General features: G+C 47.4%; 2 protein-coding genes, 1 long non-coding RNA gene, 1 other non-coding gene and 2 pseudogenes across 8 annotated transcripts; 3 read left to right on the top strand and 3 right to left on the bottom strand.

Annotated features, from left to right (window-relative positions):
* Positions 1 to 143,487: 143,487 nt before the first annotated feature.
* On the top strand, positions 143,488 to 143,560 carry TRNAT-CGU (transfer RNA threonine (anticodon CGU)). Its single transcript has one exon. It is a non-coding gene; the product is annotated as a tRNA-Thr (tRNA).
* Positions 143,561 to 165,548: 21,988 nt separating this feature from the next.
* LOC142578467 (uncharacterized) lies at positions 165,549 to 167,538 on the bottom strand (annotated as a pseudogene).
* Positions 167,539 to 191,260: 23,722 nt separating this feature from the next.
* LOC142580010 (lysozyme C-1-like) lies at positions 191,261 to 329,197 on the bottom strand. Of its 5 annotated transcripts, none has more exons than XM_075690730.1 (6): positions 329,029 to 329,197; positions 293,433 to 293,531; positions 257,521 to 257,609; positions 224,697 to 224,772; positions 213,118 to 213,193; positions 191,261 to 192,842 (listed from the first exon to the last, which is right to left on the bottom strand). In XM_075690730.1, exons 1-6 carry the CDS (start codon positions 329,195 to 329,197, stop codon positions 192,770 to 192,772), a joined length of 582 nt encoding a protein of 193 aa, XP_075546845.1. In that variant the 3' UTR covers positions 191,261 to 192,769. The 5 variants fall into 5 exon arrangements, with proteins under 5 accessions (XP_075546845.1, XP_075546846.1, XP_075546844.1 ...); XM_075690727.1 differs by lacking the exon at positions 191,261 to 192,842 and adding an exon at positions 209,833 to 210,258; XM_075690731.1 differs by lacking the exon at positions 293,433 to 293,531.
* Positions 305,571 to 306,444, bottom strand: LOC142578100 (uncharacterized; annotated as a pseudogene).
* Positions 328,676 to 371,136, top strand: LOC142580012 (uncharacterized). Its single transcript, XR_012827524.1, has 4 exons — positions 328,676 to 328,909; positions 328,980 to 329,219; positions 351,766 to 351,871; positions 370,594 to 371,136. It is a non-coding gene; the product is annotated as an uncharacterized LOC142580012 (long non-coding RNA).
* Positions 371,137 to 393,927: 22,791 nt separating this feature from the next.
* Positions 393,928 to 447,584, top strand: LOC142580013 (mediator of RNA polymerase II transcription subunit 30-like). The gene is made up of 6 exons (XM_075690732.1): positions 393,928 to 394,182; positions 400,891 to 401,319; positions 418,186 to 418,353; positions 426,233 to 426,349; positions 435,211 to 435,305; positions 446,543 to 447,584. The coding sequence occupies exons 2-6, from the start codon at positions 400,969 to 400,971 to the stop codon at positions 446,583 to 446,585; spliced, it is 774 nt and encodes a 257-aa protein (XP_075546847.1). The 5' UTR covers positions 393,928 to 394,182; positions 400,891 to 400,968; the 3' UTR covers positions 446,586 to 447,584.
* Positions 447,585 to 487,741: the final 40,157 nt, after the last annotated feature.

A 487,741-nucleotide genomic window follows, 5' to 3' on the forward strand; every position in this document is an offset into this window, starting at 1 on the left:
ACTAGGTAATAAACAGAGTAATTTTATTATGTATCAAATGATATTAATCGAACTGTATCACCGGAAGTACACTTGGACTAATTGCACTAATTGCACTATGCACTTGCGTGCGATAGGACACGTTATATTCCCACGCCAGCCACGCAAGACTAGCGCGTCCACTTTTCGCTGATTTAGCGTAACTGCGCCGCGCGTGGATCGCGTCCGCGTTAAGCTCGCAACTTTCAGGTACGGTGGAGCCGCCACACGGCAACCGTCGAAAGCAGTCGTCCGGTGATAGAATACATGCCTGGCGAAAACGCATGAGCAGCGCTTCGTCGTCGTTGCCTTTCGTTACTTTGCGCGTGTGGAAAGCGAATTACGAAGGATTATTTTGAAACATTGCCGTGGGACTTTGGCGTTTCAAAACGGGAACCATGTACAGGAGCAATCACATGTGCTCTGTGCCGCAACGCTCAAACCGCACCGTAAAAGACGTCGTAAGCCGTCATAATTTTCCTTCGTACAAGCGACGGAAAAAAAGCAATGGGCGGTGAAACAGCGCATCGGAAACCCTGTTCTGGGATGTAAAACCCTCGAATTAACCTCACTAGATCGCCCGTTGGATAGTCTCACATTCACGTACGTGTAACCAAGGTATCCGAGAAAGAAGAATGCTCGTATTATTGGTTTGTTAATTCAGACTCTTCACGGTCACTACTGAGGAGTAGCACTCGCGGTCGAGGAATTCTATACCGATCGGTCTCAATCGTAAGTGCCCCGTCTGATCGGTGTCGTACGGCACTTACGATCGCGATCGAGCCCGATTGATATCAAATTGTTCGATAGCGACTGGCTTGTTTGCGAAAGCTGCAGAAAGGAGCCATTTGGGATATCAATTATATCCCAGTCGGGCTCGATGGCGATAAGTGAACAAGTGCGTGGCTCAATGTGTCATTCATATTTACTGATATATCGACTATCAGGCATCGCATTCGTCACCCTCTCGCGGCTTATAAGTGTGACATTATGCACTCAAGCGCGAGCTGCTTCTTGAACGGCCATGCCATGCAAAATGATTCTATAGCTGGCAAGCGGCGGCAACCAGCGACCAAAACTACACAGGCGGCGATGTCTCCGTGCAGGTGATCATGGGATCGACAGCCATTTTGAATAAATTGTGGCACCCCCTATAGGCGGTGAAAGTTGCGAGCCACTCCAATAGGCTCTTCTTCAAGCGGACGCAGAACGCGTCGAGGCCCTTCTGTTGAACGTAGACAGCCAGATAGAAAAAAAAAACTTGCTTGACTCGGACAACACTTCGCATTAAAAGAACATCGCGGGCGCGCAACAGCCTTGTAACAGCGCACGAAGCAGCTAAGAAAGCAGACTAATTATGCGACTAGCAGCCGTGCAGGGCCTATTCATTACTGACACACATGAACAGAATAAAAACAAGGAAAGCAGATAGCACTGCCGCTGTTTCTCCACATTCTTCACTCTATGTTACTTCCGCTGCGCGATGATTTTTGCGAGCTCTTTGTTACCGATTGAGCTGCATTTCAAGCGTAAGATTTTTTAGAGGCCATTGCATGTATAAGATATCTGAAGCTAGGCATTTTACGCAGTCGAAAATTTTGTTGCAGTTGGCCTATAAATAAACACGTTAAGCCATTCATTGCCAAAATGCAGTGGAAATTATTCTTTCTTTATTTCAGTGTTCTCGTTCAAATGCACGTAATATAAAGTTTTCACTCTAATGAAAGAAATTCAGACCAGAAAAGATTGCCCTCCATGCTTCTGCTTGCACCTGTAGAATGCAACGATTTCAAGGCTATAGCCGAAAGCTCCCGGTCATTACTTGATTATGCCCACATATGCGCAGCAACACATTTTTATTTATCTGTAAAATTCATTTTCATGATCAGGCTAACCTGTAGCTAACAGTTCTAGATAAATGTGCTCTGCCACAGATTCTAGGGCTGACTGACAATTATGCAATGTCGTTATCCTGCCAAACAGTTGTACATTACCTTATTTTCTGCAAAATAATTCTCAAGCTTATGCCCACAGTTTGTCTGTTAGGGTCCTAAATCACTTGCGACATGTAATCCGCACCATTGCTGAAGGATAGGTCATCATTCACAAGGACAAGGGATCACGGTTTTCTTGACATACTGGCACCTGGCATTCACGAAATTCGATTTTTTGGGCAAGAGTTCACTGTTACCGACCCCTTATTCAAGATCATCCTTGCTGAAGGACACCAATAAACTGTTAGATTCAATGGATATTATGTGAAATCATCATCGGATATAGTTTCGCGAACATGTGCGTCTTCTGGCGTGCTTACCCTTACTCAGACTCACACAATCGCCATTTTACAGGTATTCGCTCAAAGTCACTAACATTCAGTCGGACTGACCTCTACTTACTCAGACTCGCACTTTTCTGACTCCTTTCTATTCACCCAGACTCACACTCCTAGGACGCACTCGACCTCACTATGACTCACAATCCCAGGACTCACTCGGTGTCACGAATTTCAGCAGTACAAAAATGGACAGGCGCAATGCAAATATGTTAAAGAGTATTTATCCCAAGAAAAAAATTTTATCCGAAAGCAGATGAACCGCAAATTAAACTCACAATGCATAAACCCTTTGCACATACGATATATTCACAAAACTAGATATATGCTAAAAAATTATGCAGATCCCACGTACTGTGGGAATCGATGTAAGCGAAGCTTCTCGCGCTGGATGCTTTGATTGACGATAATTAGCGGTGATGTTGACGGCTAAAGCCTTATTTCTTTAACGTTTAGTCTAACACGAGAGTGGTAAGTTGATGTTAAACGTTACCTTGCGCGTACCACTGCTGTTTGTCTGCGTAGTACACAGAACACAGAGGGAGAGGTGTTTGCTTGAGGCGTTGTTGTGTGCCATATTTTATAACCTCTGAAAGGGTTGAGCGTTGTCATTACCTCGCATGGCACATCGCATTGTGGCAGAAGTATTAAACTTGAATTGATTATGGGGCTGCACGTGCCGTAACCACACTCGGATTATGAGGCACGCCGTACACTCTAAATACTTTAAGACCCTTAAGGGTGTAAATGACTTGTCCCATGGGTGACACACTTTTGGGTGTATTGCTACACCCCAAGCAGAGGGGTGTAAATTAACACCCCACAAAGGAAAAGCTGTTAATATGACGTCACAACACCCTTCCCAAATGGGTGTAACTCAAGCACCACCCTTTCAATATGGGTGTAGCATGGACAACACCCTTCCAAAAGGGTGTTATCGCTGCAAGTATGTTAGCGTTCACTACAGCCATGTGGTATGTTGGTATGTGGTACGAACGTTCCAGAGTAATCGTTCGGACCCGCGTGGCTTCCACAATGTTCTACACCATTCGCGTCAGGTGATGAAATCAGATAACATAAGGTTCGGCGACAACAGACAGCGGATAGAAGCATCGATAACTTTCCAGAAACTTCGGATACATGCAGGCGCGTCCCACGCTGTACGATTACATTTGTTAGGCGGCGAAACGTGGTTGTCCGATAAAGATAAGTACACGTGTAAATACCTCCCTCTTAAAAAGCATCGTCCCGATGCTACAAATATAAGAGAGCGAAACACAAAAGGACACTTATTAAACATAAGTAACAAAACAACGAAAAGAAACAAAGTCCTAAGGTCAGTTACGCGAAGCCCCAAAGTTCGTTAACGCTGGTAGTACGGCTTCAGCCGCTCAACGTGGACTATTTCACGTCGTGAGCGGCGCCGCTGAGCCAGCGAAATGCCGTCTGGCACGACCTCGTAGTCCAGTGCGCCAATACGTCGGATGATCTTGTACGGTCCGAAATAGCGACGCAAAAGCTTGTCGCTCAGTCCTCGTCGGCGTATAGGGGTCCCAACCCAAACACGGTCACCGGGCTGGTACTCGACGAAGCGTCGTCGGAGGTTGTAGTGTCGGCTGTCGGTCCTCTGCTGGTTCTTGATTCGCAGGCGGGCGAGCTGTCGGGTTTCTTCGGCACGTCGGAGATAGGTAGCGACGTCAAGATTTTCCTCGTCAGTGACGTGCGGCAGCATGGCGTCGAGCGTCGTCGTCGGGTTTCTGCCGTAAACCAGCTTAAATGGCGTGATCTGTGTTGTTTCTTGCACCGCCGTGTTGTAAGCGAATGTTACGTACAGCAGGACCGCATCCCACGTCTTGTGCTCGACGTCGACGTACATTGCTAGCATGTCGGCGAGGGTCTTGTTCAGGCGCTCTGTGAGACCATTCGTCTGCGGATGGTAGACAGTTGTCCTCCTGTGACTTGTCTGGCTGTATTGCAGAATGGCTTGCGTGAGCTCTGCCGTAAAAGCCGTTCCTCTGTCGGTGATGGCGACTTCTGGAGCACCATGTCGCAGCAGGATATTCTCGACGAAAAATTTCGCCACTTCGGCTGCGCTGCCTTTCGGTAGCGCTTTAGTTTCAGCGAAGCGGGTGAGATAGTCCGTCGCCACGACGATCCACTTATTTCCGGATGTTGATGTCGGAAACGGTCCTAACAAGTCCATCCCTATCTGCTGAAAAGGTCGGTAAGGAGGCTTGATCGGCTGTAGTAATACCCCTGGCCTTGTCGGTGGTGTCTTGCGTCGCTGACAGTCTCGGCATGTCTTGACGTAACAGGCGACATCGGCGGTTATAGGTGCGGCCAGTAATACCTTTCTTGTATCCTCGATAGCGTCCGGGAGAAACCGAGGTGCCCAGCGGTCGGATCGTCATGTAGGGCGTGCAGTACTTCTGGACGCAGCGCTGACGGTACAACAAGAATGTAGCTGGCGCGGACTGGTGAGAAGTTCTTGACAAGCAGGTTGTTTTGTAGCGTGAACGAAGATAATCCACGCTTAAATGCCCTAGGGACAACGTCGGTGTGCCCTTCCAAATACTCGACTTGGGCTTTTAGCTCCGGGTCCCCTCGTTGTTGTTCGGCGAAGTCTTCCGCGCTTATTATGCCAAGCAAGGCGTCGTCATCCTCGTCATCTTGCGGCGGCGGGTCAATGGGGGCGCGTGATAGGCAATCGGCATCTGAGTGTTTTCGTCCGGTTTTGTATGTTACAGTGATGTCGTATTCTTGTAGTCTGAGGCTTCACCGTGCCAGCCGTCCTGAAGGGTCCTTTGAGTTAGCTAGCCAACACAACGCGTGATGGTCGCTGACCACTTTGAATGGCCTGCCATAGAGGTAAGGGCGAAATTTCGCTGTAGCCCAAACGATGGCGAGGCATTCCTTTTCGGTCGTAGAATAATTGCCTTCAGCTTTTGACAACGACCGGCTAGCTTAAGCTATCACATGTTCATGTCCATCTTTTCTCTGGACTAGGACGGCACCGAGGCCTAGGCTACTGGCGTCAGTGTGCATTTCGGTATCGGCGTGCTCGTCGAATTGCGCAAGTACGGGCGGCGACTGCATGCGTCGTTTGAGTTCTTGAAATGCGTCGGCCTGCGGCGTTTCCCACTTGAACTCGACGTCACATTTAGTTAGCTTTGTCAGCGGCTCAGCGATGCGTGAAAAGTCCTGTAGTAGGCACACGTGCCAAGAAATCTACGCACTGCCTTCTTGTCGATGGGCTGCAGGAACTCTGCAATGGCAGCTGTCTTCTGCGGGTCGGTGCGGATTACAGACTTGCTGATGACGTGGCCTAGGAACAGAAGTTCATCGTAAGCGAAGCGGCACTTTTCTGGCTTCAGAGTAAGCCCTGATGACTTGATGGCCTCTAATACTGTCGCAATCCGCTTAAGGTGATCGTCTAAATTTCCGGCGTAGACGACGACGTCATCCAAGTAAACAAGACAGGTCTGCCACTTCTATCCTGCTAAAACCGTGTCCATCACGCCCTGGAACGTTGCAGGCGCTGAGTACACTCCAAATGGCATAACCTTGAACTCGTAGAGGCCGCCTGGGGCGATGAAGGCGGTCTTCTCGTGATCTCTTTCGTCGACTTCTATTTGCCAATAGCCAGACTTCAGGTCCATCGCCGAGAAGTATTTAGCGTTGCAGAGCCGATCCAATGCGTCTTCTATCCGTGAGAGGGGTATACGTCCTTCTTCGTGATCTTGTTCAGACGACAATAATCGACGCAGAAACGTAGGGTTCCATCCTTTTTCTTCACCAGGACAGCAGGAGATGCCCAGCGACTTTTCGACGGCTGGATGATGTCGTCGCGCAGCATTTCGTCGACTTGTTCTCTTATAGCTTTACGTTCTCGCGGCGAAACTCGGTAAGGGCTCTGGCGGAGTGGTCGAGCGCACTCCTCAGTGATTATGCGATGCTTGGCGACTGGTGTTTGTCGAATCCTCGATGACGTCGAAAAGCAGCCTTTGTATCGTCGGAGCAGACTTCTCAGCTGCTGCTGCTTAATCACGGGGAGACTTGGATTAATGTCGTAGTCTGGTTCGGGAACCATGGTCGTCGGGGTAGATGCGGCGGAATCTGAGAGGACAAACGCGTTACTGGTTCCCAGAATTTCCTCGATGTACGCGATCGTCGTGCTCTTGTTGATGTGCTTGAACTCCCGGCTGAAGTTTGTCAGCAACACTTCGGTTTTCCCTCCATGCATTCGAGCGATCCCTCTTGCGACGCAAATTTCACGGTCTAGCAGTAGACGTTGGTCGCCTTCGATGACGCCTTCAACGTCAGCGGGTGTTTTGGTGCCGACCGAAATAACAATGCTGGAGCGAGGCGGGATGCTCACTTGATCTTCGAGCACACTCAAGGCGTGGTGACTACTAGGGCTCTCCGGCTGCATCGCTTTATCTTCCGACAGCGTTATTGACTTCGACTTCAGATCGATGATTGCGCCGTGTTGGTCCAGGAAGTTCATACCGAGAATGACGTCTCGTGAACACTGTTGGAGGATAACGAAGGTGGCAGGCTAAGTCCGGTCATGAATGGTTATTCTTACCGTGCAGATTCCAGTCGGCGTGATGAGGTGTCCTCCAGTGGTCCGAATTTGAGGGCCTTCCCATGCAGTTTTAACTTTCTTCAACTGCGCGGCGATGGGTCCACTCATGACGGAGTAATCGGCTTCTGTGTCCACTAAAGCGGTGACTGCGTGGCTGTCGAGAAGCACGTCGAGGTCGGGGGTTCTTTGTCTGGCATGGCAATTAGGTCTTGGCGTCGGAACACAAGCGTCGTGTTGAACTGAAGCAGGAACGTCGCGTCGTCAAGTCGTCTTTCGTCGGTGTAGTCTTGGCTTCCTGACTTGGTCGGGACGGCGGCGTGTCGGTATTATGTCGTCGAGATGGTCTCTTCGTCGTCTTCGTCGGCGGTGGAGGATCTTCGTCAGTTCGACGAACAGCAACCGCACCTCCATCGGTTGCTGCTTTTAGTTTTCCGGATATGGGCTCGCTGACCGGCCCCGGGCTGGGCCAGTGTATGGTCGGCGCTGCGGCGACAGGTAGCGGCCTGGTGACGGCGAACGGGACGGTCGTCGAGGGCTCCACTGAATAGCGGCGAGGTAGTCGGTGATGTCACGAGGGCGTTCACCTTCCCGAGGGCGCGGTGCATCGACGGCCAAACCTCGCAATCCCAGGTCGCGGTATGGGCATCGGCGGTACACATGGCCGGCTTTGCCGCAGTGGTAGCAGAGCGGGCGGTGGTCGGGGGCTCGCCAAATGTCCGTCTTCCTCGCGTAGCTGCGCTGGGCGACGGGTGGGCGTGCTGGCGGCGGTGGCGGCGGACGACGGAATTGCGGCGTTACAGGGCCCTGGCGTTGTCGCGGAGGGGGACCTTGACGTCGGGCGACGGCGGCGTAAGTCATCGCTTCCGGCTGAGGTTGCGGTGATCGTGGTTGCACCTCAGGGACTCCAAGCGATCGCTGACCCTCTTCTTTGACGATTTCAGCGATTGGATCCACGTGGGACTGCGTCCTTGGGTAGAACTTCTGCAGCTCCTCCCGTACGACCACTCTGATAGTCTCGCGTAGATCGTCAGTAGCCAGTGATTGAACCCCGGCGTAGTTTGTAGAGTTCGTGCGGCGATCGAATGGCCGGTTTCGGATCTCGAGTGTCTTCTCAATGTTCGTCGCCTCTCGAAGAAACTCTTCGACGGTCTTCGGTGGGCTTCTTACCATACCGGCGAAAAGTTCCTTCTTTACACTACGCATCAGTAGGCGGACTTTCTTCTCCTCCGCCATATCCGCGTCGGCGTGGCGGAACAAACGGCTCATTTCTTCCGTAAAGATGGCAACGTTCTCGTTTGGTAGCTGCACTCGGGCGTCCAGCATAGCTTCGGCCCTTTCCTTGCGCACGACGCTTGTAAAGGTGCGGAGGAAGCCGCTACGGAACAGGTCCCACGTTGTCAAGGTCGACCCCTGTTCTCAAACCACGTTCTGGCGGCGTCTTCTAAGGCGAAGTAGACATACCGCAGCTTGTCGTCGGAGTCCCAGTTGTTGAATGTCGCGATTCGTTCGTACGTCTCCAGCCATGATTCCGGGTCTTCAGTCGCTGCTCCATGGAAGGTTGATGGGTCCCGAGGTTGTTGTAGGATAACGGGGGACGCTGGGGCAGCCATTGGGGTTGTCTTGACCACGATCTTCTTTGTCGTCTCAGGTAGAAGTCCGTGCTCTGGGGGCAGTCCTTACAGACCGCGGCTAGCACGCTGGTCCTGGGCGATGTTGGTTCTGTCCTCGGGCTTCGGGCTTGGATCGCGGCTTTGCGGGGGCGTTCCGTACATGAACGCACAAGCACCTCCACCAGATGTCACGTGGTAGTGACGGTGAGCAATACGGTGGAATACGAAGCTAGCTTTTATTGGGCGAACCTGTGCCCACAAAAACAGGCTACACTTATAGCACAACGATAGCGGCGAACACGGTCGGCGATCGTCGGAGATCTGATCAGTGGGTCAAGCGCGTCGGCTTTTAAAGAACAGTCGTCGAACGTTCTAGACTAATAGTTCGGACCCGCGTGCCTTCCACAATGTTCTACACCATTCGCGTCAGGTGATGAAATCAGATAACATAAGGTTCGGCGACAACAGACAGCGGATAGAAGCATCGATAACTTTCCAGAAACTTCGGATACATGCAGGCGCGTCCCACGCTGTGCGATTACATTTGTTAGGCGGCGAAACGTGGTTGCCTGATAAAGATAAGTACACGTGTCAATATTACATGCATTTGTAAAAAAATTAAAAACCTCCACTTTTCTTGGTCAAAAATTTTCGCAACACCAGCTTGACCAGGAGGGAAAGCCACCACAGCTCGTTGTAGCTCATATTGAATGCAATAGAGCGCAAGCAATGCATGGATTGGCGACAGTAACCAGTGCAGTACTACAGAAGCATACGTTTGCCTGTCAAGCAGTTTTTTGCCGTTTTAAGCACATATCTGATACCTCTATTCAGCAATGTTGTCATTTATCTTCACGGGATGCTTCTACTGGTACCTTCACATATATATGACCTAAAGGTAGCACTGAAAGCCAAAGAACACAGTGCAATAAAGCGCTTCCACTTAGAATAATGTTTCAGCATACAAACAAAACTGCATGTGTAGCTGTGCGTGCTGTTTAATATATAAGCATGAACTATTCCCTGAAATTTATGTATGCTTCATTTACTGTCAGTGACCTGCTTATACCCAATATTTTAGTTTATTTTTCACCTGAATATCCAACATGCATTGTAAGTTAAGCTACTAGAATAACAATCAGCTAGTCTAGGTTACCTAATTGAAGAAAATCATCCTAAATTTGTGACTAAATGTCAGAAGTATTTATTATTTCCTTAATGAGGAATGGTTAGACAGTAATGTTTGCACATTCTAACAGTAAAAGGGAAGGGGCAAAACCATACCAATACAAAGACATAAACACTGTATAATGGCACAGGCTTGTTCAATTAAATCCAAGCAGAAAAGTTTTTTTAAACAACCTTACTACGAACTATCACACGTTTTCATTCGGAAAGCACTGCATCTTATCATACAGTACGGAAATAACCGGCCACATAAGAAAGAACAAGTCTGAGTGTGTCTATGTGAACAAAAGGATAGGAAGTTGGGCGAGTTGGTACAGTAACGTGATCTTGGATTGTAGCGCAAAGTGACACGGACACAGACTAGAAGCAGACAGGACGAGCGCTAACTCTCAACTAAGTTTTTATTGAAACGAAGAACATATATATTTAGGTGATTGCACGAAACCGCAGCATAAGAACATAATAAGGTATGAAGACATCAGTTAAACATATCAGGAAGTAGGGAACTCAAAAAAGGAAACAACGAAAGATTGACACACGTGTTCGAAGATACCGAAATTCGCATTTTAGCAGAGACAAAGATGCATGGTTAACGCAAGTCTCTCCTAATATTTAACGTGGAATGCCTCGATTATTTCGTGTGTGGTTTGGAATTTGTGTCTTGAAAGAATTTTTGTGTCTTCAAACAAAGCATTACAACCGCAATCGAAACAATGTGACACTAGATGTGAAGCGTTGGTGTTGTTAAGTGGATGTTTGCGTTCTTTTAGTCTTATATTAATACACCTGCCGCTCTGTCCAATGTAAGTCTTCCCGCACTTCAGAGGAATCTGATAAACTATACCAGTGTTACAAGGCACAAAAGGGGACACATGTCTAATGCCGCAATCATCTTTTCTTTTTTGCCACCCTGTTCAGGTTTCCTATTTATCATAGGGCACATGATAGACAACTTGTGGAGGGGCGAGAAAACTGTATAGATGTAAGATTTATTGGCCACATTCGCTAAACCATGGGATAATCTATGTAGATAGGGCACCACAGCTAACCTTCTTTCTTTTTCTTAGCGGGGCTTTTTACCCATTTTAACAGCATTTCGCAGGTTAGTGATAATAAATGCACAGGATAACTAACCTTCTCGAGCCTATCTATTTGTTGTGAAAAACTTTCATATTGTGCGGACATGACTAGCTTATTCAGCTCTTAAGTCTGCCATTACTCAGTCATGTCCACACAATATGAAACAAACTTTTTCACAACAAATACATAAGCTCGAGAAGGCTAGTTAATCTGTGCATTTATTATCACTAACCTGCGAGAAGCTTTTAAAATGGGTAAAGAGCCCCGCTAAGAAACAAGAAAAACAGAAAAGAAAGGTTTGCTTGGGTGCCCTATGTACATAGATTATTCCATGGTTTACGGAACTTGGCCAATAGATATGACGTCGATGCAGTTTTCTTGGCCCCGCGCAAGTTGTCTATCATGTGCCCTATGATAAATACGAAACTTTAACAGGGTGGCAAAAACGAAAAATAAAATGACTGCGGCGTTAGACATGTGTCCCCTCTTGTGCCTTGTAACAATGGTATAGGTTATCAGATTCCTCTCAAGTGCGGGAAGACTTACATTGGACAGAGCAGCAGGTGCATTAATATTAGACTAAAAGAACACAAACATTCACTTAACAACCCTAATGCTTCACATCTAGCGTCACATGGTTTCAATTCCGGTTGTAAACCTTTGTTTGAAGACACAAAAATTATTTCAAGACACGAATGCCAAACCACACGGGAAATAATCGAGGCATTTCACATTAAAAGATTAGCCCGTTAGCCATGCACCTTTGACTCTGTTAGAATGGGAATTTCAGTATCTTCGCAACCCGTATGTTAATTTGAAGTAGTGTCTTTTTGTTGTTTCCTTTCTTGACTTCCCTACTTCCTGATAAGTTTAACTGATGTCTTCATACCTTCTCATGTTCGTACGCTGCGGTTCTTGCAATCACCTATATATATATATATATATATATATATATATATATATATATATATATATATATATATATATTCTTCGTTTCAATAAAAATTTCGTTGAGTTAGCGCGCGTCCCGTGTGCTTCTAGTCTGTGTCCGTGTCACTTCGCGCTACAATCCAAGAACATATGTGAGCAGAACATGGCTAGTAATAACTAGTGAGCAGTGCACAAAAGTTGAACATGAAAACTACTAATAGTAAAGCCATATACTTCGCTCAGCTGAACTACAAGATATTGCAAATATCACAAAGACAGCATAAAAACTGGGCAGGACAGCGCACTGACTTATAGTTGCAATATGCACACCAAATCTAGACATAAAAATCAAACCTAAACTGCCCGAAATGGTCATGTCTCTCCAAGAGACCACTGAGGAACAAAAGGTATACTTTTTATAATTCCATCCCATAGATTACTGATCTAATCAAACTTTAGACACAAGACCCCTTGTGTGTCACAAATGCCCTGTTCTCATTACCTAGGCATGATTACCAGCCTTGGTGAAAGAATGACTTGCACTAATGTTTTCGAGAAACACAGGTAAAAATGCTGCTTGTACTCAACTTTCTGCTGTGACTGTACACTTGTGTGCAGTTGGGAACACAGTTGCCTATAGGGCTCAAACAATATGTTTTGGCTGCACAGGTACAGTCTACCAAACACCCGGTTCAACATAGCTTGCACCTTGGAGTGTGCAGCCAGACTGGTGGCACAGATTGTTTTTTCACCTTGCCAGTTGATAAAGCCTCAGCAGCTGCAATCACCTGCGACTGCTCGTAAAGGTGCCATAAGGTCAGGCAGCAAACAGATACCACGTAGCAAAACTTTCAGAGTACATTGTGTGAGTCGAGGTGGGTAATTTGTGCTTTAGTTCGGCAGCATTGCCACAGTCACAACTATTCATTGCAGCTCCTAAATTTCAACCACATCAACAAAATAAATTAGGACAATTCCTCCAGTACGGTGGCAGATGCTCAGCTGCAGGCTTTCTAGAACCATGCATTATCTTCAGACAGTGCCCGTACAGCCCCCAGCACATCTTTCAAGCACTCTAGACAAGTACATCGATTACGTTGTACACAGAGCGTCTGGTGTCCATTTACCTATAGAGGCAAGGTAGCCCCCAGAACACGTTTTGTGACAGGCATGCTTGACACTTTGTCCCTGAAATGCAAGTGGCATTTGGCACTTCAGTGCCTGTAGTGTCCTTTACATCTAAATAAATATTGAATACATAGTAATAACATGAAGACGACAAAAAAAGTCATCAGCCATGAACTGTGTGGCTAATCTGGGCGCAAGCTATTCTCTTATCAAATGTACCTGCAGGCATTGCGACCAATGTGCTCCCAAGATGTGAGGAATTAGTCATTGCAGAGCTGTAAGGACATGACAATCCTAGGATGATTATGTTCTCGAGGCTTTTTCCCCACTTTCTATCTTTTGAAACGTGTATACTGTAGTCATGAAAACAAAAATGCTACAACTGGCGTGTGGTAAGTTTTGCATCTCATTTCCTAGCAGCTCATTGAAACGAGCCACGATGACAAATTCAAATGCTGTTACCTCATGAGACATTCAAATTTCTTAAACACTAACAAAACAAGATAGACATTAGATTCAGCATCACTTAAATACATTACACTGGTTTAAAGTTATTGCACCGCTTTGTGCCAGGTAAAAGTGTTAGAAACACCGAAAATGTTCAGATTCTACGGCCGACCGTGAAAAGTAAATAAAAACATCATTAAGCTTTCTTAAAGGGGTTCAGAAGTTTTACAACTGGCCGTCTTGGTGATGGACACGCTGATCGATGAGCAGCCATTCCACTGAGGCGAGAATGTTGAGGGCTTCACATGGAAGTCTACGAGACACTGAAGAGTAGTTCTTGGTCCACATGAAGGAGTTTGCTTGCATACACGTCTGGTCCACCATACTGAATGCGTGGTGTTACCGGAACTTTTCTCCCTGCGTTGTGGTAAAGAAAGCGTGGTTAAACTTAGACGATATTTAATATCCAAAAAAAAGAGGTGAGGCGTGCAGACAGGTCACACGAGTAGAGAAGTGGACAACACGAACGCGAAAAACAAGAAAAATTCCATGAAATCGTTTTAATACATGACATTTTTGTACTATGTGTCATTCATTATGAGGGTTCATAACTGCAACATATTTCATATATAAGCAGCTAGAATTATCAGCTTGGTTAGATTGTACAAGCTCGTTTGAGGCAAGAAATCGAGTTTCACTAAGGCAAACTCAACATTCTTGATGGAAAGAAGAACACCTCAGATGACATGCATTCCTGTGAGTGGGAATTGCACAGTTCATAAAAAAAAAGAAGAAATTAAAAGTGGCGCACCGATACCGCAAAAAGAATAAGCACCTGCTACTGCAAAAAGCTAAAAAAATGGAGAACATTAAAGAGCAAATACAGTTGTCACATTATATTGATCCAGTACAGCAGAAACTGAAATAAATCAGTGATACTGTATCTGTTGGTTTTGAATGCAAGAAATGTAAAAACAGGAACTTGCAGCCACGCCACCTTGAATTTCCTCACAAGTTTGGAATCGTCCGGTACTCGGGGATAGTAATCGCTTAAAATTAAGATGAACGAGCGTCGGCATAAATTAACAGGATACTTAAACGGGCAATATTTGCGCATAAAACAACTCACGTAACGAAGCTGCTGTCAAATACCCGATGACGCATCTGCGGGCGTTTGGGCGAACTACTCAAAAAGAAATGCGAGTTTCACTTGTTTCACGCCTACTAAGCTAAGATAGAATTTGAGTTTCCTACTAAACTATACTGGATATTTACGCTCCGAATAAAACGCTGGCAATTTTGTTACGTCACATCGCATACTTATGAAAGTGAGAAAATTGCTTTTATTGTATTCTGCCCAGGCGGCATGTAGCCGCTACCACTCTCATGCAGCAAAAGCATGAAAGTGGTACTCGCGGCAAGGAAAACAAACACATACAGCGCCAACGTTACGCCTCTTGGAGTTAGAACTAAGCACGATCAAGACAGTTTTCTAGCATTCGTAACGCCATGAACACGACCAAACATCGAGCGAAACAACTGTCTGCTCTCGAAAATTATTACCGCTTCGATTTACATACCTATCGCTGCCACAAGCTAAAGTCCATTGGCTAGCTGTCCACAAGCTGCAGGTTAGACTGACAGCCACATATTACGGTAACGTAAAACAATTTCCACGCTGACTTAGCAGCCGCGGTGTGCGCTAAGTGCCGCAGTTCTCGTTTGCCGCTCGAAATTCACACCACGATGACGGGCACTGCATCTTTCACATGAAATATTGCACGCTTTGCTCCGGAGCTCAATAGGAGGGCGAAACGCATTTGCACGTACCTGAAATCCGCACGCCGGAAACCCGTCGACGCTTGCGAACCCCATACAGGCGCTTCACTTGGACGGGAGGCACTTCTATCAAACATTTTCACATGCGACATGTGTCACACCGATTATGCGAACATGAGAAAATGCCGCAGGCCGCATTGCGACGCCGTCCAGCCGTGCATCCACCAATGAGCTGCGTGCGCGGACTTGCAGAGAAGAAAACCATACAAAACGTTACGCGCGAGAAGATGACGGCTCTCTTTGCGGAGACGAAGCAGCGGTGTAGCGGTGAACCAATGTTGCCAACTGTTGGTTCCGACGTTATGCTGGCGGTGGTGGCTTTAGTGGCGTGTGTTGCGGCTGTCTAATCTTTTATTTATTTTCGCCAAACAGTACGGTTAAGACCAGTTCTTTGTTTACATTTTTTACGGTGTCCCTTGGCATTATTTTTTTTGTCTTTTTATGCGATTAAGCGGTACATTATGGCCTCTTAGATTCGCGTGCGCCAGCTTCGCCTACAAATCTCAAAGGCCATGGGACAACACGTAAGCATTCGCCGTTCTTGTCGTTGTTAGCGTTTCATCATCGTTTCTTCAACTGAGATAGATGCGTAGTGTCCCATTTCCCGGGGCTGGGGAGGTGGCGGCCAAGACGGCATCGCTCAGCAGGGACGGGGGGTGGGGAGTAAGTTGGTGTTGGTTGTTATCGCGAAATTCGCGAACCCTGCAATTTTTTTTATAACTTAAGCATTTCTGTACTTACCCAACAAGAAAAACCATCCGTCCGTCAGTCCGTACCGCACGATATCTATCAAAATAGAACCCGCAGCAGCAAGTGAATTCACATTCGTGCTAGCTCTCGCTTCAACGCGACCGAAGCGGCGAGCACATAGCGCTCACGAAGCTCTCAGCTCATGCCGCACTATGCGCTTTTCGCAGATCACTTTCCAGATAGATGTACGCGCGTCTGCTTTCAAAGCGAAGTAAACGGTGAGAACACAACGCGTGAAGTTTTCCGCAGTGGGCACACTCTGTGCGCATTGCAGTTCGCTTTCAATATACGGTTCGCGCGGCCGTGCCACAAGCAGCCGCCGCCGGAGAACGGTTGATAATGGTTCGACGCGGATGAAAAGGGCTAAAGAGCGATAACGGCTCTTTACGATAACGGCCACCTGCAGTACTTTGCTTGCGTCATTCACATGGCGCCGCTGACCACAGCAGCTCGTGTCGCCGCAGCGCTGTCGCTTATACCGGTCGGATCAAGTTTCATAACATTGATAACGACATGGACAGCGTGTAGATGAGGAAGAGTCACAATGCTTACGCATACTCAGACAAATGTCAGAGGAGTTCCTGTGTGATTTTTTTACCGGAAATGTGCAGTCGGCGGTGACCCAACGTTCACAATGCATGTATGAGGGGTGCGAAGCTTTTCTTTTTATGTGAGTCTTGCCCAGCTCCCAAAGATCTGCTCAAGCTGAGACTTGCTGATGGCTGTATGTGGTTCTTTTTTATTGTCGCATGCCCTCGAACCGCCATGAATCCTATTGTGTAATGACATTAGAGCAGTATTCACGTCCAAAAGGAAATGCAGTCGGTAATTGGGCTGCCTAAGGTTTGCGGCCTGGCGGGAGCTCCCCTCCCCCGTTTCCGTTTACAAGTTAGGGGGAGGGGTCTAGAGCAATCTTACACTGCCCTCCCCAGAGTGTGAGGGGGGGGGTCCCAACTGACCGTGGATTGGGAAGGAGCGGGGACATTGCTATAGTATCGAAACATTTACTGTTAGTGAGCGTTACAAGTGCCCGGCGTGCCCCCTTGGCTACGCCGCTACAACCCTCCCCCCCACCGCGCTATCGACGCAAATCGACCTATCAGAACGTGCATGACGCGCATGCATGACATAACATGAATGACATGCCGCGAAGCTGGCATGGATGTCGTGACATCATCATCATCATCATCATCATCCTATTTTGATGTCCATCGCAGAAAGACAGCTTCTCCAGCGATCTCCAATAGCCCTGTCTTGGGCTAACTGGTTCCACGTGTCTTCAAGTTTCCTAATTCCATCACGTCCACCTTATTCTCTGCCATCCTCTACTGTGCTTCCCTTCCCTTAGCACCTATTCTGCAACTCCAATAGACCAGCAGTTATCTCCCTTACGCATTGCAATGTCTGCCCAGCACGACTTCTTCCTCTTGATGTCAACCAGAATATCAGCTATCCCCGTTCGCTCTCTAATCCACATCGCTGTCTTACAGTCTACTATCGTCATGCCTAATATTTTTCATTCCATCGCTCGTTGCGCGGTCCTCAACGCCTTCCCACGCTTCTTTGGTAACTTCCAAGTTTTGGCCCCATACGTTAGTAACGGTAGAAAGCAATGATTAGCAGTAAGCTCCATGGTGATGATTTAGTAATGCCTGCCGTAAACTCTCCAACAAATCTTTTATTTTTGTTAATTTCTTTGATCAGAGGCCCCTGCGAGGAAATAACCTCGATAAACGTATTTCTGCGCAGGTTCTAGAGAATGACTGCCGACAATGACATTTCGTTCTCTCGCCAGGCTGTGGAACATTACTTTTCTCTTCTGCATACTAACTTTCAATCAGACTTTTACACTTACTGCTCGAAGGTCCTCAAACATTTGTTGCAAATAGTCTGCAGCGTTGCTAAGTATGCCAATGTCATCTACAAACCGTAAGCGGGTGAGCTATTTACCGTTAGCCATCACTCCTAACCATTCCCAGTCTTACTGGTTGCACACCTTTAAGTATTCAGTGATAACATTGTAAATATTTTGCCATTGATCATTCGAAGCCTTTTGCAGATATCTGGCTATGCAAAGTCGGCGCGTTTGTGTCATCCATTCGATATCAACATTCGTGGGAAACTTGATTTTTGACCGCTGTTCGGAGTCAGTGCGCTGCTGCCTAGATGTCCCGATCTAATCATTCCAGCTACCTGATTCAAGCGCAGGTAGCGCGCGTTTCATGTATAGCCAATATCAACGCGTTAACTGCCAATGTTCATTTATCACATACTGTAAGCTTGTTCACTTACTCCCTTATAATTAGGGCGTGGATTAGAGAGACTAGGGTGTTCCAAGGGTGTTTTCTTATTGAACACCCTTTCTAGTTAAAAGGGGTGTTTCAAGGCTGTTTACAAGGGTGAAAAGATAAGTACACCCGCATTACACCCATAAGGGTGTGCAATTTTTAATAGTGTAGTGGCGGGCTCCGCATTAATTTTGACACCGTGATGTTCTTTAACGTGTCCCAAAGTCAAAGTGCACGTGCGTTTTCTATTTCGCCCCCGTCGAAATGCGGCTGCCGGATTGGGATTCAATCGACGACCTCTAAACGCCATAGCCGCAAAGCTAACCCGGCGGGCGCAGAAGTGTTGATTTGACGGTCAACCGCTTCCGTAGTGTCTCCTGGAACCTGCGGTGCGCTTTAATTAATGCGGCTCTGCTTCTGCACGCAGTGCGTAAGTTGCCCGCTTGACATATTTGCATGGCGCTTATTTTTCAGAAACAGCAGCAACGTACCCTACCGTACCGTGAACTTAAGTTTATCCATAGCCTCCTGTATGGTTTATCCTGTTTCCCCGCAACCGCTATATTATAGTAGTGGGGTTTCCTTGCCTCCCCCCCCCCCGTCCCTTGTAAGGGAACTGCCTCTTCTCCTCCCTCTCCTTCTTCTCCTATACAGTTCTATCTGCGTCCCCTCTGGCCTCGTACGTTAGTAGAAAGGGAAGCGTTGCAGTTTCTGCAATGCTTCTGATGGGAGCCACGGATTATTACAGCTGTCAGGAGGCTAATGTGGCGAAGGCCAGGGAGCTCCAGAGGGCACTGTGCACATTCGACGCGTAAAGTCACTGGAAATCTGAAAGTACCGCAGTTGTTTTCTCTTTGCCGCGGCGCCGCCTATTGGCCAGTTGCGATGACTGAGTTAGGCGCTGCTATGGATGGTCCACCCGCAGCTGACGGGGCGCAGTGGCGCAGTGCTTCCGAGGTGGGTCGCCGGCGTGTTTTACGAAGTAGTTCTCTTAGTATCGCGCTCTGTGCATAAAACAGGCGGAAAGGTCTCCAAGGACGCCGGGATGTTGCGCCATCAGATGCAGCAATCAAAGAGAAGCGGCAAAGCTCTATTTGTGATCCTAAGCGGGAAGTCTGACAGCAAACGAACAGCTGTGTGGCTGCACCGCATTCGGCGCGACAATTCTGTCCCAACAAAGGACACCCGGCTCTGCGAGGTCAGCATTGTGCAAACTCATCAGCTGTGACCACGGCCAGTTTTTATTTATCCTGCATTTCACCAGTTGACATCCCTATGTGGTCTGCATGGCAAGGTTCTCTCGATGTTTCTGTGCGCGTGCGCGTGAGTGTGCGTGTGCACACTTCCAGTGACTTTATCGACGCGGTGGGGTGAAAACGAGTTTCTCCCGTCGCCTTTCCTCCCTTACTGGCGCCTGTCGTCTATATAGACGCTCTGAACCACCCCCGACGTCGTGTGCGCGAGAGCAGCAACCCACAGCAGCAGCAGCAACAGCAGCAGCAACAGCAGCAGTGGGAAATTCGAAGGAAGAGGCAAAGAAAGCTTGGCTTTAAAACTAACTAGACATTGTCCGTGTGTTGTTCTTAGTTTGACTGGCCAAGTGACACGTAGTCTCTCAGAATCAAATGTTCTGAACATCATAGCAGAGGCGTAGCCGGGACGGGGAGGGGCTTATGGGGCTTCAACCCCGCCGAAATTTATTGGTACTGTCCAGGCACCACCAACCAAAACAAACCCCGGCGCTTGAAATAATTCTAGATGTTGTCTGGAATGGGGGGTCCTTTTGACGTTCGAAAAGACATCTGAGCACGTACATTGCGAACTCGGGCTGGATTTCGCGGCAACGCGCGTGCACTGGAAGTCACATAACGCAAGGAACCCCATTCAAGCAGAAAGTTTCAAGGCCGTTTTGATGACGAGGGGGCTCGTCGCGGCATCTCGTGGAGGCCGCGGAATCTTCGGATCGCATGGATTTCAATTCCGAAACATTATGAGTATAAAGTTCTCATAAAGTTTGGATGCGAAAGACGCATTGACATTTCTAAAGTCATGCTTTAGATTTTCAATTCCGGAACTTTGTTGGTTTAATGTTGTTTTAAACATTTGACGCCAAAAGTGCATTGACTTTTCTAAAGCCGTACATCGAAACATGCAACGAGACAAGCCAAATCAACACACGATCAGACAAGTTGACAAAGCTCGCAGCGAGGTCCGTTGTGGTGGTTCAATTGAGCCGTCATGTCACAGAAGAAGATTTAAACATTTTTTTCACCTGTGCCAAAGCATCCATGTCAAGACACTAAAGCCAGCAAAGCTAACTACGTTCTTATTTATTTTTCTACTTTCACTTTTATTCGCAAGGATACATTGAGCCTCTTCAATTTTCTTGTTCTCGCTACCCGCGGGCTGCCAGAGCCAGCCAAAGCGCATGAGTTGTTCTTGTGTTGTCCCGGCCACCGCGCGGCCCACTTCAGTGCGCGTTCGTTTTTCTCTGGCCGAGTGGATTTTCGCCTTGCAGAGTTTTGGACGCCATTTGGCTAGCAGACGAGAAAAAGAAACAATGGTCGCTCGCCGTCATCACTCTGGGGACTCGACGTATTGCAACGTGTTCGCTTGAGTGGATCGTCTCCGTGAAGTCTTGTCACGCCAGTGCAGGATACCGAGTAGTATGCGTATGATTCTCTGTGTACCAAGCGCCTCACGTTTTCTTCGATATTCTTTCGGTAGCCACATTAGGTGCCTAAAATAGGCATTCGATTGTGGCCAACATGCTTTCCTTTGTGTGTTTTTTTTTCATTTCGGTGCCTGCGCCCCACCAAAGAAAAAAAAACACATTGTTTCGGGGCAGCGAATTGTCGCGTGGTGGAAGTTCGATTTTGTTACTTCTTCTTTAGCGGAAAGTAATGGGCCACAGGACGCTTCAGTTGCCGGATACTCTTATTATATTATTGCGATAGCATTTATATGGATACTCCAGGCGCATTCCTGCCGTCACCGTCGCCCTCATGTTCCGTAAAAAGTCCAAGGGCGATAACTTCGTGACCGCGCGCCGCATGCTGTATGTGCGAGTGAGGGGGTGGGTGGGTGTGGCATGGGTGAGCTGACGATGGTGGCTCAGTCTCGTGTGCGCAAGGGAGAAAAGCGGGCGGAAGCGCGCCGCCTTTCGTCGCGCGCGATACATCAGGGGAAGCGGAGGGAGGAGGGGCGGGCCGTAGGATTCTGTGATATGTGAATCTGTGATTGCGCAACATGTTTATTTGCCTTGTTTGATACAATGTACATACCGTGACTTTTTCTTGCACATGTAGTATTATTGGAGACTGATACGTATATTTGAATATCTTATTGCAAGCTTTTTGTGTATACGTGCAGTGAACTTTGTTTCTAGTGACACTTCGTTTCACTTTAGCAAGCTGTATATTAGCATTTGTATATTCCATTGTATCTTCGCATCTCTAATGTACGAGGGCGAGTCAAATGAAAGTGAGCCAACCCACCCCGCGCAATAATAGTTCTGTTCATTATCTGCGAGGCATGCGCGTAGCACACAGGCATCTCTCATTTACAAAAGTGACACGCACGTGTGAGGATAAAGGTTCTGTAATGCTCTCATCCACTAGGTTGAACATGGTTGCGTGATATAATAGATACTTCAAAAGTTGAACAGCGTGGTGTCGTGAGGTTTTTGACAGCTGCAGGTGTTTCCCAAAAAGAAATTAGTCGCCGTATCGCTGCCGTGTATGTTGAACATTGCATTTCATTGGCCACTGTGAATCGTTAGAGCAAACGGCTTATAGAAGGGCGTGAAAGTTGCAAAGACAATCCAAGACCGGGCCAAAGCCACCGTGCAATCACCCCCAACACAACTGCAAAGGTTGATGAGCTGATGAGAAAAGAACGGCGGATGCGCATCGATGAACTGGCTGAGCGTGGGAACATCAGTCACGGTTCGGTTCGCACCATAATTTATTAACGTCACGGTTATCGGCTCTTGTGTGCGCAATGGATGCCCAAGATATTGAACAACTGCCAGAAGACTGAGAGGCTCGGCGCCGCCTTGACTCACCTGATCAGGCATCACAATGAGGGGAACGACTTCTTGTCTGCAATTGTGACCGTGGACGAATCATGGTTGCTACTACTACGAGCCTGAAACGAGAAGGCAAAGCTTACACTGTAGACATTCGAATTCAGCACTCCCAAAAAAAGCAAAGGTCGTCATTTCCGCGGCAAAGGTGTTGCTGACTTTCTTTCGATCTTGAAGGGCCATTACCGATCGAATTTGCGAAACCTGGAGAGATTATCAATCTTTCCGATATTGCGAAACGCCGGATCGGCTGCGTGTCGCAAACAAGAACAAACGACGTGGAAAATTGACAAATCTTGCTCCAAGATAATGGCCGTCCCCACGTCGCTGATGTGGCTAATACAAAACTGGCAAAGTTCATGTGGGAAATGCTGCAACATCCGCCATACAGCTCAGACCTGCCGCCTTGAGACTTCCTCGTTTTGGGGCAATTGAAAAAAAAAACAGCTTAAGGGAACCAGATTCGTGTCGGATGATTACGTGAAAGAGTCAGTTACAAAATTTTTGAAGCAGCAGCCCAAGGAGCTTTATGAGACGGAAATCAGGCGATTCGTTGGTCGATGGGACAAATGTCTAAATGCTCATGGAGACTACTTTTGAATAATTACCCCGTTTGTCATATATTCGCATTGACTCACTTTCATTTGACTCGCCCTCGTATATATTGCAGAACTCCTTTCTATATGCGCTTTCTGTTGCGACTATAACTTCGGTGCAATTGCTGACAATACACGACCGGTGACAGCTGCTCCTGAGCAATACATTGGAACAAGTGACGGAGTCATTTAGATTTTTCCCTGGCCGTTGCATGCGTGCAAGAATGTAAACAAGGTTCTTGAATGACGAAGTTTCATTGACATATTTGTCCTCAACTTGTTCATTTCATGACCTTTACCACTTACAAATCAGCGGCATGCACTCCTTTGCTGGTTTCGAACTGATATAATAATGCCTGTATTTGTGCCACATGTAGGGTACGCGACACTGGAGGCACGCAGTAAACGCTGTCATAAATGACAGCTTGAGAAAGCCGCAGGCCCCCATGCACATGACAGCGGCATAGCGGCATTGCTTACATAAAAAAAAACAGTAAAAGAACACACAATAAAGAGTACAGTACACAATACATCTTGATAAATTAATTCCATTTTCCGGGAATAGGGACAAAAATGATCGTGATATAAGGCAGAAATTAATGGCAGAACAAATACGTTGATGCAATTGAAAAATATAAAAAAAATCATACGAAGGTTTAGCTTACTAGGGTAAGAAAAACACAATTCACTACAATTCAAAAATACAATGCAAAAATACGCGTCATAAACACGCGTCATAAATACAAGTCATAAATATAATTCACTCATCAAGTGGAAATAACATCGACGCATATATAATAAAAGTGGGTAATGAAAAGATGGTCACTTAGAATAAGGAGAAAGGATATAATTAAAACATAAGTATGTTGAGAACAAGGATAACGGAATAAGGATAAAAAGAGATTAGCGTAATTGTAGGTTTTCAATGATAGTCAAAGACCTGATCATTCGGACATATAATATTTCCGTAGTTTTTTAAATGTACATATTCCCAGCTGTATATTTTCTCAATTCAGTCTATTTAATAATCTCGGTAACTGATTTTCCAGTATTTGAAGACCATAGGTCGTGCGGTATGTTTTTACATTCCAGTATTCGTTGTAACGGGTTAGTTATTTCGGACACATCTTTTGGGACATACGAGTGTATTCTTTTATAAAAAAATACACAGTTTATTACCTGTCTTGTGCGTAGCGTTCAAGAATTCGTTTGCAGCATCTTTCGCTGTGGCAATACAGTTATTATTCATGTATTTTATCCCTCGACGAATTCTACGAGGAGGAGGCCGAGCTGCAAGAAGTCACGAGAAGAATGACTCTGCCTGCAGGCATAACAACGAAGGCCAGATTTACAGCCACCTATGCTATGGCCAAAACACCGACCATTGCAGCATTGTAATGGACGCGAGGCAAGCGGGTCCGCAGCGAAGATTAGAGGCCATCTGCTTTCATCTCATTCTTCGAAATTATTTTTTCTCGCGCTCTACGTGGTTCTTGCCTCACGTGTCCGTCTACGTTCCGCCGACTTGCGTCGTCGTCTTCACGTCTTCGCACGAGCTTTGACGGTGGCTCATGACGCTCGGGCATTCGCCGTCTTAGTGAATGGACCCATGAGAAAGTTTGCTGACCTAAGCCGTAAGATGCCACTGCATTTTGTACTTTCGAAAGAGAAGAGCTTTGTGAAACCGCGGAACAAAAAAAGAACGTTCCTTTTTACTACTTCCTCAGCCATATACGCGTGGTACACGACTGGAACAAAGACTTGATAAAGTGCCGTCCGCTTGGCGCCTGTGTCCGGAGCAGCAGAGAACTTTTTCGGATCCCGTCAACGTGCTCTTGAAGCAGCGACAATGGCAGCGTCTGTTATTGGGCCCGCAACACGTTTGGCTGCAGTTGTGAGGAGTCTGTGGGGTTCCCTTATGTGTTCATTGATAAAAAATAATAATTGCTATCTGCGACAGGGAATTTTCTAAAATTCCGTAAAACATTAAAAATGTGTCGTCTCGTACGTATGTGGGCAAAGGAAACATAAGTTCATTCTCGAAGGTTTATCCAAATAAACCGGCTAACAAGCTGGTGCGTTCTAACAGGCAGAGCATTAACATCGACGTGGTTCCAGTGATCTCGCGTGGAACTGTGAAAGACCAGCTCCTGACTAAAACGTATTAATAGAAAAATTCGGCAGAATCCATGCCACCTTAACTTTGGACGGTCGAAACGCGTTACGCATGACGAGTTTACTACAGCGGAATTGCTCTTCTGCGCTTCCCTAGAAGTACTCCACGGACGATCTGAGACAGCGGGCTGCACCTGGCAGCGATCTAACACTGCTCGTACCTGCAGCCCACATCGTTGGAAATCGACTGGTTTCTGGCTCCGCGCATGGATGACACGTAACGGATGTTATGCGAGCATGACACATGCGTGAAGTATGTCGTCGTGAACGCCTGCGCCCTGACGACCAGCGGCAGCGACACCTGACGACGGACCAGGCCATATAAACCACCGACGCAAAAATCTACGCACCATTATTGCACGGGCGATCTGAGACAGCGGGCTGCGCCTGCCAGCGACCCAGTAGTGCTCCCGCCTGCATGTACTGTTTGGCTCTTTGTATACTTTCCACTCGTCACTGTCTCACTGTCTACCGATCACCTGTGCAGTATGGGTCCAACGGTTGCTTCACTTGCAAAAGAACTAGAAACCTTTAGTAGTGCTTGCGAATCGCGAACGAAAGAGCTGCTGATGGCGATTACTAATTCGAAAAAAGAACTGTCCAATGAAAATAAAGCATACTTTAAAGCGCTACAGCAAGAGCTTGACAACATCAAAAGACCACATCAGTCATCAGCGATTATTTCGATGACCTCAAATCAGCTCATGCCACCCTTGTCAGCGAAAACAAGGAAAAAAGAAAAAAATGAGCTACTTTCTCGTCAAGTACATGAATGGAACCATTATTCCCATCTGAACAACCTTGAGATAAGACGCATGCCTCAAACTCAAGGCAAAGAGTGCTTCCAAATAATCAAAGAAGTCTGTGACAGGATTGGTAGTTCTGCGAAACTGGAGGACGTAGATATTGTTCATCGTGTTCCTCCGCGAGATGCTCGAAAGGGAAACCTTGTCGTCTGCTTTTGCTCTCGTGCTAAGCGAGAAAACTTTCTCCGAGAAGCGCGACAGGCGCGTTTGATAACAGGGAACCTTGGCTTCTCTGGCAGCACTGACACTGCAATAGATGTCACCGAACACTTGACGCCATCAAACAATAAACTGGTTGCTATGGGACTCGAACAAAAAAAAAAGCAGGAAGGATGGCTTTATCTGTGGACAGAAAACTGCGTAATGAAAGCTAGGAAAAATGCGAACGTCAGGGTCTTTCCAATTGTTTGTGAGGTTGACTTGCATATTTTTCATGACAATTGAACAATTAAAACCTGCATTATTTCGCTCCACAAGACTTACCTCATCAAATAGGTTCACGTGAACTCTCTTCTGCTATTCATGTTGATGTCCGCATTTTAAGAAAGCACTTTGATGATTTTAATTTATTACTACGTAGCACTGACCGTCACTTTAATCTCGTTTGCGTAACCAAAACTTGGCTTTCGGCTGGGGACGACACGTAGTATTCTTTGCCACAATACGTGCCAGAACACTGAATGCTAGAAGTTGGGGCATTGATTAATGCCCCAACTCGATGTTCAACGCAAAGTTCCAAATCTCGAATAGATACTATACTTTCAATTTTGAGATACGCCCATATACAGGAATTCTACAGGTAGGTGTTACCTATCATTACCCAATATTTTTCATTTTGATTTACGTAACACTTTTCCCCAAAGAACTTAACACAGGACGAAATTCTATCTGTTTGATTACGTTGAGAAAATAAAGCGCAACGACTTTTCAAACACTCCATCTTTTTCTGATCCGGAACTAGCGTTACGCGAATTCTCCTTTACAAACACAAACGCGGTCAAAGCTAGTACGAAAGATGAATTTTCTATCAAGAAATATGATGCACCACGTTGCGCGTGGGTATCTACAAGTCTCTTAGATTCACTGCGCAAGCAAGATAATCTGTATCGAAAAACGAAAAGACAACCGTTTAACACACGACTCAAAGCACATTACAAGACCATGCAGCCACATATACAGCTGTATATCTAAGGTAATTTGCGTGCCGGTTCGTGTGCGTCTCCTCCCGCCAGCGGCGGCTTCTCCGTAATGCATCGTGTAGCGCGCACAACCCTACAGAGACAAGAAGCACTGACCAACAATAGAAGACGTATTTCCTAAAAGGCGGGGTAATTATAATTATAAGGCGGGGTAATTATAATTATATCCAGCAAACGTACAAACAAAAAGTACTAAGAAAATAAATTTGAAAAAAAGCTTTTAAAAATTGCTGACTTCCGCGTTGCAGTTTTGCACATACGGCTGTCGGCATCTGTGAAGAAAAGGAGACTCTCGAAGATAACATGTAGAAGGACAATTGAAACTACAAAGTGCGAAATGTTTGCATTGTTTTGCAAATGTTTTGCATAGCATGTCTGTGGAGCTGTTGTGTGTTACTCTGTCGTGACTTTGCCGAACGGAAATTGGAACGAAGGTTTTTTTTTTTTTTCGTCAGCTTTTGGCGACCTTTATCGGGCCGCGCAGTAATAAGGTTTAGTAATTTGAAGCCTCTCCGGGTGGCGCCTAGCGCGTTGTTTAAATAAGCGCGCGCTTGTGTGTGTGCGCGTGCGATGGATTGATGTATGGATATCCTTATGTTTAGGTAAGTTCAACGCCGTGATGCTCTAGCGATACCATTCCTTTGCGCGCTTCGACAGTGGTTAGAGCTACGCTCTGCCCGCGTTATCAACATGATCAGCCGGCCGTCATCGGTGGGTGATAAGCGTGGCAGTCGAGCGGAAGACATAGCTACAAAATTGCGTCGCACTTGCACCTGGTTCCTCGTACGCGCCAAAGAAAGCTTAACGACATTATTTTTGTTTCTTTTTTTTGCAAATATCGGTAGCGTACACTACGCTTATGACGCGCACGTTATTTTCCAGCAGATAACTAGCACAGCTCGTAGGCCCAGTCGCATCGATCGCTTCGCTTGCCTGGAGTCGGCCATGTTGGTTTTGGAGAGGGAGAAGCCGTTGCTCCCGTGCACGAGAGAAGAAATCTGCTCCATTTGAAAACGAATATAGTCTTTCGACAGAACACGCAGTTATTAGCTTCACTGACTGGATTAGAACACAGACGGACAGGGGTTTCATAGCAGGTTCAGTCTTCATTGATTTTAAAGAAGCCTTTGACAATATTAATCAATAAATTTTGTTTTCTAAACTCATACGTCAGAAACTTTCTGATGGACCGCACGGCAACAGTCGGAATCTGCAACATCCGCAGTGAAAGCTTCCTACTTCCAAACAGAGGCACCCCGCAGGGGTCGGTCATTTCACCGCTACTCTTTAACGTAGCTATGATCAAGCTACCCCCACTCCTCGAAACCATACCAGATCTGCGTCACGCGATGTATGCTGATGACGTCACGCTCTGGACCAGAGCTACGAACGTTGGAAGGCAAGAAAGTAGCTTACAAGAAGCCGTCGACACCATCGAAAGCTATCTCCGAAACTACGGTCTCCGCTGCGCCCCAGAGAAGTCTGAGCACCTCGTCCTGAAAGCAAGAACGAGAGGCCGACCACCCAACTACGAAGAGCCCGACCCTACCATCACACTCAACGGGACAACAATCCCGAAAGTCGACACCATGCGAATACTTGGACTCCACATCCACAAAGACGGATCGGGAGCTGCAAGCCTACCGAGACTAGAACGCACCCTTTCGCAACTCACGCACCTTGTCAAGAGGATCTCAAGCCAAAGAAGCGGGCTCAAGGAGCAAGACACTCTAAGCATAATACAAGCACTGCTCACCAGCCGCATCACATACGGCACGCCGTACCTGGCTTTAAAGAACGGTGAAATAGAAAAGCTCAACATCATGATAAGGAAGGCAATCAAAGTCGCCCTGGGACTACCCGCCATGGCCTCTACATCACGTCTCCTTAAGATGGGCGTCCACAACACGTGGCAAGAGCTCGCCGAAGCGCACAAGAACAGCCAGCTAGAACGACTCAAGCTCACGCCCACAGGGAGATCAGTACTGCGACACCTGAACTACAGCGAGACGTATGTCGCAGACACGGACAAGAAAGAGCGAATACCACCGGACGTTCGAGAGTGCATTTGCATCGCACGTGTCCCGCGCAACATGCATCCCATATATCGCAAGAGTAGAAGACAGGCTAGAGCCAACGCCATCCAACGAAGTTTCAAGCATGACCCGAATGCCCGCTACACCGACGCGGCCAAGTATCCGCATCGAAACGCGTACGCTCTCAGCGTCGTAGACTACCAAGGCTCCGAGCTAGCATCGGCAACCATCAAGGCACGCAACCCGGAAACGGCTGAAGAAGCGGCAATCGCTCTCGCCACCACTACATGCACAGACTCAGCGGTTATATTCACCGACTCTCAGGCCGCCTGCAGAAACTTCTTGAGGGGCCGCATCTCGGCCGATGCACTCAAGATACTAAAAAGACGAGGCACTCCGCTCCCGTACACCTCCGTAACGTGGGTACCCGGACACGAGGGACTAGAGGGGAACGAAGCGGCCCACGCCGCTGCCCGCGAGTACGTCAGCCGGGCTCCCCTCTCCCCACGCGCTCTCGGACCCGCGACAGAAGAGACGGAGGCCGTGCCCACCAACTATTCGGCCATATTGCAACATTACAGGCTCGAGCGTCGAGTGTACCCTCTACCGCACCCAAAACTCGACAGAGAAGAAAGCCTGATCCTCAGACGCCTGCAAAGTAATACGTACACGCACGGAATGATAATGCATCGCCTCTACCCGACGCTCTACGGATACCTCTGCCCACTCTGCAACGTACCCGACACTCTGGCACACTTGCTCCTGGAATGCCCGTGGCAGGAAGGCAGCGAAATGCAACTAGAGACGCACGCAAAACGAGCAATAGAAGCAAACGACCTATTCGAAACGTGGGAGGCCAAGCTAACCCTCGGGGACCTGGAAGACCAACGAGAACTCGTCGCCAGGGCCAAGAGGGCAGTCGAAGCCAGAGGGTTCCTGGACTAAGGAGCCTTCCCACCTTAGGGTGATCCCCGTCCTCGCTCGGGACACTGTTTCGTACAATAAACGTTTCTTTCTCTCTCTCTCTAAACTAGAAATTTATGGCATTGCTAGGCCGCTTTTGGTACTTAATAACTATCTTTCTAACAGATATCAAAGTGTTTTCATTAATGGCGTCTTTTCCCAGCAAAGGTTCATCACCAAAGATGTACCACAGGAATCAATTCTCGGTCCGCTCTTATTCTTGACATGTAATAATGATCTACCCAGCTACCCAGCTATTTATATGATACCCAGATACCCAGCATTTATATAATCCCAAATGTTTTCTTAATGCCGATAATACGACGATTGAAGCATCTGACATAAACCTCATTCAACTTTTATATAAAGTAAACTACACTGTACGCCGGCTGAAAAAATGGTGCCATAAACGTTACATAAGCATAAACCCTGCCAAGTCTCAGTTTATAATTTTCAATTCTCCTCAAAGATCAATGACAGCTAATTTACACAAACGGATAAGCAACGTTGAAATTAAGCAAATAGATTGTGTAGTTCGTAGGAGTCACTGTAGATTCTAATCTAAAATTTGGTGCTCGCATTGATTCAGTTATTAAGAAAGTTCGCTTCTGCATAATACCTTTAATTAAAACTCGTTCAGCTTTTAGCATTAATAAACTTCTATCACATTATCACGCTTTCATCCAATGCAATATTTTGTTTGCATTACTGTTTGGGGAAATACTTATTGTACGCACATTTCTCTCTTTGTTAGTATCCAAAAACGGGCATTGAAAATTATAACGTTTAGAACCCCTCTTTCGTCATCTAAGCCTTTATTCCTAAAATTGGGTGTACTTCTTGCTGTTTCCATATATGAAGCTAGTTAGATGGTCCTGTTGTATAAAATCATCGACCGTCAAGTTTCAGTCGCTGCTTTTCCAATTCACCGATTCACTAATAAAGACCCGACAAGGTTTGCTTTGCCAAATAACTTTCTCCTACCAAAAGTCGCGACAAATTACTGTAAAAAACTGCCTGCTTGAGTGCTATTTTCATGTGGAAGTCTCAAACCTGATTGAAAAATGTTGCCGTTGAGCCGTTTTAGATCGTCTTTGGAAGCGGGTTTGCTTTCGTCACTTTAATTAGTCTATTAATCATTTTTGCGTTGTCTCTATTGATATACCTCTATGTTTATTTTTAATGATTTATTATATTTTTGTCAATTCCTCCTCCTGAAAATGTATCACCTAGTATGTATGTAGTATGTATCACCTAGCATAGTATGCATTGTATTTCGCATTCATGCTAATAAACTTGAAACTCGCCGCCATCAGGGCCCCGCCGCCTGAAACCTGCGTGCGGCCCCCGAAATGCATGACGCGCCGCGGCGCGCGAACGCTGAAAAACGCGTCATGCGTTCAACAGGGCGCCTCTCTTGCACTTTTTATTCTTTGTGGACACGCTACGCCACCTATTGGCGCTTGTGAGACGTCCACGTGCGGCCTGTTATACTAAAGCATATGGGGCGCCGGTGCCTGCGAAGGCTGAGAATATATTTCCCAACATGCGTCTGCGGCCCTACAGATGAATGGATGGATGGATGCTATGAGCGTTCCCTTTAAAAGAGGGCAGCGGGTTCCGCCTCCCGTCTCTTGTTCTTACTTTGCCTAACGTCCTACCTGTCCTTAGTTTTAAAGAATACCCACAAAACATTTCCAGCATTAAACTTGCTGAACCACTATTGAGCAAAACGAGAACAAGATAAACGCAGGACTCAACGTATTGACAAGTGGACCTGTCTTTTTCAAGGAGGGATATGACAAGTCCATTTGTCGAAACATTGGCTCCTGCGCTCATCTTGTTGTCGTTTTGCTCATCGTCTTGAATCTCCATCTCCCGCCTTCTCCGTGTTTTCCATGTACCACTATTGAGAACTTTGTTTTTGTACGCCTCCGTTCTTTGTGGGCTCGCTACTTTTCTGCAACCAAACCTCCAGCCGCTTTTTACTAATCTCTATTGTGGACATGTCTACTCTCCCCCTGCAATGCCTGAATCCAAGGGCTTCAGGATGCCAGAGGAGCCTAAAGCGACAGCTGGGTAAATATGTTCACGTTCTAATAAAATATTTTACATCGTTTCCGTATCTCTACCGAAGCAAGCACTTCTTTATACCTACCCCTCTAACACATCCTGATCTCATATACTCTTTCTTTCATTCTTTCGTTTTTACCTCGTAAGTAGTTGCTCATACCACGTTTCAATTACCACCACAGAGAAGATTGCCTTAGCTTTTCTGACTTTGCGTTTGACCTTCTTTATTATCATGTTGCTTACTACACCGGTCGCATACTTGCTGGCAAGCTTACTAGTTCTTTTCCTCCACTCTGAGACAATGTTTTTCCTGTAGAAATATCTGAACAGTCTTGAAACACATATTTACTGTTATATTCCATTTCATACTCTAAGCTGGCCTAAATTCACAACCTTTCCAGCCCATATCACTATGTGCAGCGCCCTATGCGAAGCGTCGCACTGATCTTTGGTTGCCATCGAGTCCTCATTGTACCCCTGACTTCAAGAAAGAACCGTTTTACCAAATGTAAGGGATGGAACCATTACACCTTTCCGCACACCCCGGAGCACCTCGTCCCTATGGCCATAGTGCTGCGTTTCGTTACGGCCGCGTTTATCTTCCCCTTCGCTATTATTTTTTTCCTGTGTTTCCATACTTGACTTAAAATTCAAAATACGAGGACCGAAGAAGGAAAACTACACAGGGTGAGCGCTACTTCAAGAAAAAGGTTAATCTCGGAAAAATATGCCTATTTAATCTGAAGCATATCAGAAGGAACGTACATCACTGCGGAAGCGCGCTCCAAAGCCCCTCAAGAAGATATAAACTTTTTGGGGGGGGTGTTAGAAATTTTGGGGCATTTTGGGGTTTTGTCTTGAAAGCACATCGGCCCTTCAAGACATTCAAGACAAACTAATCAAATACCTCGAGATATCATCGAAGCGTTCCCCCCAGTGGAGAGTCGGGTATCGTCTTTTACTTGTCTCTGTCTATATCTACGGGTCTTGTTGCAAGTAACTATCTCAGGAAGTTGCCCAGTGATTCGTCCTGACTGAAAATTTTTGATACGGAAATCGTAGTACTCAATTAGCAAAAGCAGAATCGAATAAACACAAGGGAAATTTTGAAGAAACATACAAAGCTTTTCTAATGCACTATAACAAGTTCTTTCCTCCTATTATGGTCAGAAAGCAAGAAAGGTAAGAGAGCAGTATTATTACATCATTAGTGGATCATTATGTGGAATACACCCCGCACAATGGGATAGTTATCATTTGTTCCGACGGGTGGTGGACAGACACCTGGGAAGTCGTCGTACTCCGGGTTCATCACGCCGAACACCTCTTCCTCGAACTCGTTGTCCAGGGCCACTATGTTATCGTAAGCGTCTTCGGCAGTGGTGTACGCAATAGCGTCCTCCCCTTTGCAAGCAAAGTGGTAATTTGGATGAATATTGGCACTGTCGGCAAGAACGGTGGTTTGGTTCCACGACGAGTCCAGGATGTCGCACACTTCCGGCAGCGACAGGATGCCCGCCTTCTCGGTCAGAGGTCCTGGAGGCCCGTATCCTAGCGCCTGGATGTTATACGGCTTGCTGCTGCTATCGTTCTCGCACTTGGCCGGATCAATCTTGTATGTGAGTGCCACAAGTGGATATAGGTGGCAGAAGACTGGGCGGTCTGTTTGGTTGAGTTTTTCAGCGTAGACTTTCAATTCACGAATCGTGTAGGTTGTCGCCTTGCGGCTGGTGATGTTGCGTGGGTACTCGTGGTACAGCACGATGGTGTGGTAGGCCCGTCTGTGTGCCAGCTTGCTCGTATTGTATGATGCCCGCACATGGTAGCCATATGGGAAGAGAAAACCGAACGTGCGGTTATTGTGCTGCATGAATGCGTCGTTGGTGTCATTGTAGAGCTCCGCCAAACTGTGGTTGAGCGAGTTCGGGGCGTTCTTCCACCACATGCGGATGGCATCGTAGTTATTGGCTTTCATCCATGCGATGGTGTTGTTTTGGAACGTGGCCTTCTCGTTGTTGGCGTTGGCCAGCAGCTTGAAAAACGCCGAGTCTGGGCCTCGAACAACGAGCCACACATCCAGGTAAGGGTTCTCAGCCTTGAAGTTGGCCATGCGGCGCACGGCGTCCCTCGGCGGAAGGTCCACGTCTGGTAGCTCTGGCTGCAGCTGCATGTTGTCGTCGAGAGAGTAGCAGCAGTACATGGCGTAGTGGCAGAACATGTACGGGAAGTAGGCGATCCCGTACGTTCGACGGTGGCTGCGAAAGCCCTGCTTGTCCGCCCAGAAGGGACACAGGTACTTGTGCAGAGAGGTCCAGATGGGTTGAGTGTAGTTCTGCGTGTACTGCCAGCTGTCCTCTGTAGTGGTGCTGGGTGTGCTAGTTGTCCGCGATGTCTGCGTCATACCCTTACGAATGGGCGGCTGGGCTCTGGAAATGGGGTCATAACTTGCCTCTTTGGTGTTGTGAAATTCATCATCAGTATAAAGGTCGGTGCTCAGTGTGCCGAAGAGCAATGTTATTATGAGGGTGAGGAGAAGCAGGAAAAGGCAACAGAACACCATGACGAACAAATGATTGTTCGAGTCTTTGTTGGCGGCGGCGTTTTCGACGCCGAGGGCATTGGAGATGCCGGGGACGTTGACTAGGGCGGGGTCGTAGACGATGCCGGGGTCGTAGACGATGTCGGGCTCGTTGACCATGCCGCCATACTCGCCCACATTCTCCGCATTCGCGAACGGGATATCATCTCTGTACGGCTCGAGTGGCTCCATCGTTTCAGCCGTCCTAGACTTAGTTGTGGCGGGTGTACGACGCAGAGAAAACGATCCTCCGCGTTAATGACAAAGCTATTAGTAGCTTGGCCGACCTGGAAGCCTTCGCTACTTGCCTGTTCTCCCATAAAAAAGACTTGCCCACTACAGGAGACCGGGGAAAGACAGGACCGTAACGAAAGAGAACGAGAAAGTACGAAAATAAAACTGCAGAAAGATCATTAACTAATACAAGAATGCTCTGTCTTTCAAAAGAAAAAAAGAGTAATTATTGATGATAAAATGAGAATTGCAATAAGATATATCGAGAATTGAAAGCGCTTTGAAACATGCGTTCCATGCGCTGCTTTGTGTTTACCGTAGCTGGATGCACATCATAGAGCTGACGATAGTTCCGTTTATTTTCATATTTTGTGGATTATACGACGCCTCCCGCGACATTCTTGAAGACATGTTTTGGCTCGGGGCGGCGTTAGAAATAACGAAATAAGTGTGCAGAAACGATCGAAAATTATTATCGAACTCGGCGATAGTTCTTTCAGTGTAACCTGCTACATATCCCCGTGCCATCGTCGAATCATGAAACCATATATGCACATCAACACGCCCACAAAGTGGCTATTTCGCTGCCAAGTACAATTAAAAAAAAGTAAAGCTAGCTCCATGCAGGAAAAGCTGTCAAAACAAGGAAGCTGGTGGTCGTTTTCTCGAGTTTAAACTCGTGTTTAGCGCAGTTTTCATGAAGGTCTTTTGTCTCGTTGTCTTCGTTGTGCTAGATTCGAGCTTCGTTTCCAGACTGCGGAAACTCTTCAGTTGCATGAGGTTGTGATAAAACCACAGTCGAAAGCACACCTTGCAGCTGTGGCCGCACTCACGGTCGAGGAAATTTCTCTTGAACCGTCCATCGGCACCCTCCGTAGGAGGAATGTCTCTGCGTCGGCGTTACTGCTCGGCCTCATACTCTGTCAGTTTGGAGTTAGCTTGCTTCTGTTGGCGCTTGGCCTGGGTTGCTTTCTCTTGAAAGTGGGGGTTCGCTTGCCTCCAGCGGCGCTTGGGTATCGCTTCCCGCTCTCGAAGCTCGGGATTTACGCGATGTCTGCGCTGCCGTTCTCATGTGAGCTCCCGCTGCCGCTCGCGCCGAATGGAATCCATGGCGCAAAAGGGCGCGCGGCGGCGAAACAGCTGCTCTTATACCCCTCTCCTCTACCTCCTATGGCCTATCCACCATAGTGTGTTTGTGCTATTAACTTGCCCCCCCCCCCGCGTGACACCGGATGACGGACAGAACGCTCGACTTAGAACAGCTCCGGTGATAAAATAATGCCACGGCCCAGTACATCTTGTAATCGCATCGTCACAGCTGGAACTCTCTAGGTATCCCCACTATTCTTGGTGTCCTGGCTGTAACATCCTTGTGATGGCCGTCCATCAAGCTGCCACGCTCTGCGCGGATGTTTGTGGCGGAAGGGGTGCTGTTGGAATCCAGCTGTGGGGCTTGTATTTCAGACCCAGGCGTCACACTGAGGTTAGGCTGCGTACGCCGCCGGAGCGTGAAATCATGGCGAGTTGGCTGTGCATTAGCGGAGTGTTGCACTAAGCTGGCTAAGCGGATTCAAGCCGTCGTCCATCTCTGTTGCCCAGAGTTGCGTGTTGGCCAGGAGATGAGGTCGAGAGGTTGAAGCAAACAGATTGGTTTATTACATATTTAATGACCGTCGTTTATCTTCACTCCTCATTGCTTGTCCTGCCCATGTTCCCCCATTTCACTTTCTTGATTTCAACTAAGATGTCAGTAACTCGCGTTTGTTCTCTCATCCAATCTGCTCTTTTCATATCCCTGAACGTTACACCCATTATTTTAAGAGCGACAGACGGCTTTCTAACGTATCTTTCCCCTTCCCTACCATCATGAAAGGCTTCCCTCGCGGTTTTATCCATATGCCAGAACAAGCAATCATTTTATTTTTGCGCTATCTGTCAGCACCCGCATTCTGCGCAATGTAAAGGCAAGTGCAGGCCCCCGTACCTTGAATTATGAAAAGTTTTACGTTAATGTAATGTCCAGACAGCCGACCGGTCTGGCCCACATAATCCTATCTGCACTGCATGACAGTGGCAAGCTGTACACAATGGGACATACGCATAGAACGTATCTATTAACTTCTCGGAACAGAAACTACATTCCTTGCCATTGCAGAATTTTTTATGCAAAGGGTAGTAGCAAGTTTGTTCGGAACGGCATGACGACACGCACGCCATACCTACTAGCCAAGTTCTTCAAGCAATGCGATACATTTTGCAAGTATGGTACAACTGCCCGTCGTTTTTCATTGCGTGCAGGATCTTTTGATTTGTTCTTTACCTCATCATCATCATCGTCATCATCATCATCAGCCTGGTTACGCCCACTGCAGGGCGAAGGCCTCTCCCATCCTTCGCCAACTACCCCGGTCATGTGCTAATTGTGGCCATGTTGTCCCTGCAAACTTCTTACTCTCATCCGCCCACCTAACTTTATGCCGCCCCCTGCTACGCTTCCCTTCTCTTGGAATCCAGTCCGTAACCCTTAATGACCGTTGGTTATCTTCACTCCTCATTACATGTCCTGCCCTGGTAAGACATAGCTATTATACACTTTTTTCTTGAGGGATAATGGCAACCTGCTGTTCATGATCGGAGAATGCCTGCCAAACGCACCCCAGCCGATTCTTATTCTTCTGATTATTTCCGTCTCATGATCCGGATCCGCCGTCACTACCTGCCCTAAGTAGATGTATTCTCTTACCACTTCCAAAGCCTCGCCACCTATCGTAAACTGCTGTTCTCTTCCCTGACGGTTAAACATTGCTTTAGTTTCCTGCAGATTAATTTTTAGACCCACCATTCTTCTTTGCCTCTCCAGGTCAGTGAGCATGCATTGAAATTGGTCCCCTGAGTTACAAAGCAAGACAATATCATCAGCGAATCGCAAGTTACTAAGGTATTCTCCATGAACTCTTATCCCCAATTCTTCCCAATCCAGGTCTCTGAATACCTCCTGTAAACACGCTGTGAATAGCATTGGAGAGATCGTATCTCCCTGCCTGACGCTTTTCTTTATTGGGATATTGCTACTTCCTTTATGGCCAACTATAGAGTGGCTGTGGAGCCGCTATAGAGATATTTCAGTATCTTTACATACGGCTCGTCTACACACTGATTCCGTAATGCCTCTAAGACTGCTGAGGTTTCGACTGAATCAAACGCTTTCTCATAATCAGTGAAAGCTATATATAACGGTTGGTTATATTCCGCAGATTTCTTTATCACCTGATTGATAGTGTGAACATGGTCTATTGTTGAGTAGCCTTTACGAAATCCTGCCTGGTCCTTTGGTTGGCAGAAGTCTAAGGTGTTCCTGATTCTATTTGCGATTACCTTAGTAAATACTTTGTAGGCAACGGACAGCAAGCTGATTGGTCTATAATTTTTCAAGTCATTGGAGTCCCCTTTCTTATGTATTAGGATTATGTTGGCGTTCTTCCAAGATTCCAGTTTTTCTAGAACAATCTGCCCACCATCCTTCAACTAATCCGCTGTTACCTGATCATCCCCAGCTGCCTTCCCCCTCTGCATAGCTCCCAACGCTTTCTTTACTTCTAAAGGCGTTACTTGTGGGATGTCAAATTCCTCAACTCTATTCTCTCTTCCATTATCATCTAGGGTGCCACTGGTACTGTATAAATCTCTGTAGAACTCTTCAGCCACTTGAACTATCTCATCCATATTAGTAATGGTATTGCCGGCTTTGTCTCTCAACGCATACATCTGATTCTTGCCTATTCCTAGTTTCCTCTTCACTGTTTTAGGCTTCCTCCATTTCTGAGAGCATGTTCAATTCTATCCATATTATACTTCCTTATCTCAGCTGTCTGACGCTTGTTGATCAACTTGGAAAGTTCTGCCAGTTCTATTCTAGCGGTAGGGTTAGAGGCTTTCATACATTGGCGTTTCTTAATCAGATTTTTCGTCTCCTGCGATAGCTTACTGGTATCCTTTCTAACGAAGTTACCACCGACTTCTATTGCACACTATGAATGATGCGCATATGATTGTCGTTCATCGCTTCAACACTAAGGTCCTCTTCCTGAATTAAAGCCGAATATCCATTCGGCAGCTTGATCCGGAATTCCTCTATTTTCCCTCTTACCGCTATCTCATTGATCGGCTTCTTATGTACCAGTTTCTTTCGTTCCCTCCTCAAGTCTAGGCTAATTCGAGTTGTTACCATCCTATGGTCACTGCATCGCACCTTGTCGAGCACATCCACACCTTGTATGATACCAGGCTTAGCGCAGAGTATGAAGTCTATTTCTTTTCTAGTCTCGCCATTCGGGCTGCTCCACGTCCACTTTCGGCTATCCCGTTTGCGGAAGAAGGTATTCATTATCCGCCTATTATTCCGTTCGGCAAATTCCATTTATACCTCTCCCCTGCTATTCCTAGAACCTGTACCATATTCCCCCACTGATTTGTCTCTAGCCTGCTTCTTGCCTACGCTGGCATTGAAGTCGCCCATCAGTATAGTATATTTTGTTTTGAGATTACCCATCGCAGATTCCACGTCTTCATAGAAGCTTTCAACTTCCTGGTCATCATGACTCTATGAAGGGGCCTAGGCCTGTACGACCTTCAATTTGTACCTCTGATAAAGTTTCACTACAAGACCTGCCACCCTCTGGTTAGTGCCGTAGAGTTCCTGTATTTTACCAGCTATATCCTTATTAATCAGCAATCCGACTTCTAGTTCTCGCCCCTCCGCTAAGCCCCGGTAGCACAGGACGTTGCCGCTTTTCAGCTCTGTATATGCTTCTTTCGTCCTAACTTCACTGAGCCCTATTATATCCCATTTAATGCCCGCTAATTCCTCCAATAGCACTGCTAGACTCGCCTCACTAGATAACGTTCGAGCGTTAAACGTTGCCATGTTCAGATTTCAATAGCGGACTCTCCAGACCCAGATATTCTTAGCACCCTCTGCTGCGTCACGGGTCTTACTGCCGCCGTGGTCAATTGCTTTACCTTATGAGTATACCCTTTACCCACTTAATCAGATTGTGAATGGTGCTCAAGATTTCACCATCCGGGTAACTCGCGTTCTCTAATCTCGGAATCTCTCCAAGGAAATTCTCCCTAGCCGAATGAGTGCATGTCTTCCGTAGCACCGCGCGCAGGCCAGCGTAAACAGTACCGGTTTTTTACTGTTTTAGTGCGTCCTGAGAAAAAAAATTTAAATGCGCCTTCACGGAACGAGGTTTATATAACCAACACACGTGGTCCTCCCAAAACCTCAGTCAACTATCCCGGAATTGAAGTTCACCTTCGGCAGGCAACTCCAAGGTAAATTGTAAACCTCTGTACTGTTTGAAAATCTTTTAAAATACCAACTACTTTATGAGAGCAGCATTCCGGGCAAGTTGGTAATCCATTGCTTAAATGATATTGCGCGACATAAAAAACGACACGGACGTGAAAGACGCTTGGTGTTTCGTCTTCTTTCACGTCCGTGTCGTTTTTTATGTCGCGCAATATCATTTAACCAACTACTTTACTGTCTAGGTTTTTTCTTTCCCTTTTCATGAAGCAATAATCAACGGACCTACCAGAGACACTAAAGGCCAAACTTTCGGAATTACTAGGAATTACCAACTCGGCTAAGAAAAATATAGCTTAAGGCTGAGGCCACACTCTACCCTATAGAAGTTTCCCACTTATATAACGTACTCCATTTTCATTGAACAAACATAAAGCGAAGCGTCCCAATGTCTTAGGGCACATTCACACCGGCGACTGACAGTGGTCGCGCGACCAAGATGGTCGCAAAGCGACCAGTCGCAAATGGTCGCAAACGGTCGCCTTTCTTGAAAAGCGACCATTTTGGGCCAGTCGCTCTCTGCGCGATTTTTCAGTCGCGCGACCGTGGTCGCAAAACTGATAAACCAATCAGCGGTGCACCGGAAGTGATCTTTCGTGTGTCTACATCCGGCCTCCTTTGGCGTCGCGTTCAAATTCCGCGTAGATTCCAAGAGTTCTCGTTGAGAACGATAATCTCCGGGATTGCGACTTGCGGGTCGCGCTCAGCCGGGCTTGCCGGTGTGAACATCAGTCGCCTTCGGTCGCTTTTTGATTGCGAGTCGCAAATGGTCGCGCGACCTCCTCAAGTCGCCGGGGTGAATGTGCCCTTACCTTTGCTATGGAGTCCTGATTGTGAGTGTACGTTGTGCAATCATTACACCTTTCCACACACCCCGGCGCACTTCGTGCCTATTTTATTTATTTTATTTATTTATTTATTAAGTACTGCTAGCCTGAATTCCAGGCCTTAAGCAGGAGTGGGTTACACTTCGGTACAAATGTACCTGAAGAACAAAAAGAGCACATACAAACAATAGAACTGGAGAAAAGTGACTGGTTTGTCAAGTACGGCACTGAGTTATATAATGTCAAATGGTAAAATGTTATATAAATATAAACACACATCATATCGCAATACTAGATATATGAACACACATCAAGACATACTGTACAAGTGCGTTGCTCAACAATTGACAATGTGAAGGAAATAAGCGAAAAAAAAGTAATTGGTTCGATGCGTTATACATGTCAATGCGATGCACAATGTAAAGAAAATATAACTGTAAAAACATCAAAATAAAGAAAAGCAGGATATAAGTGCGACGCTTTCATAAAGCGTTCCTAGATCATTGGTGATAAGACACTATCATTTCACATTTTGAAGTGCGGCAGTGAAAGCGGCAACAGAAGAGTTCTCGATTGCTTCTATGGGCAAACGATTCCAATCACGGATGGTACGGGGAAAGAAAGAATTCATGTAAGTCTTGGTTCTACAATGAATTTCGCTAACCTTTTTTGAATGGAAAGAACGAGTGGAACGCTGCGTAAGAGGTTTCAAGTACGTGTTTTTGTCGATTCCAAGGTTATCATTGTATATCATGTAGAATGTTTTTAGCCTTTCGCGGTACCGTCTTGTTTGTAGGGATTCTAGATTTGCAGAAATTAATAGAGCAGTTGGCGATGTTTTGCTGCTGTACGAATTAAAAATGAATCTAGCTGCCTTTCACTGAATGCTTTCTAGTTTCCTTATATTTGGATTTGTGTGCGGATCCCACACTGCAGCAGCGTATTCGAGTGTTGGCCTTATATACGTTTTATAGGCCAAAAGTTTTACATCCCTTGACGCTTTGGGAAGTGTTCGCCGTAAGTAGCCTAGTTGTCTCATGGCTTTCTTGTGTATGTATGTGATGTGATCATTCCATCGAAGATCAGATGTAATAGTTACCCCTAAATATTTGTAACTTGAAACTACAGACAGATTGTTACCGCTGATGCTATAAGTGAAAGTGAGTGGATTTATCTTACGCGTAAGTCTCATCGCTACCGTTTTGCTGTGGTTTATTTGCATCTGCCACGAAGTACACCAATTTGTAATCAGGGCTAAAGATTTGTTAAGAGAAACCTGGTCGTCAGAACTGTGGATTTCGTTATATAGGATGCAATCGTCCGCAAATAAGCGGATTTTTACCGGTATATCTTGAGCAATGTCGTTTATGAAGATTAAAAAGAATAACGGCCCAAGAAGAGAACCTTGGGGGATACCTGAATGAACGTAGGCAGAATCTGAACTGACATCGTCGATGGACACTGATTGCTGCCTGAAAGACAAGTATGCTGCGATCCATGCAAGGAGGGAATCGTTTTTGAGTAGAGGTCTTAGTTTCAAAAGGAGTTTAGGATGCGATACACGATCAAAAGCTTTCTCGAAGTCAAGGAATATGATGTCAACCTGACCAGATTTGTCCAACGCTGCGGCAAAGTTGTGAATGCTCTCTAGTAGTTGCGTTTTTGTAGAAACTCCTCGTCGGAAACCATGCTGGCGACTATAGATTATTTTGTTATCTTCAATGAAGCTGGAAATATGTTTGAAAATAATGTGTTCGAATACTTTAGCACAAGTGCAGAGAAGAGAAATCGGCCTATAAGAGGTAACAATGGATGGATCACCTTTTTTGGGTATTGGAGTTATTCTGGCGCATTTCCAATCACTGGGAATTTCGGCGTGTGACAGCGATTTCCTAAATATGAAACATAAGAATTTTGCGCACCACTCAGCATATCGGTGTAGGAAAGCGTTAGGGATTCCGTCTATTCCGGATGATATTTTGACGTCTAGTTTAAGTAAAATTGATAGTACTCCCTCCTCACTGATAGTGATGTCATCAATTGGTGGTACTGCTTCAAACGTCAAAAAATGTGGAACGATACCATCGTCGTCAGTGAACACCGAGCAGAAGTAGTTGTTAAGTGCATCAGCCATTTCCTTCTTATCAGTTCTAGCCGTACCGTTAATGAGGAGACTCGCGATAGGTTCCTTTTCTTTCGGAGATAGGTGTCGCCAGAATTTTTCCGGAGTTGTAGAAAGAAAACTTTTTAAGGACACATTTTGATAATAGTCCCTTGCCCTCTTGATGTCGTGCTTTAGTCGAGTCCACAGACCCCGGCGCACTTTGAGCGCTATGGATCTCCATAGCGCTCGGCGTTTCCTTATGGGCGCGTTTCTCTTCCCCTTTACCATTATTGTTTTTTCTCTTGTTTTCAAAGATCATCTGACTGCCTTTATTCATACACTAAGGTACTTGTATTCTTTCACCCGAGGTATTTCCTCGCACTGTATTGACACTGCCTCTTCACTGTTTCCAATAAATACCTTGGGACCTGATTTTAACGCCACATTTCATTCCTAAATCCTCACCATCCTGTCCAAAGATAATAGCCAGATGAGGCATATAATTCTGCCCATTAGTAAATACAATATTGTCTTACCGACACATACGGCAGCGCGAAGACAATTACAAGGAGAGAGAGAGAGCACATCACTGGCACTACCAACACTGTTATTTGAAAGAGCGAGAAGAGCACACATACTGTTCCCAACACGCAGGCGCACCTACCTCTACCTAGGGCGGTTATCAGGGCTAACAAGATCACTTGGTAGATCTGAAGCAAGTAAGCTCCGGGTTCTACAAAACAACAGAAGTCTGGCTTATGCAAGTACTACTTTCTTCTTTTATGTATAGCGTTTCTAGTAGCTCAGGTGCCCTTTTATCTTTACTTCTGCCCAGGATCTTCGCATCATGATATACCAGCTTACAAGAGCAGGCTTTAGAGTGCGCTGAAAGTTGCGCTTTGAAGTCCTTCAGGTTAATAGCATGCTCCCTCGTTGTTCAATGACGCAGCGGCCTGTACGCAACGGGGTATGGCAAACCACGTGGCTCTTCTTTACACCGCGTGGCGTTTCAGGAAGTGCTGTTGCCGATCTGGCTGTGCTGTCCTTTCAGGGGTCCTCACATCTTGCAGAGAGGAGCGCCGGCGAATTCCTCCGAGTCTGCCCCCACAGCTTGGACCAGACACAGTAACTGGTGATTGCTCGGGCTCCTTGAAAAACGCTAATGCTCTAATGGCGCCGGTAACATTTATGAAATGCAGACGCCATGCCGTGTTGCATGGATTGGTAACCGAGCAGAATAAGAACAGGATTGCTGATCCCGTCCGCTTCGTGGTACAAATTTCATACCGAGTTCAAGTTGACCACAATGAGATTGCAGTACTTGAAGTGACCGCATCCTCCTAAGAGCACACGCCGGTCTCACAGTCATCAGGAATAACGTGCGCACTTCAGGTACACCGACCACGCTACAATACACGTCTAAATGCCACGGCACAGGAACTCGCAGTCGCCAGTGTAGTAGTGTCAGTGACTCGTGTCAACGCCATGCCGATCAAGATGCTCGCAGCGCGTGGGACCTGACAATGACGAAAGCATGACCTCGTTGATTTTCTCTCGCAAGTTTATACATGCAGCTAATTCTTAACAATGAATAAAACAAACGCGTAATGACACCTTGCGGTGAAATATTGGTCGCTATTGTTGTGTAGGACTTTTCTTTGACTTTGTGTTCTGCCTGACGTCCTCGGGCTTATTCTGGGTGTTGTGAGCTCGATCGTTCAACTGTTGCGGAGCCTCACTCGCGTTCGAGAGTGCGGTCACCGATTCGAAACGTGGCAGTGAATTGCTGTCCGAGCCCTCCCGCCGAGTCAGTGTGTCACGCAAACTGACCTTCTCCTTGGCCATTTTGAGGGGCGCGGCGCTGGCGTAGCCCGAGTACATGGACAGAAAGTCGGAGTAGCCTGGCGCGTAAGTGGTTGCTCGTTCCTGGCAGGGGATGGACACAAGCGGAACGTAAGCCGCCGAGTGGGGCGTTTCCTTCGCGCTGTGCTCCGAATAAGTACTTTCGACTGACTGTCGCGCCGCGTGCCACGATTCCGATGACGAGACACTCTGCGGCGAGCAGCTAGGGCTCCCACGATCCCACTGGGAGTCGCTGCGGGTGGGCATGAACGGCGCCGCAGTGAAGACGCTTAAATTGGTGTCAGTCACGAAAGAATCCGCGGAGTTCTTCGTCGCAGTTTGCGAGGGTAAACATTCGTCGCTCACTTCCGGGGAGAAAGGCAGCGATGGCACCTGACGCTTTGAAGGACGCTCGTCGGTGAATCCGTAAGACGGTATTGCGTCATCGCGAGCATCCGACTGAATTGGTTGAGCTTTGGTGCCCTTGCAGGTGCTGGCTTGGCCATCCCGGTTCTCGCAGTGTGACAAGGGTAAGTGGTCACGGAAAGAAAGCTCTGTCGTCAGCGGCCTTGTCTGTATAACCGTAGCTTCCGCGTATTCCGGAATGGCCTTGACGGGCGAGCCGGGCTTGGGCTGCTGGGTACTCGTCGGTGCGCGCGGGATGGCACTCTTGGTTTTCGGTACGTACCCCGTGACGACAGAGCGAACAGCGGGAGTCGCTTCCATCAGGGAAGGCACCTGCAGCAGCCGCAGAGATAGTTGAGACGTTATGCTTTCGTGCTGTCTAGGCGGGATCGCGGGAACGTTAGAAATGCAAATTAGAGAAAGGGTTCCCCGGAAAACGAATACGTATAGAGTAATGGACGATCAAGGAAAGCCTCAGGCTGAAGTGAACGTTTTGGCAAGGACATTTGTCTTTGTCAGGGCAACAATTGATTTTATTGGCAGGGTTCATTTACCCACCTCACTCTGCTTAAAGCGACAAAGAAAGTAACCGGGTACGAAAGTGGCATAGTGATAGCGAGAGAACTCTAATATTGAAAAGGAGAATAGTGATGTCAGTCAGAGGGCTTAAGGCATGCGTGCTCGACGCGTCAAAATACTGCAATTTCACATTGTAGTAAAGTTCGAAAACAAGGAAATTAGAACGACGTAAAGGCACAATTCACACGCAACCCGAACGCGTACACTGATCTGCACAGCAGCCGGTATACTCATCACGTATATATATATATATATATATATATATATATATATATATATATATATATATATATATATATATATATATATATATATATATATATATATATATATTGTCAAATGTCTTCAAAGAGGACTCGCGACGTTTGATGCAGAACGCTGGCTCCCGAAAAACACGGCTGTGGGACCTGGCTATCGAGCGGGCGGGGGCACCACACGCGCTTCTTACTTCCTGTTCTTCTTGCCTCTGGCACTACGACCACTACTGAAAGTGGCATTTTCCCCCTCCCTCGAAAGAAGAATCGGCTCGACGGTGAACAAGTGGTGCAAGAGGGGGAAAGAAACATGGCCAAGGCTCGCGCAAAGAACGCAGCTACAGCAAAGCCACAAGTACAGCAGTGGCGAAGCGTGACGTGCAGAGTCTCAAGAACCTGAGAGGTAACCGCATTAGCAGCAAATATGAGCACAAATATGAAAAAAATGAATAAATGAAGAAATAAATAATAATCACGAACGCGCAACATATGACTTCATGCGTACGACGTGAACGATGTCCGGGCTAGGTTGTTGTCTACGCCGTGTTTGAGCCTCACTGTCCGGAACGACGTCGTAGTTCACGTCGCTAATGCGGCGCAGCACTTTGTATAGGCGAAAATAACGGCTAAGCAGCTTTTCACTAAGGCCACGGCGGCCAACGGTAGTTCACACCCTCAGTTGGTCGCCGGGGTTGTAGCGTACATGTCTGTGGCGGATGTTATAACGCCGTGCATCTGCGTGCTGCTGCTGACCGATGTACCTCCGGGCAAGCTGGCGAGGTTCCTCAGCGCGCTCAGCAAAGTCTTCGGCGTCAGCAGTTAGGCGTTCGTCGTCTTGACACGGCAGCATAGCGTCTAGCATCGTCTACACTTCGCGGCCGTAAAGGAGACGAAACGGTGTAAAGCACGTGGTTTTTTTACGGCGGTATTTTACGCGAAGGTCACGTAAGGCAAAATATGATCCCATGTTTTGTGCCGGACGTCAATATACATAGAGATCATGTCCGTGATGGTCTTGTTTAGTCGCTCTATAAGTCGGTTGGACCGCGGATAGTAAGCAGTCGTCTTTCTGGACTGTGGATCGTAAGCAGTCGTCTTTCGATGCCTGGTGTTGCTCAATTGAAAAATATCGTGCATGAGCTGTGCTGTGAACGCCGTCCGCCTGTCTGTAGTTACAGTGGATGGGGCATCATGACACAATACAACGTGGCACATGAAGAACTGCGCTACCTCAGAAGCCGTGGCTCGTCGGAGCGCCTCCGTCTGGGCAAAGCGGGTTAAATAATGAGTCGCGACAATCACCTACTTGTTGCTATCGGTCTAGAGAGGAAAATGCCTAAGAATGTTCAAGCCGACTTGCTCGAATGGCTTATGAGGTGGTTCGTTAGGTTGCATTAACCCGGCGGACTTCATGGGCGGTGACTTTCGCCACTGACATTCACGGCAGCCTTTAACATACTGTTTGACGCTCGCCGAAAGCCCGAGCCAGTAATACATCTCGCACAGTCTGACAAGCGTTCGTGAGGAGCCTAAGTGGCCAGATGTCGGCTCGTCTCGGCAAACTAAAAGAATGTCATCCCGCAAATCTTTTGGGACCACCAGGAGGTAGGCTTGGTCATTCGAATGGGCGTTTTTCTTGTAAAGCACGTTGTTGCGTAGACAGAAAGACGTCAATACTCGACATAGATGGCGTGGAATGGTTGTTGGTCTGCCCTCTAAGTTGTCGATGGTAGATCGAATTTCAGCGTCGCCACGCTGCTGCCTTATCAAGTCCGATGCAGTAGTGGTGTCCAGAAAGCCGCCATCGCCCTCTGACTCTCGACTGAGAGTTTCGGCGGGTGCATGCGATAGTGCCTCAGCGTTTTCGTGCTTGCGGCCATAGACTTGTATACGACAGTGACATCGAGTTCCTGTAGCCGCAAGCTCCACCTTGCCAGTCGTCCTGAACGACCGCGTATGTTTGCTAACCAACACAGGGCATGGTGGTCTGTCACCACTTTGAAAGGACGGCCTTAAACATAAGATCGAAACTTCGTGATCGCCCACACAACCGCGATACACTATTTTTCTGTGGTGGAATAGTTCGCCTCAGCACGGGACAGCGAGCGGATTGCATAAGCTATCACTCTTTCAATGCCGTCTTGACGTTGGACTAGCACTGCGCCAAGACCGATATTACTGGCGTCAGTATGCACCTAGGTGTCAGCGTCGTCGTCAAAATGTTCCAGGACGGGTTCTGACTGCATGCGTTGACGTAGTTCAGCAAGCCGTTTGTGGCTCACTCGTCCAGCCAAATGGCGTGCCATCCCTTGTAAGGCTAGTCAGGGGTTCCGCTAACTGGGAGATGTTTTCAATGAAACGGTGATAATACGCACACAAGCATAAGAAACGCCGCACGGCCTTTTTGTCGGTCGGAGGGAGAATTACTGCTACCGCGGAAAGCTTGTCGGGATCGGGTCGAACTCCTCTGGCGTTTACGATGTGTCCGAGAAACTTGAGTTCTTCATAACCGAAGTGGCACTTTTCTGGTTTAACCGTAAAATCAGCCGAACGGATCGCTTCTAGCACATTCCGCAAGCGATGAAGATGTCACTCAGATGTTTCAGAAAAGTCTACTACGTCATCAAGGTACACGAGACAAGTCTGCCACTTCAGTCCAGCGAGTACGGTGTCCATCATTCGCTGGAAAGTAGCTGGGGCTGAACACAAGCCGAAAGGGAGCACTCGAAATTCATAGAGGCCGTCGGGAGCCACAAAGGCAGTCTTCTCGCGGTCTCGTTCGTGTACCTCAATCTGCCAGTACCCGCTTTTCAAGTCGAGTGAAGAAAAATACTGGGCGCGCCGCAGTCTGTCTAACGAGTCGGCGATACGTGGCAGTGGGTACACGTCCTTTTTAGTTACGTTGTTGAGCTTCCGATAGTCGACGCAGAAGCGCAGTGTTCTGGCTTTCTTTTTGACAAGAATGATCAGAGACGACCATGAGCTCTTGTAAGGTTCGATAACGCCGTCTTGAAGCATCTCTTTTACTTGCGTATGAATTGCTTCTCGTTCTGTCGCCGACACGCGGGCGCATCGGACGTGCGTCGTCGCATGTGATGATCCTGTGCCTTGTGATTGAAGTCTGGCGTACCTTAGATGAACTTGCGAAGCATGCCCGCAATTCAAGCAAGAACTCGTGCAGTGCTGCCTGGTTGTGTTTCGATAGCTCTGAATTTAATGTCGATGTTGTCCAGTGACTCGTCAGGCATCCCCATGGTATTAGAGGCGAAACATTCAGCCATGTTCTCTATTTCATGGGCAAACGCAATCGAAGTGCCGCGGAAAAGGTGGCGATGCCTGTTGCTAAAGTTGGTGACAAGTAACTGAGAACGAAAGGTGCAGCGGTGGCGTAGAGGTAAAGCACCCGCCTCGCATGCAACAGGTCCGTGGTTCGAATCCCGGTGCCGCGCAATTTTCCACCGGATTAAAAAAATCCGCGCGTTGATAAAATTGCATAAACCGACCTGGAGTGTGGCCTGATCCCGATGACCAGAACCGGTAAGCACTCCCTCACAACCTCCTATATGAACACAACAATCAAACCCCGGCACTCAGTCCCCAGCAGCTGCGAAGCAACTGACCATGGCGGCGGTCAGACCTGCGACGCAGCAGAGGGTGCTAAGAATCCCTGGCTCCGGACAGACCGCCATTGGAATTTGAACCTGGCAACGTTTAACGCTAGAATATTAACTAGTGAGTCTAGCAGTAGGAATTAGAGGGCAGTAAATGGGTTATAATAGGTCTCAGTGAAGATCGGAGGCCAAAAGAAGCATATACAGTGCTAAAAATCGGGCACGTCCTGTGCTGCTGGGGCTTAGCGGGGAGACGAGAACAAGGAGTCAGATTCCTGATTAATAAGAATATAGCTGATAACATACAGGAATTCTATAGCATTAACGAGAGGGTGACAGGTCTTGTGAAACTCAAAAAGAGGTACAAAATGAAGGTTGTACAGGTCTCCGCCTCTAAATCCAGTCATGATGACCAGGAAGTCGAAAGCTTCTATGAAGACGTGGAATCGGCGATGGGTAGAGTGAAAACAAAACACACCATAATGATGGGCGACTTCAATGCCAAGGTAGGCAAGAAGCAGGCTGGAGACAAGGCGGTGGTGGAATATGGCATAGGCACTAGGAATAGCAGGGGAGTGTTATTAGTAGAGTTTGCGGAACAGAATAATATGCTGATAATGAATAATTTCTTCCACAAGCGGGATAGCCGAAAGTGGACGTGGAGGAGTCCGAATGGCGAGACTAGAAATGAAATAGACCTCATACTCTGCGCTAACCCTGGCATCAAACAATATGTGGACGTGCTCAGCAAGGTACGCTGCAGTGACCATAGGATGGTAAAAACTGGAATTAGCCTAGACCTGAGGAGGGAACGGAAGAAACTGGTACATAAGAACCCGTTCAATGAGTTAGCGGTAAGAGGGAAAATACAGGAATTCCAGATGAAGCTACAGAACAGGTATTCGGTTTTAACGCCATTAGAAGTAAAGAAAGCCTCGGGAGCTATGCAGAGGGGGAAGGCAGCTGGGGAGGATCAGGTAACAGCAGATTTGTTGATGGATGGTGGTCACAGTGGCTGAGGAGATCCATAGAGATTTATACAGTACCAGTAACACCCACGACGATAATGTGAGAGAGAATAGTCTAGAGGAACTTGAAATCCCACAAGTAACGCCGTAAGAAGTAAAGAACGCCTTAGGAGCTATGCAAAAGGGGAAGGCAGCCGGGGAGGATCAGGTAGCAGCGGATTTGTTGAAGGTTGGTGGGCTGATTGTTCTGGAGACACTGGCCACCCTGTATACGCAATGCCTCATGACCTCGAGCGTACCGGAACCTTGGAAGAACGCTAACATAATCCTAATCCATAAGAAAGGGGACGCCAAAGGCTTGAAAAATTACAGAACGATCAGCTTACTGTCCGTTACCTATAAAGTATTTACTAAGGTAATCGCAAATAGAATCAGGAACACCTTAGACTTCTGTCAACCAAAGGACCGGGCCGGATTCCATAAAGGCTACTCAACAATATACGATATTCACTCTATCAATCAGGGGATAGAGAAATGTGCGGAATATAACCAATTCTTATATATAGGTTTCATTGATTACGAGAAAGCGTTTGATTCTGTCGAAACCTCAGCAGTCATGGAGGCATTACGGAATCAGGGTGTAGACGAGCCCTATGTAAATATACTGAAAGATATCTATAGCGGCTCCACAGCCACCATAGTCCTCCATAAAGAAAGCAACAAAATCCCAATAAAGAAAAGCGCCACGCAGGGAGATACGATCTCTCCAACGATATTCACAGCGTGTTTACAGGAGGTATTCAGAGACCTGGATTGGGAAGATTTGGGGATAAGAGTTAATGGAGAATACCTTAGTAACTTGCGATTCGCTGATGATATTGTCTTGCTTAGTAACTCAGGGGACCAAATGCAATGCATCCTCACTGACCTGGAGAGGCAAAGCAGAAGGGTGCGTGTAAAAATTCATATGAAGGAAACTAATGTTTAAACGTCTGGGAAGAGAACAGCAGTTTACGATAGGTGGTGAGGCTTTGGAAGTGGTAAGGGAATACATGTACTTAGGACAGATAGTGACGGCGGATCCGGATCATGAGACGGAAATAATCAGAAGAATACGAATGGGCTGGGGTGCGTTTGGCAGGCATTCTCCGATCATGAACAGCAGGTTGCCATGATCCCTCAAGAAAAAAGTGTATAATAGCTATGTCTTACCAGTACTCACCTGCTGGGCAGAAACCTGGAGGCTTACGAAAAGGGTTCTGCTTAAATTTAGGACGACGCAACTAGCTATGGAAAGAAGAATGATTGGTGTAACGTTAAGGGATAAGAAAAGAGCAGATTGGGCTTGGGAACAAACGCGAGTTAATGACATCTTAGTTGAAATCAAGAAAAAGACATGGGCATGAGCGGGACACGTAATGCGGAGGGAAGATAACCGATGGTCATTAAGGGTTACGGTCTGGATTCTAAGGGAAGGGAAGCGTAGCAGGGGGCGGCAGAAAGTTAGGTGGGCGGATGAGATTAAGAAGTTTGCAGGGACGGCATGGCCACAATTAGTGCATGACCGGGGTTGTTGGAGAAGTATGGGAGAGGCCTTTGCCCTGCAGTGGGCGTAACCAGGCTGATGATGATGATGACGTTAGTAACGGTAGAAAGCAATGAATAGCAGTAAGCTCCCTTGTCATAATTTAGTAGTTCCTGCCGTAAGCTCTCCAGCTAATTTTTATTTTTGTTAATTTCCTTGATCAGAGGCCCCTGCGAGTAATTTACCTCAATAACCGTATTTCTGTACAGGTTCTAGAGGCTGACTGCCGACCATTACATTCGTTCTCTCGCCAGGCTGCGGAAAATTACTTTTCTCTTCTGCTTACTAACTTTCAATCAGACTCTTACACTTTCTTCGCGAAGGTCCTCAAGCGTTTGTTGCAAATAGTCTGCAGCGTTGCTGAGTATGCCAATGTCATGTAAAAACCGTAAGTTGGTGAGCTATTTACCGTTAGCCCTCGCTCCTAACCATTCCCAGTCTAACTGGTTGCACACCTTTAAGTATTCAGTGATAGCATTGTAAATATTTTTCCATTGATCATATGAAGCCTTTTGCAGATATCTGGCTATGCAAAGTCTGCGCGTTAGTGTAATCCATTCGATATCAGCATTCGTGGTAAACTTCATTTTTTGACCGCTGTTCGGAGTCTGTACGTCGCTGTCTAGATGCCCCGATCTAATAATTCCAGCTACCTGATTCAAGCGCAGGTAGCGCGCGTTTCATGTATAGCCAATAGCAACGCATTAACTGGCAATGTTCATTTATCATATACTGCAAGCTTGTTCGCTTACTCCCTTATAATTAGGGTGTAACTTAGAAAGACTGGGGTGTTTCAAGGGTGTTTTCTTGTTGAACACCCTTTTCCGTTAATAAAGGGTGTTTTAAGGGTGTTTACAAGGGTGAAGAGATAAATACACCTGCATTACACCCATAAGGGTGTGAAAATTTTAAGACTGTGAGAGTGGTGGGAGCAACGGCAGGGTGAATACCATTCGCGTTATAGTGAAGCCAGTCGGCAGGCCCCAAGTCTGGTTCAGCCCACCAAAGTACACCAAGGTACCAAGGTACGGTTTACCAAGGTTCACCGAGGTACAGGCACAAGCAATAGGCAGAATTTCTAAGAACAGATAATACGCTGCAGTGAGGGAGGCAATGTGTGGCGACAATGCCATGCCGGCAGAGGCACGAATCCTGGTAGGTTGTCGCAGCATGGCCAATATCAGGCAACAAGGCTGTCAAGAGGGTGAGTCAGTCATCAGTCCTACTGTGCGTCGAATTAGACCTCTTACAACAATAGAACCAAGGAGTGCATTAGGACTGTTTGAAAAATTTTCCTGTTCTTTTTTATACTGACTTAGGCATATCACTTATTGGCGACTTGCTCATCAACGAGCCAGTATAAAAAAGCGCGGGAAAACTGGGAAACAAACAAACACCAATCAAAGCGTCACGGGCAAACCTTGGCGATAGCGCGCACATATACCTGGTGGAAGCACCACAATATGATCTTGGCACTAAATTTAGCTGAACACGCACTCAAATCTACCGAAACCGCCCGTAGCCAGAACGACCATGGAGATAGTCTTAGTGGTGATGTGCTTGGGCAAGTTTTGTTTCGGAGGAAAGAAAAAAAACGTAGCCACCTACCTTCGTGCTTCGCTGCACATTGTGCGTGATCATGTAAGTCGGGTTGGGCTACGTCAGTGCTCCGCATTAAAAGATTAATTGAGATCTTTTACGCTGGTGTCGTGAGGTGGCCTACGTTTTTGGCCCTGTTACATTCTGTAAGGGAGCTCCGGCACTCCAACTTCCTTACGTTCCAAATAATGTCCGTGTAATCTTGCCACATTGGTCCAGGTGCAAAGCACCTTGGGATAACAAAGTATATACTTGCTGACGTCTTCTTCTGCGAATATGGCTTCAAGCAGGATATTGTGCTAGCGTAGCAACTTCCACTGCGACATCATTTTCCCTTGAGACCTGAAGTGACTTCTTTATGTGAATATCTAAAAACAAGCTTAGGAATAAATTTAAGCTCTAAAATTTAAACCTAAACTAATGTTTTTCATTACAGAAATGATGTTGACAAACTCAATAACCACACTTTGCAAAAGTTTCGGGAAATCCAGAAATATTTAAAATAGCACTTAGGGGGACGTTGGCTTCGTAGGTTGGCAACACTATGTGGCCCAATAGTTTGGGAAACACTGTCAGTGTAGCCATATTTTTGCTGACGTAAGGACACGTCGTTGCCCAACAGGTGCAATATACAGCCCTTCGCATCATCTATAGCTTACCTAGCATGCAATATTACTTGGTCCATGACTGCCGTGTTCAACGGCTGCATATCGAGTGTGGACAGAGACGAGTGTTATCGAGGACAACTCGCGCGCATAGCTTGAAGCTCACCCTGCCAAACGAATGCTTCGACGGTGGAGTTTTTTCGTACGACTTCGGCTCTTCCGACGGCGTCCTTCGATGCACCACGTAGTCCAGCTGGCTGCTGGGAGTCCTCCCCTGGTGCGCGAACTCCTCGTCTGTCTCCCGGTCGACGACCAGAAGGTCCACCTTACCCGGCTGCTCCTTGATGCGGTTCACCACCTCCCGGTAGGTTTCGTGTTCAACGGGTGCACCGTTAACCTGCTCGAGCAGTTCGTTAATATTTTGCGCCAATATGCCTCAGCGAGCGCTCGCTGATTCGAGAGTCATTCTTTAATGGGTACTGAATATGCTTGCGTGCAGCTATACGCCTAGCATAACATTCTCGATGATGCATAAAATGACGCACTCATACATATTGCGCACGCTCACAACAGGCACAAGCAAAAAAAAGCAGAACATTTTCTGGCTGTGCCTGGTACTCGGGGCATTATGCACAAGGTGCTTAGAGAGGCCAAACTAAAGTCGAATGTTTCAGATTACTTTTCCTCTTGGATAACGGACAACGAACGCATAATTCATTGCTGCAGTACGCACAACAAACAGGGCAGCATGTATTTATTTCGTGCCCTTTGCTGCTTTTTGGTATGTATGCCTTGCGACAGATTTCCTCAAATAAAATGGCTGACCCTCCCGTAATTGAGCGTAGATGTAAGCATGAAATGGCAACAGGCAAAGCACATTGGTTGGAGATGACACTAGCCACAATCTTAAAATGGGTGCAGTGCATGTTCGCAACGGCACACCCCACCACGCCATACTGTGCACTGGTTCGTATGGACGCTGCCCAGGTAGAAAAAAAACGGCTCAAGGTGGCACGACAGGCAGCGAAAGATGCCAGGGAGACAGAGCGCACTGCTCAGCTATACGAAGAAAAGCTAGCGCCACGCTCCGTGGCGCCATCTCTCGAGGCGACGCAAAACCTGCGTGCGGAACTCACGGACTGCTGGCGTTCAGAAAAGTAGAGGCAACCCTATCTCAGTGCCAAAAGACGACAATGAAGCGTATGGTGCCCTGTATCCACCTTCTAAAGGTCGCCATTGGAAATGAGAAAGAAAACTTAAGCATAGTAGAAGTTACAGATTGAGTGATATTGTGAGCAAACGTTATTATTAACTAGGAAGCAATGTTTGTTTGTAACTTGTTTGGGCACTAACTAACGTGTGTAATGCGGTTCTGTACAAAGGATTGGGGGCCAGAGACCGCATTTTCTGAAGTTTTGGCTGGTTGCCCGGATGACCTCGTTTTGTTCTCACAACGTGGATGTTCTCGTTTGAGTGCCCGCATAAAGGCTCTCGCTTTTGGCTCAAGGTGTCTTGGAGATCGCTGACAACAGGAGCTAAAAGCATTTCATGCTTAAAAAGAAAGCAAGAGTCAAACAAACACGCAAACAAACAAATGAACACAAGCATGCACGGTAACAAACATTTAGAGGTTCAGGCCGATGTACCGGAGGAATAATAATGGTGCCTTCGCAGCTTCCAAACCACTACCAGAGCTGCTCGAAGGCCCAACTGTGTGTTGCAGCTCGAAGGAGCAGTCACGTAATTTTAAAGCAGGTTTGAGGACTGCTCCTGCAGCAGCAAATCGCGTGCACACGCATAAACATGATGCAGATCATCACGCACACTGCAGCGACTACCCGGTGGCTATCGCATGAATTGCAGTTTGCGTTAAAGGTAGTTTGTCTAGGCGTCGTTTAAACAAATACGGTCTAGACATATACATGAGCAGCGATTCTTATCGGAAGAATATTCTTGTGGTGCAACTTGAACTTTGAACTTTATTTTGTATCTATACAACGTACAGATAGCAGGGGCACAGACAAAAAGCCATAAAATCGGCTTGACTAGGTCTGTGTCCCTTATTGGTTTCTTTGGCATCGCGTAGCAATGCGTGCACAAGTACAAGATGAACAATAAAAAATATAAACAATATGTGGATAAATGGGACTATTTATACAAAGTTACTTCGCACAACTTCGCAGTAAGGTGCCTGGCGGTGGTCTCGTGCTGACGATGCCCTCTCGGTGAGCGCATATTTCCCCCCCTCATCTTTTAAGAGATTCAATACATACAAGCATTTGTCTCGCAAACCAGATTTATTTCAAGGGAATTTTCCACGTCTCAATAATTTCTCTCGTCGTATACGAGTGCTGATTGCCGTGTTATAGTTTGTTAACGAAGCTTCCCCTCAAGTCTAAATATTTTAAGGCAGTTTTCCTAGTCTATAAAGCCGCTCGAGTTCACGCTGCTCCTCTGGCGGCCATTTTTCCAAGAAATTATGCCTTCCAACCACTCAAATCGACTGCCGCGGACAACACCAGTCCCTTTCCACATAAGTATGAGGCTCGGAGCAGGAGCTTTGGCGCTTGAAAGTAACCGTTGGCTTGACGAACCAACCGACTGAGCTACCTTTCCGGGCAACATTGAAGGATCACGAGTTCAAATCACATGTTATGTTCCTTTTTTTCCCTTTTTTTTCTTTGTTTTAATGTATTTTCCTTCCTTTTATCACTGTACGGAAACCCTGCTAAAAAAATTATATATCCTCAATTATGTGTGGCCACACATGTGCAGGTCATAAATACCAGGTTCACTAGCCGAGTGCCATCCATGCGGTATAACCGAGCTCAGATTGGTCCACCTTGACTGATCAAATAGGGCACCACTGTAGGTCAAATGAGGCGTACAACTCCTGCGGGACCCGCCGTGGTTGCTCAGTGGTCATGGTGTTAGACTGCTGAGCACGAGGTCGCGGGATCGGACCCCGGCCAAGGCGGCCGCATTTCGATGGAGGCGAAATGCGAAAACACCCGTGTACTTAGAATTAGGTGCACGTTAAAGAACCCCAGGTGGTCGAAATTTTCGGAGTCCTCCACTACGGCGTGCATAATCAGAAAGTGGTTTTTGTCACGCAAAACACCATAATTCAATTTTTAATTTAACTCCTACGGGGACGGTAGAGTATCCGTCTCCAGTGCAAGAGGACCGTGATTCACATCCCGGTGCCGCGCAATTCTCCACCGAAAAAAAGAAACCGTGTGTTGAGAAAATTGCAGAAACAGGCCTGGAGTGCGGCCTGATCCCGGTGACCAGAACCGGTAACGCACTCTCTCACCAGAGCAGGACTGGCCACCCTGGTGCAGTACTTGGCCACAACCTCCTATATGAATACAACAATCAAACCCCGGCCCTCAGTCCCCAGCAGCCGCGAAGCAACTGACCACGGCGGCGGTCAGATCTGTAATGCTGCAGAGGGTGCTAAGAATACCTGGCTCCGGACAGGCCGCCATTGGAATCTGAACCTGGCAACGTTTAACGTTAGAACGCTATCTAGTGAGGCGAGTCTAGCAGTGTTATTGGAGGAATTAGAGGGTAGTAAATGGGATATAATAGGGCTCGGTGAGGTTAGGAGGACAAAAGAAGCATATACAGTGCTAAAAAGCGGGCATGTACTGTGTTACCGGGGCTTAGCGGAGAGACGAGAACTAGGAGTCGGATTCCTGATTAATAAGGAAATAGCTGGTAACATACAGGAATTCTATAGCATTAACGAGAGGGTGGCAGGTCTTGTTGTGAAACTTAATAAGAGGTACAAATTGAAGGTGATACAAGTCTATGCCCCTACATGCAGTCATGATGACCAGGAAGTCGAAAGCTTTTATGAAGACGTGGAATCGGCGATGGGTAAAGTCAAAACAAAATACACTATACTGATGGGCGACTTCAATGCCAGCGTAGGCAAGAAGCAGGCTGGAGACAAGTCAGTGGGGGAATATGGCATATGCTCTAGGAATAGCAGAGGAGAATTATTAGTAGAGTTTGCAGAACAGAATAATATGCGGATAATGAACACCTTTTTCCGCAAGCGGGTTAGTCGAAAGTGGACATGGAGGAGCCCGAATGGTGAGACTAGAAATGAAATCGACTTCATACTCAGCGCGAACCCTGGCATCATGCAAGATGTAGATGTGCTCGGCAAGGTACGCTGCAGTGACCATAGGATGGTAAGAACTCGAATTAGCCTAGACTTGAGGAGGGAACGGAAGAAACTTGTACACAAGAAGCCAATCAATGAGTTAGCGGTAAGAGGGAAACTAGAGGAATTCCGGATCAAGCTACAGAACAGGTATTCGGCTTTAACTCAGGGAGAGGACCTTAGTGTTGAAGCAATGAACGACTATCTCATGGGAACCATTAAGGAGTGCGCAATAGAAGTCGGTGGTAACTCCGTTAGACAGGAAACCGGTAAGCTATCGCAGGAGACGAAAGATCTGATCAAGAAACGCCAATGTATGAAAGCCTCTAACCCTACAGCTAGAATAGAACTGGCAGAACTTTCTAAATTAATCAACAAGCGTAAGACAGCGGACATCAGGAACTATAATATGGATAGAATTGAGCAGGCTCTCAGGAACGGAGGAAGCCTAAAAACAGTGAAGAAGAAACTAGGAATAGGCAAGAATCAGATGTGTCCGTTAAGAGACAAAGCCGGCAATATCGTTACTAATATGGATGAGATAGTTCAAGTGGCTGAGGAGTTCTATAGAGATTTATACAGTACCAGTGGCACCCACGACGATAGTGGAAGAGAGAATAGCCTAGAGGAATTCGAAATCCCAGAGGTAACGCCAGAAGAAGTAAAGAAAGCCTTAGGAGCTATGCAAAGGGGGAAGGCAGCTGGGGAGGATCAGGTAACAGCAGATTTGTTGAAGGATGGTGGTCAGATTGTTCTAGAGAAACTGGCCACCCTGTATACGCAATGCCTCATAACCTCGAGCGTACCGGAATCTTGGAAGAACGCTAACATAATCCTAATCCATAAGAAAGGGGACGCCAAAGACTTGAAAAATTACAGACCGATCAGCTTACTGTCCGTTACCTACAAAGTATTTACTAAGGTAATCGCAGATAGAATCAGGAACACCTTAGACTTCTGTCAACCAAAGGACCAGGCAGGATTCCGTAAAGGCTACTCAACAATAGACCATATTCACACTATCAATCAAGTGATAGAGAAATGTGCAGAATATAACCAACCCTTATATATAGCTTTCATTGATTACGAGAAAGCGTTTGATTCAGTCGAAACCTCAGCAGTCATGGAGGCATTACGGAATCAGGGTGTAGATGAGCCATATGTAAAGATACTGGAAGATATCTATAGCGGCTCCACAGCCACCGTAGTCCTCCACAAAGAAAGCAACAAAATCCCTATTAAGAAAGGCGTCAGACAGGGAGATACGATATCTCCAATGCTATTCACAGCATGTTTACAGGAGGTATTCAGAGGTCTGGAGTGGGAAGAATTGGGGATAAAAGTTGATGGAGAATACCTTAGCAACTTGCGATTCGCTGATGATATTGCCTTGCTTAGTAACTCAGGAGACCAATTGCAATGCATGCTCACTGACCTGGAGAGGCAAAGGGGAAGGGTGGGTCTGAAAATTAATCTGCAGAAAACTAAAGTAATGTTTAACAGGCTCGGAAGAGAACAGCACTTTACGATAGGTAGCGAAGCACTGGAAGGGGTAAGGGAATATATCTACTTAGGGCAGGTAGTGACCACGGATCCGGATCATGAGACTGAAATAACCAGAAGAATAAGAATGGGCTGGGGTGCGTTTGGCAGGCATTCTCAAATCATGAACAGCAGGTTGCCACTATCCCTCAAAAGGAAAGTGTATAACAGCTGTGTGTTATCAGTACTCACATATGGGGCAGAAACCTGGAGGCTTACGAAAAGGGTTCTGCTGAAATTGAGGACGACGCAACGAGCTATGGAAAGAAGAATGATTGGTGTGACGTTAAGGGATAAGAAAAGAGCAGATTGGGTGAGGCAACAAACGCGGGTAAACGACATCTTAGTTGAAATCAAGAAAAAGAAATGGGCATGGGCCGGACATGTAATGAGGAGGGAAGATAACCGATGGTCACTAAGGATTACGGACTGGATTCCAAGGGAAGGGATGCGTAGCAGAAAGTTAGGTGGGCGGATGAAATTAAGACGTTTGCAGGGACAACATGGCCACAATTAGTACATGACCGGGGTAGTTGGAGAAGTCTGGGAGAGGCCTTTGCCCTGCAGTGGGCGTAACTAGGCTGATGATGATGATGATGATGATGACTTCGCACTGCGGTGAAAAAATTGACATGAATGCAGAAATAGTATTGTCATACAAGTTACGAAAAACGCGAACAGGAAAACAACAAAATGCAGACATTATGAATCCATTTTCATTTACGGGTAACATTCACAGAAATACAAAACTAAATAGGTCACTGTGCAATTACAGCTTAGAACACGTATACATCAGAACAAAACACAAAGAAAAACACTAAGCATTCACGTGAATGCCAATATGAGTGGCAAGTTTGGCCACCCAATTGAAATGATAATAAGTAGGGTGATTAATTAAAAGAGTTAAGTAGAGATGGTAGTCCATGATGATGATGATGATATGTGGGGTTTTATGGCGCAAGGGCCACTCATGGCCAAAGAGCGCCAGGCAATGTTTTAATGGAGTCAGTGATGCAAGTAATGATCAATGGCGTCGTGTTTGGCTATAACGATGGAACCTGGCTGCATAGGGGCCTTAAAACAATAGTAAATTAATATATATCTATTAAAATTGTCACAGTGACTTTTTAGATGTACTACGAATTTAAAAGATATGTTCTCATGGAGGGATGGAATAAAATATGTAAATGCCAATAGCACTATTGCCTCAAGAGGCCCTTAAGTGCAAGGGCCTGTAGGCACGTGCTCTACAAAATGTTACTATCGTAGCAGCAGCGTCTGGTAAGATGCTGTGCTACGAATCTGTTGGGCCTATAATTTGCAATGAATTAACTTCTTCCAGATAGTTAAAAACTGACTTTCTGTGAAAAAACGGGTCAGAACCAAGCAACATTGCAGGATGAAAAGGAATGTTTTGTCGGTAGGCTAGAGGGAAGTGTTTTTTCCTCTCAGTTTCCATTTCTCTACACTCCAGCAAGACATGGAGGACGGTTAGTGTCTCGCCACATCTACAGCATATGGGAGGTTCGCTACCGGTCAAGAGATAAGAGTGCGTGCCATACGTATGACCTATCCGAAGGCGGCAGAAAGTGACCTCGATTCGCCGTATTTTTGTTATCGGTGGGAAATTTCGTAATTGTGGCTCGATCAAATGGAGTTTATTAGAGGTTTCGGTGTCCCACTTCTGTTGCCAATACCGCCTAAGTTTTTTGCGCAAAAATGGCTTTAAGTCTGAGGCAGGGGTACCTACGGAACAGTTGCCAGCTTTCGTTGCAATGGATGTGGCAATTTCATCTGCAAGCATGTTGCCCTTAATGCCTCTGTGCCCAGGTACCCAACATATTATGACGTGCTGATTAGATGTATATGCTGTGCACAGGAGCGAATATAGCTCATTGAGTACAGGACTGTTGCGTTTCTGGAGTGACACTAGAGATTTTACGACACTAAGGGAGTCTGTGAATATAATGGCCTTTTGCAATTTCATTTTCTTGATATGTTTAACAGCTGTCAGTACAGCATATGCCTCAGCAGTGAATATGCTTGTTTCTGGGTGCAGGACGTTGGAGTCTGAGAATGATGGACCGACGGCTGCATACGAAACGCCGGCATGCGACTTTGAGGCATCTGTGTAAAATTCCTGGCAAGAGTACTTCGACTGAAGTTCAAGAAAGTGCATTTCAATGTGTACCTGGGGAGCGTTCTTCGTTATTTCAACGAACGAAGTATCACACTCAATGAGCTGCCATTGCCACGGCGGACATAGCATGACAGGAGCCATAAGAGGATTTTCAAAAAGTGGAACATCCATTTCTTGACTGAGTTTCCGTACACGCAGTGAGAAGGGTTCTCTAACTGCTGGTCGATTATTAAATAAAGTTGCAGATGTCATGTTGTTTACACTTGGGTAAGAGGGATGCTCACGGTTTGCATTTACCTTCAGAAAATACATAAAACTTGAGTACGACCTCTGAAGATGAAGCGACCACTCATTAGCTTCAACGTAAAGACTCTCCACAGGACTTGTCCTGAAGGCACCGGTCGCCAGGCGGATACCTTGGTGATGAACAGGATCCAGCATCTTCAATGCACTAGGGCTAGCCGAATGATAAACTATTGCCCCATAATCTAAGCGTGTTCGAATGAGGCTCTTGTAAAGGTTCAGGATGCATTTCTTATCACTACCCCACGTTGTGTGTGACAAAATTTTAAGAATGTTCATGGTTTTTAGGCATTTGTTTCTGAGGTACTTCAGGTGTGAAATAAAGGTTAATTTCGTGTCTAAAATAACACCTAAAAATTTGTGTTCTGTGCTCACAGGTATGTGCTGTCCCTGAAGTTCAACTTCAGGATTTGCTATGAGACCTCTTTTTTGAGTGAAAAGAAGACAGGTACTCTTGTTGACATTGAGCGTAAAGCCATTTTCATCAGCCCACTTAGACACCTTGTTTAAACAAAGCTGTACTTGTCGCTCGCAGATAGCGAGATTACATGACTTAAATCCAATCTGAACGTCATCAACATATACTGAGTAAAATATACTACGCGGTATTGATGAGCGCAAGGAATTCATTTTTATGATAAAAAGCGTGCAGCTAAGCACGCCACCTTGCGGTACCCCAGTTTCCTGTAGAAATGGTCTCGAGAGAACATTACCAATTCTGACGCGGAATGTGCGATTTGATAAATAGCTTTCGATTACATGAAGCATCTTTCCGCGGATGCCCAACTCTGATAAGTCACGTAGAATTCCATAACGCCACGTGGTGTCGTAAGCCTTTTCTATGTCTAAGAATACAGAAAGAAAGAACTGTTTATGTATGAAAGCGTCGAGAATATATGCTTCAATGCGAACGAGGTGGTCTGTCGTCGATCGGCCTTCCCTAAAACCACACTGATATGGGTCAAGGAGCTTGTTTGATTCAAGGAAGTGCAAGAGCCTGCGATTTATCATTTTCTCAAAGAGCTTACATAGACAACTTGTGAGTGCTATGGGCCGGTAGCTTGCCACAGAGGACGGATCTTTACCTTGTTTCAAGACAGGGACTACAATCGCCTCTTTCCATGCCAATGGAATGTCTCCTGTTTCCCAGATAGTGTTGAAAATAGACAACAGAGCCATCTGCGTGTCAGGGTGAAGATGTTTTATCATTATGTACATGATTCTGTCGGCTCCTGGCGCCGATTTCGTGCAGCCGTTCAAGGAAGCTTTGAACTCAGCAATGCTTAAAGGATGATTGTACGGTTCACTTCCACTAGCTTTACGGTTCAGTGCCTTACTTTCAGCTATCTGTTTACGTTGCTGGAATGACTGCGAGTAGTTCGCAGAGCTAGAAACTCGCTCGAAGTGTCCTCCCAGAGCGTTCGCCTGGTCTTGAAGGCTGTGACCTTCATCATCAACCAAAGGAATGTTGTAGGTTTGTCGAGTAATTAATTTTCTTAGCCTGTTCCAGACTTTTCCTTCTTGTGTATAGGAATTTATGCTTGTGAAGTATTTTTCCCAGCTTTCTCTTTTAGCGATACGACGCGTTCGTCTGCCTTTGGATTTCACGTGCTTAAAGTTGATGAGGTTTTCTGCCGTTGGAGATTGACGTAGTAAACGCCAGGCTTTGTTTTGCTCCTTACGCGCATTCTTGCATTGCTCATTCCACCACGGCACGCGCCTCTTTTTTGTAGTCCCCTTCGTTTGTGGAATGCACTCTATTGCAGCGTCAATTATAAAAGCGGTAAAATAAGCAATAGCATCGTTCACACTAAAATCTTTAAAAGTGTTTCGCTGCATCTGGGTGATTTCCTCAAATTTTTTCCAATCTGCGGATGCAACTTTCCATTGAGGGGGGTGTGGTAGGAATTCATTTTGTTCTAAAGCTTTGAGGCAGATGGGAAAATGATCACTCCCATGTGGGTTTTTGACTACCTCCCATTCTAGGCAAGGTACAAGTGTAGCCGAGCAGATAGCTAAATCTATCGCAGAGTACGTGCCATGTGCTGTGCTATAGAATGTCGGCTCCTTTTTATTTAATATGCATGTACCTGAAGAAACAAGGAAATTTTCTATTAAGCACCCTTTGACATCGCATCGAGAGTCTCCCCAGAGAGTATGGTGCGCGTTGAAATCCCCAACGAGTACGTAGGGCTCAGGCAGTTCATCGATTAGGCTAAGAAATTCTGTTCTTTGGAGTCGATAATGGGGTGGTATATACACAGAAGAGATTGTAATGAGTTTACCTAACAGTAAAGCTCGAACCGCAACTGCCTCAAGAGGCGTTCGGAGTTCCAAGGCCTGGCATGCTACACGCTTATCAACTATAATCGCGACACCACCGGACGAAGCAAAAGCATCGTCACGGTCCTTGCGAAAAATGTTAAATTGCGGTAGAAATCCTGTCTGTGTAAGTTTTAAATGGGTCTCTTGTACACACAGCACCTTTGGATTATATTTACGCAAGAGTTCCTTGACATCATCGAGGTTATGCAGGAGACCCCTGACGTTCCATTGTAATATTTGTGTCTCCATAGTTAATAGTGTGTGTGTGTGTGTGTGTGCTGTGTGTTAGGAGAGGAAACTTGATTTAGATTACAGGGCCTTCCCAGGCCCTGTAATGCGGAGTTTGTCTTTCTTGCCGCCGTCCTGAGACTGGCGGCGGTCCTTGGACGCTTGCTGCGCCGTCTGGCTTAAAGTAGTGTCCATTGCCTCTTGAGAGGCACTGGACGTCCGCTCTTGTGAGCGGCGCGTTTGTCGTGAAGGCTTCACCTGAGCCGATGAGACCTTCGTGCCTACCAACCCTGAGGTCGATGGGCCCTCTTTCTGTGACGGCGAGGCAGCGTTGGCTGCTATCGCCGAGGGGACTGGTGGCACAACCTCGGCCACACTCTTTGTGGGCCGGGCTGATGCCGGAGTCTGCTGCGGCGTTGCCCCCTTACGCGCCGCACCAACATAGCCTGCGGTATGAATGAATGAAACAAGTTTCCGCGCTTCTTGAAACGATATATTCTCTTTAACTTTCAGTGTAATAATATCCTTTTCTTTTTTCCACGTCGGACATGATCGGGAATATGTGGCATGATCACCGTCGAAGTTCACACAGTGGAGTGCGCCAGTGCAGTTGTCGGAAGCATGCTCTTGACCACATTTTGAGCAAGTGAGACGGCCTTGGCAACTTTGTGAGCCATGGCCAAATCTTTGACATGTGAAACATCTACGTGGATTTGGAATGTATGGTCTTACTCGTGTTTTTGTGTATCCTGTGTCGACAGATTCTGGCAGAACACTTGTAGCAAACGTGAGAACGAGATGCTTTGTAGGAATTTCTTTGTTGTCGCGCTTGATCGTTATTCTTTGTACTTTGACAACTTCTTGTTCCTTCCATCCTTCGAGTAGTTCTTCACTCAGGTTCAAAAGATCAGCGTCTGATACCACACCTCTGGATGTGTTCATAGATCGATGTGGCGTCACTGTGACTTCGACATCACCAAAAGCCAGAATATTTGAAATCTTTTCACGTTGGAGCTGGTCACGTACTTCAAGCAGTAAGTCGCCGCTAGCCATTTTAGTGATCTTGTATCCAGGACCAAGAACATCGGTGAGAACTTTCGCAACGGTGAATGGTGAAAGGGTTCTTACTGTCTTATCAGGGCACTGACTATGTATGACGTGGTAACGCGGGAAGGATTCCCTGAGTTGGGCCAAGAATTGAAAAGTTTCTTCGGTGCGCCCTCTTTTCGAAAGAGGGCGATCAGGAAGTCGGGGAAAGGTGCTTAAAGCCATCAATAACTTATTACGTTTCGGCAGCTATGCCAGCCACCCACCATGGAGCCCAACAAGGGGACGCTGCGAGACCCGAAGGAAACACAGACGCCAGCTGTACATAGCTACTATAACCCAATATGATAGATCCAAGGTTGGATGAACTACACCAGGTTAACCCTTGCTGCCTGGAGAATTGGAAGTAAACGAAGTGAGAAGAAGACAGGAAAGGTGGAAAGTGAGAGAGAAAGACGAAGGTTTAAGAGAGAGAAAGATAGGAAAAGGCAACTACCGATTTCCCCCGGGTGGGTCAGTCCGGGGGTGCCGTCTATGTGAAGCAGAGGCCAAAGGGGTGTGTTGCCTCCGCCGAGGGGCCTTAAAGGTCCAAACACCCAGCATCAGCTCAACCCCCAGGATCCCCCTTTCCCCAGACACGGCTAAGCCGCGCACGGCTACACGCGGGAGGGTCCAACCCTCGTGTGCTCGGGTCCGTGGTGTCGCAACACACCAAACGCCTGCTTGCGCAGACGCCCCTGCGGGGAGATGGTAGTCCATGGCGCAGCATTTGATTCCCGTAGTTAGTTCTTGAGTGCGAAATATGCCAAGTTTCTCTGTGACGTGTACTGAAACTGCTTGTATTTAGTGTTAGCCTTGACAAGTGCGCAAGAAAATGAGTGCTACCTTTTCTTTCTGTAAAAAAGCGTTTAAGCAAAATTGTATTGTAGACCAATTTTATCGGCGCTATATCTAATTGACAAAAAAGAGGATCAGTATGCACATCGAATGAAGAGTTTGAAATTGCACGGATGGCTTTCTTTTGCAATAAATATAGAACGTTGATGTTACTGCTAGTCGTGTTGCCCCATACGAGGTGACAATAGTTAACATGAGATAAGAAAAGAGAATTATAAAGTAGGAGCTTCACTCTTAATGGTAAAAGGAAGTGTAATCTTATTAGTATTCCAACAACTCTCATTCCGGATCTTAATTGGGACCGTGTTCCATTAGGGACAAAGCAAAGAACAGGTTTCTTGCCGAGCCTCAAGGAAGCGCCATTACTTACAAAAACATTTTTTTAGGCAAAACTTCATACCATATTCTCTGGTCGACAGAATACGTCCTGAAAGAAGGCTAGTTGACGCTTGAGCGTCGGTATAGGGCAGATGCAAAAACCAACTACTGCACGTGCACTGACCCGAAGAGGCGCAATGTGGGGGAAGCATCCGAAAATGCAATAGCAAAATCCGGCACGAGCTGCGAGTTACTCAGAGATGGAGGGTCAGCCACGGCCTCAAGCGCCACTCCTTAAGAGAGAATTAAAAGAAAGACAATCAGTTGACAGTGAAGTAACTGTAAATCGGCATTGCCTTGGTCAGTCTAGGCATATCGAAAGCAATATTTAATACGATATCTCATATATTTTACATGTTCAACATTACTGGGACATTCCCTTAGAGAGAAACGAAAACAGAAAAAACAACAAGCGAAAGTAGTGAATCGCCGTTTAGTATAATGATAAGTTAGTGATCTGTTTCAGGGGTCTAAGCTGCGCTATGGCAAAGTACTCTTTGCTAGTTGTTGCGGACGCTAGATTTTTGTCACAGAATTTTACATCGAAGCTGTATACCTCTGCCGTCCAAGGACATTTTCGTGTCGTTTTGGTAAGCAAAAAACGCCCCATACTTAGGCCAGTCCCGGAGATACCGCGATGCCGGACCAACCCGCGGCGGAGGTGAAGCAGGCGTTAAGCACTCCCCACCGTGGGCTGGTCCTGAAGATAGTGCAATACCGGCCAGACCCGCGGCGGGCCGGTAACGCTTTCCGTTTCTGAGTTCTCTTATGGCTCAAGATTCTCTACTTGTACTCCCAATTACCCTGCACTTTGTTGCCAGCTTTCTTGAACTTTCCTCCTTCCTGTCTCCACTTTTAAGGTGTATAGATTTCAGCAGTCTAAGTACCCCTTTTGTATTCTCTGTATCTCTGAGTATTTTTGCGCCTAAATTATTGTACTCTGCACTTCTTTCGATTTGAAATGCTCCTAAGTCGTATCACCCTGGGCTAGTTTACCGTAAAATTATTACAATTTGTTTTTATTCTGAATCCACCATTAGCCTTTCATGCGAGGTCAGAATCACTCGGGCGCAGTCTATATGGGCCCAACCTGCACCATTTTCAGCTGTCACGGAGAACTAATGGCAAATTTCGAATAAAAGCTAATTGCAATATAATGCAAAAGGATAGGAAGTTGGGCGAGTTGGTACGGCAGACAGTCTTTGTCTGTGTCACTTCGCGCTACACTTCAAGATCATGTTATGAATTGGAGTAGTTTAACGTTACACCGGCCCTACACTGCCTCCAAGAAAGCACGGGATGCCACCTAATGCGTCTTGTGAAAATAACAAAACACGCCAGACAATCTATACCCCCAAAGTAGGGGCATACAGTGTCTGGGAAAATTCGGCAACGAATGCTGTCACATTGTCATTCTGTTTGCGTGCGAGAAGCACTGATGGCGATCAAGACCGACCAAATCAATGTGGAACGTAACGCACCGAAGTTGCAAATGCCTTGCACAGTCATCTTCTTTGCATACCTCAATAATTCTGTCCCTATTGCGCAAGCCGCCAAGGTGCGCGGGGCTGCCGAAGTCGACGTGGGCGACAAAGTGTCCCTGTCGCTTCCTGTTCTCGTTCAGCGCGAATCCGAAGCCGTCGAAGTGTGGCCACTTCGAAAGGTGGCACAGCCGCAGCCCATCCTTAGGCTCCTGCAGGGTCGCCTACGCCACAGGAAGCATGCATTTAGTGTACCATCTTTTCTGTCACGAATGATAACTGAAGTTAACAGGTCCGGGTTTGGTGAGGCCTGTATAGGGTGGTACTTTTAAGAATTTCCTTGGGAATCCTTCTCAGTTTTTCATCATTACACTCGAGCTCCATTCTCGCAATTCGTTTGCGTCGCTGTAGCTGCTATCCTCTCATTTAATTGAATTTCAGGATCCCTCGTGGAATCTAGTAGAGCATGCTTACTCTTTCATCCAGTCAGAATTACTTTTACTTACTGGAAGGTAAGCGAACGTTCAACAATTCACTTGAATACGACGCAAACATCTAGTCATGGCAGCACTCTCTTGCTCATTTCAGCGTAGCCACCACCGAATCTACACACTCCTGAACGATAGCTTGTGACTGCACTAGTTCGCATTAACTACAGATCATTACCAAAACACACCGCTTCGGAATGCCGACATCAAAACCCACGAAAGCAAAGAGCCACGAAGGCGCTGCCTATGGCGATGCTGTGCACAGACGCCTTCAGCCTTAATTGATATTGTCGCGTAATAGTATCGGCGGAAAACGACAGAAACACTGTCAATAACTTTTTATTGGGCGAGCTTGTGCGTACAAAAGCAAGCTACACTCAAACCACAACGATAACGGCGAAGACAGTCGGCGATAATCTAAAATCGTATCTTCCGGGCAAGCGCCTCAGCTTTCATACAAGCGTCATCGAAGGTTCCAGAGTAATCGATGGCGCCCCCGTGTGTTTCAGAAAGTACTACACAATTTGCCTAGTGGATACAATCAGATTCCGCAAGCTTCGGTGAAAACACACAACGGCTAGAACCGTCGCTAACATTCAACTAACTTCGAATCATGCGGGCAGGTCTTGCACTGAGCGATAACCTTAAGTTGTTAGTGGGTGCAGTGGAGTCCCCGAGAAAATGATAAGTACACGTGTCCATATTCACTGTGCTGCACGTGATCATGCGCTGCGATTGTATACGATGATTGTGACCGGCTCCCATAGGGTGTCTGCGCTCTCTCAATCCTATTTCTTTCTACTTTTCCACCTAACCCTTCTCTCACTTATAGTACAGGGAAGCAGACCAGATTTACAGTTCTGGTTAACATGCTTTCCCACTTTATCTCTGCGCAATCACGTAGGCGATGGCTGCCGCAACCCACGGCGAACGCGAAGCATTTGGCTGTTGTGCACGCCTTGCATTGCTCCAAAAGATACGTCAGATGACACACTTCGTAGGTGCTCTAATTTTGCGAGGTCACTGCTCCTCAGAGCACTTTCTTTTGTGGAACTAGGCCTTTATATTAGAGCCTGCGACTTGCAAAACCTTCCTTCAAGCGATCGCTAGTAAATTCATTGTCCCCCTTGTCTTGATTTGGAGTGGCCCTGCATCCAGAGTGAAAGCTCCGGGTACTTTCATGGCGCAGTACTGTTCAGTGTTACTGAACGCCGAAGTCCAGCGCCAAGGTGTCCCACGGCAGCGTAGGTTGATAGAGAGCATCACCACCCTGAGCAGGGACAGATTGGACACATAATTGCAGAAAGACAACTGCTAGGCGGCTTCCCCGCGCGTCGCACTCTTGCGATGAATTTTAAGAGTGGTTTAGCGCCGCGAGGTCATTTCACGTCTCCCGCCAAAGACCCCTATGTCACAACGAAAATACTTGCTAACGTGCAAAAGAAGAAAGGGGGCGAACGGAGGGGCCCGATTTTTATTAATCATATCGTAAGAAGCCAACAAACAATAACGCCAAGAACAAGGTAGGGGAAATGACTTGTACTTAATAAATGAATTAAAGAAATGACGAATTAATGGAAATGAAAGAGGATGCAAAACAACTTGCGGCAGGTGGGGAACGATTCCACGTCTTCGCATTACGTGTGCGATGATCTACCAATTGAGCTACCGGGGCGACGTTTCCCAATCCACTTTCTTCGGTATTTATATTTCCTACTACAGCCCTGGGAGTGTGAGCCAGCGCCACTACTCACAAGCCTTGATAAATGATAAATGATCAATTATTGGAAATGAAAAAGGATAACAAAACAACTTATCAATTTATCATTTCTTTCTTTCAGTTCCATTGTTTCATCATTCCTTTAATTCATTTAGTGCGTACAAGTCATTTCCCCTACGTTGTCCTTGGCGTCTATTCTTGTTGGATTGTTATGATATAATTAATAAACATCGGGCCCCTTGGTTAACCTTTCTTTTTGTTTATTACATAGGAGGGTCTCGAATCCGGCAACACTGATGCTTCAGGTAGCATGTGAGGATTTATTGACCAGTTGCCTACATCGCGAAAAAATCACGTACTCGTCACGCCTGCGGCAGAAAGGACGTCTCACATCCGCCGCCAAGGTTTGTGAGTGGTGGCGTTGGCTAACACTCCCAGGGCTTTGGTAGGAAACATAAATACCGAAGAGAGAGGATTGGGAAACGCCGCCGCGGTATCTCTAATTGGTAGAGCATCGCACGCGTAATGTGAAGACGTGGTATCGTCCCTCACCTGCGGGAATTTATTTTTTTCATCCTCTTTCATTTACATTTATTTATCATTTCTTTAATTCATTCATCAAGGAGAAGGCATTTCCCCCATGTTGCGGTTGGCGTCAATCTTTCTTGGCCTGTTATGATATGCCAACGTACAGCTACTTTAGCCGGAAACAACGAAATGCTACTTGAACAAGGTAGAGGTATGGACGAGTTATTAATTCGTTATAATGGATACAGCTGAAGGCCCAGTGATGACTATGCCCTCGATACCGCTGCACAGAAAATGACTAACATTGCTTTCACGGACGCCAGGATAATCCCTCTCTCGGCGAGTTGGTCAGGATATCATTTGATTTTCCGGATGAATATGTGCGTCGCGTTCAATAAAGCTCGATTTTTATTTCATAAGTGGAACTTGTCTACGACTCTTCAAAACAGAGTACCTTAATCAATCCATGGTGCAAACAGAACGATGTAAAAAAAATTGGAGGACGCTTAAGCTTCGCCTTCAAGAGTGGAACGCGACAGCGTTGCCGTCGACCCGCCAAGGGGTGTAAGACAATGCGCTCAGACAGTGATCACTTACGAGGCGCCCCGCATCGGACTCTGCGCCCACCTGTCACGCGGTGAGCGTCGAGCAACGCAGCGTTCGGCGCGGCAACGAAACGCGCGCCTGAACAAACGGAACGAAGCAAAGAACTCGGTGTCTCGGAGGGGGAAACGATCTACGCCAGCCAAACGTCGTGATCGGCACGGGCAGAGAGATAGATAGATAGTAATCTAAAGAAAGGAACGGCGCTTGATTCTGCAACCCGTGTGGGAGCACGGCGAAGCGTCGTCAGGGGAGAGAGAGTTGGGGACGCGAGGCGCCTGGCACCGGTCCGCGCACAGCCCCAATGCGCGCGCGGCGCGCCACCTGTCGGGGCAGCGCCGTACATTGAGAGGAGGGGGTCTATTGTTTGCCGCAAGATGGCTCTGCGTGTGTGGTAAGCGCAGAAGAAATGTAGCGGAAACGTACTTCGCTATTAGTGTAAATGCGACTTCTGTAAGTTACATGCTCATAATTACCGATATACACCGCAGTATAACTTTCTACGGCTCGTTTCTAAGGCAACACCGCATTCACTAGACGCGCTTTTGTACCGCTTTCAAGCATCGAACTCGTGGCTGAGTGGTAGCGTCTCCGTCTCACACTCCGGAGACCCTGGTTCGATTCCCACCCAGCCCATCTTGGAAGTTGCTTTTTATTTATGAAGTGCCTGCCATGATTTATCGCTCACGGCCAACGCCGCGGACGCCGACGCCGACACCCGACACCGACGCCGACGACACCGGCTTTTCTGCGACACGAGCTCCTTAACGCTATCGCGTTAAAAAGCAAGGGAATTGCACGCCAAAGGCAAGGGAGTTTGAGAGTCGAGGGCTTGCCCTGTTCATTCAACAGCAAGGAGAATGCATTCTATGAAAAAAACAGTAAAGACAATTAAAACTTACATAAAACACAGTCACATGTTGTAAGGGGTGGACAGGGAATTCCATCCAGAAATAGTCCGGGGAAAGGAGAACTTATATATGTCTGTCCTAGCATAGATAGATATCTACCTAATCTAACGACAGTGGCGGTATGAAACTTAAAGTCATCAATTATTACGACTCGAGCCTAGGATAGTTGGCGGATATCTGCAGTATTTATTTATTTAGTACATATTGCAGACCACGTTGTGGTCCTTGCAGGATGGGCAGATACGTTCGTATACCTCCATAATATATATATATATATATATATATATATATATATATATATATATATATATATATATATATATATAGCTTAATCAGTCCATGGTGTAAACAGAACGATGTAAAAAAAGAAGCAGGGGAATTGCACACCAAAGGCAAGGGAGTTTGAGAGTCGAGGACTTGCCTTGCTCATTCAACAGCAACGAGAACGCATTCTATGAAAAAACAATAAAGACAATTAAAACTTACATAAAACACAGTCACATGTTGTAAGGGGCGGGCAGCGAATTCCATTCAGAAATAGTCCGGGGAAAGGAGAACATATATATGTCTGTCCTAGCATAGATAGGTGTTAGTGTATCCGGACAGTGGTGTCGCGTATATCTTGTGGACAGATGACTTACATATAGTGAAGGGTCCAGAGCCAATTTGTGATTAATTAGATTATGTAAAAAATCTAGCCTGTGTGATTACAAAGACGGCGCCGAATAAAACAACACACGAAGAAGGGACACGAGACTGCACGTAGGCGCTGCTTAACCAACATGCTTAACCAACTAGCCCACCAACACATGCTAGCCTGTGTTTCTGACTTCTTTGTTCAAGCGAAGGAATGTCGTTAGCCAACATCAACTCTAACGGCGAATGTGAACTTCTGAACTTAGAATAAATAAACAAACAAATTTTCTCTGTATTCTCTCAATTTTGTTAACATTGACTTTAGTATAGGGATCCCACGCAACGCAAACATATTCAAGTTTTGGCCGGATATTGGTTAGGTAAGTGAGTAGCTTAACGTTTTAGGGGGCAATTCTTAGTTTGTGTCGCAGATAGGCTAGCTTCCGAAAGGCAGAAGAACATGTGTTGTCAGTGTGATGGTTCCAAGAAACATTATTAGTGAACGTTACGCCGAAGTACTTGTAACTCTCAACTTGCTTGATCTGTACTATTAAGTACAGATCCCATTTGATACGCGTACTCCAGGGGATTCTTTTTATGCTTTATGCGAAGAGAGACAGTTTTATCTATGTTTGCAGCCATGCCCCATTCTTCGCACCACAAAACTATATTATTCAAGCTAGAGTCAGGTTCCTTCTGATCATCCACGGACTTAATAGTACGAAATACAACGGAGTCATCTGCAAACATCCTCATTTGTGTTCCAGGTTTGACGACGGTAACAATGTCATGAATATATAAAAGAAAGAGCAATGGACCCAGGACACTGCCCTGGGGAACACCTGAAGTGACTGGTAGATATCCCGAGTTGTGATCATCAACTGAAACATACTGTTGGCGATTATCCAGATAGTCTGTAATCCCGGTAATTATGTCCGGAAGGTTAATGCTCCTTAATTTTAGAATTAGCATTTTGTGAATTACCCTATCGAAGGCTTTACTGAAGTCCAAAAACACTGCATCAATTTAACTGTTGGCATCCAATGCTTTGACAATTGAATCAATTATTGTTACTAATTGTGTGGTAGTGGAACAGCCTTTTCTGAAGCCATGTTGAGCTCTTGTTAGTACGCAATGTTCATCTAAGAATTCATTAATGCGAGTTGCGATCCCGTGCTCGAAAAGTTTGCAGCAAGATGGCGTTAATGATATGGGGCGGTAATTCTCGAGCAATAATCGATCGCCTTTCTTAAACCAGATATTACCAAGATAATAAACCAGTATTACAAAGACACGAGAATTTTATGACGGAAAATTCAGCATCACTTATTTAGAAATTTTTGCGCGAGAAGACACCGCGCTGAGTTATCACGAAAATAAATTACCATTTTACTGCGTGGACAAAGGTGCCGATGAAAGGGTGCCTTCTGACTGCCCACTGTAAGCAAAATTTTGCTTGCTTTGTTCGGGGTCGTCTTACGTACTTAGCTTATGTTTTGGTGGCAATACCAGTAAGGCTTTCAAAGAGAGGTAATAGCAGAGGTACTGACTATTGGTGGCGTGGCCTCCGAGGACGCTCCACTCGCTGACACGTGACCGCTGCTGCTACAGCTGCTACTGCTGCTTTCGTAGACCGCATTCTTCCAGTAGGGCGCTCTCAGGCGTCCAGATTGTACAAAGATGGGCACTTGGTCGCGAAGTTCGGCGGCAGGTGGTTGTCTGTACTCGATCCATGTACCGTCCGCCGCGACGGCGTGTTGCCTTTCGTCGACCGTCGATCGTTCGCGTTCCGTAAGGATTGCCGCTCCATTCTGCTGTGCTGCGGCTCTGTTGACCTGCACGGGGTCACGGCAATCAACAGCAGGAGTCATGCATGCCTTCTGCTCGCAGCTGCTTCGAAGTGCGTGAGATGCGAAGTGTATTGGGAGGGGGGGGGGGGAGTGGACAGCTTAGTACTCTTGCTTGGCAAAATACGTGCACAGCTTCGGTAAGTGTACGCCACCTAACTATGACATGCATACAGACACTTTTCGCGGAGACTCCGCGGGCGCCGCCATGTTTGAACAAGTGGTTACGCGTCCATAGCTTGCCTCCGTTGCCTCCACGTTTAAAATGTATGTGGATGATGCCCAATGCGGCTCAGCAAACCTCTGTTCCGGCGGATACTGTAGGCCGTGACTGGGTAGACTACACGAACGTTTGACCACCAGCTTCAGAGCACATGCAAGCGCTTTCAGACCTCATTGCGCTTCGTTCAAACGGCGCGAGCAGCGTATACAGGTTTGCACTAAAAGCGGCGCTATAGAAATGTGTTCTGAACTGTCCGAACTTTCCGCTTATGATTTAACTCAGGATCAGTGTGTATTGCTGTTCATTCTGTATCTGTAAGACTTCGAAAAATGGCTTGTCATATTTCTCTGATAAAGTGAAGTTCATCGGTGCGGTCACTATATTATTGTTTATTCTCTGCCGAATCACTCGCAGGTGTGCATATTGCAATAGGTTTGTTCTTGCTGCGAACAAAACTTGGAACCTACATGTTCTGTATTTTGTAAAAGGTTGTAGCAGAGATGCATTATCGCTAGTCACTCGCTTACTTTGTGGATCGTCAAGAAACGTTCAGCAGAGAACATTCGTGTGCTTTTGACGTAGTCGCCGCTACCCGTGTTTCGGCGCATTAATTGAATCAAGTGTGCGTCAATTCACTTATTCTTGATACGTTGACGATAGAGTGGGCATAAGTTTGCGTGGGAGTTGAGCTAGATGCGTGTAAGTAAGGTGCGAGAAACTTACTAAGCCAGGAAGCGGCACTACTCCCTTTGTCACTGTGTAATGAATAGTACTCACTTTTGCCGACGTTCCGAGGTTAACGTCCTTTCTTTGGAGGTTAGCGGTACAACGCTGGCGGATGGGCGAATTTTTTCTAACCTCGGGGAAAGCCGTGGATCGCGAAGGCCCGGCAACTGAGGTAGTCCTTGTGAAGCGGGGGTCCGTGAAATTGGTCAGCTGTCGCACAGATTCATTTCATTCCTTTTTTATGTGAATCACTATATTTGCAGCCAACTACACAGCAAACGTCTTCTGTCTACCGCTCCACATTTTGCAGCGTGAATGGGGCAAATTGCGTTAGCTACCGCCCAGTTGTTTTTCCGACAGCACATCGCATAGTAGTGGGGCAGACGTTGTAATGGTTTCGTATTGGTGGGTTTTCGCTGAAACGACGTGCGGCCGTGCTGATGAAAGCGCCGTCTCCTTCTTTATGCAAAAAGGTGTGGCACGCAGACAGGACACAAGAGAAGTGGAGAACACGAACGCCTACTATCAACTGAAGGGAGCACTGAGGCGAAAAGAAGAAAGAAGACACAAAGCCCATCTGCGCAAGCTCTGGAATGGTGTCACCACGTGTCAGTCGGGTACATGCGCCGGTCTACGTGAGAGATAGCTGTTAAGGAACTTAACCTCTTCCTTATGTAAAGTAATTGAAGGCTGATTCACGCAAGCACTTCCACCATAATAGATATGTCATGCCTCTACCATGAGACGCTTATCTTCATTCTTGTGCCTGTACAATATCGCGCATTCATCTAACTCTGGCGTGCAGTTACAATCTTGGCAATGTAGGGAAAGATTAGAAGGCGCGGCAAACTGCTGCTTGAAAGGGATCCATGCGCTGCGGTACGATGCCTCGTAAAAAGAAGAGGGCAACATGAGCTACATGCGCATGACCACATGCGCTAGCTTTCACCTTGCCTTTACAGATTCCACTTTTTCTGTGGGCCTTCAAGTACGGCGGGCAGTGTGCCCGAGGACAGGAGCTGATTCAAGGGGATTAAGAAATGCGCAGATAAAGAATCAAGTAAGCTGACAGAAGAAATGGCAATCAGACATCTCAGCAGGGTAAAAAATATAAGAGTAATGGTAGCGTAGATGCAGCATCTACTCTAGCAAAAATGTAATTACACCTTCCTACAAATCCTTTCTACGTTCACTCTTAAAAAAAGTTTGCAACCATTGGGTCGCACCTTGTCCCAGAACAACACACTCTTAAGCAGAATTACACCCTTAGGGTCGCATTTTGCCACACAATAATAATCGTCATCTGTCCTGCCCGCGTTTCCACTCTTTAACGTTGCGAGCCCGGTACTTGCAGGTTATGAACGGCATGCGCGTCATCAACATAGCATTCTCTGCAGGAAACTAGCGAGGGGTAGAGTTTTCAAGAAAGGAAAGGCAAGCAAGGCAGATGATGGTAATTGCAGCAGGAGAAGGTAAGTGTAAAATTTTTTGAGAGTGTGGGGTAGAGGACCACGGAGCATTTGCAGCAGATGCTCTGTCGAACGTGCAGGTCTCTGCGATTGCCTCTATGAATATATTTGCTTAACGACAACGATGCCGCAGCACAGAACGAGTACTGAATTGCCACCGTATGCGCACCACTTCGCTCTATCTGGTTCACCAACTGCGTGCGCACCGCAGAAAAGCACTGGTACATGCACTCCTAAAAAAGCTTGCACCCTTTGAGGCTTATCTTGTGTCGCAAAAATCATCGTAATGTGCGTTGATTGCATTCTCTTTCTTGAAAACTCAGCGCTCGCTGCTTTCCTGTCGAGAACGCTGTGTCACGTAGATAACGTGCAAGGCGTTCGCGACTCGGAAGTACCTGGCTCGCAGCGGTAAAGTAAGGAAATATACGGACAATACAGATGACGATTATTTTTTGCCGGAAAAGATAAGCCCCAGAGGCTGCAAACTTTTTCAAGATTGTGCGGTCACCGTAAAAAATAATTGGGGTTACCAGAGGAGGGACACATCATTCTACCGACGCACAGTCGTCGCCAGTCTGGTGAATTTGCTGCTTCCGTCTCCCTGCACATTTAGCTCAAACACACATACACACAGAGAAACATTGCCGTTCCTTGCGCATGTGGTTCATTTCATAACGAAAGTGAAGCAACTGTTCCCTTGAGACGTTTTGATGTCTGGAACAGGCGTCCAGCGAATAGCAAAGAAAAAGAAAATGCGCGGAGCGCCATCGGAGTCAAGGCACCCCTGCATACGCGAGAGATCGGCGAAGCACCGTGTAATCACATGACCACCCCTGTCCACTGCTACCGTACGCTGCCTTCCTAGGATGCGTGATCACTTTCAGCGCTGCTCGCTCTCAATCTAAACAGACGTATCCTGTCTTTCCATGAGCTCGGTCTTGTCGGCCCGGTAGAGCACGCAGATGAGATGGGCAAAAGTGGTGAGCGGCTATAGGAAAGGCTCAGCTCACTGAAATGAGCCGGCTCATTTGAACGGCCCGCCGGTTCACTTAAAACTAGAACCTGTCTTATGTACATTCTAGTTATTTGACTTTGAGAAAATCATATGTGCGCTTGTAGACTAAGCGTGTTGAAGGTGTTTTGGGTATGCTTGGCGAATATTTAATAATTTCTCATTTTAAAAGCGCGAAGTTTTCATACAACTGAACCTGTATTTAAATTGGCGATGAGATGCTTCTGATACTGTAACTGATAATTTACTGAGTAAGCGGCGTTCCCTCCCGCCTCCCAGTGCTGGCGACCGCTGAGGAAAGTGCGGGGCTGATTAAAGAGAAGCGGGCAAGCGAACGTACGGAAAACGAGATTCTTGCGCGATCTCGTCCCTGTGAGACTCAGCCAATGTGCTGAGCGGAGCTACCCGATTGCGGAGTTCATGAAGCGTGGTGAGGGCGAGCACCAAGTCCAGAAACTGAACGGCAGCCGAGTCCGAGACGAGCTAAACGGAACTCCAACAACGCGCTCGAACAGTTGGAACGCGGAGAAAGACCGAGAACTGCCGGAGTTGAACCCAGAAGAGCCGGCTCAGACGAAACGGCTCGGCGCGGCTCACTGAACCACAGAGAACCACGGCTTCCCCTCTGAAAGAACAACGGCTCATTTTACTGAAGCGTGCCTGACTCGTTCTTTGAAAAGCCCCGAATTTATTTATTTTAGAGCACTGCAGTTCAAAGAAGAAGAGTAGACATATAGACTTAAGGAGTGCATGAACGAATTAACAAGCTTTACCGAACCAGTCAATGCACATGTGACGAAGCAAGGAGCTCGTCTGGTCAGTGTCATGCATTGCCAAAACAGAGTGTTTCTCAGAAGGATCAAAAACGCAAATTGAACTGGCACACGATTTGTGGATTTGGAATCAAATTCCAAAATGTTTGAAAATTCGCTTCCAAACCATCCCCATATCCCTATCAAAGATTTGCCTCCAGTGATTTAGCCACAAACTGCGCGGCTTGGGGCACGTCACCAAGGAAGCCCATTCTACTGAAGCGTGCCTGGCTCGTTCTTTTAAAACAGCGGCTCGAAAGATCCAGGTAGTTCCTCAGCCGCCCATCTACAGCCCGCAGTAACCCATTCTCTGCTCTGCGTATAGTTGCAAGGTGAGTGAAGTTGTGCGCGCTGAGTGAGTGCGTTGTTTGCTGCTTTCGTGAATTGTGTTGTCGCTTCACGCGTTTTCGAGTGACGACGGCCACCTTGCAAAACTGTATGCCACGAAACTGGTGTTCCTGGACCTTTATGAGTGTTCGAAGAAAAGTGCAAAATTTTTCGTGAGCCGCGTCGTGGAGGGTTAAAGACAGCGTTACCGCACCGCGATTTTTTAAATAAAGCGAGCAGTGAATGCAATTTCATTCAGTTAGAAGTTTTCAGTGTTTTAGTTCACTTGCGACTTATCATAGAGAAGCACAAGCGAAATGTTTGTGCTTACTAGATACCTGTCTTTAATTGTGCCAGTTGCCATGCTCGTCGGACATGGGTATACGCTCTGGCGTCGCGTTAGCTGGCCACCGCTGGTCGCTCGCTAGGCCTCTCCCGTTTTGTTTCGAAATGCTTCGATAGCTGTAGTTGAATGCGCTTCAAAACGAACCGTTGACGCTCACAAGCAGGCAGATTTTGGTTTGGTTGTTGCCCTTTTACCTCCTCCTCCCAGTACCTTCACACATAGACGTAAGTAGTACGCTGATATTCCCGAGCACGACCTATCCGGTTCCCCGTCAGTAGCCCTGCACTCTAGCTGAACTTCTGTCACAGCTTCCGTTCACGGCGAACGTTTGACAACGGACAACGGGGCCACGGTGGAAGAACGGATAAGGTGTCTGAATGGAGCCGTCTGCCTGCAGAGCGAGCTGACTGCCACTCTATCCGGGCTTCACCCCTTTGCCGGTAGGAGCGCTGCAGTGTTGGGTGGTCATCACATCCTGTCGTCTGCTACCCAGCCCATCACACGAAAAGTGTAATGCCTTGTATCTGTACAACAATGTGCCATTTGCAAAGTTAGGACATTTAGTCATTTTAATAGCGTATATGTAGATTATTCGTAGCTTTATAGCGATAAGAAACGATTGAAACCTAAAAAGATTCAGCAACGATTACAATACTCCCTGATGCGAAATTTGAGCACGACTCTATACGTGTTTTCATTTGGTAATATATTGAAGCATCGCACCGACCATCACACCGACTGGCAGAGCGGCGACGCGCGGCGCTATGTGTAGACCGGCCACACCCAGTTGCCGCTTCCCAGTAACTGCAGCTTATGCAACCGTTATCTTTATCGCGAAACCCTTGCGGCGGACACTTGCACGATTGTCTTCTGGTTGTTTTTGTTCCCCCGCATGACATGTGCCGCCACTGCCGCGGATGCGTGGACGTGAGCGCCATCTGGTGGTGCTTCAAGATGGCTTCCTCTACTTTCCTCCTCATGCTTCCGCTGCGCCCTCCTCCTGCACTTTCCTCCTCGCGCTGTCTTTGCACTCGCCGTCTTTGATCTGCCGCTGCGCACTGCCTTCCCTCTTTCATCGTTCGCCGTGCTCGGCCACTCGGTTACGCCGAGGGAAGACGAGGCCAATCGACACTCAACGCAGAAACGGGCTCCTCAGAGCTGCGCTCTAAAAACAAAATAAGAGATAATACCCATAGGGATACTAGGCTCCATAGAAAATGCACGGGAAAGCTTATAATAAGGGTGGGGGACTTGAATTGCAGGAGTGGGCCAATTTGAAATGTGGGGCGGTCAACATGAAATTTGGAGGTGGGCCAAACTAAATTTGGGGGTGGGCCAACTTAAATTCGGGGGCGGGCCAACTGCAGTTTGGGAGTATGCTTAAGCGTACTTAGACAACCCCAGTATTGTTCCTGCATACTTTTAAGCATTGTTTCGGTCACGAACAATCATTGTAGCATCGTTCTAGCTATCGCGTGCACCATTCTGACATCAATATATATCCCGCTGAGAAACGTCTGTATTTCATGTATTTCATCTGTATTTCATGATTTTTTTAGCATTCAATAGAATAGATGGACACCACTCGGTGTAAATAAAAGGTTGGAATATAGTAACTTCCAAAAGAATCTAGTATAAAATAACAAATAATAAAACTAACTTGCGCGGTTAGTAGCAATGTGCATGCTTGTTGTCATGCATGCTAATCACGAACATCGCTGCAATCGGCAAACCGTGACTTCTCGGGTTATGTGCACAACTTGGGAAACTTTTCACTTGGATAACCCGATGGTTTTGAACTTGTACCAGTGTTGAGCACTAGTAAACGCGCTGTCTCTACAGTAGACCTTCACAAGTTGCGAAGCACAATAAGGTCTTGATAGCACTACTGAGCTTAGATATCTAAGAGGATATAGCTGAGCTTGCTTCAGAAAAGGCTTGCCAAACGCTTATACTGGTTTAGAGGCATGAATGGGGACAACTTGCGAATCGCTAATGATACTGCCTTGCTTGGCAACTCAGGGGACCAGTTGCAATGCATGCTCACTAACCTGGACAGGCAAAGCAGAAGGCTGGGTCTAAAAATTATTCTGCAGAAAACTAAAGTAATGTTTAACAGTCTCGGAAGAGAACAGCAGTTTACGATACTTAGCGAGGCACTGGAAGTGGTAAGGGAACACATCTACTTAGGACAGGTAATGACCACGAATCCGGATCATGAGACTGAACTAATCAGAAGAATAAGAATGGGCTGGGGTGCGTTTGGCAGACATTCTCAGAACATGAACAGCAGGTTGCCATTAACCCTCAAGAGAAAAGTGTATAACAGCTGTGTATTACGAGTACTAACCTATGAGGCAGAAATCTGGAGCCTTCAGAAAAAGGTTCTACTTAAATTGAGGATGACGCAACGAGCTACGGAAAGAAGGATGGTGGGTGTAAGGTTAAGGGTCATGAAAAGAACAGATTGGGTGAGGGAACAAACGCGAGTTAATGACATCTTAGTTGAAATCAAGAAAGAGGAATGGGGGGGGGGGGCATGGGCAGGGCATGTAATGAGGAGTGAAGATAATCGATAGTCATTAAGGGTTACGGACTGAATTCCAAGAGAGGGGAAGCGTAGCAGGGGGCGGCAGAAAATTAGGTGGACGGATGAGATTAGGAAGTTTGCAGGGACAACATGGCCACAATTAGTACATGACCGGGGTAGTTGGAGAAGTAGGGGAGAGGCCTTTGCCCTGCAGTGGGAGTAGCCAGGCTGCTGCTGCTGCTGCTGAGGATGATGGGACAATTTACTAGCGATTCTATTCAGGAGCAGCCCCATGTTTGAGGAGGGCGCCGCGCCAGCTGCTGTGGTTGACCCCCCAATGATTCGCGCCGTCTACAAAGAGAGATATAAATCATGACCGAAAATATCGTCGGCGTGGCAGCCTTGTTCAAACAGCTTATTTGTTCTTTCACCGTGATCGGGGCTTACACACGTACCATTGACGCATCTCTTTTCTAGGGAAGACGCTGCAACTAATATTTGTATCGCCGCTGGCCCCGACGCACTGCAACTGGCCAAGCCTGCGAGGAGCTCGCACTGACGCGTTGCATTGCGGCTGGCCATTCACACGTTGGTGGTGCGGCACGCCGGCAGAACTGCCGTTTGCTTCGGCGTATAGCCTATGATTTTGGACACCCCTTGCACGGCCGATCTTCTATACGACTCTTTAGGCCACTGTAAGCCCCCTCCTCCCCCACGACATGCTTGCCGCTCGGTTGGATCTGCCCTATGGTCAATTTCAGTGCTTGCCTTGTGCGGATGAAAGGGCACGAAACGCGTTTGATCGACGGCTTTGTCACTTTGATATTGAGAGGCCTGCCGATATGACGCGCGTTCTACTGCGAGCCAAACATCTAGCCCCTTGGTTGCACAAAATGTAATCAGGAACGCTGATTTAGGTGGAGTGCAATTAGGTGCGCGCGCTTCACATTCTTACATGTGACCCGCTTGCATCTTAGAACACATTCGTTCTGCGTGTGCAAGGACATTACGCACGTAGATATCTGCGCGTGCGCCCGCCATTACCTGTCGCTCGCATGTCCCAGCGACTGACCGGGGTGGTCGGGCGGGCGTCCAGCAGCGTAGTACGCCGTCCGACTGGCCGCTGGGCTTCTGGTTGCGGTTCGCGAACGAATCGTCCGTCTCGCGGTCAATGACCAGCAGGTCCACCTGGCCCGGCTTCTGTCCTATGCGTTTAATAATCTCCCGGTAACTCATGTTCTCCGCCGGCATCGCGTTCACCTGCATGCGAAAAAAAATGCCTTCGTGAATTTCGCAATTGCTACACTGCCGTTAACCACGCTTGTTGTAGACGCAGATTTGCGCTTCGGGCGAGAATAATGCACCGATTTTGATCGCTTCATGACGAACTGGCTCGAATGCTGACAACCAAACGCCAATTTCTTCGCTTTATGGGGCGGTCTTTGTTCAGTCAGTACAGCACCAAGAGAGAGGCACAATTCAGGAAGCGAGAGCACATATAGTCGAAGGCCATCGCATCGTGATGCTCATGTGGTTAATTGGAAGTCTGTGTACCTTTCTCGTGCCCACAAAGTCTCACTTAAATAAGGCAGCTGGTAGCGCAACGCAGTTTCCCGTGCAATGCAGTGCTGCAGAGAATCCTGCATGGCAGCCCACTGTCTATAGGGATGCATTACTGAGCTCGAAGTGGCGTGCTCTATGCTGGCCGCGGCGGCCGCATTTCGATAGTTCGAAATGCAAAAACGCTCGTGCACCGTGCGTATGGTGCACGTGAAAGAACTCCAGGTGGTCAAAATTATTCTGGCGTCTGATCATTAGGACGTGCGTCGTAATCAGATCGTGTTGTTGACACGGAATGCCCCCGAATTTATTTATTTTACAGCGCTGCAGTTAAAAAAAATAGATTAGACATATAGATTTAAGGGGTGCACGAACGAATTAACAAGCTTTCACGAACCAGTCAATGCACATGTGACGAAGGAAGGAGCTCGTCTGGTCTTTGGCATGCATTGCCGAAACAAATCGTTTCTCAGAAGGATCAGAAAGACAAATTGAACTGGCCCTCGATTTCTGGATTTGGAATCAAATTCTAGAAGCTTCGAAAGTTCGCTTCGAAACCATGCACATATCCGTATCCACAAACTATCCACATTTATCCACAAACTGCATGGCTTGGGGCACGTCGCCAAAGAAGCTTTATAGCTAGAAACCATAGGTAACGTAGGACCACCCGCAGTTTGTAGTGGTCAAAAAAAAAAAAAGAAAACCAATGCGGCTTGTGGGCTTATAACGCAGACTGCACGATAAGTAATGAGCTCTTCGTATGCGGATCCAGATCGGCAACGTGTTCGCCGCTTATCGAGATAGGATGTTCCTTTTGCAAGGTTTGACAGGGGTAGAGAGCGGGCAAGTTAGATCAACCGGAATTGCGACTTCACCTAAATGCTCGAGGACACCATTTCGCCGCGTCTGTGGCGAGAACGAAGCCACATACACGTGGTTCCTAGCAAGTTTTAACACTACAAACACCCTCGTGGCTGCGCTAATTGACATTAAAAAAAAAAGGTTCACTGCATGACCAAATGAATGACCTAATCTCTCAGCGTTTGTAGATGCCTCGGATGCGTGAAAATGAAAGGTACTGAATAGTGAAATTTGCGAGTAGTATGCAATATAAATATTTGAGAAATGTAGCCTTCGGTGATATAGAATCCAGTACGGAATATGTTCATATTTCTAAATAAAAAACAATGCTTTGGCGATTTAACGGTAAGTGCGAGGAGAATGTATTAGCATTACATCACATCTTCTTGAGGTCCCGGATGCATGATTTAAACCAAGTTCAACATATTGCGAAGTGTTGTTCGAACACAGACGTCCTGCTTCTTCGAGGAAAGAAATGCAACCGTCAGACTGCCGTAGTTGTACTATCTATAAAACCATTGTTTGTGTTGTTGTATCGCTTACAAGCCAGAATGAATGCCCTGACCCTCGAAATACGGTGGCTGCTAAGGACATTGCCTGCATCAAATTAGCCAGGATAGCGGTACTTTTTATTTTGCCACACTCGTGACCTCGAAAGTTCAGCCTATAAGGCAAACAGTGAATGTGACTACGAATGCACCGGTTCAGTGAAGCATTGCCGCGTTGGTTGAGCACGTGTAACAGCTGTAAACGCGAGCAGTAATAGCTGTGTTAGCGGTGACATGCGTGTTGACCGGTTGTGTAAGCCAGATCAGTTCAATCGCTGGGCTCTTGTAATAAGGACGCAATGCCACATCTGCAGATTTATGGAAAACCCACAGTAAAGCAGGACGAAAGAAGGCAGACATAGGTCTATAACTTTGCACATGACTGTTTTCTGTCCAGTCTAAAATTCCCGCTTGCTAAAGGACAGCCAATAGCAGAGTAATTCATACTAGGTTAATGAACTACCTTTATACAATACCAGAACTTTCTCTTTTGCCGTGAGAATAGACTTAGCGAGGCAGCAAGAAGCGTCAATACGAAAGACGGGTGGCGTTGAAGTTTCTGCACCAGCTCGTCGTGACGTCATGAAGTTTGACGCCGTCTGCTCGAAACTGTTTTATTTTCACCGCTAAAAATAAACTACGTTGTATTCTACAAGTGTCAAAGAATGATCTGATCAAGTGTCGAGAACTTTTACTGAGATACAACTGCAAAAATACCCAAAAAGTAACTTTGATATGCATTACGCCACACTGATGTAAGAGCGCTGAGCTTCTGGTGCATAAAATAAACTACCAGAAATGAAAAAGAAGCAATAGATCTTTCACTTTTGTTTGCTCTTCTCATACTATACCTACGTCTGTGAAAGCACTGCCCATAAAGTTGTGAAAAGAATAATTATATACTTCAAATTGAGTACATATTTATCTGTAGTGTCAGTTTAAGCCTGCAAGAGCCAGCTATTCTAGCAACACGTTCTTTTAATGCCATCCTCCATGCATTATTTGACAGGCATCTCACGCGGTTTGTGCACCTACTTCGACGAGCCTATCATCATCGCGGAGGCCGCCGAGCTGGGCGGGGCCACCGGTGACCACGCCTTCGATAATGTAACCGGGGTGTTGCTCGCCGCCCCGCAGGCAGAAACCGTAACCGTCGAAGCTGGGCCACTTGCGCAGGTGGCATAGGCGAAGGCCACCGGGAAACTCCTGCATCTGAAGAATGACAAGACACTTTCAGCAGGGATAATTGGCGCACGAAGGCCGCATATTGGTTCAGCATTGTGCGAGGATTCTTTTCGAGTATTCCATCGATTTATTATCATCTATAGCAACGAGAAGCTGATAGCGGCGATAACGTGGGCGTGTCGATCCTACAAACAATGAGGAAAGACAGAAAGAAAGAAAAATAAAAACGATTATTACATAATACGGCCTCTACTTTCCTTCAAGTGGATCGTGATTAGGTAAACATTCGAATTATTTAGGTCAACTAAAAGGCGCGCAAATTGGTAGAGATTCACTGTACTAAAAGGCAGATGTGATAGCTTGCTGCTTATGTTGTCCTTGTCGTGGTGATTGCATCCATGTTTGCACACTTTTCTTTCTGTACAACAAAGTCTTATTATTGATCTCCCTTTAATCTGTAGAAGGACTTGTTCTTGGGCTAGTTGGTGTTTGCTTACCGACATAATGTAGCGCAAGGACACGATTACACAGTAGAGTCACAAAATACGTCAAAGGCGCTACTTACAACTTTATTTGAACGACAGCGAGTACATATACCGCTCCCAACACGCAGGCGCCCCTACCACTACCGAGGTCGATTATGAGGGTTGGCAAGATCCCTTGGTAAATCTAAAGAAAGTAAGCTTCGCGTTGTGCGAAACAACAGAAGTCTGGTTTACGCAAGCACTACTTTTTTCTTTTCTGTGAAACGCTTCTAATAGCTCACGCGTCGTTTTATCTTTACTTCTGCCCAGGATCTCCACATCATGAAATACCGGCTTAAAAGGGCGGGCTTTAAAGAGCGCTGAAACATTCGCAGTGAAGTCCTTGTTCAGGTTATTAGCACGCTCCCTCATTTGGTCATTGACGCAGCGGCCTGTTTGTCGTACATAGAACTTTCCACAACACAGGGTGATTTCATAAACCACCCCCGCGGCGCAACGCACGTAGCGTTTGAAGTGTTTTACTTGGCAGCCTATCGTATCGAGCTGCCCGTTTTGCGAGGACACAGTTGGGCAAGCCTGTTTGGAGCGGAGAACACGACAGGCACTCCGTACCTATTGGCCACTTTCTTGAAATTGTGGCTCGTTTTATGCACTTACGGCACTACTTCTGGCCTTAGGCCACTCCGCTCACAGGCTGCTGCCTCATTCGCTGGAGTGCCCGCTTTTAGCTTCTGTAGCAGGGATTCGGCCACGGATGTTAGTACCGAATGAGGTAGCCGGCTTTTGAAACCCTAATGAACTGCTTGTCAAAACTGTCCTGCATCTTGTGGTCACAGGACCTCTTGAGTGCTGACCACAGGCAGAGTGCAGCTATATCTCTTTTTACAAGCTCAGAATGCGCGAAGTCGTTAGGAATGAGTTTCTTTTTTTGCTCGCGGTGAACAGCCCCAGCATACATGATCCTTTGAAAACGTGAGGCTTAAATCCAAGAACTGCAGGGTATCTTCTACGGGGAGTTCTCATATATAGATACATCCTACAAAGCGACTATCAAGTAGATGGAGGCCATTCAAGTGGAATGATGAGCCGTGTATTACGGGCCCAAAAAATGTTTTTTTTTTATTTATGCGGGAGGGGACGCTGGGGGGGGGGGCGACGGAGGGCGAACGCACTCCCCATCGGCTCCGCACACAGACCTGTTCAACAGTCAGCCAGCCCGCTGTGGAACTCCACTGCCTATCTCAATCAACGCAGCAAGGTGAGAGCTTCCCGAGGACCCCACACTTTCGGAGATACGACGCTGTCCGGCTGAGCCGTCAGCCTTCCTTTCTGGCAGCGACGCAGCCGCCGCACTAGGCCTCGCGCGGCCACTTCCCAGACTCAAGCATGCAAGTCACAGTGTCCGTAGAGGACTTGAACCCGTCCGAATACAACCCCCGGGACTGGAAGCATGTCCTGTCTATGCACGCGTCCCGTCGGAACACGACCGGAGCCTCCGAATCATCTCCCGCATGCCCAGGATCCAGCATGGGGACGCCACAGAACGCAAACGCCACGACGCCATCGGCGCCCGCGTTCCAGCCTCGCCAAGAACAGCTGCGTGCTGCGAGAGCAGCAGCGTTCAAAGGTCGCCAACTCGCGCCGGTGCCTGCTGACGCTTACAAAATTGTCTACTGAGCGCAGGGAGGGCTTGCGCTTTTCGACATCCCACCGCGCTCGCTAATCGCCACAATCATGCAAGCAGCGCAGCTACAAGGCCAACAAGACATCCAAATCCGAGTACATCCCACAAACAACACGTGTACCATCGCCACCACGTGCCAAGAGACCGCCCTGAAACACGTTAATCTCAAGGAAATTACACTTCGCGACCAAAAATATGCTATCACAGCCTACATCGCCCGACCAGCCGGGGCTGTGCGGAGTGATCAAGAACGCATTTTGGGATGAAACCCTCAGCGAGGTCACCGCAGACATTGATGCCCGAAATTCCGAAGTCCCCATCATTGATGCCCGACGTATGGGGAAAACACGCTCAATCCTTGCCACCTTCGCCTACGGACCAGTTCCGAGGAAAATCATCTACGGCGGTGGTGTCCACGTAAACACGGTCTACCGGGTACACATCGATGCCTGTGCGAACTGCAGAAAACCAAGACATCGAGCAGATGTATGTACCCTGCTTCGCTCCCACCGATGTCCAAGATGTGGCGAAGCTCATGAAAGAGTGGACCTGCGCTCCACAATGCATTCTCTGCGGTGGAGGACACCTGACCGGAACAAGTGGATGCAAAGCAAATCGAAGAAGTCCTACTACACGCCAGCCGCGGTTCACTCAAAAGAAGACAGAACATCGTCAACACCATCGATCCAGTCCCAGCCCGCGTCGACGCTCCGGCAGCACAGCTTCTCGCCCTTCGGACGCTCGAGATCTCACATGAGCCGACCTGGCCGCCGGTAGACATACCCCCCCGCTCACCCAACCTCCCGACGCGCTACAACAGGAACGGGAGCTCCGGGCTCTCAGGGAAGAGGTAAGTCGCCTTTCTTCCCTCGTCCATACCCAACCCCCGACACAACCAGGCCTCCCTCGAGACGGAATCCACTCCACCCCCGAGACTGAATCTCCCAGCACACCTCCCACGAAAAAACAGCGAACCACACAGGAAATACCACCCCCTCAGTTGGCAGACATAGATGACAAACTCGAAGCGCTTGAGGCTAAATTCGATCGTAAACTATAAGAAATCGAAACACGCCTCGAGACTAAACACACTCACCTCGTAGAAACCCTCACGGAGACATTAGAGCAACGCATGGATGTTGTACTTAACAAGATGCTCGAAAACATAGAACACCGCTTCACACAAATGCGCCCTTCCATACCCTCGCAACCCACCCTTCAGCCTATACAATTCACCCCTCCTGACCAACACATTCCAATGGACACGCAACTAACCTCCCTCTCCGCCCCCTCCACGCTCCAGTATGGCGGCGCGGGGAAATAATAACCTACAAATTCTAACATGGAATTGCCGTGGCTTCCGGGGCGAGCGTGCACCTCTGCAGCTTTTACTTCCCACACACACTCCTCAGCCCCAAATACTCTTACTCCAAGACGCTGCACATTGCGCAACACTTCCCAGCTACACCTCGGTACATTTGGACACCACAGACAAACCCAGGGCGTCCACACTCATACACCGTAGCCTCACTCACAGGGTACACCATATCGCTTCAGAGACGCCCTGCATGATCACTGAAATCATACACCATAAACACACGTTACCATCCATATTTATTGTCAACATTTACCTCCCATCACACCCAATCGCGTCTCTAGAGTCCCTACTTCGATTGGTCCACCGACTGGCAGGAAAGCACCCCCTGTTAGTCGGCGGAGACTTCAACAGTCAACGTACAGACTGGGGATACAAAACAACAACACACCGAGGTCGCAGGCTCTGGCTGCTCCTCCAGAACCTCCACCTCACCGTACACAACAACTTCCTGACACCCACTCGGATCGGCAATAGCGTCAGTATGGACACCAGCCCGGATCTGGTGCTGAACCACTCTCTCCGAGGCGTCACCTGGACCAGAACACAATGCACACTAGGCAGTGATCATTACATTATAAAGGTCACTGTCCCATACAAACAACCTTGTCACACTTATATGACAAACAAACTCATAAATTGGGACTCTCTCCGCACCACTCAGGCAGCCCGCTCTGATACCCCTATTTCCGATATCGCCACATGGGTGAAATCACTCCAGGATGACGCCCAACGCAACACAAAAATCATTGAAACCCCTACAGAAACCTCTACATTAGACACCTGTCTCGCCCACCTCCGGGAGGCCTATCACAGCCTCGTAGAACGGTGGAAGAGGAATAAGCTAAACAGGACACTTAAAAAGCGGCTGGCCGCGCTGCAAACCCAAATCCAACTAAATTCTGAGGAGCTCTGCCGGTCCAACTGTGGTCAGATAAGCGATGGCATTGCTGGGAACCAGTCCACCAAGCAGGCTTGGCAACTCCTCCGCCACCTTATAGATCCGACGCAGACAAAAACAGCAACACAACATCATGTAACGAGACTCATCCACACCCACATAGACAACCCCGACAGCCTTATAGACACACTTCAAAAAACCTACACCTACCCAGGCAAACCGACTCGCTTGCCTCCCTATACAGGGCAGCCCAACCCCACACTCGACACAGACGTAACGCAGACGGAATTCAGAGCGGCCCTCCTGACTCTCCGTACCAGCTCCGCACCTGGCGCCGACCAGGTAACCAAATGCATGCTTCGTAATCTGGATGATCAATCCATCACACAGATTACGGACTACTTCAACCAGTGTTGGAGGGAGGGCACCCTCCCCCAGTCCTGGCGTCATGCGAAGGTAATTTTCATACCGAAACCCAACAAACCACTTACAATCCAAAACCTTCGCCCGATCTCGCTAACCTCATGCCTCGGAAAGCTTTTCGAGCATGTAGTATTATCAAGACTCACACAACACATGGCGGAAAACGACCTTTACCCTTATAGCATGGTGGGCTTCCGCCCCCATTTATCCGCGCAGGATGTCATGCTACAACTTACGCACGACATTTTCGACCCCCTTATCCGGGGTCACACAAAGGCAGTCTTGGCTTTGGACCTCTCCAAAGCCTTTGATCGCGTAGAACACCAAGCAATCATGACTGCCCTCTCGCCACTGAATGTAGGTGCAAGTACGTACACCTACATTCAAGCATTCCTGACCGACCGCACGGCTGAGGTACACTTTGGTCCACTAACCTCCCTCTCTTTTACTGTAGGGAGTGTCGGCACCCCGCAAGGGTCCGTTCTGTCCCCCTTTCTATTTAATATCACCCTAATCCCCCGGGCTCGAGAATTGATCATCATACCCCATCCCTAACACGCCCTCTATGCCGACGACATCACGCTGTGGACTACCCACGGCAGTGACGGCGGAACAGAGGACACTCTCCAGTCTGCAGCCACCCTGACCCAGAATTATGCTGCCAGTATCGGTCTTTCTGGCTTTCCAGAAAAATCCGAACTACTATACTCATCAGACCTCGTAATCGCTGCTCCACATGCTCCCCCACCACGACCGAGCTGGACGGACGCCCAGTGCCGGAGGTTGAAACCCTCCGCATACTGGGACTCCATATCCAGAGTGATGGTAAAAACACCACCACACTGAAGAAAGTCAAGCAGATTGCAGGTGCAATTTCACACCTCATTCGTCGGGTTTCAACCCACCACAGAGGCATGAAGGAGCGCGACCTACGTCGCCTCATCCATGCCTTTGTCCTCAGCCGTGTGCTTTACACAATCCCATATTTACACTTATCCCGACACGATACTAATGCCATATATGCCTTAATACGCAAGGCGTACAAAGTAGCACTAAAGCTAGCCATTAACACACCCACAGACCAACTACTCGTCCTGGGCCTCCACAACACTATCGGGGAACTTGTAGAAGCCCACCGACAGGCGCAATACATTCGCCTGACACAGACATCCACTGGGCGGCACATCCTGGACTCCCTCGGGATCCGGATACCGGCCAACGACCCTACACTACTCGCCACCCCACGCCGTATCCACCGGGATCTGCTTATTAAGCCGCTCTCGAGCAACATGCACCCACAACACCACGAGGAGCGCCGCCGAGCTCGAGCTAAGGCGCTCCATCGATATAACGGCCCCGAACCGGACGCCGTTGGGTGGACGCCGCATGCATGGGAGAGTAAGCGGTTGCCGCCGTGGGGGACTCCTCTCTCCCCACTCATCACACTACCCCTTCCCCTACACACTTCCCCAGAAGCGGCAGAGGAAGCTGCTATTGCCATTGCCATCACCCATACGGAAGCCCTGTACATAATAGATTCAAAAACAGCTATACTAAATTTTGCACGAGGCGGAGTCCATGTTCCTGCTTTTTGCATACTGGACTCGCCCGTTGCACCTCCACCCCGCCATGCGGAGCTGATTTTGGTGCCTGCGCATTCTGGGAATCCCGGAAACGTGGCTGCCAACCTTTTAGCCCGCGGTTCTATTAACCGGGCTCAGGTGGCCTCCCATCCGGGATTCACAAAACAGCGCATGTACTCTTTCAGCGATCTGACGCAGGCTTATAGAGCCGCACGTCAGATCTACCCCCACGTCACCCATCCCTAGACAACAGACATGCGACACTTTGGAGGCGGCTCCACATCCACACACTCCCCTCCCCTGTCACCCTATCTCATTACCATCCCTCTTTCCCCACCCCACCTGCTCCCTCTGTCCCGAACCGTTCGCATCCGCCATCCACATTCTCTCGCTTTGCCCGGCGGACCCTCCCCCGCGGGGCCTGGAGCACTTGACATCGTGGGAGGACTGGGAGACCGTGCTCCGCTCTGAGGACCCGGCAACGCAGACCATCGCTACCAGCCGGGTTGCCAGTGTTATGGACCTACGGAACATAAACACTTGAGTGGAGTACGGTCGTGCGGGGGCCCAGGGGCCTGCGTGCCCCGAACACCTTTGTTTGAATAAAGTTTTTAACAACAACAGAATGTTTTTAAGGCCTTTCACGCGCAAGAACCACTGTCAAGTTGCGATCATGGAAGTTTTCTTTTTTAGATTTAGATGAGTGACACAGGTCAGAATAATGTGCAACTTGGAAATAATTCGTTATCGCACTTTGCAACCACTGAGCCCCGGTGTTACATATACGGGACGTGACGCCGTATCTTATACTAATGGGCTACTCCGTACGTAATAAATATTTTGGTGTTTCTTAGGCGGTAGTAAGTACATATAAAACAATTAAAGAAGTTCTGGAAGTCAAAATATTTCAGGGCTAAGAAGGTTTGTGAATAACATGGGGAGCTTTGGTTTTTCTTGGCAAACAATATCCGCCTGGGTAGATTATTAATCTCTAGCAACGAATTCGAAGAACTTTAGTAGAACTTTTTTAAAAAGAAAAACAAAAAATGGCCCCATATTCGTCACAGAAAAGTGATACGTTTGCATTCTGGAGTTTTGTAAACATCTTTATAGGCGGCTAAAATATTTTCGACACGTTAGTTAAAGACTCTATATGACTGTCCATGACACTGCATAGAGACAGAAAGCAAGGGGAAGAAAGGCAGGGAGGTCCACACTGCATAGAGATTTGTCGTTTGTATACTCGCAGGACAACTGAGAACTTGGAGCAAGCAGCACTCACGCTGGACGTCGCGCTACCAGGTGATGCGCCGCTCGAGGGTCCCGCTTTGCTTCTCGCCTCGCTGTTCTTGTTCGCGGCAGCGTTGACTTTGATCACTTGTATGACGTTGGGCAGGTCGCCGCGGACGGCGATGCCGTGGTCCTTGTACCAGTCCGCGGTGGCATCGTCCACGACAAGGAGGCGAATCTCGTTGGGTGTGGACCTGATGAGCTGCACCACGTCTTGGTGGCCGACTCCTTCTATGCTCGCTCCGTTTACCTGGTCGACAACGCGCGGTGAACACGTGGATGCTGTTAGAGTCAGCGTCGAAACAGACACAGGATAGTGACCAGTCCCGGACAGAAAATGTAGATATATAGGGACCGGACACTCGGAATGCAAAGCTGGCTCTCTTGTTAAAGATGTGAAGGCTGAAAGTGTGTAGCTGGGGATGTATATTTATTCAAAAGAAAAAGAGAAGGCCGATTTAATATAATACAAATACTTATATAAAAACTGACTGCAATCCAGAAATGATTCATTGCCATAAAACGTATGCCTGCAATGTTTAAAAAATGCCCAAAGGAGCAACATTCGCACTCTGCTTATTTTATTCGTTATGCATGCACTTCTCTTTATGGTTTCCTTATTTTCAGACTAAATCATTGAACAAATAAATGACACATCAGTCACACGATTACACTATTAGTACATATGTCTGGCGTTTCCTTACTCGTGCGAATCAGAGAGAGGAATGCGCAGAGCAAAAAAAAAATGCATCGGTGCCTGTACGCGTATCATTGACAAAGTGCTAATTACCGGCCGTGGTGGCGTTGTGGCTTTGGCATTTTGCTGGTAAGCCTGAGGATGCTAGATTAAAGCCCGGCTGAGCGGCGCCGTTTATCGAGGGGGGGGAAATAAAAAAAAGATGCCTGTGTACCGTGCATCCGGTGCTTCTTAAAGAACCCCTGGTAGTCAAAATTAATTTGGAATCTCCCACTACGGCGTGCGCCATAATCATATCGGGGTTTCGTCTCATAAAACTCCAAAATTTACGTTTAACGTGCTAATCTGAAGTACCCGATACCTACCTACGATAAAGAGAACCTCTTAAAACAGCCTTGAAAAGGCTACAAATGGCTATAGATGTCTTGGTCTACGATATAACTGGAAATAGAATTCTATCATAACCTAAGTGCCTGAAATATAGCTATATATGCCTTATCTGTGGTGCCAACCCACTACTGGTGTCGCCATGGTATTTTTGGTGAACGTATTTAGAACGCCCAGCTCAATCATATTATTATATATTTTGTCTAAAGGTGCACAACATGCCAAAAACGCACGTGAAAAGTAAGTCGACCATCGGCGTTAAACAACAACAAAGACGTCATCAACAAAACGACATCTCAACAAGCAACCTAATCAGTTGGCTTCAGTGCTATTTCAGACCGGAACTTCAGCTTTCAAGAGTGTGTTATCGATTTCAACAAGGGCGCGCACACGGCTCTTCTCCAACATTCTTCATGCTCGTGCTGTCATGGCTGACAGCCGTAGCGAAGGTCGGACGGTAGTCACGTAGGCAGGCTCTAAATTGTTCCAGGCACCTCGTTCCCTGCTGGAAACACTGGGAGGCAGGAAGACTGAGAAAGAGAAACTGCCGCTGGCGCACGCAATGCGCGGGCCGTGGGTTCGGTTAAATGCGTTATGCTAGTTGTGTGCCGTTCTGAGCTGTTCTGCAGATGTATTGGATATTAACGGGCCTCAAATAACTGTGCTGACGCTGTTAGCAGTGTACTTCGCATCGGTGCTTCGTAACACTGGCTGTGTTGTGTGTCGTCGCCGACTGCTTACTACCATGATGGCGGGATCTGCGTTCGCCGCCTTAGTTGCTCTTGATGCGTCTTTCAACCTATTGATAGCACTATTTCCGGGAAGTGAAATACTTCGCACTCAGGTTTTCGTCAACGATGCCTGAATTGTTTTAGGTGTGAACTGCGACAATTATTGATGGTTGGGTCCTTCTTGCCCGTCCTCTCTATGTCATTTCTTGGTATTCGCGTTCCTTAGCGCTTGTTATTATGTCCAAGTTCCTCGGTTGAGGCATCCTTGAGCCATAATGAGAAGGCGCACGTGAGCCCCGCCTGGGTAAGCTTCGCTCTATGTAGACTCCAGCAGGGTAGGCTGGATTCGCTGCATTTTTGTTTACAAAGTGATTGCGGCAGGCAAGCAGCATTCAATTTATTGCTCTGAGCAAAATGAACTAGTCCACCGGTCAGGCTCTGCTGCACTATTGCCATGGTTCCCATATAGAAAATCTACCTGTGCGTCACTCTATCCCACAACAAACGTTTTTTTTTCTGGTGTCTATGCCTCAAATGAATTAAGTTGTAACTGTGGACACACCTCGTGGTACTGTAACTGCTGCCACAACAAGAATGATGGAATGTATGATAAAAGCCTTCAGTGGTACTTTTCAACATGTCCGTTGACAACTCTAGCGCAACGTTGGCAGAAGTTACAGAAGTACTTCTAGACGCCCACGACTATAATATGTCTCATTGAATATCGCTATTATACTATATAATTGTCTGTTCAAGAGATCATCTAAACATAAGATAGCTGCTTCTGTGTTTCTTCGGTATTGCCTGCTTTTCGGAACTTGTAGAATGGATAAATCTGTAGGTTCATTTTCTTTGTAGGCTATCTGTGTTGGGCTATAACTTCTGCAATGAGAGTGTGACAAACTTTTCCTGTACAAGATACAAGCGATAACTTTTATTTAATGTTGCGTTGAGGGGGGTGATTGCCACCGAACAGCCAACTCATCAACTCGCCAAGCTACGCCTTGCCCTTCTGAAAACGTTGGGCCTCGACTCAACGTACTAGGCGGCCGCTGAGCGGATGGCGAATTCAGGGTGGGCGCAATTGAAACATTGGTTCTGAAAAAAAAAAGCCCGTCTACGAGGGATGATATGCCGTGCTTGCACTGGGCGGCTCAGGCAAGGCCTGGCATTGCTTCCGATCGGTATTCAGTCTCTCCGTGACACTTCGATTCTCTAATTAGTCATTTAAGCTGAAATATTCTTTCCCTGAAGGCAGATGCAGAGGTAAGGTGATAGAACGATGTAAAAAAAAATATAGACGAAGCAAATTTAGCAGCTACAGTTTTGGTGGTAACGTGCGATTGTGCAATCAGCAGTGATAAATGCAACTTGGTGTTCAGTATAGACCGCGTACTCCATTCATGCTGATAAATGTACAATGGTATAAGGAAGACGGGCCCAGTACTTGGCTGCGAAAATAGTGGCAGGCATAATAATGAATGGAATTATTCTGTGACCGAGTCCGCGAACCACTGCTACATGACTGCCTGCGTTGCTGGTCTTTCGCGATGCACTGCTTTCCTCGATGATAAAATAAAAGCCAAACTGCACGCGCTGTATCGCTCACTTCTAAAAAAAGCTTCAACACCGGAGTGTGAGCAAGAGTTAGTACCTAGTATCTATACAAATCCACGACAGCTCATGCGCAAAATGACGCACACTCAATCGCCAACTTATCAAGAATAAGGGAATGGGCGCACACTTGAATCAATCAATGCGCCGAAGCATAGGTGACGGCAACTACACCGACAGCACACTAAAGATTGAAGGTGGACGTTTCGTGACAGTCTACAGAATAAGTGAGGGACTACCGGTAATATGTTTCTGCTACAAGCTTTTACAAAGTGCAGGATATCTGCGTTTCAAGTCTTGTGCGCAGCAAGAACAAATATATTGCAACTAAGCACACCCAAGAGTGATTCGGCAGAGAATAAACAATAGGATAGTGACCGCACCAAGGAACTTTGTTGAATAAGAAACATTACAAGCCCCTGCTTCAAAGTGTTTTTCAAATAAAGAACAAAGAGCAAAACACACTGATCCTGACTTAATTCATAAACGGAAAATTTGGACAACTTAAAATGCATTTCTAGCCCCGCTTTTAGTAGGAACACAGTATAAGCTTCTCGCGCCGTTTGCACAACGCGCAGTGAGCACCGAAAGTGCCTACATATTCTCTGAAGCTGTGGCCAAAGCTTCGTGTTGTCCACCCAGTCACCGTCTGTGAAATCTGCCGAAACAGGCGCTTGCTGAACAGCGCTAGCGTCATGCACATATATTGTAAACACGGAGGCAGCTGAGGCAAGCAACGAACGCGTCACCACGTGATCAATCAAGGCGGCGCCCATGGTACCGCTGCGAAAAGGGCCCTACAAGCGCCCTCTTAACTGATCCCAGTGTCTCACCTCGACGATGGTGTCATTGGTCCTCAGGCCGGCGACATCGGCGGGGCTTCCGGGTTCCACGGCGGTCACACACGGAAGACTGCGCAATTTACCGGCCAGAATGCGGAACCCGTAGCCATCAAAGTCGGGCCTGGCAACCAGATGGCACAACCGGGCCGCGGGAGCGTCCGCCGGAAGTGCGGCCGCGCCGGAAGTTGCCGGTGCACTGGAATGGAGCGAAGCAGCCAGCCGCTTGTCCATGCTAGCAAAAGCGTGGCTATCCTGGAAGCGAGAAAGAGCAATATTAAGTTTACTTAAGTTTCCTTCCTAAAGGGGCCCCTCACCAGGCCCCGTAGGAAATTTCGGTTATATGCTGGAAATTGTTACGTGTCCTCTAGGAAGCATTCTGCCGCAAAAAAAAAAAATTCAGATCGGCTCATTACTAGGCGAGATAGAAATAGTTGAGCGCCGCGAACTGATGATTCCAGCGGGCGGGCTCCACTGCCAAGCAACACGCTCTCTCCACTCGCCCCGTCTAGCTTTCGCAAGCGAAATTCCTTCCCTGCGTTCTCCCATACTAGACTTCGAGGATCGCGTGACGCATACGTCACGGGCCCCGCCTTTATTTTTTTTCTCCTCGCGTTTTTTTTTTTCGGCGCTACGCATTTCCGTTGACGGCGTCGCACGCGAGCTGTTGTCTCATTCGTGCAGCGCACGATTTTGCGCGCTTTGGACAAGAAAACATGACTAGCGGTATAATTTAGTGCTACACGAATACTGAGGCAGAACGAGCGGATTGCGGAGCATGATCACGCGCTGGAACACGGTAGAAAATGGCATAGTTTTGGTACCTACGCGCGTAACCGCACGACCGTGGGAACAAGCAGACGAAGTGGAAGTACATCTCTATTGCTTCGGTGCCAAGTAAAATAAAAAAAAACACGCAGACATTCCGTTTGTGTGTTTTAATATTTCTCTAAACTTCAATTCCTCAATTCAAGCAACAGATCGCACAGATGACAGATGTTGCCTTGAATAAATCTCGAAGTCACGTGTCACCACGAGCGACGTCACACTGCGGACTCGAGTACGTAGGCGCAGGGACACGAGTACGTCATCCTCCTGATTGGAGCGCGGCGGTCGCGAGGAGAAGGAAAAGCGGCGTTTGGTTTGAAATTTCAGATCTTTGCGCGCTGCGTAGCGATGTAACACTTTGCAGACACGATCTTTATCGCTCTGTATGCTCTGCGCTTGTAAGCTCAAGATCGCCAGGCCTGGTGAGCGGCCCTTTAACGGTAAATGGAACCCTACAGAGCAGCGTGTTCACTTACTTGGCAAAAACGGAGGATCCACTCTCTCTTCCTCTCCGCTAGCTTGAGCTCACAAGTAGAACTCCATAACCACTTTTGTGGCTAACTCCATAACCATACTATTTGTCTACATATCGCGGAGGCAATAGTAGGCCATGAACTTGCACAGCATGCCTAGCATGTCTAAAAATTGTAAAATCAGAGTTGCTGATGACCGGTATTGCAGCAGATGACAGAGAAAAAACTTCATGACCAAAACAGGAAAAGGGTCACTGAGGATCTTCAACATAGGGTAAATAGGAATAGAGGTAATTGCCAATACGACAGCCTGTTCAATAAGGATTGCGGAATTGTTGAAAGATGTACGAAAGGAAAAACCTAATTCTTCCAGCTTTCTACCGCGTAGCTCCTAATTTCGCAGAAACCCCACACGCTTGGCTCGTACGGTTATCTAATTCTACTGCCAATTTAGGTTGCCCGTTCTGTTAAAAAAATAAAAATAAATAATAATAAATAATTAAGGCGACCGTAATATTCGTCGTAACAAGAGAAAGCAGTTACTGTAGAAACTTGGATTAATTTCGAGGTGTGTCAGAAATGGAATGTACGGACTAAGCAGCGCAAAACAACAATTCCATGGGTTCAATTTACCACCGCAGACCGAGAAAGGCCAACATTGTTGCGCAATATGAGTGAGCACAGAGAAGCGCTAAGTGGTAAGTCGTCTTATAAAGTTTGTAGAAACCACGGTCGCTATACAAAGACTCTAGAGCACGAGTGTGAAAACTGGGGAGCTGTCCCAGTGTGCCTACATTCCTTTCTGCTTCCGCGGCCACGAATTCCATGGAACGTGCATTTATGCGCCAGGCACCACGTATATCACCAATATGTTGAGAAAAAGAGGGAATAGAACGCTGAGAAGCTTGGCACCATAAATAACTGCCCATACTAAAGTATCACATTATTAAAATTTCAAAACCACAGGTGGATATTTTCTTGTAATTAAGGATCAACATAAACTATTTTGCATTCCATGGAAGCATCTTAACGAAACATTGACACTTTTGCTATTCATACGAAGAATCCGGCTTCATATAGTGAGACTGGACATGGGAATTTCGGAAAACTTAGGTAGACAGTGAGCCACCTTCAATGTAGGTGGCGGAGGCAGCGTGGGGATAAAAAAACATCGCCACGTCGATTGATCGCACCAATACCTCATGAAAGGGAGCTTTTATTTCGTGCTCAGTGAGTCCACAATCATGTGATCGACAGTAATGGTTTCCTAAGGGAAGCGCTATAAAATATCAGAACAAAACTATGCGAATCTAATCACGCTTCTTGAGAGTCGGTGCAAGCGAAGTTTGCGTCTTAACTTCACTGTTGCAGCCGACAGCGCTGACAGATTATTCTGCAGAATCTTTCCGGCCTTATGTTTTGTTCATGTTTTTCTTAGATATTTACACGCTTTGTATGACATGTTGAGGGTGCATGTAGCAACGCGAACTCGAAATAAGTTTGTTGTTAAAAGTAAGCGTTGTTTGTTTGTCAAGTGTGCCTTTCTGTTTTCCCCATCGTTCAGTTTCATCTACAAAATAGAAGATTCCACCTCCACAACGCCCGCTGTCTTCAAAGTTGGCTTTAGTTGTCTATTACGACGCTGCAGGTTGATGACATCATTTATTGCATCACTAAATCGGTGCTGCGCCCTCTCCTGATTGCTTGACGTCATTGTTTACGCCGACGAATCCGCACTTACTGCCTCTCTTCTCGCCTTTCTCTTCCTGGAGCTACTCCTCTCCTTGCCTTCACCCTCGTCTCCACAGTCAATGAACCGCAACCATCGTCATCAGCTACTGCATCTAAAGACATCTGAAGCCGCAAAGGAAGATTTGTTTTCAACGTAACCTCCGCAATAACTGCACAAATGCAGAAAAATAACCGCCATAATTCAGTCCAAGCACCTGCAACAACAAACCCCTTACACAAATAAAGCCTTGCTTTAAAGAAAATCTGCACCCCCTTAGCTAGCGCATGTGCTTTCCAACCGCTCGACCGCGAGCGTCGTCTTTCATTGGGTACGTTCTCCTCTTAAACAACGCTGCGGCACTTTCTTTAAGCCACGATTGTAACGCGATTAGCATTCTTTGTGGCCTTTCAGGGGCTGCATGACTGTCTATGCCTGCAACCGTTTCCGAACCCCCATGGGTAACGGGTCATCCAAAGTCTAACGGGTAACGGATAGGGCTGATGTGCTTAGGGAACAGGGTTAGAAAGCAACCGTCGGACAATGTGCGCTCGCTGAGTACGTGCCAGTGTGCGTCTGTGCCACTCTTCACCAATCTTCTCTGACGCCGACGTGGGTCACTGGGGATGTGGCAGTGGACATGTGGCACGGGGTCATGTACCGCTCGTCAGTGAACCTCTTTGTCGCCGATGTGGGTAACTCGGAATGTGCCACTGGGTATGTCCCGATCTGCATTGTAAAAACTGGTCGTTTGAACTTCTCCGATGCTTGGCGGAATGGAAACCGCGCCATGCGCGATCCTTACGGCGGCGCCAGTAGATGGCGCAGCGCGTGGAAGTAGGACGTGCGAGAATGGAGCCCGTCTTCGTACGCGTCTTAGCGTCGGCAAGAGGGTGTGTCGTTGCGTTGTTTCAATGTTAATCGCATTAACGTCGGCATTCATTGTGAGATGTGCTCTGCTAATAGTAACATCCGCTGTAATTTATTCCAAGCGCCTGCTACACTAGAAAATCTCTTAAAATTTTACGCACATACACAGTTATGTGTATGTGCTTTCCACCAGCTCTAGAGCGAATATCGTGTTTGAACCCGAGTATCCTCCGGTTCATTCTCCTCCTAAAGAAGCCCTGCGACCATGCTACGATTTTTTAAGACCACAATTCGTAGCATGTCAAAGCAAGAACAATTCGTGGCATTTCAAAGAGCTAAGAGCAAGAGCCGGCCTTATAGTTAACACGCAGAAGCAAAAGTTACTGGTCGCAGTACCTTCGAAATACGAGAAATACGAGAGTTACCCGTGACTTGATTTTTCGCGGCTCTAGGTGCTACATTCCACTTTCCCGTGACGTAGAACTGCGACGCGCCACAGAAGCAGGGCATTGTGGAAATCACCGTGCCATGGTTGCCAATTCTGCTCAGCTTCACGCTACAGAATAAAACTTCACTTCTACCAAATATGGCAAGAGCGTTATTGTGCCAGGACGCGCGTGTCTGCTATTTTACTCGAAACGAGCAGATCTGCTGGCCCAGCGTCCTGTCTGTGGTGACACAATTTTCAGCGCTATTGCCTCACCTGATCTGATGACAGAAGCGAAACGCCCATAGCTTCGGGACAGCGTGAACAGTGTACTTACGCTTCTTTTTCCTCTTCACGGGTTGGTTGCACATGCCACTGGGTGTGAGCTGATGATGATGACGGTAATACTGACCTACTGGTTCATTCCCTCTTCTTGCTTCTTGGGAGCCGACTCATGCATGATGGTGGATGTGGGCGGTGCTCACATAAGTGTCCAGGGTAGTTGACGTCGCGGGAGTTAGCTGAAAGCATTCGTCCCGGCACTAATTTACGGCTTCTGCGGTCCTGCCGACGCCAGAAGGACGATCATAATGTCTATTTTTTTTTCTACCTCGTTCACCAATATTGCATTAAAACCGCACCGGTGTGGGTGAGCCAGAATACGGCCTCCAAGAAGAATACCCAGTGCTACTGCAGTCCGAACTGTTGGCGTTTACGTGAACCAGACAATCATATTTTGACCCAACATGTGGACTCGCCTCGACTTTGTTTGAGTTCGCGTAAACGTAGCTTAGGCGCTTTCAATCAGGAACAGCCATGGTTCGGCTCGGCGAAAGTGTCCGAACGACGGCGTCGGATGTTCCTGGTTGCGTCGCCGGCACAACGCCGCGTCCTTCCAAATCCCTCTACATATTTTTCGTTTGTTAGTGACTACTGTGACGGGGTCCGATACTTTAACTTCTGCACTACAGTGACGGGGCCCGGCACTTTAACATCAGCAATACAGTGACGGGGTCCTTCACTTTAACAAAAGCACTTTAACGACGGGGTCGTCACAATAACGATGTCAGTATTGGGGGTGAGGACTTACGGACTTGCCATCTGTCGGAAGCGCCTCACTTGGGTAGTCTGAGGGATAACGCGGCGCGCTCCGCATAGGTTTGTCTATCGCCGCTGAATAAAGATACTACGTGGAAGCCATCCTGTACATTTGTGCAAGTACTCTTGAAATGACAGAATTATTTTACCTTTAAAATAATAATCTTGGACGAACAGAAAGCACAGAATGGTTTACAGGCGCTATCTCTTTACCCACTACGTATAGTAAGCTTGGACACTGCGCGCGGTCGCCGCGATCGATTCCTCCGAACCGGTTTCTTGTGTGAAAGGTAGGCAATCGCTGAAAGGAAAACTATGCGAAATATGTTCTTACAGTGGGCTCTCTGTGCAACCAAATGGAGCATAACAGAATGAAGCTTCAATGCAGCGGTCGCACGGGTTCGCGGTGACCGGCTGCGCGTCTGCATGCATGTCCGCGCACAATGTTTCGCTTTCGCTGCGTGCGCGTTTTTGCACCGTGCCGTCACCTTTATGCCGCAGCATATGAGCATCTGACAGTACTCAGGCAACCATTGTTGCATGGACACCATCCGAGCTGTTCAAAAATAATTTCGTTATATCTAGGTACTCCGACGCCTACGGCGACTTGTGATGTGCCATCGCGAAGATTCACTCTTTTTTTTCTTTTCTTCAATATCTCGGAAGGTTCAACATCATGTTTCTTAAGTTGCATCGCACTGTACATTTATCGGTCTTCTCAGCGAGTGCTGTCACGCTGCTTCTTTTTCTTAATCCAGTACAATATTCATTGTCGGGTGCTACACAAGCAAGAACATATGCCATGCTTTTTTTTAATTAGCTTTTTACCGTTCACTTTCCATTCCAGTGAACATTCTTTAGTATCATCATCATAGGTCTTACAGTGCATACGAAAAAGACTGTTGGACCCAATAGCCACAAGCTAGTGTATGGGTCCGGATGCAAAATATAACAGACATTCGGTACAAGCATAGGGGGATCAATACAGAGGATGAATGCAACGCATTAGCGCATAAAAAACAGAAAAAAGGATTTTTTACACAATGCATAAAAATTATCACCAGTTACATAAATTTTCAAACCGCAAAGAACAGAACGCCAAGCAAGAATACAGGCACCAAATCAGTGGTTTATAGCTAATAAGTATGATTTCAGTGCTTTGCCGAAATTTTGTGTTTTTTTAGTTTGTAGGGTATGTTGTTCCATGTCTCCAAAGGCTATGAGCGGGACACAAGATTGGTGAACAAGAAATTGAAGTTGCCCTGAGAAAGTTGCTCCAGCAGTTCTGGACGACAGAGTTGAGGTAGGTGAAATCCGGAACTATTTCACCGATGATGGGTGGGCCCCGCTCACTGCAACAATTACGCAGAAGCGTAACCTTAATTTGTGGACATGTAGTGCATACCGGCAAAGGGTACACGATAACGCCATTGGGTGCGACGCGTGCCTGAAGTCGCTGCACTTTAAATGTGCGTCTGTCACATCTACGCCAAAAAGCGAGGTGGGGTTTTGTTGGCATTGTTATGTGTGAATTTTTTGAAAATATGCAAGGTTTTTCTAACTAATATGGGCGTGTTCAGATTACGGTAAACAAAGTCCCATAACCATTCTTTCTTTTCAATAAAATTTTTATACGTGATGGGTAAATATGTTCACACAAAGGAATAAATAGCCCTTCGCTCTGCATGAAACGCTCTAGTTTTCTTGGGAAAAAGATTTATATGCCAAGAAGTGGAGATGCTATTTTTGCGAATTCGCAAAGCTCCAAGTATGGGGCCCTCCTGGATGCACATTTTTTAGTCGTGCTTGAGACTTTTTTTCTCATGTAATTGCCTAACAACTTGTACTGTTTCAAACACCAAGTAACATTTCTTTTGTTGCCTTCTTATTCGGGTAAAAAATCCTAAACATTGCTCTACAAGCTACACGCTACGAAGAAACCACTTTTCAATCCAACCTTCACGCACCATGTATCGAGATTTGATCACTTAACGCTGAGAAAATATTCATGCACAACAAAAATGTATCGTGCATGCAGGAGGGCCCGAAACATGGAACTTAGCAAAACGGCAGAAACGGTATTCTCCACCTTTTGTCACATAGGATCATAGTCATGGTACCTCGATTACCGTTCTTATCTCAACATGTCCATATATATGTTCATATTTTGGTCACATGTCTACCGTCATATGTCACTGTGGTTGAGGAGCCATTAGGCCTCTTTTTAAACATGTCAGTGCATGAACGGCGTAATAATTGAACATTTTCGATGTAAGCTTATCGAACTCTACTGGTCTCACATTCTCAAAACTATGAAGCCAAGCGTATGAGTCTTTTCTTGCAGAAGTTAGTGTATGAGCAATCCTTTCCGTGCAAGATTCTTCGAAGGCCTCGGAGAGCACGTCAGCCATGGATCGACGTAGAATATACACAAATGATGCACAAGAAGAGTAATATTTATAATCATTCTGGGCGCACTAAGTGTCTGAACACACTCTTAGATTTCAAGAGCTATAGAAATAAAGTAACTACATTTTTGCGGTAGAAAATGAAAGACGATATGTACAAATTATTTAACGATACCAGTGTGAAGAACAGTGACCTAGTTTGGAAAAACATTAATCGTGTTCTAAACCGTAAATTTCTGGTCAATGAGCAAATGGAAATCATTGTAAATAAGAAAATTGTAGGGTAAGAACTCGCAAATTATTTTAACGACTACATTGCTTCATTAGTTCAAAACGTTCATGAACCTCCCTGAGTCAACAAAAAATCTACAGTCGCGAACACACAACAGCGCATTTTTGCTTCCAACTTGATACTGACGAAATTCACACTTGTGTCCTGGTGATAAAAAGTTTAAATGAAAAGACTTGGACGGACTTCAAACTCGGTCACTCAAGTATACTAAAGTCAAATTAGTCCGATACTGCAGCAGATTTTTAGCCTGTGTTTTACAAAGGGAGTTTGCCTCCAAATTATACTAATTCCCATTGTTACAGTTATTCATAAAGGCGTAGACAAAAACAACCCATCTAATTATTGGCCAATCTCCATTCTTCCGGTTTCTTCCAATTGTTTCTAAGAACTAATTTATAAAGAAATCTTAAGTTTTTGCGACAAGTACAGTCTAATTATCGAAAGTAAACTTGGCTTTAGGAAACACTTTTCAAGTGAGACAGCTCTTATACCTCAAAAAGAAATCATATTGGATGCCTTTGAGCGGAAGGACCTTGCCCTCGGTATTTTTGTCGATCTTTTAAAAAGCATTTTATCGTGTAGATGATCAGACATTGCTCGCGAGACAATATTTATGGCTTCCGTGGGATGGTTCTACAATTAATTAGATCATACCTTCAGTATCTTTTTCAGAAAGTCGTAATAAATAACTACGCGTCACATTTTAGGCCAATACTCGCAGGTCTGCAACAGGGTAGCATTTTGGGGGCATTATTTTTTATTCACTACAGAAGTGGCATTGTTTGTATGTATAACAATCCCACCTTTATAATGTATGCAGATGACATCACTTAATTACTTAGTGCTCCAACGGTTTCCCAGCTTGCAACACAGGCTACGGACTCATCGAGACTACTCTATGAATGGCCTCTAACCAATTCGTTACTGATGAATTATGGCAAAAGCTGTTCTTTCCAGATCACGCAACAAACTTCCCCGTGATCCCAGTCTTGTAGTCGGAGCTGGCAGTTTTGTTCTTCACTCAGTGTCATATCGGAACAATCTCGGGGCTATACTTGAAGAAAGATTATCCCGGAATCTTCAAGTTGACCTGGTTACAGAATAACTGTCAAAAATAGCTGGTGTACTCTCGAGGTTGCGATATATGTGCCATAACTTATACATCCAAAACATTCTGTATGATGGTCTCTTCACACCGGTATTAAGTTACTGCTTTTTAATGTGGGGAACTACAACGCGTTCGGACATAAAACAACTTCATGTAATTCAGAAGCGTGTGTGCGTCACATTATGAATGTGTTATTCGGAACCCACACTACGCGGGCACGAGCACTCAGCATGAGTCAACTGCCGAATTTCTATGAACAAACACTGACTAGGAGGCACAGGTCGCATCTGAAAGCAACCAGTGCATTTCTTTTTGGCATCTATACGGCAACATCAAACTCATGACCCACGGACTACCACGAACTGGTATTTACCAAGAATTCGCCAGGAATTTACCAAGAATACCAATATTGTGTGCCGACAGGAACTATCGCACCCCTTCCAAATAAATGAAACCTATATTTAATAAAGAAAATACTAGTTCTACTTGGTGTTATATGCGTTGTGATGCTTTTTGCTATACCTTTTTGTATATTCATAGCTTAAGTAAATAACCTTTGTACTTCTAATCTCTTTCTTGTCTTTAACGAGTTTCTTACTATCTGTCTTGACTTGGTTTATTTTTTTCCATCCGTGCCCATTTGTATACATTTGGTTGGTGTGCATATCATGTGCACTATATTTTTGTTTTTACCGCATTTTATTGTCGCTAACTATTGCGCAAACTCCTATTTGCGAGCTGTATGTATGACGCTCTTGCTTTCTTTTTTTTTCTATTTTATAAATATGCTCACGACAAGGTTTAAGTTTTCTGCAGGGGGCGCAGGCCCTTAGTCAAGCCCTTGCATAGGCTTTTTGTCTGCGCCCTATACATCCGTGGGGTGCTGAATAAATTTGACTTGATTTGAATATTTACCTTAAATGGTACCGGCCGCGACGACGGCAGCGATTGGGAGATTTCGTGCGCCCTTGTTCTGCGCCAGCATTTTATGCGAATTGTCAATCGCTTTCATGATGACTCATTTAGCCCATGGTTTGAACGGATACACAGGAAGCAAGAATAAGCAACAACTACCGCCGCCTTGAAACCAATCAAGCAATCAATCTTGATTTTCTTGGACTTCATAAAGGCATTTAGCACCAATTATCGTGTCGTCTTGCCTGACAAACACGTGTATGGTAGTTGAGGTCCAGCTCTCGTATTTTTAAAAAGTTACTTGCTGAATAGAAACCACATGGTATACATATCAGCCTCTTTATCCGCTACTGCAATAACTAATCAAGGATACCTCAAGGCTAGGTCAATACTTTGTCCAGTACTTTTCTTTCTCTACAGCAATGATCTTCTTGAAAATATAAACGTGTCTCATTGCATTTTATATGCCGACGATACGATTATTTTGTTGGCTGATACATGCATTAACGTTGCCACTGCTCAATAAAATACTGTTCTCTGTAGCATGTACTAGACGTTCCGTGAAAATTATTTACTTTTTGATCAAAATAAATCTAAATCTTTAGCTTTCAAGTCCCGTCAACGTAACTTAACCTTGACCAGCCGTGGTTGCCCAGTGGCTACGGTGCTGCGCTGCAGAGCACCAAGACGCGGGATCAAATCCCGGACCCGGCGGCCGCATTTCGACGGGGCGAAATGCGAAAACGCCCGTGTGCTTAGATTTAGGCGCATGTTAAAGAACCGCGTCGAAATTTCCGGCGTCCTACACTACGGCGTGCCTCATAATCAGAAAGTGGTTTTGGCACGTAAAACCCCATAATTTAATTCTTTGTAGCTTGACCTTATTACAGGGCAACACACATGACTAACATTTCATTAGTGTCAATGAATGTGTATCATTCCTTTGCATTCACCTCGATTCTAACGTTAAGTTTGTTGATCATATTGCTTACAAATGAAAGATGGCAGCATTGGGCATCCGTGCACTGCTAAGGTACGCTTAATATTTTTTGTTTTTCTGATCATACTCTTCATTGTCTTTACTTAACTTTCGGACATATTCATATCAGTTATGGCATCGTATCACGGGGGAATACATATCTCATTTTCATTCATTCACCATTTACAAAATCAGACTATTCAGATTATGTTGCACTATTCTCGCGTCGGCAACGTCGCTGTCGTTCTTTGCTGCAACAACGTCTGAATTTGTTTTGTTTTAGTGAAATTTTCCTTATTTCATAAAAATGAGAAATGAACTTTTTAGTAATTTACCTGATTCACAGGTTTTAGTAAATAGCAACTGTACCAGATTTGCTGCTAACAATAACCGTTTGTTAGCCTATGTTTCTACTAGTCACGGTAAATCATTTTAATCCTTCCGTGCGATCACATTCTGGAATCATTTACCCATGTCTCGAAAATCCAACGTCTATTTACTTTTATTGAAGAATTCCATAAAATAGTATTTGCTCAATTCTCGATGTTCGTGCGCACATTTGCTACTTTGAATGCATTCTTTTCTATACAATCTATTTATTTCTAAAGTTCTTTTTTTGCATTCAAGCCTTCTATTTCTCTTATTGAGTTATACTTAGACTTATTTCGTGCTTGATGTATTGGTGCAATTCTTCTCACTGCTGCTAATATTTGTATTGCTTACATATAACCTTCATCAAGGGTGCCGTTGCAGCCTTGCCCTTTGGGATTGTGCACCATGGTTCTGTATATTTTCTGGGCTGTAGTTAACGTGAAATTTATTAGTGTTAAAACTTGACAGAATTAGTCAACCAGTCGGTCGAGCGGCCTTTCTATCCCTCAGTCAGTTTATTTTGTACTTCAAAGCGTGAAGGGCCAGTAAGGAAAAAGCTCTACAGAGCTTGTCAAGGCTTCCTAGACCCTCTCCACTTCATCAGCACGGCACATTTCACACTTTAGTGCAGTAATTTATCCGACGCCTCTGTCCTGTGCACAAAGCCTGTGTGGATTTTTCCTATATGCCTTAAAAAAATCACGCATGCAACAACACTTAATACATAATATTTGGTTGAACACAAATAAATGCAAGCGAAATAGTTCATGCATAAAACGACATTAGATAGAACAAAAAGGGAAAAAAATAGGATGCATATAAAATTCATGAAGATGAGATCTACAACTTGAAGTAATTCCAAGATCAATATGCGCTGTACTGTCTCTATTTATTGACGGTGAAGACCACAGTTGAAAAACTGAATCACGAAACTAACGTTTTATTGGGCGAACCTGTGTCCCCAAAAGCAAGCGAAGCTCGAAGCAAAACGGTAGAGGCAAGCACATTCGGCGCTCCAGAAAATATGATCTGCGGATCCAAAGCGTCGGCTACTTATACATGACTCAGTGAACCTTCCAGCGTAATCGCTGCTGCTCATGTAATTTCTGGCATGTACACCAGTATTCCCGTCGCGCACATATTGACTGCTTCCGATACCGACGGCTCCAACGCTTTGGCTCTCAACAAGATCTGTGCCCAATCGCAAAACACCCTACGACTTCTTAAACGTATATCTAACCGACGAGGGGGACTCAAAGAAGAAAGCCTGCTCCGACTCGTCCAATCCTTTGTCATATGCCACATTACCTACGTTGCTGCGTACCTCAACTTGTACCGGGCTGACCAAAACAAGCTCGACACCCTCATACGAGGGGTCTACAAGCAAGCACGTGGTCTCCCGCATTGCACCAGCACTGAACTCTTCAACCAACTGGGAGTTCACAACAACCTTTCCGAACTCATTGAAGCCCAACAACGCTCTCAGCTTGAACTGCTCACCCTTACTGAAACGGGACGCTTTATTCTGTCCACGCTTGGCTTCACCTACCATCAGCAACAGATCCCCAAACAACCGATCCCGACCGACATCCATAGCTGGATCTACATAGACCCTATCCCTAGAAACATGCACCCTGAATATAACAGGGCCCGGTGCCAAGCTCGGGGTCGGAGCTATCATAAACGCCCTTGCCCACGTACCTGGCGTCACATTTATTGATGCAGCCCAATACTCCCATGGCACACGATTTGTGGCCGTCGCAACACGCGATGGAGTCCTACACCACGCCTGCAGCGTCACTACCCACACTGCCGAGACGGCTGAAGAAATGGCCATAGCCCTGGCCACTTTAGATCCCACCTGTCACACCATAGTGTGTGACTCTCGCTCAGCCGTCACTAACTTCAGCAAAGGCCGTATTTCTCCCCAATCTCTTCACATCCTCTGCCAGGCACCACACTCTAAAGACAGCGTAATCTCCCTAACATGGATCCTGGCCCATGCGGGCCCTGTCCACCTACACCTCCCCAATCTCAACGAGGTCACCGACTCCATTGCGCGAGGCCTAGTCAACCGCACCGGAGTCACTGGAGATGAGTTGGACACCAGGGACACTCTGACAACTTATAACGATCTCGCTAAGGCCCTTTACCTCAGTCGCCGAACCTTCCCTCCGCCTCAACCAAAGTTCAGCCGGGTGCAGGCTACCACCCTGCGTCTACTACAAACAAACACGTACCCTTCACCCGCCCGCCTCCACCTTATATTTCCAGACGTCTACACTACCCCCAACTGCCGGTGCTGTGGAATTCACCCGGCTACGCTTCCGCATATGCTATGGGAGTGCCCAGCACAGTACACACAGACTAACACCACGACTCTCTCGTTGAGGTTGCATGAGGCTCTGCGGAGCTCCGCCCTCGACGACCAAACCTGGGCGACACAGCACGCCCGCGAGGCGGCGGCGAGGCAAGCCTTCGACGTCCCTTCGTGGGAGGCTTAGGCCCGGCCATCATAAAGTGCTGGTTCCACAATAAATGTTTATTCGTCCTCCTCTTGCACTGAGCAATAACCTTTGATATTTGTTAGCCGGTGAAATGCCGTTACCGGATAAAAATATGGAAATGTGCGTGTCAGTACCCCCTCTTAAAAATCACGGTCTCGATGCTACAAAAATAACACGCGAGTAAATACGAAAGCAAACTATGTAAAGAATAAATAGCTGAACAATAAAGTCCCAAAGTTTGTTAGCGCTGGTAGAATGGCTTAAGGCGCACCACATGGACAATTTCAGGTTGCGAGCGGCGCCGATGTGATTGCGAAATGCCGTCTGGCACAACCTCACAATACAGTGCTCCAATACGACGGATGATCTTGTCAGGTCCGCAATAGCGTCGCAAGAGCTTCTCACTAAGCCCTCGTTGGCGTATCGAGGTCCAAACCTAAACGCGGTCGTAGGGCTGGTATTCCACGTAGCATCGTCGACGATTGCAGCGTCGGCTGTCGGTACTCTGCTGGTTCTTGATGCCCAGGCGATCGGATTGTCGTGCTTCTTCGGTGCTCTGCAGATAGGCGGCGACGCGAAGGTTCTCTTCGTCGGTGACGTACGGCAGCATAGTGCCGAGAGTCGTCCTCGGGTTCTTTCCGTAAGCCAGCTTCAACAGCGTGATCTGTGTTGTTTCTTGCATGGCCGCGTTGTAAGCGATGGTTAGGTACGTAAGGATGGCATCTTAAGCCCTGTGTTCGACGTCTACGCACATCGCTAACATGTCGGCGAGCGTCTTGTTCAGGCGTTCCGTTAGACCATTCGTGTTCGCGCGGTAGGCAGTTGTCTGGCTGTATTGCAGACTGGCTTATGTAAACTCCGCTGTACTAGCCGTTCCTCGGTCAGTGATGAGCACTTCCGAGCCACCATGTGTGCTAGATTTTCTCGACAAAGAATTTAGCCACTTCGGCTGCGCTACCTTTCGGCAGGGCTGTAGTTTCGGCGTAGCAGGTAAAGTTAGTCGGAAGCAAAGACGATTTCCTTATTCTTGGATATAGAAATCGAAAAAGGCCCTAATCAGTCCATCCCGATTTGTTGGCACCATTGGTAAGGAGGCGTGATTGACTGTAACAGTCTCGCGGGCATTGTAGGTGGTGTCTTGCGTCGCTGAGCGCCTCCGCATGTCTTGACGTAATTGGTGAAATCGGCGGTCAGGCACGGCCAATAGTACTTTTCGTGTATCCTTGCGAGTGTACAGGAGAACTCGAAGTGCCCGGGTGTGTAAATCGTCATGGAGGAATTGCAAGACTTATGGTCGCATTGCTGCGGGCACAATAAGGAGATAATTTGCGTAGATTGGGGAGACGTTATTCTTTTCGAGGATGTGGTTCTATAGAGAAAATGACGACAATCCACGCTTAAACACCGTCGGGACAAAGTCTGTCCTGCCTTACAAGTACTCGGCAAGGCTCCTTGGTCTTCGGATAGCGTTGTTGACTTGGACTTCAGGTCGATGACTGCGCCGTATTGGCTCAAGAATTCTATGCCGAGAATTGCGTCTCACCAGCACTGTTGGATGATAACGAAGATAGCAGGAAATGTCGGCTCTCGAACGGTAATTCTTGCCGTACAGATTCCAGTCGGTGTTATCAGGTGCCCTCCAGCTGTCTGGATATGAAGGCCTTCCCGTGCAACCTTAATTTTATTTAACTGGGTAGCGTAGGGTCCATTCGTGACGGGGTAGTCGGCTCCTGTGTTCAATAAAGCTGTGACTGCGTGGCCGTCGAGAAGCTCGTCGAGTTCGATAGTTCTTGGTATTGTATTGCGGTTAAGGTGCGGCGTGGGGTCACGGTTACGTCGCGTTGTCCCAGTGATGTTAGGTCGGGTCGTCAGGTCTTATTTAGGTGGCGGTTTCTTGGCTTCGAGACTTCATTCAGTGTGCGTCGTGTCGTCGCTATGTCTTCGAGGTGCTTTCCGCGTTTTTGTCGGCGGCAGTAGATCTTCGGCATTACTACAAAGAGCAGCCACAGCGCCATCGGCTTCTGATTTTAGTTTTCCGGATATAGGCTTACGGGCCGACCACGGGCCAGTCCTATGTATAGTCGGCGCTGTGGCGAGAGGAAACGCCCTGTCAATGGCGAATGAGAAGGTCATCGAGGACTCCATTGAGTGACTGGGAGATAGTCGTTGATGTCTCGCGGTCGTTCACCCGGGTGTGGACCCGGCGCGTTGATGGCAAAACCTCGTAGTCCGATTTCGCGTAATGGGCACTGGCGGTACATGTGACCCGCTTCTCCGTAGTGGTGGCGAAGCGGGTGGTGGTAAAGAGCGCCCAACACGTCTGTCTTCCTCGGTCCGTTACAGGGGCTCAATGACGGGCGGGCTGGAGGCGGTGGTGGCAGAGGATGGTGATGGAATAGCGGCATGACGGGGTTCTGGCGCGGGTGCGAAGGCAGACTTTGACGGCGAACAGCGGCTGGCTAAGTCATCGCTTCAGTCTGGGGCTGTGGTTAATCTGTCTGCACTACGGAAGCTCCTAATTACGGCTGGATCTCTTCTCTCTCGGCGTCAGCGTAGGGAAGTTACCCGAGGCTGCGACCGTGTGAACATCCTCTCTAGCTCCTCGCGCACGGTTGCTCCTATGGTCTCGTGCACGTCGACGGTGCCTGCTGCTTCGACCTCGTTCTTCGGCATAACCAGGTGCGGTCATATTGTCTGGTGCGTATTTCTAGCGTCTTCTCGATGACCGTGGTTTCCGATGAAAATTCCGTGACTGGCTTCGTTGGATTGCAAATTAGCTCGGCGGACAGGTCTTGCTTCACAGTTCACATGAGAAAACGAACATTGTTTTCTTCGCGTATGTCGGGGTCACAATGACGAAGCAGGCGGGTCACTTCTTCAGCAAAGATGGCAATTCTTTTGTTAGGTAGCTGCGTTTGACTTTGTAGAATAACTTCAGCTGTTTCTTTCCGTACGACGTTCGCAAAGGCCTGAAGAAAGCTTCTGTGGAAGAAGTGCCATGATGTTAGGGTTGACTCTCGATTATGAAACCACGTCCGAGCAGAGTCATTGAAAGAGAAATAGACAAGGCATAGCTTGTCCTCGCAGTCCTAGTTGGTGAATGTCACTACTTTTTCGTAAGGATCCAGGCGGGTTCTTGGGTCTTCAGTAAATCATGCGCGGAAGGTCGGTGGCTTCCGAGGTTGTAGAGGTGGCAGGACCGAGGTGGCAGGAGAGGCGAAGCTGGAGCTATCATCATGTCCAGCGACTCGCTGTTGGTCATTCTGGCCTGCTCGACCGTACGCCGGGGGCAGGTATTGTAACCTCTGGCTATTTCGATGGTCCATGGTGACGTTAGTGTTGCGTTCCGGGTTGGGGCTTACTTCACGGATTCGCGCTGGTGTCCGGAACGTAAAGGGTGCAGCACCTCTATCAGATGACTCGTTGCAGTGACAGTGAAGGAAACAGAATTAAAACTGCGAATTGGGAAACTAACTGCTTATTGGATGGTCCTGTCCCCGCAAAAGCAAACGACACCCGAAGCACAACGATTGGAGCAAGCACAGTCTGCGATTGTCGAAATTTCTTCTTCGTATTAGACGTGTCGACTATTTATAAATGGCTCAATGAGCATTTCAACGTAAGCGCTGGTGTTCGCGTGAGCTTTAAAATGTACGCCAGTGCTCCCGCCGCTGACATAATTTGATTACAGGAGGCTTAGTGACAACATATACATACTAGATATTTCCGATAGAGAGAGGCGTGTCTTGGTCTGAGCGATAACCTTTGAGATAGAGACAGAGAGTAAACTTTATAGAAAAGAGCATATGAACCTAAGTAGCTCTGCAGTGGGCGGTTCCCTCAGTTCAGGAGTCCAGCGGCCTCGGCCGCCCTTCTCGCTCGGGTGACCAGGTTGAGCTGGTCCGTCGAGTCTGAGCTGGACAGCGCTGTCTCCCATTGCCGTGTTATGGGTGTGAGCGGTGGTGTGCTTGCGCAAGCCCATACCATGTGGTAAAGCGTTGCGCATTGATCGCTGTGTGGGCATTTATAGGAATACAGCGCAGGGCTCATGGCGGGGTAGATGTGTTTGTTTGGAGTTTTTGTCATATTACGGCTTCATCTCGCTTCATAAGCTTTATGAGGCGGCGGTAATGTTCTTCGTGAAAAGTGATAGTATTGTATAGGTACGTGTAGGTTAATAGTATGGGCTCGGGGGGGGGGGGGGCAACTGGTCGGTGTGACCCTCTCCCGGCTCCCGGTGTGCATGCGCTTGGTCATAGCCGTGTACCTGCTGATTGCCGCGTAAGCACTCAGGCCCCGGAGTCCACACGATTTGTGTGTATGGTGGGAGCTGGTGCGCCCCAATCAGAATGCGATGTGTGGCCCTCCATGGAAATCTCGGCCCTGGAAAAATTTCTGCATGCCGTCTGAGAGTTTGTCAGAAATATGACGCACTGTCGTCGTGATGGCTAACGCTATAGCTAGTTCCTCTGCCTCCGCAGCGCTCGCTCTGGAAACCGACGACGCATTCATTTCAGTCCCGTGATTGTCGACTACGCTGGTGACAAATGCAGTGCTTCTTGGTGTGCTGGCCGCGTCTACGTCATTATATGACATTGAGGTGGTTGTCATAATTCCTCGCGAGCGCCCGTGCTCGGGCATGTCGCCGTCTGATGTGTAAGGTCGGGTTCATGTTTCTGGGTATTGGTGAGACGTGCATAGTTTCTTGTATTCGTGTCGGGATTTTTGTCAGTGCGCTGGTCTTCCGAACGGAATAGCCAAGACGTTTCAAGACGCATTGTCGTGCGTTGTTGCCTGTCCGCCTGGTTTACCAGGTGGGCCTCTATAACTTCCCGTGCATTGTTGTGCACCGATGTCTCCTCGAGGCGAAATGTAGCCGCTCTGGGTGGCAGTCCGAGCGCTTGCTTATACGCCTTGCGTGTCAGCCGGTCGAGTACCTCCACCTCCACATTACTGAAATTTAAATATAGTGCCGAGTACGCAATACGGCTCATAACCAGAGCCTGCACTAGTTGGATCAGGTCGTGTTCCTTGAATACCCTGTTCCTGCTGGTAATTCGTTGCATCATGCGCAAGACCTGCGTGGTCGTGTATTGTCAAGTCTGTATGGCGCATCCTCCGCCCCCGTCCTTTTGTAATTGTAAGCCGAGAATACGAAGTCTGTCCACCTTGGGGATTTCTCTAGGACCTATTCGCAGGTGGATGGTTGGTGCCTGGGTTGTTTATCGTCCTCTTGAGCACTTCTCGATTATGAGTAGCCTTTGTCATTTGTTAGCCAGTGAAATGCAGTCACCGGATGAAGAAGTACGCGCGTGAATATCATTTAGAACCGAGTTAAGTGCAGTTATTAACATTTGGGAACCGTGATTTGTCCAATTTCATATATTATTTCAGAAGCGTGTGCCTTATGTTAAGGTAACAAGTCTGTGTGCGGGCTGATAAGTAGGTAACCGGTTGACACAAGCAATGACACGTCTTTCTTTATGTACATTAGTTATATGTCAACTATATGGCGATCTTGACAGCCTGGGGCTGCCTGAATCTAACATTCCGCGCAGCTCCCGCTTGTCATATTTTATGTTCGTTGCTTAGGCTGTGCAGCCTTGTTGAGGCGATGGTCTTCTATCGCAGTTCCAGAAACGGTGCAATTTCTGCGGTCACCGGGAGGTAGAGGCCGAGGCAAGATAATTCGGCACATTTTGTCAACACTTTGTCGTGGTCTGTAACAATTATATATATTTCTTGAATTACGTTGGTGTCTTCGGTAAAATTGTCAGTGGCGATAAGGCGAGTCCCAAGATTATTCATCTTGAAATGTTTCCATGCCAGGCCGAGATATAATAAGATCAAAATCAATTCTAGACATAACGAGGCTTCTTACGGTGGTTCGTTTGCTTTCTAAATTGAACCTTCGCCTTGGAACACTCTGTCCGCTCCTGACATGTTCCCTCATAAATAGCCTCTCGCATGCTGTGTTTTCGTGGAGTAAAGATGAAGAGAAAGAAGAAAGTCGGAGCCGCTTGACGCAATGGATTTCAGGTAGGCTTTTTCGTATTGGGGGCAACTTTTATTATAGAAGCAGCGTGTCCGGCTACTGTTGATATGTTTTAAAAAAAGACTGCACGCTTGCTTAGTACCTGAAACGTCCGCAGCGCGGTCTTCTTCACGCTTTTGCACGGCGATCCCCTTTATTAGGCCAGTAAGAGAAAAATGTGGTGTCTGTGTGCGCGATAGCGACGATATAAAAGAGTTGACTGTTTTCCACCGAGGTTTTTCTGCCCAAAACTTACGTATTTTTATTCGTGATATGGTGTGGGTGTGTCATTGCAACGCATCTTGAAGCTCAGATTACGTCTGGAAACCAGGCGCCAAATTTGCAAAGCTTTTCGTCCGTAAGTACTGTTTTTCATTGGCTGATCGCTTCCGCTAATATGTGCTGCATCACTATTTGCTGGCACAAACGCTTTTAGCGTAAGAACGTTTTGTGAATACGGGTCCAGACTACTATCCTTCGTTTTACGAATATCCGCGTATTAGAAATACTGCACATTTTCTAACAACTAATTTGATGACTTCACGCAGATGTCACTTCTACATTAATTATTATTAGGGCGCCCTATTTCCGGCCTCTCAGATTTTGTGTTTCGCCTTCAAGCCCAGAGCATCACCAATTGGTGGATGATATTGTCCTATAGCTTCTTGCGCATCTCTTTTGCGCCACATACTCTGTCGGTATTCAACCAACCATTGCTTATATCGTTGTCCCATGTATTCATTACATTAAAATGCAGTATAACTGTGTGGTCTATTCGGAGAAGCGAAAAGCTTGGTTTCGGTTGCCTCCTTTAGAATCGTATTTGCATGGCGCTCCATTTCTTCGCGTGAGTTGTAGCAAAACCCCTGCCACAACAATTCTGCAGAGCGTTGGAGTTCATTAGATGTGACGTTATTAAACTAAAGGTGAAACTTTTCTTTACTAAAGCAACTCAGTTTTTTGCTATATGCCTATATTATCTTGACTTTAATTGTCCTAAATCAAGACTCCTTTAACCTTTGAAGCGCATGCATGGTTACAGCGTAGTCTGACACTACAGCACTCCAAGCATTCATTTTGCTAATTTATGGGCTATACATCGTGAGTTCCTGAAGATCAATAAATACAGTCAAAAGAATTTGAGCTTGCGGTCCCTAATTTCTCCTTTCACTAGATTTCATTTTGATGCGCTAATCTGCGCTTCTATGGCATAATGGTATTGCTAAACAGATTCTTATGTTCGGTACGTGTGTGTTTGTAGGAAGGGAGGAAGGATATATTGCGTCTCGCAAAGGAGAAGTACTATGCACACAGGCGTGCGCTCATTTTCTTACTCCTTTTTCAATGTGGCACATGCAAACCTCGTATTTTAAACATGAAACTGTGCCTGCCCCGGCAACGACTTGAACATGCCGCCACTAGCTTCAAATTTAACGGAATCAACACCTCAGGGTATACTACACGGTTCTTTTATTTCTTTTTACTTTTTGCATCCGAGTTTTTATCACATCTGCAAGGTCACATAAACACATGTATAGCGAAGTATGTTTCCGCAAAGTACGCATGCGGAACATGCAAAAGCATGGAGAGCAGCCATAGTCTCAGCGTGTTACAAGAACACATTGTCGAATCAATTGAGTTGAGCAAAAATCTGCAATGCGGATGAATATTTATTATGGACGTTGTAAGAATAAAAATAAAAGGAAGAGGGGGGCGGGGGCGTCTAAACGGAAAGATGCACATAGCTACATGGAATGTATGAATTTTATCGGAAAAAAATCTTCGCATTTCAATCAAAATTTCTCCGGGTATATGGGGGTGGTCAAACTCGTTGCCACCACCTCTGCTGGGTGACTGCTGCATCTGTGCAGGCTAGCAGATAAGGAAGCTATTAGGGATAGTGTAGACGAAAAGGTACGGTAACTGATCATTCATAACGCAGTTAGCTCATATGAGTTGACCGGAAAACCGCGTGGCAAAATGACATGAAAGCGCAAGTCGCCATCTACGTGTGAACAACTTGTAGAAACTTAGCCTTCCACCTTAGGGGTTTCTTCGCAACTTGCTTCGCCATTCAACCTTCCCTAGTCTAGAGTATAGTAGATTCATTTGCTGCTTGACCCTCCTAGGCTTCATCGCCTGTCACAGGGGCGGCACTCTAACTAAGACGACGATGACAATAATTATTAATCCTACCCGGATTAATTCCCACTCAGCTTCAAAGCCCTCGGTTTCATGTCGATAACTGTCACTCTGAGCTTGATTCCCACTTTCACATACAATGTGAATAACGTGGAGAAGAACAGTGGAGAAAAAATCGAGCCCGGGTGAACAGCATGATAAGCTAGCGTACCTGATGCAATCACAATGTAGCTATGTCATTTTGCTGCTAAACACGGAGTCGCGCGTGTAATTACTGCCTGCTGTGTCAACATTTCATGCGCTAGAAATTTGGAAACAGTGGTTCGCCATGCTACGAGTACACATCGTAGGCTGGTAATAGCTATCTCTTCAGCCATAAGAATTGATTGGAAATGTATGCGCACTTTGCTGAGCGAAACTGCGGTAGGCGAAAGCTTTTCTATGACTGCCTCTGTTGTCTGAACTGCTCTGTTTGACTGAAATGCACTGCGATGTTGATTAAGTAATTTATCGGCTGATTCGACGGGTACTTGTTCTTCTGTGAATCCCGTCTCTGCTTAAAAGCTGTCGCCAGGAATGATGCCTTCTAGACGCTCGTGACCGGTGAAGCCACTCCAATGACGTAACGAGCGCCCCCTAGCGGAGTGTGACATGTTCTGCGAACGGACGCCGCCGTGGCCGCGAGCATGAACTATTAAAGACTTTCGCCTTAACAGGAAGCTTTAGCTCGGGCTGAACTCCGACGCGACCTATTCAAATACATGTAAAACGCAAGAAAGTTTCCCTGAGATAACCCCTGGACCAAATTTAATGACATTTGTTGCATTTGAGAGAGAAAGTTAAATTCTAGTGACTATTGGAAGCGGAATTTCGATTTAGGGTCTGAATTTTGATGAAAAGATTTTCAAAAATTTGAAACCTTGAAAAAAGATGTAGAAGCATGAAGTTTACAAGTTAATAGCTCTGCATCAAGAACAGATATCGCGGTTCTGTAAGCGGCATCCTTTAGATCATTCAAAGCGGACAAATTTGATATGCCAATTTATATCTTACATGGATTCGTTACGTCGTGTACAAGGGCTCTGCAAAACCTGAATTTGCATATTAAATTTTTTTTACATTCATGTGTCACATATCAGTTTGTCCACTTTAAATATATTATGAGGTGCAATTTACATAATTGTGATATTATCTTTCATTGGTGAGTTACCACAGTCGTATATTTGATATATTCATTGTTCGAAAATTTTCGATTTTTGGCAATTTTTGATAAAAAAATTCACGAATTAAATCGAAAATTCGGAACAAGAAGTCACTAGATTTGAAGCTTTTCTTTTAAATGCAGCAAACATCGTCAAATTTGGTGCAGTTGTTGCCGAGAAAAACGAATTATCATTTCACATGTATTTAGATAGGAGCACCCGTGCTAAAGCTCCCTCCTAATAAGTGAACCTTGGCCGCCAAAAATAATTTAGAGCCCTCCACTACAGTGTATCACCCATGTTGTACCTGTTGGTTGTAGATTCCCCCAATTTGTTGTAATGTATTCCTACTCGCAACAGTCCGTCCTTCTTCGTTTTTTTTTCTTTGCCTTGTATCGCTTGCCTTGTGCCGTGTTTCTTGAGATTCATGTATGCGAACCCACCCAGTAACAGAGTGCTACCCTTTATTTTTGTCATTCTTTTACTGCAGTATAATGCTGCCATATTTTTCTTGTAGCTCTAGTAAAGTTTCTTAAACTTTATATAATTCTGAAAACTTACCTAATGCCTTTTTTATATATATACTTACCGTTCAGTTGTCTGCAAGTCATGATGGAAGCTTTGCTCGTGACCATCGTATCCGTCGGCCGCCCCGCCGGTGCACAAAGAAACTTCCAAGACATTCTGTGAGTAACGGCTTAGAAAGCAGCTGAAACTCGTATCACGAGTTACCCTAACAGTTTAATTACCTCAATGCAGCCAGCAGTCAATTGTAAGCTGCAGATGCCTTGTGCGAAACTGCTTTAACTGCCTTAATTTCTGCTATCCTTCTATAGCGCATTTTCATAAATGCCTTATAATACACAAGTATTAATTCAAGTTAAGAACATGTTACGAGCACATGTTCGCAAGCAAGCAGCTTTCCAGAACAGGTGCTCGTGTCCATAGCTGAAGGGATATTAACACAAATCAGAAAGACACACGCTGCTATTCCCAATGGTAAAGAACTATTTACCAGAGAAACACAGAAGGTACTTGTATTGCCCTATATTAATCGGCCGTCAAACTATTTGAAAAGGGTCAGGAAACGAGCCGGAGTAGATGTGCCCTTTTTGGCGTCCATTAAAATTGCACCCCTGTGCAAGATGACAGATAGCTGCAAATAGAAGCCCTCAGGACGCACTACGAAACAACGATAAATCCGTCCAATGCAAACAGGTGATGATCTATCAGATCCCACTCTCCTTTGGGTAAAGTTACGTTAGTCAAACAGGGTGGGCCTAATGACCGTTTGAAAGAGCACAATTATGAATTTAAAAAGCGACGGTTTCTCTTGTTATTAACTCCAGGGGTTGCACTTACAAAGCCGAATTCATACGCATGTCCAGTAGTACGCAGAAGCGAGGACAAATGCACTAGGTAAATCATCGTAGCCAATGTGATAAAGACATTCTTGTGAACATTGCGTAAGCATGCTTTTCCTCTCGCTTTCCAACAAAGAAATTGTTTACGTAGAAAATCCAGCGCACTTAAAGCGCTCATACCATACCCTGTCTCATATATTAGCGCGGTTTCTGTTTCGAAATGAGTTGTAAGGAACTTCTGTGTCATGCTCGTCGCTACCTCGAATGAAAGTTCCGTGGTTCTTCTGGGTACTGTAGAGGTCTGTATATAGGGAGCCCCACTAAATTTGGCCAAGCTTCCTTCTTTAAAAAATGTAAAGTGTACGGTGCAAGACACGATTGCAAGACTGACGGCGTTCTGCAGTCAAGCCTCTAAGGGCCTAGAAACATATGTCTTTTAATGCTATTGTTGCAGAAAGAAAGCAGGCCCACGAGTGTAAAATAATGTATATTTACAACTGAGGTATATGTTGTTTAGGCAACTGCCGGACTTCGTCTTCCTCTCGTCTAATTCTACTTCTTCCTTCCCTTCACCGTAACATCACCCTCCCGGCGGACCAGCTCCATCCCGGTGCAAGTTATAGAGCCTCACTTAATGGGGGGACATAGGGCTTAAGCCTGGCGACGCGAACAACATCGCTGGTGACGTTGCGATGCACTGAAGGCTGACCGACTGGGGCGATCTCGTACGTCACGTCGGACAGTTGGCGTAAGATCTGGTACGGACCAGAATAACGGCGAAGTAGTTTTTCCGACAAGCCGACGCGACGTGAAGGCGTCCAGAGAAGGACACGGGAACCAGGTGAAAAATGGGAGTCTCGGTGCCGAAAGTCGTAGCGTCGCTTTTGAGAAGCTTGCGAGACTGCGAGGCGATTACGGGTGACTTCTCGGGCCTGGGCGGCAAAGTCAATAGCATCGCGAGCGTAACCAGTGCTGGGTGATTGTACTGCGGAAGATAGCAACGTGTCAAAGGGCAAGGTGGGGTCGCGGCCATGCAACCGGTAAAATGATGAAAATCCGGCAGTGTCATGACGGGACGAGTTGTATGCGAAAGTGATGTATGGTAAAGCGACGTCCCAGTCGCGGTGCTCGTCGGAAACGTACATAGCCAGCATTTCAGTTAGCGTGCGGTTGAGTCGCTCGGTGATGCCGTTCGTTTGAGGGTGGTACGCGGTAGCAATCTGGTGTTCTGTAGAACAGGAGTGGAGCAGATCATCGACGACCTTCGATAGAAAGTAGTGGCCACGATCCGTCAACAACTGTCGAGGGGCGCCGTGGTGCAGGATGACGTCGTACAGTAAGAAGACGGCGACATCTGTAGCGCAGCCGGTTGGTAGCGCTCTTGCGATGGCATACCTCGTGGCATATTCGGTTGCTACAGGAATCCATTTGTTTCCTTTGTTGGAAATTGGAAAGGTGCCAAGTAGATCTAGGCCCACACGGAAGAAGGGCTCTGTAGGGATATCAGTTCGTCGCAGCAAACCAGCGAGATGCATAGCAGGCGTCTTCCGGCGCTGACACAGGTCGCAAGCTGCGACATAACGGCGCACAGAGCGATAAATGCCGGGCCAGAAGAAGCGGCGCCGCAGGCGGTCGTATGTACGAGTGATGCCCAGATGTCCAGCAGTAGGGGGCGTCATGAAGTTACTGGAGCACGGCGAGTCGAAGGTGCTTGGGAACGACTAGGACGAGCTCCGGGCCGTCAGGACGAACGCTACGACGGTATAAAGTTCCATCGCGCAAGGTGAAGATGCGGAGGGACTGGTCATTGGGCGAGGAGCTTAGGCGTTCCATAAGTGTTCGAATAACAGGATCTTTGCGCTGCTCGTCGCCAATATGGAGGAAGTCGGAGATGGATAGAACACTGATGTCCGAGTCTGCATCGGTATCGTTCGGTTGATCCACGGGATTGTGGGACAGGCAGTCAGCGTCTTTATGCAGCGCCCTGACTTATACATAATAGAAAATATATATTCCTGTAGACGCAATGCCCAACGTGCAAGTCGTCCTGTCGGGTCCTTCAAAGAGGAGAGCCAGCAGAGGGCGTGATGATCGGTTACGACGCAGAAGCTCCGACCGAAAAGGTACGGCCGGAATTTCGCGACCGCCCATACGAGCGCGAGACATTCTCTCTCGGTAATGGAGTAATTTCGCTCGGACGTGGAAAGAAGGCGGCTAGCGTAAGCGATGACACGGTCTTCGCCCTGTTGACGCTGAGCGAGGACAGCGCCGATGCCATGACCACTCGCGTCAGTTCGTACTTCAGTGGGCGCAGAAGGGTCAAAGTGCGACAGAATTGGGGCAGTTGTAAGCCGCTCAATCAGGGTAGAAAAGGCTTTCTCCTGCAGAGGTCCCCAAGAGAAAGAGACGTCTTTCTTAAGAAGGTCAGTGAGAGGGTGAGCGATGTCGGCAAAATTTTTCACAAATCGCCGGAAATAAGAGCACAAGCCCAGAAAACTACGGACATCGTTTGTTGAACAAGGTACAGGAAAATTTCGCACGGCGTGAACTTTCTGTGGATCAGGTTGGATACCGGCGGCGTTTACGAGATGACCGAGCATGTTACTTTCACGGCGACCGAAATGGCACTTGGAGGAGTTTAGCTGGAGGCCAGCCCTGCGAAACACGGAGAGTATGGTTGTGAGGCGCAGCAGGTGGCTCTCAAAGTCCGGCGAAAACACAATCACATCGTCGAGGTAACAGAGGCATGTAGACCACTTCAAGCCGCGCAAGGGAGAGTCCATCATGCGCTCGAATGTAGCTGGCGCATTGCATAATCCAAACGGCATGACTTTAAATTGGTACAGACCGTCCCGTGTGACGAAGGCTGTTTTCTCGCGGTCCATCTCATCGAGGCTAATCTGCCAATAGCCGGAGCGGAGGTCAATCGATGAAAAGTATTGGGATCCGTGAAGGCAGTCAAGAGCTTCATCAATGCGCGGCAGGGAATAAACATCCTTCTTTGTTATCCTGTTGAGGTGACGGTAGTCAACGCAGAAGCGCCACGAGTTGTCTTTTTTCTTTACTAAGACAACCGGTGATGCCCACAGGCTACTGGAAGGTTCAATGATGTCCTTGTCTATCATCCTGTCTACTTCTGTCTGTATGATGGCCCTTTCTGTTGCGGAGACACGATATGGGCCGCCTATGAATGGGGCTGGCGTCCCCGGTGTTGATGCGATGCGTGACAACAGATGTCTGGCCAAGTGGACGGTCATCCAAATCAAAGATGTCCCGAAAAGATGACAGGAGGTGACGAAGAGCTGTTGTTTGATCGGAAGGAAGGTCAGGGGCGATTATCTTAGAAACCTCGTCCGCAGGCGTCGAGTACGGAGGAGTGGGTGACAAAGGTCCGTGGGTACTGACGAAGGATTCAGAGGTCAAAGAAGAAATCTCAAATTCTTCCAAAGGAGTGATATGCGCTATAGCGATACCGTGTGGCAGCACATTCGACGAAAATCCAAAATTGAGGATGGGCACGCGAGCGCAGTTTTCGCGGATCCGGATTAAGGTGCTCGGTAGGGCAATAATGGGCGACAAAACCACGCAGTAAGCGGCGACACGACGTACTCGCCATCAGGTACGGGAGGACAGGACGTCAGGAGGACATTTGTAGCCGCTTGTGGAGACAGCCTTGCAAACTCAGCAGAACATAAGCGGTTGGAAACACAAGTTGTTGCGTCGGCAGGAAGCGACAGATCCAACTGTACAACACCTGCGGAGCAGTCAATTTGGGCAGTGTTTCGAAAGGAAGTCGAGCCCGAGAATTAGGTCGTGTGAACAGTGTTCAAGGACGATAAATAGAACAACGGCATAATGGCCCCCAATGGTCACACGTGCTGTGCACATTCCAAGGACAGGTGAAGTACTCCCATCGGCGACTCGCACAGTGCACGGTACGGCGGGTGTCAAAACCTTTTTGAGCCTTCGGCGGAGAGCAGCGCTCATAACTGAAAGCTGCGCTCCTGTGTCAACGAGAGATCGAACAGGAACGCCATCAACTTCAATGTCCAGTAGGTTTCCACATGTAGGCAGGGTGAACAGAGGATTTGTGGGCCGGGTCGTAGTTGCAGGTTCACCTCCGGGAGCTGCACCGCCTAGTTTCCCGAAGCGAAGCGACCAGTTGCAGAAGGGGACAAAGAGCGGTGAAAGAGAGGCGAACGGGACCTACGACCTTGCGGAGACGGGGAGCGGCTGGATCTTGGTGGAGCACTGTCGGCGTTGATGTTTCTAGTCGGCGTATAGGGAGAGAAAGTACGATTGTCTGGTACTTGGCGGTAGTGACTGGGAGACGACCACCGAGGAGGCGACGACCAATGGTTGCGGCAATGACGGGCGATGTGTCCAATACCGGAACAATTAAAACAGATAGGTTTATCATCCGCTGTGCGCCAGTCAGCTGGGTTGCGACGAGGGGGCGGAAAGCTTTGCGTCTGGGAGCGAGCGGCCGGAGAAATCTGGTAGGTGTTTGTATGGAGGACCGAGCAGAGAGTTGGAATGCCCAAATTTGCTATTTCCTCCCGAACGACCGCTTGTATAAGGGAGATAGCGGGCACGCTTTCCCGACAGTCAGAACGGACTGGAGCCGGAGCCATGGCCTCAAGCTCACGGCGAACGATGCGCGTGATTTCTTCCGGTCCTGTGGGCTGAACGAAGCGCGGCGGGTCTTCGCAAGAAGATGTCGCGGCGGTGTTGGGCAATCGGTCGAAAGTTTGAGCGACGCGGCGGCCTTCGCTTGTTCGAAGCGCCGGCACTCCTTTATATTTGCATCCACAGTGGCACAATCCTTACACATCAGGAGATTGAAGGCATCGTCTGCAATACCTTTCAGTATGTGACCAATCTTGTCTGCCTCGGTCACGTTGTTATCAGCCTTGCGACAGAGGGCCAGCACATCCTGTATACAGATGACATAGGATTCTGCGGACGTCTGAGCGTGGCACGCAAGTTGTTTTTTTGCTGCCAGTTGACGACCAACAGGTCTGCCAAACAGGTCTCACATTTTTTCTTTGCAGACATGCCAGCTCGTTAGGTCAGTTTCGTGTGTGTCGTACCATTCCTTCACAGTTCCTCTTAGATAAAATATCACGTTTGCTAGCATCGTTGTTGGATCCCACCTGTTGTTGTCGCACACTTGCTCGTACATTGTAAGCCAGTCCTCGACGTCGGCGTTGTCCGTGCCACAAAATGTCCCTGGGTCCTGCGGATGAGTGAGGATGACCGTTCGCACGGGCTGCTGAGGCGTTGTCGCTTGTGTCGGTTGATTTGCCATTGTGGCGGCAGGTACATGACGTCCGCTGCGAAGTTCCGTGATTGTACCCCGCACCTTCAACCAAAATGTTGCAGAAAGAAAGCAGGCCCACGAGTGTAAAATAATGTATATTTACATCTGAGGTGTATGGTGTTTAGGCAACTGCCACACTTCGTTTTCCTCTCGTCTAATACTACTTCTTCCTTCCCTTCACCGCAACACTATCTTGCACAATGTTCTTACCGTAATTTTTTAAACAGCTTGGCTAGTGTTAGCGGGGACAAACGATGGATTTCTTCGCTTTTTTTCCTATATCATCGAAACTGCTGATGACATGAGCCGGCTTATCTTTCACTTGATACACCTTGCCATGTCCAATGCCAGGTGTTCCTGTATATGATTTCATGCTGCGCCCATTTTTTTAAGGCTTCCCCCATCTTTTAGGCATCATAATTTTTGATATTGCCTACCTCAGCTTTCACATTTCAGCTAATTCTATCTGATTTCTTGAGTTAGACACTTCCATGCGTTGTCTTCTTTTTTTTTATGACGTCCTTTGTTACTTCGGAGAGCTTTCCTACTGTTTGCCTTGGTGTCTGACCTCCCACTTAAATTGCTGCTTGTGAAATGAGCTTAGTCACAGCTTCATTCATTATCCCTATATTATCTTCATCTTCCTATTCTTAAGCTGCGTGTTTGTGTCGAGCAGCAGCTTCAATCCGTCTGTGTTTAACGTTACTGCGTGTACGTTGGCTTGTTTCTCTTCGACTAATTTTGCTATTTCTCTCTTGAAATTGAAAGTATTCCAAGACATCACCTAGCTAAGCTTAATGCCATTTACCCTAGCTAACACTTCTACATCCTTCATTATGCTGTGATCGGCAGGGAGTACAAAATCTCCTGCATTTGTTAATATTTCGGGGTATCTTATGCTAGATGATTGGCAACGTCAGGATGCTCAGCTTCTACTTATCTCCACACCGCAGGTCTTCACTTTCGTCGGAACTAGCTGGAAATACTGCAGAGACAGGCGGCGCTGCACTTCTAAACAACACGAGCACCGACAACTCAGGGGAAACACCAGGCAAGTCGTGCATGTTTCTGATATTCTGCAACAATGGTACCTTTTAAGGCCTATTGAAAGGGTTCACACTGGCTGCTATTACATTACACAGCGCAAACTCAGGGGAAGAAAACGTGTGCTTTCTTTGTCGGCGTGACGGGAGGTGACGTGAGTAGGCAAGAAAATGCTACTACTATAGACTCCACAGCGGTTGCGGGAAAGCTGCATAAATTTACGTTCTAGGTACAGTACGGTACGTTTCTGCTATTTATGAAAAATAAACACCATGCAAATTTGTCAAGCGGACAACCTGAGCAGGGTGGCGTGCAGAAGCAGAGTCGCATAAAAGCGCACCGTAGGGTCTAAGCCACACTACGGAAGCGGCCCCACGTCAAATCAACACTTCTGTGCCCGCCGTGGTAGCTTTACGGCTATGGTATTGCTAGAGGTCGAGGATTCGATCCAAACCACGGCAGCCGCATTTCGGCTAGGGCGAAATAAAGAAATGTACTTGCACTTAGATTTAGAGACACGTTAGAGAAAATCAGGGTGTCAAAATTTTGTAGTCCGCCGCTACGGCGTGCCTCATAATCCGATCGTGGTTTTGGCACGTGCAGCCGGATATTTCCATTATAGTTTAATATACATCTACCCCAATGCGATGTGCAATGTGAGGCAATGACAATGCTTAACCCTCTCAGAGATTATGAAGTATGGCTGACAACAACGCGTTAAGCAAACCTCTCGCCCCGTGTGTTTTTTGTGCTACACAAACAGCAGTGGTGCACGCAAGCTAACGTTTAACATCAACTCACCACTCTCATGTTGGACTTAAAGTTGACGGAATTACACATGCGCCGTCTACGTTACAAGTAATTATAGTAAATCAACGCGAACAGCACATAAAGCTTCGCTTACATCGGTTCCCACAGTGCGTGGAATCCTCATATTTTTGGGGGCGACGCATTCGAGACACTGTGGGGGGTTCCACTCTGCGTGTGGCTTGGGCTGAAGACGAGCTCCGGATCTAGCCCCACACAGTCGCTCCGTGGTACTCCCCAACCCGTAGCGCGGGAATCGCGGCTACGTCTTAAAGAGCATCGGCCCGATGCTGCAAACAAACAAAATTAATAAAGAAAAGCACTCGTAGCAAAGAAAACAACAAAATAAGGAAGTTCGTCAGCGTCCGTAAAATGGTTTAAGGCGCACCACGTGGACCACTTCAGATCGTGCGCGGCGCCGCTGTGAATGCGAAATGCCGTCTGGCACGACCTCATAGTCCAGTGCGCCAATACGTCGGATGGCCTTGTAGGGTCCGAAATAGCGTCGCAGTAGCTTCTCACTGAGTCCTCGTCGGTGCATCGGGGTTCATACCCAAACACGGTCGCCGGGCTGGTACTCGACGAAGCGTCGTCGGAGGTTGTAGTGTCGGCTGTCGGTCCTCTGCTGGTTCTTGATCCGCAGGCGGCGAGTCAAGTTTCTCCTCGTCAGTGACGTGCGGCAGCATGGCGTCGAGCGTTGTCGTCGGGTTCCTGCCGTAAACCAGCTTAAATGGCGTGATCTGTGTTGTTTCTTGCACCGCTGTGTTGTAAGCGAATGTTACGTACGGCAGGACGTACGGCATCCCAGGTCTTGTGTTCGACGTCGATGTACATTGCTAGCATGTCGGCGAGGGTCTTATTCAGCCGCTCCGTAAGACCATTCGTCTGTGGGTGGTAGGCAGTTGTCCTCCTGTGCCTTGTCTGACTGTATTGCAGAATGGCCTGGGTGAGCTCCGCTGTAAAGGCCGTTCCTCTGTCGGTAATGAGGACTTCTGGGGCGCCATGTCGCAGCAGGATGTTTTCGACAAAGAATTTCGCTACTTCGGCGGCGCTACCTTTCGGCAGTGCTTTAGTTTCAGCGAAGCGGGTGAGGTAGTCCGTCGCCACGACGATCCACTTATTTCCGGTTGTTGACGTCGGAAAGGGTCCGAACAAGTCCATCCCGATCTGCTGGAATGGTTGGCAAGGAGGCTCGATTGGCTGTAGTAATCCGGCTGGTCTTGTCGGTAGTATCTTGCGTCGCTGAGAGTCTCGGCATGTTCTGACATAACGGGCGACGTCAGCGGTCAGGCGCGGCCAATAATACCTTTCCTGTATCCTCGACAGCGTCCTGGAGGATCCAAGGTGCCCAGCGGTTGGATCGTCGTGTAGGGCGTGCAATACTTCTGGACACAGTCCTGACGGGTCAACAAGAAGGTAGTTGGCGCGCACCTGTGAGAAGTTCTTCTTTACGAGTAGGTTGTTTTGAAGCTAGAACGAAAACAATCCTCGCTTAAATGCCCTAGGGACAAAGTCGGTGTGCCCTTCCATGTACTCGACGAGGTTTTTCAACTCCGGGTCTGCTCGCTGCTGTTGAGCGAAGTCTTCCACGCTTATTATGCCAAGGAAGGCGTCGTCATCCTCGTCATCTTGCGGCGGCGGTCAATGGGGGCGCATGATAGGCAATCGGCATCAGAGTGTTTTCGTCCGGACTTATAGGTTACAGTGATATCATATTCTTGCAGTCTTAGGTTCCACCGCGCCAGCCGTCCTGAAGTATCCTTCAAATTTGCTAGCCAACACAAAGCGTGATGGTCGCTGACGACTTTGAATGGCCTGCCATATAGGTACGTGCAAAATTTCGCTGTAGCCCAAACGATGGCGAGGCATTCCTTTTCGGTTGTAGAATAATTGCCTTCCGCTTTTGAGAACGACCGGCTAGCGTAAGCTATCACGTGTTCATGACCATCTTTTCTCTGGACTACCACGGCACCGAGGCCTAGGCTACTGGCGTAAGTGTGGATTTCGGTATCGGCGTGCTCGTCGAAGTGCGCAAGTACGGGCGGCGACTGCATGCGTCGTTTGATTTCTTGAAATGCGTCGGCCTGCGGCGTTTCCCACTTGAACTCGACGTCATATTAAGTTAGATGTGTCGGCGGCTCAGCGATACGTGAAAAGTCCTGGACAAATCGCCTGTAGTAGGCACACATGCCAAGAAATCTACGCACTGCCTTCGTGTCGATGGGCTGCGGGAACTTTGCAATGGCAGCTGTCTTCTGCTGGTCGGGGCGAACTCCAGACTTGCTAATGACGTGGCCTAGGAACAGAAGCTCATCGTAAGCGAAGCGGCACTTTTCTGGCTTCAGAGTGAGCCCTCATGACTTGATGGCCTCTAGTACTGTCGCAAGCCGCCTAAGGTGATCGTCGAAATTTTCGGCGAAGACGACGACGTCATCCAAGTAAACAAGACCGGTCTGCCACTTCAATCCTGCTAACACCGTGTCCATGACGCGCTGGAATGTCGCAGGCGCCGAGCATAGTCCGAATGGCATCACCTTGAACTCGTAGATGCCGTCTGGCGTGATGAAGGCGGTCTTTTCGCGATCTCTCTCGTCGACTTCTATTTGCCAGTAGCCAGATTTGAGATCCATCGACGAGAAGTATTTTGCGTTGCAGAGCCGATCTAATGCGTCGTCTATCCGTGGTAGGGGGTATACATCCTTCTTTGTGATTTTGTTCAGTCGACGATAATCGACGCAGAAACGTAAGGTGCCGTCCTTTTTCTTCACCAAGACAACAGGGGATGCCCACGGGCTTTTCGACGGCTGGATGATGTCGTCGTGCAGCATTTCGTCGACTTGTTGTCTTATAGCTTCACGTTCTCGCGGCGAAACTTGGTAAGGGCTCTGGCGGAGTGGTCGAGCGCTCTCCTCGGTTATTATGCGATGCTTGGTGGCTGGTGTTTGTCGAATCCTCGATGACGTCGAAAAGCAGCCTTTGTATCGTTGGAGCAGACTTCTGAGCTGCTGTTGCTTAATCACGGGGAGACATAGATTAATGTCGTAGTCTTGTTCGGGAACCATGGTCGTCGGGATAGATGCGGCGGAATCCGAGAGGGCAAACGCATTACTGGTTTCCAGAATTTCCTCGATGTACGCGATCGTCGTACCCTTGTTGATGTGCTTGAACTCCTGGCTGAAGTTTGTCAGCAACACTTCAGTTTTCCCTCCATGCAGTCGAACGATCCCTCTTGCGACGCAAATTTCATGGTCTAGCAGTAGACGTTGGTCACCCTCGATGACGCCTTCTACGTCGGCAGGCGTTTTGGTGCCTACGGAAATGGCAATGCTGGAGCGAGGCGGGATGCTGACGCGAGTTTCGAGCACGCTTAAGGCATGGTGACTACTAGAGCTCTCCGGCGGTATCGCTCGATCTTCCGACAGCGTTATGGACTTCGACTTCAGGTCAATGATTGCGCCGTGTTGGTTCAGGAAGTCCATGCCGAGAATGACGTCTTTTTTTTTTTAATGACGTCTCGCGAACACTGTTGGATGATAACGAAGGTGGCAGGGTAAGTCCGGTCATGAACGGTAATTCTTGCCGTGCAGATTCCAGTCGGCGTAATGAGGTGTCCTCCAGCGGTCCGAATTTGGGGTTCCTCCCATGCAGTTTTAACCTTCTTCAACTGGGCGGCGATGTGTCCTCTCATTACGGAGTAATCGGCCCCTGTGTCGACTAAGACAGTGACTGCAAGGCCGTCGAGAAGCACGTCGAGGTCGGTGGTTCTTTGTCTGGCGTTGCAGTTGGGTCTTGGCGTCGGATCACGGCTGCGTCGTGTTGAACTGAAGCTGGAACGTCGCGTCGTCAAGTCGTCTTTCCTCGGTGTAGTCTTGGCTTCCCGACTTCTTCGGGACGGCGGCGTGTCGTCATTAGGTCGTCGAGATGGTTTCTTCTTCGTCTTCGTCGGCGGTGGAGGATCTTCGTCAGTTCGACGAACAGCAACCACACCTCCATCGGTTGCTATCCACAAAACATGCCGATGGGCGCGCGACAAATCACGGAAGTCGGGCTCACCGCGACCGTATAACGAGCGGATATGTTCGCCCCATGCTGGGCACCAACGCCTGGTCGTTTGCGTGTACGTTCGCGCGAACGGTGGCGCGTTCGAACGATCGTGTTCGTCCATTCCGGGGGTAGGCTTCGCGAGATGGTCTCGCAGAAGCACGGATCCGCGCACACGCAGAACGTCCGCGCGGCTTACCGAGCCTGAGCCAAACAGGAAGAGCTCTCTACTTTGCGCGCCCAAGTAACCCCACTGTTAGGTGGCGCTAGCAAAGCCACACTCGCGCCATCTCTCGCAATGCGCTTCAACCACACCGACTTCCGCGGGCACGAGGCCACGCGGCGAAGCCGGATAACAGGAGATGGGAGCTATGCGGCAAACCAACATATCAGGGGACGCGTGAGAGTCAGGCATCCCCACAGCGCTTACACCATTGGGTCCGTCCCGAGCGTAGGTAATCTTCCAAGACGAAGATGCAACAAGTGTAAACAGCGTTTTGACTATCCAAGACAGTGGTTCTTGCTGACAACCTCATCCATATGCTGGCTGAGTGTGTTGCCTCCAGCGACCCTGAGCCGACATACAGTGTCACTCCTTTCCTCGATACCTGTTTTGCCATGTCTATTTAAAAAAAATACTTCCGAAACATTTTTCAAAACAAAGTGCAGTTCAGCAACGCCTTTGTCACATTGGCTTATTTTTCATGGGAAAGGATTCCAGTGCTCGGCTACTTCTCTGCTCGTGTGATTTACAGTGCAGGGCCAGCCTGGTTGAGCCTTTATATTACACCTACAGGAACGTTATTGCTTGATTTGGAGGTTGTGCGAGCTTTAAAAATGCAGATCGACGAAAAAAAACTTCACTACTTGAATACGTTCAGTGAAGCAAATCAACTAGTTCCTACTTCGTTGACGTGCAGTTCATCGACAACGCCGATTGCAATCACTACGCCTCCTTTCCGTCTCAAATGGCTCTGTCAGCACGACTCATGACCAAGTTTGGCTATTTTCCCTCAGCACGTTTCGGATTAGCAGAGAGACTTCAGCAGAAAATCAATGTGAAGGCGTCATTATCTGCAGTCGCAGTCAAGCTAAGGCGACTGCTTCTTTCGCTACGGCAACCTATAAGTGACCACTTCACGCGCTTGGAAGCGGCTGAAGTCATCGAATGAGTTAATGCGCCCGGATGAGGGGCGCCTATTGTTGTGGTACGCAAGAAGGCAGGCCGTCTTTTCGTTGACGTGAGAGAGACAAAGAAGTGGTGGACAACTTTCAATTGCTAAATGTCGAAGTCTTGCAGCGCGCCCTGAGCGAAGCCCTTCGCTTTCCTCAAGGGTAAACTTTGCATCGGCATATACCACCAAGTACTGCTTCACTCGGAGAGGAGGGACATTAAACATTCAGTGGGCAAAGCAGCAGCTTCAGCGTCCCAGGCCTTACCGTATCCTTTTGCATGCGCAGTTGATCTGCAGCCTTCCTGGATTCATCGGCGCTTCCGTTACTACACTGTAGAACAATGCTATTGCGTACTACCATATCGCGACCTGTGCTACGGATGTGCGCACCCGCGCGTGACTATGTGCACACGGACTGGCCAGTCACCCCATGTGACAGTTCTGATTCATGCGTCTGCGTACATGCCAGCGTGATGTCCGTCCCCACTGACGTCATCGCCAAATGTACATTCATCAATGATCATTCATCCGTGACGTCATACTTAAGTATTCAAAAGCTCTTATCATGGCACCGTTCTTCGGTGGGCAAGGCTGTCACAATGCGTTACCTCACCTTTTTGTTAACACAGTTGACCTGTTGCTTTCCTATGTTCATAGACGTTTTCGTTACCAGATGTACAAAAATGCTACTGCATGTTTCCAATCATGTTGCGACCAGTGCTGCTCGTGTTTGCACCAGCGCTTGAATGTGTACACGTACTGCCCAGTCACCTCCGCGTGTGACAGTTCGGGCTCGTGCGTCTGCATACTTGCTGATGTGATGTTATCGCCGACTATTCATTGATCCGCGACATGATAATTCAAGTATTGAAAGGCTCTTGTCATGGCACCGTTCTTGAATGGACAAGGCAGCAGCTTCGCTGTCACTATGCCTTACCGCATCCTATTGACGTACCGTGCAGGTACGTCAAGATGAATTTTTTCATTGCTTTCGATCAGGTGATTCTCATCTACTGCTGCTTCATTGCCCACGCAGCCTAGTTTTGTATCCCTCGCACGCACTGCACTGTGTTCAGCGTCGTGTATTAAGCGGAAACGTTGAGCTTAACCCTGTCCCTACCCTGCATGCATCGGCAAGAAGGAAATCAACTTTTAATCCGCGCTATAACTGTTCCAATAGCAGTTCCTCTTCCGCATCAGAATCTTCTGTTACTCTTACTCCACGGGCTGTGGTTCTGCTGGTGCTGACCACAGATTTCCACCACATTATATTGTAAAAAGATTTAAATCGCGATATCGAGAACTTACAACACTCATTCAAAGCTTGCTTCGATGCAACAGTACTCTGACACTAGTGTTTACGGCAGCTGCAAGGATGTTGGTCACGGCATTACGGGAGTTAGTACGTAGATTTGCCTAAACGGTGTTCATCTTGATTAGAAGACATTTTCTACGTAATAATGCATAAGTGCAGGAAAACGCAATGATTAAGTTTGGCGGGTTGGCTTATTGCCATCTGCGGTTAGAACATTAGAATTGTTTTGAACTTTGGGCCAATAAAATAAGCTAAAGTAAATAAGGGCACAACAATGTCTGAACTCTGAACTCTACTCTGAACCTACCTTCCCTATTAACCCGCAGGAAACAATCACGCCTATGCTTATTTCATAAGATTTACTACTAGAACGCTGCGCTTCGGTCGGCATGGATTAATCCAGCACCATTCATCTCCTCACGTAGAGATCATACGCATAAGGTACATGTTCCTCGCTCTAACACACTAACACATTCGCAATCATTTTTGCCTAAAACATGCAACGAATGGAACGGTCTGCCAGCATCTATTGTTACTATAAGTAATCCTGTTCAATTTAGAAATGCTTTAGTTACCTACATGTAAATAATAAAACTTGCGTTCAATGTATCATCTGACTAGTCATTGTATAAGTACTATTTTTGCAAATTAACTATGTATGTATTTACCTATTATTCCCAACTTGTATATTGAAGTGTATGATGAGATTTTTATGGCGAAATACTACTATTTTTTGTGTAAATTAGTGAGCTATATAATTTTCTATTTTTATTTCTACTGTGCCTTTCCTGTATATCATGTTTTGCCTCCTTTATGTAGCCTCTCCCCTCTATAATGTATATTTACTCTGAGGGTACTATAAATAAATAAATAAATAAATAAATGTCTGGCGCCAAAAGCACGAACACGAGTCCCAAAATCCGTATAGTAACCAAGTTATCGTTCATTCTCACGGCTGCTGAACTATCGCGGCGTGATAGTTGTCTCTATCAATCTTAGTGGAAAGCTCTATGCCCCACTCCATTTTCCTACGTCGGCAGTTTCGAATGTGCTCGACCTCCAACCTGCCGCAATGACTGTTGGCAGCCGGTGAAGGGTGCCAGTTGGAGGCCGTATGCACTAAAATTTCGAGCCAATTAAAATCGTAGTTTTGTACAGTGCAGGCATAGAGTGGCCTGCGCGCGAAATTTTCCTTTGAAACACCAGTGTACGCCGTCACGAAAAGCTGGAAGTGACGCCTGAGTGACATCGCGTGGCTCGTCGCACTGCTTGGTTTAACCTGCAAGATTACGCGTCGGCCGCAGCTGCTCCGGCAAGGTGAAAAATACCGGAGATGACTGCATAGATTTACCTAATATCCGCTGGCTACCAGCAGAAATTTTAGTCAAGTTAGCAGCCGCTTAAAAGCTACTAATAAGGAAATTATGCAATTAGCAACCCTGCAACCATGCTTGCTGCAATGGTATACACCAGATGACTATTTTTAGGTTTTGCAGAGTATGTAAAAATTGCCTCTAGCGCATAGCGTAATTCTAGTTCTTGAGTTGGTATATTCAAGGTAATTTCTGCCTCTTTCAATAATCCACCTTCAGGACGATAATTATGCTATCTGCCACAGCTGATCTTTAAAGATATTGTAAAACTTAGAAATTACGGGCTACAAATTTATAGAAAATATTGCCGAAGGGAATCTTGGTCAACCATGCTAGCGTGTACACTTTCTTTTCGGAGGTGACTAGAAAAGGTTGCATGTGCGAAAAAAAAAAATATCCTTGCGGCCTTCACGTCAACCGAGAAGCGACTCACGTCGAACAATGCTCGCACCAACGAGCGCCACCTCCCCATTGCCATACTGGAATGTCTCGCCGTTCACGTCTGCTCACTTAACTATTCATACGTAAAATAATCATCATCGTTTTGAGACGTCCTTCGCCCGTGCCACTGATTGCTCAGTAGCTTTGCGACTCCAGTCGCAGAGCTGCAAACTCGTTTAGAAGCGGCTACGTAAAATTGGTCACCTTTTAGCCAAAGCGACCATTTACGATCGTTGCCTTTGGACCAACTTTGCGGCGAGACCTCGGCGACTCCGGCGGTGCGAACTTCTCCTGTCGCTTGTCGCTGTTCCCCGTTCTGATTCCGTTGAACGGCGCGAGAATGCCAAGTGCGTGGCCGGCCTCGCAGCTTCGGCGGTTCCCACGACCCGGCCCCGAGGCTTGGGCCTCCCGTGCGCCGCCGACGCCGAGTGCATGGCCAGTCGGGGCCTGTCCTGCCAGTTCTGGGTGTGCGCATGCGCTCCGCAGACGCCCGTCAATGTGGAGGTCAGGGGCGAGCCCCGATGCGTGCCCGGTAAGGCCTGCCTGTCCGACGCTCCGTGCTTCCGTTAGCAGTCGCGCGAGGTGCGAAAACCGTCGCGTTGTATATGTAGCCGGCAATGCACAGCTTTCTCGTTGCTAAAAACTAGAAAAAAATATTCCCTAGCACTCATAACCTTGTTTGTTCATCATGGTGCCAGCAAACTGCAAGGTATGCTTAGCGCACCATAGCTTCCTTTATCTTTTTTTTAAATAATATTTCGCAGCCAAATCAGGTTTCTCGATCTCCATCGCTGATTTAGGCAATTGAAATTTTTGTCTGCCTGGCACGTACAGAAAAAAAATAATGTTATTGCCGTCGTAAGCGCACCGCGCCAGCGCACGTCACACAATCAAATTCTAGAAGTTCGCACAAGTCTATTGTAAATTTCAAGTTAGCCAGGTTACTAACTACCTAATTTACCAGTACTTGTGGATTGATCAAAGAACAGTATGCGGATTTTTCTAAAACAAATGTTTTAACATAAAGCTCGGGGGCAGTGGTTTTCGTACAAAGTAAATGTGCGCGGTCTTTCTGTAAATAATTTCTCAGTTATACAAACGGACACGACCCGGTTCAACTAGCTTGAAGCGTTATTTTACGGCTACAAAGTTGAACAGGAACCGAACCGCCTTTGGCAATCCGAACCAAACACGCAACAAGAGAATCGGTTCGGCACGCTGCCTGGAAGTGTTAGCCAATGACCTCAATTCACTGAGCGCCTCGTTGCGCCCCGCGAGGCCGGCGGTTAAGCGCATGGTCCACACCCGCTTCTGTAGCCGTGAGCGGCAGCCCCGTCTAGCACTTCCACCTACTGCACGAATGCAGGATAAAGTGGGTGGCAGGACGGCAGCAGAAGAAGCTTAATTCTCGTGAATCGGTATTTTAAGGCGAATACGCGGGAAAATGATAATGCTGCCGCGGTGACAGCGTGTGTGTAGATGCCCTGTCAACGATGAGATTACAGCAGCCCTCTCTACTCTTCTGCTACCCTTACGTACAGCCCAACGTTGCAGGGAACATCAGAGAGAATTAAATTGAGGACTTTTTAATTGAACTTTATGGGGAAGCTCGGGGATGCATCTGACGAGCCCCACTACTCCCCTAGCTCCTTTTTATTTTTACCTTCCTGCCTGTGTATTTAGAACGCTAAGCGAGTTTGTCGTGGTAAAAACAAAACATGCTTATGCTATGGTTCCTGTTCCGCCCGTAATAACTACCGCAAAACATGACTACCAGTCATGTTTTGCGGTTCCGTACAGAAACAATTTGTGATATCCTTCTATTGGCTCAGGTTGTTTCTTTCACAGCGATCGATTCTGTGCCTTCACAGCATTCTTGCGCTTGTCGTGTGATATGAAATTCAGTTCTCTGAATTTGCAGTTTCCAAAAACAACTTCGCCAAACTTTCTCAATACGTGAGGCGTCAAGTTTGCGAGTGCCGCTATGTGCTCAGTGAGGAGATATCAGATAGGAAACGCATTGATAAAGATGCGGTAAATCTCCTGCAGTTTCCACGCTGCGTAGATGTGACTAGACGTTACATATTCAGGCCTCCCTTTTCGTTGGTGGCCGCCTACCTTCAAACACTGGATTTGAAACATTCTTCGCGTGATGGAAAGACAGGACGTGTGGTAGAGAAACTACCCATTGCGTTAACAGTCAATAAGGTAACGAAAGCCCACTCGCTTAGTAACAAGTTTTATTGAATCAAAACAAATACGCTCCGCAGACTGGTTTGGTTACACAAAAAGCCTGGTGCATGCTACGCCAGACGATTCAGACTCGCCCATGAGCACGTACGCCGGCAAAACCGCTGACTGAACTCGGGAAATTTCACTCCTCCAAGGCTATAGGAATGGGTCTGGGCGGATGTGCCATCGCGTAGGGCAAGCGTAGTCACTTAGGTCAAGAGCGCAACATGAGCTAAGGCTGATGCGACGGCCACTAACGTTGCATGCATTTTACAGAGGCATAAATTTCTGCTATACGAAGCCATTCAAATTTAACTAGAATCGGTAGCGAGTTGGTTCGAATTACTTTTGCCCGGAGTAAAAACGTGGTGTCCGCAGATGAACAATCTTCCAAGGGGAGATTGGTGGGAATACAGCGGCGAGGACTGCGCTTTCCTGCTGTACGATGCCGGAGTCTTCTGGTTATTTAATACCTTGTGTGCATCGTTAATAGTAGCTCCTCGTGCGCCATGACGAGCACCACCTCTGCTTTTCGGCAGACCATTATTTACCCTTCAACAAGTGCCATAAGCTCGATCTGTCGGGTCGAGCCAGAATTGCAATGGTTGCATAGGCTTCAATCGTCGGGTCCTGTACTCAGGCGTGTGTATTAGTTGGTGCAGTCAGGCAGGGGTTAGGCCTAAAGAACTAGGCTTGGGTCTCGCAGTTGTGGCACGCGCGCAGCTCCTGATGCACGCAGCTTTTCCGACTTCCCGCAGCGCGCTCGCTGTACCAGCCGTGCCGGTTCCACCAGGAGTGCAACCACACCAGCAGTCCGATGCGCTGCGTGGAGAGGATGTGCCTGTGCCCGACGCCCTTCGAGCCCACAGCCAAAGGAGGATGCGCCGCGCGTGAGTACCACGCCGGGCGTCGGACTAGGTGCTGGTGGTGCCGGCTGTACGCTGATGCGTGCACTACGTCTCCTCGGAAGTGGGCAAACGAGGACAGCATTGCTTCATGGCGGGGACGATCCGCTAAAATTCACCTGCTCGCTTGGCTGCTGTGCTTCAACCACACGTCCTTGCGACCTATGACGTCCTATGACCTATGACGTCACGGCAAGTCGCGGCAGCTACTGACGCGACACGCCTTGCCTGGCGAACACTGGCGGCTGTGCCGCACATGTGCCCCTCGGTTGACGCCCTTTCTTCTCGGTCGTTGCATAGGGAGAGTCTCGAATCCAGCAACACTGATGTCTTAGCTAGCATGTGCCGGTTTACTGACCAGTTGCGTACCCCTCAAAAAAGATCGCTTACTCGTGACGCCTGCGGCAGGAAGGATGTTCCCCATCCGCCGCCAAGGTTTGTGAGTGGTGACGCTGGCTAACACTCCCAAGGCTAGCTATATAGTAGCAAAAACATGAATACCCAAGAAAGCGGATGGGCGAACGGCGCCGCGGTAGCTCAGTTGGTTAGAGCATCGCACGCGTAATGCGAAGTCGTGGGATCGTTCCCCACCTGCGGCAAGTGGTTTCTTCATCCACTTTAATTACCAGTAATTTATAATTTCTTTAGCTAAACTAGTAAGTACAAGTAACGTCCCTTATGTTGTCCTTGGTGCCTTTGTTGGCTGGCTTCTGTCAAATAGGGTGTATTTTTCAACATATTTAAAGAAATGTATAGGTGCTTTGGAATGTGACTGCTTCCACATTTCCCATTTCAACAAAGGCCCCAAAAGTAATTTTTCGAAGGTAATTGTTTTAATTAGTTGTCTGTGTTATCGGCAAATATCCCTATTGCTAAACCCCCGTGTCCAGTGCCGTGCTGGATTAGGGGCCCAGCGTCGACGCTGGACTGGCGCGGCATACAGGAAGGAGCTGGGTATACCGGTGCGAAAAGCAGAGCGAGTAAAACGCGTTGCCTGGCTACCGTAAATCTTTTTTTTTTAATAAGCACATCAACAGAGAGCATTTAATGCAATAACAAGCTAATTACTGAAAGCATATTTAGCGTCAGCAAACAAGGACGGAAGGGAGAAGACACCACAATGCGCTAACTTCAGCAACATGATTTTCAGGAAATACACCTATATATACCCATGCACATTGGCACCACCTCCATCCACATCTTAAACATCCAAAAAAGCCGGTACGGGAATTACGGGAACATAGCCTCAACGTGAAAAATAAGCAATACGGTCATCTGTCAACTCACTGTCAGGAATGCGGCTGTGCGCCGGTGTATGAATCCTGCCGGGTTCTTGCGAACCACAAAGATAAAGATGTGCGAGAGATTATTGAGTCTCGAGATATATGCCGGAATAGCGATACGTGTGTTAGTGCCCCTTCGGTCGACTTGTTAGATAAGGAGACGGCTTTTTTCGATAGCTAAGATTTGGATGAGGTGGCGCCACTCTGCATGGGTTATGTAGGTCTACTTCTTGAAAATTAAATTGTTGAAGTTAGCGCATTGTGGTGCCGTCTCGCTTCCGTCCTTGTTTGCTGGCGCTAAATATGCTTTCAGTTTACCAACGCGCTCAACAAATGGCAAAGCTAATTAGCCCCAGAATTCTACTCACTGACATAGTGATATCAAACCCAGTGCTTTGCCACTACGCCATGCCGAAACATGGTGATCTGTGAATAATTTAATATGTCAACACCCAGGCGCAGTTTCAGTTGGCACCTATTTGCCTCGCACAGACATTGTAGCTGAGCTTTGACTTACGGCTCTATAAGAAAGAAAATGGTATTGTCCGTGTTGAATAGTGCTTTCATGTACCAGAACACAAGTTTTGATTTAAAATTGCTATTTGAACTCCGAAAAATATCCTAAGTGAAGCGCCGACCTGGAGTGGGACGGTGCATGTTACTGCCGACATTGCTCTTCCCGCAAAGAAACTGCAACATTTTCTTAGTTCAACACTCTTTTCAATCGACACACCTGTGTGGTCACACTTATCCATCAGAGAAGCGCCGATTAGTGCGGCTGGCAGTCTTCCACCATAACACCGGCTTTCGGCGACAGCTGATATACGTATGGTTATAACGCGTCACATTGCCGATCATGACTTCTTGTGCTCGCACTATAAACATACACATAAAAAAATGTAATTTTAAAGACAATGACGGGAAAGCTGAACAGTAGAGTGATCTTTCCTCGTTGTTTATTTCTGAGGCCAGACGGGCCGACAGCGTGCAGACGTACTCGGCGAGTACGCTGTAGGCCTAACCTTCGGTGGAAGTGAAGTCTCGGCGCGGGTAGCTGGTGAATGCCAAAATGTGTGTATTTGAGCCTTGGAACTTTTTTACTGTTATTTCGGTACACTTTACAGAGAGCACGATAATTGTCTCAGCTTTTTTTATTGTGCGATAACATCAATCAGGGGCAAGCTTCCTGGGATCCATTCGAACGTGTCTGGACGAGTGCTAGGCTTGTTTATTCCGCATCGATTCTACAACACTGCGACCAATTGCAGTGGTCGGTTACGTCATCGCTTATAAACAAATATGGAACCATTACATGAGCACGTCACGGACACGGATGTAAGAATTGCGGTGAACGTGCATTGCTGATCAGCAATGAGTCCTCGCCGATGCTCCAGATGAATAAAAATTAAGAAACAGAAAATTAATAACTACTCAATATACGAAGTCTTATTTGTGTTTGCGTATTTTCCTTCTAGATCACAGCTATCAGCACAGTTAAAAGGGAAATGCAAGAAAAGAAAAAGTGATCTTCAGTAGCACATATACGCATGCGCAAGCGGGGCAGCGCACACACCTTTATTCCAAGCTGCAACATGAAATAGACATCCATGACCACAAGATAAAGGGGTCTTTAGGACAGGAGACTGGTATGTTACGATAAAAAGCATTCAATACTCAACAGCGCTTATACTACCTGCATACTGGAACTAGTGCGGCACAAACGCAACCAGCGCAGTTATCATTACGAGCCGGCGAACCCCAGCGAGAACCAGAGCCTTTAGAGCACTTACCAGTGCTTCCAAGCGTCATGGAAATAAAACCAGCGTCTCGGCCAGTGTCACCCAGCTCTATTACAGCGATCGCATTGGTGTCCCAGTGACTCCCAGCGAGCTACAGCGTCCGCCTGTGCGATCCAGTGTAAAAAAAAAAGAAAAAAAAAACAGGTAGTTTTACACTGGAAGGCACAAGAACACGCTAGTTTTTGCAATAGGAATAAATGTCTAAGAACTACCTTGTGAAACGATACGTTCGCTGCGCTTACAACGCTTTTGATAAAGAATCTGTGGGGTATAAAAATAACGCACCCTCTATAATGATGCTTGGTGTAAAACATTACTGGGACTTGCTGACGCACAGGTTACGCAATTCTTTGTTTAAAGCTCCTCCTATGTCTTTTTCCGCACATGCGTACTCAGTAAGTATATCTTCGAAACTCGTAACACAACCAAGTAGGCGAACATAACTCAGCTCAAAGTAAAAACAAAAAGAAAAAGAAATTAGGAAGCAGGATCTCAACTTAGTCGAATGCCTGGTCCAGTGAAAACTGCTGTCCATACCCCGTGCAAATGACGGCTGCAAAGTCGCCAGACTCTTTTAGTGTACCATACAAACCTGCGTATAATACGAGCCAGTATATAATGTGAAGTACCTTTTTGGGCCGCAGAACGGAAAAAGAAATTTCCATCCGCGTGTAATACGAGTGAGCAAAACTCGGCGAAAACATTTACGTAGATCGGACTGCAAGTTATTGACATCCTCAATTGCGCTTAACTTCGCACAGTTCCTAGTGCGACAAATCTTCCCGTAGGCAGTCGGTGCCACCGAGCCCGTTCGACATGCCGCACTTCTTGAAATGTCCTCTGGGATGGTCGCCCATGCGTCCACAATTCACTTGCACAGTGTGGCTGGCGATTAATGCTTGTGCGGAGCGGTCGACGTCACTTCGGGCTCAAGTGAGTGCATCCATTCTGCGTAGCACCGCTTGGCCGCGTCTATGAACGGCTTGTTTGTGCAGACATCGAGCGGCTGCAGCGGAGAGCTTTTCAGTGCCAGAATCGCGCAGCATCCTCTTCACCGAGTCGGCGAAGTCACAACGAAACGCGTCCAGCACGATGATGGACGGGAACGAGAACAGTCCGCCGGGCGGCCTACGCCACACAGACGTTATCCAGTCGAGCTTGAGATCCTCGTTCATCCAGCCATCCTCATGGTATCTCACGACGACTTTTTTGACAGCTCCTCACCCTTCGGCACCGCTTTGGGCTTGAAGACAGCTCGCGGCCATCTGCAGTGTGTGACAACATGGCGCTAACCAGCGTCTTCTCGTTGCCAGTGGACCGAACACAAATTTTCTTGGGAACCTTTCCAGGCACGGTGAGAGGCGATGGCGTGTCCAGATAAACCGGCGTTTACTAGCTGTTCCCGATGTGCCCAAGCTGAAAGTTGTTGGACTTGTGCAACGAAATAATGTGGCGCTGGAAGTCCACGAGCACCTCCCAGGAAGATTCGGGCAGCTTTTGCGAAATCCAAGTTCGTCGGCGTAATAAAAACCCAGCACAGCACCTGTAGCGATATATGCAGTGTTGCTCACTTTTGAAGTGGGAACTCGTGATCCATTTTTTTTCTAGCAAGCTCCCTTGCTTTCGCGTGAATTATGTCCACGCTCACAGCTGGATTCGCGGCTCGCCGTTTTCGTGCGAACTCCGTCAGGGCCAGTTCAGTTTCCGGGAACGTACCATTCTTCGGCCCGAGAAAGCCTCTTCGCGTCCTGCTTCGCGCGAAAAGGGCTTTTTTCTGGCGCTGCCATCCGGGAATGGTTCCCGCGGTGACGCCAAACTGGCTCCCTGCCGCACAGCTGCCGACGTTCTTGGCAGCTGAAATCACTTTTCTCTTGAAAGCAGCCGAGTGCTGTTTTCTTGGCCGGGACATCTTGCTGCTTCACTACGGTAAAAAAAAAAAAAGAGTGCACTTCGCGTGGTTAGCACCTGAGCTCATGTGCTGCCAAGGTACGCACTCAACAACGACGAAAACATGCTGCAGCCACACACCAATAACTAAAACACGCCTTAGTCATGCAGAAAGAACGACACCGAAATTTTTGAGCCCGTTATTATGGTTGAAGTTTTTGTTCAGATGCACATATAGTACGAGGCTTAAAATTTTTGACGTTAATGACTTAAAAAAGAAACTCGTATTATACGAGCGTTTTTGCGGTAGTACGCATGTCTAACGTTCTAGTAGTTTCTATGTACAAAAAGCGCTTTCATCAAGCTCGAAATAGGCAAGAGGCCTTAATTGGAAGAAATTTTGGTCGCTACATTTTGGGCATGTAAATGGTTTAGTAAACACTTTTAAATGTTTCTACATCACCATTACATGCAGTATATAAGTTGTTCGACTAGCACTAAACTACATTTTTATACCACTAAAACGTAACCTTCTTTGGCGCGTCACCGTTTATGCTAGCCGAATTCTTCTAGCTTTATCAAAGCGCAATGTTATAGTTTCGGTACCTTCGCATCGTTGCCTCCTTTGTTAACAGAGTCTGTTCTCATTTTCACTATGGACGCATTTTAAGCACGCAATTACGGCTTGCCTTTAACATTACCGATGTGTGAGCATATGATGATAATTTCTCAGAAAATGGTCGCAGTTACATAACGCTAGTTACGAGACGCTCTATTTTCCGTAAATATTGCTTTTTTTCAAAGTCACTACAGTTTCCTGAACTTTCTTTTGCAAAGGAACAAAACGCAATGCGCTAAAACATTTTCCTCGTTTTTTTTTACCCTTTCCGACTTTCTCTAACTGCCTCTGTTCCCCATGTCCCTCCTCATCGTAGCACGAATATCCTTGGTGACCAGACTGGCGAGGTTAGCGACTCCGACCACTGCCGGGCTGACTGTCACGGCCGCACTCATGGCAGCCTTCATCTTCGTCAGGTGACTGGGTTGATCAACAGCTGCCCTTATTCTGCGTACTGCTGCCCACTTAAAAGCGACGGCCGAGTTTCAATTGGCCGACTCCAGAACGAGCGCGGGGGAGTATCTCAGTTATAAAATTTGAATTCCGAGATTTGCTTCAACTGAAATTTTCAGTTATTTTTTTTTCTGTTAGTCTTTTTGTCAGCAAGATTGTAGCTAGACATAAGCGTAGCAACAATTATCGCAGTGAATCTGCCAGTGAAAACAGCCCATTATTTGGTCTAGCGTTCAAGTCTATAGCGGCTTTAAAATTGACCAGAAGCTATTAATTTCGCTCATGCAGGTTGACCACTTCGGTTGAACAAGGGCCCTATAATGTAAAGCTATTGCAATATGTTTTATTCCAATCTCCTGACGTAAAATTTGCGTAACCGCTGACGCAAGCATCGGGCGGTCATCCACAGGTTTGTATGGACAGACCAATCAAACGCTCTCCTCGTTCCTAGGAGGTCACCTTTGTTTGCTTGAAAAACGAATAACATTGCTTACGCTGAGCAGCTTGTCTTTTTGTCTTATCTAATTGGCTGGCAAGAGGCGAGGAGCACGCTCAAGTGGAAAGGGATTCGATGGGGCCGAGCCACTACAATGAAAATCGATAACCGGATGAAGCGGGTGGTGCCGGCGTCTGCTATTCGTCCACTTTCCCTTACTTAGCTTGTGGTGGCTCGTCGCAAATCACGGTGGCATGCAATGGAAGCTTAAGAATGGCGCTAAAACGGATCCTCAGCAAATAAGAGTTGGCAGAACGAGGTCGCATACGTGCTGAAAGTCCTCGAAAACGTTACACGGCCACGCAGAAAGTTTTATTATACTCAAATAAACCCATGCTCTCCGGCAGGTGCGAGTAGCCAGTGCTTGAGCGATCGGCGGCAGCCGTATTTTATTCCTGTCGGAACGGGGCAGCCTGCGGCTATTCAGAAGAAAACTAAGTTTTGTTCGGCATATTAATGCATTTTTAACGCATACACGTCGGTTTGACGCGGGGAGTTTTTGCCGTGTTGTGACGTCGCGTGACAGGCAGGTGAAGTTGGTGCAGCCCGAGGACTTTTGGCCGAAGGCTGATGGCGCAAAGGGTTCGAATCAGAAATAACTATTTTTCTATTGTTCGGCCAAATCATGCATAATCAGTGTGCACACGTCATATCAGATAAGAAGCTATCGCAATTTTATCAACGTTGCGTGACAGACAGGTGAAGTGGGGATGGTGCAAAAAAGTTTTTGACCAATCGCGGAGGGCTGATTGCAGAACTGGAATAGAAAAGTTTGGAATAGTTTTACGTTATAGCACCCCAACACTCAATTTCACATACTGCAATCTGCCTCCAGCCTGCATTAAACTGGCTGACGAAGATTCTGTGACTGCGGTGACATCCGTCGGAGCCTCAAAACGCAATTCACGCAATTCTGCAGCTTTTCAAATGCACTCAGAAATCAACGTCTGTAGCTACGGAGAAATATACCGTAAATCTATTTCGGCCTGTTTCTATTCCATTTCTGCCATTAGCACTCCGCGATTGCCCAACAATTTTCGGGTCACGCCCACTTCGTTGGCTTTCACGCGATGTAACAGAACCACGAGCAGACCATCTTTCAATATGATTTGTAAGTAATGATTATGCATTACCATGCCGAACGAAAGAAAAAGAAATGTATCCTACTCTACACCTTTATCACCAGTAGCCCTCCGCTTCTGGCCTAAAATTTTCTGGCGGTGCTCAGTTCGCCTGTCTGTCTAAAGACTTCACAAAACCGCAAAAGCTCGCCTTAATGAAACATTTTGCGTGGTACTATAACGTTGTTGAGCCCTTTCGGCACCTGCACAACGTCGCTTTGTCTCAGAAGGGTTTGGGTGCGAGCTAGTTGGTACGGATCATTCATATTTAAAACAGCGCAAATAACACGAACAAGGGAGGACGCAGGACGTTTTTTTAACAAAACCTTTATTGGAGCCTGCGCAAATATATACAATTTGCAACAGGCATAAAGATAGTGAAAGAAGGGGAGCGGAAGGCGAGTCATCGTCGGTCAACTACTGCTGCGCATGCGTCAATGACATTAAACAATATAAAAGAAACCATAACATGGTGGACACAGGCCAAACTGCTTAACTTCTAAGGAACTTAAGTTCTTTATCACAAAGTGCAATAGAAGGGGAAACTAACACGGGATTTGCATAGGCTTTCGTATTGCGCCCATAATGAGTGATCTATTGTTGGCGCACTATGATAGACTCCTCCAGGAGCAACTCAGCACAATTCCTGTTAAGAAGGTGTTTCGCTATGTCGACGATTTTCTGGTGATCCTATCTGCCCACCCTAATGAAGCCACAACCCTGGTCGACCAAGTGTTTGAAAAATTCAAGTGCATCTATCGAGGTTTGACGTTCACAAGAGAACTGCCGGGAAAAGGCGAAATCCGCTTCCTAGACCTTGCACTGCACCTCCAAGAAGCGCACACGTGTTGGATGTATGCCCCGCGTTCCAAAAAACACCTTCTCCCCTACACATCCAACCATTCTAAAGTGGTGAAGCGCTCCATCGCCCTAGGGGCCCTTAGAAATGCGGTCGTTCGCTCTTGCCACCACTCGATGTCCAACAGCCTCTCCAATCAAGTCCAGCGGCTTAAAACAAGTGGCTATCCTGAACAACTGCTGTCATCCTTGGCGGAAGTTTTATTGCAAGAGGCTCGTTCCCCCAAGAAACAGCGCGAAGCGGGTGATGTCTTAACCAAGACGGTTGCGATACCGTATATACATGGTGTGTCCCATCGCATCAAGAAAGCCGCAGGCCGGGCTGGTACAAAGGTCGTGTTCACTGCGCCTAACAAGTTGGGAAGGATGTGTAAAAAAATAAACGAAAGCCGGAGAACACCTGTACCGTGCATTAAGCAACATGTCGCCAAGCCTGTACATTGCAGTACCAATGTAGTGTATTCCATTCCCACCACTTGCGGCTGCACTTACATAGGGCAAACAGGACGCTGTATGAATGAACGTTTGCGCGAGCATGCTCACTGTGTCAAGGTTAAGACTGGCAGTAATCTGGCTGTTCAGTGTGCCAAGTGTGGCTGTACTCCACTCCTTGACCACACATGTGTGTTGAAAAGGTACAGCAATCAGATGGCCAGAGAAATCTTTGAGGCATTTTCAATGTGTCAGTTAGGAGCCACCTGTGTTAGTTCCCCTTCTATTGCACTTTGTGATAAAGAACTTAAGTTCCTTAGAAGTTAAGCAGTTTGGCCTGTGTCCACCATGTTATTGTTTCTTTTATATTGTTTAATGTCATTGACGCATGCGCAGCAGTAGTTGACCGACGATGACTCGCCTTCCCCTCCCCTTCTTTCACTCTCTTTATGCCTGTTGCAAATTGTATAAATTTGCGCAGGCTCCAATAAAGGTTTTGTTGGCAGTCAGCGCTCGTCCTGTGTCCTCCCTTGTCCGTGTTATTTGCGCTGTTTTAAATATGAATGATCGCTTTGTCTACTATTCTTCGCTGGGGACCCGTTTTACCGACATTTTTATCTCACCATTGGCCGCCGCTGCGTCAGTGCGTGCGTGTCTGTGTTTCTGCATAGAATTAGTATAGTCGGATACAACTTTAGAAAAAAGGGGGGCGTTTACTCCTCCGAGGCGGAGGCACACGAGCATCCACCAATGGGCGCGTACTCTGGACCAACGTCATCAGCCGGACGGCCGGTGAGCCCGCCGATGGAGAAGATGGCCGCCCGCGCTTCGAACTGGGCGTGGTTGCGTCAGCTGTGGGCTTCAGCCTCTCGTCAGAGTAAATTCCAGAACTGTTTGTGATAGTCTATCATGCCGGAAATGTTACTACGAGCTTACGATGCGGCATTTATGCCGCGTGCGTTTATTCTGAGCCGTGATCCGGCGAAGGAACATTGCAGCGAGCATCGCTGGCGCTGCTCTACGCTTTGCCTGAAAACAGGATCCCGTGGCGACCGCTACGAACACACATCCTACGTGTTTGTTCACCTCCTCCCGAGTGACGTTACGACGAGGCAAGTTTTCCAAAGACTGGTGCCTACTGTTAGCGGCGGGTGTGTTCGTGTACTGCGTCGCTGCTTTTTTCGTCGGACGGGGTGAAGTGATGGAGCAATACCATTCTCAGGAGAAATCAGAAAAGTGTGCGAGCATGAAACAAACCTACGAGTGTCTCAACAGAAAATATTTGCAGAAGAAGCCTTCAACGCAAAGATTTGTAGCCGTCAACTTAGCGTGAACGATCATTGTCAGCAGTGAGACAGCCGAGCGTCTAGCGACGGTGTTCGAGCGTTGTGTAGCACCGTCGATTGATTGCTGTCCACCAGTGCTCACTGCACGCGCAAGCTGTAGAATGCGTTCTGTGAAACTGAAAGCACAAACCAAAAAATATAGATTTTATGCTATTTAAAACCACGAGTATCTATTTAAAACGATGAATGGAACATTTTGTACCTTCCTGCCTCGACCGTATTCTCGCCCCAGCTTTGTAATGGTTGCTATAAATGCACTGTTTTATATAAGTACTTTTTCAATAGCAACTGATTCACTTTGAGCTTGGAAAACGAGTAGTAGATACGCCTTGTACATGTAAACAAGCGCAAAAGCCATGCAGAGCTGCTCTTTCTATTTTTGTCACTTGCAATGAAGCTAAAGAGCAGACGACGGGCAGCGTTGTAGAAGGCAAGGGGTTATTTTCCTGTCGCTATCCGGCATATCCTGTAGCACATGAGAGCTAAATGATGACTAAACCAGTCATCAAAATGGAAAAGTCTTCATTTATACGGAGAATTACTCGTTTTAGGAGCACGATTTTTTGAGCGGGACTATTTTAGTCGCGGAGGCAATCGGTTGTCGCGCTTCGGTCATCTGGGCGGGGCCTCCCCTTTTTTCTAAAGTTGTATCCGACTATAGTAATTACACAACAAGCAATAACAACATCAGGTGGGAATAGCAATGCCACATAGTCATTTCTTCAAGCATTCAATTGCATTTCGTTTCCTGCATCACGATCATCAAGCTCTCATTTAATGAAACTTGAATAGCTCGCGGCAGCGGTTTTTGTAAGGTTTAAGCATCGTGCAACTCTAAGCTTACACGCTGAGTAAAACGGTTAGCAAGTTATCTTGCAGGGGAAAACCGAACAGCGTTGCTTATTGATTCCTTATTAACTAGCAAGAATATTGTGCAATTTAAGGATGCAAGAAATTAGAAGCTTCCGCTTTGAAGTCGGGAACTTCAAAACAAGCACACAAACTTCAGGTGAAGTCCAAAATAGGGGTCGTGCAAATGCAGGTAACGTTAGCCGTGATCAAAAACTCTTAGTCACATTTTGCTCGAGATGACACTCCGTAAGGTGTTAAACCTTCACACACATGTTTATCATCATCAGCTTATGCTATGCCGACTGCAGGACGAAGGCCTGTCCTTGCCATGTCCGATTTGTCCTGTCCTGTGCCAATCGATTCCAACTTGCGCGTGCGAATCTCATAATTTCATCACCCCACCTAGTTTTCTGCCTTCCTCGACTGCGCTTTTCTTCTCTTCGCACCCATTCTGTAACTCTAATAGCCTACTGGTCATATATCCTACGCATTACATGGCCTGCCCTGCTCCATTTCTTTTGTCTTAACGTCAATAAGAATATCGGCTATCCCCGTTTGCTCTCTGATACGAACCACTCTCTTCCTGTCATTTAACGTTACGCCTAACATTCTTCGTTCCATTGCTCCTTGCGTGGTCCTTAACTTGTTCTCGAGCTTCTTTGTCAACCTCCAAGTTTCTGCCCTATATGTTAGCACCAGTAGAATGAATTGATTGTGCACCTTTCTATTTAATGACATTGTTAAGCTTGTCAGGGTGAGGGTCGGACAATGTCTCCCGTATGCACTCCAACCCATTTTCACCCTTCTGTAATTTCCATTTCATGATTAGCGTCCCCTGCGAGTAACTGACCTAGGTAAACGCACCTTCACAGACTCTATAGGCTGACTGTCGATCTTGAACTCTTCTTCCCTTTCCAGGCTATTAAGATTTATCTTTGTCTCAGGCATCTTAATTTTCGACCCCACTTGTACACTTTCTCTGTTAAACTCCTCAATCATTTGTTGCAATTTCTCTCTAGTGTTGCTGAGCAGAACATCATCATCTGCGAAGTGAAGGTTGTTGATCGGCCTTGATCCTCACTCCTTAGCCTTCCCAGCGTAATAGCTTTAATATTTCTTCCAAGGATGCAGGATTGGAGAGATTGTGACTCCATGCCGGACCCCTTTCTTTATATGTATCTTTCTATTTTTCTTGTGAAGAATCAAGGTACCTGTGGTATCTGTAGATATATTCCAAGATATTCACGTATGCCTACTGTACTCTTTGATTGCGTAATGCCTGCATGACTGCTGGTATCTCTGCCGAATGAAATGCCTTTTCATAATCTATGACAGCCATATAAAGAGGTTGATTGTACTCTACACATTTCTCGATTAGTTGATTGCTGGCATAGATGCATTTGGTCCATTCCAGAGTATCGCTTCCGGAAGCCAGCCTGTTCTCCTCGTTAACAGAAGTGTTGCGCTTGTTCCATTGGAAATTATCTTGATGAATATTTTACACAATACTGAAAGTAAGCTAATGGGACTATATTCTTTCAATTCTTTATTGGCTCCCTTTTTGCAAATTGCTATAATGTTGGCATTCTTCCAGTTCTCAGGAACCCTTGACGTCGTGACACATTTCGTATAAAGGGCCGTAAGCTTTTCAAACATGATATCTGCTCCATCTTTCATTAAATCGACTGTTATTTCATCTTCTCCTGCCGCTTTTCTCCAGTTGATGTCGTGCAAGACGCTTCTAACTTCATCGCTAGTGGTAGGAGGAGCCTCTCTATCCTGTTAATTACTACTTCCAATGGAGATAACGTGGCTGCTCTCGGTACCATACATGTCAATATTGAATTCTCCCGCTACCTTTACCATATTTTCCAAGTTGCTGATAATAAAACCCTGCTTATCTTTCAGTGCATACATCTTGGCTTGTCCTATGCATGTTTTCTTCTCACTTATTTCATGCTGCGTCAATTTTTACTGCTTCCTCAGTATTTCTCACGTCATAGTTACGAAAATACCTTACTTTTTCCTGGTTGATCAGTTTTGACGCTTCCGCGAATTCTTTCTGATCTCTTGCGTTGGACACTCATTCTTTGTCGCCTGTTTATTAGGTCCTTCGTTACTTGGGAGAGCTTACCTATTAGTTGCCTTACCTCTCACTTCAATTGCTGCTTCGGAAGCCAGCCTAGTTAAGGCGGTTTCATTCATTACAAGCACGTAATCTTCATATCACCAGCCCGAATTGTTCTGCTTTTACATTTGCTGCGTCAAGGTTGGCCTGTTTCTGCTCGACTAATTTTACTCTTTGCCTCTTTGTATTAAGGTAAATCCTAGACCGGACTAACTTATAATCACTGCAGTTTGCCTTACCTAACACTTCTACACTGGCAAAAGAATATCAAATGATAAGGCCAACATTTCTTTGTTACTCGGCGTGTACAGAAAGCGAGCTTCGAAGAGCTGCAGTTCAGTTCTTCGAATGCGGCTTATATTTCTTATATTGTGATGCTCCTTTCCTGACAAGGTAAGGTGAATAAACCCTGTTTCTATTCGTCAAAATTTGCAATTTAAGGTACTAGTGGGGCTAAATATGCAAACTTTCTGCTCATCTATTTATCGTGTATTCATTCGTTAGCCGGCTTCTGGGCTCCGATGTCAGCCTGGTTACTGCTTTGCCACATATACTCAGAGCGTACAAGGTTATCGCGATGAAAATTTTCAGGCCGGGGCCTAAATTTGAAGCACAATTCTGGAACAAACCGAATAATGGCCTTTGTTTACCGCATGTGCATCGCTGGTCTGAATGGAGTGTCCCGTATCTCTTCTTTACTGGCAGCAGGCCTAGTTTGATTTGAAAGAAAGCTTCAAGAGCGGGTCGTAATGTAAGTATGATCGCATAACGAATTTCGCAAAAAGGTAATGTCACCCAGCAGTCACGTGCGTCTTGATATTATCACGTTGGAGTGATAGTAAGGAATACAATAGCAAAACTCCATCACGAAACCAACTTATTTTTATTGGGCAAACCTGAGCTTACCAAAACTGGGGACGCCCGAATCACAGTGAAAGCTGCGATCACACTCGGCGATCGTCGAAGTTTGATCTACGGCTGAGATGCGTCGACTATTATACGCAGATAAATGATCCTTTTAGCGTAATCGCAGGTGCCCGCGTAAGTTCTCAAACGTACTACACCAGTATGCTCTTCGTACACAGAATGTGATTACACAAAGTTGGGCAACAAGATAGACAACCGATACAACCATCGATAATACCCGAGAAACTTCCGATTCACAAGGGCGCGTCTTGCGCTGAGCGACAACCTTGAACATTTATGAGCTGTCGAAATGCGTCACCGGATAAAGATAAACGCGTAACTCAGTATCAACTTATGTGCGTGCATGTCACTTGGTTTTGATGAGCCGTTACGAAGGCCGTTCCCGCATACAATAACGCAGTACTTCTTTTTATACTATTTATTTTTATCGTGATAATGTTGTCTTGCTGTCTCCCTTCGGCCCTCTTTCTATCCAGGATGCTCCCTCGCTCCAAGTTCCGCAGGGGTTCCACTTCCGACGAAGAAGGGTGCTCGGCGCAGATACCACCTTCGCGGAAGCTTGGTCCTCCTGAGGCTTGCGCAATGCAAACCCCGCCGCACTTACGGGGGTTACCATTGCGCCAAAACTCGCCTGCGAGAGCCCTGCCCATTCGTCGAATTCGCATGCCACCTGCCCAAGGAGCAGGTGCAGTCCACCATTACTACCAATACGTAGGTTCGACAGATCCATGCGCTTTACCCGCTCATGCAGTTTCATGGATCATGATATACTGAAGGAAATTCTGAGAACTTGTGATTGTGCGTGGCACCGTTAACGCTTATGGTGTATCTGACTTTAAATGTAAATGTCAAATCTTATGCTAACCTTTATTTCTTATGGTAATCTCGCGTGCGATAACAAATTTATTATTATTGTCAACTTTTTCAATTATTTCGTCGCTACATTAGATTATTCGATAATATTTAAGGCCACTTACAGGAATGACACAATGCAATAAACAGTTTCACGAATCAGAGAGTGATCTTGGTCCACATGTAACAACCACGTGTAAAAATAATCAAAACCCACGACATCCGTGTCCCTCATACACCAAGTACCTTTCGGTAGGTAAAACCGAGTGAACCGATCAAAGATAGCGTATTTGATTTGGAGTACGCTGCTGGATGGCTATAACTTAGGGACTGTGGCAATTCATACTTGAAATTTGTGATTACACAAAGCACAAAATCTTGTTTGTGCCCCATCAGAACTTCTAAACAGCTCCCTGCGTATTGCTTGCATGCAACCAGGACCGACCACTCCTGCGGTACCTAGCACGCCTGAGTTCACCTCTAGCGCCGATTCCGTGGTGATCGCGTCATCGGTTGAGAAGTCATTTCCAACGTCCTCCCAAACGGACGAGTGGAAAGTGAAGGAGTCTAGCAGACCCGATCCTGGTTCTGGTAACGTAATCTCATCCAGCAGCGATGACGTCGCCGACGTGCACGTGCCACCCAAGGGCTCGACGACTTCAGCGCCAGGAATCGGCCTGCTGCCCGCATCTGTAAGTCTACTGCCTTTCAAGAGCATCACGAGCACGCACTCTCTGAGTATCAAATGGGGCACCAACATCTCGAGCAACTCTTCCTCGAAACACGACACCGCCGCGCGCGAGAAACCATTGAAGTCGGCCATGATTCCGGGAAAAGCAGTGCTGCCAGACGACGACGACAGTGAAGTGCCTTTGGTACTGGCAGGCTGCCGCCAACAAAGGAGTGTGGCCTTCGCCGTGGACGGGAAGCCGGAGGGAGACCAGTCTAGCTTGCGGCGGTCAGAGGCCTCAGAGGACAAGGAACAGAGCTCAACAGCAGTCGGGGCACTGTGGCTTTCACAGAGTGTCCGGCCCGGCGTTAAGCTGAGCCCTGACGACTCGACATCCGAGGCGACTGACGAGGTCATCGCCACCGCGAAGAAAAGTTCCTCCACAACTGCACTTTTTCCCTCTAGCGAAGCTGATCCGCCGGAACATCGAGCTACATTAGAGGACCGCGCAGCCGAACGTCCTTCGAAGCTTATGACACTACCTGATGCATCTTCAAAGAACGAAGTGCTCCCCAAAGCAGGTGGCGTCGTTCCAGGTAGCAGTCATCGGACCGAAGATGGGGGGCACTCTGGCACTCCGGGAGGCTGCGGAGGTATGGACCACTTGGAACCAGGCGATTCACCAGCGGTTATCACGGGCAGCCCTCTGCTGAGTCCTATGCCTCCGCTTCCGTTAATACGTCGACGATTCGACATTGGGTGCAAAAGAACGTCGGGGAAACTAAATGGCCACGAGACCGCAAGTGTCTTGCTGGATAATCCTGCAGGAAGCGTCAAGTCTCTCGCTCATACGGACAGAGAAGAGTCTTCGGTTCGTAAGGTGAACACTGATGCCGATAACACCAGTGGTGTGACGCTTCAGGATTTTCAAGGCGTCAGCGTGCAAGAAACTCCCGGTGACAATGGATCTGCGTTAGCAGTGGGAGACTTGCCTGACATCATTCCTAGCATCAAGGTTAGCCCGAGTACCTCCGTGCTTCTTGGAACATGGTTTTGCGCCAGATCTCGCGCCGACGCATTAACGCTACGCCGAGATCTGACGCGCCTGCTGCTTACATAAATTCGCTTCTGTAGCTTACAATTGCAGGTCAAAAACGTATTGGGGTATAGACAAATAGGCGTAGCATAAAGGCGTTCGAGTTTGCGCGTGCTTAGCACATACGCTGGCTCATGAAACGTCGATGGCATCAGCATATTCGTCCATTGGTTGATTGTTAGGCTTCAAACTTTTATCGACGGTATAGTGATTTGTGAAAAACGAGTGCTCGCTTGCCCAAGCGTCTCTTGCGGTATCCTCTCGTAATGCCACTTTATCGAGGTAAATCTCGAAAGTCACTTGTCCTCTAGAGTTTTCAAACGAATTTCTGCTTTAATGTCATTCACGCGTCCACACTTTGAAAGGTAAAGAATGCAGGGATGAATGTTCCACAAAAAAGTCATCTTCCATCACTCACGCGAGTGTCATCCTTTTCATACGCGAGACAATTATCGTCGTTTATTCGCCAATCCCGAGTCTATGCCTACGTATTGTGTCATTAACCCTGTCGGCGCTCTTCTGATAAATGCTGCTACCTCAGGACCATGCCTCCTTAATAGAAAAGACGCAGTCAGTCTCTATGTGCCACCCCTCTGTGCAAGCATATGATTGTTAACCGTCTCCGCTGTTGACCGTGCGAAAGTTCCCAGCAGGGCGTTTCAACGTGCTGCTACGTGTACTGCGCACGCTGCTGCAACGTTTCTTCGCGTTTTGTGCGAAAGCTTTTGTAGCGAGATCCCTTCTTCAGTGTTCGCGCTTCCTTCTACTACTTGTTGAGAATGCCTGTCCACAGCCCGTGTGTTCTTTCGTAGTAAAGTACATACACACAGCTTCTCTCCATGTATGTGAGACGTAACAAAAACGTTTTTTTAAGAGTGGAAAAAAGGCGAAGAGGTGTAGTCTACCTTTTGTACGAGGACTCTCTCCTTTTAACTGAGCTTGAGTGGCTATAGGTTAGATTATTTAAACGCTGTCTTCGCTGGAAACTAAACCTGGGACGCCTACTACGTAAAACTATTCCAGCTATTTCTATTTCATTTCGGCAATCAGCCCTTAACGATTCGTCAAACATTTTTCGGGCCATCCCCATTAGGTCTGTCTCTCGCACGACGTCAGAAAAACAGCGAAAACTACTCACCTGCTATAACGAGTACACACTAATTATGCACGACTACACTTAGAACGACAAAGCTGAACTAGTTGGTAAGGATTCATTATGCAAAAAAGAGGTGAGGCGTGCAGACAGGACACAAGAGTAGAGAAGTGGACAACACGAACGCCGCAAACCAGGCACATTTAGCAAAGGAAAAATAATTAGTTCCGGTTCTACGCCTTTTCGCCATTAGCCGTGCTTAATCGGTCGAAAATGTTCGGGCTACGCCCACTCCGCCTGTCTGTCACTCGACGTCACACAACCACGAAATCTAACCACGTCCAAGTGACGTGTACGCATTAAAGATGCATTAATGTGCCGAACAAAACTGAATTCATTTCGGAGTAGCCAGAGACTTTTCCGAAGCGAATAGAGGATGTCTACCCACCAACCACTGTTGCACTGGCTACTCGGAGCTACCCAGGAGAATGGATTTATCTGTGTATAATAAAAAAAAATGTGCGGCAGTATAGCGTCGTCAAACCTTTTCATCATGTGCACAGCGTCCTTCTCACAACTCTTCTTCGCTGAGGACCCATTTTAGGCGGCATTTTTATACTTCCGTTGCATGCCGTCGCGATTTTCGGCAAGCCACCGCAACCTAAGGGGAAGCAGGCCGCTCTCAGACGCCTCTTATCCGGTTATCTACTTACACTGCGCTAACTCGGCCCTACCGAAATCCTCTCCACTTCTGCGTGTTCATCGCCTCCTGTCAGCCAATTAGATAAGATAGCCAGTCAAGGTAGGCAATGCTATTCGCTTTGAAAGCAAACAAAAGCAATCTACAATCGAGGAAAGTGTTTGATTGGGCTATTCAAATAACGCTGCGGGTCACCGCTCAATGCTGAATTGGGAATAAAAATATATTAGAATAGCCTTACATTATAGCGTTCCTCAGTTGCATTATGCTTAGCTTATGTTGAATTTTAAAAACATATTTGTTATTCCCGATTTTCCACTTGGGCAACTTATTTTCATTTATGAGAAATAACACTATTCAGTCTAAAGGCTAGACTATGACCATTTCAAGGACTTCTAAAATGAAGAGAAGCTTTCAACGCTTGCACTGCCTTTATGAAAAGCATGCATTTGATGCCATTGTGATTGTGTTTTTGACTTGCTCAAAAGAGAAGAAACAGTTCAGTATGAGGTGGGATGTAGAAAGTGTGCACACTCGTTTTGTTGTCATTGTTGTCATTGGCCTCCCTGTTATTTTTATCGTTGTTCCACGTTTGGTTGGCTCGTTCATGTCATCAGCACAGCTTAGCAAAAGCCAACTACTTCAAGACGTGACCTACTGCAGTAATAGTGTTGGCATTCGCCTAATCCCCGATTAAATGTGCAGAAATGTGGTTTGTACTTTTATACGTTATTGAGCATTCATACAGGTGCCTTGAAATAGATATCAGAACTAGAACTGCCAGGCTGTTGCAAACCAAATAAAGTTTATCCTTACATAAGCATTGTTGTACGTCGGCCTACTTGAGGCACAAATTATAGCCAAATCACTGCAATAAGCGCGTACTATCAACTCAAGTTGAAGACCTCAGCACGTCCTTACGCCGTTTTACACTCTCCTGCTATCAGCTGACGTCGACGAGTGGCTTCGAAGGGCGCCTGGACACTGTGGTACTGCGGGAACCTGGACACGTCAATGACCTCTGGAGGCGGGAAACACAGGCGTCGGCTTCGGCGCCTTTCCCTGCCGTCGAGAACGGGTCCGTCGAGAGCGTGATGTCCACTCGAGGTTCATCCGAGATGGCCGGAGTGCCGTTCGGGGCTACCCTTTTCTACAGCGAACTGCAAAGCCAAGGCTGGCCTCCTGCCTCCTCCATGAGCACCTGGGGGTCTTTCGAAAAGGTGAAACTCTTTAAACTCAGTGCAGGGGTGCGTACGTTAAAACAGTCATTCCGGAACAGTCATGTACATGGCGCTCCTACCGGGGATTTCAGCGAACGCTTTCAAAAATTTTTAAAGGCTGCCTGGGGCAGACAGCACAATTCTAGTTCATCTGCTGGTCTACACGAAGAGGTGGACATTACTTGCTGAAAAAATTGAGATGCATCACCGACTAATTAAGGAAAATTCACTAATGAAATTCCTAATAACCTTATAGCCTACATTGAAATTTACGTATTCTAGCAGTGGCGTTCGCCAGGCAGATCCACTTGGAACGAATTCTCTGGTTGACACTAGTATCGAGAGATTAATTCCCGAACTTAGTGGATAAATGCATTGACGTTCCAGTTACTTTTGTGCTTCACTGCATAGGACGATGTCTTGTTAAGAAAGTAAATCAGTGGGAACATGTTGTACGATTTTAATATAACGTCTCCAAAGACGGCAAAAGAAAGTATAACAGTTTTTATATAGCCTGGTTTTCAGCAACACACTTTAATTTTTTTACTAAACATGTCTCGGAACATATCCCACGTAATAGACTGTGTAATTGTGTCGTTCTTCGAGAAAACTGTGAAAATACGCCTCTAATAATTTTTAGCGCTTTTAGTAGCAACGACAGCTTGGTCACAAGAACATGTCTCAGCAGAGTTACCTAATCGCCATACCTTCTAATTGGCATTGTTTCATTCATTCATCACGATAGCTGAACGGCGAGTGTCACAAACAGCGTGCGCCAGAGAAGGGCGACAGTGTTTTATGTTATCCGACAGCGAATCAGCAGGCACGAGCAGTCACTACACGAATATAACTGCACTAGAACATGCAAAGAATATTCGCCTGCACTGAGTGTTTCGTCACATTATATTTATATATATATATATATATATGTAATGCGCACGTGGGTCCATTTCATTTAGACTTTTATTTATTAATGCATCCTGGGGCTAAGTCCTGTGTAGGTGGCAATGGCTAAGAGGTGTAAGTCTCTTCCCGTTTGGTCCCCGTGATGTTCTTGTCTTCTCAAAGTACCTAAGTGGGCTTCTTCAGAAAATGCCCCCTCTTACGTGTGCTTGGAAGCGCTTTGTGCGAATGTGTGTGCGTGTTCGTGTGTGCGTGTTTGTGTGTGTGTTTGTGTGTGTGTTACACGATACTATGTGCTTTCCACTAGGAAGCCCAAAGCAACGTGCCTCCAGTGCCGGGAAGTCGCGTTGCCGAAGCTTGAGCAAGCTTTTACTGTTATTTTTCACTTGTTTATTTCCTACATGCAGAACGCAACAAAAAAGATTGCTTTCGCGCCGCACATTATTTCAGTGTTTTACTTCGCAATCCCGTTTTCAAGCACAGCCAGTAGTACCACTTTACTTACGCATACGCTGCGCTTGTGCCAGAATGCTAAAAGAGTGATAGCACAATCAAAGTATTCATTACTTCCACGTGAACTATGACTACCCCTTCAGAAGGGTACTCTTCTAGGGAAGTTGATGAAGCACGTTGAAAATGACAGGTACAATACTAGGGATCAAGAATCAAATGCTCGTCCGGTCTGGTTTGTTGTCAGCTTAATCCTATGTATTGCTCTTTTCGTTTTCCTAACGGGCACATCAGCATGTGGCTAGTGCTACTAAAAAGATAAAAGTTGTAAATCAAAGAAATAGGATGCGAACCAGGTCCGGGCTCCAGTTTCTTGACTTGTCGGCTCCTCATCCTTGTGCGCTGGTCATCCAGCTTGTAAATTGGAGCGTACCGGTGACAACGTTTCTTCGCGGCAATCAGTGAGTGGTGTCAAGTTTGTTCCTCCAAGGCAGAGACTGGTCTCGCTCAAGAAACACTTGTGTTTCCAATTACTAGCGAGAAGTGGAACTTTGTATAAGTTAGAATTACAGCTCTTGTGGGTGGCCGCAAGCGCCTTGCTACATTACTCGTCTTGCGTGAAGCTCAGGACACATACACAGTAAGTTTCAAGGTTCCGCGATGAATATAGTGCGAGAGATCAATCCTTGTGTAATTTCTTTCATAAGCTCTTCTCTTTCAGCAGCCGCAGACATATCGCTAATTTGTCACCGTTTCTGACCACTTGTCCCTCTGCCATTGCATCTTCCTAGGGACCACCGCCGTCCTTACCTACTGCAGATTCGTTTTTAAAAATGCTATAACCTCCCATTACTGGGCGTCGACTCATTGAAATTATGAAACAATTTTAACCAGGTCATCTGGTGTGTTTCACCTGATCCTCGTGGTATGGCATCTCCCTTATCGTATGGGTGCTTTAATAATGTAGAGTCGGAAAGTCGGAGTCATTTATTTCATGCATTTTAGAATAAGGAACATGAGCCGGATAGAGCTTTTGCATTACTTAACGAGGCCGCTTGCTCAAGTTTCTCTTATTCTTGCACCGATAGGTGTTCTAGGAAACGCGAGGCTTCCCTTTTCTGGATGTCTGGGGAAGTGGGTACCGATTTACCGTACTGTGGATAGCACAAGAACGCTCACACTTTCTTCTCCATTGTCGAGTGAGCGAAATGTGAAAGTCCACGAATTCTGTGCACTTCCTGCTTCCTGTTGCAGATATTTTTTTGGAATGAATGAATGAAACCACGTTTATTCCACATTAAAATGCGCCGAAGACACTACGGGGGAAAGGGGAGGGGTATTATTGCAAAAGGGGAAGGGTAAGGCTGCCCCTCCGTTTTATTAACGAATGTCCTGGAGGCAGCTAAGCAGGGGACGCATGACGCTTGTGGCTGTCGCGGAGCCGATCGCCGACTGGTGGTGCCGCTGGGCACTGGAGGAACAACAGCAGGGCTCGCCAGGGCTCGATGGCATGGTCCGGAGACTTGGTATCCGGGCAAGCCCAAGCCCGGAGAGAAGAAGGCGATGGTCCCCGCTGTATGGTGGCCAGGGCACGAAGCCTTGGTGGGATGTAGAGGGCGCACTCCCAACAAAGGTGGTTGAGATCAGCACGACACGTGCACATAGAACCACCCACTTACGGGTGGTAGTGTGCCACCCCTGTGGAAACGGTTCAGCAAGTGAGGAGTAAGGAGGGTGCCTGTCTGAATTCTCCGAAGCGAGACTAACTCTCGCCGTGTGAATGCCTTCGGTGGAAACGACGGTATAGAGAGTGGATTGCGCACTGCTGCGAGGTAGGCGGCACGTCGTTGTTTGGTCGCATGCTTGTGTGCCATTGGGTCTGCTACCTCAGGTGTGCTAGCTAGGAGAAGATAAGGATTATCGGAGGCTCTGGGTAGCGCGGTAGAGAGATGAGCGCGCGCCAGTCTATGAGCCTTCTCATTTCCGGGGATACCGCAGTGCGCAGGGACCCAGTGGATGGCAACATCGTGACCGCATTCGCGGAGCAGGCGTGCCTGGTGCCGGATCTTCTGCAGTACGGGATCTGCGTATATAACATTAGCACATGCCCGATGGGCAGCCTGGTGGTTTGAGTACACATGATGGTGAACAGGGTCAGTTTGAGACGAAGTTGCGAGGGCGGGCTCCAAATAATCTACGATGGCCATTAGCTCAGCGCGGATGCTGGACCTGGCTTCTGCTGATATATGATGGCGGGGGTTCTGATTTTCATTTGTCTGGTCGTACCACGCAGTGGCATAGCAGGTGTTACTATCGTCGTCTGCAGGCAGTGCAGCGTCCATGTATACGATGCGTTCAGTCAAGGGGAGTGAACTCGTAGCTTTAGCATGCCTCTTGGCATATGCAAGGCGCCGCATTCGCTGAGTAGGGTCCATATTGAGAGGAAGTGGCCTGCCATCGGTGAGAGCCGTGATTTCCTACGGTGGCGTGTTGTTGGGCAAAATGGGCATTGTGTGGAGGAGGAGCATGAGTGTGTGTCGCCCGGCATTTGTGGCGCGAAGTCTCGTCTCTTGTGTATAGATGTGCATGTCTGCGAGCTCGGACAGGTTGTTGAGTTTGCTACAACTTTTAAGCGCTTCGAGGCTTGTGTACCTTGGGAGTCCAGTTACAATGCGTTTGGCTTCGTTAAGTAACCGGTCGAGCGCGTGTATCTGTGTGCCGTTGACTGGATGATATGGCCGCCCGTACATGATACAGGAGACAAGAAAAGCTTGAGCGAATTGCCGCATTTCACGTTCGTTTACTCCACGGGTGCGGGTAGAGATTCTGCGTAAAGCGTGCAGGATTTGTTTGCTGGTCTTCGTAACGCGTTGAAACAAAGTGTTCGCTGTGCAGTTCTCGTTTAGGTGCATACCGAGTATTGGGATAGTAGATTTCCGTGAGATGGGTTGGTCACCGATGTACAGTTAAAAAAAACTGCTTTCTTCCTCTTTTCCAAAGGTAGGCCTGTCACCATGAATGACGACAAACTCTGTTTTGTCTGGGGCAGTGTGTAAACCCGTTTCCGTGGCATAGGCGCGAATAATGTCGAGAGCTCTTTGTAAGACGTCCTCCTGCTCCCCGATGCACCCTTGATGCGTCCACACGGTGACGTCATCGGCGTACACCACGTGTTTCAGGCCCGGTACGTCGGCAAGGCGCTTTGGTAGCTGGTGCATAGCTATATTAAACAGGGTCGGTGAAATAACCGAGCCCTGGGGGACGCCTACGTGGTTGGTTCGTATGGCAGTGGCGTCGTGACCAACTTCGACTTGGTAGCTTCGCTCTTCAAGAAAATCCGCCATGAAGTTGTACATCTTCCCTCTAATGCCAAGGGCACGTGCTTTGATCATGATGGTGTTATGTGGGACGGCATCAAATGCCTTGCGTATATCCACTGCGACAACGGCTCTTGGGTGAACCGAATTAGAGTCGAGGACGTCCTGTTGGAGGGGGACTAGCACATCCTGTGTTGATAGCCCACGGTGAAATTCATACAGTGTAGGAGCCAAAAGGTCGCGATCTTCAAGGTACCACATCAAGCATGTGTTGACCATGCTCTGCATTACTTTACAGACACACGATGTCAAAGAGATCGGACGGAGGTTGGATAAGGTATGTGGTGGTTTACCAGGCTTCGGAATGGGCTTGACCACCGAAAACTTCCAAGTGGAGGGCAGTATCCCGGTATCCCAGACTCGATTAAATTCTTCGAGAAGAGCGTGCTTGTACTCAAGGGGCAGATTGCATAGATGAGCCACGCGCACCTCATCGACCCCTGGAGCACTACGTACGTTGGCACGCTTCAAGGCGTGCTCCAGCTCGATCATGGTGAAGGGGCTGTTAAGTGGTTCACTATCTTCAGAATGTGCGTCCTTCTGGTATGTGGTGTCTGTGGGGCGAGACGTGTGCAGGAAAAACATTTCAGCGGCCTGTTCGGCAAGATCCTGAGCGCTGATACCTTCGCGGAGGGCCACACGAGCCGCGCCGTTGTTGGTCTTGCGCTGGCTTCCGGTTGTGGACGCCTCCGCGCAGCAACTATTGCTGTTCCTCAGCGTTTTGCTTTTGTCTGAGGGTCTTCTCTTGGCCTGTCCTTCACCCTGAATCGCTACAGTTTATTATTAGTGCATTTTCGCAACTAGACGTTATAATTTCCTTAAAATTGGCCTTTGGAGTTGAATCAAAGTTACTTGGTTGTCGGTATTCGTCTTTTCTTTAGTTTTGTGTTAACGATAGCTGTCGTACTGTGCACTCCGAAAGACCTCATGGTGAACATGTATGTTCCCAGGTACCCTTCACGGAAGGAAGTGACGTACAAGTGGCCGCGGACTTCGCTGAGCCTACGATGCAGTCGGCCTCGTTCACTGAACAACCGGATCCTGCATGCATGCCGACATGGTATTCGGTGGATAAACTTCAGCCATCATCGCGAGCCGGCACCCTTACTTCACAGACCTCTGCTCGGCCTACGCCAATGAAGCGGTCTGTGAGGTTTCGCAGAACGGAATCCAGCCAGCTGCAGGCGGTGAGCCAATGTGATAGTCAAGAAGAGACGCTATTTTTGTTTTCTCACACGCCATTGTTGAGCGAAGCGGCGACCGTCATTACAAAGCTCATGGAGTCTGAAGTGGTTTTTGAAAGAAAGCGTATTGTGACTTCTGAGCCTGAAGATGCGGTTGACATTAGGCTTGAGGATTCTGCCAATATGCTGCTTCAAGAAGCGCCTTCAGAATTCCCTGAGCCATCAGAGTGGCCCCGTGGTGCTAGCGGCAGTAAGATTAATGCTGCTGACACCAGCGAGTCCTCATCTATTAGCCAAAAAACGCACGACAGAGCACAGCTCGGCGTCAGATTCAAGCCAACTAGAACGCGCCTAGGCTCTGCCGCTAGGCGGCAGTTTTCAGAACCGCTACCGAATCAGCGATTGGCCATTGTACGATATTTGAATGCTGAGAAAAGTACCGGTGGAAGCTTCTCACCGGTTTCTGATTCAACGATTCCGATGGAGGTAGAAGACGCTTGCTCGGGCGAAACCCGGCTTTCGTGGTCCTCGCCTGCGCTCGTTGTTTCAGTATGCGAAGACGCGGGCCACTCTCTGCAGCTTGAATACGTTGGCCTTAATCCTTTAGTGAAGGCATCACCGAACTATGCGAGTCTTCGTCATGCGTCTTTGAGCGCGATGGGAACAGGGGGCTCAAGAGAGGCGTGTTACGCTGCCGAACCTCAGTGGTCAGCTCTGGACGGTAGCCAAGGACAGGCTGAGTGCTTGCAGCACCTGCAGTTGGACCCGCCTGGCGACCTGAAAGTAGCGCCATCGCCTCTACCACGAACGCTCATGAGTGTCCTCGGTCCCAAGGCAGTCCACGAGGGTGACCGCTGTTCAAGCAGCGTAGAACGCGAGGACGCGTCGCAGACTACCCTACATGTCCCGCGAACAGGGTTCGAGGTGTTTTCTACTCGACATCTGCTTCTAGAGTGTTCTGGCAATATAAAAGCGTCTGCCTCAACGGAAGCAACACCTACAAAACCGTTTTCGTTGAGGTCGCGTAGTAACGAGCATACGAAATGGGGCTTCGCCAGCGAAATTTACATCACCTTGGAGCCCTCCAACGATGTACTTCAAGATGCACAACGTCCACCTTCTGATCCGCAACCGACCATCACGTTTGCGCCGGTGGCCACGTCTACTAGCACGGCGTTTGTGGTATCTACCATAGCAGGTAGCTCGTCGAGCCGCGATTCACTTCTTTCCTCCGCCATCTGCCGCCTACCAGACGCCTGCGCGACGAACAACGACGTGTGTCCTTCATCTGATCTTACGTCTTACACCGATCTTACACCAAAAGTAAAGGCTGTACAACTTCCTTACTTGGGACGCCACTCGGTGTCGAGTGAAACCCTTTCTTCGTCAATCCGCGCAAAGGCAAAAAGTTGGCAGCCGGTTTCGACGTTCAAGAATGTCGGGCACGCAAAGGAGACAGTCGGAGCACGCAGTCGACGAGACTGCTTCAGCGTCGAAGTACTGTCTTCATATAATGCATGGCCTCGTCTTCATGAGCAGCCAGAGCCGTCGACGTCCTTCTCGGTGCTCGAATCACTGGGGCCGCTTTCGCCGAGCAGCGAGCGCACTACTATGGGGGAGTCTGCAGCGCTGCTGAACGAAGATGGCAAGCATGACGGCGGTATGCTTAGGTCGTGCGTCAGGGACCGAGCCATTGAAGCCTGCGCCAGCATGCCTTTCTCAGGAGCGCAGCTGGTCTCATTGCATGTGGAGCGGCGTTCATCCTCGTGCGAACGGCCGGGCCCATCCAAAGAGGACCACACGGCCCCGGCTCAGCAACCCTGACTGCTCTTAACTTTTGCCAGTCAGCTCCACGAATTGGAGCACAGTGAATTTGCTACTTCAGTGAGTCACGGTTAACGTAGGAATACGGCACTAACATTCATACTAGACGTTGTATTTACAAGGTACCACTGCAAACAGCGAAAATTTTTATGCGAATGTTGCTTAGCTTCTATGCCACATGGCGCAAGATGGCAATCAATTATCGACCAGCCTAATATAAAATGCAAACATCTATACTGTTCCGTTATTTTCGACGGGAGTCCCAGTAGACGCAATATATTTTATGTTGTAATGATTATTGTGATGAACCTGCCGCTACGGCCACCAAATGATTAGTTTTTGTTTATCGGCATTGTTGAACCAAACGCAAAGAGAGAAATGTCTTGATTGATCAGTTCTGATTTAAAAGAAACTACACAAAATATTTGTATGAGAGGCTGTGTTGCCGTGATAAGCTCATCTTCACTTTTGTTTCGTCTCTATCATAGCTGTTTCAAAAAGCTGTATAGTATCTTTCCATCACCATTTGTTTATGTCATCTCTACGTCACTTTTGTGTCTTTTTCTATGATTTTTCTTTTTTTACCGCGTTTAACACACGTACTTTCTATCAACCGCTACGAAGGTGTCCAGTGTATGAGTTGGCCAGGCTCCCCTCGAGCTGCAGCATTTTTGCCTAGTCACTTTCGCAACATTGTTGCAGAATGAATTCAATTCAGTGTAATACTGTATCCCCATGCCATGTTCCTATGCTACTGGTGAATCACGGAACCTTATCATACATGAGCAGCCACACAAAGTGGCAATTTCGCTGGCAAGAAAAGGGTCAAATGTCGCCTCGACACAGTACATAACGGGTGGACTGTACCGCCGCTACAAGATACTTAATTTTTCAACTCCACCTTCGAGAGCCGCAAAAATATCTGTCGACTGCTACGCCTGCCAATTCTTCCTTCGTTGTATGCGCTGCCAGCACACCGGAGACGCACGACCGCACCTTCTACACTAGAACCACAGTTACTGGTACCTTGTGGGTCTGGCAGCGGCATGGCAAACGGTTCTTGGAAACATCTGTGCTTCATTTTGCCGATAGCCGCAAGCATCGCTGGCTCATACTTCCTGAGCAACATTTCCTCTTCAAGCTTCCTTCGCGGAAACTGCACCCTCACTGGCCCTCCATTCAGTTCTTGCTGTCAACCGATAGATGGCAATGCATCCACAGCCCTATCTCCCGCCGATCTCACCTGTCTCAACCGCTCATGGCACAACACTGGAACGTCATCGACACGGACCCCACAGGACATAAAAGCGACGCACCGGCCAATCCTTTTCAGTGGGTCTCGCAGCGGCATGGCAAACGGTTCTTGGAAACATGTGTGCTTCATTTTGCAGGTCGGCCAAAATTACGCTTTCAAATGTTATAGGAACAATAATCGTTTCTTATTGCTACTGCCAGACCCTCAGCACTTTGTGTGTCTGTGTGTATTCCTTTAGCATTTTGTTGCAACTGTCTGGCGATGTCGAGACTAATCAAGGCCCAAAGTCAGAGGAAATGCTAACGGAACTATTAGCCGGACAAGCACGAATCAGCGCAGAGATTACCGCGCTCCACTCTAGAATGGCTTCTTTTGAACAGTGTGTTACGCACATAGAGGGGTTGGCTTCAACTGCAAACGACGCCCTTGAGCGCGTTCATGATCTTGAGAAAACTGTTGATAACCTTAAAGATTTCACCAAACTTGACCGCAAAAACGATGACTTGGAATACCGATCCCGTAGGAATAATTTAATCATTTACGGCTTGAAAGAGCCCTCAACAGAAACTTCTGAGGAACTATTAGCTTCTGTATCGGAGTTGCTGTCTTCCAAACTTGGAATCCGATGTGAAGGTATTGAAAGCTGTCACAGGCTTGGCACGCAAAGAAATGAAAAGACGAGACCTGTAATTTTTAAACTGCTAGACTTTAGAACCAAGCTTTTCATCCTTAAAAAAGCCAGAAAACTGAAAGGATCTGATACGTACATTAGTGAAGAATTTTCTGCGCGTGTACGGCGAATTAGAAAGGCTCTCTGGGACAATTCGGTTGATATCCGCAAAGAAGCAGATAAGTATAGATTGATCGTCGACACTTTTTGTTACACTTGGGATGATGTTTGCAAAAGGCTTGTTAAGGCTCCACGTGCTGCAGTGCCTACGAACACAGAGTGACTCGTATAATGACCAGAAAGTAACTTGTTTGAACATAAATGCTCGAAGCTTGCTTAATAAGCTTGAAGATTTCAATTGGCTTGTAGAGTGCTACAGTCCGTCAATTATTTGCGTAACAGAAAGAAGGTTCGACAACTCTGTATCAGATGTAGAATTTTTGCCTCCAGATTACTCGGTTATCAGAAACGACCAGCAGTTTGCTAAAGGAGGGGGTGTAGCTCTGTTTATTAGAAAAGGCATTGAAATTTTTGTATTGCCAGAACTTCCGAATACTGAGTCTGTTTCTCGGTTTTCGTGGCAGTTGTGTGTGCTGTATACCGCCCGCCCGTTTTTGAAAACATTTTCTCGCACATTACAGGATACATAGCGGAACACAGGCTCCACAATTATAGTATGATCATTACAGGTGATTTTAATACTCCTTGTATCGATTGGAAGTTGTTAATTTCAACAGGTCGTGACAAGGCTGTTTGTGAATCCCTAATTAATATGGCTATATCATTTGATTTAACACAAGTAGTTGAATGTCCAACTCGAGTCAACTCTGTTCTTGACCTTGTTTTTCTTAATGAACAGTTGTTACAGCACGGTTTTCATTGTGACGTAGTCGACGGACTGTCAGATCAGAAGGGTGTTTTCGGGAAATTTAATGTGGTTTGTGAGACCCACAAGCCGACATTCAATATGGTTACAGGTTTTACCCGTGCTAACGACCATGCTATTGTTGAACTGCTAGAGTTGCCTTTCAGAGATTTCGTGTCTGGCAGCGAAACGTGCAGTGTTGATGCTTTGTTAGAGCAGTTTCACAGTTTAGTAGAAAGCTGTGTGCTTCAGTTCGTCCCCACAAAATGTGTGAAACATAACTCGAAGCATTCCCATGGTACACAAGAGACATAATTCATCTCATAAGACGTATCAAGCGTATGCGCAAACCCAGCCGGTCACAAAACGAAAACCGCGACTCACTACTTCTTTCACTCAAGTCTGAGCTGAAAACAATAATGACAGAAGCTAAACACTTCAACACAATACTGTCAACCTTCATGAAAGAAAATCCATCGAAATATTGGAAAACAATACTACCCTCTTCCCATGACTCTGTATCCTTCATTATCAACAATCAGCCTTGCTCTGACCCTGTAACCATTTCTGAAGCCTTTAATAGCTACATTCACTCTGTCTATCATCTTGATGGTGGTACTAATCCTCCTTTCACTCATAGCTCGGAAAACCAGTTACCCAACCTTGAAGTAAGTTACGCTGGGGTTCACAATCTGTTATTAAAAATTGACACAACTAAAAGTGCGGGACCAGACGCCATACCTAACATGTTCTCAAAGAGGTACTCGGAATGGAGTGCCTGTTATCTTAGTCATTTTCAATAAATCACTGGACACATCCTCCGTTCCCCAGGTTTAGAAAATTGCCAATGTGATCCCTGTGTTTAAATCTGGCGATAAACAACAAATTAGTAATTACCGACCGATCTCCCTGATTTCCACTTGCTGCAAGCTTCTTGAGCACATTATTCACAAGCATATTGTTCAGTATTTAACTTGCCATAATCTACTGTCACACTGTCAGCACGCTTTTCGATCTGGTTTTTCCACTGTCACTCAGTTCATTGAATTTACTCACGACATAGCTTCCGCTATAAATAACCGCAATCAAATCGATGCAATATTTATAGATTATTCCAAAGCATTGGACATAATCTGCCATAATAAGCTTCTTCGTAAACTACGTAGCATACTTAACGGCAATAAGTTACTCGACTCAATAACCGACTACTTATACTTAAGATCCCAGTTCGTCACTTTTAACCATGCACAGTCATCGTAAGCCACTGTAACTTCAGGTGTGCCCCAAGGATCGGTGCTTAGGCCTCTATTATTTATAATTTTTATTAATGATGTAGCAAATGTTATTAATGACACCGCAGTGAAGTTACGCCTATATGCCGACGACTGCGTGCTTTATCGTAACGTTGCTAACGCCTATGATCAACAGGAACTAAACAATTTTCACTGTTCTGTGAATGGAGTAACGTATAGCAAATGAAAATTAATTTCACTAAAACAGTTGCAATGGCCTTTTCAGTTACAAAAAGAATCCGCTGCATTTCTCTTACAGTAATAACGGCAGCTACTTGACTCATGTCAGCGAGTTCAGATACCTGGGTGTTATTTTTTCATATAACTTAAAACGGAATGCTCATATTCATAACACTTCTGGGAAAGCACTTCGCAAACTTGGCTATCTCAAACGAACCTTAAAAAATGCCACGAAGGAATGTAAATTAATTGCTTACAAATCATTAGTTCGACCGATCCTGGGGTACGCCTCAACTGTTTGGTCCCCTCATTACGCGCGTAACATTGACCGTTTAGAATCACTTAAAGAAAAGCAATACGATTCATCTTCGGCCGATACGATCGTAACTTTTCACCTTCTTCACATATACACACTTTATCTTTGCAAACGTTAGAACATAGGCGTACACGTGAACGTATCATCATGCTGCACAAGATCGCTCACACGTCATCTGGCATTCAGGCACCCATCTCGTGCCATCAAGCGCACGTGCAAACCGACGGCACCACCCATTAAACATTGTTCCTTTCAAACCACATACAGACTGCTTTAAATTTTCTTTTTTCGCGCTAACTTGAAATTTAGAATCGATTGGACAGCTCACTTCACGAATTGCCAATTGAAGAGTTCGTTGTTCAGTTGCCTAACAATTTGTCCTGTTGATCTGTTTTTGATACTTCTGTGTTATCTATTTCTATGCTGCCCATGTTTGTTTTTACTACTGTATGTACCCACTCCTGCTATGTCTCCCCCGAGGCAGCAGTACTTGTAAATAAAAAATAAAAAATGATGTGTGAGCATATTTAAACCTCCCTGAGCGAACGCGCGATCTCGGAGGCCACATCTCGCGTTACCACACTGATTCATTTGACGTGTGGCAACACATGCTACGAACTTTTCTTACAATTCTCTATAATTCCTGCCGCGTGGCATGCAACAATATATTGACACAACTATATTTGGCAGAACCATAATGCAGCGGGTATGCGCCAGTGGGGACGACGCTGAAGTAGCGCGGGTTTTTAGGTGAAGCGGGGAAAACGAAGAAGACGTTGTTGTTTTTCCCTTGGACGACTGATAAAGTGCGTTTCTTGGCGGTGCTGCTACGTATACTCGTCGATCCCACGTCGTTACACTGGTGGAGGTGCTGGGTATTCTTCATGCTTGGCACCCCTTCGCGGAGCCGACGATCGAGCCCTGAATCACCATCGCGCATCGAAACACCGGTCCGCCGCTTCAGTCGTCGCCTGCTAGGCTTAGCGCCCGAGTCCAGTCCCCTGCAAGAAACTTCGAGAAATCGTTTGCCTCCTACAAATAACATGGCCACCGCAGCTCCATCGCAAGTAACACTACAGAATCCTATGGTCCCGGAGAGCTTTCATGGTGATGCCTTTGAAGACGTCCAAGATTGGCTAGACCAGTTCGAGCGCGTCGCCCAGTATAACCATAAGACCAGCTCGGCGGACAAAGTCTCGAGTGTCTATTTCTATTTGAAGGACAATGATCGTACGTGGTACGTAAACCGGGAGAGGAGCTTTGCCACGTGGGGCGACTTCCGCGCACACCTGCTGGATACCTTTTCAAGCATCGACAGGAGGGAGAACGCGCAGCGTCTCCTTGAAATCCGCATTCAAAAACCCAGTGAGAGTGTTACTATGTTCTCGGAAGAAATGGCCCGTCTTTTCCGTAGGGCAGACCCAGACATGCCAGAGGAAAAAAAGCTGCGATATCTCTTGCGAGGAGTGAAGGAGCAACTGTTTGCCGGCCTTGTGAGAAATCCACCGACAACAGTGGCCCAGTTCACAAAAGAGGCTACAGCCATTGAACGGGCCCTGCAGCAACGATACCGCCAGCATGACATGAGCAACTCGGCGGAGAACACTTCTGTACTGGCTGCGAGTAACGACATGTCTCTGCGTGAAGTTGTCCGAGAGGTGGTGCGAGGAGAGCTTCGGCAGCTCGGCTTTGTGGTTGCGCCTACGGAACCGACGCCAGCGTTATCTTTTGTTGCTGATGTAGTGCGGGAGGAAGTCCGGCAAGCTTTTTCAGCGCCAGACTGTGGGAACGTTCCGCGGCGCCTCACTTATGCGGTGGCTGTTCGCCGTCCACTCAACGCAACTTGAACGCCGCTGACAACCATAACTACAACACCACCTACGCCACAAACAGAGCCGACATCGTCACCCTCGTCGACCCTACCGACCCCGCCGATCATGCCAGCACAAGCAACGCCGTATTTTCGACATGCGCACGCCACTCCTTGGCTCCATGGAGAGTTACCGCCGAACTAGCAGCGTCGGAAAACCGATTTGTGGCGCACCGTCGACCGTCGACCAGTGTGCTACCATTGTGGTGAAGCTGGACACGTCTGTAGAGTTTGCCACAAGTGGAACAAGTATCGCGCCGCTCAACAATCAAGCTTTCCTGCCAACTATGCTTATTCTCCGTACGACGGTCGACGCACTTACAACGACGCTCTTGTGAACAGTCAGCCACAAAATACGACGATGCCCCGACCACGTTCTCCTTCTCCATCACCGGCACGCTACAATTCGCCGACTCGTCGCAGCTTTGCCGACGTCACTAGGGGCAGATCGCCTAGCCCTCGACGGGGAAACTAGCCGCAGCGACCTCCGGGGTGAGGTTGCCAATACACGAACTGCTCCACATCCCCCGTTATCGACGAACAACGACGTGAAGACTACATTGACGAAAAAGACGCCCAGCACAACGACGAATACGATTGATAGAAGTACGAAAGACGTAACTGACATCGTCAGCGCCGAGCTCATCGTATGCATTGACGGCCACGAAATAGCCGCTATGGTTGACACTGGCTCCCATTTTTCAATGCTAAGCTTACAGGTCGCTGACAAACTAAGGAAGGTGAAGACACCATGGCACGGGCACAACATAAGAAGCGCCGCAGGTCAGTTGATGACACCTGTCGGGAAATGCACGGCCCGACTCTTAATCGCCGGTTCAACCTTCGTCGTCACCCTCGTCATCCTTACTGAGTGTTGTAAAGAACTTATATTGGGCATGGATTTCCTACGGGAGTACGGCGCCGTGATTAACATCCGCGACAGAAGCGGCACATTTGCCACGAGTTCGGATAATGTCACCCATGAGAAGCCACAACAACCTCGCTTACGTATTGCCGCGGACGACGTCATACTTTTGCTGCGGAGTTGCTCTCTCATACAGGTGCGCTGTGACAGCCCGCAAAATGGGACTGGAGTAGCTGAACACATCAGTGCGCTAGCACTGAATTGCGGTGTCTCCACTGCCAGCGCACTTATCAGGGTAATCGACGGAAGCGCTGAACTCTTGCTGACGAATTTTAGAAAGGAGCGCCGACACATCGTTAGAGGTTAGAGGTACTGCCACTTAGCGCAGGAGTCGGCCTCTACAATCCACACAGCTGCGCCTATTGTCGACGTTATTCCGGCGTTAACGGCCGTTGAGCGGAACCGTCTTCTTGGGCTCATCAATCAGTACCAGGCCTGTTTCTCCTCTGCGTCAAGAGTTGGTCAAACGCCACTTACCAAACACCGGATCATTACTGATGTCGACGCCAGACCCATCCGACAAAACCCTTATCGTGTGGCCCCAAAGGAACGCGAAGCAGTACAAGAACAAGTGAAGACGATGCTGGAAGATGGCGTTATTCGACCATCTAATAGTCCTTGGGCATCACCTGTAGTTTTAGTGAAGAAGAAGGACGGTAGCCTGCGCTTCTGCGTCGACTATCGGAAGCTCAATCAGGTCACAAAGAAGGACGTTTATCCACTGCCACGTATTGATGATTCCTTGTATAGGTTGCGAAACGCGTGCTACTTTTCCTCAATGGACTTGAAAAGCGGTTATTGCCAGATCGAAGTGGATGAGAGAGACCGTGAGAAAACAGCCTTTGTGACGTCTGACGGACTTTATGAATTTCAGGTACTTCCTTTCGGTTTGTGTTCGGCACCAGCAACATTTCAGCGTCTAATGGACACTGTGCTCTCCGGATTCAAATGGCAAACATGCCTGGTGTACTTGGATGACGTGATTGTCTTTTCCGCAACGTTCGACAAACACTTACGAAGACTGAAAACTGTTTTTGAAGCGATACGCTCTGCCGGTCTCACTTTGAAGCCTGAGAAGTGCCATTTTGGTTTTCATGAGTTCCAGTTCCTCGGTCACGTCGTCAGTAGCCAAGGAGTCCGACCTGATCCGGATAAAATTGCCGCCGTCGTTAATTTTCCTATTCCATCAGACAAAAAAGCCGTGCGACGTTTTCTGGGACTCTGTGTATATTACCGGCGATTTATTGCGAATTTCTCGCGTATCGCATGGCCGTTAACACAGCTCACCCGAGAAGATATGCCTTTTACTTGGGGCGAAGACCAGCAGCGGGCATTCCACTAGCTCCGGCAACGCATGCAATCGCCTCCCGTATTAGCACACTTCGATGAGGAAGCCCCGACGATATTGCATACAGACGCTAGTAATGTCGGTCTAGGGGCGGTGCTAGTACAATGGCAGGGCAACAGCGAAAAAGTGATTGCTTACGCCAGTAGGACACTATCCCAAGCCGAAGCTAACTACTCCACCACTGAAAAAGAATGCCTTGCAATGGTATGGGCAGTTCTGAAATTTCGTCCGTATTTGTATGGTCGGTCTTTCACCGTCGTTAGTGATCACCATTCCCTCTGCTGGCTCGTTAATTTGAACGATTCTTCCGGCCGGCTCGCACGCTGGAGTCTTCGACTCTAAGAGTTCGACTTTGTTGTTAAATACAAGTCGGGGAAACGGCACGCAGACGCCGACTGCCTTTCTCGGTCTCCTGTTGAACCAGCAGCACAAGACGATGACGACACGGTTTTTGTGGGACTCGTGGATATTGCCGATCTTTCACGCCAGCAACGGGATGACATTGAATTCCTGCCGCTTATTGATTACCTCGAAGGACGAACCAACAGCGTGCCGAGGCTCTTTGCAAGAGGGGTGGCATTATACTGCTTGCGTCGCAACGTCCTCTACAAGAAGAACTTCTTGCCTAGCGGCAGCAACTACTTACTTGTTGTTCCATCACCGCTTCGACGTGAAATCTTACACGCCTGCCACAACGAGCTGACTGCTGGGCACTTGGGCTACACTCGCACATTGGCACGGATTGGGCAGAAAAACTACTGGCCGAGACTTACTGCGGTCGTTAAACATTACGTACAGACATGTCTGGATTGCCAACGTCATAAACCGCCATCCGTCAAACCAGCCGGCTTACTGCACCCTGTTGACGTACCGGCCACACCATTTGCACAAGTAGGCATGCACTTTCTGGGCCCCTTCCCAACGTCTACTACTGGTAATAGGTGGATAATCGTCGCGACGGATTATCTCACTAGATAAGCCGAGACAAGTGCTCTGCAACGGGCAACAGCAGATGAAGCGGCACGATTTTTTTCTGGAATCCATCGTTTTAAGGCATGGCGCTCCCGCAGTAGTCGTCACGGACAGAGGTACTGCGTTCATGGCCCAGTTTTTAGATATAGTTCTACGTCTAAGTGGTACCGCCCACCGGAAGACAACAGCGTATCACCCTCAAACAAACGGACTGACAGAACGACTCAATAGGACATTGGCTGATATGATAAGCATGTACGTAGATGTAGAGCATAGGAACTGGGACGAGGTTACCTTATGTCACCTTCGCGTACAATACGGCTCGTCAAGAGACCACTCGCAAGACGCCCTTCAGTCTCGTATACGGCCGTGAAGTTACAACAACATTAGACGCAATGCTTCCTCACGAATTTGACGACAACGAGACGGGTGCTGAAGAGATAACACACCGAGCAGAGGCAGCTAGGCAGTTTGCGCTTCTGCGAATCCGCGAACAGGACTGTGACGCCAGACGCTACAATCTTCGGCACGGAACCGTCACATACAACATCGGCGACAAAGTGTGGGTCTGGACACCTATTCGATAGCGTGGGCTCTCAGAAAAGCTCCTACGCAAATACTTCGGGCCCTACATATTTCTCCGACGCATCAGTGACGTCAACTACGAAGTCGTTCCAGACAGCTCGCACTGTTCAACGCGCCGGCGGCATTTACCCGAGGTCGTTCACGTGCTTCGTATGAAGCCGTACTATGAGGACTGACAAGACTGCGCAGTTCTTTACCGCTGCTTTCCAAGCCTGCATCATCGGGACGATGATCTTTTCTAAAGGGGGAGCAAATGAAACAACTATATTTGGCACAACCATAATGCAGCGGGTATGCGCCAGTGGGGACGACGCTGAAGTAGCGCGGGTTTTTAGGTGAAGCGGGAAAACGAAGAAGACGTTGTTGTTTTTCCCTTGGACGACTGATAAAGTGCGTTTCTTGGCGCTGCTGCTACGCATACTCGTCGATCCCACGTCGTTACAATATGTTCATTCGTGGTAGATCATTTGGCAAAATAAACGAACTGAAGGGAATGGATGCCTTATTTAATGTGATTTTTCGCCTCCGCTCATATTTTGTAACGTGTATCCACTATCGTATTCGCAGATTACCTGGAAGCACAGGCAGCGTTTTCACTTTCTTGCGGGCCACAGGTACAGAGTAGTAAATTTTTTTTCTGCATTTTCACCGCATACAAGATCCACTGTTAATAAAGGGAAAATCAGACATCCACCCGTTCATAGCAATTGCTACAAAGGAAACCCATACGGGTTCCTCGAAAGAAAAGGCTCAGAGTTGAAGAAAAATTCGTCTTGGTCCGGGACTCGAACCCGGCACCACCGCCTTTCCGGGCAGCCACTCTACCATCTGATTCGAGGAACTCGTATGGGTTTCCCTTGTAGCAATTGCTACGAACGGGTGGATGTCTGATACTCCCTTCATTAATTACTTCTGTCCACCTTGCGGGTTTCCGCAGAACTACTACGTCAAACTCTTGCCTTTACTTCGTGTTGTGGACAAATTCGACTTCGCCCTGTCATCTGCTAGCCGCCTGCTTAGCTCAGATGGTAGAGCGGCTGGCCCGGAAAGGCGGTGGTCCCGGGTTCGAGTCCTGGACGAAGACGAATTTTTCTTCAACTCTGAGGCTTTTCTTTCGAAGAACCCGTATGGGTTTCCTTTGTAGCAATTGCTGCGAACGGGCGGATGTCTGATTTCCCCTTTATTATATTATTCTCTCCACCTTGCGGGATTCCGCAGAACTACTGCGTCAAGATTCGCTGTACTAAAGTTTTTTATCGAATATTGGTACGGATGGCGGATGGCGGAGACCTTCAGTCAAGGGCCTCGGCTCTCATCAGCACACATAGTTTGTACACAGTGCGATGTACAACATACTACTATTGTGCAATCTAATTTCATATATTGGAAGAAAGGTCTTTGTATTTGAATTCATGAGTTCCACAACTTGATTCTGTGTTCCACTCGTCTTAATAGCTAACTACTCTTACCACCATTATCGTAATATTTTTGTGTTCCTGCAAGAGCCAAGCCAACCAGATGACAGTCTGTTCTTGGTCTTTGTCATCGTAATTATGTTAATTGAAACCTAACTGTCTCATGTGTACTGCTTCCTGTTTCCCTTCCTTCGTGTGGGGAGAGTTGACTCCCGTGATAGTGGTTGGCGTCAGTGTGCTGTCCGATTAGCCTAAACGACCAACTCGCATATGATTGAATGTCACCGACGCTCGCCTTCGTGTTCTATGCAATAAACACTGCCCATGCCATGGAACTGATAACTATGGTCGCCGCGTTTTCTGAGATGCCCCAATTGGCTTAGATTCCGCGCAGCGCGTTATTTTCAGAAATTCTGCCGATGTCTATCCTTCACCAGCATTCCGCTTCTGTGGTAAGGCGATTATCATTAAAGCAATGTAGGGACTCACCGCGTTAATGCAGTCACGTTTATTTAAAGTTTGCAAAGGTCATCTTGAGGTTTCGTTGCTTCGACTGCAAAGACATACACACTGCCTGCGGTATCAACCCTTTTTGCCATGGCACTCCCTTGCCAAGATCACCCAAGAGCACGGCGGAATGTTCATGATTGCGTGACGACAATGCAGCGACGACAATGGAATGGCGAAGGCGTCAATGGAACGAGAGAGGCGGTATGACGACGACGCATGGCGACAATGAGAGGCCGATTCTGAAATAGTGACGATGGTAACAGAAAAACAGCGTAACGATGACAGCGTGAAGAAAATGGTATGACGACTAGTGTATGAAAACAATGGCGTGACGACAGCGGTATGACAGCACATGCTTGACACCGACTGTCTGACGACGACGCAATGAAGGTTTTGGCACGACACTGGCGGCATAATAAGCCTTAGATGGTGACAGATAACAACGAAGAGAAAGGGCGTTGATAGAACGAAGACCAACAGTTAGCAATCATGGAATAAGGTTTCTGAAGTAATGACGATGGTAAGAGAACAGTGTGAAGGTGACGGCATGAGGACGATGGTAGGACTGCGAGGGTGTGACGACGATGCCCCGACGACGACGGCATGATAAGAGTGGGATGACAAAGTTAAAATGAAAATTGAAGGACAGATTCAAGGACCACGAAAGCATCACGACGACTCTATGACAACGAATCCATGACGATGACTGTATGACGACGATGCAATCGTGTCGACGGCATGACAATGGTATGACCACAATGAGATGATAAACATGACGTGAATACGACTGCCTCACAAAGACTGTATGACGAAGACACTGTGTAGACCACTGCATGAGAAAATTTGAATGACAAAGCTGGAATGATGATGATGCAGCGACCACGACGGCATAATGACTACGAGTCCGTACTGAGTGGCTCATGGTAGTAGACAATTTGCGTTACTCGATCGGCGTAAGAGGTGTGACGACGACCGCATGACGAGAGTCGGGTGACTGAGCTGCCATGACGACAATGGAACGACCACGACGGTATCACGACGACGGTATGGCAATGAATGCGTGACAACGGTATGACGACGATGGCGTGACGACAACAGCATAACGAGAGTCCCATGACAAAGTTTGAATGATGACAATGCAACAATCACGACGGCATCACGACCACGAGGCACGTACATAGTGGCACAAGCTGTCAGACAACTTTGCCTGTGAGTGAGTGTAAGAGTCGTGACAATGACAGCATTACAAGAGTCAAATCACGAAGCTAGAATGACGAAGATGGAAGGACCATGACGGCATCATGACCACGAGCACATATCTAGTGTCCCAAGCTGGCAGACAAGTTGTGGCACTGTGTAGTCATAACAGGATGGACGTAGATAGATAGATAGATAGATAGATAGATAGATAGATAGATAGATAGATAGATAGATAGATAGATAGATAGATAGATAGATAGATAGATAGATAGATAGATAGATAGATAGATAGATAGATAGATAGATAGATAGATAGATAGATAGATAGATAGATAGATAGATAGATAGATAGATAGATAGATAGATAGATAGATAGATAGATAGATAGATAGATAGATAGATAGATCGTAGGCGAAGAATGCTAATCACATTAAAGACGTATGTAGTTCCCACGCACATCTTGGAATATACGTGAAGCGAAGCTTTACGGAAGTGATTAATGAACTGCTATAAATGTTGCCATTTCACTATCCGTCTTTAGTGTAAACAAAAGTGTCCATATCGTCTCGCGCACCAATGCTACGCAATATGACAACTCGTATGTTGATTTGTATTTTTAATTTCCTCGTATTTATTTTAATTTGACCGGCCGCTTCATAGCCGATCCAACGTTGCAGGTAGGTGTCATTGTATAGAAATCCTAATCATTATCAACCTGCGGCCATCATCTCGAAAAGTAGTTGGCGTTTGTACGAGTAAAATATGCGGGCTATTGCGACCTTTTAATTTCAGGCATCCATTCATGCCCGCCTTAACAGAGCTGACGTGTGGGCGGATCTCTCGCAATTATGCTTCAATGATGTCTACATTATGAATATCAGTGACCACTGCTTGATTATATTCAGCGTGCGTTTTAAGCTCTTCAAGGCCATAAAGTTCACTTGGGACCTGTGGACACTGAATGCGGTATTACTCGAAAGTCATGTGTTTTGACAAGAAGTGCTAGCACAATTGAATGATTTGCGAAATATTAACGCCATTCGAAGAAGCTTTTGTACGGAGGAGAAAATAATAAAGGTGCCATACACGGGACGCTTACTTCAACTCGACATGCGTAATACGCTAGAAGAAATTGCTCAAGCACAGGAGAGGGCCCAGTTCGCCAGGCTATCTACCACAAAAGTTGGAAGGCACATCCTACAGGGGCAGGACGTTCCCCCACAATAGTCAAGACAAATTTGTGCAGCAGCCCTCTAGAGGACCGGGACCGCATCACTGTCGGCCAGATCCCAAGAAACGTCCATCCGTAACACAACGTGGGAACACGTCGGGCGCGCGCGCGAGGGTCTCTCTGAATAAGCTTCGTCAATGGGCTTCGGAGAACAGTTTCGTAAACGCAACGCATTACTCTGACACACGGGCCTTCGCTGCGGTTATCGTAGACCATGAAAGTTAAGTCACGGACTGAGTCTCGATTCGGACGACGTCCTCTGAGATCGCATAACAGGCTGCAATAGCGATGGCCTTATTGGACCACAAGAGGACAACAATCTGCAGAGACTCGAAATCAGCCGTTCGGGCATTTGGTAAAGGAACCATATGTTCCCTACCCAGTACAGGGATACATGTTCGTGTTGCGGGGCAACCCCCTCGTTATACCACATCACGTGGGAATGCAAACGTAATTTCGCATTCCATAAAGTAAATAGCCCAAGTGCGGAACAATGGGAGGGTCTGCTCACCAGCAGCGAGCTCGCAGCCCAACGGGCAATTGTGTCGCACGCCTGCGAGGCAGCAATACTCAGCTGTGCCCTGGAAAAGGGGCGCCGACCTTGTGAAGCGGCCAGGACTCAAGACAAGAAGACACCGGCCCACCGCCAATCTCCCGGAGATATAGAGCAATAAAGTTTTCCGTTCCATTCCATCCGACTTAGCCCTAGGGATACTAGGAAGGAAGGAGATCACGCCACACACTCATCTGGTTTCCAGCCCACACGGGACAGATTGAGGGTGCCCCACCCAACCTCAATGAGTCGGCACACAATGCTTCGTGAGGGATCATCGACCGCGTAGCCACCGAGCAGCGTGATGTTGGGGTACAGACAATCGGGACTTTCCTTCCTAGTACAATGAACTTACTAAGCACTTTTACTTGGCTCAGACGATTTAGCCCTTCCAACACTGTAAACTCAATACACCTCAGGCTTTAACACTAATGCTTCTACAGACGGGGGCATACCCAAACCCCCTACTTCTTCACAGCGTTTTCCCCGAAATTCAGACAACAAATGCATGTGCACTATGCACAATAAGCGGCGAACTTAGATCACAGAGAGGCTTACTTAGATCTTACTTAGCTTACTTGGCGAACATAGATCACAGAGAGGCTCGGCCTCGCTGCCCCTACGTGGAAGCGGCCCACTGCGCGCTCACGCGCCCTAAATAACCACAATGAAGTTCACTCATCCATCCATAAAAATCAAAACGCTAGAAAGAGCCAGCATAACAAAAAGCGCAGAACAAAAGGAAGCTATAAATTTCTAGGAAATTTTAGCAATCCCGATAGCCGAGGAAGCGAAAGCACTAGGTAGATGAAACATGACCTCTTTTTTTCACAAAGCACAAGTTGCAAAAGTGCGACGACGAGCGCTATCACGTAGCGATCATCCGAAAAAAGGCGGAGAAGCCGACAGCCGGTTCGATACCAACGCTGGAGAACACTAGCTACTAACCAACTAGCTGGAGAATAAAACACGCGTGCAGTAATCATATTTCTGAAATAGAGTGTAACGGTTTTATTAGTCAGGATAAAAAATAATAGAATCCGCTTTTGTGAAATATAAAGTGCTGTTCTAAGGCGCATGTGTAATTATTGAACTGTTCGATAAATAATTGTTGTTGCTACTGCCTATACTGGAACACAGTGTAAAAGAGAGATATGAAATGCTGTTTTCAGTGCGTGAAGTGCCGGATGCCATTGATCAGGTAAACCTGCAGAAAAATGACCCCGTCCTGATGTTCATTTCATTTTTGTATTACCTTAAATACCCACGAGGAGTATTACGTAAGGGGTGGGTACATATATTTTGGTAAGCAAGTGTTAACACAACAAAACATGGCTGGTAACATTATTGGCAAAGTTGGATGAGCACGTGATGGCTGCGATGTCGTTGGGTAGGTCGTTCCAGTTTGCTGCAGTACGGGAAAAAATGATGCGGCAAAGGTGGTAGTTCGGGCACGAGGTCGGGAAACTTGAAGCGGATGACGAGTGCGATGAGATATGCGGGCTGGAGGGACGATGTAGGGTGCGCGGCCTAGTGAACTATGGAAAAATTTATGAAACAAGCAAAGGCTGGCGATGCGGCGACGAAGTGACAAGGGTAATAAGTCGGATTCAGCTTTCAAAGCTGACACACTGATGTAAGAATATGGAGAATGGCTGAATCTGGCTGTTCTGTTTTGGTCTCATTCGAGTGCATTTATAAGGTAAGCTCGGTGCGGGTTCCAAATGAGTGAGGCATATTCTAAATTTGGTCTGACGAGGGATTTGTACGCTAATAACTTCGCATGTTTAGGGGCTTGGCAGAGATGACGTCTTAAAAACCCAAGTGTTTTATTGGCGGATGAAATGATGTTCGTAACGCGTGTGCTCCAGGACAAGTCGCCAGATAAGGTAATGCCTAAGTACTTGTATGATAGAAGAGGTTGTACAGGGACGTTAGCTATGACGTATGTGAAATGAAGTGGGTTTCGGCGACGCGTGAAGGACAAGATTTTACATTTTTGAGGGTTAAGTTCCATTAACCAATTGGCACACCATTCCTGAATGCGGTTAACGTCGTCTTGAAGAGATGTTTGGTCAGAAGCGTTATTAACCTTGCGATAAATTACACAATCATCGGCGAACATGCGAATATTACTCGACACATGCGTTGGAAAATCGTTAATATAAATTAGAAACAGAAGCGGACAGAGGACAGACCCTTGCGAGAAACCTAACGTTACTGGGATGGGATTGGAGTTGTGGTTGTTAACCAAGTGTCAAGCGCCATGGACCAAATGCTGCTTTACTGCTGCTGCTGCTTATAAATCATTCAAGCCAAATTAGAACCAATTCTAAAGCAGCTGCTCAACGGAACATATTGTCACGCTGTAGTGACCTGTCAATACGACCATGCGTTGATTCAGGGAGCATGTCCGGATGTCCTGACCCTTGCATCCCATAAAGTTCGTGTAAGCAGCACCAGCGTACGACACGTGACAAATTCATGAAGTCATTTTCCCGAGTTGTTACGGTTCTTTTGCTCTGGAGACGCAAGGAAGGTGTTATGATTAATGAAGAGGAGCTCCCAGCATGGAAAAAACACCATTTCAATCACCATCTCAAATTCAGACCAGTCCTTCTCTCCCGTTTTGAAGATAACCCGGATTCGCACCTGCACGAGTTCCATTTTCTGTCTGCAATCTTCATGACAGCCCACACAAATTTTCTTCCCAGCGTAGATGACCGAGTATTGCTTAGATCTGTAAAATTATATAGTCCAATCAGCTTAACACACACTGATTATTAAGTCTTTATATAAAGAGTTTTGATGTACCGTCTGTAGGGTGTAATAAATGCATTAATAGGGTTTTAACAGATATGTCGAATAAGAAGTCGCACTAGCGCTACAAGTATTCATGAAGCCGGAGCTATATTAGAGTGCAGTTATTCCATGTATTCTGTCATCGCGATGGTTCAATTGAACCTTGAAAAAGCGTTTGATTTAGTGTCCAAAGAAACTTTACCGTGCATTTTACATTATGTGAACGTTGATTGTGTGTTAAAAAGTAGCCAGGGCGGTTTAGCGCAACTAACTGTGAATGAGACAATTGAAGGACGCATTGAGGTTCAAAGCTCAGTACGCAGGGGCTTACCTCTTGCAGCCCAATTATTTTTATTCACCTTACTCAAACAAAAGTGACCCGCATTGCACAATGCTGTAAATAATGGTCCAATATTTTTCCACAATAAAGTACTCCTACTAGCTTCTGCAGACCAAGTGGCTGTTTTGTGCGAAGACAAAATATTGAACTGGAAGTTCTGAATTTGGCCCAGCGGTCCTATGAAGGTAGTGGAAGCAGAGTGAAAAGGTCAAAGTACCTGAGTTTTTGGCATGGCCACGGTTCAACAACCCCAAGGATATTTGCCGGGGTGCCGTGGGTGACCACACCCGTGAAGCACATGGACACGCCACTACATTTCTATCGCCAGAGTGAGTTGAGCTGGCATACGCAGGCTTATGAATTGCATGTTAGTGCAAATAAAGTGCGAGCGTGAAGTAGTTATATTTTTCTTGTGTTACAATTCGTAGATTTTTATCAGTAAAATGTGTATCAGTAAATGTCAGTATGTGCTAAAAGTGCGTCTTGTAACTGTAAAAGCGCACAAAGACGGGAAGTAAGAGAGAAGACAGGCTGTTATTCATTCCCGTTTTTGTGCGCGTTTACAATTTCAATATGCAAGTAAACCAGCTAGCCCAGTTGTCCATTCTATTATGCTACAAGTGCTGCATTGTTCAATAGCTGACATTCGCAGGCTATACTGAACGCGGTGCCCTCATTTCGATGGGGGATAGATGCAAAAACGCCCCTGCACCATGCATTGGGTACATGTTGAAGAACCCCATATGGTTGAAATTATTCCGAAGTCCCCCTTTACTGCGTGCACCATAATCTGATTGTGTTTTGACACGTAAAGCAGCAGGCTTTAATTAAAAATCTGAAGCGTGTTTGCGGTAGAGGACTAGCCGGCCTATCCTTTTTCGGCGTTGGCTAGGTGGTTGCGATGGCTGGGCCTGCTTCTTCTTGAAAAAGGTAGTCAATAGATTTCGGTTTTTAGAGACTCAACCGCGCCTTTGTTACGATCGATGATGCAAACACGATTAAAGAGGGCCCTACCAGACTACGTTATTTCTTCATAATATGTCCGGTGGATATCACGGATATATGAAATTGGTAGAATCGCGCAGTTATCTAAAATACATATTTTCACGTGAGTATATAGCCACTGTAGAAGGAAAACGGTTGTTTTGTTTCTTTTTACTAATCGCAATAGCATCGCGGTAGAACCGATCACCAGATCGGTTCTACCGAACTTTTTTTCTTTATCACACGCTGGTTTGTTGAGTCATTTCAGAAGGATAATCGCGACGAAACAGGCTTTACAGCATAAAGAAAGGTCAGCTGTTGGTATATTTTGCCCGACCTCTGACTGGACTTTAGCTGCTCGCCGTGTAAATTTTATACTCCTGTTTCTTTTTGGCTGAATTCATGGCAGGAGCATTGGCTCTATGAAAATTATATCCACCAGTTACATACGCAGTGACAATAACTGACTGAATATTCTCGTTCATCACTCACTGTTTTTGGTGACTCATGCTATGGGGACATTTTGTTCCATGGTAAGCAGATACTTCAGAAACGGCTGTTTCGGTAGCTTTACACAAAGAACTATTTCTCAATGAAATTGCAGATTCTTTAGCTAATTTTTAACCAAGCTAAAAGCGGCACACTTTTTCTATATTGCCATTTGTCCGCATACGTCCGTGCGGCTATGTTTCAAGCAAGTGTCATCATTCAAGCGTTATGAGGCTAAGCGCTTTTTCTAAACTCTTTAACTTAAAGTGCCCATATGAAAGCCGACGCCGAGTTTCTATTAGTACATGCCAGGACTGGCTTTCTCACCGCTATGTCCATTCGCTGGCTGAGCAGGGACAATATTTATTTACTTTTTGCACTGTAGACGCCTTTCTTTTAAACTCAGATGTTCTTACATCTTCTACTTCGTAGTCTCAGTCTAGATTTTCTGTGCCATTAAATTTCTTTTAATAAAACCTCTGCTTTTTTTAAATTCAGTAACAGAAATTTCTGCTTGACAGTCAATTATCTTACTGAATCGTCTCGATTACCAGACTTCACGAACTATATAATTTGCTGCTCTTATTTCGAGATCTCACGTTGGCATTTGTTCTCCCTGCACATTAGAACTTTTGTCTGTGAGTGGCAATTTTAAAATTGTCGATACCCTTTCCTTGTCTCTTTTCCTTAACCACCTGACTCGTGGCCGATACGGGCAAGAGTCAGTCTGCGAATGCGCGAAAAACATACGGGCCAACAACACTGCATTTCAACATCAAACTTCCTTGCTTATGTAAACATTTGTTCGCTTGTATGACTTCGGTTACTACACAACTGAAGGGAATAAATTGCAGTGGAGCTGCTTAGCGTATTCACTGACTCTGTGATCATGAGCATGTGCCTTTGTCGACCAAACAGCTGACGTCATAGAAAGTTCATCACTAAGAAAAATTTAATTCTAAAAGCGAGTAACATATACATGACAAGGCAGCACAATGCAATAATAAGGGGTTTAATATCAAAAAAGTGCTTGATATATCAAGACACGAACGTATCTATTTAAATACAAGCAACAAAGTACACCAGGGGTAAAATTGCATTTGTGTTTCAGTGTAATAATAAGCAAAAAGGCACGCCAGCAGACCTATTCAGCGCCAACCAAATAACCTCGCTTCTACCAAGACGCCAACGAACATGCATTTTAGATGTAAAGTTTCGTATCATTCTTATGCAAAAACACAGCCCCTTCAGGCGCGATGTATGCATTTGTGAACGCAATTTTTTTTTCAGCTATATCCACTCATGGCAAAAAAAAGTAACAAGCACAGACCTTCAATTCAATAGTACCCCTGCACACTGAGCGTGTCTTCATTTCACTACATTGTATTTCCTATTGGTATTGGTGATCACTTTGCTACAATCATCATTACGATTAGCCAAACGCTAAACGCACGGAATTCCGGTAACAGTGATAAAAGAAAGCTTCTTCTTCTTTGTACTTGCTGCGGCCAATAATTAACTTGTGCATGAACTTCATGCCCGTGATTCAGTTTTTTTTTCTATGAAGAAATATGACTCTCCAATAAATATATAGGCAGTCAGAATGGTTCACTAGCAAGTGCACAAGTAACATTCTACCCCCGTGTCTTTCTTTCAATGGAATATCCAGCGCATTGCAAATAAGCTGTGTAAACCTGGCATATTTATCCGCAGTCCATTGATAGTTGGACGAACAAGGCAACAAGGCAATGCACATTGAAGGGGAACTCACTGAAGGACTTGCGCATAGATTTATGTCTCTTAAAGCTGTACCGAAAGTCGAAACAAGGACGGAGCAATTGCCGACTATTCTTGCAAAGCTGCATCCACTGCATCCTCTTCCTCTTTCTCCTTTTAGACAGTCTAGCATGAATGTTGCCTGAAGACTGTGGTGCCATACTCGAAAAGCAAAATGCTGCTTCAAATCTATATTACCCCGGTGCCTCACGTGGATGCTTTATTGTTTGCGATATAGGTTTAGCGTGTGCTAGAATGACTAAAGAAACTGGACACATATACAAGCCGCTAGTCTAGCGGACTCTCCAGCATCATTACTATCAGGCCTTGTGTTAAGGCGTCCAAGACTAAGTCTGCCGGGTTCCCTGCAAAATATGTTTCTGAATATATCAAAGGCCGTATAGTATACGCACCATTCGCCCAATATATCATAACTCTAGATCGAGTCTCTGATGTCTGACTCTCTGCGTTGGCAAATATTCCGAGGAATATACATTGTATTGTGCATAAATGAACTGTGCAGACAAAACTAGGGATGAGTTGGAATGGGTCGATAAGGTCGTGGTGCCTGCACAAGTGTTCTTTTTTTGACAGAGTAACAGTTTTTGTTTGAAAAGAAAAGTGTTGTAGCAATCCCAGTAAAAAGAACTAGGTTGATTTTTAGTTCTCGTAGTCGCATCCTTCCAGGAATGGGGACACCTTGCCGTACAGGCATTTCTGCTCCCAGCCGGTCCTGCGTGAAAAGGGAAAATCAATGAAGTGTGACTCCTTTAAAGCTTTTGACAAGAGCACAGTGTAACACATCTACGCGGGTGCTGGTGATATCGCATTTCGGCCCAATTGAAAATTCGCAACCTTGAAGCTGAAACGTGAAAATGCCGGGAATTTTTTAAAAGGTCCATAAGGCGGGGGTTAAACCTTCGCAAAATATGGAATATGTGGTAAGTAATGATGACCGACAAATTAAGTCAGCCATAACGAGGGAGAAAAAAGAAGGAAAGTGAAAGGTGTTCAGTTGGCTAGCATCAACAGGGAAATGTATAGAAAAAGGAGAAATAGAAGTCTCCTTGAACACACGACTCTGTCATGTCGTCAGAGAAAGGACATGCGGTACAAGAAATAGATTATTCACAAGAAGCATATTGCTTCGTCCGTTCCTTTATATTCTTTCTTAAGGTCTACTAATATACCAAAAAAGTAAAAGTAACTTCCTAATTACAAGAAGCTGCAAGCTCCGACAACAAAATATGTTACGTTAGAGGACAACTTACACCTATTAAAGAACTTCATATTGGTTTATACCAAGCTTGCTGTTAGATATTACTTCACTTGGATATTGCGCCATAAAATCGGACAAGACGAGGCAAATCGTTCACCATGCTTCTTTGGTCTTGTCCTGATTTTTCGCGCAGTTTTCAAGAAGCCAAGCACCTCAAGCTGCTCAAAAATATCAAGCTGGTTTCTTCACAGTGCATAAATTTGCCCAGCACGGTACAGCAGCACGCACCCATATGGTAGACTCATTAGAGTGTTCATTAGCACAGCCTATGGCATGTGAGTATCTGTAAGCGTCCGTAGAAACACCTACTAAGACTGGGAGCGTACCTTTCTATGGACATGCCACTCGCCCATAACCTGGGATCATCTTCCCTATAACTTACGATCCGGATCGCCGGAGGTCACTTTTGCTGAAGTAAATTTAATGCGTGTGCCTCATACGTTTCTTGTAACGATAATACAAGATGAGCCTGCCATTGCCTGGCAAAAGCTTGTGAGCGTATTCTCTAAGGAACGAAGCCTATGCAGTTGCCGCATAATCCCTTGGCACTAGAGCTGGATTGAACACATATCAGAATGCTATAGAAGCTATCGAATGACATTTAGAGGCCATGTTCAGCATGTCAAACGTGATTTGTGGGCGAAGTTAGAAAATGTGCGACATAAGTACGCCTTTTGGTAGGATATTACCCTCTTTTTACTCATTGTTCTGTTGACTTTTGTGTAACATTAAACAGTGCGTACCTCAGAAATTTTTCAATTGATCACAAACAACATGGGAGAAATAGTGTGGCCTAAAGCATGTAAATACGTTTAAAAGTTGTAATTGCCCCGTTGGAGGTGTCACAAAATGTCACTGAATATGTCCTGATACGAGATATTTCCAATGCTTTTCGGGGACTAGAGCGTTTCTTGTCTGGGAAATTAAAAGCGCCTATATAGGATACTTTATATGTGCGCCTTAATTGGAAGCTTTAGCTCGGAGCCTCCTATCGAAATACACGGGAAAGAACAAGTCGTGTTTCTCGGCAACCACTGCACCGAAATTTATGAGTTTTGTTGCATTAAAAAAATTCATTCATCCAATGAATGTATGAAGCAGTTCTTTTTTGTTTACACCGTCGAGTTATCTATAAATATTGTTGAAAATCGAAAATTTTTATAATACAAATGTATAATGTTTACAGCTCTTTAACTCAGACTTAAAAGTCGTATCACAATTCTGTATATCGCTCCTAATAGTACATCGAAAGGGGAAAGTTGTGTTTTACATGGCTCTTAGATGCCTTACTAATATGTAAGGGGGGCTTTCGCTAAACCCTTAAAACATAACTATATCAGGTAAGATATAAATAAATGTCAAATTTGTCAGCTTTCCTATGTTCTTAGTCTTTACATTTACAGAAGTGTGATATGTTCGTGGTGCAGTGTAAGAATTCGTAAAGTTCGTGCTTCTATTTCTTCAAAACTTAACAAATGTCGCGAATTTTTTTAAAAATTCAGGCGCTACATAAAAATTACGCTTGCAACAGTCACTAGAGCATAACTTTATTTATGAAGTGCAACAAATGCAATTAAAATCGGCTCATGGGTTATCTCAGAAAACCATATCGGTGTGTACATGTTTTTGAATTAGTGGCATCGGAGTTGGGCCCGAGCTAAAGCTTCCTTTTAAAAAAAACATGCTTCGAGATCGTCAGGGTTGTAATTCTGTTGCAGTCGGCATACAGAACTTCTTCTCAGAGCTTTTAGAACGCTCATTCGAAGGTGCAATTATATCTTATAACCGTTTCCGAAGGCAGACGGCTCAACATTTCCATTTCTACTTAAAACATTTAATACCTGTGCGGGAGACTTAACATCGGTTGTTGAGAGTAACATGATCAGCTAAAGAAGTTCTAATCAAGGAGCCGTAATTCGTAGACAACCGCGTGTCTAATGCTACCGACGACGACGCAACAACTATCTATAGCTTCGGCTCTGTGCTCAGTGAGAAACATCCACGACGGCCGCGAAAGAATTCTGCGAGAACATCACAATTCGCATTGCCGGTACAATGCCCGCGCTAGGATGTCACCGCGACCTCGGTTTCAAACGTCACCTCATTGAAATATCAGTTACCCGCCCAGATGGTACAGTGGCTTTGGCGTTGCGTTGCTGAGACCGAGGTTGCGGGATCAAATGCCGGTAAATATTCGATCGTTTCGATGAAGCCAAAATGCAAGAACACCCGTGTACTGAGTGCGGGTTAAAGAAGACCAGGTGGTCATGATTAATCCAGAGCCCCCTTCTGCACCGTGTTTCGTAATCAGGCAGTCTTTTTGGCATTGGGGGTAATACTTCAGAATTTAATTTTAATTTCAATGCCAGCTGTCATTCTACAAGACAGGACAAGTACTCTACGTTTTTAAGGCTCATTCACACCGGCAACTTGAGGAGGTCGCGCGACCATTTGCGGCTCGCGACCAGAAAGCGACCGAAGGCGACTGATGTTCCCACCGGCAAACCCGGCTGAGCGCGACTTGCGGACCCGGCTGAGCGCGACCCGCAAGCCGCAATCCCGGATATTATCGTTCTCAGCGAGAACTCTCGGAATATATGGTTGATCGTACTTGGTTGGTAATATATGGTTGATTGTAATTGATCGTACTCGTCTTCACATGCCTGAAGCGTTCGATCACGTTCCTCATGCCTGAAGCGTTCGATCACGTTCCTCCCTCAGAACTGTCAGGAACACTTCTGCATCTTGGCAATGATATGACTGCAGTCAAATGGAGTAAATCAGACCTTTCTTACAGAAAACAGTTTGTCAACTTCTATGATGCAAAATAGCGTATTTTCGATATAACGTCGCTGTGCCCACCTGGCATATAGGGCTCGGTCCTGTTCAAGTTTTTCTTATAATATAGATACTACAGATGTCGGTCGTTTTGCCTAATATATCAGGTCGCTTAATTGCACGCGATTTTCGGAAATATTAAAAGAACAGTATTTTACAGAGATTAGGTCGCAATAAATTTCCCTTTACGCCCAATAAGTGTCTGGGGCGATAATTAGAAAAAGAAAAAATAACTATGACAAGAATTCCAGCGTTAGACTAACTGACAAAAAATAGTACGTTCTCTTTTAATTATGGGAAAACAGGAGATTATGGGAGATGGAAATTCAAGACGATGAGCAAAACAAGCACAAGGTGAAAGCAGGAGCCAACGTTTCGACAAGTAGACTTGTCTTCTTCAAGGTGACATATGCTTTCCTTGCCGCAGTATATATAGGTGGGGTTCTTCTAAAGGGGAGAGAGCGCAAGGCGGGTGGATGCGGCAACGAGCGAAGGGGCGTTAGCGGCGAGGATGTTCAATTCAGAATAAGGGAGTGCTGTGCACAAGACCATGGATACCGCCGTCTATCAATCACGTACGTGTTAGCGGTCGTGTGTCAGTCAGCGTGTCTGGTGGTCGTGGGATATCGTGTCTCTGAAAGAGATAATAGAAGGAGCGGCAGAAACCGGTGCTCATAAAAAAAAATGATATTGAAGTGGGATAAATAAATAAATAAATAAAAGAAAAAGGGAAAAAACTGAAAGAGAAAGAAAACTAATCCACCAAACAAAGTGTTGTTGCCTATAGCTTCAAACTTAGCATAGCGAATAGATTCTAAAGCTCCCTTTAAACGGGTATGCCTATTGGCTGCAATGTCTTGAACTTATGGATAACGTATTTTCTTTCTCGTTCAGAACGGAAATTTGACTGTAAGATGTAAAGTTTAAATTTATCAGAGTTGTAACTAGCTTGGCTAAAATGGTCGTCGACGGCTTTGTGCGCGCGATGTCCGTTTAAACTGACGTCTTGTTTCACCGATATATTGTTTCTTACAGAACGAACATTCAAGCATATAAATCACGTCCGAACTTCTACAAGTGAAGCTAGATTTGACTTCTTGTGTATAAAAATTTGCGGTGCTTTTCATTTTAATGTCACTATGAATGTCCCTGCAGGTCTTGCATCTGGTGCGAAAACGTGCTTTTATTACGGGTGAATGATGTTAACTGAATTTGGGCGCACTAACATGACGTTAATGTTCCTGTTGCGGAGATAGGTAACCCTAGGTACATCTGTGAACGCTTTCCTTAGACGCTCGTTACTTGATAATATTGGGTGGTATTTTTTAGGATGTTGTTTATGTTTGGCAATGCATTAGAATATTTTGTTATGAAGGCTGGCGGTGTGTCAGATTCTGGTGTAGGCTGTTTCTTCGCTAATTGCAACTCTCTCTGCAATCTTGACGCGACATCATAAGCCCTGTCGAGAGCAGCTCGTGGATAGTTTTTTTTCTGCTAGCGTTGTTTTAAGGTCATTGAGGTGGTGGATATAACCGTGGTCTTCGCTGCAGATTCTTCGAATTCGTTTCCAAAGAAGTGCGCCAGTCTTGAACAAAAGATAAGAGGGTGGTGAAGATCTTTGGCAGCTGGTGATTTAGCTTGACATGGGATTTATGCTGTGAATATTTTTTTGACGGGAACTTTATGTATTTTAGGAAGAAGATAAAAGCAGCCTGTTTTTTTGTTCTTGGGCATCATGAAGTGATATTCAGGTTGTTTGACCAGTTCCCCGGACAGGAGCTCCACTATTCTGTTTTTCACAGTATTGCTATAGTCTTGAAGTTGGGTTAGAGTCGAGTTTTTCGTAATGGGTGTGATTGCTAAGTTGTTTGGAGGCCTCATTATTGTACCTTTTTATAGGCCAGATTACGATACTGCCGCCTATGTCTACTGGCTTTATACAATATCATTCCTTTCCGCGAGCTATTTAAGAATTTGGTGCTGAGCGAGTGACAAATTATCGCGTTTCTGGCAATGGCGCGCTGACTCTAGAATTTCCTTTGAGATCAGCTTTATGTGTAAATCCACTATGGGCACTGTTCAGTTTCCGGTGTCCACGTGCTAGGTGGTCTAAGAGAGTCTCTATCTTGTTTTTCTACCTGTGGCCTATCGAAAAAAAAAGAATCTCCTTGATGCGCATGCGTCTTGAAAACTGTTATATTTTTGTGGAGTTCGTATTCGTTTACTGCGTTGTTTGTCGAACAAAACGTTAGACCACGTTTTAGGAGATCAACTTTTTCGGGGCTTACACTCTGAGATATGTCTTCTACGCTGCTGCAGTGCTCTGGATGCTCTCCTGTAGGACTATCGACGCAGCCATGTGCTGTAGGGGTTACATTAGTTTTCTTGGGTTGATCAGCAGCTCTAATACCTTGGTTCTGGTATTTATCTAGTAATTCTTCTTTTCTTCTTTTTAATTTATTTATTTATTTCATTTCAACATTTTCTTCAATTTTTTTACGAGCACCGGTTTCTGACACTCCTTCTATTACCTCTTTCAGAGACATTAGCCCACGACCACTAGACACGCTGGCTGACACAAGGCCGTTGACACATGACTGATAGACGGCCGTGTCCCTGGCCTTGTGCGCGGCCCTCGTTTGTCCTCAATTCGACACGCTCGCCGCTAACACACCTTTGCTCGTTGCCGCATCCACCCGCCTTACACCCTCTCCCCTTGAGAAGAACCGCCCTATATATACTGTGGCGAAGAAAGCATATGTCGCCTTGAAGAAGACAAGTTCACTTGTCGAAACGCTGGCTCCTGCTTTCACCTTGTTCTTGTTTTGCTCATCCTGTTTTAATTGTCGAATTTAAGGGCATCTGCTAGCACGTGTCATCATCGTCATAATCATCAGCCTATTTTATGTACACTGCAGGACGAAGGTCTCTCCCTGCGATCTCCAATTAACCCTGTCCTGCGGCAACCGATTCCACCTAGAGCCCGCGAATTTCTTAATTTCATTGCTCCACCTAGTTTTCTGCGGTCCTCGACTGTGTTTCCCTTTTCTTAGTACCCATTCTGTAACCCCAATGGTCCAATGTGTATCTAACCTGTGCATTACATGACCTGCCCAGCTCCAGTTTTTTCTCTTAATGTCAGTTAGAATATCGCCTATACCCGTTTACTCTCTGATCCAAACCGCTCTCTTTCTGTCTCTTAACGTTATGCCCAGCATTCTTCGTTGCGTCGCTCTTTGCGTGGTCCTTGACTTGGTCTCGAGCTTCTTTGTCAATCTAGAAGTCTCTGCCCCATATGTCCGAACCGGTAAAATGCACTGATTGCACAATTTACTTTTCGACGACAATGGCACACTCCCAGTCAGGATTTGGTAATGCCTGCCGTAGGCACACCAACCCATTTTTATTCTGTAAATTTCCTTCTCATGCTCAGAGTTCCCTGTGATTAGCTGAACTAGGTAAACGTGCTCCATCACAGATTCTAGAGGCTGACTGGCGATCCTGAACTCTTGGTCCTTTGCCCGGCTACTCATCATTATCTTTGTCTTCTGCATATTAATCTTCAACCCCACTCTTACACTCTCTCGGTTAAGGCCCTCAATCATTTGCTGTAACTCGTCTGCAGTGTTGCTGAATAGAACAATGTCATCGGCAAATCAAAGGTTGCTGAAATATTCGCCGTCGATTCTTACTCCTAAGCCTTCCCAGTTTAATAGCTGCAATACTTTTTCCAAGAACGCATTGAATAGCATTGGCGAGATTGTGTCTCCCTGTCTGACCCCTTTATACATATCTTCCTATTTTTCCTGCGTAGAATTAAGATAGCTGTGGAATCTCCGTAGATATTTTCCAAGGTATGTACGTAAGCGGCCTGTACTCCTTCATTACGTAATGCCTCTATGACTGCTGGTGTCTCTACTTTATCAAATGCCTTTTCGTAATCTACGAAATCCATACCGAGAGGCTCATAGTACTCTGCAGATTTCTCGATTACCTGATTAATGACATGGATGTGATTCATTATACAGTATCCCTTCCTGAAGCCATCCTGTTCCATTGGTTGACTAAAGTCCAGTGTTGCCCTTATTTTATTGGAGATTATTTTGGTGAATATTTTATATTATACTGGGAGAAAGCTAACGAGCCTATAATTTGTCAATTCTATAACTTCTTCCTTTTTGTGGATTCGTATAATGTTTGCATTCTTCCAGTTTTCTAGGACCTTTTCAGTTTATAGACACTTCGTATATACAGGTGCCAGTTTTCCAAGCATTATGTCTCCTCCACCTTTGATTAAATCGACTGTTATTCCATCTACCCCTACCGCTCTTCCTCGTTTCATGTCTTACAAGGCCCTTCTGATCTCATCGCTCGTTATACGAGGACTTTGTGTATCCTGTTCATTACTGTTTCTAATGTAGGTATCCTGATTCCTCTGGGTACTGTACAGGTCATTCCGGAGCTTTTACTACACCTTCGAGAATGCTGATGATATTACCCTGCTTATCTTTCAGTGCATGCATATTGGTTTGGCCTATGTCAAGTTTCCTTCTCACTGATGCGTCGACTCTGGCTGCGTCCATTTTTTACGGCTTCTTCAGTCTTTCCCACGTTATTGTTTCGAACATCACCTATTTTCGCCTTGTGGGTCAGTTTTGACAGTGCCGCGAATTCTATCTTATCTCTTGAGTTGGACACTTTCATTCTTTGTCGTTTCTTTATTAGGTGCTTTATTACTTGGGAGAATTTGCCTACTGGTTGCCATCGTGCCTTGCCTCCCACCTCAATTACTTCCTCTGAAGCCAGCCTAGCTCTGGTTTCATTCATTCCTCTACGTCATCCTCATCTCTCTGTTCTAATGCTGCACATTTGTTTGGACGTACCAGCCTCAATACGTCAGTTTTTACCCGTACTGCCTCTAGGTTGACCTGTTTCTTCTTGACTAATTTTACTGTTTCTCTCTTTAAATTGAGGTGAAACCTAACCCTCACTAACCTATGATCACTGCACTTTGCCCTACCTATCACTCCTACATCCTGCACTGTGCTGGGATCGGCAGAAAGTATGAAATCAATTTCATTCCTTCTTAGGGATTTTCCAGGTCCACTTTCTGTTGCTACGCTTCCTGGAAAAGGTGTTCATTATTCGAAACTTATTCATTTCAGCGAATTCTACCAGTATCTCTCCTCTAGCGTTCCTTGAATCGACGCCGTAGTTGCCAATTGCTTGTTCACCAGTCTGCTTTCTCCCTACTTTTGCATTTAAGTCACCCATTAATATACGAGGTCTGCTAGAAAAGTATCCGACCTTTGGCTGAAGAAAAAAAGACTGGCATAACTGGAGCGCTGGAAACCTAATCACCCTCAAAGTAGTCTCCTTGGGACTCCACCCACTTCTCCCAGCGGCGCTGCCATCGTTCGAAGCATTCCCAGAAGGCCTCTTTCGGAATGGAGTTTAGCTCAGCTGTCGTTGCAGCCATAATGTCCTCTGTTCTCTGAAATCGCGCTCCTTTCAATGGCCTCTTGATTTTGGGAAACAGCCAGAAGTCGCAGGTGCCCATATCAGGAGGGTATGGAGGCTGTTGAACTACGAGAGTCTGGTTTTTGCCAAAAAAGTCTGAATCAAGTGCGAGGAATGTGCAGCATTGTCGTGATGGATGCGCCAATTTCCCGTTGACCACAACTCCCTTCTCTTGCGCCACACAACATCGCGTAGGCGACGGAGGACATCCCTGTAGTACTCTTTGGTGAGTACTACAGGTGGTGACCCTGTGGTGCATACTCGTGGTGTACCACACCGCGGGAGCCAAAGAACGCAGTCTGTATCACTTTGACGTTGGTGAGCACTTGGCAGGCTTTCTTTGGTCTCGGTGACGTGGAATGCTCCCACTGTTACGTCGGGGATTTGGTTTCCGGGTCGTACCCGTACACGCACTACTCGTCATCAGTGATTATGGTGTTCATGAAGTCGGGGTCACTGTTTGTGGCATCCAGCATGTCCTGTGAAACTTCAACACGACGTTCCTTTTGCTCCACCGTGAGCAGCTTCGACACGAATTTCGCCGTAATGCCCGCCTCTTTCGCAATTTCTCGGATAGTTACGCGACGGTCCCGCATCATGACAGCGTTCACTTCGGCAGTGACCTGGTCGTTTCGGCATGTTGATGGCCGACCGGAGCGTGGCTCGCTCTCCACCGATGTGCGGCCGTCTTTAAACCGGTTGTACCACTCCTTACTCTGTGTGCTGCTCATATCATCGTCACCGAAAGCCGTCTGAATCTTCCGAATGGTTTCCCCTTGGCTGTCGCCCAGTTTATGGCAAAATTTGATGCGGTAGCGCTGCTCCAGTCGCTCCGCCATTTTCCTTGAAATAAAAAACCGAGGAGCGTCCTACGCACTACCTCGCTCAAACGCTGCGTCGCAGCCACTGATGCTATCGGCAGGCGGGAAAAAATTCGCGCATGTGCACGAAGGTTCAAGGTAGGCTGATGTGCGCGCACCCGCCGTGGTTGCTCAGTGGCTATGGTGTTGGGTTTCAGAGCACGAGGGTGTGGGATCGAATCCCGGCCACGGCGGCCATATCTTTATGGGGGCGAAATGTGCAAACACCCGTGTACTTAGATTTAAGTGCACGCTAAAGAACCCCAGGTGGTCGAAATTTCCGGAGTTTTCCACTACGGCGTGCCTCATAGTCAGAAAGTGGTTTTGGCACGTAAAACCCCATAACTGAACTGATGCAAGTGCGCTTGTTTCATATCCATCAGGTGTTCCCAAAAAAATAAGGTCGGATGCTTTTCTAACAGACCTCGTAATATACTGAGTTTGCTCTTTTCTCATCGCTAATTCAACATCATTAAACTGATCTACTTCCTCATCATCGTGACTGGATGTTGGAGCGTAGGCTTCTACTACCTTTAATGGAATGCATTGAACAGTTCAGTTGGTAGCGTCTGTTCGTAATCAAGATGGCAGGTCACGCAGAGCAGGAACAGCTGGTTGCCCGAACGGCTCACGCTCGTGCTAAGTAAAGCTCCTGCATCCACGCGCCACCACCGCTTTCTTAAGTAGCGACAACCTTTGTTGTGCGCCGCCTTTTCTTCTCACACCAAATCCGGTTGCAGTATTTCCGGTTCCGGCATTTCCGGTTTAAAAATTTCTGGTTCCAGCGTTTTCGCTTCCTGGAGTTGCGCTGCGGGAATTTCCGCTTTGACTGCTGTTATTTTATTTATTTATTTATTTATTTATTTAGTCATACTGTTAACCCTCACTTGAGGGTCGTTACAGGGAGGGTCGGTAATTGAATTGCACATAGAACAAACACTGAAGATCATTTGTAGGAGAACATTTGTAATACATAGAACATTTGTAGAAAAAGAAAAACACAGCTACATGCAAGGAACAAATATAAGCTATACAGTGTGAGCGAAATACTTATCAAGGCCAACCTCAAAATCACTCATAGCATTTTTTTGTACCACATCATTCGGTAATTCATTCCACATTTTAATAGCGTCAGGAAAGAAAGAAAAGCGGAATAAGTCTGTTCGAGCTACTATTGGTTGCACGAATGTACTGCGTGTTGTTCGTGGTAACCTTTTGTGAAAGAGCATCAGATAATCATCCTTGTTTATTTTCACATCTGCGTGTAGTATTTCAAAAAGCAATTTCAATCGCTGCTTCTGCCTTCTTGATTCCAGTGGTTCCAAGTTACATATTTTTAACATTTCAGTTACCGAGTCACGTCGTCGATATTTAGAGCAGATAAAGCGAACTGACATTCTTTCAATTCGTTCTAGTTTATGTTTTAAAACCTTTTGATGGGGGCTCCACACAGCACCAGCGTATTCTAGGCTCGGACGGATATATGTCTTATATGCAATCAACTTGACTTCTTTCGTCGCCTGGCGTAATTTCCTTTGCAAGTAGCACAACTTCCTGTACGTTGATTGACAAATATTTTCAACATGAGGACGCCAGTTCAATTTATCTGTTATGGTTATACCTAAATATTTGAAGCTACATACTTTTACCAGTATATTATCAGCAATATTATATGTGAACGAAATCACTTCCTTTCCTTTTGTTATGTGTGTGTAAGTGGTTTTTTTTAAATTAATTTCCATACCCCATTTTTGACACCATGAGCTTAAGTTTTGAAGGCACTGGTTGAGTTTAAATTGATCTTCCCTGCATGTTACCGGACAATAAATTAGGCAATCATCTGCGAAAAGCTTAATTTTTACAGGTGATTGGACAACCGCTGAGATATCATCAATGTATAGCAGAAAAAGTAGTGGCCCTAGTACGGAACCCTCCGGCACGCCCGAATACACCTCACGATTTCCTGAAATAGTATCTGCCACTCTGACTGCTTGTTGGCGATCAGTTAAATACGCTCCTATCCAATTGAGAAAATCTTGGCGTCTCACCATCTTAGACGATGGTGAGACGCCCGCGCGTTCTTAGTAGAGCTGTGGCAGTCACCATAAGAAGAATGCAAAGGGGACAAGCTGTTGTATTCCGCTGAAGTAGTAGTTCGCGGTCACTGTTTTCCAAATGCACGAAAAACGGCAGTGGTCTCCAAGCGCCCAGGCACTACATTCATTAGCGGCGAACACGAGCAGATCACTGGTTACAATTGGTGGTGGTTCTTGGATGGAATCGCATTCACAGTTTCAACCGCAGCTGGTACAATTAAAGCCTCTCCAGCGACGCGAAAGTAAACAACGCTAAAAAACAAAATGTCACTTCCACTCGGAAGAGGAAGCTGCAGCTACGTAAGTTCCGCTTGGCGCCGGAAGTAAGGGGGTGAGTTGGAGAGGGGCTGGAGGAGGAGGGCAAGTTGGCGGTACTTAACCTGGTCGGCGGAAACGTGTATGGAGGGGCTTTAGTGCTAAGCACTGGCGATCCGGCTGGCCCACTGGTTCCACTGCAGGCACGGAACAGACGATCTGGCTGGCCTTGTCCTTGTGCTCTTCTTCTTCATTACAATGCCCCCGGTGCAAAAGCGGAGCCATCCTGGCGACTTACGACGTGGAGACAAGCGGGCCATAGAATTGTTTCAGGCGCTGAACGTGAACAACGTCCCGCCCACGGCGGCGCTTGTCGGATGTCGGTGTAAGCGGCTCTGTGACATAGTTGACCGGAGAGGTGCGTTCGACGATGCGGTATGGTCCATCATACGGCGAGAGAAATTTTGTCGAAAGTCCAGGCGTGGTAGAAGGCACGGACAACAAGACAAATGTGCCGGGAGCGAAGTTCGGATTCGTAGCGTCGCCATCACGATTGGCTTTTTGTCGTTGTTGGTCGGCGGAGGTGAACTTTCGGGCTAATTGACGGCATTCCTCGGCGTATCGGGCGACGGCTGATACGGGAGCACACTCTGACGTGTCTGGTGTATAAGGCAAAACGGTATCGATGGTATGGGAAGGATCGCGACCGTAGAGAAGAAAGTATGGAGAAAATCCTGTAGTACTTTGTGTAGCCGTATTATATGCGTACGTGACAAATGGGAGGATGATGTCCCAATTTGTATGCTCCGATGAAACGTATATGGCGAGCATATCACCAAGGGTGCGATTGAAACGCTCCGTAAGCCCGTTAGTTTGAGGATGCTATGCCGTGGTGGTCCGGTGAACTATGCGGCACTGAGGAGGCAGAGCTTCAACCACCTGCGACAAAAATACACGGCCTATATCACTCAGCAGCTCCCGAGGTGGGCCATGACGAAGAATGAAACGATGGAGCAGAAAGGATGCAACATCACTGGCGGTCGCTGCATGAAGAGCAGCGGTTTCAGCATAGCGTGTAAGGTGATCAACTGCGACAATAATCCATCGTTCGCCAGCGGGTGTTAGCGGTAGCGGCCCGTACAGGTCAATTCCCACACGGTCGAAGGCACGAGCAGGGCACGGAAGCGGCTGTAATAAACCGTGGGCCGGATGAGGCGGACATTTGCGGCGTTGGCATTGCGGGCACGAGCGGATGAACTTTTGGACAAAAGCAAACATTCCTCGCCAGTAGTAACGTTGCCGCAGGCGTTCACACATCTTGAAAACGCCTGCGTGTGCACATTGTGGGTCAGTATGGTAAGACGCACACATGTCGGAACGCAAAGTCCTAGGGATAACCAGGAGCCACTTGCGACCATCGGGCTGGTAGTTGCGTCGACACAAGAGGTTATCCCACACAGCAAAATGGACAGCCTGGAGACGCAGGGAGCGGGAGGTGGGAGATGCAGGCGAGCCAGAAAGGAGATCCAGAAGAGAGGCCACCCAAGGATCCTTGCGCTGTTCTCATGCGCAGGTGTGGATGTCGACCGAGGATACCGCCTCGGGACAGAGCGGTACAGAGCGTCAGCGTCAGTGTGCTTGCGACCTGAGCGGTAGGTGACGGGTATGTCGTATTGTTGAATGCGCAGAGCCCAGCGGGCAAGGCGTCCAGACGGGTCTTTTAAAGAGGATAACCAACAAAGGGCGTGATGGTCAGTAACGACATGGAAAGGCCTGCCAATAAATAAGGGCGAAACTTCCCGAATGGCCAAACGATGGCCAAGCATTCTTTTTCTGTGACGCTGTAAATGCGTTCCGCTTTGGTCAGCGCACGACTGGCGTAAGGAACAGCGTACTCAGAGTAGCCAGGCTTGCGCTGCGCAAAGACAGCGCCAAGGCCAACACCACTGACATCGGTATGCACTTCAGTTGGGGCGGTGGGGTCGTAGTGTCGCAGTATAGGCGGAGACGTCAGGAGACGGCGTAAGGTCACGAACGCGGTGTGGCATGCAGGAGACCAGGAGGATAGGTCGTTGGCGCCACTTAAGAGTTGTGTCAGAGGTGATATAATTGAGGCAAAATTGCGAACAATGTGCCTGAAATAAGAACAGAGGCCGATTAAGGCGCGGAGTTCTTAGAGTGTCTTAGGTTTAGGAAACTCTGCCACAGCGCAAAATTTTGATGGGTCGGGGCAAATGCCGTCTTGTGATACGACGTGACCTAGAATCATGAGCTTGCGCTTGGCGCACTGGCACTTTTTCAGGTTCAGTTGCAGGCCTGCGTTGGTCAAGGACGTCAACACTCGCCTAAGGCGAAGAAGATGCGTGCTGAAATCAGGGGTGAACACAACGATGTCATCGAGGTAGCATAAACACGTGCTCCATTTTAGACCACCCAAGATATTGTCCATCATTCGTTCAAATGTAGCAGGCGCATCGCATAGGCCAAATGGCATATCACATTAAATTCGTATAAACCATCTTGAGTAAGGAATGCAGATTTAGGGCGATCAACTGCTGACATCGGCACCTGCCAGTAGCCCGAGCATAAATCCAACGAAGAATTCAGCGCCTTGCAAGCTGTCCAGAGCGTCATCAATGCGCGGTAGAATGTAGACGTCTTTTCGCGTTATCTTATTAAGACGGCAATAATCGACGCAGAACCGAATGGAACCATCTTTTTTTGTGACGAGAACCACCGGTGATACCCACGGGCTATTGGAAGGTCGAATGACGCTGCGCTGAAGCACGTCGTCCACGTTCTCACTGTTCACCTGACGCTCCTTGGCGGATACGCAGTACGGGCGCTGCCGCAATGGCGCGTTGGAGCCAGTGTCGATGTGGTGGCTGACGGTTGATGTGCGACCCAGAGTAGGATGAGTGACATCAAAAGAAGAACGGAACTGGTCAAGCAGGTGAAGAAGCTTGGAGCGCTGCTCGGAAGTAAGGTCATCGGCAATGAAAGGTGTGAATAAGTCAGGTGATGGCGGAGCAGAAGTGGAAAGTGCACAGAAGTCAGTGAGCTCTGAATACGAAGCATCCGGCACGTCGGCTATAAACATGTCACCAAGAGGCTGAAAATGGCGAAGTGCTTCGCCGCAAAGAGCCGTCAGGGCTGTAGGAAGCGGATTGCAGACAACGATGGCGCTGAGAACGGCTGAAATGTCAAGCGTGGCGAAAGGGAGGGGAACATCTTTGCGGGTTATGAAGAGTTCCGAAGGAGTGAAGAGCACAGTGCCTTCAGAGACAGCACCACAGAAGACGGGAACAACAACGGACGAGTACAGTGGTATGGCGATGTCTTCCCGAAGGACTAGCTTAGCTGGAAGAGAAGGGGCGCCGACGAGGGGCACGTCACCCAGAGGCGATAATTGGACTTCAGCATGTGCACAATTGATTACGGCGTTATTTCGCGAAAGAAAGTCCCGCCTAAGTATCACGTCGTGAGAGCAGGACTGCAGAACCACAAACTCCACAATATAGAGAACGCCCTGAATAAGAACTAGCTGTGCATGCTGCTGAAGGCTGAACTGGCTGGGCGCTTGCTGTGCGAAGAGAAAACCCAGAAAGTGGCGTCGTAACTTTTCGTAAGGCGCGAAAGAGGCGTTCGTTTAGGACAGACACAGCTGCTCCAGTATCAATTAGGGCAACGGTAGGGACGCCGTCAACAGTAAGGTCGACAACGTTCGAAGGCGACAATGGAGGACTTGTACAGATCGATGGCGACGCAGTTCCTGCCTCCTGAGCTGCGGCGCTTAGTTTTCCTCTTGCGTGGGTGAAGGGCGCCGACGCATGGGGGATAACGAGTGGCGACGCGGGGAAGGCGAACGACGTGTAAGGAGCGGGAGCTCGGCTGGTGGCCTGTTCGACTGCCGACTAAAATAAGTGTCGTGGAAAGGCTGCACGTCGGCGTAGGAAGGCGACTGCACCAACCCATCAGAGTGCAGCATGCGGCGACGGCAGAGTCGTGCAACATGGCCGCGAATACCGCAGGCATAACATATGGGCCTGTTGTCTTGCGTGCGCCAATGATTAGTAAAGGCAGGAGCAGGTCGATGAACGGGATGATGAATGGGTGGTAGCGGCCGTGGATGTAGCGCAACGAGGGGTTGACGAGGAGGCTGCGCGGCGACGGATGCACAAGTAGGTGGCGCGGCGCCAGGGTACAGCTGATGCTGCATTGGTAGAGCCTCAGCAACTTGAGGCTGCGCGGCGACGGATGCGTAAGTGGCGAGGCGACAGGGTACTGCTGATGCTGCATTGGTAGAGCCTCAGCAACTTGCTCGTCAATAACCCGCCAGATAGCAGGGGCGAGCGGTGTAGGAGGCTGTGACGGCAGCGGCTGCTGTTGGGGTAGCTCAGCGAAGGGCAGTAGAGAAAGCTGACGTGTAATTTCCTCCCGCATGAAAGCTTGGATTTGAGTGAGTAGGGGGGAGCGATCAGGGAAGACTGTCATGGAAGAGAGGGCCTCGTCAGCCACTGAGGGGCGCCTGGTCAAATCGCGCTGCCTCCTCAAATCGTCGTAGCTTGGCACAAGTTTATGAGCTCTGCTACGGTGCGCGGACTCTTGGCGATCGCCATTTCGAAAATGTCATCGGCGATGCCCTTCAAAATGTGCTTCAATTTCTTATTTTCGGGCATAGAAGCATCCACACGTTTGCATAGGTCGAGAACCTATTCGATATAACAGGTGAATGTTTCACCGGGTTGTTGGGCTCACACTCGTAACCGCTGCTCAGCGTGCAACTTGTGAACGGCGGGGCGACCGAAAACTTCAGCGAAACTGGCCTTGAACGCAGACCAGGACTGAAAGTCGGCTTCGTGATTTTTAAACCACAGGTGAGCCACTTCCGCAAGGTAGAAGATGACGGCATTTAACTTGGCGGTATCGTCCCATCGATTGTGCAAGCTCACCCGTTCTTATGTAGACAATCAGTCATTGACGTCCTGCTCATCCGTACCGCTGAAAACCGCTGGATGGCGTTGAGGGACAGCGCCAGAGCAGGCAACGGAGGGTGGCGGCGACGTCGGCTGGGGAGAGTCAGGCATGACGGGAGGCAGAGCCCGAGACCGGAGTTCCAGGGTGTAGATGTTCTTGAATACCCAGCACTTCCACCAATTGTAATGGAGTGTATTGAACAGTTCAGTTGGTAGCGTCTGTTTGTAATCGAGAAGGCAGGTCACGCAGAGCAGGAACAGCTGGTTGCCCGAACGGCTCGCGCTCGTGCTAAGCACTGGCGATCTGGCTGGCCCACTGGTTCCACTGCAGGCACGGAACAGACGATCTGGCTGGCTTTGTCCTTGTGCTCTTCTTCTTCATTACATACTTTTCATCTATACGTCATATTAAGTTTGATTACGACTACTGCTACCCTCTCATTATTGCTGCAGAATTCGTCAATGTTGCCTGTTATGTCCCTATGGATTAGGAATCCCACCCCGTATTGCTTCTTATATGGGAGACCTATATAGCAGAGGACATGGCCGGTATTCAATAATGTATAAGCCTTACCAGTTCTCCTAATCTCACTAAGGCCGATGATATCTGATATTTGATATCTGATATCTGTCTGATAGTTCCTCAAAGAGTCCTGCTAAGCGAGCTTCGCTCGACAGAACTCGACTGTTAGATGTTCACAGGGTCAGTTTCCATTGGCGTCCAGTCCCGACCCAGAGATTCTTAGCACCCTCTGCTGCGTCACGGGTCTGACCGCCACCTTGATCAGGTGCTCCGCAGCTGCTGGGGACTGAAGGCCATGGTTAAGTACTTGAGTGTTACTATACCAGATAATTTTAAGTGGAATACTCACATTAAAAATTACAAGGACTCTTAAGATCTCTCTCAGGAGGTGAACGGCGAAAGCCTACTCTTCTTCCTCTTATCATTCGCCTCTTTCTCTTTGCCTGTTCTCTTTATATTCTTTCTTTCAGTCGTAACTGCTAACTACTAAGCATGTTTAGTCATTTGTAATCAATTGTAGTCATTAGAAGCCGTCTTTAGACATGTAGGTTTTGTCATTGTCATTAGTAGTCATTACAAGTCACTTCAGCCATTATTAGTCATTACTGGTCATTACTGAGCATTTTATTAATTCCTAATCTATTGAAGTCCGTACAATTCGTCGTTAGACACATTGGTCATTTTGTAGTCATCAGTAAAAATAACAAGTCATTTCAGTCATTATTAGTGATTACTGCTCATTACTATGCATTTTTAGTCATTCGTAATCAGTTGTAGACCGTACAAGTCGTAGTTATACATGTTGGTCATTTCATAGTCATTAATAGCCGTTACAACTTATTTCAGTCACTATTAGTCTTTACTGATCACTAGTAAGCATTTTCGGTCAATTGTATTCATTTGTGGTCATTACAAGCCGTCGTTAGGCATATTGGTCATTTCGGAGTCATTAGTAGTCATTACAAGTCATTAGCAGTCATTATTAACCATTACTAGTCATTATAAACCTATACGAATCTCTATTATAATGTTATAATTCATTAACTGTCACTATCGACCATTTTTTTCCTTATTTAATCTGTCTTTAATCTGTCTTCATATGGCGCAATGACGCTTCGGCGGGCACACCGGCGGTCAGGGTATGCTGACACAAACTTCACCATGAGCCTTGAAAAGCTCTCGCCTTAAAACTTAAGCAGCAAAGCAAAAAAAAAGGAATCACCGTTCTCGGAAAGAAAATTATTCTTTGTACCCACTAAAGCCAAATTAACGGCTTATTTAACCATGGTCAGGCCAACATAGGGATACGCATGCGTCGTATGGGATCTGCACAGGCCATCTCAGATTGATAAATTAGAAAAGGTACAAACGAGAGCAGCGTGATATAATTTATCCAGGAGCTGAATTTCGGTCTCCGTAAGTGAGATGTTGGCCGAGCTAAACGTGCCTCTACTTTAAGATAAGAGAAAAGGAGCGAAGTACAAATTTTGAGTTCCTGCATAATGGCCCTTTCAATTTAAATGCAAGCTTATACCTAAAGCGACGTTCGCCTGGTACCCTTGCTCGTACAAACGAGAAATACATACCCATGGTACGAAGAATTAAGTGCTTTTAAGTACTCATTCTCTTCAAGGATCACATAAGAGGGGAATTCATTGCCATGTCGTGCAGTATATACTCCCTAGGTCAGTTTGAAGAAATATTGCTCAGGTAATGTTCTGTTCGTAAATAGCCCTGTGTTGATTCTACTTTGCTTGTCTTCGTGTGTGTACTGCATCTGTGGTGCATGCCTGGTCGGCACGCAACGTGGTCGTGTGTCTTTGGGTGTATTTGCGGGCCTCTTTCACGTTCGGAAAGACACTTTTATTTACCGCGTAGTGAGCGACAGAAAGTTGTATCGGGAGTTTTTAATGTTGCTCTACAGTGTTCTCATTGAAATTTTTCATTCAATTAAATATTTGAGAAGTTGATAAAGTAATTAAGACTAGTTATGCAAGTAAGCCGAATGCAAAAATAATCTCAGTATCTCCAAGCGACGGCAAACATTACCTTGGTTCTCTCCAGCTACGTCGCATTTACATATTTTTAAATCTTGGTGTATATATAGTTGGGACAGCCTGCATATTATTTCTTATGAAATGCAAAGCTCCTTCTGCCATGTATGAAAAATTGTACGTAGGTACACTGCCGTATGTTGCTTCTTTTTCCTGCTTTTCAATGTCCCGACAGGGCTTACAGTACAAGTATGTATAAAGATATTAAATACAATTAAAAATTTGGAGCATCACGCGCACAGATATAGCCTTCTGTGGAGAGTTTCTTCGGTATGCCCGGACTAGAAATTACTACTGATATATTCGACGATAAGCAGAGAAAACCACGCCTGCTACTGAACTCAGCAAATTTATGAAGAATTTGAGTATAAAATGAATTATTAGCTCACTGCTAAATGGACAAAACAAATGTTGGAGCCGCCAAGCACGCCACAAAGCGAAATAAACAAGATTTCACACTCTAGCTGCATGAATAAAGACTGCAAACACTGGGCGGTTTGTGTGCACCTCGATCAAATCAATCAGGCAACAAGGAACTTTAACAAAGCGGCCGTTTCGAAACTGCTTAGAGAAAACGCAAATTTCCGGCACACATTCATTTACTCACCAGTACTTGAAGCCCCACAGGTGCCGGACCAGCGCTGCGCAGCGGATATCGTCTTCAAGGTTTTCATCCAAGAATGCTGGAATGAAACAGCGGGCTTCTGGAACTTGCACTAGAAATTAAAGCTATCCGGTGCTATCGTCCGCCGTCAAACATGAAAGCAACGTTTTGTGAGGTTTTATTCTCGCGCAGTTTAGCCCGTGTGCGGCCATCTCGGTGACAAAGTATTGGGTATGCGCAGTAAAGTGACATGTTAGGACAGCGTCAGCAACGTATAGTTGCATAATCACACAGCGCCAACGACCTATACATGCCTGAAGGTGACTACCGGAAGCGCGACGGTGTGCCTGAGACTTTTCCCCGCTCGCATTGATACCAACTTGCCGCCCAGCCACGGGCATTCATGCGCATGCTCGACCGGGGGGAACGATGCCGCGACCAGCTTCCGCAAGGCTCACCACCACCGTGACTACTTCGTTCACTTGGTCAAAGAGTGCACTGAGAAAGCCTGGCAACATGAACACACCCCTCCCCCCCCCCCCTCCCACGGGCGCACAGGCCTACATGCAGCACAGTCTCTGCGCAGAGATTGAAACAGGGGGCAAATCAGCGAGTAGGATAGGCACCTAAGTACAGAAAGTCTGGGTCATGAAGTTCCGCATTCAGGAACCTGCGGGGCATCGAGAATTGCATAATCCAATGGGACGACGCAGTGCGCAAGCAGCGCTGTTTTGGCTCCAGTGACATTGAAAGGTTTTTAACCCCCCGTTATAGAGGTAAGCTAAATAAAATGGAGGTAAATTTGCACCACTACTGGTATGGAAGTCTAAAACCAATAAAAAGTAAATAAAGAGGTGCTAAAACAATCAATGAGAATATAGAAAAATGCCAATTGAGAAAAGTTAAATTAATACTGCTGAAGTATTCTACGAAAACTCCATTTTCGTTAGTTTCACGATAAGAGGGCATCCTCTAGAAAGTAAAGGCCAAGTTTCTTTTTTTTTAATTTCGTAACGTATTCCTAGCTCCGGTAAGCCAGGGTGACGTAAAGGATTTCAATATGTTTTCTAGTATTATGGTTGTTGTAGCTCAGGAAATGTTCTTAAATGTTCCTAAGCCCAGACTCCAGCTCTACCAGAATACCACGTCATTCAGCTTTCCTAAAGGATATCTTGCAGGACGGTTACGAATGTGTAATGCGAACGTTTAAGCGTTAGGGGGGCTGTGGTGTAGGCTAGGCGTTTGCTCTCCCGATTTCGAGCTCACCGAGCCACTTGGTGGTCTCAAGGTTCTCCCCCTTGCATGACAATTCAGTCTAAATAGTGTTTTACAACATTCTCCTTCAAGCTAATAGGCTTCCCTCCAACGCTCAAGCACACGCCGGCTTTCTGAACATACACTGTCGCAGCCGAAGGTGGCGTGACTACGACGGCATGATAATGGATATAAAATAGTAAAATGATAAGGATAGTATAACGACAACAGTGCCAATACGAAAACATGGCGCCAATGCGATAACCATGAGTGTATGGAAATGGCGTGACGACGATAACGGTATGACGAGAATCACATGGCGAAGCTGGAATTCAGACAATTAACGATGACGACGGTATCATGACGACGGTTTGACCACAAATGCATGACTATGATGACATTATATTGGTTTCATAATCACGACTGAAGGGGGATATCGTAATCGCGATGGAATGCAAAGAAGAAATGACGTCTATTGAGCGACGACGGCATGGCCACAATGATATGACGGCGAATTGGTGACGATGGTGACGTGAGATGGTACGACGGCGACTGCATGACAATGACAGCCTTACGATGACGGCGTGACAACATGCCCAGTGGCACATATTCCAGTAGCATTTACTCATTCGAACTGTAAACTCCACTATCTCCGGGATCGGCGTACCATTGTAGAAAGCCCCTACGGCGCAAAACTGAGTAAGAACTTAAGAAAAGCCAACGCTTCCTAAATAAACTAAGCCTGAGCAGATTCCATCAGAATCCAAGATGTTACGGCAAGCTATTACGGAAACTTGCAAAGCAGTGTCACAAACCCTCTTTTCTTTAAATTTAATAGGTGAAATGAAAACATCAAACTAACTAGAATACGATGAGCAAACCGAGAACAAGGTCTAAGCAGGAGTCAACGTTTCTACAAGTGAACTTGTCTTCTTCAAGGCGACATATGCTTTCCTCGCCACAGTATATATAGGTAGGGTTCTTGTAAAGGGGAGAGAGCGTAATGTGGGTGGGCGCGGCAACGAGAGAATTTGTGTTAGCGGCGAGGGTGTTCAATTCAGAATAAGGGAGTGCTGTGCACAAGGCCAGGGACACGGCCGTCTGTCAATCACGTGTCAATGGCTAGAATGGGCTAAGCTGAATTCGAATTATTGTAGTCTTTTTAGTGTGCTTTTCTGTGGCTTCACTTTCTGCGGAAGCAAGATATTATTCCTGATGTCCTGCTTCGCTGTTGCTTATAACGTCGCAAAGATATACCCCAGCCGCAGGGACCGTATTTTTCTCTGCGCTGAATGCACAATTTAAGCAATTTACACATAAGAAACAGTACACCTGCTAGACCAATAGCGTTCGCTTTCAAAGCAACGATGTCTATACGGAAGCATTATGCATTCTCCCAGGAAGTTCACAATCACATGACAAACGTAACTTTTTGCGAACCATTTTTATGAACTAAACAGGCCTGATTGAAAGTGTTGTATCGTAAGGTGCAGGGTAGCTGGGTCAGGTGGCCGGACGCACCGAGCCACACACGGGGCCCTCCGTTCCAGAAGAAGAACCACGACTCCAATCGTCTGTGATCAGATCTCTCACTTCTCTCTATGTGCTCCTTGACAGCACCAGCCTTTTTATTGCCACTATGACGGCATGTACAGTAAACTCTCAGTTGTACGAACGTCGGTTTATCGAATACTTCAAAATAATGAACTTTTGAAAAATCCCCGGCAGTTTTCCTATAGATTCTATGCAAAAATGTTTCACTTAAACGAATTTCGGAACAGTAAATATTTCAGTTTAACGAACTCGCTCAGAGGACCAAGGCTTATTTTTGCGATCAGAACCGATGCCCGCCCTCATCAAATCGCCGCTCCAGCGGCAATGTAACGTCGCTGGCGCTACAGCGCCCCTGAGGCAAAGTGGCGGCGTGGAAAACCAACAGCAACGAGGCATGGCCTCCGAGATCATCCGCAAAAGACGAGCAAACATGTAATCTCGGAAGCCATGAACAAAGTAACATCGCTGGCGCTTACAACGTGGCCAGAGCAAAGCGGCGATCTGTCACACGATAAACCACGTGGTGTGTGTTTCTATGTGTATGGTCGTCGTCTCCTTCTTTTGAAGAAGAGGCGAAGAAGAAGAGGCAGCTGCCGAGCCAGTTTCAAGCCCTATAACTCTAGCTGAGATTGTAGGGTACGTAGGAAAGTTGAGAGACTTTGTCTCAACAGCAAGCTGTGCCAGAAGTGTACAAAAACATTGACTCTTTGGAAAGTTTTGCTACTTCCTGTGCTTTAAAAGTACAAGTGCAGAAGAAGGTTACAGATGTTTTTTTAAGGGATAAAGGCAGCATTAGAAACTGTTTTGAACCTTGTTGATATGTACAAATTCCATTTCACACATTTCTAACACTATGGATGCCATGTCTTTTCCTCCATGAATTGTACTTCAAACTTTTAACTCTGTATGCCATGCTTTATGTTGGTCTAGTGACTATTCAGTTAAGTGAACTTTCAGTTAGGTGAACTACTTCCTTCGGTCCCTTGAAGTTCACTCAAGTGAGAGTTCACCGTATGACGTAACAACAAAACGGAAACTAGAAACGAAATCAACTACACAACAACAACACAACATACACCTTCCCTTAAAAGAAAAAGAAGAAGAAACAAGGAAACAAACGAACACTTCCCAAAGACAGTCGAAGAGGTCACAAAGTCACTCAGCCATGGTGGAGGTCGGCGGATTCTAGTTCTGCGTTCCGACTGTGCTGTAGCACTCCTGGATGTCGATGGGGACTCTAGTTGATGCTCCTCTCCTCTTTGCTCGTTCTCTGCTTGACCTGTTCGTTCGGTGGTGTCTAGAAGGCCGGGGTGCTCACCTGGCATAGTTAGAGGCTCGGGAACAACAGGAAAACTGGCATACCAGTCGCCAGCCACAGGAGCAGCTATTGTCAACGGTGAGCCTCCTTGACGACCCGTGTACGGCACCTTATACAGCCTCTCGGCATTCCATGTGTTGTTGTCTTCCAGGGTGAAAGCATTATTTCCTTTTTTTCCACTATCTTCAGGGGTTCGCTGTCGGACAAATCGCCTTTCCTCGCAACATGACGATCTTTCACCCTCACGAAGTCACCAGTACGGAACGTTGGCACTTTCGCCCCCCTTTTTCGATCTGTATACTCCTTGCCGCTCATTTGTTTATCTCTCACCCTCTTCCATAATAGGGCAATTTCTGGTGCCGGTTTGTAAAAGAAACCTGGGCCTGGGGATAAGCCCACTATGTTCAACATGGTGCGTGGAGTGCGTCCATGCAAGAGTACAGCTGGTGGAACACCCGTTGTTGCATGTGGTGTACTGGATAAACCGCCAGGTACTCCAATACTGCTGTCTCAATAGGCCGATGTTTCAAAACTGCAAGCTGCACGTAGTCTTTCAAGACCCTGTTGAAACGTTCCACCTGTCCGTTACTTTGAGGATGATAAAACGATGCGCAGGAGGGCTTAATTCCGCGCTTTCAGAGAAAATCCTCGAACAGGCTAGACTTCAGTTGCGGTCCATGATCTGTTAATATCTCATCTGGGTACCCCTCTCTGCTGAACACTGCTGTCAAGAATCCGATTACAGCATTAGTTGTCACACTTGAGACAAAAGATACCTCGGGCCACTTGGAATAAAGGTCAATTAACGTTATTACAAACTTGCAGCTCTCCTTAGCTCTTGTAAAAGGACCGACAATGTCCAGCGCTAGTTTCTGCCAAGCACGCTCAGGTAGCGGAATGGGTTCCAGTGGTCGTACTGCGGGCTTCGCTGACTTATCTGCCGCTTGACAGACACTGCAAGACGAGATTGCCTGCTCTACTTGTTTGTCGAGTCTTGGCCACCAATACTGCGTGCGAAGCCTCTGCTTTGTGCGCATAATTTCTTGGTGACCTTCATGCGCCAACTCCACGAGCGTTGATGTCAATGCAACTGGTATGACCAGGCGCTCATCCCGCAATAGAAGGCTGTCCATAACTGCCAACTCATCCCGCACGTAGAAAAAGGGCCGCAACTCAGGCTGAAGACTGCATTTCGCCGGCCACCTAGTTGTGACGTAATTCATCACCTGCTGTAGCAGCAAGTCGCATTGAACAGCTTCCTGAAGTTTTACCTTTGTGATGCAGGTGGAAACAAGCGACACAACTTCTTCTTGTTCTTGTACGTTTGACAGAGGCAATCGTGATGGAGCATCCACCACCTTGTTATCACTTCAACGGTGGTATAGTACATCAAAATTGTAGTACAGTAGACGTGCCGACCACCTTGCAATTCGGGTAGACCGGCGACCTGTGTCCCGGGATGAAAGGAGAGTAACCAGAGCTTGATGGTCAGTTCGTAGCTCGAACTGACCATCAACTACGTAGTTTGTAGTTCAAACAATAACACGCTTAAAGATTGCAAATCCGTCAAAAACTATACTAAAGCAAATGACGAGTCCGTCATCGATTACCTTGAACTAGCACTGGAAGACTTCTCTGGCGATGATGTTGACTACCTATGGCTAAAGCTGAAATCCATTTGCCACTTCTGTATTGATAACTTCATCCCTAGTAAAATGAAGAAGGTGCACCGAAAAAATTCTTGGATCAATCGAGATATAATCCACCTCGTTAGAAAAGTAAAAAGATTCCGAAGGCAAAAAAAAAATTTGGCCCAGTATTCGGCGAGCTAAAACAAACACTCACTACAAAAATTAGAGCAGGTAGGCAGTTTTATTGCTCCCACACGCTGGCCCAATTTCTTAAGACTGACCCTGAAAAATTTTGGCGACATTTGAACTATAAGAAGAGGCAAGCTCTTGACCACCTAAAGATTGATGGTCAGATAATTCAAGATAAGCAACACCAGGCATCCAAATTTAATCATTACTTCCATTCTATCTTCTCTGAGTCTAATCAGTGCTCTCCGGTCATTGCTGAAGATGTAGAAAACGTAAATTTTGATTTTATAACATACGAGGGTATATTTTCTGTGCTCTTAAATCTAAACACAGAAAAGACATGCGGTCCTGACGGCACTTCTAATGCTTTTCTTCGTCGCTGTGCCGAGTGGCTTTCACATTTCCTTCTCGTAATTTTCCGCTCGTCGATATCTTGTGGCATCGTTCCATCAGACTAGCGGGTCACTCGTGTTGTGCCTGTATTTAAGAAAGGCGACCCTACATTACTATCAAATTATCACCCTATATCACTGACGGTTACATCTTGCAAGCTTTTAGAGCATATTATCTCAAATTACATGGTGGAATTTCTTGAAAAACGTGGTATTCTGTCCCCGTGCCAACACGGCTTTCGTAAGGGGCTGTCTACCACTACTCAGCTTCTCTCTAGCGTCTACGCTTTTGCCTCCGTTCTTGATAAAGCCGGCCAGGTTGATGTTATATTCCTCGATTTCAGCAAAGCCTTCGATAGGGCCTCTCATTTTGGTTTGATAACAAAACTAAGCAACTATGGTTTTCCACCTAGCATTGTAAACTGGATCTGTGCATATTTGAGCATGCTCAGACAATTCGTCGATGTTGAGGGGAGACATCCATACTACTATGGATGTCTCCCCGTAAATTCGGGAGTGCCGCAGGGAAGCGTGCTCGGACCGCTACTTTTCCTAGTATATATTAATGACATAAAAGCATGCATAGACGATCGTGTGAGTATTAAATTGTTCGCGGACGACTGCTTACTTTACAAAGAGATAAAAGATGCCAATGATCAAGTGATGCTGAATAAAAGTCTCACTGCGATTTCTGACTGGTGCGACACCTGGGAAATGAAACTTAATGAAGAAAAAACGGTTTTTATGCGCATTACCAACAAAAAACATCCTCTAACATATCAATACACTATTAATCAATCCGCGGTCTCTGAAAAAGACTCTTTTAAATATTTGGGTGTAACCATCAACAATCGTCTAACCTGGTCGCAACACATTGATAATGTTTATGCGTCTGCTCGACGTAAACTCGGCCTACTGAGACACAAGCGGAAACGTTCTCCTCCATCCGTGAAACAAGTGGCATTCAACACACTCGTAAGGTCGTGATTAGAATATGCTTGCGTCGTCTGGGACCCATTCACGAAAACAAATATTAAAAAACTGGAAAACATAAACAGGCTTGCCGTCCGCTACTTATATAGTTGTTATGGACGTTATGACTCCCCCTCTCAATTGATTAATGAAAATAATATTGCCACCCCAGAATCCCGAAGAAAGGTAGCACGCCTAACATTGCTTTTCGGCCTTTGGAAAAGAGAGCTACAACTTGGTCATTCACCCTGTCTCCAGCCGCTACCAGCTAGAGCTACCAGAAATTATTACCCCGACAAGATAACCCATATTATCGCGCGTACAAATTGCTTTAAATATTCCTTCTTTCCTAGAACAATAAATGATTGGAACTCTCTGCCGACCGATGTATTCCTGTCCAATAACATATTACGTGCCATTGAAAAACTGCATTTCAAATAAACGTGTGACCGCATGAGTACTTTCATGCGTGTTAGCATGAAAAAAAGAACAACCTGTGTAAACTGTGTAAACTGGTACTGTAGATATTTTCTCCTTTCAATTCAATCTCTTGCTTTGTATGCTTGTAGAATGTGTTTTTTATGTATTTATATCATCCTTCAATGTACCTCATATGATTCAATGTATTTCATATTTCATATGCACTTCTTTTCTTTGAACGTATGTAATTACATTACTGTATGAACGTATTCCCTCCTGCCTGGGTCACAAGTTGGCCTGCAGTATTCTGTAAATAAATAAATAAAGAAAATAAAGAAAAACGTGCCACTGTTCACACGCCCATACGCACGCGAGTGCCTCCTTTTCTCCTAGCTGAGTACTTGCGCTCCGCTTGCGGCAGCGTTCGAGAGGCGAAGGTAACGGTGCGGAGTTCATTTCCGTACGTCTGTTGTGGCACTGCTCCCAGACCATGGTCGGAAGCATCTGTAGTCACTACCGGAAGTAGCGAGGGGTTGAACATGTGCACAGCCTTGCTTGTTGCGAGTAGTTGCTTCACCGCACGGAAGCTTTGAGCAGCTTTGTCGTCCCAGGAAAAAGAAGCTCCTTGACGAAGTAACTTGCGAAGAGGCTCTACGACGTCAGCAAAGTGAGGAACGAACTTGGCATAATAGCTGACAAGTCCAAGGAACGAACGTAGCTTTGTGGTGTTCGTGGGCGCTGGGGCATGAACAATAGCATCAACATTCGATTTCAAGGGTGACAAGCCGTTGTGGCTGACGACATGTCCCAAGAATGTCAGTTCTTGCACATTGAACAAGCACTTTTCATTAAGCCGCAGGCCAGCCGCTGAGATGCACTGAACATCATGAAGGTTCGCAGTGTGCTCAGCCGCAGATTTACCGTAGATGATGATATCGTCTATGTAGCAAAGTACGCCCCTGCAGCCTCTCAGTATTGAAGTCATAATCTTCTGAAAAGCGGCTGGTGCGGAGGCGAGGCCGAAACGCTCTCGTCGGAACCGAAAAAGACCATCGTGCGTAATGAATGTCGTCGATCGCGGCTTTCAGGCATTAATTTCAGTTGATTGTAGGCTCATGCCAAGTCAATTTTTGAAAAGTGCGTTGCCCCTGCTAGCTGATTTAGTAGGTCATCACTATGTGGAAGAGGAAATCCGTCAACGACGATAGCTTTGTTGGCTTCACGAAGGTCCACACAAAGCCGAATGCTGCCGTTCTTCTTTCGGACCACTACCACCGGAGAAATCCATTCAGAAGCATACACTTTCTCGTTTATACTGCTTGCTCAAGCCGCTGTACTTCCGCAGAAACTTGTTCCCGAAGGGCCAGAGGAAGTCGACGTAGCTTAGAGGCCACTGCAGTCACATCCGGCTTGCGGTTGATGTGATGAGCAGAGCCTTTTACTAATCTTGCCTCATCTGAGAACAAGTGGCTGAATTTCTCGCGAAATTCCTGAGGTAGAAGGTCGGAAGCTACACTTTTCATTTGCAGGCATTTCAACTCAGCCCCATGTATATGCAAGTCCAGGCTGCTGATGGTGTCCAACCCAAGTACTGCGGTTCCTTGCTGTACAACATACAAGAGAACAGGGACAGTGCGTTGCTTGTAAGCAACGGTAGCGGGAAAACAGCCCTTCACTGTAATCTTCCTGTTAGAGTAATCCAATAAAGCAACAGCAGCTGGTAGAACGCCTTCATACTTTGAAAATGCTTCATGTAAATGTTCTCCGACATTATGGATACTGACGACCCTGCATCTACCAAAAAGTTCACAGGAACGCCTTGGAGTTCGATGGAAATGCTGAGGCGTGGAACGCCGGTCGAAACATGTAGCAGTGTCACATGATGCTCGGCATCCTCTTGCACTTCCCTCACGCCTCTTTAAATTCCGAACTGCGGCACATAACCTGAAAGTGACCTACTTTTCCGCATCCCGAGCATTTCTTATATTTAGCCTTGCAATTCGGTGAATTTGCCAAATGTCGAGTAGACCCGCAGCGGTAGCAACGACGCTGATTCGTATCCCTTGCAGACGCCGGCTGCGTCTGTTGACATTTCTGCGGCAAGGGCATGAACTCTTTACGGCGACCGTCACGCGACTTCGACGCCGAAGCGCCTGAATGCGGTACGTACTTCACCTCCTCCGCTGCGCTGAACTCTCGAAGGCTCTTCCAAGTTGCTTCGTAATGCTCTGCTATTATAACTGCCCTGTCCAAGGTCAGCGTTGCGCCTTCGAAAAGGAAACACTCACGAAGCCTGTCCGATGCGGTACCAGAAATGAGTTGGTCGCGGACAGCTATGTCAGAAGGTCCCTCGAACTCACAGTGCTTTGCTAGTTCGCGTAAATTAGCAATGTAGACATCCGTAGGCTCACCCGAATTTTGTATGCTCTGTTTGAAGCAGTGCCGTTCAACAAGCACATTTGTCGTGGTTGAGAACAGGCGGTCACAAATGCCCAGCGCGTTTTTAAACGCATCTGCCGACGCTTGTAGAAGTAGTATGCTGATCTTGGACTGGCCCCGTGGGAGTAGTAGCAGACAGAGTAGTAGCAGCGTTCGTCGACGCGTTGCGGAATTTACATTGCCCCTCGATGCCAAGCGAATGCAGAAGTATGGCTCTCCGCCGAGGCGCAGCAAACTCGGTGGCACCCGACGCTTCCAAGTAGGTACCAACATAGTTCCTTCCACTGCTTCCATGGTATGGGTGGCTGATCGGGGGTTTCCAGAAATGCAGGCGGAGGCGTAAGTCCCTCGGAAGTCAATGCAAGGCCTAGCTCGTCGCCAATATGTTGTATCGTAAGGTCCAGGGTAGCTGGGTCAGGTGGCCAGACGCACCGAGCCACATTCGGGGGCCCTCCGTCCCAAAAGAACAAGCATGACTCCAATCGTCTGCGGTCACCTCTCACTTCTCTCTACGGGCTCCTTGACAGCACCAGCCTTTTCATTGCCACTGTGACGTCAGGCATGACGTAACAACAAAACCGAAACTAGAAACGAAACCAACTGCACAACAACAACACAACAGAAAGGAACCTGCGACTACGTTGTTTTATTGTCTTCATCATGAAACTGATCGCCATCGCAGTGACATACCACAACAGGTTTAAAAGCTGCATGTAAGTTGGCCTTTGCCTGACAGTATGCTCTGCTTTCACTTTTGCTATCACATTTTAGAAACAAAATAATCTATGACCGTAGTTATTGGAGGTGCAAAAGAGTCCTACACGATCTTATAGATTCGCTTTTGTCTTTTGCACTTACACATACAGTAGATCTATTATAGCTCCAAGCTGGTGAGAGCCATGCTTCTCCCAGTGGCAAGGCACCATGCAGAGCTTTCGTTTATTTCATTTTAAAAAGCACCAAATTAAAGTCACGCACGTAACCATGCACATTCGCTCCATTTTCCTCGCTGCAGCTTTAGCATTTTTGACATTTTTCATGTTGACCAGTGCTTCTGTCGCTGCCCCACTCGTGTGTGAAGTTTCAAGGAGGCCATCCAGTGGCGACTGTTACGCACTTATATCAAGCCGCAACACCAACTGTTCACATTTTAAAAGGCAACAAAAGACGCGCCACCTATTTATGGATATTGTACGCCTTCATATATGTGTAAGGACTTGACATTTGACTTAAGGTACTGTAACAATACGATCTCTCTATCAGCCTGACCTACTCATAGCCTTCAAGAAGATGTTTCTATGCGACACGACGAAGAAATGGTGGAGCTTTGCTCCGAAAGGTTGTTATAGTGTTCGAAAAGACAGTCACCAATGGCAGGAACGAAAATGTCCAGTGTATTGCACGCTTACATACCATCGCAGAGTTCATGACAGCGTCCGTTGCGCATACCAGGCTTGTAATTATCGAAGCAGAAGAATTGACTCGCCAGCTGCAATGACATACAGAAAAAAGTCAGATTGCCCAAGTGAACAATAGTTGCGGGTAAGATAATACGCGGCTGACAACTTATTGCTTTGGCTCAGCGTTGGAAAGTTGCCGTGTGTGAATAAATCAAAAACAAACGAGAAAATAAAAAAGGAGAGCAGCGCAACAGCAAAACAAAAGAAAGCAGGGTGCCGTCTGTGATTACATTTGCGCTAAGAGCAACACCGCGGCGTACCTTTCGCGCATTTTGTTTCCAAGCAATGCGCGCTCACGTAGCAGTAAAACCTTGGCATCACTGAATACTTGATTACTTTTGACTGAATCACTACAAGAAACTGTAAATCACACTTACTGCGCAGACTGTAGGGATACAGTCACCCAGCCCTCTATAAATGAAACCCCTGAACTCCCCAAAAAGTACAGCCAGCCAAGTACAATGTCTGTAGGGATACAGTCACCCAGCCCTCTATAAATGAAACCCCTGAACTCCCCAAAAAGTATAGCCAGCCAGGTACAATTATGGCTAATCTCCCTACCTTTTCCAGGAAAGCTAATAATGCGACAAGCGCTCAGAAACATCATATGCCTGTTTTGGCGGTGTTTGGGAGAAAAACTAAATCATTCATGAAATTCACTTTCGATGTAGTTTGGGGCATTTGAGGGTCAGTTTAAACGTAAATGTTGAAGTATTTTTGTGAATTAGGGGTTAAATAAAGTTGCTGAGCACTCAGTCTTGGCCCATTTATAGGCGTTATAAGAAACGCCTATAAAGTTTCTGCGCTCCAATGGGAGGCGTAAACATGGCAGAATTATCACATTTGCAAGAAATAAGAACCACTCTATTCGTGACACGTAGCGAATGTTTTAGATGTGTAAATTAATTAATTAAATACTCTGAAAGCAAGTGCTGAGGGCTCATCCTTTCCCAATTTTTATGAGTGATACGAGTCATGCAGCTGCTTTTCCCCTGTTTTCTCGGTGAACAATGCGAAGCACGTTGTTCATATTTCATTCAAATAATAGGAATGTTGTCAATTAAAAAAAATAAATTACGGGGTTTTATTTGCCAAAACCACTTCCTGATTATGAAGCACGCCGTAGTGGATGACTCCGAAAATTTCGACCACCTGGGGTTCTTTAACGTGCACTTAAATATAACTACACGGGTGTTTTCGCATTTCGCCCCCATCGGATTGCGGCCGCCGTGGCCGGGATTCCATCCCGCGACCTCGTGCTCAGCAGCCTAACACCATAGCCACCGAGCAACCACAGCGGGTAGGAATGTTGTCAACGAATAATGCTTACGGTGTATCTGTTAAATATAACTTTACCCAAGGTTCCTCACTGAGGCGTTTCAGTGTGTGATACTTCCATTATCCGCAATGTTTTGAAATATCTTTACTGGACACTAACTTCAAATGTGATGAAAATACGTGTAATATTAGGTGTAACGTGTGAAACAATTTCACAATAATTGTTTAAATAAACGCGTTCCCAATAATTAGCAAAACCTTCGTTGTATTGAAACAATATTATGTTCAGCACAAAGGCGGAATCACTGACTTCTTGACTGCAAATTTCTGTGTTTCGTTTCGCAATGCTCATGGGGCTGCCTGCACTTTTGACTACTTATGGAGTGACTGGATGATAATAGAAGACGTCCAAATTGAAGATTTACACAATACATTTCTGCATTCGTCACAAAGCTCCATCCAAGAAACTATTTGTTGCTTATGAAAAAAAAAATAGCAACAAAGATTCCTTTACTTTACTGTACTTCCCTGCACATGAAGCTAATGAGCTAGTGCCTCTAGTGCAGGCGTTCTGTTCTTTCATTAGAGGTCGGTGCAAATTGCAGTGACGCAGTGACGTTGCCTACAAGCTACTGTATGTTTGAACTTGTGTGACAGCAGGCATGGTAAATGTTCTCACCTACTTCTGCCTTGCGCGCCTTATGATCCATCATTTCGTTTCATTATCGTGTACCTGTTTAAACAGTTACTCATTAAGAAAGGCAAATATAAAACTACTCACTACGTCAAGCCCTTCGCATGCGTGAAAACGCACTCATTGCAAAGCCTAGTCACTTGATAATCTTGGTTCGCTTACAGGTAATACAGGTACTGCGCATCTTTTTATATTAGCCTCTGAATTTGTTTTTTCTTTAAACGTGTTTGTGCATTAGCTAGCTAGGTTGTCACTACATGAGTGAGGTTTGGCCCATGCCCAATTCAATCAAATAACTTGAGTAGCTTGCTGTCGCTCACTGACTTCATAAATCCTCTGCAAGCTTCTTTTTTTTTATCCAGGGAAATAATAAAAAGGATAACCCATGCATGGATGATGTTCACAGCAGAAGATGGTCTCAAGGCGATCATCCTTGATTGTCGCCGTCGCTGAGAGAGGAAAATTTGTCTGCATGCACTTTGACCACGTGCTATACACTGCTTGAATGCTGAATGAGGTATGACTAAGTAGTGAAAGGGCAGCAGATTTTGCACCCAGGCCCTTTTTCAGGGCATTGTTGCCTTATGTGCAGCCGTAAACTTTTGTAATCTTTTAAGGCATGAATAAGAGATAGTACTATTTCTATTTGTGGGGACATTATCAGCACCAACAAGAAGTGTACGCACTACCTGATTTCACTCCTAATGAGGTGTCTTGTCAGCTATCTGAATTAATACTTGTTTTCATACAAAAATTCTGTTTTTCAAATTATATCTGATAAGCATCTCTTCCTAAGGCGACTATCATAGATACATGTCACTTTTATGTCTGTCATAATCAAGTGTAATCAATTGCTTATGACGTACTAGTAAGCTAGTTGGTTAGTCATGATAGAACAAGGCAGCCCACTTCGAAACAGGGACGAAACACAGAATGAACAAACGCGAGCGCGGTGTATCACAGAGCACTCGATGGTGTTTTTTTAAAATTCTGTGTTAGGTCGCTGTTTCGAAATGCGCTGCCATATCAGTTAATCAATTGTAGACTCACTTTTTAGCTTGGATGCTAGAAACATGAGCAGCAAAGTGCCAGTAAATCAACAAGCCGTAGTTGAAGATTTAGACGCGTGCTCGGTGATAAAGAGAAGCGACTCGTCGATCTACACAGCGGCATTCCGCGATAATAAAACCATCTGTCGGAGTACGTTAATTGATACCGCTGCGGCACTTCAGCGTTCAACGCCGTTGCTACGACAGACGCCTTGTCCATTGGTTTGAAAACGTGTGTGTGTGTTCACGTTCACGCGCGTTCTTGCAAGTTTTCGCTAGCACACTTACACAAAGTGCGCCATCACGCGCGACACAGCTGAGTACATGGCGATATATGTTCTTAAAGCATGATGCGGTGCCAATAAATAAAACGAAATGTAGCGTAGGGAAGATGACTGCGCCGTGTTACAAAGGTGGGTCATCGCGATAACGCAATACATGCAGTCGCAGAACATAACGTGACAGCGCAAGAGTCGCGTTCTCGCCATGACGCGGGAGCTTGAATCTACGTTGACAAAAGTATTCCAGTTGTGATCGTCTCCTGCTGGCGATAGTTGCCAGCTCCCCGACGTCGCGTCCTCAATCGGAGTGCGGATGTCAGCGTTTGCGAACTGCTCGTGCGGTCCTAGCGTAAGCCGAATTTTGTGACCGGCTGCGCCGACTGCCCGTGAACCGCACGCGGGCGGTGCGGCTAGCGGCGATGGGAGGCTCGAGCGTAACCCGACCTTACAGCACTGGCGTGAAAGATGTCCACTGAAAGGCGGCACGTGCAGTTGTGGCGCAGCGCCGGATCGCTGCCCTTGAATAACCCTTAAGGCGTGAGTTTAAGTGCGCGCAGCATCGCGGAAATCTGCAAAAAAATTTTTGTCATTGTGGAATGGCACATTCCCAGCAGCATGAACCTAACTACCCAAGTTGGCGCCAAACACGCTCGTTGAAGAGCGGACCACTCCCACTAGCATATACACAGTTACCCCACTTAATATCAATGAGCTTCATTGAAGACCGAGTGACACATACCCAGGGCTACAAGTCGGTGCGAAAGTTACTCACCGAACAGCGGTGTCTACCCAATCCCGCATCTATATCGATCCATGCCGGCGTGAAAGAGGTTCGTTGAAGAGCAGCACATACCGTATTTGGTGCGTATAACCCGCAGCAAATATGCAAAATAAAAATATTGAACAATAAATTCGGGGTGCGGTTTTTTTTTTTACATTTGGAGATACATTTAGCATCCGACCTTCCGTGGAACGTTCACATAGATTGGGCTATTAACAAGACTTTTAAAACATTCGGATTTCTCTGGCGCGATCTGCGTTTAGCTACTGCAAACACAAGGATTTCAGCATACACCACATTAGAGCGCTCGCAGTTGGATTACGCCTATTTGATGTGAAACGCGTACCAAACATACCTAATAACAAAATTGAAGTCTCTTCAAAATAAAGCCGCTCGATTCATATCAAGGAACAACTCGCGTACGGCAAGTGTGACTGAAATAAAGAAAGCTCTCAAGTTATCTCTTCTTGTAAGACGTAGAATGCTTTCCATTCTGTTCTTTTTGCACAAATTATATCTGAGCCACCCTTCCTTTGCTATGTACCGTACCACGCCAGCGCATGGCATACTCCCACGCATTGACCACCAACTGAAAGTCGAACCTATCTTTGCTCGCACTAATCTCTTCTTTCATTCGCCTCTCGTTCTCGCCACCTGTCAATGGAATCTTCTGCCTGGCACCAACTGTCACTGATTACGAAGCGTTTGTAACGAGCATGAAATCTCACTTTGAGCCGTAACCTTCATCATTCCCCTCTCCCTTTATATATATATATATATATATATATATATATATATATATATATATATATATATATATATATATTGTCACGTGGTGGTGACGTTGAAGAACACAGTAGCGATACTGTGATCGACAAAAGCTAACTTTTATTGGGCGAACCTGTGCCCACAAAACAGGCTACAATTATAGCTCAACGATAGCGGCGAACGCGGTCGGCGATCGTCGAAAATCTGATCAGCGGGTCAAGCGCGTGGGCTTTTATACAGCAGTCGTCGAATGTTCCAGACTAATCGTTGGGACCCGCGTCCCTTCCACAAAGTTCTACACCATTCGCGTCAGGCGACGAAATTAGATAATACAAGGTTCGGCGGCAACAGACAGCGGATGGAAGCATCGATAACGTTCCAGAATCTTCGGATACATGCAGGCGCGTCCCGCGCTGTGCGATATTTGTTAGGCGGCGAAACGCAGTCGCCCGATAAAGATAACTACACGTGTCAATACCTCCCTCTTAAAAAGCATCGAACCGATGCTGCAAACAAACGAAAGTAATAAAGAAAAGCACTCGTAGCAAAGAAAACAACAAAATAAGGAAGTTTGTCAGCGTCCGTGGAAGGGTTTAAGGCGCACCACGTGGACCACTTCAGATCGTGCGCGGCGCCGCTGTGAATGCGAAATGCCGTCTGGCACGACCTCATAGTCCAGTGCGCCACCACGTCGGATGACCTTGTAGGGTACGACATAGCGTCGCAGTAGTTTCCCACAGAGTCCTCGTCGGCGTATCGGGGTCCATACCCAAACACGGTCACCGGGCTGGTACTCGACGAAGCGTCGTCGGAAGTGGTAGCGTCGGCTGTCGGTCCTCTGCTGGTTCTTGATTCGCAGGCGGGCGAGCTGTCGGGCTTCTTCGGCGCGCTGGAGATAGGTAGCGACGTCAAGATTCTCCTCGTCAGTGACGTGCGGCAGCATGGCGTCGAGCGTCGTCGTCGGGTTGCTGCCGTAAACCAACTTGAATGGCGTAATCTGTGTTGTTTCTTGCACTGCCGTGTTGTAAGCGAATGTTACGTACGGCAGGACCGCATCCCACGTCTTGTGCTCGACGTCGACGTACATTGCTAGCATGTCGGCGAGGGTCTTGTTCAGACGCTCCGTGAGACCATTCGTCAGCGGATGGTGGGTAGTCGTCCTCCTGTGACTTGTCTGGCTGTATTGCAGAATGGCTTGCGTGAGTTCTGCTGTAAAAGCCGTTCGTCTGTCGGTGATGAGGACTTCTGGAGCACCATGTAACAGCAGGATGCTCTCGACGAAAAATTTCGCCACTTCGGCTGCGCTGCCTTTCGGTAGAGCTTTAGTTTCAGCCAAGTGGGTGAGATAGTCCGTCGCCACGACGATCCACTTATTTTCAGATTTTGACGTCGGAAACGGCCCCAACAAATCCATCCCAATCTGCTGGAATGGTCGACGAGGAGGTTGGATCGGCTGTAGCAATCCTACTGGCCTTGTCTGTGGTGTCTTGCGTCGCTGACAGTCTCGGCATGTCTTGACGTAAGGGGCGACGTCGGTGGTCAGACGCGGCCAGTAATACCTTTCCTGTATCCTCGACAGCGTCCGTAGGAATCCGAGGTGCCCAGCGGTTGGATCGTCGTGTAGGGCGTGCAATACTTCAGGACGCACCGCTGACGGTACAACAAGAAGGTAGCTGGCGCGGACTGGTGAGAAGTTCTTGTTCACGATAGATAGATAGATAGATAGATAGATAGATAGATAGATAGATAGATAGATAGATAGATAGATAGATAGATAGATAGATAGATAGATAGATAGATAGATAGATAGATAGATAGATAGATAGATAGATAGATAGATAGATAGATAGATAGATAGATAGATAGATAGATAGATAGATAGATAGATAGATAGATAGATAGATAGATAGATAGATAGATAGATAGATAGATAGATAGATAGATAGATAGATAGATAGATAGATAGATAGATAGATAGATAGATAGATAGATAGTACTTTTATTCATGTCAATTTTCGTACACCAAAGTCAGGCCTACCAAAGCCTCACCAAGGGCTTTAGTGGCAGCGCCTGGCAGACAGCAAAACAAAGGAAAATAGAGATGTTGCAACGAACTCGACAAACAAACAAAACAAAAAAATGAAAAATTTAACAACTCAGAGAGACAGATATAGAAACATAACTATTACAACAGCAAAAGGATGACAGTAATGCGAAATTAAGCCAGTAACACTCGATTAAATCATTATGGGGCAGGAAGTAATGCGGAGACATACCGCAAAATTTTTTTCAGGGTGTATTTTGTTCTCATGCGGAATACACTAGGTGGCATACTATTGAAACAGGCAGGTACGTATTATTGACGTGTGCGCTTTCCGTATCGGGTTGAGGAGCCAGCAATGCAGTAACGGTATTTTGGTCTTAAATCACGTGCAGGAACATATGGAATGGTGAACTGACTGTACCAGAAATGTTTGAGCACAATAGTTTCTGTTAATAAAGCGTTAAAATTTGGAAGCTTTAATCTTCTAAAAATATCAATGTTATTACCAATGGGCAGGTCGTAGGCAATATTTTTTAAAAGTAAACGTAGAAGCGAATTCACCCTGCGCTGCCAGCGAACCGTGCAGTGACCATAAACAGTGATTCCGTATCTAAGTACACTATAGGCTAGAGCGTGTGTAACACATTTACGGACAGAAAAAGGCATAAAATATCTAATATTATACAGGACACAAGATACAGCGCGAAGTCTTTGACAAACAAAAGAAAGGTGCGAGTTCCAAGACAGATCACTGTCGAAGATCAGGCCAAGATATTTGACCGAATGCGCATATTTTACTGGTACACAGTTACAATGAGAACAGGAGGAAGTGTGCAAATAAACAGGATGACTCAACTCAATTTTTTAAAGGGTTATGAAAACATATAAGTTGCGTTTTAGAAGTATTAACATTGATAAGGTTAGACTTAAACCAGTCCATGGCTTTAATAGCTGCCATCTGTAATGCTGTAACAGCATCAGTGTATTTCTTTGCGCACGCAACAATGACGGTGTCGTCAGCATACTGGAACAATGAAACAGGCACATTGTTAGCAAGATCATTAACGTATAGATTGAATAACAAAGGACTCAATATAGAACCTTGCGGGACTCCGGAAGTAATTGCCGTGAAATCGCTATGGAATCTTGAAATCGACACATATTGGCGCCTATCTTGTAAAAAGTTAGTAAGTAAGTGTACAAACGAACCTCGAAATCCCAATGTAGAAAGTTTATCAAGCAGAAGAACGTGGCAGATGCTATCGAAGGCCTTGGTTACGTCAAGAAAAAGAGAGCATACGACTTCATTCTTATCAAAAGCTGAATTTAGTGTGTCAGAGAATTCTTCAAGAAGATCTGTTGTTCCTTTTCCTGGTATGAAGCCATACTGACAAGGTGATAGAACATTGTGCGTATTCAAAAAATTCGTCATGGTAAGTAATAGATGCTTTTCAAAAATTTGGCCAATGCATGGCAGAATAGAGATAGGTCCATAATTACTCATCATGTTTCTGGAGCCACCCTTATACAAAGGTATAACTTTAGCAGTTTTCATTGAAGTCGGTATTATACCTCTGGAAATGACACTATTAAGCCTAACTAGTAGGACACCCTTAATCGCTTCAAAATTTCTGCACAGTTCAGAAACAGTGAGGCCGTCATGACCAGGAGATTTACTACGTTTAAGACTGAAAAGTATACACCTTAAATCACTTTCGGTAATGTCAGGAAGGAAAGCAGATTCCATCACACTGGGAGGCATAGGACAGTCGTTAGGCGGGGTACGAGATGCACCAGAGACCAGAGAAAATAGTTTGTTAAAGTCATTCGCAATGCTCTGTCCATCTTTATGGAAATGAGATATGAAATATGTATCATTATAAATAGCAGCGCTCACTCCTTTCAGGTTATTCACCAATGACCATGTTTTCTTGCTGTTAAAACGTGCGTCGTTAAACTGAGACCTAAAGTGATTGCGCTTGGCCACACGGATCATGGCATTAACTCGGTTTCGTTCATGTTTAAACTGCAGTCGTAGTTCAGAGCAGTTTGGAGCACGTCTTGATCGAGCCCAGAGTAGATCTTTTTCTTTGATGGCTTCCAGTATTACGGGTGACATGCACTTATTGCCTAAATTTCGTTGCTTAACGATCACCATGCGTGAAGATTCGGCTTTGTGTGAACGAACAACCTCGACGAAACTGTCATATAAGTCTGCAGGGGACACATTGTCAATAAAAGAATGCCAATCGTACTTTGCTATTCTTTCATCGAAACGCTTATAATCAAGTACTGATACGTTTTGCTGGCTGCGCAAGGGTGCAGGGTGGCTAGAACCATCCGTTAACGAGCAGCAGACGAAATAGTGGTCTGCAAGCTTGAGTTCAACAACAGCAGACCGCACCAGCAGGTTTTGAGAACGCACGTTTATGTGGTCGATGCAAGACGAGACTAGCTGCCCAGATAAGTATTCCTCACGTGTAGGGCTGTGGATTTTAGCCTCTAGTCCCCACTTTGATAAAGTGTCAAGATAATCTGCGGCCGTTGGCACAGTTGGGCGTAGAATATCGATATTCATATCTCCGATAATGCACACGTGTTCTTCACTGGAAAATGATGATACTGCAGAATCAAGCTCAGCTAAAAAGATTCGACCGTTACAACATGGAGGGCGGTAAATTGCGAGTAGAATCAACGACAACCAAGGTGTACTTAGGCGGAGAGCAACTACTTCTGCTTGAGTAAAAGGAATACTAATTTCGGAAACGGAGCAAGAATCTAACAAAAACTGCGATTCCTCCTCCTGTTCGTTGTAGACGAGTATAAGAATGTAAATGGTAACCTGGCAGCGAGAAATTTGGTAACACATCTGACGAAACGTTCACTTCCGTGAGAGCAACAACGTCAAAATTTGAATGAAAAGGGTGAATCAGCGCACAAAAAATGGTCCCAATGCTTCCGTATGCTGCGAATATTAACGTGAGTAAACTGAAAGGAATTGCCTGTGTGATGCTGAAAGAACTTCTGGACTTAAGAAAAATCGGAACACTTCACGAAACCAATGTCAGACATGGTTATGTTAGTTTTTCAAGATCAGAAAGCTTGTTGACACTAATGAGAGGCGCGTCTTCGGACTGTTTTGCAAGGATCTTCTCATTTTTGGTTCAGATGAACTCAAAACCCTTTTCGTTGCCACGAGACCTTGCTAGACGGAACAACTCGCGATTAGCCCGAGGCAGGTTATCGTTAAAAAACAGCCGAGGAGACATATCGTCATGCACCAAATCAGGAAGGCGGCTCCGGGCCCCTGAGCCATTTCTGCTTAACAGAAATTGAGCGAGTTTCCACTAGAATTGGTGGAATATAGTCGCCTCTGGATGGCAGCCGATGCACTGCCGAGATATCTGCTTGTTGAAAATCGGTTATGTTTAGCTTGCCTGCCAAAGTACCTAAGGAAGAGTGTAAGTTTTCATCAGATTTGACAGGAAGGCCGTGAATCTCGAAGTTACATCTTCTGCCATATTGTTCGAGGTCATTTATTTCCCCACTCATCCTGTCAATCACCTGTGTCTGGGAAACTACTGTTGAAGAGAGCGATTGAACTTGTGACCGAAGGTCTGCAAGCTCATTCTGATTAGTGGCCACTGTAGCAAGCACCGAGTCATACTTTGACGAAAGGAAATCAATAGCGGACCGTATGTCCTCGACTGCCGAATCAACCTTTTCACTAGCTTCCCTGACCAACAATAGTTCCTCGATTTTCACCATCAGTGTTGAAGCAGTTGTAGCCAAAGAATCTAGTTTCATATTCAGAGCAGACAGTTGCTGTGAGAATGAACTATCACCAGGGTTGGATGCCTCGTCTGGTTGCTTAACCGAATCAACCTTGCATGAAGGACACTTCCACGTTTCACGTGTCACTGTACTCATCTTCTTGTAGGCGTTATCAGAAACTGACGAGCAGTTTTTCCCCAGGTGGAATTCGCCCTCACAGGTAGAACAACTCATAAATCTTCCATCTCTCGGTATGGCTTTTGAGCAAGAAGTACATAAAGAAGACCTGGTGCAGTCAGCGGCAAAACACCGAAAAGTGATGAATTACAACAGGTGTAATCAACACGCACCTGCCAAGAAGCAAACGTTTAGTCTAGGACAAAGGTTTGCCGCTAACTGCAACGGTCCACAAAGTTGACGGCCTTTAAATAATCGGTGATCGACGCCAGGGGGACATTATTGGCAGGTCCAGAGCCAATGAAGTCAAGGATGGCTTGCTACGTCGAAATTGCAGCTTCCCCGAGATCCGCATGCGTAGATCAGTCACCAGGAACAGTTGCGAAGATGATAGCCATTGAAGATACGAGCGGTTTTCCAGCTGATACTGTCCCACAGCTTGCAGAGCCTGCCAAAAACGAAGCAAACGTTTAGTTTAGGACAAAGGTTTGCCGCTGACGAGCAGGTTGTTTTGTAGCATGAACGAAGACAACCCGCGCTTAAATGCCCTAGGGACAACGTCGGTGTTCCCTTCCGAATACTCGACGAAGCCTTTTAGATCCGGGTCACTCACTGCTGTTTAGCGAAGTCTTCCGCGCTTGTTATTCCAAGGAAGGCGTCGTCGTCCTCGTCGTTTTGCGGCGGGGGATCGATGGGGGCGCGTGATAAGCAGTCGGTGCCAGAGTGTTTTCTTCCGGACTTGTATATTACGGTGACGTCATATTCTTGCAGTCTGAGGCTCCACCGCGCCAGCCGTCCTGAAGGGTCCTTCAAGTTAGCTAGCCGACACAACGCGTGATCGTCGCTGACGACCTTGAATGACCTGCCATAGAGGTAAGGGCGGAATTTTGCTGTAGCCCAAATCATGGCGAGGCATTCCTTTTCAGTCGTTGAATAATTGCCTTCTGCTTTTGACAGCGACCGGCTAGCACAAGATATCACCCGTTGAAGTCCGTTTTTCCTCTGGACTAGGACGGCACCGAGGCCTAGGCTACTGGCGTCAGTGTGGATTTCAGTATCGGCGTCCTCGTCGAAGTGTGAAAGTACCGGCGGCGACTGCATGCGTCGTTTGAAATGCGTCGGCCTGCGGCGTTTCGCACTTGAACACGACATCACATTTCGTTAGATGTGTTAGCGGCTCCGCGATGCGTGAAAGGTCCTTGACAAACCGCCTATAGTATAGGCACACATGCCAACGAATCTGCGCACTGCCGTGCTAATACCTTTCCTGTATCCTGATATGTCACGTGGTGGTGACGTTGAAGAACACAGTAGCAATACTGTGAACGACAAAACTAACTTTTATTGGGCGAACCTGTGCCCACAAAACAGGCTACACTTATAGCACAGCGATAGCTGCGAACACGGTCGGCGATCGTCGAAAATCTGATCAGCGGGTCAAGCGCGCCGGCTTTTATACAGCAGTCGTAGAATGTTCCAGACTAATCGTTGGTACCCGCGTGCCTTCCACAAAGTTCTACACCATTCGCGTCACACGATGAAATCACATAACACAACGTTCGGCGACAACAGATAGCCGGGTAGAAGTATCTATAACTTTCCAGAAACTTCGGATACATGCAGGCGCGTCCCGCGCTGTGCGATAACATTTGTTAGGGGGCGAAACGTGGTTGCCCGATAAAGATAAGTACACGTGTCAATATATATATATATACATATATATATATATATATATATATATTATATATATATATGTGTGTGTGTGTATATATAACGCTACTCTCTGTAAAAGCTGAATGCTCATTGATGCTTGTTGCTATCTGTCTTGTACATACTTGTACATAGCTTTTCGTCTGCGTCTTCCTACGTAACAGTATTTTGAGTTTTTTTCAACCTCCTGCTAACGGCCAATGACTTCCGTGCACCGTACACATCGTAGTGCTGCGTTGCTTACTGTTCTGCCCCCCCCCCATTTCCAAAATGCTTAAGGGCACTGCGCACATCTCTAGTGTATTTTCGTGCCACATCTTCAGCAGTCATTTTCATCTGGAGCGGTGCCGCAAGACTGGACTTAGACACCTCCGCTGTCAAAAGAAGGATCATCGTCATCGTCCCCACAATTACCGTTCACTTTGTTTCACCAGTGTTGTCCCAAAATAATGGCGCATATAACCTATTCTAACATTGTAGAGTATCTAACATGGGATAATTTCTTCCATCCTAATCAACATGGTTTTCAGAAAGTCATGTCCTTCGAGACTGAACTAGCAATAGGGACAATGCTAATAATAATAATAATAATATTTGGGGTTTTACGTGCCAAAACCACTTTCTGATGATGAGGCACGCCGCAGTGGAGGACTCCGGAAATTTTGATCACCTGGGGTTCTTTAACGTGCACCTTAATCTAAGCACACGAGTGTTTTCGCATTTCGCCCCCATCGAAATGCGGCCGCCGTGGCCGGGATTCGATCCCGCGACCTCGTGCTCAGCAGCCCAACACCATAGCCACTGAGCAACCACGGCGGGTGGGGACAATGCTGTACGCTACGTCGGCATCGAGAGCATCTCCGTCGCCGGTCAACGTTTCGAGGTGAGCGCTTACGAGGCCGCCCCCCACTACACCTGCAAGGGCGTCATCCGAGGCGTTTCCCTTACCGACGGGCCCGCGGCGATCGACAAAAAACTCGTCAACCCGAGAAATCCCACGGCGCTGGGCGCCAAAAGAATCAAGAACACCGGCACCGTGGTGGTCCTGTTCGAGGGGTACCGGGTGCCAAATTTTGTCTCCTACGGTGGCACTATCGTCAGGTGCACTTTATTTCGCAAGCAAATGGACGTGTGTTACAGGTGCGGCAGACTCGGGCACCGCTCCGACGTCTGCCCTTCGCCCAACGACGCCATCTGCAGAGGATGCGGAGAAGCAAACCCCGACACCCAGCATGGGTGCGATCCCAAATGCAAGCTGTGCGGTGGCGACCACCTTACCGCCGCCAAGGAGTGCAAGCGACGATTTCAGACGCCATATCTCGTCAGGCGCAGACGGGGGAACGCTCTCGCGCCCTCAACGCCAAACATTTCCCCCCATGGAGGGCGCGAATCAAGCCCGACAAGCATCGCCTGAACGCCAATACGGTCGCAGCCGCTCCCGCTCCAGGTCTCGTGGCCGCTCCAGGGGTCGCACCAGGAGCCGCTGCGTCTCCAGGGTCAGGTCGATGTCAAGATCCCGAGTCCGATCCAGATCCAGATCCAGTTCCAAGGGCCGCCCGGGTTGCAGAACCCAGCCAGCATCTGGACCTCAGCACGCCTCCACAGATTTGGGGAAGCAGCCGACCCTCCTTTGGGCCGATCTGGCACGTCCCAATATAAAAGCTGCTCAGGCACCTCGTAACGACTCGCACCCAGAGCAAGCTAGGGACGCGGAAGTTATTCGCTTACGCAAAGAGAACGACGACCTCAGGAGCACGATCAAGAGGCTAGTTAACGAAATGGCAGAGATCAGGAAACTCGTTTCGAATGCGTCGGATAACGGTGCGCCAGGCAGGGCCACAGAGACTCCAATCCCAGCTCCAGTAGACGGTACTGCGACGTCCTCCAAACACAGAGCAGTAGTAAAACAAACAGGTGAATCGGGAGCGTTGTCCGCAGAAGTCAACGAGAGTAAGCAAACTCTCATTGGGCTGGCAGATGGCCTCAAACAGGTCACTGCTAGCGTCGCTTGTCTCGCCGATAACGTTCGTCAAATTCAGGTTGCACTCGGAGACCCCAACAGGGGCCTCGGAGCTCTCGCTGATCGCATCGACGCCATTGAGGCGCGAATGGCTTCATCCGCCTCCGTCGTACAGCCGCTCACCGTTCCCGCCATACTAAAGGAAGCTAGACTTCAGTATCCCACCAGAGCGGTGACAGGAGGTCCCAGTCTTTGCGCAGCCCTAACTGCCCCGTTAGGTGGTAGTCCATCCGGTCCGCCATAATGGATAGATCCAAAGAGAGTTTTCGCATTTGGCAATGGAACTGCAGGGGGTATTCTAGCAAAAAAAGCTAGTCTGCAGCAGTTCTTCAGGTCTTTCACTCAAGCTCAAACCTCAAGTCATTGCTCTCCAGGAAACATTAGTCTCCGCCGCCTCGCTCCAAGGCTACAGGGCCGTGTCGGGCCTGCCCGGGGGGCGAGGGATTTGCACCTTGATTGATACAAGGCTGACTCATCTCACCCACGACCTCAAGCCGGCGAGTGGTATAATTGAATATGTCATGGCTGAGATCCGTACCACAGCAGAATCAGCGCAGAAACAGCGTGTTCGTCCGCAATATCTACAAGAACCCCAGGGACTCGCGCCAGCAGTTCAAGACCATCCTCAAGAAAGCGACCGACTCGGCCGGCCCTCGACCTTTGGTTATCGTCATTGACTTCACGGCACCGTACGGCATCTGGGGTTAGGTCTACGACACTACCAAGGGGCGCAACCTGTGGCAAGACGCCAACGAGATGGAACTCACTCTGGTCACTGACAAGAATTTTCCTAGGCGCATCGGCAACTCCGTCACCCGGGACTCGATACCCGACCTCGCGTTCGTCAGGAACGTTGAAGACGTGGGCTGGGAGAACACCGCCATGGAGTTCGGCAGCGACCACTACGTTCTCTAGACCAACTGCAAGGTGTCTCGGAGTAGGATCAAGGAATTCACGTTCATCGATTGGGACCGCTTTCGCAAGATTCGCGAAGAAACCGGTGGAGTCAGGGCACCTGCCACTCTCGAGGAATGGTGCGAAGGCGTCCGGAACGACGCTTCCGCGGCTACCAAGAAAGTGGAAATCGATTCTCGATGTCGAGCGGATGGACAGCAGACGTGCCCACCTGATCGAGGCCAAGAACGCCCTGCTCCGCTGATGGAAGGGTCAAAGGCTCAATCGCAGACTCCGAAAAAAGATCTCGGAGCTCAACAAGGTCATCCATGACCACTGCAAGGCGCTTTGCCAGCAGCAGTGGGACTAGCTCTGCGAATCCATCCACGGACAGATGCGCAACGGCAAATCCTGGGGTATGCTGAAGCACCTGCTCGACCAAAGCGGCTCAAAGTCAAATCAAAGGCATACGTTCGCCCGGGCCCTTCACGAAGCCACCAGGTCTCACACGGTCGATGACCTCGTCTCAAAACTCGTACAGAAGTACTCGCCCGTCCGTCGCGACGGAGATCCAGTGACCCAACTCCCAGACTACCGAGGCCCTCCACGCCCCGAGCTCGACGAAGACTTCTCCATTGCCGAGGTCAGACAGGCCATCTTCGCGCCCAACCGCAAGTCGGCGCCGGTTCCAGACGGAGTCACCAAAAGTATGTTGAGAAACCTCGAGGACACGTCGATAGTCTTTCTGACCGACAAAATCAACGAGTCCTGGAATAGCGGCGTTGTTCCTGCAGAATGGAAGATGGCCTGTAGGGTGCTCATTCTCAAACCCGGCAAGGCCCCGAACATCGAGAACATCAGGCCGATTTCTCTAACCTCCTGCGTCGCCAAGATCGTGGAGCGCGTCGTCCTCAACAGAGTCAACGGGTACCTTGAAGACAACGATGCTTAAACGTACAACATGATCGGCTTCCGCGCCGGACTCTTGACGCAGGATGCAATGAAGCTAATAAAGCATCAGATTGTGGATAACCGTTCCAGAGACGTCAATGCTTTGCTCGGTCTGCACCTCGAGAAAGCTTTCGACAACGTGCTCCACAGCTTCATCGTAAAGACCATTTCAGACCTGGGTCTCGGTTCCAGATTCCATAGCTACGTCAGCTCTTTCCTAACGGACAAGAAGGCCAAGCTTCGCACTGGGGACTTCCGCTCCAACGATGTGCCCCTCGGAGGGCGGGGTACTCCTCAGGGCGCCGTCATCTCACCCACACTGTTTAACACCTGTGTGATTAGTCTTTCCGAGAGGTTGGCACGCGTAGAGGGCGTCAAGCACACCATATACGCCGACGACATCACCTTATGGTGCTCCGGCGGCTGCGAGGGCAGAGTCGAAGAATCCATGCAGGAGGCGATCGACGTGATCGAGGAGTATCTCCGCCCCACCGGACTTCGATGCTCCCCCGCCAAGTCGGAGCTTCTGCTTTACAGAAAAGAGAAGGGAGGCAGACCCAAAGCTTGGAATCCAGTCTCCGAAAGCAGCATCAGTCTTCGCACTTGTGACGGGGGGGGGGGGTGATACCCAGGGTCGACGTTATTCGGGTCCTGGGCATGTTTGTCGAATTCAACGGCGGCAACGGAACGGCTCTCCCCAAGATCATCGCAAAGACGGACAACGCTTGCCGCCTCGTTCGCAGAATAGCAAACCTGCACCGAGGAAAGAAGGAAAACAATCTCCTCAGGCTTATCAATGCCTTCGTACTATGTCACTTTACGTACACAATTTCTATGCACAACTGGCTCAGAGCGGAACGAGACAAGCTCAACGCTCTCATCGGCAAAGTGGTCAAGAGGGCTCTCGGGCTACCCGTCAGGACCCATACCGAGGATCTCCTCAAGCTGGGGGTGCATAACACTGCCGAGGAGATTGCCGAAGCCCAAGAACGTGCGCAACTCACTCGCCTGAGCACCACAGCGGCAGGTAAACACATCCTCGAAGAACTGGGTTACCAACCTGCGGGATTCCCGATTGTCAGTACCCCGATCCCTAGGTGCATTCGAGACAAGTTCGAAGTGGCCCCTGTGCCCCGAAACGTCCATCCCATCCATAACGAGGGCAGACGCAAGGCAAGAGCAGTAGCCATCCTCAAACAGATCAAGCAACGAGACATTAGAGCAGGCTTCGTCGACACCGTGGAGTACAGCGATGGGAAGACCTTTGCCATCGTTGTGGTCACTCCAGCGGCAAGATTTCCAATAGCGCCTCCATTCGCACTTCAGACCCCGGAGTAGCCGAGCAAGCCGCCATCGCCCTCGCCCTGCTAGACGGTCGTGGGTCCGAGATATTGTAGCGAAGTGACGCAGCCGTGAGATATCAGACGCATCAGCTAACCGGGGAAACGGGAGATGAAGGGGGATGAGCTCTGGCAGGGGCAAGTCCAAATCCGCAGCTACGACGACGAGAGTAGCATTTGAACAACTAGGTTTATTCACTTGGCATCTGCCGTAAGTTTAAGCTGTGCAAAAATCTACAAACAGAACGATGCCATACCCGTCGTCGTCGGCCTGCCTGACCGGCCTGGTCTACCGTGGTTAAGTTGCGCCGTCCGCTGCTGTCTACTTGCTCACACCCAAAAACTACTCGAACTATCCCTTAAATAAGTTTACACAGCATCCAGGAGACACTTTTCTCCACCAATGGGCTACTTCGTTACTCCGAATAATCAGGCAAGCCGACATCATTCAATAAGCGTCAGAGTTCAAGGGGCCCAAAAAATGGTCGCGTCAACACTCCGTATACAAAAGCACTCCGACCATACCTAATCAGCTTTTGACAGCCGAGCGTGGGAAGAGGGCGCTTCAGGTGCACGTGTGACGTCAGGCGCGGCGGCCGGGCGGCAGCACATGCCCGCGGCGCCGTCGCGGTTATTTGTGTACAAAGGTTTCCCCCCGCGTAGAGGAGCCCACAATATTCCCCGAAAGAAAGCAAAGAGGCCCGCGCTATATTCTTTTCGCGACAATATATAGTGATTCCAAAACGGCAGTTAGGGCTTTTCAGAAGGATTGCATCCCCAAGCAAGCTGCTCCTCTTCTCAGCAGCTCGAGTCGACATGCTCTTACGCATCATTCAATCCACTGGTTTCCCGCTCACGTAGGGTCGGTCGAGGGTGCTCCCCCGAACCTCAATGAGTCTGCTCACGAGGCTGCGCGTGACCTCACCGACCGCGCTTCCTCTGCAAGAAGCACCGACTCCCCTCCTCCCTACGGCCACAGGGACGCTCCCGCTACTCACAACGAGATTATTAAATTCTTCTACATGTCTAGAAGGGTCTTTCCACTCCCTCACCCCAAATTGAATAGGGCGCAAGCCGTTCCGCTTAGGCTTCTGCAGACCAGCACGTATCCGTGTCTGTCCGTTCTCCACGAGGCTTACCCGGACGTGTATCGCAACGACGCCTGCCCCTCCTGCGGCAGACCTCCATTCTAGCGCACAGGCTCTGGGAGTGCGGATCGACATACCCCAAGTTCATCAAGGAGGAGTGGGACTCGCTTCTGCGTAGCACCGCTCTAGAAAACAAATCCTGGCCGTCCGGCGTGCCCGCGAGTGGGCCGGTGGGCTAGACCTGTCGGTCCCGACGTTGGACTAGCCGGGTGCGCGACGAGTTCGCGTCCGCGCCGGACCTGCAATAAGGTTTCCTCACTCACTCACTCACTCACTCACTCACTCACTCACTCACTCACTCACTCACTCACTCACTCACTCACTCACTCACTCACTCACTCACTCACTCTTCGTTAATGACATCAGCTCACACCTTAATCGAAACGTACCTATAGATGCCCTCTTTCTAGATATCCAAAAGGCATTCGACAAGGTTCCTCACGAACGGCTCTTCCTAAAGCTATCGCATCTTTATCTTAAGCCTTGTTTTCTCCACTGGATACACAACTTTCTGACTAACCGTCAACACTTCGTCTACGCTAACCAATGCTTGTCAAATTTATCACCCGTGATCTCTGGCGTGGAGCAAGGCACTTTCCTGGGACCACTATTCTTCTTAATATACATTAGCGACTTACCGAGGGGTTGTTCTTCCAACATTTTTCTTTATTTGTGCAATCTATCGTCGTACTACTAACGACGCCGATTCTCGCGCTCTCCAGTCCAACCTCAACGCCACTGAAACCTGGTGTAATATTTCGCTAATGTCTTTCAACATAAAAAAAACGTCGTTACTTAATTTCCACCGCCGCCAATAATATATTCCAGCTACTTGCTTTACGGTTCTGAAATATGTACCGTGACTTCTTATAATTATTACTTGGGCATTATCTTCTCCTGTAACCTCAGTTGGTCTTCACTCACTTGCAGCATTAGCAATGATGCAACTCGTGCTTTATGCTACCGGCGCCGTAATCTACGTCTTGTTCCCCCTTCAGTAGAACTACAGCCTATTTAATTAACAGTTGCCCGATCCAAACTGGAATACGCATGCTGAGTGTGGGACCCGTACAAATGTGACCTGGCAATAGCACTGGAATCCATACAGAATCGCCCAGAAAGGTTTATTCACTCCGACTACTCTTACCACACTCGTGTCACTAAACTTAAGTCAGCTCTGAACCTTCCAACCCTCGAGCCCTGCCGCAAAACAGTTAGGCTGCGTGTCCTCTAAATGTTTTATCACTCGCTGCTTCGCCAGACCGACGTCACTCCTTCACATCGCACTTCATGCCTTCATAGTCCAAAAACAAGAAAGGGGCTGACAGATGGAATAGCACACTGTAGTATAAAGTTCGTAAACAGGGATAAGGTTCCTCAAAGGCTGGCAAACGTTTCGATAGGAGGACCTATCTTCGTCAAAGGCGGCTTCGTCATCCTCGGCGTGTTAGTTTTAAAGGGTTAGTGCAGTGACGTCACGTGCGGGTGCTGTCGCTGGCGGCTGTTTTTAAAGGGACAGACTACCAGAGGAAACAAGCGCTGTCGTCCGACGTCTGTGAGCTTCGTTTCCAAGACGAGGGGACAAGAGCGTGAAAGTGGGCACGCGGGGAGAAAAGAAAAGAAACAAAAGCAGAAAAAAGGAAAAAAAGAAAAAAACGGGAAAAAATAAAAAAGGGGGGCAAGCCAGGGCGGCACCAAGACAGAAAAAAGGGGAGAGAGAAAAAGAACAAGAAAGAAAAAAACAAAATTTAAAAAGAGACGGGGGCTAGGGAGCGTGTTGGGGATGCGAGAGGTTAGGAAGCATTCAGGAGGAGTCCCCTGAACCACACGCGCCATACATAAGACACCTCAGTGGGGCACGAACATCAGATATTCTACCACTGGTTTGTGATACGCCAGTTGACACCACACACTTTATTATTAATGTAGGCACAAACAACCTAAGAACACAAAGCGCCGCGGACACGATAGGGTCCATGAGCGACGTAATAAGAACCATTCAAGCAGCTCGCCCAAAAGCACATATACCCATAACGACTGTCGCTCCCCGCCTACAAAACAAACACCGCCCACTAATCTACCAAACTAATGCACTCATGAAACACAATGAGGAGATTAACAAGCTTAACTCATTAATTTTCAACTTAGAACACGTCCATAAGAATGTTGACACTATGCACCACGCAGAAATACACGAAGCACCACACGAACACCTAGCTTGGGACGGCTTCCACTTGAACCGCAGTGGAAAAAAGCTAGTTTCGCAACACATCAAGTCCTTTATTAAGGACAAGTACAGAAAAAATCTCTTAAATTCCACCTCAAATACCACCCCGACCAACTCTGCGGAGCGTGCCACCGCGAACAACACAACTGCGACAGTCACTTCGAGAACACAGGGATCACAGACAGTGGAATGTGAAGCAAGCCACTGCCCAAGTGAAACTCACCTCAAGAACTGTTGGAACACAGACAGCGGAATGTGCAAAGAACCACAAGGCACACACTACACCAAAAATGACATCAACCGCACTGCAAACAGACACAACTACAACATACAACAGAAAACCCACCACCGAAGTCTTCACACAGACCCCCACACGCCTGCCTGCACACACACAAAGTCAAACAGACACCGAGATCGAATTAAGCCAGTCATACGATAATAGACCGGCCGAACAGAAAAACACCCCACGCAAATCTGCCCGCAAAAAGACAAGTAAATGGCAGACATCGCAAATCAACAACTCTTCACTGCCACGAAGCACCGAATTCCTACAGGCTAGAAAACTTACCAAAAAACATGTGAGCTGAAAACCCATCTGAAAACCTACACAATCTGCACAGAGAAAAATATAATTCCTAAAGTTCTAACACTGAAGGCTGTACCAGCTCTAGGAACACTCCCACCACACCATCGTGCAAACTGGCAAACAACATTGCACAATGCTTCACTTTCACTTTTGAATATCCTCAAGGAACACTGCGAAGAGCAAATCGAAACTTTTAGCCACAGACTTCGGAACATAACCCTGACACCAGATGAGAAGAGAGATTTAGAACATTACGAAGAAAAACAGTCTAGAAAGTTGGTTCAAAAACAAAGGAAAAAAGCAAATTTTAATCAAAAATCAACCTTCCAGCCAAACAGCCACCACACGCCGACAAGAGGGACCTCGAGTTTAGAAGTACCAGACCGGAAGGAAACTTCCGCAGAACTAAACCGCTCCAATGTTATAGACATTTCAAAAGCATTAAGTCAAAAAGAAATAGACGTACTCAGCAAGGGCCTAAACTTTTGCCCCACGAATAAATGAATTCGAGCTTCACAAGGACCTCTCAGAATTCTCCCGACGAATGCGTATCCGACACTTTTTCGCAGACACACCAGACACCGGGACGACACCACTTAGAGCCCAATCCACTTGGACTCGCGAACCAGAACATGCCATAGAACTTGACATATACCTTAAAACTGTCACTAAAGAAATTATAAGTCAATCCAAGACATCTGAGCGACCTAAAAACATAACTGCGTCGGAGAGTCATATCATTTCAAATCTGATTTGCCGGAATGACATTGTTATTAAGGAAGCAGATAAGGGTGGAAGTATAGTTATTAGGCCAATAGAAAAATACAAGCACGAGGTTTACAGACAAGTAAACAACCCAGAACACTACCGCAAACTAGATAACGATCCGACATTGGCCTACACAGTGACAATTACCAACAGGCTGAAATCACTTTTGGCTGATGAATTGATAACACCGTCAGAATACAAATTTCTTAAACCAAGCAACAAAACTGCCGGGCGTTTTTACCTCCTTCCAAAAATTCATAAAATTCCATCCGCTGAACTATACACTGCTATTATCCCAGGCCGTCCGATAGTATCAAACAACAACACCCCGACAGAGAGCATCTCCACATTCCTTAACCACTACCTTGGTGACTTGCCAAAAGCACTTCCGTCATTTGTACAAGATACGCCCCACCTGCTGAGAATTATAGAGGACATTAATACTAAAGGCACACTACCCCACAACACAATTCTCGCAACACTAGACGTCACAGCGCTGTACACCAACATTCCAATCCCTGATGGTTTATCTTCGGTAAAACAAACGCTGTCTAAACACAATGCGCAACACTCTACTGAAGTCTACTTGTCTCTCCTTGAATTGGTTCTAACACATAATTCGAATTTGAGGGGAGCTACTACCTACAGATACATGGTACAAGCATGGATACGCCTTTTGCACCAACCTACGCGAACATACTTATGGGGATTCTAGAAACAGATTTCCTATCGCGCTGCACTACCAAGCCTGACACATACCTACGATACATAGACGACATACTCATAATCTGGGGACATGGTCAAGACAGTCTAGATAAATATGTAGCATTTCTAAACTCTGTTCACCCAACAATAAAATTCACATCGGAATCCTCAACTGAGCGCATAAACTTTCTGGACACAACAATATACATTGACAATGGTGAGCTAAAGACAACGCTGTATAGGAAGCCTTTCGACAAACAACAGTACCTAGAATATACCAGCCACCATCCCAGACATTGCAAACAAGGCATCTTTAAAGGCCAAGCCACACGACTTCGTCGCATTTGCGTTGAAAACCAAGACTACATAGATAGACTCGATCACCTTAAAGAAACCCTATCAAACAGGAACCACCCAAACAGTGACCTTCAAACAGCCTACATCGCCGCAACCAAACTTGATCGAGCCGAGGTCCTCAAGCCCCGCCCGAGGATCACAAGAACAACAACGCCTCTTCTTACTACTAAATTCTCAAACGCACTCCCAAACGTGAATAACATCCTTAGTAAATACTACCCAATTCTCACCAGCAACCAGAAACTTAAGAAGATTTTTTCCGACCCTCCCAGAGTAGCCTACAGACGCAACACTAACTTTAAAGATGTTCTTGTGCACGCCAAACTACAGACAAGAGGAAGTTCGGAACCAATCCCTGTGGCCGCCCCAGGTGCGCTACATGCAAACATATTCAATATACTACTACAGTAAAAAGCACAGCGTCGAATTACGCACACAAGGTAATTTCGGCTTTCACCTGCACATCAAGCAACCTAGTCTACTGTTTAGAATGCGCCGCTTGTAGCAAACAATACATAGGTGAGACTCGACAACAAATCAATACAAGACTCAACGGTCACCGCGCGGACACAAAACACAATTTATTTATTTATTTATTTATTTATTTATTTGTACATACTGCAGTCTATACAGACCAAGCAGGTGGGCGTATTTCCGCAAACAATCATGTAGGACAAGAATAATATATGCTCTTGTGTTAGACATATGGAACGTTATCAACATATCACAACATGATGATGTGATATAGACATATCACATCATCAACCAAGACACAAAACATATTAGGCCACCAGCTAACCTTAATTCTTAACCTCACCTACTCTTCCATTTCGAAAAATTTTTTCCTGCCTCCTACACAATTTAATGTACTATTTCAGGTTTTTACGTCTGTACCAACTGTACGACCCCCTTCTGCCATGTATACTTGCCCTCACCCGCTTCTACGCGCGTCACCCTCCTGTTTGTTATTCCGGCTTCGGTCCCCCCTCCCCTGCTCTTTTCCCTTCCTTACCCAAAGCAGTAGCGAGCCAATTTAATGAACATGGTCATATATTTGACAAAGCAAGGCTCTATATACTACAAACAAATTTCCGTTCCCCTCGCGAAAGGAAGTATATGGAATCATACCTCATACACAAGTTTAGTTGCCTACACCCGACAGGAATTAATTTGGCACGCAGCAACTTAGAATCTTTAAAAGCGGTAACTTAAATCTGAAATTATCACATCATCAACCAAGACACAAAACATATTAGGCCACCAGCTAACCTTAATTCTTAACCTCACCTACTCTTCCATTTCGAAAATTTTTTTCCTGCCTCCTACTCAATTTAATGTACTATTTCAGGTTTTTACGTCTATACCAACTGTACGACCCCCTTCTGCCATGTAGACTTGCCCTCACCCGCTTCTACGCGCGTCACCCTCCTGTTTGTTATTCCGGCTTCGGTCCCCCCTCCCCTGCTCTTTTCCCTTCCTTTTTTATCTATTTTTTGGAACCCCCTCATCAACACATTCCGAAGTCAATATGCCCTTTTCGGCGCCTCAACCCAGAGTATTGTCATCTCTGGATGCCGCCGTAACGACACCTGCGTTGAGCGACTGGGGCATTGCCCCTTGAAAGACCATGCCGCTGCCTTTCAGTCACCCCATACATTGCACCGCAGACTCCTCGTCGCCATCATAGCTATTTCAAAATTACTCGGCGTGTTGCTGCTATGCTACTCAAGTCACTCTTTCAATTCATGTTTTTTTTCTGTGTGTGCGCGTGTTTCTTTTTCTTTTGTGTTACTCGCGCACTGACCGCCTGACTGGCCCTTCTAATGCCACAAAAACATGCCGCCAACGACTCCCCCTGAATGCTTCCTAACCTCTCGCATCCCCAACACGCTCCCTAGGCCCCGTCTTTCTTAAAATTTTGTTTTTCTCTTTCTTGTTCTTTTTCTCTCTCCCCTTTTTTTCTGTCTTGGTGCCACCCTGGCTTCCCCCCCTTTCTTCTTTTTCCCTTTTCTTTCTTTTTTTCATTTTTTTCTGCTTTTGTTTTTCTTTTCTCCCCGCGTGCCCACTTTCACGCTCTTGTCCCGTCGTCTTGGGAACGAAGCTCACAGACGTGCTGCAGTAAAACACGTTGTGGGGCTAGTTGGTGCATAGCTTTCAATAGATTAGGCGCCAAAAGTGACAGCACACAAGAAGAAATACAGACAGGACAAGGCACTACTTGCAACTGTTTATTGAAATGACAGGTGGCTGATTATATAGCTATGAGGAGAGAGCGAAATAAGAGGGACACTGAATATGTGAATGCGCACGTGCGAGAACACTGACGATAAAGGGAATCACGTTTAATCTAAATATAAAACTTATCTAAAAACATGCCTTCATTCGTGTATATATTCAAAGACGGGGTACTGACACAGTTGTCCCCTCTTTTCTTAATCTCGTTGGCCTCCAACAATTCACGCGCAACAGAATCTTTACTTTTATACATGATTGTCGTACCATGAAGCCTCGCTTCACATACCCGTTCATCCTCATTTCCGCAGGCCTTGCAATGAAGCGGCAAGTTAGAACCATATCCATTTTTCAATGAAAGCTTATGCTCCCGCAGGCGTTCATTAATACATCGGCCAGTTTGGCCGATATACTCTTTTCAACACTTTAGTGGAATTTGCTATACTACCCCTTCTTCACACTTAACAAAAGGGTTCGTATGTTTAATAGAACACCCTATTTTTTAGAGTCATCCGGACCAATCAGGCGGCACAAAGTAGCAAGCTTTCGCGGCGCGGAAAAAACCACAGGAATTTAGTATTTCACGGCGACGTGTTTCAGATTATGCGCCACTTTATGAGTATATGGAATCACCACCGCTTTAGCTTTCTTTTTGACTGCTTGACCTTCACTTCTTTTTCTTTCTTTTTTCAGTTTCTTCAATAACGCCTCCGAAACTGCGCTTAAAACCAAGCAAGGAAAGCCAGCCTTCCTCAACTTCAAAATTTGGTCGTCAAAGCTTGCTTGTGCATTATGACAGCACGATTTTTTCAGCGCGGATTCGAGGCACATAGAGGCAATTGCTCGTTTAACAGTCTTGGAGTGTGTGGACTCATACGGCAACACCTCCTTGCGGGCACGGGGTCGGTACATCCAGCAGGAGCCTCCGTTAGTAAGGGTTATGTCAAGATCTAAAAACTGCAAGCTGTTATCCTTGGCTAGTTCGAAAGTAAAATCTAAGCCTTTTCTTTGCTGTTTAAAATCAGCTAAAATGCCCTGCACAGTATGCGAGTAAGTCATGGGAGATCGTTCCGCCAGTAAAATTAAAAAATCGTCAACGTACCTAAAAACCTTGAACACTTTGCCTCCGTCAAACACCTTCGATAGCGCTCTGTCGATGCCCGCAAGGAAAATGTTGCAAAGTACGGGAGCCACGCACGAGCCAATACAAATTCCTTTCCTTTGCACATAAAAGTGGCCTTGAAAACACACAGCTGTTGAGCACAAATAAAACTCCAAGAGTGTCATGAAGTTATCCACAGAAATTCCTGCGGTATTCTGAAAGGATACCTGCCCGTTCATCTCAGTGCAGCGCAGGACGGCAGCTAACAATTCTTCTTGCGGAATAGAATAAAAAAGGTCAACAACATCTATTGAAAACAGCTCCCCCGAGAACGGCGCTGCAAGTTCTCGGGGGAGCCTTCATCCCGGAAGACATCGTCGACGTCCTCAAGAAAGGCCCAAGGTCAGCTCCGAGCCCAGGATCCCGGGACATGAACTTCGTTCCTTGAATATAAGGATTTCCAACAAAGCTGCACCAGAGGACAAGGAAAGGTGTCTGCTCGACGGAGTTGACAGCCTGACCAGAACGGTGTCTAAGAAAGGAACTCGTCCAAGAACCCCCACAAAACGTATCGTGAATTTTTTTCAACGACAATGACCTTCGACTCCTGCAGGCCGACAAAGAAGGAGGGTTCGTGGCTATGCCGTCGGGCATGTTTAACGAAAAGGCTCTACAAGCCATCCAGAAAAATTTCAAGGTAACGAAACTCAAGCCAAGTAAGGAAAAGAGCCGTGCCATGTCTTTGTGTGAAGACCTTGGACTACAGAAGCTCGCTAATAGCGCCCACAAATGTAGGAAAAACTGTTTAAATGTATTCTTTACTGCAAAAACGCACAAAGATGATATACCGTTCAGTTGTATTGTGAGTGAAAGAGCTTCCTGGCAAAACAACGTTAGCCGCTACCTTCTAAGGCAACTTAACACGTTGGTTATAGATGACCCATTCATGGTAAAGAATAGTTTTGACGTCATAGCCTTTTTACGTGAGTCCCAATCGATAGGATGCTTGTTTTCAATAGATGTTGTTGACCTTTTTTAATCTATTCCGCAAAAAGAATTGTTAGCTGCCGTCCTGCGCTGCATTGAGATGAACGGGCAGGTATCCTTTCAGAATACCGCAGGAATTTCTGTGGATAAGTTCATGACACTCTTGGAGTTTTATTTGTGCTCAACAGCTGTGTGTTTTCAAGGCCACTTTTATGTGCAAAGGAAAGGAATTTGTATTGGCTTGTGCGTGGCTCCCGTACTTTGCAACATTTTCCTTGCGGGCATCGACAGAGCGCTATCGAAGGTGTTTGACGGAGGCAAAGTGCTCAAGGTTTTTAGGTACGTTGACGATTTCTTAATTTTACTGGCAGAACGATCTCCCATGACTTACTCGCATATTGTGCAGGGCATTTTAGCAGATTTTAAAAAGCAAGGAAAAGGCTTAGATTTTACTTTCGAATTAGCCAAGGATAACAGCTTGCAGTTTTTAGATCTTGACATAACCCTTACTGACGAAGGCTCCTGCTGGATGTACCGACCCCGTGCACGCAAGGAAGTGTTGCCGTATGAGTCCACACACTCCAAGACTGTTAAACGAGCAATTGCCTCTATGTGCCTCGAATCCGCGCTGAAAAAATCGTGCTGTCATAAGGCACAAGCAAGCTTTGACGACCAGATTTTGAAGTTGAGGAAGGCTGGCTTTCCTTGCTTGGTTTTAAGTGCAGTTTCAGAGGCGTTATTGAAAAAACTGAAAAAAGAAAGAAAAAGAAGTGAAGAAGGTCAAACAGTCGAAAAGAAAGCTAAAGCGGTGGTGATTCCATATTCTCATAAAGTGGCGCATAATCTGAAACACGTCGCCATGAAATACAAAATTCCTGTGGTTTTTTCCGCGCCGCGAAAGCTTGCTACTTTGTGCCGCCTGATTGGTCCGGATGACTCTAAAAATATAGGGTGTTCTATTAAACATACGAACCCTTTTGTTAAGTGTGAAGAAGGGGTAGTATAGCAAATTCCACTAAAGTGTTGAAAAGAGTATATCGGCCAAACTGGCCGATGTATTAATGAACGCCTGCGGGAGCATTGAAAATGGATATTTCATTGAAAAATGGATATGGTTCTAACTTGCCGCTTCATTGCAAGGCCTGCGGAAATGAGGATGAACGGGTATGGGAAGCGAGGCTTCATGATACGACAATCATGTATAAAAGTAAAGATTGTGTTGCGCGTGAATTGTTGGAGGCCAACGAGATATAGAAAAGAGGGGACAACTGTGTCAGTACCCCGTCTTTGAATATATACACGAATGAAGGCATGTTTTTAGATAAGTTTTATATTTAGATTAAACGTGATTCCCTTTATCTTCAGTGTTCTCGCACGTGCGCATTCACATATTCAGTGTCCCTCTTTTTTCGCTCTCTCCTCATAGCTATATAATCAGCCACCTGTCATTTCAATAAACAGTTGCAAGTAGCGCCTTGTCCTGTCTGTATTTCTTCTTGTGTGCTGTTACTTTTGGCGCTTAATCTATTGAAAACTCACAGACGTCGGACGACAGCGCTTGTTTCCTCTGGTAGTCTGTCCCTTTAAAACCAGCCGCCAGCGACAACACCCGCAAGTAACGTCACTGCACTAACCCTTTAAAACTAACACGCCGAGGATGACGAGGCCGCCTTTGACGAAGATAGGTCCTCCTATCGAAACGTTGGGCAGCCTTTCTGAGGCACCTTATCCCTGTTTACGAACTTCATCCCTTCATAGCCATTCAAAGGCTGTTTATCCCCCTCCAGCTCGCACCACTGCTCATCTTAACGCTTTCTTCGTTCAGCCAGCGAAGAACTGGAATCATCTACCTGCTCAAGCGGTGCACTAGCCCAGTCATTCATCATTGAATGAATTCGTTGAAAATATTTCCTACTAGATACGCTCACCCTTCATGTAAAACCCCAAGAGAGGTTTTTGAGGTATAAATAAATAAATAAATAAATAAAAAAGTATGCTAATATCGCCTTAAAGTGTGGCTTCACGGCAGCCACATGCGCTGCCGCAAAGCCACACATTGTCTCCTGGGACCCCTCCCTCTCCTCACCCACGCTTGTTGAAGCTCCTCTCTCCTCTCTATGGTGGCCCATTCTCCCTTTTACGGCTCAGCATTTTGCGTTTAGTAGTTAGCGAATAGTATACGCGGCGCCAGCATACTAGAACTGGCAATATAATGAGCTGCGGTGACCAGCTGCCCTAGCGCAGCAGCAGCTCATGATAAAGCTTTCACGCGACAGGAGCAGATCGCGATTTGAACTTGCGGATTGCGTATCAGGTGATCATGCGTACAACTTCACCCGTGCCCGCGGTGCTCGCTGTGCCCGCGCGAAGCGCTTTGCGATGCGGCACGGTCGCGCTTCGACAACGTTGCTCATGCGAGGGCTGCTCGGTCCGCGCTGTCATTCTCTGTGTCGTGCGAAGGCTAGCTGCGAAGTAGTTCGGTTCATATCGCATGTCACGAGTCCGCTATCACGTCCGTTGTATGAATCACGCTTCATCAGCATCGCCGAAAGGGTAAGCGGGGTAGGTGGGGGATTGGGGGGAGGGGGTTGTAAGCGGAGAGCCATTGGCCAAACATACGACGTGAACGAGTCGTGCATTCGCGAACGGATACCATTCGCAAGGATTTTAGCGTTGTTGTATGCAGTTATTGCCGCGGGTTATAAGCGCGGATTTATTTTTTTACGCGTAAGCATATATGCCCTCACTTTGAAGATTGGCGATGCAGTCGGATGAAGCTCGGCGTTAAGAGCTGGCACACCGTCAAGAATGAAGTCAGCGGCGCAGCTGTCCCGGCGTACGATAGATGACCAGAATAGGCGAGGGACGCTGCGGATGACGTAATTCGCAATACTAGCGCGGCGCGGAGTGGATGGCTTAATAATAATAATAATATTTGGGGTTTTTACGTGCCAAAACCACTTTCTGATTATGAGGCACGCCGTAGTGGAGGACTCCGGAAATTTTGACCACCTGGGGTTCTTTAACGTGCACCTAAATCTAAGCACAAGGGTGTTTTCGCATTTCGCCCCCATCGAAATGCGGCTGCCGTGGCCGGGATTCGATCCCGCGACCTCGTGCTCAGCAGCCCAGCACTATAGCCACTGAGCAACCACGGCGGGGAGTGGATGGCTTCAGCGCCCGACATAACTCGGCGCTCGGAGAGGCACGTAACCTTCTCTATCGGCGCTTGGAAAGAACGGTCGCTGCTTCGTACATGTATTGTATGGAACGAGTGGTCCTTCTCATGATCTTGCAGCTGAACCGTGAGCTAGAAGGACCGAGATGCGACGGAAGCGCCGTCTGGAACAACGTAAGTCTACCGATCCCGAAGTCGTCGCTAAGCGCCCAGCCCGGCCTCGGGTTCGGTAGACTGACGCTGTTCTAGACGGCGCTTTCGTCGCATCTCGGTCCCTCTAGCTCGCCGTTCAACTGCAACATCATGAGAATAAGTAGATAAGCTGTGACGGCAGAAATGAGGGAAAGTATGCGCACGTGAAGTACGGGTTCACTTCATGGAACACGGGTGGCTTTCTTTCTTCGGGGGCTATTGTAGCTGGAGGAGCAGGTTATATGCAGTGGCGGGTTTTACGCATAAACATACAGTGTGTACGGTACGTACACATTGCCATATACTCAGTGGCCCAAGTTAGTCCGACCGTTGGTGTAGAACCCTGTTCTGTAGAACCCTGTTCACAGCCGCCCGATGCGCTAGCCATTCGACAACGTACTATAAAGTGACCCAGTATATATAGGCGTGAAAACAGTTAGGTAAGTACTGCTTACACAGATAAAACATTCTTGCCCCGGAAACTGTGCGAAGTACCCTAAGAATGACAACGAGTTAATAGCGTGGCAGGCCCCGTAGTTTTGAAGAGAATTTGCCATTCTGTCGGCGCAAATTTTAGAAATATTAAGTCTTTGCCCACGACTAGGCGGGCACAGCACGTTTCGAATAACGAATTGAATAGTGTGATATTCGATTTGATCTTGCACTCGAATAGCCACTACTCGTATATGGTAATATTCTTCCAATACTTATAAAATATTTCCAAACGACTACTGTGCCACATTAAACATAATATTGGAGCAAACGTACGGTAAATTTCCATCCCGCGTGCATACTATACACATCAATTATGAGAACTTGCGTAGTGGAGCAGGCGATGTCGCTTAGGTAGCCTTACGTTACAGGCCACACAGCGATCATTCGCACTCTCTAAAGAGTAATGTGCATGCGAACAAATAACTTGTCTGTTCCTAATAATTTATTTGCGCATATAATAAGCAACGCAGCGTACCGTATTATCTAACGACAGAAACTTGCTAACTTTAAGAATACTAAGATTTCAAGATCGCTTTATGTTAATTGTGAACTTTTCCACATTCCATTCAATTCTCTTCTGGCGCTATTGGATTTGTATACGATTCGGACTAAACAATCACTGTTCCTACACTCATAAAAATTTATGGCTGTCATACTTATGCCGCACCGATACTCGGAAATCCCGATGTACAGTTTTGAGCTTCACTACAGCTTTGAAATATACCCATGGGTCCTAATTTACACAGTAAGGTCTGCACTGCAGCGAGATATGACTTTGACAGCAGTGCCGTCAGCATGGCAGGGGTATACCACAAAAAGTGCTTAAAGTTCACGTGTGGGCACTCAGCAAGGGCTAAGGCTTGAACGCAAATATTGAGACAACACTTTCGGCAGTTGACTCGGGCGTTAAATGGTGTTAAAGCGTTAACTTATGGGAGCACACAGGTGGGGCGCTCTGGCAACACTCGGCGACGACCTTTCCACACTGCTTCCCCCCATGTTCAGCGACGAAGTTGACATCGCTAAGTTGGCGCCTCACCTGAAATATGCCGACAGTTCGCTGACCTCCCTCTCGTTTCACTTGCATCGTCATGTTGAATTTGCTCACCATGTTGGCCACGCAAAGAACTGCACAAAAAGACAGCAGGCAAGGTGCTGCTATAATAACCATTGAATACATACGCATAACGCTCATATATGGGGCAGATACTTCGAGACTGTCAAAGAAGCTTGAGAACAAGTTAAGGACCACGCAAACAGCGATGGAACGAAGAATGCTAGGCGTAACTTTAAGAGACAGAAAGAGAGCGGTTTGGATCAGAGAGCAAACGGGTATAGACGATATTCTAATCGACATTAAGAGAAAAAAATGGCGCTGGGCAGGTCATGTAATGCACAGGTTAGATAACCGTTGGACCATTAGGGTGACAAAATGAGTACGAAGAGAAGAGAAGCGCAGTAGAGGACGGCAGAAGACTGGGTGGTGCGATGAAATTAGGAAATTTGCGGGTGATAGTTGAATCAGTCGGCGCAGGACAGGGGTAATTGAAGGTCGCAGGGAGAGGTTTTCGTCCTGCAGTGGACTTAAATAGGATGATGATGATGATGATGACAACGGCGTCGAAGGTAGCAAAGAACACAAAAGCAGCATCGCATTTCTGTTTCCCCCTGTCAACCTCAACGGTTTTGTACAAATCATTACAACCAATTTACCACATGTGACAAATATATTTCTACAGTGTAACCTACTCTTGCTTCTGCGTGGATTCGACCACAGATGTGTTTGACTTAAGTCTGTCGCGCAGATTGGCTTGACCGGGGCAGGCACCAGCCGGTTGTACGTTGTTAAGAACGGCCTGCTGAGGTGCAAGTTTTGCCAGCCAGGTGCGAGAGTGGCGTCGACTTTTCCTGGAAAGCCACCGTCACCCTCCAGCCAAACGGCGTCACTAAGTCTATTGTGTGCGCCGGACAATGCGCCGCGTCCGCCTCTCTGCGTCGCGGGATTGCCGAGATGAGTTCGACGAACCAGGCTTTGTGACTGAACACGCCACCGCCGATCTGGTCTGCCGCGAGCAGGGGAGTTCCCGAGGGAACGTATTTGGCGGCAACGTCCCACGCGCCTTTCAAGATGCAAGACAATGGAGAACCGGCGGCCACGCTGCGGGGGTCAGCTCGGGGAATAAGATGCGCCTTTCCTGACGTAAGCCCAGAGTTCTGCGAAGACCGTCTGACCTCAGTGGGGACCGTGAACATGTGCGGAAGTGTGTGTGTATGTAAGCCCTCCCGCAGAGAGGCTGTTCGTCTATGATGACTGCTCGAACGTTTCCCTCACCTAGGGATCGAGGCAGGACCGAGTGCTTATAAACCGCTGTTGTGCGGCTGCTCAGTGTACTTTCTCTCGCAGTCATGCTAGACTGATGAACTGCGACGTCCGTATGTAGATACTGTAAATAAACCCATATTCCTCGTCCTCGATGGGAAGCTGTGCTTCCCTTCAACAACGTCCGCAGCGTGGATAAGTTGGACGATGGCATGGGCCAGCTACCATCTAATTCATGCCCGACTCCAATCTTGACAACTGGTTCCGAGCGGTGGGATTGACCTCCAAATCCTTACAACTGGCTGACAGCGGTGAGACGGACTTTGCGACGTGGTTCTGTGTCTGCGGTGAGTGCTTGGTTCTTGCTTTGACTCTCTAGGCTTCATTTTGTGCTTGTTCTGTTTATAACGGTAGGGAAGCAAGATTGTTGATTGTTAGCTAGGTTGTGTTTGCCTAGGTAGGTTTAGCGAGCAGGACCAAGGCAGTAAAGCAGCAATCATGGAGTTAAGGCGACTGCTGAGAGACGAATTGTTGATTGTTGGTGAGGAATTGGGTCTAGATGTAAGCAAGGAAATGCTAAATCAGAATTATTGGCGCTAATTTCCGAACAGGCCAGTGAGGAAGAAAATGAAATGGAATTGGAACTTCTAAATAAAGAGAGAAACGGGAAAGACAGAGAGAAGAACGGTACGGAGAGAGAGAGGAACACGATAAAGATCGCGAGTTAAGAAAAATGCAACTTGAACTTGGAAGCAAACGTTTGGAGTTGTCTCAAGGAAGTGAAGGGGCTCTGGGACGATCAAGTGAGGCAGAATCATACCGCATGGACAGGCTATTAAAACCATTTGAGGTCGGGACCGACATAGGCTTGTTCCTAAGCAATGTTGAACGGACTTGCGAGAAGATGAACTTCGGTCCGAGTATATGGCCACAGTGGTTGCTGTCCATGTTGCCGTGTGAGGCGGCGGAAGTAATCGCCAGACTCAGTGCACAGGATGCACATGATTATGCGAAAGTTAACGCTAGCCTCCTGAAGAAATATCGCCTTTCAGCCGAAGCTTTTCGGCAAAGGTTTAGGAGCACAGGCAAGAAAGATAGCTAGGGGTATCCGGAGTTTGCATATAGCTTAAAGGCAGACCTAGTCGAGTGGCTGAAAAGTGCGGAAGCGTACGAGGGCAGAGACAGGATCATTGAATGCATGCGTCTGGAGCAGTTTTACAGAAGCATCCCACCATCTGTGAAGCTGTGGGTGCAAGACAGTGGAAATGTAAACACTGTGGAAAGGGCGGCGGAATTAGCCGAAGAGTATGCAACGCGCAGAAAGCTGAACGCCGAGGACGGTATTTGGAACGGTCGAAATGGACCGCGGAAACCATTTCCGTTCAAAAGGGGTTCGCAACCTAGACGATCGGAGCCTGTAGACGTGGAGGAAAAGCCCGCAGAAGAGAGCGAGGAGAAACTTAACGGGGAAACCGTACAAAAAGACCAGAAAAGAAGATTCGAATATTTTAGACCGATACGCTGCTATAAGTGCCACAAACTGGGACATATCGCTGTGAACTGCGGAAGCCTAGCGTAATTTTTTCCCTACGTAGCTGAAAAAGACGAGAATATGGAACTTTTAAGCCCATATCTTCACGACCTGCAAGTTAATGATAAACCATGCCGAGTGCTAAGGGACAGTGCCGCCACGATGGACATTGTCCATCCGTCTTACGTCACGGTAGATGACTTCACTGGAGAAGTAGTGTGGATCAAACAGGTTGTAGAAGAACACAGCGTGTGTCTGCCCATGGCCAAAGTCAAAATCAGTGGACCATTCGGGGAGCTGGTGACCGAGGCTGCAGTTACCACATTTTTGTCACTGCAGTACCCTTACATTTTTTCGAATCGTTCGAATCGGTTACTGCGTGAAAAAAGGGCTTAAACTGGAAGAGGGTGTAGTACAGGCATTGACGCGAGGCCAAGCTCGTTAAATCGCGTCGCTTTCGGCTGAAAATGCACAAGCTGCTCCAGCGGAAGCAGCCAAAGAGATCACTTCAATAACCGAATCCGAGCTAGGCTCGAAGGATGAAAAAACAGTTGAGGAAAGCCTGCCAGCTGACCAGCTTAATGAGATCGTATCGCCAGGGTGTCAGAGTTCACCCCTGCAGGAAGAGCCCGCTGACGCACTCGCGAGCGAGACAGGGTCATTACTATCACCAGCCTCAAAGAACTTTGATCAGCTCTTACGTGTGGATAGAGAGTCACTGGCAGCCGAGCAAAAGAATGGTGACAGCTTAGCTAAATGACATCACACAGCTAAAGAAGGCATTGCTAGGCGCAACGTGACTATACATGAGAGAGGAGGATTGTTGTATCGGCACTACAGAGATTGAAAGGGTAGGATTTCAGATCAGTTAGTCGTACCTGCTAAGTACAGGGAGGACCTTTTGAGCCTCTGTCATGGAAATGGGTGGTCTGGCCACATAGGCATAAACAAATCAAAGGAAAGATTGCTTATGAAATTCTACTGGCCTGCTTGTTTCAAAGACGTAGAAAACTTTGTAAGATCATGCGACGCCTGCCAGCGCTCGGGTAAACCAAGAGAGACATGGAAAGCTCTACTAAAGGTAGTGCCCTTAATAACAGAACTTTTCAGACGACTTGTGATAGACACGGTAGGGCCCCTACCAAAGGCAAAGCCATGTTAAAGGTACTTGTTTACCATGCTTTGACCGGCTACAAAGTTTCCAGAAGCAATCCCTCTGAAAGAGCTTAGCTCCACCGAAGTAGTAGACGCGCTTTTGACAGTATTTGCACGAGTTGGGTTTCCAGCCGAAATTCAGGCGGATCAAGGGTCAGTATTCACCAGCACACTGACTTCCGCATTCTTGCAAAAGTGCGGGTAAAGTTGATACACAGTTCCGTCTATCATCCTCAGTCAAACAGTGTAGAGAGGTGGCATTCAGTGCTTAAGCGAGTTTTGCGGGCGCTCTATTACGAGCGCAAAGAGGACTGGGAGAAATGTCTGCCGGCAACTTTGTTTCCTTTGCGAGCGGTTTCACATGAGGCCACAGGGTTCTCGCCAGCAGAACTAGTGTATGGGAGGACACTCCGTTCTCCACTGGGAATGTTAAGAGAGATGCGGGAGGAAAGAGGAGAGAGTCCAACAGTGGTTGAATACGTGCTATATCTGCTGGAACGGCTAAGTGCAACCCAAGAACTAGTCGAAAAGAACAAGGGAGTGGCGCAAAAGAACGCCAAATTCTATTATGACAAGAATGCGAGGCTTCGCGCGTTTAACGCTGGAGACCAGGTAATGATCCTCAAACCTTCAAGAAAGAACAAGCTTGAAGTTGACTGGGACGGGCCCGTTAAAGTGTTGCACAAACTTTCAGACACTAACTATGCTCTGAAAATGCCCGGTCACAGGAAGGAGGTGAGGATATATCACTGCAATCTGATGAAGCCGTAGTAGAGCGGAGCGGAGTCGTTAACTATACCATCAAAGAGCAGGATGGCACTATTACCAAATTTCAGGAGTATAAGGCGACCTCCAACTCTAAAATCGGCCTAGAAGAAGTAGTAAAACATTCTGTAAGCTCGCATGCTCCTGGACCCGAGCAGCTAAATCAGCTAAAAGGGGTGTTAGGGGAATATCTCGACAGATTCAGCGATCGGCCAGGTAGAACCGAACTAATAATGCATGAAATAGAGCTGACATCAACCGAACCCGTAAGATCAAAGCCCCACAGGGTGTCTCCAAGACAGAGAGAAATTATGGAGGCATAGATACAGCGCATGCTAGAGTTGGGAATTATTGAGCCCGCTGAGAGTGACTACACGTCACCGCTAATGCTGGTAGGAACCCCTAACAAGGACTCTCGTCCGTGTGTTGACTACAGGAAGTTAAATGCCATCACTAGGGATCAGCTGTACCCGATACCCAACATTGAGGAACGAATTGAAAGAGTTAGCGCTGCTAAATACATTTGAACTATAGATCTCGTGTGGGGGTACTGACAAGTTCCCATTTCAGAAAGTACCAGCCGCTATGCCGCATTCATCTCACCTGTAGGCACTTTTCGCCCTCTCGCACTCAGCTTCGGGCTGAAGAACGCGCCGTTTAGCTTTCCAAAATCATGAATATTGTCCTAAATGACTTGCAGGAGATCGCCTTGCCATATCTTGATGAAGTATCAATTTTTTCAGACAGCTGGGAACAACACGTATCGCACATCAAACAGGTGTTCCTACGGTTGAAAGAAGCCAGCTTAACGATGAAAGCGGAAAAGTGTAGGCTTGGTTGTTCGCAGGTTACTTATCTGGGCCATGTTGTCGGCCAGGGCATGAGACCGCTGGCCGAGCTGAAAATAGCTACGATTGGAGAATTTTCTCAGCGGCACACGAAAACAGACCTTCGTTCATTTTTAGGACTTGTGGGGCACTATCAGCAGTACATTCCGAATTACTCGCAAATGGCAAGTCCTTTAACGGACGCCCTCCGAAAGGGAGCACCGCACAGCGTCCACTGGGATAAGGCCAAAAAGAACGTTTTCCAAGGTTTGAAAACGCTCTTGATTTCTCGTCCTGTGCTTCGCGCGCCAGACTATACAAAGGAATTCATAATTCAATGCGACGCAAGCGACAGAGGTATGGCGGTGGTACTTAGGTCGGCGACGATAACGAGGAGCATCCTATCCTCTATGACAGCCGTAAGCTAACTGTAAGAGAGGAAGCCTACAGTGCTTCAGAGAAGGAATGCGCTTGTTTAGTTTGGGCCGCCCAGAAGTTGTCGTGTTACTTGTACCAGAGTCCTTTGATTGTTTTTAAAGGGCTCTGCTTGTACGGAGCGAGGTTCATCTTCGAGACCGACCACTGTCCTCTGACGTGGCTGAATCAAACGTCACACAAAAATGGCCGCTTGCTCCGATGGAGCCTCACTCTCCAAGAGTACAACTTCTCCGTTAGATATAAGAAGGGAAAGTTGCATAGCAATGTGGATGGTTTGAGCAGCTAATTTGAATTCTGCGTTTAAGGGTCGGGCCTAAATTTTAGGGTTACTATTGTTAATTTTGTTAAGCCAAGAAGATCCCCTCACATTTAGCAGGATTCCCTCCATGATTGTTGAATTTGTCAGCACGAAATTGCTTCAAAAATTGGCATAGCGAAATGCAGCATTTTTTGTTTCTGCACTTATGTTTTCTTTGAAGCCTAGCGGGTTTAAAGGGAGTTCATCTCGGCGCAGAGCCGTGTTGTGGGGTTCGTTTTGCAGTTGCCTGTCCTTGTTGGATGTTTTGGGGCGGTGACATCATTTCACAAGTGGTCGCTGCGAACCAAGGCATCAACCCCCTGGCCACCCGCCGTTCTCTTCCTGCCCAGCGGTTGTCAGCGCTGGACAGTCGAGATTTTCCGGGCCATGGAGGAGCTGCTAAGAACGGCCTGCTGAGGTGCCAGTTTTGCCAGCCAGGTGCCAGAGCGGCGTCGACTTTTCCTGGAAAGCCACCATCACCCTCTAGCCAAACGGCGTCACTAAGTCTACTGTGTGCGCCGGACAATGCGCCGCGTCCGCCTCTCTGCGTCGCGGGATTGCCGAGATGAGTTCGACGAACCAGGCTTTGTGACTGAACACGCCACCGCCGATCTGGTCTGCCGCGACCGGGGGAGTTCCCGAGGGAACGTATTTGGCGGCAAAGTCCCACGCGCCTTTCAAGATGCAAGACAATGGAGAACCGGCGGCCACGCTGCGGGGGTCAGCTCGGGGAATAAGATCCGCCTTTCCTGACGTAAGCCCCGAGTTCTGCGAAGACCGTCTGACCTCGGTGGTGACCGTGAACATGTGCGGAAGTGTGTGTGTGTGTAAGCCCTCCTGCAGAGAGGCTGCTCGTCTACGATGACTGGTCAAACGTTTCCCTCACCTAGGCATCGAGGGAGGACCGAGTGTTTATAAACCGCTGTTGTGCGGCTGCACAGTGTACTTCCTCTCGTAGTCATGCTAGACTGATGAACTGCAACGTCCTTATGTAGATACTGTAAATAAACCCATATTCCTCGTTCTCGAGGAGAAGCAGTCCTTCCCTTCAACAACGTCCTCAGAGTGGATAAGTTGGACGACGGCATGGGCCAGCTACCATCTAATTCATGCTCGACTCCAATCTTGACAAGTGGTTGCGAGCGGTGGGATTCTACTAGACTAGAGACTACTAGACTACTAGAGCTACTAGACCGTAATAATGCAGATACTTCAGGTTGACAAATTAACTACGAAGTCGAATTATTTAGTTTAATTTTGCTGGCTCTAGCGCCATGCGACGCACTACGTTCTACACTACTAGATACTTTAGGTGGTCCCGCTGTACCACAGCTTATGTGTGGGAAGGTGTCTTGTCCCCTTTGGCCTTTCCAGAACCCCAGCTGTGCCAAAATACCTACGTTGTGGAGTTGAGTTGGCTTTCTCGAGTGTGATAGCGCCGCGTTCAAAGAGGCTCAAGAGGCAGACGGCTAAGTGAAATACTGCCGGAAGTGACACAGCAGCATCAGTGGTGCGATTTTATAACTGTTCGCAGAGCGTACTATTCGCTTGCCCTCGCGAAACTGTTCAGAATGGGGAAGAAGAAAGTGCGATTATGATCAATGCTAGAGCACACGACCTTTTGCGGCTCGGAAGCTTTCTCCATGACTGTACAATGGATTTTTCCATGCGTTGACTAGCACGCTGTAGCACAACTGAAACACACTGACGCGGACATCATCAAGCTGCCTTGCTTGCAACTTATGTGTTGTTGGAAGCACATGCTATAATGCCGATCTAAACACAAGCGGAAACTTGCTGAGGAGCTTGGAAAAGAGTTCCCGTTCACGAAACAAACCTTGGAATAACTTTTCCGTCCCGTTGATATCTCGTCTTTCTGCCAACATTTTGTAAATATTGGAAAAGTAAGTACACCAGTGTACTTAGATTTACGTGCACGTTAAAGAACCCCAGGTGGTCAAAATTTCCGGAGCCCCCGCTACGGAGTGCCTCATAATCAGAAAGTGGTTTTAGCACTTTAAACCCCATAATTTAATTTTTAAGTATGAGGATGATCTCTGACACCCTTCTAACGCCTCTAATTCTCCAATTTACTCCAATTCTTCTCGTACTTCCAGCGTCTCTGCAATGAAGTCTTCCCTTAACCTTCCTGATCCAACCTTCCTGGTAAATAAATGGCAATTCATTGTGGGCCTTCTGTTCCTACAAATTGGTGACCTGGACGTGATGCCACATCACCACTGCCTACATCGACCAAGTTTCTTCTCCACGTCATGGAACCGGCCGCCAAACAATGACGTCTCGATGAAAATGGAACGGCTTCCGTCGCCACACAGAAACTTCCAGATTTGTGGCTCTCAGATTATAAAGTGTGGTTCGTCCACATCGAGGCACTGTTTCGCCGTCACTGAGTCACATCTCAGGCGGCCAAGTACGACAACGTCGTGAGTGCGCTTAATTAACTCGGCCACTGCCGCTTTGGTCCACGACATTTTGCTAGCTCCTTCGTCCCATAATCAGTACGAAACTTTTAAGCGGGAGTTAAGCGGGAGCGGGAGTGCACGACTGAATCGCGACCATTTCAACAACTCCTCTCATCGGAGGAACTTGGGAACAGAAAACCGACTTAGCTGCTTCGCCGCATGACAACTCCTGGGAACCAGTCCATCAGCAGGAGACTCGAAAACTCTTCGGTAGCTCTTCTTCCAGCGTCTACCGAGCTGCGTACACTTTATTCAATGTGCCTCACCTACTACGACACCTGTGGAGGCCTTAGCGACGATGGCAGACCAGATCATGAAATCTTTCCATCCTGTGATATCCACTGTTGACCGTTGTAATGCACCCGCTGCGACACAACCCCAGTTGCAGCAGCACTTTGACAAACCCGACAGTTCAAGCGCCCATCTTGCTGCGCAAGTATAGGAGCTAACTAACCAATTGAATGCCCTACACTTTCAGGCGAATAGCCACCAGCAGCGGCATCGCTCGCATGACCAGAATGTGTCACACCCTCCGTCTCCCTTTATTTGTTGGTATCACGCCAGATACTCGCGCACTGCAGTCATGTTCGCCTTGCAGCTTTCCGGGAAACGGCCGGAGACATACGAACGACAGCTTATCACCCAAGTTCCAATGGCATGGTAGAACTGAAACCAGCACCTGCCTTTCGTTCTACGTCTTCGCACAGCTCTGAAAGCAGATGCACAGTGTTCCTCAGCAGAACTTGGGGTGCTATAACGTAAAGCTATTCCAAACTTTTCTATTCCAATTCTGCTATCAGCCCTCCGCGATTGGCCAAAAACATTTTTGGACCACCCCCCCCTTCGCCTGTCTGTCACGCGACCTCACGAAAACCACGACAGTACCCCATCTGATATGACGCGCACACACTAATTATGCATCTTTAGACCAAATAAAAGAAACAGTTATTTCTGATTCGACACCTTTTAACCATTAACCCTCGGCTATTGGTCAAAAGTTTTCGGGCTACACCCACTTCTCCTGCCTGTCACGCGAAGTCACATAACCGCAAAAACTCACCGCGTCAAAGTGACGTATAGGCGTTAAAGATGCATTAATGTGCCGAACAAAGCTGAGTTTTTTTTTCTGAATAGCCGCAGGCTGCCTCGTTCCGAAAGGAATAAAAGATGGCTGCCGCCGATCACTCAGGCACTGGGAACTCGCACCTGTCGGAGAGGATGAATTTACTTGCGTAGAATAAACATTTTGCGTCGCCGTGTAACGTTTTCAAGCACTTTCGGCACGTTTGTGGTCTCGCTATGCCAACTCTTCTTTGCTGAGGATCCGTTTTAGCGGCATTTTTTACCTTCCGTTGCATGCCACCGCGATTTTCTACCAGCCACTGCAAGCTAAGTAAGGAAAAGCGGACCAATCGCACGCGCAGTCACCACCCTCCTCATCTGGTTATCGATTTTCCATGCACTGGCTCGACCCCATCGAATCCCTCTCTAGTTGAGCGTGATCCGCGCCTCTTGTCAGCTAATTAGATAAGACAAGCCACTCACTGTAGGCAATGTTATTCGTTTTTAAAGCAAACAAAGTACCTCCTATAAACGAGGAGAGCCTTTTATTGGTCTGTTCAGGCAACCCTGCCGGTCACCACCCGATGCTTGCGTCGGCGGTTACGCAAGTTTGACGTCAGGAGATTGGAATAAAAACATATTCTGTAGTGAAGAGGAATGCCAAGCGCTGCAGACACATCGCCAGCCATCCGGGAGGTGCGAGCTCGAGATTGCCTGAGTAGCAGCAGGCAGCGTGTCTTAACCTGAGCTGCTCTGGTTAAGACACGCTGCCTGCTGCTCTCTTGAGCCATTTTCATATTAGAATTGGAATAGCTTTAGGGCCCTTCTTGGTCACTGCGAAGAAGTCCGCGCATGGCCTCTGAGACGAGAAACGTGGCGCACCGGTGCACCGGCGAACACTGAGAATTTCTCCCTCGCTTACTCAATGCACACAGCACATATTCAGTAATTTGGCGAGAAGTTTATTGAAGACCGGCACATACCCAGCCCATTCATGAGGAAGCTCGCTAAATTGTTGGCGTGAAAGACGTTTGTTAAAAAGTTGCCCATAGCCAGGTCATTTGCTGGCCAATCCTTAGCTTCCTGCGGTGCCACAGAAACACATAGCCACTGAATGAATATAGGACAGTAGCTGCATGTTTAAACAGCACTGGATTCTGTGCTTCCCGTGGCGTGAAAGATCCATTGAGCTTCCCGCGGCCCCAAAGGAGTTGGTGCGATGATCGCCTCTGTAGAGGCAATCATCGCACCAACTCCGAGCCGCACCATCCGGTCGCAGCACTCACAGTTGGTGCAACCAGATCGCCTCTGTAGAGGCGTGTAAATAAAATTTGCAGAGAAAATAAAGTAGCAAAGAAACCCAGATGGAGCGCCAACATTCACAGAGCGCCGCCACTCCCGGACGGAGCCAACTTCCAGAGAGTGCCGCCCATTGCGGACGGGACCAACTTTCAGAGAGCGCCGCCACTCCCGGACGGAGCCAACTTCCAGAGAGTGCCGCCCATTGCGGACGGGACCAACTTTCAGAGAGCGCCGCCACTCCCGGACGGAGCCAACTTCCAGAGAGTGCCGCCCATTGCGGACGGGACCAACTTTCAGAGAGCGCCGCCACTCCCGGACGGAGCCAACTTCCAGAGAGTGCCGCCCATTGCGGACGGGACCAACTTTCAGAGAGCGCCGCCACTCCCATAGTACAACTAGGGCCAAGTTTACAGAGCGTGACCTTAACAGCGGCTTTCTTCTGTAAAGCACCCATTACTTTCTTGCCCGGCCTCTGACTGATTCACTTGAATTAGTTCATGCGAGTCTTATCACTCGGCCAAGTTGTACCTGTTTTGACAATGCATACCTGCTAAATATATATTACTTCGAATTGCATTTTTGGCATATTATGCTGTTTTTCTTTTGGGGGTGATATTAGTGTCTAGAATCTTTCATGATAACTTGGGTCACTGGCTATGTGCCACTGGGTGCTCAATGTTATCGAATAGACAATTGCGAATAGGCAACTTTGGTCATAGGACATGTGCAGCCCGCCAGGCGCCTCTGGGTATGTATAACAGCGGACAATTTGGGCCACCGGATATTTGTCACCGACCATGTTCATCTGGGTATGTGCCTCAATAGACAAGTTAGGCAATTGGCAATGCGCAAGTGGGCATGTGATAATGGGTAGGGGAACACCTTGGCCAGTGTTCCAGATTAAGCATGTGCACATGGGTACGTGCCTGGACATACAAACAGAAAGAATGGCAAGAAGTGAACAAGTCGGCAACAGAAAAGCAAACAGATCAGCTGTAGATGTTCAAGTGTCGGCATCCAAAGCAGGCGGTAATGGTGAAAGAAGAGAAGTGACCGAATCGGGAACAGATTGAGCGTTAAGCAAGAAATTCCAAAACGTACAAATACAATGTCGGCAATGAAAAATTAAGGTTGTCGACACAGAGTTAAAAATTTGAGTACGGTGTGCCGCTAGATTGCTTCTACAATAATCGCATTAACCATGATATTCATGGTGAGGTGGTACTGTGTGAATTTTTATTTTACAATGGCACAGAAAACACGCCAGTATGACAGGACAAATTATTGTGGCCAGGGCATATGTAAGTATCCGTATTAATATTCTTCAGCAATGAAATTACTGCCATCACCGGCTATATACCAGGGCGTGTTTCGCTATATAGCTCAATATCTCAGCATCTGAGATTGGAAGGCGAAAATTTAAAATGAAAACTAGTGAAGGTAGCCTAGCGTCATATTGCTTGTCGACATGCAGCGGCGATTAACCTGTAATGAAGGAAGGATATAAGTAGGGAGGAAGCATTAATTAATATAGCTCACTTCAACAAGTCGACCTCCACCGATGCCGCTAATGATATGTTTTCAAAGCGCAATCTTTTCTTAGTTCTTCGCTCGGTTTTGCTGTGTTAGTGCCATTCGCAGAAGTAGGCTGATTTCCGAGGTCGTGCAGTCAGCAGTTCCAATGGATATGTGCCGCTGGGCATGTGCCATCGTCGCAACGCCGTCATCGTCAGGCCATCATCGTGATATAGCCGAATTTCGGAGATACCATGCACTGTGGAAATCACTCTAACCGAAGCGTCCATGAGCCAGCAAATCAAGAATAGCGCAATAAGGCAAGGGACGCGCCGGAGGTTTCATTGAAGAGCGCCTCCCTCAGCACCTATGCTGGACCTTGCAGCGGAAGGTCAACTTTAACTCCGAATGAAAACATTCTGAAGAGTCAAGGTCCCCCTAAAGGCACAACAAACGACCAGACTGAAAGATACAAGCGGAAAAGTAGGGGAAAGAGCTAAAGAAAGCTATTGCTCTAAAACATTTCGTTTGGCAGGGTTTATTTGCTATGAGGGCAGAAAATTTCGGAAGCGTCTAAGCTGTTTTAAATTAGAAAGGACGAGCAATTGCAATCTTGGTTACTACTGCTGTTAGATATTGTGGGCTCAAGGCCGTGGCTTCAGAGACAGCGGTGAGCTGAAGCTCTCACAGAGAACACAGGGTGCAAAAGCCATGAAAAAAGAAACAACCTTTACTGCCCGAAGCCCCAGACCGACTGGAACTGCTTCCTGGTCGCCATTCCTTGCATTCCGGCCCCAGGCTGACTGTGCGTGGCACGGATGCATGAGCCAGGCCCAGATGGTGATGATGGTGGTGGCACAACGGCGCAGCCATGCGGCCAGCGTCCCCACACTGATCTCTCCCCTGCGGACCACGGACCCATGTCGAGGTCGAGGAGATCGTCTATGGGCGCTGGTGGCTCAGGTGGAGCAAGTGCCTCCGCACCCGGCGGATGCTCCTGGTGAGCAACAAAGGCAACAAAGAAGGTATGGTCGCAAAGACTAGAGAAGACCAACAGCGGCCTCCTAGGTGCCTGAAGCCGGCGGCTGAAGGCTAGGAGTGCAAAGCGCCGAGGCGGCGAGCCTGGCTTTGTGGCGTGATACCACTTGATGAGTGCACCGGGATATTTCCGGAACGTGGCACAAGGGGCAGAGTGTGCGGGCTCAGTCTGGCGTGTAGACTGGGGGCTGCTCGGAGGGATATGTATCTGTGAGGAGAAGGCTCCGGAAACCAGCTCTGGCGAGTCACCGATGAGTGACCGTGGCTGCAGCTCCCAAGGCAGCCGCAAGACCGAAGCGACGGGGGCGTTCGCGTGATTAAGGGCCGTCCAAGTTGTGACGGCGCGACGGCCACCTGGCAGTGAACGGCGAGAAGGATGGGGGCAGTAGAGGGTGCATCAGTTGCGGATCCGGGGACAATTGCGGTACTGGCGTTGAGAGCGGGACATCTGGAATGTGCGCAGCGCATTGCATAAAATTGCTGGCATGGCATTGCAATTAGAAAATTTCGTAAATCGAGCTTGACATCTTGCAGCTTCAATGTTGAATGAGCCAGCAAAAGGGGTCACTAGAATAACATGAAACTTAAGAGAGGAGCGATATATTATAGCGTTTGAGTTCCGAGACATGTACTGATCCAACTAAGGTCCCAGTTGCACTGTCTTTCAAGCGGTAATATAAATTAACAAGCTTGCATGAAATTGCAAATGGACCATCCGAATCGAGGTGCTAAGGACGCCGAAAAACCTTCAGCTGAGTTGCTCAAATGATGCGCCCGACGTAATACTTGGTGACCTAGTTCGTACTGAACGTCACGGCAGCGTACGTTTTATTGGCATGTTCGCTGCGAGCATTATGCAATTGTTCACGACCAGCAGTAATAGCGGTTGTAAGCCTCTTACGTCGTTCATTCACAAAATTGCTATTATCGGAATAGGCTGAATGTGCCGGTACTAAGGTATGAGTGGAAATGAAAGTTCCCTGCCAAAGTTCAGATATGCAGATGCAAACCAGTGTATCTGTTGACCATGGAACGCATCGCGAATGCCATTTCCAAGAGCTTAGCATCCCATTCCGTATGATTAGTGGAATGTGCCTGAAGCATCTCAGGTTTCTGTTGATGCGTTCGGTTATGCTAGCCTGTGGACGGTATGGCATGGTCCTTTTGTTTGATGCTGAAGGCAGAACATGTCTTCGCGAATGTGCGACTCGTGAAGTAAGTGGCGTTGTCGGTTGTCAGTTGTGGTGGGAAACCAGAACGCGAGAAGACATCGAGGAGACAGTGCCAAATATTCCGTGAGGTAAGTGCACGCAATTGGTATAAGTCAACTAAGTGCGTAAAAACACCAATAAGTAGCTGGAAAGGGCCCACAAACGTCAGACACGACGATTTTCCACGGGCTCTGTCTAAGAACTGGCTGCATCAAGCCCGGTGGCAGACCACCACGTGATTTTACTCGTTAACATATTGAACAGCTACATGCATATCGTAAAACAACCTGCCGCGTGCCTGGCCAAGTAGCAGCCTGCCATAACTTACATAAGGTGAATGACTGTAGGGCCCATGGTGGGCATCATGGTGGGCCCTGTTTCAGGTAACGCACAAGTACAGCACCACGATGGCCAGCCTCACTAACGAGCTCGTGGTGTTGCAGTGGAACTGTCGGGGCTTCACTAAGAAGCAACCACTGCTGCAACAATACGTCCGACACGCGCAACCCAAACCCGACATGATCATGATACAAGAAACAGTAGGTACCTTACCAAAGCTTCCAGGTTACACTGCGCATGCCTCGCCGATTCCCGTTGATTGCGGACTTGCAATTTTAATTCGGAAAGGGATAGTAGTGCAAGAACACAGCGTAAGCGGCACACATGCGGAAAACATGCTTGTAGAGCTCCTTCCCAATAGAACACGCAACCACAGTGTATTTCTCCTCAACGTATATAGTAATCCGGCTCACTCACGGGCTCGTTTCCTCTCTCTGTTCCGAGGGGCGCTTGCCTTGGTGGGCGCAAACCCGTTTCTGGTGGGGGGAGATTTTAACGCCCCGAACGAGGCCTGGGGCTATGGCTACACTACCGCCAAAGGTCGACGCCTGTGGCAGGACCTGCATGATGCCGAATTAACTCTTATTACTCATCCCACGGCGCCGACCCGCACGGGCACCTCTACGGCACGGGACACGACACCAGACCTGACGGCGGTCCGTAACCTCCCTCAAGCAATGTGGTGCAGTACCTTTGAAGATCTCGGTAGTGACCACATGATCATAGAAACACGAATTCCTCAGGCGGCTACACCCACTTTTCCTAGGCTATTCAAATGGACGGACTGGGACAAATTCCCAAAGCAGCGAGTTGAACAGAGAGGTGAGGAGATCATCGATGACATTGAGGCATGGATGGAGACGCTCAACGACGACATGAACAAGGCGACGAAGACGCTCGCACCCGAAGTCCAGGTTGACAAGATCGACAGCCTACTAGCCCACCTCTGGGAAGCCAAGACGTCACTAAACACAAGATGGAAGAAGCAACGGCACAACCGAAAGCTTGATAAGAAGACCGCACATATCAATCGCCAGCTGGAAGAACATTGCCGGACCTTAAGCCGCCAACAGTGGTATGACATCTGCAACGCAGTCGATGGGCAGCTCCACAATGGCAGCACGTGGCGTCTCCTTTGTCACCTCTTGGGGGAAACGCAGAGCAAGTCTGCTCAGCGAGCAAACCTGCAACGCCTTTTGCACAAGGAACAGGCTACCACGAGTGATCACCAGCTCGTGACACGCCTGCTAGCCAAGTACTTCCCTCAACGGCCCGATGTTCAACACGGAGATTACACTGGAGAGACAAATGTGACATTCGATGAAGAATTTCACGAGTCAGAGATCCGCGCAGCTCTCCACGACCTTAATGGCAAATCAGCACCTGGTCCCGACAAGGTTACGAACAAGACTCTAAGAAACCTCGATGATGCCTCGATAACTGCTCTTACGGCATACTTCAACAAATGCTGGCGAGCAGGTCGCATCCCAGAGGTGTGGAAACGCTCTAAAGCAGTCCTGATACCGAAGCCAGGCAAGCCGTCCAGCCTCGATCACTTGCGGCCCATTTCCCTCCCATCCTGCGTTGGCAAGGTGATGGAGCACGCGTTCCTCTCCCGCATCAACCACCACCTCGAGGACACTGAAGCCTCCCACCCACTAATGTGGGCTTCCGGTGACATCTCTCCACTCAAGACGTCATGCTCCAGCTCTACCAACAGATTATCAATGACCCAACTAGTGGCAACCGGGCCATCCTCGGTCTAGATCTGGAAAAGGCATTTGACAATGTAGCACATGCGGCAATCCTGAGCCGCATAAACAAGCTCAACTTGGGTGAGCGAAGCTACAAGTACGTCAGAGACTTCCTGTCGCGCCGCACAGTCACCCTCGCAGTCGGCAGCATGACATCCGATGAACATACACTAGAAAGCACCGGCACTCCTCAAGGATCCGTCATATCCCCGCTCCTTTTCAACATCGTGATGCTGGGTCTCCCGGCATACATCGACGAGATCGATGGCCTCCATCACGCCTTGTATGCAGATGACATCGCCCTGTGAGTCGACAAGGGCAGTGACGGTCAGATAGAATGCACCTTACAAGCAGCGGTCTCTGCAGTCGAAACCTACCTCCAAGACACAGGTCTCCTACTATCTCCACTGAAATCGGAGCTGCTCGTCTACCGCCCGCGCCGCCGGCCCAAGCCTACAGCCGAATCGCGCCAATGTGATGACATAATCCTCTATAGGCAAGACGGCTCCTGCATTCCCCGAGTCCCGAAGATACACATCCTAGGCATGCATATAACAGCCAACGGGTCAAACATAGAAGCTATTCGCAAAATCGAAGACAAGGTTACAGCGGCTACCCGCCTGATCAAACGCATTACAAACAAGCACACGGGCATGAAGGAGGACAGTGTCATGCACGTCATACACTCTTTCGCAATCAGTCACATCACTTATGTGGCTGCCTTCCACAACTGGAATGTCACTGAAAGGGAGAAAATCAACACCCTTATACGGAAGACTTACAAGATCGCCCTCGGCCTACCGGAGTACACAAGCACTGCTCGTCTGCTACAGCTGGGGGTATACAACACGCTTGAGGAAATCGCGGATGCGCAAAGAACCTCTCAACTCGAACGCATGCCTCTGACAGCCACGGGCCGGTACATCCTGGAGAAACTCGGCTTCAACTACCACGTCCAACACGGTCAGAAACAGGTCATTCCACCGGACCTCAGCGACACGCTGATTGTCGCCTCTATACCTCGAACCATGCACCCCGAATTTAATCGGGGCCGACGCCAGGCCCGTGCCAAGGCACTGCTGCGCTCTTTGGGTGGAAAGAGGACTACGCGCTTTGTAGACGCCGCAGAATACACACGAGAACACCGGTTCACGGTGGTAGTTGTAGACGTTAGCTCCCGGCTTACGCACGCGTGTAGTGTCGCAACGGAATACCCCGAAACAGCAGAAGAGGCAGCGATTGCGCTTGCGCTTACCGACCCCCTCTGCGAGGTAGTTATTAGCGACTCACAATCCGCAGTTCGCAACTACGCGCGGGGGCACATTTCCTCCGAACCTCTCCAGATTCTAAAGAAAGCTGGTCGACAGCACTTCGATAACACCGCGATCATATGGTTTCCAGCGCACGTCGCCACCCCCCCCCCCCCCGATGAGGGCCTCATTAACTTGAACGAGGTAGCACACCGCTCTGCGCGAGAACTGACCCACCGCGCAGAATCGGAGACCGCCTCTTCGAGTTCGGAACTCCTGGTTCAAAACACGCGAGAACGCCTGGTCAGGTACAATGACATCACCAAGCACTAGCAGCTAGGCAGGTGGTTGCTGCCCCCACCTCACCCCAAGCTGAAACGTCGCCAGGCAGTCATCTGGCGACAATTGCAAACACAAACATTCCCCAGTCCGGCGCGATTGCAGCACATTTTCCCCGCGCAATACCCGACTGCTCTTTGCAAATTCTGTCAGGAAACTAGAGCGACGCTGTCACACATGTTGTGGGAGTGTCGGGTTACATCAGCTGCAATGGCAGTAGCTCCGGAGGCTATTGCGTCGAAGTGGGCCGCCGCTCTGCGCAGTTCCAACCTCAAGACACAAGAGTGGGCTGTCCAGCAAGCCCGAGAGGCGGCGACGAGGCAAGGCCTCGAAGTCCCCTCATGGGAGACCTGAGCCCGGGTCGTCAAATTTGCCGGATTGAAAATAAAATTGTTTCCATCCATAACTTACATAAGTCTTGCTGCCAGAACTGTCACTAGCCATAGTACAGTCGTGGAGGTAACTAACGAAGGCTGTTCTGAGACTTTTCGAGAACACTACGCCAAATGGGGAGTTACCGTCATCCTCGTCAGTTTGTGGAATGTAGCGAAGCAGAAGGCCATCGGCAGCGAATACATAAGAATCGAACTCGCCGATGGTAGAGGCTTGCGCATTAGAGCCACATTAGCATTTCGAGGACACGCCGGCAGAGGCCGCCTTTACGTTGCGCCTCGAGGGGATGCTTCGTGCTGAACAAGGTACCCCATCGCGGGTCTGTGTCAGCAGCAGCAACGAGAGACGGTGGCTCCTGGGTGGAAGAAGGCTCGGGCAAAGGTGCACGCGAGAGTTTGTCACCAGCTTTCTTTTGTGCACCAGTGTGATGTTCGATGGTAAAATGACAGTTCTGTAGCGTTACCACCCAGCGAGCAAGGCGACTTGCTGGATTCTGTAAACACTGCAGCCGAGTAAGCGCTATATGGTCCGTTTGGACAGTAAAAGGGGCACCGTCCAAGTATATGTCAATTTTTTTAAGCGCGTATACAATGGCAAGACATACGCGCTCAGTGACAGTGTAATTTTTTTCTGCGGGTGTTAGAGTGTGACTTGCGAATGCAACTGGCCCGAATTCAACCACGAATTCCTGTAGTAACACAGTGCCTAGACCGTAGTCGCTAGCGTCTCTTCGTAGCACAAATGGTTTAGGTCGGGGAGCTTTAGAGATGTTGTCTCAGCAATAGCACTAGTCAGTGTTCTAAATGCGTTGTGCTGATATTCATCCTAAGTCCGCTTTATGAGTTTGCGCACTAGTTAATTAAGCGGAACCCTAGGCTCTGCACAGCGTGATATGAAGGAAGGGTAGAATGCAATCATTCCCAGAAAATGCTGCAAGCTCTTGACGTTGTGTGGGTAGGGGTATTCTGCAATATTGCGAAGCTTGCGTCATTAGGACGAATGACCGTCATCCACAATAAAACCTAGGAAATCTACTGCTCAGTACGCTAATTGGATATTTTCTGAACCCCCCTTTCTGCATTTTCTGAAGAACGATGGCAAGGTGTTCTAAGAGTTTCGCAAAATTGCGCGAGCAGATGACAATATCATCCTTATAAACCATAGCGAATTTATACCCCGCTTAATCGGGAACAAAACGCATTAGGCGTTGGAAAGAGCTAGCCGAGTTCTTCAAGCCAAAAGACATGCGTGAAGGCTGTTAGAGGGATGTCAGCGGGTTCCATTTAAATTTGAAGAAATTTCCTAGAGCAGTCTAGTGCAGTGAACAACTTTACACTACCCAGACTTGATAGAATCGGCTCAATTGAGGGAAAGGGATAAGCGTCCCGAACAGTGGCATCGCTAAAGCGTCGATAGTGTACGCACAAGCGAGACGTTCCACTTTTTTTATGCGCTAGAACGACAGGAGAAGCCCAAGGGCTTTAGGACGGTCTCACTACACCGTTATCAACCATCTCCTTCAGGGCAATATTCAGGAGCGCCCTCTTGTGCACGTTAAGTGGCCTTAGGTTGCAGCTCCAAGGTTGTGTGTTTCCTGTATCGATGCGATGACGCAGTACAGGAGTGCAGCCGGGTTTTTCCATGAACACGGCTGCGAACGGCTCCAGCATGCGCACGAGGTGTCGTTTCTGCGTATCTTCAAAACTGCATTACTCGACAGTTTCCAGTATCGTAGGCGGCAAGGCAGAGTTAAAAAGGAACGCGGCCGACCCACCAGTGCTGTGCACAGGAAGTGAAGCCGGAGCAAACTGGCACAAATCATCAATGCAAGTGACTCGGAAGTCGCCATTTGCAAAGTCCGACGCTATGTTTTCATGCGCGATAAAGTTCTGACCCAGTAGCATGGGTACTGGCAACCCGGGCAATAAATAAACGCTGTCGATATGTCTTGCTCATGAAGGGAGCTTGAGTCGCACCACAGCTCGTGCTGTTATTAACGCTCCCTTAGCAGCTCTCAGGCGAATATTACATTGTGCGAGTTGCATTTTACGCGTCTGGCACAAGCGCAAAATGTCATCGCCAATGAGAGAGACGCTGCCGCCAGTATCTAGAAGGTCGGTTATCTCCGTGCCTAAAACATGGAATTTCATATATGGTACAAGACCAGAGCTCATTCATATATGCCATAAGAGAAGCCCAAGGGCTCTAGGAGGGCCTCGCCACACCGTTATCACCGAGGGTGAGCAACTGACCTCTCGGTTTGTCGCGTAGAGCTAGTGCGCTCTATGCGGCAAACAGAGAGGTCAGTTGCTCACCCACGGCAATTTCGGCCTTTGGCGGTGTTGTGGAGCTCGTTATTGCCGCGGGCCGCAGCTGTTTACCTGGGTGGAAACACGCCGAGTCGAGGGTGTCATTGGACACTCATGCCGGTAGTGTCCATGCTGACCACAACTGTAGCATGAGCCAGTCTGCTCTGCATTTTCCCTGTACCCTGTCGGAGCCTGCGGCACGAGAGTGACCTCCGGTGTTAAGAGGATTTCGTTGCCGGTATGAGGGAGTGGACCGGGGTGGTTGGCGGGGGAAAGTCGTCGCGGGCATCCCTCATCCTGCAACGCCCCCTCCACCACAAAGAGTTTCCGTTAATGGGGCCAAGAGAACCGGAAGGTACAAATAACCTTCGCCCCATTCCATTGGCGCGTCAGGCTGGTTCGCCACTTCTCGCACAGATGGCGACATTCCTGGGTACTGCTCCTCGGCCGCAAGATTTCGCACGTTTCCTTCGCTGCTGTGTCCCCACCTGTAGTCGCGGCGTTTAACACCTGCCCGTATCTGTCCCATCTGTAGTCTGCTCCACCTTTCCGTGAAAACGCTCGCATTTCTGTCACCGCTTATCGGTGTGTAGAAATGTTTGTCGCCTGCCTATGTTCCGCTGCAAGCGCTCGCGTGTTGATGCTCGACCCAGGTGGCACACAAAGTCTTCAAAATTCGGCGTTAAAGGGCCCCTCACCAGGCCACATGAGAAATTTCAGTTACACGCTGGAAGTTGCGTTCTCTCTAAGCAGCCTTCTACCTCAAGGATTTTTCAAGTTGGTTCATTAATAGCCGAGACAGAAATATTTCAGTGTGGTGAACCCCTGATTTCAGGAGGCGAGCTTTCCCGCCAACATACACACTCCACTGCCCCGTCTGGCCACAATGCCACCCAGACTGGCTCAAGGCCGGGTGGCTGCCTCCGTGACGTCAGCCGGACGGGGCTGGCTCCGGCGGAAGCGTAGGAATGCTTCAGCACAAGTCTGCATAATAGTTGTGCGCTTGGCTGACTTTCTTTTTCGGCTACACATGTAGTGCTCTGAATAAAATTTGACAGAAAGAGAAAATAGAGAGACAGGAGTTTTCTATACGCATCGGCGTTCTATTCATTTATTCGTTACAGTTCGCAGCTTCCGCTTCTTAGCCTTGTTATCCGGGTAAGGCACCTTGGGCCTTATAACGTAGAACTATTCCAATATGTTTTTATTATGCTGCCGAGGGGCCTCCGGAACCGCTGCCTTCTGCCACGATAGACAACGCGAAAGAGGAGCTAGACACGCCCTTCGCGTGAGTGAATTGGTAGCGCTCCTTACACAAGGCAAAACGAAATCAGCTCCCGGGCACGATGGAGTGACTTGGCAAGAACTTCGAATCTTCAACAGTGAAGCTCAAGAACAGTTCTTAACAATTCTCAATGAATCGTGGGAATCCGGAATAGTGTCATATTCACTCAAACTATCTCTCATCTACCCTATACTGAAACCGGGCAAAGACCGCACGAAACCAGCTAACCTACGCCTCGTAGCTGTAACATCAACTGTCTGCAAATTGATAGAAAGAATGCTACACACAAGAATGCAGCACTACGTCAAATATGTACAACCGGGTTTGCACCCTGTGCAGGCAGGTTTTCAGCCAAACATGGGCACACATGACTGCCTCTGGTTGCTCCGCAGATTGATCAACCGTAAGTCTCGCAAACAGATGCCTGACTATATTATTGCAGTCGATATGCGTAAAGCATTCGATAACGTGAAACAAGAGGCCATCTTACAGGAACTGGCGACCAGGTACCCTAGCCAAAGAACACACAAATGGATCCGTAGCTTCCTCCAAAGCAGACCAATCCAGCCCCATGGCAAGGCACCGGGATGGAATCCGAAGACCTACTACTTGGATGGCACAGTGCCCCAAGGCGCCATCCTCGGACCTATGCTATTCAATCTGGCCATGACACGGGTGGCAGAAAGTCTTGAGCGAGACACTTCGGCCCGTTTTACAATTTACGCCGACGATATAACAATATCGACGGAAGCGGCGGAATATTCCGAGATACAAAGCATGCAAACAGAACTGCAAGCAGCGACCCTGAGTCTTAGCAACACTTTAGATAAACTCTGACTGCAACTCTCGCCAGAGAAGACGTAATTGATCAGCGTTGACGGAAAGAAAGCGACCAATGTAAGCAAGCAGATCACTTTAGACATCGACCAAAGCGATATGACGTCGACCAGTGGACAAATTAGGATCCTCGGAACACAGATTGCTACCTGCGACAGCCCCCAGCTATGTATTCGCACTCTAAAGCAAAAATGGAGACCGCCGTTGCACATGGTTAGACGAATATCGAGCAAGTATGGCGGAGCGCGTCGGAAAGCGTTCCAAACGCTTGCAAAAGCGGTCGCGGTTAGAAGGATTCTTTACGGGGCACCCGTGTACGAATTCTCTGAGCGAGAGCTCGGCGATCTCGAAAAGTCACAGGGCCGCCCTCCGTACGATAGCTGGGCTACCGAAGCACATGAAGAACGAGGACCTGCTCAAGCTCGTAACGATTCCACCCATGTGGGACATAATCAATGAAGCACGAATTCGAATGCGATCCCGGTTGGAAAACACGACTCGAGGAAAACAGACCATGGCATGGGATGAACAAGTCCATGCGAAGCCAGAGACCGCGGAAGCGACCATAACGCCACCATGGGAAGTACCATTTGGCATACAGAGGCAACAACGCCCTATCGCCAGACGAACCGCGGAAGCTAGCAAAATATTTGAAAAGAGATTGGAACTAAGAACGCCGCAGCACACCATTGACGTCTACACGGCCGCTGAGGTAACAAACGACATAGCAAGGATGGCCTGGGCTAGCACATCTGCGCCCCAGCACAATGGATATTACACACGTCAGCTTCCCGGGGGTACAACCTTGCACGCTGAACTCTTAGCTGTATGGGGAGCGGTCGACGCCATTCCCATTGACATGGGGGACATTGTAGAGCAGAGTGTGCGAAATAATTATCGGATCCTTACTGGATCGTACGAAGCGGTGACCGAATTAACGGTGCCTACGATTGATTATGCTGTGACCAAGGAAACCAGAAAAAATGCTAAATAGAATACAGGACAATGGGACAAATGGTAAAATCCTATGGACACCGGGGCACACCGGCACTGATGAGGGAAACGCAGCCGCTCACGCAGATGCCGCGCAAGCTCGTGCGCTTGTTTACACGTACAACTCCCCACACTCCATTTCCTCGCCAAACCCCGCGCACCAAAATTCATACCTAAAGATATTGGCCGAAGGCTCTCCTAGCAGAGCACTGATGCAAACGGAGACTATTAAAAGCTACACCAGTACATGTGTTTGACGCCCAAGTCGGGCTTACTCACACAAAATAGTTTTTTTTAATAAGCTTATGGCCAACGCTGCATACGCACGACACATACTTGAGAAATGACACCAAGCCAGACAAGCTACGATTGCGAACACTTATACTCGATGCACACGTTACCAGGAGTCATGCAGAGCAAACTTGCAACACCTCATTTGAAGCTGTGCAGCTTTTTCACAACGAAGATCTAGCATTCAACATTTACTACACGGAGACATTAGCACACTAGGAATCGGAATACAAACTAACTCTGAAACACAGAAAGCCATTGCGACATATGGCAGACAAAGTGGCTTGTTTCGAGCAGTGTAGAAGTTGGTCGACCAGCTCATGCGAGACCGGCGGAACTGAATATGCAACTGAGTCTGCATAAAGCGGAAGATCAAAGACTGAGATGAAGGTGTACTGCAGCTAACAATCCGAAACACACATTCCTTTCCCACCTAATCCCCAACAGCGGCCTAGAGCCGTCCCCTTCCTTGAAAGAAAAACATTCATTCATTCATTCATTCATTCATTCATTCATTCATTCATTCATTCATTCATTCATTCATTCATTCCCATCTCCTGACGTCAAATTTGCGTAACCGCCGACGCAAACATCGGGTGGTGACCCACTGGGTTGTCTGAACAGACCAATCAAACCCTCTCCTCGTTTATAGGAGGTCGCTGTTGTTTGCTTTAAAAACGAATAACATGACCTACACTGAGCTGCTTGTCTTATCTAATTGGCTGACAAGAGGCGAGGAGCACACTCAAGTGGAAAGGGATTCGGTGGGGCCGAGCCAGTGCACTGAAAATCGATGACAGCATGTAGGAGGTGGTGCCGGCGTCTGCGACTGGTCCGCTTTCCCTTACTTAGCTTGAGTTGGCGGGCCGAAAATTGCGGCGGCATCCAACGAAACGTTAAGAATGCCACTAAAGCGGATCCTCAGCAAAGAAGAGTTGGCAGAGCGAGGTCTTAAACGTGCCGAAAGTGCTTGAAAACGTGACACTATTTTTAGATTCCTCAATCCTAGAGCCTATGCCATATTTCCCCACTGACTTGTCTCCATCCTGCTTCTTGCCTACCCTGGCATTGAAGTCGCCCATCAGTTTAGTGTATTTTGTTTTGACTGTACCCATCGCCCATTCCACGTCTTCATAGAAGCTTTTGACTTCCTGGTTATCATGACTGGATGTAGGGGCGTAGACCTGTACGACCTTCGATTTGTACCTCTAAGTAAGTTTCACAACAAGACCTGCCACCCTCTCGGTAATGCTATAGAATTCCTGTATGTTATCAGCTATGCCTTTATTAATCAGGCGTCCGACTCCTAGTTCTCGTCTCTCCGCTAAGCCCCGGTAGCTCAAGACGTGCCCGCATTTTAGCCCTGCATATGCTTCTTTAGTCCTCCTAAATTCACTGAGCCCTATTACATCCCATTTACTGCCCTCGAATTCCTCCAATAGCACTGCTAGACTCGCCTCACTAGATAACATTCTAGCGTTAAACGTTGCCTGGTTGAGATTCCAACGGCGGCCTGTCCGGAACCAGGGATTCTTAGCACCCTCTGCTGCGTCGCAGGTCTGACCGCCGCTGTGGTCAGTTGCTTCGCAGCTGCTGGGGACTGAGGGCAGGGGTTTGATTTTTGTAATCATATAGGCGGTTGGGGCCAAGTACGGCACCAGGGTGGCCAATCCTGCTCTTGTGAGGGAGTGCGTTGTCGGTTCTGGTCACCGGGATCAGGCCGCACTCCAAGCCCGTTTATGCAATTTTATCAATACACGGTTTTTTTTAATCCGGTGGAAAATTGCGCTGCACCGGGATTCGAACCAGGGCCCTCTTGCACGCGAGGTGGCTGCTCTACCTCTACACCACTGCTGCAGCTTTTAACAGGCTTGAGATGTAGCTTGAGATGGCTGGTCCAAAATTGCGGCAGCATGCAACGAAACGTTAAGAATGCCGCTAAAGCGGATCCTCAGCAAAGAAGAGTTGGAAGAGTGAGGTCGTAAACGTGCCGAAAGTGCTTGAAAACGTTGCGCGACCACGTAAAAAGGTTTATTGTACGCAAATAAACCTACGCTCTCCAGCAGGTGCGAGTAGCCAGTGCCTGAGCGATCGGTGGCAGTCATCGTTTATTCTTTTCGGAACGGGGCAGCCTGTGGCTATCAGAAGAAAATTCAGTTTCGTTCGGCATATTAATGCATTTTTAAAGCGTACAAGTCACTTTGACGCAGTGAGTTCTCGCAGTTTTGTGACGTCGCGGGACAGGGAGGTGAAGTTGGTGCAGCCCAAAAACTTTTGTCCAATAGACGAGGGTTAATAGCGAAAAGGCGTCGAATCAGAAACAACTATTTTTTTTTTGTCCTGTCGAATCGTGCATTATCAGTATGTACGCGTCATAGGAGATGGGGAGCTATCGCGGTTTTCGTGACGTCGCGTGACAGACAGGCGAAGCGGGGGTGGTTCAAAAAAGTTTTTGACCAATCGCGGAGGGCTCATTGCAGAATTGGGGCCCTATAAGGTAAAACTATTCCAATAAGTTTTTATTCCAATCTCGTGACGTCAAATATGCGTATCCGCCGACGCAAGCATCTGGCGGTGACCCGCAAGGTTGTGTGAACAGACCAATCAAACGCTCTCCTCGTTTAAAGGCGGTCACTTTTGTTTGCTTTAAAAACGAATAACATTGCCTACGGTAAGCGGCTTGTCTTATCTAATTGTCTGACAAGGGGCGAGGAGCACGCTCAAGTGGAGAGGGATTCGATGGGGTCGAGCATGTGCACTGAAAATCGATAACCGCATGAATACGGTGATGCCGTCGTCTGCGATTGGTCCGCTTTCCCTTACTTAGCTTGAGGTGGCTGGTCGAAAATCACGGCTGTATGCAACGAAAGGTTATAATTCCGCTAAAACGGATCCTCGGCAAAGAAGAGTTGGCAGAACGAGGTCGTAAACGTGCCAAAATTGCTTGAAAACTTACACAGCCACGCAAAAAGATTTATTGTGCGCAAATAAACCCACGCTCTCCGGCATGTGCAAGTAGCCAGTGCCTGAGCGATTGGCGGCAGCCATGTTTTATTCCTTTCGGGACGGGGCAGCCTGCGGCTATTCCAAAAAAAAATTCAGTTTTGTTCGGCATATTAATGCATCTTTCATGCGTACATGTCTCTTTGACGCAATGAGTTTTCGCGGTTTCGTGACATCGCGTGACAGGCAGGTGAAGTGGGGACAGCCCGAAAACTTTTGTTCCATAGCCAAGGGCTAATGGCGAAAAGGCGTCGAATCAGAAATAACGTTTTTTTAAATTTTATTTGCTCCAATGATGCATAATCAGTTTGTACACGACGTATCAGATGGGGAGCCATGGCGGTTTTCGTGACGTCGCGTGACAGACAGGCGAAGTGGGGGGTGGTTCAAAAACGTTTTTGACCAATCGCGGAAGGCTGCTCGCAGAATTGGAATAAAAAAAAGTTTGGAATAACTTTACGTTATAGCGCCCCTTCTCATTCAATCGCAGGCAGAAATTTATTAGAATGTTTGTGCTGCACCGCAACACATATTTCAGCATCACCTCACTCGTGTGTCCCTTTTCACAGACGTGAAAGTCGCTGAGCAGTTGGAGTGTCAGTTCCGTGGCTACTTGGCGCCGATTTTGGACCTTTAGGAATTTCGCACGCTTGGAAAGTTCTTCCAATACAACGTAATTGTGAGCGGCAGCCTTCACAGCTGGCATTGCTGGGTAAACCAGCCCTCCCCTGTCAATTTCTTTGAGAAGACCGTACATGTGATTTTCGGACAAAACTGCGACAGTCTTCTCAATAATCAAAAGCGCTTTGCTTTTGTCGCATTTGAACCTCTTGAGAGCTATGTGCACCGAGTAACCAGCAACACAGGCAATGACTGGAACGGCATCTTCAGTTTTGACAGCGCCTGTTCGGTCACAACAATGCTGAATTTCCCGCTTCGCACGGCTGCTTTTGTTTGCAGTTCTTCCCAATTTTGATTTTTCTCGTTGTCGATTGCAGGTACCGCGCTCATTCATAGAATTGTGCTCTGTAGTCGCAACTTGTTTTCACACTCATAGATTTGTCTTACGGACAAATAATATTGATGTTACCAGCCAGTGGCCGGTAACATCCAAAGCGGTCTTCTAGAAGGTCGGTCTGGAACTTCCCAAGAAGCACAAAGGACATCTTGAGCTCCTCGAAGCAGTATCTGGCAATTTCAATAAATGCTTCAGTCGTCTGGATCATAGCGCCATGTGTCTCATCAGACAACATACAGACATCCGCCCTCCTTTGCTTTCATTCTTCCAACCAGTCCACGAAATCGCTCAAAAAAGGAAATCCTGAAGCCGAATGGACAAGGGTAGACGGGCTTTTGAAAGTCATCCCTTAGACTGAGTTCTTTGAAAGGGGTCTTGACACTGACAGCTTTTTACCAGCTTACTATTAGGTCTATGAAACTGTCGGTTTCTTTGTGGTGTCTTCCGTTGTGCTTGGCTCCACTCAATCAAGTACATTCGGTTCGGACTCACTGAATATCTGCAAAGCAGGTTTAACATTCTGTTTCTCAATGGCTGTTGGAGAAACAGCTTTATTGGACAAAGTGTAGTCGTACCGGAGTAACTGCTCGTCTCTAAATGTTATGCGTCTTTGATTGTCTTAAAATGTGCATAATGCATACGCCGCTCGCCCGTAGTGCTTGCCTCAAACTCAGGGAACCAGAAACTCTTGTCATTTTGCTTTTACCAGTTGCTGCTCACGCACATCAGTAAGTGCACTGGATCAATGACAAAGAACAATGGCCGGTGGGGATCTAACGGGCGCGGAAACACGAAATCATTTGCCAGTGCTTTTTCCGTGTGGCTTCGGGGCCTTGGTCACAGAGTACCTAGAAGGCATCATCGCGCTTCGATTTACAGCGTTGTTGTCAGTCACAACGCACATGGCTTTGTATCCAAGTTTTTCCAAGCCGCGAATGACGTCTCCCAAAACCTTGTGCAGAAATTCCCCATTAGCCTTATGCACGGATACAATGTGTGCTATCTCGTTAAACTTGCACGTGAGGCTGTGCGCAATAAATACAAATGCACTGTTTGCTGCTTCTGCGTTGTTCAGTGCGATACCAGCGATGTTGCCATCCTTGTAGTAAAAGAAAGGGCTTTAGGTGAATTTCATCTACCATCAAAGTCACGTAGCTTTGCTGCTCATTCAACTCGGATATCTTCTTGGCCATGCGGCGGAGGAATGTAGCGTCTTAATGCTGCAATTGCGGGTTCATCCCGAATGATGAACATGTAGACCGAATGGTCCTTGGGTGTGGCATGATTATGCTCCCGTGACTGCGCATTTACTTGTATGCATGAGGCGATATTGCAAAAAGTATACAGCAGTACACCATGAAGACAACAGAGTAGCGGCGTCGTTCTTTTTTGCCGACATCAGCTGCACTTGCTCGGTGAGCAGTTGAATGGCCGCGAAGTTATCGTCTCCTTGTGTCGCACATATTTTGCTCAGAAGAGAAACGACAGTCTCGCAGATGTCCATATCCGAATTTTCAGAACTTCAGCTCACGGCGCTGCCGAACCCCTCGACTCCCTCAAGTAGCCGTCATTTGCTGTCGACCGCCGACGGAACTAGCAATTTGAAGCCGAGCCGCTTCACTGGTGCTTTTGCGGCATTTACTGTTAGAGTTAGGTATGCTTTTATAACAACAGAGTATTTAATCCAAGGAGCTTCGTCGTTACAAATGTGAGCCAGAATGACGTGTTCATAGCATTCAATGACATGCCAAAATGTCAGCTGCTTCCCTCGAACGAAGTTTGCCAATTCTTTCAAACCACAAAGCGTGCCTGCTTCGTCCTCATTCTGGACAGTGATAATTGACTCCGCAAGCACTTTCTCGGGGGCTGCGGAGTCTATGCGCATTCGCTTGCTCTCTGGGTCCTCTCGTCTAGCCTTTTCTCAGGACAGGTAGCTTGGGCCATCGCAAAGTACCGTCGGTACGGCGCCAGGTCGAAGCCGTAAACGTGAGAGCGACTCTGTCACTGTGCGGCCGGTGCCTTCGTCAATATAGGTTGTTTCAAGAACAATGTCTTCGGCTTTGAAGTGAAGCTCGCACACCTGAACAAAATAAATGTATGCTAGCATAAGTGCAGTTACATGACCTCGCGGGTTAGCGCGATGCATTTAGCCTTTACGTGCCACAAACGAGTTGTAAGCAAGGCTTGCAAACCAACGGTAGAAGCAACCTGTTCAGAAAATAATAAACACTCAAATTTTCTTACCATGCACTTAGCTGACACGACCAATTTTTCACGTGGAATGGCACGTATCCACGCTCTTCTTACTTCGTCGGCTTTAGCGAACGAGAAGACGTTGTAAGTGCCATTGCACCGCGGCACACAACACTTCCCAGGCATTTCGCAGTTTCTTCTAATTCTGCACAACTCCGTTCAGCACACATAACACGCGATAAACACCGATGTCAGTCACCGTTGCCGATTCACGCACAGAAATAAAGATTCAAGCAAACAACCACGTTTTGCAGCGACCACGTGCGTTTGATGGCACCGCGGACGCGCGTTCAAGCATGCCGCTGCTGCCGCCGCCGCGCCGGGACCAAGGCCCCATGCCGGTGACGTATGATCACGTGGCCGCAGGAGCCCCCCGGCCTGGAAGAATTTCTCTAGGTGGCGTTGCTAGCCCCCGCAAGCTTTTGTCCCTGAATATGCTCCCGCAGGGAGCAGAGTTGCCCAAAGGTCCACTTTATGTTCCAGCTCTGCAGTGAAGCCACTCCTCGCGCGCGGAGGAGGCAAATGCTGCGCGGTGTTGCATTTGCTTTTTTGTCCGCTGGTCTTGTGGTACATGCAAGCGGTGTTGGCAAGCTACATGTTCGCAAGCGCTGAACAAGATGGCAGTTTTGCAGGCTACGCTCGAACTATTGGCGTAGCCGAAGGGGGTAGGGTTCCAAGCCCCCGAAATCTTAAGTCTGTATGTGAATATTTATTTATTTGTCCATACTGTGAGCCGTTTTCGGGCTTTTACAGGGTGGGAAATAGAATCTTATAACAAAACAATGGCATGCGCAAATAATTAGTCGGTAAATATATAAAAGGCATATAAGTACAAGACATATATACACTTACGATTAGTAAAATAACATTTCCAAATTTCTTTCAAAGGAAACCAGTAGTCAACATTTTGAAAAACCTCGGAATCAAGTTTGTTCCAGTCAACAATTGTTTTAACCAAAAAAGAATGCTTAAAGACATCAACTCTGGAGGAATAAGGCATGAAAGCATAGCTGTGATTAATCTTTGGTGATATTCTGCCAGGAGGTCGCAAGTACGGGCTGGGATCCACGTTTAGGCTTCTCGTTTGTAATTGGAACATGAATTTTAATCTAGAAACCCTCCGGCGCTCAGCAAGTGTCGCAAGGTCAGCCCTATCAAGTAACTCTGTAACTGATTGTGTTCGATTGTAGGAGGAAAAGATAAACCTGGCAGCAAGACGCTGTACTTTTTCTAATTTATTCCCAGACTATAATTGCGTACTGTAGACTAGGGCGAACAATTGCCCGGTATGCACTTAGTTTCACATCAGAACTGGCAAACTTCAGTTTCCTTTTTAACAAGCCGAGCTTTCGCTGTGCGGATCCACAAGTGATCGCCACGTGACGGTTCCATGTTAGATCATGTGTTATAGTTATTCCAAGATATTTCATTTCTTTTGTACGTTTTATTATATCACCGCCAATAGCATAAGAAGAAAGCGCGGGTTGTTTCTTATTTGATAAAGTCATGCAAGCCGACTTCTTAAAATTAATTTGCATATCCCATAAGGTAAACCAGTCATCAATAATCTGCAAGAACTTATTCAATAAAATTTGGTCACTGGCGCTTTTTACCCGGCAGAACACCAAACAGTCATTTGCAAATAGTCGCACTTCAATCAGTGGGTTAATGTTCATGGCTATATCATTAATGTATATTAGAAACAGTACCGGCCCCAAAACCGTCCCCTGAGGAACGCCGGACGTAACCGACACTGTTAACGACCACTCATTAGAAATTTCTACGAACTGTTCTCGATTCTTTAAATAAGCCTGAACCCATCGTACGATTTTCGTACTAAGACCAGCGTCATAAAGCTATCGCACAAGTTTTGAATGGCAAACCCTGTCAAATGCCTTAGATAAATCGAAGGCTATGACATCTATATCTTCTTTATTGTTTATGGCTGAAGCAAAGTATTGAACTGTCTCGAACAGCTGGGTCACGGTGGAGAGGCGCCTACGAAATCCATGTTGTTTAGCCTAAAACACTTTTTTCGTTTCCGTGTAATCTGTTATATACTTGCAGAGGATGTGTTCCAGCAATTTACAAACAGTGCATGTAATAGAAATAGGACGGTAATTGTTCACGTTGAATCTGTCTCCTCCTTTGAAGATCGGCACTACCCTGCCCATTAGCCAATCATCAGGTAAAGTACCGGTGTCTAATGATGCCCGAAAAAGTTTTACTAGGAATTCTGCAACCCAGTCACTATAGCGTTTCAGAAATTCATTAGGTATGTCATCTGGCCCTGATGACTTCTTACAATTAAGTTTCAATAGGAGCTCTAATACTCCTTCCTTGGAAATTTGAATTTCGTCTCCGCAGGTGTCCTGTGCTTCCCGTATTGGGGGGTCGATTTGACCAGGCGATAACACTGAGCAGAAGTGATTGAATTCGTTTGCCATGAGGTCTGGCTTGCTGCAAATGCTATCGTCCACGCGAACTGCAGTTATTGCTGGTTTTGAACCGGTCAGGTATCTCCAGAATCTGTCCGGACTATTAAGCATGTAATTGGTCAAAGTAGTTGAAAAGAAAGTTGCCCTGGCTGTCTTTAATTCAGTTCGAATCTGCGCGCTGAGAAAAGATATCGTGTCAGGGTTTCTTGGCGTTGCCTGTCGGGCGCGCCGTAGTCGGCGTTTCATGTGAATAATGGTTGTAGTGATCCACGGGTTTGCCTTTTCTACTCGTTTTCGTCTGACAGGTACAAACTGCGATATACAATATGAAACTGTTGACTTAAAATATGCCCAAAGACGCTGCACATCATTTTCCTGCGGTATCGTGTCAAGAGCTAGCTCTAGATGATCGAGGATTGATGCGTCATCTGCCCTTTGAAAATTTAGCACATGCCTGTTACAATGTTTGGCAAAACTCTTATCGTGTACCTTAAGAGTATCTGCTACGGTTTTATGGTCCGATATTCCACTTTCTACATTGATTTGGCGATTAAAGCTGTCATCCGATAAAAATACCAGGTCAAATGTCGAGTGGAATTGGCCTGCGTTTGTTCATTCACCACTTGAATTAGACTCTTTTTCCATTATTTCCAGCATACAGTCCGCGTGTAGTCTATCGACAGTACTTGATATGCGTGCGTTCTAATCAACACCAGTCAGGTTAAAATCGCCCATTAGTATTAACCTTCTACGTTTATTAGTTATGCTTACAATGTAATCATCAAGCTTCCTGAAGAAACTCTGAGGAACTGCCAGGGGCACGATAAATCGCCAATTCTTAAAACGAATCTATCCATGAATAATTTGCACCATATGCTCTCATGATCCTCAATGACGGGAAGTCGTTCGTACTTAATTGAGTTCTTGATTAACAGGGCAACGTCACCGCCCCTTGTTGACCTCTTATTACGTATGACATGAAAAGAGTTAAGGAAAAATTCTTCATTTTTAATGTCGCGTTGTAACCACGTCTCCGTGATGCCGACCACGTAAGGGTCATGTGATAAAGAGGGTCATGTGATGATTCGAATGGTTCGTGCTTATTAACAATGCTTCGTGCATTTATGTTTAGTAGCCTTATTTCTTGGGGCTATATACACGAACACATACAAACACACACGAACGTGCGTATAGGGGGTAGGACCTCCCTCGATCCCCCGAAATAAAATTCCGACTATGCCCGGCTTGAACAGTTAAAAAGTTCGCGAGCAAACGCGCATTACCTTGCAACAAAAAGCGGTGCAAAGTTTTTCAGCCTGCATATGAAGTTTTCTCACCGAGTCCTGAAGGCAAGAAGTATTTTAAAGGGTGTTTAAAGAAAGCTTCTCACACGTAAGGTGGATAATTATGTGAGCGCATTTGGCTGCCGAAACGTGCCAATTAATCGTCGTGGCGAAGTGAACTACCGTGCGTGTCAGTGACTGTTAACCGTGACCGTCATTCATCACTAACCGTCGTTCACAGCAGCAGCAAGTTTTTGACATATGCGGTGCAGACGCGTAGATTTAAACGCATTTCAAGTGTTCACATGCGCACATTTTATGCGAAGCTTATTTTTACGATTCATTCATACCGCAACCTGAACAGCTGCTTCGTAGCACTAAATCTGCAAGTGGAAAAAGATTCAAGATGCACAAGCTTCTAGATCAAATTTATTTCGTACAAGCGAATGGGTCATCAATGGCTGGCGGTAGCAGGGGCAAAGGGCTGGTTCTTGAAGCCTTGGGGGGCAGAATTCAAAGCCACTGGAAAGGTAACAGGCTATTAACAGTAACAAGAGGTCATTTTTATTACACCAATCACGTCTAGATGGCAAAAGTAACTATTCACACATTGCAGACTGTAATATGAAAACACATTATTCTTGACCTCTTTATGCCACTCAGGCGAATTTACAATAACAGCGCTCATTAAGCATACAGGCAGAATTTTCAATTCCTCATGTCGACTAAGGCCGATCTAACAGGAAAGATATTGCATGCCGTAAATGCTGAGGCTATCGCAGCTGTCTCATAAGCAGGAGCGCGTGAGGCTTCGCTTACTACAAAAAATGAACACTAGCACATTAACATTACATGAAAAGTAGAACGCAGACAAAAATAATATAAAGCAACAGATCAGAGGCAAACCAGGGTGCAACGGGCAAATTGAATTGGCTAATATTTACTCTGTTTCGAACAGACTGTTCTAGACCCGCAGAGTCAGAACAATCGTACAAGCAACACAGCGAATTGGGCGAACTGGTAGGTTACCATTCTTGGCGTATATGTGCAACGCGACACAGACGTGTCGTTCATTCTTGGTCCCGTGCCTGTGTCGAGTCGCACGTATACGCGAAAAATCGTACAAGTGAACAACCTTTCGTGCCACCCATACGCATCTCAGCGTTCACACGGCTGTTACTTGAGATAAATGTTGCTTTAGTGCAAACAAGCAGAACTCACCTCTGTAAACAAGGCGAATGTACCTCCCATATCCCGGTCCCTTCCGGAGCAGGCCGGTCTCTGCCCACACGTAGTAGCCAACCAATCGCCGGCGCAAGTCTGCGTGTTCGCACAGCACCGCGTAAAAAGCTCTGCCACTTTTTGTGCGGTTTGTGCGTTTTGGTACGCTGTATCTCGTCATACTGGTATACAAGTATAAATATGATGTGTTTCGTATCAGTTCACCAAGGTCCTTGACCTAATACTGTCGAATACCGTATGAATTCCGGAGCCGATGCCCGGAGCCGATGAATGCAACGCACGCTCGACGGTCCGCTGATTGCAGTGTCGACGACACCGATGGAAACGAGTCGGCGTCGCGCCCGTAAAGTTGGCTTTGCAGCGGCGCAGTTGAACGTTTGACGTCATTTTGCACCCCGTGGTAGCGCTCGGCGAATAGCGGTGCGAGCGGCGACGGAAACGTTATGCGGAACTCTACTCCCTGTGGGAGCATATACAGGAACACTACCGCAAGCGAAATTTCTTTCTGCGTTCTCCCGTACCAGAGCTCGAGGATCGCCTCACGCTACGTTACGGGCCCCACCTTTTCTTTCCCCTCTCTTATTTCCGGCGCGGTGCACTTCCGCTGACGGTGTCGCGCGCGAATGTTGCGTTTGTCTCCCTTAGCGTGCACACAATTCCGCGGCCAGATTCCGTGGCCAGGTCAGGGCGTACCCGGAGCCAAGCCAACAGCACCGATCGCCCTGCTACCGCTGCTCATCAGGCGCCAAGCTCCAAGGTCAACAGTGAGGCAGCGAATAGCTGCACAAATAAGAATTTTCGTGAGCCCATTGCCTCGCTGGTGTCTCCGTGCCCACTGGTGAACGTGAACGAGTGGCAGGGATTTGTATGGTGTGCCAGAGTCACACTCGGGGCATGCGATGTCGACTTGGCTGGACATGTTATGTTGAGACCAGCTGGTGCAAGAAAGGGGACAGTCAACGTAAAGCCAGTGACCCCTGCCAGGCGAAGCGTCAGCGGGATGGCTGCACTGTAGGGCGTACCCTGAGCCACGCCGACAGCACCGATCTCCCTGCTGCCGCTGTTCATCAAACTGCCACGCTCCAAGGTAAACAGTGAGGCAACGAATAGCTCCACAAATAAGAATTCTCGTGAGCCCATTGCATCGTTGGTGTCTCCGAGCACACTCCGTACCCAAGGCTGCCGCATGAAACCCGGCTCTGCATATTTCCGTAATTGCGCTCACTTTGAGCTGTCGTGTGGCGCTGCCTGTTTTCAGTTGCGCTGTCCTTTGTCATGAAGGTATTGTAGTGTTTTGTTGCCTTACTTGGAGCTGTGTGTGCCCCAATTTGGTTGCATGGTTCAATTCGGAGAGAAACTGAGTTTTTCATTAGGGAGAGCCAAGTGAAAGGCAAATTTGCTCTTCAAGCTCTTTGTCATGTCGCCATGTGAGGTGCCTTTTCAGTGACGTTGTAGTTAAGTAGTTCAGAACAGTATTAGGACGAAGGTTAGAGGGACTAAACGGTGCATTTGTGTGTCTGGTATCGGGATCGCTCGAATTGCGTGAAACTAGCAAGTTTTGCAGGATGCGAAGAAAGGAGGAAATTGCTGTCGGTGCGCAATTTGCCTATAACCTCTAGACATCCGTTATCGTGGTGTTTAACTATGCCGTTTAGCAATAATGATGTAGACAAGAGGGAAAAACTTTTATTGCTTCAAAGAATTGTCATGGAATCGCTCGGAGCCCCTTTAGACCCAGGCCACTGGCCTTGGCCGCCCACTTAACCGGTCCCGGGAGCCACCGTAATGACCTCAACCAATGCCCGAGAGATTCTCGCTCATAAGCGTACAACCAGAAAAAGAATACCCTCCTCTTACTCACAACTCAGTGGAGAGGAAGCCACCAGCTGGCGCAAAATTCACACAGGGGTATTCCCCACCTTGAATATCAGACACGAGAACTGACAAACAGGTTCTTTGTTGGGGATTCATTACGAGCACAGTAACGCGAGAGATGAGGTCATGTGCCCGTCGTATTCCCGTGCGTTGTGTTACAACGCACTCATGGAATATTGCGTGCGCCACACAATGCTGTTATCGCTTGCGCTTCAGGTTCTCGATTGTGTTTTGTCGCATTTCGTCCAGCGCGAGTGGTATGTCATGGTCTTAGGAAGAATTTTGTATCCGATATGGGACGGCCACATTCAATTTTCTTTGGCGCCTGGGAATGGTAGCACTATATTGCGCTGCCCGTAGTTTTGTTCTTGTTATAGTCTTGCCTGTTTCGCGAATGGATACCGCATACGTGCTGCGCAACTCGCTAGTGGATACTGTATATGTGAGTCGTGAGTACCCTTGGCGTAAGATATCCTGTTACTCCAAGCAGTCAGGATTATTTGCAGTTTGTGACTGCGTCGGACTACGCTGCGCGACCTTCGCAGCACTTAGTCGGCCGCCGGCCGAGTTCTTGCGTGTGCCATGTGTACGCACGGAGTCTGAGAAGTGCACAACGGGCTCGAAACGTCGCCGGAATCATCTTAGGGACCCTGGACTGAGGGTTCCTTCCACACTGCTCTCGCCATTCAAATATTATTAATAAAGATGTTTTACTCTCTCTCGCGCGCGCGGTTGTCTTTTTTCGATTTGTGCACTGTTCGTGCATTTCGCGGAACATGGCAGGCCGCGGTTCTTGGTTCTTCTACAGCAAATTTTCCTCGCGTATGTCAGACTGAGGAACCACTATTTAGGCATGTCAGTTCACTAAGTTGATTGCTAAAATCAAATAACATTTGTTTCTTAGATTCCGTGTGATATGGGTTGTTTACACAGCCATTTTAGTCGTAGCACTGCGCAGTTGATTCGTGCATCATTAATTGCATAGATTGGTCTTTGCCTGGATGTCCAAGTAGAAAATGTGATTACAAGGCCGCTGTGTGCCAATAGCTACAGGTGTATTAGACCAATGCATGGTGACTTAGCATGGTGTCTTGAATGGTAGTCAGACTAAAACGGGCCAATACTTTAAGGATATATTAGCATCAATTATTCTTGCTCTCTTGCAATTTGCCAACTGGTCATTCTCATTCACTCCACTTGTATCAAAAGAGTGGCCTGTGGAGCAAGGGCGGGAGAACATGTGAACATACAGTGGGGCATTTTCCCTCGTTTGCTTTAAAGGACGTCCTCCAAATCGTTTAAGGAATGCAAGCAATCGTATTGCTAGAACAGGAAGGGAGAGTGAACGGAATTTACTTCGTCATTACATGAGCTGTTGCTAATTTCAGTTGCAATGCTTGGTACACTAAAGGAAGAACCTACATATTATATGCTCGTTTCATTGAACAGCCTGTTAAAAACAATTTCAGCAATAATTTTTTTTATATTTAGCCTTGCTCATGGTTATTTTTATGGTCTGGATACAGTGCTGTAGTTGCATATTTTGTGTACATAGCTCTTTTGTAAGTTATAATAAAATTTACTATGTTTTTCCGGTTGTAGCCTAATTGTGCTGTTATATGTTTCTTTAGAAGCTGAAAGAAATGAGAAATAATGTGTAGACCTGCCCATTTATATAGAAAGTACAGTTAGAGGGAACACTTCAGTGCTACCAAGTGAAGAGCAAGTGTAAATATATACACACATATATATATATATATATATATATATATATATATATATATATATATATTGTTGCAGGAGGAAAGCAGGCCCAAGAGTGTAAAATAATGTATATTTACAACTGAGGTTAATGGCGTTCAGGCAACTGCCAGACTTCGTCTTTCTCTCATCCAATCCAACTTCTTCCTTCCCTTCACCGTAACATCACCCTCCCGGCGGAGTAGCTCCGTCCCGGTGCAAGTTATAAAGCATCACTTAATGGGGGGACATAGGGCTTCAGCCTGGTGACGTGAACAACATCGCTGGTGACGTTGGGGGGCACTGAAGGCTGACCGATTGGGGCGATCTCGTATGTCACGTCGGACAGTTGGCGTAAGATCTGGTACGGACCAGAATAACGGCGAAGTAGTTTTTCCGACAAGCCGACGCGACGTGAAGGCGTCCAGAGAAGGACAAGGGAACTAGGTGAAAAATGGGAGTCTCGGTGCCGAAGGTCGTAGCGTCGCTTTTGAGAAGCTTGCGAGACTGCTAGGCGATGACGGGTGACTTCTCGGGCCTGGGCGGCTAAGTCAATAGCATCGCGAGCCTAACCAGTGCTGGGTGATTGTACTGCGGAAGGTAGCTACGTGTCAAAGGGCAAGGTGGGGTCGCGGCCATACAACAGGTAAAATGGTGAAAATCCCGCAGTGTCGTGACGGGACGAGTTGTATGCGAAAGTGATGTATGGTAAAGCGACGTCTCAGTCGCAGTGATCGTCGGAAACGTACATCGCCAGCATTTCAGTTAGCGTGCGGTTGAGTCGCTCGGTGAGGCCGTTCGTTTGAGGGTGGTACGCGGTAGCAATCAGGTGATCTGTAGAACAGGAGCGGAGCAGATCGTCGACGACCTTCGATAGAAAGTAGCGGCCGCGATCCGTCAGCAACTGGTGAGGGGCGCCGTGGTGCAGGATGACGTCGTATAGTAAGAAGTCGGCGACATCTGTAGCGCAGCTGGTTGGTAGCGCTTGTGGGATGGCATACCTCGTGGCATAATTGGTTGCTACAGCAATCCATTTGTTTCCTTTGATGTAAATTGGAAAAATGCCAAGGAGATCTAGGCCAACCCGGAAGAAGGGCTCTGTAGGGATATCAATTGGTTGCAGCAAACCAGCGGGAGGCGTAGCAGGCGTCTTCCGGCGCTGACACAGGTCGCAAGAAGCGACATAACGGCGCACAGAGCGATAAATGCCGGGCCAGAAGAAGCGTCGCCGCAGGCGGTCGTATGTACGAGTGATGCCCAGATGTCCAGCAGTAGGAGCGTCGTGAAGTTGCCGGAGCACGGCTAGTCGAAGGTGCCTGGGAACGACTAGGAGGAGCTCCGGGCCGTCAGGACGAACGCTACGACGGTATAATGTTCCATCGCGCAAGGTGAACATCCGGAGGGACGGGTCATTGGGCGAGGAGCTTAGGCGTTCCATAAGTGTTCGAAGAACAGGATCTTTGCGCTGCTCGGCGCCAATATGGAGGAAGCCGCAGAGGGATATAACACTGATGTCCGAATCTGCATCGGTATCGTCCGGTTGATCCACGGGATTGCGGGACAGGCAGTCAGCGTCTTTATGCAGGCGCTCTGACTTATACATAATAGAAAATGTATATTCTTGTAGACGCAAAGCCCAACGTGCAAGTCGTCCAGTTGGGTCCTTCAAAGAGGAGAGCCAGCAGAGGGCGTGATGATCGGTTACGACGCAGAAGCTCCGACTGAAAACGTACGGTCGAAATTTCGCGACCGCCCATACGAGCGCGAGACATTCTCTCTCAGTAATGAAGTAATTTCGCTCGGGCGTGGAAAGAAGGCGGCTAGCGTAAGCGATGACACGGTCTTGACCCTGTTTACGCTGAGCCAGGACAGCGCCGATGCCATGACCACTCGCGTCAGTTCGTACTTCAGTGGGCGCAGAAGGGTCATAGTGCGACAGAATTGGGGAAGTAGTAAGCCGGTCAATCAAGGCAGAGAACGCTTTCTCCCGCAGTGGTCACCAAGAGAAAGAGACGTCTTTCGTAAGGTCAGTTAGAGGGTGAGCTATGTCGGCAAAATTTTTCACAAATCGCTGGAAATAAGAGCATAAGCCCAGAAAACTACGGACATCGTTTGTGGAACAAGGTACAAGAAAATTTCGCACGGCGTGAACTTTTTGTGGATCAGGTTGGATTCCGGCGGCGTTTACGAGATGGCCGAGCATGTTAATTTCACGGCGACCGAAATGGCACTTGGAGGAGTTTAGCTGAAGGCCCGCCCTGCGAAACATGGAGAGTATGGTTGTGAGGCGCCGCAGATGGCTCTCAAAGTTCAGCGAAAACAAAATCACATCGTCGAAATAACAGAGACATGTAGACCACTTCAAGCCGCGCAAGAGAGAGTCCATCATCCGCTCGAATGTAGCTGGCGCATTGCATAATCCAAAGGGCATGACTTTAAATTGGTACAGACCGTCCGGTGTGACGAAGGCAGTTTTCTCGCGGTCCATCTCATCGACGCTAATCTGCCAATAAGCGGAGCGAAGGTCAATTGATGAAAAGTATTGGTATCCGTGAAGGCAGTCAAGAGCGTCATCAATGCGAGGCAGGGGATAAACATCCTTCTTTGTTATACTGTTGAGGTGACGGTAGTCAACGCAGAAGCGCCGCGAGTTGTCTTTCTTCTTTACTAAGACAACTTGTGATGCCCACGGGCTACTTGAAGGTTCAGTGATGTCCTTGTCCATCATCCTGTCTACCTCTTCTTGTATGATGGCCCTTTCTGTTGCGGAGACACGATATGGCCGCCTATGAATGGGGCTGGCGTCACCGGTGTTGATGCGATGCGTGACAACAGATGTCTGGGCAAGTGGGCGGTCGTCCAAATCAAAGATGTCCCGATAAGATGACAGGAGGTGACGAAGAGCTGCTGTTTGCTCGGAAGGAAGGTCGGGGGCGATCATCTTAGAAACATCGTCCGTAGGCGTCGAGTGCGGAGGAGTGGGTGACAATGGTCCGTTGGTACTGAGGAAGGATTCAGAGGTCAAAGAAGAAACCTCAAATTCTTCCAAAGGAGTGATATGCGCTATGGCGATACCGTGTGGCAGCAGGCGATACCGTGTGGCAGCACATGCGACGAAAATCCAAATTGAGGATGGGCATGCGAGTGCAGTTTTCCCGGATCCGGACTAAGGTGCTCGGAAGGGCAATATTGCGCGACAAAACCACGTCAGTAAGCGGCGACACGACGTACTCGCCATCAGGTACGGGAGGACAGGGCGTCAGGAGGACATTTGTAGCCGCTTGTGGAGACAGTCTTGCAAACTCAGCAGAACATAAGCGGTGTGAAGCACAAGTTGTTGTGTCGGCAGGAAGCGGCAGATCCAACTGTACAACTCCTGCGGAGCAGTCAATTTGGGCAGAGTGTCTCGAAAGGAAGTCGAGGCCGAGAATTAGGTCGTGCGGACAGTGTTCAAAGACGATAAATAGAACAACGGTATAATGGCCCCAATGGTCACACGTGCTGTGTACATTCCAAGGACAGGTGAAGTACTCCCATCGGCGACTCGCACAGTGCCCAGTACGGTGGGTGTCAGAACCTTCTTGAGCCTTCGGCGGAGAGCAGCGCTCATAACTGAAAGCTGCGCTCCTGTATCAACGAGAGGTCTAACAGGAACGCCATCAACTTCAATGTCCAGTAGGTTTCCACATGTAGGCAGAGTCAACAGAGGATTTGTGGGCCTGGTCGTAGTTGCAGCTTCACCTCCGGGAGCTGCACCGCCTAGTTTCCCGAAGCGAAGCGACCGGTTGCAGAAGGCGACGAATAGCGGTGAACGAGAGGCGAACGGAACGGAACGAGCGGAGACGGGGAGCGGCTAGATCTTGGTGGAGCACTGTCGGCGTTGATGTTCCTAGTCGGCATATAGGGCGAGAAAGTGAGATTGTCTGGTACTTGGCGGTAGTGACTCGGAGACGACCACCGAGGAGGCGACAACTAGTAGTTGCGGCAATGACGGGCGATGTGTCTAATACCGAAACAATTAATCCGCTGTGCGCCAGTCAGCTGGGTTGCGACGGGGTGGCGGAAAGCTTCGCGTCTGGGAGCGAGCGGCCGGAGAAATCTGGTAGGTGTTTGTATGACGGACCGAGCAGAGAGATGGAATGCCCAAACTTGCTATTTCCTCCCGAACGACCGCTTGTATAAGGGAGATAGCGGGCACGCTTTCCCGACAGTCGGGACGAACTGGAGCCGGAGCCATGGCCTCAAGCTCACGGCGAACGATGCGTGATATCTTCCGGTCCTGCGGGCTGAAGGAACCGCGGCGGGTCTTCGCAAGAAGATGTCGCGGCGGTGTTGGGCAATCGGTCGAAAGTTTGAGCGACGCGGCGGCACTTCGCTTGTTCGAAGCGCCGGCACTCCTTTATAATTGCATCGACAGTGGCACAATCCTTACACATCAGTAGATTGAATGCATCGTCTGCAATACCTTTCAGTATGTGACCAATCTTGTCTGCCTCGGTCATGTTGTCATCAGCCTTGCGACAGAGGGCCAGCACATCCTGTATGTACATGACATAGGATTCTGTGGACGTCTGAGCGCGGCACGCAAGTTCTTTTTTTGCTGCCAGCTGACGACCGACAGGTCTGTCAAACAGGTCCCGCATTTTTTCTTTGCAGACATCCCAGCTCGTTAGGTCAGCTTCGTGTGTGTCGTACCATTGCTTCGCAGTTCCTCTTAGATAAGCTATCACGCTTGCTAGCATCATTGTTGGATCCCACCTGTTGTTGTCGCACACTCGCTCGTACATCGTAAGCCAGTCCTCGACGTCGGCGTTGTCCGTGCCACAAAATGTCCCTGGGTCCCGCGGATGAGTGAGGATGACCGTTGGCACGGGCTGCTGAGGCGTTGACGCTTGTGTCGGTTGATTTGCCATTGTGGCGGCAGGTAGATGACGTCCGCTGCGAAGTTCCGTGATTGTACCCCGCACCTTCCACCAAAATGTTGCAGGAAGAAAGCAGGCCCACGAGTGGGAAATAATGTGTATTTACAACTGAGGTTAATGGCGTTCAGGCAACTGCCAGACTTCGTCTTCCTCTCATCCAATCCAACGTCTTCCTTCCCTTCACCGTAACAATATATATACATATATGTATATTTTTATATATATATACATTATATATATATATATATATATATATATATATATATATATATATATATATATATATATATATATATATATATATATATATATATATATATATATATATATATATATATATATATATATATATATATATATGTCAGCGGCGGTATCTGGGCAATCTTTCTCGCGAAACCACTGCATCTGCATTCAAAACGTTTCCACTACGTGCGTAGTGCAGCATACAGGTCCACTTAGACAAAATATAGCACCGTGTAAATATCTGGGCATACGTATCTAGCGCGGCAAGTGTGTCTACATTGAAAACATTTCAACTACCAGCATGCATGACAGTTCCATTGCCAGCAGTACTGCAGAATCTCAAGTGGTGTGCACCCGAGCTGTTCATCAATGGAACTCTGCCTGGACTAGCGAAATATTTTTGGATATGAAAGTGCGGCTGAAGTGGTAAATCATTTGCTCGGGGCAACATGTGTGAAGCTTTTTTGTCCTTCAGGGTGTCTTGTTTAATTTATGAGACTGGAGATGTGTGCAAAGTGTAACATGGCGGTGTACTATTGTATTCACTGTTTTGAAAATTATTCATTGCGACCTGTTTTTGTAAGAGTGGTGCATATGTCCCCTTGTAGTGGGCGGTTTGGATAAACCGGTTCCTATTACGATCATTGCTTCCTTGGTTACTAAAATGCACCTTCTAGTGCATTCCAGTACATTTCCTGGTTTATATAAGTTTCTATTATGAGGCTTGGGCGTCCATTTCTCGTGTGCGGTTATCTTATCTTATATTATCTAAGGTTATCTTATTTATGTAGCATTACTCAGTCTCATCATACACTGCATTACAGCAGTGCTCACGTTTTGCACTGATTTCGCCGTTTGATTATTCAATACTATTTTCACTTGATTGTTGCCTTATGGTTTTATGGTGCTTTTAATTCTCACACCATTGCATTTTGATTTACCCTGAAGCACGATTTTCAGTTTTGACATGTTCGCATTGTTTTGTTTTTATCACAGGATTGTTTTAATGGTATGCGTCATTATGGCTTTTTGTGTTCTTTTCAAGCTTCTAGATTATTGTTAACATTGCTTGAAGGCAGCTACCACGCGATTCGATATGCGCATTTTCAGTATGCTTCTTGTAGTTGTTGTGATATCAATTTCTAAATCAATCTAGTCTGTTCATCTGATAACATGTGTTCTTTCGTAAGCTAAATGAAAAACTGCAGCACATTCCGTGTTTTTTGCTGTTCATCACTATGTGTACTTATGAATTTTGTTTGTGTATGTTTTAGTGATTGTTGAGCAGTCTTTAGTTCATTAAAAATTGTTTTTGCGAGCTGGAGCGATCGTTGATGTACTTTCAATTGGATTTACTTTGCTTTCAACATGAATTTTGTTCAAACCTTGCATAAGTATTACATTTTCAATAAAGTGTTACTTTGTCATAATGTTCTCAAATCATGCACTCTTGGCTCAACAGTCCTGGCGTGGCCGCTTGGCAAGACGCGCCCTTTTTTTTTAAGGGGATGTAATTCCCATTTTGGTTTTAAACATTGTTGCTGCTTACCATAGGCGGTATTCCGGATTCATTTTCGGGGACATGTTCATTTCAATGCGACTTGGTAGAGGGTGTGTCGGCCTCTATAGACAAGAATGCTTGGCACTGCGCGAGGAGCGCTGTCGCACTAGACACCGACGCTTCGACTTATCTGGACCCTGTGAAGACAAGCTTCAGACTATCGTAAACCTTTTAAGACGACTTCTAGACCAGTTTTCGATAACTTCTTCAAAGCGCTTAGAAATCATATATGAATAGCCCTGACAAAGGGATATTTGTGTCTTTCGCAATTTATTTCAAGACCAGCTTTTTGCATACGTTTTGAATACCTGCTCTAGATCATGATGAAGGGTGGTCTTTAATGGCGCAAGGGCCAGTTATGGCCAAAAAACGCCCTGACATATGCTAATACATTGTCTTTGTTTTCTGTATGAAATTATAAAACGAGTTACAAATTGTAGTTGTAATGCGGCTGTGAAAGGGTCTGAAACGGGTCGCTGTGAAGTGCATAAAATATATCAGGATCAAGCTAATGTCAGTGACTCGTGATACAAGCTATGAACATAAAAGTTTCGCCACGAGGAAGTGACAATAAAATTCAAACAAGCACGACGTCCTCCATAGGGCTCTTGAAGTTAAGTGCTGAGAGCCACGTGCTGTAAAAATTTTGCGCTACGGATACAGCCTCGAAGGGAAGGCTGCGCTGCACATGACCCTGCCAAATTATTTCTAATATGTTTCCTGAATCTAAAAAGCTAAAAACTGATTTCAGGTTAAAAATCGGTTCGTTACTAAGGAGGAATGCTGGATGGAGTAGAATGTGCTGAAGATACTCAGAATAAAAGTACTTTTTCCGCTAAGTTTCTATTTCCCTACATTGTATGACGACCTGGAGCAGTGCAAGGCTGTCACCACGCCTTCGATATGATCACTTCCCCTTAGTAGGTAAGAGTGGGTACCGAAGGTATGACCTATTCTTAATCGATAGAGGAGCACTTCCTTGTATCTGGCTGTTTCCTCCAATATGAAACAGAAAGAAGATAAAAACTTGAAAAAAAGTGGATCGGGAGCGCCGTCGAAGGCATCGCATTGGCCACATCTATAACAAATGAATTTCCTGATGGACGCGATGGAAATCAGGCGGTAGGTGGCGGTAACAGTAATTGTTCTGCGCGAGTTTGAAATAGAACCTATAACGAAGTCACCGTCACTGAATCGTACGCTGCTTTCAGGAGCATCAGCAACATGGACTGTGGAATAACCGCGGACCCCACTTTGCTTGAAACGCTGCCATTCGGAGCCTTTCGTGAAGCTTGCCGGGACGCTCCAGAAGAGCTGGACACCCCCAGCAGCAATGCACAAGACGAGGCTCCGGAGCCCTCCTATTCATCACGAACTGACAGCGCAAGAGAAAGCCTTAATGCTTCATCGACACCAAGGTCGAGGTCAAAGCGGCAGAAAAGGAAAGATGTAGAAGCGGTAGATGCAGAGCTAAACGCAGTGCGCAATGTGATAGCCGCGCACGAGCCGATGGATTCAAATAGTTTATTCGTAATGTCCTTCAAACCGCACCTAGAAAATACACCGCAGGATATGCGTGCAGATTTAAAGGTGGAGCTTCTCCACCTTTGCTTTACTGATAGTGAGGGGCGTCATCCTTATTCACTGCACATGAACGATTACTAACCACATAATGAAAACAAAGAAAGATAAAGGAACATTCTTGCGTCCATATTTTCTTTTATTGAGTGCTTAGTTCACATACATTGTAGTTAATAATGGGGTAAAAGTCGTGCCCTAGGGACGCAGTCCGGTGGCCGCGCTGTGCCAAGACACGGATCCTTGAGGGCTTACAAAATACGAGCGAAAAACATGTCTCGTCTCAGCTTCTCACATGCTGTAATTATGGCCCATAGGAGGCTGTAGTTCGAGCATGGCGCTCCCTTCTGTTTCGACGGCTTAGCGCCACTGGCCGTCCGTTACGTTTCCATGTTCATCTTCTAGCTTTCTCGGCATAATTGGAAGGCGTCTAGAACAAGTATTGACATAAAAAATGGTGGAGGACGCACGAGGCCATCACAACATAGTCTACGTTTTCTGGCCACAGGTTAATGGCTCTCCTAAATATTCTGAAAATCGAAGCCATAACACCGAAAGCGTTCTCCACACGCATCCTGCGTGGAACAGGTTTATAAAGAAACAATTGGTGAGTAATGCAAGTAACGAGTGTGGCTCGCTTAGCGGCAAAGCAATAAGAAATAAAGGCAAAAAATAACGATGTTGAATAGGAGCTAACATTACATTCGATAAAAGGCGGTAGACATCAGCCACTATTACAATTAATAAGAAATTCATGCTGTCGCGATCACCTTGCGCGGCTCAGACGATAACTGAAGATTCTGTTGTCATCTTCAAGCCGATTTAATGGATAAGGCCTAGGAAAATCGGGCCGAAGCTGGAAAGCTTCATCTCCCACAAACACATGGGGTGCTATGATTGTCGTCTTGGGTGGACGCTGCGATGGAGGGAGACAGAGTAGGCCGTTCTCGAGAGACCGGCCAAACCTTGAGTTGCTGAACGTTCCCCTGCCACGCTGTCTCCCGCAGGCGGCGACATCTACGGCCACGTACTTCAGGTCACTATCCACCACTGCCATCAAAACAATAGAGTAGGAACCCTACAAAGAAAGCGAAGTTGGCCATGACGGACGGACATAAAAATTATTTGAAGACAGGGCTACATGAGTGGTTCGTTTGTTTCATCTACGTTTTGTGTCATGTATCTTGCACCAGAGAACATATCCATAATTTAAGAGCTTCTACACAATCATTACCTTGTAGTTGTAATACAAGCTGTCGGAATTTGGCGGCATCAGAATTTGAACGTGTTTTCCGTCCACCACGCCAACACAAATGGTATGGTATGGTATGAAGAACTTTATTGGGTCCTGAAGGTCAACCCTAGGTTGGCGCGGGCCGCTCCCACGTTGGGACTGTTAGGCCGAGCCCTTCAGCCACATCGCGGGCCTTCTGGACTGCCCGAAATTGGTCAGAGAGTGATTCGCTGTGTAGCATTTGCCGCCACCATTCATGTTCCTTGTCACAGTCTGTGAAGACCGCGGGGCACTGCCAAAGCATGTAGTCAAGAGTAATGATGCCATTGCACTTATTACAGTTGGTTTGAGTTTCCCTCTCCGGATAGATCCTGTTAATAAAATCTGGACTTGGGTATGTTCTTCTCTGTAGCAAACGTAATGTGACCACTTGGGCTCTGCAAAGCTTACCATGTGGCAATGGGTATTCCCTTCTGCTTAAATAATAATGCTTCGTGATTTCGTTATATGTTAATAATCGATCCCTGTGTTCCCCGGCTGAAGTGTAAGTTGCTCGGTCGTGAAGAGCACGGCTAGAAAGTCCTCGTGCTGCTTCATTTGCCACCTCATTGAGGTTTCTCCGAGCTCCGTCCACCACCCCCAGATGTGCAGGAAACCAGCGGATTTCAATCCTCTCACTGTTGACCTTCTTTAGTAATTTTGTTGCTATCCGTGTCACATATCCATTGGTAAAGTAGCGTATGGCTGTTCTAGAGTCGCTGCAAATATGTGTCCACCGATTAGCCCGGATGGCTAAGGTGATTGCTACTTGTTCTGCTACTGTTGGACCCTTGGTATATACGGTGATGGCATCCCGTATGTTACCTTGAGTATCTACAACAACGGAGGTATGCGCATCCTTATTTTTAATCCAGGCAGCGTCAACGAACACCGCCTGCTGCTTATGTTGATCTATGTCTTGAAGGAGTGCCTTCGCCCTTGCCTTCCATCTCTCGAGGTTATGTGTCGGGTGCATGTTCCTAGGGAACGGGGTCCTCTTTATTGTTTCTCGCAGTCCTGCTTGCAATTGTGTTAATAATTCTCCTTCGTTGGTGTGGTTGTTAATTTCTACGCCAATTTCTTCAAGTAGCGCCCTTCTAGGTTGTGTCCCCATTAGTCTCTCCTAGTGGGCCACCTGTTGAGCCTCAGCTATCTCTTCTAGTATGTTATGCAGCCCTAGGCGCAATAAGCTATCATTGGCCGTGCCGATGGGAAGTCCTAGTGCAGTCTTTATAAGTCGTCTGATTAAAGCGTTTAGCTTGTTCTTATCAGCCTGTGTCCATTGCAGCATGCCAGCCACGTACGAGAAGTGGCAAAAGGCGAATGCATGTATCAATCTTATGGCACTGTCTTCTCCTAGCCCCTTATGCTTGTTGGTAACTCTACGCAGAAGCCTAACGACTTCTTCTGACTTGTTATAGATGTGTTGTATCATCCAGAAATTAGATCGATTCGCTTGCAGGAGAAGTCCTAGCACTCTAATAGTCTCCGCCTGCCTGATTGGTTCTCCATTCTTGGCGTATATGTCAGTGCGAGGTTCTTCCTCTGGGATATATCCGTTCGGCTTGCGTCCACGCTTAATGCTCCGCAGTACCAATAGTTCTGATTTTTTAGCAGAGCAGTTCAGTCCCATACCCTCAAGTGTTGTTTCCACCACATAAATACTTTCCTGTAGTTTGGTCTCTGTTTGTCGAATATTACCTTCGGCACTCCAGATTGTTACATCCTCTGCATATATAGCAAAGTGGATACCCTCAATCTGCGCGAGACCTCGAGCCACTTTTGACATTGCCAAATTAAATAACATGGGTGATAGGACAGACCGTTGTGGTGTCCCACGATTCCCAAGTTCCAGAGTTGTCGATTGGAGTTCGCCTAACCTTAGACAAGCAGAACGGCCCCCGAGAAAGGCTTTGACTATGTTGTGCAATCGTTTACCCAATCTCATCTCCTAGAGGATATCCAATATGGCCCTGTGCTTGATGCGATCAAAGGCCTTTTCTACATCTGGGCCTAGAAGAGCTCTCGTATGTAGCGGGCTAGCAAGAATAAGGTGATGTTTGATTAAAAGCATTGCATCTTGAGTCGAAAGTCCAGGACGGAATCCGATCAGGTTATGCGGAAGAACATTTCTGTTTTCTACATATTTAGTCAGTCTATTGAGTATGACATGCTCCATGATTTTGCCCAGACATGATGTTAACGATATGGGTCTTAGGTTATCTAGATTGAGTTGCTTGCCTGGTTTGGGAATAAGAATTGTGTTAGCGATTCTCCATTCCTTCGGATAATCACCTTTTTTCCAGAGTTCGTTGAAATACTCTGTTAAATATTTTATAGAATCATCGTCCAAATTTTTCAACAGCCTATGGGAAATGCCATCTGAACCGGCAGCAGATCTACTGTTGAGGTCGTACAGGGCTGCGCGAACTTCGCTTTCTGTGAAGTCTTGATCCAAAGGCTCACAGTCTTCCCCTGTATATTCAGGCGGGTCTGTACTCTCATTGATATCCTTAAGTGGTAAATACTTAGCTGCGAGCCGATCCAGAATGGCCTGCTCCCTTGTGTCCTGCCTCTCACGATGGACGAGTCGTGCTACTGCTGTTCTCCTATTAGATTTCATGTCGTTCTCATGAAGCAAATGTCTAAGTAAGTTCCAATTCCCACCAGGTCTGATTCGACCATCTATGGAATTACAAAGCTCATCCCATTGTTGTTTCTGTAAATTTCTGGAGTGTTCTTCAATCTCCCTATTCAACAATGCTATGCGCTTCCTGAGTCTCCTGTTCAGCCGTTGCGTTTTCCATCTTTTTAACATAGATTGTTTAGCTTCAATCAAGTGCGCCAGCCTACTGTCCATGATTTCTATATCCTCCTCTGTGGTAATATCCTTCGTTGCCGCCTTTACATCTTGCCTGAGCTAAGTGGTCCAAGTTTGGAGGGTTTTCTTTTCTCCTGTCTCTTTCTCAGCTCTGCTTTTCCTTGCTTTCCGAAAAAGATCCCAGTCAATGTAGTTAAAGTGCTCTATCTCATTACTTGGTGCTTGCAATAGTATTTGTAATATGTAATGATCACTACCCAGGTCAATATTGGAGTTATTCCAGCCAGCGTTCGCTAAGTTTGATACAAAAGTAAGGTCTGGGGTGGAGTCCCTGCATGTAGATGTAGCACCCCTAGTGGGATAAGCTGGGTCTGTGATGAGGGAGAGATTAATATCTGTAGCTAGGTGCCAGAGTCCATCCCCTTTTTTAGTATTCCAGCGATATCCCCAGGTTTGATGTGGGGCGTTGAAATCTCCTCCAATAATGAGTGGAGCGTGCTTAGTAACAGCCATAGTCTTATTAAGAAGTTCCCTGAAACTCTGTTTCATGTCGCTAGGGCTGCTATAAACATTAAGACAAAAGAGGCTTTGCGGTTTGCTTCTATTCCTTTTCAAAATTATTTCCACAAGTATTCTAACTTTAGTCCAAGGCGCAAATCATGTTCTATGTAAGCTATTTGCTTATCTACGAGCGTGGCTAGCCCCCTACCCGGCTCTTTGCCCCTGCATGTCGCTTTGTATCCGAATAGGCTGGTCTCATCCGCCAAGGTTTCCTGCAGCATAATTATTTTCGGTTTGTCTGGAGAGGTATTTATTACCTGCATGAGAGGTGCTTTTGTGTGATGTAATCCTCGGCAATTCCATTGCCGCACGGTAAAGTTCCCCCTGCTAGCCATTGCTTATAGAACCTGCCTTACTGCTACCCGCTATAGTACGCTTCGTAGAACCCCCCGACGCACCAGGGAGCGATCTGACGCTTTCTGCTTCTGAGGGTAGGTATTCGTCATCCTCGCCTTGCGCTTCTACTTTGGTACGCCTCTTTTCAGCCGTCAGTCTCAATTTCCATAACTTAACAACTTTGAAGGTAGTTTTGTCTATGGCATCTCTAAGTTGTTTAATCGCTTCCTTGATATCTTCCAAAGCAGAGCACACTGTCGTTTCTACTGGGCTTATTGCCCGCTTCTTTGGAGCTGGTGTGTTTTCTTCATCCTGACTGTTGTCATTATTCACCGGTTTGGCTATTGCTACTTTTGTGGACCTAGTCTGCGAGTTCTTGCGAAGTTCTACAACCTGCTTAGTAAGTTCTTCATTTGCCTTTCTCAGATACATTACTTCTTTAATTAGCTGTTCTGCCCTGGCATCATTATCTCCGACCGGCCGCTCCGCACCGCTCTCCGCAGCCCTCACAGTACCTTTCACTTTGTCGGCCCAGGTTGTTCCAGATGTCGTCTTGTCGCCAGGCGTCTGCCCTCCTCCTTCGAAGCACACCTGCACTTCACGTCATCTGGAGCGGCTTCTGCCCTTCGACGGTGAGCGGCGTCTTGACCCTGTGGGGCTCCTTGAGCGCGTGCGCCCCCTGGTGCCCGTTTGGGCATCCCATTGCAGCTGAGCTGATGTCGCCCCGATGCAGCTCTGTTGCGTTCTCGTCGTCGAATTCGCACCACGTATGGAATTTGGTACCGCTGTCGGCAAGTCTTATCCCCAGTTGGGTGGCACCCTCCACAGAATTTGCAGTTAGGCACACACGTGTGATTGTCCTCCGGGTTTTGAGTTCCACATCCTCTGCACTGTACCACGTCCGGTGTTTGACATACATCTGATCGATGTCCAATCTTTCCGCAAGCATAGCAGACATCAAACTGCTTCCTATACAGGTAGCGCCTTACAAGGGTCGACCCGTCTCTGACATAATTGGGTACCTTGAGCCCATCAAACAGAACAATGACCGAGCCCGTGGACTTAATACGTTTGGCTACCAATGCCAGTGGGTTAAAGTCATGCACAATGTTCTTCGGTATCGTGGCCTGATTGTCTCTGAGGTCAACTCCCCGAATCACCCCTTTACACGTGGTATGCGGAGCTGTCTCGTAGGCGTTCACTTCATATTCGGTTTCCACTATAACGATTGACCTGATTCGCACATACCTGGCAGCATGACTGTGATCTGCTGTACTAACCACCACGATGTTTTGCGTGAAGTTAGGGCAAACGACATCCTCTCGGGCTTGTTGCGGAGCCAGGCCCGATGCTTTAATAATCGCCACGCCTATCGCTGTAGTGTTCACTTTGCTCAAGTTGAGACCTTCTCGTGGACGGATGATGACTTTTTGCTGTGCTCCTCGGGCAAGTGGGGCATCCTTGATGCCTTGACAATCCGGTTTTTGAACATAGTGGTTGTAGATCCCTTGTTCTTGCTGCTGTTGCCTTGCTCTTGCTGGCCCTGCGGCGATGTTTTCTCATCGCCAGCAGTCCTTGTGGTGGAGCGAAATTTTCGGCTTGTCACAATTTGCCAAGCTAGATCTTCCTCATTCTCTTCTAACCCAGTAGCGTCTTCATCTTCCATGCGCGTTTCCGCCATACCGGCCCGGTGGGGCCAGTAGGCCTACTTTGGTCTTGCACCAAGAAAAGCCAGTAAAAGTCCAAAAATGGAAGTCCCACCTTAAAGAAAGGTGTCCACAAATTCCCGGTGACTTCACAAATGCAGTGATGTGCTTGAATTCGTGATGGTGGCAAAGATGGCTGCACAAACATTCAAAAACGACGGAGCCGATGTAAGGGACGTCCGTACCTCGGCTTCTTCTTCTTCCCGTCCAACACAAATGGGAAGAGCACATCATTTCCAATCTCTCGTCACGTGGCAGCCGTCGGCATCTGCAGTGAGCACCAGTTATGATGAGGAGGGCCTTCTAAAATTCATTCCTAAATAAAAGAGAAATGAAGTAAGCAAAACATACGAAATGCACGGATAACTCGCCACCTAGCACTTCATTACCTGCTAACAGCACGCAAGTATTAGTATAACCAACTTAAAACGATAAGCAAATGCCTATAAAACATAATTTAACTGTGCGGTTTTGCGCGCCAAAACCACGATCTAATTATCAGGCACGTTGAATATTTTTACCGCCTGGGGTTCTTTAACGTTCACCTAAATCGAAGTAACGAGAGTTCTTTCACAACGCTCCCACTGAAATACATTAGCCACGGTCAGGATCAAACCCGTAACTCTAGCTCAACAGTGAAAGGCCATAGCAACTAGATTCATGGGGGGGGGGGTAATAAGCTAATACATTTTTACAAACCTTTTACATAGAGATCATTCTGACATTTGGCCAGCCGTGGGCTGATCCATTTTGCATTGGTGTATATCCACTGTTGAAAGCTTTCCTATTCATTTTCCTTCCTCGTCAGGTACTCGGTGCAGTATAAAAGAAACGGAGTACATTCCATAGTATCTTCGCCCATAATTACATTCTATATACATGCTTGCTATGTTTACGTATAAAAATCTGCACGTAAGTAGAAAATAAGAAACGGTCGACTTCATTCGATTTGTGTGGCGTTGAAGGTACCCAAACAGGTCAATTAAACCGCACAAGTACCGCAACATTCGTGCACCCTGCCTTAAGACAACGAGGTTGTAGGACCTTCCACAAAAGTCTGCACGTGAAGTAAATGATTCCGGCAGCTGGTGAAATTCGTACTTTAAAAGCCATGGCTATATCCTGAATGCACATTCTAGATGCAAGATACCTGAAAATAAAGTAATGATGAGTGCTCTACAGTGTATAAGGGGATTATTAACGAAAGTGACAAATAAATAAATATACCTGGTGGTTATCGCAAGCCTCGCTTTTGATGGCACGGATTCTCTCGTGACCAGCCATTCGTGGTAGTTCTTCCTCCACAAGCGAGTGGAGCTCCTCGAACTTCTCACGTGTTTTCTGTAATACTTCTTGAAGTACTCTTTGTCGCCTGCCATAAGAAAGGACATCTGAGGGCAAATGCAACAGTTTGAGAAAACAATAATATCATGCCAAAGCATTATTAATTAAAATTTGAGTAAATGCAACTTACCGAAATGTAGAATTCTGATTCGACCAGGCAATTTTGCCACAAGGGCCTTACCCGCCAGCGCCGCTCAATTGGAAGGCTCAACAATATCTTCTTTTTTTTTTGCAGAAGATACTCTTCTATTTGTAGAAGCTGAAGGTACTCGTCGTCCCAAGTGACGCATGCTTCCATTAAATAAGAGTCGGCGTCGCTCGAATCAGACATGTCCGTTGGTGCCTCCGAAGTGCTGCTTGTTTTCAAGTGTCGTTTTCGAGCTTCGGAGCCAAATTGTCAGCACGTGCTGTTTTCTTGTTTTTGCCTCTTTCTTAGCGACGGTGGTGACACCCATATGGGTCCTGACAGACAGGACGAAACGGCGCTCCGCACGTTTAGTTCTCAGAACATGTAGTTTTCTCTAGCTTGTTTATAACTCCGAGATAGCGTGTTCGTAGCTACGAGGGCATACTACTACGAGAGGCGAAAAGGGGCGCCTGCTTAAATTTGAAAGCCGGGCATATACCTTCAGGCCTCTTTCATCCAGGTGACAGCTATGATAAGTGTAGCTGTGGAATGTCATTCACGGTTCATCGTCGTTTCGGCGCCAAAGAACTGGCGACGAAACCACGCAGTGTCACCTCAAGACAAATGAAAAGCAATTAAGCATAAAGAATGAGATAAGTTTTGTGACCCCAAACCGTCACGAGTCATCCGTCATGGGCAATACACTAACTGCTGCAAAGGGCCTCTGCTGGCGACGTTGTGGGAACAGCGTTGACCACGGTTTCGCATGAAATTGCACGTAAAGACTTCGGCATGTAGTGTGTTCCGAGAATCATGGAGCCGTTCTTGTAAACGATTATCGTGTAAATATGCGCATAAAACTTGATTTTCTAATCTCTTGGACCTCGCGCTGGACCTCTCTCTCTCTCCCAGCCCCTGGCATGGCACCAGCCACGGAGCCCAAGTGGAGGCTCGGAACTCCGACTTTACAACAACGTACTTCAAGCTGAAATCGCGGAAATACGAAGCAACCCCCTGTTTTCCTTCCATATGACTAATTCTGTGTGCGTGTACTTAGCAAGACCTTTAATCTTCCGCGTGTAAACGGAAATAAATGTGAATAAGAATGTTGTATTAGCAGTTACACACACACTATTTCTTTTTGTGCAAGGTTTACAAGCTCAAAAGTGGACCGCCAATTTATTCAAACCCGCAGCTCAAGCGCGCCAAAACATGGAAATGTGGAGCAAGGCGCAGCTCTTGAAGACCACTAAAACCCGCGGCTCACGGGCGCTTTCCGCAAGCAACACTGCGCTGCACACCGGCGTGCGTCGCTCCAAAAAGGAGCGTGTGAAACATGCTTTAGTCGACGTGAGGAATACAAAATATTTTTGTACGTTTGATAAGCGTTGTGTTATAGTAAATTAACCTGAGTAGTATGAAGAGATAAAAAAATGTGTTGTCATATTACAGTCTGCAATGTGTGAATAATTACTCTGCATGTTTGCCATATTGTAGTGCAATAAAAATAGCCTGTTGTTACTCTGAACAACTTGTTGCCTTTCCAGTGGCTTTGAATTCTGCACCCCCCCCCCCAAGGCTCCAAAAACCAGCGCTCTTCTCCTGCTGCCACCAGCCACTGCTCATTGTCTTGTACGAAATAAATGTGACCTAGAAGCTCGCGCATCTTTAATCGTTTTCCACTTGCAGATTTGCTGCTACGAAGCAGCTGTTAAGATTGCGGTATAAATCGCAAGAATAAGCTTCGCATAAAATGTGCTCATGTGAACCTTTGAAATGCGTTTAAATCTACGTGTCTGTGCCCCATATATCGAAAACGCGCTCCTGCTGTGAACGATCGTTAGTGATGAATGACCCTCACGGTCAACGGTCACTGATATAACTGCAGGCGCGATAGTTCTCTTGGCGAAGATTATTATACGCCTGGTTTCCGCAGCCAAAATGTGCTCACATAATTGTCCACCACACCAGTGTGAACTTTTCTTTAAACACCTTTTAAAACATTTCTTGCCTCCCGGCATCCGCGAGAAAACTTCATATGCATGCTGAAAAACATTGCCCCACTTTTTGTTGCCAAGTAATACGCATTTGCTCGCGAACTTTTGAGATATTGGAGTTACAGGCGCAGTCAGGATTTTATATAGAGGGATCGACGAGGATCCTACTCCTTATATCTACGTTCGTGCGTGTTTGTGTATGCGTCTATATATTTACATGCAAACTAAAGGTTTCGGGGGGTTGATACCCCTCCGGCTACGCCAATCGTTCGAGCGTAGCCTGCATTTCAAAAACGGAAGACACTTTGTCGAGACTAGAGTGCGAAACGCCATTGCCAATGGCGATTTGTTGCGTCGGATACACCACGGAGGCACACAACTCGTACACTGTTATGCGAATGTTTGTTGGTTTATTAAATGCCTGCAACGTCGTTTACGCCTATGTCTATTATTTCGATGTCCTCTGAGTCCATCGTTACAAAGCTGTCATCTGAGAGGATGTCGGCTTGCAACTCATGGCCGGTGAACTCCTTGTGCTTTGTGGGTCCGCATCCAGGATGGCTGCTTTGCAGCGCCGAACTGTTGCAGCACTGTTTGTGGATCAGGTGGAGACGCGTCTTCCATGGCGGTGCCGGGGTGTAGTTGGCCATCCTCATCATCCAATTCGCTCGATTGACTTGTACTAGCTCGGCTTGCCTCAGCAAGATGGCGCTCATGACGCTTCCGAGTTTCATTTGCCTTGGTACCCGAAGATGCAGCGAGTCGCTTCAAACGCATTGCCTCTCCTGCGTTGGCCAGTCACGTCCCTGGACTCTGTGGTGTCGGATGCGCCTCGCCGCCCTGATGCATGCGACGTATACGCTCAGCCTCTCTTGAGCGCCGCTTGCGTTCAGCGGCTGCCGCACATCGCGTCTTGGGAGACACTGCTTTGGCGAGACGTGGGATCCTTCCCACACAATACCTCAAAGTAAACTGCCGCCACCGCAGCCACCACACCACACCCAAGCAGACGGTCGCCACGCGCGCCTCGCGACAGTGACGTAAGGCCACAGCGCCCAATCGGGAGGCCACCTCAAGCGCCTGACGACAGTGACGTCAGGGCGCACCGTCGAAAACAGGGCCGCCATGCGTGTCAATGTGATGAGTCATCCCGCGCGGCGCCGAACCACCCCGCCATCCGCACTTGACGACAGTGACGTCACGCACACGAGCCAATCAGGAGGCGCACACCTGTGCCTAGCGACAGTGACGTCGCGAGACAAAGGAGACCAATCAGGAGGCCGGAAAGCTGTGACAGTTTCTGCTAACGGCGGATGACCTTGACAATGAGCCATTAAAGGCTTCCACCTTAAAAGTGTCATCTTGCTCAGCGCTTGCGAACAAGTGCTGCCTGTAGCTCGCCACCAGCAGACAAAAAAGCAACTGGAACACTTCGCGGCATTTGCCTCCTGCACGCGCGAGGAGTCGCTTCGCTGCACAGCTGGAAAATTCTGGAACTCTGCTCCTTGCGGGAGCATATGCAGGGACGCTAGACCTATCAGACAACTACCGCTCTCTCTAGTAAATGATGACAAGTAGCTGAAAATTGGCGCGGCCGGGTTATAGGGGATCGGTGCTAAGTGTGCATAAACTCATGGCCAGACAGGGCCGGCTGCGACCATAACATAATATTGGCCCATTTCGCTGGGGCGGCATTGTATTCCCGCATTGCTTGCGGCTGCATCTATACCTTGGCCGTCGCGTCGCGTTCTCTTTCATGACAAATGCAGCATGCGGTTCCTGCTCGTTTCTGGCGCTGTGTCAGGAAGTATTTCCTTCGTCTACTTTCGCGCAACTGATGTAGAGACGCGCGAAACATCTTGACGATGATGCACTACCGGAACTGATCGCTCGAGAATATCGCCCTTGAATACAACTTACCTTTGAACGTTACCTTTGATTTTCGCGTGCCGTCGCGGCATATAGTCAACTCGAGAAAGCGTTTGTCAAGCAGATCTTAATGGGTGACTGTGCTGTTGAAGCGCAGCTTCGTCTACTGCGGTTTACATGCTTTGTGCGCGTTGGCTGGTCCTAGTCGCACTTGCCTGCCGCGATGCACGCTTGCGCTCCGAAAGCTGGGACAGGAAAGATGTGTTCGGCCTTCCTCTACTCAGCGTTGTGTACTGCGCAACCATTGCTCGTGCTCGGGTACGTATTCAAGCACCCGACTGCCACGCAACGCATCGGCATTGTTGCAATTACTGAAATCATGAGCGCAGATTGCCCGGTTGAAACACGAGAGGAAGGCTCTACTACGGAAGTCCCCATTCCTAGCATCCTTCCTCCCATTCCCACTCGCCTTCCTAGAACAGCCCAGGTTGTCATCCACAAAGCAAGAGCTAAGGCATCTATTACACCGGATGTTCTGAACAAGTGGAGAAGAACACAAGTGGAGTGCCCCAACTGCTCTGCGAACGTCGATCTTAAACGTATGATCTGGTCCTGTCCTGCCACAGCCACCCTCAGGGACAAGCACACCCGACCTCTAAAGGTGGCATCGTACGAAGACTGGGTCGCACCTCAAGCAGATGCCACCAGAAGAATCAACGTTTTGCTGTCCTTTGCGAAGGAGGCAGGCATCCTTCCTTTCACCTGATCCCCTACCCCTATCTTAGGCCACGGGCCATCCCTTCTAATGAAAGTTTCAATCAATCAACAGTGAAAACGCTAGTCATCTTGCTAGTGATGAGCGAGCAATGCACCTGGCTGCTTAGGTGCAACATGGCGCAACTTAGAGATCAGCAGTCGCGTAGGGTTCTTCAATGAGCGCCGTATTCGCATCGCTACCGCTTTGCCGCCAGGTGCACTCGTCGTCTGGATAGGCGCTGTCTAAAAGCTGCTAATAACAAAATTAGGCGATCACCAGCCCTGCGGTTTTACCAAGATTACTTTCAGAGTATACTCGGGCATTTATAATCAATTTAGCCCAAGTGAAGGTTCACTGCAGTTGGCCTTTGAGGACTACTTCAGTTTCAGTTCTGATTGTTTGCGTCTCTTCTCTTGATAACTGTCTTTTATTTATTTAGACATAGAGAAGTCACCTTTCGGTAATTTGAGCAGGGTGGTACAAAAAAAATAGAAAGAAAATGGCGCTTACATGAACATATAGTAGTTACAGATTATACAATAGATAGAGCCTATAAAGGGCACAAGAAATATAAGAGGATCAATGTTTACATTATGGGGTTCCGCTTTAGAGTACCTAAAACCTTTGTTCAGAGGAAAGTAGTGGCAATAGGATACAAGTAGGTACAGTTCACTTCAACACAATTCAATTAGTAAATTAATATTATAACTGTGAGAAAAACAACTATAACGAGGGTGCTAAAACAATTGCATTAGTTAGCTTATTCCAGTCGACTATGGTGCGAGGAAGAATGAATACTTAAAGCGATTATTGCGGGTACGAAAAGCGGTTATAGTAAGGTCGTGTTTCTGCCTAGTTGAGTAGCCTGAAGAAAAAGAAAAAATATCACCTATGTTAATTTTATTATGGCCATTAATTGATATAGGAACTTAAGCCTTGAACAACGGTATCTTAAAGGTAAGGGCGCATTTAGAGCTCTGTTGAAAAGGTCCGCAACTGAAGTACTTCAAAAGTGTTGCATATAAAACGCGTCGCTCGCCTTTGCACTGTTTTTAATTTGTTAACATTAAATTTAGTAAAGGGGTCCCATATGATCGTGGCGTAATCTCAGATTGGTAATACAATTGATTTGTACGCTAAGAGGCGGACAGAAGGACTTTAAAGCTTGAAAGCACGCCTAAAGAAACTTTATAATTTGCATTTTTATATGTGTTATGGGCTTGTTCCAGCTCAGATCGTTATATATAGAAAGCCCCCGGTACTTATAATTAATTACTTCAGAAAGAAATATATCCTTAACGTTGTACCTAAAATGCAAAGGTATTTTCTTATGAGTAATCTTCATGAAGACACTTTCGTCAAGGTTAATAACCATTTGCCATTCTACGCGCCAGGAAATGTCTGATTCAACAGCTACTGATTGTATGCGCGCTATTAACTTCAGAGTATAAAATACAATCATCTGCATAAAGCTTGACTTGAACAGGAGTTTGGGTCACAATATTATTAATAAACAAATGAAACAACAAAGGATCAAGCAGTGAGCTCTGGGGAACAGCAGAATAAACCTTCACATATTTTGAATAACAATTGCGAAAAGAAACAAATTGTTCTCTTTTAGTTAGGTATGGAGAAAGCCAACCTATCAACACTTTATTGTTAAGTACCTTTTCGTGCGAGAGCCTATCAAAGGCTTTGGAGAAATCCATAAATATAGCATCTATTTGTTTGCCATGGATAATGGATTTCGCAAAATCATGTACGTACGGTTTCAACAAGTTGTGTGCAGGTTGAAAAACCTTTTCTGAGACCGTGCTGATACCTAGTTAGGAAGTTGTGTTTATCAAGAAATTCAAGGATATGAGCGTGTATTGTATGTTCCATTATTTGGCAAGGCATCGAAGTTAATGAAATTGTTCGATAGTAGGCAACGTCGTTATTGTTTCCTTTTTTATGTATTGGTTTAATTCGGGCAGTTCATGTGGCAGTTCACCCTCGCGTAACGATTTACGAAACAAAACACATAAATACTTAGAGGGCCATTCTGCATATCTTTTTAAAAACACATTAGGGATGTCATCGGGCCCACGCGATTTTTTCGTATGAAGTTTTCGTAACATGTTCAATATGCTACTCTCTGAGATAACCACATCTGACATAGGGGGTACGGAGACACTGAGAGTTGGCAAGATACCATTGTCTCTTTTGTAAAAAGTTTTAAAGTGTTAATTAAAAATATTCGCAATGTACTCTGGATCACTGATCTCTTCACAATTATCATCAAAGATTTCAAATTCACTGGAAATTGGGGAAATTGTTCTCCGAAACTTGTCTGGTGAGGTATTTATGAAATTGGGCAATGACTCACCAAAGGAACGGCGTTTATCTGAAGTCACCTGTATTTTAGTTTGGGATGTTAATTATTCACTTTGTTCTTCAGAACTGTAAATAGTAGAAGTCTCCCTTTTCTTCTTTAATATTTCTACCTGCCTTTCCGATTTCAGAGTCTCCCTAGATATCCACGGGTTCTTAGTTTTAGGTTTCTTAAATATAGTTGGTACAAAACGTGCAATTCTTTCATTGACAATGCCTTTAGACTTTGTCCACAGAACGGTCACACTATGCGTGCTATTAACAAAATCATCAAAATGAAAAGAAAGCATATCAAGTATTTATTCGTCATCAGCTTTACAAATGTTAGGAAAAGTGGACACTTTGGGTTTTTCATTGACAGAAACGTCTGATAGGGCTAACAGAACAGCGAAGTGATGGGAAATACCGGGGAGCCCGTCACAAAAATAATTGTGTAATATTTCCTGCAATGAAGAAGAGATCTAGAATTTATTTGGAACTGCCCTGGATCCTTGTATAACTTTCAACTCCCTGTGATAGGTCGTACTGAAAAGCAATGTCTATCATTGTCTCGGCAGAAACGTCACACTGACTAATGTGCGACATCGTTGACCAATTAACAGTTGGCAGATTAAAGTCTCCTGCCAGTGTAATCCGATCACCCGGCTTCACATTTGTTGCCTTCTAATTTTAGAGCGCAGCTCTTTGGCGTCCGTTCCTGGGTTTCGCGTCGTCGTCGGCGTTGTCGTCGGCCTCGTAACCAGCTCCGCCCCCCTTTCATCCCCCCAGCGCTAGCAGCGACCGACTGATACCGCTGGATGCCGCTGACGCCGCTAGAGAGTCAAGATAACGTGACTGCATAGAACACCGTCGCCGCCATGCAGAAAGAGGAGGAAAGGGTCCCCCCCCCCTGTTCTTGTGTGGCGGATAGGGTGCTCTTCAGTTGCCGACGCGCCGGTTATTTCACGTAGGCCCCGGCACGTCGACGAATACGTGACCACCTTCCCACGGCTAGACCTGGTTCTTAGCGCTGCGGAAGCGAGGGTATCATATTGTTTGTGTCGGCATCGGCGGCGTTGTCCCTGAAACCAACTCCGCAGCTGGGGTTGACTCACTATCGGCGTCAGCGGCATCAGTCAGTCGCTGCTATCTCTTCCCTCCTCCCTTTATCGTGTTGTCCGCTTGCTGCGCGCGCTTCTGCCCCCATCGTTTGCCGCTGGGTGTACACGCCGCCCCCCTCCCCCCTCTTCCTGCGAGTCTCCGGTTGTCAAAGCGCCGGCTCGAACTTAATTCCTTTCTTCGCTCCTCCTCCAATGCAACCCCTGTGCGGTGGCAATCAGAGAGCCAGATCGGTGGCGGCGGATCTGTATTTGTGCACCGCCCGAGCCGAAATTGCCGCTGCCGTTCGCCCTGTGCGGTGGCAATCAGAGAGCCAGATCGGTGGCGGCGGATCTGTATATGTGCACCGCCCGAGCCGAAATTGCCGCTGCCGTTCGCCACTGCGAAATTATCTGCCAGTTCTTTCTGAGCCATGAGCGAGACGACCGATGGAAGTCCTCCGTCTGCTGCTGCTGCTGCTGCTGCTAAACGAGCTGCCAGAGCAGAGGCCCAGCGCCGTCGCCGTCAGAATCCAGAGGTGCGTGCCGCCGAAGCAGAAGCTTACCGTCGCCGCCGTCGAGATGATCCAGGAGTACGGGAAATATAAAAAAAAAATTCTGTGATAGCGCATACATGTGTTCCTCGATTTCTTTGCCTCAATCTATCGAAAAGGTGAAACAGCTTATTTTCTGCGCTCAAATTTCGCATTAGGAAGTAACGTAATCGTCGGTAATTTTTTCAATTCATCAATTATATCGATGGATGAACCAGGAGGCCTGTACATAGTTCCCAGAACACATCTAATGTTATCAGGTTAGACCTTGCAAAAGATGCATTCAGCGTTAGGCACATAAGGCATTTTTATTACGTTTATCGTTTTCTTAAACAGAATACACACACCGGCTTTTTTGAGCTGCGGTCTTTTCTATACACGCTGAAGCTAGGTGTAAATTCTTCGCCGTCATAGAATGAATCTGTTAATCATGTCTCTGTTAGGACAGCTATATCAGGATTCTGTGATGAAAGCCCCTCCACTTCAAAAGCCTTATTTACAACACTACAATTGATATTGAGAATATTGGGCGAGGAATGGGGTGGCTTGTTTTGTCAATCCCTGTTTTGTTCCTAAAGCAGCAACAGGACGCGTTGGTGTCATCCCACACGTACGTGACTCCATCAATGATTAGTTTGTCAAACGAGAGCTTGACTTTCGCTCCTTTGGCCCTTTCCGTTGTTTACGTTTGCCATAATGCCTTCTAATATTTTGAATTCTCTTTGAAAAATCCTCAAATATAGATAGGTCACTGTTCTTCAGTTTATAGGCAGCCTTCAAAACAGATACCTTTCTTCGATTGTCCAAAAATGCGATTATAACACGTCGCACTTTATTTTCAGTCTTTTGACCCAGTCTGTGAATACTTTCAATGCTTTTTGCTGGTACGCCCAGTTTGTGTTGAAATACTTCATCGCTTACTATCATGCCGAGCATTTCCGTAGTCTCTGTGCGTCGCTCAGTTACACCGTATATTATTGAGTTATTCCTTCGTCCTGTGTTTTCAAGATCGTCCATTTTTTCTGCAAGTGATGCAAGCCGTATTTTCCCACAACTTTCATCATTCCTGATTTTATGCTTCATATCTTCCTTTCATAAAAGCCTCCCCACCAAGGCACTTGTTCTGCGATGTACTTCCGTTTGACTTGATCTCCTTGGCTTGCTCTTTTGAAGACTTCTTCCTGTAGTTCTTTAATCATACGATTGATGTCTTTGTTGGCCTTCTTGGACGTCGTTGCGTTGTCACTGTATATGGTGCAGCGCAGACCTCGTCTCGCTGTAATAAATCTTCATAATGCATGTAAGAATGCTTCTGTTATCCTGATGTCCACAACTTCTAAATGTACAGCTTGTGTAGTAGCACACACAAGCATTGCAGTATACTATTTTGCAGTGCCTTTCATTGCATCCTTTATAAGCATCTAACACTTATAAGCGTCCACGCTTGTAAGCCAGGATGCCCATCGCATCTTATGAAAGTACGGACTTGCAGCGGAAAACAAATGATCCATGTGAAGAGACTGACTGCCCTGGCTAATATCAAAGCACCTAGGTATGCTGGTCTAGAATTAATCGTAGCTCTTGAAGCCACTTCCACCATGATGCCGTTGAATCTTTTGGCAGCGAGTCATCCCAAGGTCTTCGCTTTCGCCAAATCTTTTGATTTCTCGCTTGACTGTCACTGTGAAAGGGCTGAAGACGCCCAGGGGATCCTATATTCTTGCTGTTAGCTGTACCATTTGCCTCTTCGTAATTGGACCGCTCGTATCAATGGCATGTATGTCAAAAGATGGCAAGTACCATCTATCTTCCTGAAAATTCATCTTATGGCAAGTACCTTTATCTGAGTGGAGGTTTCCAAGTCTCTATTTTTTTTTTCTTGAATATTTATAGTTGGCTACAATCAAGGCTCATTCGCCTTGAAGTTTCTTAGTGTCGCTTACGCTTCTTAAAAAATGTCTTGACTCTTTATGAAGTTTTTTGGCTTCACCTGGTGAGTCGGCTCGCACTATGACATCGTCCGCGCAAATGTTGATCTTCAGCTGCTTAATCGTTTCCAGAAAGCTATCTTCCAACCTGCTTAAGTGGTTTTGCATTGTTACTGCAAGTACGAAATCACTCTGAGCTATGTCAAACGTTAATCTTGACATTCTCCATGTCACAAACTTTTGCGTTGCTACAACTTGGAATGCGTCTCTGTCGTCTTCATGTATTGAAATCTATAGGAATGCTTTCTCTAGATCAGCTGTCATTGCTATGCGATGGTCTCCGAAGTTCATCAGCATATGTACCAGATCACAATAGAGATTCGGTCCTGTTTCGAGGTTATCGTTTAAAGATAACCCTTTTGTCGACGATGAAGACTCATCAAATCACATTCTTTGTGGTTTGTCCATCTTCCCCTATTACTGCCTGATGCGGCATGCAGAAGCAGTGTGTCATTTGTCCATCAGTGTAGATATTTGGGCTTGTTGGTGTAACATTTCGCAGTTTTTCCTGTAGCGCAAGAAGTGTCATTTGTGTACTTCGTTCCTCGGCCACTTCTGCTACTCCACTATTTAAATAATCTCTAATGGCATTGTGGTAACGCCGAAGTATAATTTCGTCCTTTTGTAGCTGTCGAGTGTGTTATCGCAATCTGGTCATAGCTACGTCCTTGTTTTCATCAACTTGCACATTAGCTTTCCATGGAAGTGCGATTGAACAAAGCTTATCTTCAAATTTCAAGTACGTTATGAAGTACTAATCACTTCTTCTCTCTTGGCTTCTTTGTCAGTGCACATTATGCCTAGTGTTTCAATATTCCAGAAATGTCTCAGTTGCCTGCGTATGTCAGAATTATCCACGTTAACGTGAAGTACCATTCCGGTTGACTTCTCAATTATTATTGCGAATATTTTAGCTTGACCCTTTATTGTCCAGTCGAATATGGTTTCTGCGGCTGTCAGCCGCTTTTCTAGTGTTCCAATCACGCCTGTCATTACTTGCCAATACTGGCTTGATCCAGTAAGTATTCCGATTTTCATACAGCCTGCGCTTAGACCTGAACCGTCAGCCAACTTTATTTCGTCCTTTTCCTACTTCTTTTGCAGTGAGGTAGGCAGGAATGGTATTCTGTATTTGAAACTGTTTACCTCATGTGCTTGCAATAACAATTTTTCACTACAGCACGCACGCGAGGCGACGGCGAGGCAAGCCCTCGACGTCCCTTCGTGGGAGGCTTAGGCCCGGCCATCATAAAGTGCTGGTTCTACAATAAAAGTTTATTCCTCCTCCTTTTCCTTGTGATTTTTACTTTCACCAGGAGTAGCTGCTCTACACTGCGCTGTCTGTTATTTGCTTCGGCACATAGACGTCACATGCTATTTTCGACATACCTTGCACTTAATGTTTGCATTACATATTGTAGCATTATGGCGAGGCCTGGTACAGCGGAAACATCTATTTGTCTCTTTCAGCTTCCTCATAAGGCGTCGTTTTCCTGCACTCATCAGTATAGCGCGAAGCATTCTCGCAAAATATGCAGAATTTTGCAGCTGTACTTTGGCAATTAACCGTTCTTGTGTGCTGCTTATTATCAGTTATGTTGCTCTAGCTTTCTTCCCCTTCTGTAGACAATTCCTCTCTGCACTCTACTTGATCTATGTATTTCATCAAACGCCTAAGAGTGTCTTCGTCACGTGAAGCCACATTCTGACCTTGTGCTCAACATCTACTAACCACTTCTCTTTGTTTTAACTGGAATCCAATGTATATATCCACCGACAAAGCTCTTTTCAGAATCGGAAGAAATATCGATGCATAGGACTGGCTCTTCAAGCCTAGGGATTCTAATCCATGTAAGTGTACTTGCACCTTTTGCGACAGCCTTCTTCAATAGTCCTGGTAGTTGCAGTTTGCTAATATTCAAGGTACTTCTTTCATATGTATTTCCAATAGCACGTCATCTTTTCCGTACCGCTGCTTGAGTAGATCAATGGCTTTCCCATAGTTGTCGGAAAATTGTAATCCCTCCATGGCAGCTGCCTCTTTTCCGGTTAGTGATGACAGAAGGAATTTCCTTATTTTCGTTCAAGTCGCTTTCTTCATTTACGGCTGTTTCAAATTACCACCAAAATATCTGCCATTTCATTTTATCACTGTCAAACTTCATTATTTCTAGTTTTGATAGCTTAAGTATTGTTGCTTGCTGCGGTTGTCTAACTTCGTCATAGACGTTGTGGTGCTCTCTGGCTGTTTCCCGCACTTCTTGTCGAGAAAGGTATGCGTTGATGCTGTGCAGAGCACTTATTATCTCTAACTCCTACTCGGTGGTTTTTGCAAACACCAAGACAGCTGTTCCCAGTGTTATCCATTACTCCATCTGCTCGTCCGCTTTCTTTAGTGAATCTGCAATACCTTTAATCTGGCTGGCTATCAGCGATATCGCTTTAGAATTTTGATTCTCCTACAGTTCTTTTTCCTGCATTGCACATTAGGGTCATTTGCATCCTCAGCGTCTTTAGCTTCTTCAAAATCACCTCTCTCTTCATCTCGAATAACTGAGGAAACCGCTGGTCACTTGTAGAGGTTCTAGCGGCGAGACGTCATCCGCGTCTTAGTCGCCCTCTGTGTCCACGCCGCTCCGTACTGTCGATGTTCCGTCTCGCTGCCGTCGGTTCGCTCCCGGGCCTCCTCTTCGTCCCTCTTCTGTGGACAGTCCGTCGTCCTCGTATACCGTGGCCAGTCGGACGAGGTTTAGCCGCAATCTTGGTCACGGCACCATGTCGTAGAAACGAGACGGAGCAGCTGCGTTTGATGAGAACGAAATCAAGATTCTTTTTGCTTCTACTGCGCGCGTCTTTGGTACTCGCAGTCTCCTTTATATTTTTTTCCGTCCTGCCCGCTCTCATTAGTTCAATAGGCACCTCCGTACCCCAGGCGTTGATGAGTGTGGGAGCCGCCTCGCCGACAGATTTGCATGGGAAGAGGTTTCGGCCTCTGGCAGCGGTCGTGTGATGTCGGATACCGACTCAGTGAAACCTGCGGTGGAAAAAAATTGTGCGCATTCGGAATTTACCGCGGCGCAGCCAGCGAGCACATCTGCAAAAACCTTGTCGGGCGCAGCTACAGCATACGGCGTAGAAGACGCACCGAATTATGCGAAGGGAAGCGTGCCAGCGTGAGCCAAGAATGATGGTGGCTTGATGCGCGCCGTCTTCCCGAGCACCGAGTGTTGGAGATGAAGTGATCAAGCACGTGCTAGACAAGGAGATCATGTGTCTCCTCCTGTAGTCAGATCGTGGCGGCGGATGGCTATCCGCGCGGCTGAGTTCATGCGTGTCCCGCGCACCGCAGGTAATCGGCGTTGGATGCAAAGGCTCAGGGTGCACCGAGACGGATGGTGGCTTGATGCGCGCTGTCTTCCAGCGCGCCTAGTGTTGAAATAGGTGTAACCTCAAGCTCCCGAGATGCGCTAAAGCGAGAGGCAGCGTGAAGCATTATTTTTCTTGCATTGCCGGTGCTCTTCGTCACGCCCGCGTTTTGGAAGTTGGTATTGGTGGTCATCGAATGACGTCTGTTCATGTTTGCGTGCGTTGTTGACGCCATGCTTGTTAGATGACGTACAAGCGAATGTTTACCACAACTTTACGACCGATAAGACTACGAACCTTACTTCGCGTGCTGTTTAATCGTTTGATATCGCTTTCGATGTTGCGGCTTTCTGAAGAAACTGCCTCTTTCTTTTTTTCCTTCTTTTTTTTCGTGTTTCTCCGGCAGCGCCTTTCTTTCTTAAGTGGGCCTTTCGTACTACCACGGAAACGTTACATTCAGTCGCAATCAGTCGCAGATGACGCTCTAATTTTCAGGAATTGTCTGCTAGGTATGAAACAGATCATAAGCGAGCCCGGACAGCGGAAGAAGTTGAACCGCTTAAGCATTGCTTCACCACCACTAGAGGCATTACCACGATCGCTCAGAGTCCCAGAATACTCTTCTGGACTGCATGTAATAAAGAAAGGCGGTCCCGTTTCATAGGTACCGATATTTTTATTAGTGTCCGTCGATATATTGTTTCCAATAGCACTGATTACTGTGTTGTCACTTGAGAAGTTTATTGGCCATTTGCCAATTAATGAAATAAAAGCAATCCTGCATGTACCTTTGCACAACCATTGAGTTGGCTTAGTTGCATAGCACGATGCACCAAGTACTGCTGGACTGTCCAGTCAGGCGTGAAACGCATGCTTAATAATGCGTGCAAAGCTGCCTTATATACTTCGCATACACGTTTCGCGATCAAATTCGCGCTAGTAGCAAGCATAAAGATATGTTCCCCGTCTTTTGGACAAGAGGCATTGCAACAGCTCCTTCGCCGCCTCTGGAAACGTGCGAAAGCTCATAAAAAACCATCAGACAAAAAGGTCTTGCACGCTTTCGAATGAAGCGTCACGAGCGGACGTCACTGCGCACTCCCGCGGAGCGGTTCCCGCCGTCTCGCCGGCAGAACAGTCGGTCCACCACCTGTTTTAGAGCGTGATCGCTGCGCTATCGTCTCCTGTCCCGGCGAGATGTCATACTTTAAAGCCGACGAGCCGACAGGAGCTGGATGGTAGAGAATTATTGAACGTGCTCGGAGAAAGAGATTCGATTTAATGGGCTCGCAGATGAGATATACGAGCTGAAGTCGTATGCTCAATAACAAAACCTGAGGCCCGGTTGCCGCAGCCACAACGCATATGCTCACAGACAACGCGCGCGCAGTACGTGTTCTTGCCGTTGTCGCGCCAGACTAACTCTCTACTTGCTGATTTTACGATCTCTTCGTCGCAGGAACAGTCGTCCAGACGAATGGAGGTATGCCTAAAGTGCCGATACTCACAGTGTAGGATGTGGTAGCGGTCAAATCCAGCCTCGCGAAGCTTTCGAGCCAGAAAGCATCTGTGGACCCTTCTGCAACTGGCCTGCTGAACCGCGAGGGCGCAACACGCCACGCAGACGACAGCGAGGAGTGTGGGAGCAGACGGCGTCTTGTTCTGCGCTGGCGGCATTTTGATGCGTCGACGAATGCATGTAAGCGACGCTTGTTACTCTGTACGCTCAACAGTTTCACACAGCGACGGCACGCCGCATCGGCCAGCGCACGGCGGTCGTCTGGTCGTTCCAGTTACAAAACCGCCTGAACGTCATCCGCACAGTGCATCGCAAGGTGTGCGTCCCAAGAAGCGGCTATTTTGCCTAGCAATAGACACACGGATAAAGGGCCTTTGTCGCTGTTCGAGTAGCGAAATGTCGGAAACGCCTGCAGCGCAGATGTTCCATAAAATGCACTTTCGAAGCGTAGCGCGCATGCGCTCCTACCCTGAGGGGCGGCACGGAAAACCGGCTGATCAAACACACTCGTCCGCTGCCAGCGAAGGAAAGGCACAAATAAAAAGGCCCACAACGCCGCGCGGAGTGATGTTGGCGCGGCTGGGGATGCAAGCAAAAAACAAAAAAGAAGGATAAACGCATTAATGGTAAAAAAAAAGGCCGGGAAGAGATTGGCAGAATTAGTTTGCGTGTCCTTGCCTCATTATATTGAGTCCCGCACGCTAGCTACTTCATTGGGCGAGCACGCTAAATAAACAAAATTAAACACCGCTTTATTGATTACGTCAGCACAGTCATTGTGCCCCCTTACGCGAAAATCCGTTGTACTTTGTGTAAGCAAAAGATGGCACCAAGAATGGCCGACGGCGGAAAGAGCAAGAACACGTCAACAAATGATGGGATTTACGTCAAATTTCTTGGGGAGGTTCCCGTAAATACGGTAAATTAACAGCTATGAGAATAAAATACCGTACATTACGGTGCGAAAGCTGCGGAGGTATGGAAGCTGCTGAGGTCAGTCCACGGTACCAGCGTGTGTGACGGGGGTGACTGCTCCGGCAATGGGCGATAGCCAGCGGCTACGAGTAAGGCTCGATGTGACGCTCCCTTGGCTGTCGTCGCCGCTGAGAGTGGTGGCATGATTTTCCCGCGATGAAGGGCCGCGCTCTTCGTCGGTAGAACGAAAGCATGAGAAGAAAAGCGTAGTGCCTCGCAAGACGGGCTGTGCGGTGAGGATGGATCCTATAGAGTAACACGCGTCGTCTGCATGGAAAGCAAAGCGCTGCATGAGCTGCATGGCGGCTGCTGTGAACCGCGCCCACCCGGCACCCACGAGCTGCCTCTCCCGATTAGCGAGGCGGCCGCGCCGCACTTCGCTCCGCTTGCAACGTGCCGCACGAGACAGATTTGTCCGCGCCAAGCTACGCTACTCACAGCGTTCTCTTCCTAATAAAAATCGTGTACCTTTAGAACCATAATACGAAATATGGACACGCGAAATGAGAACACGTATACAGCCGCACTCAAATTTCGCATTAGGCAGTACCGTGATTGTCGGTGAACTTTTGTCTGCTCTATTATGAGGTGCATGTTTATTTAAAAAGGGGCATTTGTTCTCTCGCGAAAGAACAGATTCTGTTAGGCTGAACGATAGCTTCAATTAAATTTTATGTGGTTCATTCGTATTGAAAAACTGGCCTGGTTTTCGGCTAACATGGTTGCTCGCGATGGCGGTAACTTAGCGGTGGTTTGCTTGACAATCTATGTCAACATAGGCTACGCCCCGGCTTTTGTTGTGCGCATAAACAGCACCAGAACAGTCGGAATCAACAAGCGGATGGTGCTTTCCACACAAGCCCAAATAAACGGCGTGGTTCGTCCAATGCCAACGCAAAAAGGTGTGATCTTTTTTTTTTATCGATATTATTAACAAAATTCTACGTCCCTTAGCATTGAAAATATACACTGTGGCTTGTGTGTCCATCAATGCTTTCGGACCTTCATTACTCTCGAAGCAGAAAAAAAATAGGATTCAAAACGTTGTCTCCTTGGTACTATCGGTCGCGATACTTTAGCAATGGCTGTTGGACTTGCACTGAGCAGTGCTGGCAACCTCTTCTAGCTTCTTATATTATTTTCGCAACTTAATGAGTGCACCAAAAGTTTCGAACTTTGGACGAGAAAGTAGCTTACTGGAGGAGGCGATGTGGCAGTCGGTTATAGAAGCTTAAATGGCCAACAAGTTTCACCCACAATAAAAAGAGAAAGAACGACTTGTGACTTCAAAACATCATTGGGAATATAGGAGAAAGCGACTTTCTCGAATCCTCCCGTTAGGCGCCGTTGTTCACTTCGGCACAAATGCAAGTTGCCAAGCATCCACAAGATCAGCGCCCCAAATAAAGGCCACAAGTATGTATGACTTCGTTCCGAACTACCACGGGTCTGTCGCAAACATTTAGGATGGTCCACAGACTTCTGTGGAGAGCACTTCCTGCGCAAGCTCTCGAGCTGCTTCTGGTTTTCAATGTCGAAGCATATAGGCACAACTAAACGAAGTCGACATTTCAAGTGTCATGTCTCGACAAGAAGGAAGTGGCTGAGAAACTTTTATTTGTCAAACAGAGACAGTGGCACAGCCAAGCTGACAGGACACGGTAATGCAATATGGAAATTCCAGGCTCGGTGGATGTTGACGCGCTGCAAGTTTCCAGTATGAACCGACTATGTTTTAAGTATGAACCGAAATATGTAAGGGAAGGCTCTTGACACAAAGAGCATGACCACGTCATATGCAAGCAGTAGCCTGTTGCCGCGTTGTGCATTGCGAGCCGAGCTGGCGCAGAGTGGCAAAGGCAAGCCCGTGGTGACATGGGACGCCAGGGAACGCTGCCAGCAGGCCAACAATTTCTTGTAAATCCGAAAACCGTGTGGAAGGCCAGGGACTCCGGAACCGAGGTGGATGCTCGATCCCTCCCCCTCCCGAACCCCCTCTGTCTTGCATCCCCGCTCCCCCTTGCCTGTCATGGCCCCGTCTAGCGCGTGTGTAGCCGGCATGTCGAATAAACAATAAGTTGGTCATCAAAGAATCCCTCCCCGTGTCTCTCGTGTTGTCTGCCCCTTCTCTTTAATAACGCCCGCGGGTCAAATGGGCAAAACGCGGTGTTTTGTGTACCCTCAGACATGTCGGGGGCAAAATTTGGCAAGGACCCCACATGCAGATCTGCTCAACGTGAAGCCCAAGTTTTCAGCGAGCAGCACCTGTCGGTTCCTTAAACATTGTGTTTTCAGACAAGTTTCTTCTCGTTGTATCTAGGCCGTCGAGAACGCGTGCGACGCGGTTGCAGGGGCGACGCTAAACTGGAGACGCAAGCAAGTAATGAGCAGTGTATTGTGCAACTACCGCGCCCAACATCACAAAGTTCGCTCTAGTGTAATACTGGCATGCAAAATGTCTTAAGGTCGGCATCTGGAATTTCAAGCTGACAACGCGTGCAAACGACTAGAGTAGACGTGTAGAATGAACGTATCCGCTTCCTCAACGCACTATTTAACACCACACTACGGCGTCGACACGGGCGTCTATGTGATCAAACCCCCCCCTCCCCCCCCCCCCATGAGCAACCTCAATTATTGTACAGAAACGTGAGGTCATGACGATTATTTTCCGTCTTTTATTCGCACTTCTTTTGGATTGGGAATATGCACTATACATATAGTGTGTCATTCAAGTCATCATCTTCATTATCAGCCTATTTTATGTCCACTGCAGCGCGATCTCCAATTACCCCTGTATTGCGCTAACCGATACCAACTAGTGCCTGCGTATTTCCTAATTTCATCGCCCCACCTAGTCTTCTGCCGTCCTCGACTGCATTTCCTTTCTCTTTCCATCCATTCTGTAACTCTAATGGTCCACCGGTACGTATTACATCACCTGAGCGGTCGCAGGAACGCAACAAAGCATGATCTAAATGTGAAATCTTCGCCAAATAAAAGGAAACCTCTCAAGTCTCCGTAGTATGATGTGCAAGGGTGTTCGCGCACAGGCGATGACGCAGCACCGCCAACTGCGCAGCAGCGGATCAGCCCATGCCAGTCGAGATGGGGACGGTACAGAGGAAAGTTCAGTGTGTTCTGTGACTTGCTAAATTCGAATCCGTGACCAAAGTGCAACGTGAATATCAGCGTGTGTCCGACGAAGCCTTACCCTATATCAAATTTCTGTCTTATTTCGTTGATTTCCTATGACCGATCAAGAGCGCCCTGCGACTTTACGGACACACATGTATATGCGCACCGCGTGATCTCTGAACCCTGAAGCACCGTGCCTGTAGAAGCCAATCGCGTCACGAATGTGTCAACGGCTTGACCGGCGCATTCGTCGCACGCCTAAAGGCCAAGTAGAAAACCAATACAGATAACCGGGTGTAAAGAGCCTTGCGTGATCTTGCGTCACCCGGCCACTTGCATTCGGCGCACTCGGTGCTGCCTGCCCGGACATGTCGCCTTCGAACTCTCTGCGTCACGCTATCTGAGACAGGTTTGGATGTCATGCAGGCGGACAAGATGTGTCGGAAAATACTTTGAGAAAACAACTATGTAATCCAGGTAACGTAAACAAGTCTTTCACTTGTGTCCGCGAAGGATGGTACCGCTCGACGGTAGCGGACGCACTACAGAGCCCAAACGGCATAACGTAAAACTTATACAGGCCGTCGGGAGAGATGAAAGCTGTCTTTGAGTGGTCAGCCTCAGCCATGGGAACCTGACATGCGAAGCCAAAGCGGAGATCTAAAGACTAGAAGTATTCGGCGCCATGCAGACAATCAAGAGCGTTGTCGATCCGAGGCATGTGGGTAAACGTCTTTTCTCATGATCCTGGTTAGGCGGCGATAATCGGTACAAAATCGAGCACGGTCATTTTTTTTGCGCACTAGGACGACAGGTAACGACCAAGGGCTTTGAGAAGACTGAATGACGCCACGCTGCAGCCTGTCGTCCACTTGTCCCGTGATAATTGGGCGCTCTTCTGCGGAAACGCAATACGCACGCTGTCGCAAGGGGGCCTGGGAACCGGTGTCGATAGTATGGGAGACACTTGTCGTGCGACCCAAAGATGGTTCGTTGCAGTCGAACGAAGAAACGAACTCATTCAGTAGAGCAAGAAATTGAGTGCGATAAGAGGCTAAAGGTCTGCGGCGATGGCGTTGTCGAAAACTGCTGAAGGTAGGGCTCTATAGCGTAAAACTATTCCAATATATCTTTATTCCAATGTCCTGACGTCAAATTTGCGTAACCGCCGAAGCAAGCATCGGGCGGTCATCCGCAGGGTTGTCTGAACAGACCACTCAAACGCTCTCCTCGTTCATAGGAAGTAGCTTTTCTTCGCTTGAAAAACGAATAACATTGCCTACACTGAGCGGCTCGTCTTATCTAATTGGCTGACAAGAGGCGAGGAACACGCTCAAGTGGAGAGGGATTTGATGGGGCCCAGCAACTGCACTGAAAATCGATAAACGGGTGAGAAGGGTGGTGCCGGCGTCTGCGATTGGTCCGATTTCCCTTACTTAGCTTGCTGTGGCTGGTCGAAAATCGCGGCGGCATGCAACGAAAACTTAAGTATGACGCTAAAACGGATCCTCAGCAAAGAGGAATTGGCAGAAGGAGGTCGTAAACGTGCCTAAAGTGCTCGAAAAGATTGCACGGTCACGTAAAATGTTTTATTATACACAAACCCATGCTCTCCGGCAGGTGCTAGTAGCCACTGCCTGAGCGATCAGCGGCAGCCATCTTTTATTATTTTCGGAACGGGGCATCCTGCGGCTATTTAGAAGAAAATTCAGTTTTTTTAGGCATATTAGTGCATCTTTACCGCGTACACGTCACTTTGACGCGGTGAGCTTTTGCGGTTTTGTGAAGTCGCGTGACAGGAAGGTGAAGTGGGTGCAGCCCGAAAACTTTTGACCAATAGCCGACGGCTAATGGCGGAAAGGCGTAGAATCAGAAATAACTATTTGTCTTTTGTTCTGTGAAATCATCCATAATCGGTGTGTACACGTCATATCAGATGGGGAGCTATCGCGGTTTTCGTGACGCCGGGTGACGGACAGGTTTTTGGACCAATCGCTGAGGGCTGATTACAGACTTGGAATAGCAAAGTTTGGAATAGGTTTACGTTATAGTGCCCCAGATGTAAACGGGTGGCGCCACCGTGAACGTCAAGGTCTTCAATACACGTGACAGCTTGCACAAATCCTAAGGTCTCACCACGCAACGTGGTCACTGGATACGGGTGCGGATTACGTATTGGTATCAAAACGGATTCAGACCTAAGGGTGAGGATGGCGAACGGGAGAAATAAGTCCTTGCGGTCAGCAAGCGTGTAAGATAGCGTAAACGCCACAGTTGGTTATGGCACGGCAGCACACGACAAGATCACAAGCACCGACGTCACCGGAGGTATATCAGTGTCAGCATCAATGAAGACTGCGAACACTGAAGTCGGCACCACCGATGGTGAGTCACATAGCAGCGAAAAGGCCACTTGAGCACGAGAACGATCGATGATGGCACTATGACGCGACAGGAAGTTCCACCCGAGGATGAGATCATGAGAACAGGATGACAACACAATTAACTCGATGATGTACAAAACGTTTTCGATGACTACACGGACGCTGCATACAGCTGTACGATGAATGTGTTGCGCGCTAGCAGTGTAGTGTCATGCCAGATAGAGAGCTCGTGACTTTTTTCAGCTTGCGGCAAAGATTTTCATGGATGACGGGAACGGCGGTCCCGGTATCGACAAGCACTTGCGCGGATGTTACCTCAACATTGACGTCAACGACATTCTTCGGTGAAAATTGAGGTCTTAGAAATTTCGATGAGCTTGCAGTTTTTGCCTCAAGAACTACACTAATCAATTTCCCTCGGCAGCAGGTGGCCGACGACGCATAGGTGACAGCGACCGCCAACGTGGAGAAGGAGAACGGCGACTGTCTGAACGGCGGTTAAGATCGAAGCGTCTCGTCGGCGAGTCAGCGGCATCTCGGCAACGATTCTTGGCGGCATGTTGTGGCGCGTATCGAAGCTGGTTGAAGGCACCATGGTTAGCTCACATGTTACGACGACGGAAGCGCATAACGCGACCAGCAATTCCACAGTCGAAGCAAATAGGCCTGCTTGGCGTGCTCCACGTGTCGGCTCGACGAAGAAGTTGATGTAACTGCCATGGAACGAGAGCAAGGGGAACACGGTGCGTTGTTGGTGGGGTGGAATATCACAGTGGGGCTGGCCTTGCGATCGTGACAGCGTAGTTGAGTGGCGGAGGTGCGACCCGCGACGATTAGTTGACGTAAGAGAGCGGTGCTGTCGTATATGTGAATATATAGGCGGGTAGTCGGCATAAGAGAGCGGTACCGTCACAGAAGCTGGTGGGCGAACGGAGGAAAGCGCGTCAGATATCTGGGCTTAGCTGGCTTGTCTCACGACCGGACCCCGTGTTCGGGCAGGCTCCTGGATGTGAGGGAGCAGCGATAGCTGGCGGGCCACTTCTTCGCGAATGAAATCCTTGAGCTGAAGGACGAGAGAAGAAGGATTGGCATGGCCAGCGGCAACTGCAATGAGCGAGACGGAGTCATCCTGAGGGACGTTTTGGCGGGCGACGTTACGTTGGCGGCGCAATTCATCGAAACTCTGACTCAAGTTGACGAGAACGACGACACTGGTGGGACTCGTGGCAAGCAGCATTTGAAATGCGTCATCCTCGATACCCTTCAGAATATGTTTGATATTCTCATCCTCCGTCATCCTTCGAGTAAAACGGCTGCATATATCCCATGGATTCTCAATATACTCAAGAAAATTCTCGCCCGCGGCTGCTGTTCTCGCTGGCATAGACGCAGTTCGTCGGCGCGTAGCTTGCGGACAGCCGGGCGGCCAAACACTTTGGCGAGATGTGTCTTGAATGCGGACCAGCTCCAGAGATGTCAGATTCGTGATTTCTGACCCACAGGTTTGCGACGTCAGCAAGGTAAAATACGACTTTATTCAGTTTTGTCTGGTCGCCCCACTTATTGTGAGCTCTTACACATTGATTACACATTCATTACACAGCCCGTCTTCGACGTCATGTTTTCCAGTTACGCTGAAGGTGGCAGGGTAGCGCTAATGGAGAACGCCGGCGCAACTGACAGGGGCAGCCATTGGTCCAGTCGGAGCGTTGGTCGCGTCATTCATAGTATTGGTGGGCAACGTACGAGTCCGGAGCTCCAAGGTGACTTAAGGGATTCCAGCAACCTCCACCAAATGCAGTAAGATTTGACTGAAGGTGATCAGCCCCCTAGCAGCAGCGAGCAGCCAGAGCTCTCTTGTTCTTGTTCCCGAAGAACGAACAGCGGAACGGATCCTGAGGATCAAGGAGCTGGAGCTGCGAGGCAACCGACATTCTGTGAACACATACATCTCCACTCCCGACAACCTCCTTAAGGGAGTCATACATGGACTGGAGCCTGGCACTACAGAAGACGAACTCATACACAACCTAAGAGTGCGGACGCAAGGGGTACGAATACTCTACGCCCGTATGCTTGGCAAATCGAGGACGGCAGTGCTGACGTTCGATGGCCCCATCGTGCCACGCTACGTATATTACTACGGTGGTGAGACGCCATGTATACCCTACCAACCCACTCGACAATACTGCAAGATATGCCAAAATCAAGGACATAGGACGGATGTCTGTCCAACACCAACTGTCAAGGCTTGTGCGAAATGTGGCCTCCGCGACCCACCAGCGGACCATGAGTGTGAGCCCAAGTGTGCCCTGTGCGGGGGAGCTCATCCTACAGCGGCACAAGAGTGCACCAAAAAACTGAAGCGCGTCCCGCAAAGGGGAAGACAGCGCATGAGACAACGTAACCACGTGACAGGGACCCCCAAGAAGAGGTGGCTCAGTTCGGATCGAGAGAACTCTGACTCGCGGGAGAGATCCCGCTCGCGTACCAGGTCGACCTCCCGAGGCCGATCCAACTCTCAGGGCAGAAAACAAGAGGAGAAGCAAAGCACCAACCATCAGAAGAACAAGAAACAATGTCCGAAGAATGAAGGCGACAAAAACAAGGTGAGCTGGTCAGCAATAGCCTCCCAACCCACACCTCAAACAACTGCACAGATAACGCGCCTAGAACGAGAGCTAGAACTCATGAGAGTTCGCTTAGGCGACCTAGAGCGTGAGAATGCGCTACTAAAGCAAATGCAGTCGCAGCAACAGAACACACAGGCTAAACCGGACCAGTCAGAGCAAGCTTCGGGGCAAGCTGTACCAGCACCCCAAAAGCGCCCTAGATTACAGTCGGTCGAAACACTCCAGACACGAATCCAAGAGACTTTCCAACAACTGTTACCATCATTAGCAGAACAGATAACCCAACAGGTGTCAGTCCAAATAACACAACAACTAACGCAACAAATGTCTGAGTTTGAAGTGAAGTCCGACAAAAAACTCCAGGCTCTGCAAATTGAAATCATGAAAACGGTGCGTAAGCAAATTACCGGAGCTAACATTAGAGAGAGAGCCGAGAAGCCATACGCCAGACCAGGGCTAGTAGCCATTGCACAGGAAAGCAACCATGCCTAAACATCAACCAACTATTACGGAAAATTGCGAAATCTGGCAGTGGAACTGTCGTGGATACCGACGGAAAAGGGGACTTTTGACACAGCTGGTGAGCTCACAGAGTGAGCCACCAGCTGTCATAGCCCTTCAGGAAGTCGGATCCCCTCCAAACCTTCAGGGATACGAGGTGTACACACACCCGGATTCGGAGAAAGCAATAGCTACTTTGGTAGCGAAATCGATCACCGCAATCAAACATGATCCTTTTACTGACACGGATATTAAGCATTTATTAATAGAAATCATATATAAAGGCCTGAACAAAAAGAGTGCCTTTATACTAAACATTTATAGTCCACCAAGCCAGAGAAATACAAAGTTTGACAGCCTCCTCCAGGAAACTGCCCGCCTGGTAAAGGGAAGACCACTCGTGATAGTAGGTGATTTCAATGCCAAAGATCCTAGTTGGGGATACCCAAAACAGGACGCTAAGGGCAGAAACATTCTAGAACAAACGGAACAACTCGACATGACAATTATAACGGATCCTGCAGTGCCCACTAGACAGGGCAACAGTGTGAGCATGGACACCAGCCCTGACCTCACGATAGTGCAGAATTGTGAAGATGCGCAATGGATAAACACCCTAAACGATTTAGGCAGCGACCATTACATCATCAGCACCACAATTCGGACTGGGAAAATCAAACGACACATAGGAATAGCCAAAATTACCGACTGGGTGAAATACCGCCGGCTGCAAAGCCAACAAAGCACCACAATCGATGATTTAAGTAAGTGGTGTGAAAATTTAAGAACACAAAAGGATAAAGTCACAAAAAAACTAGCCCGCACATGTGATATACCTGAGATAGACCCTCACTTACTGCATCTCTGGGAGGCACGCAGAGGACTAACAAAAAGATTGAAGCGACAGTCACAGAACCGGAAGCTAAAAGTACGCATTGCAGAAATCACCCGCAAAGCGGAGGAGTACGCAACGCAACTAGCTACGTCCAATTGGGAACGCTTCTGTGACTCCCTTAATGGCACATTGAGTACCGCAAAAACTTGGCGCATACTAAGAGCAATTCTGGAACCAACCAAAACCAAGAACGAGGGCTGTAAAGCGGTGGAACGGCTAATCCATACGTACCCAGGAACAGAACAAGAACTCAAAGAAGAATTATATAACAAGTGCTTCGGAACAGACCCATCTCCCGCACCCTGTGAGAGGAAATACGGGGGAGCGCCTCACCCTGAACTCGATGAACCCATCTCCATCGAAGAAGTTAGAGCTGCCATAGCGAAAATGACCCGAAACACAGCGGCAGGCAAAGACCAGATATCTAACTCCATGATTAGAAACCTAAGCGATGAGGCTTTACAGGCGTATACTACCTTTATTAATGAACATTGGCAACAGGGTACTATTCCAAGGGAGTGGAAGCACGCTCAAATAGTTTTAATTCCCAAGCCTGGCAAGAAATTAGCAATTAGTAACCTTAGACCAATCTCCCTAACTTCCTGTCTGGGGAAACTATTTGAAAGAATTGTGAATTCTAGATTACAAAACTACTTAGAGGACAATGAAATCATTCCAGACACTATGTTTGGATTCAGACCCAAGCTCTCAACTCAAGACATCCTCCTACAGTTGAAGGAAGAAGTCCTAACAAATATACCAAGATCAAGCGAACACGTTGTCATGGCCATCGACATAAAGGGCGCTTTTGATAACGTAAGCCATCAAGGAATACTCGATGGCCTGGCTGAAACAAACTGCGGAGAGCGGATATACAACTATGTTCGCAGCTTTTTAAACCAACGAACCGCTGAGATTAAATTTGGCGCAGTAGAAATCAAGACCTTCAAGGTACCCAACAAGGGCACTCCCCAGGGCGCAGTGATCTCGCCAACGCTATTTAACGTGGCGATGATAGGCCTTGCAAGGAAACTACAAGCCATCCCAGGTATCCAGCACGCCCTATATGCGGATGATATTACAGTCTGGTGTGTCACCGGGTCGCTACGTGAAAAAGAAGAACGATTACAAGCAGCTGCCTGTGAAATCGAGACATACGTGCGAGCCAGAGGGCTGCAATGCGCGTCAGAGAAATCTGAGATTATACGAGTCTGGAGAGGGAAAGGAAATCGTAACGTCCCGACGGACCCTGCCCTTAAACTGGAAATCAGACTTGGCAATGATGCAATACCTGAGAAGACCACAATCCGGGTACTGGGCATGTGGCTACAATCAAATCAACACTGCCAACACGGGCTTAACCTCATCAAGACGGCAACACAACAAGTCTCAAGAATGATAAAGCGGGTAGCCACTAAAAGGACGGGGATGAAGGAATCAGACACCCTTCACCTAATCAGAAGTCTGGTGGTTAGCCGCTTCATTTACAGCTTGCCGTATTACGAGCTAACGAAAACAGAGAGGGATGCGATCAATTCGTGCTTACGGAAAGCATACAAGATCGCCCTACAAATTCCGCAATGCGCCTCAACCGAAAAGCTCATGTCTCTTGGAATTCATAATACATTCGAAGAACTGGCAGAAGCTCAACTGATAACTCAAAGAAACAGACTTGCACAAACGACCGCGGGTAGGAAACTCCTTGGCAGACTCGGGTATCACGAGTTCCTAGAAAAACACAACCAAGCTAAACCCATCCCCACAATAGTCAGAAACAGCATCAAAGTGGCGCCAATACCCAGAAATATGGACCCAACTCTACATGCAGGCAGAAGAGAAGCCAGAGCTGCATACATTGAGAAAACGCACGGCGACAAACCAAACTCCCGCTTCGTGGACGCGGCAAGATACCCAGGCAGGCAGAAAAGAACGGTAGCTGCTGTCACTGACTATTTGGGCAGAGAAATCATTAGCGCCTCCACTCGCAACACCACTATCGTGGAAGCAGAAGAAATCGCAATAGCCCTTGCTATCAAAGCGACGGAACCAATCCAACAACAAATAACCATCCTATCAGACTCTCAAGCGGCATGCAGAAGCTACCTCAGGGGACGAGTATGCACCGCAGCCTATAGGATTCTACGAGATATAAAACCCCGAGCCAGATTTCACCTTATATGGGTACCCAGTCATGAGGGAATCAAGGGAAACGAAGAGGCTGACAGAGTAGCTCGTGCGCATGCTACACACCACGGGTGCTCACAGGACACCTCTGAAGACCTGATCCCGATTGACCAGAACTACTCTGCAATTTTAAACTACCACAGAGGAAATAGAATGAAGCTACCACCCCCAGATAAAAACCTTAGTAAGGAAGAACAGGTTATATGGAGAAAGCTGCAAACGTATACATATAACAACCTGCACATTCTCCATAAAATCCACCCTGAAAGATATGCGGACACATGCCCATGGTGCGGAGCCACGCCAACCTTAGACCACATCTCATGGGCATGCACGGCATATACACAAAAGACAAACACAGAAATTACGGATCATACACAATGGGAGGCGGCGCTGTCCAGCTCACAGGAAGAGGTCCAAAGGGCCATCATCCGACAAGCGAAACAGCGTGCGGAAGCCAGTGGGGCCCTTGTCTAGGGGCTCCAACCATTGAGCGTTTTATTCTTCAGTAAAGTTGTTCTATCTATCTATCCCTAGTGAAGTGGCAGGGGCGTAACCAGGGGGGGGGGGGGGGGAAAGGGAGGTTATGAGGCTCCAGTGCCCTCCCCCTCCCGGAATTTTTTCGTGCTGTCATGCACCGCCGACCAAAACAACCCTCGGCGCCGGATATCATTCTGGATTTTGTCTAAAATGTATTTTTCACGCTCGAAAAGACATTTCAGCGCGGACTTTGCGAACTTGGGCTGGATTTCGTGGCAGAGCCCATGCACCAGTGTCACATAACACAAGGAGCCCCATACAAACACAAAGTTTTAAGGGTGTTTTGATGGCGAGCGGGCTCGTCGCGGCATCTCGCGGAGGCCACGGAATCCACGGAGCGCGCGGATTTGATTTCCGAAACTTTATGAGTATAAACTTTGCATGAACATCTGATGTGGAAGATGCATTGACATTTCCAAAGTAGTGCTTTACACTTTTAATTCCGGAACTTTGTGGGTTTGATGTTATAAACATATGACGCCAAAGGTGCATTACTTTTCTAAAGTCATAGATCGGACCATACAACGAGACAAGCCAAATCAACACACTATCAGACAAGTTGACAAAGCACGCACCAAGGTTCGATGAAACGAAGCTTTGTGATGGTTCATTTGTGCCGCCATGTCACAGAAAAGAATATCGCCATTTTTTGCACCTGCGCCAACGCATCAATGTCAAGACACTAAAGCCAGCAAAGGTAACTAAGTTCTTATTTATTTTTCTACTTTGAAGTTTATTCGCGAGGACACATTGAGCCTCTTCAATTTTCTTGTTCTCGCTGCCCGCGGGCGGCCAGAGCCAGCCAGGGCGCATGCGTTTTTATCGTGTTGCCCCGTACACCGCAAGGCGCACTTCGGTGCACGTTTGTTTTTCTCTGACCGGGTGGATTTTCGCCTGGCAGAGTTTTGGACGCTTCCTGGCTAGCTTACGAGAAAAAATACAATGGTTGCTCAACGCCATCACTGTGGAGTCTCGACGGATTGCAACACGTTCGCTTGAGCGCAACTTCTCCGGAAAATATTATCTCGCCGATGTAGGATACCTTAGAGTATACGTATGGTTCTGTGTGGGCCAAGCGTCTCAGACACGTTTTCTTCGATATTACTTCGGTAGCCACATTAGGCGCACAAACTAGGTATACGATTTTGGCCAACTTGATTTCCTTTGCGTTATTCCATATCGGTGCCCCGGCCTCACAAAAGAAAAAAAGACATTGCTGCGGCACAGAGAATTGTCGCATGGTGAAAGTTCGATTTTGTTACCTCATTTTCGAAGTAATGAGCCATGGGACGCTTCATTTGCCGGATACTCTTATTATATTATTGCGATAGCAATAATATCAATACTCCAAGCGCATTCCTGCCGTCACCATCGCCCTCATATTCCGTATAAAGTCCCAAGGGCGTAACTATATTTAAATATCTTGTTGCAAGGTTTCGTGTACATGTGTAGCGAACTTTGCTCCAAGTGACAATTTTGCCCTTTATCAAGCTGTACCTTCGCATTTGTATATTCCATTGTATCTTCGCATTTCTAATGTGCGAGGGAGAGTCAAATGAAAGTGAGCCAACCCACCCCGCGCAATAATAGTTCTGTTCATTATCTGCGAGGCATGCGCGTAGCACACAGGCATCTGTCATTTACAAAAGTGACACGCAGGTGTGAGTATAAATGTGCTTTAATGCTCTCATACACTGGGTTGAACGTGATGGCGTTACATAGTGGACGATCCAAAAGTTGAACAGCGTGGTGTCGTGAGGTTTTAGACAGCTGAAGGTGGTTCCCAAACAGAAATTAGTCGCTGTATGGCTTCCGTGTACGTTGAACATTGCATTTCACTGGCCACTGTATTGTAAAGCGTTGCAGCAAACGGTTCAAAGAAGGTCGTGAAAGTTGCAAAGACGATCTAAGACCGGGCCAAACGCGCCGCGCAATCACCTCCAATACTATTGCAAAGCTTTATGAGCTGAATAGACAGGAACGGAGGATGAGTATCGATGAATTGGCAGAGCGTCTGAACATCAGTCCCGATTCGGTTCACGCCATAATTCACGAACATCTCGGTTATCGGCCCTTGTGTGCGCAGTGCATACCCAAGATTTTCAACCACCGCCAGAAGACGGAGAGGGTCGGCACTGCATTGACTCATCTGGTCCGCTATCACAATGAGGGTGACGACTTCTTGTCTGCAATAGTGACCGTGGATCAATCACGGTTGCAACTACTACGAGCCTGAAACGAGAAGGCAGAGCTTACAGTGGAGACATTCGAATTCACCACTCCCCCAAAAAGCAAAGGCCGTGATTTCCGTCGGAAAGGTGATGACTTCTTTTTTTCGATCATGAGGGGTCATTACTGATCGAATTTGCGAAACCTGGAGATACTATCAATCGTTTTTAATATTATGAAAACGCCGGATCGGCTGCGTGTCGCAATCAAGAACAAACGACGTGGCAAATTGGCGAATGGGGTCATGTTGCTCCACGACAATGCCCGTCCCCACGTCGGTGATGGGGTTAACACAAAACTGGCGAACTTCAAATAGGAAACGCTGAAACATCTATCACACAGCCCAGACCTGCTGCCTTGCGGTTTCCACATATTGGAGCATGGCACAACATTCGTGTGGGACGATGACGTGAAAGAGTCAGTTACAGACTTTTTGAACCAACAACCCAAGGAGTTTTATGAGACGAAAATCACGCGATTTGTTAGTCAGTGGGACAAATGTCTAAATCCTCATGGAGACTACTTTTAAATGAAGTACCCGTCATGCATTCGCATTGGCTCACTTTCTTTTGATTAGCCCTCGTATATTTTGCACAACTGATGGTTTTTAAATGTGCTCTCTGTTGCAACTATCATCATCGTCATCAACCTGGTTACGCCCACTGCAGAGCAAAGGCCTCTCCCATACTTCTCCAACTACCCCGTTCATGTACTCATTGTGGCCATGTTGTCCCTGCAAACTTCTTAATCTCATCCGCAAAACCTAACTTTCTGCCGCCCCCTGCTACGCTTTCCTTTCCTTGGAATCCAGTCCCTAACCCTTAATGACCATCGGTTATTTTCCTCCTCATTACATGTCCTGCCCATGTCCATTTCTTTTTCTTGATTTCAACTAAGATGTCATTAACTCGCGTTTGTTCCCTCACCGAATCTGTTCCTTTCTTATCCCTTAACGTTACACACGTCATTCTTCTTTCCATAGCTCGTTGCGTCGTCCTCAATTTAAGTAGGACCCTTTTCGTAAGCCTCCAGGTTTCTGCCCCGTACGTGAGTACTCGTACGACACAGCTGTTATACACTTTTTTCTTGAGGGATAATGGCAACCTGCAGTTCATGATCTGAGAATGCCTGCCAAACGCACGCCAGCCCATTCTTACCCTTCTGATTATTGCAGTCTCATGATCCGGATCCGCGGTCGCTACCTGCCCTAAGTAGATGTATTCCCTTACCACTTCCAGTGTCTCGCTACCTATCGTAAACTGCTGTTCTCTTCAGAGACTGTTGAACATAACTTAGTTTTCTGCACATTAATTTTTAGACCCACCATTCTGCTTTGCCTCTCCAGGTCAGTGAGCATGCATTGCAATTGGTCCCCTGAGTTACTAAGCAAGGCAATGTCATCAGCGAATCGCAAGTTACTAAGGCACTATCCATTAACTCTTATCCCCAATTCTTCCCAATCCAGGTCTCTGAATACCTCCTGTAAACACGCTGTGAATAGCATTGGAGAGATCGTATCTTCCTGCCGGACGCCTTTCTTTATTGGGATTTTGTTGCTTGCTTTATGGAGGACTATGGTGGCTGTGGAGCCGCTATAGATGTCTTTCAATATTTTTACATACCGCTCGTCTACACCCTGATTGCGCAATGACTCCATGACTGCTGAGGTTTCGACAGAATGAAACGTTTTCTCGTAATCACTGTAAGCTATATATAAGGGTTGGTTATATTCCGCACATTTCTCTATCACCTGATTGATAGTGTGAATATGGTCTATTGTTGAGTAGCCTTTACGGAATCCTGCCTGGTCCTTTGGTTGATAGAAGTCTAAAGTGTTCCTGATTCTGTTTGCGATTACCTTAGTAAATACTTTGTAGGCAACGGACACCAAACTGATGGGTCTATAATTTTTTAAGTCTTTGGCGTCCCTTTTCTAAGGATTAGGATTATGTTAGTGTTCTTCCAAGATTCCGGTACGCTCGAGGTGATGCGACATTGCGTATACAGAGTGGCCAGTTTTGCTAGAACAATCTGCCCACCATCCTTTAACAAATCTGCGGTTATCAGATCTTCCCCAGCTGCCTTCCCCCTTTGCATAGCTCCCAAGGCTTTTTTAATTCTTCCGTCATTACTTGCTGCATTTCAAATTCCTCTAGACTATTCTCTCTTCCATTATCGTCGTGGGTGCCACTGGTACTGTATAAATCTCTATAGAACTCAGCCACTTGAACTATCTTATCCATATTAGAAATAATATTGCCGGCTTTGTCTCTTAACGCATACATCTTATTCTTGCCTATTTCTAGTTTCTTATTCACTGCTTTTAGGCTTCCTCCGTTCCTGAGAGCTTATTTGATTCTATCCATATTATATTTCCTTATGTCAGCTGTCTTACGCATGTTGATTAACTTGGAAATTTCTGCCAATTCTATTCTAGCTGTAGGGTTAGAGGCTTTCATACACTGGCGTTTCTTGATCAGATCTTTCGTCTCCTGCGATAGCTTACTGGTATCCTGTCTAACGTAGTTACCACCGACTTATATTGCAAACTCCTTATTGATGCCCATAAGATTGTCGTTCCTATCTTCAACACTAAGGTACCCTTCCTGAGTTAAAGCTGAATACGTCTTCAGTAGCTTAATGCAGAATTCCTATATTTTCCCTCTTGCCGCTAACTCATTGATCAGCTTCTTATGTACCAGTTTCTTCCGTTCCCTCCTCAAGTCTAGGCTAATTCGAGTTCTTACCATCCTATGGTCACTGCAGCGCACCTTGCCGAGCCCATCCGCATCTTGTATGATGCCAGGATTAGCGCAACGTATAAAGTCTATTTCATTTCTAGTCTCGCCATTCGGGCTCCTCCACGTACACTTTGGGCTATCCCGCTTGCGGAAGAAGGTATTCATTATCCGCATATTATTCTGTTCTGCAAACTCTACTAATAACTCTCCCCTGCTATTCCTAGAGCCTATGCCATATTCCCTCAATGACTTGTCTCCAGCCTGCTTCTTGCCTACCCTGGCATTGAAGTCGCCCATCAGTATATTGTTATTGTTTTGACTTTACCCATCGCTGATTCCAGGTCTTCATAGAAGCTTTCGACTTCCTGGTCATCATGACTGGATGTAGGGGCGTAGACCTGTACGACCTTCAATTTGTACCTCTTATTAAGTTTCACAACAAGACCTGCCACCCTTTCGTTATTGCTTTATCATTCCTCTATGTTACCAGCTTTATGCTCATTAATCAGGAATCCGACTCCTAGTTCTCGCCCCTCCGCTAAGCCCCGGTAGCACAGGACGTGCCCGCTTTTTAGCACTGTATATTCTTCTTTTGTCCTCCTAACTTCACTTAGCCCTATTATATCCCATTTACTGCTCTCTAATTCATCCAATAGCACTGCTACACTCACCTCACTAGATAACGTTCTAGTGTTAAATGTTGCCAGATTCAGATTCCACTGGCGGCCTGTTTGGCCGCCATTGCAACTATAATTTCGGTGCAATTACTCACAATATGCGACCAGCGACAGCTGCTCCTGCACAATGCATAGGGACAAAGGACAGCGTCATTGGGATTTTTCACTGGCGGTTGCACATGCACAAATATATAAACAAGGCTCTTGAATGACAAAGTTTCATTAAAACATTTGTCCTGAACTAGTTCATTTCACAGCCTTTATATTTTTCATATGAGCGGCACGCACTGCTTTACTGGTTTCGAAGTGATATAGTTCTGAAGTTCGTGTGATATTTCCTTTATTATTAAGTAGACGAAAAACATGGAAGTATTCATATCAGCTATTTCGGCAGAATTTTTGGGACATGCGAATATACTTATTTATGAAAAAAATTATATTGTACTTTGCGCACCGTTCAAGAATTCGGTTGCAGCATCTTTGGCAATGTCAGCGCAGCTATCATTCATGTATTTCATCCTTACACAAATTCTGCAACGTGAGCCCCCCCCCCCCCCCCCGAACGAAATTTCTCGCTAGCCACTGTGAAGTGGTGCAAACCACTGTGGGTAATGCATGGGCGGGGCAAAAAAGGGTTATCAATCTTCCTTGTCCTTATTTTAGGACAGGAAGGAGAAATGAAATAAGCATCTTGTAAATGGGATTTAAAGGATCCCTCACCAGGTCTCGCGATTTTGAGCTGAGAAGCGCAGAGCATAAATTGAGCGATAACGATCGTGTCTCCAAAGTATTACATCGCTAGGCGCCGTGGAAAGATCTGAAATTTCAAACAGAACGCCGTTTTTCCTTCTCATCGCGGCCGCAGCGCTCCAAGCCGGAGGATGACATAGTCGCGTCCCTGCGCCTATCTTCTCGACTCCGCAGTGTGACGTCGCTCGAAGTGACACGTGACTTCGAGAATTATTCAAGGCACCATCTGTTATTCTTGTGATCTGTTGCTTGAATTGACGAATTAAAGTTTAGACAAATAGTAAAATACACAAACGGAATGTCTGCGTGTTTTTGCTTACTTCGCACCGAAGCAAGAGAGATGTACTTCCGCTTCGTGTGCTTGTTCCCACGGTCGTGCGGTTACGTGCGTAAGCACCGAGACTATGCCATTTTCCACCGTGTTCCAACGCGTGATCATGCTCTGCGATCCGCTTTTTCTGCCTCAGTATTCGTGTAGCACTTAGTTACACCGCTATTCATGTTTCCTTGCGCACAGCGCGCCAAATCGTGCGCTGCGCGAACAAGACAACAGCGCATGCGCGACGCCGTAAACGGAAATGCGGAGTGCCGAAAAGAAAGCGAGGAGAAAAACAAAGGTGAAGGCGGGGCCCGTGACGTACGTGTCGCGCGACCCTCGAGGTCAGGCAGGTCAGGCATGGGAGAACGCAGGGAAGGAATTTCACTTGCATAGGCTAGACGGGGCGAGTGGAGAGGGAGTCTCGCTATGCAGTGGAACCCGGTTGCCTGCTGCCCTGCCGATCGACCCTCACTTCCCCGTGCAGTCCTCAATCTACGCGGACGACATCGCCCTATGGGTGCGGGGACCACCGCAACACATCCGCAAGGCACGTGCGGCCCTACAGAGAGCCCTGGACACTGCGGCTGCCTACTTGTGCAGCATCGGCCTCACCATCTCGGCCAGGAAGACCGAGGCCTTGCTACTGCATCCCAGAGCATCAGCCCACCGCTCCGCTGCCCGGCTGCGCTTGGAGGGCGTCCAGATCCCACGGAGCAAGGCAGTCACCTACCTGGGGCTGCGCATTGACCATCGGCTGACCTGGCTGCCGGCTACCAAGGCCCTGTGCGCCCAGACGCAGGCGATCTCACAGCTATTTGCCCATGGACAGGGCTGTAGCACCAGGTGGGCCCTGCAGCTATTTGAAGCTGCAGCCACTTCACGGCTACTGTATGCCCTCCCTCTTGGGGCGCTGCCCCCACCCCGCCTGCGGAAACTGAAGCTGCAGCACCGGTAAGTAGTACGGCTCTGTCTTTGCGTTCCCCGAGCCTCACAAGTGACCGCCACTTTGGCTGAGGCAGGTGCCTGGCCCCTATCATTACTCTTCCTGCAACAAGTGCTACGACACATTGATCGCCTGCACCATGCCGCAGATAGTCAAGCACTGCTGACCCGCCTACGCTTCCGGCCAGCATCACACATGGGATGGCTGTGTGGCCTCTTTAAGGAAGTCATAGGGGACACGCCTGCAAAGGCTGTACAGCAGCGCCCACCACATCGGCCACCAATCTCTATTTCGACCGAGCTGCCAGGTGTCTCGAAGAACCATTCCCCAGCATGTGCCCTGCAGCAGACGGCAGCGTCTCTCCTCCAAGAGAGACTTGGGGACCAGCTTCACATCTTCGTCGATGGATCCGTGATACCGGAGACGGGCTCCTCCACAGCAGCCTGCGCTGCACCGGCCCTACAAAAGAGCAAGCTGTGCCGTCTCCCGGGACACGCAAAGTCTACCGCAGCAGAGCTAGCAGGACTTCACCTGGCTGGGCACCTACTTGCAGAGTAGCTACCAGCGACCCGAGCAGCCATCTTCTGCGACTCCAAGGCGGCGCTGCTCTGCCTGCAGAACCCTGACAGGGCTAGCCTTGGGGTTGCGCTGCTCTCTTCAAGACTGACGGCCCTTCAGGACGCAGGATGCTATCCCTGTATCGGCTACCGGCACACGTGGGGATACCGGGCAATGAAGAGGCGGACACTCTTGTAAAAAGTGCCCACCACTCAAACGTCCCCCTCAGCCCTGCTGTAACGGCCGCAGACTTCTCGAGACACAGGCTGCGCCGGCACATCATCGCCTGCCACCCGGGCAAATGTGTATCCCTGGGCCGGCTTCCACGGCCTCTTCCAAAGCACGGCCTCCTACGAAGGGATGCCTCGTTGCTGCTCCGACTGCGAATTGGCTGCTACTGGACAGCAGCCCGCCGGCACCGCCTTGGGAAAGCCACCTCGCCAGCCTGTGCCTCTTGTGGTGAACCAGAGACTCTGGAGCACCTCCTGCTGGCCTGCCCTGCTCACCTGCGGCACCGTGGCCGACTTCTGCAAGAGTTCCACCGCCTTGGGCTCCCATGTTCACGACAGGAAGATATCCTCTTCCCCTGTCGTAATCAGCTACTGGCCTTCCTAAGTGTCGTCGAGTACCTCGACTCGTCGGGGCTCTCGGCGAGACTATAGGAAATTTCGACAAAGACGGATGGCCTAACGGCCATCCCCCAACCTCGGGCTTCCTGATCCGCCACTACTTTACTTCTACTGGGCCACCTCCTATACGGTCTACCTCCAGCCTACTCCTCCGGTTGAACCCACTGGGCCCTCCCGGCCGGGCTGCTCTGATGCTGCTGGGACGACCCTCTACCTTTCTCCCTCCTACCCTCTCTTTCTTTTAATCCCATCTTCCCCACCCTGCTGGGGCTGAGCCGTGCTCCCGCATGGGTTGCAGAAGATAGTGCCAGCCTTTTCTCCTTTCCCACAAGAATCACTTATCTCTCTCTCTCTCTCTCTGAAATCTTTGGTTCGCGGCACTGAAATGTTTCCATCTCGGCTATTATGAGCCGACTTGAAAAATTTTTGCGGCAGGACGCTTTCTGGAGGACACGTAACAACTTCCAACGTATAACCGAAATTTGCTATGGGGCCTGGTGACGGGCCTTTTAATATGTCTACTAGTACAGATATGAAGGATCAGATATCTAACTATTACAGAAAGAAGTTATGCGAGCATAATGAATATTAAGAAGAATTATATCATGAAATTCTTTTTGTCTCGCGCAGAAAGATGCAGAGGGCTTCACAAACGCTCCTGTGGCTGTAACCCAGTACGGCAACCCCAAAGGAAGGAATTACTGGAGGAGACAAATTCAAGCCAAGTTTTAGAAGGGTTCGTCTAAAAATCTTTTCCTTTGATTAATAGACCGGTGGCATATCAAAAAGAAGTGTTCAAGAGGTTCACTCTCATTGCATATAGGACACAGAGGGGATATAGCCAGACAAGTCCTGTGGAGGTAAAAGTTCAGTGGGGGGACTCGTCACCATAGTCTCGTAATCGTTACTTAAATTTTTCTAATGGAGCAGCATTTGTTGTTCCAAGAAAAGTTGAGATGCGAGAAATCATATGCTGGCAAAGATGACAGTGCAAAGTTATTTGCAGTAATATTTTTTCTGAGTCGAGCCGCAGTGATTAGAGCTGGCGTAGGTAAAATGGGCATTATAGGAGCATCGTGGGATGCTACTGGTAGTGCATCTACATATTCGTTTAAGGCTGCATTTTTCTGGCCTCGCACACACACTAAACGAACGAGATGTAAGTGGCTTGGAAGGAGAGAATAAACAGTTTCTAATGAATCTGACAATTTGGACGTGGTTAGTGAAGAACAGACAGACAATCAGTTAAAGTTACGGCTGATTACAGAGATTATGGTAATTTGCGCAGAGCTTAAACAATTACCAATTATTCCGCCTTAAAGATAGGTGTGAAGTCAGGTAGCCGAATGGAAAAAACACCAATTTATTTATGGTGTTACAACGCCCAAACCTGCTTTCTTTTCACAGACGGAAGCATCTGTTGCTATCACAGTCGTTGTATCCAGATGTGTAAGGTGGTGTTCCAAAATGCTATTCAGATATTGATAGGGCAAGTATTTATATTGTTCGGGAAAATGTAATCAAATTCAATTTCGGTGACTGGAACACAGGAACTTGGTAAGACCACCGCGCATAAGTGAACATATATAGGGTCCAATAGTTCTTGTACGAAAACAATTTAAGGGCAACGTGAGCGATACCATGGATGGCTAAAAAATGAGGTCGATTCATTAATGAAAACTTATTGTGACCTCCTCTGTTGCTATACAGATATATTTAAGAAAGTTCGCACTGTTTGAAAATTAAATCGCACGAGAAGAGAAGACAGGCGTGCTTCTTGATGTAAGATATTGTTACAAGCACGAGGAAAAGGGGTTTATTTAGGCGTGCGATATCAGGAACAGCAGGCTACGAAAATCAGGAATGGCCGCTGCACAGTCTTCGTTCTCCTCTTCCTTTCTCTTCTTGATCCCCGCGTTACTTCTACGCGCTTGGACGCAACATACCTCATTTCGCAGACAAAGCCCGCTGGGCGAGTCACATAGCTTCCTGTGGCGTGCATGATTTCAACCTTGCGACATGCGCGACTTGTGTCCCAGCAGAACGTCTACCAGTGTTCGTGAGGCGCACGAAAGTATAGTTAGCTGACTTTGTCGATGACAACACACGATCCATCGTAGTTTGCCAGCAGCTTTTGGCACAAACCACGCTTCCTTGTGAGAGTCCAAAGAGAGAGAGACAAAAGGGAAGGAAAGACAGGGAGGTTAGCCAGTGTAAATACCGGCTGACTACCCTGTGCTGGGGAAAGGGGTAAAGGTAATAAAAGGAGAAGGAAGAGAGAAGAAAACAAGAAAAATGCACACAGTAACGCGATGTTTCGCGCAACAATAGTCACATCTCCTTAAGAACTTGAGCAAAGCCCTTAAGGCCTTGAGTGCCGAAACCTACCTGGACCAGTGTCCAAGAACTTTGTCTTCTGTGAAGGGGCGATTGTCCAGTTTTTCGAGCGCGGTCACGAGCACTTTTCTTGGCACATTGTAACGTGGACAGTCACAGAGGAGGTGCGCGATCGTCTCTCCGCAGCCGCAGGTGTCGCAGGCAGGGCTGTCGGCCATTCCAATGCGGAAGGAATATTAGTTCGTGAATGCGCCGCCGAGCCATAGGCGGCACATAAGTGTTGCTTCCGCTCATGGCAACCCTGGTGGAAGGCGCAGTTGCAAACTTGGATCCAATCTGTGTAGACGTGTGTTCGTGAATCCACTGTTGTTCCACAGAGTTAGCGTAAGCTCGCGTGCAAGGGATGTAACAGGCCGATGTCGTGCGCCGTAGCGGGCTTTGGAGTTTTCTTGCGATGCCAAAGTCCACAGATGCGCAAGTCTCCGAGCCCCTTCAGCGAGGCATAGCGTATCGGCGAGCGTAGAATTGTCGTGGTGGTAAAAAGGGAGGACAGTGTCGAGCGTATACCGGGGCGGCCGAGCATATGGAAGGAAGGGGCTGTAGCAGGTTGTCTCGTGTTTGGCGGTGTTTTAGGCGTAAGTAATAAACGGTAGTGTTGTGTTGTTTGGGTTTGTTGCGTAGGGTTTCAAAGATGCGACGGCACGAAGCCGCAAGTGACAGACTCCATTTCTTGAGAACAACAATTCTGGCGGCCACGACTGACCTAGCCTTTATTAAAAATGTCGGATTTGTAGGGGGCTCCGGGAGATACATAACACGCCCCTTTTTGAGTGACGATTACAACGATAAAGCACGCACTTCATGACGTTCAGTTCTGAAATGTGGCCGGTGGCCGTATGGCTCTTCCAGCCCTTGTCACGTATGTCGAAGCATGTCTTGCTTCTTCAGTATAGTTGTGAGGCGTAGCATCGTTGGCACTTGTTGGCCCCGATTCATCCAGGGTGTAGTCTTCTGCTGTACGAGTGAATTCACGGACCACCTGAGTGCGTGGCCTCAGGTGCACACGGTTACGCACATAAATTGCTCCACTTGTAGTTTGCACTGTGTAGCGCCTTGGTTGAGGACCAACCTGTGTGACGACTGCTTTTTTCCAGTCATTCTTGTGACTCACCCATACAGGTTGATGTTTCTTCAGAGGTGCAAGTATGCGAGTGTGGTTGTCTCCATATCTGTGCTGTGCACTCTGTCTGCGTTTGAGGAGCTTCTGATGTGTATCTGTGGGGTAGTGTGTTTTCAGATTATGTGGCAAGGTCGGTATGAACGTTCTTAATTTCCTGCCCATTAGCAACTCTGCTGGGGAAGATGCTCCAATGGTTGGGGTGGCACGGTAGTTGAGGAGAACCAAAGGCAGATCTTTGCCATCACTGTGCGACTTGATCAGCATGGACTTAACAGTCTGTATTGTTCTCTCGACCTGCCCATTGGACCTCGGGTAGTGGGGTGATGACGGTTCATGAGCAATATCCGATTCTTGCAGGAATGTTCTGCATGCCTGCGAGTCAAACGGTGGTCCCTGATCAGAGATAAGCACATTGGGGAGTCCAAACCGTGAAAAGATGTCCTTCAGGACCAAAATAACTGAAGTTGACGTAGTGGTTTCCATACGTTTCACTTCAACGTACTTTGAAAAGTAGTCAACAACAAGGATATATGTATTGCCTTGACAGCACGGAGAAAGGAAACTAAGGAGAAGCCCTGACGTCACTCTTTGTGAAGCAAAAGTGAAGCCGGAAGTTGGCGTTGCTCATGGCGATGCTCCGCCTTTTGGGTCACCCTCCTCTCTTGTTTACATCTTTCGCGAAACCACGCCGCGCTCGCTCCGCAGCAATACTAAACAATCGCGATGTCTCATTGTGTTGCCGTTGCCGAACCCATGTTAAAATAAGTTCATAATGAACTTCGTAAATTGGGCCGTGAGGTCGAATCGGCTGCTTTTACCGGCTTTTATGAAAATAAACATGCCTTAAATATAAGGCCAACCAACTGAACTGTTCTCATTAATCGCAGGTACCGGCCGCTACCCAGCTCTTGCGTGTTCTTTAAAAAAAAAGGTCCCCTTTATCGCTGCCTTCTACTTGCTTTTCTCTGCTTGGGCTTCCTGGGGCTCTCATACGGCCTTGCGAGCTAGACGTCTGGTGATGCGAAAAAAGATGTACGCATTCTTACTGCACTGCAAGAACGCACTGGAGACACGTACGACACACCAATCCATTTGCGATCCATTTGGAGTTTATGAGCACAAACACACTCTCGCTTGAGGAATCGTCGTGCTTTATTGAACAAACTTCGGGTGGCCGCGCATCACTTCGACAGCGCGCCGGCGAGGAGGCAGAATGTCATTTCTGACTCCGCGTTTAGGTTCATTGACTGCGGCTTGAGGTGCCTTCTTCGCACGGTAAGCGAAGCGTCACGGAACCAAAGTTTTGCGATAGCCGGCGCACAATGCAGAACAGTACGCGCGTGGAACCGGCCTGCCTGCGACCATGGAACAGCCGTTTGCTGTGTTCGCAGGTACGCTCTGTGGAGCCTTCCTCACTCTTGCGGCGCATCCGCTGACCTTCCCTGCGCTTCGCGCGCGCAGAGATAAGGTACGCCTGCGGTAGGGAGGATTATTTTCTTAGTAAGTCAAAGCAGCCGCTTCTTTCCAATCTTCCCAGATGAAGAGTCGACTGGCCGGCGCACGGTGCCGAACAATACGCGCGTGGACCCGGCCTACGTGGGAGCATGGAATAGCTAGCCGTTCGACGTGTCCGCAGGTGTACGTTCTGTGGAGCCTTGCACATTCTTGCGGCGCATCCGCTAACCTTCACTTCCCTGCGCTTCTCGCACGCACAGATGAGATAAGCTTGTGGTAGGAAGGATTCGTTCCTTGTGCTATCTTCGGCTGGTCGTTTCTGAGCACTCTGGAGCGCTCTCGCGAGCGGCGTTGTCTTCGGCTGGTTGAAAGAGGGTGCGCGCCCTGCGTTCGGCTGGTTCTTCTCGATTGCTCTCCTCTATCTCGGAGCGCTCTGAGGCGCTCCGAGCTCTGTTGTCGGAGCAGTCATCGAGATTGAAACGTAATCGCAGCGCCGCGTCGCTGCTGTTGGCGATGGCCCACCGTAAACTCGGCAACCTAGGCCACTGCATGCTTGCGTCTCGACGAACGTTCGTCCCGCCGGCACGTCCGCCGGTTTTTCCGGCAGCGCCGGGAGCTTTGGATAGGCGAAACATCGGACGTTGGCAGTAGTCACGTGGTTTCGCATCAGCAATTTCCTCCTCCTAGAGCGAGTCGCACGTTCGGCTTGCGCTCTTGTACCCTACCTTTGAGCTCGGGAAACGACCGATCTACCCGACTCTGCTTCGGGGCATACAGGCGACCAGTCGCAGATACCATTAATAAGTCAAAGCAGCCGTCCCGGATGAAGAGTCGACTGGCCATGACTGCTTTTTCTGCGTTTCTTTCCCAGCGAACGATGCGCGAAAGGCACCGTTTTTTCAGTTTTCGTTCCGCGCACGAGTTGTGCGGACACTTCTCTAGGATGTCCGCTCATCCAATGCCTAGTTGTTGTGTGCCAGGATGCAAGTCGCGCAAGCTGAAACGTGGACCGCCCATATCTTTTCACGTGTAAGTAAATTTCCTTATGTGGTTGGTGTTTTATCGGAGGAAAACCTAGAATTTATGATACACGCATTCACATAGCGATAATAACTCTATAGTTGTAGTATAACAGTAAAATATTTGATTCGCACAGTATAAGTTATGATGTAATACATATGCGCGTGATTCTTCATTATCAGGTTTCCCGGTGACAACGTTCGTGCCGCAAATGCAACATGCGCTGTCAAAAGCAGGAATCACTGACCTGCAAGGCATTCACTGTACAGATTCTGAAACGCATCGGTTTCGGTCTGCGATGGCACGTTAGCATGATTCCGCTGAAGTGGAGGCAAAATTTTCCGCGGATATTCCTTCGTCCGTTGTCAGTGCCGTGGCGCGGTACATTGCGTACAGCGTTACATATGCGCGTTCATTTCAGGAGCTTTAGTTCCTCCTGTCCCACATGGCCACAGCAACATCCGGCAGAGCACGGTGCAGGTAACACAGCGCAACAAGACACGGTGACTAACGCAAACCCGCCCACACAGCACCTTTGCCACGGCACGAAACCTACCAGAGCAACACGTGTGAGCGCTCAAAACCATAACAACGCCGCCATTGTGGCCCAAAAGGCGTGGCCATACAGCAAAAAAAATTAAAAAGCAGCAAAAAAATGAGAACCTACTACGTCATTTCCGCCACACTTTTCTCCTAGCGCGCGGAGGGGGTAGGGCCTCTCCTTAGTTTCCTTCCTCCGTGCCTTGACAGTGAAAGAAATCAACGGCCAACTTTTCCCATGGTCGTGCTGGCAGATCTCTGTCAAGCAATGGTTGCTGAGGGTTTGCCTTCTGGTTGGATTGGCAGGTGTCGCAGCTTGAGACAAGGGTGGCATTGTCCTTGTTGAGTGTGGGCCAATAAACACTCTGGCTTGCTAGTCTTTTACAAGCCACTGTACCGCGATGTGCCTGATGGAGTTTCTCAAGAACATCAGCCTGGAGAACTGCTGGAATGACAAGCCGTTGACCACAGCAAATGAAGCCGTCTGTGATATACAGTTCACTTCTTATGTGAAAGTATGGTCTTGCCATAGGATGAACATCACTAGGGCGATCAGGCCATCCTTGTTGAATGTACTTGGTTAGTTGTTGCAATACTGGATCCCGACTTGTTGCTTCCTGGATCTGGTTGAGCTTGGTGGGCTACACTTGAACCAGACTGGACACCAACAGTCCTGGATCACTGTCTGCAGTTTCCATCTTGGATTCGGGGTTTGGGGATCTTGACAAGGCATCAGCCACAGTTAGCTGTTTCCCCGGTACATACACTAGTTTAGTGTATAGCACTGTAGCCGGACCAAAAGTCTTTGCAGTCTTGGTGACATTTTTGTTAGATCCTTTGTCTGCAGTCCAACAAGAGGTTTGTGGTCTGTTTCCACTGTTACAGAGCGTCCAAAAGTGTAATAGCGGAACCGCTCGCATGCGAACACCACAGCTAGAATTTCTTTCTCTATTCGAGCATAACGTTGTTGGGGAGGTGTAAGGGCTGCAGAAGCATATGCGATTGGTCTGCCTTCCTGCAAGAGAACCAATCCCAGGCCGTATGAGCTGGCATCTGTTGAAATTGTGATCGGCTTGGATGGGTCGAAATAACGCAACACAGGCGATGTTGTGAGCTTCTGTTTGATGAGCTTGAAAGTCTCTGTGTGCTGGCTTGTCCAGTGCCACGCTACATCTGCCTTGAGAAGCTCACGCAGAGGACTGGTAGTTGCCGAAAAATTAGGGATGAACTTCGTGAGATATGTCACCATTCCTAAGAATATTTGCAGTTCTGACTTGTTTGATGGAAGTGACATGGCCTCAATTGATCTGACCTTGTCAGGGTCTGGGGATAGCCCATCTGAGGAGAGCTGGTGACCCAGATATTTTATGGCTGAAAGTCCTAACTTCAGTTTTGATTTGTTAAGCTTCAGGTTGTTTTGTCTAGCTATGGTCAGAACAGTTCTGAGATGGGCTTTGTGTTCTTCTGTAATCCTTGAGGCAACCAGTATGTCATCAAAATACGGCTTCACAATGGCCTGCCCTTCAAATACCTTGTCAATGGCCTGCAGGAACAGCTCGAGGGCTGTCGCAAGCCCAAATGGTACTCGAAGAAAACGGTAACGGCCCCATGGTGTTGCGAATGTACAAAGCCGTGAACTTGGTTGATCCAAAGTCAGTTGCAGAAAGCACTCTTGGCATCAAGGACAGAGAACACTGTTGAGCCATTCAGGCTTGCAAAAAGCTCTTCTGGTACTGGTATGCGGTAGTGTTGCCTTTTTATTGCTGCATTGAGGTTCCGTGGATCCAGGCACAAACGAACAGTTCCGTCTTTTTTTGGTTATAACCACTATGGGATGGACCCATTCACTATGTTCTGACTCTTGCGTGATTACGCCATTCCTCTCCATACGCTTCAGCTCTGCTTTGACCTTATCCTCGAGTGCACTAGGTACTCTGCGAGGAGCACAAACTGTCGGCACTGTACCTTCACGCAGCTGGATGCTAAAACGTCCCGGAAGCTGGCCGATTCCTTCAAATATGTCAGGGCAATCATTCAGTACTTTCTGAAACTGTTCTTGCAACACTGTGTCAGTGGACTTTGTCGTTGCTTGAAGGGTCTTCACACGGGAAAGCAAGTGCAGAGTTGTGCATGCAGCGGCCCCTAGTTTCGGCTTGAGGGGCTCCTTCACCAGCATAAATCTCAGACGGCCCTCCCTGTTGTTTACCGCACAAGACAGTTCACATTCACTGTCTATTAGAAGCTGGTGGCCACTGTACGTAGTCACTTTAGCTGTGGTTGGTTTGCTTGCTGCTCTGCACGGCCACTGCTTGTACATATGTTCTGGAATTATGTTGACGTCCAAACCGGTGTCTAACTTGAATGTCACCTCGTGTCCATTAACACTGACACTTTCGCTCCAGTATGTTGCGTCGGCATTGACACTGCACGTAGTCAAACAGCTCAAGTATAATTCCTCCTGCAAGTCTAGTTGTGGATGTTCATGAAGCAGTCCGACTCGCGGTCGATGCGCTGCTGTCTGCCGACGTGGCTGCTTGCACATGTGCGCGAAATGGCCAAGTTTGTCGCAGTTGTAACAGTTTTTGCCAAAAGCTGGGCACTGTTGTGGGGGGTGCGAGGTTCCGCAGCGAGAACATTTACGATTAGACCCTTGGGACGAGCGATGAGGCTGCTGAGGCTTGTTGATACCTAGCGGACGACCAGTTGTCTTCGTCAGTTTCCGATTGTACGTGTGAACGGCATTCACTTCTGGCTGCTGATCACTGGTTACGATCTCTTGCACATGTTTCTTTGATATTTCCGCTACCTTGCACGCTGAGACGATTTTTTCCAGAGTGAGGCCGCGCTCCCGACAGAGCCGTTCGCGGAGAGCTCCATCGCGGATTCCAACCACCACGCGGTCGCCGATGAGTCTGTCGCACTTGTCACCGAAGTCGCATTTCTGCGCCTGTCGTCGAAGGTCAGTAACAAAATCGTCATTTGGGTGACCTGGCTTCTGTACCATCGAGTTGAACACCGCCGCTGCTTGTATGACGTTCTTGTACGGGCGATATAACTCGTCAAACTTGTCAAGTATGTATTTCACTGGGTTTGCGTCTTCGTTTCCGGCGGCAGGGTCTGGAGGGAACATCTGTGCGATGCGACGAGCATGCGGGCTAAGTACATGAAGCAACAATGCCTTCCGCGCTGATTTAGGTTTAGTGTTGTACTCACAAGCCAGTTCATATATAGTGAATGCTTCCCGCCATTCTTCCCATGCAGTCTGAGGAGTGTCACCAGGTTCGAAGTGAGCCGGGGGGCTGGATGAAAACGTTGGCCATTTTGTTGATTTCAGGCGTTGCGCGGACGATCTGCTTACACTTCTGACACCATGTTATGTTGTTTGGGTTTGTTGCGTAGGGTTTCAAAGGTGCGACGGCACGAAGCCGCGAGTGACAGACTCCATTTCTTGAGAACAACTCTGGCGGCCACGACTGGCCTAGCCTTTATTAAAAATGTCGGATTTGTAGGGGGCGCCAGGAGATACATAACAGGTAGAACTTCATCCCAATTCTTATGATCGGACGCAACATGCATGGAAAGCATATTGGTGATTGTTTGATTAGTGCGCTCAGTGAGGTCGTTCGTTTGCGGATTTTACGGCATCGAGTGCCTGAGGTGCGAGTTACATAAACGCACAAGCTCTTCCATGATATCCGCCATGCAGTGACGTCACCGGTCGCTTATAGTAACACCAGGCGGTCCATGTGACAGAACAATAACGTGCAGTAAGAAGAGCGACACTTCGTTGGCAATGGCTGGTGGTATAGCCGCCGTCTCGCAATAGCGTGTGCAATAGTCGGCGCAGACAATTATCCAGCGGTTCCCCTTAGATGACTGACAAAAAGGGCCTAACAGATCAGTTCTAACTTGCCGAAAGGGTGAGCTGGGAGGCGACACAGGTTGAAGGAGACCAGATGAGGCAGTGGTTGGGCGTTTCCTACGTTGGCACTGCATGCAGCTGGCGACATACAACTCAACCGAATGTCGCATCCGGGGCCAGTAAAAGCGTTCTTGAATGCGATAAAGGGTGCGCACAGTGTCTAAGTGACCGGAGGTAGGGTCATCGTGCATAGCCTGAAGAATTGCTGGCCGGAGACGCTCCGGCACCACTAGAAGGAAGCGTGCACCCGTGCTTGAGTAGTTCCTATTGTACAGGAGCCCGTCACGTACACAGTAGCTGCTTGTCGCACTTGAATGGGCAGAAGTGAAGAGTGACTCCAGTTTGGTGTCTGTCCGTTGTTCTGCTTTGAACGCATCGAAATCTGGAAAAGCGGATGTCACAGAAGCGACGAGATGATGAATATCGTCTGCGTCGCAGTCCGTCGTGGTAAGCGGCATACGGGAAAGGCAGTCTGCGTCAGCATGTTTTTGGCCACTCTTGTACGAAACAGTGAAGTTATATTCCTGCAACCTCAAAGCACAGCGTGCGAAGCGACCACAAGGGTCGCGAAGGTTCACGAGCCAGCACAGGGAATGGTTGTCTGTGACAACTAGGAATGGGCATCCGTACAAGTACGAGCAAAATCGTTGAACCGCAAATATTACAGCGAGGTATTCTTGCTCTGTCACCCTGTAATTGCGTTCAGGTTTGCTTAATGAGAGGCTTGAATAAGCAATCACGATCTGACGGTAGTCATAGCGTTGGACAAAGACGGCACCCAGACCAACGCCACTAGCATCTGTGTGGATTTCTGTCGGCGCAGTAGAATTGGAATGGCGAAGGGTAGGTCGGGTCGTCAGCAGGAACTTCAACTGACGAAATGCAGAATCGCACTCGAGTGTCCACTCAAATCGTGCGTCTTTATGTAGCAGATTTGTCAGAGGATAATCGACGACAGAAAAACCAGGAATAAATCGGCGAAAGTGAGAGCAAGGACCCAGAAAACTACGAGGTTGCTTCACTGACTGCGGTGTACTGAATGTCTCAACAGCTGCCGCCTTGAGGGGATCACGCCGGATACAGTCTTTTTCAACAAGATGACCCCTCACGAGGGTCTGACGGTCACCAATGTTACTTTTCTTAGAGTTCAGAACCAGGCCAGCGTTTTTGATGCACTCGAGGACAATATATCCAGGCCCGTATTGTGCTCATTGAATGTGCGCACGAATATAACAACGTCGTCAAGATAGCACATAGAGACTTTCCACTATAACCCACGCAGAAAGTTATCCATGAACCTTTCAAAGGTTGCTGGAGCATTGCACAACCCAAATGGCATCACATTGAATTCGAATAATCCATCCGGGGCTGTCAAGGCTGTTTTCTCCTTGTCTACCGGGTGTATCGGGATTTGCCAATATACTGAGCGTAGGTGCACTGAATAAAAATAAGAGGCCGAATGAAGGCAATCAATTGCATCATCAATCCGGGGCAGCGGATAGACATCCTTCTTATTCACGGCGTTTAATCTTCAATAATCGACGCAAAATCTCCAGTTACCATCTTTCTTTCTGACAAGTATGACCGGAGCTGCCCAAGGACTCGAGGACTCTTGTATAATCCCATTTTCATCATGTCACTCACTTGTTCGCCGATTATCTTGCGCTCGTTAGGCGACACGCGATAAGGCTTTTTGCCTGATCGGGTGCGCAGATCCCGTATCGATAGCGATGCGTGTATCGATAGCGATGGCGTGTTCGCGACTCGGGAATCGAGAACGCTTTGTCCGGCTGCGCAAAGTAAAACACTGACAGATGCTTAGAAAGCGTATCCATCAAGGTATGGCGCTCCCTTATGCTGAGCGACTTGCTTATCATAGACAGAAGCTTTTTGCCTGAGACGTGGCGAAGGTAAGCAGGTTCACACGGCGGGTCTGTTATACGAATACGGACGAAGACGTGCATTCTGTAAAGTAGCCGAGTTTCAAGCCGTCTGGAAGCAGGACGGGCTCTGCCGAGCAGTTGACCATTACAACCCAGCACGCGCGTTGCCGATGGATACCGCACAACGAGGGACAAAAACGTTCTTCTTCACAAAATTTAGATGCATTGGCTCTACGGCGGCATATAAACTGTCTAGAACGTCACCGCGATATACAACCGGCACGCACACAGAGGTAGACGCAGGCACAACGGTATCTGCAGATACACAAAGTTCATCTTGACTGCAAGCCTCCTCTAAGAGCCCGAACGAAACATGGCCATCGACGCAAACTTCCCCCGTGCGACAATCGACGGTCGCACCCCACTGTTGCAAAAAGTCGATGCCGAAAATCACTTCGGGCGTCGATCGGGGAACAACTACAAATTCCGTCGTGAAAACTCTACCAGCCAAGGATACTTCAGCCATGCACACACAAACAGGGCGCAACGACTCGCCGCTCCCTCCACAAAACGTTGCAGCCTGCTCCTACCAAAGTACAACTTTTCGCCCCAACCGACCTTTAAAACCGAGACTCATTACGGATACAGTTGCTCTGGTATCCACTAAATCAATTGTAGAAGTACTATCAACAAGTACATGCACGTTGTTCTTAATCATAGCAACTGCAGGGGGCATTTCTGTAGATAGCCCGTGTCGAGCGACCTCACCCCCATCGGCCACGCTATCTAGTTTTCCGGTTGTGAAGGCGAGGCGGAGCGGCGCACTGGCGATGGAGATTGGCGTATACGCGGTGCACGAGAAGATGGCGGTGGCGTAAAACTCCTCTTAGATGCCGGCGAGCGGCTCCGAAAGCTTCTCTGCCAGTAATCGTTGCCGGGAGGGACGCCAGCTGACCAAGAGGTGGTGTACGGCTGTTGAGTTGTCGTCATAGGAGGTGTGGTCCTTGTTGAAGACCCGGATCGACCATTCCACGTTGTTGGGCGACCATTGCAAAACCTCGCTACGTGGCCCTCGACACCGCATTGGAAACACACCGGCAGATGCCGTAAATTTTTATGTTCCTCCATGTAGTCACGCATGTTGCTGTCGACTGCATAGCCAGCGGGTGGGTCACATCCATCATGGCTAGGCATCGGCCGCCAGGAGGCGTGCGTGCGGCGAGGGCGTTGGTCGTAGTCATGATCTTGATAGCTCGTGGTCCCTCTCGTTTGTGGGGTAGACCCATACTCAACGGTCACTGAGTGAACCGTCGGTTGCCATGCGGTCGAAACGGCCGTGTTTCTCATCTCGTGTGGTGAGTACGCACCAGTGATGCCAGGTGTGCAACGGTACACCTCTTCCCGATGGAGGAACTCTTCGCGAACAATCTGCCATATTGTTGATGGAAGGTCAACACACGAGCTATGGTCTACACTTGCCACGGTTGTGACATTAGCCAGGCGACCAAACTTCGGTATTATCCGTCGAATCTTCAGCGTCTCAAACGTCCTGCAGTGGCGAATGACGTCAGACGCGGAATCCAAGCTTTCCTTGCCGATAAAAAAATTGTAGACGTCTTCGGCTACTCCTTTCAGCAAATGTCCAACTTTGTCATTTTCAGACATTTGAGAGTTGACTATTTTACACAGTTTCAGCATTTCTTCAATATAAGTCGTACAGGTCTCGCCGGGAATCTGAGCTCTTTACGAAAGCGTCTGTTCAGCGCGTTTCTTTTTTACACTAGAGTCTCCAAAACACGCTCTGAACTCTTCGACGAAAAGCTCCCGTAAAGTGAGCGTGTCTTCGTGATTCTCATACCAGACGAGCGCTGTGTCGGTAAGGGAAAACACAACATTGGACAACTGTGCGGTCGAGTTCCAACCGTTAGACCGGCTTGCCCTTCGGTAGTTCGTGAGCCATTCGTCGACATATTCTCCGGCTTTTCCTCCGAAAGTGAGTGGCACCCGGTAGTATTGCCACGGAACATCAGGTGCTGGCCTTGAAGCCGCGTCAGATCCATCGGGAATCTGGCAGGCGTATTCAGGCATGTCAGGTGATGGTGGCGGAAGTCCGACAAGTCGACGGCTTCGGCCAAGTTGTAGCAGCGTAGCCTCCGTGGTTACGAGGTGTACCCCGCACCGTCCACCAGTTTCCTACAAGCACGGGGAAAAGGGGTTAATTTAGGCGTGCGAGAGCAGGAACAGCAGGCTACCAACAGCAGGAATGGCCGCTGCACAGTCTTCGCTCTCCTCGTCCCTTCTCTTCTTGATCCCCGCGTCCCTTTTAGGCGCTTGGACGCAACAATATCATTAGGGACAAATTTAGGAAGCCCAAGGCATAAACGTAATGCCTCTCGTTCAAACAGAACCAGAGGCCGAATGTTGAATGCAGGTCCGCCAGAAAACAAAACGCATCCGAACTTTATTACTGGGAGAACATGCATGCAATATATCTTAATTAGGGCATGCCGACGCAATCCTGATCAATTGTTGCTAAGTGTACGCAGCGTTCCTACTGCGTGTGCTCCCTTCGTGGCAATATGCTCTATATATAGACTACAATTAGGCTATTCGGTGTAAATTACACCCAAGTATTTGAGTGAACTCACCTGCAGTATACTCTATTGTCAATAAAGAATGGAAATTTGCATAGGAACAGTTTGAGCGAAAATTAGGATGGCGCTTTTTTCTGATATTGAGAGAGAGGTTAGTGCCATCAAGTGACAACTCTAGGCTAATCATATAGGACTGTAGAGTTTGGTACGAAGCCTATAAATTTATCGATTCAGCAACAAATGCGATGTCGTCGGCGTATACGTGCACATGCACTTCCTGTTGCAAAGTACAACAGTACTCAGTAGAACATTAAACAGCAATGGCGATAGGACTGACCCTTGTGGTAGACCTCTTGACTGTTTATACGTTAATGAAGACAATCTGCGTTGAGAGCAGCAAAATTCCCTGTTCGTGAAAATTCATAAAACCACGCGACAAAATAATTTGGCAGAGCTGCATTCTGAAACGGGTTTATTCGGCTCACATGCTCTACACGGTAATATGCTTTAGTGATATCCAAAGCGGCTAAGACTGTGTATTTTTTTCTGACATCGAGCAAGTTGAATACGAATTCGTAGGTCAACATGGGCGCACCACATCGAGAACCCACGTCTGAAGCCATTTTGGCATGGGTTCAAAATCATCTCTATCAGCCAAATATCTATGCGGTCGTGTCAGATTCTTTCGATGAGTTTTACTATAGCTTAGATGTAAGAGACATTGTTATCTAAAACGTAACCGGCACCTTGCTTTTTTATTTCGATGAGATTTACTAGGTTAAATGTAAGAGATATTGTCCTCATGTTATCTATGACGTAACCGGCACCTTGCTTTTTTAATAACGTGAATATATTTGCAAGTCTCCCCTCCGGAGGAGCCCACAATTTTTATTAGAATGATTTATCATGGTAAGTAATGCGTGAGGCCATATCTTAAATAAAGTTTTAATATTACCGTAATAATCCCATCGGGGGCTGATGCTGAATTAGGCAGCCGGTTCAGTACATTTTTCATCTCCGAAAATGTAACTTCTTCGAAGTCCTCACCATGAGTAGGAGGCGTAGGGTGATAGGGCGAAATCGATTTAAAGCGGCATTCTACACTTTTAGCAATTTATCTTCCAGTGATTTGGCGAATTTTCGGGGTGTTGGAACCGCAAAGTCCGCATTTATTTGTGCCGGAATGACCTTTTTATTTCTCAGGAATCGAGAGTGCTTTTCTGTTGGTGGCCTTTGAAAGAATGTCGAACGGTTTACAATCAAAGCTGTCTTTCGCATTTGCAACTGTTCTTTTAAGTGTTGCTGCAGAGAACTCATAGTCTCTCCAGTTGCTAGGACACGGGTTATGAAGCAATTATTGCAAGGGTGCTTTTCTCATCCTGTAATCACGTGAGCAGTCGGCGATCCATCAAGGGTTTGAAGCCCCTCTCTTAGTGGAGTCCACATTGAACTGAGACTTCACTACGGAATCTGTTAAAACAAAATAAATTTATAACCTTTCCTTTTTCACTTTCCGATTCCTTATTAGATAAAGTCATATGCAAGGCCTTTTTGAGTGCGCTGAAATTAACAAAAGTATTGGAATGCAGTGACCACAGGATGGTAAGAACTCGAATTAGCCTAGACCTGAGGAGGGAACGGAAGAAACTGGTACATAAGAAGCCGATCAATGAGTTAGCGGTAAGAGGGAAAATAGAGGAATTCCAGATCAAGCTACAGAACAGGTATTCAGCTTTAACTCAGGAAGAGGACCTTAGTGTTGAAGCAATAAACGACAATCTTGTGGGCATCATTAAGGAGTGTGCAATGGAAGTCGGTGGCAACTCCGTTAGGCAGGATACCAGCAAACTATCGCAGGAGACGAAAGATCGGATCAAGAAACGCCAATGTATGAAAGCATCTAACCCTACAGCTAGAATAGAACTTGCAGAACTTTCGAAGTTAATCAACAAGCGTAAGACAGCTGACATAAGGAAGTATAATATGGATAGAATTGAACATGCTCTCAGGAACGGAGGAAGCCAAAAACAGTGAAGAAGAAACTAGGAATTGGCAAGAATCAGATGTATGCGCTAAGAGACAAAGCCGGCAATATCATTACTAATATGGATGAGATAGTTCAAGTGGCTGAGGAGTTCTATAGAGATTTATACAGTACCAGTGGCATCCACGACGATAATGGAAGAGAAAATAGTCTAGAGGAATTCGAAATCCCGAAGGTAACGCCGGAAGAAGTAAAGAAAGCCTTAGGAGATATGCAAAGGGGGAAGGCAGCTGGGGAGGATCAGGTAACAGCAGATTTGTTGAAGGATGGTGGACAGATTGTTCTAGAGAAACTGGCCACTCTGTATACGCAATGCTTCATGACCTCGAGCGTACCGGAATCTTGGAAGAACGCTAACATAACCCTAATCCATAAGAAAGGGGACGCCAAAGACTTGAAAAATTATAGACCGATCAGCTTACTGTCCGTTGCCTACAAAGTATTTACTAAGGTAATTGCAAATAGAATCAGGAACACCTTAGCCTTCTGTCAACCAAAGGACCAGGCAGGATTCCGTAAAGGCTACTCAACAATAGACCATATTCACACTATCAATCAAGTGATAGAGAAATGTGCAGAATATAACCAACCCTTATATATAGCTTTCATTGATTACGAGAAAGCGTTTGATTCAGTCGAAACCTCAGCAGTCATGGAGGCATTACGGAATCAGGGTGTAGATGAGCCATATGTAAATATACTGGAAGATATCTATAGCGGCTCCACAGCCACCGTAGTCGTCCCTAAAGCAAGCAACAAAATCCCAATAAAGAAAGGCGTCAGGCAGGGAGATACGATATCTCCAATGCTATTCACAGCGTGTTTACAGGAGGTATTCAGAGACCTGGATTGGGAAGAATTGGGGATAAAAGTTAATGGAGAATACCTTAGTAACTTGCGATTCGCTGATGATATTGCCTTGCTTAGTAACTCAGGGTACCAATTGCAATGCATGCTCACTGACCTGGAGAGGCAAAGCAGAAGAGTGGGTCTAAATATTAATCTGCAGAAAACTAAAGTAATGCTTAACAGTCTCGGGAGAGAACAGCAATTTACAATAGGCAGCGAGGCACTGGAAGTCGTAAGGGAATACATCTACTTAGGGCAGGTAGTGACGGCGGATCCGGATCATGAGACGGAAATAATCAGAAGAATAAGAATGGGCTGGGGTGCGTTTGGCAGGCATTCCCAAATCATGAACAGCAGGTTGCCATTATCCCTCAAGAGAAAAGTATATAACAGCTGTGTTTTACCAGTACTCACCTACGGGGCAGAAACCTGGAGGCTAACTAAAAGGTTTCTACTCAAATTGAGGACGACACAACGAGCTATGGAAAGAAGAATGATAGGTGTAACGTTAAGGGATAAGAAAAGAGCAGATTGGGTGAGGGAACAAACGCGAGTTAATGACATCTTAGTTGAAATCAAGAAAAAGAAATGGGCATGGGCAGGACATGTAATGAGGAGGGAAGATAACCGATGGTCATTAAGGGTTACGGACTGGATCCCAAGGGTAGGGAAGCGTAGCAGGGGGCGGCAGAAAGTTAGGTGGACGGATGAGATTAAGAAGTTTGCAGGGACGGCATGGCCACAATTAGTACATGACCGGGGTTGTTGGAGAAGTATGGGAGAGGCCTTTGCCCTGCAGTGGGCGTAACCAGGCTGATGATGATGATGATGATGATGATTGGAATGCATTTGAGTCAACAGGCATACAAGCTCGAAAAGTATAGAAAAATGGTGGCTGCTTCTGCCCTAGTTTATAGCAGACCATGTGCAGACAGACAAATTAGAGCTAGAGATAGGGAGGTCTGTCGCGGAAAGTGATTGACTACAAAAAGAAATTGTGGGCGTTCTTTCGTTAATGCATAATAAATTACCGTCGGCAGCCCAATCCCACAAAAGTTTACCAGTCGAATCGGTCTTAAAACCCCACGAAGTATGATGGGAGTCAAAGTCTCCGGCAAAAATGATTTTCTTTTCTACAGGACGCAATTATTTACTCTACAACACTAATATTCGGAATGCCTCCGGGGAAATAAACTTTAACTAATGTTAGTGGTATGCGGCCAGGAATAGAAATGTCTATAGCCAGAATTTCCCTTTCTGAATTCATAAGCTGGTACGCCATTTTAGTCCTGTGCGCAATTTTTTGAACAGATAATTATAGCTGAGACGCCGCCATAAGAGGGACGGTCTGAACGAAATGTACGGCAATTTTTTATTTGACATGTCTTTTGTCCTGACAACCAGGTTCCTTGCAATGCAATGATGATATCAGGGTAGTGTCGGGTACGGAAGTAATGTAAGTCAAAAGCAGCCGAATAAATGGAACGGCAATTCAACTGAAATATTTCAGCGTACCTATGTTGAGCTAAGACCGGCAGCAGAAACTGCCTTGTCTAGGATGCTATCTGAAAAAGTATTTTTGCTAAATGTCCTCTTTTTTGCATTTTTTGTCTTGGTGTTATGTATCATTGCAGGTCCCTGCGCTACAGGAGATGCACGGTGTTTAAGAGCACGGAAGTCAAGCTCGAGGTGCGTTTCTTGCGAGTCACGATCTGAGCTACAATCGGATTCCTGTCATCCATGATACACTAGAGGGGTCTTGTTAGGCCGAATGTTAGAGGGCTTGGATGACCCCCATCGCCATCAGCTCAAGTGGCGAAGACAGCGTATAAAACGGGATCAACAGAGATGACGGCATTGGTAGTGCGCGAAACGCTGGCGGTGCCCTCCTGCGCTGTTGAGTACTACGGCTTTATTTCATCATATTTCATGCACGCAGCGCTGCTTAGCCAGACGTTGACGACACCCTGGCACTACTTTCCACAATGCAACTTGTTATGCGTGTAGATTGTTTGCTGGCATGCATTCCATGCATGCAGCTCTCGTATCTGTACTCAACAAACCTACGATGTTCTTGAGCTGCCGCGCGTTCCCACCCATACCAAGCAATTCTAGACATGCGTTTAGTTTATTTTTTCGCCACCACGTGGCGTATCGGCCTTAAAGATTTCAAATTCCAGCCGTCACGTATGCCATGTGGCACAACTAAAGAAAATATGGTAACAAGAAGCACACGCTGAGACTTGCTTCACCTCGGCACTTGGAAACGAGCGCGCTTATGTATCAGCCTTATCTTGAGGACAGCCTGCTGCTTGCTCGACTTGCAATGAATCGACGATTTTGCTAGACACCTTGCCAGACAGCTCGTCGACATTCCGGGTGAGAAGTCAGGCGGAGATAACGGCTACCGAAAACCTTCCGTTGGGTTTCCTTCATTGTTTTTTTTTCTTATTCGTGCACGACTGTAAAGAGGAAGGAGCGACCCCTGTCGGTAAGAAGTTGACGAGGAGCACCGTGGCGAACAGTGACGTTGTGCAACAGGAAGTAGGCTACGTCTGTTGGAAGGGCTCTGGTGAATGCGAACTAAGTTGTATAATCTACTGCGACGATAATCCACTTGTTGCATCAATCAGATGTGGGGAAAAGGGCCAAGAGGTCTACACCAACGCGATAGAAGGGTTCGGCAGGAACGCCAAGAGGTAGGAGTAAACCAGCAGTGAGCACAGGTGGCTTCTTCTGGCGTTGACATAACTCACAAGAAGCGAAGTTGTGGCGGACAGATCGGTACAGACCAGGCCGAAAGAATCGGCGCCAGACATGGTCGTACGTACTGATTCCCCGAGGGGACCAAAAGTTGGTAGATCGTGCAGCTTGGACAGAATAGTGGTGCGAACATGCTGGGGAATAACCAGTACCATCTCAAATCCACTGGGGTACATGCTTCGCCGATATAAAGTGTCGTCCTTGAGTAGGAACATGCCAAGGGAAGGATCACATGACCCAGATGTGAACTTTTCCATGATACCACGCATGCTGGGATCTCGGCGCTGTTCGGTAGCGAGGTCAGCTAAGCAGATAGCGATAATACAGAGCAGAAGAATATGTCGCAGGAACGTTGTCTGGATGGTGGTACAAGCAGTCGGCATCTTGGTATAAACGGTCGGACTTGTAAGCAACTGTGTACGAGTATTCCTGTAGGCGTAGCGCCCAGTGACCTAGGCGATAGGTAGGGTCTTTGAGGGACAAAAGCCAGCAGAGCGCATGGTGGTCTGTGGTGAATGTAAAGGGCCGACCACGTAGGTAAGAGCCAGATTTCGCCACTGCCCAGAGAAGTGCAAGGCACTCACGTTCAGTATTGGAATGATTCCGCCCAGCTAGAGAAAGCAGACGTCTGGTTTAGGCAATGACGCGGTCGTGGCGTCGTTGACGTTAGCAAAAAATGCCGCCGATTCCATCCCCACTGGCATCTGTGCGGACTTCTGTTAGAGCAGTAGGGTTGAAGTGCGGAAGAAGGAATGGAGATGTTAGGAGAGAGATAAGCATCGAGAAGGCAGTTGCTTGTTCAGGTCCCCAAGAAAATGAAGCGTCTGCCTTCAAAAAAGCAGATGGCGGGTGACCTCCGCAAAATTGTGCATGAAGCGGCGGAAGTACGAGAACAGGCCGACGAAGCTCCAGACATCTTTAGCACATGTTGGCACGGAAAACTTCTGTACGGTACGAGCTTTGCCCGGGCCTGGGCACACCAGATGAATTAACAAGATGAACGAGGATAGTAATTTAGCGGCGTCCGAAGCCACATTTAGACGAATTAAGTTGAAGGCCAGCATTGGGAAGAGCAGAAAGATCGAGCGAGAGGCACACCGGGTGCGCGGCAAATGTAGGAGCAAATACGACGGCGTCATCTAAGTAACAAATAGAGATGAACAACTTGAGGTCATGAAGGAGTGTGTCCATCATGCATTCAAAAGTAGATGGGGCATTACATAAGCCGAATGATATAAATTTGAACTTGTATAATCCATCGAGTGTTATAAAGGCAGTTTTCTCTCGGTCCATGTCGTCGACGCAGTCTGCCAGTAACCGGAACCAAGGTATATGGAAGTACTTCGCACCGTGGAGGCAGTCAAGGGCGTCATCAACGCGTGGTAGAGGATAAACGTCTTTCTTGGTTATCATGTTGAGGTGCCTGTAATCCACGCAGAAGCATCAGCTGGCGTCCTTTTTAACTAGAATGACCAGGTACGCCCAAGGACTAGATGATGGTTCAACGATTCATCGAGAGAGAATCTTCTCGACCTTCGTTTGAATGACTCGTCGTTCGTTCAAGAACCGACAGTATGGTCGCCTGTGAATAGGGTATGTTTCACCCATGTCCATAGACTATGTCGTGACAGAGGTCTGGCCTAAAGGGCGACCCAGGTCAAAAATGTCGCTGAACGCGGAGAGAAGCTGGCATAAGTAAGTGGCGTTGTGAGGCGGAAGTTCGGGAGCAATAACGTTTGCGAGCTCAGGAAGGACAGCCAGCAAAGAAGAAGAGTCAGCTGGAGACGACGTAACATAAACAGTCGAGGCTGAAAACAGGCAAAGTTTGGAGGAATAAAACACCGTACCTAAGGATATGCCTTGTGGTAGGACGTGGTCACTGATTCCGAAGTTGACGAGATGAAGGCTGGAAGAGTTGTTGGTGATACTGACGACGGTTTGCGGACGGGCAACGTGATGAGCAAGGGGAACTTTTGCGAGCGGAGACACAACACAGTCACCATCAGGCACAGGTGGAGCTGTTAAAGCAGGACGCTGGTCATGGCTTGTGGGGCGAGTCGAATGCGCTCAGCGGAAAAGAGCCTGCTGGGGACTTCCTCAGGAGGGTCAGGACAAAGTAAATCAAGGAGAAGTCCAGCAGAGCAGCAGATAAGGGCGGAGTGAGCGGATATGAAATCAAGGCCAAGTCATGGGGACACTCTTAAAGAACAGTAAACAAAACAGATGTTTGGCGGCCAGAGACACCAACACGAGCGGCACACATTCCTATTGTGGCCTGTGTTCTTCCGCTAGCGACTCGCACAGGACAGGACGCCGCAGAGGTCAGGACGTAAGTGAACTGTCTACGAACCTGGTCGCTCATCAGATAGATGGGCGCGCCTGCATAAGAAGCAGAGCAGCGACAGGGACACCATCTACGTCAGATCAAGTAAATTCCTTTCCGTAGGTAAGGTCATTAGCGCAATTGCAATGCCGGTCGTTCTAGCAATATCGCCTCTAGAAGCTGCACCCTTCAGTTTCCCATAGAGTGCAGGTAGATGGGGGACGCAGAACAGCAAAAATTGGGTGAACGAGACGGGGGTCGTCGTGGTGAGGGTGAACGACTCTGCCGTGTAGATGAGGACGCCTGCGTAGAGTTGTATGGCTCTGTGGAATCTTGCGGTGATAGACAAGTACCTGGCGAGTGGCGGTGAAGATGGAGCGCAGACTGATATTGGCATGACGTCCTCATATTGCAGCAGCGGCGGGAAATGTGGCCAATGCGCCGGCACTTGATACATATCGGCCGGTCATCGGACGTTCGCCATTCCGCAGGGTTGCGAAAAGGCCGACAGGGGTACTGGCCTCGCGAAGAAGAGATCGTAGGTTAATGTAGGTGTCCGCTCGGTTGACGGAACAGAGAGACTGAATTCCAAGGTTCGCCAACTCGTCGCGCCCAACAGACTGCACAAGGGAAATCGTCGGTCGAGAATAGCTCGAAGGGATTTGTAAGCCAACCGGTGCCGCGGCTCCGATCATCCGGCAAACGATACGGACGAGGCTTTCAGGCGTTGGCGGCTGATTCGCGGAGCGAAAGTCCTCGCACGAAGACGTAGCAGCTGTATTTCGAAGACGCAACAGGTGGTATGCGATGCGACGACCTTTTGCTTTTTCGATACGTCGACATTGATTAATGACGTCGGCTATGGTGGAAAATATCTTATGCACGAAAAGATGACAAGCATCGTCTGCTGCGCCCTTCAGTACGTGGTTCACTTTGTCTTCTTCTGACATGCTCTCGTCAACCTTGCGGCAAAGCTCCAGAACTTCCTGGATGTATGTCACATATACGGTAGACGCCTCTACGCGGGACCCAAGTTCCCTTTGCGTAGCTCGCTGACGACCAACAGGCTTCCCGAACAACTCGTGGTGCTTTTACTTACACAGCTCCCAGCTTATCAGTTATTCCTTGTGGTTTCGAAACCAGAGCCATGGAATTCCTTTCCGGTAGAAAATTATGTTAGCCAGCATAACACTTTTGTACCACGTGTTGCGGGCGCTGATGCTCTTGTACATTTGGAGCCGCTCATCGACATCGAGATTGTACGTCCCGGAAATCTTTCCTGGGTCGCGGGACTGCGACGAGATGAATGTCGGTTTTGCAACCCCTTCTAACAATATATGCGCATGTGGCACTTAGTAGGAACATCGGTGGTGCGTTAAAGCAGTGTTTTGGTCAGGGATCCGCGGTGAAGTCACATTTCACTTAGGAGGCAAATTGTTTTCCATCCTCCCGGCAGAATGAAAATTAGGGCTATTTTTTTAGCCTTCACTTCGTGCAGGCTCTTGTAGACGAGTGTAGTGCTTGGTAGACGTTAGGGTGTGGTCTGCTGCAATTGGCTTGCTGGGCTGTAACCAATCACAGCAGACTGGGCGTCGTCTTCTGCACCAGCAGACGGAAAGCACCTGACTTCGCACTTGCCGGCTGCATATTTTAGTGTTAGCGGCGGCAACACCCAAGGGAGTGTCGCATCGAGCTGTACTTGTAGCCGCTTGACATCGCCCCTTGCAGGAGCAGGGAACGCCGTCACACACGCTGTTATCGGGGACTCACGACGACGCGGACAACCAGCATTACCCGCATCACGCTACCCTGAAACTAAACTCCAGTGTACGATCTTTCTTTCGTGAACAAATCTAGACAAACTGCAGCTAAATACATCGCGAATGCGCAGTGCACGAAGTCAGCGCGCAGATTGAAACAGCTTGCACCATCCATGAGTAAGATAATTTTAAATTCTTGAAAGATTAGCTCACCTCCCTCTGTGACAGATGGTCACGCAAGCACTTCGCTACCGTCTTTGCAGTGAGTATGTACTATCGTTGCTATATCACTAATATTATTTGACCTCCACTGCGTGCATTCATCGAAAGCGCAGCGTAGAAAGTGTAGTTTTCATGCTACACTAAAGCTATAAAAAATGACTTTGTGTAGGTAGGCGGAGCTAAACTATTCTACGCCAAGTAAAATATGGCGACTTCCTACACTCATGTAGCGAGTGTAGGTAAAAACATAGCCCTACTGACTTCATGAAGCAGGAAATTTAAACTGTAAGGTGATTTATTAGAGCTGGAGTTGGAACTGTAATTGCAGAGCAAGTGTGATTCACTCTGCACGCAGCAGCGTCTTGAGAGGCAACAGGGAGGGAAAGGAAGTATATATGCGGGTGCATGTTTTGAGTGTGCATGCGCGCTACTTGAGTTTGTGTGTTCGCCCGTGCTTGTGTCTCCGTATTTGAGTCCGCGTGCGCACGAGCGCGTTTATGCGTCTGCGAGCATACGCGTGTTTGTGTACGCGTGCATTTCCGTGTGCGTGCGTGCGTGCGTGCGCACATTTTTCTTCGTGTGAACGTGCTTGGGGCGCGTGTAAATGTGCAAACGTGCCTGTTATCTGTGCGTCTGTATGCTTGAGGGAGACAGAGAGGGAGTGGCCAATATCTGTTTGCGTGTATATGTGTGTGAGAAGCTAGCTTCGCGCGGCTCGCCGCACCGCAAATTATGGCGGAAAATCTCAGTAATGGCGGCCCAGCGCAACGTCACGCATCGTCAAAATGACGTTTGCGAAACAGCCCTTCCTGTGACGCTCTTCATGCGATATTCCTTCAGCCAGTCAGCAAGCTGGTATGGCGCATAACTTGGATCGCCACCACAGATTCGCGAAATTGCAGATGCATTGCACTGGCTTCTGTACGCTGCCGCTCACTTCGTTTTTGAAGTGCTAACGTTGCAATATAGCTGCCAAGGACCAAAAAATGTATTAGTCGATAAAATTTGCAACTCAACCTCACGTTTCGTCATCTTGATGAAAACGCAAAATGACTTTTTTGCAGAACTTACGTTTCCCAGCACAAATTTGAAGGCACGTGAGCTCTCCACAGCCAATCAGAGAGTGAACATGGCGGATAATGGCGGCCGTGCAGCTGCCATGCGTGTCGAGAATAGCGCCCCTGTATGGTGTACTGGAATAGGGTAGTGTTTCGTCCGGCGGCGAAAACGTGGCTCTTCTTGCGATGACGGCCCGGAGTGCTGGAGCACGCCGGTCTACTGCAGCGCCATCTGTCGCTGCAGCCTGCAGTCCCCCAATGCTGGCTAGAGGAAAACTAATGGTGCAACACAGGGCCTCCGGAATTGGCAGTTATGGTTGTCGCGGAGGTCATGCATGTACGTTTGGAGCTCGCCGATTGCTTGCTGTGGTTTCTCCTGCCGCGTTCGCAGATCGTTTATCTGCATGGCAAATGCTGGGTTTGCAAATGTACGTGTGTGTGTGTGTGTGTGTGTGTGTGTGTGTGTGTGTGTGTGTGTGTGTGTGTGTGTGTGTGTGCGTGTGTGTGTGTGTGTGTGTGTGTGTGTGTGTGTGCGTGCGTGTGTGTGTGCGTGTGTGTGCGTGTGTGTGTGCGTGTGTGTGTGTGCGTGTGCGTGCGCGTGTGCGTGTGCGTGTGCGTGCGTGTGCGTGTGCGTGTGCATGCGTGCGTGCGTGCGCGGGTTGCTTCAGATCGGGCACATTGAGAACATTGGCGGAATTCTTGCCCTTCGGCGCCCTTTTACGGAGCGAAATATCTAAACGTTAGCGGCTGCATTCGTCAGAGAACAGTTTTCTTTTCCTCAGTGAAACCTGGCGACCGCTTTTCCGGCTGATACAACATGAAAGGAATCCCACGTAACCGACTAAGCCCAGTGCAGGTGCTCTTTCCGCGCTTTTCATCCTCGTGTCTTTAGAAACACTAACAAAATATGCGTGCTTACCTAACAGAACGAGCAGAGGATCGTGGCCGAAAACTTGCAAGCATAGACGGCGTTACTGATGTATCTTAACAGTTTATATCATGTATTTTTTGCAAATTACAAGAATTTCAGTTGTGTTTTGAGAGCGTTTAATTTATAAATGCAGAAAGTTTCGCACAACATCATTAAATTTCGCGCGCAAGGCACGACGGATGGATGGATGTTATGAGCGTCCCCTTTGGAACAGGGCGGTGGGTTGCGCCACCAAGCTCTTGCTATTATACTGCCTAATGTCCTACCTAAGTTAAACAATAAAAAAAATAAACACTATGAACTCCCACACCCAAATTTTCAGATCCCCTATTGCTAACTGTGCTTTCGTACGTCTCCATTTTTTGTCGTTTCCCTACTTTTTTTCCACCAATCCTCCTATCGCATCTTACTAATGCCTATTGCGGGCATGTTTACTTTTCCACTGTTCCCGCTGAACCCAAGGGCTTCAAGGAGGCCAGTGGTGCCTAAATTGACCGCTGGGTAGACGTCTTCACATTCTAATAAAACATGCTCCATAGTTTCCCTAGCTTTACCGCAGCAAGCACATGCTTCTTGTTTCTTCTTATATCTCGCTTTATAGGTGCGTGTTCTAAGGCGCCCCGATCTCGCTTCGAAAAGTAATGAGCTTCCCTTTGAGTTATCATAAATTGTTTCTTTCCTGATTTCGTTTTTTCTTCTTAAGTAGTTACTCATGGCAGGTTTCCTTTCCATTCATGAGATTATTTCAGCCTCTCTGACTTTCAGCTTGACCGTCTTTGTTGCTGTGTTGCCCACCCTGCAGACCACATACTTGCTGCTAAGCTTCCTAGTTACTTTCCTCCACTGTGAATCAATGTTTTGCCTGTACAGATACCTGAACACTCCCCCAGCCCATTTACTTTCTTCCATATTCCTCAGCCGTTCTTCATACTCAATTTTACTGCGAGCTTCCCTCACTTAAAAACTAGCCCAGCCCATATCCCCCTGCACAGCTTCATTTGTAGTCTTCCCGTGAGCGCCCAATGCGAGGCGACCCGCTGACGTTTGGTTCCCGTCGAGTCCTGATTGTACCCCTGATTTAAAGCAAAAAACCGCATTTCCAAAAGTAAGTCCTGGAACCACTACACCCTTCCCCATACCTCGGAGGACCGCGTACCTATTGTATCCCCATAGCGGTATGTGCTTCATTATGGTTGCATTTCTCTTCCCCTTCACTGTTATTGTTTTTCCTGTGTTACCCAAGGTATTTCCTGGCCATGTATCTCCACTGTCTGTTCACTGTTTTCGTTGAATACCATATAACACCTGATTTTCTAACACTGAATTTCAAACCTAAATTGTAGCTTTCCTGTCCACAGATATTAGCCAGACGTTGCAAATCACTTTGTTAGCTAGCAACACAATGTCATCCGCATAAAGTAAACCTGGGAGCTGCTGCTCTACTACTGTACCCGCCTGTTTGTAGGAGAGATTAAACCCGATATTACCTCCTTCTAGCGCCATCTCCATCCTCACCATGCACATCATAAACAGCAGCGGGGATAAAGAGCACCCCTGTCTCAGTCCCTTGTTGATATGAACTTTCTCCTCGCTTCTCATCCCTTCCCATTCAACGCAAACGGTATTTGCTAGGTAAATCTCTCTGAAAAGCTGTAGACAATCGTCACCTAAGCCTTCCCCTTTCAGAATATCCCACACGATGTTGCTGTCTACGTTGTCATAGGCTCCTGTAATGTTTAAAAAGGCCATATATAACGGTCTGCTTTCTACTTTTGATATTTCAATACACTGATAGCGTCCTCGATCACCCGCACCGGTGCGCACCGGGGCGCCTTGGTGCGCACTTTCCTCCTCGATCAACCGCACCGGTGCGCACCGACCATGACACCGGAAGCGCGCTCTGTTGGAGCGGTTTTCCGTTGCCCCGTCTCGCACCGAGAAAATCGGCGGTGCGCCGGGGTGCAATCCCAGCAAGCACTGCGGGACGCGCGACGCGCGCGCGCACTGCCGACTGCAGAACCGCAGACGCCCTGGCCCGATAGCTGCCGTTGCAACGGGGTTGTCGGAGTTAGCTAGTGGAGATGTCGGCAATGAGAAAGGAAGCGCTGCTAGTTGCCGCAATCGATTAGCTTTATTCAAGTTCGTCTGACAGCGAAGACGACGTACATGCTGATCGACCTCGTCCAAAAACAATGTGGTGAAGAGCGGCCGAAAGTGGACAAGTTCGTTGATCGGGTCGTCAAGAACGGGTCGTCAGGATTAATTATAAAATCCATTGGTGTTTGCTTGCAACCAGGTATGTCGGAGCACGCAGTTCCACAAGGTTCGAGCGCTTGCCGCGGATGACCTGCAAACAATAAAATTTGCGCGCGAGCGTGTTCGCGCACGTTTTGCGCGCCAGGGGCAAAGTAGCGCTGCATGCAAGCATCCTGCACGGGGTGCAGCTTTGTTATGGTGGCTAGAAGGGAGAGGTGACGCCAGCGCCGGCATATCCGCCGAGAAAATGCGATCCTCTCGTTCATGCGCTGCCGCAAAGGCCGCGGTGGCGCTGCGGTCAGCTTGGCGATGCAGTCACGCGGTTGCGCGCGTGTGCAGCTTGCCGCGGTGTCTGGCCGGCGCGACAGCGTTCCGTTTCTTCGCGGCTGCCAAAGTGTTATCTCGTTTGTGGCAATATGTGTTTCGCTGCTGACATGTTAATGTGAGTGCCGGACTTCGCCGAACAGGTGAATTCCAACGCAAAAAAACGCGAGGCAGCGTCACTGCTTCGCCCCTGGCTGCACGTCCGGCTATGTGTCGTCGAGGCAGCAGGGAGGGTGCTCTAAACTTAAGAGGGTGCGCTAAGTTGCATATTGCTTCAAGGTCGAACGTCTTAATTTTTTTATTTAGAGGAAAGTTATATCCCTGCCTCCCCATTTCTTAGTGGGTGTTCAATGTTTAATGTTTTTCTTTCAAATAAACACAGAAGCATGTGTAAATGTGATATCTCGTATTTTGAGTTACCCTCAATGTATGATGTGCAGTGCTTTGCTATTACTACGATGTGCAATAAATTTTTGCTATGCTTTGTATTACCTGTTCTGAACCCCATTCACATTTTTTAGAAGTAAGCTGACGCGTCATATTACTGAAACTTAAGGAGTGGAAGACACCGGCCTAAGAACACCCAACCTTTTTTCTCTCATTTAATACCCCTTTTAATTTCCTTTTTACATATTCCTCTATGCCCTGAGGCAATAAACAACGTTATTAAAAAAATGCAATCGCACGGACCCGAAACATATTTCCATCCTAATTCTTTTGGTCTGTGTCTCCTACTGTCATCATGCACTATATTGACCACACGGGACTCATTCCGACCCTTCAATTCCTGAAACTGAAAGGATTCGCGAATAACGCTTTAGATACGCCGATGTGGTACGCAGCACATGTATTGCAGAGGCAACCACTCGATTTTAATGATTTTGTTTCTGGGGTTTCACGTGCCAAAGTGACTTAGGCTATGAGAGATGCCGTAGTGGAGGCATGAAAGACTCTGGAAATTTCGACCACCTGGGGTTCTTTGACGTGTACTAACATCGCACAGCAAACGGGCGCTTTGTTTTTCGCCTCCATCGAAAAGCGGCCGGGGTGCCAGGCCGGGATGCCATCCCTCATCCTTGGGCACAACGATCGGGTGCCCTAACCACTGCACCACCACGGCTTAAAATTACATTCTGTCAGCCGTAGTCACGTTCGACTAGCGTTCAATGAGCTAAACCATTGCTTGCAACATCACTGAAAGACCGACGCGTTGCGTGCACGGCAGGCGTCCTTGCGTATGCTCAAAGCCAGCGGCGCGTACCATGCATCGCATTACGGCCAACAGCGCCACCTACGCCCGGCTTGAAATGGAGGAGCGGCTTCCATCCGCCGTTGGCGTCACCTCTCCCTTCTAGCCACCATAGCTTTGTCCTCGATGTTGACCCTCCGCAGTGCGCCACCACCGCGGTGCAAAGCGCACCTTTCTGGTTTCGGGGCAACGCCGGGGCAAGGTGATCGAGGACGCTATGAGTAAGAACAAATAAGTTACCATCTAAACGCCTACCTATTCTGAAGCCATTCCGAAGTTCTCCCAAAATGCCATTATCCTCTGCCCAAGCTTGAAGCTTTAATCTGATTGCCTGCATTGCTACACTCTAAAAAAAATTTACACCCTTTGGAGTGCCCCTTCTGCCACACAACGATAATCGTCATCTGCCTTGATCCATTTCCTTTAACGCTGCGAGCTCGGTACTTTCCAGTAACGAAAGACCTGCGCGTTATCAGCATGATAGCATTCCCGACAGGAAAGTAGCGGGCGCGGCGTTTTCATGAAAGGAAACGCATCAAGGCCGATTACGATTATCGTTGTGTGGCAGAAGGGGCCCTCCAAAGGGTGTAAACTTTTCTTAGAGTGTAACCTGTATATTATCGATGTAATGGTCAACGGTCTATGGGGCTCTTGCATTGCCCAGGGGGCGCTGCGAAGGATGGATGGATGGATGGATGGATGTTATGAGCGTCCCCTTTGGAATGGGGTGGTGGGCTGCGCCACCAAGCTCTTGCTACTATGCTGCCTAATATCTTACCTAGGTTAACCAATGAAAAAAAAAACCTATCAACTACCACTCCAAATTTTCTGATCCCCTATTGCGAACTGTGCTTTTGTGCGTCTCCGTCTTTTGACGTTTCCCTACTTTTCTTCCACCAATCCTCCAATCGCCTCTTACTAATGTCTATTGCGGACCTGTTTGTTTACCAGTGCTCCCGCTGAACCCAAGGGTTTCAAGGAGGCCAGTGGTGCCTAAATCGACCGCTGGGTAGACGTCTTCACATTCTAATAAAACGTGATTAGCAGTTTCCCTAGCTTTACCGCAGCAAGCGCATGCTTCTTTTTCCTTATTATATCTCGCTTTATAGGTGCGTGTTCTAAGGCATCCCGATCTCGCTTCGAAAAATAATGAGCTTCCCTTTGAGTTATTATAAATGGTTTCTTTCCTGATTTCGCTTTTTCATCTTAAGTAGTTACTCATGGCAGGTTTCTTTTCCATTGCCGCCACCCATGAGATTAATTCAGCCTCTCTGACTTTCCGCTTGACCTTCCTTGTTGCTGTGTTGCCCACCCCACAGGCCGCATACTTGCTGGTAAGCTTCCTAGTTCTTTTCCTCCACTGTGAATCAATGTTTTGCCTGTACAGATACCTGAACACCCTCCCAGCCCATTTACTTTCTTCCATATTCCTCAGCCGTTCTTCATACTCAATTTTACTGCGAGCTTCCCTCACTTCAAAACTAGTCCAGCCCATATCCCCCTGCACAGATTCATTTGTAATCTCCCCGTGAGCGCCCAATGCGAGCCGACCCACTGACCTTTGGTTCCCGTCGAGTTCGGATTGTACCCCTGATTTAAAGCAAACAACCGCATTTTCAAAAGTAAGTCCTGGAACCATTACCCCTTTCCACATACCTCGGAGGACCTCGTACCTATTGTATCCCCATAGCGCTCTGTGCTTCATTATGGCTGCATTTGTCTACCACTTGACTGTTATGGCTTTTTCCTGTGTTTCCATATGTCCATTGCCTTCGTTTATCCATATACCAAGGTATTTATATTCTGTTACCCGAGGTATTTCTTGGCCCTGTATCTCCACTGTCTGTTCACTGTTTTCATTGAATACCATAACACCCGATTTTCTAACAATAAATTTCAAACCTAAATTGTTTCCTGTCCTCAGATGGTGCTAAAAAGCGCCCTCTGTCCTTAACTGGGTAGTACCAAGCTCGGTCGTCCGCTTCGGAAAGTGCGTTTGCAATATGGACCCGCAACTTTCGGTTTTGTTGTACCACGGTTTGCAGCGAATATCGGGCGCCGAAGATTTTTTCAGGGGTGGCACGTTGCGTAAAGGCAATAAATTATGCAACATCGAATACGTGCACGCCGTTCAAGAAATAAGCGGCGAAGTTTTAGCGCGCTGTCAATCGTAAGTGAAGCGAGTCGCGTACGAAGTTGAACTTAGGTAACTTTTGCACGCTGCTAGATTCAGGCGTACAAACGCGAGGAAGTGCTTGCTATAAATGAAGTCACAGCAGCGATAAGCAGACATCATGTGTACGGAACTGCTCGAGCGCACGACGGTACGCGCCGCGACGGCAGCGCTGTTTCGACATGCCGCGAAACGGTGGGCCTCCTGCAATCTTTGTTAACTGCATGCCGCTAGACAAGTATACTTATACCTGCACTGTAGTAGCAGCCATCTGTCCCTTTAGCAACTGATAAATAACTGATGCAATGCATATGAGCTCGCATATAAGGTACGTGCGAATCACGCTGCAGCACGAGCTCGTGCGCTGCTCGCTTGATGTAGCTTTTAATGATAGCGCTCGAACATCGATGTGCTGCAATCAATACTACCTTGCTGCGCTGACTCAACGTGCTGGTTTAAGGTCGAGGATGAGCTCATTTAGCTCTATAACCTGTGCTGCTCGTAGTGGGGTACTGAATTGTCACTGAATCAGCCCGACCATTTGTGGTCATTTGCGCACACCTGGTCCCTTCACCAGTTCGCACCAGTCGAATCGTTAATCGTCGCTGTGGCCGGGTCCCGAATCGCGAGTCACCAGCCATACCTGCTGCTATACCGGTCTGCCGTCGGGACTGTAGGTGCAAAAGAGCCAATTTTGGAACGCATATAATCAAGCAAGCTTCAAGACAGGCGAAGCAGTCAGCATGGTGCGAAGTTTCGCTCATCCAGCGCGACGAACTGCAGCTATCCAGCGCGCCCGACGCTCCGCTTCGCGGTGCCTTGAAGTGAAACGGTATAATCTGATGTTGGGATTCAGGCCTTCTCGTTCATGGCAGCCCACGATGCAGAAGTAACGACGGTGGCGCTTTTTCGATGCTGAGCTAGGTCTCTCCGAATCGGCGTCGCCGATTCCTTCTGCTTCTGGCGACGACGGCTGTGGAACGCTGCATGTGGTTCCATGATACGTCGGCTTTGTTTTTTTTCGTGTGCTGTGTCCAAATTTTTGCCTTGACTCTTGTGATTTTTGTATAACTGGTGCTGTAAGTGACCCGCTGTCGAACGACACCTCTTCAGCGGAAATCGGACCTGTCATCTTCAGTTCATCGCCGTTTATTCGAAACATCTGAACCCCCGCGTCCCTGCCGCGCAGCGCCGGCAGCGTGCGTCGGCGGTAGCAGCTGCAGCAGCCATGAGTCAGGACGGCGTCGCGACAGCGTCGACATGACTCCGGAAGAGATCCTCGATTGGCGCAAGAAATTTATTTACTCTTACATCAAGAAGCCTTCGCCAACCTCGCCCAGCACCCTCAAAACTCCACCGCAAGTAAGCCACATTCTGCCTCGTCCTCCTCCACTTCCAGCCGCAGAATACAAGATAATTCTTCGTGTACACGGTGGAGTCAACTGCGCCAACATACATCCAGTCTCTCTCCGCGACATCGTCATCAAGTCCGCTGGTCTTGCCACGCCTGCAGCATCGCTAGATCGACTCCGGGCCAACGAGATTAACAACACAATCATCATACGCACTCCCTGCATGGGCAGGGCTGATCGCTATTTGAAGATCGCCACCCTCACCATCATGGGCAAGAGCTACGAAGTCTCCACGCACGTGGCAGACCCTAAAAATTCGTTTAGGGGTATCATCAAGCTGCCGGCCTCCCTGGTAGAAGGGAACGTGTTGGCTAACCTTCGAGAGTCCAATCCAGCAATCAACATCCTAGCTGCTCGAAGAATGGGCTCTACAGACTCCATCCTGGTCACTTTCGAGGGCTCAAAGGTCCCCTTCTATACATTGACTATCTCCGCACAGACCTCCGCTGCCGACCATATCGACAAAAAGTGTAGGCGTGTACTAAATGCCGGCAGCTTGGCCATTGCCAAGACGTCTGTTCCAATGTGACCATATGTCTCTGCCCAAAATGCGGCACGCCAGACCCTCCTCAGGACCACAGCTGCACTCCCACTTGCATCATCTGCACCGGAACGCACGAGACTGGTTCCTCAGAGTGCAAACTTCGTTACAAACCACGGCCACCGCCCCCGGCACCTCCAGAGTCTAAATTGACACTTCCTGCCAGGAACACTGTGCAGGCCCCCAATCAACGCACTGGACAATTAAGAGACGCCGCAGAGCAGCTCTGGCCGCAAGAGCACTGCAACAGTGGCGCAGCTCTCATCATCGAAGCAAGCTTGGCCTCCGCTGACTCCACGCAACGAGGAGACACCGCCCATCAACCATACAAAGGTGAGCTGGGCAGGAGTAGTCTCCCACAATAGTAGCTCCTCACAATATGCTGATAGCTCTCTCATCAAATACTTGCTAAATCAGAACGAAAAGCTTAAAAACAAAATCAAGCAGCTCAAAGCAATGCTCCACCCCCCATCGATATCACTGACACTCTTGCGTCTACTTCCAAACCACTCCCACAAACGCTTGCGCCCACACTCACACGTCCTCCGACAGAAAAAATGGACACTCTTGCATCCACTGCTACGACGGAAGCCGCAACTCCAATACTGCCTTCATCACACACGCAGCCCCCACCCGCAAAAAGGTGCAGATTGCCGAAATAACAGACACCGAGAACACCGTTGAAAACGCCATATTTGTCCTCACTGACCGCATGGACATTCTGGAAAACAAACTTGTTGCTCTTGAAAATCGGCTACAGAGTAAGCTTGATGCATTTATTTGTGAGGCATCTGCACAGTTTTGCCGGTTCCAAGAGCTAATCGACAGCTGGGGAAGACGCTCCGCGACGTCACAAGTTCCCGTCCTTCAAAATGACAATAATGATGAAGCCAGCCCGTAGTCTAGTCATCTGGCAGTGGAACTGCAGGGAGTTCCGCAACAAGCGCGCATGTCTAACACTCTTTCTACAGAGTCTTAACGAGCTCCCTGACATTATAGCCTTGCAGGAAACACACCGGAAAGTCACGCTACCTGGATACAATACGTTTCAAGACCCTCACATAGACAAGCCCAACACTGCCATACTTGCAAGGCGACATCTTTCTGTTAAACTGGACACATTCTGCAGTACCGAAATCCCCCACTATTTCATCAAAATTCTACCTCAAAGCCACACACAACCCACCCTATGCGTGTTGAATTTTTATAGCCCTCCCAATGCTCGACAAGACCGCTTTGAGAACATGCTTGCCCAGGCCAATGCTAACGCCAATAAACAGCCGCTAGTCGTAACGGGCGATTTCAATGCCCCCCACCAAATGTGGGGCCACTCTGCATCCACTCCTAAGGGAAGAGCTCTATGGCAGCACATACAAAATCAAGGTTTCACCATCTACAATGACTTCACTCTTCCTACCCGGCTAGGAAATAGAGACAGTAGTATACATCCCCCGACCTCACCCTAACTCACCACATCACTCAGGCGACGTGGCAACACCTCCAAAACAACTTCGGAAGTTACCATTACATGCTCCAACTCCGTGTACATTTTAAGCACAGACCGCTAGCCACGAAACCACTAAGGCTTATGAATTGGACTGAATTCAGAAAATATCGCTGCAACACTAACGAAGAAACCATTACCGACATTGAGCAATGGGCGAACGCCTTGCAGGCAGACGTAGAGGCCCATACCACCACTCTCCCGCTAGACACACCCTTGGCCACAATTGATTCCAAGCTACTACACACGTGGGAAGCGAAGCAAGCTTTACTTAGGAAATGGCTAACAGCACGTTACAATCACAAACTCCGAATCCGAATCGCCAAATTATACTCTCAGATCCAACAATACGCTATCAAATTGGCGGCGCAGCAATGGACTCAGGTTTGCGAAGGAGCGCATGGTAATCTCAGCACTAAAAAGACCTGGCAATTACTCCGGCACCTGCTCGACCCCACCACGTCTAGGACGCACAATAACCACCAGATGAATAGACTGCTGCATGAACATGCAGCCGACCTGCCGACCATGTTCAGCAACCTGGCCTCCAAACATATGCCCCTGCTACGCAAATACCCATGCCCGACTATGCTGGTGAACCCAATGAGCAGCTTTGCAGCCCCATCACAGAAGCGGAGGTTCGACATGCCCTCAACCAAGTGCGAACCACCACTGCACCAGGCCCAGACTCTGTGACTAATAAAAGGCTTCTCAACCTCGATGAGTAATCCATAAGCAAACTCACCGAGTATTACAACCACTGTCTCGAAGAGGGGCAGATATCCCGACAATGGAAAGCAGCCAAAGTGATCTTCATTCCAAAGCCGAATAAGCCAATTGACATTGATAACTTCCGTCCAATTTCTCTGACTTCATGCATAGGGAAGATCTTGGAGCACGTAATCCACCTGCGCCTCTCCAAATACATCGAACATAATCACTTGTTCCCCTTCGAAAATGACTGGCTTTCGCAAATCTCTTTCTTGTCAGGATGTCATGCTAAGGCTCAAAGAAGATATTATCGAACCGAGCGACGCACGTGACACACAAGCGTTGCTCGGCCGCGACCTCAAGGGCGCCTTCAACAACGTGTCCCACTTGGCCGTACTACGCGAACTTAGCAGTATAAACTGCGGGGAGCGAATCTACCGCTATATACGCAGCTTCCTCAGGAAGCGCACTGCGACGCAACAATTAGGCAGCGAACAATCTGGCCAAATAAGTTTAGGAAGCACTGGCACGCCCCAAGGGGAAGTACTTTCCCCCCTCCTCTTCAATTTGGCTATGCGACCTTTAGCTTTCACTCTCAAGAAGATTCCTGACCTCCGATTCACACTGTACGCGGACGATATTGCGCTGTGGATGACCGGAGGTTCTGACGGGCACATCCAAGACACCCTCCAAGCCGCAATTGATCAGATAGAACAAGTAGGTCACGAGTTGAATCTCAGGTGCTCCCCCACCAAATCACAGCTTCTCCTTCTACGCCTCACAAGACGCTTCAGGACTTCACCCCCGAATATCCAACTCACGATTCAAGGGCACCCTATACCCCAAGTAGACAGGATAAGGGTCCTAGGATTACACCTCCAATGCAACCGAGCAAATCAGCATACCTTAATTGCAAGCACTACAAACAACGGTGGATAATACGCTCCGCCTTATAGGGAGGATCTCCAACAAACATGGAGGGCTTCGAGAGGAGGAGCTAATTCAGCTAATCAAGACTTTTGTCTTAAGCAAAATCACCTTCGCACTACCGTATCTCTCACTTTCTAGGCAGGAAGAGGATACCGTGAATTGCTTGATTCGCAAGATACACAAAGTCGCTCTTGGTGTTCCAATTAGAGCATCCACACAAAGGGTGATGGCCACCGCCACACTAAATACCCTTCAAGAATTAACCGAAGCCCATCTATCATCGCAATACCATCGACTCACCACCACTGAAGCTGGGCGTGAGATCCTGAGACAACTTCATTATGATCCACCATTCAACGAGAGCAAGCGACATCAACTTCCTCCGAACATACACGGCCAATACCACATCCAGCTCCTACCCAGAAACATGCACCCCGAATTTCACGTCAAACGCCGCAAACTTCGAACCAAGGCGCTACAACGCAGCTGTGGACAGGCTGAAGGAGTGTACTATCTGGACGCTGCAGCCTACACCCCTAAACATCGTTAGGCTATAGCGGTCGTAGACAATCAGGGCAACACTCTTTGTTCAGCATCAGTCAAGACCACCTCGGCGGGTGACGCGGAAGAGGCCGCCATTGCACTTGCATCGGGGCTACCCGATTGCAACGTCATCATTAGTGACTCTAAGACTGCTATCCGGAACTTCAGTAACGGCTACATTAACAACTTCGCGCACTCTCTACTTGTAGCTCACCCACCAGAAAAAGACATCGCTCTCGTATGGACTCCAGCACATCAAGGACTCCATGACAACGAAATGGTTCATGCCGCTGCTCGAGGATTCACGGACCGAGTGGCCGCAAATATCGGCCTAACTCTAGAACCCAATGTCTCCCAACAACACACCAATAAAGACACACTAGTCACATTCCATGAAATTTGCACACATTATAAATACAGAAACCAACGCCTATTGTATCCACCTTTCTCTGTGTGTAGAACGCGCCAGAGAGAAATACTTTAGCGACAACTACAAACTCGCACATTTCTTACCCTGCGCACTTTGCACTTATTCTTTCCCGCCACATACCCGACACCCAAGTGTCCCTTTTGCCCTGTCCCCATAGCAGATCTCTCCCATATCATGTGGCAACGCCACATCAAACCCCCCTCCCCCCCCCCCCCCCCGAACGCTCAAACCATTAATTAGTAGCGAGGAGCTGTGGGAGACTGCCCTGCGCAGCTCCGATCCCACCCTACAGGACCGAGTCCTGAGGGGGGCTGAGGAGATAGCGGAGGCCTACCACGACTGGTAGACGCACTTCTAGCCACATAATGTGGTGATGGACGCCTGCTGGGACTGGAGTACTTAGACCTCCCTCTCCCCCCCCCCCGGCCCCTCCTCTTTCTTAAAAGGGGAATAAAGTTCATTCATTCATTCATTCATTCATTCTGCTTCCAGCATTACCTCTCACTATGGTAGTCTCACGGAGAATCCGTTTTCGTTGAACTAAAGGCTGCGGCTAGCTCGCAGCGTGGTCGGCGTGGTCTGTGAGAAGTGACGAGCCTTTTCGCACTCGCAACAGGGCAGAAAAAAGTGCGAATCGACGGAAAACTCGGGCTAGAAACGTGCTTCGCCACAGTCAGGGCTCAATTGGCGGCGAGGAGTTACGGAGTCGCCATCTATCGGAAGCGCCTCGCTGGCGTAGTATGAGGGATCACGCGGCGCGCTCCTCATAGGTTTTGCTGTCAGCGCTCACTGAAAACACCACGCGCGAGCTCTCCCGGACATTTCTGTAAGTACTTTCGAAACGAGAGAAGTTTCTTACTGTCTAAATAATAATCTTGGGCAAACTGAAAGCACAAAATCGTTTACAGACGCTATCTGTTTACCGAATACGTACAGTGAACGCCACTGCGCGCAGTCGCCGCGATGGAGTCTCCCGAACCGGCTTCTTGCGTGAAAGGTAGGTAAATGCTGAGAGCAAACTATCTTAAATATGTTCTTATAGTGCTTGTATAACTAAATGGAGCGTAATAGAATGAAGCCTCAATGCAGCGATCGCGCAGATTCGCAGCGAACGACTGCGCGTCTGCATGCTTGTCCGCGCACTGTTTCGCTTTCTCCGCGCGCGCGTTTTCGCACCGTGCCATGAGCTTTAGGCCGCAGAATATGAGCATTTGACAGTATACAAGCAACCATTGTTGCGTGGGCGCTATCAGAGCTGTTCAAAAATAATTTCATTGTAGAGACTTCGACGCCTACGGGGACGGTGATGTGCCGTCGCGACGATTCAATCTTTTTTTTTTCTACTAAATTCTTTGACCTTTCAATACTATTTCTCGAGTTGCGTTGCACTGTATGTTTATCGGTGTTCTCAGCGTGCAATCCCCCGTTGCTCCTTTTTTCTAATCCAGTGCATTAATTCATAACACGAACATGACCATATGCCATGCTTTTTTTAAATGTGCTTCTTACCGCTGCCTTTCCACTCCACTGAACTTGTCAGTATCTATAGCATCGACAAGTTCATAGACCAAACCGTCATGACATTAGTCGGGCAGCGGACTCGGGCGAGCGTCTCAGTGCGCGTTTTCAGAACATCGCAGACCGGGCGCCGTAGCAGAAATCTTCCTCGCGTCTGTGCTTGCTGCATACCCGAGTTGTAGCGGATGACTGTTTGCCAGTTTTATGTTTCGCGAGCCAAGCTTCACACAGCTTCTTGTCCTGCGGCTACGTGTGAATAAGGCTGACACCGTGCTCCGTCGCGTGCGTCCGGCATTGCGGCACCGAGCAGTAGCCTACCATGTTGTGCGCCTTCAAAGGCAGCCACTACCTATTGTAGTGCTTTCAAGCGTTGTAAAGGAGACACTCGAAGCGGGAAAATCTCGCCACTAAATGAGGACCGCAGCGTACGAGGGAATTTAAACTCTCGTTTTCAGCTCGCTTCGGCGCGCCCGAAGCAGCCGACGCAGCCGCTATGTCCACGTGATCCCTCCTAGCACGTCACGCCAACGGTGGCGCCAGCTTTTCCAGTGGTGGAGCTCGAGGCCAATAGTACCCAAGTCGGCACTACCCAGATAACGTTTCGCGCGCCGCCACCAGGCGCCGCTACTACACCTCAAACTCCAGCGCAAGACGCCCATACGAGTGAATTCTATCTTTCTCCCCCTTGCACTTTATAAATTAAATTCATTCTACTTTGTCGCCAACTGTCTTGTATTCGTCCACCTTTAAAATTTGTTCCACTGCTTTCACCAGAGCTTCCTTACTTTTTGGTCCTAGTTCATTAATCAGCCTTACGGGAACCCCGTCTAGCCATGTGGCTGTGCGCTTAGGAATTTTCTCTTCCGCTTTCTTCCAGTTGAAATTTGTCAGCACGAGCTCCTTTTTCACTTGGGTCTCTTTCATGCTCTTTTTGTCTTCAAGTACAACCTCGTCATTGCCTTGGAAAGATAAGGCTGTTATTTTTCGGATGTAATTTATTGCCGCTTCTCCTACCAGTCTGTTTTCATCTTCGTCTAGGATATGTTGTTGTATTGTTGTTGACTTCCTGCCTAATAATTTTATGTGGTACCAAAATATTCTAGGTGCGGCCCTCTTTTTCTCACGTACACTCTATAAGAACAGTTTAAAAACAGTTCACACCCTTTGGAGTGCCCCTTCTGCCATACAACGATAATCGTCATCTGCCTTGATGCGTTCCCTTTCTTTAACGCTGCGAGCCCGGTACTTTCCAGTAACGAACGGCACGCGCGTTATCAGCATAGAGCAGTTTACACCCTTTGCAGTGCCCCTTCTGATAACGCGCGTGCCGTTCGTTACTGGAAAGTTCGGGGCTCGCAGCGTTAAAGAAAGGAAACGCATCAAGGCGTTTATCGCTGTGTGGCAGAAGGGGCACGTCAAAGGGTGTAAACTGTTCTTAGAGTGTACAAGATAGCGGATCTTGTACACGTTCGAAAAGCCGACGTTCGATTTCGCCTCGCGCGATTGTCCAGGCTGCGCCGATATCGCGGCCTAGGCCAATCTAGACCAATCGCGTGAGGCGAAATCGAACGTCAAATTTTCGAACGTGTACAAGATAGCGGCCCAGTTCTCCTATTGTTTTTCCGTACGCACGACAGACTGCCCCATTCCATACACCATAACCCCTGGCTAGCGGGCTGCCAGAACTCCGAAAACCGAAGAGCCTCACCAGTTCTTCTAACCTCACGAAGTGCAATGGTATCCAAAACAATGTCTAATATTTTGTCAAAGAAGCCTGCTAAGCTAAGCTAGCTTCATTCGAAAGTGTTCGGGTGGGATGAGTTTGTATTGAACGTAGATTTGGTCAATTAGCGAATCTTGAAGGCTATGTTTTTGCTAATTGTGTGCGGTGGAAGTGATTTCGACATCCAAGAAAACGTCATAAACATTGGGTTTTGAACAGGCCATAAGTATCTTTAGTATTGTATACTCGCCACATATTATTTGTCCCGCTTGGACTTCTAAGTAATGCTCGTGATTTTAATTATCTCTCTTGTCTCGAAATTGTGGTGTGTGCGAATCTCAAAGGCCATTTCTTAGACGCTTGTACGCTGAATAAGCCAGAACGTGCGATCTATTTGTGCGCGAAAAATGTCCAGTTCAAAAATATTTAACTTGAAGCGTAAAACACAGGGACTGTTAAAAGGTATCTTCGTAGAAACTGTTGATAGTCGACCAGTCACTTAGATTATAAAAAAAAATGTTGGAATCACACACGCACACACACACACACACACACACACACACGCACACACGCAACAGTCATTGTAGAAGTCAATCCGAGTATCAATCCAAGCCAAAACTTTATGCGTGCGTTTTACTAATGCGTTTGTTGGTGTGTTTTCGCTGCAGTTCAACTTTCATATAGTCTGGTCTCCGCGACAAATATATTTATTCTCGCACCATAGTGCGCCTTGAAATCGTTTCGGAAGCGTTTGTAGCACTCTAAGAGTGCGAGCACGTGATTTGTGCAGCCCCTGCAGCTTCACCGCCGCCGGCCGAAAGCGACCGGCACTTTTGACACTCTGCAAAGCAGGTATGCAAAATGCACGCGTTGTTTCCGTACGCGCGAGGCACTAATCTGACTCGGTGCTGGTGCCAACAGTTCAATAGCGCTATCCTAAATGGCGTTGTTATTTTATTTCTTTCCGCTGATCTCGGCGCTATGTTATACTAGTGTGCTAGTCTAATTTAAAACTTCATAACCTCCTTCGTTCGACTGTTTGGCGACAAGATTGAAGAAGTCCTTGCTCTATCCGATTGCTTACACCGGCATCCCTTGCCAACGTATCGTGTACTTACGTAGCGAGCTGCTTGCTTGGGAGTTACGTTTACGCTTAGTCAATGTCGTGAAACACATGATCGTGATCATATTCGAAGTAACCTTGCGAGAAAAAAAAAAAAAAAAAGACAACGACCTGTTCAGTACGCGACTGGTGGTTTCTTGACTTTGAATAGTTAGTACGCTTAGGAAGCAATCTTCCCTTCTTTTTTTTTTTTTTGTTTACGAAGTTCCTGTACATTCATGTCCATAAGTTCAATGATGAGGTTCCACGTATTTTTTTTATGTTGGTTGTAGCGCCGTCGCATTGTGTAGAACTTTCGTTTACTTATTTGCGCGTTTATGTGGAAGGTGCTGCAGCAACAAAGGCGATTGAGCTAGTACATCAACAATGTCTCTTTCTTTTTTCTGGACATATTGCACCGGGAAGAGCTGAAAAAAAAAAAAAAACAGGCATGGTGCTAAAATTTGGATGTACATGTCTACCGTCAAGAAGTTTGGCACCACAGTGCATTTATTGGAAGAAAGATATTGCAAATCACCTTTTGTTATTAGCAGTGTTGTTCCATTATAGATTTTGCACTTTTGGTGATATAACCTTGCGGGCTGACCAGAAGATTGACAAACTTCAGCGGTGTATTACAGCTATGGCTTGCACCTTTAGTATGACAATGCACAAGGCCAAACACTGTGGCACTTATGCTTGCAAAAACACTCGTGCGCTTAGATTTAAGTGTGCATAAAAAACCGTGAAGGCTATTCCTGAGTCTGCCTTTACAGCATCCCTCATAGCACAGAGTATTGAGGTTTCAGCCTGCACAAGTTATTTATAACTGTTATTTTAGTCTCAACTGCATGTACATGATATAAGAGATGTGCACTTAATCTAGTCAGAATGCTTATATACAGTAAGTTGCATACTTCAGGCATTATTATACCTGTCGTAGTGGGTTTGGCATTGTGCCGCCAAGGCCGAAGGTGCGGGATCGAATCCCGACCACGCCGGCCGCATTTTGATGGGGCGAAATGCAAAAGCACTCATGTAGCGTGCATCGGGTGCACATTGAAGAAACCTATGTAGGGAAAATTAATCTGGTGTCCCTCACTATGGCATGTCTCACAATCGTATTGTGGTTTTGGTATGCAAGATCCCAGAATATAATTAAATTTTTTCATCTTTATTATATGCATCACAAGTAGGATATATACTTTTTTATGCCACAGCATCTTATACAACTAGAATACACCAACAGCGTGTTTATTGATTTACTAGCACTGGTAGTTGCTGACAGAAAATGTAAACCTTCTTTACTTTCATTATATGCTTCTCTAAAGTTTGTGTGAGATGTCTGCTTCATGTAGGTGTATGAATGTGTTACTAATGAAGCTAGAGACTCGTTTCTGCAAGTGCTTAATAGAGGGGTGTTTGGCTGGCACCTGTAAAATTTATTTGAGTTTTCTCCGTTCCTTTTCATAGGTAAAACAGGAAATCGGAATGTGCAATGGTTTAATTATATTTAATTGTGCAGTGTTTAATTTAGTAGGAGGAAGCTATGGATGAGTCTTGTGCGTCCAATTTTAAGGTGCAGAAAAAACCCATTCTCTTGACACACATTTCACTAAAGGGAATTTAGTTTGTCATGTTGAGCGGGGCTGTATTTGCAGATATTTGGTTGTTTGTGAATTCTAGCAATCTTGATTGGGCATGTTTATAAACGTGGTAGATTTCTCTTTCCTTGTCCTATTAAACTGACTAAAAAGATGGTTTAGAAGAAGTCATATCCAGACAGATCATCATCATCATCATCAGCCTAGTTACGCCCACTGCAGGGCAAAGGCCTCTCCCATACTTCTCTAACTACCCCGGTCATGTACTAATTGTGGCCATGTTGTCCCTGCAAACGTCTTAATGTCATCCGCCCACCTAACTTTCTGCCGCCCCCTGCTACGCATCCCTTCCCTTGGAATCCAGTCCGTAACCCTTAGTGACCATCGGTTATCTTCCCTCCTCATTACATGGCCGGCCCATGCCCATTTCTTTTTCTTGATTTCAACTAAGATGTCGTTTACCCGCGTTTGTTGCCTCACCCAATCTGCTCTTTTCTTATCCCTTAACGTCACACCCATCATTCTTCTTTCCATAGCTCGTTGCGTCGTCCTCAATTTCAGCAGAACCCTTTTCGTAAGTCTCCAGGTTTCTGCCCCATATGTGAGTACTGGTAACACACAGCTGTTATACACTTTCCTTTTGAGGGATAGTGGCAACCTGCTGTTCATGATTTGAGAATGCCTGCCAAACGCACCCCAGCCCATTCTTATTCTTCTGGTTATTTCAGTCTCATGATCCGGATCCGTGGTCACTACCTGCCCTAAGTAGATGTAGTCCCTTACCCCTTCCAGTGCTTCGCTACCTATCGTAAACTGCTGTTCTCTTCCGAGCCTGTTAAACATTACTTTAGTTTTCTGCAGATTAATTTTCAGACCCACCCTTCTGCTTTGCCTCTCCAGGTCAGTGAGCATGCATTGCAATTGGTCTCCTGAGTTACTAAGCAAGGCAATATCATCAGCGAATTGCAAGTTGCTAAGGTATTCTCCATCAACTTTTATCCCCAATTCTTCCCACTCCAGGCCTCTGAATACCTCCTGTAAACATGCTGTGAATAGCATTGGAGATATCGTATCTCCCTGTCTGACGCCTTTCTTTATAGGGATTTTGTTGCTTTCTTTGTGGAGGACTACGGTGGCTGTGGAGCCGCTATAGATATCTTCCAGTATCTTTACATATGGCTCATCTACACCCTGATTCCGTAATGCCTCCATGACTGCTGAGGTTTCGACTGAATCAAACGCTTTCTCGTAATCAATGAAAGCTATATATAACGGTTGGTTATATTCTGCACATTTCTCTATCACTTGATTGATAGTGTGAATATAGTCTATTGTTGAGTAGCCTTTACGGAATCCTGCCTGGTCCTTTGGTTGACAGAAGTCTAAGGTGTTCCTGATTCTATTTGCGATTACCTTAGTAAATACTTTGTAGGCAACGGACAGTAAGCTGATCGGTCTATAATTTTTCAAGTCTTTGGCGTCCCCTTTCTTATGGATTAGGATTATGTTAGCGTTCTTCCAAGATTCCGGTACGCTCGAGGTTATGAGGCATTGCGTATACAGGGTGGCCAGTTTCTCTAGAACAATCTGACCACCATCCTTCAACAAATCTGCTGTTACCTGATCCTCCCCAGCTGCCTTACCCCTTTGCATAGCTCCTAAGGCTTTCTTTACTTCTTCTGGCGTTACCTGTGGGATTTCGAATTCCTCTAGGCTATTCTCTCTTCCACTATCGTCGTGGGTGCCACTGGTACTGTATAAATCTCTATAGAACTCCTCAGCCACTTGAACTATCTCATCCATATTAGTAACGATATTGCCGGCTTTGTCTCTTAACGCACACGTCTGATTCTTGCCTATTCCTAGTTTCTTCTTCACTGTTTTTAGGCTTCCTCCGTTCCTGAGAGCCTGTTCAATTCTATCCATATTATAGTTCCTGATGTCCGCTGTCTTACGCTTGTTGATTAACTTAGAAAGTTCTGCCAGTTCTATTCTAGCTGTAGGGTTAGAGGCTTTCATACATTGGCGTTTCTTGATCAGATCTTTCGTCTCCTGCGATAGCTTACTGGTTTCCTGTCTAACAGAGTTACCACCGACTTCTATTGCGCACTCCTTAATGGTTCCCATGAGATAGTCGTTCATTGCTTCAACACTAAGGTCCTCTTCCTGAGTTAAAGCCGAATACCTGTTCTGTAGCTTGATCCGGAATTCCTCTAGTTTCCCTCTTACCGCTAACTCATTGATTGGCTTCTTGTGTACCAGTTTCTTCCGTTCCCTCCTCAAGTCTAGGCTAATTCGAGTTCTTACCATCCTATGGTCACTGCAGCGTACCTTGCCGAGTACGTCTACAACTTGTATGACGCCAGGGTTCGCGCAGAGTATGAGGTCGATTTCATTTCTAGTCCCACCATTCGGGCTCCTCCACGTCCACTTTCGACTAACCCGCTTGCGGAAAAAGGTGTTCATTATCCGCATATTATTCTGTTCTGCAAACTCTACTAATAATTCTCCTCTGCTATTCCTAGAGCCTATGCCATATTCCCGCACTGACTTGTCTCCAGCCTGCTTCTTGCCTACCCTGGCATTGAAGTCGCCCATCAGTATAGTGTATTTTGTTTTGACTTTACCCATTAAGGAAATAGCTGGTAACATACAGGAATTCTATAGCATTAACGAGAGGGTGGCAGGTCTTGTTGTGAAACTTAATAAGAGGTACAAATTGAAGGTGGTACAAGTCTATGCCCCTACATGCAGTCATGATGACCAGGAAGTCGAAAGCTTTCATGAAGACGTGGAATCGGCAGACAGATAACGCTGCCTAATTTGTCAAGTGCCTTTGCAGCTTAATGAAATGAGGAAGTTATCAAATGGCATTTCATAAAGGGCATGCATTTATGGTGCATGTCATTTGCGTGCCTCTAAAAGCTTCCCTGTAAACAACCCTGTTGACTAATTAGGGGGCTAAAAAAAGCCCATTTGGCTACTGTCGGGTCTAATATTTTCATTTGCATATTTTTGTTTGATTCATGTGCGACCGTATGCTGAAAACCTACACTAAAAATTTTTCCCAAGCATACGTAGTGGGAGTGATTAGCGGACTGTTGGACAAGTTTGACCACTGTTAGTTTCTCGGTGTTCTTTCATAAAACTTCTTTCTCAATTTCGGCTGAATCCAATGTTGGGCACCGATTTCAAGTTAAACTTAGTTCCTTTTGCTCAGTGAAAAATGAGCAGCTAGAAATTTCTTGCTTGTGAAAGGGCACCCGTAACCAGCCGTCTCGCATGTAGCATCGGACAACTGTTGCCTTTGATGTAGCACTTTCTCTTGGCCTATTTTTTGTAGGACATGTTTACTGCTAAAGAAAAACAAACAGAAGTGTTGTCGTCATGTAAACGTTGGATCACGTTTCTTTCGCTGTCCTTGTTTTTCTTTAGCAGTAAACATGCCATGCTTTTGATGTGCATTTCATTTGTTCCTGAACCACCATCATGCTCTGTATGAATATCAGACGAATGACCTGCTTACAGTATTATGTCTTCTTGCAAGTCATAAAATGTTTAGTAAAAACGATTTCTTTCTTTAACCATGCTTAAAATGTAATCAAGCTTTATTCACAGTGAAATGAATTTTTCTCGTGGGAAAACTATGGTCAAGGCAATTTCTGCTTAATAATAGTTACCACGCAGAAGCATCTACACAAAGAGAAACACCTGTGTAAACAGGACAGTGGTATCAAAGTTACACTTTTATTTATTTTACATTTTCGCTTGTTTACTTGTTCTTGGCAGTGTTCTTCCACATCTTTCCTGCACGAGTCCATTTGATGTGGTTCCTTGAGAGGTGTATCTCACAGGCACACCTGTGAGATACACCTTATTTCATTTCTCTTATGCAGGTTGACGCGTCTTCGTGGCGAATAGTGGGCATTATTCACATTTTTGCTAGTAAAGGTACCCCCCCTCATTTGCTTAGAGAAGTTGCCTTAAGCACATGCCTGCATATTTTGGAATCTGTGTGAAGTCTAATGCTATAAATTTGCCTGTTTTATTCCTGCATGTTTGGCATTTAGAAAATTGGCACGTGCACTCATGGGCTCTTGTGTGCCCATGCTATGCAATATGACACGCGTAGTGATCATCTCAAGAAGCTAGTTGGTGCTGGCGTGATATGTGTGTAATTGAGGCCTGATGGTTACAGCTTAGGCCTGTTGTACTGGGACGCAGAGGTTGGGTGCCACCATCAGCCACATAATTATTATAATTTTTTTTAATATGAGCAAAACAGCAGCAGCACCGAGCATCCGCAGTCAGATAAGTGCAGGAGAGTTCGCTAAGAAAGCTTCATATTAAATTACGTTATACAAGAAAGAAATTGCAATGGTACCTCCACTGTCCTGTTGAGGCAATGCAAGGCACTAAACAAAGGGCAACTTGCTTCATGCAAGTTTGTTCAGACAATTTCCTGAAGTAGGCTAAATTGGCAAGAGTAAAGTTGCTGAAAAAGTCATTCTGATCTAAATACACTGTATTGCTTCTAAGCGTCTGCTGTTCCTAGCTTGCTGTGTTAAACGTAAATAAACAACATATAACAAAAGGTGTAAACTCAAGGCAAACATAAACAAAACTGCATGCTGCTCCCTTCCGTTCTACCCTCACCCCCTCCCTTAGCCCTGTGTGTGTGTGTGGCTACAAATTTCAAAGCTCACAGGATGGCAGGTGTGCCTACCACCTACTATACTAAGTGCCCTAGGCAGTCATTGAAAACACTTGTGAGTGGAGCACCAGTGAAGAATGATGGATGCGCAGTGTGTGTGTGTGATTTTATCGGGTGTCCCCCCCCCCCCCTTTTTGCAGGGCAGTGGACTGACGAGGCCCAGGAGAGGGAGAGGGGGCCGAGGGCGTGGCCTCTCCAGGGGGCGTGGCCTCGGTGCGATGGCCTCTCCGTACCACCTCCACCATCAGCAGCAGGCCCCACCCCAGCCTCCGCTTCAGCCCCAGCAGCACATGGGCCTCGGTGTCGGGCCTGTGCTAGGGGGTCCTGGACTAGGGGCAGGACCGGGGGGCCTTGGTCCACCTCTTCTGTCGCCGGTCCAGCCCATGGGCGGTCCGTCGGGATTCCTGCCCACGGGACCACCCGGCCCGGGTGACGGCAGCGGTGACCCGGTGGCCCCCCTGCAGCCTAAAGATTTCAACACAGCCATCATGTGTCGCATGGGCCAGGAGATTGTACAGGAGATTGTGGCCAAGGCTATTGAGCTATTCCAGACCCTGAAGGCACTGCAGGTAAATTCTATGCCCTTGAAAACAGAAAACAGCGTAAACAGATGGTACCACAAGAATGGAAGACAAAACACACTGAAATGTTTATTAATGCGAAAGCATTAAATAGCTCATGAGGCAGAAAATCCGACATTGTCGCCGTGAACGCACAGTAGTACAAAAAGGCTATAAAACGTTGACGTTTTGGTCAGCCCACGACCAAGGTGCCAATTAATGTGAAGTTAAATTAAGATGGCTGAAAGAGCATAGGCATCGTGCAATGGTCGCAATGGTTTCACATTCGTCGACGTTGGGATTACTAAGTGCCCCTTGAATTTTTTTATACAGATATATATATAAAAACCCACATTCACCACGTGGCACTAGCATCATACCAAATCAAACTTGGTGAAGTTACCGAAATTCAAGGGCTGTCGGCCCCAGATCCAGCAGCCAGCGATGTTGGCAGAAAATGAAGTTTGCTTTTTAGATACCATGCATAATCTGCATGGTCAGTTGTCCCATTTCTGTGCCCATACTACAATTGATCACTGGGTTTACAAACACATAAGTTGAACGTCTGTGTGTGTCTCGTCCTTCTGTTCTTTGTCAGTGTTTGTGTTTGTTAAAGGTGTTGCATTAAAGCATTAACAGACAGAAAAGCAGTAGTGTGAATTACGTGGCCAACGGGTGTAGCCAATAAAGCACACCCGAGATGGCAAAGAATTAAGTGGTGTGATGAAATTGGGATGGTAGTGCAGGCATGAGATGGAACCAGCTGGTGTCAGACTAGGGTAATTAGAGATTGCTAGCAGAGGCCTTCCTTCATCCTGAAGTAGACAAAAATAGGCTGATGATGATGATTAAAGGGCTCCTCACCAGGTCTGGCTATTTTGAACCGACAAGCTCAGAGTGCACATTGCGTGATAATGATCGTGTCTGCAAAGTACCGTAAAAACCGGAATATAGGTCGAACTTTTTTCCATAATACCATTGCGAGAAGTCGACCCTCGTCCTATATCCCAGACATTGGCGGAAAAGCTGCGGAAGTCTTGCAACAATGGGTGCGGACGAAGTAAACAGCCGCCATCAGTAGCAGCACGGCGTGGCGACATTGTGGCACCGCTACTTTGCGTTTCCATTGTTGCAAAGTTATATTGCTTAAAGGCTGCTTTTTCACATTTTGTTTCAACGTGAGCGGGAGCCGATGGCAGTTCACCTTCGCTTTCAAGAAAAAGGCGATTGAGTACGCGGAAGCCCACGGCAACCTGGCGGAACAGCGCGAATTTGGAGTATCCGAAAAGAGCTGTCGGTACTGGCAGAGGCAGAAGCAGCGTATTGCAACTTGCAGTAACCGAAAGAAAATGTCATTTTGTGGGCTGTCTGCAGCGGACCGCAGAACTGGAAGGCAAGGTTGCAGAGTTCGTCCGGGAGCTGCGTGTAATATCGCTGCCTGTGACTGCCGAATGCATCTGTGTGAAAGTGGTAGAGATCGTGCGCGCCTCTGAACTGGGCAGCGAGAAGCACTCGTCATCCGATAGTTCGGACGACTCTGATCAAAGGCGTTGCTCTGATTCGGAGTAGCGGTTGCACACTTCGTGCCCTTCTGTGTACTTCCCGCAGGGGCGTCTGCGTCAGCAGGCGTTTGGTGTGTTGCGACACCGCGTACCCGAGCGCACGAGGGTTGGACCCTCCCGCGTGTAGCCGTGCGCGGCTTAGCTGTGCCTGGGGAAAGGGGGACCCTGGGGGTTGAGGCGATGCTGGGTGTTTGGACCTTTAAGGCCCCTCGGCGGAGGCAACACACCCCTTTGTCCTCTGCTTCACATAAACGGCACCCCCAGACTGACCCACCTGGGGGAAATCGGCAGTCGCCTTTTCCTGTCCCCCTCTTCAATCTTTTTCTGTCTCTCTCACTTTCAATCATTCCTGTCTTCTACTCACTTATTCTTACTTCCGTATTTCTGGGCGGCGAGGGTTAACCGTGTGTCATATATTCAACCTTGGATATATACATTAGGTTATAGTGGCGCTGTATAGCTGGCGTCTGCAGGTTTCTTGGAACCTGTAGCGTCCCCTTGTTGGGCTCCGTGGTGAGTGGCTACAACCGCCGCCGAATTTTGAAACCATCCAATGGCAGAAGCATTCCCGCGACTTTCAGATCGGCCTCTGAAAAGTGATCGCGCTGAAGCAACTTTCCGGTTCTTTTTAAAACCAAGCGAAGACACATTTCCGAAATACCATGTTCTTCATAGTGAAGGCAACACCACCGTTAGAAAACTGTCACCATTCATAGTTTTGAAATGCCTAGCAAACACAATTGGATCGGGTTACAAGGCCTCAAAGATGGTTAGCGGAGACCTCCTCCTTGAACTGACCAAGAAAGGTCTACTAGAAAAGCTCGCCAAGCTCACCAATATCGGTGACATCAAAGTAACAATCTCTCCACACTGCTCACTCAACACTAGCAGGGGAGTTATATCAGAAGAAGACTTCTTGAACCTCAGCGATGAAGAGCTCCTCGAAGGATTTTAGAAACAAAACGTAATTAAGGTTCAGAGAATCACACTAAGATGAAATGACCAACAGATCCCGACGAAACATGTGATTTTGACATTTGGTAGTAGCACTGTCCCTAGTTCACTCGACGCAGGATATCTGAAGCTCAACGTCAGACTACATACCCAACCCAAGGCGGTGTTTCAAATGCCAGAGGTTCGGGCATGCATCTCAATCATGCAGAGGAAAGGAAACATGCGCGAAGTGTAGTGCCAGCGACCATCCATCTGACAACTGCAATGCTCCCGCACAATGTGTCAATTGCAAGGGCGATCATGCTGCTTACTAGCAGAGCTGCCCTTGCTGGAAAGGAGAAAAAGAAATCATTGCAATCACAGTAAAGGAAAAGATTTTATTCTACGAAGCAAGGAAAAGGCTAGGGAACTTACCTCAAGCAAGCTATGCCAGTGTGACACGGCAGGGGGCAGCGTCACACCGGCCTCGGGAATCTACAGGGTTCACGTCCGGTACCCCTGTAGAAACCCCAACCAGCCAGCCCCCTTGGTGGCTGCAGCCAGTGCTGCTCCATCAGCAACGAAGACGACCCAACAGACTACAGTGCCGCTGGGCCCGAAGTTGAACCGTATCCCACGGCCCGAGACGTGCATCACGGCACGGCGCCTGGCTCTCCATTGTCCAGTGCCTCGGAAAAGGCGATAGAGGTCGATCCGAAAACCCCGGCGTCATTGACGCCAAAAGGATCGCGTTCCTTGGAGCGCTTACAGAAGAATAAGCATATTATACCTTTGCTGAGAAAAGGAAAGGTAACCTGAATGGTTACTGCCTTTCATAAGAGTAATCAGCTTTTAAATACATGTCACTTACAACTTGTGAGCTCACACACATAAGTACCTTTTTTCCAATCCCAATAACATGGCTTTCATCATTCATTGGAATTGCAGAGGCCTAATTCACAATCTAGGTGACATCAAAGACATTATAAATAAGTTATCACCAGTGGCATTCTGCCTTCAATAAATGAACCTAGGACCAAAGCATACAAATTTTCTTAAAGGCTTGACAGTCATAAGAAAGGACCGCGAGCACTCCAGTCGTCTATCAGTGGGTGTCGCTATTGTGGTTCAAGGTGGCATCCCTACACGGAACGTTTCTCTAAATACTGCGTTTGAGGCAGTAGCTGTCACCGTTTTAACTTTTAAGGCTGTCACCATCTGTTCGTTGTACATCCCTCCCCATACCCATTTCACAACTCGAGACATGCAAAATTTAATTAGCCATCTGCCGAAACCTTTTGTTTTAGTTGGAGATTTTAATGCTCATTGCACTCTTTGGGGCAGCGATAAGAATGACCAAAGAGGACAACTTATCGAAGATTTCATTTTAGCAAACAACATCTGTCTTATAAATTAAGGTGCGCCAACTCATTTTTCACTGAGTTCACGTACTTTTAGCTGCATTGATTTAGCATTTTGCTCTCTGGATATCTTTAGCGATTTTAAATGGGACGTACTGGAGAATCCATATGGCAGTGATCATTTACCTGCTTTAATCCACCTTACATCAACACTACCCATTATATCCCACAAACCACGCCACTAGAAGTTACAAATGGCCGACTGGGCTGTTTTTACGGGAAGTGCCAGGCTGGAGGAACCTATTTTAACAGACCTAAGCATTGAGGAAATTAATGAAAAGTTTACCAATTGCATAATTTCTGCAGCTGAAAAGGCCATTCCACAATCTTCTGTCGTGGTTCGGAAAAACCTGAATCCTTGGTGGACACGTGAATGCACCGTAGCAAAAAAGCAGCAAAACAAGGCCTGGGGAATATTACGCAGATACCCAACACAAAACAATTTTCTTAATTTCAAACAAGCCAAAGCGAAAGCTCGATTTATTCGGAGACAGGCGGAAAAATTGTCTTGGCAGAAATAGTATGTATCTACAATTAATAGCACCGTCACATCCAAAAGGATGTGGGACCAGGTCAGGAAGCTTAAGGGGGACTACTCACCATACACGATACCCATACTCACACCTTCAGGCACTCAGAAAACACTACAAAAACAAGCGAATATACTTGGGGAACATTTCTATAACGTCTCTAGCTCGGCTAACTATACAAACAGGTTCTTAAAATACAAACTGTTGGCAGAAAAAGAGAAACTACCAAGTACTTGTATGTCAAGGGACGAATGCAATGCTCCATTTACGTTACAAGAGCTTAACAGGGTTCTCTGTGCTGGCAAGAAAACTGCAGTAGGTCCTGACCGGACCCATTATTTCATGCTTGCACACCTGTCCCCAGCATCCGTAGATGCTCTCCTTAAATTTTTCAACAAAGTATTTGAATCGGGAATCATGCCAAAAGGGTGGAAAAACGCAATAGTTGTGCCTTTTTTAAAAACAGGTAAATCTCCCACATCCCCACGCAGCTTTCGACCCATAGCCCTGACAAGCTGTTAGGCGAAATTGCATGAAAGTGTCGTAAATGCCAGATTAACTTTGTAAGCCCCGCTACGGGCGGCGGCAAAACAAACCCAAAAGGACGGCGCGGGCCATCTGGGCAGGGGGCAAGCGTCTCGACGAGATCGTTTGCTTGCTTGAGTAATGGCTGTCAACGGTTGACCCAGAGCGGGGCCTTGCAAGCAGCAGAGTAACCACGCTGTCGGCACCCATGGCTGCCGCACAGTTCGAGGAGCGGAGAGGACCACCAGCGCCACAATAGCGGTCGCGCATCGCAGTAAAAAGGGAGCTTCGGATCCCCGTCGCATTGTGCTTCCTGGGCATCCGCAGGCGTTTTCCTTGCGCGCGGCCGGCTGGCGGGGGTAAACTCCTTCCCAGCTGGGGTGTCCCCGACTGGGCGTCAAACGCTGTAACGGGCGGGCGCGTCTGACTTGTGCGGTGCTCTGATGGGTGCCCTTGAAGAATGCTTGGTTCGGGTCTGGCCGCGGGCAACGGAGATCACGCGGCCTCAAGCAGGCGCGCCAGCCTCATTACTGTTTATGGCTTTGCACCGCGCGCTGACCGGCGTAGGGATTCTTTGAGCCGCAAAAGAGCCTGCGGTTTTGTCTCGGTTCCGAGGCGCCGTGGGAACGTCTTCGTCGGCTTACGGCCCGGACACGAGGCCGACCTCGGTGGGTGGGCAATTATCCCGGGCTCCTCTGTGACAGTTTGGCTTGCAAACAATTGCTTGTTTATGGCGCCGGATGGCCTGCGGTTTCTTGAAATCCGGTCGCGTCGTGCAGTGTTCGAGCACTGAAAACATGGTCCCGACGTTCCCAGGCTATTGGGTTTTCTGAATGTATTTTGTTGGTCAGTGCTTGTTGCTCCGGCTGTGCTCGTGAGCCGTTGCTCGGAACTTGCGATGTGTACAGCTGGCGTGACCCTCACCCCTTTGTTGTTGTATATTGTGTATTTCGGGTGAGGATGCTACACTGTGAATTGTACTAAAGAAAGATGTTCTTTGATTTTTGGTTGTTCGACTGGCCAATCCCTCATGCAAGTTCTGCTGAACGCAGTAATTGGGGAACGGATTGTCCAGTTGAGACGCAACCCGGCGGCAATTCGCCAGCAAAGATTGTGGGCGGAGCGTTGCGTCTAGAAAACGCGGCCGCAGCGCTCCGATGGGGAGTTCTGGACCTGGCTTCGGTGCTAAGCACCATCGGCTCTGCCGAAATAGGGTCGCCCTATGTGGTCCAAACCAGCGTAACCATTTGTAATCGATGTACTGTTGAAACTATGCAATCTCGTAACTGAGCTTTGTAATTTTATCTGTAAATACAAGTTTTTGTTCGTTCGTTACTTCAGCGTCTTTGTCCTTCGAGCCTAAGGCACCCATTGAGCCACCTGTGCAGACCGTCTCTGACGGTGCGTCTCGGACGCCGACGGTGGGGGTGAATTTCAACGAACCAATCGATCGACCGATCGTGGCATCGAATTCTTACTGGCGCAGTCGACAGGATAGGTTCGGAAGACAAGCTAAAGGCTATCAAGACAACGGTACATCTGCCAGAGTGGATCCCAAGAGCTAGCAGCACCTCCGGTATCTGCAATTGGGTCAAGCCTTGGAGCAGGAAGCCCAACAGCGAGACATCGCTAGGCGACGCACCTCAGCGAGTAAGACGTCGAGACGCCGACTGAAACCCAGTAAGGAAGCAGCCCGAGAGAGAGCGACGCAGGAAAACCTCGACCCTCGTCCACCAGTGATCCTCGTCTGAAACGTGAGTTTCCTTTCCTCTTACTGTTCAGTCACTGCGGGGCTTCGAAGCTAATCACGATGCAGAACGGCAGGGACGATGAGGATGGTCAGAGGGAGAGGGGTAGCAGTGATGGTGAAAGCGAGCCCTTTCTGTCTGAGCGGGAGATGGAGTTTAGACTAAAGATGGCTCAGGAACGTCGCCAGAGCCTTGCCCTTGAACTGGAGCTCGCCAGGGCACGTACATCATCACCGTCGAGTGGTCGGGACGGCAGTGGCAGAGCGCTTGAGAATGACAGGAACACGGAATGGCGTAAATATTCAAAATTATTAGTTGGTGCTTTTCCCAAATTTCCCACAGACGCCGAGGTCCCCATTTGGTTCGAATCTGTAGAGCACACCTTGGAGGCCTACGAGGTGCCGTGAAGCTGTTGGGGTCAGATAGTTTTTCCGCTCCTAGCGGAGCGCATTGAGTACCTGTCAACACGTCTGACTCCCGCACAGCACCGTGATTATGAAGCTTTAAAGGAAGTCGTCCGTGATGAGCTGCAGTTGTCTCCCCTTGAATATCAAAAAAGGTTTTTCGGGGTACGGAAGCGGAAGACCGAGACGTGGAAGAGTTTCACGACTCGTCTTGCCAGTTACCTAAATTTTTATGTGGCATCTAGGGACGTGTCAAATTTTGCGGAGCTGCTAGAACTCTTGGTGGCCGACCAGCTGAAGACAGTGTTGTCGGAAGAGGCGCTCAGGTACGTCAGGCTGCGAGAAGGTGCAGGGTGGTACAAGGCGTGCGAAATTGCTAGACTTTTGCAAACTTTTGAGGACGCTCATGGCCGCGTGGACCTACCTAAGGGGCAACCCCGGTGCGCCAGCAGTAAGGGCCCAGAAATTACAACTGAGAACCGCAGCAGCAGTGGTTCAGTTTCGCACCAAGGACAGAGGACAAAACCAAAATCCCCGTGTCCACCCGCAGGACAGCAGAGGCCAACAATTTGCTTTGAGTGCGGGTCGGCCGGGCACATTAGACCAAATTGTCCGCGCATCCTCAAAAGGCTGGCGCAGACGGCCGCCCAGCAGGAACAGGCGGAGAGGCTCGCCGCTCGGGTCGCGCTAGAGAACCCAGCCGCGGGTGACCGCTTGTTGTGTGTAGACCTTAATTGTAGGGGCCGAACGATGAAGGCAATAGTGGATACGGGCGCAGAGATCACTGTAGTTCGCGAAAGTGCTGTACCACAGGAATTAACACAGTCGCATGGCAGTGTAAATCTCCGCGCAGCTTTTGGCGAACAAGTTGAAGCGAAACTCGTGACGCTACCTCTGACACTAAAACAGGGCCAACCCGTGTTTTCCAAAGTGGAGGAGGCGACGCCAGTATTGTGCGCCCTCACGGATAGGCTGAGCGTGAGCGCGGACTGCCTGCTCTCAGCAGAGGACTGGAACGCGCTCCAGCAGAGTCGGGACGAGGCTTGCGAGCCGCCCGCCAACAAACTCCCGCTGAGCAGCAGCGAAGAGCTGATTACAGCCGTAGGACTGGACGGGGGACAGGTTAATCTCAAAAACCCGGTTACCGGTACGAGCAGGGCCGATGCGCCGCATCCGAACGAGGAAGGGGCACAAGAGGAATCCAATAGTAGCTCCGATACAGTGAAGGGTGATGCCGGGACGTTACGTGAGGAACAAAAGAGTGACGCGACTCTCAGCAGGGCCTGGAAAAATGCGGAAGAAGGAAGGGGTGGCATGATCGTGATTGATGGACTTCTTTACCACCGCGACCACGTATTGGGACAGCCGGTAAAACAGCTAGTTTTACCTATGACGCGGCGCGCTGAGGTACTTAGTCTCGCCCACGAGTCATGCTGGGGCGGCCACCTTGGCTGTCGCAAGACGAGAGCGAGGATTAAGCTTAGTTTCTTTTGGCCAGGCGTCGAAAAAGATGTTCAGGCATTCTGCAACAGTTGCCACGGGTGTCAAATCAGAGCAGACAAAAGACAATCAGATCGAGTGCCCATCACGCCTCTAGTAAGGCCACAGTACCCTTTTCAGAAGGTAAACCTAGACGTTATAGGGCCGATCGATCCCCCTAGCAGTCGCGGCCATCGCTACGCCTTGTGCATTATAGATCTTTGCTCCCGCTGGCCTGAGGTCGTGTGCCTCACATCATTAACAGCTAAGGCAACCTGCGACGCGATGTTAGGAGTTTTCAGCAGAACCGGGATACCAGAGGTAGTTTGTTCCGATTGCGGAACGAATTTTACCGCCTCAGTCACCAATGAGTTTCTCTCGCGCCTCGGCTGTTCACCTCGCTTTTCCACGCCTGACCACCCGGAAAGCAACGTAGCGGTGGAGCGGTGGAACCGAGTGTTCAAAAACATGCTGTTTCACGTGATCAGCAAACAGGGGAGAGAGTGGGATAAATTCGTCCCCTTCCTGTTGTGCGCCTACAGAGAAGTCCCGCACGATACTACGGGCGTGTCGCCATTCCGTATGATGTATGGGAGAGAACCAGTCGGCCCACTCGCCATATTAAAACGAACGTGGTCAGGGGAGCAGGAGGTGCCCGCTTTGGTCGCAGATAGACCCTCGCAGTACATGCAGAAATTGAAAAAGCAGCTACAGATAGCAGCTGAGGCGGCCGACTTGACTACAACCAACCAGCAGAGGGCATATGCCACTCAGTACAATCTCCGCACGAAAGAAAAGGCATTTCAAGTAGGGGACCAGGTGCTTGCCTTCGATAGTAACCGCCTTGGTAAGATGTACCCGAAGTGGCTAGGGCCTTGCACGGTCAAGGAGAAGTATAGGCAGCACTCTTATTACATCGAAACACCAGAAGGAAGGCGCATGCTCGTTCACGCGAACCACTTGAGACCGTACACATCTCGTGTAGCTAGCATAGGCGTTATATTCCACGACGACCGCGACTTTGGAGAGGTGGAGTACACGCCGCGTCCGGGTAGGGTTCTCGGCACTACGGCCCTCTTACCCGCAGACAGTATATCACATTTGGAGCCACCGGAGCGAGCGTTAGTGAATAAGGTGTTTCAAACATATGCCGCCTTGTTTACGGCCGAAATTGGGATAGCGCGGGTGAACGAGCACCGCATAAAACTGGTGGAAGGAGCCGCGCCAAAGCGTTGCAGCCCCTATCGCATTCCGGTAGCCCTGAAGAGCGAAGTCTCCAAACAAATATCGGAACTACTAGAATTAGGGTTGATCTATAGGTGTGAAAGCCCCTTTGCACATCCGTTGGTGTGCGTCCCCAAGAAAGACGGCACAGTGAGACTTTGTGTTGATTATAGGAGCTTAAACGCCATGACCGAGCCGGACGCATTTCCTATGGGATTCCCACAGGATTTAATAATGAACGTCGGGCAGGCTAGCCATATTACCCTTATTGATCTCCGTCGTGGTTATTGGCAGGTGCCCTTAGCGGACGACTCGCAGCGGGCTGCGGCGTTCATGTCACACTTGGGTCAATTCGCTTGGAGGGTGATGCCATTCGGTCTCAGGAACGCTGCAGCTAGCTTTCAGAGGAGCATGAATCAGCTGTTAGCACAGCACGAGGACTACGCCAGCGCATATTTGGACGACATCGCTGTTTTCAGCAGGTCGATACAGGAACATATCCGCCACCTTCACGCTGTTTTCTCAGCTCTGACATCAGTGGGATTGGTAGCGAACCTCGAAAAATGTCAGGTGGCCCGTGGATCTATCCACTATCTTGGGCATGTGGTAGGCTCCGGCAAGCATGGTCCGGACCCTACTAAGCTCGCAGCCATCAAGGGACTGCAGGTGCCACGTACTAAAAAGGAATTGAGAAGCGTCCTTGGCCTCTGTGGGTATTACAGGGGATACATTTCAAATTTCGCGGCCATAGCGAAGCCGCTCACGCAGATGACTGCTAAGCACATTCCCAATCGCATTCCATGGTCTCCTGAGGCCAACGAGGCTTTCGAAGGTCTCAAAGGTGCTCTGTGCAGTGCCGTAGAGCTGGCGACTCCAGACTCGAGCAAGCCATTTTGGCTGTTCACCGATGCCTCTGCAATTGCTGTGGGGGCATGTCTAGCTCAGATGACCGACAATGGCACAGAGTGCCCCATTGCTTTTGCCAGTCACCGCTTCACGCCCACTCAGATGCGGTGGTCTACGATTGAACGCGAGGCGTTTGGCGTCATTTGGGGGCTCAAAAAGTTCGACACGTGGGTGTTTGGCACGAAAATATTTGTAGTATCCGACCATAATCCCCTTGCGTACCTCACTCAGTCCACGCCTCAGGGAGCAAAACTGACGCGTTGGGCTTTAGCGCTACAGCGCTATGATGTAGTGGTGCGACACAGAAAGGGAATCGCACATACTAACGCCGACGCACTTTCGCGTCTGACGAACCATTGCTGGGAAAATGATGTAGAAGACGGGGAACCCGCAGTGACGGACAGTGGAGGCGAGGGAACAAGTGTGGTGTGATGTGATATGCCTGTGGTAACCACACAGACGACCTTGGACGATGAACTCATGCTTCCGCATTTCTGTGTGTACCTGGTTCTTTTAGTGTGTTTGTTTGGGTGAGTGTCGTCGTCTAAGCTCAATGATGTATGTTTGTATGTTTTCCTCCCAGACTAGAGGCTGACAGTGTCCTTCCGGCTCATATTTGTACGATACTGCATATTATAGTTTCATGACGCGAGCCCTGTTGCATCAGGGAAGCCTTACTATTTGTTTCGTTTGTGTATTTGCTTTGTGTATGTCTTGGTTGTACCTATTGTACGGTGAAACTTATTCATGTGTTCACACTTTCTATGGAATGTGCCACGTACGGCGCTCCTCATAAAGGGCTGGCATTTATTTGTGTTATTTCAGTAATCGAGCAAGCGCTGTACCTTGTTCTTCGTGGCTTATTGTCATGAGCAAGGCGCGGCTCACGCATTTCCTATGTGTGCGAACTCAGACCATCGTTAAAACGCGCTGCCTAAGCTTGGCTCGTAACTTTTATTTGTCATGTCCAGATGCGGCGTACGTACAAGTTTACACGCAGCATGCTTTTGTTTTGGTTTCTTCTTCGACAACACTGTAAGCGAGTTGTTGTCTCGTCTTGGGTGGGGGGTGTAAGCCCCGCTACGGGCGGCGGCAAAACAAACCCAAAAGGACGGCGCGGGCCATCTGGGCAGGGGGCAAGCGTCTCGACGAGATCGTTTGCTCGCTTGAGTAATGGCTGTCAACGGTTGACCCAGAGCGGGGCCTTGCAAGCAGCAGAGTAACCACGCTGTCGGCACCCAAGGCTGCCGCACAGTTCGAGGAGCGGAGAAGACCACCAGCGCCACAATAGTGGTCGCGCATCGCAGTAAAAAGGGAGCTTCGGATCCCCGTCGCATTGCGCTTCCTGGGCATCCCCGCAGGCGTTTTCCTTGCGCGCGGCCGGCTGGCGGGGGTAAACTCCTTCCCAGCTGGGGTCTCCCCGACTGGGCGTCAAACGCTGTAACGGGCGGGCGCGTCTGACTTCCGCGGTGCTCTGATGGGTGCCCTTGAAGAATGCTTGGTTCGGGTCTGGCCGCGGGCAACGGAGATCGCGCGGCCTCAAGCAGGCGCGCCAGCCTCATTACTGTTTATGGCTTTGCACCGCGCGCTGACCGGCGTAGGGATTCTTTGAGCCGCAAAAGAGCCTGCGGTTTTGTCTCGGTTCCGAGGCGCCGTGGGAACGTCTTCGTCGGCTTACGGCCCGGACACGAGGCCGACCTCGGTGGGTGGGCAATTATCCCGGGCTCCTCTGTGACAGTTTGGCTTGCAAACAATTGCTTGTTTATGGCGCCGGATGGCCTGCGGTTTCTTGAAATCCGGTCGCGTCGCGCAGTGTTCGAGCACTGAAAACATGGTCCCGACGTTCCCAGGCTATTGGGTTTTCTGAATGTATTTTGTTGGTCAGTGCTTGTTGCTCCAGCTGTGCTCGTGAGCCGTTGCTCGGAACTTGCGATGTGTACAGCTGGCGTGACCCTCACCCCTTTGTTGTTGTATATTGTGTATTTCGGGTGAGGATGCTACACTGTGAATTGTACTAAAGAAAGATGTTCTTTGATTTTTGGTTGTTCGACTGGCCAATCCCTCATGCAAGTTCTGCTGAACGCAGTGATTGGTGAACGGATTGTCCAGTTGAGACGCAACCCGGCGGCAATTCGCCAGCAAAGATTGTGGGCGGAGCGTTGCGTCTAGAAAACGCGGCCGCAGTGCTCCGATGGGGAGTTCTGGACCTGGCTTCGGTGCTAAGCACCATCGGCTCTGCCGAAATAGGGTCGCCCTATGTGGTCCAAACCAGCGTAACCATTTGTAATCGATGTACTGTTGAAACTATGCAATCTCGTAACTGAACTTTGTAATTTTTTCTGTAAATACAAGTTTTTGTTCGTTCGTTACTTCAGCGTCTTTGTCCTTCGAGCCTAAGGCACCCATTGAGCCACCTGTGCAGACCGTCTCTGACGGTGCGTCTCGGACGCCGACGGTGGGGGTGAATTTCAACGAACCAATCGATCGACCGATCGTGGCATCGAATTCTTACTAACTTTCATGCTTCATATACGGAATTCCATTGATTTTCATCAGTGCGGCTATAAAAAAGGGTGTTCAACGACAGACCACCTCGTCCGACTTGAACACGAAATACGTGAGGCATTCGTACACAAACAGCACTGCCTGGCAGTGTTCTTCGATTTAGAAAAAGCGTATGACACCACGTGGAGGTTTGGAATCTTACGTGACCTCGCCGCATTAGGAATCCGTGGCAAAATGCTAAACTGTATAGCTGATTTTATGTCCAACAGAACATTCCAAATCCGTCTAGGCACTGCGCTCTCGCGCACATTTATCCAGGACAACGGCGTGCCACAGAGTTGCGTACTTAGCACAACACCTTTTATAGTAAAAATGAACTCTATCAACAAAGTCATTCCCACCTCTGTTATGCACTTGATATACGTCGATGATCTGCAAATAGCATGCCGCGCCTCAAACTTGCCAACATGTGAAAGGCAGCTCCAGATAACAATAAATAAGCTAATGGATTGGGCTGAGAAAAATCGCTTCCGCTTCTCTACTCAGAAAACTGTTACAGTGCTATTTTCGCAAAAACGAGGGTTGTACTTAGACCCGGATTTAAAATTGAATGATGTTGCGCTGCCAGTAAAATAAGAATATAAGTTCTTGGGAGTAATTTTTGACAAAAAACTACATTTCCTTGCCCACATTAAAGCACTAAAGATTAAGGCAAATAAAGCATTGAATATCCTCAAAGTGTTCTCATAAGCACTGGGGTTCCGACCGAACCTGTCTTTTATGTATTTACCGGTCTCTTGTTCGTAGCCTTTTGGACTACGGCTCCATTGTTTACGGCCCAGCCAGACAGTCCTACATCTAACGACTTGATCCAGTACATAACCTTTGACTGCGAATGGCCAGTGGTGCCTACAGAACGTCACCTATTCAAAGTTTATACGTTGAGTGTAATGAACCCTCATTACAGCAGCGCAGAGCATTACTCACTTTCTCTTACGTACTCAGAGTTCAGTCATCACCGCAACACATTTGCTACAACATCCTCACACAATGCAACTCACGCCTACACTATACAAATAAACCGAACATGATTAAGCCGCTTGTCCTGCGATATGAGGAATATGTCCGGGATTACGGCATTCCTCGCGAAGTGCTCCAGGTTGCCAGAAAGCCAAAGCATTTGCCCCCGTGGCACGACTTTCAACCGTTGTGTGACTGGACATTAACACATTTAAAGAAGAAAGACACCTCACGCGAACACATTATACAAGAATTCCGTGCTCTTCAGGACAAATATCAAAACCACATAGAATTTTACACTGATGGCTCCAAAAACGAAAGAACACTTGGGTGTGGGGGTCGTAACGGAAAATTGGGAAAAAAGTATTCGGTTGCCACAACACGCCTCTGTTTTCACAGCTGAAGCTTTCGCTATATGGGTTGTTGTTAAAAAGATTATTGCTGATAAACACAAAAATGCAGTCATATATACACAAATTATTTAAGCACACTAAAGGCTCTACACCTGAAATCGGAGTGTGAACCCCTGATAGGAGACATTTTAAACATGGTGGTGCTTAACGAATACGGGAGGTCAATTCGTTTCTGCTGGGTTCCAAGCCATGTTGGGTTACCAGGTAACGAAGCAGCTGATAGATGTGCATCGATGGCAGCGCACAATGACATTACAAACACAACACTCCCACATAATGATAGCATGCGTGCAATTAGAAAAGCCTTCACGGTAAAATGGCAACGCGAATGGGACCGATGTGCCGACAACAAGCTACCTCTCACGAAACCCATTGCTGGCGAGTGGAAGTCATGCTATCAGCAGGAGCGGTTCATCGAAGTAGTTTTATGCCGACTACGCATTGGGCACACACACCTCGCACACAATTACTTACTTACGAGAGAAGACACACCAACATGCAAGAAATGTCAACAGCCACTAACAGTTATGCACATATTACTCACATGTATGCAGACTGAAACACACAGACGAACACTTTTGCACAAATTATATCAACTATACATACCTTTACACCCTGCTCTAATTTTAGGTGATGATCTGCTAGTCCCATTATGTGATGTCCGTAAATTTCTAGACGACACTGGATTTTTACATAAAATATAGATTACTAACACAGCTTCTTCCTTCATAAACTGGATTTTATACACCTCGTGTTTGGCACAGCATAGCCTTAGCTGCTTTTGCGCCATTAAACCCCATTTAACTAACTAACTAACCCTTCTGTGTACTGTACACCCAGCCAATTTTTAACAGTATCACACGACCATCGACCTGTGTTTGTCAGCACCTTATCATCACGGCACGGAGCGGCGAAATAGCGAAAGTAAGTGCACGTGTACAGCTGCGCGTACTTCGTTTGTTTCGCCGCTCAGCGCTGTTAATAAGGTGCTGACAAGCACGCGGGTCGATGGTCGCGCGATACTGTTAAAAACTTGGCCGGGTGCACACGCGAGCAGCACTTAAATAAATACTGTCACCATTGTGCAACCGGCTGAGTCGCATTTCTTTCAAGGTAAGGGTGTCTTTCGGTAGTTTTGCCATTGAAAAAGATTTTTTTCGTTTTTAGAATTCGTTAGTTTGGAGATCGACCTATATTCCGGTCTGACCTATAGTCCGGTTTTTACGGTTAACATCCTTACCTGAAAAGACCTGAAATTTCAAACCGAACATTGTTTTCCTTTCTTGCGACTGCTGCGCTCCAAGCTGGAGGATGACGTATACGTGCTCATGCACCTACGTACACGTGTTTGCATTGGGACATCTCTAATGGTCACATGTGACTTCGAGACTTATTCAAGGCAACATCTGTTATTTGTGTAATATGTTGTTTGGTTAGACGAATTAAAGCTTACAGAAATAATAAAACACGTAAGCCGAAGGTCTGCATGTTTTTGCTTTACTCCGCACCACAACAAAAGAGATATACTTCCGTTTCATCTGCTTGTTCCCATGTTGTGCTGTCGCGTGCACAGACACCGAAACTATGTCATTTTCTAATGTGTGCCAGCGCGGGATCATGCTCTGTGATCCGCTTGTGTGTGCCTCAGTATTCGTGTAGCACTGATTTATACCGCTAGTCAGGTGTGCTCGTGCACAGCGGATAAATTCGTGTGCTGGGTGAAACGAGACAATCGCAACAGTTTGCGCGCGATGCCGTCAGCGGAAGCGCACTGCGCCGCTTGAAAGCGAGGAGAAAAAAAAAAGTTGGGGCCCGTGACGTATGCGTCACGTGATCCTCGAGGTCCGGTATAAGAGAATGCAGGGAAGGAATTTCGCTTGCGGAGGCTAGATGGGGCAAGTGGAGAGAGTGTCTCACTTGGCAGTGGAGCTTGCCTCCTGAAATCATGGGTTTGCGACACTGAAATGTTTCGATCTCGGTTATTAATGAGCCTATTTGAAAATTTTCTTTAGGCAGAACGCTCCCTGGAGGACATGTAACAACTTCCAGTGTATAACCAAAATTTGCTACGGCGCCTAGTGAGAGGCCCTTCAAGTTTATTATGCTAGACCAACTAGCTCCGTTGACCCACCTGTCTAGGGGTTGCCCTTGGTCTAACCACTCCTGTCCTGACTGTCCCCAACCTGCTCGATTACCTTTGTACAGCCGCCAACTGGGGTAGCGGCCAGCATGCAGGGCCAGGAGGAGCGCCGAATCAAGCTGCAAGAGACGCTGCGCAATGTTGGGCTGCTCTTCAGAAAGCTTCATCGAGTGCACGGCATCTGCAGTGACCTGAGTGCAGCTGTGGCCAGCAGCCAGTACACACCCATTGAGGTCGGTGCCACTCTTCTCATGAGAAGCATGGTGTTTCCCGCAAAAAAAAGAATTGCCCTTGTGCCGAGATGGTCAGTTACCATGGGAATGATGGGTGGTACAGCCTTTGTCAAAAGTATGTGGGCTATTCTGCACCTTCGTTGTATTTGTCATTCGGCTGTGTAGGGCTGTATCTGTGGCGCTCCTGATACTTTAGACTGCTATATTTTGAGTACTAGTGTCCTTTTCATTTTCCAAGGCGTTGCAACCGTTCACATGCCACAAGCACTCTCGTAACCAGCCTGCAGTCAGCCTGGCAGTCGCAGGTAACGTGGCCTGTGTAGTTTTGACGAAAAATGTACATTGATTGGTATGTTTTGCTTTAAATATTCTCTTAGCGTCATTTATTACGCTTTAGGTTTGTAAATCTCCAAACAATCTTTCATTTTTGTCCTAACCTGTGAAAGCATTGAGTTTGGTGCATGTCCATAATCATCGTCAATTGTTGCATTAATAATGCATTATTGTTGAAAATTGTTAATGTACAGTCACCTGTATAAAGCCAGGAGGGTGAAGTTATCGCCAGTTTTAAAGTAAGCACAGTCAATCTTTTGCAAGAATGAACTGTCGTTCCACTTATTTTTTAACACAAATACGTTTTATGTACTGTAGTATAAGAACTGCAACAGTGCATTTTGTTGTGCAATTGTGGATCGCACATCTTAAAATCTCAGAACTCATGTCATCCTCAGAATTCGCTCCAAGTGCGTTGTATGTTCACTGATTACAATTTGTAAATTACAACATGTGCCATTGTATAAATCCATGTACTACTATCCACCATGCCCATGCTGACTTAACTACCATGGTTGCAGTTCTCACACACTAGCATGAGAATCCTTCGTAGTAATTATTGTAGGAAACTATATGATTAGAGGGGCTTTGTGCCTGCTGCCTATTACTACAAGTTTGCTGGGCCAGGTGTCATAATGTTCATCATAGTTACATAGACAACTTAATTTGATTTGATTTGTTTACAGTGGCTTGCAACACAGCCTTGCAGCCTTGGCTACAGCTCACTGTCATATACATCACACTTTTTTCTCAATGAGATGCAAAGAAGAAATACATTTCTCAAGCGATTGATAGTACAGAGGATAAGGCAAAATGCTGTGACAAAGATGACCATGAATAATATGAGTGCAAAATCACACAAGAATACATGGTCACTTTCATATGAAGTGAACTTCATGATCTTCACCCTGTTCACCACTTCATGCATTTTCACTTGACCGCTTGTCTACAGTTTTTTCGTCAACTTTTTACGAAATTGCACATTGAATGACATGAAATTACGCAAATTCTTAAGAAATTTATTGTTTAGCGGTCGCACTTCTGCCGAGGAGCAATAGCTAACCATAGCCAGGGATCTGCATAGCCGTAGCCTTTATCAGTTGCCAGTTTGGTCAAATCTGCCAAGTCTCACATGTGAATTAAGTGCGAGACACCTGATGCAATTTTTTATACGATCTGTTGTGTGACACGTCGGACTCCGACTTGCTTACTTCGCAAAGGGACTTTGCAAATAAAGTTAAAGCAAACAGGTCTGAACGTGTTTGCACAGCTCTCTCGTTTTAAACAAAAGATGCCAATACTATAAACACGACTATGGGAGCAGCATAGACATGTTTCCGCAAAGTCACGTCTGCTGTGTTGGCTTCGTTGACAGCCGCTAATGACTAGGAGCTGGCAGGCCTAGCTTTCTGCGTCGTCAAATCGGAGACCGATGGCACTTGCAAATCGACCACATGCAGCTTGTAATAAGGCACCTGTTTTGGTTAGCACAACAGGTGCACAATTATGTTCGGCGTAAATTGCAATGCAATTTGATTTTATCGAAGCCGACGGAAGCAAATGCACAAACTAGGTGAGCCTGCAATCACTGGGAGACGGTATAGGCCTAGCATGCTGGCCGCCAGGTTGAGGGTCAACAGCCCATAAATTTCGGTCTGTGGAGCAAGCCCCCCCCTGCAAACTTTCTTTTTTGTAAGGGTGGCGCTTGCTTAGAATTTTACGGTATGCATTCACGTATATTTTCTTGATAGACATACATAGCTAATCCTAACACGAGGCACTGAAGTGAAAACAAATGTTCAAGCTATGATGTCTACAGTAGATGAGTGCTTCCAAAGAATCTTGGTCACATGGTCTGCTCCCTCGGAACAGTTAATTTGAATAGTGTCATTGTTTGGAGAATGCTCAATGCGCTGTTGCACTTTTACACAGTTGTAATGCATCCATAGTTTCATTCCTGTTATTGAGTCGATGTGTAGTAACAACGTTGGAGGGAGTGATGGAAGTCTGCTTTTCTGAAACCGTAGAGCGTGGGTTCTCAAATGGAATTCTGCAGAACCCAGAGGTTCCGCAGGCCCTTCATCAGGGTTCTACAAGACACTGATACATTTTCCTTTTTTCCGCGCTCACCAACTTGCTGGTATGGCAAACTATGTACATTTATGCCATGTGCAGATAGGCACCTCTAGCGTGCGTGCTGATGTATACGTCGGAGGATTACAAATTAAATGCACAGAGCTAGTTCTAGTACGGTAGCTTGGTGAGTGCGGAGCACTGCAAAAGCACAAGAACGATGCTAGCGCCCAACCGAAATGAAGTGCTGCAGTCCACATTGCCATAGTCAGCAGCAGAGTAATATGTCATGACTGACAAAAACGCCGGAATGCTTCGTGCCTAATTGTGCCCTTAAGCCCTTATTCTTGCATTTATTGCCGCACTTAAAACTGCGTTGGTGGCTAGCTGCATGCCTTCATAACTGCGTAATCGCCATCCATGATTGCGCCGATAGCGACCACGGCTTTGTCTGTATTTGTTGCAACAAACGGTACTTTAATTTTGACTTGGCGTATGCGTTGGCTGCCTGCCTTCAGAACTCCAAGGTGGCTGTCCATTGTCACGTTGATAGGGGCTGTGGTTTGGTCTGCAGCGGTTGCAGCAAGCAGTAGTTTTGCTTTGACTCAGTGCAAAGTTGTTGAAGATGAAGAGCACCGGCTACATCACTCGGGACAAAAGATTTGTTGGTGACCGTCTCATAGCTGAAAAAATAATTGAGATGTACACGTGATATTGAAAGGCGTGTCTCAGATGAAGACATGTGCTGTGGCCCCGCTGCGAGCGTCAATAAGTCATGAGATGACAAGAATTGCAGCTACCGCAGTGCTCCTGTGCAAAATAGAAACAGGACAGGCACGTACCTAGGGCCCCCCTCCTCTCCCCGCCCACGCCACAACTCCTTATACACATTCCTAAAGGGCCACCAATTCAATCTTGAGACTTGACAGCCATTCGGCAGTCAACATTTTGCTGCCTCTTTCACTCTTTTTGGATGGCTGTAGTTATCGGCATCTCCTGGGGTGTGAAGGTCAGTTTTCTCATCTATTCGGTGCCCGCTTGATTGACTCGAGATGATTTCAGTTGTCACCGTCTATTCATCAGTCACGTGCACCACTGTTGCTTTGTTAGTTCAACCTTCTTTAAACTGTTTAGACTGATCCAGGGACCAGGAAAGGCATTCGGTTCATAGTTGGCTGCTCTGTATGCTCGTCGAACGACTTGTAGCAGGAGAAAACGCCCGTTGCGTTTAAGTTTTTGTATTGCTTCATTATTTCCTCGAGTGACGGCTTGCCTCGATGCTAGCAGATAGTCGGAACCATGTGCCTGTGATACAGGTTAGGTAAGGTGGAAAATTAAAAAAAAAACTCGAAGTAGCATCCATCATCAAACCCTGCAATAACTGTTAAACCCATAGGTAATATGACTCTCACCCGTTCCCTTGCCTAGTTTTTTCCTAATTGTACAGTACTTTTCGTGCAAAATTGGCAACTGGGAACAAGAGTCGCAAGGACTTGAGAAATTAGGCGATCTACTGAGGGAGAGAGCAGAGACAACAGCCAAACAGAAATGAAAAGCGAAAATTGGCAAATTGAACAGTTGTTTGTGAAGATAGTTATGGATCAACATCTTTTATTCAAAAAACGAAGTAGAAAAAACACTGCCAGAAGTGGGAAATAATACCGTGTCCTAAACGATGCTTGATCAGTCAAGCTGCCTATGTAGCCACTTTTCTGCTGTGCTCATGTGGGTGTTTTTCTAACCTTCCACGGTGGGCACAGTACGTCTAAACCGCAGCGTCCTGTGCTCTACGCTATTGTATGGGACTGGCGGCCATGCATCGTTACGCAACTTCCCAAATAACATTACGAGTCGGATCTGGCACTTAACTTGGTAAAGCAGTAAACGAGGGATCAAAAAGAACTGTGATTGTTCCGCAAATATATATTTCTCTATAATTATTCCAGAGATAATTAAAAAAAACGCTACTAGAAATATTTTTTCTGCACTTTCGCTAGTTTACTTGTTCTTAGCAGTGTTCGTACTGCGCTTCATTTCTACACGAGCCCATTTAACGTGGTTCCTCGTTTGCCAAGTAAAAGAGAGGTGTATCTCACAGGCCTACCGGTGAGACACCCATGAGCGTTAAAGGCCCCGTGCCGCAGAAAATCAGGCGTCGGCGTCCGGTTTCGGACATCGTATCAGCAAAAAGAATGTCGTACCAAGTTCTGAACCACGCATACCCAACCACTCAGCTACCACCAAAGTTACTCATACCTTGTCTTCCATTCTTTACAAAGTTATTGCTCGAAATTTTGAGAATGGCAGCCCACAAACGAATGTACTGAAAGAAAAACACCGACAGTGCATATCTTTTATGTCAGCTCTTCTCAGACTGAAACATTAAAAGTGCAAAACAATAACAGGATATCTACCCATGCAAGAGGCCGCATTTCTGCCAGGAAGCTTGCCTTCGTGCAAAGCGCTTGCCGCTAGCGTTTCCCAGTAAACATTATGGTTACATTAGCTGCAGTTGCTGGGAAGCATAAAGAGCAGTTATGGGTGTTTGAATGCTATCGCATTCCACTCTTAAAAGCGAAGCTTAAGCGTCATCCAAATTTTTCATTTCTCTTTTAGGGATTTACGCGTCTGTATAGCGAATGGTGGGCATTGTTCACATTTGTACTAGTAAAGGTCCACTGCCCCTCATTTGCATAGGGAAGTTACGTTGGGTTGGGCCCCTTCAAAAAAATATCCTAGGTAAGTGCCTGAAACAGGATTTGCTGATTCATTCATTGATGTAGTAAGCATTGTTTATTGTTTTCTTGGTACTCCCGGTAATTCGATTAATTTCAACATTTTTTGCTTTGCGCTGAAAATTCTGGAGGGAAATCAGTAATCGATGTCTGCACCTGCTGCCTCTGTTGCTCTCAATCGGCGAAACTTTTGACAGCCACGAAGTCTGTCGAAACACATTATGCAGTATGTTAAAAAATGATTAATTTCACAGGCTTTTAGATTCATCCATGTAGTCACTTTCAAAATACAGTTGAACCCGACTTTATTGAACGTTTTTACATCGAATGAACACGGTATAGTTACTATGAGTATATGTAGCAAAAATTACCATTGCATTGAACAAAAATAGCAGCAACTCCTGATATATCGAACATCAAACGGGGCAGAAGTACCTCCAGAAGTTGGCTTTTCCTCGCTGTCCCGATGACACATCCCAAAAGTGGTTTAGCCCGGCGGCGCGGCTCCATCAACCCGCTCTCCCTACCATGACCGCGCCACATCGGACGAGTCGGCAACACCCCCCTGCAAAAAATGATCCTGGCTCACCCACAGCACTTGCTCAGACAGCCAATCAGAGGCTCTTGTGCCCTTGTCGTACAAATTGGTGGAAGTCCGAGTTGCCTCACTGCTTTTCTCATTCGTTGTGTGTGGCGTTGTGGCCTTGCGTGCCTTCCTCTGCAATGTTCCAGTGATGACTAGTGCGAAGCGCACTGAATTTGCCTGTCACCATGAAACTTGAAATATAAATTGAGTTGAATGAAGTCGGATGTTGCTGTAGCGTACAAGTTTCCGAGATGCATCTCAGCACAATCTTGAAGAATAAGGGGCAGATTAGGGCTAAAGTGAACAAACGACCTGGTGCCCAATGCGTATGCACTGCCACGATGTTGAGGCGGCCTTGTACAAGTGGTTCATCCGAAACTGCATCAGACGTGCCACTTTCTGCATGCCTGCTGATGACTCTGAAGATGCTTATTTGTGCGATGAAGCTATTGCCAGTGTCGCTGAAGTTTGGAGCGAGCTATCACAATTTCCTGAAGCCGTTGACGGATCAGCGGTCGACGGGTTTGTGAGTGTGGGTGGTGGTGTCGCGACCTCAGGAGAGCCTGAAAACTAAGACTACATTGCCGACATCTTATCAAACACAAGTGAAAGCAGGCACAATGAGGAAAGCAATGACGATCCTTTGCCCACATCTTCTGAGGTGATCGGTGCACTCACACTAGTCCGGCACTTCTGCACGAATGTGGAAGGTAGCAGCTTCAGCTGCTCCGACTCTTTAGACAATGTAGAGAAGTGCGTGCTGTCGCAGGCAGTGAAGTTGCCTAAGCAGAAGGAGATACAGGACTATTTCATACGAAAGTAAGCTGGTTTTTCATCAATAAAGTGCTTGTATAAATGGTATGCGCTTTTGTGATGTCCAATTCTTTAGCAGGCTTATATCGAATTAGGCCCTAGATCGAAGTGATAAGCGTATTTTTGAGAGTTCGAAGTAACTGCTTTTGACTGTACTCCAATTAGACGCAGTGCACTGGTTCCATTTTTCTTTCATTGCTGGAAGCACCTTTGGAAGACCTCTTATATAAGCACTTCAGCAGTATAGTCATTTCCTTTTTTATTGTCATCACACCCCTGAAGGGGAACAGAAAGTGGCAGGGGCTAAATCTGGCAACTAGGGAGGGTGTTCCAACACAGTGATAGAACTACATGCCAAAAAACTTGTGTACTATCATTGCAGAGTGTGCAGGGGAATTACTGTAGACTACAAATTTGGTTGCACATGGTGTACATCATCTCTCTGACACATCAGGATCTCTACGTAGAAAGTTGGATTGACAGTTTGATGTTCAGGTACAAACATGTAATGCACAATTCCATGGCAGTCAAAAAAGGCAATCAACATGACTATGAATGAGTTTTGCTTCATTTCCGAATTTTCAGTAAAAACCTAGTAATTGGATGACTTTCTCAAAGCAAGTGCTTCTGTCATCATTCTAACGGTCATTTGGCGGTCACTGAGCAGGAGAGAATGCACATGGTGGCATTCTCTCCCGCTGCATCTTCCTTCATCTCATGTTGCATCTTCACACGAGATGAAGGGGCGTCCTGATCTTGCACCGTGTTTGGAGTCTTCACAGCCTTCCCAAAAACACTTGGCCCACTTGAACAGAGTTCTTCCATTTAGGGCATTCTTTCCATGGGCCTATTGCAACTTTTGATGAACCTCTGCACCATTCTTGCTCAATTTCACAAGAAACTTGATATTCTTTGTTCCATCTGTATGTTGATACAGTGAAATCTCGTTACTACGAACACCACATTAACGAACTTGGTGCCGTTACGATAATGCCACACTGCACGCTGATACCACCGAGTAAAGAACTAGCTCCGATACGACACAGGTAAAAATGGTGGCATCGCTCGCGTACTTCAGTTGGCTTCTGGTACAGCTAGTATCGGCTGCAATACTGATTTTTCTAGCTATGCACAATAACTAGCTATGCACAATTTTATTAATTTCAATTAAAAACCGGCACATTCTTTAAAAACCTCGACTGTGAGCCGACCCTAGAGTTTGGTACATGATTATTTGAAAAGACCTGTCAGCCTAGCTTCGAATAAATATGGTAAGCTGCATTCACAGAGTTCCAATAAGCATTGTCATTCTCTTTTCTTGTTTCATCACAACCCATAGCCCGATGTGACACTTCAGAGCCTGGTGCCCATGGTGGACGACCCAAAGCCCAGCGAGGAGAAGAAGCCTTCGGAGGCAACGCGTGCACTCCTTGAGGAGAGGGCACGTCTCACTGAGGTGGGTTACACATCTTGCCTACAGTCTCATGACACAATGTACTGCTGCACAGGCACAATTGAGGCTTCAGTCACAAGGTCCACAGTGAGATTTAAATTAAAAAAGATGCGTATACGCTCGCGCAGTGAATACACTCGCTGAATAAACCCAGCTTTGCTCTTGAAAAATAAGATGTTTGTTTTCCCCCTCATAATGATTGCACCCTCAACTTTGGTCCTATGCAGTCCTGTGATCGAACGGCCGTGCTGCAGTTTTTCAGGGAGGCTACTCTCGCACATGTGTTTAGAGCAAGCGCACTTAATGTCAATGCCCATCGCTGTGTCAGTGCAGCCAAAGTAGAGGCTTGATTGATGATGGAGCAGCTGGCAGCAAAATCATGACGAGGAGGGGCTGGGGCAAGCATGCAGTAAGAACAGGCTGAGCGTTATCGTGGTCGCTCAGGACCTGGCAGAAAGAGCAACCACGATAATGCTCAGCTTGTTCTTACTGCGTGTGCTGCCCCTGCCTGGGCAGTGCTGACAGATAGCGATGGGTGTGACTGACGGCATGACGGGCATCGAAATTAAGTTAGTTTAATTTAAATGCGTGTCCTAGGGTAAAATACCGTGTTTACTTGCCTAATGAACGCGCCACCAACTTTACTACTTCACAGTCCTACGATCAAACGTCCATGCTCTAGTTTTTTGGAGAGACTGCAATCTTTGACTCTCGCACATGTGCTTAAAGCAAGCACACTTCAAGCTTAACGCATCCTTTCCCCCAGTGCTGGTGCGAAGGCACCTCGCAGATTCCTGAGAGGAAAAAGTGCAACTTGCTCTTTGCAACCATATATGCAGTTGACATACTTTACACTGACGTAATAGGAGAGCATACGGTCGGGTGCGGCACACAAGAGAGTCGAAATGCAGAAAGGGCAGCTGGCACTTGGTCGGCATAGTGGGCATTCGCATGTCTGTGGCTCGCTTTTTCGCATGCGTTGGGTTTCGATGTGTGTGATGGGCCTTAAGTCGAGTTATATGCCTGCTGCGAGACATAGGGTTTATCTGCTCACAAAACGGAAACATCAGTCAAACACCTATAAACTCTGATGTGCCGGCAAGCAGGACGGTTGAGGAAAGATGCACATAGTGTGCTTGTCAAAACATGTGTGCGCTTCCAAGTGATGCTTGCTATAACGGCAGACGACTGGTAGCGGCTGCGAGGATGAGCTGGGGTGCAATCGGAGATTTCTGTTCGGAGCGTGCGTTCAGTTTTGCCGTGCATAATCGGCCCAGGCCGCACTATTTCGTCGGTTGTTTATTCTGTGGTGGAACCTTGATGTGGATGGAACCGGCTGGCTACCTGAACGGCAGGTCTGTTGGTTCCAATGCTGAGTGAAGTTTGGGTTTGCAAATGGTACACATGTATTTTTACTGCAGAGATAAGTTATCTAAAGCATGTTCCAAATCATTAGTGTCTTACTTTTCAATTTTTGCTGTTTTGAAAATGTCTCCATGAAATTTACCCTGCATGATGAACACATCCCCCAACTTTGCTTTGGTATATTGGGGAAAAAAGTGCGTTTATTACCCGGGTATATATGGTATTCTAGGTGTAAAACAATATGACCAGGTTGGCCGCTAACATGTAAAACTCGATAATATGCCGGTAACATGTAGTGGTCACGAATATGCGGCGATCAACCAGGCACACATGTTGCACACATGTTGCAGTGCCTGCACGAAAGCAACTTTCAGCCTCGGCAGAGCACAAAATGCAGCACTGCTCTCGATGGCCATACGTGGCATCAGCCACGTGGTTTGCCGAAGATGCTAGAGTGCTAGAGCACTGCAGCATTGATGGGAGAGTCCAAGTGAAGAAGGAGCAGCCAGAGCTCGGTCGCAATGCATGGTCGAGTGCACTGTCAGCAATGTGCCGTGCCAGAGATGCGAGAGCAAGAGAGCATTGAGTGAAGGAGGGGCAGCCAGCGCTTGATCAGCGTAGCTTAAGTTACCGCTATCAGTTGAACCTCAAAATAACGTAATCGACGGGGAATGCCAGAAAAATTCGCTTTCGCGAGAGTTTCGTTGTTGCAAAATGAGACAACACAGGTTAGGCAATGTGTCGCAGCACGAAACTTTAGATTTGGATTTCCTCTGCCATCGCGTCAACGCCCATGGCATTCGCCCACTCCCGACCTGTGTCACAGCCATCTCTGAGTTTCCTCAGCCATCCACCAGCAGGCAACTACACGAATTTCTTGGCCTCGCCAACTGTTACCGCCGCTTCATTCCTCGCGGCGTCGATATACTGCAGCCTCTCTATGACGTTCTCTCGTGCCTCAAGACATCGAATACTCCCGTGGCCTGCAACAACACCACTGACTGCGCATTTTAAAGCATTAAAGAAGCCATTGCCAGTGCAACACTCCTCGTCCACCCCAAATGCAACGCCCCAACGTCTGTCATGGTTGACGCATCGGACACCGCTGTTGGCACAGTCTTGTAGCAGTTCATTGCTGGTGCTTGGTGGCCAATCACCTTCTTTTCCAAGAAGCTTGCACCCCTGAGTGTCGCTACAGCATGTTCGGCCGAGGGCTGCTCTCCATCTACAGTGGAACCCCGTTCATACGTTTTTTTACCGGACCAAGGAAAAAAAACGTAACAGCCGGGTAAACGCGACGGTGAGGAAAGCTCCTAAAATGAATGAAAAAAGTGCATCTTCAACTATAGACAATTTATTTCCACAGAGTGCGCTAAGGACTTAAGAAAGTCTAGAATGGTGGCTTGCCGTTTCTTTCGCTCGCTGGAAATCACCACACATTTCTCAATAGCCTGGAAGGCCGCATTGCTGTTAGCGTCGCTGTGAGGTGCGACGTACCTGCGGAGGAGGTCCAGAGCCGCGACGGCTTCTCCAAAGCTAGGATTTGGCAACTCCCTGGCATCATGTGGCTTGTGCTCCTCGTCGTCACTGCACCACGGCAATGGCAACGGACAAAAGAATATCCGTGGGAAATTTTGCCCTCTTTGGCGTAATCATGCTAACGTGCTAACGATTGTTTAGTATTGCTGCGGAGTGCACGCGTCCGAGCAACCAGGTTGCGCACAGCGCGGCGTGGTTTCGTGAGAAATGTAAGCAAGAGAGGAGAGCTGGCCCGATAGGCAGAGGAACGCCATGAGCAACACCAACTTCCGGCTTCACTTTAGCCTCACAGAGAGTGACGTCAGGGCCTCTCCTGAGATTCCTTCCTCCGTGAGCCGACCCGTCCAACAACCATGTGGTGACCGTAATCACAGTGATGATAGTGAGAGCATTTTTCACGAATGGCCACCTAGTGGCGGCCCCTCAAACTGGCGTGCGGCTTCTTGCAGCCAGTTCCATAGCCAAGCCCGGCCAAGCTCGGCCAAAACTCGTCAAAAGCCAAAATGACGGTTGGAGCGCGTTACCTACTTTATCCCAGGCGGGTTCGGGGTGTTAAGTTGCGACGGATCATGCGGGAACATTTTCACAGCTACTACGTAACAGCGGGGTTCCTTATACATTGGATCCTATGGAAGCTATGCCGGGACCGGATGAAAACGACGTAGCAGCCGGGAAAACGCAGCAATAAGGAACGTAACAGCGGGGTTCTACTGTATTTGGGTGTGAGGCACTTTCGACATTTTCTCGAGGGACACTCCTTCCATGTCCTTACTGACCATAAAACACTGACTTCCGCCTTAGCCTCCAGCAGCACCTCCTACGTGTCCTGCGAAACCGGACAGCTTGTCTACATTTCTGAATACACCAGCGACATTCGTCACATCAGCAGAAATTTCATTGCCGTTGCCAACGCACTTTCTCACACCACCATCCATGCAACGGACCACAGCGGACCGGTCGTCGACTTCACGGCCATGGCTACCGTCCACAGTGTCGACGCCGAGCTCCAGCTGCTTCGCACGAGCGGTACCTGTCTGGTCTTTGAAGATACAGTGAAACCCCGTGAAGCCGTAGTTGGCCGAAGCTAGAAGAAAGTACTGAATAAACGGTAGAACTGCTTAACTGAAATAGCACGATATCGCCCACCTACCTGTCAAAAACGAAACTCGGAGAGTGTGCGATGAAAGGGGAAAAAAAACATGCAGTATTTATTCACTTCGCCTGACAAAAGTTATTTTCGTTTGATGCCGCGGCGGCCTAGCAGCGACGACAGCGACCTCGAACTTACTGAAGCTGCGAGCCAGCTTTTCAGCCTGCCCCCTCTTCTCGGCAAACACTCGCATGGCAGATTCCTCATTGGCGTTGCATGTTCTTCGTGCACGGGTGCAGTAGCATTGCAGAAGTCGCAAGGCGCCTTTTTCATTGCGGGGTGCTGTTCTCGTCGCGACGATTCCATTTATGAGGCTGACGCAACGCGCAGCTTCTGCCACTGTCGGGCCTGAATTGCGCATGCTGTCGCTTTCCGTGTTGTCCTCATCACTGTCGCTAGGCGACAATTCGGCAACAACAGAGGCAACGATGGCAAACTTCGTAGCCGACATCTTTTTGCGGTCGCAGCAGCGCTGCCGAGCAAATTCTTCACACTCCAAATGCCATACACTGTAGTCAACAGTGTAGGCTGTGTGGACTGTGGAAACAGTAGACCCCTGTTGCGTGCCAGTGCCGACTTCGTGTCGCATTTGATAGCACGAATGATGTCTAGTTTTTCTTCTATGCTGAGCACCCTGCATCTTTTTTATCCGAGCTTCGGCATGACGTGAGTCCTTGCTTGCACGATGTCACAACGCTCTCTGGCACGCCGCCACAATGATGTTGATTTTGATGTGGCTTCACGCACAAACGCACAGGGCGCTTGGAGGCTGTTGTTCTGATCTCTAAGGCTTGTTGTTCTGCCGGGCCACCCGATGGAGACGATGCACCACTCTGTTTGCGCGACAAAAAACGTTTATTCGGACCTCACGGGGACTGTGGAAATGTCCGAATAAACAGGTGTCCAAAAAAGCAGATAAAAAAAAAAAACTATATCCTTTATTTCCACACACTTATTTGGGCTCGGCAGTAGGCTTGAAGAAATCGTGAATGCGCCGTTGCACGCTGTTCCATTTACGCGCAATCAGATAAGCCTGAATCTGGGAGAGGGTCATATGGTCACTATAGACGGCTGAAAGCAGTCACTGCTTGTACACGCTCTGTATGCGACGGCAGCCTAGCACATGGTGCATCATTCTTCGACTCGGAGTCATTGTCAGGCAGTGCAGCAGAAACCTGACGAATGATCTCGCCGTCATTTCAGTTCTGCACATGTCAGTACAGCAGTGTCAGCACCTGTGAAACTGTCAAATAAGGTGGTGTCCAGAATCAAAATGCTCGACAGAACATTTTCAGCGTCAGTAGGGAGCACATCAGAAGGCGTCAAATCCTAGGCCTCCCGGCACCCGCTTGCCGGCATTCCCTAGCGCAGTCTGTGCGGGCACTGTCGGCGCAATTAGACACTTGACGCGATGTTTCCGTACGCCGCGTTGGATGACCGCAACCTCGACACAGCACACAAACCAAACATTACCGCGCCGTCACGCCGACACCAGTCACACAAACGACAAATGTCACCTACATGCAGCGTCGTGCACGAAGAAACAAACAAATCAGCTGCTGGATTGTCTTGACATGGCTTACTTAGCTGAGACCGGAACTGGTGTAGCAATCCACGAACCAGGAAGAAACGATGATGACGATCGGGCATTTGCAGTAGAGTCACTTTGTGGGGCAGCAAGGAGGCTCTGTTCAAAACAAAAATGGCGTTTAGCAAGTCAAACCATGCACCGGTCAGAGTCGGTGTATGGTGCTCTGGATCGACTTGGCTCAAGGAGTGTCCGAAAAATCAGACGAGAGGTTGCAAGGTGTCCGAACTTTTGGCAGTTGTTATACATTATGGTCAATGGCGATAATGGCGGTGCTGTGAAGCAGAACGAATAATCGAGCATGTCCGAATTTTTGGAGTCCAAAAAATCAGTCGGTGCTGTATCTTGCTTCCTCACTGCGACGTGCCCCCCGTTTGTGATATGTCGTCCGGACGTCCTCGTTCTTACATGCCTCGCCCATACCGCTGGGCCGTCTTTGATGCCCTGCATTCTCTGGCTCATTCTGGCATTCGCCCAACACAGCCACTCGTCACTTGTCATTATGTGTGGCCCAGTGTCAACGTAGACGTTCACTGCTGGTCATGCGCATGCCTCAACTGCCGACGGTCTGAAGTGCGTCACCACACTGCTACTCCTCTTGGCACATTTCTGTCCCCGGACATCCGCTTCAGCCATTTGCATCTTGATATTGTTGGCCTCTTTCCTCCCTGCGGGAACCATCGCTACCTGTCATTGCCAGGTTCACCAGATGGCCTGAAGCGATGCCCCTCTTGGACATAACAGCGAAGTCGTTAGCTCGAGCACTCATCACCCTTCCATCATTACAACTGACCATGGTCGCCAGTTCAACTTAACGTTCACCAATTTCTCTCAGCTACTCGGCGTCAGTCACATCAAGACTATTTCTCCCCACCCGATATCCAATGGTCCAATGAGATCATCGAATGTTTTCACCTCCAACTGAAGGCTTCACTCATGGCTTCGACTTTTCCTTCATTATGGATTGTGCGCTTTCCTTTCGTTATGCTTGGCATTCGCACTGCCCTTCGCAGTGACTCTTCCAACAGTGCTACGAAGCTTGCGTTTGGCACCACTCTGCGAGTCCCTGGTGAATTCTTCAACGACTCGCCCACCGCACCTGCTGATGTTTCTGACTACGGTTGCTGTCTACACAGCGCTATGCGTACCGTCATTCCCCCCCAACAACAGCGTTCTTCCCGACATGTATACGTCAACCCTGGCCTTTGTGTGCCACAACACTGTGCGTCCTCCCTTACTGCCCTCATATGATGGTCCATTCAGAATGCTTAAGCGTGCACCTAAAAACTTTCTATTGCTCATCAGCCACTGGGAAGATAGGTCTCCATCAACTGTCTGAAGCCTGCCTGCTTGGACTGACACTTTAGCCACTTCTGCTGTCACATTCCCTCCCAAATAGGCCAGTCCTACTCGCCGTGTGTGTTTTGCACCACCGCCATCTGCGCTTTGCCATTCGTCCAGCTCATGGCTTCCTCACTAGAAGAGGGGCCCTGTAGCACACTACTACGTTCCACAGTGGTCCGGTCACAAAAAGATGATGAACACACGCCCAGCACGCTGACTGTGCACGAACAGTGGAATCAGCGGAATCAGGCTTCTGTCTAATTGAGGAGGCTCGGCGAAATATATAATTTATGGACACTTGGCACCAGCGTCTGGTTTTTCTTCACCCACAGTGTATTGAGATGAAGCTGACTTTTGGGAACCGGCATTATGCAACACCTCGTGCTTTCCAAGCTTTGAAGCCATTGGCGAGGATTACAAAGGTGGAGTCGGTGCCATTAATAACAGTGGCGAATTGTTTCAATGAAAACCACGGCACTGAATAACAAGAAGCTTGGTAGCGAACGTCTAAGTAGCTATGCCTAGCATTTCCATGGTGGTGGCTACAGCTGCCAGTGAATCTGTGGGCGAGAGCGCCTGTTCGAGGCGGCGAGATAATGAAAATGGAGGCGGTGGTGGGCTTCAATCATTGCTGTTTCGGACCTGCAGTTGTGGCACAAAGTCTGAAAAATTGGATGGCAAAGGGGTTTTGCATCCAGAATTTCAGATGTTCATAAACATTGACTCTATGTGGTATGTGGTGGGGGCCACAAGAGTGTCCGAATTATCGGGCATGTTCAAAAAATCGGTCGTTGACTGTAAGCACCGTCCAGAAAGTGCAACCTGTGGCATCGCCACTAGCACGGAGGTTTGGTTACATTTCCTTATGTGCATAGCTGGTATGGCTGCAGAAAAAAGCGCAGAAGAAAGAAAAGGCATCAGCAGAAAGAAGGGCAAAAGAATGAAGAAACACGCCCCTTTTGCTAGGCAGCACTTGTCTGGGCAGAGCATCCTCCATGGGGCGGAATATGCGTTCACAAAACCTGATGTATCATCACCTCCACAATAGAAAATCCTCCCATGTTTTTCTCCTCGGCACCATCTCAGGTTTCCCGAACCGATGGGATGCGGACATCCGCTTTCTGTGCATTGTCTGCTAGCCTATCATTTCGGCTCGCGTGAAGGATACAGGGAAACCTACAAATCCCCAGATTTTGGAATATTCATTCGTAGTAATGAGGCATTAACGGGACATGAAAACTGAATAACAATCATTATTTTGAATAGTTTAATATTTTGAAGTTTGTAGCACTGAAACATCTTTACCGTGCAACTATAAGCAGTCAGCAGGGGATTTCTGAAAAGTTCTTTAATGTGCTGTTTGTAGTAATGAGACTTCACTGTAGACAACGCTCATTTGCACTCTCGGAAGAGTGCATGCGAAGAAACAATTTGTTTGCTCCTAATGCTCTATGTGGGCTTTTGATAAACAAACCTTCATACATGCTATGTAATGACAGGAACTTAACGTTAAGAATACTAAGATGTGAACATTGTTTTATATTAAACGTGATAACGGCTGGTCATTATTTGAAAACTATTTGCAAACTATTCAAAAACTATTCAATTCAATATTCAGTTTGATTCTCTTCTGGCACTGTTTAATTCGCATTTGATTCACTCTCAAAAATCACTATTTGCACATTCCCAGTGGATTTGCTTGATGCAGGACAGGGGTAACCTGAAACTTCAGGGACATGTGCTTATCCTGCTAATCACATGAAGTAAGCTGACAAAGGAATTATAGTACTTTGGCTTGTTCATTGTGGCAGTGAAATGCTGACCTGCACAACACAGCCTTCTGATTTGTGGGTCTCTTAATATCTGCATATTTTGCAGCAAGTGGTGCTCAAGAACCATCAGCTGAAAGAGGTCATCGACGCCCTTCGTAACATCATCTGGGAGATCAACACCATGTTGGCCATGCGTAAAAGGTGAGCTCTTGTACCTCGTGAAAGTTATACAATTTATTTATCCGTTCCAATCAGAAAATTTAGGAGACCTTGGTATGGCGTCTCTATTGCTGTAATATCAGACAGTACAGTAAGATGCTACGAGTATCGACACCTGCTTTGGCTATGCTCTGAAAGCCGGTGGATAATAAAGGCTAGACCGAAGCTGTAACTACGTGAAAACTAAAGCCGTTAGGGGATAGAGGATGAATTTGCAGAGACATTGCTGCAGTTCCTGCTCGATGCGGCATAGAGATGGGCACAGGCCACAGTTTTGCTCCGTGGCTCGGCCAGGGCCCGAAGTTAGGAAAAGGTAAGCCAGTCCGACCTGGCTCACCTACGTGTCATACCATAATCCCAGCCCACTCCAATCAACGGCAGACCAACGTGCCTGCCGCCAGCCATGAAATAATAAAGCATATGGCAACAGAAAATGAAAATGTATTTACAGTCGAACCTCCACATATTGAACACGAATATATCGAATTATTGCTTATACAGAACTCTTCCGTATCACATCGAAAATCTCATGCATTTTTAACTTTTTATATCATACGGGGTCAGATGTAAAATGGATATATCAAGATCTGCTGCCCCAGACCGCGTGCCCTCTTGTGAGAAGCGGTAGGCTTTCCCACAACACACTTGAGGATGGCAGTGGACGCAGTAGGTGTTTCCACCTGATACACAATAGACCATATGCACATATCGATTGTGCCAGAAGCACCATTTTACCACATGTGCTTTGGTGACAGGTGGCAGGCTTTCCTGCAACACATTTCCACAATAGCGGTGGCGCGCCAAACGTTTCAGACTGCTACACACTGCCATCGATTGAGCCAGAAACACCACTTGAACGTAGCGGCACTCAAAAGTACAGCTTGGCTCATTTGACAGTGCAGCTCATTTGATACACTCACTCCTGCTTGGTGCTGCTGCTAGGCAGGCCAGTCATGTTTACGTGGTGTGGTCGGTGTGGTCTGTACTGTGTGCAGTATTGCGATGGCTGCAAACGTGAAGAAGCGAACATCGCTGACATTTGCCATGAAACTGGAGGTTATCTGGCGCATAAGGGGAATGGGGAGAAGATGATCGTCCCCCATGCTTTTGGCATGCTGAGGACAGCATGTGTTTTGATGACTTCATTGGTGGTGGTGAACCAGAGATTACTGGCGAAGGGGCACAACGAAGAAGCTGCCGAACATAATCCTGCAAGCACTGATGTTCCGCTCCAAATTTCAAGGGAGGCCATGGCATCCTTGGCCGTTGTATGCCGCCACTGCGGTGCTATAAAAGGCACTGGTCTGGTGCTCGTGGACTACTTGGTTTATGTAGAGGAAACGGCCAATAAAATATATATGTATGCAGTCGCCTATAAGAAGCAAGCTATACTGCTGCAGTTCTTTAACCTAAAGCAATAAATTCCTTGCTTGACCCTTCAAGTGAGTATTCACTGCATTGTGAGTGATTTATTCATTAACTTGCACAGAATTGCAATGCATTTTTCACCTCATTTTAAGTATTGAATTTTGGCTATATGGAACTATTTCGTGATCCTCTTGCTGTTCGATATATCCAAGTTTGACTGTACTAATTTGATTTCGCCATTGCCATCGTAGGCACGGTGGACATGGGACACAAGTACTGGCAGCTGCTCTGATAACTATAGTGGATCCACGATTATATGACTTGAGGGGACCACGCAAAACGGTCGTATAATCTGGGCATCGCATAATTGAAAAACTAAGAATATGAGCAGTGACGCTTAGTCTTGCCCAAAAAACTAGTATAGACCACCTGAATAAGCATGCGGCACAAACCTACACTGCTCCAATGAAGGTGGATTAAGTTATAAAAAAAAAATGACAACCAAGCATTTAATTTGAGAAGGTGTGAGCAAACTGTTATTCTTGCCTTTAAAAAAAATCGGTGATATTTTTCTGGATGTTTGCCCAGCTGTGACGCATCAGCTTCCTCTCGAGAGCTGCAACATCTGACAGCAAGTCGTCGACATCGTCGCATGCACAAACACTGCCCGACACTGAACAAATGCTGGGCCAGCTGCAGAATGCAGCTTAAGTGCCTGATGCTGCCCATGGTAATGAATATATACAGGTGAAAACGATGAAGGGGAAATATAATGCTCATAGTGCTTCCTCTGCACGTGGAAGTGGCTAACCTGGCTACTGGTTATGACAGTGAACAGCATCTGAGAGACTTTAAGTGCGATATGTGCACAATATCTGTGGAACGGCAGCGGCCGTCAAGAGGTGTGACAACAGGAGTGACGCCATAGTTCACAGGCAGAGTTTGTTCCCGAACAATGTAGGGCCCGATGAAATGGGATTGAAACTTCTCGCACAATCCAGGAGCGCAGACTGGGCTCCACAGCAACACTTCGTCTCCAGCATGAAATATAATGCTCACAATATGCATAGTTTAGAAGGACTTCTTGCTGGGCGAGTTGGTGCATGGCTGTGTTAGGAAGAGTTGTACTTTTGTACGTACAGCTCTTGCTAACTTATATGCATAAGCAGTCAAATTACAACATAATGAATTTTTGATATAACAAAGTAAAGTGCCCAATATACCAACTTTGTTAGATCAAGGTTTAACTGTATTTGGGTTCGACTGTGCTTGAATCATACTCAAACTTCTTCAATACTAACGCATCCCTACAAATAGGGTAGGATGGTTGAGCCAGAAGTGCAGTCAATGAATGGATAAAAGCTCGGAAGACAGATAGCCAACTTGAACTGAAAATAATAATTTTTTTTTCTTTTTGGTTTCATTCCCAAGTAAACAAATTGTTGTCTTTTGGTTCAGTTCCGGTTCAAATCCCAGGTTGTAGCTGCCGCTCTTTGGCAGTTATAGCAGCTTTAGCGGTCTTGAGAAGCTTGGTCAGGGGTATAATACGTCGGGTGATGTTGGAAAGAAAACGGCGGCGGAAGTTAAGCAACCCAAGGAAGTCGCGGAGCTTTCGCAGTGATGTTGGGCGAGGGAACTCGTGCAGGGCTTGAACTTTCTTTTCTGGTGGTCCCATTCCTTCGGGAGTCATGCGGTGTCTGAGGAACTCAATGTCGTTGACACTGAAGACACACTTTGCGGGTTTGATGAGACGGCCGTGTTTCTGGAGCTGAGAAAATAGCAGGCACAAATGGTTGCTTTGCTGCTTGGAGAAAATACTAGCCACCAGGAGGTCATCGATATATGCGAAGACGAAGGGGAGTCCCCAGGTGGGGACCTCGTTGATGAACCTCTGGGATGTTTGAGCAGCGTTTCTCAGCCCAAACGGTATGTGGACATACTCAGAAAGCCTGAATGGTGTCATATTTGCAGTCTGCGGGATGCCTGCTGGCTCAACAGCGATTTTATGGTAGGTCTTCACTAAATCTATCTTGCTGAATATTACCGTTCCAGCTAGGTTGGCTGCAAAGTCATGAATGTGAGGGAGTGGATAGCGATCAGGGACAGTGCACGTGTTGTGTGCACAGTAGACGCCGCACGGGCGCCGATTCCCCTGGGTCACACTGGAACTACGTGGGGAGCTGAAGACCAACTGCTCGACGAAGGACGAATGATACCTAGATGGAGGACGTGGTCGAACTCTCACCTTGCGATGGCAAGGTGGTCACCAGTGAGGCGTCTGGGTTGGCAGAACACTCGGGGGCCTGTGGTGACAACATGGTGTATGACATTGTGGCATACTGGCAGATAAGATTGGAAAGTTTCGTGATGGCTGGGAAGTCTGACATAATTGAGGCGAATGCAGATGATCGTATCCGGGGCACCATTCTAGTGGTCGATTTCAAAGGCGCGAGGATGCCTTGTACTAGACATCACAGTCGTGATATCATGCCCATTTGGCAATGAGCACAGAAGTCAACATTAAGGGCGAAGTAGGTCAGAATTATCCATGCCCAATTTGGGCATATGTACGTCTGCAACATTGAACACCCATCAAAAGGTGCATTGGAGACCCAAGTCGGTGGTAAAGGAGCACTGGCCCTATGTGTTGATAGAAGAGCTGTTGACCTATTAAGGGGTGCATTCTTTTTTTGGCACACTGCTAGTCTAGCCGCGTGGCAGGAACGTAGCTGACCTCTGCATATGTGTCCATGAGAAATTTTCCGGCAAGCCTGTCAAAGATCTAGAACAGGCGGCTTGTTGTACGGCAGGAGTCACCGGCCACCATCAGTGACTCTGCGGCATGTTTCTCAGCCAGCTGCAAGGGAAACGACGCTGACGTGTGCTGGCACCGTATTTGTTGTTATACCAGCAATATGCGCCGTGAAGAGGGCCAAAGTGGGAGCTGGACTGAGAAGGGAATCAGGGACGGCAATCGCGGTCATGCTGATTGCGGTAGGGAAATTAGCGTAGTGCAGTAATGGTCTTGGCAATTTCACCAATCTTTTGCTCAAGGTGAGACTGCCAATCTTCGAGGTGCGACAGCGGAAAGGGCGTTGTTGCCACAGTAGCTCTTGCTGAACAGTCAGCGATGCGGTTGACCAGCTCTGCAAGATTGTCAAGCGACGTGTTTTTGGGTGTGGTTGCCAAGACAACCTCAAGATTCTGTGGCAGATGCAGAAGGAACAGTTTACGCAGAGCGGATTGTTTGCGTCCACCCTACAGCCATTGAGGAACCACTGCATACGACGAAGTTCCGATGGTCGATGGTCTCCGAGGTCCTCTTCAGTGAGAAGCTGCTGGAGGCACCTGCGCTCAGACACGGGCTTGCATTGCAGCACCGTCATTTTGAAGCGGTCATGGGGGTGACGTTGTGGGGTGCGTACACATCTTGGAACGCCTCGACCACCTCTATAGGGAGTGCCAAGACAGCATGGAAGAACCTCGCGCACTGCAAGGTAATGCCCCGAAGGTTGAAGATAACCTCCACTTGAGCCAACTAGGCTGCAGGATTTTGTTGCCAAAATGGCAGCAGGTGAATCTGCATCATGGTGAGGCTCTCTGCGCTGGTCATCAGTCTCTCATTTGTGGCTTTGAACATGACGTGCTCACCGTACAATCACGTAAAGATCACCACATTATAGGGATCGAGGTTAGGTCCACTTTAACAATGTGTGAGTCACCGAGCGAAAGTCCTGAGAACTGTGTAGACCGATGGGGGTAGCCGAAGAAGCTCTTCTTTTTTTATTCTTCATCTGTCCGCGCAGCTCGTAGCGCGAGGCCGGAGCGAGCAATATATAAAAGGTGGCCGAGGAGAATGACTATGGCTGCTAGAAGCATAATTAACTGAATGCTGCGTACTTGCAAAGTTTAACAATAACCATCAGAGTGTCATTTATAGGTAGAGTAGCTTGGAATGAGTTTGGCACTAAGCAAACATATACAACAGTAGTAAACAAGCAAAGATAGTCTGCCTCTCCCATACAATTTGGGTCCTGTGCTCACTTTGGGTCATTCTTGCTCTTGGCTTGATCATGATCATAGTGGCAACGCTCAGGCTTTTGAGTATCTTCCTTGACGTAAGCCTCTACCATGAGTTACTGATGCATTGAGGGTCACACACACACACAAATAATTATATTTCAGTCACACTGTACTGCACACTGTGTTATGTTTTTCAGAACTTTTTAAGTTAGGGTCTACAGTCAACGACCGATTTTTCGGACCCTCTAGGGAACGTAAAAACGTCCGAAAATTCAGGCAGTCCGAAAAAATGAATGCATGCAAAAAAATGCACCTTTTTTCTTTTTTTCTTGGATCTAGAGGTAAAGGGCGAAGTACCACACTTCCAAAACCCTGCCAAAGCATCAATGAATGTGCTATAAAAAGAGGCGTTCAGAAACTCTGTATGCAGCCGACTGCCGGTTTATCATGTACATGTGCATCGTCGGGCAGCCAGTGTTATTGCTGCAGTGGCTTGAAGAACTTGTTGATTGTTGTTTGGACGGCGTTCCGGTTGCATGCGATCATATTCGCCTCGATCTGAGCGAGGGTCATGTCAGCACTGTACACCCATGAAAGAGTCAACAGTGCTCGCGTCAACTTGGCGCTTGTAGGCGGCGCAGGCATTCGCTCCTCATTTCCAACATCGGAGTCAAATCAAATGTTTTATTTCCAACAAACTTGTTGGGGGTCCTCCAGGCGAAAAGCTGCGACATACAGCTTGAATGTGCCTGAAGGCCCTCACATGGCAGCAGTACAAATGCAATATACAATGCAATGGGTTACATTTACAATAATTACAAAGATCACATTTCAAAAATTTCTTTACAAAAATATGTCCTAAGCTGTTTTCGAGTCAAGGTATTTGTCATAACAATTTCTTTCCCAAATTTATTAAACAGTGAAGGTAGCGTGAAGTGAAGTAAACAGTGAAGGTAGAGTCTTCTGAATCCCCCACAACCTGACGGACTATTCCATCATCAATCAGTTCTGCGCAGAAGTTGAGCTCGTTGTCAGCGTCAACAAACTATTCAAAAGTTATTTCCGTGGGTACGGTACTGCTTTCCGCGCTTCGATGCCATCAGCGAGGATGACGAAGACGGAGTGGGGGCCATCGAAGGCAAGCGAAATCCTCAAGTTGCGAACAGTGGAGTTCGCTGATGAGCGTCGAAGCACGCAGGCCTACCGTCGCAGAGCACACTTGGGCACAACAGCACAACCACACACCATGCTAGATTCGGCTAGTTGTGGTTCAAAGCGGTGATATGCTTCGGCTGCAAGTCGATTTCCTTCGCTCCTTCAATCTCCTTCGATTTGATCTCCTTCGAGGAGCCAAAGGACCTTCCATTGCGTCAAAAAGTGCGGAAAATTGGACGGTGGGGGGTTCGAGCGTCCGAAACTTCAGATGTCCTTAAACATTGATTCTGTGGGGCTCGTGGCGGTGCTGCGAAGACGTCCGAAATATCAGGCATGTTCGAAAATTCAGTCGTTGACTGTATACTGTTTGGCGGTTACAGATGTTCTGGCTTGTTTGTGTCCCAAGTTGCTGTCTGTGGCTCTGCTTTGGCTCGGGCATGGTTCAGGTTAGCAGATATGGGTATTTTAATTACTGCAGCCGGAGCGGGCAGGTGAGGGTGGTGCGTGGAACCTCTGAAATTGTATAAACAGAAACCAATGCTGCTGCCGAGGCGGGACATAGCACATTATTATGAATTATAACGATTTAACAGTACAGCACTCCAACTACCGAAAGTGCAAACAAGTGTACTTCCTCAAGAGATTTCAAATATGGGTGAATACTAGGTGCTCATATAGCGGGCTCTGTATTGACAGTCTACTGAAAATAAAGATGATGGTGATGACATACCGTTCATTTACCTGTCAAGGCCGCTACAGCAAATCAAAGCTATTGTTATTCATTGTGGTTTGAGGCATCATCACTTCTGTTTGGGTTCCTGTAGCAGTACTTCGCCAGCCACAAACAGCAAAAGTAAAACACCTAGCCACAGTGGAACAGTATTTATCAATTAGCTTTAGAATTAGCCGAACCATAGTCGTTCCATGTTTTTCTGGTCACGAAACTCCGCCGTCACGCTATGGGAGAGGTTCATATGCTGCCCAAAGGTGCCGCGACGCGGCGCCACTGTGCCGCAGAGGGCATCGTTCGCGTACCGAAACGCGTGCGAGCTGAGTGATCGGGTGCGTTCTGTGCATGTGCTGCGCTAGTTTTCGACTGCTGGGCTGTTTAGTTGAAGTGGCGAGGTGGGACAACGATGTAACAGCTGAAGAAGTAGAATGGTGGTATCTCTAACAAGCCATTTAAAAAAAATTGCTGTATTTGTGATGTGGCTACTTGTGTTCGTTTGAGAGTTGTTTCAATGCCACGTGTTATGTAATGCTTATGCTTCACACTTTCTTGTTTATAGAAAGAATCGATCATGCATTCTGTATTTATTGCCATTCGTTTGCTGGTGTTTGTTTCCTGCCCCCCAATGCACATCTCTCACGTTTGATGTTATTTCTTTATGCTTATTATACCAGTGTCACGCTTTTAACAAACTTCTTGCATTGTGATTGTGAATGGTGGACAGTTCGTGACCGGACGCTGACGCGATGTGCTGTCTGTATTTCGCTCCGCTTATTTTACATGATAAATAAATAATCGCGTCCTATTTCTTTTTTTAATCGAATTATAAAGTTTTTAACATATTGTAAATAGTTGCGCATTACGAACCAAAATACCTAGTCTCGTCGTTTCTGCGTCGGAACCACGAGCAGCGTGAATAGGTGCTGGGCTTACTGACGCTTCTAAACGACTGCTTGCTAAGGCAGTTGCCTAATTACAATACAGCTAGTTTCAACTGTTCAGGTCCTAACACTTCACGTTCGCCTTAATCCGTTGCTAAAAGCCGCACCGAAGACATTTAGTAGCGAAGTTTGTCTTGCATTAATCCTACCTAAATCTCATTCAGAAATGGCGTCGCTTTGCAGAGAAATCTTAAGCGCACGGAGCAGCTCAATTTCCTTTACTTTCAATAAGTGTTCTACGGTAGCAGCCCTTTGCAATAACAATTTCATTATTTTGATCTCCTTATAACATACTGCCCACAGTCAGAGTCCTTCTCTGCCACAGTTTAACAGAAAGTGAACAGCGGTGCTCGGCGAACAATCTGGCGCTATGCGCAACTGAGAGTTGGCGCTTACTTACGGGTAAGCGGGAGTGCAACAGCCCATATGTTTGCATCTGGTGATAAGTGGGACCACTGGCGCTTTGTTGCGAATGCGCGGTGTTTAATTTCAGGCAAATATTAAGAAGCGGAGCCCACCGAAGTGTTGAGGCGAACGGCGATGATGAACATATCTGGACCGAGACCGCCCTGCCGTATACAGCGGACGCATTTCGACGGGGGCGAACTGCGAAACACCCGTTTATTTAAATTTAAGTGTATTTTAAAGACATTTAGTAAGTTTGTCTTGCATTAATCCTATCTAAATCTCATTCAGAAATGGCATCGCTTTGCAGACCTTTCGGTGCATTTAAAGACATTTAGTAGCGAAGTTTGTCTTTCATTAATCCTACCTAAATCTCATTCAGACATTTATTTACGTTTATTTAAATTTAGGTGCATATTAAAGGATCCCAGGTGGTCAAAATTAATCCTGAGTCCCCCACTACGACGTGCCTCATAATCGTATCGCGGTTCTGGCTCTTAAGATCCCAGATTAAAATTTTTTTTTTTGTCTGAGACCGCCGCAAGCTCCATGTTATGAGTGGCTTTTTTTTTTCGTCCCCGGCGCTCATATCATGGCAAAAGACACGCTCACGCAGTAATTTAACCATATTCAATGTTAAAAATAGTTACGTGAAACTAAAGCGACGGTTGAGGAAGTTGAGAAAGCTAGAATACCGAGGCTGGCCCCACACACAACCACAGCGGCAGCGGGGTTCGCATGCCCTCTCATGCACGGTTGCGCCTCTAGCGGCGGGCGCTGGCTCTATATGAAACTGAGGCGGCAGTTTCGTGACCAGAAAAAAAATGGAAGGACTCTGGCCGAACTCAGAACACCGTCAAGAGAAGCAGTCAAATACACAGGCAACTAGCTAGTCATCACCTGGGGGTGTGGTACGTGCCTTGCGCCCATGCGCTTGCTGTGCTGGCCCACCAGTCTCCCCCATACTGCCGCAGCAGTATGAGCAATGCATTGCGCACGTGTGATGGTGCCCTGACTCGTGAATTGGCCATACTCGTAGCTACATCACGATCATGCAGTGGGAGATGTCTGGATGTGCAATCCATGCGATGCTGACGTGCTATCCCAGATGTTGTCAGGTTCCAGGGACGTGTGGCCATAAAGGAAGCGAAGCACGCCATGTGAGCAACTGCAAGCAAGCTCAATGTTGTGCACGCATCAGAAATACAAAATGAGTGAGAAACTTGCAGTAATTAATTGTTAGATCACTAGATGAGATTCTGTCAGTTATTGCATGTCTCAAAAAAAGATGCATGGACAGCAGTGCTGCCAGTTTGCTAGTGCCTACCTCCAAACAATGTAATTGCATGCCAATGAGAGAGCTTTGCAGGCGAGCATCTCGTGGTAACACTTTGAGAGATAGTAATTAGCTTTTCCAGTGGCCGTAATCAAAAAGACGTGTGAAAATGCCGATTATAAAGTGCACCAATGCGGGTGTGAACCATACAGCAATAAACTGAGTGAAGCAGCAATACTCCCAAACCACTGCAGTGGAAGCCACCATAGACCAATGTGAAAAATCAGTTTTGGCAGAAGCTGAGGGGTGGCAGCACAATATTTTTTTCAAGAAATCGCGGAATGTTGCAGCACCTCCTGAGCAACACTAGGGAGCACTTTGTTCCAAAAAGGTGCATTTTTTTCAACGCCTTCGTTTTAAATGTATGGCCATGTGCACTTGGGACACTTTTCTACTGCATACACCTGGGGCACTGACCTACAAAGGATGAACAAGCAATGAAATCTAGTAACATATATTTTTGAGAACGGGTCATAGGGTTTTAAAAACCAAGCAGCTTGTGGGTACCAATCGCCAGTCATAAAGTCCACAAAATATGGGTTGGCACACAGATAGGACCGTCCTGTCATTACGGTGTTGCAGCAAAATGATTGTCTTCAAATGTTCAAGTCTGCTGATGCGGCTGTTGGCAGACCAATTGCAGGCTGTGACAGCGCATAGCGACAGGGGTGCCATGATGAAGACTACTGTTGCCAGGATTTGGTAGACAAAAATCGGTGGTTTTTCAGCCTAGTGTGACTACACCTTTTTGATCAAATGCTTGCTGAAGAATACATAATGTAAACAACTGCAGTGGCTTGAATCACAACTTTCTCATTTAACCTCACTTCGTGCAAGTCACCCTCCCTTGTCCCCACAAAACTTTTTGACTCCGATCCTCACCTTACCCTCACCTGAATTGGTGAGGGCAGATAAGGGTAAAGGTGCCCATATCAACTGCCGTGTCTTTCATGTTGATTTGTAATGTCAAAGTGCCACCTTTTAATCAATCCTTCAGATAGGGCTGCTGCAATTGCAACGTGAACATATCCACAGGGATGACGGCATTATATGTTTTTGCCTATGGCTACCACCTGCCATATTCCTCCACAGTTCTTTTAGTTAAGCTGGTCAGTTCTTTGTAAATACAAGTGATCTTTTACCGTTGATTGCAATCTGTTCACTGTGTTGTCAATGTATTCTGGTTGCACTGCAGCGAACTATATTATAGATGTATTTGTGCAACTAATTCAATTCTTTTTCTCTTTTTTTTTCTCCACAGACATCTCCAGTTTACCCATAGGATCTCATCACAGGCCAAGTGACAGGAAATGTAAATTGGAGTGCTAGCTTTTTTTTTTTTACTGCAGCAGTAGTATATGCGGAGCCGAGTAACTATGGAGTCAGCCAGCAACAATGAGCGTTGGTGTTGCACTCCGAGGCTGTTTGGAGGCAACCTGAGTGCATATGCAGGCATGAACGGTGGCGGACGGTATTAAAAAATGAGAAGCTCACATCAGGGCATGTGACATTGCACCATGTTATGGTGCATGAAGCATAGAGGCCCGCTGGGGAAGTGCTTGGTTCATTTGCACATGACTGCATCCAAGAAGGCTGCAAGGGATGAGAGCAGGCCCCTAAAGCAGATCAAGATGAGGCTCAATAGCTGCAAAGGACACCCGAGGACCAACCATGTTTAGCAGAGTCTAGGAATGGCCAGAGATGCCAGAAGAGTGACATGCAGAATGGCAAATACTCGAAAGCAAGCTGACAGAAGCGTGCTTCATTTAGAGGCAGCACCCAGTGCGTCAGACATAGAGTTAAGAGGCGCCGACTTTCCCTAGAGCGTTATGGCACTCCACTACGCATATACTTCTGTTGTGATTGGTGACCTGTGCATTCCTTTACACTACAGGTCTACAAGTTTCTCTTCCTTCTTTGTTCAAGCCTATTCTAGTTTCTGCAGTCAGTGGCTGCACTTTCATTTTCAGTGTGTAAGCAGAGAGCAAGAGCACTTTCTGTCTATTGAATGAAAAAACTTCCCTGTTTTAAGTCGGTGCTTCTAAGGAAGGAATTTCACTTCCAGAGTTTTCATTGTTCCAGTTTATTTATTTAACGAAGCTTTTATAAAAGCCTGAAAAGCAAGAGTGTGTGAAAATGACATCATCAATTCCAAGTTTTTGGGATGCTTAAAAAGCTGTGAGAACAGTCATTGGTTCAGTGGTCCATGACACAGAAATGTAAGTTGTGCCAGAGCATATTAGATCGCCGACCAAGTGTCCCGGCTCGGCAGCTTACATAATAAAGAAGTACCAACATGGGAATTTCCAAGTTGCATTTCTCTTCTATTGCGATGGAAATTATATGGACACTCGAAGCAAATTCGTGCTGCCACTGTCGTACCGTCACGGTATCGGCAGGGCTTGTGTGGCCAACTCGTGGTGGCTCAGGAGGCCTCCAGAGACATGGCACACACTGTGCTTTCGGCTGCAGAGATGATGAAACCGAGTGGATGCACTGTAACTTGCGTTGCAGTAGAGCCAGTGCAGGCTTGAGCAGAAACAGTACTGAACACCTGTGGTACAGCTGTGTGCATTCCACAATGTTGTGCATGGTCAGACCTACAAGTACTGATGGTATTCCTTCTGTCTCATCTCGCGCACCACAGAGGTGCTGTGCCTGCCACACCGCCCTTGGCACTCCTTGCCGTGCTAGCATTCTGAGACACCCGGTAGTTGCCAGGGTGCTGATTCTGCAGCACAGCAGCAGTTGCCTCACATGCTGCGTCCCACCAACATGGAACCTCCTCGTATTGTGAGAACCATCTCAGGAGCTCATGCATAATCTTAATCCCTGCTGTTGCTTTCAATATCTCGTCCTTAGGACGGAACTGTCAATCTTTGTTTCTGTTACGTGCAGCATTGATGCTGCAATCATGGTATGAAACGGTGCACCAGTGCAAAATGAGTGATTCTTTGCATTTACTTTTGTTGTGACTGGTCTTTGGATTGACTTTAAGCTGCTCCAAGAGTGCTGCGACTTCAAACACCGCACTTTTGTGACCACACCTTGTGGTCACATGGTGCCAGAGACTATGAGGCGTTTATGGCAGACAATATTCAACTTGGTGTTTTGGTGCCACTGAAAGCTCAGCATGTTTTAGCAACACTACTGTGCATCAGAATTAGGTTTAGTTAAAGCAATTAAGCTTGAAGACTGTCTTCACACTGATAAACTCGTACTCTACTTCTGCCAAACTTCCAAGTTCATTCATTGGATAGAGGAACCACAGTGAAAGGAGAGGAGCTCAGAACTCCATAACTTTAGATTGCGCAAGAAGGTCGAAAGACAAACATACACGGGACAAGTGTTACTTTCAATTAAGCTTTATTGCTAGTCCTTAGCCCCGGAATAAAGATGGGAAGAACCTAAACGAACAGGTGTAAACGCTATGTTCACATTTGTCGGCATAATCTACGGTGATTTCATGTCTTCTATGTTCTTCCCATCTTTCTTTCTAGGGTAATACATACATATATGTTTTATGTTCTCCAGTTGTGCTTGTACAAAAAGAACCTGTAGTTTGTGCCTACGGGGTCATGTTCCGTTAAAGAACGCGAATTTTTGTATAATAATATTTATTTCTCTCTTTTCACAGAATACAGAAAGAGAGTGGAAATAAGAGTGGATTTGTGTTTTGATTTCCATCTTACTCAGCTGATTACTCAACCAACTCGAACTACAGCAACAAGTGCTAACATCCTCGACTTAGTTTTGACTACCGCTCCGGATCTTGTCAATTCTTTAAGTATTTTGCCAGGGCTTAGTGATAATTGTTTTATTCATTTCTAGCTTAAGGAAAACGTCAACTGTCCCAATAGCAAACAAAAATACATTCGAGACTACAGTAAAGCGGACTACGCATCAATGAACACACAACTTGAAGCTTTTGTAGAAGAATATATGCCAGACTTTTACACTCGGAGTGTTGAACAGAACTGGTCGCTTTTTAAAAATAATGTTAATGAATTAGTACAAAAATACAAACCCCTCCGAGTTGTCCGGTGTAACCATCGAGCAGCATGGTTTAACGCATCCATAAAACGTATCCGGAATAGGAAGAAGCGGCTGTTTCGCCAAACTAAAAAACGGAACACAACTGATAGCTGGCATGCATATCAGCAGGTTGCTTCACTGTTTAAAAACGCAGTCAAAGAAACTAAACGCGTTTTCTGTCACAATACACTTCCATCTCTGCTGACTGAAAATACTAAAAATTTTGGAAAACTGTCAAGGGTTCCGAATGTAACACATTATCGTTAACTGATGTAGATGGTGCTGTTGTTCCACAAGAAGAATGTTGTTCTGTACTCAATGAAGTGTTTTCTAAATCGTTTTTGAATAACGCGTTGCCCTGTGCTTCTCTACCTGAAGTTGTTAAGATGAATTTTCCTCAGATGGGGCCCTTGGTAATCGATTACGATGGTGTCGTGAACTTGATTTGTAAGTTAAAGATTTCGTCATCGTGAGGAATAGACGATATTAACTCTCAATTTCTGTAAAATACCGAAGTGTACTCATCCATAATTTTGTGCAACATCTTCTTGCAATCTATTCTGTTGTGCTCATTACCAAAGGACTTTAAGGTCGGCAAGGTGGTTCCATTATTTAAGTCTGGCGACGTGCATTCACCTTTAAATTACAGGCCAATTTCTCTAACAACTGTGCCACGCAAAATTCTGGACCATATAATATACTGTAATCTCATCAACTTCCTAGAAACAAATTCATTTTTTTCATCTCGTCAGCATGGGTTCTGTAAATCATTTTCCTGTGATACTCAACTTATTTCATTTACACATGACATCTGTGCTGCGTTGGATAATGGATTTCACATTGACACCATCTTCTTAGACTTTTCTAAAGCATTTGATCTCGTCTCTCACCAATTACTTTGTCTAAAATTAAATACACTTAACATTGACCGTAATATTATCTCATGGATTGAACACTTCTTATCCAATAGAACACAATTTATCTCAGCGAACAATTTTGACTCTTCGCATTGTCCTGTCAGTTCCGGGGTGCCGCAAGCTTCTGTTCTCAGACCCTTGCTTTTTCTTATTAATGATTTGCCTAGCTGTCTAGCATCCTCCTTGAGGTTATTTGCAGACGATTGTGTCATTCACAGAGTAATATAATCAAATTCTGACACTCTAAAGCTACAATCTGATCCAGACTAGGTAACTAACTGGTGCGACACTTGGAAAATGCGACTTAACAGCCAAAAGTGCAAACCAATGAGGATTTCACGCAATACTGCTTCGTCTAACCTATCCAACTATCACTTGAAGAACTCTGTACTCGAAAAAGTCAGTTCCTATATATCCAACTATCACTTGAAGAACTCTGTACTCGAAAAAGTCAGTTCCTATAAATACTTAGGCGTCCACATAACATCTAATTTTCCCTGGCAAACACACATAAACCACATCACTAACAACGCTAACAGTACGCTTGGTTACCTCCATCACAATTTCTCTATGGCACCCACTAACTTAAAGCTACTTCTATACAAAACACTAATACGCCCTAAGCTTGAATATGCCTCTTCTGTATGGGATCTTGGCTTGGATTACTGTACTTAACAAATGCAATAGAATCTATACAAAATCGTAGTGCACATTTCATTCTTACGAACTATTCTCGAACATCAAGCGTAACATCTATGAAGGCTACTTTAAACCTTCCTCTCCTCTCATCCCATAGGAAGTTAGCACGCTTATCACTGCTGCACAAAATTTATTATTACAATCCGGAATTAAAAAGTGAACTTTTGTCCGAACCTGCATATATATATCATCTCGAACTGACCATCGGCATAAATTGAGCGTTGCACACTGTCGCACGAACCTATTTTTTTTATTCATTTATTCCTGAAACTACCAATGAATGGAATCATCTGCCGGCCTCGATTGTTAACATAACCGATACATCTGCTTTTAGAACTACTATTAAAGAATACTTTTGTTAATCTGCACTTTCTAATTTTTCTTTATTATTATTATACCTTGTTATCTGCACATGCTCTGTATTTCGTTCCACTCCCTTCTGTAACGCCTTCGGGCCTTGAACGTACAATAAATAAATAAATAAAGGGTAAAAGTCGCATGCAGCGGCTTGAGGAAACATAATTACGCCCAACATGACAGTGTGGGGAAGAAACTTAGCCTTGAAAATACTGAAAACATTGGAACACATTCTGAATTTGTAGAAATACGTACAGCAGAAAATAGTACAAAAATATATGTACAAAATGAAGAACAGTCTTAGTGAATTTGTTAACACTGTAATTCAACATAAGCAATAACGCAACATACAAAAAAATGAAACGCCATTTATTAATGCAGGAGCGTCAGACAGGGTATCTACGAACCGGGAATTCTCAGGGATTTTGAGTAGTCTGGGAAAAACTCGGGGAAAACTCGGCGAATTTGTGTCTCTATTAGGGAAAAAGCTGCAATTTTATTGAAAGGGTCGAAAGTCGCGGTAATCCCGGCTCGAGTAGCAGACAGGAATCGTAATGAATCGTCTTTGACGTCCTGTCAGTTGCCAGTGTACAGTCAACGACCGACTTTCCGGATTCCCGGTAATTTGGACGGCTTCGCGGCACCACGTACCCCATGGAGTCAATGTATCAGAACGTCTGAAATTTCGGACGCAAGAACTCTTCACCGTCCGATAATCCGGACGTTCTGCCGTGACCGCAGGTCCGAAACTGCATTAATCAAAGCCACCACTGCTGCCATTTTGATTACCTCGCCGCCTGAAATCGGCGCTCTCGCACGCAGATCCGCTGGCAGCCGTAGCCACCACTACGGCAACGCTAGGCCTAGGTGCTTTTAACATTTGCCATGAAGCTTCTTGCCGTTGCATGCCGTGTTTTTTTCTTGAAAGAATTCGCTGCTGTCAGCAATGGCACGGACTCCGCCTTTGCGGTCCTCGCGATTGGCTTGGAAGCTTGGAAAGCGTGGTGCGTTGCATAATGCCGGTTCTCGAAAGTTAGCTTCACCTCCATACACAAGTGTTACTTAGTGAAGCATACGCAAAGGTATTGCAGTGAAGCATAACAAGCGTGGGAAGGGGCTATTGCCACGGGACGCAGTATGTATTCCTTAATTATACACGCGTGCACCCGGTATTTCCTGTCACAGTACGAGCACCGATATGCCTCATACGTGTGCCGACAAGCCTTCAGAGCGTTTTAGAATGTGCCTGTGGCGGTTTGAGCCCTTAAGGGCAGTAAATGACACGCATTTATTTTTTTCCAACTGGTCGATTTTTCGGACGTTTTCGCGGCCCCTAAGGAGTTTGACAACTCGGACGTGGACTCTGCAACTGACCAAGAAGATGCTTCAAATGGTCCGTGGGGCGAACGAGTGGCGGAAGGAGGACAAGAACAGGAAGGACCCATGCATTGAGGAATGAACGGGAAGGGAAGCGTGCTGCTGCCGCTTTGAAGGAGCTTGAGCTCAAAAACAAAGTGTTGGCTGGTGCCGAGATACAAGTGTCCCTCATCCAAACCAAAATAAACTCTTTAAAGCAGTGAAACAACACTGAGGCGTCGTGCGCGGGCTGAGAGTGCCGGGACAGTTGAGGTTGACTTGCGAGCTGTTGAGAAAATTGTGACAAAGGGCCTCATACCACTGAGCTTGCTATCAGTTGATAGAAACAGCTCATATTCGAAAATATTTGCTTTTGTATGCATCTTTTTTTCATATTTGAGAATGGCCGACTCGATTTGAAATTTTTTTCGAAGGCATTTTATTTGCTGTGCATTTTACTAACCCCTCCCTTCAATTCTCGTTTCGAGTAACACAAAAACTACTCCTTAGTATTCAAATTGGATTAAGTCGTTTTTTCTTTATTTTTTTCGTATGCTTACTAGAGAGTGACAGCATCGGGCGATATGGTTTCAGCTCGTTTTGACGTAAAACATAGTTCTGCTTCACTCAGGGAATATTGCAAAGGCACTCGGGGAAAACCTGGAAAACTCGGGGAACTTGCAAATGTCAACTTGGTAGGCACCCTGGTCATTACACTAACTTATTTTTCAATATTGCTTCCAGCGAGATATTCCGGTCAAGTTCTTCCCTGTTCAAATAGCTTCCCTGTTAAGGTAACAGGGAAATGTATAGGTGCTTGATTGAAATCGGTCCACAGTCCAACAAAACGGTGTAGACCAAGCAGTGCGGCAGAGTACATTGTACATGGGCACATGGTTTTGTTCTTGTAGCATTATTGTACGTAAGAATTAACCTGCAGCATAAAGATTAAACGGTTGAATGATGTTAAATTCGGAATAATAGTTTGCTGTGTGGGCATATGCCATGGTATGTTAGCAATTAATCTTATCGCACGTTTCTCAGCAACAATAATCGTCGATAAATTCTGCTTCATATACTTGGGCCCCGGTCTGTGGTAGTAGTTAAGAGGAAGATTTAGCTCAGGCCCAACTCCGACGCGGCCTATTTAAATACATGTAAAACGCAGAAACGCGTTTCTGAGATAACCGCTGGACCGATTTTAATGAAATTTGTTGAATTTGGGAGGGAGAGGTAAATTCTAGTGAGTGTTGGAAGTGGAATTTCTATTTAGGGCCTGAGTTTTGGTAAAATAATTTTAAATATTCGAAAGTTCGAAAATATAGAACCGTGAAGTTTACAAATTAACAGTTATGCATCAAGAACAGTTATCGCAGTTCTGTAAACGGCATCCATTAGATCATTCAAAGCGTACAAATTCAATATGTCAATTTGTATCTTACGTGAATTCGTTACCTTGTGTACAAGGGTTGTGCAAATGTTGCATTTCCATACATTATTAAATTTTTTGAGATTCATGTGTAACATCAATTTTGTCCACGTTAAATGTACTATTAGATACAATTCACATAATTGTATTATCGTTTTTCGTTGCTGAGTTAGAGAGTTGTGAACTTGATAGTTTCATTTTCTGAAAATTTTCGATTTTTGCCAATTTTTAATAAAAAATTGACGACCTAACTGAAATATTCGAAACCAATAGTCACTAGATTTTAAGTTTTTCTTTTAAATTCATCGAACCTCGTCAAGTTTGGTGCAGTGGTTGCCGAGAAAAACAAATTCTCCTTTTACATGTATTTAGATAGGAACACGCGAGCTAAAGCTTCCTCTTAAATATTAGAACAAAGAATGCATTGTACATTAATAGTTTAATTTTTCTTAATAGTACGTATCTTTTACGACATAGCACACCAATCACTTTGTTTACTTTTGATCGTATGTTAATAATTTGTGCGCCCCAATTAAGCCATTCTGAGAAAGTTACTCCGAGACATTTGATGGATGCTAGGTTTCAATAGAGTGGTCCCCAAACCTAAGCATGGTATCTTTTACAACTTTGTTTTTTGCTCGAAATACTATGGCTTTAGTTTTGCTTGTGTTCACCTTTAGGCAATTTTTCTATGACCACTGACATATGTATTGCAAAAATTGATTACGTGTAGAGGATAAGTTATTCTCTCCGCTGCCCGTAATGAGCGCAGTAAGGTCATCAGTATAGCCAGTAAGGTTTACCAGTAACCTAGTGTAAAATATATCATTTATGTAAACTAAAAACAACAGAGGGCCTAAGATGCTGCCTTGCGGCACGCCCAATTTTATGTATTGGGCATCAGACAGAGCATCATTGTCTGCTCCAATTTGTGATGTTGAAGGTATGACCATATCAAAAAATTAGAAATCCCCCTTATGCCATACTGGTTTAGTTTATTTACTAACGAGTCATGGTTGATTAAATCAAAGACTTTAGAAAAGTCAATATAAATTCTCAAGACAAGGAGCCTGTCTTCAAACGCATTTATGATTAGTTCCTTTTGCTTGAGCAGTGCCAACTCAGTGGATCTTTTTGGTCTGAACGCAAACTGATCTTTCGACAAAACGGAATGCTTGTTTAAGAAATTGGTTATTCCCGTTTGAATAAATTTTGGTTCCTTTAGAAATTACCGGTAGAATAAAAATTGGTCTATAATTTGTCAATTCAGAGGTGTCACCGCTTTTGTGAAGCACCGTAACTTTTGCAATTTGCATCTGCTTAGGAAAGACTACTGAGACAAAGGTTTAATGTGTAGGTTAAGATTGGGGCTGATAAATCAATTACAAGTATACTTTATATATTTTATTTGAAAGCTCATAATATGTAAAGCCCTACTGTCTTTAAGATTTCTGAATACAGAAACTATTTCATTCTCGGTTGTAGGGGATATAAACATCGACGTCGAGACCCCTGGTGCCTGGCGAATTGACCCGTTTGTGGAGCGAATAGGACAGCATAGTGTATTTGTGATATTAACAAAGGAATCGTTAGTCATTTGAGAGATCCTGCGCTGTCAGCATAGCACCATCACTCATAATGCAGTTTCGATCACTCTTGCAGTGACGTCCAAGTAGTTTACCTAGTTGATGTCATCGATGCTGAGCGCTTGTGCTAATAATATTTGGGGTTTTACGTGCCAAAACCACTATCTGATTATGAGGCACGCCGTAGTGGAGGACTCCGGAAATTTTGACCACCTGGGGTTCTTTAACGTGCACCTAAATCTAAGCACACGGGTGTTTTCGCATTTCGCCCCCATCGAAATGCGGCCGCCATGGCCGGGATTCGATCCCGCGACCTCGTGCTCAGCAGCCCAACACCATAGCCACTGAGCAAGAGCGCTTGTGCTAGAATTGTCTGAAAGGGAATAGCTGAAGTATTCGTACTCGGCTTGACGTAGTTCTTTGTTCAAGTTGTTGCGATACTTTTTATATTCAGACAGTTTCACCGGATCCTTGCATTTAATAAATCGCGCATATAGTTTCATTTTTTCTCTCTTTGTTTGTCAGTAAGGCATTTGTGATCCATGATTTCTTCGATTTTTGTTTGTGACAGAATTTTAGAGGAAAGCAGCTTTGATATATCCATTTTAGCTCCGTCATTAATGCACTGTAAGCAACATCTGCATCAAATAGTGACAATATATGGGAGAAGTCGGGTGTACTTATTCATCACGAAAGGTGTTGATGGCTTTGGAATCAATGTGGCAATAATAAGATGCCGGTGGTTTAAATGCATGATTAGGGTTGGTTTTAGCAATAAAGGCAAAAATTACTGGAAAATGGTCACTGATGTCAGTTATCAAAGTTCTGGAAGTTGTAGGGCTTTCATCATTGTTAGTGATAACGAAACCTAAAGTAGATGAAGTGGAACAAGTTGCATACATTGGTACAGTAATTAACAAAAATGTAAGAATCAAATAAAGAAGCAAATTCTGTCTGTTCTGGTGACGCGGTTTGCATATCAATATTCATATCACAGGAAATATATATCACATGTTCGTTTATAGACGCATAATCATAAAGGGCTTCTGATGATGAAAAAAAATTTTACAAAAAAAATACAAAGTTTGATCGTCCCAATGAAGATTCGTAAATGTTTAAGTAGCTTTCTACTTTTAAAATGAGAAATTTACAAACAAGTGTGGGCAATACCCAGGTAGCACAAAAGAGATATGTAACGTTTTCGTAGCGTTTATCCAAGACGATAAAAACGGGTTAAAGAAGACACGAATGAGAGAACTTCGGCGGGAAAACGTCGTATATCTCTGCTAATGTCCGGCTTAATTACTTTCTTGAGACGATCTAGAACAGGTCTGCAAGACGTATTCGAAAAGCTGCTCTAGAAATAGGATTGGGAAAGACGCAAGTAATCCCTTTGCCAAAACTATTCGTAACCAATTTCTAAACGTTTTTAGGACGTTATCAAAAAGCTGGTCTAGAAGCGGTCTTGAAAGGTTTACGATCATCTGAAGCTATTTTTCGCGGGTGACGGGCGCGATCAGACATCGTTGTTCAAAACACGCGTTTAGTTTCGCCTCACGCGACTGGCCTATGCCGCGCAGACGTCGTCAGCCGCACCCGTTGGCACGGCCTAGGCCGATCGCGTGAGGTGAAACTGATCGGGCGTTTCGAACAACGATCTCCAATCGCGCCCCAGATGAGTAGAAGCGTCGGTGTTGACTGTAAGAGCCATGGCGAAGTGCCAAGCACTGTTCCCCGCATGGCCGGCGCATCCTCTACCAAGTCGCACGAAAATGAGCCTGTTAGGAATAATAAATCCTTAATACCGCCTTTAGCAAGCTACGATGCTTACAACCACAATGGGAATGCCATCCTGCAAAGAACAAATGGCCACGTCTTGGCAGGTGGCCAGACCAAGCCCTTCATGCCAAGAGTGCATGAAATGAGAACATTGTGACAAAGCAAAAACACTTTTTTAAAATGTAATGATTATGCAAGGTTCGAACAAACTGTGTGAGAAATGCAAATAGAAGTAAAAGTACATCAACAATGACAAAAGTCGCAGAAAGGATTCGTAATGAACTCGAAAGGGAACATTCACTAGCACATAAACAAAATTCCAAGTACACATACAAAAATGAACAGAAAAACCTGGAGTGTACTAAAGTGTCTAATTTATCATAGTAAAGTGCGCGTGCTATTAGATGGACTAGAGTTATGCAGAAGTGACATCGGAGCGAATGAAAGAAGTAGACTGAAAAATGCAAGAGTATGAATTGGATGGTAACTGCCTCCAAGCAATGTTACCAATCATCTAGAAGCTTGAAAAGAATACAAAAAGAAATACCACCGCATACCATCATAAAACAATCCTGTGACAGAAATAAAAAAATGGGAACAATGCAAAATTGCAAATATTGCCTTTAGGATATATCAAAGAAGGTAATGGCGAGAAAAAATAACCATACAACAAAAAAGCAATAAAGTGAAATTAGTACAGAATACTTAAACGGGGGATTCAGTGTAACAAGTGAACACTACTGTAGTGCAGCGAACGATGAGACAGTAATGCTGCATCTTGCCACTCCAGAACGTGAGAAATGAATATGCAAGCCTCATATTAGAAACTTACATAAACATGGAAATTAACTGGAATGCACTGGAAGCTGCATTTGTGTAACAAAGGAAGCAATTGTCATAATAAATAGTAAGTGTTTTATCTAAAAAGATCTTTACACGAGGCAAAGTTGTACCTCTCTGGCAAAAATAAAGTTGCAACGAATAATTTGCAAACCAGCAAATACATTAATTAGAACACTGACATGTTACACTTTGCGCACATCTCCAGTCTCCTAAAGTAAAAAAAAAGCACTCTGAATGAGAAAAACGTTTAACACATGTAGCCCAGAGCAAATTCTTTACCAGTTCACTCACACTTTCACATCCAAAAACATTTGCCACAAAGTCCAGGCACAGTTCCACTGATATTTACCAATTCACCCCCACTTTCACGTCCAAAAATATTTGGCACACAGTCCAGGCAGAGCTTCATAGATAAACAGCTTGAGAGCACCCTACTGATTATTGTGCAGTCCCGCTGCTGGAAATAGAACTGCCGCACATGCTGGTAGTGGTTTCAATGTAGACACACTTGCTGCCCTGGACAGGTATGCTCAGATATCTGCACTGGTGCTCCATTTTGTCGAAGTAGACACATTGATGCACTACGCTGGTAATTGAAATGTTTTGAATTCACAAGTATTGGCTTCACCAGAAAGACTTGCCCACATACCACCACTGGCATATATATGCACTTGCTCTTCACTCAGTAGCGTTGAACTTAAAGTGTTCCCTATGTGGGAGCCATGTGTAAAACCGGTGTCACACGACCACTCTCGATCGCGATCAAGCCCGATCCGGATCGAAATTATCGATGCGACTGGCTCACTCTCGTAGCTTGCGTAGAGGAGCCAATCACGACCGAGAAATTCGATTTGTAACAGACTGGATAGCGGCTAAAAGAGCCCCGTGTGAAACTGGCATCAAATAATGCACAGACGTACGCTAGGAAAATGTGTTGCACAAGTACGAAGAACTGCGACATGCCCTGTTGTGCGAAGCGCGCGAACAGAACACACACACACACACACACACACACACACACACACACACATATATATATATATATATATATATATATATATATATATATATATATATATATATATATATATATATATATATATATATATATATATAAACTGCGAGAGTGCTTCGCGAACTCTATGCGTACACATGGCACCCGCAACTCGGCAGGCCGCCGTAAAGCACGAAGGGAGCACAGCGTACATTCCGACACATGTCCCAAACTGCAAACAATCGTACCACCTAAAGCATACAAGTTATTTTATACCAAGGGCCTACTCGACTCACGTATGCAGTATCCACAAGCGAGTTATGCAGCGTACATGCTGTATCCATTCGCCAAATAGTAAAATTGATAACATGCACAAAGCTACAAGGGACTCAATACATTACTACCATTTGAGGCGTCAAATAAAATCGAATTTGGCCGTTTCATATATTGGACACAATATATGGACACATGTGGTACCCGGTAATACCATGAAATACCCATCACGTGGGTAAAGGGGGCGAAAATACAATCGAGAACCTGAAGCGCAAACGATAAAAGCACGGTATGGTGAACGAAAAATTCTGTCAGTGCGCTGTAGCGCGAGGGATGAAAATAGGGCGAGCACTTGACCTCACCTTTTGGGATACCGCACTAGTACTGAATCATTAAAAAAAAGCCTGTTTGAACCAGTTCCCTTGTCTGCAACACTCTTGCTAAACGGGAGACTAAAATACCACGATGACGGCTCTATTGCAGAGATCGGCAAGGTGCGCACAGACAGAAATTTCGCCGCCTTTCTTCGCATTCTGCAAAATGCTTTCTTGTTAGGATCACGCATAGCGGCCGACCCCGACGCTAGGGACACACAGGCACTATTTAGTCCCTCTAACTTTCGTGCTTATACTGCCCTTAACGCCTTAATTACAGCGTCAGTGAAAAGGCGCCTCACATAACATGACAATGAACTTGAAGAGCTGATTAGTGCCCTCCACTCCGCGCCCTCCAATTGAAAACAATACTGATTTCCAAATTAAACTACACAAATAGATCGCACAACTCAAACTAATCACAGAACGTCGTTTTCTTGACGGCAAAACCCTGCAACACTTACATGACGAAGGGCAGCGGCAGCACATTCAGAACAGCCGCTATCATACCACAGCGCAATGCAAGTGCGATAACGCTATTATGCCCGGCTCAAACAGATCGCACAACCCAAATTAATCACAGAATGTCGTTTTCTTGACAGCAAAGCACTGCAACACTTACATGACAAAGGGCAGCGGCAGCACATTCAGAACAGTCGCAAACAGACCATAGTGCCATGCGATTTCGATAACGCAACTATGTCCGGCTTGACGAATAACGTGGCCGCCTTGGTCACATAACAATTGAAAGCACTACCGATTTCCAAATTAAAACCACACAAACATATCACACAACCCAAACTGATCACAGAATATCGTTTTCTTGACAGCAAAACACTGCAACACTTACATAGCAAAGGGCAGCGGCAGCACGTTCAGAACAGCCGCAAACACACCACAGCGCAATGCGAGTGCGGTGACGCCATGACGACGCGACTATGCCCGGCTCGCCCGGCTGCCCGGCATCACGAATCACGTGGCCACCTTGGTCACATGATTTGACGACGGTATCGCCACCTTGCGCAAGGTTGGATCGCGTTAATGGGTTGTTGAATATTGTAGAAGCCGCTAAAGAGGCTGACGCGCCGTGGCGTGGCGGTGGCGTTTTGAGTCGTTTGCAAAACGTATTCACCCCTCGTTTTTAAGCTGTCTGGCTTCCAACGTTATCAAAACGTATTCACCCCTCGTTTTTAAGCTATCTTGTTTGGAACGTCTTTGATGCGTCGATTTTGGTCAAAAATCTGTTTCAGACGTTGAATCCCTTAATACGACGTTTTCAAGACTTTGTGTGCTACCTGGGTAGTGCTTCTTGATATACCCTATTGCGCAATGAATGCACCCCCAACTTTACTACTGTGCAGTCCCATGATCGAACGGCCGTACTGTAGTTTTTTGGAGCAACTACTATCTTTGACTCTCGCAGATGTGTTTAAAGCAAGCCCACTTAATGCTTAGCGCATCCTTTCCGCCAGTGCTGGCGCAAAGGCACCTCGCAGGTACGGGAAAGGAAAAATGCATCTGGCTCTCTGCAACATAGGCAGTTTACGTACTTTATGCTGACGTAACAGGAGAGGGCACACGGGATGCGCGGCCATGCCACGTAATTCATTTTCCAGGGCAGCAGAGCCCTCGACTGTGGCGCCACCGTTCGGGAGAATGTTAACCACGGCGGTGCCTCGCCTCTGGGTACTTTTGCTCTCTAAGAACACCATTTGCCTATAGTAGGCGCTGTATAGGTACTAACTATAGATAATAATTATAGATACTAATAGGTAATAATGCACGAAACGCCCCTATGTTCATTTGTCCTTAGGCTACGCTGCCTGCACAATTTGAAACACGCGCCGTACTGAAGTTGCGTCTACTGCATTTGCCGCTTTGTCGTGCTCTGCGGTAATAAATGGCGTTTTCTTGCCACATCTTGCCACAAGTGCACCATTCAACAGCTACTGCACTTGTTTCTTCTACCTACCATTCACAGGAACAAGGCAGAAGCATGGTATCAGTAACGTTTGTAGCACAAAATGCGTGCTGCAATGCAATTGTGTCATCAGTCTATACAGTAGCCGACCAATTTTCCGGGCCTCCCGAGGACTGAAAAATAGTCTGATAAATCGAACAGTCCAAAAAATGAAATTTATATGGCTTAGAGTACTATTAATGCCCGGCCTTCGAGGGCAGGGCATCGCATGGAGGCGATCAGATTAGATTTGCGCAAGAGTGACAGCGTATCCGCATACAGTCGACAAGAACATCACCGCGTTGGTGACCTCCGTTGGCGGAGATCATGCAGATAGAAGAAACGAGCTATGTTTGCTCGCAGCACTTGGCTCTCGCAAAGGCACAGGAGGTGGCGCTGATCACGCAAACGCGAAGCCGCACAAACACGCACAAAGATGCGACAACGTCTCCGAGAGACGAAGAAACCAACCATGTTTCTTCGGGCCACTTGGTTCTGGCGAAGGCACAGGAGGTGGTGCAGGTCACACAAATGCGAAGCTGCACAAACGCGGGCAAAGACGCAACGTCTCCGGCACATACCGGCTCTCTGGACACCATGTGCAAAATAGCATCCGAAACTTAAAGAAAAAAAAACAGATCCAGCATTGAGCGATTATGACGATAGCGCTCACCGAAAAAAGAAAAAGAAAGCGCCCTCCCCGGGGGCATTTTGTCGGCCAAGAAAGAGCGGGCATGGCCTCCGAGATGGGAGGATAGCTTGCGCGTCCCAATCTTGAAGGCTATAGAGCGGGTCATACGAAGCAATGCCTGGCCAAGCCAACGTAAAATCCAATATGACAGTCTCCAAGATCAGACAGTGTGGCTCGGAACGAGCAATTTAAAATTGTCCGGAAAATCGGTCGCGAAAATGCATTAGCTCTATGGGAACCCTGTCGGTACATTTATGAAGTCCTGAATATCCAAGAAATCTGAATTGTTGGGGTCCGATAAATTCGTCGACTACTGTATTAGTAGAGCAAGCACATTAAAATCATCTGCAAAGTTAAGTTATTCAGCGTAATCTTGGGCACTGCAAACAAATATCTTTCTGTAGAATGTGAAAAGCATTCATTCTGCTGGGACCACAACTCTAGCCAAGACATAAGGCAACATAAAGCTGAGATGCCTGTGTTGTCACATGGCTAGCTTCGATGGGTCGTGGCTCCTGCACATAATGACTCCTCTCTGCAGCTGACTTCTGTAGTTATGCAGCTTGCAGTGCCAAGGTTTGTTGGGGGACCGTGACCCTCTGCAACACATTCTGAAAGCACATTTGAAACAACTTTGCCTGCAACAAGCACTGCAGATGCTTTCCCAGCAGCCAAGATTTTGGACGGCTTGCTGGACCATCTTCCAGGCCTCATTTTGCATGGTTTTGTCCTAGCAGTGTTGGCATCTTGTTGGAACAGCTTGGAAGTTGTAACATACACCTGCGATCAAAATTAGGCAGACAAAGTGTTCTGTGGAAAAAGGAATTTCTTGGCAACTCCAACTCATAACATTACATTGATGAATGCACTGCACCCGCCGTGGTTGCTCAGTGGTTATGGTGTTGGGCTGCTGAGCACAAGGTCGCGGGACCGAAACCCGGCCGCGGCGGCCGCATTACGATGGGGGCGAAATGCGAAAACACCCGTCTACTTAGATTTTGGTGCACGTTTAAAGAACCCCAGGTGGTCGAAATTTCCGGAGTCCTCCATTACGGCGTGCCTCATAATCAGAAAGTGGTTTTGGCACGTTAAATCCCCTAATTTATTTAATTTTTTTAATGAATGCACTGCAATGGCTGCAGTTCTAAGTCTCAACTGAAGTTTCAGGTTCGTTGTCAAGGATGAGGAAAATTTCGTTTTTTCACAGATCCCCTGGTGTCCACATTTTTGTTATCAATACTTTACTCCAATGGCATTATGGTGCAGCCCTTAAAGCACTCTGTTCTATAGCAGATGCTGCCAACAAACATTTGCATCCCCTCTGTGCTGCTTTAACATTGAGCTTTAGACACCTTCTGGGCAACCAGCCTGCAATTTTGATTCATTTAACCTGCCGCTGCTGCTACACAACACTCCAGTGGCCTTGCTGATTATCATGTTCACTTGATTGGGATGTTGTGCTGGCTACCAGTCTGCCCTTCGGAACTGAAAGGCTCAATCTCTCTGACCACTTTCTGAACTTTTCTGCTGTTCTTTAAAACACAACGTGCCAGCTGTGCAGGATATTGTCTTTAGTGCCCAATAGCACAGCCCTTGCCACCTGTGGCACTGTGCCTACTGCTATGCCTTGATTGCTTGACACTGCTCTCCTGGAGGCTACACCAACCTCGCCACGGGTCACTCAAAACGACTGATAACTCCGCATCCACCCTCAGTTTGGCTTCCATGCCCCTCTACAACTGCTACCGAGTAAGAGTACTCAAACAGTTCATATCAGGCCCTCCAACTGCCCCGCTCCTTCATCTCACTCGAACGCCAAAGTGTGCCTTGCAAGTTTCACAACTTCACTCTTCTGCTACCGCTCTGTATATGTGGAAACATGACGGAACATGGGATTAGCCAATAATAGATGCAACCATGCATTCCATGTGCAATATTTTCTGCTCTGGCATTCGCTGAGCAGCTGAGATCTACTTTCATGTCAAGTGACCTGGCACACAGTTTTTACCATCATGAAATTAAGAACTTCAAAGGAATTTTAATTTTAACTAAAATTTCCAGCTTTTTAATAAATGCTATTGACACGTGTACTTGTTTGCCTTTATCGGGTGACACGTTTTACCGCCTAACAAATGTTATCGCACAGCGCAGGACGCGCCTGCACGTATCGGAAGCTTCTGGAATGTTATCAATGCTTCTATCCGCTGTCTCTGACCGAACCTTGTGTAATCTGATCGCATGTGTGCGCGACGCGAATAATGTAGAACTTTGTGGAAGGCACGCGGGTCCCAGCGATTACTCTGGAACATTCGACGACTGATGTATAAAAGCTGACGCACTTCACCCGCTGGTCAGATTTTCGACGATCGCCGACCGTGTTCGCCGCTATCGTTGAGCTATAAGTGTAGCCTGTTTTTGTGGGCACAGGTTCGCCCAATAAAAGTTAGTTTTGTCTTTCACAGTATTGCTACTGTGTTCTTCAACGTCACCGCCACGTGACATCTGGTGGAGGTCCCCAACAAGTCGTGATCCAAGCCCGGACCGTAAAGAGAGCACCAACGTAGTCACGGACCATCGAGCAAGCCGTCGTCTACAACAGCTGCCCCCGGAGCACGGACTTCTACCTGAGAAGACCAAGAAGGTTGTGGCCAAGACCACAATGGCTGCCCCGGTGTCACCCATCGCACTTCAACAACCCAGAGAGCCCCCTACCTTCCGGGGAGCTACGTCGGAGGATCGTGAAACTTGGCTCGAAACCTTCGAAAGGATCTCGACCTTTAATAACTGGACCTCTGAGGATAAGCTACGACACGTGTACTTCTCCTCGGAAGATGCCACGAGGACTTGGTTCGAGAACCGGGAGTCCCCCTAGCAACATGGGAACTGTTGCGCAGTAACTTCCTGAGGACGTTCACGAGCGTTGTCCGAAAAGGGCCGAAGTTCTGATGGAAACCCGAGGCCAACTACCCAATGAGACAATCGCCATCCTCGCAGAAGAGATGACCCGTCTTTTCCGGCACGCCGACCCGGAAATGTCCGAAGAGAAAAAAGGGCGTTTCTTGATGCGAGGCGTAAAGCAAGACCTTTTCGCCGGACTAATCCGAAACCCACCGAAGACCGTAGCTGAGTTCCTGACAGAGGCTACGACGATTGAGAAAAAGTTAGAAATGCGCACTAGGCAATATAACCGCCAAGTGCTCACACCTCAGTGCGCCATCCAAGCGCTGGGCTCCGTTGAACTCCAAGAGACCATAAGGGCCATTGTGCGCGAAGAACTGCGCAAGGTCTTGCCTTCGTCGCAGCCTCAAGTAGCCTCGATCGCTGACATAGTGAAAGATGAGGTTCAGCGATCGCTGGGAACTCCTGAGGTGAAACCTCAATTACCGCAGCCCCAGCCAGAAGCGATGACCTACGCCGCCGTCGCACGCCGCCAAGGTCCCTCTTCGCGACCGCACCAGGGCCCTGTCACGCCGCATTTCCGTCGTCCGCCGCCGCCGCCGCCAGCGCGACCGTCCGTCGCCCAGCGCACCTACGCGAGGCAGACGGACATTATGCGCGCCCCCGACCACCGCCCGCTCTGCTACCACTGCGGCCAAGCCGGCCATGTGTACCGCCGATGCCCATACCGCGACCTGGGATTGCGAGGATCGAGGATTTGCAGTCAACGCACAGCGCACGAGGGAAGGTCAACGCCCTCGTGACATCGCCGACTACCTCTCCGCTACTCAGTGGAGCCCTCGACGACCGTCCCGTTCGCCGTCACCAGGCGGCTACCTGTCGCCGCAGCGCCGTCCATACGTCCATACGAGCAGCAACCGATGGAGGTGCGGTTGCTGTTCGTCGAACTGACGAAGATCCTCCGCCGCCTACGAAGACTACGAAGTGACTGCCTCGACGACATAACAACGACACGCCGCCGTCCCGACGAAGACTGGTAGCAAAGAATACGCCGACGAAAGACCACCTGACCATGCCACGTATGAGCCACAGGTCAACGCGACGCAGCCGTGATTCGACGCCAAGGCCTAACTGTAACGCAAGACAAAGAACCACCGACCTCGACGTGCTTCTCGACGGCCACGCAGTCACCACCTTAGTAGACACAGGAGCCGATCACTCCGTCATGAATGGACCCATCGCAGCCCAGTTGAAGAAAGTTAAGACTGCATGGGAAGGCCCGTTAATTAGGACCGCTGGAGGACACCTCATCACGCCGACTGGAATCTGCACGGCAAGAATTACCATTCATGACCAGACTTACCCTGCCACCTTCGTTATTCTGCAACAGTGTTCACGAGACGTCATTCTCGGCCTGGACTTCCTGAACCAACACGGCGCAATCATCAACTTGAAGTCGAAGTCAATAACGCTGTCGGAAGATCGAGCGATACCGCCGGAGAACCCTCGTAGTCACCACGCCTTGAGTGTGCTCGAAGGTCAAGTGAGCATCCCGCCTCGCTCCAGCATTGTTATCTCGGTCGGCACCGAAACGCCCGCTGACGTTGAAGGCGTCATCGAAGGCGACCAACGTCTACTGCTCGACCGTGAAATTTGCGTCGCAAGAGGGATCGCTCGACTGCAAGGAGAAAACACAAAAGTGTCACTGACAAACTTCAGCCAGGAGTTCAAGCACATCAACAAGGGCACGGCGATTGCATACATCGAGGAAATTCTGGAAACCAGCAATGCGTTTGTCCTCTCGGATTCTGTCGCGTCTACGCCGACATCCGTAGTTCCCGAGCCAGACTTCGACATAAATCCAAGTCTCCCCATGATTAAGCGGCAACAGCTCAGAAGTCTGCTTCGACGATACAAAGACTGCTTTTCCACGTCATCGAGGATTCGACAAACGCCAGTCGCAAAGCATCGCATAATAATCCAAGAGTGCGCTCGACCACTCCGCCAGAGCCCTTACCGAGTTTCCACGCGAGAACGCGAAGCTATAAAACAACAAGTCGACGAAATGCTGCGCGACGAGATCATCCAGCCGTCGAAAAGCCCGTGGGCGTCTCCAGCCGTCGAAAAGCCCGTGGGCGTCTCCAGTCGTTTTAGTGAAGAGAAAGGACGGAACCCTACGTTTCTGCGACGATTATCGTCGACTGAACAAAATCACGAAGAAAGACGTATACTCCCTCCCACGGATAGACGACGCATTGGATCGGCTCTGCAATGCTAAATACTTCTCATCGATGGACCTCAAGTCTGGCTACTGCCAAATAGAAGTCGACGAAAGGGATCGCGAAAAGACCGCCTTCATCACGCCAGACGGCCTCTATGAGTTCAAGGTTATGCCATTTGGACTGTGTTCGGCGCCTGCAACGTTCCAGCGCGTGATGGACACGGTTTTAGCAGGATTTAAGTGGCAGACCTGTCTTGTTTACTTGGATGACGTCGTAGTCTTCGCCGGAAATTTCGACGATCACCTTAAGCGGCTTGCGACAGTATTAGAGGCCATCAAGTCATCAGGGCTCACTCTGAAGCCAGAAAAGTGTCGCTTCGCTTACGATGAGCTTCTATTCCTAGGCCACGTCATCAGCAAATCTGGGGTACGCCCCGACCCGCAAAAGACAGCTGCCATCGCACAGTTCCAGCAGCCAATCGACAAGAAGGCAGTGCGCAGGTTCCTTGGCATGTGTGCCTACTATAGGCGCTTTGTCAAGGATTTTTCACGCATCGCGGAGCCGCTAACACATCTGACGAAATGTGATGTCGAGTTCAAGTGGGAAACGCCGCAGGCCGACGCATTTCAAGAACTCAAACGACGCATGTAGTCGCCGCCGGTACTTGCACGCTTCGACGAGGACGCCGATACTGAAATCCACACTGACGCCAGTAGCCTAGGCCTCGGTGCCGTCCTAGTCCAGAGGGAAGACGGACTTGAATGGGTTGTATCTTATGCTAGCCGGTCGCTGTCAAAAGTGGAAGGCAATTACTCTACGAGTGAAAAGGACTGCCGCGCCATCATTTGGGCTACAGCAAAATTCCGCCCTTACCTCTATGGCAGGCCATTCAAAGTTGTCAGCGGCCATCACGCGTTGTGTTGGCTAGCTAACTTAAAGGACCCTTCAGGACGGCTGGCGCGGTGGAGCCTCCGACTGTAAGAATGTGACGTCACCGTAATATACAATTCCGGAAGAAAACACTCTGACGCTGACTGCTTATCACGCGCCCCCATCGATCCCCCGCCGCAAGACGACGAGGGCGACGATGCCTTCTTTGGAATAATAAACGCGAAAGACTTCACTAAACAGCAGCGAGCAGACCCGTAGTTAAAAGGCCTCGTCGAATATTTGGAAGGGAACACCGACGTTGTCCGTAGGGCATTTAAGTGTTGGTTGTCTTCGTTCACGCTTCAAAACAACCTGCTTGTAAAGAACTTCTCACCAGTCCGCGCCAGCTACCTTCTTGTTGTACCGTCAGCGCTGCGTCCAGAAGTACTGCACGCCTTACACGACGATCCAACCGCTGGGCACCTCGGATTCTCCCGAACGCTGTCGAGGATACAGCAAAGGTATTACTGGCCGCGTCTGACCGCCGACGTCGCCCGTTACGTCAAGACATGCAGAGACTGTCAACGATGCAAGACGCCACCGACAAGGTCAGCAGGATTACTACAGCCGATCGAACCTCCTCGTCGACCATTCCAGCAGATTGGGATGGATTTGTTGGGGCCGTTTCCGACGTCAACATCCGGGAATAAGTGGATCGTCGTGGCGACGGACTATCTCACCCGCTTCGCTGAAACTAAAGCTCTACCAAAAGGCAGCGCAGCCGAAGTCGCGAAATTTTTCGTCGAGAACATCCTGCTGCGACATGGTGCCCCAGAAGTCCTCATCACAGACAGAGGAACGGCTTTTACAGCAAAGCTCACCCAAGCCATTCTGCAATATAGCCAGACAAGCCACAGGAGGACAACTGCCTACCATCCGCAAACGAATCGTCTCACGGAGCGCCTGAACAAGACCCTCGCCGACATGCTAGCAATGTACGTCTACGTCGAGCACAAGACGTGGTACGCGGTCCTGCCGTATGTAACCTTTGCTTACAACACGGCGGTGCAAGAAACAACACATGAAGGTTGTTAGCGCGGTTTTCCCATCGGCAATTACTGATATATTACACAAACACGAACAGTAATTTTTCAGCTGTTAGTACGTTTCTAGAACGTGACACAGAAAAAGCACTGAGGGTGGAATGGAAAGCTGGCCAAGTTACTGAAGTTGCAGTATGAGACTTGCCACAGAAAAACACGTCATAGACCAAGTGACAACGAGGAGGAACATCTTTATGTCAGTTTTCTCTACCGGTAAGAGGGATGTGTAGCACAATCAAGGCGCAACGACGTCCGGAGACTCATGGAGCACACACACGGACAAGACTGTGTTCGTGTAGTACATGCGCGTTCTGATGCCCTTGGATCTGCGTGCTCACCTGTTGTCTTTAGGCATCCGGAACAACTTTGCAGGGCTTGTTTTTGAGGTATTCGTGCACCACTGCACGATGCAGGAGGGGTGCGAGTCGTGAAACGGGTGAAACATCGCGGAGCACAAGCACACAGCTATCGAGGACCACGAAAATGACGAAACTGCCCACGCCGGTCAACGCACAGCAGCGCACGCTTCCCGATAACAGCAGATAACGAAACATGAAAGGTTATGAGCGGGCTAAGCTTGCGCCAGGCGCGCGCGGAGACAGTCGAAGGTGAGGGAGTTGCGAGAGAGGGCACGGGGAGAGCCTGCGAGGGGCGAAAGGGCACGGCTTCCTGGATCGGCGAACGCGGGCGCGCGCCGATCTAGGAGGTCGTACAAGGGAAGCGGATTTGCTTTCCCGCCCTCCTGATAGATGGCGCCAGTTACCTCTGCGACCTAAAACCCCTCAATCTCCAAAAGTAGCGCCAACCACTTCCCTCCTCCTCCGCTCGGCGCGGCCTCGACGGTGGCGCTGCCCATGGTGGCCCTGCCGTAGCGGACGACGGCTAACACGTTACCGAAGGAAATCCGCGGAAAAGTTTGTTCGAGCCCTGCGGAGCAGTTTTTTCAATCGAGATTTTGCTTCGTATGTCGGTAACGGGCTTTAAGAATGTCGTGTTGGAAGTGCGGAAAAAGATTGAGAAATGGACCATTGTTTAAAGCACACGCATGTTGAGAGTTCGTATTGCTGAAACATGACGCATGCACGCGGTGTGCTCAAACACGTGCGTAATTACCAGAGTTTCAGGTTTTGACAGCGTGAAAACGTGTACGTGGTTTCCTAGGTTCACATACAGTGCATATGACGCATGCGATACCCATTTACTTAATCGGATGCGTAAAAATGTTTGAAAGTTTATTTAACATAATGAACGTATACAATTGCAAAGTACACACTTTTGGGACCCAACAAATTTGTTAAAGGGTCCCTACCGATTGTTATTAGGGAAAAAAACACTTCTATGGCAGCTGTTTTTTATACTGCAATATCAAATAAGACCGAAATAGCTGAATAAGTAAAACAAGAAAATACAGTAGTAGGGAACATTTCACAAATGAGATACATTTTTCTAACAATTTTCTTTGTTACGTCATCGAAAACATCGGCACAGGAAAAAAAGAAAGAAAAGTGAGAGCACGTGCAAGCGTGCGCAGTGTTACGCATTGTTAATAAGTGAGAGTTTTAATTGTTTAAGAAATGTATGCAGTGTTCTTAGAGTGGTTAGGTCCCTATCAAGCTTATTCTAACCTGAGGTGCCTGTAAACTGTAGTGTAGAGCGACCGTAATTAGTATTTGCCTTAGGCAATAAAAAACGACAGCGAGATGCGTTTCCAAGATGGCGAAGTGAGGGATGGAGCGAGACTGTTGTCAAGGCCAGTTTTTCATTAACTATTTGTTGCATGACGGAGGCGATGTTGTATGTTGTCAAATCGTAAATGTTGAGGATGTTGAGGGTTTTAAATAAATATTCACTCCTAATATGCATACTGTTGGGTGCTTTTTTTAAAGTGTAAACACTGGTGACAGATGAGTTTTGTATGTGGAACCCCAGCTCGCTAAGCAGTAATTAATGTGAGAGTGAACAAATGCGTAGGAAAGATTGATAAGTATGTGGGGAGGGAAATAGTTTTGACAGCGCATGCAAGCCATATGAAACCTTTTGAACTGAGGAATGCAAATGAAGGCGGAATTTTAAATGGTTATCGATAATAACACCAAGAAATTATGTCTCACTATCGTTGTTTTATCGTATGGTTATCGTAAACGACATCTGAATGAATAGCCGTTTTACTTTTTTCAGAGCGAAATAAGATAAAAACTATCCTAGTTGGGTTAAGGTGAAAGGCATTCATTGTACACCAACGGTGCAAAATTTGTAATTCAGAGTTAAGCTTATTAATTAGGTTGCATTCTTCACAATCGGCTATAGTAAGGTTAGTATCGTCTGCATAGAGTACAGGGGTAGCACACACAAGCTGCGAAGGCAAGTCATTTATATAGAGTAAATAAAATAAAGGTCCAAGTACGGATCCCTGGGGAACGCCAAGGTTAATAACGGTGCTGTTGGACTGAAAATCACCTAGTTGAACAATTTGTTGACGATTTTCTAAGTAACTGCGATCCTTAATTATCAATCCTTAACAGCGGGCCTGCGGTTCTTCGCGGCCTTTCTCGCCAATTCTAGCACACAAAACGTGCGAGTAGCCGCTGCTCATGCCTCCATTATTGAAGATGCGTCCGGCAGCAGCCGGGATGGAGGCGAAATGCAAGAGGCCCGTGGAGAGATTCCTCGTTGGTGTTCCGTAATTCTCGCACGGGCGCGGTGTGTTGCAGCAGTTGCGGGGCGCTTTTTTCTTTGCGGGGTGCTTTGGTAATCGCGACGATAGATTTTTTTTTTACAAGTACTACTCCAGGAGGGCACATGTAACGGCTAACAGATGCCTCTGGAGAGCACGTGACATTACAAATGTTCCCGTTGCCGCTTTGGTGCCCTGGAGGTGAGTGAGTGAGTGAAGTAACTTTATTTGGTGCCGCCAATAATACGAAATAATGACACGCTGTTACAACTAGTAAATAAGATCTAATAAAGACATACAATCACGCATAGGCGCCAACTTCTGGCGCAGCGCTACCGCGCCCGCGCGAGAATTACGAAACGCCACCGAGGAATTGACCGGCTCACGTACAACTACGATCAAAGTGCGCGTTGAACATCCACAGGCGACCTAAATAAAGTTATCGGGAGCCATCCACTACAACCTCCTTCATAGCTTTAGTCGCTTCGGGACGTTAAAAACCTTAGTCACCACAAACCAAATCAATACATGTGGGCGCACATTCGAAGCTAAACGACTGCATCCGTAAGTCATAGCATGGTCATAGTGAGCCTTGCAAAAGCGTCAAAAATGTGCCAACTTCTGGTGGAGCTCAAAAAATAGCATGAATAAAGTCGCTTTTATGTCACAGGCCAGCTGCAGATGCGTACACTTTCGCCGCAAGACGAAACCACATGAAACAAAGAGAGCACATTCGATAAAAAGTCAACTTAAACGCGCTAAGAGCACGCACAGCATGAACGCATACACTTTTTTGAAGCGGCTGGCCTACACTACCCCGCAGGGGCGTCTGCGTAAGCAGGCGTTTGGTGTGTTGCGACACCACGTACCCGAGCACACGAGGGTTGGACCCTCCCGCGTGTAGCCGTGCGCGGCTTAGCCGTGTCCGGGGAAAGGGGGATCCTGGGGGTTGAGCCGATGCCGGGTGTTTGGACCTTTAAGGTCCCTCGGCGGAGGCAACACACTTCTTTGGCCTCTGCTTCACGTAGACGGCACCCCCGGACTGACCCACCCGGGGGAAATCGGTAGTCGCCTTTTCCTGTCTCTCTCTCCCTCCAGCCTTCGACTTTCTCTTACTTTCCACCTTTCCTGTCTCCTTCTCTCTTCTATTTACTTCCTTCTTCTTGGCGGCAAGGGTTAACCCTGTGTGGCTATCCAACCTTGGGTACACCATATTTGGTTATAGTGGCGGCGTACGACTGGCGTCGTGCAGACTTGCATGCAAGCTCTGCCGCGTCCCCCCGTTGGGCTCCGTGGTGGGCGGTCGGCGCTGTTGCCGAATATTTATGTATTTCATGGAAACTTCTTTCCCCAAACTCCCTGATCGCCCTCAGAAACGAGGGCGCACCGAAGATATCTTTCAATTTTTCGGACGACAAGTCCACAACTTTCCCCGATTCCACGTGATTCATTCAGAAAAACCAGACAAACTAGTGCGATCCATTTCACCGTTCCTTGTTTCCAAGACTTTGACCGAAGTTTTCGGTACAGGATATAAGGTGTCCGGAATGTCAAGTGGTGATCTCCTTTTGGAGCTCCAAGATCAGAAGCAGTATGAGAAGCTGCCGAAACTTGTGTCATTTGGGGAGACCCAAGTAACAGTAACCCCGCACCGTACCATGAACACAAGCCGCGGTGTTGTCTCGGACGATGACTTGCTGGAGCTCACTGAGGATGAACTCTTGGAGGGCTTCAGTGACCAGAATGTAATCAATGTTAAAAGAATTAAGATCAGGCGTGACAGTAAAGAAATCAAGACCAAACACCTTATATTGACTTTCGGCTCAAGTATTCTGCCCGAGTCTGTAGAGGCCGGGTACATCAAGCTCCGTGTTAGGCCATATGTGCCAAATCCCCTTAGATGTTTCAAATGCCAACGCTTCGGCCACAGTTCGCAGAGCTGCCGAGGCCGTCAAACCTGTGCGAAGTGCAGTGCCCAGGAACATAATTCTGAAGCTTGCAAGAACACTCTCCACTGCGTAAACTGTGAAGGCGAGCACGCCGCGTACTCGCGGTCGTGCCCGTCCTGGAAAAAAGAGAAAGACATAGTCACAATCAAAGTTAAAGAAAACACATCGTACAAAGAGGCATGCAGGCGGGTTGCATATCTGCCAAAGGAAAGCTTTGCCGAAGTGGCGCGTCAGGGGGCAGCGTCGCAACGGCCTCCGGCGGCTGTCCGACCCACAGGCAGTGAGTCGGCAGCTACGCCATCTGCCCCCGCGGCGGTTGCAGCTAGCACTGCTCCGTCAAATGAGGGATCATCGACCCCGAAGGTTGGCGCAGCCTAGGCTACCCCGGCCTCCCCAGCCCCTTCCTGCGCTGGCAACAGCCGGCGCAGCCAAATCCCTCAGGGAGCCCCATCGACCTCCGGGCTGGTGGGCGCAGGGGTCTTGCCCTCCAAGGCGGGACTCTCTCTAGTAACTTCTCGCTCGCAAGAGCACGTGTCCGGCGCCTCACACGAGGCAATGGACACTACACCTACCCTCAAGGCGCACCAAGCGCCTAAGGAGCGGCGAGGCTCCCTCGAACGCTTCAGAAAGAGCAAAACCCCGATTATAGGGCCTCGAAAGGGCTCTGTAATCTAAGGCATCACTTCCGTTTCCGTACACACAGCACTAATTTACATTAAATATGGATACACAAATCATACAATGGAACGTCAGAGGTCTCCTTAGAAACCTTGATGATGTACAAGAACTGATCCACCAACACAATCCAAAAGTGCTGTGTTTACAGGAAACACACTTAAAACCACAACACACAAACTTTCTACGACCGTATGTCACGTTTCGGAAAGATCGCGATGATGCTGTCGCATCATCGGGCGGTGTTGCCATTTCTATCCATAAGAGCATTGCATGTCAACTTTTACAGCTACAAACGCCTCTCGAAGCAGTGGCGGTTCGAGCTGTATTCCTAAACAAACTCATCACCATTAGCTCTCTTTACATACCCCCACATTACAAATTAACGAAGCATGAATTCCAATCCTTTATTGATCAATTGCCAGAACCTTACGTTCTACTTGGCGATTTCAATGCGCACAGCTCCCTGTGGGGCGACTCTCGTATAGATGCGCGAGGTCGACTTGTTGAACAGTTCCTTTTTTCCTCTGGTGTGTGCCTTCTGAATAAGAAGAAACCCACATATTACTGTCTTGCAAACAATACCTTTTCTTCAATTGATCTGAGCATAGTTTCTCCGTCCATACTGCCTGAACTAGAATGGGAAGTTACGAATGATCCTTACGGAAGCGACCACTTTCCCGTACTACTGAGAACACTTAAAGAAAACGAATATCCACCACAGGCTCCTAGGTGGAAGATTGACACAGCAGAGTGGGATAAATTCCGAAACTTAACTAGCATATCATGGGATGACATGTCCTCGTTAGGAATTGATGCTGCCGTGGAATATTTTACAGCCTTCATAATAGATGCCGCAACTAAATGTATATCACAAGTAAATGGCTTGGCATGCAAACGGCGTGTCCCGTGGTGGAACGAGGACTGTAGGATCGCTCGTAAGAAACAGAACAAAGCGTGGGGGTTGCTACGCGCCTCTCCCCTTGCGGAAAATCTGTTTAACTATAAGAAAGTGAAATCGCAAGGCAGGCGAACACGCCGACAGGCTAGAAGAGAGAGTTGGCAGAAGTTTTTATCCGGTATCAATCGTATACAGATGAGGCCAAAGTTTGGAACAGGGTTAATAGGATAAAAGGGCGACAAACATATTCCCTTCCTTTGGTAAACACACAAGGTGAAACACTGAAAGATCAGGCAGACTCACTTGGGGAACACTTTGAGAGCGTGTCGAGTTCAAACCATTATTCGCAATCATTTTTGAAATACAAACAAATAGAAGTATGTAAGCCAATAATACGAAAATCCAGACAGAATGAACCCTATAACCGGCCTTTCAATATTGCTGAGTTGACAGCTGCCTTGAACACATGCAAAAGCACTGCACCGGGACCTGATAGAGTCATGTATGACATGATCATAAATTTACATACTGACACCAAACTTACACTACTCACACTTTTCAACGCTATTTGGGCTACGGGATACCTCCCATCCACATGGAAAGAAGCGATTGTGGTTCCTGTTCTTAAACAGGGCAAGGACCCTTCCTTGGCGGCAAGTTACCGTCCGATAGCCCTTACAAACTTTTGGAACAGGGTTAATAGGATAAAAGGGCGACAAACATATTCCCTTCCTTTGGTAAACACACAAGGTGAAACACTGAAAGATCAGGCAGACTCACTTGGGGAACACTTTGAGAGCGTGTCGAGTTCAAACCATTATTCGCAATCATTTTTGAAATACAAACAAATAGAAGTATGTAAGCCAATAATACGAAAATCCAGACAGAATGAACCCTATAACCGGCCTTTCAATATTGCTGAGTTGACAGCTGCCTTGAACACATGCAAAAGCACTGCACCGGGACCTGATAGAGTCATGTATGACATGATCATAAATTTACATACTGACACCAAACTTACACTACTCACACTTTTCAACGCTATTTGGGCTACGGGATACCTCCCATCCACATGGAAAGAAGCGATTGTGGTTCCTGTTCTTAAACAGGGCAAGGACCCTTCCTTGGCGGCAAGTTACCGTCCGATAGCCCTTACAAACTGTATTTGTAAGCTTTTTGAAAAAATGGTTAACCGCAGACTTGTACATTTCCTTGAACTCAGCAATATGCTCGATCCCTTTCAGTGCGGCTTTAGACAAGGGCGGTCCACAACCGATCACCTTGTGCGCATTGAGGGAAACATTCGTGACGCCTTTCTACATAAACAATATTTCCTATCCGTATTCCTCGATATGGAGAAGGCGTACGACACTGCGTGGCGTTATGGAATCTTGAGAGACTTGTCGGGAATTGGCATCCGTGGCAATATGCTCTTCCTAATAGAAAGCTATTTGTCCAACCGTACATTCCGTGTGAAAGTCGGCAATGTATTGTCGCGACGTTTTATACAGGAAACTGGTGTACCCCAAGGAGGTGTACTTAGCTGCACGCTCTTCATCTTAAAAATGAACACGCTTCGTGCTTCATTACCGCCAGCCATTTTTTATTCTGTTTACGTAGACGACATACAGATAGGTTTCAAATCCTGCAACCTTACAGTATGCGAGAGGCAAGTACAACAGGGCTTGAACAAAGTATCCAAATGGGCAGATGAAAACGGATTTAAAGTGAACCCCAACAAAAGTTCTTGTGTGCTTTTCACTAGAAAGAGAGGGCTCATTGCAGAACCCAGTATTGAAATGTATGGTCAGCGAATCCCTGTGAACAAAGAACACAAGTTCTTGGGCGTCATACTTGATTCGAAATTAACTTTTATTCCACACATAAAGAATCTCAAGGTCAAATGCTTAAAAACAATGAACTTAGTGAAAGTGTTATCCCACACAACATGGGGCAGCGACAGGAAATGTTTAATGAATTTATACAAGAGCCTCATTCGATCTCGGTTGGACTACGGTGCCGTGATCTACCATTCTGCAGCCCCGAGCGCGCTAAAGATGCTAGATCCGGTCCACCATCTAGGAATCCGACTGGCCACTGGAGCTTTCAGAACAAGTCCCATTGAAAGTTTATACGTAGAATCAAACGAGTGGTCACTTCAGCTGCAGAGAGCATACGATCAGCCAAACATATTTCCTGAAAGCCCAGTCTAATCCCCAACATCCATGTTTTAATACCATCAACGATATGACATATGCTACGCTCTTTCATAATCGTCCTTCCGTAAGACAGCCTTTCTCGATGCGTGTGAGGGAGCTTAGTGATGAAATGCATGTCCCACTACTCGAGCTCCGCCTAATGCATCCAGCCAAGCTGCTACCTCCTTGGGATTGGCAGCTCATAGAATGCGACACATCTTTCGTTCAAGTTACAAAGCACGCTTCAGACATTGAAATCCAAATGCATTTCCGGGAACTCCAACACAAACACTCCTGCACGGAGCTCTACACAGACGCATCGAAGTCGCACGACGGGGTGTCCTATGCAGCCGTAGGTCCATCCTTCTCGGAATCCGGCGTACTGCATCCGGAAACTAGTATCTTTACGGCTGAAGCCTACGCAATATTATCGACCGTGAAGCATATAAGGAAATCAAAACTCAAAAGATCAGTTATATATACGGACTCCCTAAGTGTTGTGAAGGCTTTGATATCGTTCTGTGAGCACAAAAATCCTGTTATAATTGAACTCTATTCCATCTTATGTAACGCATATATATCTAACCAGCATGTGATTATATGCTGGGTGCCAGGACATAGGGCCATCGAAGGTAATGTTCTGGTGGACCAGATGGCCAAGTCAGTTGCCTGGCATTCTGCTAATCCCACCGCTGCAGTTCCTGTCACAGACCTGAAGCCCTTCTTACGGAGGAAACTACGGAACCACTGGCAGCGCCTATGGGACGCGGAAACAAATAATAAGCTCCACGTGATAAAGCCACAGTTAGGATTCTGGCCCTCTGTAACAAGATCACGCCGAACAGATGTCCTATTCTGTCGTCTCAGAATAGGACACACATTCGGCACCCATAATTTTCTACTCACCGGAAATGACCCTCCCACCTGCGGTAGATGCGAGGAGAGGCTTACCGTCCTCCACGTCCTCCTGGAGTGTCGGGCAGCCGACTCTGAGAGAAAGGAGCATTTTCCCTTAGCATACCAGCAGCACATCCCCCTTCACCCATTAATGTTACTCGGCCCAGAACCGCTATTTGACACCAACGCAGTCTTAAGTTATCTGAAAGATGTTGTATTGCATGTTGTTAGCCCCACATGTTCGTAGCGTCTCCTCTCTTCAGAGGATGGCGCTGTGATAGTTCTTTCGTATAGCACGTGCCTCTAGGCCCTTGTGTTTCAAGGGCTCCGGCGAGGCAACAGTGCTCCAGCTATTTTTACCATCTCATATATTTTCAATTCTATGTCATTCTTTTACGATGGATTTTAATGTTCATAATATTCGTCATTAGTCATCGCCATAATTTTATATCACGTAGATTTTATGCACTTTACAGCAACTATTTTTAGGCCACTTTACAGCCAAGTCACATCTCCATAATACATCGTCAACATCACCACTTGTCATGACGCTCTTTGGCCACATCTGGCCCTTGCGCCATTAAACACCACATATCATCATCATGGCCTACACTAGTACCAAAAGAAGAGGCTGTAAGGGACCGTGGCACTTCACAAAGCCGTGCGTTTTTTGCCACTTCCTCGAAGTCAAAACCGCTCGATCCTATGTATCCTCACTTTTCTTCTTTGTGCGTTGCGCTCGCCGGATGGTAAAGAAAGAAGCCTTTTGCCGTCGCTGTGTCGGTTGCGGCAACCCAAGGCGCAGCGGCACGGCATCACAATTAAGTTTTCGTGCCTAACACATTCTATTCCGCTAACGCACTCGATCAGTCCGTTTGCGCGTACTTTCGTCGGGCAGGCCCGTCAATGGCGGTAGGAGCGCGCTGGAAAGAAAAAGTATACAAAAGCGCCGCGCCTCCTTCCACGTGACACAGATTGGCCAATGGGGCAGCGGAGGAGGCGTGGAGACAGGAGACGTGGAGGAGGAAACGTTAAAGGAAACGTCGGGGAGAGCGGGGTGGCGGAAAGATCTAAGAATGGCGCTACTTTTGGAGAATTGAGGGGTTTTACTGCCACCGAAGCGGCCGAGTTTCCTTGGCCGGTTTTTACGTCTTAACGCAATGTGGTCAGTATCGGAGAAGCAGAGAACGTAGGTGTTTCGAAGGAATGAACGGAATGCAATTGTAAAGAACATGCGCAATTCTCAGTCCTGATATTATGAAGAAATGACGGAAGCATGTATGCAAAAGAATGCCCTCTGCAAATTCAATTCAGATCCGTTAACTCGAAAAATCGCTGGAGCTGCCCTTTAAGCGAGTGTTGGCGTCGGGTACTCGAGAATAAAGCAAGTGCCGCGTCCGGCAACCGAGTCCGCGACGTCGTGATCAGAATGGCACAGTTGCTGATCCGTAGCGCAAGTACGAATGTGATCTGTACGAAGTAGCAAGCAAATGTCCGAGAACTACAGTGGTAGACATATACGAGAGATTTGTGCGTGGTGATTAAAACATCTCTTTTTCTCTGTAGAGAGCTGGTATGGATGCAGTCTTGAGTGAAGAATACGTTTTTTATCAGATTTCTTGAAGGTAAGCAGTCTTACGTCGACGCGCTATATTAAGTGAGTAAATTTTGTTCTCAAACTGAATTACCTTGACCTAGTAATTTACTTCTTCTTGCCTAACTTTCATTTTGTTTTCGAAGGAGATTACTCTAAGTGGCATTTCTATTGCACAACCTACACAGGGTGTCCTAGCTAAATTTAGCCCCTATTTAAAAGGGTTCAGGTGCGCTATGCGGACCCGACTTAACGTATGTCGTTCACGAATCTACGAAAATAATGAGGTCTTCTTTTGCGTCCATTTAGTTACATATTAATCTTTATTTACCATAACAATTTTTTAAAAGGAAACAAAAACAGTGAATGACAAAGTTGTACAGCGATCTAGAAAGCGTCTGGCCGAGTAGTATTTTGTCCCTATTTGGCGATTACTGTTTTTTTTTATCGTGCATAACTAAAGCCCGCACAGTATGAAATAAACTTGCGCGACTATGCGTTGGCGCCCCGGTCGCAGTTCGCTCGAAACCTGCCACACGTGAACGAAGCGCGGCTTCAGCCCAGCGCGCTGCCGGCGAGATCAGGGCAGTGCCGCAGGTGTCGGCGCCGGATTTAGGTCGGTCTCGGTTCCACCGCCGAAAGCAAAAAGGTTTAAGATGGCGACAAGTACACCGAAGAACCTGAAATCGTCGCCGCCCTGTCACTTTGTCTCCCTGCCGGAGATTACGGGCAAATATTAAGTCAACATATAGTGTTGAACACCCATTCTACAGAAAGCTCCCAGTGCTCTCTTTGTGTCGAAATTAGGACTGACTTCCGCAAGATTGCTGCCTGTGTAGTGTTGCGAATTACACTGCAGCGCGCCAGATTGAGCCGCGAGCGCCGGCTCCCCGGCCGCGCGCGCTTTGACACGCACATGCAGCATACAGCGCGCGGCGACGGTGTTATCGCCCTTAGACTTTATACGTGAACATCACGGCGACGGGGACGGCAAAATTGCGCCTGGAGTGTTCATGTAATTGCTATTACAATAAAACGATGCAGCACAAAAGGGAAAACGCGAAGTACAGAGTAGGTAAATGCCATGGAGACACTTAATGCCGCAAGAACAGCGAGATAAAGTGTGAGTTGCGAACTCGTGAAGACAGAGAAAGTGAACAGGGACAAAATGTGACCAATTATAAAAAGCTTTCCTCTTCTTTGGTGTGCTTACCGACGTGCTGGCTTTTATATCCTGCTAAGTTCTTTATTATTTTTGATAACTTCGTCGTAACGACTTGTATTGAGCACTGATTGTGCCATTGGGACACTTAATGCCGCAAGAGCAGCTACACAAAATGCCAGTTGCGAGCTTGCGAAGACGGAGAAAGTGAAGAGGGAGAAAATGAGAGCACAAATCGGTCTGTGCTGAAAGCTAGTCGAATCACTGGAATTTTAACCACACGCAGCCAACGGGCATGGAAGCCCCGTGAAGCATAGAAAAATTTAGCTGTTCGCGTATTCTAAATGTTTGCATGATATGCACAAAGGAAATGAAGGTGGAAGAAGAGGAAACTTTCCGCAAGTGGGTTCAGAATCCATAGATTCCACGTGAAGCCCGCGATGTTCTGCGAATTGAGCTACGGTGACGGGTGTCGACTTCTAGCCGTTGGAGTTTGAAGGCCCCATGCGACCACGACGGCGGATGTAAAAATATCCTTTCAGCCGCGGCTGACGAGGCGGGTTGACGACGATCATGACTTGATGATGACGACTACGGCAGCTGTTGTCGGCTTTACGGAATAAACACGGGCTGACGCAGAGAGGTACAGGTGGACACAGCAAAACCAGTATTAAGCTTTAAAGTTTATACTGCCGCGGTGACATTATATATCTATCAATTCATCTGTGATATTCTCGATATATTTAATTTAATTATTTTCCAGTTTAAAGACCCGAAAGCATTACATAACAGAAGACATCTACATGTCTTTAAATAGCTAAATATTGCATATTTCCAATATTACAAAAATGAATATTTCAATATTCCACAGCTATTTTTCTCCATTCTGAAGTACTTAGTTCAGATAAGGATAATATATGACTGTTGTTATTCGCCTTCGTACAGCCGCCCTGATTTTTAATAATATAGCGCGAGCGTCGACTGAACTGCTGGTGAGCGCCTTATAACGGCGATAAGCGTGCAACAAGGCGAGAGTTCGCGCACGAGCCTTGTTGCCTTGTTGCACAATCAGGGCGGCTGTACAATTCCTATTATTTCATTATTTTCGTTTTTTTTTTAATTTCATATCGCTGCCTTCTCTGTACTTTTCGTGTTGCATTGTGTGCTGCCCCGTCTTATTGTGACAGCAATTATGTTGACACTCCAGGCGCATTTTTGCCGTCGCCGATGTCCCGTATGAAGACCAAGGGCGATAACATCGTTGCCGCGCGCCGTATGCTGTATGTGCGCGTGAAAGCGGGAAGCGGCGCTCGCGGCTCAATCTAGCGCGCTCGAGATAAGAAAGCTGTCTCCCGTCGTGGGAATGGCCGTGGGAGGAAGGGAGGCAGGGACGGAGGGGAGGACGGCATTGGGGCTCTGGCAGCAACGGCGTACCAAGAAAAGTGGAGGTAGCGCGGTAGGTTTCTACTGCGCCAGCAACTGCGTACATATAGTGCGGCAACGCGCGGTCGCGCGCGCCGTATCTTGGAAGCCATCTGCAGACGGCTAATGCGTTTCTGCGTTAAGGGGCTTCATTTCTGCGAGCTGTTTTCTCGCCGCTGTTTCCGTTGAAGCGATAAGCCCAGACCACACGTACGCTTGCGGACGCGCGCAAGCTCGCATCCGCGCGCTGACGCATGCGCAGACGCTGCGGCACGGCTCGTACGCGTCGAAAGGCGGCGCGATCACGGTGAGCAGCTCCTCTCTGTTATAGCAGGCTTGCGCTGCCTCGCGTCCATGCGCCTAGCTACGCAGCTACGGCGTGGTACATTCAACTCTAACAAACCTAACAAAAACTATGCTGAACCAGCACGGCCAGAAAATGCAAATCCCCAACAAAATCAGAGACACCGTTACAGTGGCAACCATCCCAAGAAACGTGCACCCCGATTACAACCGAGGCAGAAGAAAGGCAAGAGCCGAGGCTCTGCTCCATTCATTCGGCAAGGAGAGAAACGCGCGCTTTGTCGACGCAGCCGATATCCGAACACCGCCGTAGTCACAGACACAGACTCCAAAATCAGAATCGCATGCAGATTCGCATGGGAATACTCACTCGGAAATAGCGGAGGAAGTAGCCATCGCGCTGGCCCTCACAGAAAAGGAATGCGAAGTCGTAGTAAGCGACTCGCAAACGGCAGTAAAGAATTGCGCCAAAGGTAGAATTTCCAAGGAAGCCCTTGTTACGTTTCGCCTACGACGCGCGGTTTAGCCGGCGCGGCTGCAACAAAGCGGCAGACCTTTTGGCCCGTTCGGCGTCGCCGCTACGCCTCCCCGCCAAGCGCGTCCAGGCATATTCCGATGCCACGTGTCTTCATGTGCGTGTGTGAGTGTATGTGCATATTGGTGCCCACGCTTGTCGACGCGCAGCAGCCGGGGAGAGGAGCTCCCAACCCCTGTGAAGCGAGGGGGTCTGACAGGCGACACGACAGTGTGAGCCACCTTCTCCTCCCCATTGTGCCCGACCGGCGGCGACACGACAGTATGCGTCACCTTCTCCTCCCCATTGTGCCCGACCGGCGGCGACACGACAGTGTGAGCCACCTTCTCCTCCCCATTGTGCCCGACCGGCGGCGACACGACAGTATGCGTCACCTTCTCCTCCCCATTGTGCCCGACCGGCGGCGACACGACAGTATGCGTCACCTTCTCCTCCCCATTGTGCCCGACCGGCGGCGACACGACAGTATGCGTCACCTTATCCCATTGTGCCCGAGCGGCACAGTCACGTGCTCATCTATAGAGGGGTTCCTTCTTGCCCTCAACTGCGAGAGTATAAAAGCAGCTGCCCCCGGACGCCAAAGGAGGGCTCCGATTTCTTCTGTTGAGTAAAGTGCACTCCCGTCTCTCTACTTCGGTCAACCTGACCGCCAACTCTTTGCGATGTTAGAATAAACAAGTTGTTTTGTTGTTACCAGTCGACTCATGCTTTGCCGGGACCTTCGGATGCTTCCAGTTGTACCCCAGGCCGCCAGGCCAACGCTACCCTTGGGGCTTGCGACCCAGGTGCAACCACGGGCGTCAGCGCCGAGTTCCCAACGACTCGCGCCAGCAGTCCGATCACAACAACTGTCTGCCAGCGGTGAGATCGCGACAACGGAGGCCAGCAGCGAAGAGATGCAGTTGACTGTATGCTGAGCAGCTCAACGACGATCCGGGAGCAGTGCAACGAGCCCTGTGTGATGACTGGTTGCCTGCAGCGGAACGACTGCGCTGAATTCCTGCCTGCGAGGTTTGGTGAGTGCGGGACTTTCTTCTTCTGAGCTTTGCCAGGCTTTTGTTAGTGTCAGAAACAGAGCTGGTAATTGTGGTTGTCGTTGCTGCCGGGTTAGTTTGCGGCAAGACAATAGTAAGCAGTAGAGAAAGCAGCATTCAGAGCAGCCATGGATTTGAAGTCGTTGCGCAAACCGAAATTGTTGGAGCTTGCAAGAGAGTTGGGTCTGGATGTCTCGGACAAACTCAGAAAACCAGAACTGCTAAAGGCTATTCTTGAGTTAGAGGCTGAGGATGACGAGCTGTCGGAATGCCTTGAGACTATTGAGGAGAGGTCAAAAAGACATGAGCGCGAACTTAAAGAGCAATAAGAGAGACAGGAGCGCGAACTTAGAGAGCAAAAAGAGAGACAGGAGCGCGAACTTAAAGAGCAGAAAGAAAAAGAAGAGCGCGAACACGCTTTGGAAATGAAGCGTCTCGAGGTAGAGATGGAACGCGCTCGTAATGGAAGTCAGGCACACGGTGCAGGAGAACGAGTATTGTTCAAAATGACTGACCTGATGCGGCCGTTTAAGCTTGGAGAGGACATTGGTTTGTTCCTGGTTAACTTTGAGCGAACGTGCGAGAAGCAGGGGTTCTCTCGGGAAACGTGGCCACAGCGCTTGCTCACTTTGTTACCCGGCGAGGCGGCCGACGTAGTCGCTCGCTTGGATAGAGAGGAGGCAGAGGATTTCGACTAAGTGAAATCGAGTCTGCTAAAAAAGTACAGGCTGTCAGCGGAGGCGTTCCGTCGGAAGTTTCGGGAAAGTGAGAAAGGCAGAAGTGAGTCATACACAGAGTTTGCGTACAGGCTAATGTCAAACATGCAGGAGTGGCTCAAAGAAGAGAAAGCGTTTGGTGACCATGATAAAGTTCTGCAGTGTTTCGGGCTAGAACAGTTCTATAGTCGGTTACCTGAGAACGTGCGGTACTGGGTCTTGGATAGGCCAGACGTTTGTACGGTGGCTAAAGCCGCTGAGCTAGCCGAGGAGTTTGTGACGCGTCGGGCTCGCGGAGCTAAGGACGGTCAAAAGGGTGAATTTGGCTCGAAGTTTGAGAGGCCGAAGTTCACACCCATGAGAGCAAAGGGGAACACACGTAGTGCGGATGCGAGTGAAAGCAGTGCGACAAAACGTAAGGAGACGGCGGCAGCCGAAGCCAAACGCAGAAAGCGGTTCGAGATGAGGCAAGCGCGCGTGTGTTATACGTGCCAGAAGCCGGGTCACTTTTCGGCGCAGTGTCCGGAAACAAAACCAAAAGTTGTGTTTTTGTAAATATGCAGTACTGACGAGAACATGAAGCTTCTCGAGCCTTACATGCGAGACCTCCTAGTAAACGGGAAAGAGTGCCGAGTGCTTCGCGATTCCGCAGCTACAATGGATGTAGTTCACCCCTCTTACGTAGAACCCCATATGTTCACGGGCGAGTGCGCATGGATCAAGCAAGCCGTGGAAGCTCATAGCGTGTGTCTGCCGGTAGCAAAAGTGCTTATTGAAGGACCTTTCGGAGCGCTTGAGACGGAGGCGGCAGTGTCATCTATGCTGCCCCCCCAGTACCCGTACCTATTTTCGAACAGGTCCGATCACCTCCTGCGCGAGAAGGGGCTTTTGTTTGGTGAGGCTAGCGTTCAGGCCTTAACCAGATCGAAGGTTCGGGAGCTCGCTGCAAAGGCGGTAGTTGCGGGGCCGACGTTGGCGAACAATGAAAAAGGGTCAGAGGTGCAGCAAGCTGATATTCAGAGCACGCCCGAACTGAATAAAATTGAGCCTGTAGCGTTGAAGGCGCCAGATACTGGAGAGGAAATGCCCGATAAGGGAAAGTTAGAAGAGCTATCTGCAGATTTGCTCATCGCGCCTACGTCAGACGGACTTGATAGGTTGCTAAAAGTCAGCCGGTCGGCTTTGATAGCCGAGCAAAAGAAGGATGGTAGCCTAGAAAACATACGCTGCAATGTCAAGGAAGGTATCGCCAGGAAAAATGCGCGTTTTGTGGAAAGAGGTGGAGTCCTGTACCGGAAGTATCTAGACCGCAGAGGAGTGGAGTTCGATCAGCTGATCGTTCCTCAATGCTATCGTCAGGATCTGTTGCGCTTGACGCATGGGGGTTCGTGGTCCGGACACCTTGGAGTTAAGAAAACTAAGGACCGTCTCTTGCAAGAGTACTATTGGCCAGGGTGTTTTCGGGACGCAGACCATTTCGTGAGGACATGTGACACCTGTCAGCGGGTGGGCAAACCAGGGGACAAATCGAGGGCGCCGTTGAAGTTGGTACCTATCATTACGGAGCCTTTTAGACGGCTCGTTATTGATACAGTGGGACCTCTGCCGGTAACAGCCACGGGGTACAGACACATTTTGACTGTGATCTGCCCAGCGACAAAGTTCCCTGAAGCAGTGCCGCTTAAAGAACTCAGCTCAGTTGAGATAGTCAATGCACTACTGTCCATATTTGCGCGAGTTGGTTTTCCTGCGGAAATCCAATCAGATCAGGGCACAGTGTTTACTAGCGCTTTGACGACAACTTTTCTCGAAAGGTGTGGGGTAAAGCTGCTACACAGCTCAGTGTACCACCCACAGTCGAATTCCGTTGAGAAGCTCCACTCCGTCATGAAGCGCGTGTTGAGAGCGTTGTGTTTTGAACATCGAACTGACTGGGAGCTGTGTCTGCCTGGGGTGATGTTTGCATTACGGACCGCGCCGCATGCAGCTACGGGGTTTTCGCCAGCTGAGCTGG

This window comes from Dermacentor variabilis, chromosome 4 (assembly GCF_050947875.1).
Source record: "Dermacentor variabilis isolate Ectoservices chromosome 4, ASM5094787v1, whole genome shotgun sequence".
Taxonomy (NCBI): domain Eukaryota; kingdom Metazoa; phylum Arthropoda; class Arachnida; order Ixodida; family Ixodidae; genus Dermacentor; species Dermacentor variabilis.

What these genes read in the sequence shown, in the direction of transcription:
- LOC142580010 (XM_075690727.1), bottom strand. Translation starts at nt 329,197, where the DNA reads ATGCCGCCAGCGCAGAACAAGACGCCGTCTGCTCCCACACTCCTCGCT. An exon ending in CATTCGCCTTGTTTACAGAG is followed by an intron (nt 257,610 to 293,432) that starts GTGAGTTCTGCT and finishes CTTTTTGTGCAG; the next exon opens with TTCTTTGCGTGGCCAACATG. An exon ending in CTGTGGGGCTTCAAGTACTG is followed by an intron (nt 210,259 to 213,117) that starts GTGAGTAAATGA and finishes CCGTGCCTGCAG; the next exon opens with TGGAACCAGTGGGCCAGCCA.
- LOC142580013 (XM_075690732.1), top strand. Translation starts at nt 400,969, where the DNA reads ATGGCCTCTCCGTACCACCTCCACCATCAGCAGCAGGCCCCACCCCAG. An exon ending in GCCAGTACACACCCATTGAG is followed by an intron (nt 418,354 to 426,232) that starts GTCGGTGCCACT and finishes CACAACCCATAG; the next exon opens with CCCGATGTGACACTTCAGAG. An exon ending in AGAGGGCACGTCTCACTGAG is followed by an intron (nt 426,350 to 435,210) that starts GTGGGTTACACA and finishes CATATTTTGCAG; the next exon opens with CAAGTGGTGCTCAAGAACCA.